Source organism: Globicephala melas, chromosome 3, assembly GCF_963455315.2.
Source record: "Globicephala melas chromosome 3, mGloMel1.2, whole genome shotgun sequence".
Taxonomy (NCBI): domain Eukaryota; kingdom Metazoa; phylum Chordata; class Mammalia; order Artiodactyla; family Delphinidae; genus Globicephala; species Globicephala melas.
The window spans coordinates 6428356-6914842 of record NC_083316.1 but is presented as its reverse complement, the minus strand read 5'-3'; the positions used below and the strand labels follow the sequence as shown (position 1 = coordinate 6914842).

The 486487-nt window shown below is 39.0% G+C and overlaps 1 protein-coding gene across 1 annotated transcript; it reads left to right on the top strand.

Annotated features, from left to right (window-relative positions):
• Positions 1-6498: 6498 nt before the first annotated feature.
• Positions 6499-273754, top strand: LOC132596979 (semaphorin-5A-like). Its single transcript, XM_060295387.1, has 7 exons — positions 6499-6528; positions 15464-15636; positions 46048-46076; positions 105315-105418; positions 111381-111528; positions 265333-265453; positions 273630-273754. The coding sequence occupies exons 4-7, from the start codon at positions 105321-105323 to the stop codon at positions 273701-273703; spliced, it is 441 nt and encodes a 146-aa protein (XP_060151370.1). The 5' UTR covers positions 6499-6528; positions 15464-15636; positions 46048-46076; positions 105315-105320; the 3' UTR covers positions 273704-273754.
• Positions 273755-486487: the final 212733 nt, after the last annotated feature.

Here is a 486487-nt window from a genome sequence, read left to right as displayed (position 1 = left end):
TTCCCTCATTTCCTTCCTTCTTCTTTATCCCACTATTCTTTTTATTAAACTCTCTAAGTTTAAAGATCTGTTTATCTACTTTCAGTGTCTTGAATTCACGCATACAAGTGGATTGTATGTTAATAGCCACGGACTCCCATTCTCCCCCTGGTGGCTTTTTTTACAACCATTCTAGTCAGGCTTTGTGCCCTCCACTCCACTATAATTGCTTGTCGGTCACTGTGACCTGAGTGTTGTTAAATCCTATAGATACTTCTCAGTTTGCCTCTTACACCTATCACAGTGATGCACCCAGATGCCGCTAACGTTCTCCCTGAAACACTTTATGGTTCTCTAGTGCATCATACTCTTGAGTTTCCTAACTGGCCATTCTTCTCAGTCTCATTTGCTACTTCCTCCTCTCCCCAAACTCTGTTTTTTCAGCAAAGTAGGGGGTTTATTTACAGGGTGCCAAGCAAGGAGTAAAGACAGCTCCTGCTCAGAAGACCTGAACTTCCTATAGGCAATGGCTTTTCTTTTTTCTATGTGCTGGGACAATTTTACTTCTCAATAACCTTATGAGACAGGAACTAGGATAATTCGCATTTCACAGATGATAAACCCTGGGTTTGGGAGGTAAATCACTTGCCCAAGGTCTGCCACAATGTGGCAGAATCTGAATTTGCTCTGATGGCACTTTCTTTGTTTGTTGGTTGGTTATCTATTTTAAATATAGCAGTGTGTACATGTCAATCCCAAACTCCCAATCTATCCCTCCCCACCACCCTTCCCCTGGTAAGCATAAGTTTGTTCTCTAAGTCTGTGAGCCTGTTTCTGTTGGGTAAATAAGTTCATTTGTATCATTTTTTTTTAGATTCCACATATAAGCGATATCATATCAAACTCTTAACCAAAAATCTAACGTATCTGGTCCCCAGAGCATGTGATTTAACACTCTCTTCAGGATAAACAAAAGTATAATCAATGCAATACTTGGTAATAGTAATAATCATGCAGTAACTTGATTCATTCATTAGTGTTTAGAATAACAAAAAGGAAAAGTAAGTCTCAGTTTAAACTTCTTATACAAATTTAGAAAAATATTTCATTTTCGAACTAAAATTTGTACTCTCTAAACCAAAATTTACAACTTGCAGTTAATATTTTTTTTAACTTAGAAAACAAACAACAACAACAAAAAACCCCTTTAAGTTGTCACATAGAAAGGCAGAATCGACCTGTTTGCTATCTGGTTTCTTTGTGTTGCAGTCACTGTACTATCAGCACATCCATCAGAGTCAAGGAGGTTCACGCCTTTCAGAATCAGTGAGCCTTAGACCGGTTTGGGGAGGGTCACAGGCACAGGAAGGGAGGAGACGGCAGATGCAATATCAAATCAGGAGGGTTTCTTTTTTGTTGTTAAGTGTTTACCCACCCCCTTCCACAAAAATGGAAATGTTAAAAAATGAAGTTGTAGCTTCAGAAAAAAAATGGTCTTTCAGAGTTTTCAGCCAAAAAAGACCTTCTCTTCTTTTCATTTTTGATTTTATTGACCCGAAGTCCTGAAGATACTGTTTCCCTTTGCTTTAAGTAGTCAACAATTTTCAATGCTCACAGGTTTTTAGCTCCAGCTATTCACCACTTAAATCCTTGGCTATTTATCACGTCTAGAAAAAAGAAGGAAAGAAAGAAAGAAAAGAAAAAGGGAGGGAGGGAGGAGAAGGAAGGAAGGAAGAAAGGAAGAAAAGGGAGAAAGAAAAAATAAAGACTAATAATTTAGGGTGCAGAATTTTTTTTTTTTTTTTTGCGGTACGCAGGCCTCTCACTGTTGTGGCCTCTCCTGCTGCGGAGCACAGGCTCCGGACGCGCAGGCTCAGCGGCCAAGGCTCACAGGGCCCAGCCGCTCCGCGGCATGTGGGATCTTCCCGGACCGGGGCACGAACCCGCGTCCCCTGCATCGGCAGGCGGACTCTCAACCACTGCGCCACCAGGGAAACCCAGGGTGCAGAATTTTTTACAACAAATTTCTTACCAAATCCCCCTAGTTCACTAAACTCTCTCCCCTGTGCTAAGTCACCAGATCACCCCTTCGGTTCTTTCTTTGGAAAACTGAACATTTCCTAACCAGTTCCTCCCCCGGACTCATCTCCGGGCACTTAACCTCAGGCCTGCAGTCAGGGTGACGGTTTTAAATGCAAATTTGGTCAAGTCCTTCCACAGTTAAAGTCTTTCAAATGCTTCCTCCCTATTGCCCCAGAGTAAAACTAAACTCTTTAACAGGCGTCGAAGGACTTTCAGGACCTGGGTCTTGCTAACCTGTGCTCATTTCCTGTCTCATTTCTCTGGGCACACTTCAGGACTTACTCATCCTGAAAGTACCAAGCTCTTCTTCACACCTCTAAGCCTTTGTCACTTTTGCCCCTCGGCTTGGACTGTCTCCACCCGCAGCCATTTCATTGGGCTTTAGATCTCAGCTTGGATGCATCTCCAGGAAATGCCATTAGCTATTACATTTACACATACACCCTCACAAAGAGGCAGCATAGCTTAGTGGGTTAAGTTACCCTGACTGAAATCAGACTGCACAGAGACAAATACTGGCTTTGACACTAAAGGGCTGTGAGACGTTTGGCACTTTTCTCTCTATGCCTCAGTTTCTTTGTCTGTAAATGGGAATAATATTGATTACGAATGGTGTAAAGATTAAGTGAGTTACAACTCATTTATGCTAACATATAATATGTTCTATGTATATGTTGCTATTGTTATTAATGACACATTGAGGACTTACTATGTGCCTGGTCCTTTTCTAAGTGGCTTACATGTCTGAACTCACTTAACTCACAAGACAGGGTGAAGTCCCCCGCCCCCGGGGTGCTCTGATAGCCCCTTACAAAACACTTACTGTCCTAAGTATTCTTGTGACTTTCCCAACAGTTAGTAAGTCCCTGAGGGTAGGGCATGTATCATGTTCGTCCTGTGTCACCCAACATCCTAACAGTGCCTGGCATTTAGTATGCAGTGAATTAATGGATTTGATTCAAACCTGGCATGTCATAGCAAAATATATATTTTTTAAGTTCTTTGTATTATTCACCTTGTCCTCAACCCCTTTGTGGTTCTATTCCTGCCCCACTGAAACTGGCCTCCCCAAGGTCACCAGTTGCTAAATCCAATTTCTTTGCAGCATTCAACACAGTTGACTACTCTCCTCCTTTGAGACACTCTTTTCTTGACTTCCGTGTTGTAGGAGTATTGGTGGGATAAGTTTTGAAGTACCACGGCTGCTAATTATAGTGGCTCACAAGTCATTTTGTGGTATAAAAGCCTCTGCTAGTTACTGTAGCCTGAACTGTCTGAAACAGTATAATGTGAAAGTCTAAAGACAAAGAGCTCGATTTAGAACATGAAACTGCTCTATAGGTCTTTGGTAGCCCTGGGCAGTAACTTCTGCAGAAGCTTGACTGGCCAAGCGTGTAGGGTGGGGTCATTAGATCACCACAGGCATGTGTACATCTACTTATAAGCCTGGATTTACTACCATCCTCTCTCTCTCCTTCAGGGATTTTTTCCAATAACCTTTGGCAACAAACTTGTAAGTTCATAAACAATCTTAAATCCCAGTCCAATGCTTACTAATGCTAAAGCTTAGTAGTAATGCTACTTCACGTGATTTGCAAAATTTAGCATGGATTCAGAGTCATGTGATTAGCAAAAAAAAAAGCATGCAGCAAATTTACACAAATGGTCCTCAATCCGTATCAAAATAACCCACTGACGGCGCTTGGGTTCCCTCAGTAAAGTTACTGAATTGGACTCTAGGAAGAAAGTAGGACTTAGACATGTCGTGTGTAAAGGGTCCCATGGAGATTCTGATGGGTTGCTCTAGTTAAGAATCAGGCACCAGATGAAGGTGTTTATATGAACACCTACCAAGATTCTACACCGCTAGGTGAGGGTGTTCCAAAGACTCAAGAAACAATTCCTCTCTAAAAGAGGACATAAACACAAGGTCACAAATGGCCATTCCTCTAAGAAAGATTTAAAAATTGTCATCATAGGGGCTTCCCTGGTGGCACAGTGGTTGGGAGTCCGCCTGCCGATGCAGGGGACGCAGGTTCGTGCCCCGGTCCGGGAGGATCCCACGTGCCGTGGAGCGGCTGGGTCGGTGAGCCATGGCCGCTGAGCCTGCGCGTCCGGAGCCTGTGCTCCGCAGCGGGACAGGCCACAACAGTGAGAGGCCTGCGTACCGGAAAAAAAAAAAAAGAAAAATTGTCATCATATAGCATGTCTGTAAAGCAATGAGGAGACTTTGATTGCTATAGGCTACATAACATAAAAATAAAAATGAAATTTACTGTTAAACAGTTAACAGACTTGCAAGATATCAAGTTTCTCAACTCTGGAAGACTGCAACAATATCCACATAAAAATGCAAATAAAATTTTGTTTTAGTAAAAATATACTAGATTTATCTACCTTTCCTCTGAGATGCTTTTGGTCCTTCAGAGCGTATATGATGAAGGAAGGGCCAAAAGGGCCATATTTAACAACAGGAAAATGTCCTTCTTTTGTAAATGAAGAAATGTCCCGTCATTCACAAAAGAAGACAAGCAAGACATACTGTGGCACAAAAATTCAAGAGTAAGATAAATCTGTACCTACTCTGCTGAAGATGTGCTAAATTAGACTTGTGACTAGAGTTAATGAGATTAACTCTAAATTATTTTAAAAAGAGAGAAACTTCACCATTAAACTAGGAGTAATAGAGAAATTAATCCCTAATTCAGAAGCGCCGATTTCAAAGTCAGAATCCAGACTCCATGGGTTTGAACCCTGGAATGTGCCATGCATGAGATGTGTAACTTTGAGCAAGCTACTAAACTGACCCGGTCTTAGAGGACTCATCTTTAAAGTGGGGAAAATAACAATATTTATCTGCTAAATGCAATTAGTGATTGCAACATGGTGTAGCTTACAAAACAGGTTTTCTTGTTGTTCTTGCTCTTTCCAGAAAGAAAAAAAAAAAAATTCAAGTACAATTGAAGGTTTCTTGATGGACCTTTCATTCTAGTGCCGAGCAAACTAACTGTCATACACAATAAGTATACTCAAAAAGAGCATATTATTGAAAAACATTCCAGTACACTCAAACATTTATGCTTTTCCACAGGAGATTACCAAGAGTAAAATAAAATTCATTCCTAGAACTCTGACACTCATTACACGGTATCTACATCTAGGGGAACTGTCAGGAAAGGATCATAAAGAAAGATTTAAACTAAAACTCAAACCGTTAATTTAGGCTTTTGGACTGCTGAGAATTAAAATCAAATTTATGCTCCACTGGACAATTACATCTGACTAAAAGCAAACTAAACCTTAAAGAAAGTAATTAGTAAAATAATCATGTTAGACAACATATTAAAAAGTAAATTCGCTAAATATATCTACCTCAACTCTGTTCCCAGGCATCAGACCAGCACTGGCCAAACAGCAGGTACAAATTTGTTAAATGAATGAATGACATTAAATGTCAATACTTATTTGTTAAATGCATGAATGACACTCTAACTCCCCCCAGATAATACAGAAAAGGCAAAACACAGTTAGGGATCACCGTGTATTGGGAAAATGTGATGATAAACACACTGTTCCTTAGGACAGCTGACAACTTGGAGCACTTCCCAGGAGCCACGCACGGTCCTAGGAGCTTCAGAGCATGAGCCCCTCAGCCCCATAACGACCTCGTAGAGCCGCTACTGCACCCCGCATTTCTCGGGGGCGGCTCGCCGGCAACCGCAGGGCAAGGCCCGGCGGAGAAACAGCGGAGCATGAGCCAGCGTCCGGCCGGGTCCGCACTCCCAACATTCCTGACGCTCCGGCGCCCCATCCGGACACGCTCTCCTGACCCTGCGCCCCGATGTGCCCTTTGACCCCGTCTAGAAAAGTGTTCCGAACCAAGACGCCGACAGAGGAAGGGCCCACAGGGACCTGCGGGACCGGCTCCGCTGTGCAAACGCCACGGCGCCACCGGGGACCCGCTCCCAGAGGCAGTGGGAGGCCTCAAGGCCGAGTCCCCGGCGCAGCCCGCCCTCCGCGCGCGCCGCCCGCAGCCACGAGGGGCCGGGGTCCTGACCGACCCGCGCGCGGCCAGCCCGGGCGGGGAAGGGACGCGGGGGCGGGGAAGCCGGTGCCCTCGCCAACCCCGAGCCGCTCAACCTCGGGCCCATGCTGGGGGGGTCGCACGCATCGGGGAGAAAAGGAAAACAGGTCCGCACGTGAGCACGCCCAGCCTGGACGCCCCGGGAAAGCGGCGACTGCGCCGGCTGCGCCTCCTCCAGCTGCGCCCGCGCTCACGACCAATAGGAAGCTGTGCCTGTGGCAGCGCTGGGGCCAATCACAGTGCGCCCGGCATGTGGGCGGTGCCTGGGCGGCCGCCCCGCCCCCAGGCATTGGTAGGAGCGGGTCTGTCAGCTTGAAGACTTGGATGATGGCTGAGGCTTCTCCTCGGGTCCAGGTGTCCGGCCGCCCGGGGTGCGAGCGCAGGTGACCTGGGACGTCCGGCCCGTGGGATGCAAGGTCCTTTCTTCAATGGGAGCGACGCGGCCGCTGGGGTCCCCTCTCCTTTGAGTTCCTGACACACCCCCATGTAGTCCAGTGGGGTGTTTAGGTCAGGCCAGGCCTCTCCGCCTCTTACCCACTCATTGTCCTTTATTTTACTACTTCTTTCTTTTTTTCCTCCTATTTGCTGAGGCAGAGCTTTTTCTTCCTCAGACAGACATGACCCTGGTTTCCGAGGAGACTTATCTCAGGAGGCCGCCCCTGCCTGCCTTGACCTATCCGAAATTCGACCATTTTATCCAAAGAATTCGTAAAACATCTTCCCCTTGGGTTTTCTCCCTCCCTTCCTCCCTCCCTCCCTCCCTTCCTTACTTCCTCCCTTCCTTGCTTCCTTCCTCCCTCCCTCCCTTCCTCCCTCCCTTCCTCCCTCCCTTCCTTCCTTCCTTCCTTCCTTCCTTCCTTCCTTCCTTCCTCCCCCTCCCTCCCTTCCTTCCTCCCTCCCTCCCTTCCTTCCTTCCTTCCCCTCTCCCCTCCCTCCCTCCCTCCCTCCCTCCCTCCCTTCCTTCCTCCATCCCTCCCTCCCTCCCTCCCTCCCTCCCTTCCTTCCTTCCTTCCTTTCCTCCCTCCCTCCCTGTTCCTTCTCGTCCTTTTTTAAAAAAAATTTGATCTTAACTAACAGCATTCATTTGTTCAACAAATATGAAACGTTCAGTCTCTAAAGACACACGGCCTGAGTTTGAACCCATCTGCTACTGCCTTGTTTGAGTGGGTGAACTCTCCTCTTGCTTCAGTTCTCATCTCGAAACCGAGGGTGGTGGTTCCCTGGCGGTGGATAAGGATTGTTAATACTTGGAACGAGTAGACCTGTGCCTGATACCTTGTAAATGTTCCAAAGTTACTATTACTGTTAGGTACCAGTCACTTTTCTAGGCTTTAGGACATAGGGATCAAGTCCCTTGTGTCGTGTCCTGGTGCTTATAAGTTAGTTCAGACACTTTGATACATTTTTAAGATCTTTTATTTTCATAAACACTGATAATTTTTGTTGAGTGAGGCATGTTCTCAAATGAGTGTCTTTTCCAGTATTTAAAATATTTGTATTTGTATTGTATTTGTATTCTTTTAAAAATGTAGGGACGTGGGAATGACATGATTTTGATAACTCCTGTAGAGGAATCTTCTTTATTCATCTGATCTTTCCACATGTGGACCTCTGGCTGCTCTGAAAATTAACCTATGAATCATGGTTGCAAGGTACACTGTGTCCATGGTTCTTTACACCCAACATCTTTCAGGCTCAGATTTTGCACAGCTGCTAAAAAAGTTCCAGTGCAGAAAATGGAAATGAGCTTGTCTAGTTGGTGTGCTACTGTTTTCGCAAGTATACAGTTGGGATAGAGTGAACAAAAAAGAGTGAAAGTGTGGATGAATAGATGTCTTACAGTAGACTAAAAAAAAAAAAAAAATTCCTCAGAGGAACTGCTTGATACCTACAGCAGGGATTTTGCAACAAATTTTCGAAATGGAAGAAAAAGGAATACTGGAGAATAACATCTTTGATGCTTTATAATTTAATTTTTAATCCTAAAAACTGTCAAGGGCTTCCCTGGTGGCGCAGTGGTTGAGAGTCCGCCTGTCGATGCAGGGGACATGGGTTCGTGCCCCGGTCCGGGAAGATCCCACGTGCTGCGGAGCGGCTGGGCCCATGAGCCATGACCGCTGAGCCTGCGCGTCCGGAGCCTGTGCTCCGCAACGGGAGAGGCCACAACAGTGAGAGGCCCGCAAAAACAACAACAACAACAACAAAAAACTGTCAAATACTGGTTTGGTGACTGCTTTGTAAGCTCTGCTGTGTTACATGTGCATCCCTAAAGAAACTTGTTTGTAAGTTTAAATGCAGAATGCTGAAATTGGCTTAAAAGGATTCATGGATAGTCACAGTCTCTGTGTGGGAAACAGTATAATTAAACACCCACGTTCCAGCTCGTGCAGCACTGGGAATACAGAGTGGAAACTTAGAAGAATTTACTGCAAAGGATATGGTGTCATTTTATAGAATACTCTGTGATGAAAAAGTGGATCAACAATCAACTTTTAAAAGTAAGATAAATAACATCTCTCAGTTGATAGTTTCTAGCCTGAGTCCTGAATTAATAAGCCAAGTGTGCAGTGCCCTAGTGATTCTTGATCAGACATTACCTCTGATTATATGTTTTTTTTAATGAAGAACCAAATAATATCTCAGAGGCTTTCAAGTCTACATAAATATGTCAGATGGCTGAATCTCAGTTAAGGGGAGTGTATACTGAGAAAACAATAAAAATAGACTACAATAATTTAGAGATTTATATTAATAAATATAGATTTATACATCTATATTTATTGTAAATATTAATTTATTGATATATGAAATATGCAGAAATTACTTTAGTAAGATAAAAGAATTTTATATTAATGTGAAATTTTATATTAATGTGAAATTTCAGTGAAATAAAAATACAAGGAAGTGAAAAGGAACTTAATTCAGGTAAAATTTCAGTGAAATGAAAATACAAGGACGTGAAAAGGAACTTAATTCAAGTAAACTTCTTGTAGGATTGGACTCAAGGGAGACTTAGGTCAAAAAAAGGAATTCAATTGCATTTAGTCAACTATAGATCCTCTGTTTTCTAATTATGGTCAGGTTTGGGGACAGGAGAGGAGAAGGCATGGAAGGGAAGAGTATGAGTTGTGGGTAGAAAAGGCTCTGGAGCTAGAAAAATTTAGTTCTAGTCCTCTGTCATTAAATAGTTCTCTTGAGAAAGAAAAGGAAAAGAAATTGCTATTAATTATTCACTTAATTCCTATCTGTGTCAGACCCTGTATCAAGAACTTTCGTCACATACCAGCTGTGTGACTTGTGACAACTCAACTGACTTCTCAAGCCTCAGTTTCCTTGGAGATGACAGTTTTAGGGTTGTGTGAGAATTAGCTGATTCAATGCACGTAAAACGCTTAGAACAGTGTCTGGCACAGAGAAAGTAAGTACACTGTACATATTATAATTTTTATTTTTATGATTTTCTATCGTATCATCTTGTAATTCACCTCATCTTTTGTGTCTGTTTCTTTATCAATAAAATCCAGAGCAAGAGAAGTTAGGTTAGTTGATCTCTAAGATCATTTACAAAATTTTGTGGTTCTTTAGTTAAAGAGAGTGAACCAGGCAAACAATAAAATAGACTGAGTGGGAAGATAGATTGGATAAATTCTGATTTGTTAAAGTATCCAGTTAACCATGATGCTTACTTGGGGATTAGGCTTCAACGAATTTTCCTTTCCCGTTGAAATCTTGTAATTAGTTGATTTCCAATTGTTCACAGGTCTGTACTATTTAAAAGAGGTTTTCTTGACCTCAGGTCAAAGAGGTTTGTAGATATGGTTTGTGTTAGAAGATTCATGAACCTCCAGAAAGTGTACAGTTAAGTGTGTTTTCTGGAGAGAAGCTCTATACATCACATTTTTAAAAGAATCTGTGACCTCCCCAACCCCTACCCCAAAGCTTAAGAATTACTGATTTAAACCCTTCTACATACTCCATCCTACCTTCTGCATTTCTTTCATAGTGTTTACAATGGGACAAAAATATCTTCATGCTGTGACCACTCAGAAAGGTCTAGCCAAGGACCTCTTTGTCACTCATTTCCCAATTCTGTTGCTTTGAATTCCTGACCACCCAGCCAGCCAATTAGCAACTGCTCATGAGTCAGTGTGGATATGTACATCTGAAAATCTCCCCCTCCAGGACAAATGAACAACCGGGGCATCACTTGAAATTCTGCCCACTGAAGGGGTTTCCATTCATCACAATCCTTCATAGTCCCTGAAGAGAAGGGCTACTGAGGGTACCCCAGGGTGGGGATCAGTGCTGTAGCGATCTGCTTTCAGGTGGTACCAGCATATTACACAGACTCACTGTAAATTTTTCTTCCTCCATCAACAAATCGCAAAGAAGTTACCACATGACCCTATCTGGGTTCAGAGAGAAAAGACAGTGCAGCAGAAGGAACCATGCAAGTCTGAATCTCTCATTTTGTTTTACTTTTATCTTCAGGCCCTGCTGGAGCCGAATCTCATATATAAAGCATCGGCTTGATGACAGAGTGCTACTATGCACACTCAGCTTTCTTACCTGGTGGCTTAGACATCTCCCAGTTCTTGAAGGGCAGATCAAGTTCAACGGGTACTTGGTGGCTTTTAGATGTTCTGTCTACTAGGTGTAGTGGTGAGCCAGAAGCTATCAAAAGAGAACGCATCTGTGGAAGATGGCAGAGCTTTGGTCAAAATCCTAAAAGTTTGCAATGTGATTCTGTAGAGACCTTCCAAAGGCTCTGTATAGCATCCCTGTCTGCCATAAATACTTCAAGCGCTTTTAGATCTACCGGATCATGAGGCCCCAGTGGCAGATTAATTCGTATGGCAGCCTGGACATATTGCAGAGCATTATTTTGCTCTGGTCCTCATTCAAAACTGATAGCCTTTTAGATTTCTTGTTAAATAGGTCAAAGAAACACACTACAAATTCAAAGAGGCCTTCACTTTGGAAGAGATATCTTAAAATACCCCCAGAACATTGGACCTGTAGACATTTTACCGAAGTAGCAAGGCCTTGTGTCTTTAATTGATTGTTTCCCATCTCTAGCATGTATTTATCTAGTCAATGTATCGAGAATATTTGCTCGATTTTGCTCGCCATATCTAATTAACATGATATTATTGATGTAGAAGGCCAGCATAATGTACTGTGGATTATGGAGGTTGTCAAGTTCCTTGTGAATTAGATTATTATACAGAGCTGCAGAGTTGATACGTTTTGCTGACCCTGCCAGCTGAAAGTAAACTGGTTTTAGTACCATTTATTAAAAGGTATGGCCATAAAAGCATTCACCACATTATTAGTCACATACCTGGTAACAGGGCATGTGTTCATTGCTTCAGTAAAGGAATCACAATTGAACAGCATCTGCAATTGGAGTTACCATATGATTAAGTTTATGATGCTCCATTGTCATTTTCCAAGATCCAAATCTCCTGTACAAGAGCTACATCCTTTAGGTCCTTGATGGAGGCCGTAATCTCCACATATCCTCCAAGAGTTTTATATTCCTTTTATTGCTTTGTAAGTAGAAGCCTTCCAACTTTACCTTTTCTAGTATAATAGTTCTCACTCCTCTCTCACAGGTGAGGCAACCAATATAGAAATACTGCCAGAGCCAAGAATTTTTATTCTAACTTTGAATTTTGGAATTAGAAAAATAACCACAGAATAAATTTGGAGACTCACTGGGTCCACTGTGAGATGTAACTGAGCCAAAACTACATTAATCACTGCCATAAACTCTTACTTTGACTAGTGGACCATAATGACATTTTGGGTCCACAAGAATGAGCATCACTTTAGAGCCAATGTCTAATAATTCCTACAAAGTTTATTTCCCTTCCCTAAATACAGTCATCCTGCTGGATAGTCTTAGGTCCCTTTGGAGATGAGTAAGAGGAACAACTACAGTATTAATTTCTGGCAGTGTGGCATCGTCCTTCCTCAAGGATATCAGGCCTTCATTTCATTCAAAAGACTCTGGGTCTGGAAACTGACTCAACTCTAGAATTAGTGGAGAGGCTTTAAACTCTCTGCTGTGGTGATTCAAGTGAGACATCTGTTCACCAGACATGAAACATAAATTAGGAACATAGTAGGCTCCCATTTTCCAAATCTTTCTCAAGTTCTTCCTTTGAACTCTAGCCCGGAGCTACTCAAGAAATGAGATTCTGGGAAATGTAGTTCACAGCCTTAGCCAAGTTGAAACAGCACTATATAGCAAAAGATAGATAAGTATATAACTGATTACAGTTTAATATGATGCTCACATTCACACTATGGTAGTACAAAAGAAGAATTTAGGATTCCAGACAAACCAAGGAAGGATAGTGAGTGATTTATGAGCTGAATTTTAGGAGGCGATGTGATAGGGGTGAGAGGAGGACATTTCAGGCAATATTCCAGGTATGACTCAACTTGGCAAATTGCGAGTAGTTTACCATAGCTGGAACACATCATGCAGTGTATGCAGGGTAGTACAGAAGATGAGGCTAGATGTTACTTTTTCTGGCACAGTATTAAAAACAATCTTCAGCTCAGCAATTGTGCATGTGTTTTATAAAGATAAGTTAGGCTTGTAAATAAATTAGGCTGGTAAGAATTAACCTATATCCATCAAAATAGGAGAAGTGTTGAGAATTTAATTGAACTTAAATATTGCCTCCATATTTTTCATTGATCAAATTTAATGAATACACTTTACTGAGACACTGTGATAGTTCAATTAAAAGTTATCTTTTCCCCATATCATAAGGTTATTTAATGGTTAAATACTATTATACTAATTATTTGGATAAATTTATTAACTATCTTTTTTTCTGTTGATTAGACACTGTTACATATGAGGGGGAGGCTATCAAAACTAGATATGGACGTTTTTGGTGGATAGTAATCAGTTATTAACCTGTGAAAGCACTGCTTTCACTCTTGTCTGTATGAATCACACAGTATGGCTTCATCTTGAGTCTTAACAGAATTTAATAAGACAAGATTGTGATGGTTAATTTTACATGTCAGTGTGGACATGGTACCCAGTTTTTGGTCAAACACCAGTCTAAATGTCCCTATGAAGGTATTTTTTAGTTGAAGTGAACACTTAAATCAGAGACTTTAATTAAAACAGATTATCATCCATAAAGTGGTGGATCTCATCTAATCTGCTGAAGTTCTTAAGAGAAAAAGACCCAAGGTAGAGGGAATTCTGCCTTCAGACTTAAGACTGCAGTGTCAACGCTTCCCTGGGTCTTCAGAATGTTATTCTGCTCTGCAGATTTCATAGTTGACAGCCCCCCAAATTGTGTGAGCCAAGTCGTTAGAAATAAATATATATGTACACATCCTGTTGGTTCTGTTTTTCTGAGAATACTGACCAATACAAGGATAAACTGAATGTTGTTTTAAAAGATCAAGTTTAAAAGAATTTTTATTCACAAAAGAGTTACTGCTTAATTTAAAAGAACTAGTCAACTTGAATAAATACTTGATAATTTATAATCAAGACTGGATCATTAATAATGTTGGGAACAATATTGGCATAAATAATTGAATTTAAACATGATTTTCAAATTCAGTTTTTACTAGTACCTTTCAAACAATTTACCAAGGAATCAAACGACTCTAAAATGGATTGATTTTCTTCTATTTTACTTTATTGTTGAGGTTTTAGTAAGTATTAAAATAGCAAATAATCATAATGCAAAATAAGAAAATATCTTCAAGTGAGATAAGCAGTCTATGAATAACAAATTAAGTTGGAATATTCATATTGGAAAAATAAGGTAGTATAATTATCATAGCAAAAAATAGAATTGTACAAATGCATAGTTGTCACCAGTTAAATTGTGTCCCCTAAAAATTCACATGTTGAAGTCCTAACCCAGACTAATTCAGAATGTAAGCTTATTTGGAGATTATTTCCTTATAAAAGGGGGAACTTGGAGACAGACACACATACAGGGAGAACCTCATGCTAAGATGAAGGTGGAGATCAGGATGATGCTTCTACAAGCCAAGGAATGCCGAAGATTGTCAACAAACCACCAAAAGCCCGGAGAGAAGCATGGAGCATAGTCTTCCTCACAGCCCTTAGAAGGAACCAACCCTGCCAACACCTTGATCCTGGGATCCTAGCTTCCAGAACTATGAGACCATACATTTCTGTTGTTGAAGCCACCTAGTTTGTGGTACTTTGTCATAGCAGCCCTACTAAAGCAACTCAATAGTACTAATTGATTTTTTAAAATAAACATAATAAAGAAATATCATTGTAAAATTCCTAATTATTCAACTAATCTCAGAACCGTATTTATGAACTACTGTTTTCTGTTCATTATTTTCAAATTAATATTTAGTTGTTGGGAGTAAATAATAATGATAATAATAATAGCTAACTCTTATGGGACATTTATTATTTGCCAGGCATTCTTTTAAATGCTTTAGGTATACTAACTCACAGATAATACTATTAGCCCCATTTTACAAAAAGATACTCAGAAACACTGGAAAGTAAGTTGCTTAATTTACGTATATAGTAAGTGGTAGATCCAAGGCATAGACTCAGTTTGGTTGTGAAGTGTTTGGTTCTAACCAAAATGACATACTACCTATTGGTGACATAATTAATAAAGATTTTCCAGCCCTCCAAAAGAGCTTCCAAAAGCATTTGGGATGCTGGATTCACAACATATAGCTACATGACACCAGGGTGTCTGCTTGAAAATATTTCGGTCACATAGTGCTAAATATACACATATTCTTCCTCATGATACACATTATTTTGGGCTGTTTACTATATTTGAGATTTATTAACAGAAAATAGTATATACCAATCCTCTGTTTTGGTCTTATTTCCATTAATATTTAAGTTGATTTCTTTATTAAAGAAGAAAAGCCTATAATGATCATTTATGCATTTGCAATAAAAGTCATATACAATTTCAATGACTTTAATTGCATCAATGAATGGCATTAACTTCATATTTTGTGACTGTTATGCAGTTTAATGGCATGGAGTTCACTAACTGCAAACAGACATTTTCAATACACACACACACACACACACACACACACACACACATGCACACACACAGGGAAGCTCATGGTCTATCCATGACTATAAGCAGATATTTCTGTCAGAGTATAAAATGTCTGTTATTTATTTCATGATCTCTGGAGAGCTTATTATAAATGCTTCAATTAAGGTGCTGGTAGATGTAAACTGTTAACATCATTAAAGGGGTTTCCATTGAGGAATAAATATTTGGTTTCTCATCTGTTCTGCAGTTGAGCAACTCGACTGAGATGCCCTCTTCAGTTCCATGGCTCTCCTCATGTTCAGCTGGGCACTCTGTGCTTCAAAGGCCATGGATTTCCTGGGGCATGATCCTACCATTTCCTGAAGTCTGGACACCTCACCTTCCTTCTGCACTGTGGGTACAATTCCCAACGGCTCTGTGGTAAGGCATTTTTAGTTAACCATCTTATTTTTCTGTGATTCACCAGTTCCTTAGTGCTTAGAAGCTGATTTTTCAAATTTCTAAAGGAATTAAAAAAAAAACTAAAGAAATCAAGATGTAACATATTTAATACTGAGAAATTATATATAGAAGAGCACCACATGGCTCTTTTGTATAAGGAATACAAACTATCTACTGGTCCCTCTCTAACCCATTCTCCACAAGGCAGCCAGGATGAGCTTTTAAAAAGTTAAACCATTTTGGAAATAGTGGAGGTGATTGCAGAACACTGTGAATGTAATTAACGTTGTTGAATTTTACAATTAAAAATGGCTAATGCAAAATTTTATGTTATATGTATTTTACCACAATAAAAAAAAGCACTTTATAAAAAGTATCAAAAGCTGTTTACCTATATTAAAGGCAAATCATGTTAATGTAATAGTAAGGTTGCCCAACCTTAATTATAAAAAACAAAACCACAAGAAACTAAATCAGATAAAAGAAAGTAAACCAGATTATTTCAGTGCCAGTACCACTGTCAGGCTTAAATACACTTTGAATTTTCTGGGAGGAGAAGAATTTTCATTCCCTTCCATGGCCCTTGGAGGCCCTGCATGACTAGCTCCGGGACCTCTGGGATCATATCTTTCTCCACTCTCTCCACCTGTTCCTCACTCAGCCAAGCTGCTTCGCATCATGCTCCCATCACCTACATCCTCTCCGACTCTGCACCCTTGCCCAGGCTGTCCTTTCCACCTGAGACATTCTTCCCCAGATCCCTCAGTCCTCAAAGCCCAGCCCCAGTTTCTTCTTCCCTGGTCATCCCATTTAAGGAGCCTTGTGGGTTACTCCACCCCATTACCCTTCTGTTTCCTTCCTAGCAGGAATCACTGTTTGTGATCATGACAACAGTTACGTGTTTGGTTATTGTCTGTCTCTCTTGCTAGAAATTAAATTCCATGAAGAGTCTTTACTGTCTTGCTCAACATTGTATCCAAAATGCCTGAGATATCCAATAAATGTCTAAAGAATGAGAGAATAAATAAAATAAATGAATACATGAATAAGGATGAATGAATGAATGAATGGAATCTCTTATCTATTGCAGGTATCTTCTTTCTATATACAACCACCTTTTATTTAAAGTGCAAATTTGGTCATAATTCTCTTCTTAAAATTTTCCCAAAGCCCTTCATTGTCCCCACGAGAATGACAAACTCAAATATATCCAGGAGCCAGTTAAAAGTTGAATTAGTGGAGCAGGCCAAGGGGCAGTAAGACTGTGGCAAACCCGACCGTCAGGAAAGCTCAGTCAGTTGTTGCTTGTGTAGAACAGAGGACCATCGTTGCCCAGTTGTCTGGATTTCTCTAAAAGGGTTGAAAACTGGAATTTTTATGTGAAGGCTTCTCTTTCTGAAATATTGGGAAGTAATTTTTCTCACATTTTTGGGGTTAATGCAGTAGAGATAAAGTATGTCTGTGGGCTGAATTCAGTTGCAGGCTGCCAGTCTGCAGCCACTGATTGCGGCACCTCTTTTGCCATGTCTTTATTTTATAGCCTCTTCTACCATGTACCCAGCCTGTAATTGCCTTCTTCTTCCCTTCTTTTATCCAGCGTCTGCAAAATGCAGCTGTCACTGTGAGAAAGCTCCCCAAACCTCTTTGAATCTTTTCCTCTCAGAACATCTTAGCTCCTTATCTATCTCTCTCTTTAGCTTTTATCCTGCACCATGTGGATGTCATGTACCACTGTATTACCAGGAATTGAGTTCTCTTTGAGGACAGTGCAGCTTAGAGGAAAGAAAAGAGTCTTTGGAGTTGAATCACTGCAGCCACTTGAACAAGTTGATTTCTTTCTGAATCTCAGTTTCCTCATCTTCACTTTGGTGATAAATACTGCGACTGTATATGCAGTGCCTGGCACACATTAGGTACAGTAAATAAAGGTGATTATTCATTGCCCAGTGTCTGATGCAATTTCTGACAGGTAGTAGGCAGTTAATGAGCATTTGTTGAACGGGTGAGTGAACGCCCAACCTGAACTCTGGCTCTTGAATTACTGACACTTAAAGCCTCCTCTTTCCATATTGTCATGCTATTCCTACTGTGTGACTTGCTCCCTCTCTGGCTAACCAGCTGTGGGTGCTGACCTCTCCTGGATTTCCTGCCTTTTGTTACCTACACCCAGGCCCCCTACAAAGCACATTCAGCACAGTGCCCAACACTGCTCACCCTTGTCTAGACTTAGCAGGACTCAGAGCCTCTGGGAGTTTATCACTCATTATCATAACAACTGCTTGTAAATTGTACGGAACAGAATTCCTTGCGTTGGGCATTATACAAGGTTATGAGCTGAAATGTGTTCCCCCCAAATTCATATGTTGACATGCTAATCCCCAGTGTCTCAGAATGTGACTGTATTTGGAGATAGGGCCTTTAAAGAGGTAATTAAGTTAAAAATGAGATCATTAGGGTAGGCCCTTATCCAATATGGTGGTCTTATAAGAAAAGGAAGTCTAGACACAGATACAGAGGGAAGACTGTGTGAAGAAACAGGGAAAGGACAGCCATCTACAAGCCGAGGAGCGAGACTTTAGAAAAAAACAGCCCTACTGATACCTTGATCTCAGACTTCTAGCCTCCAAAATTGTAAGCAAACAAATTTCTGTTATTTAAGCCACCCACTCTGTGGTACTGTTCTGGCAGCAAACAAATACATCTTGCTTGTCCCACCCTTTCAAGTTGTGGAAAGAAACTTGGCTTAGCACCAGAAGATCTAGATTGAGCCTATTAACTATGGCAAAAAACAGAAACAAAAACAAAACAGTCTTTGCATCTGTATTCATTGCTTGTGATTCAATTATCTGTAGAACAATTTTCCGAACACTGAGGTAGTTCATTCCTTAGTTCTTTGAATGAACATATGTAAAGCAGGGTTCTTTGTTGTAATGATTATAGCAATTACTAACATTTAATGAGTTTGCCCTGTACCAGCAATATGCTTGGCATTTTTCCTACCTAGTAATTCAGTCTTCCTAACATCACCCATCCATTGTCCATCTGTCCATCCATCCACACACTCACCAAAGTCCACTTCAGCAAGCCACTCCTTTCACAATTCCTGGGAGAGTGCCATAACTATGAAATCTTAAACTTGGATGCCTTACATTCTGACCAAGACCTTAATTCTTCTTGAGCTGCATGTGTCAAATTTTTAGGCTTTCTGTCTTAGCCTTATTGTTTTTATTTTAGTCACATGATATTACTTCATCTTTTCAAAGATAAATAGAGGTTCTCAGGTAAATTTGAGATTACCATATGCCCTGCTTTGCCTGCTTTGTCTTGTTTATGGCTAATTATTAACACTACCCCTTTCATTGTAAAATATGTCCTGATTTGGACAAGGCATTATGTCTACCCTAAATAGAGACAAATTCAAATCACTGTTCTCAACGAAAATATCAATTCCCTGCTACCATACAATGCTGCATCTCAAACAACCACGAACCTCAATGGCATTCATCGACAAACATTTATTTTGATCGTGGGTTTGTGGTGTTCATCTAATCTGTAGTGGGTCCGCTGACCCACACTGAGTTTACTTGTGCAGCTGTGGTCATCACCAGGCAGGCTCAGTGAGGATGGATTTGACTGAGATGACTAGGGTGACTCTGCTCTGTTCTGTGCAGGTAGTTTCGACATGTCCTTTCATGAAGATAGAGACACAAGAGAGGAGATAGAAATAAGCACTTTTTAAAGGCTTTGCTTGTGTTGTCTGCTGACATTCTATTGACCGGAGCAAATACCATGGTCAGACCCAGAGTGGGAGGGCTGTGTAGAAGGACATAGCAAAGGGCGAGGATTTGGGACAAAGGAAGACTCGGGGCATTGGTGCAGTCAGTCTACCACACAATCCACTGAAAATGTTGCCTACACCCGCCTGCACCTCTCCTTTTGCCCCAGAGCCTTAGAGGCAGGGTGTCCCTCATTCTACTTGAGGGCTATTCTTGAATCTCTTTTGCTCCTCAAGTCCCTTGTTCTCAAGATCATACTTGGTTGGTAGGGAAAGTATTCTGAATTATTCCCTGAAAATATTGAATTGAAAGAATGACAAAAAGGGCACTCTGATGCCACAGTCTTAGACTGTCATAGGCACAAAGACTGTGTCTTCAGGAGATGTTATCTGATCATTTTAGTCTGGGAAACATTCAGCAATTTCAGGCCCTCTAGGCCCCCTTGTTTCTAATGGCAAATGCACTAGGTTCTTCCTTGCCAGAGTAAGGCTTTGCCAAATGCAGAAAATGCTCAGTAAGAGCTTACTAAGATTCTTACAGTTCCAATCACACCATCTCGAAACTCCAGCATAAGTATCTTCCATGGTCACAGAAATATCCCTTTTGGAAGCCAGGTCATTTGGATCTAACAGCTGAGTTTCATGTACTATGTTTTACTACAGTGCAAGTGCCATCTTGCTACCTTGGCCATGGTCATATGTTAATATACTGTGCATTACACATGCATTGTTACAACTGTCCATGTTTTGAAGACCTGTCTGCTGTCCTCAAGGACTAGGAGGATATGAGCATGTCAGACCCAGCTGCTGCCCACCCTAGCTCCTTCAGTTTTATTTCCTTCTTCCTCTTCCTGGCCTTTTCTAATCTAGGATCAGTCTACTTTTCAGCTTTGGCTCTTGCACCCCCATATGTACCCCCTGTTTTTTTTTTTAAGGAGCACTGAGCGGTCTCCTGAAGGCATCATGCTCATCCTTATCTCTGTTTCCTTACGAATGGTGTCAGTTTTGACATTAGTTCCTTTCTTTTTTCCTCTTGGGTAATTCTTGCTCCTCCTTTAATCCTCCATTGAATTTTCAATTTTTCCAGGATTCCATTAGTTCCCTCCTTTACCAGCATCCTAAGTTATGATTTGTATTTTCACAGTATTGGAGCTCTTGGTCAATCCTCTGCTCTAAACTTCCAGCAGTCCGCATTTTACATTTACTAAAATTTAAAACCCTCCTCTCTGCCCTCACATTCCTCCCTGTCATTTTCCCCTTTTACCCTCTATTTTGTTCACACAGCTTTAGCCCCATTGGCTTCCTTACTTTTTCTCTAAAATGTCAACCTTTTGCCCTTGCTTTTCCATCAACCTATTAAGCTCTTCCATCAGTATCCAGTTGGGTAATGATTCTTTCAGTTCCTCTAAGTCTTTGCTCAAATATCACTTTCTAAGTGAGGCTTACCATGACCTCCTTACTGACATCTAGCATTCCTGACCCCTCTTATCTTGCTCTATTTTTTTCCCATAGCACTTAGCACTTTCTAACATACCATAAAATATACTAATTTTTATGATTATTGTTACTGTTTGTCTCCCACTACTAAAATGCAAATTCCACAAAAGCAGGTATATGTTTATGTTTTGTTCATTGATGTATTCTAAGTGTTCAGAACAGTGCTTAATCATAATATTTTTTAACGCATTGATAACTGTTTTATGAACTTTTTGAGGTTTAGGGTGACATCTTATTCATTTGCATGCCCAGCATCTCACAAATAGGTAAAAGATAGTCCAGGCTCTATCAGTAACTCTTGTACGAGTAAGAGAAAAACAAATTATCTTGAGAATCAGCAGAAATATTTAAAATATTGATAAATGAGAAGTGGGAAAAAAAGCTTCATTAGTTATCACCAAGAAGAAAACAACAGATTGATCTATTTTAAACAAATTAGGGCCAAAAATGGACAAGTCTTACTTTTATCATCTTTTGTACCCCTGGTTTCGATTGCTTTGTCAGTTATTTATTGAAGGAAGTATATTAACCATATAAGTCACTAAAGAAAACAGGAACAATAAGTTATGTGTTTGGTAATGAATCTGAGTCTCAAAATCAGGTCCCTTGCTTTGTCACTCTTATAATCAAGTGTATGTGTTCAGAGACATTCAACACTGCTTTAATGCCTTAAAATATTTATCAGTTAATAACCCTTTTTAAAATCATTCTGTAAGGCAGGGTTACTAAAAAGAAGTGCATGTTTAATGAATAATAGCTAAAATAGAGACGCTGTAAGACCTGCCTTCGAGTAAATGGAAATTGAGGAAACAGGAATGACGTTTCCAAATTAGAATGTAAAGTTGAGCTCCTGAGTTCAGAGTGAATTATATGCTTGTAAATAATGTGAGAAATCAGTGAGAACTTAGAAAAACTAATTCCTAAGTCTTTAATAGATGAACATGGACATCAGTTTTTTCTACACTAAATGATCCTAATTTGTCTTCCGTTTGTAGAAAAAACATTATTAGTCTGTCCACAATAGTCACAGTGAATTCCACTGTTTTCTTCCTTCTTAGGGTCCTGACTTCATATTGAAGTGATCTTTTCTGAAATCCACTTACTTACTACCTAATTACAAGCATTCTTATTTTAACAAAATCATTTTATGATCTATTATTTTTAATAAAGAAGACTCTTAAACATACTTAATTCTCCTGGTTTGAAATGTTTTGAAGATGTGAGTTAAGCATGATATAGACTCTCTCTGGTTTAAAAATTACAATCATTAACTTCCTAGTGATTAGAAGTAATTTACTGGAGGAAAAAGTCTTATCTGTGTTTAACTCAAGGAGAAATTGTCTCTGCTTATTATGAAGACAGGTGCTTTGTGGAGCTTGACCCTGCTCCCTGGGAGCAGACGCTGCCTCTCAGTGGTCCAGGCAAGGCCAGGCTGTGGTGACTTTTGGGGTTATGTCCTAGGGACAGTGAGAACCCCTTTGGCAGAGTCCATACAACTCAGTGTCCCAAAGGTGTGAATCGTCTGTACTAAGTTCTCCCTGGACTGATGACATTTACTAAAGTTGGAAATTCATAAATGGAAGGGGAGGATGGAGAACAAGCAAAACAAACATAAGTGGGGATTAGGAATAAGGTATGTTTACGAAGGAAAATCCTCAGAATTTAACACAGAGATGAAGAAGGACTGTAAAATCAAAACAGACCACGAGCCAGTTGGGAGTGCATTTTATCATCAGGGAAGATGCTTCAAATGGGGTGTCTTTGTGAACAGTGGGCACTCTTCAGTCAGCAAGCACATGGCTAAGGCCTGATTTCTAACTCCCGGAGTTTCAACCTGCTAGAGTGATGCTGTGTGGGCTTAGAGCATGTTGAACAGATGTCATGAAGTGTGATGCTACACAATGAATCTCCCCTTCCTAACTTTCAGGCCTGTTTTGGCCTCACCAGAGGGCACTAGGTAGATTTGCTATGTTGGGTACCACAGATGCATTTCAGAGATTTTGTTGCAAGTCAAATTTGGTGTCATGTTGTCAGAGGTTATTTTAAAGAAGTAGCCTCCCTGCTCTATTTATAATGTGCCAGGTATGGGGACTCCATTTACATGTGATCTATAGTCCTTCACACAATTCTCCATGCTGGATAGGGATGTCCTCCTCTTACAGATGAGCAGACTGAGGCTCAGACAAATTAAACACCTTGCCCTGGGCCCACGGGGGTTAGGATTTGAAAGCAGATCTAGCTTCCTGCATTCCTCCCCCTTCACTTCTCCCGGCCTCCTCTTGTTTGGTCAGAACATTTTAAGGGCTACAAATCTCACAACCTTCTTTTGTTTCTTTGCTGAGGTCCAAGTTAAAATAAAATGCATTGAGTTAGTGTTACAAAGCTGATCCCCTGATAGATTTTGCCATTGACAAGGGATATGAGGAAATTGAAAAAATTCAGAGTCTTTCTTTGATTGTTAAAGGCTTGCACAGAAGATAAATGAATCAGGATTATTAAACCCAAATCAGAAGCCTCTGGAGTAATTTAATAAACTTATTCATGTATACATACTTGTGATAAAAGACACCAAGGGATCAATTTCTTTGGTGCTCTAGAAATAATGTAGTATTCTGTCTCTTTCATTCATAGGTTAAGCCCTAAGTGCCCGAAAGTCGAGGAACTATGAAATCTGTATCTTTAGATAAGAGCTCTATACTTGTTAGTAAGTAATTTGAAACGTTTGAATTTAAACTTCCGTATTCAAATTAGAATGGATTAATCAACACTTCCTATTTATCATCCATCTCCCTATCCTAGCGAAATATCATGAAGGCAAAGGGACAAACGTACACACTCACAGGAAAATCTGTAGCATAAAACATGAAATCCACACAAATGAGATATGCCTTATTATACAAGGCTTCAATGAATTGCATGGGAATGTGCTATCATTGATATATCAACTCAGAGAAATGGTTAAAGGTTGATTGTCTGAAGATTAATTCTAAGGAGAGTTAAATTCTAGTTTATTCTTTTGATTGTCCTGGCGTAATTATAGCATCCTGTTTCTAAGAGTGTTCCAGTTTTGGGTCATAAATTATATTGTCACCCTATTTATAAAATGTTCAGATCTGGGTGTTTTAGTAAATTTGCTCCAAATTGTTGAGTAAATTTGTTCTAATATGTTTATGTTTTGGTAAACATCATGAAACAATCATTCAACTCTGTATTGGGGGAAAATATCTCTGGGTACTTCTATTTTCTTCGTATATTAGTCTAGATCAAGGCCTTAGTTTCTCAAAACTAGTTTCTTCTTCAAAGAGCTAGGAATCAAGGGCTAAGCAATGAAATGGATGATTCTCTCCTTGAACGCTGAAGAGGGCATTTGACGAAAATCAAGTAGTGTTGTCATACAATGTATTCTTTCAATTAAACTTTATTTTTTAAAAATTAGACCTTTTAACTCTATTGCTATGTATAAAATACTTCCAGATCTTTGAATTCAAGTTAATATTTTTCAAAATTATTTTTCTTAATATTTTACTTTTAAATGTTTTCCACACTTCTAAGTGCTGTTTATGAGCCTGCAGGTTATTAAAAACAGCAATAATAACATTCAATTATAATTTAAAAAATAAAATCAGGAAACTTAGGTCATCCTAAATAAAATTATTTTATGAACTATACATAAATGCATGTTGTAAAGAAACTTGGATATATAGCCAGGCTGCAACTAATACTGGATTCTCTTCCATTCTTTTTGAGTTTGTTCATCTTCTCCATGCCAAATGTTTCTATAAATTTCATTTCTTTTCTGAGTAATCTCAGGGACCTTATTTTACATGACCATTTTGGAAACAAAGTTGTAAAACAAAATTCTTAGATTATATATAATTCCTTTCCTGCACATGAATTTTTATAGGAAACCATGTAATTCATAAGTAAATATGTTATCCAAGTGCATGGGATAAAAGCCACATCTCTATACGCAAACCGGGCTCACACAAGCATATGAAATCATTATGCAGGCTGACATATTCTCATACCTATTTTCAGCCTTGATTAGTTAGCACATCTATTCATACGTACCCATATGAATAATGTACAAAGTCCCCTCAGATATCTCTTTCACTCACATTCATTGTAAATTAGGTGATGCCGGCTTTATAATTTCTTTGATTAACGCAAAAGTGCCACAAATTAGGTTTGTGGAAAATTGCATTTTAGTAAGAAGCAGACTTTAAATATTTAAATAAAGGAGGGAAAAGAATTTGCATCCTCTCATCCTTCCTGGTGAGATTTACGCCCTCTCACCCTCTACCCCCTACCAGATTGTATCTGTAAATGGGGGCCTCTGGATCTATTTACTATCTGAAGGCTCTATGGGGCAGTGGTAACTTAAATATTATTCCTTCCTTGACATCTTTGAAAAAGGATAAGATACTGCTGGCTTCATTTCAGGGAGCTCTGCTTTCTAAGGAATGGACCTTCACAATTCAACAGCAGGTCAAACAATCAGAAGCTAGGCATTGTCCTACAAGGCCATGCTGCGGGACGGCACAGTTTCCTCAAGTATGGTTCGGCTCCTTGAACAAAGTGGTCTGTATGTACTCAAGCACACTTTTCTTGTTTACTTAGTGGGTTAAAATGTATTGATTTGACCATTTCTATTAAAAACATACTTAGTTACAACATCGTAAAAATAATTTCTGGAGACAAGCAAGATCAGGGAGGTTTAGATCCGTCAGAAGAGGTTCTTCTGTGGAAGGAAGATGGTGAGGGCAAAGCTACCTGAGAAATCAGAGTTAAAGACATTTCAGTGTAGTAGAAGACAGACATGCAGCAGACACAGGAAAGAACTCATCACACGGAGGCCATGGTGGGTGCCATTTAAAATGCCTTGTCTGGAGCCAGGTCACATGTTCTCCAATGATATTCATTAAGTTTTAGAGTTATTGCCCCTTCCTCCCTCCTTCCTTGCTTTTCCTATGGCATTCCCGAGAGCCTGTAGAGAATGAGATCCAGTTCCATCGGGCATTTTTCTCCACCTGCAGTCAGTTCTACAACTCTTTTCAGCTGATTACTGTAAAAACCTGCTCTCCACACCACATGCAGTTTCGCGACTTCCCATCTCAGAGCTTGCCAACTTGGCCACTTAAGCCACTAGAGAGAAATCCAAATCTGGCCTTGAGTATTGTTAGCACAATTGATGTCCTCTTTGCTTATCATGATTTTTTGAGTATTTTAGATGCAGGGGCTCTGGGTCAGATGGTCTGGGTTCAGACAATGATGGGAGTCCAGTTCTATATTTCAGTCTTTAGGCAAGTGTCTGTGAGTGTCTTATGCTAATATTACAGGCTCTTTTGTAGTCCAGTGTGTTTTCATTGTTTTATTAATTATATGTCAGTTGGAATACAATTCAGTTCAACCTACCAGAGCATATGGCCAATAGACTTGTCTCAACAGATACCTAATTATCCCTGAAAATGTGTTCTAACAGATATAGTTGTTGTCTGCACCATTCTGAATATCAAAAGTTGTTGCTAGAATTACCCTAATTGCACTGTAAAATTCAATTACTCGCTATTAAATGGAATGTTCTTAGAAATAGAGAAAACAAGAATCGAATCTAGTTGTTAGAATTTAAAAAGCATATATCTAAGAGGCAACTCTGTTTGTAAAGGCATAGATAGGTTCAATACTTATACCATCCAAAAGAATGTTATGCAAATAACATTTGAGAAAGGAAAAAAAAAAAAAAAAAAGGAGCAGCTCCTGACATTGGGAAGCTGACCTGGCTCTCACAGCTAGGCCACATTATCCTCCTGTTGTACATAAGTAATCTCAGAGAAAACTTACTTACTCTGATGCTATGATAAAGTGAGACCAAAAAAAGGCTAATTTATAATTTTGTCTAAACATAGACAAAAACAAGGTCACTGCTATGAACTGAATGTTTGTGTCTTCCTCAAATTCATATGTTGAAACCTAACCCCTAGTTTGACAGTATTAGGAGGTGGAGGTTTTTAGATCTTGAGGGTAGAGCCCTCATGAATGGGATCAGTGTCCTTATAAAGAGACCCCAGAGAACACTCTCTCAACCTCTTTCCACTATGTGAGAACACAATGAGAAGTCAGTAGTCTGTAGCCCAGACAGAGTAGTGGTCTCACCAGATCCTGACCAGCCTGGCACCTAGATCTTAGACTCCCCAGCCTCCAGAGCTGTAAGAAATAAATTTCTGTTGTTTATAAGCCACCCAGTCTGTGGTATTCTGTTAAAGCATTCCAAAGTGACTGAGACAGTCACTGTGCCACCCACAGAATACCAAACACACCCCTTTTTAATAAATGAGTGACTGGTACTTCTTTATCTAACAACAGTATCACCCCAGCTTTCTGACGGCATCAGATATACAGGAAGCCCCTTGACCATTTACCTAACCAATATCTAAATACTGTAGTATTAGTATATCTTCATTTTAATGCTTTCTTACTGAGACACCCACTATTCTCCATGGCATATGCTCACCTTTGCTGCAACAAGTACTGAACCCAAATTATTCAACTACAGGTATGTTCCTGGTGATCTTTGGCTTTGTTTAAATGTTAAAAATAAAATTTAATTGGAAGTCTATATAATTCTCAAATTTCTCTTGAGTCTGCTCAATGAAGGTAAAACTTTGCACAATTTTGTCAGCTCTTTCTTTCCACTATTAGGAAAAAAGTCTCTATCTGCTCTTAAGATTTTTTTCTTTGTCTTTAGCTTTCAGAAGTTTAATTATGGTGTGTCTTGGTGTAGATTTCTTTGTTTTTTCCTACTTGGATTTTCTCAACTTCTAGAATCTGTGATTGTGTATATTTTCCATATTTTGGAAAATTTCAGTCATCATTTCTTCAAATACTCTTTTAGTCTAACCCTGTTTCTCCTCTGTTTGTGGGATTCTGAAAATAAATATGTTGGGTCTTTTGTTATTTTCCCACAGGTTCCTGAGGCTCTGCTACATTTTTTTAAAGTCTATTTTCTCTGTGTTGTTCAGATTAGGTGAATTCTATTGATCTGTCCTCAGATTCATCCTCTGTCACCTCCAGTCTGCTATTGACCTTATCCAGTTTTTTAAATTTCCATTATTGCATTTTTCACTTCTATAATTTCCATTTGATTCTTTTTTATGACTTCTATTTTATTGATGCGATTTTCTATCTTTTCATTTGTTTTCAGAAGATGTGTGATAGATTGTGGAAGTATTGTTATGATAACTGCTTTAAAATCCTTGTCAGATAAATCCAACTTGTGATTTATCTTAGTGTTGCTGTCAACTGGTTGATTTTTTTTCCATTCAAGTTGTGATTTTCTTGGTTCTGGTATGACAGGTGAATTTTGATTATATCCTAGACATTTTGATTACTATGTTAGGAGACTCCAGTATTATTTAGATTTTTTATTTAGTAGATGTCCACTCTGTTCAGGTTTAGCATGCAGGTCCTAGACTGCTTTTCAGGGCTGTGCTTCCAATGATAGTTTACTTTTTATTGTATGAGGGGTGTTACTTTATTGTATCTGTTTGGGTTATGTGATATGACTTGAGCCCTGCTACCCTGCTGGTGCTGCCTGATGGAGCAAAAAGGGTTTCCTACTGTTTCTCTACTGGGGAAAGGAGTCTCAGACCCACAGGGACCAAGAGGTTTCCCTGGGTGGGCACTTGCTGTGGAAAGATGCCCCCTATCCCTTGGGGATGGAGAGAATTTCCCAAGTTGTATAGTTTTTGTGGTCAGACTCCCTTACTGGTGCCCTCTGGCTGCCCTGGTGTCTCTGGTAAGGGAATGGAGTCTCAATTAAGTAGAATCAAAAGTCTTCCTGGGCCAGGCTGCTTTTTGTAGCCAGGTCCCCCGCTCTGCTGTTGCCTGCCCACTTAAGTATTTCTCAGCAGAGGAGAGCTTCCCCTGGCTGATTTCTGTTGGTGAGGGTCCTTATTGTCCCATTGTCAATGACGTTTAGCTCACGGATTTTGTCAGGGAGACTCCTGTTCATTTGGAGGGAGGAATGGACCTTCTGTTGCTACATTAGAGGTCAGGAAATGACAGGCCCGAGTTGCCTTCTCCTGTTGGATATAGGGTTGTAAGACATCCTGCCACTGTGCTCTTCACCAGTCCTGATGCCCTAAGTCAGTTCATCCTCCTGCCACCTTTCAGAGCTCTCCTCTGGATGTCTCTTGCATTATTCCCAGGGTTTATAGTTGTGCTTAGTGAGGAGGAACACAGAGAAATGGGTCTATACCATCTTGCTCAGATGAAAAGTCCCTATTAGCCCAAATGAATTTTGACAAAGGTATAAGAGCAATTCAATAGATGAAGGATAACTTTTTCAACAAATGGTGCTGGAGCAATTGGACATCTATAGGCAAAAAAACCCAAAGTCCAAAAAACAACAACAAAAAACTTCAACTTAAACGTCACACCGTGCACAAAAATTAACTCTAAATAGATCACATACTTAAATGTAAAATTATAAAACATTTAGTATAGAAATAGAAAAAAACTTTCATGACATCAGGCTAGGCAAAACGTTCTTAGACTTTACATTAAAGGCATAATCAATAACAAAAAATCAATAAATTGCACATTATCAAAATTAAAACCATTTATTCTTAAAGACCTTGAGAACAACAAAAGACAGTTATATACTGGGAGAAATATTTATGAACCATGCATCCAACAAAGGACTAGTACCTAGAATACACAGGGAAATTTCAATACATAACTGTTTAAAACACACACACACACACACAAAAGCAAAAAATAATTCAATTTGCAAGTAGGCAAAATACATGAAGAGAAATTTCACCAAAAAGGATATACAAATGGCAAATAAGCACATGAAAAGATGTCCAACATCTTTAACCATTAGCAAAATGCAAATTAAAACCACAATAAGATAGTACTACAACGTATTAGAATGGTTAAAATGAAAAGTAATGACAACACCACATGTTTACAAGGATGCAAAGAAACTAGATATGTATACATTGCTGATGGGAATCTAAAATCGTGTAGCCACTCTGGAAAACAGTTTGGCAGACTCATATAAAACTGAACATGTGGGGTGGACTAAAGATGGCATACTAGGAAGATGTGGAATTTGCATCTCCTTACAACTAGGGCACCTACCAGGCACCAGTGGGGGACCCTGGACACCTAAGGGGATGGGAGGAACCCCCAGAGACCGGGTAGGATGTGGGGCGTGGGGGGAGTGAAGGGGGAGGAGAAATGGAGGCTGGACAGGACTGGTGCCCCTGAGGTGTGGCTGGGGAAGGGGAAGGGATCCCATGCCCGAAGGGGAAAACGGGAACCATTGGGAGGGCAGAGGATCAGAAGGGAGCTTGGCCAGGTTTCCCCTGCCCACTTGGGCCCCCAGGAACCTGCTGAGATCCCAGGCCTGATCCTCTGCCTACTGGTGGTGCAGTGGTTGAGAGTCTGCCTGCCGATGCAGGGGACATGGGTTCGTGCCCCGGTCCGGGAAGATCCCACATGCCGCGGAGCGGCTGGGCCCGTGAGCCATGGCCGCTGAGCCTGCGCGTCTGGAGCCTGTGCTTTGCAGCGGGGGAGGCCACAACAGTGGGAGGCCCGCGTACTGCAAAAAAAAAGAAAAGAAAAGAAAAAAAAAAGCGCCTAATACCCTCAGCCATGCGGGTCCTGAGGGAGAGGGAGGGAGGGAAGAGGGAGCAAAAGTAAAGTCCGGACCAGCACCCCTGTGGGGTGGTTAGGGGAGGGGAGGGGTTCCTACACCCAGAGGGACCCACCCACGGTTAGGGTCCAGTGGCGATGGGGGAGACCCTGGGGGAGACGGTGGGGGAGGGGCGTGAAGGAATGGAAAGGAAAGGGGCCAGCGCCTTCCCTGTCCAAGTAGGCACTGGAGCCTGTTGGGCTCCCGGGCCTAATCCTCTGCCCTTGGAGCCTCCCTCCTGCCGTGCAGAGCCCAATCCCCGCCCCTACCTCCCCACCCAGGGCCCCACCTCTACACTCGGAGACCCCCTCTGAGACCGCCTCCAATGAGCTGGGCCTAAACCCCACCCACACACCCTCACTCAGGGCCTTTCCTCCAAACTCCAGAACTCCACACTCCAGAGGCCCCCCTTCCTACATGCTGCCTCTCCCCTTCTGTGCAGGTCCTAAGCAGAGGCCCCACCCCATGCTCAAAAGTTACCCCTGAACCTGCCTAGGTCCCAGCTCACCCAAAACCCCACCCGGACCTAAGTTCCACCCCTGCCTAGACTCTGCCCCCATAGTCAAGGTTTTTGCTTTTTTTTCCTCTTTTAGATTGGGGTTCTGTTTAACCTTGTTGATTCATTGTTGTTGATTCTTTTATATTTTTATTTTTCCTAACCTTGTATTTTTCTAATTATATTTTATTCTTTATACTTTGGTATTGTTCTCTCCTTTTGGCTTGTACCCGCCCTGCCCTGTTTTTCTTTTCCTTTTTTCTGTTGGGGTTTTATTTTACCCTGTTGCAATTGTTTCAATTATAGTTTATTTTTCCTAATATATATTTTACCTTTCTAATTTTATTTTGTTTTTTATTCTTTGATATTGTACTGCTCCTTTTCTTTCTTCCTTTTTTTTTTTGAATGAAATAATTATTTTCAATACACAAAAGGAAAAATTAGCTGCCATGAATTTCTCTGGATCAAAGCATACTCGATCCTTGCAAATAAGTGTTCATTTTTGACATTCAATCAAGATACACTCAAATTCAAATATATCTTTTGTTAAATAGAGTATTTCCTTTGGCATTCAAAATGATTCCAAACTTTGCTCAGAAAAGAGAAAGAGAAAGAGAGAGAGAGAGCAGATGTATTAAGGAAATTTAATTAATTTTGCTTGGCACATTCCTGCCAATCTACTCATTGATTTACTTACACCAAAGAGTACATATAAAAGTTAAGACAGAATCCATGATTCTTTCACGGAAAGAGATTTTTGTCAACACTAGAAAAAGTCAGATTTTGGTGAAATTCTGACTGCAAGGCTGTTTCCTTAAATATCCAGACTCTGACAATCCATTTTATTTTATTTTTACAACTGAAATCATTTTTTGAGAAAAGGTAGCCATTCCAACAATTATTCTTGAATAGAGATCAGTTTCTTTTATCAAAATTGATCAGAGTAACTTCATGACTTTTTTATGCCTTGTTTTTAATTTATCCCAACCCTTATGTGGAGAAGGCGAAAACGGGCGCTGGGTGCTGTAAGTTTGTAGTGAGCATTCTCTGCATTTCTATGTGATCACTTAGAATTTTCCTTTTTTTTTTTTTTTACAACTTTATTGGAGTATAATTAGTTTACAATGGTGCATTAGTTTCTGCTTTATAACAAAGTGAATCAGTTATACATATACATATGTTCCCATATCTCTTCCCTCTTGTGTCTCCCTCCCTCCCACCCTCCATATCCCACCCCTCTAGGTGGTCACAAAGCACCGAGCTGATCTCCCTGTGCTATGTGGCTGCTTCCCACTAGCTATCTATTTTACCTTTGGTACTGTATATATGTCCATGCCACTCTCTCACTTTGTCACAGCTTACCCTTCCCCCTCCCCATATCCTCAAGTCCATTCTCTAGTAGGTCTGTGTCTTTATTCCTGCCTTACCCCTAGGTTCTTCATGACATTTTTTTTTCTTAGATTCCATATATATGTGTTAGCAAATGGTATTTGTCTTTCTCTTTCTGATTACTTCACTCTCTGTGACAAACTCTAGGTCCATCCACCTCATTACAAATAGCTCAATTTTGTTTCTTTTTATGGCTGAGTAATATTCCATTGTGTATATGTGCCACATCTCCTTTATCCATTCATCCGATGATGGACACTTAGGTTGTTTCCATCTCTGGGCTATTGTAAATAGAGCTGCAATAAACATTTTGGTACATGACTCTTTTGGAATTATGGTTTTCTCAGGGTATATGCCCAGTAGTGGGATTGCTGGGTCGTATGGTAGTTCTATTTTTAGTTTTGTAAGGATCCTCCATACTGTTCTCCATAGTGGCTGTACCAATTCACATTCCCACCAGCAGCGCAAAAGTGTTCCCTTTCCTCCACACCCTCTCCAGCATTTATTGTTTCTAGATTTTTTGATGATGGCCATTCTGACTGGTGTGAGATGATATCTCATTGTAGTTTTGATTTGCATTTCTCTAATGATTAATGATGTTGAGCATTCTTTCATGTGTTTGTTGGCAGTCTGTATATCTTCTTTGGAGAAATGTCTATTTAGGTCTTCTGCCCATTTTAGGATTGGGTTGTTTGTTTTTTTGTTATTGAGCTGCATGAGCTTGTTATAAATTTTGGAGATTAATCCTTTGTCAGTTGCGTCATTTGCAAATATTTTCTCCCATTCTGAGGGTTGTCTTTTGGTCTTGTTTGTGGTTTCCTTTGCTGTGCAAAAACTTTGAAGTTTCATTAGGTCCCATTTGTTTATTTTTGTTTTTATTCCCATTTCTCTTGGAGGTGGGTCAAAAAGGATCTTGCTGTGATTTATGTCATAGAGTGTTCTGCCTATGTTTTCCTCTAAGAGTTTGATAGTTTCTTGCCTTACATTTAGGTCTTTAATCCATTTTGAGCTTATTTTTGTGTATGGGGTTGGGGAGTGATCTAATCTCATACTTTTACATGTACCTGTCCAGTTTTCCCAGCACCACTTATTGAAGAGGCTCCACTGTACATTTCTCCACTGTACATTTCTCCACTGTACATTTCTCCACTGTACATTCCTGCCTCCTTTATCAAAGATAAGGTGACCATATGTGTGTGGGTTTATCTCTGGGCTTCCTATCCTGTTCCATTGATCTATCTTTCTGTTTTCGTGCCAGTACCATACTGTCTTGATTACTGTAGCTTTGTAGTATAGTCTGAAGTCAGGGAGCCTGATTCCTGCAGCTCCGTTTTTCGTTCTCAAGATTGCTTTGGCTATTCGGGGTCTTTTGTGTTTCCATACAAATTGTGAAATATTTTGTTCTAGTTCTGTGAAAAATGCCAGTGGTAGTTTGATAGGGATTGCATTGGATCTGTAGATTGCTTTGGGTAATAGAGTCATTTTCACAATGTTAATTCTTCCAGTCCAAGAACATGGTATATCTCTCCATCTATTTGTATCATCTTTAATTTATTTCATCAGTGTCTTATAATTTTCTGCATACAGGTCTTTTGTCTCCTTAGGTAGGTTTATTCCTAGATATTTCATTCTCTTTGTTGCAATGGTAAATGGGAGTGTTTTCTTGATTTCACTTTCAGATTTTTCATCATTAGTGTATAGGAATGTCAGAGATTTCTGTGCATTAATTTTGTATCCTGCTACTTTACCAAATTCATTGATAAGCTCTAGTAGTTTTCTGGTAGCATCTTTAGGATTCTCTATGTACAGTATCATGTCATCTGCAAACAGTGACATCTTTACTTCTTCTTTTCCGATTTGGATTCCTTTTATTTCCTTTTCTTCTCTGATTGCTGTGGCTAAAACTTACAAAACTATGTTGAATAAGAGTGGTGAGAGTGGGCAACCTTGTCTTGTTCCTGATCTTAGTGGAAATGCTTTCAGTTTTTCACCATTGAGGACGATGTTGGCTGTGGGTTTGTCATATATGGCCTTTACTATGTTGAGTAAAGTTTCCTCTATACCGACTTTCTGGAGGGTTTTTATTATAAATGCATGTTGAATTTTGTCAAAAGCTTTCTCTGCATCTTTTGAGATGATCATATAGTTTTTCTCCTTCAGTTTGTTAATATGGTGTATCACATTGATTGATTTGCATATATTGAAGAATCCTTGCATTTCTGGAATAAACCCCACGTGATCATGGTATATGATCCTTTTAATGTGCTGTTGGATTTTGTTTGCTAGTATATTGTTGAGGATTTTTGCATCTATGTTCATCAGTGATATTGGCCTGTAGTTATCTTTCTTTGTGACATCCTTGTCTGGTTTTGGTATCAGGGTGATGGTGGCCTCATAGAATGAGTTTGGGAGTGTTCCTCCCTCTGCTATATTTTGGAAGAGTTTGAGAAGGATATGTGTTAGCTCTTTTCTAAATGTTTGATAGAATTCGCCCGTGAAGCCATCTGGTCCTGGGCTTTTGTTTGTTGGAAGATTTTTAATCACAGTTTCAATTTCAGTGCTTGTGATTGGTCTGTTCATATTTTCTATTTCTTCCTGATTCAGTCTTGGCAGGTTGTGCATTTCTAAGAATTTGTCCATTTCTTCCAGGTTTTCCATTTTATTGGCATAGTGTTGCTTGTAGTAATCTCTCATGATCTTTTGTATTTCTGCAGTGTCAGTTGTTACTTCTCCATTTTCATTTCTAATTCTATTGATTTGAGTCTTCTCCCTTTTTTTCTTGATAAGTGTGGCTAATGGTTTATCAATTTTGTTTATCTTCTCAAAGAACCAGCTTTTACTTTTATTGATGTTGGCTATCATTTCCTTCGTTTCTTTTTCATTTATTTCTGATATAATCTTTATGATTTCTTTCCTTCTGCTAATTTTGGGGTATTTTTGTTCTTCTTTCTCTAATTGCTTTTGGTGCAAGATTAGGTTGATTATTCGAGATGTTTCCTGTTTCTTAAGTTAGGATTGTATTGCTATAAAATTCCCTCTTAGAACTGCTTTTGCTGCATCCCATAGGTTTTGGATTGTCCTGTCTCCATTGTCATTTGTTTCTAGGTATTTCTTGATTTCCTCTTTGATTTCTTCAGTGATCACTTCGTTATTAAGTAGTGTATTGTTTAGCCTCCATGTGTTTGTATATTTTACAGACCTTTTCCTGTAATTAATATCTAGTCTCCTAGCATTGTGGTCAGAAAAGATACTTCATACAATTTCAATTTTCTTAAATGTACCAGGGCTTGATTTGTGACACAGGAAATGATCTATCCTGGAGAATGTTCCATGAGAACTTGAGAAAAATGTGTATTCTGTTGTTTTTGGATGGAATGTCCTATAAATATCAATTAAGTCCATCTTGTTTAATGTATCATTTAAAGCTTGTGTTTCCTTATTTATTTTCATTTTGGATGATCTGTCCATGGGTGAAAGTGGGGTGTTAAAGTCCCCTATTATGAATGTGTTACTGTCGATTTCCCCTTTTATGGCTGTTAGTATTTGCCTTATGTATTGAGGTGCTCCTATGCTGTGTGCATGAATATTTACAATTGTTATATCTTCTTAGATCGATCCCTTGATCATTATGTAGTGTCCTTCTTTGTCTCTTCTAATAGTCTTTATTTTAAAATCTATTTTGTCTGATATGAGAATTGCTACTTCAGCTTTCTTTTGGTTTCTATTTGCATGGAATATCTTTTTCCATCCCCTTACTTTCAATCTGTGTGTGTCTCTAGGTCTGAAGTGGGTCTCTTGTAGACAGCATATATAAGGGTCTTGTTTTTGTATCCATTCAGCCAATCTGTGTCTTTTGCTGGGAGCATTTAGTCTATTTACATTTAAGGTCATTATCGATATGTATGTTCCTATTCCCATTTTCTTAATTGGTTTGGGTTCGTTATTGTAGGTCTTTTCCTCCTCTTGTGTTTCTTGCCTAGAGAAGTTCCTTTAGCATTTGTTGTAAAGCAGGTTTGGTGGTGCTGAACTCTCTCCACTTTTGCTTGTCTGTAAAGGTTTTAATTTCTCCATCAAATCTGAATGAGATCCTTGCTGGGTAGAGTAATCTTGGTTGTAGGTTTTTCTCCTTCATCACTTTAAATATGTCCTGCCAGTCCCTTCTGGCTTGCAGAGTTTCTGCTGAAAGATCAGCTGTTAACCTTATGGGGATTCCCTTGTGTGTTATTTGTTGTTTTTCCCTTGCTGCTTTTAATATGTGTTCTTTGTATTTAATTTTTGACACTTTGATTAATATGTGGCTTGGCGTGTTTCTCCTTGGGTATATCCTGTGTGGTACTCTCTGTGTTTCCTGGACTTGATTGACTATTTCCTTTCCCATATTAGGGAAGTTTTCAACTATAATCTCTTGAAATATTTTCTCAGTCCCTTTCTTTTTCTCTTCTTCATCTGAAATCCCTATAATTCGAATGTTGGTGTGTTTAATGTTGTCCCAGAGGTCTCTGAGACTGTCCTCAGTTCTTTTAATTGTTTTTTCTTTATTCTCCCTTGCAGTAGTTATTTCCACTATTTTATCTTCCAGGTCACTCATCCTTTCTTCTGCCTCAGTTCTTCTGCTATTGATCCCATCTAGAGTATTTTTAATTTCATTTATTGTGTTGTTCATCATTGCTTGTTTCATCTTTAGTTCTTCTAGGTCCTTGTTAAATGTTTCTTGCATTTTGTCTATTCTATTTCCAAGATTTTGGATCATCTTTACTATCATTATTCTGAATTCTTTTTCAGGTAGACTGCCTATTTCCTCTTCATTTGTTAGGTCTGGTGGGTTTTTATCTTGCTCCTTCATCTGCTGTGTGTTTTTCTGTCTTCTCATTTTGCTTATCTTACTGTATTTGGGGTCTCCTTTTTGCAGGCTGCAGGTTCGTAGTTCCCGTTGTTTTTGGTGTCTGTCCCCAGTGGCTAAAGTTGGTTCCATGGGTTGTGTAGTTTTCCTGGTGGAGGGGACTAGTGCCTGTGTTCTGGTGGATGAGGCTGGATCTTGTCTTTCTAGTGGGCAAGTCCACGTCTGGTGGTGTGCTTTGGGGTGTCTGTGGACTTATTATGATTTTAGGCAGCCTCTCTGCTAATGGGTGGGTTTGTGTTCCTGTCTTGCTAGTTGTTTGGTATAGGGTGCCCAGCACTGTAGCTTGCTGGTCGTTGAGTGAAGCTGGGTGTTGGGTGTCTCCATCTCTCCAGAGATGGAGATCTCTGGGAGATTTTTGCCATTTGAGATTATGTGGAGCTGGGAGGTCTCTTGTGGACCAGTGTCCTGAAGTTGTCTCTCCCACCTCAGAGGCACAGCACTGACTGCTGGCTGCAGCACCAAGAGCCTTTCATACACACGGCTCAGAATAAAAGGGAGAAAAAGTAGAAAGAAAGAAAGGAAGGAAGGAAGGAAGGAAGGAAGGAAGGGTGAGGGAGGAAGGAAGGAAGGAAGGAAGGAGGGCAGGAAGGAGGGCAGGAAGGAAAGAAAAAAAAGAAGATAAAATAAAATAAAGTTATTAAAATAAAAAATAATTATTAAGGAAAAAAATTTTTTAAGAAAAAAGCAAAAACAACAAAAATGGACGGATATAACTCTAGGACAAATGGTGCAAGCAAATCAATACAGACAAGATCTCACACAGAAGCATACACATACACACCCACAAAAAGAGGAAAAGGGGAAAAGAATAAATCTTGCTGTCAAAGTCCACCTCCTCAATTTGGGATGATTCATTGTCTATTCATGTATTCCACAGATGCAGGGCACATCAAGTTGTTTGTGGAGCTTTAATCCACTGCTTCTCAGGCTGCTGGGAGAGATTTCCCTTTCTCTTCTTTGTTCTCACAGCTCCTGGGGCTCAGCTTTTGATTTGGCCCTGCCTCTACATGTAGGTCACTGGAGGGCATCTGTTCTTCGCTCAGACAGGACGGGGTTAAAGGAGCAGCTGCTTCAGGGACTCTGGCTCACTCAGGCCGAGGGGAGGGAGGGGTACAGGGTTTGGGGCAAGCCTGCGGCAGCAGAGGCCAGCATGATGTTGCACCATCCTGAGGCGTGCCGTGCGTTCTCCCGGGGAAGTTGTCCCTGGATTCCAGGAACCTGGTAATGGTGGGCTGCACAGCCTCCCCGGAAGGTGGGTATAGTTAGTGACTTGTGCTTGCACACAGGCTGCTTGGTGACGGCAGCAGCAGCCTAAGCATCTCATGCCCGTCTCTGGGGTCCACACTTTTAGCCACGGCTCACGCCCGTCTCTGGAGCTCCTTTAAGCTGCGCTCTTAATCCCCTCTCCTTGCGCACCAGGAAACAAATAGGGAAGAAAAAGTCTCAGCCTCTTCGGCAGGTCCAGACTTTTCCCGGACTTCCTCCTGGCTAGCCGTGGTGCACTAGCCCCTTCAGGTTGTGTTCACGCCACTAACCCCAGTCCTCTCCCTGCGCTCCTACCGAAGTCCGAGCCTCAGCTCCCAGCCCCTGCCCACCCCAGTGAGTGAGCAGACAAGCCTCTTGGGCTGGTAAGTGCCAGTCGGCACCGGTCCTCTGTGCGGGAATCTCTCCACTTTGCCCTCCACACCCCTGTTGCTGTGCTGTCCTCCGTGGCTCCGAAGATTCCCCCCTCCACCACCCGCAGTCTCCACCTGCGAGGGGGCTTCCTAGTGTGTGGAAACCTTTCCTCGTTCACGACTCCCTCCCACTGGTGCAGGTCCCGTCCCTATCCTTTTGTCTCTGTTTATTCTTTTTTCTTTTGCCCTACCCAGGTACGTGGTAACTTTCTTGCTTTTTGGGAGGTCTGAGGTCTTCTGCTAGCATTCAGTAGGTGTTCTGTAGGAGTTGTTCCACGTGTAGATGTATTTCTGGTGTATCTGTGGGGAGGAAGGTGATCTCCACGTCTTACTCTTCCGCCATCGTCCCCTCGTCCTCCCTTTTTTATGTTGTTTACTGTGCCACAAATCTTGCAGGATCTCGGTTTCCAGGCCAGAGATCGGGCCTGTGCTCCTGTGGTGGGAGCTCCGAGTCCAAACCACTGGACTAACAGAGAACCTCAGACCCCAGGGAATGTCAATCGAAGTGAGGCCTTCCTGAGGAAGGAGGTCCTCCTGAGGTCCTCATTTCAGCACCAAGAACCAGCTCTATGCAACTGCCTGAAAACTCCAGTGCTGGACGTCTCAGGACAAACAACCAGTAAGACAGGAATAGAGTACCACCCTTAAAAAAAAAAAAAAAAAAAAGATGAAACCACAAAAAAATTTGTTACAGATGAAGGAGCAAGGTAAAAACCTACAAGACCAAATAAATGAAGATGAAATAGGCAACCTACCTGAAAAAGAATTCAGACTATTGATAGTAAGGGTGATCCAAAATCTCAGAAACAGAATGGAATAAATACAAGAACATTTAACAAGGATCTAGAAGAACTAAAGAGCAAAGAAATAGTGAGGAGCAACACAATTACTGAAATTAAATATACTCTAGAAGGAATCAATAACAGAGTAACTGAGGCAGAACAACAGATAACTGAGCTAGAAGATAAAATGGTGGAAATAACTGCCAGGGCACAGAATAAAGAAAAAAAGAATGAAAAGAATTGAGGACAGTCTCAGAGACCTCTGGGAAAATATTAAGTGCAACACATTTGAATTATAGGGGTCCCAGAAGAAGAAGAGAAAAAGAAAGGGTCTGAGAAAATATTTGAAGAGATTATAGTCCAAAACGTCCCTAACATGGGAAAGGAAATAGTCAATCAAGTCCAGGAAACACAGAGAGTACCACACAGGATAAACCCAAAGAGAAACACACCAAGAAACGTATGAATCAAACTATCAAAAATTAAATACGAAGAAAAATATTAAAAGCAGCAAGGGAAAAGCAAATAACAACAAATAACATACAAGGGAATCCCTATAAGGTTAACAGCTGATTTTTTAGCAGAAACTCTGCAAGCCAGAGGGAGTGGCAGAACATACTTAAAGTGATAAAAGGGAAAAAGCTACTGCCACGATTACTCTACCCAGCAAGGATCTCATTCAGATTCAACAGAGAAATTAAAACCTTTACAGATAAGCAAAAGTTAAGAGAATTCATCACCACCAAACCTGCTTTACAACAAATGCTAAAGGAACTTCTCTAGGCAGGAAACACAAAAGAAGGGAAAGACCTACATTTACAAACCCAAAACAATTAAGAAAATGGTAATAGGAACATACATATTGATAATTACCTTAAATGTAAATGGATTAAATGCTCCAACCAAAAGACATGGACTGGCTGAATGGATACAAAAACAAGACCCATACATGTGCTGTGTACAAGAGACCCACTTCAGGCCTAGGGACACATACAGACTGAAAGTGAGGGAATGGATAAAGATATTCCATGCAGATGGAAATCAAAGAAAGCTGGAGTAGCAATTCTCATATCATACAAAATAGGCTTTAAAATAACGACTATTATAAGAGACAAAGGAGGACACTACATAATGATCAAGGGATCCATCCAAGAAGAAGATATAACAATTGTAAATATTTATGCACCCAACATAGGAGCATCTCAATACCTAAGACAAATGCTAATGGCCATAAAAGAGGAAATCGACAGTAACAAAATCATAGTAGGGGACTTTAACACCCGACTTTCACCAATGGACAGATCGTCCAAAATGAAAATAAATAAGGAGACACAAGCTTTAACTGATACATTAAACAAGATGGACTTAATTCATCTTTATAGAACATTCCATATATGGACATGTCTATATATGGACACTCCATATTCTGTTGTTCCAAACAATAACAGAATACACTTTCTTCTCAAGTGCTCATGGAATATTCTCCAGGATAGATCACATCTTGGGTCACAAATCAACCCTTCGTAAATTTAAGAAAATTGAAATCATATGAAGTATTTTTTCCAACCACAGCACTATGAGACTACATATCAATTACAGGAAAAAAAATCTGTAAAAAATACAAACACATGGAGGCTAAACAATACTAAATAAACAAGAGATCACTGAAGAAATCAAAAAATACCTGAAAACAAATGACAATGAAAACACAATGACCCAAAACCTATGGGATGCAGCAAAAGCAGTTCTAAGAGGGAAATTTATAGCAATACAATCCTACCTCAAGAAACAAGAAACATCTCAAATAAACAACCTAACCTTACACCTAAAGCAGTTAGAGAAAGAAGAACAAAAAACCCCCAAAGTCAGAAGAAGGAAAGAAATCATAAAGATCAGATCAGAAATAAATGAAAAAGAAATGAGGAAACAATAGCAAAAATCAATAAAAACTAAAAGCTGGTTCTTTGAGAAGATAAACAAACCTGATAAACCATTAGTCAGACTCATCAAAAAAAAAAAAAAAAAGAAGACCCAAATCAACAGAAATAGAAATGAAAAAGAAGTAACAACTGACACTGCAGAAATAAAAAGGATCATGAGGGATTACTACAAACAACTATATGCCAATAAAATGGACAACCTGGAAGAAATGGAAAAATTCTTAGAAAAGCACAGCCTTCTGAGACTGAACCAGGAAGAAATAGAAAATATAAACAGACCAATCAAAAGCACTGAAATTGAGATGGTTTTAAAAATTCTTCCAACAAACAAAAGCCCAGGATCAGATGGCTTTCCAGGTGAATTCTATCAAACATTTAGAGAAGAGCTAATCACCTATCCTTCTCAAACTCTTCCAAAATATAGCAGAGGGAGGAACACTCCCAAACTCATTCTACAAGGCCACCATCACCCTGATACCAAAACCAGACAAAGATGTCATGAAAAAAGAAAACTACAGGCCAATATCACTGATGAACATAGATGCAAAACTCCTCAACACAATACTAGCAAACAGAATCCAGCAGCACATTAAAAGGATCATATACCATGATCAAGTGAGGTTTATCCCAGGAATGCAAGGATTCTTCAGTATACACAAATCAATCAATGTGATACACCATATTAACAAATTGAAGGATAAAACCATATGATCATCTCAATAGATGCAGAAAAAGCTTTTGACAAAATTCAACATCAATTTTGACAAAATTCAACATCCATTTATGATAAAAACTCTCCAGAAAGTAGGCATAGAGGGAACATACCTTAACATAATAAAGGCCATATATGATAAATCCAGCCAACATCATTCTCAATGGTGAAAAACTGAAATGATTTCCTCTAAGATCAGGAACAAGACAAGGTTGCCCATTCTCACCAGTATTATTCAACATATTTTTGGAAATTTTAGCCACAGCAATCAGAGAAGAAAAAGAAATAAAATGAGTCCAAATCAGAAAAGAAGTAAATCTGTCACTGTTTGCAGATGACATGATACTTTACATAGAGGATCCTAAAGATGCTACGAGAAAACTACTAGAGCTAATCAGTGAATTTGGTAGAGTAGCAGGATACAAACTTAATGCACAGAATCTCTTGCATTCCTATACACTAATGATGAAAAATCGGAAAGTGAAATCAAGAAAACACTCCCATTTACCATTGCAACAAAAATAATAAAATACATAGGAAAAACCTACCTAAGGAGACATAAGACCTATATGCAGAAAGCTATAAGATACCAAATAAATAAATTAAAGATGATACAAACAGATGGAGAGATATACTGTTTTCGTAGATTAGAAGAATCAACATTGTGAAAATGACTATACTACCCAAAGCAATCTACAGAATCAGTGCATCCCTATCAAACTACCACTGGCATTTTTCACAGAACTAGAATAAAAAATTGCAGAATTTGTATGGAAACACAAGGCCCCAAATAGACAAAGCAATCTTGAGAAGGAAAAACAGAGCTGGAGGCATCAGGCTCCTGGACTTCAGACTATACTACAAAACTACAGTAATCAAGACAGTATGGTACTGGCACAAACACAGAAATATAGATCAATGCAACAGGATAGAAAGCCCAGAGATAAACCCATGCACATATGGTCACGTTATCTTTGATAAAGGAAGCAAAAGTATACAATGGAGAAGAAACAGTATCTTCCATAAGTGGTGCTGGTAAAACTGGACAGCTACATGTAAAACAATGAAATTAGAACACTTCCTAACACCATAAAGAAAAATAAACTCAAAATGGATTGAAGACTGAAATGTAAAGCAAGACACTCTAAAACTCTTAGAGGAAAAGATAGGCAGAACACTTTATGACATAAATCACAGGAAGATCCTTTTTGACCCACCTCCTAGAGAAATGGAAATAAAAACAAAAATAAACAAATGGGACCTAATGAAACTTAAAAGCTTTTGCACAGCAAAGGAAACCATAATAAAGACTGAAAGACAACCCTCAGAATGGGAGAAAATATTTGCAAATGATGCAACTGACAAAGGATTAATCTCCAAAATATACAAGCAAATCATGGAGCTCAATATCAAAAAACAAACAACCCTATCCAAAAATGTGCAGCAGACCTAAATAGACATCTCTCCAAAGAAGATATACAGATGGCCAACAAACACGTGAAACGTCTACGTCACTAATCATTAGAGAAATGCAAATCAAAACTACAATGAGGTATCACCTCACACCAGTCAGAATGGCCATCATCAAAAAATCTACAAACAATAAATGCTGGAGAGGGTGTGGAGAAAAGGGAACTTTCTTGCACTGTTGGTGGGAATGTAAATTGGTACAGCCACTATGGAGAACTGTATGGAGGTTCCTTAAAAAACTAAAAATAGAACTACCATATGACTCAGCAATCCCACTACTGGGCCTATACCCTGAGAAAACCATAATCCAAAAAGAGTCATGTATTACAGTGTTCATTGCATCACTATTTACAATAGCCAGGACATGGAAGCAACTTAAGCATCCATTGACAGATGAATGGATAAAGAAGTTGTGGCACATGTATACAATGGAATATTACTCAGCCATAAAAAGAAACAAAATTGAGTTATTTGTAGTGAGGTGGATGGAAATGGAGGCTGTCATACAGAGTGAAGTAAGTCAGAAAGAGAAAAAGAAATACCATATGCTAACACATATATGTGGAATCTGAAAAAAAATGTTTCTGATGAACCTAGGGGCATGACAGGAATAAAGACACAGACGTAGAGAATGGTCTTGAGGACACAGGGATGAGGAAGCATAAGCTAGGACAAAGTGAGAAAGTGGCATGAATATATATACACTACCAAATGTAAAATAGATAGCTAGTGGGAAGCAGCTGCATAGCACAGCGAGATCGATCAGCTCAGTGCTTTGTGACCACCTAGAGGGGTGGGATATGGAGGGTGGGAGGGAGATTCAAGAGAGAGAGGGTATGGGGATATACATATGCATATAGCTGTTTCACTTTGTTATACAGCAGAAACTAACACAACACTGTAAAGCCATTATACTCCATTAAAGATGTTAAAAAAAAAAAAAAACCTAAACACGTAACTGTCTTACAATGTCCAATAATTGCATGCTGGGGCATTTATCCCATGAATGCTACTCTGCAATAAAAAGCACAAACTGCTAATACATTCCACAACATGGATCTGCAGGGAATTTTTCTGAGTGAGAAAATCCAATCCCGAAAGGTTTCATGCTGCATAATTCCTTTTATATAACATTATTGAAATGACAAAATTATGGAAATGGAGAACAGATTAGTGTTGCCAGGGATTGGGGTGGGGAGAGGGAGGGAGACAGGCATGACTACAGAGGTTCAGGGTGAGGGATCCTTTTGGTGACAGAATTGTTCTGTGTCTGGGCTGTATCAATGTCAGTATTCTGTATTTTACTATAGTTTTGAAAGATATTAACATGGAATCCCTCTGTATTATTTCTTAGAACTGCATGTCTACGTTGACCTCAAAGTAAAAATTTAATTAAAAAATCAAGGTCATGGGCTTCCCTGGTGGTGCAGTGGTTAATAATCCACCTGCCAATGCAGGGCACATGGGTTCAAGCCCTGGTCCAGGAAGATCACACATGCCGCAGAGCATCTAAGCCCCTGCGCCACAGCTACTGAGCTTGCACTCTAGAGCCTGTGAGCCACAACTACTAAGCCCACGTGCCACAGCTATTGAAGCATGCATGCCTAGAGCCCGTGCTCCACAATAAAAGAAGCCACCTCAATGAGGAGCTCGTGCACCACAAAGAAGAGTAGCCCCTGCTCACTGCAACTAGAGAAAGCCAGCATGCAGCAACAAAGACCCAACAGAGCCAAAAAATAAAAATTAATTAATTAATTAATTAAAAAACATTAAGGTCACATTATCACCTCAATTAATAAGAGACAGATTGGTGGGGAAATCCATGTAAATAAAACACGTCTAGTCTTTTCTGTTGGTTTACCACTATGAGCTAGTTATGCTAGCATATGTTTGCTCACTTATATTCATGATAACACACTGACTGCTATATAGTGGTGAAAAGTTTTAATCTAGGGATGCTTCCATCTGAAATGTATAAAGTGCTTTTTTTGTCAATAATCAGCATTAATAAATGATTAAATTTTTCTTTTTCTTATTCTTACTTTTTCAGATGATCTCTGTTTATCAGCATCTGGAAAGGTATGTGTCATTTATATATTACAGTTTCCAAATTCATTAGAGAAATAGAAAAGGGATTCAGGTACAGAATAAAAAGAGTGATTAGGAGAGATTCTTTACCACTTTTAAGTAGAAATATCGCAATTAAACAACCATGAACTATTCCCCACATGTGTCAGTTACAAGTTAGGAATTACTGTGGTTAGCACCTTAAAACTATACCCAATTTAAGGCAGCAGTAATACAATAGTAATGCAAACTCAAAGCTTCATTATAAAAATTATGAGAAACAAAACTTTTAAAAATATTCAGAGCCAACCATAGTATGTCTGCATGTGGAGTAGTCTGTGCAGTGTTGTTTTTCACGAATCCTAACTTATACTACTGAACCAAACATAAATCTGCTTGCCTGCCTCATAGCAAAGCCAATTTACTGACACTGGTTGTAGAGAAGGAAAGTACAGCATTTATTGCAGGATCAAGCAAGGAGAATGGGTGGCTTATGCTCAAAAGATCCAAACTCTCTGATGGCTTCTGGGGAAGGGTTTTTTTTGTTTTTGTTTTTGTTTTGCGGTACGCGGGCCTCCCACTGTTGTGGCCTCTCCTGTTGCGGAGCACAGGCTCCGGATGCACAGGCTCTGGATGCACAGGCTCAGCGGCCATGGCTCACGGGCCCAGCCTCTCCGCGGCATGTGAGATCTTCCCGGACCAGGGCACGAACCCGTGTCCCCTGCATCAGCAGGTGGACTCCCAACCACTGTGCCACCAGGGAAGCCCTGGGGAAGGGTTTTTTAAAGCAAGGTGAGGGAGAGGGTTGTGGGGTGCCTGATCAGCTCGTGGACGTTCTTCTGACTGGTTGGTGGTGAGGTAGTCAGGAGTCAACATCATCAACCTTCTGGTTCCAACCAGTCTTGGGTCTACATACTGGTGGTCAGCAGTTAACTTCTAACACCTGGTGGGGAGTTTTAATACCCTCAAAACAACTCAAGGTTATGGCTCAGGATATTATATAAAACCTTTACAGAGGAACTAAAGGCCCTTGACTTTGTTTTATGACTAAACTACTATTATTTTGTCTTGCTTGACTGTTTTCCTTTGTTCTGCATTTCTCTGATTAAATTTGCTCTTTGCAATTTGGGGGAGCCCAAGGAGGCTAAATCTTTTCTACAAACTAGCAGGGGACACGGAGGTGGGGAGTCTGTCACCAGGAAGGCTCCTCAGGGTTGGCTGGTTTTCACTGATGGAGTTAAAAGGGTGCAATAAGACAGCTGAAATGACCAAGCAGATGAGTGGGATGTTGGAGGACTAACTGAAGGGTTTTGACCTTTTTCAACCGGACTCAATGTATGTTTGAAGCAAGATGGGTAGAAGAAGCAAGCAAGGGAGTAAAGGGTGTGATAAAAATCTATTAGTCCTGAAGCATGTAGTTTGATGATTATGGGCTTGTTCAGTTCAACCTATATTTCACCAAATTTAGCAGTGCTAGATCCTGAAGGCATCTTATGCATGTAGAAACAATTAAGTGTGTTAAATAGAAGTCTTATCTTATCATTAAAATCTAGATATCAGCAACTTTATTGCTTATTTTACCACATCAATCCTTATGAATTTTAAGCAACATGGCAACAGTGCCCTAGTATAAGACCTGCAGCTTGACCATCAGCCAGAACTAGGTAGAGGGCAGTGCCCTTCACCTGACCTTATGACGTCTCCTCATCTGACTGGTGTTGGACTATATAATTGCCATAGGAAGGTTTTGACAATAAGTCAGGTATTGGACCTGGCAGGTAAAATTCAGTTAGCCCCAACATTCTAGAATTCTTCTGTTTTTTCCTCTCATTTTGTAGCATGCAGTACATTGTATCAAATGCTGCACATATACTTTTACTTTTATAAAGCATTATACTTTCATACCTCTAACCTATTATTAAAAGCAAGTACTAGAATGGCATGTTATAAATGGTAGTTTCATATTCTTATAGGCAAATTATTTATATCATACCAACTTATATGAAATTCTGATGAGTATCAGTTATTATTTGTACTGGGATTTAGAGTTTATGAAAATAAATTTTAAAAAGCTTGTGGTTTCCTGATTCAGTCCTTTGTTCCAGGAGAGTTTAACATTCCTTTCTCTACTTTTTAGTTCCTCCTTCCCAGAGCTCATCACACATGATACACTCCCCACCTCTGGGACATAGAGAGAATTAAATTCTCAGCAAATTCAGGTCTTTGTCTTATATATACCATGTCCCTATTCATGTTTTTTCTCTACCTGAAAATCTATCTCTTTTCTTTTATTCTCTTTTGCCTCTTTCGTTCCCTTTTGTCTCCCTTACCTCTCCCCTTCCCTCTGCCTTCTCACTATGCAAAATGTAGCATATTTCTCAGATTTCTAGTAAGTTTATTATTCTCTAAATAAGTTTATTATTTCTTATAACTTGGAATAACAATAAGGCAAAAAGACAAGTAGAGATTTTTACAGCCCTTGTGAATGATGTTATAACAAAATTATAAGCTCTCCCAATAAAACTAGCATAATTTTCTCTTCATGGCCTCGTAGGCCCATTGCTCTAACAGGGAAAGTAATAAATCTATATGATGTTGTTGATTGCTGGATTTTCAATTTGGGTACCTGGTTTACCAGACAGATATAATAATATGCATTTAGGCAGTTCCCAAGTGACTTAAAATAGGCTGAGGAGTTTTATGCATATGCTATCCAAATTAAAGTCAGCCATAACTTCTGCTCTGTATTTTTCACTTCTGATCATTTCCTTTTATGATGAAGTGGAGAGACTCCCCAAATATGATGAGTTCAAATCTAAAATGAGAGAGACGCCACAGATGAGGACTTTTGGGGAAATGGAGAAGCAAGCATGTTTGCACACTTCAGTTATGCATTGCAGCTTATTTTGCTTCCAAGTCAGACTCCATGTGGGGTGGTCAGGGTTGGCAGGGCGTGTCAAGGCGACTGGTTCCAGTAATGACCTATCTCCTTGAGCAGCACAGCACCATGGACCAGGGCCTAAACAAGAGCCAGTTGGAAGGAAGCCTGCAGGAAGCTCAGAAGTTCATTCAGATATATGAGGTGGTACAGCCAGTGACCACAGTGCATCCCACATGGAGGTTAACAGCCATTTTCCCCATATGACCATGGGTTTGGTAGAGCAAGAACCTGCTCACCACATCATATATTTGGCCACAGGTAGGAGCTCTCCCTTCCCTGATTTTGTGTTTAAAATTCTAAACATATGGGAATTCCCTGGCGGTCCAGTTAGGACTCGATGCTTCCACTGCAGGGGAAATGGATTTGATCCCTGGTTGGGAACTAAGATCTCACAAGCCTTGTGGCATGGCCCAAAAAAAAAATTCTAAACATTCAATTTCAATGTCAAGCTTTCGATCTCTCTTTTTTCCTCACAGGCAGCAAATTCACAATGCTCCTTTATCTTTGTCTTCTGTGGTACTTGCAGGAAATCTTAACTTTTCTTTTTCCATGCTTTGTTTACTTTGATTGGAAAGATAATACTTATACCTTTGCTACTGCTTCTTTACTTTTGATAACATAAGGCTTTTTTGATAAGATCTTTTAAATGTAATTTTGTGTAATTTAAGACAATAGCACTTTTTGTTAGATGACATTTTAAGTGAAATATAATCTTGTGTTTGTCATGATAATTTCTTGTCTTTTCAAAGATAATATAGCAAAATATTTTTGTTGTGGAATAGTACATCGAAGCATTCCTGGAACGATTTCCTTTGTATTTATTCCCTTAGGGACAAATAACAGAGCATTTTATTAAAAATCTAGGGGAAAATACTCATTAGGTATTACAACTAAGCCTGACCAATTTCCAAAGTAACTTATTGTAGTAGTACATTAAGTAATGCAGGAATGTTCCATCTCTTTGTTAATTACACGTACAACTCAAGGTAATTCAGACCAGCTTCTGGGGGCTTCTTGCAGTTCTGCATGCTTGTCCTTTATATTGGATGCCCTTAGCCTGGAATGTACTCACTTCCTCTCCATTCCCACCAATTCTTTGTCTAGCAAACAATGTATTCACCCTTCAGGTCCAGTATAATTAGTACTTTCTCGGGAAACAAAATATCCACTATTTTATCTTAATAATAGTTCACATTTCTTAGTAAAAATTCTCATTTTATAATTATACATTTATCAGTTTGTTTATTTGATTCACTGAGTCAGTAAAATTTATGGAATTTTTACTAGTTTGTGGTTTATCTGAGCACTGATAAGTAAGACGGTGAACAGACTGGCAGCGTCCTGCTCTCTTGGAACTTACATTCCAGTGGGGACAGCAGAAAATGAACCAGCCAATAACTCTTTCTGTGACAGTGGCCATGTGAATGTGATGTGTATTTCCGTTAGTTTATAATTACAAGGTTTTGGAAGCTTCCGATGACTTTTAATGAAATTGGGTTTGTAGTTTAATTCTGGAAGAGTCAACTTGTTTAATCACTATTCAAAACCTGCATATAAAGGTATAAAGGTGTTTTTATATATATATATATATATATATATATTTATTTATTTATTTATTCCATATACTGTATTTGAATGGAACCTCAATCTGGTTCTATTACCTAAATTACAGACTCCTAAACGAAATGATCATCAGCATCAGTTGCTTTTTAAACATGCAACCACCTGGAAACTTGAACGCTGAGTCTGTCTTGAACAATCTCACAACGAGACCAGTGCTCTTCCTGGACACTGCCGGGAGGGGATTAGCTCAGACCTCAGCAGCAGCAAGGATTCCAGGGTGTCTGATCATGTCAGGGCCTGCAATGGACTCCTCCACAGGCTTGTTTTCTGTTTGTTTATTTGTTTTCAATTCTCAGCTATTTACAAATTGAAATTATATGGCATACATAATCAAGATGTTGCTAAGTCAAATCAGAGTTAGAAATTTTGGTAAAATACCCATACATACCAAGAACTCTTCTGGTTACCATTACTAGTTACCACTTTTCACTAGTAAGGTGGTTTGTTAAACTCAGCGGGTAGAGGTGTTTACAATGGGTGAAGGTACCTTCCAGCAGAACAAAGCTGTGGATGCACGGCATCCTAAATTACAGCCCTGCTCCAAACCATATGCAGTGACTCAGGGCAGGCACATAAAAAGTTCTGGAAGCTGGATTCCCAGACAGCTTTTAAGACTGTTCAGACTAGCTTGACAATTCTATCTTCATCACCTCTACAAATTACAAGTTTTATGTCTTAACTAACTTCTGGAGCTTTTAAAATATATTTTGAAGGAGGTGTGCTGAAAGAATCAGTTTAATATCTTGGGTTAGGACTTTAGAAAAGGAATCTAAGTTTGGAGATAAGTTTATTTTCTCACACTTCAGTTTACTTGAACAAACACAAATTGGAGAAAACTTGCCAATGGCCATTTAAAAAGCTGGTTTATTTTATTTGTCAGTATTACCCAACTATTAAAGTGATTGTGATGCAGTTCACGGTGCATCTCACAGTTCATGTGGCATTTCCTTGCTGCCTACCATAAAGCTAAATCAAACAGCCTTTCCCAGACACATTCCAGGCCCATTTTCTTGTGGCACCCTTGTCTCTCTGCTGTTAGAAATTATCTGGGCACATTATCTGGGCACTGTCTGGGTAGACATTTTTGCAACTTCTTTGAAGGTCTTCTCAGATCAGGAGGCAAAGTAGTAAATGGTGACTCCTGTAGAATGCTGATGACTGGAGTTCTATAAATAACTGAGTCTTATATCCAATAGCTGCTCAGTTCCTCTCAGCAAACACGAAAATAGTGTTCACCATTTGTATAATCAGGGAATTGTTTCCTTCCTTGACATCCAGAATACTGTCTCTTCTGACTCTTCCCCTCCCTCTATGACTGTTCTTTTTTTTGGTTCCACTTCATCTGCCTGCCTGTCCCTCCATATGTCTGTTTCTTGAGCTCTGCTCATGGCCATGGTTAGACAGGCTTTCATGAGTTGTGGGCGTCATGTTGGGTCCATGAAGAAGGATAAAGTCTGGAATCCAGGACAGTCACCTCGCCTTTGTTGGTCAACCAGACAGCAGTGAGTGATAGGGATTCCAAGTTGCCTTTTGTCCCCACTCATTATTTGTTGCTATCTTGTCTATGTTAATACCTATTAAGATAAAAGTATAATTACATGACTGTGTTGGAATAGATAGTTTCAAGAACAGAGGAAGTCTTTTTCTTTTTCTTTTTTTGAACTCCATTCCACCCAATCAAAAAGGATATGAATTATGGTAGACTTTGCCTTGTGTGAAGAGTTGTAATAAATAATAATCCAGTAGTATTTTACTTTAACATATAAACTTCTACATCTCAAAATATAATAGAATAAAGCTCCTCAATTCTATCATTCCATACTTTGGCTACTGAGTCTAATAGTAGCCACTTCACTCTAACAGTATTTACTTTGCAGTAGAGTTTAGCCTAAGACGTAATTGCCTTGAATTCCAGACAAAGACTTTAATTAATAAAATTAAAAAGGTCACAGTTATGCAGTGACTCTGAATACATACCTCTGGGTTGTTACACCATATGTTATACACTCAATAAATATTTAAAATAAAATTGTTTTGTGCTTGGAAGCTCTGGCCATCCTTTAAGCTTAGAGGTTTTGTTGGCTATCAGGAGATGGGCTCCACTGTGTTCATTCAAAATAATATGATGCAGAGGACTAATTTCAACATGTGGAAAACAAAACAAAACAAATAAAACAAGATCATGAAGTGGGGAGTCAGGGTGGTGTTAATTCATGGCTTCAATAAAATGCCTTGGTGAGCTTATATATTGATCAGTAGCCATAAAGCCTTGACTCTTAAAAGTTCCTGGAAATAAGTCTTTCCTTATCATTTCATCACTCTCTTTTCTATTTAGAACTCTGTGGTGCTAAGATTAAATAGGCTTTAGGACTTCTCAGATGCTGCAGAATTGGGGAAATCCATGGAAAGAACATGGGAAAAATGTGTATACTGACTAAATGAAGATCAAATTAGTTCTTTTATACTGTAGAGTGTTCCATTATTTGCTACACCTACCAATCTTCCCACTATGATTTTGGCTGGTTTATTACTAAATTTGGCATGTTGAAAGTATTGAACAAAGTTGGATATATTGGTAAAAATATTGATATTAGCATTAATTATATCATTATATATTATATATAATTATATATATATTATATATTATATATATAATTATATAATTAATATATATAATTAATAAATATTAATTATATAAGTTATCTTACTATTTTATTAAGCTCTTTGCTTCTCATACCTGTCTTCTTCATGAATATTAAAACCAATCTAAGTACAATTTAAAATAGTAATAATAATAAAAATAAATCAATAAATAAAATGGAGCTCTATTTCCTAAAATTAGAGATGCGATCTAAAGTAATAAAAGTTCTAATGCCATAGGGCATTTTTACTTTATGCTTTAACTTACACTGAGTAATGTTTTAGAAATATCACTTGGAATCTAGAAAAGAGTACTTCTTTTTTTTCAAGATCTACTTTCTTAGTAATTTTCAAATATGTAATACAGTATTATTAACTATTGTTTAAGGATTACTTTTTTAAATAAGTCAATAACAGGAAGAAACAAATTTAGAGTGAAACTCTGTGATGAAGATGGTTATGAGCATAGTAAATAGCCCTCAAGAATGATATAAAGTATTTGGTGATCTATTCTCCATTACATAAAACTTTTTAGTTTTCCAGCACTGTAACTTAAAATGATAGTGCATTGAATAGGGAATAAGAAAGGAAAAGTCTGTCAAAAAAGTACAATTGCTGCCCAGATGGAAATAAGAATTAGTTTCCTCTTAACTGTTTGGATATATTTTCCTGAATCAATCTCCCCTTTGTCTTCTAATCTAAGCCATTTAAAAAACTGAAAGTAAGTTTATATTTAAATAATATCCAATACCAGTTTTATTCAGTATGCTTAAGAAAAGCTATATACAGATTTTTAAAAAGTAAATATAACTAAAAAGCCTAAATAATTGTGTCTACAAGCACTAAAAGTCATTGTGCAGAGAGTTAACATAGCAGGCCTGAGACTGCCATCCTTAGGAAGACCTGTTTGCAAAGTTCATGCTTTGCAGCTTCTGGGAACTTGGCTGGTAACTATTACCTGCACTGATATAGAACTCTCCCTAAATGATAAGAGTGGCTCACTGTGCCTAGACTGTACAAACAATGTAGTTTATGTGGAACACCTGCTTTCTTCCTGGGAGACTAAAAGTTCTGTCTCATGGTAGTAGAGGGTGCCTATGAGTTCGCCAATAATCCATGGTCACTGAGTCTCTAATGAGCTTCCCTGGTAGAGGACACTTTACGCATATTGTCACAGCTTACTGCTGGGGGAATTAACCTTGTCCTGTGTGACTCACTGGGAGAGGACTTGGAATTTCGTGCCTGGTTTCCTCCAGATCTCATTCCCATGTGTCCTTTCCCTTTGTCCTTTGCAGCTGTCAGTGTAATAAATCTTAGTTATGAGTACAACTATATGCTGAGTAATGTGAGTTCTTTTAACAAATCACTGAACCTAGGGATGATCTTGGAGACCCCAGATACAGACACAGGAATGTAAAGTAGTTGTGTTTTTTCTTCAAGTAAAAATACTAACACATATCTGATCAATATCTTTGCAAATTCCCACATGTTATTATTTTTTTTAAATATTGCTCACATGTATTATTTATCACATCAAGGAAAGTATTAACATATCATTGGGCACTGAAGAAAACAGGCTAACTGTTGAGATCATCAGTTACTGAGGAAGAAATTCATTGGTCAAGGTAGGCAGTATAGGTTTTATTTTGTATGATAGTTTTTAAATTGTGGTTGCAGCTGGTATTTAAAAACTACTCAAGGATGCAGAGTTAGTTGATAAGCATGACAAAAAGGACAGTTAAATGACGGTTGACATTTTGAGTGATCTGTAATGTTAACTGTACTGAGAGCTGTACATGCACTGCCTCATGTAATCTTTTCAGAAACTTCCAAGTTATGCAGTATTATAATCTCCAAGGTACAAGTGACAATATTGAGATGAAAAGGAGTTAAATGACCTGCAAATATTGGTCAGCTGGTCAGTGGCAGAGCCATGTCTCCACATCAGGCTGTCAGACTGCACAGCTCCAGTGCCTAACCACTGTGATTAATTTCCCCGAATTATAAACTGGTCATGGCAGCCACTGGAGATGCTGTTAACACAGACAGGCTTGGGTTACAGATGTCTATCTTCATTATATAGAAGAGTGCACCTCTCACTGTTCAAGGTACAAGGGCTACAACTCCTACTTTGAGTCTCTGCTCTTTGGGAAAGTAAATGGGGTGAGGTTATCTGAACTGTAGTTTGGAAGAGTAGGGGAAGGTGGAATTGTGTGGAGACTCTTGCCACCTTAAATTTCACTACCTCCAACTCAGGAATGTGTAAAATACCAAGTTTTCATGACCTCTTCTTTTCAGTTCTTGTTCTCATCTCTCCCAACCTCAAAAGTGGCTGATGAGGGGTAATTTGGCAGGGAGGAGAATTGCTTCTTAGTTTTATCTCCACATCAACTCCTGAATTATTTAAGATCACTTGCTATTATTGTCCTTACAAAGCATCTGTGACTTCTAAGAAATAAAAGTGACTTCTCTTTTATTAAATTGCTCTTAAATTTTACATTAAATCCCCTACATACAAACAAGTTCTGTTCCGAGAGTGCGTTCGTAAGTCCGATTTGTTCCTAAGTCCAACAAAGTTACCCTAGGTACCCAACTAACACAATTGGCTATATACCGCTGCTTTTATGCTTGCTTCCACACATCCTTGGCTTGAAATAGAGATACTGTACTACTCTACTCTATACAGTACTGCACAGTAAAGTACACAAAAGCACAACCACTTGTAGAGGATGCACGCACGTGGGAATGTACGCCAGACACATGAACTAACTTATGTGATTGGACGTGAGAATGCACGTTTGCATCTTTGAAAGTTTACAACCTGAAGGTTCGTATGTAGGGGACTTACTGTATTTTCTCCAAGTGTTTTTTATTTGATATGGGAAAAAGTCATCTCCAGCATCGTTTAGATGATTTAGAGGACACCATCAAGGTGCTTCTGACAATGCAAAAATTACTCATGAAAGGCATTAAAAAAATCTTAAAAATGAGATGTGTAATTTTGCCTGACCATTGTATGTGTTCTCTTTAGGTAATATTTCTCTTCACATATGATTTCCTTTCAGATGTTTGAGTAGTTTTCCCCCCAACTTTATTGATAAATAATTAACAAATATGATTGTTTACATTTAAATTGTACTATGTGATGATTTGATATATTTTTGAAGGGGAGCAGAATTTACCACCTCAAAATATGCCTCTTTGGCATAATGATTATTTTAAAGAAGGTCTGAAAAATGAGTATGTTACCCTTTTGTAAGACATATTTCTTTTTCTGAGTAGAAGTTACCCCCCAATCCTATCCAACATCTCCTTTTGTCTTTAGCTGGAAATGTTACTTAAGATAGTGACTTGGACCATTTCAGTTTTCCTGGGTATTTTCCATGTATACAGGAGGTATACATGTTATTAAACCTCTGATTGTTTTTGTACTGTTAATCTATTCTTTATTATAGTGGGTGTCTCAGCCAAGATCCTTGTAGGATAGAGGGAAAATTATTCTTTCCCCTCACACTTCTAATGACTAGAGTTTGGGGGCTCTAACAAGCATTCTCTACGAAGGGAAATAAGATTAAAGCAGGTTGAGAAATAAAACACTTGGAACTTTGAGTCTCAGTGTTATGCTACGTTACTATGTCTGCTTCCCATCAATGTTTTCTTCCCTAGAAATCATTCAGCTTCTCCCAGAGCATTTCTATAGCCAACATCATGGGGTCCACAAGATTATTCTTTCCCTTTTGAATTTTCTTGGTGTTTTATCAAAAATCAATTGACTATAAATGTGAGAGTTTATTTCTAGACTCTCAATTATTTCCATTGATCTATATGTCTATTCTTATGCTAATACCACATTGTATTGTGTACTGTAGCTTTATAGTAAGTTTTTAAATTAAAAGTGTGAGTCCTCCAACTCTGTTCTTGTTCTTTTATTTTTTAACATATTTATTGGAGTATAATTGCTTTACAATGGTGTGTTAGTTTCTGTTGTACAGCAAAGTGAATAAGCTATACATATACATATAACCCCATATTTCCTCCATCTTGCATCTCCCTCCCACCCTCCCTATCCCACCCCTCTAGGTGATCAGAAACCACCGAGTTGATCTCCCTGTGCTATGTGGCTGCTTCCAACTAGCTATCTATTTTGCATTTGGTAGTGTATATATGTCCATGTCACGCTCTCACTTCATCCCAGCTTATCCTTCCCCCTCCCTGTATCCTCAAGTCCATTCTCTACATCTGTGTCTGTATTCCTGTCCTGCCCCTAACTTCTACAGAACCATATATATTTTTTTTACATTCCATATATATGTGTCAGCATACTGTATTTGGTTTTCTCTTTCTGACTTACTTCACTCTGTATGACAGTCTCTAGGTCCATCCACCTCACTACAAATAACTCAAATTTTTTTCTGTTTATGGCTGAGTAATATTCCATTGTATATATGTGCCACATCTTCTTTATCCATTCATCTGTCAATGGACACTTAGGTTACTTCCATGTCCTGGCTATTGTAAATAGAGCTGCAATGAACATTGTGGTACATGACTCTTTTTGAATTATGGTTTTCTCAGGGTATATGCCCAGTAGTGGGATTTCTGTGTCGTATGGTAGTTCTATTTTTAGTTTTTTAAGGAACCTCAATACTGTTCTCCATAGTGGCTGTATCAATTTACATTCCCACCAACAGTGCAAGAAGCTTCCCTTTTCTCCACACCCTCTCCAGCACTTATTGTTTGTAGATTTTTTGATGATGGCCATTCTGACTGGTGTGAGGTGATACCTCATTGTAGTTTTGATTTGCACTTCTGATTAGTGACATTGAGAATCCTTTCATGTGTTTGTTGGAAATCTGTATCTCTTCTTTGGAGAAATGTCTATTTAGGTCTTCTGCCTATTTCTGGATTGGGTTGTTTGTTTTTTGATATTGAGCTGCATGAGCTGTTTGTATATTTTGGAGATTAATCCTTTGTCAGTTGCTTCATTTGCAAATATTTTCTCCCATTCTGAGGGTTGTCTTTTCATCTTGATTATGGTTTCCTTTGCTGTACAAAAGCTTTTAAGTTTCATTAGGTCCCATTTGTTTATTTTGGTTTTTATTTCCATTTCTCTAGGAGGTGGGTCAAAAAGGATCTTCCTGTGATTTATGTCATACAATGTTCTGCCTATGTTTTCCTCTAAGAGTTTTATAGTGGCTGGCCTAACATTTAGGTCTTTCATCCATTTTGAGTTTATTTTTGTGTATGGTGTTAAGGAGTGTTCTAATTTCATTCTTTTACATGTAACTGTTCAGTTTTCCCAGCACCACTTATTGAAGAGGCTGTCTTTTCTCCATTGTATATTCTTACCTCCTTTATCAAAAATAAGGTGACCATATGTGTGTGGGTTTATCTCTGGACTTTCTATCCTGTTCCATTGATCTATATTTCTGTGTTTGTGCCGGTACCATACTGTCTTGATTACTGTAGCTTTGTAGTATAGTCTGAAGTCTTGGAGCCTGATTCCTCCAGCTCTGTTTTTCTTTCTCAAGATTGCTTTGGCTATTCGGGGTCTTTTGTTTTTCCATACAAATTGTGATTTTTTTTATTCTAGTTCTGTGAAAAATGCCTTTGGTAGTTTAATAGGGATTCCATGGAATCTGTAGATTGCTTTGGGTAGTAGAGTCATTTTCACATGGTTGATTCTTTCAATCCAAGAACATAGTATATCTCTTCATCTGTTGGTATCATCTTTAATTTCTTTCATCAGTGTCTTATAGTTTTCTGCATACAGGTCTTTTGTAGGTTAATTCCTAGGTATTTTATTCTTTTTGTTGCAATGGTAAATGGGAGTGTTTCCTTAATTTCTCTTAAAGATGTTTCATCATTAGTGTATAGGAATGCAAGAGATTTCTGTGCATTAATTTTGTATGCTGCTACTTTACTAAATTCCTTGATTAGCTCCAGTAGTTTTCTGGTAGCATCTTTAGGATTCTCTATGTGTAGTATCATGTCATCTGCCAACAGTGACAGCTTTACTTCTTTTCTGATTTTGATTCCTTTTATTTATTTTTCTTCTCTGATTGCTGTGGCTAAAAGTTCCAAAACTGTGTTGAATAATAATGGTTAGAGTGAGCAATCTTATCTTGTTCCTTATCTTAGAGGAAATGGTTTCAATTTTTCAGCATTGAGAATGATGTTGGCTGTGGGTTTGTCATATATGGCCTTTATTATGTTGAGGTATGTTCCCTCTATGCCTACTTTCTGGAGAGTTTTTATCATAAATGGATGTTGAAATTTATCAAAAGCGTTTTCTGCATCTATTGAGATGATCATATGGTTTTTATCTTTCAATCTGTTAATATGGTATATCACATTGATTGATTTGCATATACTGAAGAATCCTTGAATTCCTGGGATAAACCCCACTGATCATGGTGTATGATCCTTTTAATGTGCTGCTGGATTCTGTTTGCTAGTATTATGTTGAGGATTTTTGCATCTATGTTCATCAGTGATATTGGCCTGTAGTTATCTTTCTTTGTGACATCTTTGTCTGGTTTTGGTATCAGGGTGATGGTGGCCTCATAGAATGAGTTTGGGAGTGTTCATCCCTCTGCTATATTTTGGAAGAGTTTGAGAAGGATAAGTGTTAACTCTTCTCTAAATGTTTCATAGAATTCGCCTGTGAAGCCATCTGGTCCTAGGCTTTTGTTTGGTGAAGATTTATAATCACAGTTTCAATTTCAATTCTTGTGACTGGTCTGTTTATATTTTCTATTTCTTCCTGGTTCAGTCTCAGAATGTTGTGCTTTTCTAAGAATTTGTCCATTTCTTCCAGGTTGTCCATTTTATTGGCATAGAGTTGCTTGTAGTAATCCCTCATGATCCTTTTTATTTCTGCAGTGTCAGTTGTTACTTCTCCTTTTTCATTTCTAATTCTGTTGATTTGAGTCTTCTCCCTTTTTTTTTTTTTTATGATGAGTCTGGCTAATGGTTTATCAATTGTGTTTATCTTCTCAAAGAACCAACTTTTTGTTTTATTGATCTTTGCTATTGTTTCCTTCATTTCTGATCTGATCGTTGTGATTCCTTTCCTTTTGCTAACACTGGGTTTTGTTTTGTTTTTTTTTTTGGTTCTTCTTTCTCTAATTGCTGTAGGTGTAAGGTTAGGTTGTTTATTTGAGATGTTTCTTGTTTCTTCAGGTAGTATTGTATTGCTATAAACTTCCCTCTTAGAACTGCTTTTGCTGCAACCCATAGGTTTTGGGTCATTGTGTTTTCATTGTCATTTGTTTCCAGGTATTTTTTGATTTCCTCTTTGATTTCTTCAGTGATCTCTTGTTTATTTAGTAGTGTACTGTTTAGCCTTCAAGTGTTTGTATTTTTTACAGCTTTTTCCTGTAATTGATATGTAGTCTCATAGTGTTGTGGTTGGAAAAGATACTTCATAGAATTTCAATTTTTTTTTAATTTACCAAGGCTTCATTTGTGACCTAAGATATGATCTATCCTGGAGAATGTTCCATGAGCACTTGAGAAGAAAGTGTATTCTGTTGTTTTTGGATGGAATGTCCTATAAATATCGATTGAGTCCATCTTGCTTAATGTATCAGTTAAAGCTTGTGTCTCATTATTTATTTTCATTTTGGAAGATCTGTCCATTGGTGCAAGTCAGGTGTTAAAGTCCCCTACTATGATTGTGTTACTGTCAATTTCCCCTTTTATGTCCATTAACATTTGCCTTATGTATTGAGGTGCTCCTATGTTGAGTGCATAAATATTTACAATTGTTATATCTTCTTCTTAGATTGATCCCTTGATCATTATGTAGTATCCCTCTTTGTCTCTTATAATAGTCTTTATTTTAAAGTCCATTTTGTCTGATATGAGAATTGCCACTCCAGCTTTCTTTGATCTCCATTTGCATGGAATATTTTTTCCATCCCCTCACTTTCAGTCTGTATGTTTCCCTAGGTCTAAAGTGGGTCTCTTATAGACAACATATATATGGGTCTTGTTTTTGTATCCATTCAGCCAGACTATGTCTTTTGATTGGAGCATATAATCCATTTACCTTTAAGGTAATTATCGATATGTATGTTCCTATTGCCATTTTCTTAATTGTTTTGGGTTTGTTGTTGTAGGTCGTTTCCTTCTTTTGTGTGTCCTGCCTAGAGAAGTTCCTTTAGCATTTGTAGTAAAGCTGGTTTGGTGGTGGTGCTGTATTCTGTAGCTTTTGCTTGTCTGTAAAGGTTTTAATTTCTTCATCGAATCTGAATGAGATCATTGCTGGGTAGAGAATCTTGGTTGTAGGTTTTTCTCTTTCCTCACTTTAAATATGTCCTGCTACTCTCTTCTGGCTTGCAGGGTTTCTGCTGTAAGATCAGCTGTTAACTTTATGGGGATTCCCTTGTATGTTATTTGTTGTTTTTCCCTTTCTGCTTTTAATATTTTTTCTTTGTATTTAATTTTTGATAGTTTGATTAATATGTGTCTTGGGGTGTTTCTCCTTGGATTTATCCTGTGTGGGACTCTCTGCACTTCCTGGACTTGATTGACTATTTCCTTTCCCATGTTAGGGAAGTTTTCAACTATAATCTCTTGAAATATTTTCTTTTTGTGTTCTTCTTTTGGGATCCCTATAATTCAAATGTTGGTACATTTAACGTTGTCTCAGAGGTCTCTGAGACTGTCCTCAATTCTTTTCATTATTTTTTCTTTGTTGTGGTCTGTGGTAGTCATTTCTACAATTTTATCTTCCAGGTCACTTATCCATTCTTCTGCCTCAGTTATTCTGCTATTGATTCCTTCTAGAGAATTTTTAATTTCATTTATTGTGTTGTTCATCATTGTTTGTTTGCTCTTCAGTTCTTCTAGTTCCTTGTTAAATGTTTCTTGTATTTTCTCCATTCTATTTCCAAGATTTTGGATCATCTTTACTCTCATTACTCTGAGTTCTTTTTCAGGAAAACTGCCTATTTCCTCATTTGTTTGGTCTGGTGGGATTTTGCCTTGCTCCTCTTCTGCTGTGTGTTTCTCTGTCTTTTCATTTTGCTTAACTTACTGTGTTTGGGGTCTCCTTTTTTGCAGGCTGCACGTTCATAGTTCCTGTTGTTTTTGGTGTCTGCCCCAGTGAGTAAGGTTGGTTCAGTGGTTTGTGTAGGCTTCCTGGTGGAGGGGACTGTTGCCTGTGTTCTGGTGGATGAGGCTGGATCTTGTCTTTCTTGTGGGCAGGACCACTTCTTGTGGTGTGTTTTGGGGTGTCTGTGATCTTATGATTTTAGGCAGCCTCTCTGCTAATGGGTGGGGTTGTGTTCCTGTGTTGCTAGTTGTTTGGCATAGGGTGTCCAGCATTGTTGTTTGCTGTTCGTTGAGTGGAGCTGGGTCTTAGCGTTGAGATCGAGCTCTCTGGGAGAGCTTTTGTCATTTGATATTACGTGGAGCTGGGAGGTCTCTTGTGGACCAGTGTCCTGAACTTGGCTCTCCCACATCAGAGGCACAGGCCTGATGCTTGGCTGGAGCACCAAGATCCTGTCAGCCACACGGCCAAATTCACAAAGCCAGACAGGAGAAGTGCTGGAAGTAACTTCTGTGCCTGTGGCTCTGCTTAACCAGGTTAATACATCCTGATTGGATGCTGTTCTCCAAAAGCGGTGGAGAACCGAGGAAAACCTTTTTCTTTTTCCAGATTGTTTGGCTCTTCAGGCTCTTTTCATTTCCAAATGAATTGTATGATATGCTTGTCAATTTCTGCAAAAATGCCACCTGGAATTGGGTAGGGATTGCATTGAATCTGTACATCAATCTGGGAAGTATTAAGTCTTCTGATCCATGAGCATGGGATATCTTATGTTTTGTTTAAGTCTTCTTTGTTTCAACAGTATTTTCTGGTTTTCAGAGTATAAGTTTTGTATTCCTTTTATTAGGTATTTTTCTAAGAATTTTATTTTTATGCTATTATAAATGGAATTTTTCTCAATTTCATTTTCATATTGTTCATTGCAACTAGCAAAACACTGGTGTATAATGCTTTTTATATTTCACTGTATTTGGTTTGCTAGTGTTTTGCTGAGGATTTTTGTGTCTCTGTTCATATGAGGTATTTGTCTTTAGTTTTCTTTTCTTCAGATATCTTTGTCTGGTTTTGATGTCAGCTATTATTTCTTTTGAAATAAACCTACATGGAGGTGATGGGAGTTGAGGATTCCCTTAAATGATAAAACAAAGAGATTTGATAGACCTGGGAATGAGAGAGTGATGTGTAACTGTTAATGTTATTGTTCTCACATGAAATTCATTAGAGTAAACAGGCCTTCTTTGAATTGTCATGGGTTAATTTGTATATTTCCAGTCTCCTTTCCACCAGAATACCTGCAGTAAGCCATGACTTGGAATAACAGCTTTATAGCAGTGCAGTGATTATCAGTGGCCAAATCTAAAAATAAACCTTTCCTGGGCATATGGAAAACAATATTTTCTTCTTAGATATATATCATTATAAGAACTCATATGTTTTCTTTTCTTTGTTCCTTCTTTCTCTTCCTCTTACCTCTCTCCCTACTGTTATCCTTTCATTTCTCTTTTCTTTTCTTCTTTCTTTCTTTCTTTCTTCTTGGTTACTTCAAAAAAATAGCAGCAGAATACTCCATAGTGATTTAATAAACTGATCATTTTTAATGTTGGTTTATAATACTGTCATCCTTTTCTTGAAACATGTAATTATTAGCTGAAATATATTTTGCACATTATTTTTATGTGAATTTTTCTTTACATAAGGGCTTTTCTGAGGATTCTATTAGATAATCCCATAATTGTCACAAACATTAATAATAGATTAGCATAATTCTTAGGATCAGTAGAGCTAATGTCTTTGAGAGCAGCTATGTAATGAAAAGCACTGTTCTTATATGATTTTCTCAGATTTACCCTTTAGATTAAATAAGTACCTCCTCAGAGAAGCTGAGGGCATGTACTTTGCTAATGAGTCATTTATGAGAAATCAGGGCAGCCTTTACTTAACCAACTACCTGAAAACAAGAATACCTGAAATTATAATTATGGAGAAACTGATCCTTGGAAACCAAATAAAAATCAATATGAAGAAGAAGTATTTTTCACTTTCCATGTTGGATGACCCTAGTAAGTGCTAAATAATTGTTGGATAGTTGGGATGGATAGAAAGCAGCTAGTTGTTCATCTATCTACCATCTGTCATTAACATCCTCACTGGCATTATTTTAGCTAAATCAAACTATTAAAAAAAAAAACTTGATATTTAAATGCATTCAACACACACTTGATTTCAGAGGCCTGCAAAACCTAAAATATGTTTAACATTTGGCAACAAGTTTGAGATTAAAACAATATAATATGATATTACAGTCCTAATTACCTGCTTTGAGTCCAAATCCTGAGCCCCAGAAAAATATAATAAAACCAATTAAATATGCAACCCTTTCAGAGTTAAAATTGAGTTGAGAGAGAGGAAAAAAAGAGGGAATATTTCTTTCTTGAACTAGAAAATATGTGTAAACATGGCTACATTTTGAGGATAAAATACTGATCATTGACTATAATTAATAAGAAGCACTTAAAGTAATACTGGTTTGGGCCCAGTAGAAGTTGGTTTAAATTATCACAAATAAGTTCAAAGGCTTTTATGTACAGCATTTTTCATGTAATTTTGTCAATGTTAAAACATCCAATAGTAGAAAAGGGAACCCTCTTGCACTGTTGGTGTGAATGTAAACTGATACAGCCACTATGGAGAACAATATGGAGGTTCCTTAAAAAACTAAAAATAGAATTACCATATGACCCAGCAGTCCCACTACTGGGCATATACCCAGAGAAAACCATAATTAAAAAAGACACATGCACCCCACTGTTCATTGCAGCACTATTTACAATAGCCAGGACATGGAAGCAACCTAAGTGTCCATAGACAGATAAATGTTTAAAGAAGATGTGGTACGTATATACAATAGAATATTACTCAGCCATAAGGCATGAAATTGGGTCATTTGTAGAGACGTGGATGGACCTAGAGACTGTCATACAGAGTGAAGTAAGTCAGAAAGAGAAAACAAATATCATATATTAACGCATACATGTGGAATCTACAAAAATGGTACAGATAAATCTTGTTTGCAAGGCAGAATTAGAGACACAGATATAGAAAACTAACATATGGTCACCAAGGAGGGAAAGCGGGAGGGGGAGGGATGAATTGGGAGATTGGGATTGACACATATATACACTAATATGTATAAAATAGATAACTAATAAGAACCTGCTGTATTAAAAAAAATTCAATTCAATTCAAAGAAAAAAACCTCCAATAGTTAATTATGTGAATGCTTAAATATCTTTCTAGAACTTTGGAAAAATCTATGACCCTGAGTACTAGGAGTGTTCTCTAAGCTTAATTAGTGGGATTTAGAGCTTCATTTTGAGACTTATTGATATGAACAATTAATTAATTTTTAAAGTCTGACCTTGACCATAATAGCAAAAGAACACTGGCTAAAAGTGAAAAAAAAAAAAAAAAAAAAAGAAGTGTCAACTGCAAAGGCCTTAAATTGTCCTCAGTAAACTAAGTCTTTAAAGGCAATCTTCATAATGAGCTGCTGCTCTTTATAAACTATCTTTTTTTCTTTCCGTTAAAATTTGTATTGATTACACAATGTTGTTTTTTAAAAAATATTTGTGGTTAGCATTAATTTCTCTCTGCATGGAATGGATAAGAGCCAGTGGTCCTGGTCTTTATTGAATTGCTGACCTGTGATGATTCACCTGCAGCTTGTTTTCAGGACCCTCTAACTTTCAAAGCTGGGGTTCCTTAACCTGCGTCTCTCGGTTCCTCAGATCCTGGGGCCTTCCTGTCTTGAGCACCAGGTGTGCCAGGAACATGAGGGCCCCGTTCCAGTGCCAGCTCATCTTGCCCTGGCTGGGCTCTGACCCCTCACCCAGTTTTAGTGACTGGGCCTTTGACATCTTCCCTTGTGACCTGTGATCCAATCTTCTCTTCAATGTCTGAGTTGCATCCCATCTTCTCTGATATGTTCTTATCCCAGAAATCAGAGGGCCATTCCTGTGCCCTGTGGCTGGTGCCCACTCCCTCCTGCTCCATATCCAGACACTGACCAGCATCCCCCCACCCCCCAACCGGTCCTCCCTCTCTTGGAGTCTGATTGGGACCCTCACCACGGCCTTCATGGTTGGGGGATGTACAACTGGTGTTGGGACCAGCCTGGCCCTCAGCCACTTGAATCCTAGTTAGGGGAAAACAGTGAATTTTGTTATGACTCATAATTTTTCTTCTGCCTGAGTACGAACTGGGCGGGGATGCCATGTAGATCACAAACAAATTGGCACCATGGAAGATTCGGGAGCCACACCAGAAAGTCAGCACTGAAGCCAGCAAGCTGAGGGCCCTGGAACCTCCTGTAGGGCACATGCCTCCCCAGTGGATGCCGGCTGGGGCTTTCCTGCCCCTTGAATATTTGGTTCCTTATTTCAGACTCCTAAGTCCATGGCCTTGGAAGTCCTCAGCTCTCCCCACAATTTCTGTTATTTAATGTCTCAGCTTATGCTCACGAAGTCCTATCTATACTCAGGTAGAACGTGTTGTCTCACTGTCAAACAAACACAAATTCAGTCCCTTTACTCATTTCTGTATTTAAAAACTAAACTACAGCAAGTATCACATAAGTTTGGAAGCTATTGTTGAAGGTTCGGTGGTCACAGGGTCGCAGGGAAGGAGTTTATTGAGAAGTAGATGGCTTTCTGTCATCTCCCCAGCTTCCCCTCTCTCCCAACCACTCTTTTTTCCCCTCTTCTTTTTCCTTCTGCCAGGAAGGCACTGAAACTACCCTCCCTCCCAAAGAGTCTCTTCTTCTCTTGTCTGACTCCTTGATCCAACCAACACTCAAATCCTGGTTGGAGGGGTCTCATGTCATTACAGTTCAAGGTGTCATTCAAGAAAGCCAGTGCACCTCCAAAAAGCCCTGGTGTGAATCATAGCTTGTCCCCCCATCATATATCTCTTCCCTTCTTTTTGTTAGTGCCACACACTCCTATGTGATATATTTACCTCTAAAGGAATCCATCTTGTGACTATGTATGTGTGTATGTGGGTGTGTGCATACGCGTAGAGCATGGTCCAAATGATATGGGTCCCAGCTACATCAAAATGTAAATTGGCAAAGGACAAGACTTTCATCTTATTTGTATCTTTCCATTTTAAGAAGGTTATTTGTATTAAATATTGAATACATAATACTATTATAATAAATATATGTATTTGCAAGTAGTAACAATAAAATGAAAACAATATATTACCCACCATCCAGCTTAAACACTAGGACCTTGTTGGAACTTTGATGTCTGCTTTGAACACTCTTCCAACCCACTGTTTTCTGCCTCAGCTACTCTTTGTAATTTTTATTATTCCCTCACTTTCTTATCACTTTACCACATAAACATATGGTTACAGTATCTATTAGTTCTGTGTGGTTTGGCCTAGAGATAAATGGAAAGATATTTTCTGTGACTTGCTTTTGTTCATTTCCATTATTTCTAAGAGATTTACCCACGTTCATGTATGTAACTAAGGTTTCTTCATCTTCAATGCTATATAGTGATCCTTTGTATTCCTGAATTTCATGTTATATCATTGACTGACATTTGGGTTGTTTCCATTGTTTTGCTGTTAAAGACAGTGCTTCTATGACCATCTCTGTTCACATCTCCTGGAGCAAAAGTTTCTCCATATCAGGGCTTCCCAGTCATGGCAACTGCAGAAAATGGCACCATTTGTATGGCATTGGGAAATAAATAAAGCCATTTGTGATGACCCCAAGGGTGGAAGGGGTCAACATCTTTGTGGACTTGAAGCCTATTCATGGCCCAAGGGTGAGAAGCTGTGATCTTGTGGTGGGGCTGCTGGTTCATTGGCTACATGAAACTTAGACTCTGCTACAGTATTCTAAATTATTGTTGGGAGTCTTTTAGCAAATCTCAGTACTTTAATTACACTTTACCCAGTTAGTTATATTATAAAAACACATACAAGGTGGGATGTTTCTGTTTATTCAAAATAAAAATTTTGCAGTTGCCCATCACAGTATGATATGGTTTGTATCAAATCTGAAGGTTAGAAGCATATATGAAATTTGAAGAGGCAGAAGGGGACAGATCTGATGATTCCCTGGCTCCAACCCAGTGTACCACCCTCCTAAGTAACACGGAACCCTACATGTCCACAAGACAAAGCTCTAATCTTCTATACTTTGGTTGGGCCTCCCTCCCTCTCTCACATCCCTCCTTTCCTCTGACTGGAAAATGACTCTTCGTCGTTCAAGGTCAAGTTGAAAAGTATAGATTTTCCCTTCCCCATCTTCTCCCCAAAGACAATTATACATTTCTAAACTTGGAAGCACTGTTCCACTCCACGTTGCTAATCATGCACAGTGTCTGGTGTGACCCTCCCCTCCTTCCTACTAGGCTAGGGGTTCAGTGTGGGTGGGAGGAGAAGGGCAAGACATTAAAGCAGTTAGAACCCCTCAAAATGGCCAGACCCTGTCCTTACTTAGGCTAGAAGAACATAGCCACTGTAACTCCAGACTTGTAGATGAATACGCTTCCTTCACCACAGCTCACACATGCAGGTGAGAAGAAATTCTTCCAGGTAACTCATTCCTTCAAACCAGAGGAAATGGTGGACACTAAGGCCAATTTCATATATCTGAAAAGCTTCTAAGTTTGATATTTTAGTAGCAAGAGAAGCTAAACCAGAACATGACCCAAAGTACACTCTCAACAAATACTCACTAAATGAATAAGTAAGCTAATTAGTATTTGTGTCTGAAGGCAAATGGTTGGCAGTTCAGGAGGTAAAGGAAGGACAGCATCGCCAGAGTGTTCCACCTGCAGATCTGGGCAGCATGTGGCCCCTCATGGTCATAACATAGCCATGTCCTTTGTGCATAAGGAAACTAGAAGGACTTCAGTCCTGATCAGAGGTCATGCAAAAGCTGCTCAGCTGTGTTGTGGGGACTCTTGCTGCCAGATGGAGGGGGGCAGTGGGAGAGCATCTGACACATGAGGGTTTCATTTGTGCAGGAACAGATGGGAAATGGTAGAAGTATGATAACAAGTGAGCAAGCCCAATCAGTCCTGTGCTAAGTTGCCATCACATGCAATTTACACAGCCTTGCTTCTGGAGAGGAAATCCAGTTAATACATTCTAAGCTACAGGATGCCAACCAGTGCATTCAACATGTTTACTTGTCTTGGATATCATCTAATTCTCTAAACATGACCAACCTATTACACATGTGTTACTCATGTGGTTAATAAACAAGCATGGGTAGAGGACACATTATTTACTAGGTTAAGTGCAAGGTAGACAAGAAACATAAGAGGTGATTCATAACTTTAAGTTGTTTGCAATTACGGTATTGAGGGGTGATTATATCTGGCCATAGAAATTCATTAGGGAATGGTGCAAATTTGTGTTAAAAGTCGCTGTTTAGATGATGGTTAATACACCAGGAACTCAGACAAGGATGACATTGCTATGAGTTGGAGGAACTGGAAGCAGTGTGATGTGCTGGGAAAAGTATAAGCTTTAGTTCCAGACAAAACTAAGATCATATCCTTCTTTCACCTATTATAAGCTATGTGACACTAGTAATTTTCTAGACCTTTGTAAGTCTCAGTTTCAGTTTCTGTCAAATAAGAATCACAATATCTATTCTGCAATATTTTAAATGAGAATAAAAAGAGGAGATATATATCCAGTGTCTGTCACCCACATGTTTAAGTCCAGACACCTTCCATCTCTTACCCATTGGCTTTTACTGGATTTGTAAGTGTGTGTTGAGTTCTACCGGCAGCACTGTCTCTGCTCACCTGTGTCCTACTGCAGGTTAGTTTCTCCAGGATGTAAACACAGAGATGGAGCTAGGAGCACAAGAGGTTTGGGGGGGACTAACACCTGTGGAAGGAAAGAAGAAGGAAGCAGGACTGGGCAAGGGGAGCCATTAGACCCATCAAAAGGATCTACCAGCACAATGTGGATCTTCAAGCAGAGTTCTTCTATTGAACTCCAGAAATGGAGAGGACCTTGACGACTGCCTTGCCCAGCCATTGAATGTGGGCACCCCTGAGAAGAACATGCCCTTGGCTACCACCATGTTCCCCAGGCTGAGGGTCTCCCCAAGAATATTTTGACCTTCCTTAAAAAACTGAGGCAGACCCTAAAGGATTTAATAGCTGGAGGCTCTCAGCTAACCACAGTCTTTGCAGCTGAACAAAGAATTGGGGTCCTGACTGATACATCTCCATGCCTGCCTCTACAATTGTGCAGTTTGTAGAATCTCCCAAACGTACTGCATAGGACTTTCGGTCTTCTAACATATCAGGCTTACTACCTGAGACTGAATTAGAAAATGGAGAATTAGACTAATTATCTAATCATTAATTGTACATAACTTGTAGATCTCTTAATGTTCTCTCATGCTTTAGACATCAGATTTTCTCAACTATGGCTCCACATTACACTCACCTTGACAGCTTTTGGAAAATACCAATGCTCACATTCTACCCTGACCAATTAAATCAGGTCTCTGCAAATGAAAGCAGGACCCAGGCATTTGTAACGTTTTACAGCCCCGAAATTAGTCTAATGTGCAGCGTGGTAGTAGGTTCACAGTATCTATTTAAGGTTATGACCTATTGGGAGCTACTTTTCAATGTATAGAAAAAAGGACTTCTAGAGTAGAAGGAGGGTTTCTGGCCATGGCATCCTTCTTCTCCTCTTCCTAGCATCATGGCAATGGCTCAAGCACAGTAAGTGCTTCCTGTCGTCCAGGCACTGTGATAAGCGATAAACACTTTCCATAAAGTAGCTCATGGGGCTTAAGAAAGTAACAGATAGTCAACATGTCTCAAAGCTTCTCCATCACTGACCTTATTGTTAGCACCTTTGATAATATGGACTAAAATCAGTAGCCTCTAGTTGTTTGTCAAAGTACTATCCTAGACCATTTGTGTTAGATTCACCTAGAATTCTTAATAATGATGTTGGTTCCCAAGGCCCAGAGCAAACTTCCTGAATCCCAATCTCAGGTGTTGGACCTGGAATTTATATTTCAGCAATCTCCCCAAGTAACCTTTATAGGCATTAAAGTTTGAGAAAGAGTATGTTGTACTTATATATCTCTTGTTATGTCCACATTTTCAAATTTCTGCCACTACCTCACCTCACTTCAAGTTCTCACCACTCAGGTAGTTTTCAGTGGAATTGGCACTAAGAGGGGTGCATGGAAGTTTATGGGCAACTTGTGTACTCTGGATGCCTCAAGTTGTCAAAATAAGTGATAGAATTTTTAATGTAATCATTCTTCTCCTATTCTTTAGTAATAACCAGGAAGATTGAAAGATAAAAGATCCACCTTGAGCTTAATGTGTGATTTCTGAGGCATACTTCTAGAATTTTAAAATCTTCATGTATTATTTCACTAAACTTTCATTGACGGTCTACAGTGTGCTGAAAAAATAAAAGTATCATGGATGAGAATAAGACTCAGTGCCTGACCTCCAGGAAAGCTCACATCATACAACAAAAGACAGACACTTTTCCTACAGTTTGACTTGATGCATTATTTTAGTTGAAGTAAGGATAACCTCCAAAGAGCACAGAGATTTGGGAACACTGAAATGGCCGGCAAGGGTCAGAAACGCCCCACAGTGGAGAGGCATGAGAGCTGGCTCTTGGAAGACTAGGAGATGGTTGCCTGGTGGAGAATTTTTGGAAGGACCTTCCTGGGAGAAGGTACAGACTATGCAAAACATCTAGCTCTAGAAAGGCATGAGATGTTCTGGAAAGGTTGAGAAATTTAAGTTAGCTAGCATTGTGGGTAGAGAGATAGGAGCTGAAAAGAGATGAAGCTGAAAGGTAGGATGGGTCAGAATGAAAAATTTTATCCTAACAAATGGATTCAGAATTTCTGTTGCATGGATAGATTTAGGCCTCGGAGAGATACTGAGGTCAGTTTTGGATATGGTGAGATCCAGCAGCATGAGGTAGATCCGGTTGGAAATCCTTCTTTGAAGCTAAAGAGAAAGGTTTGAGACAGTAATGGAGACCTCAGATCAGCTTTGATGCCATTGGAATGGATAAGATCAAGCCTAAAGAAAATGTGGTAAGTCAAGCTACCAAACAGCTTGGAATCTCAGCCACTAGTTCATAATTAGTATGATGTGGCGATTCAGAAAAATGACAAATTAATTGTTTTATTCCACTGAGTAGACAGCTCCCTTTTATTCCTTTTAAATTAATGTAGTGGAGAAGTGCTTTGCATAGATTTTTCTCAACCACTCCAACTCACACTAATGGGACCAGACACAGTATAAATTTCACCACTGGGGTGAGAAGGTAATTTAGACTCTGTGTTCCTGCCTGGTGACTGTCAGAGAAGGGCTGCCAGCTTTGACAATTGGTGGCTGTTTTGTAATTTAGATACAATAAATCTAAGGCAAGTAATTTCCCTTCAGAACCTTGAATTGCCTCCTTAGCAGAATGATTTTCAGTCTGGTTGGAGTAACATTTAAGCCACAGGGCTGACTGAGAGCTTAGAAAGGATGCCCAGAGGACTCCATTGATTGCACGCTTGTTTTAAATACAATTTGGTTTCCGTTCACAGGAAACTTACTGGCAAACTACTTTTAAGCTATCAGTTTACAATTTAAAGTACTTAAAGGAGTGTTTCATTTTGTTTTTCAGTAAGACAGTAGAGCTATCATCCACCCCTCTGCTTTATGTGCGGCCAGTACTGACAGAGGCAGGGAGCTTGCTCATTTTAGACAAAACTTGAGTAGGGCTTATAATCTCTAAGCTAAACATAGCAATAAAATAATAACAGTGATTCTTACATAATGCACCCTGCCTGCCAGAAACCGTCCAAGCCTTCTGCGTAGATAAGCTTACTGCATGGCCCCTGGCCTGTGAGCTGGGCCCCAGGGTGAAGGAGACATTGATGTGGGTGACCTGGAGACAGGAGTCTAACCTGGATCATCAGGCTCCAGGGTCCTCACATGGAACCATGTGCTCTGCTTGAGCACCTACTGTGTATCAGGCACAGACACCAGTGAGATCACAGTGAATAAGACAGGCTAGGTCCCCCAGCACCTGACTACCTGGAATTTATATGCCGAGGGTTAGGATGCAGGAATATGGTTTAAAATACTTTGGGATAAAAGAATGTTGCATAAAATTTATGACTAGGATGTTTAAGCTGGCTAACATCCTTTTTGAGAAAAGAATAAATCACTAGTTGAATCTGATAAACTGAGTTAATTAAAATCTCCCTTTTGTGCATACGCTTGCCAAGAACACCTATTTTCTTCTTTTAATTCTGCTTTACTATATAAATGCGATACTGAGCTCCCAGCGCCAAGACAAATTTAATTCATTTGTTCAATTACAACTTAAGAGAAAAAACTTTCGAAACATATTAGCTGTCTGCTACTTTGGAGTAAGGACTGGTTGAATTGATGAACTTTGTAGAATGATCTGTTGCTATGGTAACGTGCTGCCTAGGGACTGGAAGAGGATATTTCACAATTATCTCACTGATAATGCTTGGAAAGATAACAGATACAAATACAAAAGGTTTCCTTTTACTTTGCAGTAACTCTGGGTCCACGAGACAAATGCTAAAAATGTCTCTCTCAGATACAGCAGCAGGGATCTGGCCCTACACAATTTGAAATAAAGTAATTTAGCTTTCTGAGTTAGTAGTCTCAGTGTCCACAACAAATCTCTATGCCTTGTTAAAGATATCCATTGTTAGTAGGGCTGTTTATCCATAATCAGCTATAATTTCTGCATAATATTTAGTGCACAGAAAGCGTAAATGTTCCCTTAAACTACAACAAAAGTAAAAGGAGAAATTAAAAGAGAAAAAAGTCAAAAAAATTTTGATCTCTCATACATCGGTGGTGGGAATATAAAATGGTATAACAACTCTGGATAATAATTTGGCAGTTTCTAACTAAACTGAACATAGATTTACCATACGACCCAGCTGTTTCACTCTTGGGCCTGTATCCCAGAGAAATGAAGACATATCCACATGAAACACGCACATGATTGTTCGTAGCAGTTTAATTTGTATTAGCCAAAATCTGAAAACAACAATAAATGCCCCTCCATAGGTGAATGGCTGAGCAAACCATGGTAACTCTATACCAGGGAATACTACTCAGCAATATACAGGAATGAACTATTGATACAAGCAACAACTTGGATGGATGACCGGGGCATTACGCTGCGTGGAAAAGCCAAGCTCAAAAGGGTCCATACTGTATGAGTCCATTTAAAAAGCATTCTCAGAATGACAAAATTATATAAAGATGGAAAATAGATTAGTGGTTACCATCAATTAGGGATGGTGGAAGAGAGGAAGGTGACACAAAGGAGATATTTGTGGTGACAGAATGATTCTGTATCTTCACTGTGGTATCAATTACACAAAAATACACAAATGACAATAATTATATAGAGCTATACACACACATTGTACCAATGTCAATATCTTGGTTTTTATTTTGTACTATAATTATGTAACAAGTAACCATTGGAGGGGAACTACGTGAAGGGTACTCTAGACCTCTCTATACTATCTTTGCAGCTTTTTGTAAATGTATATTGTTTTGAAATATGAAAGTTCTAAAAATAAGCAAAAAAAGCAAGCAGGTTTGGAAGGTTGGTCAGATCTTTTTTTTTTTTTTTGTATTTCAAAGATGTGAGACAACAGAAGCTATACTTCAAAAGAAATAGGGACTACCTTGACCTCTAGTTAAGAACCACTCTACAACGAACCAAAGGCAGAAAGAAAGAACCTTCCCTAATGGTTATGATTGCTTTGTAGCAAACCGTAAGCCTATGCAATAATTGCATTCACTCTCACAGGACATCTGTCACTTGTCTGTGAGCAAATTGCCATCAGGTGATGCCAAATGGCCAGGTGAGGAGTTAGGGACCAGGTTCCAGTTCCAGGGCTGCACTCACTGGCTGGATAAACATGATCCATTAGTTAACCTTTGAGGACTGCATCACCTTACCTGCAGTAAGAGCTCTGATGCAGGGATTATCAAACATTTATGGAGATGGAACACTTTGTTCAAAGAAAATCTTATGACAAGTTGCAATACGTGAAATGCAATTAAATGAAGTTTGTCTTGTTGTAGACTGTGTGTATCTCAACTGTTTGGTTGGGAGGTGAGTGCTTGGTTCTCAGGGCAGCATTGGGACACCTCTGTACATCCTCAAGGTCTAGGTCTCCAATGACCAAAACCATAGCCACTGGCCACAAGGCTATCGAGCACTGGAAATGTGGCTAGTTTTAATTGGGGTACTCTGTAAGCACAAAGTGCATCAGATTTCAAAGACAGTAGGAAAGCAATGAATGTAAACCATCTCATTACTCATTTTTTACAACTGTTATGTGTTCAAATGCTAATGTTTTATTATACGTTGGTTTAAATAAAATGTATAATCAAAATTAATTTTACCTGTTTCTTTTTTACTTTTCGAAATGTGGCTTCTGGAAAATTAAAAACTACTTATGTGGACTGTGTAATATATTTCCATTGGACAGTGCTGGTCTAGAGAAACTGTCAGCTCCCACCTCCAGACATCAGTGCTTGAAGGTTTTGTGGGGATTTTGATCTTTGTTGCTGCTTCCTCAGGTCCCATGTGCATGTCACGCTGTTCTCGTGAAATGCGTTAGGAATTTTCCTGGCAGCTTTATTTACTACCCCACTCTGCTCTAAGAATATCATTTCATTTAAACTCAAATACTTTTTTAAAATTTCCTGCTGAAAAACACAGTTTTTTTTCCAGTTACTCTTCCCATAGGGTGCTTAGTAACTCATTTGCTGAAGGTCATGCATGTATTTTCCTGTGGGGTGAAGGTTTTAGAGCAAGCTTCAGTGTTTCATGTGTCATTGCTTGTGGCTGGAATTCTTTGTGGGAATTTCTTCATGTCCTTTTCAGGTTATACTCCATTTTTTGATAAGTCTTGTGCAAAATTTCTTCCCCAGCAGTCATTTTTAAAATTGAATTTACTACTATTTCATGAGATAATGTGCAAACTTTACCCCTGGAAGCTATTTTTATTGATGACCTTTGTTTTTTTCCTTTGATCATGTTCCTAATGTCTGAGATTATTGAGTTGAAATGGCCGTCTCTGTTATTACGGTAATCCAGTTCCACCTCTGCATTTTCTACACACCATCAGACTTGCTCCTCATCTTCCATAACGTCATTATTCACCAGCAAAAATCAATACTATGAATGTTTAGACCCATAATCTGAAGATTTGTGCCCAGGAGAGTTCTCTTATCACAGGCAAACCCACAGTGAAACCCTTTAATGGTTTCGGCATTAGTCTGGTGGCAGTGACCTTTTTTTTTTTTTGCGGTACACGAGCCTCTCACTGTTGTGGCCTCTCCCGTTGCGGAGCACAGGCTCCGGACGCGCAGGCTCAGCGGCCATGGCTCACGGGCCCAGCCACTCCGCTGCATGTGGGATCTTCCTGGACCAGGGCACGAACCCATGTCCCCTGCATCAGCAGGCGGACTCTCAACCACTGCGCCACCAGGGAAGCCCAGTGACCTTGTTTTTTAAAATAGTGTCTCTTTCTCTTACTTCTGGAACTATTACTTTATTTGTGATTTTTCTGTGTTTACCTCTGAGCATGTTTCCTTATTACTTCATTTGAAACAATAGGTATTATACTTTGTCAAAACATTTTAGATTTTTTAAATTCTCTGAATGATGATAAACATAAAAGTACAGATAATTGGGCTGGATATGACTTTTTTTAAAATCAATCTTTCAACATGATTTAGTGGTTTCTTAGAAAGCTAAACATTCTCTTACCATATGATCCAGCAGTTGTGTTCCTTGGTATTTACCCTGGGTTGAAAACTTATGTCCACATAAAAACCTAAACAGTGATGTTTATAAAAGCTTTATTCATAATTGTGAAACCCGGAAGCAACTGAGACAGCCTTCAGTCAGTGAATGGATAAATCAACTGTGTGGATATCCAGGCAATGGAATATCATTCAGTGCCAAAAGGAAATGATCTATTAAGCCATGAAAAGGCATGGAGGAATCTTAAAGGCATAGTGCTAAATGAAGGAAGCCAATCTGAAAAGGCTAAGTACGGTATGATTCCAAGCACATGACATCCTGGAAAAGGCAAAGTTATGGAGAAAGTAAAAATATCAGGGGTTGGGAGTGGGAAGGGATAAATAGGTGGAGCACAGAGGATTTTTAGGGTATTTTTAGGGTATTTTAGGGTATCTTGGTGTACAACACCAAGAGTGAATCTTAAGGTGTACCATAGACTTTGGGTGATTATGATGTATCAATGTAGGTTCATGAACTGTAACAAATGAACCACTCTGATAGGGGGGATGTTGGTGATGGGAAGGTTATTCCTGTGTGGAGGTAGTGGGTATATAGGAAATCTTTGTACCCTCCTTTCAATCTTGCTGTAAACCTAACACTGCTCCAAAAAAAGTAAATTAAAAATCCTTAAAATGAAAAAGAATATTTGATACATAAAAAGTAGACTAGTATTCCTAAATACATAAATGGGGGAGCTCTATCAATCTTATTAAGAGACATAGGTCCATGACATATTGCATTTTATGTGTAATAATCATAAAAGTTGTAAAAAATTTTTTTAAATCAAGGTTTTGCCATACCTGTTCTTGTGTGGAAACGGAATTGCAAGATTGGGAGTAACATGTTTATTTTTTTTCTTTTTTTAAATTTTAAACTTTCTCTTGTAAAATGTAACAGAGATACAGAAAAGTACATTAAAAAGACATGTAACAATGAATTATTATGAATCAAACATCCTCACTTCTTCCTCTGTTTGTTATATAACTGTATATCCCTAACTCGATAGTCTTTTTTATATGTATATTTTTTAGAAATAGTTTTATTAAGGTATAACAGCCATACTAAGTACTGCATATATTTAAAATGGACAATTTGATATGTTTTTACACAGGTATTCACTGTGAAACCATCAACACTGTCATGACAATGACTATTTCTTTGTTAGAAATCCTCAACTGCAACCCTTTCCTCCTTCCCCTTCTACATCCATCACCCATCCATCCCTCTTAGTGCCTAAACAGCTACTGATCAGCTTTCTGACACTTTAGGTGAGTTTGTATTTCATATAAATGGAATCATACAGTACTTACTCTCTTTTTCTGTCCTCTTTCACTCAAAAATTATTTTAACATTCATCTATGTTTTTGCATTATTAATAGTTCATTATTTTTACTGCTGAATAATATTTGATTGCATGAATATACTGCAGTTTATTTATCCATTCACCTGCTGATAGACATTTGGCTTGTTTTCATTTTTTCCCTGTAACAAATAAAACTGCTGTGAACATTTATGTAATACAAGTTTTTCTATGAACATGTGTTTTCATTTATCTTGGGAAATACATAGCTGTGTTGTGTCTGCATCATACAGCACAAATATCTTTAGATGTTTAGAAACTGCCACACTGTTTTCCACAGTGATTGTACCGTTTTTTTCAGTTCCCACCAGAAATGTATGAGAGGTCCAATTGCTTCTCATCCTTGCCAACGTTTGGTATGATAAGTGGATTATTGAGAAGTGTTAGTTTCCATATATTAGGAGATTCCCCACGTTTTTGATATTGATTACTTATTTAATTCACTTGTGTCCAGAGAACATACTTTGTGTGTTTTGAAATGTTTAAACTTTATTAGGGGGTTTTTGGACACAGAATATGGTCTATCTTGGTAAAGATTTCGTATGCACTTGAAAAGAATGTGTATTCTGCAGTTGTAGGACTGAGGATTTTATAAATCCCAACTAGATAAATTTGGTTGATACTACTTTTCAAGTCTATCAATATCCTTATTGATATTTTGTAAAATATATTTCTATAACATTGTTCTATTAATTATTGAGAGAGCAGTGTGAAAATGTTCAACTACGATTGTGAATTTGTCTCTTTGCAGCTCTATAAGCTTGGGCTCATAAATTTTGAAGTTCTGTTATTAGTTGTGCACATGTTTAGGAATACAATGTCTGATTAATGAAATGATTCTCTCAATCCCTGGTAATATTCTTTGCCTTGAAATGCACTCTGGTATTAATTAAGCCACGCCAATGATCTTTCCATTAGTGTTAGCTTCTATACCTTTTAACCATAACTTTATTTTATTCCATTGGTGCCTTTATATTTAAAGTGGGTTGTGGGTTTTTTTTTTTTTTTTGTAAACAGCTTATATTTGGGTATTGTTTATTAATTCAACCCTAGCAATTTATTCCTTTACCATTTATTTTAATGTGATTATTGACCTGATTGTGTTTAATCTACCATATTACATTTTGTTTTCTATTTGTTATATCTGCTCTTTGCTCCTTGTTTTTTCATTGTCTACCTTGTTTTGGATTGAGTATATTTTTAAATGATTTTCATAAGTATGGGCTACATGGTCAGGTGAGCCTGTATAATTTCTAACTCTATTCTTTACTGGCTGTATGAGTTTGGATAAGCTACTGCACTCCTCAAGCCTCTATTTAAATTATTTCCTACCTCCCACTCTAAATATTGAATAAAATGGTGTATGGGGCTGTGCAAGCTCTGTGACAATGACAACTTCTTGATGCTTCAGTTTTGTCATACATAAACTTAGGATGAATACTTACCTCACAAAGCTGTGTAAAGATTAAATAATTTATGTAAGCATAACTGTTGAATCATCACCTGGCTCACTGGAATTGGTCCATGACTCTTGACTATCATTAATAAATGGCAGTTCCTTCTTTGCTGAGAAAATGAGCATCTACCTTAGTTCCTGCCATACACACAGGAATAACAACTGCAGTCACTATGATGTGCACACCACCTTTTTAATCGCTACACATTGTTTGGGGAACCTCAAATGCAGTTATTCTTCACAACACCCACAGAGAGTATGTTCATTGAGCCTGGTCCTCTGATGGGCATTGGTAATATGACAGTGGATAAAAAATGCAAATGTTTTTTACCCTTAGGGAGCTTTGGCTCTAGCTTGAGAGAAGATATGGTCTAGTTCAGGAGAGGTTAATCCAATAATCACACAAATAAATGTAAAATTATACCTGTGTTTCAGAAGAGATGTTTGGGGAAATTACTCATTTTATAAGGGTGGCAATTATCCCCAGTAATTAAGACAGAGAGGAGTTTGCTGAGTAAGAGGTGGTAGGTAGTGAAGGTTGGGGATTGTTGCAGACAGAGGAAACAGCACTTGGGAAGAAGGAAGAAACTTGCATCTTCTGAGGACCTGAGGACCTTGAAGATGATGGATGTGGGTGAAGATTAGGGAATGATGGGGAAAAAGGAAGATGAGAGGAAAGAGAGTGAAACAGAGGCCTGAAGTCTGGTCCCTAGAGGATGTTAAAGGAGATTTGATCTTACCCTGAGAACAATGGGAAGCTTTTCAAGTATTCTATCACAGGGGGTGTGGTGGCTTGCTTTCAGCAGAGAAGAGCTATATGTTCACACTTTCCAGGTGTGGTTGATTCCTGAGAAAGAATTACTTGTTTCCAGAGAAAACAGAACTCAGGTCTACTGGCAATTAGTCAATTTTCCCTCCCATTAGTTTCTTTATTTTGCTTTGCCATAAGGAGTAGATCATTTTCATTTTGTTCTGTGTCTCCATCAGAGCAGAAGGAGATTTTGTACCCACTTGATCATTCTAGACAGGTCTGCATTTTCCAAATATTTTAGACGTGATCCTGCAGCCCCATGATGGGCTGACCAAACCTGTACACAATTCCGTCCACCAAGATTAAGGTGTGTGGTGGGACCCTATCTTCCTTGATGATTACATTTCAAAGGGATGGCTCCCAAGTCCTTGAGAAAGAAATTTCTCAATTTCTTTCTTTCTGGCAAAAGCTCTAAGGAGATTTACATCTAAAAGCGGCAGAGAAATAATTTGTAATTTAAAGTTTTCTAAGGTAAATTTTCTGAGAAAAGGGACCTCAGGGGCCTAGAGTCAGGAAGAAGACAGTTCAGTCAAGGTGAGGGGAATTTTAAGCCTTCTTGGTTGGTTGCAAACAGTAACTAGAATTCTGAGTATTTTCTGTCAGTTTAGGCTTCATTTGGCTCATGTCTTGTTTATCCCCAGGTTCTCTGCAGCCTCCAGATGGTGTTTCATCCAAGACAGGCTCAGTAAATCCTTGTCCAATAAACAAATGAGCCCTTGGCCCCTCTCCTCACTGCTATTTTACTTCATAACTTGGAAAAAACATCTAAATCCTTATGAGATGGAGAAACTCTCCCTTTACAGAAAAGGGTAGTGATATACAACAGTAGCAAATGAATTTGAAAACCCTTGTTTTTGTTTTATTGACTAGTTAGGGAGAGAAGAAAAGCAGGGAATGGGAAGAACCTTGCCTACCTGGTTTTTCCTTTATGAATTGAAATCTTCCTTTATAAATCCGGTAGGAAAAAAAGGTACCATTAAAAAATTTAATTTTTCCTGCATTTGTGTGAGTGTGTATCTGGACACCATTAATTCATTTAGTCTCTAATAGTCTAATTTAGACCACAAAAGTAACACCTCGTTAAGAAAATTAGTATGAAAATTAGGTAACTACAGAGCAATTATTGTCTTAAAGGGCAAAGTTTTAAAAGGTGGAGTTAATAGGTCGGCACTTTTATAAATTAAATATTCTCTGAAGACAGCATCTGCCTGATGGGAGAAACATACATGTACAGAGAGAAACTGCAGGATCTCCACAAGGTCTTTCATTGCCCAAGCAACACATCGTTAGTCATTCAGCATGAATTGCATGAACATTCAGAAGGGTGTTTTGACATGCACTCACTTTACAAAATATACCTTCTCCCTTCAAAATGAATTGAATGATTTTCAAATCTCAATATCTTGAGGTTTTGTTTGCATTGGCTTTGGTTTAGTCTCTATGGATCATGACCTTCTTTTAGTTAATTCATCCATCACATATTTATTGAACTTAATATGTGCCCAGCACCAAGCCAGGCCCTGGGTGTTTGGGGATGGTAGAGACAGCTCTGACCCTGCTCCAGTGGATCTGAAAGTTTAATGTGAAATTATGACATATATAAAAGTTTCTTAATACCTAAAGGGCCTTGACATTAACTTAGAGTTGACTTCACCTTAAAATACATTTATTGTTAAAGTCAGATTCTGGAGTAGGCTTAAATTAACCTACTGTCCTTGTATATCTGTCGAAATTTTAATAAAGCTATAACTGAGTAATAACTAGTGTTATCAACTTGAGTTTTCGATAGTAAGAGGATTATTAGTCAAATAACACGTTATTAGTCAAATAGCACATTCACACAATGTATTATTTTGATGCCATTATGATGATTATGAAGAAATACTCATGATATAACGTTGATTGAAGAAAACAAGACAGAATTATAGGTATGCCATCATTACAACTACTAAAAATTGAAAGCAAAAAATTGAAACTAAATACATCAAAATACTAATTATGATGCTATTAGCACATTATTATAGGGATACTGAGTGAGAAGGGCTTGTACTGCCAGGATCACAAGGTAGCTACCGAAGTCTTACGGGCTGGGGTGAGTGGCTAAGGAACTATTTGAAATGCAATAGAAGGTTGAACATTGAAATGTTTTAACTCACTTGATAAATTTTGAAACATGTTATATTAGTATTTGTCCCATAATAATTTGGGACTGATCTAGGTTTTATGAAGATCGAAGTTTATAATTCATGAGTTTATGAAACTTGCTTTTTTTTTTAAAGTAGATTTTATTTTTTAGAGAAGTTCTAGATTCACAGCAAAGTTAAATACAGACAGTCCCATATGACCCCTCCCTACACAAATGCACAGCTCCCCCCCCATCAACATCCCCCGCAGAGTGCTACATTTGTTACAGTCCATGAACTTACATTGACACATCACCCTGAATCCATAGTTTAAATTAAGGTTCACTCTTAGTGTTGTATATTCTGTGAGTTTGGACAAATGGATAATGACATACATTCTTTACAGTATCATACACAGTATTTTCACTGCCCTAAAAATCCTCTGTGCTCTGCCTATTTATCTTTCCCTTCCACATCTCCCACAACCACTAATCTTTGTAGTGTTTTTGAGACTGTCATAGAATTAGAATCACAGAGGTTGTAGCCTTTTCAGATGGGCTTCTTTCACTTAATGATATTCATTTAAGGTTCCTCCTTGTCTTTTAATAGCTTGATAGCACTTTTCTTTTTAGCATTGAATAATATTCTATGGTCTGTATAGACCACAGTGTATTTATCCATTCACTGACTGAAGCACATCTTGGTTGCTTTCGAGTTCTGGAAATTATGAATAAAGTTGCTATAAGCATATGTGTGCAGGTTTTTATGTGTACAAGAGTTTTCAACTCATTTGGGTAAATAGCAGGGAATGCAACTGCTGGATCATATGGTAAAAGGATATTTAGTGACAAAACTGTCTACTGAAGTGCATTTCTACCAGCAACATATGAGACTTCCTATTGCTTCACATTCTCAGCATTTGGTGGTGTTGGTGCTTTGGATTTTGCACACTGTAATAGATGTGTAGTGGTAACTCATTGTTTAAATTTGCAGTTCCCTCATGACATATCTATATACATCTGTGTATCATTTTGCCATCTGGGTATCTTCTTTGGTGAGGTGTCTGTTCAGGTCTTTTTTCTCGCATTTTTAAATCAGATTGTTTACTTATTGTTGACTTTTAAGAATCCTTTGTGTATTTTGGATAACAGTCATATATCAAATGTGTCTTTTGCTAATATTTTCTCCCAATCTGTGGCTCGTCTTCTCATTCTCTTGATGCTACCTTTGTAGAGCAAAAGTTTTTTTTTTAATTTTCATGAAATCCAGCTTATCAGCAATTTCTTTCACAGACTGTGACTTCAATTGTACAATTTACTTTTTCAAATATTTTTATTCATACCAAATTATGAGTAAAAATTGCTAGATTTGTGAGGGGATGAAAAAAGATATTCCATGTAAGTGGAAATCAAAAGAAAGCTGGAGTAGCGATACTCATATCAGATAAAATAGACTTTAAAAAAGAGAATGTTACAAGAGACAAAGAAGGACACTACATAATGATCAATGGATCAATCCAAGAAGAAGATATAACAATTATAAATATATATGCACCCAACATAGGAGGACCTCAATACATAAGGCAATGGCTAACAGCGATAAAAGAGGAAATCAACAGTAACACAATAATAGTGGGGGACTTCAACACCTCACTTACACCAATGGACAGATCATCCAAACAGAAAATTAATAAGGAAACACAAACTCTAAATGACACAATAGACCAGACAGATTTAATTGATATTGATATGACATTCCATCCCCAAACAGCAGATTATACTTTCTTCTCAAATGCACACAGAACATTCTCCAGGATAGATCACATCTTGGGTACAAATCAAGCCTCAGTAAACTTAAGAAAATTGAAATCATGTCAAGTATCTTTTCTGACCACAATGCTATGAGATTAGAACTTAATTACAGGGAAAAAAACATAAAATACACAAATACATGGAGGCTAAACAATTTGTTACTAAATAACCAAGAGATCACTGAAGAAATCAAAGAGGAAATCAAAAAATACCTAGAGACAAATGATAATGAAGACACGACCATCCAAAACCTATGGGATGCAGCAAAAGCAGTTTTAAGAGGGAAGTTTATAGCTATACAAGCCTACCTCAAGAAACAAGAAAAATCTCAAATAAAGAATCTAACCTTACATCTAAAGGAACTAGAGAAAAAAGAACAAACATAACATAAAGTTAGCAGACGGAAAGAAATCATAAAGATCAGAGCAGAAATAAATGAAATAGAAACAAAGAAAACAATAGTAAAGATCAATAAAACTAAAAGCTGGTTCTTTGAGAAAATAAACAAAATTGATAAACTTTTAGCCAGCCTCATCAAGAAAAGGAGGGAAAGGACTCAAATCAATAAAATTAGAAATGAAGAAGGAGAAGTTACAACAGACACCACAGAAATACAAAGCATGCTAAGAGACTGCTACAGGCAACTCTATGCCAATAAAATGGACAACCTGGAAGAAATGGACAAATTCTTAGAAAGGTATAAGCTTCCAAGACTGAACCAGGAAGAAATGGAAAATATGAACAGACCAATCACAAGTAATGAAATTGAAACTGTGATTAAAAATCTTCCAACAAACAAAAGTCCAGGACCAGATGGCTTCACAGGTGAATTCTATCAAACATTTAGAGAAGAGCTAACACCCATCCTTCTCAAACTCTTCCAAAAAATTGCAGAGGAAGGAACACTCCCAAACTCATTCTATGAGGCCACCATCACCCTGAAACCAAAACCAGACAAAGATACTACAAAAAAAGAAAATTACAGACCAGTATCACTGATGAATATAGATGCAAAAATCCTCAACAAACTACTAGCAAACAGAATCCAACAACACATTAAAAGGATCTTACACCATGATCAAGTGGGATTTATCCCAGGGATGCAGGGATTCTTCAATATACACAAATCAATCAATGTGGTACACCATATCAACAAATTGAAGAATACAAATCATATGATAATCTCAATAGATGCAGAAAAAGCATTTGACAAAATTCAACACCTATTATGATAAAAACTCTCCAGAAAGTGGGCATAGAGGGAACCTACCTCAACTTAATAAAGGCCATATACGACAAACCCGCAGCAAGCATCATTCTCAATGGTGAAAAACTGAAAGCATTTCCTCTAAGATCAGGAATGAGACAAGGATGTCCACTCTCACCACTATTATTCAACATAGTTTTGGAAGTCCTAGCCATGACAATCAGAGAAGAAAAAGAAATAAAAGGAATACAAATTGGAAAAGAAGAAGTAAAAGTGTCACTGTTTGCAGATGTTTGCAGATGACATGATACTATACATAGAGAATCCTAAAGGTGCCACCAGAAAACTACTAGAGCTAATCAATGCATTTGGTAAAGTTGCAGGATACAAAATTAATCCACAGAAATCTCTTGCATTCCTATACACTAATGATGAAAAATCTGAAAGAGAAATTAAGGAAACATTCCCATTTACCATTGCAATGAAAAGAATAAAATACCCAGGAATAAACCTACCTAGGAAGACAAAAGACCTGTATGCAGAAAACGATAAGACACTGTTGAAAGAAATTAAAGATGATACCAACAGATAGAGAGATATAACATGTTCTTGTATTGTAAGAATCAATATTGTGAAAATGATTCTACTACCCTAAGCAATCTACAGATTCAATGCAATCCCTATCAAATTACCAATGGCATATTTTACGGAACTAAAACAAAAAATCTTAAAATTTGTATGGAGACACAAAAGACCCCGAATAGCCAAAGCAATCTTGAGGGAAAAAAAAATGGAGCTGGAGGGATCAGACTCCCTGTCTTCAGACTGTACTACAAAGGTACAGTAATGAAGACAATATGGTACTATAACAAAAACTGAAATATAGATCAATGGAACAGGATAGAAAGCCCAGAGCTAAACCCACACATCTATGGTCAACTAATCTATGACAAAGGAGGCAAGGATATGCAATGGAGAAAAGACAGTCTCTTCAATAATTGGTGCTGGGAAAACTGGACAGCTACATGTAAAAGAATAAAATTAGAACACTCCCTAATACCATACACAAAAATAAACTCAAAATGGATTAGAGACCTAAATGTAAGGCCAGACACTGTAAAACTCTTAGAGGAAATCATAGGAAGAACAGTTTTTGACATAAATCACAGCAAGACCTTTTTGGGTCCACCTAGAGAAATGGAAATAAAAACAAAAATAAAGAAATGGGATGTAATGAAACTTAAAACCTTTTGCAAAGCAAAGGAAACTACAAATAAGACGAAAAGCCAACCCTCAGAATGGGAAAAAATAGCTGCAAATGAATCAACGGACAAAGGATTAATCTTCAAAATATATAAACAGCTCATGCAGCTCAATATTAAAAAATAAACAACCCAATCCAAAAATGGGCAGAAGACCTATAAAGACATTTCTTCAAAGAACACATAAAGATGTCCAAGAAACGCATGAAAAGCTGCTCAACATCACTGATTATTAGAGAAATGCACATGAAAACTACAATGAGGTATCACCTCACACCAGTTAGAATGGGCATCATCAGAAAATCTACAAACAACAAATGCTGGGGAGGGTGTGGAGAAACGGGAACCCTCTTGCACTGTTGGTGGGAATATAAATTGATACAGCCACTATGGAGAACAGTATGGAGGTTCCTTAAAGAACTAAAAATAGAATTACCATATGACCCAGCAATCCCACTACTGGGCATATAACCAGAGAAAACCGTAAATCAAAAAAGCACATGCACCCCATTGTTCATTGTATCACTATTTACAATAGCCAGGTCATGGAATCAACCTAAATGCCCATTGACAGACAAATGGATAAAGAAGATGAGGTACATATATACAATGGAATATTACTCAGCCATAAAAAGGAATGAAATTGGGTCATTTGTAGAGATGTGGATGGACCTAGAGACTGTCATACAGAGTGAAGTAAGTCAGAAAGAGAAAAACAAATATCTCATATTAACGCATATTTGTGGAACATAGAAAAATGGTACAGATGAACCAGTTTGCAGGGCAGAAATTGAGACACAGATGTTGAGAACAAACGTATGGACGCCAAGGGAGGAAAACAGTGGGGGGGGTGGGGGGGTGTGATGAATTGGGTGACTGGGATTGACATGTATACACTGATGTGTATAAAATGGATGACTAATAAGAACCTGCTGTATAAAAAAATAAATAAAAGAAAATTCAAAAAAAAAAAAAAAAGCATTGCTAGATCTGCTCCCATGTCCTTACAGGGCTCATGAAGTCAGGGGCCCTGATGTCACAGCTTCCTTTGCTCCATAGGAAATAGGCCTCCAGCAAGTGTTGTTATCATGATAGACAGTAAAAACAAACAAAAAAAGTTATGTGCAACAGCTTCTTGGAAGACAAATGTACTTCTTGCCCTACCTTTGGCCAAACACTCCACTCCACTCCACACACACACACACACACACACACACACACACACACACACACATACATGCTCTTTTATTTGTCCCTAATGAGCTATTGCATAATTGAAGCAACTAGTAGTAACAAATTAAATAAAGTGAAAGCAGACTCTCTAGCTAGTCTTGAATTCTTGCCATACTGGTTATACTCCATGGGAGTTTGTGTGCTTTCTTTCTGAGTGCTGTGGACACAGGGTCAGATTACTGGTGAACCAATAGGGCAGATTATTCATAAATTCTTATCTCTACATAACAGAATCCAAGTAAATGACTTATATACTTAAGAGATACTTTAACTCAGTAATTTTCAAACGGGAAGTTGAGGTTCATGATCAATAATTAATGAGTTGGAAAATGTTTTAAAATATGATATGAATACTACAATGAAGAGAAGAGAATAGAATATACTATGATAAATTTTACATATAAACATATATATATGGTAACAGTTGTCCTTGAAACTTCAGTTTCTCTTTGTGAATGTGTGTGTACTGGTTGTCATGTGAAGTGCAATTTTTATTGAGTATAGTGATCAAAAAACAGACTGAGAGCTGTTCTGAGTAATAAACATTCACTCCAGAATAAATATAAAAGATTTATTTTTGAGTATTTGAATACATACAGAGATGTACCAGTTTGGGGGGTATTTGTGTATTTGTCGCCTTCTTTTAACCTTCAAAATTCAATAGAATCCTATTGATATATTTATGTTTTGGAGGCACATAAAATTCTGTGTAAAAATTAAGATCTATTACTTGACACCTTGTGCATTCTTCAGACATAATTGTTGACTCCCCTGTGTCTTCTGATCCTGCCTGTTAAATGCTTGTTCATAGAAGGATTTCTCATGACAAAACATGAAATGGAAAACGAATAATTACATCTTAATTTTTATCTTTGATCAACCGGGGAGGAGAAGAGACTGTGAGATAGTGGACTTGGAGGAACCTATAATTATCTTTATTTTACATAATAGAGAACATAGAATACCAAACTCATAGGTGTTTCCCTGAACGAAGAGACTAGTGATTCTCTTCTTTCCCTCCTGGGTACATGGACACAGAGCTTTCTGACCAGCACTCCCAGCAATTAGTTCAACATCCCTGAGCTGTGAAGGGCTCGGGTTGGGCCACTTCTATTCCTGTGCCCTCTTTGTCCTGGTTTTTGTCCCTGAGTACAAAAATGGTCATAGCTGAGACTGCCTTCCTTGGAAAGCTTCATCCTGGGGGCAGCTTGGACTTTCTAGAAAGATTTTATGCTTGTTTTAAGATTGTGATTATGACTGAGATGATTAAAGCCCTTGGGGAAGGCAAGGTAAATAGCTGAGGATTCTGTGCATGATGAGAGAATGAACTGGGTTGTTTGTATCGTATCAAAAACTAATATCAATTAATTCCAATTACTAGATTACAGAAAGTACATTTGGATTGGAGTACAAATGCCCTCTATTCCTTTTGCTGCCTTTATCTTACTACTCATTTTTCCCAAAAGACATCATTGTAAACTTTACATCAGGTTCAATCAGTTTTAAGACACATTTTGCAGGAATATCAGTGTTATAACCACCTATTAATATTTCAACTTAAAAATCATTTGGTTGGGCTTCCCTGGTGGTGCAGTGGTTGAGAGTCCACCTGCCGATGCAGGGGACACGGGTTCGTGCCCTGGTCCGGGAGGATCCCACATGCCGCGGAGCGGCTGGGCCCATAAGCCATGGCCGCTGAGCCAGCATGTCCGGAGCCTGTGCTCCGCAACGAGAGAGGCCACGACGGTGAGAGGCCCACATAACGCAAAAAAAAAAAAAAAATCATTTGGTTGATAATACTGACAGTACGTAACAGTTAATGAGGTGTATTTTAAAAGCAAATTAAAATGTGAAAAAATATCTTTTGCATTTTAAACTTAGAGTGTGATAGATCAATAATGAATATTTTTAATGTATTAGAAGCAAGTCATTCATTAAAATACTATTTATTAACATCAACTCATAGCATATGATATGAATTAGAGCGTCTTTAGCAAGATACACATAATGAGTATAAATAGGTATTTTGGAGTTAATATATATTTGTTTATTGGCTATGTGCCTTTATTTAAAATAACATAATTACAGTTATATTTAAACCATTTATATTTATGGGAGTTGTGCATTAATCTTCTAATAGACTTCACTTTCTTTAACTGTGGCATGTCCAACACATCCTAAACACCATAGCCAAGTTTTTTCTTCTTATGATGTTGCCCCCTCGACAACTTTTTCACATCGTGGAGGAATGCACAAGTTACCTAGGCTGCTCTGCTCGTCTTCCCCTAACCGTGCTGTGCACGTATGACCTGTGTTCCCAATGCTGGAGATGTTCTCCACACTCAGCTAAACTTTAACCTTCATTCAAAAGCCAGCTGAAACCTCCCATTTACCTGGAACTCCTTTCTATGCTCTCTCTCCGCTGAACTCCCCAGAACTCCTGTTGCAACTACTGCTTGGTCTTCTCATTTAATATTTATCTCCTGCTATCCTGCATTGTTTGGCAACCTTCGTGAATGTGTGCTTCCTCCATTGCTAGACAGCAAGTTCATCTCTATTCTTCTTTGTTTCACAGTGGAACAGGTACCACTATGTTTTTGTTGGGTTTTTTTGCGGTACGCGGGCCTCTCACTGTTGTGGCCTCTCCCATTGCGGAGCACAGGCTCTGGACGCGCAGGCTCAGCGGCCATGGCTCACGGGCCCAGCCGCTCCGCGGCATGTGGGATCTTCCCGGACCGGGGCACGAACCCATGTCCCCTGCATCGGCAGGCGGACTCCCAACCACTGTGCCACCAGGGAAGCCCACCACTATGTTTTAAACATACAAGTAGTCATTGATTGATTCAGACATGTAGCTGAATTGCTTTGCATTACTTAATGGAAAACATTGTGACATCTCACAGTGCTTTATTAAATAATGAGCCCTGGCTATTTACATATTTAGCGTTTTCCGAGTAAAATGTTTACAAACACCCCTGAAGGTACATAATATGCAGTAATTTGTAATTATGTTGAGACATAAATTAGAATAATTATATGCATTCAATCTCAAAGAAATGTATTGTTCTCATTTAATTCATACTATTATTTATTTCTCAAAATAGCCCTGTGAGTTGGGTATCACCATTCCAGTTTTACAGAAGAGGAAACTGAAGACTAACTTTGGATATGTTTCTCAGCCATATTGTTAATTTACTGTCTTGGGATTTTGTAATTTATTTCTAGTAAAATGATGTCAATAATATAGCACTTAATGAAAGGAATGGATTCCAAAGTGCATGCTTACATGGGGTTGGGGAATAAGCCACCTCAGATCTTATTTGGAATTAGAAGTACAATTCATACATATATAAATTAATAGATACCACTACTATTATAATTAAAGTATCAATGTAAAAACAATACTGACATTTTACATGTGGCCTTTCCACATTATTTGGGAAGTGCTGTGAAGTTTGCAAGCATCACTTTAGCCATGTCTGCAACTTCCAGGTGTCTTGCTGCATTTCTTGTTCCCATTGCAACTACCATAGAGGTAACAGCAAAATTCCATGGTAATGATAATTATATTTAGTCAATAGGTTTACAATGATAAAATGTGTAATCACAATAAAATGAAATGAAAGATTTTTTTAAAGGTTTAAACTTGTAAGTCTTTGGCCACCTAAGCTTTCTTTAAAATAATTTTTTATTGTGTTTAGACTGGTTGAGTCAATTGTTGCCTAAGTTTCTTTCTATAAGAACTGGCTACTTTACTTTTTCCCCTGGGTCCAGAAGTTGGTCTTTCATTTAGACAAGGTATGGGAGATGGCACAGGCCCATGAAGGAGGGTGTGGACACAGAACTTTTATAAAAATATATGGCCATAGATAGTCATAGCCATAAGGAAGTTCATGCTTTTAACATATAAGCTTACTTTTGGAATCTTTCCTAAGAAAATGACTCAATTGAATTAAGTGACCATTTGTATGAAGGTACATATTTCTTTATTTAAGATAGGAAATAAATAAAGGTAATTACACTATCCAAAAGGATGGAAATGTTTAGTAAACTATGTTATCACATTTAGTAGATTGGAAACTTGAAAACAAGTATGGAGACTACGTATAAACATTTAAAAAGTTTTTTAATTGCTATTTTTCTTCTGTCTGCCGGTATGTAAATATGTCTTTGTGTTTGTGTGTATGCATGCACATACACACATACACACACACAAAATCATGTACAGGTGTTTCTGCTATAACACCGTACATGATTCTTGAAAAATTTTTACATTCTGTAAAACCTCACACTAAAATCAGCATGACTCATAGGACCAATAAGCCGCTCAAAACCTTTGCCACCCTGAAACTATGTTACCCAGAAAAACAATTACTAGTACCTGGAGAGAGGATGTGGCAGTTCAGTGCAGCTATAAGTTTACTTTGGACACATTAAAAGCACATAGAAACAGTACAGCAGGAATGCTGACCTGTAGGCACTGAGACAGCACAGTTGGAAGCAGAGATCTGAGCAAACAGGGCTGCCATTAGGGTGGGCACTGATGGAAGTGCAGCCTACTGTGATCTGAAAATCATTCCAGCCTGGAGGCAGCCTCTCCGGGGAGGGAGAAAATCTAGGTGACCTTGGGTTTGATGATGAATTTTTAGATACAAAAAGAAAGGCATGATCCATGAAAGAAAGAATTGATAAGCTGGACTTCATTAAAATTAAAAGTTTCTGCTCAGTGAGAGACACTGTCAAAAGAATGAAGAGACGAGCCATAGAGAAAGTATATTTGCAAAAGCCTTGTCTAATAAAAGACTGATGTCCAAAATATACAAAGAACTCTTAAAACTCAACAATAAGAAAACACACAACTTGATTAAAAAGTGGGCTTATTTTTAATACCACAACTACATTAGTTCCTATAATGATCCATAGTCTACCTTTAAAATGGCTGTATCTTTGTAATATTACCTGAGGTGTTTTCTGGGTATGCAATATTCATATCTATGCTGAATCATGCTTTTTTAACTTGACTTACTGTTTTCCTTATACAGATTTAGCTAATGCGTTTTTTTGTTTGTTTGTTTCTTTCTTTCTTTCTGTATCACATTTCTTCTTAGAATGCCCAATGGGGATTTGATACATATTAATTTTGTCCACAGCCAAAAAGCCATATTTCCAAGAATGTCTGTGGATTTGTAAATGAAAGGTACAGGGAGCATCTTCAGCATTATTGTATAAAATCCCTGTTTTATCAACCAGAGCACTATTGACATTTGAGTCAGACAATTCTTTGTTCTGGGACTTGTCTTGTGCATTGTAAGATGTTTACCAGCAGCCCTGGCCCTCTACCCACCAATTACCAGCAATGTAAAACAAGCCCAATAAAGTCAATTGATACTTAGGTAATGTAATATTTAAGGAGATCATACAATTCCCAAGAATACAGTGAAAAGTTGTTACTTTTTTTAAAACTGATCTTACCATCTTATTAATACATTCAAGTTGGTAAAACGTAACTAGATATTTTAAATGTAAAGCCAAAATAAAAATGAGTATCCTTGTTATGTTAAAAAAACAGAAAAATAGAAATATTTCCTTCTTCTAGTACAAAGGTCTGCCTCTAAATATATATTTAATTCAAAAACATAATCTCAGTAATTGTTTTAAGTTTTAAATCTTAATATTCCAACCAACAGCAGTCTCTGAATTCTGATACTTTTAAAAGCCAAGAGAATATAAAAATGAGAATAGTCTGAGTTCTCCAACTTGAAATGTTAAGAACAAGAACTTCATAAAATATTTTCATCACAGAGGGGAATACAAAGTGGAATAAAGAAGGCTATGTATGACCCTTGATTTCATGATACCTGTTGTAACAAGATGTCTGTGAATTTTCATATGTTTACTCTTAAGAAATCTATCTTTCAAAAATAATAATTTTTTGGAGCATGGAAATAATTAACCATTTTTTATTAATTTATAATTTAGAATAAATGTTAAAGTGATCAAAAGTTTTCCCATAGCATAAAATATTCTGCTCAAGAAAAAAAAATATATTGTATTCTTTAATAGGGTAGGCTTTTGTATTTGGGTAGAAAAAATGCACTGATTTTAAGCTCTGAGAGGAATTTTAAGAACATGAACAACTAGTGACATATTCAGAAAAAGAAAATACTATTGCAGACAGCTTTTCATTTGAAACAACTTAAATTGTTGCTATTGAACACTGCTGATTTATCAGTTATATAAACAGCTTTGCAGGAGGATGCCTGGCCAAAACTACAGGGAATTCTGTTTTATGTATCCATCAGAGAAGGAAAAGTTAAAAAAATATGACAACATTCAGCATTAGAGAGGGTGTCGATAGACACTGCCCTGTTGTAGATTGGTACAAAATTAATACCTTATATTAGTCAGGGTTCTCAAGAGAAAGAGAACAGGAGATTATATATATATATGGAGAAATTTATTATAAAGAATTGGCTCATGTGATTATGGAAGCCAAGAAGTCCCATGACCTGCCATGTGCAAGTTGGAGACTCAGGAAAACCAGTGATGTAGTTCAGTCTGAGTCCAAAGGCCTGAGAACTCTGGGCATCAATGATATACATTCCAATCCAGATCTGAAGGCTGGAGAATCAAGAGATCTGAGGGCAGAAGAAGATCAATGTCCCAGCTCACAGAGACAGGCAGCAAGTGCCAAATCCTTCCTTCCTTCATCTTCTTGTTTATTTAGGTCCTCAGTAGATTGAATGGTACTCACCCACATAGGGGGTGAGTGGGGTGCAAACAGATTTACTGCTTCTACCAATTCAAACGCTAATTTAATCTGGAAACACCCTCACAGACACACCCAAATATAATGTTTAGCCAAATATCTGGGTACCCTGAGATCCTGTCAAGTTGACACATAAAATTAGCTATCACATAACCCTAACTTTTAACTCAGAATTTTACTTGTCCTACAGTAACTTATACAAAGACGTTCATTGCAACCCATAGTAATGATAATTTGAAAATAACCTAAATTTCCTTTAATAGGAGATTGTCTAAATAAACTTAGGCTCATTCTTGTAATGACATATTCTGCAGCTTTTAAAAAGAGCGAGGTAGATTCTATACTAACTGACATGAAAATGTCTCATGATGAAATATTATGTAAAAGCAGAAATGAAGCAGTGTGTACAACTCCATGTACTGCAGCAATGTTAATTTCTTAGTTGTGAAGAATGTACTATGTTGGATGTTAATATTAGGAGAAGCTGTGTGAAGCATGTACAGGAATCCTGTACTCTCTTTAGGAATCTTCAGTAAATCCAAAATTATTTCAGAATAAAAAGTCAAATATGCATACTGCAGTATATTTACACTTTGAATACTGTACTGCACAACTAATTATTAACATGGAACAGGACTGTCCAAATCCTGTTTCATCCCATGTTAGATCCCAGGAAGGCTGGTATAAATATGGTAAATACAGATATCTGTTATCTCCTGACCCCTTATCTTACACAAGAGCCCTTTGGAGAAGAGGCAAGAGGGAGGCTGTTAAACAGGTGGAGATTGAAGTTGCAAACCCCAGTGGCAGGGACTTTAATGCTTTAAGAAATTTAGATAAATAATTAGTTGTTTGAATCATTCTACCATTCTGGACTTGGTTCTTTAACAAAAAAACTGAGGACTCCAGGGAACTTTTTGGAGAGAGTAGGAGCTGGACTTTCTTCCCACTGGACAGGGAGGTTACAGAGGTTATGAAAACTCATTTTTCTCAGGAGAAGGCTGATTTTGTAAGTTCGTCCACATTCCAGCATGTCACTTTGAGTCACCTCAGCAGATGAGGCAGTTCCACTCTCTCTCTTATGTCACAGCTTCTTATAGAAAGAGCCAGCCATGGTAGAGAATTTACAATTTAATCAGCCTTTGTGGATATAAAATATTAGAGTATTGATAAGAAAGGAGGAAGGAGAAAATCATAAATGTAGCAGTTGAACCAAGGATATGACCAACCAGACATATCAGAAAAAAAGTACACGTTTAACATTTGACTGTTTCCTGTTCTTTTTGGAGAAATGGAGCAAAATCTAAGTTTGCCTGTATTTTCATGAACAAAATAGGGTGTCGGCATTATTATTAAATGATGGAGTACAGGACTCATTTGTAGCCCAGAAGGGGCAAACTTGTCTCACCATGGAGTTGTCTCTCCTTGAATGATGAAGCTCTTCAAATGTAATGAAGAGTTCAGGGCAGGAATCTAAGGTCCAGAAGATGGGGTGGAGCAGGTATCAGAGAGTAGAGTGAAAGAAGGCAACTTACTTTAAATCACATCTTACTTTGTCAAGAAAGTAAGTGAAGGGGCAAAAGGCATATTCACTCTATGTTTTCCATAGGCCACTTGGATACCACTCCAATGCTGAAATGATATTCACAGAGCAAATCAGGGCTAAGGGATGAGATTATTTTGTGTTATCACCTAATACACAGTTGAAAATACCAAGAGTCTAAGCTGTCTTGTATTATTTTTATAAGTCAGAAGTTTTCTACTGATACCTCCTAGAGACTTTATATGCTGCTGAACATTATTAATTCAGGATCACAGGAGTAAATAGTACATTCTTGTATATCATTTGATGGAGGAAAGAACCACCAAGTATAGCCTGGGGAACGTGTTTATTAATATGTTTTTGTCTCTGTTTTAGTTGGCATTTCTATCTCTAAAAAGGGGTGTGATACAAGTTGGTATTATAAGATGAAAAATCAACTTGGCAAACTAGTTGTAGTAATACTCAAGATACATCAGTGAATTATTCTGGACTGTATTTATTATAAAAATTATCCATCTGCTGATGTATGTTTAAATATGTTACTTCTTTGTTGTCTTCAACTAGTTCTGCCTCTAAAGCAGCATTTAACAGTATGTAAACTTAGGGACATATAACAAACACTGCCATTTAAAATTGTGTGCATATAAACTTGCTTGCTTATTGTATTCCTACTTGTTTTGCATATTTATGACATATATAATGTACATCACATATACATATACATTTTGTAAATCTACCTCTCTATATACATGTCCCATATATAATAAACAGAATATTTCATATAATTACATGTTGTTAAAGATGTTAAGTAACTTAAATACTCCAAGCTCATTTGGAATAACTTGGAAGGAGTTTCAGTATCCTTTAAGATCTTGGTCATATTTAAAGACTTAAAAAAAATAAAAGCACTACTTCATTTTTATTGGAAATGGTTCTTTTTTGTCCCACATCTTTTAATGGATGACTTGGATAACTTTAAAATAATAATAGCTAGCAGAGAAGAATAAGGTAGTTAATTAACCTTGTGGGAAATTTGGAACTATCCAGATACATTTTGTGATTACTTAGTTTAAATTATGACAGGTTCATTTTATCATATTATCATATACAAAGTAATTACAAAATTGTGTTATTGCTAAATTTCAGAAAAGGAAGTGAATAAATGTGATGTACTGTATATACTTAGAAATACCTCAGAAGAATTTTTTATTTGAAATTCTTTTAGTAATTGTAACTTTAAATTATTGTTTATACTGGGAGCTTTAACTGTACAGGTATAGACTTGCATGTTTCTGAAGGAATATATAAAGTAAAAATGGAATTTAATGTCAGTTGATTTATTATATTAATACAGCGCTAAATCCTACAAATAAAGGCAACAGGTAATAATAGAAATGCATGTGTGATTCACAGGTAGAAAAATAATTTCTACATGCATGAAATAGGCTGAATGAAGGTTTAAACTCTATATTTAATACACATCTCAATATTTAAAATTCTTAAAATCACCCATATGTTTTTTAATATAACGATAAAACAGAGATTGGTCTAAGATGGTGGAGGAGAAGGACACTTGCTAACTCCCTCTTGCGAGAGCACCGGAATCACAACTAACTGCTGCACAATCATTGACAGGAAGACACTGGACCTCACCAAAAATAATACCCCACATCCAAAGACAAAGGAGAAGCCACAATGAGGGGCACAATCACAATAAAATCATATACCATAACCACTGGGTGGGTGACTTACAAACTGGAGGACAATTATACCACAGGAGTCCACCCACTGGAGTGAAGGTTCTGAGCCCCACATCAGGCTTCCCAAACTGGGGGTCCAGCAATGGGAGGAGGAATTCCCAGAGAATCAGACTTTGAAGACTAGCAGGATTTGATTACAGGACTTTGACAGGACTGGGGGAAACAGAGACTCCACTCTTGGAGGGCACACAGAAAGTATTGTATGCATCAGGATCCAGGAGAAGGAGGAGTGACCCCATAGGAGACTGAACCAGACCTACCAGCTAGTGTTGGAGGGTCTCCTGCAGAGGCAGGGGCTGACTGTGGCTCACCACAGGGACAAGGACCCTGGTAGCAGAAGTTCTGGGAAGTACTCCTTGGCATGAGCCCTCTGGGAGTCCACCATTAGTTCCACCAAAGATCCTATATCCTCTGTTGCTGGGTCACCTCTGACCAACCAACCAACAGGGAGGGAACTGAGCCCTATCCATCAGCAGACAACTGGATTAAAGTTTTACTGAGTTCTGCCCACCAGAGCAATGCCCAGCTCTACCCACCACCAGTCCCTCCCATTAGGAAGCTTGCACAAGCCTCTTATATAGCCAAAGCCACTGGAGGGAAGACAGCAGAAGCAAGAATAACTACAATCCTGCAGCCTGTGAAAAGAAAACCACGTTCACAGAAATATAGACAAAATGAAAACACAGAGGGCTATGTACCAGATGAAGAAACAAGAAAAAAAACCAGAAAAACAATTATATGAATTGGAGATAGGCAACCTTCCAGAAAAATAATTCAGAATAATGATAGTGAAGATGATCCCAGACCTTGGAAAAAGAATGGAGGCAAAGAACAAGAAGAGGCAAGAAAGGTTTAACAAACACCTAGAAGAATTAAAGAAGAAACAAACAGAGATGAACAGTATAATAACTGAAATGAAAAATACACTAGAAGGAATCAATATCAGAATAACTGAGGCAGAATAACAGATAAGTGATGTGGAAGACAGAATAGTGGAATTCACTGCTATGGAACAGAATAAAAAAAAGAATGAAAATAAATGAAAACAGTCTAAGAGACCTCTGGGATATTAAATGCACCAACATTCACATTATAGGGGTCCCAGAAGGAGAAGAGAGAAAGAAAGGACCCAAGATAATATTTGAAAAGCTTATAGTCAAAAACATCCCTAACATGGAAACGGAAATAGCCACCCAAGTCCAGGAAGCACAGAGAGTCCCAGGCAGGATAAACCCAAGGAGAAACATGCTGAGACATATAGTAAGCAAATTGACAAAAATTAAAGACAAAGCAAAATTTTTAAAAACAACAAAGCAAAAATGACAAATAACATACAAGGGAACTCCCATAAAGTTAACAGCTGATTTCTCAGCAGAAACTCTACAAGCCAGAAGGGAGTGGCATGATATATTTAAAGTGATGAAAGGGAAGAACTTACAACCAAAATTACTCTACCTGGCAAGGATCCCATTCAGATTCGATGGAGAAATCAAAAGCTTTACAGACAAGCAAAAGCTAAGAGAATTCAGCACCACCAAACCAGCTTTACAACAAATGGTAAAGGAACTTCTTTAGGCAGAAAACACAAGAGAAGGAAAAGACCTATAAAAACAAACCCAAAACAATTAAGAAAATGGTAATAGGAACATACATATCAATAATAACCTTAAATATGAATGGATTAAATGCTCCAACCAAAAGACATAGGCTATCTGAATGGATATAAAAGGAGACTCAAATATATGCTGTCTACAAGAGACCCACTTCAGAGGTAGGGACACATAGAGACTGAAGGTGAGGGGATGGAAAAAGATACTCCATGCAAATGGAAATCAAAAGAAAACTGGAGTAGCAATACTCATATCAGATAAAATAGACTTTAAAATAAAGAATGTTACAAAAGACAAGGAAGGACAGTACATAATGATCAAGGGATCAATCCAAGAAGATATAACAATTATAACAATTATAAATATATATAACAATATATGTAAGAAAATATAACAATTATAAATATATACGCACCAAACATAGGAGCACCTCAATACATAAGGCAACTGCTAATAGCTATAAAAGAGGAAATCGATAGTAACACAATAATAGTGGGGGACTTTAACACTTCACTTACACCAATGGACCGATCATCCAGACAGAAAATTAATAAGGAAACACAGGCTTTAAACGACACAATAGGCCAGATAGATTTACCTGATATTTACAGGACATTCCATCCAAAAACAGCAGACTACACTTTCTTCTCAAGTGCACATGGAATATTGTGCAGGATAGATCACATCTTGGGTCACAAATCAAGCATCAGTAACTTTAAGGAAATTGAAATCTTATCAAGCATATTTTCTGACCACATCACTATGAGATTAGAAATCAATTACAGGGAAACAAATGTAAAAAACACAAACACATGGGGGCTAAACAATATGCTACTAAATAACCAAGAGATCACTGAAGAAATCAAAGAGGAAATCAAAAAATACCTAGGGACAAATGACAACAAAAACACAACAATCCAAAATCTATGGATTGCAGCAGAAGCAGTTCTCAGGGAAGTTTAAAAAATACAATCCTACCTCAAGAAAAATCTCAAATAGACAACCTAACTTTATCCCTAAAGGAACTAAGGAAAGAAGAACAAACAAAACCCAAAGTTAGTAGAAGGAAAGAAATCATAAAGATCAGAGCAGAAATAAATGAAATAGAAACAAAGAAAACAATAGCAAAGGTCAATAAAACTAAAAGCTGGTTCTTTCAGAAGATAAACAAAATTGATAAACCCGTAGCCAGACTCATCAACAAAGAGAGGGAGAGGACTCAAATCAATAAAATTAGAAATTGAAAAGGAGAAGTTACAACAGACACCGCAGAAATAAAAAGCATCATAAGAGACTACTACAAGCAACTCTATGCCAATAAAATGGACAACCTGGGAGAAATGGACAAATTCTTAGAAAGGTATAAGCTTCCAAGACTGAACCAGGAAGAAATGGAAAATATGAACAGACCAATCACAAGTAATGAAATTGAAACTGTGATTAAAAATCTTCCAACAAACAAAAGTCCAGGACCAGATGGCTTCACAGGTGAATTCTATCAAACATTTAGAGAAGAGCTAACACCCATCCTTCTCAAACTCTTCCAAAAAATTGCAGAGGAAGGAACACTCCCAAACTCATTCTATGAGGCCACCATCACCCTGATACCAAAACCAGACAAAGATATTACAAAAAAAGAAAATTACAGACCAGTATCACTGATGAATATAGATGCAAAAATCCTCAACAAACTACTAGCAAACAGAATCCAACAACACATTAAAAGGATCATAGGGCTTCCCTGGTGGCGCAGTGGTTGAGAGTCCGCCTGCTGATGCAGGGGACACAAGTTCGTGCCCCAGTCCGGGAAGATCCCACATGCTGCGGAGTGGCTGGGCCCGTGAGCCATGGCCACTGAGCCTGCGCGTCTGGAGCCTGTGCTCTGCAACAGGAGAGGCCACAAGAGTGAGAGGCCTGCGTACCGCAAAAACAAAACAAAAACAAAAGGATCATGCACCATGATCAAGTGGGATTTATCCCAGAGATGCAGGGATTCTTTAATATACACAAAACAATCAATGTGATACACCATATCAACAAATTGAAGGATAAAAAACATGTGATCATCTCAATAGAGGCAGAAAAAGCTTTTGACAAAATTCAACACCTATTTATGATAAAAATTTCCCAGAAAGTACACATACAGGGAACCTACCTCAACATAATAAAGGGCATATATGACAAACCCACAGCAAACATCATTCTCAATGGTGAAAAACTGAAACCATTTCCTCTAAGATCAGGAAAAAGACAAGGATGTCCACACTTGCCACTATTATTCAACATAGTTTTGGAAGTCTTAGCCACGACAATCAGAGAAGAAAAAGAAATAAAAGGAATACAAACTGGAAAAGAAGAAGTAAAACTGTCACTGTTTGCAGAGAACATGTTACTATACATAGATAATCCTAAAGATGCCACCAGAAAACTACTAGAGCTAATCAATGAATTTGTTAAAGTTGAAGGATACAAAATTAATGCACAGAAATCTCTTGCCTTCCTATACACTAACAATGACAGATCAGAAAGAGAAATTAAGGAAACAATCCCATTTACCATCGCAACAACAAGAATAAAATACCTAGGAATAAACCTACATAATGAGGTAAAAGACCTGTACTCAGAAAACTATAAGACACTGATGAAGGTAATCAAAGATGACACATACAAATGGAGAGATATACCATGTTCTTGGATTGGAAGTATCAATATTGTGAAAATGACTATTCTACCCAAAGCAATCTACAGATTCAATGCAACCCCTATCAAAATACCAATGGCACTTTTTAAAGAACTAGAAGAAAAAATCTTAAAATTTGTATGGAGACAGCGAAGACCCCGAATAGCAAAAGTAATCTTGAGGGAAAAAACAGAGCTGGAGGCATCAGACTCCCTGACTTCAGACTATACTACAAAGCTACAGTAATCAAGACAATATGGTACTGGCACAAAAACTGAAGTATAGGTAAATGGAACAGGATAGAAAGCCCGGAGATAAACCCACACACCTATGGTCAACTAATCTATGACAAAGGAGGCAAGGATATACAATGCAGAAAAGACAGTCTCTTCAATAAGTGGTGCTGGGAAAGCTGGACAGCTACATGTAAAAGAATGAAATTAGAACACCCCCTAACACCATACACAAAAATAAACTCAAAATGGATTAGAGACCTAAATGTAAGGCCAGACACTGTAAAACTCTTAGAAGAAAACATAGGAAGAACACTCTTTGATGTAAATCACAGCAAGATCTTTTTTGACCCACCTCCTAGAATAATGGAAGTAAAACAAAAATAAACAAATGGGACCTAATGAAACTTAAAAGCTCTTGCACAACAAAGGAAACTATAAAGACAAAAAGACAACCCTTAGAATGGGAGAAAATATTTGCAAACGAATCAATGGACAAAGGATTATTCTCCAAAATATATAAACAGCTCATGCAGCTCAATATTGAAAAAACAAACCACCCAGTCAAAACCTGGGCAGAAGACCTAAATAGGCATTTCTCCAAGGAAAACATACAGATAGCCAAGAGGCACATGTAAAAGCTGCTCAACCTCACTAATTGTTAGAGAAATGCAAATCAAAACTACAATGAGGTATCACCTCACACTAGTTAGAATGGGCATCATCAGAAAACCTACAAACAACAAATGCTGGAGAGGGTGTGGAGAAAAGGGAACACTCTTGCACTGTTGGTGGGAATGTAAATGGATACAGCCACTATGGAGGTTCATTGAAAAACTAAAAATAGAGCTACCATATGACCCAGCACTCCCACTACTGGGCATATACCCTGAGAAAACCATAATTCAAAAAGAGACATGTACCACAATGTTCATTGCAGCACTATTTACAATAGCCAGGACATGGAAGCAACTTAAGTGTCCATTGACAGATGAATGGGTAAAGAAGATGTGGCACATATATACAATAGACTATTACTCAGCCATAAAAAGGAACGAAACTGGGCCATTTGTAGAGATGTGGATGGACCTAGACAATGTCATACAGAGTGAAGTAAGTCAGAAAGAATAAAACAAATATCGTATAGTAACGCATACATATGGAATCTAGAAAAGTGATACAGATGAAGCAGTTTTCAAGGCAGAAATAGAGACACAGATGTAGAAAACAAACATACGGACACCAAGGGAGGAAACAGGAGGGGCTTGGTGGTGGTGGGATGAATTGGGAGATTGGGATTGACATTTATATACTAATATGTATAAAATAGATACCTAATAGGGACCTGCTGTATAAAAAAAAAAATAAAATTCAAAACAAGAAAGGATAAAACAGATTTCAATAAAGTCTTTCAACTGAGAGGATATTTTTAAGTTCTAAAATATTCTAAATGTAAATATTAAAGGAAGAAATGCAATATTAGCCAAATTTCTATATCTATCACTAATGGTTTATTTTATGATATCAATATATCTTATAAGATCATTTGTATTATATCAATATACTATATATGTAATTTGAACTCCTTAATTCTGTTCTTTGAATCATTGTCAGTTTGAAAAGCAATAATTAGAAGTCTCAATTTAAATAGTCCCTTCATTTTACATAAAGTTTTGTCTGGTCTTGACTATGACAACACCTATTTATTTCTGTGACTGCTGTCAAAAGAATTGCTGATTTGCACTAATGTTAAAAGATTTTAGGACAATGATTGTACATATGTTTGGGTGATTTTTTGTTCAAATGTGATTTTGTCTTACATTATATAAAAAGTGTAGTAATTGTGGCAGAATTAATAAAATATCTGGTGTTTAGGGGGATTATCTCTAAATATATTTCAATGTGGTTTGCCTTCTTTTTTTTCATGATTAAACTTTTTAATTGTATCTAGTGTAACTCTTTTGAATTATTTACAATGCATTTTAAAATATATTTTTCAATTTCCCTTTTGAGTTTAAAACCAGCTACTTCAAATAACCGTGCAGCAACTGAGATGACATGGTCTATTCAGTCCCATGACTCTTCTTCCTTTGTTTCTCACACAGCCTCACTCTCAGACATACAGGAACATGTGAATTTGGGAGCAAGTAGAGAGACAGGTTGGATTCTGAGCCAGTTTTGATAGAGTGATCTCATTGCTTCCCCCTCCCCCAGGAATTGATGCTGCACCCCTGGATTTCATGGTTTTCTTGTGGTGCCACCTGTGGGTTCAGCTGCCAGATGTGCCAGGTGTATACGGGACAGAACCATGAGGAAAGGTAGGCACTCGCTCTGCTCCTAGCATCACCATCCTCACATTCCCAGCATGGAACGATTTACCTGTAGTTTGAGGTGTGGATCTAGCTTTGCTTACCTACGGCATCCTTTTCTGTTGAGCTGAATCCTCCTCTTCTCTTTCTGTCATCCTTTTATTCAAACCTAAGCAGACAGCATTCCTGGACCTGAGTGGTGCCTTCGGTGTTTGCTGACCTGAGCTCTTCCTCATCAGGCACCACTGTTCCAAGTCTCTTCTCTCTGTGTTCCCTGTACATTCAAAAACTGAGTCTGCTAGAAAATGAATTATGCTCTTTAGAATTCAACTAGACAGATCTCCAAAACCTATGATTCTGAATAGGACCTAATAAAGTTCCAGGTTTAAGATACAGTCAGATGAAGTAAAGCAGCTAACATGAAATAAGCAGCTACAGCACATCCCAGAACATTTTCAGGATTTTGGTTATATTTTATAACTACCTACCATTCTCACTGAAAATGCCCTAAATTAAGCTGCAGTATAAACAAAATTGGGAGGTTGTTTTCCCTGTTTCCCAGTTCATCATGATGACATTGAAGCTCAGGCTTGGATTTAACTGTTGGTCCCTTTGTATAAAATTAGAACATTTGTTTTCAACCTCACAAAATTGTGGTTTTGAATTTCAGTTCTTTCCTGTATGTTTACAGTGTATTATGTTTTATGGTTATTGTTAAGAATTAGTGTAGATAAATTTCACATCGTTTTTAAGATTCTTATTCTGCTATGCTGATATATGCTTCTCTTTGTTTTGATTAATGAAAGAGCAAATGGCTTACAATGATCTTTTAATTAAGTTGTATTAATGCTGTATCAGGTGATACCACTTCAAAGGGCACTTTACTGAGGAAGCCTCTTACGTAAATACTGCAACCAGATATTTGATGTTTGGTTAATATTCCAAAGTACAAGAACTACAGATTTACTAATACCTTTACTAGGTATATATTACAACTAATAAATAAACCAGTGACTCTGCCCTTTCTTTCTTCACCATGTTCCCCAGGTACCAATGAAGATGTCTTTCCTTTTTTAGTAAAAAGTAAAACAGAAGGATGATGTTGACAAAGCAGGGTTTGTTATTTGTGAAGCAATCCCATGACACAGTCCTATGCCAGGTCCATCACTGTTTAATCCCAGTTGATGAGTAGAGTTGTTGGGTTGAGTCGTCTCCTTGCTATTTAAGAACCTTGTACATTTTAAGATTGGTTAAAATTTTGAGATCTTCTAAAATATTAGAAGGTCAGGCAAGTGCTCTCCCACTTTGCTGGGCTGCCTCAGGAATCAGGACACTCTCCCTGCTATCAACCTGCCATGAACTTCCTCAGGCTGAGCAATGGTCCATGAAGTGAGGATCAAGCTCCCTTACTCCGGGTACATGTGTACGCTGGCTATCCATGTGCAACTCTCTATAAAGCTGTCTTCAGGGAAAATTGGGATGGCGAGCTTGGTTGAAGAGCTTATATGTTTAAAATGTTACTTGTTTACAGCAGTAGCATTTATAATTTATTTCATTAATGGAAGAAAAATGGAAATCTAATTAACAAATGAGATGAATAAGAACCAAACACAATTTATAGCATAAAGAAATATGAAATAAAATGTGTATAATGTTGATAAATTTAGTTCCTATGGGATTATAAAAATAATGTCTTTAGCAGAGACTAAGATTATAGAAGATGGATAATTTATGGAGAAACAATAATTGCTTTTAAATAAATGAAAATAAGCCATCATGTAGCAAAACTAAGAATTTAATTTTTAATGCATCTTGAAATGCATCTGTGACTTTAGATGCTTTAAAATGCTAGATGCCCAAGAGATCCAGTAAAATTCAAAAAATTGGTAAAAGTCAATAGTGTGCAGAAGACTGCAGGACTAAAATCCCAAGAACTTATCCAACGTGTAGATATTTGTCTATTAAACAAATTTTAAAAACCCCAAACAAGCAATTTCAAAGTCTCTAAAGTAAATAACTTCCCATTCCCACTATTGTTTATGATCAAGAGTAACTTGAGACCACTCTCTCAGGAACACAAGTCATTTGGGGTGGGGGGAGAGGAGGTCTGAGGGAAACTGCTTTCTCACAGTTGTGGAGAATCCAGGGTTGAGGGCTTGTAAGGGTTTTGCCTCTGAGCAGTCCCTCCTAGGTCGGGTTCTTGAGTGAAAATCCTGATACAAAGGGACAGAGCTAATCTAGCAATTTCTATTTCCCTTCTGACCTCCTTGCTAGACATCCTGCAATTTCAAATGGTGGCATTTTAACAGATCCTTCTATGGCTTATTTCAGAGGACTCCTGCAGAATCGTGGCTTGAAGGAAAAAAGGAACTTAAAGGAGGAAGAGGAAAAAAAAGAAAGGAGATTTTTAATAAGCTTGAAATGCAGCCTAATAGATAATAAAACTTCCTGAAAACTCCGTGCTACATGCCCCTTTCAGAGTTATATTGCAGTTTGTGTTTTGTTTCATTTTGGCATTCTTTTTTAACTATAAGAAGATGTCTAGTGTTTTCAGAGATGTCCTGCTGTGGGCAGTAAGAAGGTACTTGTGCACTGTAGTTTATTTTTCTATGGGGAAAATGGTAGCTCAGCTGCCCTGTGTTTATTAAAAGTCAAGAATTTTATGAGCATTTTAAAGAAAGATGATTCTTTGCCCTCCTTACCCCTTATTTTATTGAAGCTGAAATTAATGTCATAGAATCTAGGCAACTTATACCTTTTAAATGACGGTGAGTCGGCTCTTTTCTATTTCCTATTCTAATTACAGTGAGAGAAATTACATAGGGATATTTGGAAATAAACACTGAGAGTTTGGTCAGCATTTCTGACTTGAAAAAATATTCTCAAAATAAATCCCAATTTCCTCCTGGAATACTCCATGCACCAACACATATATTAATATTTACTGAGTAGTTGCTAAGTTTTACTTATTCTAACTCTGCATGCACATTTGCATATACCTCCTAAGGTCAAATTCTTTCAATCAATTGTATCTTTAATTTTATTTTGCCTTTTTTTATAACCTGGCTTCACAACTTCTATCCAGACACTACTCTCTCTTAACTAGAAAAAAAACTTCCCTCTTCCTTTTTACACGAGGATACAGAGGAAAATAAGAATGTCTAAAGGTCTTAGGCATGGGGACTTGGGGCAAGGGAAGAATAAGTTATCTTGAGAAGGAAGTCTAACTTTTCTCTTTTATCTTAGAAATATAAGATGAGAGAAAAGAAAGATAGCTAGGCAATATACATAGGTTATTTCTATATTTAAGTGTTTACAGAAATGCACTCGTATTATACGGTATCTCTTCGCCAGATCGATTTTCTGGCGTTCTAGAAGATCCTCAACCATGACATATTAAAGAATCTTTCTCTGAAACTAAGAATGCCTCCCTCCCTCCTCCAAGATGAGACCTTGATTTTTGACATTACTGCTTTTTTTTGATTTGTTTTACTCAATATATTAACACAGGTGAGAAATCTTATTTCTGTTTTTACCAAACCCCGTATAAAATATATGCCCTAAGTCTCTCTCTCTCATATGACAACCATCACATTTGTCTAGGTATTTGTTATCTCTCACTTTGATTGTGGTAATGTCTCCTCTACTTGTACATATAAGCCTCAGTGGACATACTCCACTGTCAGAGCCATTCATACTTAACGTGAGCAGGAATACCAACATTCTTGAACATCGTTTCCTTGGTCTTCATTCATTGGTTCACCCTGATTCCAGCTTCAACACAGTCCCGATTTTGGTTATGTCAACACACAGTTAAATTGCACTCTTGCTATTTGGTGTTTGGCATTTGTTTCTAGTCTCCTGATTCAGTCTGAAAGTTCCACATCAAAGACTGGCTTATGTTTGTGCCATGAGCTCTTCCAGCTGGTGGCCTCATCTATCTGAGGGCTCAGACCCTACACTGAAATGGTCAGCTCCTGAAATCTCAGGGCTCTTGGGCACCAGGACATGATGTACCAACTCCTGGGGATGAGCCTTCACTGTTTACGCTGACAGAGCTATTTTGTCTCTGGAGCTTTGTGGAACCTTCTCAATTCTTTAAAAATAAAGTTCAAGCTCATCCTCACTATACCATAAAAACCAGTTATCCTAGTTTATTTATCATTTCCTTTCTTTCTCTCTTCTCTTAAATAACATTTTTCACTTCACTCGTACTACTGCTACCTTTCATTTTTCTTTAAAACATCACCTGATGCTCAAGATGCCCCACCTTGTTGATAACTTTCAATTTGACATTACATTCTACATTTTATCAGGAAGTTTTTCTGATTTGAAGGAAAAGAAGTTGTCACTTCCCTGGATTGACTGTCAGGAAACTATACACCCTAAATTACTTTTTGTAGTTACTAGCTATCATTTTCCCTTATTCTACTCTGAAGATGCATTTCCTTTGTATGTACACAATGAAATGGTATTACTGTGCTAACATAATGTTTTCTGTCCTGCACATCCTGAGATTTTGTCCTTTTCCTTGTGTTCATCTTGAGTTATGTACATCTGTGGTCAGGAAGAGATCTTTGCAATTTCCTTTGCATAGTGTCCTGCAGTGTTAAGCCATAATTGGCAATGATGACATTAAAGGTGACTGACCTAGCTTAGAAGACAGGAACCTTTGCCACCTATTTCTAAAGGAGGATAATCTGGGAAGGAAAAGGGAGAAAAGGGTGTCCTACTGTTCCCTAGAAGTCTATTCCTAGTAGACTTAGTACACAAACTATTAAATTTAAATAGACCTTTAGATCACTGAACGTGTTTCACTGAATTTTACTATATTCAGACAAACCTATTCACCCCTAGAGGCAGTGAACTGGAGAACAATGTTTTTTCTTTTTTCTTTCACAATGCTTCACATAGAAATTTTAGTTTGAAATGCATTTTAGATTTGTTATACCAAAGAGTGTAGAGAATGCCTAATTATAAGGATAAACAAGACTTTAGATATGTAACTAAAAACTGGAAATATAGGAGTATACATAGAAGAATGTTCAAAAATTTAAAAGTAGGATCATTATTCAAAGGTAGGAATTCAGTTCTTTTTTTTTTTGTTTTTTGTTTTTTTGTTTTTGTTTTTTATTTTTATTTTTTTAACATCTTTATTGGAGTATAATTGCTTTACAATGGTATGTTAGTTTCAGCTTCACAACAAAATGAATCAGTTATATATATACATTTATTCCCATATCTCTTCCCGCTTGCGTCTCCCTCCCTCCCACCCTCCCTATCCCACCCCTCCAGGCGGTCACAAAGCACCGAGCTGATCTCCCTGTTCTTTTGGATATCTATCTGTTGGACTTTTTTCAAAAGTTGTCGGACAGTATTTTGAGACGTTTATTTAACATTTTTTAAAATATAAAACATAAGAACCCAAATAATATATAGGAGGGACTTACTTCAAAAAAATCACTGTTTACATTTTTTAAAATTATAGAAATATATATATGTATAGTAAAATATTTTATAAAATATATGTGTGTGTGCATGCCTATACATATACAGAGGGAGCACTTTTGCCCTTGGTTTAATATTTTAATCCTATCTTAGTTTTTAATTTGCATGTTTAGAATATCCATGTTCTATATGAAATGTTTTTCTATATGTTCCCCCATTTGGGTGTCTGCTTGAAGGGGTTTTTGTTTGTTTCTCCTTTAATTGGTTGCACGGGAAGATCCATCCTGCATGGTGAGTCCAGCATTTTCCTCGTTGTCTCCTGCGCATCCCATTGTCTGTGCACACACAGCATGACCAGCGCCACATCTGCCTCCTTCCCTGGGTGACCACCCAGAACACGAAACGCCCCTCACGCGGAGCATGCCCATGGGTTCAACATCCTGTGCAGGGCCAGAGAGTGGAAAGCCTGTGGCCTCACGTTCCACTAAACCCTTGCTTTTTCCTCTTGGTTTCCTCATTACAGATACTGCAATGAGCATCTGCTGTGCCCCCCACACATGTTCTGGACAGGCTGGGGTCCCTGGGAACGGTGCACAGCACAGTGTGGAGGCGGCATTCAAGCTCGCCGCAGAACCTGCGAGAATGGTCCTGACTGTGCGGGCTGTAGTGTGGTGAGTAGCCCTCCTCATCCCCAGCCCGCAGTCTAGAGCTGGGAGTCCAGAGTCAGCACACACTAGATGCTCTGCAAACACAAGGTGTTCTACAAACTCTGAATGCTCTGCAAACACAAGATGTTCTGCAAACACTAGATGCTGTGAATCACACAAATTTCTCTGGTTAATAAGAATGTCCAGGGGAAATATTGAAAGGTCAGAGTAGCCTATAGGCTTCCTGAGCTAAGTAGACCTAGCCTAGAAATTTCTCAGTTCTGATTTCTGTGCTATGACAAAAAAGTTAGAGTGCTTAATTCTGGACACAATATTTGGTCTGGGAAAATGAAAGGAGCTTTCCATTCTAAGCCCATGCTAAGGTATAGAATGCAGGATTAACCTGACACACTATGAGGGTAAGAAAACTCTGAAGTCAGAGCAAATTGGTACTAATTCAGAGGAAATAAATCACAATCTATGGTTTCATTTTTCTTTGCCTTCGCAGATCATATTTCCTTTAACACTGAACTGCTCAAATAAAGTTTCATTTGGGCAAGCACCTTCCCAAAGGCCTGTTGTTGCTCTTCCTGTGCCAGCTGCCAGAATGACTAAACATGGGCTTTCACCTGTCCCTGGTGCTGGCACTGCAGAGTAGATACAGAGACAGTAGGGTGGTTTTGGTGAAGAGGTTCAGCCTGAGCAGCTCTGGTTTGGCATGCTTCCTCCCTGATCTTTCCAGTATGTCTTTGCAGTACTTTGGACCCTTGGTTCATGAAGTTGAACAGTGTTTTTGCGCTGCTGTAAAGCTTTTTTGTGAGATGCAAAAATCAAACAGCCCAGATAGCCTTGGGAAATTCAGAGAGAGGAGGAGGTTAGAGGTGCTTCATCAGATACTATGCCTGATCCAAGGAGATTTTGGTTACCGGGATTTGTAGTTACGTTTCTTTCCTTTCAAACTGGCAAAGAGATTGTAGTAGCCGTAATAGAATCTATTACTGATTATAGAGGCACTTGTTTCTAGGTCAGCCTGAACTAACTTTGGATTAAGAAAAATCTTAGTCTATATATAGGATGAAGTATTTATTGACTTTTCAGATGCTCAAATTTAAAACTTTTTATAAATGTGAAGGTAATTCATGGTAATTATAATGAACACCCACATGCTCTAGAAAAATAAACCCAGTGTGGTAGCTCTACTCTTTGCTGAAGCATGTAGCTTCCTGAACAAGTGTCTGGAGACTAGGGTCTACAATCCCACATGGACATTTGCCTCATCTGCTGGGGAACAACAGGGATGGAACCCAACAGAGTTGATCTTCTTAATCTTCTTGCCTTTAGTTTCTAAGAAAGTTGAGGTACTAAGAAATCTGAATGCATTTTACATCATTCATTTATAATTGCTTATTGCCTTCAACAGTATCACCCATATGATATTTTACTATAACAAAAAAGTATATTAAGGAAAAACTAACATATCTCATATACATACATATATTTTCTTGTGATTATAAATGTGAATGATTAAGTACTTCCTCAAGATGGTGCTGAATTTGTTGTTTATATTTAAATAATATGTTGTTTGCATTTATATTTAATAACAGATAGCTTATGAAATAAATGCAATACCAGTTTCTAAATCCAGGAGAACTTTGCATAGGTCTCTAATAACTCTAGTTGGGGTTTTAGGTTGTGTTCTTTTTCTCCCTACTGGAGTTTACTTCCTAGCAGATGTAATTGGCATAATCAATCAATCTATTTCCTTATGTAGAAGTACAAAAATTGTTTTCCTTATTTGTTCCAGCTTCTGTCTTGCCTAAGGCAGGAATGCTGGCTCAGGTAAATTAATAAATGTAGAACAGTTGAAGCACGAGTTAAGTTTCTTCAGATTGCTTGGAAAATGTATTATCTCCATTAAATGTCCAAGAAATTTATTTAAAAAGAAAAGTCACAAGGAGGAGAGCAAGATGGCAGAGTAGGAGGATGTTGAGCTCACCTCCTCACATGAACACATCAAAAATCCATCTACATGTGGAGCAACTCTCACTGAAAACAAAGTGGAGACTAACAGAAAGGCTCCTCTACAACCAAGGCTGTAAAGAAAGACCCACACAGAGTTAGGTAGGAAGGGGGAAGAAGTGATCAGGTTGGGACTCATGCCACTAGCAGGGGACACAGAAGAAGAGAGGGATATCACAGGCTTGGAGAGTTAGTTCTTTACTGAATATTTGTTGGACTTTTTAAAAAAGTTGTCTGATAGCATTCTGAGACATTTATTTAATCTTTTTAATATATAAGAACCCAAATTATATATAGGATGGACTTATAACTCCCTAGGGGGTTAGGAGTTCAAGCCACATATTGGGCATCCCAGCCCTAGGGTCTAACACTGGAAGGCAAGTCCCTTTGACTAGGTTGAAAACCAGTGGGGCTTACAGGAGAGCTGTAAGAAACCTAGACTGTTCAGGAAGAACACAAACACACTTGCTTACTCCCAGGAGCAAGGCGGAGGAAGCAGACTGAAACTACCCAGGGCTCTAGTCTACCCTGTAGCCACCCCAGCATGTGTCCCAGCCCATGCTGAACACCCTACCTGACCCCTCTAGCTCCCACGCAGTTCTCCACTAAGGCAAAGACTGCAGTTGCTGAGAAGAGTGCACACTTGTGTGGACAGAACAGACTTGGAGCTGAAACTGCATTTGAACAAAGTGAGGGCAGCCATTGTTGAAGCTTGTGGAGGTGGTGGATTGGAAGCTGTCTTGAGCTCTGACTGGTGTGCTGGGATCATCCAGCATGCACCACAGTCTGCACTGAGTACCCACTGCAGCCTCTGTTGCTTTAATGCTGCTCCCTCTGGGGTGAAGGTGCTGTTGTTGGGAAAGAAGAGAGTGTAGACTTAGAGGGAATGGAACCAGCTTGGGCCCAACCCTCAAAGATTCTGCTCCAGCACCTTGGGTCCCAACCCTGCCCCTGATTGGGTGATGAAGGCCACCAAGAAGCCCTGGCCCACACCTGACTCTGGCTGTAGCTCCTCTGTCTCCAGCCCCACCTCCCACCAAAGTGATAGGTACTAGCACACCCTGAGGAAAGACATGGCTTGTGTTCACATCAAATCCAGCTCTCCCACCAAAGACACTGGGCACCTGCAGATTGCATGGGACAATAGAAAATAAGGACACCCTTTCAAAAGTGGGATAAGTAAATGTTTTAGCTAATTTCATAGGATACAGGAAAAGTTAAACAAAATTAGAAGACAGAGGAGTTTGTCTCAAATGTAAGAACAAGGAAAAAATCCTGAAAAAGCAACTAATGAAACAGAGATAAATAATTTAGCAGATAAAGAGTTCAAAGCATTAGTAATAAGAATGCTAACTGAAAAAGAATAGATGAACACAGTGAGAATTTTAACAAGGAACTGGAAATTTTGATAAAATAACCAGTCAGAGCTGAAGAATATGATAACTGAAATGATAAATACAATAGAAGGAATTAACGGCAGACTAGATGATACAGAAAAACACATAAGTGATCTGGAAGATAGGATAATGAAGATCACCCAAAAAGAACAACAACAAAAAAAAAACAAATTAAAAAATGAGGATAGTTTAAGGAACCTCTGAGACAACATCAAGCATTATAACATTCTCATTGTAGGGGTCCCAGAAGAGAGGAGAGAAAAAGGGGTCAAAAATGTATTAGATGAAATCATAGCTGAAAACTTCCCAAACCTGAAGAAGGAAACATATATCCAGGTGAAGGAAGCACAGGGTCCCAAACAAGATGAACCTAAAGAGACACACACAAAGACATATGATAATTAAAATGGCAAAAGTTAAAGAAGGAATTCTCAAAGCAACAAGAGAAAAACAAAGAGTCACATACAAGGGAAGTCCCATAAGGCTATCAGTAGATTTATCTGCAGAAACTTTGCAGGACAGAAAGGAGTGGCATGATATATTTAAGTGCAGAAAGAGAAAAAACTTACAACCTAGGGTATTCTACCCATCAAGATCATCATTCAGAATTGAATGAGAGTTAAAGAACTTCTCAGAAAAGCAAAAACTAAGAGAATTCATTAATACTAAACTTACCCTAAAAGAAGTGTTAAAAGGTCTTCTCTAAGTGTAAAACAAAAGGGTACAACAAGAAGTAAGAATTTATAGGAAAAGAAAAATCCCACTGGTAAAGGCAAATATATAGTAAAGACTGGGTATCAAAAATTTAAATAAGCTAGTAGGAAGATTAAAAGACAAAAATTGTAAAATCAGCCAAAACTAAAATAAATAGTTAAAGGATAAACATGAAGATGTAAAATATGACATCAAAAACACAAAACATGGGGGAGAGGAGTAAAAAATGTAGTTCTTTTAGAATGTGAACTTAAATTACTATCAGTTTAAAACAAGTAGATATACTTATAGAGCAACATATATGAATCCCATGGTAATGACATATCAAAAACCACAATGAGGTACACAAAAACTAGAAAGAAAGGAACACAATCATACCACTAAAGAAAATCATCAAACCAGAGGAAAGAAATGAAAGAATAGAAGAGAGAAGAACTACAAAAACAATCAGAAAACAAATAACAAAATGGCAATAAGTACATACCTATCAAAAATCACTTTAAATGTCAATTGACTAAATGCTCCAATCAAAAGACATAGGTGGCTGATAGGATAAAAAACAAGACCCATCTATATGTTACCTACAAGATAATCCAGAGCTAAAGACAGACATGGGCTGAAAGTGAGGGGATAGAAAAATATTTCATGTAAATGAAAATGAAAAGAAAGCAGGGGTAGCACTACCCATATGAGAAAAATGAGACTAAAATAAAGTCCATAACAAAAGACAAAGAAGGGCATTGTAAAATGACAAAGGAATCAATACAAGAAGATGATTGGTATAGCATTTGTTAACATACATGCACCTAATATAGGAGCACCTAAACATATAAAGCAAATATTAACAGAGATAAAGCGAGAAATTGACAATAATACAATAAAAGTAGGGAAATTTAAAACCTCACTTACATCAATGGACAGATCCTCTAGAATCAATAAGGAAGCACTAGTCTTAAATGACACATTACACTAGTTTGAATTAATAGATATCTACAGGACGTTCCATCCCAAAACAGTAGAATACACATTCTTTTCAAGTGCACATGGAATGGTCTCCAAGATAGATCACATGTTAGGCCATAAGATAAGCAGCAACAAATTTAAGAGGATAGAAATTATATCAAGCATTTTTTCTGACTTCAGTGGTATGAAACTAGAAATCAATTACAGGAGGAAAAATGGGAGTAGAAAAAACATGTGGAGATTAAGCAACATACTACTAAAAAACCAATGGGTCAGTGAAGAAATCAAAGTGTAACAGAAAATACTTTGAGATGAATAAAAATAAAACACAACTTTTCACAATCTATGGGATGCAGCAAAAGCAGTTCTAAGAGGGAAATTTATAGTGATACAGACCTACCTCAGAAAACAAGAAAAATTTCAAATAAACAACTTAACCTACCATTTAAAAGAATTAGAAAAACAGAAGAAACAAAACCCAAAGCCAGCAGAAGGAAGGAAGTAATAAAGATCAGAAGGGGAAATAAATAAAAAACAGTAGAAAAGATCAATGAAATCAACAGTTATTTTTTTTTAAAGATAAACAAAATTGATTAGCCTGTAGCTGGGATCATTAAGGAAAACAAGAGAGATCAGAAATAAACAAAACAAGAAGTAAAAGAAGAGAAATTATAATTTATATCATAGAGAAACAAAAATATAAGAAAATTATATGAACAGTTATATGCCAACAAATTGAGTACCCTATAAGAAATGGATAAATTTCTGGAAACATACAATCTTCAGAGACTGAATCAGGAAAAAATAGACAATCTGAATAAGACTGATCACTAGTAGTGAAATTGAATTAGTGATCAAAAAAGTCTCAGCAAACAGAAGTCCAGGACCAGACAGCTTCTCAAAGGAATTCTCCCAAACATTAAAGAGGAGCTAAAACCTATCCTTCTCAAATTATTCCAAAAAAATTGAAGAGGAGGGAACACCCCTAAATTTATTCTATGAGGCCACCGTTTTTCTGACACCAAAACCAAAAAAAAAAAGCACTACAAAAAAGGAAAATTACAGTCCAATATCTCTGATGAAAATAGATGCAAAAACCCTCAACAAAATATTATCAAACTGAATTCAACAATATATATAAGAGATCATAAACCATTATCAAGTGGGACTTACTCCACGGCTGGAAGGATGGTTCAATATCTGCAAATTAATCAATGTGATATACCACATGAAAAAAAGGAAGGATAAAAATCATATGATCATCTCAATAGATGCAGATAAAGTGACAAAATTCAACATCCATTTATGGTAAAAACTCTCATCAAAGCTCATATAGAGGGAACATAACTCAAGACAAGAAAGACCATTTATGACAGACCCACAGCTAACATCATACTCAATGGTGAAAACTGAAAATGTTTCCTCCAAAATCAGGAACAAGACAAGGATGCCCATTCTCACCACTTCTATTCAATATAGGATTGGAAGTCCTAAGCACAGAAATTAGACCAAAAAAAAAAAAAAAAAGAAAAAAGAAAAACAGAAAGATAAGACATCCAAATTAGAAGGGAAGAAGTAAAACTGTCACTATTTGCAGATGACATGATATTATGTACAGAAAACCCTAAAATCTCCACCAAAAAACTATTAGAACTAATAAATGAATTCAATAAAGTTGCAGGATACAAGATTAAATACAAAAACCTGTTACTTTTCTATACACTAATAATGAACTATCAGAAAGGGAAAACAATATCATTTCAAATTGCATCAAAAATAAAATACCTAGGAATAAACTTATGTAAGGAGAAGAAAGATCTACACTATGAAAACTATAAAACATTGATGAAGGAAATTCAAAATGACTCAAAGAGATGGAAAAATATTCTATGTTCATAGATTGAAATAATATTGTTAAAAGGTCCATACTACCTAAAGCAATCAACAGAGTTAATGCAATTTCTATCAAAATGCCCATGACATTTTCACAGAATTAGAACAAATAATCCTAAAATTTATATGGAAAACACAAAAGACCACAAATAGCTAAAGCGATCTTGAGAGAAAAGAATAAAGCTGGAGGTATCATGCCCCCTTACTTCAGAATATACTACAAAGCTACTGTAATCAAAACAATATCATACTGGCACAAAAACAGACATATAGATCAATGGAACAGAATGGAGAGCCCAGAAATAAACCCATACACTATTGTCAATGCATCTATGACAAAGGAAGCAAGATTATATGATGGGGAAATAGCAGTCTCTTCAATATGTGGTGCTGGGCAAATGGAGAAGCTGCATGCAAACAAATGAAATTAGAACATTTTCTCACATCATATACAAAAATAAACTCAAAATGGAATAAAAACCTAAGTGTAAAACCAGAAACCATAAAACTCCTAAAAAAAAACATAGGCAGAACACTCTTTGACATAAGTCTTAGCAATATTTTTTTGGATCTGTCTCCTATGGCAAAGGAAACAAAAGCAAAAATAAACAAATGGGACCTAATTAAATTTTAAAAGCTTTTGCACAGCAAAGGAAACCATCGACAAAAGCAAAAAACAACCTACTGAGTGGGAGAAAATATTTGCAAATGATATGACCAAAAAGGGGTTAATATCCAAAATACATAAACAGCTCATAAAAGTCAATATCAAAAAAAAAAACCAACCATATTAAAGAATGGGCTGAAGCCTTGAATAGACATTTTTCCAAAGAAGACATACAGATGACCAAAAGGCACATTAAAAGATGCTCGACATCACTAATCATCAGAGAAATGCAAATCAAAACCACAATGAGATATCACCTCACACCTGTCAGAATGTCTACCATCAAAAAGAGCACAAATAACAAATACTGGAAAGGATACGAAGAATAGGAAACACTTGTACACTTTTGGTAGGAATGCAAATTCATGTAGCCACTGTGGAAAATCATATGGAGGTTCCTCATAAAAAACTAAAAACAGAACTACCATATGATCCAGCAATTCCACTCCCATGTATATATGTAAAGGAAATAAAAACACTAATTTGAAAAGATACATGCCTTCAGTGTTCATAGTAGCTCTATTTACAATAGCCAACATATGAAAGCATCCTCAGTGTCCATCAATGAATGAATGGATAAAGAAGATGTGGCATATGCATTCAATGGAATATTACTCAGCCATAAAAATGTATGAAGTTTTGCCATTTGCAACCACATGAATGGACCCAGAGGGTGTCATGCTTAGTGAAATATGTCAGACAGAGAATAACAAATATTGTATGTTATCACTTACATGGAATCTGAAAAATGAAACAAGTAATTGAATATAACAAAACAGAAACAGCCTTACAAACATAAAGAACAAACTACTGTTTACCAGTGGGAGAAGGAAGTGGGTAGGGGTGAAACACCAGTAGGGGATTAAGAGGTACAAATGTTTAAAATAAATAAGCTGCAGTGACATATTGTACAGCACAGGCAATATAGCCAATATTTTACAATAACTATAAATAGTGTATAACCTATAAAAATATTGAATCACTATGTTGTACACCTAAAACTAATATTGTAAATCAGCTATACTTACATACATGCATACAAAAAGTCACATAGATTTTGTAGCATGATTGATTTGTACATTCTAGCTGCAGCTGGCAAATCTTCAGACATAAAGTGTGTTTGATTTGAAGTGGTCTTTTATAGAAACTAGCTCTAAGTATAGGCATTGTAATTTCTTAATTTCAAGTTGTAAATTTGATCCTTTATCAATATCAAGCTGGATAACAAGTCAGGTGATATTTCTGAGATTCAGCCTCCTTCTCTGAGGAGGAGACAACAACAGTCCATCCCTCCCAGGGCTACTTTGTCAAAGATGGTGTCATCTGTGAGGTTCTGGTAGAAGGTCTCACATTCAGAGCAATTTAGTGTGAGTTTTTCTTCCTACTCTCATTACTTGTTGTTACTTTTTAAAAACTCATTCACTTTAAATCCTCAGATCTTCATAATATTATGATAAGGTCTATTCAACTGACAGTGATAGGAACATTAGGTAATTATCAATAGCAAGGAAATTTAATTGAAGAGAAACTCATAAAGAACATGCATTTTTATATTATTGTAACTAATTATTAAATAATATTTAATAATTAATAAACATTGTAAGTTAATTATTATAAAATCCATGAAGTTTTATCTTTGAAAATTACAACACATGATATGAAGGAGAATCCTGAATATTTATGCTAGGTAAATAGAATAGTTTCTCAATATGGTATAAGTCAAAGTCTCCCTCAAAGGTTTAAAGAATTAGAAATAAGTGCTGGGCTAAATACATCAATTGCATTACAAACACCGAAATAGTGTTGGTATTTCAAAATTATACCCTTATTGAAATTTCACACAAAAAGTAAAATGGTTGGCCAAAGGCTATGATCAAAGATATCAGCATGGGACATAGAATTAACATGAATCTTCCTGATCTAGGAAAATGACCACAGAAGACCCTTTAAAAAAAATCCTTTTTAGATGTATTTATTTATTTTTATTTTTTAAAATTTTTTTTCCATCTTTATTGGAGTATAATTGCTTTACAATGGTGTGTTAGTTTCTGCTTTATAAAAAAGTGAATCAGTTATACATATACATATGTTCCCATATCTCTTCCCTCTTGCGTCTCCCTCCCTCCCACCCTCCCTATCCTACCCATCTAGGTGGTCACAAAGCACCGAGCCAATATCCCTGTGCCATGCGGCTGCTTCCCACTAGCTATCTATTTTATGTTTGGTAGTGTATATATGTCCATGCCACTCTCTCACTTTGTCACAGCTTACCCTTCCCCCTCCCCATATCCTCAAGTCCATTCTTTAGTAGGTCTGTGTCTTTATTCCTGTCTCACCCCTAGGTTCTTCATGACATTTTTTATTCTTAGATTCCATATATATGTGTTAGCATACGGTATTTGTTTTTCTCTTTCTGACTTACTTCACTCTGTATGACAGACTCTAGGTCCATCCACCTCACTACAAATAACTCAGTTTCATTTCTTTATATGGCTGAATAATATTCCATTGTATATATGTACCACATCTTCTTTATCCATTCATCCGATGATGGACACTTAGGTTGTTTCCATCTCTAGGCTATTGTAAATAGAGCTGCAATGAACATTTTGGTACATGACTCTTTTTGAATTATGGTTTTCTCTGGGTATATGCCCAGTAGTGGGATTGCTGGGTCATATGGTAGTTCTATTTTTAGTTTTTTAAGGAACCTGCATACTGTTCTCCATAGTGGCTGTACCAATTCACATTCCCACCAGCAGTGCAAGAGGGTTCCCTTTTCTCCACACCCTCTCCAGCATTTATTGTTTCTAGATTTTTTGATGATGGCCATTCTGACTGGTGTGAGATGATATCTCATTGTAGTTTTGATTTGCATTTCTCTAATGATTAATGATGTTGAGCATTCTTTCATGTGTTTGTTGGCAGTCTGTATATCTTCTTTGGAGAAATGTCTATTTAGGTCTTCTGCCCATTTTTGGATGGGGTGTTTGTTTTTTTGTTATTGAGCTGCATGAGCTGCTTGTAAATTTTGGAGAAAGTCATAAAGAAAGACCTTAAAACCAAAACATGCTGGCACAGGGATTCTTGGAAGGCTAATCAAAATCGATAAGCTGCACTATAAGTTGTGTTAAATAATACCACCAAGGATAAATGTAAACCTAAATGTAAAGGTAATTGTAAGCTTAAATAAATTTGTGATATGAGTAATAATGGCAATATTACAAAGTACCTTATTCTTGTTTAGCACATTAGGGTCTTACCAAATGCTTTTGAAAAGGTTCTCTCATCTTATATGGTCCTAATTTTCCAGATGAGGAAGTTGAGACCCAGAGAAACCTCATCACTTATCTGAAACCCCACAGCTTGCAAAGCAAAGCCTACATTCCAGCTCTCATGCCAAGGGCTCTTCTCCCCTGGATGCTGTGGCTGATTTGGGAAAATACAGGAACAAGCACTGAGAAATTAGTTTGTCAGAGCAAATATCACACCAAAACAGGACTGTTAAAAAGCCCCAAAAGATAATTTTTGATTTGCTTTACCTTCAATCTTTTTTTCTGAAAAGCTTTAGGTGAATTTGCCTCAGGCCAACAAGACATGACCTGGCTAAATTTTAAAAAGCATAGTTAGTAGAAAAAAAACTTTCTGAGATCCATGAGTCTTTTTTAAGTCATTATCTGCAAAAAGCCTTACCATGTTCTTTTTGGAGATTTGGATTCTCAGATTAACCTCTGGCCTTCCCAACAATCATTTATTATTTTTAAAATATGCCTGAACAAATAAAAAGCAAAGATATCTTCCATAAGTTGAAGATATTTTAAATATTATGTAGAAGTTTTATTTCAAACATTGGAATCCAACTTCTGACACTGATAATTTTTCAATAGTTATGATTAATTGATGCCATGGGAAGAAATAAACATATCAACATTTTAAGATTTTTTCAAGGTTATTTTAGCAGAATTATTTTTAAAAGGCCTTTCTCCAAAACGTTCTTGCATATACAGTATTTTACTGGAAATGCATTGAATGTCTGCTGAGTTGCAGTAATACTGTCCAGAGCTGACACATGGCAACTGGAGAACATTCATCATGGCCCACATAGCCTTTGATGGCATCCCAAGGGGAAAGGGGGAAGCCTTGAGAAGGAAGGTGGGAAGAGACTGGAGCCTTTCAAACTCATATTAAAATGCCTTCGAGGGTTAATGGACTTTTTCCAAGTTGTTTTATAATCAGTTTTAATTGATTATTTCAATTGTGCAAGACAGCAACTCAACATCATATATTTGTAGATCTCAAATATACTCCAGCATTACATAAGCAATAATAAATGGAATACTATATTGTATATTCCATGAGAAACATGTTACAAGTAATATCATACATTAGAAACACCATATACCTAGCTAATAGTTACATAACTTTACATTTATTACTTTCATTTTGAAAATTTAGCAATCCATTATTTGGATCTCACATTTTATGCCATTATATTAATATATACTTATTAACTCAAAATTCCCATGATGTTTTAATGTTTCTTCTCTGAAGGTACTGACCAAACTTAGGCTTAGAGGGTTGCCCCACTGTGTGACTTTGGGCATATTCCTTGACTTCTCTGTGATTTTAATTTTTCATCTGGAAACTGAACTTACCTTGTTGAGTTTTTGTTAATATTGTATAAATTTATCCATGTAAAGAACTTAGCACCATGGTTTACAAAGCATAATAAATGCTCAGAGTTAACTATTTTATTACTGTTATTCATTAAACCACATCTCATTTTCTGTGCTATATTTACTTGCAAGTGGGAAGACAGAAGTTTGACATACATTGGGATGACTGGGTTGCTGAATGATCTCTCTTATTCTCTCTGTCATTCAAGGAGCTGATAGGCGAGGTGGTAGGTGTTGCTTCAGACGTTTTCCACACCAGCACCCCCAGTGCCCCACATGCGTCCACCCCACTCTTGGGTCTCATATAGAACAGCAGCTCACTAAGTGCTGTAACTAATTTAATGAATTTTATTCAGTTATTCAACTGTAGACTCAGTAGGCCACAGGTGTCTCCACAGCACTCTGACCCCATCTAATATTAGAAAAATAATTAAAAGTACAATTTTTCTCATCCTGGCTATTGTAAATAGTGCTACAATGAACACTGAGGTGCATGCATCTTTTTGAATTATGGTTTTCTCCAGAAATATGCCCGGGAGTGTGATTGCTGGATCATATGCTAGCTCTATTTCTAATTTTTAAAGAAACCTCCGTACTGTTCTCCATAGTGGCAACCTAAATGTCCGTCAACAGAGGAATGGATAAAGAAGGTGTGGTACATATGTACAATGGAACATTAGCCATAAAAAAGAATGAAATAATGCCGTTTGCAGCAACTTGGATGGACGTAGAGATTCTCATACTGAGTGAAGTAAGTCAGACAGAGATAAATATCATATGATACCATTTATATGTGGAATCTAAAAAAATGGTACAAATGAACTTATATACAAAACAGAAATAGAGTTACAGGCGTAGAAAACAAACTTATGGTTATGAGTGGGTAAGGGGAGAGTAATAAATTGGGAGAATGGGATTGACATATGCACACTACTATATATAAAATAGATAACTAGTAAGAACCTACTGTATAGCACAGGGAACTCTACTCAATACTCTGCAATGGCCTATATGGGAAAATAATCTAAAAAAGAATGGAGGGACTTCCCTGGTGGTCCAGTGGTAAAGAATCCACCTTACAATGCAGGGGACGCGGGTTTGATCCCTGGTCAGGGAACTAAGATTCCACATGCCGTGGGACAACTAAGCCTGCACGCCACAACTACTGAGCTTGAGCGCCTCAACTAGAGCCCGCATGCCACAAACTTCAGAGCCCACGAGCTTTGGAACCCGCGTATCACAACTAGAGAGCCCACATGCCCTGGAGCCTGCACACTGCAAATAGAGAAGAGAAAACCCACACACCACAACTAGAGAGAAGCCTGCACACCACAACAAGAAGCCAGCACGCCACAGTGAAAGATCCTGCATGCCTCAACGAAGATCCCGCATGCTGCAACTAAGACCCAATGCAGCCCAAAAATAAATAAATAAATAATAAAGCTTTTAAAAAATATAGGCAAAAAAGTACAATTTTTCTAATGTAAACAGAAACATCAACTTGTTTTACTCCAGTTAACTATGATCCACAGCAAATGTGATAAAATGAATCATCCAAACCAAAAGCTGAAAAAAAGCCTTTTAAAGCCTTACTGAGAATGACAGACAACTGTTGGTGGCTTCATGTAACTGAGAATCCAGGAGAAAGGATTCTTGGAGATGCCCCTGGTACCCAGAAGCACCTGAGAAGGGATGCCTACTCCATTCCCTCTCTGGGCCCTCTCTGCATCCAATGTGCAGGTTGTGCACTGCATAATTTTAAGGGGCTGTCCATAATCGTGTAGATGTTAGTAGCACCCCTTTGGTGGCCGCACAAGAAAACTCAGTGAGTTCTTCAAAGCCTCAGAAGCACGCAGAGTGCCAGCCTTCATTGTGAACTGCATTCTGCATCATGAGTGCTCTGCCCTTGTTGAGAAGGGCAAGCTGGCATTTTAGCTTGAGCTTCCCTTAGAGAGCCTGAGACAAGGACTTAGATTACATAGTTTATTTAGGAGATGATTGCACAGCATCAGATGGGAAAGATGAGGGGATGAAGCAGGGAAGAAGGAGATATCCTATCAGGAGATGTCTGCTGTGGCTGTGAAATTCCATCCTCCAGGACTGCTGACAGGGATGCAGAAGCTTCCTAGAAGTGTCTCTTCATGGGATCCCCGCTGGTTGACACGTGTCCTGGGATGAACTCCTGACGCTGCAGAGAGGTTCTGGGGAGGAAAGCAACCGGAGGTAAGGCATGTGCTTGAGATGGACAATGCAGCCCACATCTAACTCTGCAGCGATTGTCCTCCTTGGCTGCAGCTGAAATCCCAGGTGATGGAGGGGATGTGGTATCTTGCATTAGGCATTTTTATTTGTACAGCCATTATCCAACCTACAGGTCATCCTGGTCAGTGAGACCTGAGGCACTCCTAGCATGTGCCCTTGCTGCTAGAAGATGCAAGGAGGGCTCCTTTCTTCTTCTGGATGCTGGCGTGTAGAGGATGTGATGCTACAACCACTACAGCCCATGTACTGCTCTCAGGGTAGGGACACAGGCTCTGGGAGGAAGGGGTGAAGGAGCAAAACAGAAAGCAAAGCTGAGCCCTTCTGCCCGGGAGCCACCCAGGCATGTGACATGTGACATGAAAAGTCCACTGGGGTTTAAGCCATTTTGAGCCCAAATCATCCTATCTTCTATGCACCTTCCCTCCCCTCATCACCTTGCTCCTCAGAAGCCCCTGAAACCCCAGATCCCCAAGGCCAGAGGAAGCAGGTGGGAAACCCTCCTCAGCTTTGTTCTTCCCTTTCCTTCCCTTCTATTATGAGATACATAGTTTGGGGAAATTCACTCACATGCTGATTAGCAGAAATATTCTTCCTTATTGATTGCTTTACACTCTTATATGGTATCTGGTGGAGATGATCTAAGGGTTTTTATGAGGCCAGTTACTACCAAAGCAACAAATGATACTGGCCTTCATCAAAAAGGTCACAAAACAAACCCTGTAATTTCACAGTCGTTTCTAAATGTGTTCACTTAAGTTTCCACATATTTCTGTGCAAGGCAAAGGATCTATGATTATCCTAGATTAAACATGATAATCCATCTTCATAAGAATGGAAATGCGAAATCTGCTTTCAGGTTTTTGAAACATCATGGTGAAGAGCTTGTAAATATGAAAGATTGTCATAGTGAAAATGTCAAATTTTGTTAAAGGGAGTTTGAGTGTCTTGAGAAAGAGATAATATCAGTACACATGATCATGTGGTATAGCAGATGGCCACAAAACTATACATTTTATAAAATTTAGCATCAGCAGTTCTGCAATCAAGTATAAAAATGATGCATGACACAGAAGGGAAAAAAGAAAATGATACATTATAGGAATTAATCCTTGAAAATTATGCTTCTAGGGCTTATGAATAATCATCTACAATCTCTAGAAATTATAATCCAAAACTAAGAAATGGAGAATTTTACAAAAATCTTTGTTTATAGTATTGTGAAACTGTAGTATGTTTCACTGGCTTAAAAAGAAGGATATATTTTATTTTTATGTCTTCCTAGAATAGTCTTTGCAAAGTTAACTGCAGAGACTTTCAAATATAACAGAGGTTTTCTGTTGTAAAAATGAAGTGGGTGTATATGTCTATGCAATAAATAACCATGATAAAGTATTCCCTGATGACAACAACCAAAATCCCCCAAATTTACTTAAGGAAACAACACAAGCAGTGTTCTCAGTCATAAGAGTTTCAGCTAAATGATCGTGAGTTTGACATTTTGTTTTATAGGATGAAGTGAGATTAAGCAACATGCATAACAAACAGTCCCTGTTTTTAAAGATGCCAGATTTTTAACCATTATAAAATGAGTAATTAAATTCACTCTCCTAAAATTAAAACACTGATTGAAATTAAATGAATCAGAGAATGCTCTTTCCCAAACACACTTACCTGTCAATGTCAGAACTTTATTGTAACACTTGAACTAATAATGGATTACCCAGGGAACATTTGATGAGCTCTTTTGTTGATTTCATGTCCCCTCCAAATTAGGCACTACTTTTTGGACAATTTCTGACGTTCACCTTGTTCACTTCTGAATGAGCCAGGTACTTGCCACTATGATTAGAAAAGCAAGTTCTCCTGGAGCAGTGTTTCTAATTCATATATTCTTTTAAAGTATTAATTGATTTATTCTTTTGTTATTATTGCCTTTCTCTGCTTAGTTTCCTTTTAATTTAATCTTTCTTTCTAACTTTTTTAAGGAGAAAAATAAATCATCCACTTGAGACTTTTCTTCTTTTCTAATATCAGAATTTTTGACAATAAATTTCACTCTAAACACTTCTTTAGCTACATTACACAAATTTTAATATGTTGTGACTTTTTCTTTATCCCAAGCATTATTGATAAGCATGCTGATTAATGTACAAATATGTTTTCCAGATCTCTTTCAGTTATTGAACTCTTTTAAAAATTAATAATCCAATAAATTAAAATTACCAATTTTTATTTAATCAGTTATACAACTTTGTATTATTTTTACTCTCGTAAAATTATTTAGACCTGCTTTGTAGTCCAGAATATGGTCCATAAGGTCCATGGCATTTGAAAAGAATGTGTATTCTGCTGTTCTTGGTAGGAATTTTCTACAAATGTCATTGAGATCAAGTTGGTTGATAGCATTGTTCATGTCCTTACATCTTTACTGATTTTCTACTTGTTCTATCAATTACTGAGAAAGGAATGTTGAACACTTCTGTGATTGTGAGTTTGTCCATTTCTCTTTTCAGTTCAATCTGTGCTTGCTTCTCATAACTCAAAACTCTGCTATGAGGCATATACACATTTATCATTGTTATATCTTCTTATTGAAGTGACCCCCTCTAGCCTAGATAATGTCTCTTACAATTCTCAGAATTCTTGTTCTAAAAGCTACACTGATATTAATGTAGCCATCTGTCTTTTGATTAGTGTTTGCTTAGTATATGTTTCTCATTCATGTACTTGTAACCTATTTTCATCATATTTACAGTGTATCTCCTATAGAAAGCACATAGTTGTGTCTTGAGTTTCATCTAATAGGAAAATATCTGTCTTAACGTGTTAGATCACTAACATTTACTGTAACTTTGATATAGTTGGGTTTAAATCTACCTTATCGATATTTGTTTTCTATTTTATTTGTATGTCCTTTGTTCCCCCTATTTTTCTCTTTTCCTGACTCTGGATTCTTTTATAATGCTTGCATTATCATTTATAATTCCATTTTATCATCATTACACGTATTTTAGCTAACCCTTAATTTTATTTTTTAATGATTTCTTCAGATTTTACAGTGTACATTTTTAACTGATTACAATCTACTTTCAAATAATACTACACTATTTCACCAGTGGTTTTAAAACCTTACAACAGAATGTTTCCATTTTTCCCCTTCCATTCTTTGTGTAATTATGTCCATGTAGTTTACTTATGCATGTGTTATAAATCCCAATTTAAAATATTACTATTTTTGCTTCGAATAATGATCTTTTAGAAATATTTAAAGATGAGGAAAAAATGTTGTCTACTTTTATCCCTAAATTCACCATTTTCAGTGTTCTGTATCCCTTTGTATAGATCCAAATTTCTATCTTGTACCATTTTTTTCTTCCTGAAAAGTTTCCTTTAATATTTCTTACAGTGCAATTCTTCTGATGATAAATCCTCTCAGCTTTTTATTTGCTTAAAATGTTATTTTCTGTTTGTTCACTTTTTAAAAAAATTTCATTGCAGTATAGATGTGTTAGCTGTGTTAGTTTTGTTAGTTTTAGGTGTACAGCAAAGTGAATCAGTTGTACATGTATATATATATCCACTCTTTTTAAGATTCTTTTCCCATATAGGCCATTACAGAGTACTAAGTAGAGTTCCCTGTGCTCTACAGTAGGTCCTTATTAGTTATCTATTCTATATATACAGTAGTGTGTATATGTCAATCCCAGTCTCCCAATTTATCCCTCCCCTCCCCAGCCCACTTTTCCCCCAGTAATCCTAAGTTTGTTTTCTACATCTGTGACTCTATTTCCGTTTTGTAAATAAGTAATTTGTACCATGTTTTTGATTCCACATATAAACAATATCATATGGTATTTATCTTTCTCTGTCTGACTTACTTCACTCAGTATGAAAATCTCTAGGTCCATCCATGTTGCTGCAAATGGCATTATTTCATTCTTATTTTATGGCGGAGTAATATTCCATTGTATATATGTACTACATCTTCTTTATCCATTCCTCTGTTGATGGACACTTAGGTTGCTTCCATGTCCTGGCTATTGTAAATAGTGCTGCAGTGAACATTGGGGTGCATGTATCTTTTCAAATGATGGTCTTCTCCAGATATATGCCCAGGAGTGGGATTGCAGGATCATATGGTAGCTCTATTTTTTAGTTTTTTAAGGAACCTCATACTGTTCTCCATAGTGGGTGTATCAATTTGCATTCCCACCAACAGTGCAAGAGGGTTCCCTTTTCTCCATACCCTCTCCAGCATTTACTGTTTGTAGATTTTTTTGATGATGGCCATTCTGACTAGTGTGAGTTGATACCTCATAATTTTGATATGCATTTCTCTAATAATTAGTGATGTTGAGCATCTTTTCATGTGCTTTTTGGACATCTTTTTTGAGTCTTTTTGCCTTCAATTTTGAAAGGTATTTTTGTCAGTAAATAATTCTAGGTGGACAGTACTTCTTTCAATTCTTTACAAATGACTGTTTACATATCTTATGACAAAAAAATTCTTCTGTAGTTCTTACCTTTTTTATGATTTTTTTTCCCTTTGGTTGCATTTAAGATTGTCTTTTTATATTTAGTTTTTAGCAATTTGGTAATGATTTGCTTGATGTGGTTTGTCTTCTTGATAATTCTTGAGCTTCTTGGATACTTGGATTTATAATTTTCATTTTCTGAAAAATTTTAGCTATTATTCCTTGAAATGTTTTCCTTTCTTGTCCTCCCCTCTCCTCTATTTCTGCTATTGCAGTTCCATGAACCTGTAGATTGTCCCACGTTGTCTCATAACTCACTGATGCTCCATTCATTTTCTTCAATTATTTTCTCTCTGTGCTTCCTTTTGATTGATTTCTATAGTAATGTGTTTAAATTCATTAATCTTTTTCCTATACTATCTAATTTGTTGTTAATTCTATCCAGTTTGTTTTTAATTTTAGATATTGTATTTTTCAAGTTAAAAGTTTCTTTTGAATATTTTGTATAGTTTTAAATTCTGTCCTTTTTGTCCTCATTTATTCCTCTTAAATATATGAAGTACATTTATAATAGCTCTTGTAATAGCCCCCATCTTCTCCATCACTTCTGTGTTTTTCTTCCCTCTTGCTTTTTCCTGATTATTGATCATATTTCCTCCTTCTTTACTTACAAGTACACTTTTATTGGATGCCTGCCACTGTGAATTTTACCTTTTATGTGTACTAGACGGTTTTTTGTTATATTAGACAGTATTGAGTTTTATTCTGAAGATGATGTGAAGCCAGTCTACAGTTCCCTAGAGAACAGTTGTTTATTAGCTTAAGTAAGAGATGCCTTTTACAGTTGATAATACAGTGCAGATATAATACTAGTAAATAGTAGTAATATAATACATTTTATTTCCACCATGTGCTAGGTACTATATTTGGATTTTGTTTGTTTGTTTTTGATAGTTAATCCTTATTATGGACTGAACGTTTATGTCCCCTGAAAATTCATTTGTTGAAATCCTAAGCTCCAAGATGATAGTATTTGGAGGTGGGGCATTTGAGAGGTGATAGGTGATAAGCTCTGCCCTCATGAATGTGATTATTGTTCTTATAAAAGAGACCTGAGAGCTCTCTGCTCTCTACCATTTGAGGGCACAAGAGAAGACAGATACCTACAAGCCAGAAAGCAGGTTCTTACCAGACCCTGAATCTGCTGGTGACTTGCTCTTGGACTTTACAGCCTCCAGAGCTGTATGAAGTAATGTTTGTTGTTTAAGCCACCCAGCCTATGGTATTTTTGCGATCATAGCCAGAGCGGACTAAGACAGTCCTCATAGAAACATGTGACCCCATTTTGGCAGGCTAGGAAACAGAGGTTCAGCAAGCAAGGAACTTCTCATCACACAGTGTCTTAGTCACGTTGGGCCACTATAACAGAACGTCACAGACTGGGTGGCTTATAAACAACAGAAGTGTCTCACAGTTCTGGAGGCTGAAAGTCTGAGAGCCCTCTTCCAGGTTGCAAACTGCAGACTTCTTGCTGTGTGCTCACGTGGTGGAGAGCAAAAAGAGGACACAAGCTCTCTTGTGACTCTTATGAGGGCATTAACCCCATCATGGGGTTCCAACTTCATGGCCTCAGACAATCATAATAACCTCCCAAAGGCCCCACCTTCTAATATTACTACATTGGGGAATAGAATTTCAACATATGAATTTGGGGCATGGGGGACGCAAACATTCAGCCCGTAGCACACAGTTGGTGGGGAGAAGTGGGGGGATTGTCTTCCATGGCCTTCTCACTTGCTCACCTCTCCAGCTCAGGCTACATGAAGTATGTGCACTTGAGGCTTTCAAAAACTAGGAACAGGAAGTACACAGAAGTAAGGCCTGCCAGGTTCCTGCCCTCTGATGCTTAGTAAGCTTGACAGTTGAACACTACTTCCTTTTGTCATTCCTGGAAGATGGTGTGGCAACACTGGTCTTTAGTGCGGAGTCAACACACACAAGGTCTTGGATACAGACAAGAACGTCACAAATACTGAAGAGACAGGAGGATGAGTTGTTTGTCTGGTGTAAACCAGAGGTGAGAAACGTGCTCTTCATATTCCAAAAGAGATTTGTTTCCCCTTTTCAAAAGCAGTAATTCAAGTCTGAGCCCTAAGTGGGCTCTCATTTCCTCTGAGAATCTCCCTCCTTTTGAAGACACCGCTTTATCACAATTACGGCTCCTGGATAATAATAATGCATCAGACAAATCAGGTTTATGTGAAATGAGACAGAGTAGCTCTCACAAGCCCGACGTGTGTTCTTCTGCAACAACTGAGCTCTTTCTATCACTACTTGGTGACGGGCATGACTGAAGCGGGAGTGCTAGACCAGCCACGGATGCTCAGCCATGGCCACACAGTGGAGGTGTCAAAGCGCTTCTCACATGCAGCCAAGGTGTGCTTCTTCAGACGCCCCCAGTCATTCTAACCTGTAGTCCAGGTTGGCCATTGTACGATTCAAGCAGCATCAACACTCAGGAAATGTTTATGACTAACTTATCTAGCTTTGAAAACAGAGAAATCTTAAATAGGCCTGCAGTTTACAGAATTCTAGGTCTCCCACATTTCTTGTCTACTGTGGTAGTTGGTCACTTACAAACAGCTATGTCTTTTCTTTTTTCCTGAGCTGCTGCCGTGTTCATCCTTCGCTAGCATCAACCTTCTTCCGTTACCTCTGATGGGAGACAGAGATGCATACTGTTGGTCTCAAAGTCTGGTGTGTAAAGAGAGAGCTGAAGTAAATGTGTTCTGTCAGGTTTTTTTTTTTTTTTTTTTTTTTGGAGCATAAATTTCTGAGAACAGACGTGTAATAGCAAATTCAAGAGACCGTTTAACAAATGTAACGTCAAGCCCATTATTGATTACTTCTGGCTGGTAGAATTAACTTCATTTCCAAAAAACTGACAGATGGATTTTTTTGATTTACGATCTGCATATGCCAAGACCCAAGAGAAACTTTTAAATCCCCAGGAGCTAAAATCTTACATATTGATGTGTAAGACAATGGATCAATGGAGCTGCACGCCTACATCTCACTGAGCAAGGTTCACCATCCCAATGCCCTGTTCAACATCTTTTAGTGATTAAATCTCTGGCATAAACTGCCTGCTAAAGACGTGGTCTGAAACAACTCATAAGTGTATAGCAACATAGAGATTTGAGGAAATTAAAAACCTGCTCCTTTCAAAATGTACTTGTGATCAGTATATCTAACTGTTTAAAATCAGAACATCTTTGTCATGCCAGCTCCAAGTAACCTCATTTCAGGAATAAAGACCAAAAAATGAGAGGAATATAGTGATTCCTGAAATAGATTAGTTGTCATACATTAGGAAATGAAAAACTTATCAACTTATAAGTAACCCACCGTTGAAACTTACATCATCAAAAAGTTCACATTTGTTTTGTTAAAATAGAGATGTTGTGTACTGTTTGGAAATTAGATAGAATGAATGATTTTGATTCATCTATTGAAAGTAATTATTGATTATCATAATTATTTATCAATTCTATAAATATGTTTTTCCAGGAGGTAATGTTGCAGAAAGACTCAGTCAATAATACTCCTTTACTGCCTGAGTACAGTATACTCATCAGAGGGGAGATAAGACGAGTTCAGACTCAAGTACTTGGGATACAAGCAGTGCATGTTATACGTCCTTCAGTTGGGACTGTATTAGTTCAGGGTACATTCATCTGCAGGTAACAGGAGGCCCAACTGGCAGTGGCTTAAACCATAAGAACATACACTGTTTATTTCATGAGAAGCCTAGGGGTTCCAAGTTGGCTCAGCAGCCCCAAGATGGCAGGACCTGAGTCAGAATCCCTGTAATTCACCTGCTTCTCTCTCATGGTTGTGAAGTGGCTTTTACAATTCCAGGTGTCATGTCCTTACATAACAACATGCCAGGCAAGAAAGCAGTTGTGCCAGGGCAATGAGAAACTCCTCTATTTTATAGAGAAAGAAACGTCTTTCCCACACGCCCCTAGTGGACTGGCCCTCACATTCCGTGTGGCTGGGCCTCAGGGTCTCCTGGCAGCAGGGCGATGAGGGCGAGGATGCCTGGCTCTCGGCTGCTGTGGCTGGAGAGCGGACAGAAGGAAGGGACAGGGAATGGCTGGTGGGGAGCCGTTCCCACAGTGATACAGTCATGCCAGGGAGACTCTTAAAAGGAAATAATTTCTTGAGAATAGCAAGGCACACCACTCTGCTTGGATGAACATGGTAACTGGAATTCCTGAACTGTTAGATTAAACATGCGTAACTGATTTCCTCTTTCTGCAGCTGCTCTGCCTCCAATAATTCATCTCTCCTCTTATCTGTAACTCAGGATCCATCAACCTCAGAGTATAAAGTCCTTCTTATTATTTTATTTGTCCCTTGTTTGCTGGTCTCGCCTTGCCTGTCTCCGATATTTTTTGTTTCCATTCCTTGCTTTGCTGGGACTTTTTGATTTATCCTATCACTGGAGGTCTCTATGAGAAAGCAGTGGATATTTATTCACATGCATATTTCAGACCCTGTGGGCAAGGCTGCCCTGTCCCACGGCTTTAGGAGAGCCATTCATTTCCTGGGCTATGCACAGTCTGTGGTTGGACACGGTGGCCCTGAATTTGGGCAACAGAGGAGTGGCTTCATTTGAGAAGATACAATTTTAAATTCCTCTCTTTAAAAGACAGTTATTTTCAGCAGCATCCCCTATTGCCACGATAAGGACTTGCCTTAAGTCCTTATTCCATCTCCCTCGAGCAGTGCAGTGGTCTGCTAACAGATCTCCCGGTCACAAATCCTGCCCTCTTTGGTCCACCCTTCAAAGACCTTTAAAAATAACCTTGAACCACTGCTCATCATATCCCTTTAGTGGCTTCCCATTGTATACAAAATGGCATCTAAATTTATTTGTGTGACCCTCAGGTTGTTTTTCTGATTCTGGCCCAATCGGTGCTTCAGCCCCATAGCCATCTGGTTCTGGCCAAGCTGGTCTTCTTACCATTCCCTTCCTGTCACCTGCAATTTCTCATCTCTCTTTCTTTACTTATCTCACTCCTGTTACTGGAATAATGTCCTGCTCACTGGTCAGCAGAAATCTTTCCCATCTCTGGTGAATAGCAGTCATGTCCTCTTGGCTGGCATGTACCCTCGATTCTTTAGGGAGCAGCACCCCAATTTTTCTTTGGAAATTCGACAGCTACAGTTGTGTGCAGTTTGCCTATCAGTCAAGGTGAGATGCCCCTTGCCAAAGGTGGGACCCAAGGCGAGTCCACCACTCAATGTCCTTGAGGCACAGACCCTAGTCACCCATAGAGCTATTGTGCCTGGTGGTGGTGCCCTGAGGAAATACTGCTCTGTTCTCCATGCCTGGCTGAGCACTCAGCCTGCCCAGGGGCTCCCAGGTCTTTCAGGAACAGGGCTGCTCCACTTGCACCTTCTCTATTGCTCAAATCCTTCCTGGACACTACTTCTTGTTTTGTTTAGTTTCTTGGCCAGAGTGGGATTGTGTCGCTTGCAATCTGAATCCTCAGTGATACCCCATCTGAAGCCTCTGCTGGGTGTCATCTCAGAGACGGTACCTCCCTGCCAGGCTTCCCCCTCAGTGTGTGGCCTGTTGTTTTTACTGTACTCATTGGCCACTCATTGGCCTCTCCTATCTTGGCTGCAACCCTGCTCTCTTCTGGGACCCAGCGCCTGTCACAGTAGACCCACCAGGTAGCAATGGCCATTTCCTACCCCGGTTCTTCCCCTGCTTTTACAAGTCCTTCCCTCTTCCTGCAAGTAGCTCTGACCCAGGGCTCCACGCTGTGTTAGGAAGTTCCTCCTGCATCTCCCTGGGCTGTCCCACTCCCCTAGACACACACACACACACACACACACACACACACACACACACACACACACACTGGACATACACTGTCCAGTGTGCAGGTCAGGCATAATTAGTCTTGTCTATACTTCTCCATGATGGTGCTCTTGTTCTTTTGGCGAGTCTCTAGGCAAACCAGGTTGTTTACAGTCCCTCAGGAAATAAAGGAAATAATTTCCACAGGATACAAGTGCTTGAACAGGGGATGTATACATATATATCCCTTCACTCAGTAAGCTTTCAGGTTAGTGGCACCCAAGTGAAATATAGCTCGAAGGACAAATGCTATTACAGACACATGAGCCCAGTGCTGAAGGACCACAGAGAACGGTGTGACTGAAAGAGAAGTGGTGAGGTGTGGTGGGCAAGGCACTGGCTTTGTGACAATGCACGACATTTGCAACCTCTTCATGACCCCATTGCATCTGCTGGCAATGGGGTTGATGACAGACATATCTTACGAGGAAGCCGTGAGAAGAGAATTAACGTATACATCGTTCTTAGAACTGCATCTGGCATGTAGTAAATGCTAACTAAAGAAAGGAAATAAGAGCTGAGTCGTGAAGAATGAATTAGCCTTTTTTTTTTTTTTTTTTTTTTTTTTAGGCAGAGCAGGGAGACTAGAAAATTCCAGAAAGAAATAATGGTCTGGCAAAAATGGGATGCACAAAGGCTGTGGTATTTGGGGGCAAATAGTGACAAGTTCACTGTGGTTGAAGGTTTGTGGGTGTGGCTGAAATTGCTTGCTGTCCCACTTATTCCATAGTAACAGAAGCCCCAGAATAACAACCAGCCTCCCTTTCTGATGAGGCTTTTTCTGAGCTCTGAATATTGGGGTGTTATATACCGGTTTTTTTGAAGTTTCCTTAAAAGACAGCTGAACTGAGTCTGTTACCCTTTCTTTGTCCCTTCCTCCATCCTTCTGCCTGGAATGCAGATGTAAAGGCTGGAGCTTTAGCCATCATCTTGGACCATGAGGTATAGCAGAGCAGTGAGTGAGAAGGAGCATGGCTCTCCAAGCATTTCATGAAACAGCGTCACACTTCCATCCCTGCATTGCCTGCCTGTGGATTTTCTTAAAAGCAAGAATCAGCTTCCTCATTTTAGTCACTATTCTTGTGAGAAATCTAATCATGGAGATGATGGGATAGGATGGTAGGGCATGATGCAGATTGGAAGCAAACTGTGAGGGTTAAGGTATTTGTGGGCCAACAGTGGAGTTTAGATCTCAATGGATCAGCAACTGAAGTTTTCCAGCAAAGGTGGAGCACAGTTTGATTTTGACTGAAGGTGGCTTTGCCACATGTAGGAAGAGGGCCCAGACAGGGAGGCACTGGTGACAATAGACTAAGGTGGTAGCACAGTGAGAGGAGTGAGGCCTGCAGCCAGGCCACATTCCAGAGTGGTCCCTGAGTGGACTCGGGGGCGGTTGGTTCCTTAGAAGTAAAGAGAAAAGGGCTGGAATACAAAGGCAGCATCCCTGTTGAGGCCCCTGGTGATGCAGTTACTGACTGTGGGAGAGTCCAGGAAAAGGGCACACAGGGAGGACAGGTGTGGGGCACAGGGCTTCCTGTGATGCTTCTCTCTAGCACCCTCCGTCTGCCTAGGCAAACGTGCAGCCCATCAAAAGAAAAAAAAAAAAAGCCCTGACTGCCCTCTCTGGGTGATTGCCCAGCTGCCCTGACTCTGCTTTCAGAGACCAAATCCTGTGCCCTGACCAGTGTGGGCTTCATGCTAAGGGTGCCCAGCCCCCAGCAGCATGAGCCGGTAGGGAGGGGGGATCTGGAAGGAGGCAGTGCTGGACCAAGAGGTGCCAGAGTGAAGAAAGGCAGGAATGAAAGTAGCTGGCTGCAGGGCACCCAAAAGGCACTCAGAGGAGGTGCAGCAGCTGACTGCTCCAGGAAGGGCCCAGGGGTAGGCGGTCCAAGCTTCTTGTGGATTGGAGTTTAACCGCAGCACAGGTTTGGAATCCAAGTATATCTGGGGGTCATCGGGGAGGTCTCACTTGCATTTTCAAACAAGTCCTCTGCAGTAACCATTGGGGGTCTGAGGTTTACAAAAAGATTTTAATAAATCATACTTTAAAAAAATTAGCATACGTAATTGTGAACTTGTTAAGAAGGAAGCATTGCGTAGGAACAGAAACGCCAACTCAGTGGGGAAGAAATGTAATTGTCTATGTTTTCCTACCTCTTCACAGCATCTATAAGGTGAGACCGGACTCCTGGACTTTTTCTCATCAATTTTTCATTTGTGTCCCATATATCATCCTTTGTTCTTTTCATGAGTTCATAAGAAAGCATATAAAACCATGCTTCCTTAGGCACAATTTCTTCCAACAAGGTGGTTGGGGACAGTTTTAATAAAACATTCATTCAGGTCAGTGAGCTGCTCTTGGCACAGTCAGCAGGTCTGGGAACGGATGTTAAAGACCTTAAGGAAGGACTTACATTTGTGTTGAAATTCTGGAAAAGTCTTTAAAGACTTATCAGGCTCAGTTCTAAAATCGTGCAGGAAAATAAATGCCTATGTCTTTCTTGCCAATATTGCCCAACAGAAAATAAGCTTTCTGTCCTGATACTCAGGAAGTTCTTCCTGAAATAACACTTTGATTAAAGCTCAGGTCCTCTTACCTGGACCAGACTTCAATGTCGGTTAATTGTTAAATCACTTGAACAGATAGTCCCTAGATCTGATCCCATTTTCAACATTCCCCTGCCCTTTGTCTGTGTCACTAAAGGCGACAGCTCATAAGACACTAGAGGGATGGGGAAAAATTGTTCTAAGGTAACAATAGAGCTGTAATTTATTGAGTCACCAACAAATCTCAGGTGCCCAATAGGGGACTTCCCATTAATTTTCTTTTATTTTCACAACAATTCTGCAAAGTAGATATTGTTAAAGCCATTTTTAAGAATAGGAATTGGGTATGGAGAACGTAGACTTGCCAAAGATATGCAGCCAGGGCCGGCTGAGCCAGGCTGCACACCAGCTTCTCTCGGCATCTCCTCTTGGGTCCCCACTATATGATCCTACCTCGAACCCCTGTGTGCTCTGGGGGTAAACTGTGAGGAGCTGGTGGGGGGCAGGGAGGTGGGGCATGTTTCATGAGATTCTGCTGTGTCCTTGTGATTTTTTAATCATTTATAACTAAATATTTTATTAACTATTCCCTCTCCGTTTGATGGTTGGTTCCATGAAGGCAGAAGATTGTGTGTGCCTTTCTACCATTGTATTCCCAACACATAGCAGAATACCTGGCCCTTAATAGGTGCTCAGTAAATGTGGATATCTCTTTCAGGAAGAGTACTTTTGAGTGGAACCTCTATCATAAAAGACACCAAGTTGGCTGGCTTTTCTGTCTTGCATTGGCTTACATTCACTTCCCATAATTCACCAGCAAAGGGTCCTGCTGTCTTCTCCACCCCAGAGCCCTTCCCTCCCATCTCTGCTTCAGTCCTGTGCATCTCACTGTGAGGCATTTTCTTGTCCCCTGGAGGACCTCCTCCATCCATGGTTTGTCTCACAGCTGCTCCCAAACTATTCACATTGCTGCTGCTCTTTGGTTGTCTGTTCTGTATTCCATGTCCAGCCATATTAACCTGAAGAGCACCAGCTTCTTTACAATGAATGAGAAGCTAAGGACATGCGACCAGTGGTGTGCTTGTAAACTGTACTCTCTGGAAAAAAAAATAGAAAAAGAAAGAGAGAGAAAGAGTTGATTTTTACTGTTTCCCTGTTTCTGTTGTGTAAATACTCCCATTATACTCAGCCTCAGGCCACCAACATGACATCACTGATCCCATTTTGCACACAAAGAAATGCATGCAGTTGGCTCTTGGGTTGCCATGTGGGACATCCTCATCACACTACTGCATGCGACCCTGTGATCACGGTCTCCCTCATTATGATCCTGAAATTTCCAAAGAAGCATCCTTTGAGGAGGTCGCCAGCAATGCAGCCACACCATACAGGGAGTGTCGATTTCATCTCACTGGGAAGGGAGAGTTAAATTGCCACAGATGAAAAAAATTTAAAGTCTATTTGCTAAAAATGACTTTCCCCCTAACCTTTCACAGGGGTCTCCTCATTTGTGCTGTGTGACTCCTAACAGTGAAGCCCGACTCCTTTCTCTTCAGGGTTGTCCTCCCTGAGTGGTTTTTATTTAGGCCTCCTCACAGGAAACTTAAACAACTTCCAGGAAACGGCACCCACCACATGATCCTCTCCCCTGTAACTCTCTACTCACTCCCGCCCCCAGCCCCTCATCAGAGTGATTCTGTCATCTAGAATAACAGCCCACAGGTACAGCCGGGCCATTCAAGCCACACTCCCAGGAGTGTGCACACCAGGTCCTGATGAGCTCTCCCACCCACAGAGTGGCAGATATGCCTTCTTGTTTTGCTCCGTGTCCAGAGGGTAACTGTTGGACAGGACATATATGTTATCTGTGGATGGACTCTGATGCCTAGTGAAGAAAAGAAGCATCTCCCCTAGAGGTCTCCAGATGGGCTGGGTGGCCCTGTCTCTCAGGGCTAAGATTCATCAGAGGAGCAGATGGTCTTATTATTCCCCCTCCTCTTTCACCTCCTACTACATGGACCTCCTGGGAAAACACCATCACCACCACCCTCTGAAAACCATTCTCTTCATCTGTCTGTTACAACTTTAGACTGTAAAATTGAGGAATGTTAATTCAGGTTTCAGATTTAAGCTTGCTTACTACCATTGTATTAGTTTTTCAAAAAATACGTTATTTTAAAAAATTTTGTCAATATTACTGAGAAATATGGCGCTATTCTCTAAGGAAAAGGAGAGTAAATCATGCAAAAAGCCGATGAAAACTTTTGTTCAATTTCCCAAAGCAACTTGTAACAATAACTCAGTTGCTAACCATGGATTCATTTGCCTGAAGATTATTGCCATTTGTAGATACATGAGTTATATCCCTTTTAAAGGATTTGTCTGCAGAAGACATTTCAAACAGGATGTTTTGGAGAGTTGGTTATGCAGTTACACTGGGAGAAGTCCTAAATGGTTAAATTACATAAGTATAACAATTTCAGTGGTCATTTGACTCTGTTTTCATAGGAAATGATACAGTTCAATTTTACATCTTTTCCTTAAATGTGTTTATTAGGCTATTAAATTTGTTCTTTAGAATTTGGGTTTCCTTAGAATTTCTCACCTTCCATAAGATGTACCCTATAAATGAGATCATGCATCCCTTGTGTCTTCTTTAGGTTACAGGTACTAGTAATTATTGTCATTTAATTTCTTAATTATGTGCCTCTTTTTTTTAACATCTTTATTGGAGTATAATTGCTTTACAATGGTGTTTTAGTTTCTGCTGCATAACAAAGTGAATCAGTTATACATATACATATGTTCCCATATCTCTTCCCTCTTGCATCTCCCTCCCTCCTACCCTCCCTATCCCACCCCTCTAAGTGGTCACAAACCACCGAGCTGATCTCCCTGTGCTATGAAGCTGCTTCCCACTAGCTATCTACCTTACGTTTGGTAGTGTATATATGTCCATGCCACTCTCTCACTTTGTCAAAGCTTACCCTTCCCCCTCCCTATATCCTCAAGTCCATTATCTAGTAGGTCTATGTCTTTATTCCTGTCTTACCCCTAGGTTCTTCATGACATTTCTTTTTCTTAGATTCCATATATATGTGTTAGCATACGGTATTTGTTTTTCTCTTTCTGACTTACTTCACTCTGTATGACAGACTCTAGGTCCATCCACCTAACTACAAAGAACTCAACTTTGTTTCTTTTTATGGCTGAGTAATATTCCATTGTATATATGTGCCACATCTTTTTTATCCATTCGTCTGTCGGTGGACATTTGGGTTGCTTCCATGACCTGGCTATTGTAAATAGAGCTGCAATGAACATTTTGGTACATGACTCTTTTTGAATTATGGTTTTCTCAGGGTATATGCCCAGTAGTGGGATTGCTGGGTCGTATGGTAATTCTATTTTTAGTTTTTTAAGGAACCTCCATACTGTACTCCATAGTGGCTGTATCAATTTACATTCCCACCAACAGTGCAAGAGTGTTCCCTTTTCTCCACACCCTCTCCAGCATTTATTGTTTCTAGATTTGTATGGAAACACAAAAGACCCCGAATAGCCAAAGCAATCTTGAGAACGAAAAATGGAGCTGGAGGAATCAGGTTCCCTGGCTTCAGACTATACTACAGTGCTACAGTAATCAAGACAGTATGGTACTGGCACAAAAACAGAAATATAGATCAATGCAACAGGATAGAAACCCCAGAGATAAACCCACGGACATATGGTCACCTTATCTTTGATAAAGGAGGCAAGAATATACAGTGGAGGAAAGACAGCCTCTTCAATAAGCGGTGCTAGGAAAACTGGACAGCTACATGTAAAAGTCCGAAATTAGAACACTCCCTAACACCACACACAAAAATAAACTCAAAATGGATTAAAGACCTAAATGTAAGGCCAGACACTATCAAACTCTTAGAGGAAAACATAGGCACAACACTCTATGACATAAATCACAGCAAGATCCTTTTTGACCCACCTCCTAGAAAAATGGAAATAAAAACAAAAATAAACAAAGGGGACCTAATGAAACTTAAAAGCTTTTGCACAGCCTCTTTTCTTAAATGCTCTGTGGTTTACTCTCCTTAAGCAGCCAGGTTAATGAGGCACTTTGACAGTTATTGTAAGGAGTAATTCTCTCACCTTGATATGTGTCAAATTTCACATTTGGGTAGGAAATGGAGTCCCCTTGGTGGGAGGCCTGTAAAGTCCTCGGCTAGATTTATTTAGGGCGTTAAAGCAACGTGTGTGAGCCTAGTTTGTTTTCCCTCAGAGCTGGTCTCTTACTGTATATTCTGAGTAAGCCTGCCAGTTCTTCTTAAAGTCAGGAGTAAGGGAGTATTACGAATAGGCTTAGAGTTGGTCCTGGTCGCTCCTTCACCTCTGATTTCTGCAGCTCTCCCTGAGGTCCCAGAAGAACCCCTCACTAAAAGTGGTGTCTTATTCCTTCAGCCCCACTGAGCCAAGAGGGCTTAAAATAAATAAAATCGTCTCAGAGAATGAATCCATTGTCTAATGTGTTATTCCTTCCTACTGTACAAATCAGGCTGTAAGTAGTGATAAACTCTGGGATTTCAGGTGTCAGGTGAATTGAGAGATTTTTTTTTCAAAGAAAAAAAAAATAGCAACCATAATGGTGGCTGCCAACACCAAGTGTAAATTCAACTCAACTCATTAAGGCTCTCTCTAATCTGTCTCTCATTCATTCTTGAAATCTCTTTCTCCCCACACCCCTTAACTCCCAGTTCTTACTCCCAACCCAGCACATATTTACTGAGTCCCTGGGTCATAGGAGGAAAAATAAAATAACAGAACTTTGTGTTCAGCCCAGTCAACAGTGTGGACAGTAAGCTGAAAGCAGCTCTGACTTGAAAGCTGGCTCATCAAGTTTCTTTCCCACTCAGGAGCAATCCTATTCTATTCCCTACCTCTCCCTGGTTTCCTTCTTTCCTTCCCCACTTCTCTGACCTTCTTTCTCGAGGTTCCTCCTATATGGAACCCCTTGGGCAAGAAGTTATCTTTTTCATATTAGTGGGAGGAGAAAGAAGCCTCATCTCCATCTTCATCTGTTTGCAAAATCTCAGAACCCCTTGCCTTGGAGCATCCGTGTTCTGCCTTCGGGATGTTGTGTTACATGTGCCTCTTATAAAATATGTATGTGACTGTGGCATCTTGGGCAAGAAATGATTCCATTTTTGCACAAGCCTTGACATATTCCTTACACTCTAGCCGGGATTGTGGTGTTTACCACATGTTTACAATAACAGTGAAGGAAGCAACCATTCATCCAGACTATGCTGATGGTTCATTAAGAGATCTTTTAATTAATCAAATAATCTACATTGTTTGTTTCCAACGAAAATACTCACGGTTGAAGTGTGATTCCCCTATATCCTCACAAAGTAAAGCAGAAAAAAGTTGTATCTCCAAAAGAAACTTTGGGATATTTTCTTGAAATTTAAAAACTATGTAAAGCCATCCAAAGATTTCTTCTTTCTAATAAGAGGGTTAACCTCAGCTTTAGGATGAGTCCTTTAGTTTTTCTGTATTATTTTTCTGTTGTTGCTTAACTAATTAACATAAACGTAGTGACTTAATATAACACCCATGTACTAGCTCACTGTTCTGTAGATTGGAGGTCCCATGTTGAGGGTAATGAAAATGAATAACAGAAACTATAGTTTTATTGAGGAATTTTATTCTCTCATTTCAAAGTGATCCTAAACTTCAGACGTTTTAGGAACAAAAGAATCACTGTAATCAGAGGTCCCCATTGCCATTGTTGTTGTTATTATTTTTAATACCAAACTGGCTTCATACCGTTGGACTCTGAATCATTTACTTATCAAGCAAATGAGACTCATACCAGTTACCTAAGGTATTTAGAATCCAGTGAGGTAGATAAAAATTGATTTGAAATGCATCAAATAGGAAACATTCTTGATGTCAGGCAGTGACTTTAGTTTACCTCTCTTTCATCCTGATGTACATCCGGTGCTAGCCTGGTGCTCTGTTCCAAGCTCCCTCCCTCTCTGCCTCTAAGCCTAAAACAGTGGTAATTAGGGTGTGGTCTTGGGACCAGCCACCCAGTCTCCTGGAGAACTTGTTAGCAATGCCCCATCTGCTGATACAGGAATCATGGGGAGGAAGCCAACAAACCATGGTTTGACCAGCCCTCCAGGTAATTCACTTGCTCATTCAGGTTTGAGAGCAGCTAGTCTAGAACCGCAAGTCATTGGGTGCAGGTACTCTTGCTCCTTCTTTTAGAACCAACACCTTCTATGAGGTTTAGCCTTATTTAATATGTGTGAAGTTAATAATTAATCTTTGTCAGGCACACCAAATATGACACTTCCCTAAAGTCAGTGTGCACACACTGAATACAGTGTTCATGGTGTGTGCAGACTTTTGCCAAGTAGGGGGATCCCATGCTGGCCAACAATCCTGATACTACAATAGATGGAACACATGCGGCCTGAATTCTGACAAACTGTGCCTGAAATCTGGTAGCAATAGGTTACTTGCTTTAGTGTTGTTTGTTGTTTTGTTTATGATTATGTACATTGCTCTTCTAAGCTTTGACCCTCTTAACTAAAACTGTATCTGCCTTGCTCTGTAGATAGGAAACCTCTAATTTATAAGCCAAAGATGCCTTCGATGCAGCCACCTTCTAGCAGTGTGTGATTCCCATGGACTCAAACTACTCAAATTCCCCTGACCCTCCCAGCTCAGACACCAGTCAGCCTCATTTCCACTTTAAGAGACTTTAATAAGCCTTTTATCTGCCCTATTGCCCTAGGCCATTCCTGTTGTGTTAAGCTGTTCAAGGACTCCCTTTAAGGTCAGAGCTCTAAAAATCTCTCCTTTCCCTTTCTAAGGCACTCAGACTGAATTTAGGGTATAGGAACCCGCCTGTTGAAAAATAACCTACCCTGAGGTTATCTCATTCAATTACTCAGGGATTAACAGTCACTCAAACCTAAATGGGTCTCTAAATTTTCTTTTCTCAGCAGAGCTTGAACAGACAAGCACTGATAGAGCATCTCACGATTCAGCATCTTTGCCGGAATCATTCTTGGGGGTTGCCATCTTGTCTTCCATTGACAAGACGGCAAACATTTGAGTAGAACAGAATGAAATAATTTTAAAACTATATAACCTCTCCATAGTTACATGGACTTGATTTATTTCATCATCAGAGAAGAATCCCCCTGGGAAACACATTAAAGAGGAAAGGGGCAATGTACAAAGTCCAACTTAAATTAAGAGCGGTGTGCTAGAATGCCTGACCTGTCATAATTATTTAATTTACCCACTTAAATTTTATATTTTTGTTATAAATCATTTTGATGCTTTTTGGAAGATTAGCACAGATAACAACACAATCCATGAAAAAAAAGTTACTTCTTATGAATAATAAAAATCAATATAAAGCAAAAAAACAAACAAATACAGCAAGTCCTGAATAGATGAAACATCTTTGCCAGTGTGATGCTAGATGAAGGCATTTGTGCTGAGCTTCCTTTGAACTGAAAGATCCTTATGACCATTGGAAGTAGTAGCAATGGGAGACTTTCTCCAGTCATTTCCTTCCTATGGTTGTAGGTACTTATGGTTGCAAGGACTCCCTCAGATAATCTTAAATGAAGGAGGATGGGAGTTAGAGAAGGCAAATGGCGAAACTTATCCAAGAAATCACGGCCAGTCAATGGTTTGGATCCATGGAAACCAAGACACAAATAAGTAGCCTTTCTAAAACAGAAGGACAGTCATGGATCCCGGGCTTACTGTGGTGGGAACTATGGTTCAAAAGTCAGAGCCCACCTACCCCTTCCTAAATCTACTAAAGACTCCTGATTCCAGTTAAAATAAAATCCAGTTCCTTACACAGCCTACAAGGATCTACATAATCTGCCACCTCTGGCCAATCTTAGCAATTCAGTCCTCAATTTATTCCATCAGCCCTTTCTCATTCTGCTCCAGTCATGCTACTTTTCTGCCTGTTCGTCAATCACATTTACTGTTCCACCTGCCTGGAACATGCTTATTCCAGATTATCTCTCTCTGACCTCATATCGAGGTGTTATTTATAGAGCATCTGCACAGAGAGGCCTTTGCTGACCACTGTAGTCAGAGTCCCCTGCCCCAAAGTCTCTCACTGTCTTGTTACCCACTGAATGTAGTATTTTGGAAAGCAAATACCCCCGGTGGCCCTGTTTACTTCTGTTTCCAGTGCCTGAGGCATAGTAGGTGTTTCTCTAATGCTTTCTGAGTAAATGAACTGGAAGTTCAGTGGGGACCCAACATGCCGCCATAGAGGGAAAATCTTGTTTGCATTGGTATTATGCTGTTCAAGATATCCTTAATTCCTTTCTGCTTCCTGCCATCAACAAAGCTCATTAGCAGGCCCCATATAGCTTCATTCAAATCACTTCTGAATTAATTCTCATCAGGGTTGTGTGGAGAATACATCACTGCAGGAGGTCCTTGAACATTCCCATCCAAGGCAAAATAATTCATGATGCAACATCTTATTTTTAGAGTTAAAATCAAGTACTAATTTATTTACTTATTTATTTTTGCTCAAATTGTTCCAGCTTTGGCCATGAGGAGTTCTTTCAGTTGGCTCCTGTATTCCTTTGACCTACCTTCATCATTGTGGGTGAGGGTTTATTTATATATATTTGACCACGTTTATACTTTCTGGCCCTACAATCTTGAAGCTCCAGCCTCATTTTGTATATTTCCTGCCCCAGTTCTGGAATCATCCATTTCTCCAAGGACCTCTGCTTCCTTTTACTGGAGAATGGTATTCAAAACAAAGACTTGGGTGTGCTCATGGCTGCTGGCATATTATTGTTTTATGTCCTCTCAGTAGACAGAGAACAGAAACATATGTGTGTGTACTAACTGGTCTATATACACATATCAGTAAAAAGCTAAACATGTGTTCATACTGATGTCTCCACTAGTCCTTACCTTATGGATTATTCTACCTTCTCTCTTTTCTTATCTGTAACCTCTCACTCCTAGCCGTGAAACTCCTGGCTCTCACTATATATCGTCTAGTTACTTAATTGTTTAATTTCAGCTTTATGTATACAGTGGCTTCAGAAGTGTTAACCCATACCCTTGGGAGAGAAAAGACGTTTCACCTAGAGTATGGTGCTTCTGTATAATTCCTTTGCCTTTAATATTGCAGACTCCACTCATTTGCAAAGTTTCTTAAGTCAGCACCCTTTCCCAAAACCTTATCACCAAACCCAGGGACACACAGATTTTCTCTTACGTTTTCTTCTAGAAATTTTATAGTTGATGTTTTACATTTAGATATATGTTCCATTTTGGACTAATTTGTGGAAAATGTAAGGTCTCCATGTAGCTTTTGTTTGTTTTGTTTTTTTTGTTTGTTTGTTTCAATATGGGCATACAGTTGTTCCAACACTATTCGTTAAAAAGACTATTCTTTCTCCATGAATTGGTCTTTGCACCTTTGTCAAAGATCAGTTGACTATATTTATCTGGACTCACTATTTTTTTCCATTGATCTGTTTGTCTATTCTTCAACCAATGACCACAATAACTTGATTACTGTACCTTTTAGTAAAGCTTGAAATCAGGTATTTTGGGTCCACCAACTTTACTGGTTTTCAGTATTCTGTTGGCTATTCCAGGTCTTCCAGGTCTTTTGTTTTCTTCATATAAACTTTAGAAACAGTTTGTCTGATTTTTGAATGTTGAGTCAGTCTTTCATAGTTGGAATAAATCCCACTTGGTCATAGTGTATAATTTAAAATTATTGTCTTCAATTTGCTAACATTGTGTTGAGGATTTTTGTATCTATGTTAACGAAAGACATTGGATTCTAGCTTTCTCTCTGTAATATCTTTATCTCGTTTGGGTATTAGTGTAATCTGTAAGAAATTGTGGAAATTTTGCATTATTTCTTTCTTAAATGTTTGGTAAAGTTCACCAGTTAGGTCATCTGAGCCTGGTGTTTTCTATTTTGGAAAGTTATTAATTATTGATTCAATTTCTTTAATAGATGTAGGCTATCCAAGTTATCTATTCTTGTTTGCATTTTGGTAGTTCATGCCTTTCAAGAAATTGGTTCATTTCATCTAAAATATCAAATTTGTTGGCCAAGTTGATCATAGTATTCTTTTATTATTCTTTTAATCCATGGGATCAGTATTAATTATCTCTTTCATTTCTGGAATTGGTCATTTGTGTCTTTCTTTATTTTACCATTTGACTGGCTAGAGGTTTATTAATTTAATTGACATTTCAAAAAACAACTTTTTGATTTCTTTGATGTTCTTCATTGTTTTCCTGTTTTCAATCCCATGGATTTCTGCTCTATTTTAAATTATTTCCTTTTTGCTTCTTTTGGCCTTAAATTGCCCTTTTATCTCTGGTTTCCTGAAAGGAAAGCTTAGGTTATTTATTTTAGATCTTTTTTCTTTTGTAGTATATACAAGTAATGCTATAGATTTCCCCTTATGTACTGCTTCCACTGTACCCCACAAAATGCACTGTTATATTTTCCTTTTCATTCAATTCAAAATATTTAAAAATTTCTCTTGCAACTTCTCCTTTGATTTGGGTTACTTTGAAATGTGCTGTTTCACTTCCAAATATTTGAGGGATTATCCAGCTATCTTTTTGTTATTGACTTTTTGTTTGTTTAATTCTATTGTGGTCTAGGACATACTATGTGTGTATGCTGTCTTTTCTTTCAATTTTGTATGTTGTGTGGTCCAGAATGTGGTCTATCTTGTTGAATATTCCATGTGAGCATGAATGAATGTGTTTTATGCTGCTGCTAGATGGAATATTCTATAAATATTATGATTCTTGTGCCCTGTTGGTGTGGTGGGGTGTGGGGTGGAGGAGTGCTCTATAACTGTGTGATAAAATGTCACTTGTAGTGAGCTCTGTCTCGGGCTGTGACCTTCACAAGTGTTTCTCTATCAGCTTAGCTTTTTCCTCCCCTTCCTTCTACTCCCTTCCCTGACTGCCATGTTCCCCCCCATCTATTTTCTTGAAGCCCTGATCCTAGTTGACTATTTATTCCCACCCTTTAGGAAAGGCAAGAAGACTGCAGGCAGTTGGAAGGGAACAAATGTCCTTCCCCCAGTTGGAATACAGCTGTGGGAAATTCTTTTCCTCTGGAGAGTAGTGTTTGGATTTGACTTACAGATGTGCTTCACATAGTAATGTAAGAAAAACCTGAAGGGCCGTTGCCCAGAATCTCCATAAATTATTATTATTATTATTTTTTTTTTTTGCGGTTTGCGGGCCTCTCACTGTTGCGGCCTCTCCCGCCGCAGAGCACAGGCTCCGGACACGCAGGCTCAGCGGCCATGGCTCACGGGCCCAGCCGCTCTGCGGCACGCAGGATCTTCTCAGACCGGGGCACGAACCTGTGTCCCCTGCATCGGCAGGCGGACTCTCAACCACTGCGCCACCAGGGAAGCCCCTCCATAAATTATTGATATAAAAGGAATGCATCTTTTGGAGAACACAACAGACTCTTACACAAAAGGGAGAGAGACATTTTTATCTCTCTCTTTGTCGTAGTCCATGATACAGCCCTGATGCTGAGAAGGTTCTAGAACTCAGATACACTCTGAATCCCTGCCTGAAGGGCCAGAGAGACCATGGTGCAGGTAAAATGTTGGTGCCGTCTAGTAGAATGATATTCATTCTTTAGCCCTTTGTCAATTGTCTTTAAATACTGTGAATAAAGTAGTGCAAGAGGCTGGAAGCTTTGACTTAACAGATGGGAGAAGAAGACAAAAACCCACTGTGTAAAATGACTGGTGAGAGCTAGGATAACCGGGGTTGAACATGATTAAAGTGGATGAAAACCCAGCATTACACATGTCCTTGTCTGGCCAGCTGAGGGTGGTAGTGTCTGAATTCTCTCCACTGAATTCAGCTCAGGTTAGAGCTGTCTGAGACCAGCATTTAGGGAAGAATCTCTTCCTCGTGAAGTCCAGACTGAAAAGAGCTTCCTATTTATGACAAATCCCAGAAGCCAGCTTCCTTCTTGGGCTTCATCTCAATCTCCCAGGAATGGCTGTTTAACCATGTTGTGCCCAATAATGTCAGGTGACATAATAATTGATTGGTTAAAATAGATTGACTTATTAAAAATAGAAACAGAAATAAAGGTGACTTCTTCTTTGATTACGCTCCATGGTATGATATAGTGGGACAAGAGAAGTAAAATAACGGGCTTTGATTTAGGTAGAAGTTTGGCACAACATACAAATTTGTCATACCATGAAACAGTTAACATTAATAGTAAAACTTATTACTGTGTGGGTTCCTGGTCGGGTAACACTTTAAATAACATGGTTTGTCTTCCTTCCAAAGGAGAAGAGTCTGATTCAGTCCCAGGAGGTGTAATGTAGGAGTAGGGGTAGCTCTAAACAAAACGTTGTTGGCGGTGCTATCTGTCCTCTCTGCCTCTTGTAAGCTGACCTGGGAAGATAAATCGTGCACGACTCTATGCACCCATAGTTAGAAATTGGCAACGTCTATAAGTCTCTTTCCCCACAACCTTGATGTTGGGTGTAAAAGCTGGTTACAGACTAAGTTGTGCTACATGTAGAAACAGGTACAGTATGAATGCTTATTTTTAGTAAGCAGGTCCAGAATAGCCATAAATTCTGTTCTGTAAGCTCAGGAACCCTCAGTTCTCTGTCCTTCTAGGTGTTCCTCTACATCTTGTATGACGGCTTCTCTTAGTGCCAGATGGACATTATGCTGGAGGCAGATCCATTTGTATATGGTAGTCAGCTTCTAGGGTGACTAGGGAAGCCTGCTTGTCTTTGTGACCACTTTGGGGGTTGAATATCCTTCTTTATTCTGTCCACAAATAATTACTAATTTGGAACTACCTAAGTCTGACCTGCACCCCAGAAAGCTGAGATTTCCCATCTCTTTGTGCTGCCCTAGGCTGCGCTCTTCTGGGGCAGACCAAGTCCTTTGGATCTTCATTTCTATGGACTGTAAAAAATTAATAAACAGCAACATCAATTAAATACATTCAAGAGACAAGAAGGGGGAGCTCTCAAGCTATTATAGTAGATCCCAACAGGAAGAAAGATTCCTATTTTTCCTGGCAAGGACTCAGCCAATGAAAAGCCATGGACTCTTTGTTACTGCAGCCCTCCCAGCTTCCTTTTCCCCTCTATAAAAGTGTTCTCCTTCCCTTGCTGTGCAGGGATTTGCGCATGGCTCGCCATTGTTGCAGACCCTGAATTGCAGTTCTCTGCAGATCCCCCCAAAAAACATTTTGCTTGAGAAATACCCGGCAGTCTATTTGTTTTAGATCAAGAGGATGAAGCTTGGTGTGTTTTAATACTAGAAAATTGCTAGAGCTAAAAGCATCTTAAAGAGAATCTGGGTAGATAATCCAGGCAAATAAAGCTGTGTTGAAGAAGCACTTCTTTCTATGAAAGGTAAAATACTATGCAAGGCAGGATGTGCTGAAGCATGAAGATGATGGAGGTCTCAGAACAGGGAACCCAGAGAGAGGCAGATCTGAATTACAAAAAGGCACCTGTCAACCATAATTAGTATTAGTGGCTGCCATTTGCAGAGAGAGAAACCAGTACTAATGACAGTGACACTTTCCTTCTGGGGAAGAAGCAGATGATCCAAAACACTACAGTGGAAATAATCCTCACAGAAGAGTGTGTGAGCTGTAATTGCGTGGGGTCTACTGGATTCCTTTAGAGGTTTATGGTCAAGGGATGTTGGTAGAACTGGAAATCAGTCTAGGAACCACTGAATAAGGGTTGGGGGCAGAAAATATTTAGACTTGAGTATAGTTTTTGTTTGTAATATTTAATATTTCCATTCACTTTCATTTGTAACAGAAATCTGTATATTTCTACCACAGTAACCAAAAGGTTTTTGAACAATACTGTAACAGCATTATTTTCTGGGAAAAAAATAATAACTTATAACAAGGAAAGATTGTTTTCTGCTCTTATGAAAAAGAAGCAAAAATTAGGTATTAGGGAGTATGTTAGCACATTCTTGGAGGCCTAAGAGAGAGGCAACAAATCATACATTTTAGTAAAAAGCACCCAGAAGTCCTCAGGTATTACACGTTAAAAACTATTTTTAAAATTTTTTTAGTTTAAAGTTCTATTTTTATTTTAGTAGGTGAAGTGTTTAATTTCTATCTCAAAAAATCAAAAGTGATCCATATATTTTTGAAGAGCAACATAATAGGAATACTTCTTTATTTTTCAGGTGAATATTCACGGGATTAAACATACTAAAACAACTTCTCAACTATTTCCCTTTCAGACTGTCTAGAAATGGTGAACTTGAGATGAAGACCCATACTTCTTGTATTCATAGAACACCAACACCATTGCATTTTCCTTTTACTTATCTCGGTGGCTGAGCAGAACATGACCATGTGCTGAGGGCATTTTTGGAATATCACCTGCATCTTGCTCAGTGTTGGTATGACATAAACACAGTAGGCTGACAGCAACCTCTGATGCCACTGTGAGCAGGAGCCCTGTGTGTGCTTCCCCCAGAGACGGAATCAGGGTGGGAACTCTGTTGTCAACCTGGGTTTCCACACAGGACCAGTTAGTTAGGTTAGTTTGATTTTCATTCCTGTCTCACAAGTGACATTTTCCATCTCATACAAACAGGAGTAGATTGACTCCTGAGAACACTCATAAGTCAGTGCCTGTGACAGTGGAGGGGTGAAGCATTCTACTTTGAAAAATTACATTTCAAAGGTAGTGGTGAAAATTTCCTGGGCCACTACTCTTGGATAAAGCAGGCTTTTTTTTGGCCCAAGTTCTTTCCTTCCTGCAGTTTCAAGGTGGGACCGTCTCTTCTGCTTTGCTCTTGTGGGTTTGGAAAACCTCTACCCATTGGCTCTTAGTCTTCCTCTTCTCTCTCTGTCTTTTCTGTCTCTCTCATCACTTCTCTTCCCTTTCATTTTTATTGGACTCAAGGTATTTCAAAGGGACTGATAATTAATTCACACTAATGTATTAACAGTATATACATTTAAAGGAGAGGCCTCCAGGAACAAGCACTGCTTTAATAATCTGACAATTTAATGACGATGCTGCTAGGAGAACAGAATTCAATCATACATCTATCCTCTACCTCACGACCAACCTGTCACAGATTGGTTTGCTTGTAGATAATTCTATTAGGAAAAGGAATCATTTGCTCCATGTCTACCTCCTCCTTCCCAGGAAGACTTGCTGCCAAAACTTCTTCCCTAATCAGAATTTTATTGATCATAGACAGCACAGCCTTTGTGTATGAAGCATGGCAGCAATTTACCCTTTTAGAATGTTCATCGACCTGGCATCTCCCATGTCTTCTCTCTGCCTGGGTCCCACAGAGTGCCTGGTACATAGTGGATGGATGGTGAATATTATCCACTGACTGACTAGACTCAAAACAAAACCACCACCACAACAACCAGCAAACAATGATTGAAAAGATAAACAGCCCACACGTACCACACCTAATAGTTCAAACGTCATAAAATTTTCCAGAAGACTAGTTTGAGCTGACTGTACAAAAATATGTCAATTTTCACAGGAAACTGAGAGATAACAGTTTCACTCCTCTTCCCTCTCCTCACTTTACTGTAAAACAAAACCATCACAGAATTGAACCTAAGAGAAGTATACAAATATTTGTTTATGTAAAATATAGATATTTTAAGGCAATATACAAATATTTGTGTAAAATATAAATACCTACTCTGAAATTGCTACTATGACATTGACCACATATAGCAGCAATAGCAATCCTTTTGTGGGTAAAACGTGTCCACTGAATATATGCTTTCTCATCACCTACTGTGCACCAGGCACTATTCTAGGCATTGGAATATAGCAGTGAAGCAGACAAAATTCTACATCCTTACATGCCTACAAAGAGATGAATATGAAAAAGTTAAAAATGTAGTATGTAAAATATTGGTAAGTCCTAAGTGAAAAATAAAGCAGAGAGTGCAGGTAGAGAGTTCATATTCTGATGGAAGAGGGTGTGTGGCTGACTGGAGGAAGACCAGTTTGGTCACAGAGAGTAGCCAGGCCAGGACCCCAAGTTGGGAGTGAGCCTGGAGAGTGCTGGGAACAGCAAGAGGTGAGCGGAATGATGAGGAGGGAGAGCAGCAGAAGGAGTGACCCCAAGATTAGGGAATCCCCCTAGGCTAGGGCCCTAGAATCCATTGTGAGGAATTTGTTTTTACCCTGAATGAGTTAGAAACCAATGAAGGGGATTGATCAAAGGAGGGGTATTTTCTTAAATTTAATAGATTTCAGTTTTGTTAATAATAGACTGTGGGAAAGCAGACCTAAAGCAGAGACACCGGCAATCCCTAGAAGGCTATTGCAATAATACAGGAAGGCATGCTGATGACTTAGACCAGAGTGGTTGCCGTGGAGATGATGAAGAGAGGTCAGTTCTGGATATATTTGGAAGGCAGTGTAGACAGCATTGGAAACAGGGTCCAAGAATAATGGTGTAAAGAATGACTCCCAAGGTTTTCAGCTTAAGCAACCGGAAGATAGACTTGTCATTTTTACAGATAGGGGGGCACACAGACATTTAACTGAAGGACCCGGAATAGCTGGATATTTACAAAATATTGTCTTCCAATCTTCTCTGAGATTTAGGCCAATGTAGGGCATCACACTTAAGGGCAGGTCCCAACATCCCTATTCCAGAAGCTGGAATGTGACCAACACAGAAGTAAACCTGTCTTGGTGGGGCATGAGAGTTAGCCATTTAATATTAACTTTGAATTCCATCTAAATGAACTGATTGTTGTCTGTTTATTTCTTCTACCACAACCCTTGGGCCTTCTCTGATTGGCTTTCAGTCCCTGACCCTCTGAGGCAAGTGTGCAGTGCACAGAAGGCAGTATCCCCTGGCCCACCATCAAGTTCTAGAGCTGCCAGGAGCCTGCACTTAGCTGACTTCCCCAGGCTGGCTCAACCCCACACCTGTACCTAAACAGGAAGGTTCTCCCTGTCCCTGTACAGAGCGCTGACCTTGGTACTTTCAGGAGATGCAGAGATGTCAAGCACTGATGCTTCTCTAACGAATGTGGCCTGTCCAATGGATATCATCTCATTAAGGAGAATTACCTGCATAAATGAATCATAATGAGAACTGAAATCATAAAACTTAACATTTTGATTTATTCCTGGGAGAACTTTACGAAAATAGGAATGCTTTAGAAATATTAAAAAGGATTGTATCTTCAGAAACTGTACCATATTACAGTCACACAATTTACTTTAGGTGCATCCAGAAATGGAAATATATTTCTTTGACACAGATATACTCTTATGAAATGGAAACTGTATGTCTCTGTATTGTTTGGCAACAATAAATCTCTTTTTAGAGGTGAATTTATGAATCCCAGCTTCCTACTTCCAAATCTCTCCTTCAGATCCCCTTCTATTCCTCAAATGCAACAGGATAGGAGAAGATAGAGATTCAATTATATGAAATGCCTATTGCATCTTGATGAAGGCCAAAAATGAAATTGAAAAACACACATATTGAGCCTAAAGTAACTGTGGAACTAGTTATAATTCTAGAAAGTTGAGATGAACTCCTGTTTGGATTCCCACCCGCTCCTTACAATTCTTCTCAAATGAACTCTGAGGCTTTAAGTCAACTTATTAGAGTATCAAACAATATACAACACAATCAGAGTTAGGATCTGAGGGCAAATCTCTGTCACTTAAGGTGATGGTAGTGTTATAGTAGATAACTCCTAAATTTTAGAAATTTAACATAATAAAAGTATATTTTATATATTTATTTATATGTTTACAAAAGTATATCATTATGTCCAAAAAGAAAATATAACATTTATAAATATTTATGTAACCAATATAGGATCACTTAAAGATTTAAAGTAAATATTAACAGACCTAAAGAGAGAAATAGACAACAATGCAATAATCTTAGAGGACTTTTTTTTTTTTTTTTTGCGGTACGTGGGCCTCTCACTGCTGTGGCCTCTCCTGCTGTGGAGCACAGGCTCCGGACGTGCAGGATCAGCAACCATGGCTCAGTCCCAGCTGCTGCACAGCATGTGGGATCTTCCTGGACTGGGGCACAAACCCACGTCCCCTGCATCGGCAGGCGGACTCTCAACCATTGTGTCACCAGGGAAGCACTATTAGAGGACTTTAATAGCCAAATTACATCAATAGATAAATCTTCAAGACAGAAAATCAATAAAGAAACATTGGGTTTAAACAACACATTAGGACAGGTGGACTTAACAGATACATACAGAACATTTCATCCAAAAGCAACAGAATACGCATTCTAAAAAAATAAAAAAATAAAAAAAGAATACGCATTCTTCTCAAGTGTAAATGGAACACTCTCCAGGACAGATCATATGTTAGGCCACAAAACAAGTCTTAATAAATTTAAGAAGACTGAAATCATATCATGACCACAATGGTTTCTTCTCCTACCACAATAGTATGCAACTAGAAAAATTGCAATAAGGAAACTGGAAAATTTACAAATATGTGGATATTAAACAGTATGCTACTGAACAACAAATGGGACAAAGAATAAATCAAAAGAGAAATAAAAAACTACCTTCAGACAAATGAAGATGGAAATACCACATTCCAAAACCTATGGGATGTAGCAAAAGCAGTTCTAAGAGAGAAGTTTATAGTGATAAATGCATACATTGATTAAAAAAAATAGAAAATTCTCATTTTAAACAACCTAACTTTACATCTCAAGGAACTAGAAGAAGGACAAATGAAGCCCAGAGTTAGTAGAAGGAAGGAAATAGAAAAGATCAGAATAAAAATAAATAAATTAAAGAATAAAAAGATAATTGAAAAGATCAGTGAAACTAAGAGCTGCTTCTTTGAAAAGAAAAACAAAATTGACAAATCTTTAGCTACACTCAGCAAGAAAAAAGAGCGAGGGCACAAATAAATAAAGTCAGAAATGAAAGAGAAAGTTTATAACTGACATCACAGAAATGCAAAGGATCATATGAGACTACTATTAACAATTATATGTCAACAAATTGGACAACCTAGAAGAAATGGATAAATTCCCAGAGACATAAACCTACCAAGACTAAATCATGAAGAAATAGAAACTCTGATCAGACCAATTGCTAGTAAGGGGATTTAATCAGTAATCAAAATCCACCCAACAGGGTCTTCCCTGGTGGTGCAGTGGTTGAGAGTCCGCCTGCTGATGCAGGGGACACGGGTTCATGCCCCAGTCCAGGAAGATCCCACATGCCGTGGAGCAGCTGGGTCCATGCGCCATGGCTGCTGAGCCTGTGCATCCAGAGCCTGTGCTCCTCAATGGGAGAGGCCACAACAGTGAGAGGCCCACGTACCGCAAAAAAAAAAAAAAAAAAAAAAAAAACCTCCCAACAAAGGAAAGTGCAGGACCAGACAGCTTCACTGGTAAATTATACCAAACATTCAAAGAAGAATTAAATATCAATCCTTCTCAAACTCTTACAAAAAAAATAGAAGAGGAAGAAATGGTTCCAAGCTCATTTTATGAGGCCAACATTACTCTAAGACCAAAACCAGGCTAGGACACCACAAGAAAAAAAAAAAAAATCCCTGATGAACAAATATTAATAAACCAAATTCATCAATACATTCAAAAGATCATACACCATGATCAATTAGCATTTATTCCAGGGATGAAAGGATAGTTCAATATACACAAATCAATCAATGTGATGTACAACATTAACAAAATAAAAGATTAAAAATTATAAAATCATCTCAATAGATGCAGAAAGAGCATTTGGCAAAATTCAACATCCATTATAATAAAAATTCTTAACACAGTGGACATAGAAGAAACATACTCCAAAATAATAAAGGCCATATATGACAAGCTCAAAGGTAACATCACACTCAATGGTAAAGATCAGGAACAAACAAGGATGCCCACTCTCACAATGCTTATTCAGTGTAGTTTTGGAAGTATTAGCCAGAGCAATTAGGTAGGGAAAAGAAATAAAAGGTATCCAAATTGGAAAGGAAGATGTAAAACTGCCACTATTTTCAGATGGCATGATACTATATATAGAAAACACTAAAGATGCCAAAAAAAAATTAGACTAATAAATTCAGTAAAGTTGCATGGTACAAAATCATTATACAAAAATCTGTTGCACTTCTAGACACTAATAATGAACTATCAGAAAGAGAAATTAAGAAAACAATCCCATTTACAATGGCATCAAAAAAAGTAAAGATCCTAGGAGTAAATCTAACCAGGGAAGTAAAATATTGGGTTGGCCAAAAAGTTCACTTGGGTTTTTCCATAAGATGTTATGGAAAACCCCGAACGAACTTTTTGGCCAACCCAATATCTGTACACTGAAAACTATAAGACATTAATGAAGGAAACTGAAGAAGACACAAATAAATGAAAAGATATTTAATGCTCGTGGATTGGAAAAATTAATAGTGTTGAAATGTCCATACCACCCAAATCAATCTACAGATTAAGTGAAATCTCTATGAAATTCCCAATGGCACTTTTCACAGAAATAGAAAAAACAATCCTAAAATTTGTATGGAATTACAAAAGACCCCAAATAAACTAAACAACCTTGAGAAAGGAGAACTAAGTTGGAAATATCACACTCCCTGATTTCAAATTATATTACAAAATTATAGTAATCAAAACAGTATTGTGTTGGCATAAAAACAAACACATAGATCAATGGAACAGAATAGAGTTCCTAGGAGTAAACCCACACATATATGGACAATTAATCCATGAAAAAATATAAAGGAGCCAAGAATATACAATGGGGAAAGGATAGTCTCTGCAATAGTGTTGGGAAAACAGGATTTCCACATGCAAAAGAATGAAACTGAACCACTGTCTTATACCAGACACAAAATTTAATTCAAAATGGATGCTGGAGAGGGTGTGGAGAAAAGGGAACCCTCTTGCACTGTTGGTGGGAATGTAAATTGATACAGCCACTATGGAGAACAGTATGGAGGTTCCTTAAAAAACTAAAAATAGAACTATCATATGACCCAGCAATCCCACTACTGGGCATATACCCTGAGAAAACCTTTATTCAAAAAGAGTCATGCACCACAGTGTTCATTGCAACTTTATTTACAATAGCCAGGACATGGGAGCAACCTAAGTGTCCATCGACAGATGAATGGATAAAGAAGATGTGACACATATATACAATGGAATATTACTCAGCCATAAAAAGAAATGAAATTGAGTTATTTGTAGTGAGGTGGATGGACCTGGAGACTGTCATACAGAGTGAAGTAAGTCAGAAAGAGAAAAACAAATACTGTATGCTAACACGTATATGTAGAATCTAAAAAGAAAAAATGGTTCTGAAGAACCTAGGGGCAGGACAGGAATAAATATGCAGTCGTAGAGAATGGACTTGAGGACATGGAGAAGGGGAAGAGTAAGCTGGGACGAAGTGAGAGAGTGGCATAGACATATATACGCTACCAAATTTAAAATAGATAGCTAGTGGGAAGCAGCCACATAGCACAGGGAGGTCAGCTCGGTGCTTTGTGCCCACCTAAAGGGGTGGGATAGAGAAGGTGGGAGGGAGAGGCAAGAGGGAGGAGATATGGAGATATATGTTTATGTACATCTGATTCACTTTGTTATACAGCAGAAACTAATACACCATTGTAAAGCAATTATACTCCAATAAAGGTGTTTAAAAATATACATTAAAGACTTGAATGTAAGACATGAAACCATAAAAAGCATAGAAGAAAACATAGGTGGTAAGCTCCTTGACATCAGTCTTGGCAATGACTTTTTGGATTTGACACCAAAAGCAAAGGCAACAAAAGCAAAAATAAACAAATGGGACTGCATCAGACTAAAAAGAAAAATTATGTGGAGCCAAGGAAACCATAAACAAAATGGAAAGACAACCTATTAAGTGGGAGAAAATATTTGTAAATCATATCTCTGGTAATGGGTTAATATTCAAAGTGTATAAAGAACACATATAACTTAATAGTAAAGAAACTAACAATATGGTTTTAAAAATTGACAAAGGATCTGAAGAGACATTTTTTCCAAATAAGACATACAGTTGGCCAATAGGTACATGAAAGGTTGCTCAACATCACTAATCATCAGCAAAATGCACATCAAAACCACAATAAGATATCCTGTCATCCCTGTTTGAATGACTACTATCAAAAAGACAAGAAATAACATTGTTGGTGAGAATGTGGAGAAAAGGGAGCCATTGGTAGGACAGTAATTTAGTTGTAGATACTATGGAAAATGTTGTGGAAGCTCCTTAAAAAAATTAAAAATAGAACTACCATGTGATCCAGCAATTCTACTTCTAGGTATTTATCCAAAGAAAACTAAAACAGGAACTCAGAAAGATATATGCATGCTCATGTTCAATGTAGCCTTATTTATAATGGCCAAGACATGGAATCAAACTAAATATCCATTGATGGGTGAATGGACAAAGAAGATGTAGTATATATAAAATGGACTATTTGCCATTAAAAAGAATGAAATCTTGCCATTTGTGACAATGTGAATTGACCTTGAGGGCATTATGCTAAGTGAAATAAGAAAGAGACACTGTATTATCTCACTTATATGTGGAATCTAAAAAAAACAAAAACAAGTCTGAGTTCATGGATATAGAAAACAGATTGGTGTTGCCTGAGACAGGGTTGGGGTAAAGTGGGTGAAGGGCATCAAAGGGAACAAGTGTCCAGCTACAAAATGAATAAATCTTGAGGATGTTGTGCACAGTGTGGTGACTATAGTTAATAATGCTCTATTACATATTTGAAAGTAGCCAGGGGAGTGGATCTTGAAAGTTCTCATCACACACACAATATCTTTTTATAATTATGTATGGTGACAGATGTTAACTGAACTTATTGTGGTGATCATTTTGCAATATAAACAAATATCAAACGATCATACATCTGAAACTAATGAAATGTTGTATCAATTATATCTCAATTTAAAAAAAGAAATAGAAAATGTGAAATTGAATGAAAGGAAAAATACATATAAATTAATAAAATACAATACTCTGTAATGACCTGTATGGGAAAATAATTTTAAAAAGAGTGGATATATGTATATGCACAACTGATTCACTTTGCTGCACAGCAGAAACTAACACAACATTGTAAATCAACTAGACTCCAATAAAATTTTTTTAAAAAAAACAAATAACCAACTAGAATCAACAAAGCACACAAATTGATTCTTTGAAAAGACTAATAATACTGATCAATTCCTGGTAAAACCAATCAAGGAAAACAAAGAGGGAGAGAGAAGGCAGAAATGACTCATACCAGGAGAGAAGAAGGCATCACTCTATATCCTACAGATATTAACTATACCAAGATATTTTTTAAAGTGTATTTTAGCCCACAGAGCTTTACTGATGGCTGGTGGGACAAGAAGGGAATGGGTTGAAGAACCCAGGCTCATGAATATCATTAATATATGTTTCCTAAGTGTGGAGTGTGGAGAAAACAGGTCTGTTGGAAGGGATATATCTCCTGGGTGAAAACCACTTACACAGTTATCCTAAAGCAAAGGAAATACAAAGATGGGGCTGGGGGGGCGGAATGCTGGAAAACATGGAGGAGAAGAGCAAGGGACACCGTTCGTATCAGTAAGATAATGCAGATAGGCAGGAGGAGAACCTTGTACTTACAGTTTTGCCTGAGAACTTATTTATTCTCATTTTCTTTACCCTTAATCAATTCTCATTCATTCCTTCACTCTGAATTATTCACAGTTGAGAAGACTGTGTTACCTATATTTTAGGGCTGGGGAGAAAAAAAAGACACCAATGTCACGATATAATGAAATAGTAACTGTAAGGTCTAAGGGTGGCTAGGGGGATAGCTCTAAAGCTTGGTCTGGTTTTCCTTGAAATTTTTGAATCTGTGTTCTAAGTGTAAACATCCATTCAGGAAAGAATGTATTCTTAAGTCTACATCCATTGGTATAAGTACAAAAAAAATTTTTTTATCACTCTTGACACCATTCCTTAAGTAAGTACAGGTTAAGGAAAAGAAAAAAGCAAACATTCATTAAGAACGACATTGAACCTGGAAAAAACTTGTAAAAAGAGTAATCAGAAGGTGAATTTGAGGAGGTTTCTCATTAGGTAAAGCCACTTCAGGGTTTTTAAAATTCATTCTCAGCTAATGGAACTTTCCCTCCTTTTTTACCGACTTTTCCTTCAGTAACTACCTAGCTGGTAGCAATGTGGGCCCACAAGAGCTGGTTAGCAATGTGGGCCCACAAGACCTTCCACTACTGTATTCAAGGATATATGGTATGTTCTTCATAGTTTTCTCTCTCCTGTCTTTATAGCCCTTTTATCACAGCCACAGACTAATCCATCATGAATGATCAGAATGTATCCTCTGTGTACTAGTCCAGCCAGGTACATGTAAGGGCTACAGTTGTCTTTGTAAAGTGCTAGACAGAGAGTGAGGCACCTGTGACCTCTCATTGCTGGGGTTTCAGGCCCTGCATTATACCCCATAGCCCACAAGTCTTAGTGCATCATTTGTTTATATTCTACACCTGGTACAGGCATTGTAAGCCCAAGACATCAAATGCCATCAGGCTACTCACAGCAACATCTTTACTTCTTACCTCTCTCCAGGTTTGTTGAGAGTTTTGGGTAGAGAAAGACAAATAAATTGTAAGAATTTGCATGAGGTAGAGAAATCCCTTCTCACATATTCAAAAAACCCAGGTGGAGTCACTATAAAACTTTTTTTTTTTTTAATGTGTGGAGGATGAATTATTTTGTACACTACATAACCGGTTAAACTTGGAAGTTTACTTTTAACTCCATGTCACCATTTTTCAGCATAAGTCATTTAAAATGAAAATAATTCAAAATACATGATCAATTCACTGCTTTCAAAATCAGTCTGTATAGAATGTTTCCAGGTTAGCCCTGTGACTCATCACACACAAAACCTTCAAGTCTTATTAAAATATGTGTCTTTGTCCCTGTATCAACTGGTCCAAAATGTTATGCTTTTTGAGCTCTTGTTTTAGCTTTTTACAGGTTTCTTACTTTGCTGTTGCTGTTGAGCTGTGAGCAGCAGTTACTTTCCTTAAACAGCCTCTCTCTTATCTTCTCTTTTTTTTCCTTCTAGCCACCGTGACCTTTCACATCACAGAATCTGGAGGATTAGGGTCAGAGCAGAATTGAAGCCCATGGTTAATGAACAACATTCTTGGGCTTTATGGAATATTTTTAATGACTTCTGATTGGCAATTCAGAGGAATTTTTTCCTTTTCTCTCTTTTTCGAGTTCCAGGGATGTAGTTTTACCATAAGGTATGATGTATGACTAATTTATTTAATGGCTAAATTCTTTCTTTTTTCACACACACACACACTGTATTTTATTTTTACAAGAGATAAATAGACTGACACCAAGCATTGTAAATGGATGAGCACAACGAAAGCAAAAATGACTGCAATTACCAAACATGAAACACACACTATGTCATAATATTGACATTCAGTCCAGCAGTCCTCCACTGTAACAGCTCCTTCACTTTGCAGTGAAAATTGATTTGTATATTTTTTACCTCTGAGTCCTTGTGGGTTTTTTCTTTTTATTCAAACAGAAAGTCACAAAAATTATAATCATCCTCATCAGTTCACTCAGTCCCATGTAATTAATTTTTTTTTTTTCATCTTGATCTTCTGTTAACACTTTTATGAGTTCATCAGTTTTCCATTAGAATTCAGAAAATGCTTATTCATTCAGTTCAGCAGTATAGTCAGTTACCAGAAACCTGTACTTGTCAGAGTCTTTTCCATGAATTCCTTGAAGATGAGACCCTTTTATAGGAACATATTTGCAAAAGCATCAGAGTACACCCAAAACTGTCTGTAAATGAGAAAACACTTAAAAATAACCACAGTTAAAGATTTATGAAAGTTCATAATAATGCAATTGACAAGGAAATTTAGTTATTTCAGAGATATACATTTTAAAGTAATAACTAGAGTTATGACTTATAACATTATATCAGAACATATAAATTTTTTAGAAATTCATGTAATGTCTGAAGCATTTATATTAACATATTTCCATACAAATAACCCAATGAGAGTTTAGTATTAGTTGTTTTGTTTGTTTGTTTGTTTATACTGCAGGTTCTTGTTAGTCATCAATTTTATACACATCAGTGTATACATGTCAATCCCAATCACCCAATTCAGCACACCACCATCCCCACCCCACGACGATTTCCCCCACTTGGTGTCCATACGTCTGTTGTCTACATCTGTGTCTCGACTTCTGCCCTGCAAACCATTTGGTATATTCCGAAACATTTTTCTAGGTTCTACATACATGCGTTAATATACAATATTTGTTTTTCTCTTTCAGACTTACTTCACTCTGTATGACAGTCTCTAGATCTGTCCACGTCTCAACAAATGACCCAATTCCGTTCCTTTTTATGGCTGAGTAATATTACATTGTATATATGTACCACATCTTCTTTATCCATTCGTCTGTCAATGGGCATTTAGGTTGTTTCCATGACCTGGCTATTGTAAACAGTGCTGCAATGAACACTGGGATGCATGTGTCTTTTTGAAATATGGTTTTCTCTGGGTATATTCCCAGTAGTGGGATTGCTGGATCATATGGCAAATCTATTTTTAGTTTTTTAAGGAACCTCCATACTGTTCTCCATAGTGGCTGTATCAATTTACATTCCCATCAACAGTGCAAGAGGGTTTCCTTTTCTCTGCACCCTCTCCAGCATTTGTTATTTGTAGATTTTCTGATGGTGCCCATTCTGACTGGTGTGAGGTGATGCCTAATTGTACTTTTGACTTGCATTTCTCTAATGATTAATGATGTTGAGCAGCTTTTCATGTGCCTCTTGGCCAACTGTATGTCTTCTTTGGAGAAATGTCTATTTAGGTCTTCTGCCCAGTTTCGGATTGGGTTGCTTGTTTTTTAATATTGAGCTGCATGAGCTGTTTATATATTTTGGAGATTAACTCTTTGTCTGATGATTCATTTGCAAATAGTTTCTCCCATTCTGAGGGTTGTCTTTTCGCCTTCTTTATGGTTTCTTTGCTGTGCAAAAGCTTTGAAGTTTCATTAGGTTCCATTTGTTTATTTTTATTTTTATTTCCATTACTCTATGAGGTGGATCAAAAAAGATCTTGCTGTGATTTATGTCAGAGTGATCTTCCTATGTTTTCCTCTAAGAGTTTTACAGTGTCTGGTCTTACATTTAGGGCTCAAATCCAGTTTGAGTTTATTTTTGTGGATGGTGTTAGGAAGTGTTCTAAATTCATTCTTTTACATGTAGCTGTCCAGTTTTCCCAGCACCACTTACTGAAGAGACTGTCTTTTCTCCATTGTTTATCTTTGCCTCCTTTGTCATAGATTGGTTGACCATAGGTGCCTGGGTTAACCTTTGGGCTTTCTATCTTGTTCCATTGATCTATGTTTCTGTTTTTGTGCCAGTACCATATTGTCTTGATTACTGTAGCTTTGTAGTATAGTCTGAAGTCAGGGAGTCTGATTCCTCCAGCTCCGTTTTTTTCCCTCAAGACTGCTTTGGCTATTCGGGGTCTTTCGTGTCTCCATACAAATTTTAAGAGGATTTGTTCTACTTCCATAAAAAATGCCATTGGTAATTTGATAGGGATTTCATTGAATCTGTAGATTGCTTTGGGTAGTATAGTTATTTTCACAATATTGATTCTTCCAATCCAAGAACATGGTACTTCTTTCCATCTGTTGGTGTCATCGTTAATTTCTTTCATCAGTGTCTTATAGTTTTCTGCATACAGGTCTTTTGTCTCCTTAGGTAGGTTTATTCATAGGTATTTTATTCTTATTGTTGCAATGGTAAATGGGAGTGTTTCCATAATTTCTCTTTCAGATTTTTCATCATTAGTGTGTAGGAATGCAAGAGATTTCTGTGCATTAATTTTGTATCCTGCAACTTTACCAAATTCATTGATTAGCTCTAGTAGCTTTCTGGTGGCATTTTTAGGATTCTCTATGTATAGTATCATATCATCTGCAAAGAGTGACAGTTTTACTTCTTCTTTTCCAATTTGTATTCCTTTTATTTCTTTTTCTTCTCTGATTGCCATGGCTAGCACGTCCAAAACTATGTTAAATAATAGTGGTGAGAGTGGACATCCTTGTCTCATTCCTGATCTTAGAGGAAATGATTTCAGTTTTTCACCATTGAGAATGATGTTTGCTGTGGGTTTGTCGTATATGGCCTTTATTATGTTGAGGTAGGTTCCCTCTTTGCCCACTTTCTGGAGAGTTTTTATCATAAATGGGTGTTGAATTTTGTCAAATGCTTTTTCTGCATCTATTGAGATGATCATATGGTTTTTCTTCTTCAGTTTGTTAATATGGTGTATAACAATGATTCATTTGCATATATTGAAGAATCCTTGCATCCCTGGGATAAATCCCACTTGATTGTGGTGTATGATCCTTTTAATGTGTTGTTGGATTCTGTTGCTAGTATTCTGGTGAAGACTTTTGCATCTATATTCATCAGTGATATTGGTCTGTAATTTTCTTTTTTTGTAGTATCTTTGTCTGGTTTTGTTATCAGGGTGATGGTGGCCTCATAGAATGAGTTTGGGAGTTTTCCTTCCTCTGCAATTTTTTGGAAGAGTTTGAGAAGGATGGGTGTTAGCTCTTCTCTAAATGTTTGATAGCATTCACCTGTGAAGCCATCTGGTCCTGGACTTTTGTTTGTTGCAAGATTTATAATCGCAGTTTCAATTTCATTACTTGTGATTGGTCTGTTCATATTTTCCGTTTCTTTCTGGTTCAGTCATGGAAGCTTATACCTTTCTAAGAATTTGTCCATTTCTTCCAGGTTGTCCATTTTATTGGCACAGAGTTGCTTGTAGTAGTCTCTTAAGATGCTTTGTATTTCTGCAGTGTCTGTTGTAACTTCTTTTTCATTTCTAATTTTATTGATTTGAGTCCTCTCCCTCTTTTTCTTGATGAGTCTGGCTAATGGTTTATCAATTTTGTTTATCTTCTCAAATAACCAGCATTTAGTTTTATTGATCTTTACTATTGTTTTCTTTGTTTCTATTTCATTTATTTCTGCTCTGATCTTTATGATTTCTTTCCTTCTGCTAACTTTGGGTTTTGTTTGTTCTTCTTTCTCTAGTTCCTTTAGGTGTAACGTTAGATTGTTTACTTGAGATTTTTCTTGTTTCTTGAGGTAGGCTTGTATAGCTATAAACTCCCTTCTTAGAACTGCTTTTGATGCATCCCATAGGTTTTGGATCATCGTGTTTTCATTGTCATTTGTCTCTAGGTATGTTTTGATTTCCTCTTTGATTTCTTCAGTGATCTCTTGGTTATTTAGTAACGTATTGTTTAGCCTCCATGTGTTTGTGTGTTTTACGTTTTTTTTTCCCTGTAATTCATTTCTAATCTCATAGTATTGTAGTCAGAAAAGATGCTTCACATGATTTAAATTTTCTTAAGTTTGCTGAGGCTTGATTTGTGACCCAAGATGTGATCTATCCTGGAGAGTGTTCTGCATGCACTTGAGAAGAAAGTGTAATCTGCTGTTTTTGGATGGAATGTCATATAAATATAAATTAAATCTATCTGGTCTATTGTGTCATTTAAACCTTCTGTTTCCTTATTTATTTCCATTTTGGATGATCTGTCCGTTGGTGTAAGTAAGGTGTTAAAGTCCCCCACTATTATTGTGTTACTGTCGATTTCCTCTTTTATCGCTGTTAGCAGTTGCCTTATGTATTCAGGTGCTCCTATGTTGGGTGCATGTATATTTCTAATTGTTATATATTCTTCTTGGATTGATCCCTTGATCATTATGTAGTGTCCTTCCTTGTGTCTTGTAACATTCTTTATTTTAAAGTCTATTTTATCGGATATGAGCATAGCTAATCCAGCTTTCTTTTGATTTCCATTTGCATGGAATACCTTTTTCCATCCCCTCACTTTCAGTCTGTATGTGTCCCTAGGTCTGACGTGGGTTTCTTTAAGACAGCATATATATGGGTCTTGTTTTTGTATCCATTCAGCAAGCCTGTGTCTTTTGTCCAGAACGCTTAATCCATTCACGTTTAAGGTAATTATCGATATGTATGTTCCTATGACCATTTTCTTAATTGTTTTGCGTTTGTTTTTGTAGGTCCTTTTCTTCTCTTGTGTTTCCCACTTAGAGAAGTTCGTTTAGCATTTGTTGTAGGGCTGGTTTGGTGGTGCTGAATTCTCTTAGCTTTTGCTTGTCTGCAAAGCTTTTGATTTCTCCATCAAATCTGAATGAGATCCTTGCTGGGTACAGTAATCTTGGTTGTAGGTTATGCCTTTCATCAGTTTAAGTATATCATGCCACTCCCTTCTGTCTTGTAGAGTTTCTGCTGAGAAATCAGCTGTTAACCTTATGGGAGTTCCCTTGTATGTTATTTGTTATTTTTCTCTTGTTGCTTTCAATAATTTTTCTTTGTCTTTAATCTTTACCAGTTTGATTACTACGTGTCTCGGCATGTTTCTCCTTGGATTTATCCTGTATGGGACTCGATGTGCTTCCTGGACTTGGGTGGCTATTTCCTTTCCCATGTTAGGGAAGTTTTCGACTATAATCTCTTCAAATATTTTCTCTGGTCTTTTCGCTCTCTCTTCTCCTTCTGGGACCCCTATAATGTGAATGTTGTTGCGTTTAATATTTTCCCAGAGCTCTCTTAGCCTGTCTTCATTTCTTTTCATTCTTTTTTCTTTAGTCTGTTCCGCAGCAGTGAATTCCACCACTCTGCCCTCCAGGTCACTTATCCGTTCTTCTGCCTCAGTTATTCTGCTATTGATTCCTTCTAGTGTAGTTTTCATTTCAGTTATTGTATTGTTCATCTCTGTTTGTTTGTTCTTTAATTCTTCTAGGTCTTTGTTAAACATTTCTTGCATCTTCTTGATCTTTGCCTCCATTCTTTTTCCTAGGTCTTGGATCGTCTTCACTATCATTATTCTGAATTGTTTTTCTGGAAGGTTGCCTATCTACACTTCATTTAGTTGTTTTTCTTGGGTTTTGTCTTGTTCCTTCATCTGGTATATAGCCCTCTGCATTTTCACCTTGTCTATCTTTCTGTGAATGTGGTTTTTGATCTACAGGCTTCAGGATTGTAGTTCTTCTTGCTTCTACCCTTGGTGGATGAGGCTATCTAAGAGGCTTGATGGGAGGGACTGGTGTTGGGTAGAGGTGACTGTTGCTCTGGTGGACAGAGCTCAGTAAAACTTTAATCCACTTGACTGTTGATGGGTGGGGCTGGGTTCCTTCCCTTTTGGTTTTTTGGCCTGAGGCAACCCAACACTGGAGCCTACCTGGGCTCTTTTTTGGGGCTAATGACAGACTCTGGGAGGGCTCATGCCAAGGAGTACTTCCTAGAACTTCTGCTGCTAGTGTCCTTGTCCCCACAGTGAAACAGAGCCACCCCCTGCCTCTGTAGGAGACCCTCCAACACTAGCAGGTAGGTCTGGTTCAGTCTCCCCTGGGGTAACTGCTCCTTCCCCTGGGTCCCGATGCACACACTACTTTATGTGGGCCCTCCAAGTGTGGAGTCTCTGTTTCCCCCAGTCCTGTCGAAGTCCTGCCATTAATTCCCACTAAGCTTCAAAGTCTGATTCTCTATGAATTCCTCCTCCCGTTGCCGAACCCCCAGGTTGGGAAGCCTGATGTGGGGCTCAGAACCTTCACTCCAGTGGGTGGACTTCTGTGGTATAAGTGTTTGCCAGTCTGTGAGTCACCCACCCACCAGTTATGGGGTTTGATTTTACTGTGATTGTGCTCCTCCTGCCGTCTCATTGTGGCTTCTCCTTTTGTCTTTGCATGTGGGGTATCTTTTCTGGTGAGTTCCAGTGTCTTCCTGTTGGTGGTTGTCCAGCAGCTAGATGTGATTCTGGTGTTCTCGCAAGAGGGAGTGAGAGCACATCCTTCCACTCCGCCATTTTGGTTCCTCCTCTAATGGCTAAATTCTTTAACTTTAGTAACTGAGACCCTATTTACAGAAAGCCTAAGTTCTTTGAGGAAAGTGACATGTCTGGACTGAATAATAAACCCAACCACTAATTAATACTGTATAAAGCAAAAATAACATTCTTTTATATGGTAAACAAAGGAACCATCTTGCTATATAATTATTATTTGTTGATTGGAAGAAGACGTTTGTCCATATGGGCTAGAACTTTGTTTCAAAGTTTCAATTTAAAGGAATTCATAATTAGCAGCAAAGTAATGTTACCGAGTCCAAGCTCTCTCTGCTTGCCACACGACAGGCCAATAAATCGGGAGACGAGGAGTTGAGGCAAGGAGTACGCCTTTATTCAGAAAGCCGGCAGACTGAGAAGATGGCAGACTAAAGTCTCTCAAAACCATCTTATTGGGGTTTGGATGCCAGTTTCTTTTATAGAGCAGAGAGGAGGAGGAGATGAGGAAGTAAAGTAAAAAAGTCATAAGATTTGCCAATGTCCCCTGGAATGGCCAGCCTTGGGGAGGGGATGTGTTAATTTCTTCTTTCTTGCAGCGATCCACAGGTGGGCAGGGTCAGGATGCTTCCCTGAACAAAGGCACTTCGGTTTAACATTCAGGCAAAGGGGCAGGGTTCCCCGAGGCAGGCCATTGTGTATAGACAGTATCATTTTAGTGAACAAAAGCAACGGGAGGCAAAGGTTAAAGTAAAAGAAACAGATCCAACATGTAGTCCGATTTGGCTCTTCCCTGTTACAGTAACACCTCCCTTTTCAGGATTTTTATGAGGATTAAATGAGATAATAGATATTTATCAGTTCCTTCTGATATGCCATTACAGTCTTCTTGACCTCTCTTGTCTCATGGGTTTTGACTATTTTTATTGCACTCTAGTGCCCCTCTAGAGACCTCCCATGCATGGGCTCTCATTGCTTTAATAGAAGCGAAGCCTTAGTATACCTTTGTTCATGCTCCTGTGGACCTCTTACCACTTAATTCAGGACCTCCTTGGTGACGCTGAGGTGGAAATGGCTGTTGGACAGGCAACCCACAGGACCTGCCACAATCTGTTGATTTTTAAAAATAAGAATGATATAAAGGTCATAAAATTTGAGAATAACCAGAGCATGTTTGAGAAATCATGCAACTGACAAGGTTTTACATAATTGAAGATTGAATAAATGTTTAGTAAGTGAATTAAAGATGGAGAAGTCTCCAAGTTGAATTCTGTTAAATATATTTACAGGGCATGGAAACTTACACGTGTTGAACATACACGTGAAGTTGCAAATCCTCCTTATCTCACACATTCTTCACAACAGTCTTGTGAGGTAAGATTCACCTTGGTTTTGAAGGTGGTAAAATTGAGAACTAGTGATGTAAGTGGCTTGCCAAGGTATAAGCAGCAAATATGTGATTAAAAGTTAGGTGGGCCTGGTTCCAAGGCTCACTCTGCCAAGGTACATCTCAACAGCATTGTCATTTGTTAGCAATAAAAATTTGAACAATTTTACAAGAGTGAAGAGGAATTTCTGGCTAATTTTAGGTTGCCCTGGATTCTAGAACTATACAACAATACATTACATGTGGAACCGAAATCCATAGCTGCTGTACAGCAACTCTACGTTTTAAAAATACCACTGATGTTTTTAAAGAAAATTCTTACAAAATTAGTTTTGTAAAAATATATAAAAATATATAAAAAAAATATAGATACAAGTTAGACTTCTGGATATAAGGGGAAATGTCTTTAACAGTGTCTGATACAGAAGCAGACATTTCTTCTGGACAGAAGATCTAACAACCTGTTTCATAAATGTAAAAATTCCCAGATGGACCTAGGAACTCATGAAATAGTCTCTGACACAAATCAGTATCTGAAACCAACTGTCTAGGAGGGATACAACCATATGAGGGTCGCTGTAAGCCTATGTCCCCAGCCCATGACTACTAGAAGGTAGTCTCCCAGGTGAAATAAATACATCATGACCTTTGGGCGTTCAGTCCACGGCTTTATTGAAACGTGAAGTCAATAGAAAAAGGCTCTTGCAGGTTTGACAACTTCTATAGTATTTCCTTTAGCACAATATATTTGTTTTTGCCAACAGAAAAAGTAATTTGATTGTGCTAGGAAATTGGCTAAAGAAGTTATTTAACTATTTAAAAGGGAAATGTTGATTCCTGTTTTTAAAGCACATAAACAATTAGCAGAACTAGTAAGATAATATCGCTTAGGTAATGCCAAATTAACAATTAATGGAGATGAATCCTGAAAAAAGTACAGGATAAAATGAGCAGAGAATTGGGGGTAGATTAAAGTGTTTCCCAGCAAATTCGGACATTATAAAGACCAGCCAGGGTCAGGCCTATCAGGATTGCTTTTTTTCAGAGCAGTGATTCTCTTCAAAGAATTCTACCATGATTTTAGGATAATGGATTCATGGAAAATCTTTATTGGGAGGAGAGATGACATTTCTCATGTGAGGGAAGTAACAGTACCCCATAAGTAACTCTACCTTTGTAATAAATTTGGGTAAATTTTATATTATAAAGATTTAAGCCAATACCATTGCAGTATTTTGTGTTACTGGCTGAAGCTATATGAAACACTAGCTGAGGAAGAATTAAATATTTTAATTTTAATATTTTAGTCTAACTATTTTAAATGAGTTGCTTCATTTAAAAAAATGGGGATAACTGATATAATACTGTGAATTCATCTCCAGATTTTATTCAAAATATGACAACTAATGCCCATTTTCTGGGTCCAGGGTCCTGTCTAGGAGCCACATCACATTCTGTGGTCAGGTCGTTTTAGTCTTCTCTTGCAATGTGAGATAGATCCTCAGTCCCTGGACACATTTAAAGAAAAATTTGATTTGTTTCTTTTAGGAGATACAGGGTTAAGTACTCAGGTCTGTCACATCAGGAAATCTGGGGTTCTTGTCTCAGCTCTCTCACTGTGTAGGATATCCTAGAAGGCATTTCATCTATAGGGACCCAAGTTTACATCATTTTTTAAATGATGGAGTTGTCAATATGAAAGGTTTTCAAACTTTCTACCACCAAGGAAAATTTTTATTGTTTTTTTCCTACCATGAAAAGATTTAATCTATTATCCAAACTGAAATACTTCAATCAATTTTTATAATGAAAATGTAATAATGCTTATAAAATAGTGGCCTGTTCTTTATCAGACATGCAAATAATAAATGAGCATTGGATAGAGTGACCACATGTGCTCAGGGAAAGAGAAAGTGATAACCAAATGCAGCCATTTAATAACTTTCTAAAATACCAACTCAAAGTGTGGTAAATAATCCACCTTGATTATCTAGTGCTGGAGAGTTTGGGGGGAACAAAAAGGTGAATTATATCTTTTTCTGAATGTTGTCTACATGTTTATGTAACCAGCCTATGGTGAGCTACATGCAACTAAAAATGCATTGAAATGATAGGTTTTGGAAATATCACTGCTTTCTTCTGCTCTGAGTGGGTTTCTACACTTAATGAGCTCTTAAGAACATGGTTTTGAAAATTAGTAATAAAATTCTACTTTTAAAATGTATTTTTAAGATACATTAAAGTACATTTTATCTTAAAAATTACTTTTTTTCTGTATGAGCTCTAATTCCCAGATAACAACATTTCCATGTTTTTAATAAATTGTATAACCATAATAGAAAAATCGTGATGACTATTACTGATGTATTCAGCCTGAAATATATCCACTCAAATTCAAAATGTTTACTAAACTGTCGTCTTTGTTACAGTGTAGAAAGCTTCCTGTTAGAGTCCATGAATAGCAGGCTTGAAGCACTTAAAATACCTGTGAATTAATTTAAAATCCAGGTTGAAATATCTTTCCTTTGGTAGAGTTTTCAGGGCCTTAGAAGGAAATATATTAAAACTTAAATTAGTAATCTTTAATACACAAGTTCTGGAAATAAGTATAACTTCAATATAATTTATTTTATGTTAAATGGTCCTTGAGGTTATAATATATCATTATGTAACCTAGAGTTAATTGTGAATTACAGTCTTTATTTATATAATTCATTATATTTATTAGTAACCATTTGAAATCTTACCAATGGACTTTTAAAGGGATTTTGAGTTCTTATACAATCATCCCACCACACCCATGTCTTTCATGGGAACATCTGAGGTCTGGAGAGATGCAGTGATGTGCTGAACATCACAGGGCTTTTCACTGTGGCAAAATCGGCTCCACATCTCAATTATTCTAATGTCCCCATCATACTTGCTCTTTGTACCATGCTGCCTTCTTTAAGGGAATGGACTGGTGGGTATTTTTCTTTCTTATTTTCTCAAACACAATAGCCAGAATGTGTGAATAAGTTGATCACTTTTAGAGAAAACTGAAAGTTGCCCTAATGGAAATGATGAAAAGTATTCTATATGACCCAAAGTATTCTCTGAAAAAACAACAACAACAACAAATAAGTTGATTGCAGAAAAAATAAATGAAAGAAAGAAAGATTTTCTTCCTCTTTCTGGGAATATATGGAATAGAGTAATGCAGCCTCCAAGCAGTGACTTAGTGGTATTATGGCAAAGGTAAACTCAGGTAATTCTAACAGAAAAGTGAGGAGATGCCTAAACACTATCACCTCCCCAGCTGGAATCCAGAATAAGGAACAAAAAATTATTAACAAGAGAATGATAACCTCTCATTAGGGCTGGTTTTATAATTTCTGTAAGTTCTTAAATAATCCTGAAACAAATGAAAAAGTTCTGAAGAGAGAAGCATAATACTGTTCCTTATATTATAAATAGAATACTATCTCCTTCTGTGTCCCATGAAAAGAATAGCATGTAGTTTAATGCCTGCTTTTCTCTAAACCAGTCGTTCCAATGTGTGGTCCCTAGACCTGCAGCATTAGCACCACCTTGGAACTTGCTAGAATTCTGACTCCACCCAGGCCTACTGAATCAGACATTCAGAGGACAATTCCTGAAATCATATTTTCAACAAACCCTCCAGGCGCCTTGTGCTCAATAAAGTTTGAGAACTACTGCCCTAAATCATGCAAATATATTCACTTAAGCTTTTCTGAAAGCTGTGCAAGATGAAAATAATATCATGCAGCTGGATTTCATGCCTTTAGAATCCATGATGCTAATGACTTTCTGCTTTTCTAATTTGTGTAGAGCTATTAATCAGAAAGTCCTGCTAATACCTTCCTCACATGGGAACATTGGCATTTCTGCAGTGATGCCCTGAGAGAGCTTCCAGGGCATAAAGAAAATGGGAGCAGAATGCTAGAAGCCTCATGCCATTAGAAACTGTCCCACGGCTAGAATCAAGAGGGTTTTCCAAGGCTTTTCTGTGAGTGTCATACTCCCCACTCACAAGTGGTACATGGGGTGTATCATTTTAATCCAACACAGACTAAAGTGACTTGAATTCAAAAATAATTGTAGCCCTATTGGTAACAGGCCTGAGATTTGTGCAACAAGCAGGGTAGCTCATGCACTAATGTTTGTCTTGCTGATGTACAGTTTTAGTCATCGATTTCCTGTTCAGGATTTGTAGTGATTTTCTCCCTATTCTCCTGTCTGTTCGGAGTTTTGTCCTTGGTAGCTTCTCTCTCCTTCATTCCTGGGAAACATGTTGCTTTTCCTTTGTGTCCCTATGAAGGAGCTGCAGACAATAGAGCAAGTTCAGGTTTATCTTGATGGGACCTCAGGTGGAGACTCACAGGAAGGAGGGAGTTGATCTAGAAAGAAAAATTTCAACAGCCCCAAGGGAAAAATGAGTTATAATTTGCCTCCTGATTTCTAATGAAACATGAAGGTATGAATTCCAGTTCACTTGCATGAAAAAAGTTGAATACTTTGTCTCTTTTGGTATAGATTCTCAAAAATTTAGAAAAAATAGGGAAAAATTATTGATATCATACACTTGACAGAGCTAAGAGAGAATAAGTAAAAAGACACCTAAATTTTCCTTCATCTTTCAGTTGCTAGTTGTCTGAATTCTCCAGGGATAATTAATGGATTATGAGTCAGGCTAACCAAGTTTATAGAAGAAATTAAAACAAATAAACAAACAAAACCCTGAAAGTAAATATATGTCAGCACTCATTACTCATTGTTACTGGCAGTAAGAAGGGCAAGGGTAGAGAGTGGACTGGAGAAGCTACCAGAGCAAATGTTAAAGTAAAAACCACTGGCTATCAGGTGAGAAGGCCACAGAAAAGCAAAGGTACTTTGGGGAGAGGGCTACCTTGAGCCACAAGAGTTGAGTCTGCAGGATGAGGAAGGAAACCAGTTATCTTTCTCTTCTTCCTGCTTCCTACATACCTCACATCCTTCTTGAAAGCAATTCTGTGAATACAGACTTCCATTTCTTTGGATTCAGATCTGTGATCCCCTCAAGGCTCATGTAACCAAATTGCTGGAAGGTATGACTTGCTCACAAGTAACCTGGGACCTAAGGAAAAGCCACTTCTCTGAATCCAAATGAGGTAAATCCCAGGGAAGAATCCTAGAAGCACAGTGTATCAGTTTAAATTCTCCAGAGAAACAGCACCAAGAGGAGATATAGACAGATGGATAGATAGATCGATAGGTAGATAGAGGTTGATTTTAAAGAACTGGCTCATTTGATTATGGAGGATGGCTAGTCCATAGCTGTAGGGCAGGCTGATAAACTGGAAATTCCAGTTGACGTTAGTTGACGTTAGTCTTAAGTCTGAAATCCCTAGGACAGGCCAGAATACTAGAAATTCAGACAAAATGTCTGTATTACAGCCTTGAGTCAGAACAATTGTTTTAGAGGGAACCTCAGGTTTTGCCACAAAGACCTACAACTGATTGGATGAGGCCCATCACATTGTTGAGCGTAATCTCCCCTCACTTAAATCAATTGATTTTAATGTTAATCACATCTACAAAACACCTTCAGAGCAACATCTAGACTGGCATTTGACAAAAAAACTAAGCGCCACAGCCTAGCCAAAGCTGACACATAAAATTAACCATTACACATGGTCAAGTCTTCTGGTACTTTCCCCATTATTCTGAAGGCCATGTTGCTGGATACCATTGCATAAGTCCCTGGATGTGATTTCAGCAGAGAGGATGTGATAAACACAGAGCAAACGGGTTTGTATCTATAGCTGCAGAGAGGCAGTCCTTGCTCTCCTCCAGCTGAAGAACAAGTATGCAATTAATTCAAGACTTTCTTATACTTCAGCAGTTGCTTAGAAATTATGCTATATTTCATACAGTTTTTGCTTTGAGGTTGACACATTTTTGTTTTTAGTGAAGTGACCATTTGCCGACATTATTTTTCTTTTGACAGGAAAAAAAAACGTTATTTTCAGCTAATTCCTTATATTGTTTAACTTATATGTACTTTTTGTTTGGAATCATACTAACTTTTTTAAAGTTTCTATTGTAAATGGACTAGTTTATTCATACTGGAAACACAGGTTTCTTGGAAACCTTTATGTTTTATGTTTTTCATTCAGTTATAATTGCTTGTTTACTCTTGTAATATTTATCTCCTGTCTCCCAACCTTTCAATGGTACTGTCTGTTCTGAGTGCCCCCTTCCCCTCCTTCTTCCCTTCAGTCTCCTGACAAGTAAATTATAGAATCTAGATCGATTGCTTTCTAGGTCAACTGCTCTCCTTTCATATTGCAAGTTTCCCATACTTTTTAATAGTACAAGCTCTGGATTTCTTATTGGTAAAATGAGGATGACGATATCCACTTAACAGTGGTGTTGTAAGAAGGATAATCCATGCATATTGAATAAATGGAATGAGGATAACTTAACCTGAAAATTACACATTTTTAAAAAGTTTATCTTGATTTGGTTCTTCGAAGAACAAACATGGAATTACTAGGATTCACTTTGGGCCAGTTTTGAATGTTCAAATGAATACAAATTTTTTTTTTTTTTATTGATGTATAGTTGATCTTCCCATACTTAGAAAAGCACTAAAATGATTGACTTGAGATATCTGTTTTTTGTGATTAGCAGTAATTTTTTAATGTTCGACTACATTTTTTTTTCCAGGGAAAAACTCCTATATATTTTGGCTCCTCCCTTTCCTCTTTTGGAGCAGTTCCTTAGAGCTATCTGAGAGGCTGCCTCTCAGACTGGAGTCTTCAATAATATACTTGAATGAAACTTAACTTGCAACTTTAAGTTGTATGTTTTTCTTTATTCAACAAATGCATGGTAGTCTCATTGACCTTTCTTGCCCGTCATAGTATTTTTCTAATGGCAAACAAAAAAAATAAACCTTTTTGTCCCTTGGCTTATTTATAAAACTATCCTTATGATAATCTCCCAGTATTTTAAGTATCAAATGTCCTGTGTTTGCTTCAAAACTTTCCTTTGAGTCACCTTATAGGATTCTGTTAAAATTAAAAAGTCAGTGTAGATAGTCATAGATTTTACTCTAGAGGCATCTGTCTTTGACTTACTTTGTTGTTCTTTTTATATAACACCATGTTCTATAATCCTGGCAAAGTCACAAACTGCTTCAGTCAAGGGCAAAGAGTCTGCTTGACCTGAAAAAGAACCAAAACTTTGAGTCTGGCAAATTTATCATTTCAATTCCATCAATAAGTACTCTAGGTAAGAGAAAATCTACTTTTATTTTTTAAAATCTCATTTAAGCAAATCTTTACAGAAAATAATTACAATCTGTGGCTCTATTGCATACACGCAGTGCTGTGCGCATGGCAGAAACTCATTAACTATTTCATAAATGAATATTTAATAAACATTGGAATGGCAGAGAGCTAAAGTTCTCATGTTACTGAACTGAACTCAGGTCTGCTCACCCACCATGCAGCAAGGCCAATCTACTAAGCACTGGGTTGTACAGTGCCAAGCAAGAGTATGGGCAGCTTGTGCTAAAAAAATTCAAACTCCCTGATGGCTTTCAGGGAAGGATTGTTAAAGCAACATTTGGGGTGAGGGCTGCAGGGTACATGACTTTCTTCTGATTGGTTGGTGGTGAGGCAACAGGGTGATGCTTTAGGAATCTTAATCATCAAACTTCTGGTTCCCACCAGTCTAGGGTCTTTGTGCTTGTGCTCAGCATGTAGTCACCATCCTCCATCCGGTTGGGGGGTCTTAGTTCCTGTAGAACAACTCAAAGGTGTGTGTCACTTTGTTATCTATATCCCTTGAGGAGGAATTAGGACTCTGTTTTATCGCTGAACTATCATTATTACTTTCCTTGTTTAACTGCTTTCCTTTGTTTCTGCATTCCCTCACCCCTAATTAGTAATTGCTTGTCTGCTCTTTGGAACTCAGGGAATGCCTAGGAGACAAACAAGAAAAGGGGGTCACAGAGGGGCTTTTGTATCCAGGAGGACCCAATGGGTCCTGCTTAGTTTCAATGCCCCCTTTTCTTTGATATGCCTCAATCCTGAGGGGAACAGGGGAAGGACAAGAAAGGGAATAAAGTTTGGGATAGTGAGGTTAATCATGAACTCAGCATGGGAATTCGGTTTTGTGGGGACTTGGTTTCAATCACAGGAAGGAGGGGTAAATAGAGACTGTTTTATGTCTGGGGCAGTATCAGAGCTGAGCCCTGTCAGGGGATAGTGTTAGTGTTTTCCTATGTAGAGCTGGACACAGGAAATGTTTCAGAAGGAGGAGAGAATGGCATCCATCAAACATTCTTTCATTATTGATTTATTCAATCAAGCACATTAGTTACTTGGCTACTCTGTCCTAAATGCTGTGCTTGAGTTGGGGAAACAGAGTCTTTGTGAAATGACAGCAGCCCTCATGTTGCAAATTCAATGGATCAGGTGACTTACAGTCATTCCACTAATTACCCTGATTGCACCTGGCCCACACCTGTGCTGTGATTTGAATGATGGGCAGCAGGGCACTTCCCCAGAGGCTAGAGGTAAAAGGGAGCTACTTGAAGCAGCAGGAGGCAGGGAGTGGCCTGGCTTCTTTTCTTAGCCCTGGTTCCGCAAAAAGTCTGATCCCATTTCCTTTTAAACGTTACCAAAAAAAAAAAAAGAAAAAAGCTCAAAAATTCTCTATACCTCACAGCCTCACTTCTTATTTTTCCCAGTGTCAATGTGAATTTTACACACACACACACACACACACACACACACCCCTTGTCATCTCAGTGGGATTTTGTCTTGGAAGTGGAAGGTCCATGTTTTCTAATTACGAACCTGAAGAGAAGAAAGCTATTGATTTTGCCATGTGTGTTTTGAAGTCATCTATCTCACTCAATCCACTTGTCTGCAATAGTTTTACACTAAAATATCTTGCTTATTCCAGATTATCAAAATATCATCTGCACACACTAATAACTTCACTATCTTTCTTCCAAAATGATACTTCATAACTTGTTTTACTTCTAATCATATTGGCTAGCATTTCCAGAGTAGCATATCAGTGATGTTGATTTGAGAGAGAAATTTAAAACCATAGTAAGATCTCATTCTACTCCTATTTTACTTAAAAACAAAACCCCAAAATGGTTACCAAATGGTTTCAAGTGTACTTTGTAGGTGATCTCTTAGATTTGCTCCCTTTCCCTGAGAATATGATGTTATACTATCATGTTCCTGGAATAAACACTAGATAGGTGTTATTATTGTTCACTGTATATATAAGTTCACTTGCAAATATTTTATTTAACATTTTTACCTCTATTAATAAATGAGATTGAGGGCTTCCCTGGTGGCACAGTGGTTGAGAGTCTGCCTGATGATGCAGGGGACATGGGTTTGTGCCCCGGTCCGGGAAGATCCCACATGCCACGGAGCAGCTGGGCCCGTGAGCCATGGCCGCTGAGCCTGTGCTTCCGGAGCCTGTGCTCCGCAACGGGAGAGGCCACAACAGTGAGAGGCTCGCGTACCGCAAAAATAAATAATAAATAAATAAATAAATGAGGTTGAAATTGTTTTTCTTATTTTTATGCTATCCTTTCCAACTTTTTATTGAATTTATTGTAGTTAAAAGAGTTAACTAATATTATCTCTTGTGTTATAATGCCAGATATCTCCTTATAGGTGAAAACCTAAGAAGGGTAGATAGAAAATGCACTTTAAGAATCTCTATACATTTCACTCATGTAGGCAATGCCATGAACAAGCTGATAAAACTGCTCAGTACACATCACTGCAATCACACACTACCTTTTATTAAAAAGGAAGGATTATTCAGGAAGCAGAACCAAGAGCACAAAAGGTAGAGATGAGGATCACAGAGTGTTATGCCCAGGACTTGAAACCTAATCAAGAAACTCCTGATATTTGCCTGGCTAGATTTCAGAACTGCTGTAGCTTAGTGGTTCCCTTCCATTTCCCCTTTGTGACAGGTCTTATAGAACTGTTACCCTAAATTCTTCGCACGATCCATTGTCTCCCTAGTCCACAGGTCCACAGAAGGGGCGGAGTTTTTCCACAGGAGCTATATTTAACAGATTATATGTTAATGTATGTTAATCAGTTGAGGACCCAGGATCCTCATCCACACCTTGACTTGATTAAAATGATAAGATTTTGGACTTTAGTTGATGCTTATACCTTCATATGGGAGGGACATGAATCACTGAGGCCAGCGGGCAGATTGCCCTCAAGCTGAGGAAAAGATGGTCCTCGTGATTCCCAGCCCCTGGTGTTCCAACATTATAAGGCCCTCCCCTTGAGTGTGGATGGAACCTGAGTCTGCTTCTAGACAACAGAATATGACAAAAGTGAAGAGAGGGGAGGAATAATTCTAAATGGGAGGAACCCACCTAAGAAGCAACACACCTCTATGTTTATTCCTAAATTTTATTATTATTATTTTTTTGCTGTACGCGGGCCTCTCACTGTTGTGGCCTCTCCCATTGCAGAGCACAGGCTCCGGACGCACAGGCTCAGTGGCCATGGCTCACAGGCCCAGCCACTCCACGGCATGTGGGATCTTCCCGGACCGGGGCACGAACCCGTGTCCCCTGCATCGGCAGGTGGACTCCCAACCACTTGCGCCACCAGGGAAGCCCCTAAATTTTATTTTTTTAACATATTTATCTTATAATTGGAAGTTTGTACGTTTTTACCACTTTCATCCAATTCCCCTTCATCCCACTCTCACCTCTGGTAATGACAAATTTGATCTCTTTATAAGTTTGCGTGTTTTATGAAGTATAGTTGACATACAACACTATGTTAGTTCATAGTTGGTGCACAACATAGTGATTTGGTATTTCTATGCATTGCAAAATAATCTAGTTACCATTTGTCACCATACAAAGATATTACATTATTATTACTATTCCTCACTCTGTATGTTTCATCCCTGTGACTCTTTATTTTGTAACTGGAAGTGTGTACCTCTTAATTTCCCTCATCTATTTCTCTTCTCCACCCAACACTCTCCCCTCTGGCAACCATCTGTTTATTCTCTATCTGTGACTCTGTTTCTGTTTTGTTATGTTTGTCCATTCATCTTGTTTTTTAGATTCAACATGTAAGTGAAATCATACATTATCTTTCTCTGTCTGGCGTCTTTCACCTAGCATAATATCCTCTAAGTCCATCCATGTTGTAGCAAATGGCAAGATTTCATTCTTTTTTATGGCTGAGTAATATTCCCTCATATATATATATATATATATATATATATATATATAAAATCTCACATCTTCTTTATCCATTCATCTATTGATGGGCACTTAGTTTACTTTCATATCTTGGCTATTGTGAATGATGCTGCAGTGAACATAGGTGTGCATCTATCTTTCTAAATTTGTGTTCTTCTTTTATTTGGAAAAATACCCAGAAGTTGAATTGCTAGATCTTATGGTAGCTCTATTTTTAGTTTTTTGATGAAGCTCCATAATATTTTCCATAGTGGCTGCAGCAATTTACTTTCCCACCAACAGTTCATGAGGGTTCCCTTTTGTCCACATCCTTGCCAATACTTGTTATTTGATGTCTTTTTGATGATAGCCATTCAGACACATATGATGTAATAAATTATTGTGGTTTTGATTTGCATTTCCCTCATGATTAGTGTTGTTGACCATCTTTTCATGTGTGTGTTGGCCATTGTATGTCGTCTTTGGAAAAATGTGTATCCACGTCCTCTGCTCACTTTTTAAAAATCAGGTTGTTTGTTTGTTTAAGTTGAGTAGTATGAGATTTTTTTATATTTTCGATATTAATCCCTTATCAGACATAGCATTTGCAAATATCTTCTCCCATTCAGTAGGTGAACTTTTCATTTTGTTGATGCCTTCTTTTGCTGTGCAGATTTTTAGTTTGATGTGGTCCCATTTATTTCTTTCTGCTTTTGCTTCCCTGGCCTGAGGAGACATATTCAAAAAAATATTACTAAGATCAAAGAGCATACTGCTCATGTTTTCTTCTAGGAGTTTTGTGGTTTCAGATCTTACATTTAAGTCTTTAATTCAGTTTGAGTTTCTTTTTGTACATGCTGTGAAAAATTAGCCCAGCTAGATTCTTATGAATGTAGCTGCCAGTTTTCCCAACACCATTTATTGAAGAGGCTGTATTTTCCTCATTATATATTCTTGCCTCCTTTGTAGTAGGTTAATTGCTTGTATGAGTGTGGGTTCATTTCAGGCTCTGTATTCTGTTCTATTGACCTATGTATCTGTTTTTGTGGCAGTACCATACTGTTTTGATTACTGTAGCTTTGTAATGTAGTTTGAAATCCGAGAACATAAAACCTTCCACTTTGCTCTTTTTTCTCAAGACTGTTTTGGCTCTTCAGGGTCTTTTTTTTTCCATACAAATATTAGAATTTTTGGTTCTAGTCCTCTGAAAACTGTCATTGGTGTTTTCATAGGGATGTCATTTAAACTATAGGTTGCCTTGGAGAGTATGTTTTTTGTTAATTTTTATTTATTTATATTTATTTTTGGCTGTGTTGGGTCTTCGTTTCTGTGCAAGATCTTTCTCTAGTTGCGGCGAGCGGTGGCAAACTCTTCATAGTGGTGCGTGGGCCTCTCACTTTCATGGCCTCTCTTGTTGTGGAGCACAAGCTCCAGGTGTGCAGGCTCAGTAGTTGTGGCTGACGGGCCTAGTTGCTCCACAGCATGTGGGATCTTCCCAGACCAGGGCTCAAACCAGTGTCCCCTGCATTGTTAGGCAGATTCTCAACCACTGCACCACCAGGGAAGCCCATGAGAGTATGGTTCTTTTAACAATATTAATTTTTCCAATCCAAAAACACAGTATATCTTTCCATTTGTTTGTGACAGCTTTAGTTGCTTTCATCAGTGTCTTACAGTTTCCTGAGTACTGGCTTTTTACCTCCTTAGTTATCTTTATTCCTAAGTATTTTATTGCAGTTCTAAATGGGACTGTTTTCTTTTCTTTCTTTTTTTTTTTTACAGCTTTATTGGAGTATAATTGCTTTACAATGATGTATTAGTTTCTGCTTTATAACAAACTGAATCAGATATACATACACATATGTTCCCATATCTCTTCCCTCTTGCGTCTGCCTCCCTCACACCCTCCCTATCCCACCCCTCTAGGTGCTCACAAAGCACTGAGCTGATCTCCCTGTGCTATGAGGCTGCTTCCCACTAGCTATCTATTTTATGTTTGGTAGTGTATATATATCCATGCCACTCTCTCAATTTGTCACAGTTTACCATTCCCCCTCCCCATATTCTCAAGTCCATTCTCTAGTAGGTCTGGGTCTTTATTCCTGTCTTACCCCTAGGTTCTCTGTGACATTTTTTTTTTCCTAAAATTCTATTTATATGTGTTAGCATACAGTATTTCTCTTTCACTTCCTGACTTACTTCACTCTGTTTGACAGACTCTAGGTCCATCCACCTCATTACAAATAGCTCAACTTTGTTCCTTTTTATGGCTGAGTAATATTCCATTGTATATATGTGCCACATCTTCTTTATCCATTCATCCGATGATGGACACTTAGGTTGTTTCCCTCTCCTGGCTATTGTAAATAGAGCTGCAGTAAACATTTTGGTACATGACTCTTTTTGAATTATGGTTTTCTCAGGGTATATGCCCAGTAGTGGGATTGCTGGGTCATATGGTAGTTCTATTTTTAGTTTTTTAAAGAACCTCCATACTGTTCTCCATAGTGGCTGTACCACTTCACATTACCACCAGCAGTGCAAAAGTGTTCCCTTTCCTCCACACCCTCTCCAGCATTTATTGTTTCTAGATTTTTTGATGATGGCCATTCTGACTGGTGTGAGATGATATCTCATTGTAGTTTTGATTTGCATTTCTCTAATGATTAATGATGTTGAGCATTCTTTCATGTGTTCATTGGTAGTCTGTATATCTGCTTTGGAGAAATGTCTATTTAGGTCTTCTGCCCATTTTTGGATTGGGTTGTTTGTTTGTTTTTGTTATTGAGCTGCATGAGCTGCTTATAAATTTTGGAGATTAATCCTTTGTCAGTTGCTTCATTTGCAAATATTTTCTCCCATTCTGAGGGTTGTCTTTTGGTCTTGTTTATGGTTTCCTTTGCTGTTCAAAAGCCTTGAAGTTTCATTAGGTCCCATTTGTTTATTTTTGGTTTTATTTCTATTTCTCTAGGAGGTGAGTCAAAAATAAATTTGCTGTGATTTATGTCATAGAGTATTCTGCCTATGTTTTCCTCTAAGAGTTTGATAGTTTCTGGCCTTACATGTAGGTCTTTAATCCATTTTGAGCTTATTTTTGTGTATGGTGTTAGGGAGTGATCTAATCTCATACTTTTACATGTACCTGTCCAGTTTCCCCAGCACCACTTATTGAAGAGGCTGTCCTTTCTCCACTGTACATTCCTACCTCCTATATCAAACATAAGGTGACCATATATGCATGGGTTTATCTCGGGCTTTCTATCCTGTTCCATTGATATATTTCTGTTTTTGTGCCAGTACCGTACCATCTTGATTATTGTAGCTTTGTAGTATAGTCTGAAGTCAGGGAACCTGATTCTGCCAGCTCTGTTTTTCATTATCAAGATTGCTTTGTCTATTCGGGGTCTCTTGTGTTTCCATAGAAATTGTGAAATTTTTTGTTCTAGTTCTGTGAAAAATGCCAGTGGTAGCTTTATAGGGATTGCATGGAATCTGTAGATTGCTTTGGGTAGTAGAGTCATTTTCACAATGTTGATTCTTCCAATCCAAGAACATGGTATAGTTCTCCATCTATTTGTATCATCTTTAATTGCTTTCATCAGTGTCTTATAATTTTCTGCATACAGGTCTTTTGTCTCCTTAGGTAGGTTTATTGCTAGATATTTTATTCTTTTTGTTGCAATGGTAAATGGGAGTGTTTTCTTGATTTCACTTTCAGATTTTTCATCATTAGTATATAGGAATGTCAGCGATTTCTGTGCATTAATTTTGTATCCTGCTACTTTACCAAATTCATTGATTAGCTCTAGTAGTTTTCTGGTAGCATCTTTAGGATTCTCTATGTATAATAACATGTCATCTGCAAACAGTGACATCTTTACTTCTTCTTTTCCAATTTGGATTCGTTTTATTTCCTTTTCTTCTCTGATTACTGTGGCTAAAACTTACAAAACTATGTTGAATAAGAGTGGTAAGGGTGGGCAACCTTGTCTTGTTCCTGAGCTTAATGGAAATGCTTTCAGTTTTTCACCATTGAGGATGATGTTGGCTGTGGGTTTGTCATATATGGCCTTTACTATGTTGAGGAAAGTTTCCTTTATACTGACTTTCTGGACGGTTTTTATTATAAATGTGTGTTGAATTTTGTCGAAAGCTTTCTCTGTATATATTGAGATGACCATAGGGTTTTTCTCCTTCAATTTGTTAATATGGTTATCACATTAATTTATTTGCATATATTGCAGAATCCTTGCATTCCTTGAAAAAAATCCACTTGATCATGGTGTATGATCCTTTTAATGTGCTGCTGGATTCTGTTTGCTAGTATTTTGTTGAGGAGTTTTGCATCTATGTTCATCAGTGATACTGGCCTGTAGTTTTCTTTCTTTGTGACATCCTTGTCTGGTTTTGGTATCAGGGTGATGGTGGTCTCGTAGAATGAGTTTGGGAATGTTCATGCCTCTGCTATATTTTGGAAGAGTTTGAGAAGGATAGGTGTTAGCTCTTCTCTAAATGTTTGATAGAATTCACCTGTGAAGCCATCTGGTCCTGGGCTTTTGTTTGTTGGAAGATTTTTAATCAGAGTTTCAATGTCAGTGCTTGTTATTGGTCAGTTCATATTTTCTATTTCTTCCTGATTCAGTCTTGAGGGGTTGTGCTTTTCTAAGAATTTGTCCATTTCTTCCAGGTTGTCCATTTTATTGGCATAGCGTTGCTTGTAGTAATCTCTCATAATCTTTTGTATTTCTGCAGTGTCAGTTGTTACTTCTCCTTTTTCATTTCTCATTCTATTGATTTGAGTCTTCTCCCTGTTTTTCTTGATGAGTCTGGCTAATGGTTTATCAATTTTTTTTAACTGCTCAAAGAACCAGCTTTTAGTTTTATTGATCTTTGATATCATTTCCTTCATTTCTTTTTCATTTTTTTCTGATCTGATCTTTGTGATTTCTTTCTTTCTGCTAACATTGGGGTTTTTTTGTTATTCTTTCTCTAATTGCTTTACGTGCAAGGTTAGGTTGTTTATTTGAGATGTTTCCTGTTTCTTAAGGTAGGATTGTATTGCTATAAACTTCCCTCTTAGAACTGCTTTTGCTGCATCCTATAGGTTTTGGGTTGTCGTGTCTCCATTGTCATTTGTTTCTAGGTATTTTTTGATTTCCTCTTTGATTTCTTCTGTGATCACTTCGTTATTAGTGTATTGTTTAGCCTCCATGTGTTTGTATTTTTTACAGATCTTTTCCTGTAATTGATATCTAGTCTCATAGCGTTGTGGTCAGAAAAGATACTTGATACAATTTCAATTTTCTTAAATTTACCAAGGCTTGATTTGTGACCCAAGATATGATCTATACTGGAGAATGTTCCATGAGCACTTGAGAAAAATGTGTATTCGTTGTTTTTGGATGGAATGTCCTATACATATCAATTAAATCCCTCTTGTTTAATGTATCATTTAAAGCTTGTTTCCCTATTTATTTTCATTTTGGATGATCTGTCCATTGCAGCACATGTGGGATGAAGGGAGAAATATTAATGATCCTAAGAAAGGGAGGTCAGAGCATAACCTGTTTTAAAAATTTTTTTGGAGTATAGTTGATTTGCAATGTTGTGTAAGTTTCAGGTATACAGCAAAGTGAATCAGTTTTATATATATATATATATATATATATATCCATTCTTTGTCACATTCTTTTCCCATATACACCATTACAGAGTATTGAGTAGAATTCCCTGCGCTATATACTAGGCCCTTAGTAATTATCTATTTTATATTTCATAGTGTGTATGTTAATCCCAGTCTCCTAATTTATCACTTCCCCCCCACATTTCCCATTTGGTAACTGTAAGTTTAATTTCAAGATCTATGAGTCTGTTTCTGTTTTGTAAATAAGTTCATTTGTATCATTTTTTATTAGATTCCACATATAAGGATATCATATGATATTTGTCTTTGACTTACTTCACTTAGTATGAGAATCTCTGGGTCCATTGATGTAGCTGCAAATGACATTCTTTTGTATTTTTTATGGCCAAGTAATATTCCATTGCATATATGTGCCATGTCATTTTTATCCATTCCTCTGCTGATGGACATTTAGGTTGCTTCTATGTCCTGGCTATTGTAAATAGTGTTGCCATGAACATTGGGGTGCATGTATATTTTCGAATTATGGTTTTCTCAGGGTATATACCCAGTAGTGGGATTGCTGGGTCATATGGTAGTTCTATTTGTAGTTTTTTAAGGAACCTCCATACTGTTCTCCATAGTGGCTGTATCAATTTACATTCCCACCAACAGTGCAAGAGTGTTCCCTTTTCTCCACACCCTCTCCAGCATTTATTGTTTGTAGATTGTTTGGATGATGGCCATTCTGACCAGTGTGAGGTGGTACCTCATTGTAGTTTTGATTTACATTTCTCTAATAATTAGTGATGTTGAGCATCTTCTCATGTGCTTTTTGGTCATCTGTATGTCTTCTTTGGAGAAATTTCTATTGAGATCTTCCACCCATATTTTGGATTGTGTTGTTTGTTTTTGGATATTTAGCTGCATGAGCTGTTTGTATATTTTGGAGATTAATCCCTTGTTGGTCACATCATTTGATGAAGAAAAAGTCAGTGTTAGCCATGATGTCATGACGATGATTTATTTGTTGATGCGTTGTTAACACCATTTTAACTCCAAAAATATAGACTAATGAATAACTTCACATAGATGGGGATTTCAAAGGTGCTCCCAGAATTTGGGGGCTTCTAGGTGAGATAAAGTTCACCTTGGAAACTGAAATAAGTAGAAATCTACACTCAATAAGGGCTGCCAACCAATGGTAGAAAGGACTTGCCCTGAGAATTGGTTTTCATTGTGCTCGCAACCAGGCTAGAGTGTTTGTAATGAGAAAGACAAGATGATTTTTTAAAAATCTATAATATTCTTAATGACATGATATATTGCAATAATTATTTTCTTGTCCAAAAGTGAGAATGGGAAAAGTTTGAATAGATTCTAGGGCATAAGAAAGACAGTGTTGAAGAATTTGTCAATTTACCCAGTTCTCTCCAGGGAAAGTGTGCTGTAAATCTAGAGCATTCCTACCCATTTTCTGGACACATAACCCTCTGTAGTGTTTTTATGGATTGAGGGAAATCTCCCTTATAAAACATTCAGATCCCACCATTCTAACTAGTTCTGCTCACTCAGCAACCTTCTAGGTTGCGTTGTGGTCCCTTGTGTGAACTTACATAACTGAAGTGGGTGCTCTAAGAAAATTCATGGTACTGGTAATAGCACCACTGTTAACCCCATTACAAGTGACTCAGTTGTCACTCTAGTTTCTCTCTACACCTTGAAAATGTATTAGGTTGAGATACTTTCTAGCGGAACTGCAGTTTTCTGGAGACCCCACAAGTCCTTGGCATCAGACAGCTTTGCCTGATTTGGCCGGTGGGCTTCCTTCTTTAGCACCTCTCGACCTGCAGACCTTCCTTTGTGCATTAACATAGTCTTTTTGGGTTTTCCTATCAACATCATATGCCTTTTTCATGGTAGCTGTTTTCAACACTCTTTTGGTGATGGAAGCCTGTCCCAGCAGAGCAGTTTGTATAGAAGCAGCCACCTGGGAAGAAGAAAGCCTTGGGCCTGCATTGGGAATTAAGGGAAAACCAGCACTCACAGCCCTATCGATAAGAGTGTTTCTCCTGCCCTGCAGTCCAGGCCCTTTAGGAAGAGTCTGCACCCACACGGGAGACACGTGACGGGTCAGATTTGATGAAGCAGCCAGTTTTCCTCTTCTGCCTTGTTGGCTATGGCACATGGTGGCTGGTCCATGTCTGGGGCTCACCTACAGCCAGCTTCCAGTGCACAGAGTCATGGCCTCTGTGATCCTCTAAGGCTGGTCCCGACTCACTGGCCAGGACTTGATTCCAGCCTTTTTGATCAGAAGTTCTGGGTTCTGCCCCACACTTCTCCACCTCCAGCTCCTTTTTGGTCTTAGATTTCCAAGTCACAAAAGTAAATCATTTTGATGCAAATTTACCGACTGCATTTTAGCTTAGCCTGCTTTCAGGTAGCCACTTCATAGGCTGTGAAACTTCACATTCTTTCCATCCCTGTGAGTCCCTCTCCCAGGCAAGTGCTCAGGGTGGGACAAGCTCTCTGACCCTAGCCATGTGGGTTAGTGGACTGTCTTTCTGCTTTCCCCAGTTCTTCAAGCCACTCCTTGACTCTCTGTCACCTAGTTTTCTCCCTGAGCTCTCTTTAATTTTCATGCTAACTGAACTGTATGCCCCCTTTTTCCCATAAAAAGAAACATGAGTCCAGCCAGAAGGGAAAGTCTTGAAGTATTATTTTTTTCAGAGAATGTTATGATATTAAAGCTGTTTGGACTGTCATGAAGGTGTTCATTGAGTTTTGGACTTTGTGTATGTTCCCTAGATATGAAATTAAAAGTTCAAATATTCTTCCACTTAACATACTTGGGACCTAACGCCTCTCTAAATAGACATGAATGCTTATATTTGTATCTTTTTACAATTAAAAAAATTAATACTTTTTTCTTATTTCAAGGTGAAAGATACTGTCCAAGTAAGAACATAAGGAAATAATTTCTATAATGCGTGGATTTTCTAAGACTATAAAGGCAAAATGAAACCCTAAATAGGACAAAATATCTAACTCTAATAATGTAATACTATAGATTTCGTGAAAATAACTGCTTAAGGGTCAAGAGGGGAAAGCAGGTAGGGCAATATTTTAAAGAGTGACAGACAGAAAAGATTATTTTCTTATTTCATTAAATAATGTGGCAAACACATTACATTATGCCTCAGCAGTAACTTGGAAAGTTCTCCACCTGCATTCACTTGCATTTAAATGAAAACTATATGAAACAAAACTGGAAAAGCCAACTTCAAGAACCAGCTACCCTAGAATACTCACCTCTGGACTGGCCCCCAAAGCTGTTGGCACAAGTGAAGAAAACTTCCTGGAAAATTCTATTCTCTACTCCTACTATGCATGAATTCTCTTCTCAGTTTTTGGATGTCTGATGAAACACTAATCCTGAGTCTGTAGACCCCCATTAGCTTGTGTGAGCATATAGTTTTAATGTAGTCTCGGATTGCTTTACAGGAGAATGGAAATGTGTCTATTGAGGGATTTTTTCATGTCTTTGGGGTCTGATAGTTTATTCTTTGGAGTGGAAGGTTTTGTGATTGCTTTTGGACAGCCCTTGGGCAGGAGAGTCCACAATCAATAATGTGCTAAGGAGGTAGGAGTGTAAACCTGGGACAGACAGCAAAGTTTAGTAGATGGATTAGAGAGTGCAGCTTCTGCCAGAAGCTCCTCTGGTGATTTTTCTTTTCAGCCTTCATTGCTTGACAATTAATTAATCAACTAACACGCACTTATTAAGCTCCTGTTATTAGATATCTATTATATTTCTATCTGTGTGTGAGGTTCCATAGAGAACAGAAGATACATTGATGAAAGATATAATGATGATTACAAAATAATCACTGCCTCTTTTTACTAATTACTTCCCATGTGCTATGAAGGGTTCCAGTGCTTCACACATGTCATCTGTGGTTCTCATGGAGACCCTACACAGTGGTAATGCCAGCCCCATTTTAAACATGAAGAAGTCAAGTCTCAAAGTTGTTAAACTTACCCAAAGCCTTTAAATAAATAGTGAGTGAATGAAACAATATCACTATGATATTAGTTATGATGATGTTGTTATAGTCATCCCTCCACATCCATGGGAGATTGGTTCCAAGACCCCTGTGGATATTAAAATCTGAGGATGCTCAAGTCCCTTATGTAAAAATGGTGTAGTATTTGCATATAACCTACACATATCCTCCTGTATACTTTAAATCATCTCTAGGTTACTCATAATACCTAACACAATATAAATGCTATGTAAATACAGTTGATCCTTGAACAACATAGATTTGAACTGTGTGGGTCTACTTACATGTGAATTTTTTTCACTGAATACATACTACAGTACTATACAATCTGCAGTTAGTTGAATCTGTGGATGTAGAACCCTGGATACAGAGGGCTCACTGTAAAGTTATACTGGGATTTTTGACTGTGCAGAGGTTGGGGTCCCTAAACCCCTTAAATTCCTCATTGTTCAAGGGTCAATGGTAGTTGTAAATACAGTGTAAATGTCATGTAAATAGTTGCCAGTGAGTAGCAAATTCAAGTTTTGCCTTTTGGAAATTTCTGGAATTTAAAAAAAATTGTCGATCTGCAATTGGTTGAATCTGAAGATGCGGAACATGTGGACATGGAAGGCTGACTGTAATTATCATCAGGTAGGTAGTAAGGGCCTTTCATATGCAAGACAGACCTTATCCTATTAAGAGCTTAGAAAAATTAAAGTGTAAGATTCAATCTTTGTCCTCCAGGGAACCAAACTCATCAGCAGTTGGGGTTACAAAATATGCATATTCTCAGGCCCCATCCTCAATTTAATACTGATACTACCAATCTTTGCCCCAACTCGAGGGGCCCATGATAATATAAAGAGACAGGGATGACCCTAAAAGGATAACTACGTGGGGAATCACATGGAATGGTTAAAAGAGCTTTGCCCAAGCACACAGCCTTCTGCTCCAGACTCTGTTCTTGAATATGGGACCGAAGGTGGGTTCTTAGGTAAGGACTTTCATTTCTATGAGCCTCAGTTTCCCTGCCTGTAAATGGGAGAGGTGCAGGCCTACCTGCCTCCAAAATTTGAAAGACTCAATGATATAGGATATGTTCTAAGGCTGTAGATGATAGACCTGCTGTGTACACTGTTGACAGAAGTTCTAGGACCATCTGATGTTCAAATGTGTCATTTAGAGGAAAGCCAACTGGGTTGCCCTTCTGGTTTTTGAGCTCTCTCTCTTGCTGGTGCCCAAGGACATCAGGCTGTGAAGGACTAACTCATGCCCATTAAACAAACATCCTCAGTGGACAGCAGAGTGCCTACTCATGCCTGTCAGTATCACACAAGCCCTGTGCAGATTGGAAATTGTATCGTCATCGTCTTTCAGCATGTTTTCTCTCTTGTCAGCCTGCATGAAAATCAATATCATACTCAAAAGCTATTCACTGATACAGTGTAAGGTCAAAATATTCAAAGTTCATTACACTTTAAGACTTATTTGAGAATAAGTGTGTCAATTGAGTTGAAATTAGAATAAAGAGACTTAATTGTCTTGAGTGGTTCAATTTTCCAGGCCAGAATGGAATGGTTTTACCATTGGAACCTAAATTTAGAAATTTTTATCTACATGAGGAATGGTCTTGGTAGTGACATTAGATCCTCAAAAGTCTGATGGCTGTTTTTCTCCTAAACTGAATAAGAATGTCCAGTTTTTAGCTCTGGAATTCTGCCTTTTTTTCCTGTGTTATTATGACAGCTCTACTTTTCTGAGTTATTGATTTAAAAAAAAAAAACACTTTAGACAGCACTCTGTTTTACGACACTTACCAGAAGTATAAACTCTGGCAAGATATTTATCCTCTTAAACTCAATCTCCCCACTTGTAGAAAGGGGGAAAAATGTCTAATTTATATCAGTTATGAAAATAAATGAGATAATATATGAAAATCATTAAATACCACTTTCGGAACATAGACAATGCAATAATCAGTAGATATTAGCTTTGGATGGGAAAATTAGTTTTCAGTTAATTGCCATCAGATGCACCCTTTACTGTACACAACAGTTTCTGAATTCTTTCTCTTGTAGAGAATTGGCTCTATCTTAATTCTACCAATTTCAACAAGGCCAGCTATATTATGTAGTCACTTTTTTAAAAATCCTAATCTACTTTTAGTGACCCTAAACTATTTAGAAAGTTCCTGAGTTATAAACTATTCCTGGTTTTGAAGGTTTTTTTTAGACTAACTAATGGAATGCTATTCACACTTAGGAGTTCTTGGCAAATAAATATGCCACACACATAGCTAAAACATGAAAAACGACATGAGATTTTTCATGAGGTTTAAGTCTCCAAACAAAATTTAAACCATCTCTAAACTTGACTTTCAAACATGTTCTTTTCATATTGGAAATAGTTGTCAACCCCTTTAGGGAAAAAATTAAATGAAGTCTTTGACTTCCATCATCTCTTTCTATATCTACCTTGAGGATGAAAGTGACAAAAACCCTAATCAATACTTTGTATCTTGGCTATAGCTTGGGGATAGAAATTATGAATACTGACAGTAAGACAGCCTTCAGTCAAAGTTCTCTCTCATATGTTTAGTCAGGCACAAGGTCCCACTTGAATAGAATTAGATTCAGAGAGTAACTGGACTTTCAGTGCTATTTGGGAATAAAATCCAAGTTGATGGTACAATGGTACAAATGTGCATGATTACACAGATGCAAACCATTTTACAAATGACTTTTCAATGACACCTCTTTTGTCTAAAATTTCTATACACTCCAGAGTAATTTGCTTGAGCTATGTGACTCATTTGTTATGTTGAAAAAGCTTTTAAAAGTCTTTGAAATATTCTGTAACTATTCCAGTGAAGCCAGGGAGTTACCCCCTTTCACTCAGTACCCCTGTTCCACCTAGAAATGGAATCCTCTTATTGCTGTTGGTAATGACAGTGCCATTCCATGCCGAATGGGGAATATCAATGGGATGTCTTTTCGCTATTTGTCATGTGAAGTAAATAATGTTAACTAAATAATTAACTTGATAAATAAATAAAAGTTGCTCGCTTCAGTCTTTGCCCTCCAGAGGCTCAAACTACCTCTATCAGCACCATCTGGAGTGATGAGAAAATTTCTTATTCTCCAGTCCCATCCTGGTTCTAATAATGGAACGGTGTACCTGACGGTTTAGGTTGGTTACTTAGAAGAAAGCTACCCAAGCTGACCCTCTCCTTTGTGAGCCCTTGGCTTCTCCCTTTCCAGTGCTCAAGGAGCTCAGACTCTGAGAAACTGACTCAACCTCATTAAATATACACAAGAGCAGGTGGACAGTAATCTGAACATTCTTGCTGCAATGGATTTAGCATTTATTTATTTTTATTCTTTGCTAACACTCTTTTTTTTTATTTTGTAATAAACTCTTCTGATATCAACTCGCTTAAAAATTGAAAGTACATGCTCAATAAGAAATTCAATATTGAATATCAATATCTCAAGAAAACTGATAATAAACATAATTTGCACAAAACATTTTCTCATCCACCATGGGAGCTTGTGATATTCCTGACCATATGAAACCCAGAAGATGCAAATCTGCTGAAGATGCAGCAGCGTCTACTCTAATGTCCATAAGTGTTTTAAGAAAGTTGTGTCCAAAGAAACATGAGTGTGACAGGTACAGCTGGATTGGTTGGGTTTACACATGGGTCTTCAGATTATAACTTTGTTTTAGGTCACATGAGTTATTCTTTAGTTCTTTTGATTTTGATCTCAAATTTCCTTTTACATGAAAAAAAGTAAAACACGGTAGTTGATGTTGGCTCCGATAGTAGAAGAACATTCCAAAGCATTGATGATGTCGGTTTAATATCAGTGTTATCAGAGGTTTCAAATAAAAAATCAGATACTTCTAATAATGAAGAACTTTTTTCATCTAATGCATTAATTCAGAGTAAAATTTGCTAGATTGAGCACAAAGTAACTCCTGACTCTGTGAATCAACCCTTCCCAACTGCACCTCCTCAAGTTAACCAGTTAGTGGTTAGATTTGGTACGGGTTTCTTTAAGAATATTAGTTACAGAAATGTAAACACCCTTTCAAATTCCCTGTATTTTCTTAATGCATCTAGACAATGTAATAAAAACAGATTTTAGTGATTTGGTTACACTCTGATATTCTCTATTTAAAGAATGAAATATTAATGGAATCTCATAAAGATAAATAAAGGAAAACTTCATATAAGGAGTTCTTTTTAGTTACTTACCAAAGTTCTTCCAGATAATCGCTTGGGGAATGTTGATAAAGAACCTTAGGCTACAAGAACAAACGTATGGACACCAAGGGGGGAAATTGGGGAGGGGGGGGATATGAAGTGGGAGATTGGGATTGACATACATACACTAATATGTATAAAATAGAACCTGCTGTATAAACAAATACATAAATAAAATAAAATTTAAAAAAAAAGAACCTTAGATAAGAACAGATAAGAATCAGAGAAAACAGGGATTGATACTCTTGTGCAAAGGGAAGATATAATGCAATCATTTCTGATATAACTGACGTTTATCTATTTTCTTATTTATTTTTAAGTCATGATAACATACTAAGCATATACTAAAATCCAAAATTTCCCCTTTCATTGATGTTCCTAGAATTATTTTCTTCTGAGCAAACCATTATTTTAGGGTTGATGTGTGCTGTCCAGATGCACGTTTATGCAGTTAACATACATATAAAGCAAGCATACACATATATAGATATATAGTTGGCTTGTTCATAACATTAATGGAATCACAGTATACATTTTTTTCTTGTCATGCATTTATTACTGAAAATATCTTGGGATTATTTTTATATCACAACATATATATTTATTCTTTTTTTCTTTCTAACCACTGCAGGTCATGTGTTGATGGGCAGTTAGGTTGTTTCCAATTATTCTGCTGTTTCCAGTGAAGCTTCCACACACATTCTTACCATGTTCTTTTTGCATACAAGTGACCATTTCTGTAGGAGGTATGTGCATTTTAGATTTAACAGATAGAGATAGATAACCTTGTTCAAAAATCTATACCAACTTGGACTTGCACAAGTGAAACACAAACCCACCACGTGCACCACTCCCTCAGTGGCGCTTTGGATTTTAGCAATCTCTGCCAATCTGAAGGGAATTATGTGCTATTTAATTTGCATTTTCTTAATTTTTTAATATTAACCACTGAATGTGTTTTGCATACTTTTCTATTGTTATCCTTTCTTATTTATTTGTAAGAACTTATTGTATATGAGTTCATCACTTGTCTTTTGATTCTTTTGTTGTATATTTTGGCATATACAGGATTTTATGGGAGGTCACACCAGTCAAAAAATTTTGTTTGGCTTCTAAGTTTTGTGTAGCAAGCAGCACCTTCCTAAACTAAATTAGACAGTCCATTATTTCCGGCTATTCATTATATATGTATGTACATATACATGTACATATTATATATTTTACATACATATGTATATTATATATATATGTATTATTTTATTTACATGTCAATACACTTTGAATTTATTTTTACTGTTAGGTTTTGTGTCTTAAAGAAACAATTCTAACCTTGACTAGAAAATGAACTTCTATATTATCTTCCAATACATTTATTATTTTTATTTATATTTTAAATTCATATAAATTCATTTTGGTTCCTGATGTGTACCTTGTTGTTTATCAATTTGGTAGTTATTTTTTTCTTTTACTATCTTTATTGGAGTATAATTGCATTACAGTGATGTGTTAGTTTCTGCTTTATAACAAATTAGTCAGTGATACATATACATATATCCCCATATCTGCTCCCTCTTGCCTCTCCCTCCCACCCTCCCTAACCCATTCCTCTAGGTGGTCACAAAGCACCGAGCTGATCTCCCTGTGCCATGCAACTGCTTCCCACTAGCTATCTATTTTACATTTGGTAGTGTATATATGTCCATGCTACTCTCTCACTTCATACCAGCTTATCCTTCCCCAACCCCGTGTCCTCAACTCCATTCTCTACTTTTGCATCTTTATTCCTGTCCTGCCCCTAGGATCTTCAGAACCATTTCTTTTAGATTCCATATATATGTGTTAACATAAGGTATTTGGGTTTTTTTTCTGACTTACTTCACTCTCTATGATAGACTCTAGGTCCATCCACCTCACTACATATAACTCAATTTCGTTTCTTTTTATGGCTGAGCAATGGCATTGTATATATATGCCACATCTTCTTTATGCATTCATCCGTCAATGGACACTTAGGTTGCTTCCATGTCCTGGCTATTGTAAATAGAGCTGCAATGAACATTGTGGCACGTGACTCTTTTTGAATTATGGTTTTCCCAGACTATATGCCCAGTAGTGGGATTGCTGGGTTGTATGATAGTTCTATTTTTAGTTTTTTAAGAAACCTCCATACTGTTCTCCATAGTGGCTGTATCAATTTACATTCACACCAACAATGCAAGAGGGTTCCCTTTTCTCCACACCCTCTCCAGCATTTACTGTTTGTAGATTTTTTGATGATGGCCATCCTGACCGGTGTGTGGTGAAGCCTCATTGTAGTTTTGATTTGCATTTCTCTAATGATTAGTGATGTTGAGCATCCTTTCATGTGTTTGTTGGCAATCTGTATATCTTCTTTGGAGAAATGTCTATTTAGGTCTTCTGCCCATTTTGGGATTGGGTTTGGTTTTTGGTATTGAGCTGCATGAGCTGCTTGTAAATTTTGGAGATTAATCCTTTGTCAGTTGCTTCATTTGCAAATACTTTCTCCCATTCTGAGGGTTGTGTTTTCATCTTGTTTATGTTTTCCTTTCTGTGCAAAAGCTTTTAAGTTTTGTGAGGTCCCATTTGTTTATTTTTGTTTTTATTTCCATTTCTCTAGGAGGTGGGTCAAAAAGGATCTTGCTGTAATTTATGTCATAGAGTGTTCTGCCTATGTTTTCCTCTAAGAGTTTTACAGTGTCTGGCCTTACATTTAGGTCTTTAATCCACTTTGAGTTTATTTTTGTATAGGGTGTTAGGGAGTATTCTAATTTCATTCTTTTACATGTAGCTGTCCAGTTTTCCTAGCACCACTTATTGAAGACACTGTCTTTTCTCCATTGTATATTCTTGCCTCCTTTATCAAAAATAAGGTGACCATATGTGCATGGGTTTATCTCTGGGGTTTCTATCCTGTTCCATTGATCTATATTTCTGTTTTTGTGCCAGTACCATACCATCTTGATTAATGTAGCTTTGTAGTATAGTCTGAAGTCCAGGACCCTGATTCCTCCAGCTCTGTTTTTCTTTCTCAAGATTGCTTTGGCTATTCGGGATCTTTTGTGTTTCCATACAAATTGTGAAAATTTTTTTCTAGTTCTGTGGAAAATGCCATGGGTAGTTTGATAGGGATTACATTAAATCTGTAGATTGCTTTCGATAGTATAGTCACTTTCACAGTGTTGATTCTTCTAGTCCAAGTACTTCCAATCCAATGGTATAGCTCTCCATCTGTTTGTATCATCTTTAATTTCTTTCATCAGTGTCTTAAAGTTTTCTGCATACAGGTCTTTTGTCTCCTTAAGTAGGTTTATTCCTACGCATTTTATTCTTTTCATTGCAATGGTAAATGGGAGTGTTTCCTTAATTTCTCTTTCAGATTTTTCATCATTAGTGTTAGGAATGCAAGAGATTTTTGTGCATTAATTTTGTATCCTGCTACTTTACCAAATTCCTTGATTGGTTCTCATAGTTTTCTGGTAGCATTTTTAGGATACTCTTTGTATAGTATCATGTCATCTGCAAACAGTGACAGCTTTACCTCTTCTTTTCCGGTTTAATATTCTTTTATTGCTTTATCTTCTCTGATTGCTTTGGCTAAAACTTCCAAAACTATGTTGAATAATAGTGTTGAGAATGGACAACCTTGTCTTGTTCCTGATCTTAGAGGAAATAGTTTCAGTTTTTCACCATTGAGAACAACACTGGCTGTGGTTTTCTCATTTATGGCCTTAATTACGCTGAGGTAATTTCCCCCTATGCCTACTTTCTGGAGGGTTTTTATCATAAATGGGTGTTAAATTTTGTTGAAAGGTTTTTCTGCTTCTATTGAGATGATCATATGGCTTTTCTCCTTCAATTTGTAAATTTGGTGTATCACATTGATTTATTTGCACGTATTGAAGAATTCTTGCATTCCTGGGATAAACCCCACTTGATCATGATGTATGATCCTTTTAATGTGCTGTTGGATTCTGTTTGCTAGCATTTTATTGAGGATTTTTGCATCTATGTTCATCAGTGATATTGGCCTGTAGTTTTCTTTTTTTGTAACATCTGTGTCTGGTTATGGTATCAGGGTGATGGTGGCCTCGTAGAGTGAGTTTGGGAGTGTTCCTCCCTCTGCTATATTTTGGAAGATTTTGAGAAGGATAGGTGTTAGCTCTTCTCTAAATGCTTGATATAATTCTCCTGTGAAGCCATCTGGTCCTGGGCTTTTGTTTATTGGAAGATTTTTAATCACAGTCTCAATTACAGTGCTTGTGATTTGACTGTTTATATTTTCTATTTTTTCCTGGTTCAGTCTCAGAAGGTTGTGTTTTTCTAAGAATTTGTCCATTTCTTCCTGGTTGTCCATTTTACTGGCATATAGTTGCTTGTAGTAATCTCTCAAAATCCTTTGTATTTCTTCAGTGTCAGTTGTTACTTCTCCTTTTTCATTTCTACTTCTATTGATTTGAGTCTTCTCTCTTTTTTTCTTGATGAGTCTGGCTGATGGTTTATCAATTTTGTTTATCTTCTCAAAGAACCACTTTTTAGTTTTACTGATCTTTGCTATCCTTTCCTTCATTTCTTTTTCATTTATTACTGATCTGATCTTTATGATTTCCTCCCTTCTGCTAACTTTTGGGGGTTTTTGTTCTTCTTTCTCTAATTTATTTAGGTGTAAGTTTAGGTTGTTTACTTGAGATATTTCTTGTTTCTTGAGGTAGTATTGTATTGCTATAAACTTACCTCTTAGAACTGCTTTTGTTGCATCCCATAGGTTTTGGTAGTTGTGTTTTCACTGTAATTTTTTTCCAGGTAGTTTTTTATTTCCTCTTTGATTTCTTCAGTGATCTCTTGGTTATTAAGTAGAGTATTGTTTAGCCTCCATGTGTTTGTATTTTTTACAGAATTTTTCCTGTAATTGGTATCTGGTCTCATAGCGTTGTGATCATAAGAGGCACTTGATATGATTTAAATTTTCTTAAATATACCAAGGCTTGATTTGTGACCCAAGATATGATCTATCCTGGAGAATTTTGCTTGAGCACTTGAGAAGAAAACGTATTCTGTTGTTTTGGGATGGAATGTCCTATAAATATCAGTTAAGTTCATCTTGTTTAATGTGTCATTTAAAGCTTGTGTTTCCTTATTTATTTTCATTTTCGGTGATCTGTCCATTGGTGAAACTGGAGTTTTAAAGTCCCATACTCTTATCATGTTACTGTCGATTTCCCCTTTTATGGATGCTAGCATTTGCCTTATATATTGAGATGCTCCTATGTTGGGTGCATAAATATTTACAATTTTTATATCTTCTTCTTGGATTGATCCCTTGATCATTATGTAGTGTCCTTCTTTGTGTCTTGTAATAGTCTTTATTTAAAAGTCTATTTTGTCTGATATATGAATTGCTACTCCAGCTCTCTTTTGGTTTACATTTGCATGGAATATCTTTTTCCATCTCCTCACTTTCAGTTTGTATGTGTCCCTAGGTCTGCAGTTGGTCTCCTGTAGACTGCATATATACGGGTCTTGTTTTGTATCCATTCATCCAGTCTATGTCTTTTGGTTGGAGCATTTAATCCATTTACATTAAAGGTAGTTATCAATATGTATGTTCCAATTACCATTTTCTTAATTGTTTTGGGTTTGTTATTGTAGGTCTTTTCCTTCTCTTGTGTTTCCTGCCTAGAGAGGTTCCTTTGGCATTTGTTGTAAAGCTGGTTTGGTGCTGCTGAATTCTCTTAACTTTTGCTTATCTGTCAAGGTTTTAATTTCTCCATTGAATCTGAATGAGATCCTTGCTGGGTAGAGTACTCTTGGTTTTAGGTTTTTCCCTTTCATCACTTTAAATATGTCCTGCCACTCCCTGCTGGCTTTCAGAGTTTCTGCTGAAAGATCAACTGTTAGCTTTATGTGTATTCCCTTGTATGCTATTTGTTGTTTTTCCCTTGTTGCTTTTAATATTTTTCTGTGTATTTAATTTTTGATAGTTTGATTATCATATGTCTTGGCATGTTTCTCCTTGGATTTATCCTGTATGGGACTCTCCAAGCTTCCTGGACTTGATTAACTATTTCCTTTCCCATATTAGGGAAGTTTTCAACTATAGTCTTTTCAAATATTTTCTCAGTTCCTTTCTTTTTCTCTTCCTTTTCTGGGACCCCTATAATTCAAATGCTGCTGCATTTAATGTTGTCCCAAAGGTCTCTAAGTCTGTCCTCAATTCTTTTCATTCTCTTTTCTTTATTCTGCTCTGCTGTAGTTATTTCCACTATTTTACCTTTGAGGTCCTTATCCGTTCTTCTGCCTCAGTTATTCTGCTATTGATTCCTTCTAGAAAATTTTTAATTTCATTTATTGTGTTGTTCATCATTGTTTGTTTGCTCTTTAGTTCTTCTAGGTCCTTGTTAAACATTTATTGTATTTTCTCCATTCTATTTCCAGGATTTTGGGTCATCTTTACTATAATTACTCTGAATTCTTTTTCAGGTAGACTCCCTATTTCCTCTTCATTTGTTTGGTCTGGTGGGTATTAACCTTGCTCCTTCATCTGCTGTGTGTTTTTCTGTCTTCTTATTTTGCTTAACTTTTGTGTTTGGGGTGTCCTTTTTGCAAGCTGCAGATTCATAGTTCCCGTTGTTTTTGTTGTCTGCCCCCAGTGGGTAAAGTTGGGTCAGTGGGTTGTGTATGCTTCCTGGTGGAGGGCACTAGTGCCTGTGTTCTTGTGGATAAGGCTGGATCTTGTCTTTCTGTTGGGCAGGACCACTTCTGGTGGTGTTTTTTGGGGTGTCTGTGATCTTATTATGATTTTAGGCAGCCTCTCTGCTAATGGTTGGGTTATGTTCCTCTCTTTCTAGTTGTTTGGCATAGTGTGTCTAGCACTGTATATTGCTGGTTTGAGTGGAGCTGGGTCTTAATGTTGAGATGAAGTTCTCTGGGAGAGCTTTTGCCATTTGTTATTATGTGGAGCCGGTAGGTCTCTGATGGACCAGTGTCTTGAACCCAGCTCTCCCACCTCAGAGGCACAGGCCTGACACCCGGCCAGAGCATCAACTTGGAAGGTTTTTCATAACAACATTCATGCTTTCATTACTGATTAGAAATGCTGTCCTAATTTTGAACATTTTTTGTGGCTCTAATGCTGATGTCTCTTCTGTTTCGTTGTTTCACTCCTTTTTTCTGAGTTAATGCAATTACAGTTATTGTCATTTTACAGTGTGTTTTGGTATTCTATAGGATATAGTCTCTCTTTGTTCTCTTTCAAAAAACAAAAACCTTGGCAAGTACCAAGCATTTTTTCCTGCCCACATTTGATCTAAAATGTCTCTGTTTTCTTTAATTATGGAGGTTGGTTAATTCTCATGCCTTTTGTCCCTACACATATAAAGACTGAGAGTTGTTGGGGAAGAAAGGAAATATTTAGTCCATGACCTCAGAATGCTAAATGTTCATAAATAGTACACAATAATTTGGATGATGGTTTTGCAAAATTTTCCCAAGAACAAATCTCTCTCTTATAATAGGTACACTATAACTGAAAACCTAATTCTGCAAAAACATTTGCATTCATGTGAATATAAGCTTTAGATGAAGGAGAGGCAGGCTTCTCCAGAATACGTGTTCCAGGTGAGTGCTGGGGCTCATAACAAAAAACTGGGTAAGGGTTTTGTACTGCTGATGGTAGGGTGGGAGACAGGAGGCTATAGCTTCCATCATACTTTGAAATAAGCAAGGAGGGAACAGAGACTAAGATGGAAACACTTAAACCAAGAGGGAGCCAAGGTCAGATATCTGTATTGTACAGTCCCATGTGACTATGAAGACACCAGTAGCTTTATTCATTTCACTAGTTCCAGAATCGGAATCTGCAATTATCAATAGAGAGGACATCCCCACTGGTACTCCTCTTCCCACGTAGACGCAGTAGCCACATGATTCTGTTCCAAGTCTCACTGTGTAAAAGGCAGTAAGAGAGGGTAATTGTCCTAAAATGTAATGAAATATTTAACCAAAATAAATATAAAATGTAATAACTGGAGCAGATATAGGATAAAGCTAATGTTTATGAGAGGGTACTAAGATACTGTTGATTAACAACTTTCTTCTCTCTGATATCTAAAACAAGTGGAAAATGGAGATAAGATGAGGCTGATTTCAAAAGGGAAAAGTTGGTAACAATTATTTGAATAAATCCTGTTCTGTGTTTGTACCTCAGGGCCAGAACATTCAGACTTGCCCTATACAATTCCTTCATCTCACAAATCCAATACAGCATCTAGTCCTATTGATTTTACTTCCTGCATATTTTGTGGATGTGTTAATTCATTTCAAACCTCCATCAGCTGATTCAAATCACTATCAGCTCTCACCTAGGTTAATGTCATTGTCTCCTAACCATCTCCCCACCTTCCTCCTTGTTCCTCTGCACATATTCTTTGCAAGCAACCAAAATAGCACCATAAAGAAAAAAAAATCTAACCAATCATCTAACCAATTATTATTAGTCTCACATTCTTGGTGACAGACACCATAGAGTCCGATCCACCCTGTTAACCTGGTATCCATACTTCAGCTTCATCTTTCACTGCTCACATCTGGGCTCATGAATCCCCATTTACCTTTTTATTCTATTCTTTAAAATTCCCAGCCCTTCTTCTCATCACCTAGGAGCTCCTTGACAACTGCCTTCTATCTGTACCATTCCTCTGCCATACTTCACCTGGCTAGCACCTACTCATCCTTCCTGTCTCAACCAAATGTCAATCCCTTGATTTACCCACAATTTAATTCTCCCATGATCTCATGAAGTCCCATGACACCTCATATTTTTCCTTTGTAAAATCTGTGTGATTATGTGTTTTTCTATCTTCCCTTCTAGAATGTAAGTTCCAGAGTTATGACAGGAGAACCAGCCAGACATGATCACATTTAGCTTCCTTCTTGTCTGCTGTTTTCGTCATTTCTGATGTCATTTGTTCTCAAATATTTGTATGTATCCCAAACTCCAGGAAAGCTTGTTAAGACACAGGCTTTGGGGACCACGCCTCCAGAGTTTCCTATTCACTAGGTGTAGGGCAGACACCCCTGAATTAGCATTTCTGACTAGTTCTTAGGCAACATTGGTGATGCTACCCCATTTGAGAATAATTACAGTAAGGTAACTTTGCATCCCCACTGACTGATCGAAGCTTATACACTCACTAGTCATGAGTTCCCTGTGGACCAAGCACAGAGCTACATTCCAGGAAACAGAAACTGTATTCACAGTTTTGTCATTGATTTTCTCTGTGTCCTGTGCAAATCACTAAGTATTTATATACACAACTTCATCTTTGAGCAAAATGCTGACCTGTTTTGGGATATAAAATATTACAATCCATTTTGGGCCTTCAAAATTGCATTGAGGTGCTCAGCAATTACTGCCTTATGATGTAATATCGATCACAATCCAACTATCTTATTGACTCAACACATATTAATTATTGATGAGAATTGTCTGCCTGAGATTCTAATTCAGTTAAACACTGTTGTCATCACCTCAGAGTAAAGCTGTATTAATCATCAGGGCTGTTTACTGCTAGACAGTTTGAATGCTCCACCCAGTGTTGCTCTGTGAGTGGGTTGCTTTGTAGCTTAAAAACAAGGCAGAGAATGATGAACGTGATGTTCATTAGGAATTGAATCATGTCTCCATAATGCTTCATTAGTTTTGTGCTGCTGACTCAATGTTCCAGATCCTAGATTGGGACATAGCTAAATGGTTTATGTATTAAAGTGACTTTTCCCAAGAAAAACCCTCAGTGAACATAGGTCTATTTTGTTGAGTTTATAGAGGCAGATATTGCTTCTGCCTGAAAGAGTAGTGTCATTTAACACACTGAACTGCAGTTTCAGACTACATGATCTGCATCACCTGATTCTATTTGTGCCCAACATTGGTAACAGAAACAAGTGTCAGAAAACCATTGTTATAATAAAGTAAGCCCAGTGATTTCTGAGAACACACTTAGATTTCTATGTAAAGAAATATACTTGTGTCGATGAACTTCTCCCATGCTCCATCCCATACAGAATAAAACTGTCTGTGCCTATGTATGTGTAAGGCACATCCACCCAGTGAGACACTACACTCTCTTCATGGAAGTTTTTAAGGTGACTGGCCAGTGGATTTAAGCTAATGAAGAAAGATAAATCATTGGCAGAAGTGATCATTAAGAAAAATTCTCACCCTATTGGACAGATACTGCTTCTCCAAATGGATTCCTGATTTGGGGGTGATGGACCAGGATTCCATGTGGGCAACAAGTGCAGAAATGCCTTATAATGAGTTGTCCCTTCTTATAGACTCCAAACCAGTACTTCATCAGAGGACTCGTGTTTGCTCCACCAGGTCTTGGAGCAAGAGACCTTACCCAACCCTCCTGCAAGCTTCCCACTGCTTAGATCCCTAGGATCAATGGTATGTTCAACTGGTGCTTTGAATCGTAACGAAGGTTTCTCCCAGGAACATGGCTTCCTCTGGTGAACTGGGGATCCAGGGTAAACTTGAAGGAAGGTGCCCAAATGAGATTCTCATCATGTCCTTATGAAATCAAGGGTCACCATAGAAGAGTATGAAGTCTACACAAAGCCACTGAAGAGAATGTTTTGACTGGATTTTATACAAATAACAAAATGCCTATATCCATGAAACACATTAGGATATCCACTTTTTCAGGACCCTATATCCTTTTGGACACCAGAGCAGAGCCATCCATTAGAGGATTCCCACGTCTGTATCCCAGCCTTTCCAGAGTCAAGGTTGGCATCTTGCTTGGCAGATCCCAAGTTATTTAATAGGTGCATGTATGTGTAGGGGTATGTGTGGCTAAAAGTAGGCATTTGTGTGAGTGTGTGTGATATGTGATATGGGGAGGTTGCTTCCTTTCAGGTCATGTCAGGCAAAACAAATATTTAAGGGAAAAGAGAGTTTGAAGGCATATCCTAAATAATTATCTATAAATCCAGAAGAGAGGGACTGCCCTGGTGGTCTAGTGGTTAAGACTCCAGGCTCCCAGTGCAGGGGGCATGAGTTTGGTCCCTGGTTGGGGAACTAAGATCCCATGAGCTGCACAGCATGGCCAAAAAAACCAAAAAAAATTGAAAGCCAGAAGAGGGAAAGTGAAATGTCTGTATGCAGATGTGCAGAAATTTAAATTTTTCTAGATTAAATCCTTGACAGTGTCTTGGCAACAGGAAACTATTTTCCTGTTGGCTTTACTTAATTTTCTCTTTAACGTTTAAATTTACTCAAGTCTCAATTCATATTAGTGTTTCCTTGTCTTAATCAATCTTTCTTCAAACCCTTAAGCCCCGGGATTAACAAAGTTATAACAGATCAACTGTGATAATTAAGTAAACACTAAGCATACATAAACACATCTATCCCCACACACATACAAATACAAAACCACACATATATACTGTACCAGGTATATAGTAGGCACCTATCTATTGTTGAATGAATGACCAAACAATGTAATTAAAATATTATAACCGAAATACTGATTTTTGATTGGGGGCAGCCCATAGTCTTGCTTCATCAATAATCACATATAGACCTTTAAGTGATCCATCCTGTATGTGAGTGTCTTCAGTCCTTGTTCTTTTGTGGACTTTCACCTCCGTCCCACTGCAGCCTGGCTCCTTATTTCAGTGGTCTCCTGAAGCCACCATATTACCCAGGATCCCTTCCTTGGAGAACCAGGTGCAAAGGGGTAGGATGATTGTCAGATATAAGTCAGATGTCAGGGTAGGTCCAGAGCTTACTGATTTTTGGAGCCCTCTTAAAAAAATACTACATAATGAAGAATTCAAAATTAGAAACAAAAATAAATATTTACATGGAATGATAAAATAAATTACAAATATTAAAATACTAATGAATACCAAAGCCACCGTAAGATCTACAACAATATCAATAACCTAATGTTTTATTTATACTCACCTAGCATACCTTCACAATATTTTTCTTGTAACCTTTGGCTGTATGCTCTTTAATCACCTCTTCACATGACAATTTTGTAACATTTTCTCTAGAAAGTTTGGAAAAATAATTCAGTCTTTTCTCTAGTGTGGATATTCAAATTTGGTTTCATGTTATTGATAGCTTAAACATTTATTTTATCTTCGTATCTTATTATTGGTAATGTTAGGTCAATTTTGTGGTTTTGTCAAATATGGAAAAATCTCTACCAAGCTTTTTTTCATATAGTAGCTGTTAAAGACATATTAACTGTTTGCACAAAACCATATACTTTTGTGCTATATACAAACACAGAGATTTTGATAAACTCTATTTTGTGCAATTCCTATTATAAAGGGAATTATTTATAGTGTATTCGCTATTCTATATGTTGTGTCATTGGAATTAATTCCTGAGAAGAAAGAACTTCCCCTTTGAATAGACATGAGTAAGACCCACATCATCTGCTTAAAATATTTTACATCTGGTAGTTGGAAGACTGTCCCTCAGCCTGGCTTCTGGCTCTGGATAACTCAAGCCTTCTTTCCTTCTCAACACTCACATACATTTGGATCTTGGAGCCATTGGGCAGGTTCTTGTCATCATACGGCCTCTGGCCCTGCATTTTCATATCATGACTCCGGATAAACATATTCCTTGGTGCTCTTTCTACACAGCCATGGGTACCAATAAATGTACACAGACATGACCGAGAATCACACAAACGTACCTCCACACAACCGGACTAAATGTAACCCCTATTCAACACTCAACTTCCTTGAAGCTGATTCCATAAATGTCTATGACAAATAGGCAGGTGGAGAAGTGTGATAGGAAGACAGTAAAAAGTGTCTGCTCTTTTAACCAATTGGAGTAGTAATATCTTTAACTATGAATTTTACTTAAACATGTTATTGCATGGACACATTGCTTGGAAGTAGCAGTGCGTGTGAGGGAGCCTTAAGCTAAAGCTTCATGATAAATTGAACTGTGTCAGGCCTCCTGGAGACCGGAGTGGGGTGCGGAAGTCATTCATCTTTTTCTCTCTGGGGCCACCTGGTCTTTTGCCTCTGCTGATCCATAGCTCTTGCTTCCCATCACTTTTCCTTGATCATCCCTTGGTGACTGTAGCCCTAAGACAATACTATATAACCTGCTTCAGCTCCACCTGTCACCGACTAACTATGATCTGTGTCTCTTGGTCAACCTTGGGAGGGGAATATAATTAGGGTCCAGCTAATAGTCAATGGGCTGGCCTGTGCCTGGGGAGGTTATGGTCATGTCACATGCTGCCCATCCTGCAGGGATTGTGGAAAGATCTGAATTCTCACAGCTGCATTTGAAGTTACTAAAATGCATCCAGTGGGCTTTTAAACTCTGTTATTGTTTAGCCACACTTGCCTATATTTCCAGTTCTCCCACTCCCCTTCTCTCACCAGTTTATTTCTAAACTCATTGAAATATCCAAGCCCCTGTCTCTTTACTTTCTCTCTTGTTTCCTCCTGTCTCTACTTGTCCCCCAACACATTTCACCCTACTGACTACTCCTGTCGCTATATCAACTCTCTGACCTCCATGGGTTTTCAACGCCTCCCCAGCAAGAAACCCCAACTCTCAGATCTTCCCCCTGTAGTCTCAGGTCTGTGAGTATCCCTGGAGAGTGTCATATATACCTGGAGATTAGGGTTCCTAAAAATTCATGGTCTCCAACCAGTTTCCTCATTGCACTTAGCAATCCCACTGTGTGTCCTGGTGGCCAGTCGCTATGATTTCCCATTAAGCTGGTTCCACAATTGTATCCCTACCCTGTGATTCCTCACTCTTTTTTTATTGAAGTGTACTTGACTTACAATATTGTATTAGTGTCGGATGTTTAGCATTGTGAATCAGTATTTTTACAGATTGTACTCAATTAAAAGTTATTACAAGATAATAGGTACAATTTCTTGCGTTATATAATATATCCCTTTTGCTTATGTGTTTTATAATGGTATTGATAGTTTGTATCTCTAAATCCCATACCCCTAATTTGCTCCCCTCCTTCCTTCTCCCCTTTGGTAACCACTAGTTTGTTTTCTGTATCTGAGTCTGTTTCTGTTTTGCATATACATTCATTTGTATTATTTTTTAGATTCCACATGTAAGTGATATCATACAGTACTTGGCTTTATCTGACTTAGTTCACTAAGCATAATATTCTGTAGATCCATTCACATTGCTACAAATGGCTGAATTTCATTCTTTTTATGGCTATAATATTGCGTTGTATAAATATACCACACCTTTATCTATTCCTCCCTCTAAACTCTACCGACATCCGGTTCAGAAAGTTTCCTCACCTACAATTTCACAACGAAAATAAAAGAATTAGTAAGAGCTTCCAATTCCTGGCTCTCCCTTCCCCCAGCCCCGCCCCCCCCCCCCCATCAATTCCACACTTACTGGCAACCGCTCTCTTTATTCCTTTCCTCTTGCTCAGGGGAGAAGTCTCTCCTCCAGCGCAGGGATTGACCTCTCTGCATGCATCTCCAGCCTCTGCTCTCTACTTACTGATCTGCTTCAGCCCATCCATAGGTCCTTGTGAGCCCCTATATCTCAGGGACGTTTCCCTTCAATCCTACTTGTCTCTCCCGCCTGTGGCCCAAAGCATTTGCTTCATTTTTCAGATGCTGTGACCTATACGTGTGTCAGCCTCCCCACCCTCATGCTTAGCAGGATCTCCATGAATCTGTTCCCAGATCACCAGTGACCCCTGGGTTGTCAAATGCCCCTGGATTTCATTCTTGTTCCACATGAACCCACAGCAAGATTTGACAATAATGACCTCCCCCTCCTTCTCAAATACTTTTGTCCTTTGCCATCCCCCTTTCTTGGTCTTCCTTTTTTTTTCTGACTTCTCTTCCCAGTCCCCTTTGAGAGCTCCTATTCCTTCACCTTTAATACTGCAGTTCCTGACAGTTTCATCCTAGATTCCTTTCTCTTCTCACTCTCATATTTTTAATAACTCATCTCACAACCCCTCCTTAAAACTACCACCCTCCTGGCTTCAGATTGAAACATCTTCCCCGTCATGTCATAGTTTCTACATGGATATCCTACAGGAGGCCGACACTGGACATGTCTGAAACTATGCTCACATCCCCTTTCGTGCATCCTTCACCCCCAACCCCTGTCCTACACCCATATAATGACCCCTTCCATTCTTCATGACCCACACGTGGTGACCCCTTCTCTGCACTGCCCATCTAAGTATATGGCTCCATCCAGTCACCAGTCTAGGGACCTGCCCATCATGGCAGTCGCCTCCACGTCCTTCACATCCCAAATCAGATCGGTCTCTAATTCCTGATGATTATACTGCCTATATGTTGCCCAAAGCTCCCTCTTCCTCCCTATTTTCACCCTCACAGCCTTGCTTCTGCCCCTTACCATATCTTGTATTTACAATAGTAGCTCTTTTACTGGTCTCACTGTCTTCTTTTGTGGCCTTGTTATCCATCTCTATTGACTCTTTGACAGTGTACATAAAATCCTGCTTTTTAAAAAAATTATGAATATTAACATAGCACAACCCTCTTCTCTCTCCATTCTGCTTCTTTAAACCCTCACTTTCAGTTATAGTAAAGCTGGAAGCTTCCCCAGGAGTCCAGACTTTCTCTTTCTGTGACCTTGGCACACACTGTGGCTCTGCTTTTCACCTTAATCCCTATGTTCTCCTTTTCTAATGCATCTGATATCACTTCCTAAAGGAAACTTCTTCTAACACTGCCAGAGCCTGTCTGTTGCTAGTTTATGTGGTCAGGCAGGGATGCTGTCACCCTGCAGCGTATACCCAGCGATATATACACAGTATATAGCTAAATTCTCAGCACAGACTAGACACTCAATAGATGTTGAATGAATGAATGAATGATTGGAATGTTCACCAATAATATATCATCATATTGACATGGGTCCATTGTGTCAACAATCTCCAAATGTGTTTGCAAACACATTTTTAATTGTGGCCATTTGTGCAAGAAAACAACGGAAACAAAAAAAAAAGGCTATATGTGCAATATCAATAAAAGGGGAGGTTGGCCAGAGAGTCCGTAAATAGACTTTTGCTGCTAACAGGCAAAACTGATTGACTACATGAACTCCAAAAGTTTTAGTGTGTGTGCGTGCGTGCGTGTGTGTGTGTGTGTGTGTGTGTGTGTGTTGGTTAATCTGCAAATGATGTACATAATACTCTCACAGAAATGGCCATTTTTTAATCTGATATTTTATTGATGTCCTGGGCCAGAGATTCATACATAATTTGTTTTAAAAGTGGCTGCAGGATGAGCTTAATCAAGATATTCTTTAACTTGATATATTTGGAGACATACACCTTGTGGGATTTTTGATGTTCTGATCTACTGAACCAAGAATAGAGCATGTGGGGTGGGGTGTGGTGAGGTGGTGTGGTAACAGTGAGAGGTCTGTTTCCCTTCCGTCTATATGTAGCACAAGACTGGAGTCAAAGTCATACTGATGTTTCATAATTTGTTTTCCATTTTAACCCTGGTAAACTCCTCTGTTTCCTTTCACAAAGTATTTCTTATGACATGACTTCTTCTAGTTGACAGGTTGCTTTTTATTATTCCCAAGTATAATTTATCAGCTTACTTTTCTTCATTCTAGCTTATTTTTATAGCTCTGATAGTCAGATTTTAGAACAACTAGTCTTAAATAGTTACTCCTCCTGAGAAAACAAGTATGAAAACAGTGTAAAATATTATAAAGATAAACCTTTATGTCCCACCTACACATCATCAGAATTGGCAAATGGCAGTTTCATTTCTTGGGAGATATCTCCTAAAGATACATAAGGGCTCATATTTTAATAGTCTTCATGTTTTTCCCCTTTGTACTATCTCTTTATAGAATTTGGAGACATTTATTTCTCATCACGTTCTCTCCAGGGTTATTGCAAATTTTGACAGTATCATTAAAGCTACTTTGAACCTTCCATTTTTTTATGTAATTATTTATTTCACGGACTTCAGCATTCTTAGAACTAAATTTTTTCACTATTTTCTCAATCTTTTATTAATCGATATAAAGAATTGAAAGCTACTGACTCATCATACTGCTTTTTCACTCAGAATTGTGTTAAGGTTATCCTAACAAGTAGCTGACAAAGACATTACATTTCTTAACGATCAAGGTAGGGAACAGAGGACAAGAGTCAGTCTTCCCAACAGTAAGAAGAGAAAGTGAAACGTTAAGTATTGGGATGGCACCACAGGAAGCCCAAGTATTTTTATCGTGCTTATTTCAATTAATCCAAGTGGAAATATTGTGCAAAGAAGAATTTTTCACACTACCTCATATATCTTCAAATGAAATACATGCATTTTATTTTAAAATATGAGAACTTTAATGGCCTTTTTCCCCACCAAATTCTATATTTGTCTCTCCTTACTCTTAAAGGGTATTGGCTCATTTATTGGTTTATATTAACTCGGGGTGATGCATTCACATACATACATATGCAGATGTACACATACAGTGAAAACTCCCTTTTTATAGTTCATGGTATTCTATCACATGTTAAGTTTCCTTAACTAATTCTTTGTTGATAAACTCTTAGGGTCTTTCAACTATTTTGCCATTGAAAACCATGCTGCAGGGGTAACACTGCACATATGTCTTTTCTCATGTGTGTAAGAATCTCTGCAAAATGTTCTCAGAACTGAAGTTATGTGATCAAAAGCTATATGCATTTGTAATTTTTACATATACTTCCAAATACCCTCCATAGAAGTAGAATATAGATAGATAGATGATAGAGATACAGATAGAGAGATAGAGAGAGATATATACATCCTGTATCTCCATTTGATCTTCCATGCCAAGAGTTTCCATCATTCCTCCCTTACAGGGGCCACCTCCGGACTCTGGTCTTCAGAGAAAAGTCAGTGAGAGGAGAAGAGAGTAAGGTCCCATGTGCAAAACAGAGTTACAAAGTTTGATATATTTTTCATTGCATAGCAGTGCTCCTGACTACGTTTAACTTGATGTGTTGAGTTTGGTCTGTATAAATTGCATGTACTAAAGTAATACTGAGCATTTTTCCATGGGATTTATATTTCAATTAAGCATTTTATTTTAAAACAGTTTTAGATTTACAGAAAAATTTCAGTGTCACAAAAATTGCACAGATGGTACAGAGAGCTCCCATATGTTCTACATCCAGTTCCCCTATTATTAACATCTTACATTAATATGTACACTTGTTAAAATTTAAATTTGTTAAAATTCTATGAACCAATACTCTTACATTATTGTTAACTCAAGACCATACATTCTAAAGATTTCTTTAATTTTTACCTTTTGTCCTTTTTTCTGTTCCAGGGTCTCCATACATGATACCATATTCCTCTCCTCCTTGGTATTTCTTCTTCTTTTTTTTTTTTTTTTGCGGTACGCGGGCCTCTCACTGTTGTGGCCTCTTCCGTTGCGGAGCAGGCTCAGCGGCCATGGCTCATGGGCCCAGCCACTCTGTGGCTTGTGGGATCTTCCCGGACAGGGGCACGAACCCGTGTCCCCTGCATTGGCAGGCAGACCCCCAACCACTGCACCACCAGGGAAGCCCCGGTATTTCTTCCTAAAGTAATATGTCAACCTCTGGGTTCCTAACCATGAAATCTTATTGTTCACTGAGAACCTACTTCTCAAATGGAAAATCCTATGGTCTGAATGTTTGTGTCAGCCCCAAATTCATATGTTGAAAACTTAATGCTCAAGGTGATAGGATTAGGAGGGTGAGGCTTTCAAGTGGTGATTAGGTCATGAAGGTGGAGCTCTCTTGAATGGGATCCGTGTCCTTATAAAAAGAGGTCCCAGAGAGCTAGCTACCCCCTCTATAATGTGAGGACACAATAAGAAATGGGGACCTCGCCCAACCATGCTGGTACCCTGATCTTAGACCTCCAGCACACAGAACTGTGAGAAATGCATTTATGTTGTTTATAAGTTACCCAGTCTGTGGTATTTTATTATTAACAACCTAAACAGACTAAGACAGAGGATTATTTTTCCCTCACACCCATTATACCTGAGGGTCAGCATTAGGGATTAGGTCCTCCTTGTTTCTCTGTGATGCCTTCAGATCATCACTTCATCTCCAACTCTCAAAACGCTTGCTCGCATGAGACTAGCACTATCAAAATCTATCCTACTTCCTCTTCATTGCTGCCAGGACGTCCTCCTTGTCACTCCTTTCTTTCACTGAAAATTTTAACCTCTGGATCACTGGTTTCTTCCATACTTCTTCATCGACATTCTACCTACATTCCTGCCAATTATTGGATTCCAACACCCACACAGATGTACCATCCATGATCATTGTTGATGTAGCATCCACATCTTGACCTTAAAGCTCTATGCATCCTTCCATTCGATGACCTTCCCTTCTGTGGCCACTTTCTCCCAGAGTCCTACCTCAGAAACGTGCCACCTCTCAGATATCAAATTCTGACATTCCACTCACCAACCACAAGTTTCTATCTACCAAGACATTTGGTCAAGACCCTTGCAAAAATTCTGATTCACAATGTCATTTTTAGCTCATTGATTTTTTTCATTTCCTCACAATCCCTTTGACCTTCCTTTCCTTTGTGGTACAGTTTAGAGTCATCATTAAAATTCTTCACTTTCAATCAATTTCCTTCCCTCTCTTTTCCTGCTTGGTACTTGGATGACAACCCTCCAGGCTGAATGCACTTTTCCGTCTGCTGTCTCTAGCCTTCACTGAAGCAGCTGGACATTGCTCGGAAAAAATCACATGTCCTGTCAGTTAGGCATTCCTTTGATATCTTTATCTCAAATTTCACATGGGCATGATTATCCTATAAATCTTTTTTCATCTATTCTCCTTGGTTTTCTCTTCTCCCCAATGGCAATCTCATAAATTTCCCTTACTCATACCCTTAGTGGATAACCTTGCCTCATAATTCATAGAAAGAATAGAAGGCACCAGATAGGAAACCTTTTATTGCTTCCTCCCAATCCATAAATCTGCTCACATCTGGATTCCTCTTCTCCTTTCCTCCTGTTACAACTGATTCAATGCTTCTTTTTCATCACACCCAGTCCCTCTAAAGGTGCTGTAGGTCCCATCTCTTCTTGACATTACAGGGCTCCCTCTGCTGTCCTCTCATTCCTGTAACATCAATCTCCACATTTTCCTTGATTATGCCTGACAGCCTACAGAGATCAAGATCACCAGTTGTCTTCGTGATGCTGCACAACGATCAATTTTTGGTTTTAATCTCACTGCGATTGACCTTGCAAACAACATCCTTTTCTCTTGGTCTTTGTGACGTCAACGCCCCTTGGTTCTTTCTTGGCTTCTCTACCTTCCAGGCTTCTCTTCATCTACTCTACCTATGATGGTGAATTTGAAGGACCAAGTCCTGGAATGTCTACTATTCTCCCTTGAAATTCTATTCCTAGAAGAGAGCCTCCATTTATGAGTTTTTAAATCATATCTATATGATTCTGACTGAAGTTTTTCCCAATAAGTCTTTTGCATGTCTAATTCCATCTTGAAGACTGCTTCTTGGAGATGTGAGGCTATTTATTTGATATCAACAAAGATAAGCCTACTCAAGTCTCAAGAAAATACCACCGGAATCTTAGCAACAGAATGAATTTTAAGTGGAAGGGTGAGCATTCCACTTGGTGGGAGTTGCAGGGGGCAGGCAGGCTGCTATCGCTTGACTGAAATGACGGGGACAATGTTATTCCCATTACATTCACAAGCTCATGCACGCAGGGACCACAAAAGACTTGATGGACCACACAGACTTTAGTGAGCAGGTATAATCACGGTAAGCGTGCAATTAGAGGGAAGAAATAATGCTTACGTGTTTTAAGGCATTGGTGGGAAGAATATATGTGCCTTTAAAAGTGCAAAGCAGCTCGATTCTGGGTGCAACAGGGAGCACAGGCAGTCAGTGAGGTTCTAGGGTTAAAATGTCGATGCCAAACTTGGATAGCCAGTGGCAGTGGGAAATGGAAACAAATATTCTTAATGGGAAAGGCATACATCAACTAAGACCTAACAATTCAGGCTGCCACCATAGCAAATTCCTAAACAAAGGCAGCAAAATCCCTGGATATCAGACTGAGTAGAATAAGAAATGAGAATTTAATTCCGTTTGACTTGTAACAAGTAAGAGATAAATACTTGACATTTAATCTAAAGAAATTAACTTTCAAGGGGATTTAATTCTTGAACTCTAATGTCTCTGTGAAAATTATCGTAATGGGAGGGCTTAATATTCACAGTTGGAATTGGAATTGATCTTGAAACTGTCTTTATACATTTTATTATTGTAGTTTTTTAATGTTGTACTTGGATCTCTTTGCAGAATCACTAATGGAATGTTTCGAACAACATGACATTTGGAATGGGAAGTCAAATAAGAAGTGATTTTTGTTTTGGATCAGAATAGCCATGGAAGTTATTCTAATTAGTGTACTCTTTTTTTTTTTAATTATCTTTTACCTTTTAAAAGCTGCTGAGCATGCCACTGTTTGACTACATAGCATGGGCTCTAGGTGCGTGGGCTTCAATTGTTGCAGCACATGGGCTCACTAGTTGTGGCTCACGGGCTCTAGAGCACAGGCTCAGTAGTTGTGGCACATGGGCTTAGTTGCTCCTTGGTATGTGGGATCTTCCGGGATCAGGGCTTGAACCTGTGTCCCCTGCATCGGCAGGCAGATTCTTAACCACTGTGCCACCGGGGAAGCCCCTAATTAGTGTACTCTTCACTCGCATTTCAGGGCCTTCTGGGGGACAAATCTGTGCTGTCCCTCAGTGTTTCCAGCAGAATGGCTAAAGGAGTTACTTTAAGAAGCAGAGTTGATATTAAGGAAATGGACTTATGAAGGTAGAAGTAGGATTGCCTTGGTGGACTGTTCATCCTCTCACCCAAGATAGAGAACATTTGGTGAGTCACCCAAGGCTTTTATATTAACCTCAATAAGTTGAGAGAAGAGGAGGCTGGAGAAGGTTAAGGGGGGTTATGCATGGGAGGGGTGAACATTTATTATCCACCCTTTGTGTTTGCTTTCATGTAAGGTTTTGGAGTAAGGCTCTTGGCTTCTCTCCACCACCTTCATCAACTGCTCTCCACAGCGAGTAGAAGTAACCTTTGGGATAAGTGAGTAGAAAACCCAGTCAGACCCGCCTTTCCCCCTTTCTCTGGGAACTGCCCACCTGCAGAGAGCATCTGTTCTCTGCTGCCCCTTACCCAAATCTCCCTCACCCTCACAGCTCTGTCCACCTCAGGGCAGAAGTTCTCCCTAAGCCTGGGGTCCACTCTCAGCCATCCCATTGTGCTACCATATCTGGGGTCATTCTCCAGCCCCACTCCATTCTTCCCTCAGCGAGCTGCCTCAGGGAAGTGTGAGTTCACAATTCTCTTCCTTCACGTGGTAACAGGGCACACTCCCTGCCCTCTCTGGTGGGAAGGACTGCAGAATCGGGGGGTGTAATCATGAAGTCACAGAACTTTGTTTGCTCAGTAGAGGTTCAAACTGTCTAACTCCTAAGCATGTTGCACATATTATGAAGTTAAACTAAAATGAGCCCCACTTTGAGATCTGATAGAATTACTAACAGTACTGAGTGAATTATTCAAAGGAGCTTTATGGCTTCATGTAGGAGGGAATTGAAACTAATGTCATTATGTAGGAAAACAGGAGAGTTCCGACAAATAGGGCCATGCCTCCTTGACACATTTTATCTAAAGAGCAGTGATTTGCAGGACCTCAGAGAGCACCTGACAGAAGAAGCGAAAGGGATTTATGGTGGTGGTTCAAAACAAGGCTTCATGTTTTAGGTTGTTTTATTTCCTTAACGTACAAGAAAGGATCAAGTCATGTTTTGGGAGAATTACTGTGGAATTTGGTAATAAATGGTTTTGTTTCACTGAACTGCTGGAAGCTATTTTGAGATAATTTTTGCTGTAGTAGTATCAGAAGTCACCTGCAATTTGACTAAGAAGATGAAGGTTCTGGAGCTCTGTCTGATGGCAGGTCATGGTACCTACCACCTGAAAGCTAGTCACGTCTCTGCACAATTGCTTTGGCTTAAGGGTCCGTAAGGATATAGATTAGTGTGGCTAAATTTGCCTCAGAATGCAGAGACATGATCACTTCAATAAACTGTCACCAATTGCCCCCTTGCGCAGGTTCTCTTGGCCATATTAGCAATAGTAATATAATATTCTTAACCTCTTGGCTTTAAAAATCAACCAGTATGTAGCGACTACTCCACCTGTTGGTATTCATGGTTATAATTCCAGAGTTGCAAGCATGATGCACCACCCATAATGTCACCAATTTGTTTTCTAATCTCCAGAAGGATTGAAATTTAAATAATTCCAAATAAAGCCAGTGTAAAACCTCCCAGCTTCTCTCCTAAACTGACCCTCCAGAATCCCACTGGTGATGGGAATCCTTTCTTTGGCAAGCGCTACACAGGACCACTCAGGGGTGTTTGGAAAAGCCTTAAACCTCATGTTAATTGAAGCCACCTGGATCTCAGAGGCACCATGTCTCCGGGCACAGAGAGATTGACCTCATGTGGTACCCAAGCTGCATGAAGACATCTGTGCTCCAGGGATGGCTCAGGACCCTTAGGAGTTTAATTCCAGTGACATTTCTAGAACACGAGAGATTTTCTTTAAATGAAGACTGCCTCTCCCATCATTCTTCAGATGACGCATCCTTTAACCAATGGTTTAGCATAAATAAAATAGGTCGTCTCTTTCTTCAAGAGCCACACACTTTGTATGAATGAGGATGGATTTGACATCCTGCAGGTTACAGGTTTATGGCTTCTGCTTATGAAAAACATTTTCAAAGAAGGAAGCTGCTAAGCAGAATTGCAGGTTTCTGATGTGCACTATCATAGGAGAAAAAAAAGAAAAAACTCTGCACAGATTTTATTTCCTTTAATTTAAAAACAACCTATAGTTTGAAATAAGAGAATTTCAAAGGATTTTTATTAGGTTTTGCAAATTAACAAAATGAAATAGACCATTTTTAACGTACATCCCATTTAGTGGTGGCCCCTCATGCCAAGGTCTCCCCCCACCATCAGGTGCCATACGCTGTGCTCAGCTTGTGCTCAGGCTAAGGGTCAATCACGTTGTAGGTTCAGTCTCATTCCTGTTCATATAGAAATATGCCTAAAGAAGCTTGTATACGTCTACTAGTTTCAGATCAACCCTGAATTGTGTAAGGACTGACTAGAAATATTACAAAATGGGTAAAAAGAAAACTGCAAGCACTTTCCTCAGCAGGTTTCGGTCTATTTTTATGCTATCTGAGCATGGCCAGTTAGCTCAGGAAGTCAGAGTCCAGAGCAAGAAGGCTCTGAAGTTTGGATCCCACCTGGGTCACAATTTCTCAGAGATGCAAATGCTGTCACATATGCCAGAAGGACCAGGGAGTCCTTCCCAGAAATGCCTCTGCAGAGCTGCTGAGTTGGAGAAAACTAATCCACCACCATCTCCTCAATAAGAAGCCAAGATACAATCTTGTGACCCAATTTGTTAGTAGCATCATATTTTTTTTCTGTTGAAATTTACTTGGCTCTTTCACGATGGAAACATGTCCGTGAGATGCGCGAGCATAGCAACCAACTTTCTCATTCTCTCTAATTCTGGGTTCCAGTATGATTCTGGGAAAAGGCTGTGTTCCACCTGGGATCTCTCAGGGTTTTCTCCTAAGCTAGATATAGGAATTCTGGCTATGTGGGGAGAAGGCCTTTTTTTTAAGTGGCACAAAAAGCATGGCCTTATTCTTGTGGAATGGAACAAATACGAGTATGTCAAAGATGTCATCTTCTCTGTGATCTGAAGGTGCCCTCCTGAAAATAACAAATGTCACAGGGTGAAAAAGTCCATCTAAGGCCCAGACATCAGTTCCACAACCTTGTCATCTCTGAGTATTGCTGGGACTTCACTTCCCTCCCTCACTCCCGTGACCAGATTCTGTCCTGCAGGATCTAGTGACCAGGGTGAAAGGGATGCTTCCTCTGCTCCTGAGGCATGGACAGAATCTGAGCACAGCCTCTCTCCTGACAGCTCGCTTGGTCCATTATTACCCACACACTCATGTTTCTCCTGCATTAGGATCTTAGGTCCTTTGACCCTTTACCTTAAAATAATAACAATTATTTTATGTTGACTACACTTCAGATTCTGCCCTAATGCTTTTCCTTATTTTATCTAATTTATATCAAAGCTATGTTTTTGTCTTCATTTTACAGAGGAGGAGCTCTAAGTCCAAGATTATGCAGCCAATAAGTGGCAGATTAGAGGCTTGAACCTCCTCAGGTAGGGGGTATATAGACACAGATGGTAAAATGTCTCCATATTTTCCATAACTTGTTATTATCAGTTAATTAAGAATCTATTTGTTTCACAAATAAATACAGCAAACTTAATAGTAGCATTGATTTTTGAAAGTAGTTGTTAGTTTACACCTTTGGTTTGCTGTCAACATTCATAGGACATGCCTTATGGGTTGAATTATAATTCAAAGTTAGATTTTTGTGAATGGTGTAGTCACTCAACAAACGTCTTCTCTTTAGGAAAAGAGAAGCAAATCGGTGTCTAAAAGTAGCAAGCAGATACTGATAATAAAAGACCAGGATGCCCTGTTGTGAACTCTCAGTGCCGCTCCCTGCAGACGGCGTCCCCTTTAGGCAACATTGGGCACCTCACGTTTGCTGAAACCAGCAGAGGCTCCGCTACTGGCGGCGCCCCGGCGGGTGTAGACACAGGCCTCCAGCTCTGAGCATAAGCCTCAGGTTTCCTTATTGGTTTGAAGCACACTGGGCCCTAACTGGGCAGATAAGAGAGCGGATACCTACGAAGCTGTGTTAAGTTTTCCTAAGTAGCATGATGCGCGCGCGTTTGGAGAGTCCAACGTTATGGATCTCAGCTTCTTCGGCTTCTTTACCTGCGCCAGGTGTGCCCTTTGCGGACGGCCGGTCTCTCTCCGACTCGGCTGGGCTGCAGGCCCCCACCTCGCCGACGTGGCCCCCGAGCTGGAGGGTGGAAAGTGAATCTGTGAGGCTCTCAGGTGCAGGAACGACAGTCCTGGGCCAGTTCCTGCATTTCCCGCCGAGAAAGCTGTGCCCGAGGGTCCGAGGCGTCTCTCTCTCTCTCTCTCTCTTTTTTTTTTTTTTTTACAAATTTATTTATTTATTTTGGCTGCGTTGGACGAGGCGTCTCTTGACTCCCGCGGCGCCGAGCCTCCCCGGGGCCCAGACGCCCGCGGCCAGTTCCCTCGACGGAGCCCGGGCCCCTCCGGACACGGTCTGGGAAGGTCAGGAGCTTGGCCAGACCAGCCGATCCTCGGTCCCTCGGGGGCCGTGTCTCTGCTGAGTCGCTTCAGTCAAAAAGCACCCATGTCACCCAATTTATTTTCAGTGTTACAACCTTACCGGCTGCCATTTTGATACAGGATTTTAGCCGAATCACCCTTTACAGGTCATAACTTTGCCAGATAAAGTTGACTTATTCTTTTTCTATAAAGTTCAGTTGTCAAATTCCATTGCAGCTTCGAGTTATCAAAGTACACTTTTTTTTTGGATGGCCTCGAAGTTGTTTTTTCCTCCTATCTTTTGGAAACTTGCCCTGCATGGAACTGAAATGTCCCAGGGGAATGACCCTGATCACAGCCAGATCTGCTGTGTGAGATGCTTGAACAGGGCGGGTTCCAATCCCCGGGCTGCTGGGTTGAATGACACACGAGTGGGATGCGCTACTTGACAGCACAGATCACCAGCACTTGCAAATCGTCTATTAGAAATTACAGGTGATGTGACGGTCCCTAGTGGTGTTTGTTACTGTAACTGTACAAAGTGGGAAACCCAACAGTACCAACCAACATAGGCTTACTCAAACCTAATATATTGAAAGACTTTGAATTTAGAAATGATGGCATTTATGAAATCATTCCCTAAATGTTTATTGAACACTTGTGATGTGCAGTTACACATCTTCCGGGTAGAAACAAGACCTCCTCTTCTTTCTCTTGTTTCTGTATTTTTCCACGTCCACAACTTCACAGGTTCCGGCAGGTTCCTGACCCCAGCAGGGGCCAGCTCAGTCCTGGGGGCCTGACGGGCAGGTACACCCTCTCTCCCTCCTCACATCACGTGACTGAGGCTGAGCCCAGCTCCTCCCACCAGGTCCGTCTGGTCTGTCAATCACATTATCATTTCCTCATGTCAGGAGTTTGCATGTTACCAGGGTTTGCCTTCACCGGGGTCACTTTGGATTCAGCATTTCCTTGCACACCTATCCACACATCCAGAGAATTCTTCACGTTCTCTTTTCCTTCTGTAATTTCTGCTCCTTCCACCACCACCTGACACTCACCTGACACTCCTCCTGTTACCTGGATCACTGCAAGTGTTCCTTGGCTAACCCCGACTTCATTATTGTTCCTCCAGCTTCCCTCCCAGCCTCCTCCTACCTTTCCCTAATACACGTCTATCCAACCTGCTGCCGCCAGTTCAGAACTCCACTGGGATCACCACATGTCCCCCAGGTTCACAAAATGCTAAGGACTCTTTATTTACTCATGAAAAGCCTAACATTCACCATCAGTGAATTAGGACTTTTTATAATATTATTTCCACCTTTCTTTCTAACTCCTGGATTGAAGAGTGGTGTTACGTTTGCCCGTGTTTCTGAACCGATGTGGAGTTTTGATTATACTATGTGAATCTGAATGTCAATCTTTAATGTGTCAGAAATCAGAATTGTCCTTTTTCATATATTTTCTATGTGAAATTATCACTGTCTAGAACACATAAAGATAAATAGGGATATTAGAAAGTAGTGCTATTTAGGCTGAGAACACAATGATTTCTAGTTCCTGTGGAAATATTGAAATTTAATTTAAAAATTTTATATTGAATGCTTAAGAATATAAACAATTTACAACTTAAATACATCAACGAGTAACTGGTCCCATATTCTATGCAAAGGCAAGATAAGCTCATCAGTATAAAGGAAACATCTTTGTCTTTCAGGAGTTTTTCATCACCTTAGGAACAAGAGTTCAATAGCCTTAAACAGTAACGTTACTTTTCTCTTGTTTCTGAGCCTACTTGGAATTTTTAAAATTATAGTACGTTTATTTGAAAATTAATCCCTAAAATTAATTATGAGGGCCATAATAACCCTCATACAATTTTTAATGTTAATGATAACTGTCTAAACCATTTAGAGATGAGAAACCAGAACTTCACAAGGCAGTGATTCTTTGTTCTCTACTGCTGAGTCTATTTGCTCAGCTATAAGCTGCGGGTTGTAATACTTTCCTCCCAAGGTTGTTGTGATTCATTAAAAACATAACATATACAAAAGCACCCAGTGCTGTACTGAGTACTGACCAGCCCTTTGTTTCCTCCTTCTACAATTTTTTCTTTCCTTTTTCTTCTTTTTTCTTTCCTTCCTTCCTCTTCTGTGAAATGGTAGATCCTGAAATAGAGTATAGTGCACACTGCATGATGTTTTCTAAATGAACACAGCACAGAACAGCAGCATCTGCTTTCTGCTCCGTTGTCCTGCCTCTTCTCTTTTTACCATCTCACAGCTACTCTGCCTGTGCTTGTCGGCTTCCATATTCCTCTGGTCAAAGCAGGGGAACGGGTTTTGCAGTGTGTGTGTGATTCCAGTTTAACTCCTACAGCTGCTGTCTCTGAGCACAGCAGGATGAACATCTAGAGGCCACCTGCCCACTCACCCCCGAGCCTCCTACCAGCCAGTCCACTGGGGACTCAGAGGACCAGACCTGCCACCATTTGAGCCAGCAGGAGCATGTTTTGAGTAGAAGAAGCTGAGAAATGCTTGAGAGGGGAGGCTTGTGTGGGAAGTTGCTTCCTGAGCTCTGAGAGCTCTGACAGGATGCTAGTTCTTTCCACAAAAGTCAAGGGTTTTCCAGGTTCATCATGTGTTAAAAGCAAAAGGCAGTTTGCAAAATAAGTGATGAACATAATGGAACATGGACATTTACCAGTCATATTTCAATAGAGGTCTTTGCCTAATTGATGAATAAGATGGAAACATGATTTAGGAAGTACAGCCAGTGTTGCACTTTTTCCATTTGGATGTACACTTCTTTGTTAGGCATTTTTCGAGCTATGGCACCATTAAAACCAAGGATCAAAATAAGCTGAACCAGGGGCTTCCCTGGTGGTGCAGCGGTTGAGAGTCCGCCTGCCGATGCAGGGGACACGGGTTCGTGCCCTGGTCCGGGAAGATCCCACATGCCGCGGAGTGGCTGAGCCCGTGAGCCATGGCCGCTGAGCCTGCGCATCCAGAACCTGCATGTCCGGAGCCTGTGCTCCACAACAGGAGAGGCCACAACAGTGAGAGGCTCGCATACCACAAAAAAAAAAAAAAGCTGAACCAGAACCAAGACTTGAAAAATAAGGAAGCATTTCAATCATACTACTAGTAATAAAAATATCAGTATACTTGTAATCACTTATACAATAACCATATAATAATGTTTTTGATGAAAGCAATAATTAATTCATATAAATCTAAAGTACCTGTTTTAAAAAGGCAGGAAGAAAGAGATTGAGAGAGAAAGATAAAGAGAGCTTTAGAAGCTTTTGCACAGCAAAGGAAACCATAAACAGGACCAAAAGACAACCCTCAGAATGGGAGAAAATATTTGAAAATGAAGCAACTGACAAAGGATTAATCTCCAAAATTTATAAGCAGCTCATGCAGCTTAATAACAAAAAAACAAAAAACCCAATCCAAAAATGGGCAGAAGACCTAAATAGACATTTCTCCAAAGAAGATATACAGACTGCCAACAAACACATGAAAGAATGCTCAACATCACTAATCATTAGAGAAATGCAAATCAAAACTACAATGAGATATCATCTCACACCAGTCAGAATGGCCATCATCAAAAAAATCTAGAAACAATAAATGCTGGAGAGGGTGTGGAGAAAAGGGAACCCTCTTACACTGTTGGTGGGAATGTAAATTGATACAGCCACTGTGGAGAACAGTATGGAGGTTCCTTAAAAAACTACAAATAGAACTACCATATGATCCAGCAATCCCACTACTGGGCATATACCCTGAGAAAACCATAATTCAAGAAGAATCATGTACCAAAATGTTCATTGCAGCACTATTTACAGTAGCCCAGAGATGGAAACAACCTAAGTGCCCATCATTGGATGAATGGATAAAGAAGATGTGGTACATATATACAATGGAATATTACTCAGCCATACAAAGAAACGAAATTGAGCTATTTGTAATGAGGTGGATGGACCTAGAGTCTGTCATACAGAGTGAAGTAAGTCAGAAAGAGAGAGACAAATACCGTATGCTAACACATATATATGGATCTAAGAAAAAAAATGTCATGAAGAACCTAGGGGTAAAAGAGGAATAAAGACACAGACTTACTAGAGAATGGACTTGAGGATATGGAGAGGGGGAAGGGTAAGCTGTGACAAAGCGAGAGAGAGGCATGGACAAATATACAGTAACAAATGTACGGTAGATAGCTAGTGGGAAGCAGCCGCATAGCACAGGGAGATCAGCTCGGTGCTTTGTGACCGCCTGGAGGGGTGGGATAGGGAGGGTGGGAGGGAGGGAGATGCAAGTGGGAAGAGATATGGGAACATATGTATATATATAACTGATTCATTTTGTTGTGAAGCAGAAACTAACACACCATTGTAAAGCAATTATACTCCAATAAAGATGTTAAAAAAGAATAATGACATATAGAAATGGACGCAACTTTAATTAGTTTAGGTGGAAATGAAAAGTCATCGATGCACAATTGCTTTATTTTCAAAGGAATATTAAACTACCTCCCTGACCAGTTGCTATGATTGATGTTAATGTATATGAAATATAGAGGTTGATGAATCGTGTGCCCTGAGTAACTTGTGTTCCTTTCTGCCGATCCCTATGAGGAGATAGGCAGAGAGTACAACTTCCTCGTGTCCCCCCAAGTTGTGCCAGTTAAAACCTGTTGGTGAAAAGAGGACCCATGTAAACAATAAAAGTATACCTTTGGATCCAAAAAAAAGAGAGCTTTAGAAAGAAGAAGGAAGGATTTCCAGTTTCTATGACGTAAGATGATCTCCTTCTTCCCTTGTGTACAAGGGTGGCTGCTCCCTTTACCTGGTGATACCCTTCCCATCACCTGGACAACCTCTCCTCACCCTTAAGATACATCAAGACAGAACTCAGAGAGCTGCCCCTGACCATGGCAGGCTTAGATGGGGCCGCTCGTGTTTCACCACAGCACAATCTGTGTGACTATCATCACGTGGTCCCAGTGACGTGAAAACCTATTTACCAGTCTGTCCCCCACAGTTGTGCCGAGTACTGACCAGCCCTGTTTCCCACCCCGCAGTTGATGGTGGTCACCTCCACCATCTTTATTTACCTTTGAAATTGTGTAGACTCACTCTATCACAGACCCTCATTCAGTGTTTGACCAGTGAATCAGTGAGGATAAAATATAGAAAAAAAGACAGAAATAAGGAAATAAAGAAAAGGTGTGGTAACAAAATGAGCTTCCAGATTAGGAATCACTGAGGGTTGATGCCTGAGAACCCTCCAGTGGGAACCTTCAAGCCCCTTCTTCTCTGGCAGCAATAATAGCCCCTTCAGTTAGGAAAAAATAACATGGAAAACACCAGATGGAGCGGAAGAACCCAAGCCATTTCTTGGACGAGGGAGTGGCCAATTTCACAGGCTACTCGGTTAGAAAAGCCTTGCTGGCTCTTTCTATGACAAGAATGTTGTGGTCTAAGGGAAATCTACCTTTATTTGGTTTTAACCAATTCTCTTACAGGTAGTCGCATGTGTTTGGTTTAAATGAAGACATTTATAAAAGTTCTTATTATCTGTGCCCTAAACTGTAGTTGAAGAGTCCATTTGGCTATAATAGAATTGACTGCAGATAACTGGCCTCAAACTGACCGGCCCCTGTAACCAACTGAGCAAGACATTTCCGCCCATTCAGGGAGCAATTACACCTCATCACACCCTCCTGCTCCATTTCATACTGGTTTCTGGGTGTCTGGTGGCCAGGGAGGAGGTGGGCAGGTAACTTACACTTACAAATCTTCTCTTGGCTTCTGCCTGCTTCCTGCCTATTTTCAACATCTCAGCTCTTATTTTGTCTCTTCAGCTTGCCACTCTGGACTCCTCATCTGTCTCCCATCTCCAAACTTCCTCAGCCCGGCTCTTCCTTTCCCATGTCCACTCTCAGTTAAAATTCATCTGATAATAGCTAATGCTAGGAAAATGGACACACGAGCTCCCTTTTTGGGATGGGAAACCTGAGACATTAAACGTGAGACATTGGAAGTGGCTTTCCTAAGATCACATAACTACTTAGTGACAGACCTGGGAACTTTATTTTTATCTCCTGACTCCTGGGTGCAGTCTGCCTCCAGATCAACCAGGGTCTCTCCACCAAGTCCGTGAATGCAAAGCTTCCCAGAATGGAGCCCCCGTTTGAACGTAGATAGAGAATCACCAACTCTTCAAAGTCAAGGAAGCACAATTCACTGCCCTGTAATATCCAGAACCAGCTCTATACATAAAATAATATTCAACTTCTGGTATAATATGAAGAACAACTAACAAAGGATTACGTGGGAATATTAAACAGCACCAAATGCCTTCACGGCAAGTGTCTAACACAGAAAGGATCCCCCTATCTCTTCTCCAGCTTTTTTTCTGTCTTTAAAGTGTATTGAATTGAATGCTTAGTTTGGTTTGCGTCGTATCCCTTAATATGTTGTTTGGCCAAATTCAGTTACTTCCTTGGCAAGTATTTTATTCATTCAGTAACCAATTTGCTATAAAATTTTGACCAGGGCTAGATTTAAGCAGCCAGGTGGTTTGAGCTCTGTGTGTTTGAGGATATGGACCAAGATTGTATTCACTGCAAAGACCAAAGAATCAGGGAATAAAACTTAAAATTTACCTAATACACAAGGCAAGACTTGTGTGCTCGTACCTTAACATTACATAACATGGCAACATGGCCTTGGCTGCCTTCGTCTGGGACCCTTTTACTCTGCTGTGTCCCTTTGTGTTCTCTTTGAGGAATAATCATAATTATTCTCTCCTTCCCTTCTTGCCCTCTTTACCTCACTTCTTAATATGCTTTACATTAGAAAAGACTCTAACCTAATGGCTGCCCAGGGGAAATATCTCCCCAGATACATGCATTTATTGATAGAGCAGGTCAATTGGAAATTAATATATATTTAAATGGAAATAATAAGAATAGAGATTTTTATTTCTGTACATCACTGGGATTGTATTCCAGCCAAGCTCATTTATTTTGAGACTGCTTCTACAGCACATTAAAAAAAAGTGACTATTAGATAAAATTGAATCAGCATCTGCTCATATGCTGCTTCATTCTAATCTACTACATAGCCGTTGCAATTATATAATGGGATTACATGATGTGATTTGGATTGCCTGGGTCTAGTTTTCTTTGCCCCCAAGAGGCTATCTGACAAATGCTGAGAATAACTTGCCAGAGAGAAAATACACCTCCTTTCTCAGCACAGGACACGTTGTAATTTAAATTCATTATCAAGGAATGTAAGATCACATTAAATATGTGTAAAAATAATCTTCCTGTTTAGGAGCAGCTGAATTTTCACTATTAAATTATGTCAAATCTCTACCATGTAAGTGTTTCTTTACCGTGGGACATAGATGAACATTAGTATTTCTACCAAAGTGCACTGTTGTATTTATTAGATTGTAGCATTAATCCTGTTTTAGTCTAAATAACTTTTAAACCAGTAATTCAGTACCTATGTTTTCCTCTTTCCACTTCATGGGACCAACCAGTCAGCCTCTCCCTCTTCTCACCCTGTTGTATGGACACCAACATACCAGAGAGGACTTTATACTCTGACTTTAAAATAGTTGATTTTCTAGGTGACCAGAGTTCCATTTATGACCTAGGCCTTAGAATCTATAATTCTACAGTGGAAAGAGACCTGTGAAATCCATCTACTCCTATATTTATCAGAAAAGAAAGCTGAAACTAAAGATAGCCAATGAGTTTCTCCCATGCAGAAATACAGTAGCCTTAAATTTTTAGTATGAATTCTTTCCCTGAATTTCTTCTTTATGGCCATTCTCTCTGTTAAGTAGATAACCAGCTCAGACCTCTTTCCCCTGAGGGCAGCCCACCCTTGGGGAGACCTCTGGAACTGTGGAGCTGGAGAGCTGTGGCCAATGGCCCCAGGGTGGTTCTTGGCAGCAGCTGGGCTTGGGGCTGACCTTCTCCATGATGCTGCAGACTCAGCTCATTTCATCGTGTCCCCATTGGGAGCACTCCCCATGCCTCACCCACAGCTGACTCGTCACCAATCCCAGTGACTTTTCCAATAGGAAGCTCAGCGTCTTGCTGAGCCCCATACTGACAAGTGCAGAATCACATCTGTCTTCTGAAAATCAAGTCTCCTTGAAGGAATTCATTCAAAACTCTCCTAAACTGAACACATGAGAGAGAGAGAGGCATAACAGGCTCTCATCACTACCTTTCTTCTTTCTGGAAACGTTTACAGAGCAACACAGCAGTGAGGGGAGGGAGCAAGTCACAAACAAGAAAACAAATAGCAAACAGTGTATTTGCAAATGTGGTAAGTTTTCTGAAGGAAATAGACAAAGAGAAAAGTGACTGAGGAAGTCCTAATTACATGGATCTTGGCTCTCAGGAGGGGGCATTAAAGCTGGTCTGAAAGGTGAAGTCAGCAATGTGAAAAGTTGAGGGAAAAATCTTCTAGTTCAGGAACAGAAAATGCAAATGTTGAATATTGTGTCTCACTGCAGCCAGACCTATCCCAAGGGATTAAAACAATGGCAACACATTTCTAAGAGTCCAACTCACTCCAAAACATGACCTTCAAGGGTTTAGAAAGGGCTTCCAAGGCCCTGGATACATTCAGTGATAATTCCAGGGTGATTATCAACACTTGAAATACTTTGATGCCAACAGCAAAAGAACCATGGTTTACTTGATGTTTTAATCAGATAGAAAGCTTTGAACCTTTGAAAATACCAGTGCAGCAAAGTACTAATCAGGAAGTGTAAAAAGAGCCCTGGACTTGGAGTCATAAAGGGCATTCTCAGCTGGGCTCTGGCACTAGGAAACCTGGTGACACGGAGAACACAGAGGAAGGTCTAGGTCCTTCCTAGATCTTGATGGATAAATGGAGGGATTGCACCTCTGATCACCAAGGTCTACTCCTGAGCTAACACTGTGCTTCTCAAGCATCCAGAGACTCCACTATATGAGCTCAGTGATGAGGGCTAACCACCATATAGGCTGGAAGAGCTGGTCCCATGAAGCCAATCCAGACAGGCGTGATATGTTTCCACCCCAGGGAATTAAACTCTGTTCCTCCTCTTCCCTGTTCCTAGAAACCCACAGCCAGGAAGCCTGGCTGAGCGTGCACACGCGCCATTAGACTACCTGGCTCCCTGGTCACCACGAAGTACTTGCCCTGGTGATACCACTTCCCCACCATGTGGCTCAACTGCAAAACAGTTTGACCTCATGTGGAATCTTATAATACCCTTTGCTCTAAACAAATACATTTTGTGACAACATGAACCACTGTGCATTTGTGGTCTTCATGGCTGTTATCATAAGCCGGACTAGTCTTGATATTCAAGGTGATGGCTTATATCTTTGCAAACTATCCTTGTTATAACTCCTCCTCCACTCCCACAACTACTCAGGGAAACTAGTCTCAGTACCTTATAGCTACTTCTCTACATAAAGACTTTTTTTGATGTCAATAACACCAGCCTTAAAAACCGGTTCATCTCTGAGAAGCCACCATTAGAAATGCTAATATGCCTTTTAGGCCACCATGCTCAGTAAGATTGGGTATACACAACTGACAAAACAGCTCCGTAACAACCAAGTGATGAAAGTGTTTATTCCAATTTATCTTTTATATGTTTGATATATCTGATTTTATATGTTCCAGAACTGCTGACTTCTTAGTACAATATCATGTAAGGAGGCACTTAATATCCATTTGTCCCCAAAGTGGGGAAGGTAAGGTTTTTATTTTTTCCTTTAGACTTTAGTTTTTTAGAGCAGTTTTAGGTTTGCAGCAAAATCGAAGGGAAAGTACAGGGATTTCACATACACTCTCTGTCTCCACACATGCATGACCTCCCTCTTTATCGTCCCCCACCAGAGTGGTACCTTTGTTGTAACTGATGAACCTACAGGGACACATCATGATTACCCGAAGTTCATAGTTTACATTATGGTTCACTCTTGGTGTTGTACCGTCTCTGGGTTTGGACAAACGCATAGTGTCTTGTATCTATAATTATTGTATCACACAGGGTATTTTCACTGCCCTAAGAATCCTTTGTGCTCTGCCTGTTCATCCCTCCCCCTTTTCCAAAACTCTGCCAACCACTGATCCTTTTACTCCTTTTTCCTTTTCCAGAATCCTTTTTCCTTTTCCAGAATGTCATATGGGTGGAATCATAAAGTATTTAGCCTTTTCAGATTGGTTTTTTCACTAAGTAATATGCATTTAAAATTTCCCCATGTCTTTTCATGACTTAACAGCTCATTTCTACTGTCTGGATGTACCAGAGTTTATTTATCCCTTCATCTACTGAAGGACATATTGGTTGCTTCCAAAGGTTAAATTTTAATAACTTTGTTTTGCCAGCCAAAATTCTCCACTGTAGAATCATAATTTTCCCTTTGTAGATAATTCATGGGTAGATGATTTGAGGGTATAAAACTGCCCTGCTTTTTATCAGGCTTTCATCTACTTAACAATTTTAGCATCCATTGTTGAGTTTCTAACTCTATCATTCTATATTTTACTAATTGTCATCATACTGTAAGAGAGAGCTTTCCATCCTCCTATTTATGTGTTTGTTTTTATCATGGTAGACTTATGTATTTTTATTTTATACAATGGGTTACACTGTATTCATTGTACATTGATAATCACTCTGGAGTTATCACTGAATGTGCCCAGGGCCTTGGAGGACCTTTCCAAACTTTCAAAAGTCATGTTTTGGAATGAGTTTGGCTCTTAGGAATGCGTTACCATTGTTTTAATCCCTTGGGATAGGATTGGCTGCAATGCAATATGATATTCAATATGCATTGCCTATTACAGTAGATGTCTCTTTTGATGCTCAAATTTTCACAGATTGGACCCAAGACAGCTCTTCCAGCTGGTTCCTGGCTGCCTTTGATATGTTCCTATGACTCTTTAAAGACTTATTTATTTTCTGGTACAATAAGATGTTCCAGACTCATCTTGTGCTTTTCGTGGCCCAACTCTGGAATCAGCCATCTTTCCAAGGAGTCCTGGCTCCTTTCAACAGAGATTATTTTTTAGTAACCAATATTTTGGTGCTAGGCTGTATGTGTTTTAGATTTTTCACTAAGTTCATAGGAAAGAGCAGGAGCTCACTCTAATCACTCTTTGAAAATATATAGGGTGGTTAAGAAGAGTGAAAATTGAAATTTGGCATATGAGAACAGCTGGATTGTGGTATTGTATCCATATAATACCTCCTTAAGTATTTCTGTGCAAACTGAATGGGCTTGCCTTTTGTCTTTGAAATTGCTTGGTTTTAATGCCAGTGACTTACGCTGCTTCATCATTTGTTCCAAACTTGGAGGGAGTAGGAGGACTGAATAAATTGAGCAAAGTAATATCTGTGAACTATTGAAAAATCATATCACATGATGTCTTCCACAGTCCTTCTTTAAAGTTACACATAATCCATTTCACATAATTACGCTTTATTGTTCTATTCCTATGACTACTTGAAAGAAAATTATTTCTGTAGAAACTGTGCTTTTTCTTCTTTGCATAACTTTTCTATGAGATTAAAAATGCACTAAGATGCTTGCAGAATTCGCTGTCCCAAAAAGTAAAAGCCTAAATAGAGTCACAGGTATTTTCAAGTAAGGCTTTCAGGCTTTACTTTACACTATTTGAAAATGTAGATAACATATTTCATATTTTCTCCTCTTTAGGTACAATATCATTATCAGTTCTGAGATTAGTTATTAGTGGTCACAGCATCAAATGGAATTTCTAATAAAAATCCCTTATTTTATAGTAGACATCTTTTGAATGTTGTCTGGTAGAAATTTCACTCCAACCTCTACTAATAATTTGGTTGTATCTAACACTTAGTGTCTTGTTTGTGCCAAGTTCTTTATATAGTCTATCTCCTTTACTAAATTATGTTTTACTCTCTCCATTTCAGTGTCTGGGAAAGGCAGCTGGAGCTCCAGTATCTCTCAAGGTCTTAGTTTAGAACTGGACCAGACACCCATGCTGGTCCTTCCTGACCATAGTCCACAGAGGCTTCATTTTATAGTATTGTTCAGTATTCATGCTGGGTAAACATCGTCTCCTTGCATTAAACTAGATAATGTGTTTAAAGCACCTACTCTGTGCCTGTTTGTGAATTCCAATTTTGTGTTGCTTCTCTTCCTTAATGTGATAGATGTGTTTCAGAATATGCCATCTACCAGGATAATTTGCATTTGCCAGTGCTTCCAAAACTCTGGGATTCTCCTCTTTGACACTGTATCAGATAATCAATAATTTTTCAGCCAAAACATATATTTTCTGAGGAAGTTCATTTATTTAAAGGTACATTCTGCAAATTCCTTATTTAGTTCACCACTTGGGAGAGGCCTCTATACATTGAGCTTACTAATGTAGATGCATTTCTCTAATAATTGGCATGGGTAGGTGTTGATTATTAGATGAAAAGTGCAAATCCAAGTAAAAATCCCTTTTGAAATAATGTGAGTGTAACTACATAGAAAAAGTATTATCTCTAGGAGATGGAATTGGGGTAATTCTTACTTTTCTATTTATGACACCCTGAAATGAAGAAAGTATGCCAAATCTACCATATGAGGAACTTAACCATCAGAAGTTCTAAATGTAAAGTACACTGAAGTGTAGCCCTGGAAAAGAAGAATCCATGAGCAATTTCCATCATAGAGAACAGAGGTAAACACACAAATCTAAACAAATGCTGTTAGTAAAAAAATAAGGATACAAACCATCTATAAATTGGATATTAAAACAGCCTTGTACAGATCAATTGTTTTTTTAAGGAACCACTTGTGTAAAAACTATTAACTAGATGAATTATATTAATGAGTTTTTCCAATTGTGAAATATCTCTGCCTCATAAACATATTATTCTCATTCATTTTATTATCCTCTCAAATTAGATCTGCCAGGATTTTATTTATGATTTGGGAATCTACATTCACAAGTGATATTGATAACTCCTCTATGAATCAGCCACAAACAGTGAACAAATGATGACATTTTGTCAAAAAGTCTTGGAACCCTCTCCCAGGTTTCTCCCTGCCTCGTCCTCCCCTGAGAGGCAGTAGGTATCATTGACCTGGTGTGTAGTGTCCCTGGGAAAGGAAGAAAGATGCAGCCGGCAGAGCAAGGTGGCAATGATCGGTCCTGAGCGATGTCCACAACCTGGCAGAGGAGTGGGCTCCAAGGTGGCCACTTTGTCCACTGGAATCCCCTCCTTTGTCTGTTGTTCTCTGAGGACAGAAAAAAAAAAGCGTCCCTTGAAAATTAACTTATACTTCTTCTACTCTGAGGAGGTGGTTTGGGAATAGATGAGCTAGAACTTTCTATTTTAGGCTTAAGAGAATTTACTCACTTTTTCTTTAAGTAGGGCCTGGTTTTTGTTTCTTTGTTTGTTTGGCTGGTTGGTTGGTTTGGTTTGTTCTGTTTTTGGTTAGCTTAACACTGATGCTTCAAAATTGCTGAGAAATAGATCTTTATATTTTATGATAACATTATATTCTGAATTCAAAAGCCATACCCATCTCAAATTTTCAGGAGATTTTCCAACTTATTCTTTCATTTTCTGAGTCAACAAAATGAAACAGATATTACAATGATCAGCATTATAAACAGATCTCATGGGCATCCTCTTGTATCTGGAAATGGCACAATGCTGATTTGTTGTATAACTGTCCCACTTTTGTTTTGGGAAATGTTATGATACTTTACATATGTCATTCCTAATAAACTAAGACAGGAGTGGCAAGCTTCTCTCTACCTGAACGCACAAATAGAAAGAGAGTTTGATGAACAGCTGGAATGTGGATGACATATGCTGTTTTCTTTGTGTTTCGATGAACAAAAATCATAATTTAAGAAAAGTGTACAAATCCAGAAATTGGCCATTACATTTCCTGTGAACAACGTAGGTGTTTGGTACATTGCTGGATGCAAAGACAATACAACAAAAGTATGAAACACATGCTTTATCTTCAAGGACCACCATCACACAGAGATTTGTGGATCATACACCCAGCTCCTCCTTCTTCTTCTTCTTCTTCTTCTTCTTCCTCTTCTTCTTCTTCTTCCTCTACTTCTTCTTCCTGTTCCTCTTCCTCTTCCTCTTCTTCTTCCTCTTCCTCTTCCTCCTCTTCCTCTTCCCCCTCCTCTTCTTCTTCTTCTTCTTCTTCTTTTGATGAGAATGCGTAAGATCTAGTCTCAGCAACTTTAAAGTACATACATAATATTGATATTGTGTGCTTAACCAAGGCACAATGCTGTATTTTAGATCCTCAGAACTTATTCTTATAACTGAAAATGTGTAAGCTCTGACCTACATCACTTCGTTTTCCCCTCCTCCCAGCCCCTGGTATCCACCATTCTATTATTCTTTTCTCTGTTTCTGTAATCAGCTTTTTTAAAGATTTCATATATAAATGATACCATATAATATTTTTATTTCTCTGTCTGGCTTATTTCACTTAGCATAATGCCATCCAGGTTCATCCATGTCATCACAAACAGCAGGATTTCCTCCTTTTTCTGGCTTGAATAATATTCCATTGGTGTATTTTCTTTATGCCTTCATCATTGAAGGACATTTAAGTTGTTTCCATGCCTCGGGTACTGTGAATAATGCTGCAGTGAACATGGGAGTATAGATATTTCTTCAAGATACTGATTTTGACTATTTTGGATATGTACCCAGATGTGGAATTGCTGGATCATATGGTAGTTCTATTTTTAATTATTTGAGAAAACTTCATACTGTTCTCCATAGTGGCTATACCAACTTACATTCCCATCAACAGGTTATAAGGATTCCCTTTTCTCCAAATGCTCTCCAGAATATTTTATCTCTTTTTGCTTTGATAATAGATTGATGGTGAGTCTTATACAAGAACTTTGTGGAATTACATCTCTTTCTTTCAAATAAATGAGTATTTGATCTTAGAAAATCTTCAGTTGCCACTGGTAAATCTGAGATGTCTACATTTTCAATTATGTTAAAAGCAAACGTACCACCTACCCTCCAAGGCTTTTATTAATTCCAAGTGTCAGTATGTATAATTGGAAAGAGATTTTAAAGATAAATCAAATAGTGTGAGAATTAAGAGATTCTGACACCTTTGGGGATTGTTTTAAAATTATTGCACGGATTCTTTTATTTATTTATTTTTTTCCGCTGGGGGTTGGGACTGGGTAGACCACCAATGAATCTGTCATTCTCTCATATACTCTCATTATTTATTATTATCATCTGCCCTGGGAGCTTGTAGATTAATAAAAAGTTCCCTTAAGGTATGCTACAAGTAAAGGGAAATTAGCCAGCTTTCCCACCTCATTTTATGCTAATATATTAAATTATGAGCTCTGAAGAAATTAGCAAGGACATGAAATCAACTACCATGTCTTCCTTTGAGCAAATTAAAATGTAATAAGTACAGATATTCTGTAACCATCAGGTATTAAACTCCTTTCCTCTTTTTCTTTTTTTTTCCTTTTAACATAACCAAGGCTGTAAATATACCATATATACATACATATAGGCATACATATATGTGTGTACACATGTATATATATAAAACATATACATATGTGTGTGTGTAAACTGAGAGTTATCATTCCTTCCTAAATAATCCTATATTTATTTGGTGTGACACAAGATAAAAAGTATAATGAAATCTGGAAGGTGATGTACAGTTTCCTAAAGACTAAGAGGAGAAAAGTTATAAGATTTCTATGACCAAAAAATAATATTTTCATGCCTCTAATTAAATGCACAATTTAAAAAGTGAATAGTAATTAATAATAAATAAATAATATCAAATTTGTGGTGCCAGTACTCTTAATAACCAATCAAGATTTACACAAAATCCTAATGAGTTTATAGACAGCTGATCAATCCAAACTTCTGACATGGAAGTTAGGGCAGGTGTCAAGCTGCACTTGCCAATCAGGGTGATAACCCCACCCCCATGGTTCCATTGTAAAGCACCATCTGCCCCAAGCACATGGACTGTCAAATTCTGGCTTGTGCCCTTTGGCATTTGGTGACGGTGACACTCAGGGCCAGTGACATGCGAGGAGGCATTTAAATTCTCACTTCTTTAAACCCTGACTAGGTCACAGTATCAATTTGTCAACAGATGCCTTTGGAATATGCAAAACTCAACATATTTTGTTTGCCTGGTGCCAAATCTGAACATGACTTTAGTTTTTATGCCAGTAACAGTTTAAAATGTCTGTAAAGAGCACCTGTGATTATGTTCTCTCGCAACCCAGTCACAAAAAATATTGTAATTCATGCATTTCCATGTGACACAAAAAGACATAAAGACTTAGTGATATTAGACATTTATTAAAGTTCTCGCTGGGAAAGGAATGGCATTGGTGCCACCTGACGTTCACCTGAAGACACATTATTATAACATAGGGTGTTGCAGGGATTTTTGAAACGTTGTCTTGACCCAGTTTTGAGACACTGGCATAAAGCCTGTCAGCTCTTCTTCTCAAGCAATTGGTAAAGTCCACGCCCTAGCTACTTCCCTTGTGGGACTCTGACACTCCAGGGTACTATGAAGCCACCCGAACTGCCCTGGGACAGGTATCAATCAATTATGGTCAGCTCTGTGTCCTTGTCTGTCATTTGCTGGGAATCTGGGCTGAGCTGGAGTAATGGCCTCTCCAATGCTGGGTGGGCACAAGTGGAGAAAGTTCCCATACCTGGTGCTGTCTGTCACAACAGGTTGTCACAACAAGCCAGGCATAGCCAGCCAAAGGAGCCTCTCCTGTAGCTTCTGAATGCACAGCTTCCTCAAATACTTGAAACCACAGAGCAAAGGAGGAGACATGAGCACTTGCTGAGGGCAGGGGATGTGAACCTCATGGGGAACAGATCTCCACGGGCTCCCAAAGCAAAGTGCTGCCTCTGCTCTAAGTCCATCCATGTGGCTACAAATGGCATAATTTCATTCTTTTTACGGCCGAGTAATATTCCATTGTATAAATATACCACATCCTCTTTATTCATTCTTTGCTATTGTAAATAGTGCTGCAATGAGCATTGGGGTACATGTATCTTTTCAAATTATGGTTTCATCTGAGTATATGCCCAGGATGGTGATTGCAGGATCATATGGTAGCTCTCTTTTTAGTTTTTTAAGGAACCTCCATACTGTTCTTCATAGTGGCTACACCAATTTACATTCTCACCAACAGTGTAAAAGGGTTCTCTTCCCCACACCCTCTCCAGCATTTATTGTTTGTAGAATTTTTGATTTCTATAAGATTACCAAAAGTTTCTGCAAAAACAAAGCACCAGTTTCCCTGCCAATGATTAAGTCCCTTGGGATACAATGTCTCTTGGGTGATGGCTGGTGGGCAGCTACCTTTGTTGTAATACCTCCTTTGTGTCAGCTTAGATGTGTCCCCTAGAGGACAGGGAATAAAAACCATGAGTAAGGTCTGTTTCATCTTGTGAAGATGGACCCAAAGTTCCAGTCTCCTTGTGAGGGAGGTATCTCCCCATGTTCTGATACCTCCATCTCCATCTGTCCATCTGGCCCACTGTCCTTCCGTGAGCTGCTCTGGGGAGTGGTGATGGGAACTCCTGGGATACGTGTGATAGTCCATGCCCTTCAGGATCTTGGCATCCAAAGGCAGAGCAAAAATCTTAACAAGTGCCCTGAGTTAAGGCAGCACTGAGACACTGAGACACAAACCTCTTGATGTGGAGACTTGAAAGAAGGAAAAGAAACCCAACTAGAAACTATAGTCACCATTAGCTCTTTGTACCAATCTAGGTTTTTGTCTTGCTCTGTCTTATTTTAATTGCCAAACCAGGATCCTTGGACACCTGCAACATTTGGCATTTTGACATTGGGCTCTGAAATAGAGTTTAGATTAATTTCTGAAGACATCACTTGAAGGATGATATGGAAAGAGGATAAAAATAAATCACTTGCCTTTGCGCACAGTGGGAGTTCTCAGGATGAAGGGAATCTTTGGTGAGTTTTTGCTCTCAGCTCTGAATTTAAACTTAAACTTGTAATTTTGGGGAACCAATAATTAATTTTCAGTGGTTATTGAAAGGGGCAGGTGTCAGTGGCAATCCAGGTGGAAAGGATATATAGACAGGAGTTATGAGGGGCTCATTTTCCTGGCTCAAATCCACTGCCCAAGTAATCTATCTTGTGTAAAACAACAGAGATTAAATTTTTAAAGCTTTTTAAGCAGCAAGAAGAATGAAAAATAAATCACATTCTGGTGGTTTATGGAGTTCAAAGGGCAAAGACATTTCCATAACCATATAATTATGAATTCATTTTGACATTGTTTTTTAAATTAGTATTGGGCTGTGAAAAATCATCATATTTTGCATTCTTTGTTAGCATTGCATAGCATAAATATTGACATTTGTAACACTTTCACAGAGTATAAAATCCCCACAAAATATTTAATGCTTTAAGGAAAAGGATATTTAATTATATTCTACTGCACAGTTAACTCCTGTCCTTTCCATTTATAAATATTAATTTCCTTTTCATCTCCACATTTGCTATCACAGGGCTAGAGGATGTAAAATTGGTTTTTGGTAATTAGGGTCCAGATAATGCTACTAGTGGGTGGGTGTGGGGAGGATAGGGAATGGAAGGTAGACGATGCTGTTTCTCTTCAAAGGAAATGTCACTGATCTGAAGTGGGGATGCCTGGGGAAGGGGAAAGGATGCTGATGAGAAGGTGAAAGGCTGCACTGGAGCCCCTACACAGTTGTATTACACATACAATAGGTATATTTTTCAAATTATCACTAATATTTGTATAATGCCTTGCATCTTATATTCAGTTGCTAGGGCTGCCATGACAAAATACCACAGCCTGGGGGCTTAAACAACAGAACTTTATTTCTCACAGTTCTAGAGGCTGGAAGTCCAAGATCAGGGTGTTGGCAGGTTGGTTTCTCCTCTGGCCTTTCTCCTTGGTTTGCAGATGCTGCTTCTTTGCTGTGTCTGCACATGGTTTTTCCTCTGTGCATGCATCCCTGGTGCCTCTTTGTTTAGATTTCCTCTTCTTATAAGGAGCTCAGTGAGACTGATTCAGGACCCACTGTAACAGCCTCATTTTAACTTAATCCCTTCTGTGAGCTCCTGTCTACAAATACAGTACTGGGATTTAAGGCATTAATATATGAAATTTGGGGGACACAATTTTTTCCATAACACATCTCAATTTTTTTTCCCATTTACCTTGTTTTATTTGACACCAGGGACACATGCAGAGCAGATCTTATTATTCTCCTAGTTTTCAGATGATGAGACATATCAGAATTTAGGAGTCTGCCTGAGGGAACTCAGGACCTCTGACTTCCACTCACAAGACCCCTCACCAGACTTGGAAAAGTTTTGTTCTCCTGCTGCTGGAACAAACCCACGATGTAGTAAGCCATTGTCTGACTTCCTCAGGAGAACCTGGTGAGGCCAGCAGGGCTGGAACCCAATAGTGTTTCCACAGGCAAGGAGTTCCCACATCAGGCCTCCTGGGACCAGGGAAAAGGGACGGTAATTCTAAAAGATTTTGTTTTAAGTAAAATGCTACATTCACTCACAATGAATTCACACCCTTGTCTTTCATTGAGAAATTTTCCTTTTGCTTCTTTTCCTTAACCTTTATGATTTGGTTTGGAAGAATAAAGTAAAAGGGAGGTAAGAGGAAGATGGTGAATAAAAGACCACTAGCGGCTGCTTATTTCTTTCTCTTCAGTGGAACAAATTGCTCTCAAGGAGACACCAGCTATATTTTATTTTGCCAATAAATATAACAAACGAGCTTTGGTTTTTGCTATTGTTTGGTACTCCTATTTTTCTAGTTAAGGCAACCGAGGTTTTTTTTAATCAAAATAAATCTAATTTTTGAAATTCCTTATCTCCAACATTTTTTCTGCCTTATTGGTGCCTGCCCTGCCATTAGTCATCATCTATACATAGTTTACTTTTCCTACAACATGCTATTTATCATTTGACCTTAGCACATTTTTTTCTGTGCTTGAAGGAAAAAATTGAATGCCAGAGAGAGAGAGAGACCTGAACAAGACCCTGGTAGCATGGGCTCTACTTTTTCGATTCTAAAGATCCTGCTTCCTTCCTTCACTTATTTCCGATTTTCCAGGTTGGGTGCCACTCCAGACAGTTCACCAAAGTTCAGTTAGTTCCCTAATCTATCTCTTTCCTTTTTGTGGTGCTGTGTACATACCTCATATGTATAAATACTTATGATAGTCATTGGCCAGTACAATTTTCATGAGAAAATGAGGAAACTAAAGACCCCTGGAAGACATGAGAGTCAGGATTAATCCATTGTTTCTATTCACAATTAGTTGCCACCACGTTTATCACTGGGGGATGACAAGAGCCTGAGTGTGTGGAAAATGAGGGGTCAGGACAGGAAGGAGGACCCCTGACATGAGTCACACCTGTGCAAAGGCTTTAAAATTAAGCTTTTTCTCTTATCTGAAAATAATATACATATACTTATATATACATATATATACATGGAGAGAGAGATTCTATATGTGTGTCTGACTGTGTAGGTTTGAATGATACTCTTCTTGTAAAGTTATTTGGAAATGTATTCATTTTTAATCACTTGAAAGCCTCAAACATGTAAATTTTACTATATTCTAGTACAAAATATAAATTTACCTAGAAAACTCTATCCAAATCTTCTTTATATGAGTTGATATATTCAAAAATTCAATTACAGGATTAAAATCATACAGGCATACTTCATTTTATCTTGCTTTATTTCATTGTCCTTCACAGATATTGCACTTTTTTAAATGAAGATTTGTGGCAGCTCGGTGTCAAGCAAGTCTATTGATGCTATTTTTCCAACATCTTTTGCTCACTTCTTATCTTTGTGTCACATTTTGGTACTTCTCCTGATATTTCAAATTTTAAATTATTATTATACTTGTTATGGTGATCAGTGATCTTTAATGTTACTATTGTAATTGTCTGGGGGGCACCACAAACCACATCCATATAAGACAGTGAACTTAATAAACATTGTGTGTTCTGACTGCTCCACCAACAGGCCATTTCTCCATCTCTCTCCCTCTCCTTGGTCCTCCCTATGCCCTGAGCTACAGAAACATTGATGTTAGGCACATTAATAACCCTACAATGACCTCTAAGTGTTCAAGTGAAAGAAGAGTCGCATGTCTCTCACTTTTAATCAAAAGCTAGAAATGGTGAAGCTTAGTGAGGAAGACATGTTGAAATCTGAGACAGGCCTAAAGCTAGGCCTCTTACATAAAGAGTTAGCCAAGTTGTGAATGCAAAGGAAAAGTTCTTGAAGAAAATTAGAAGTGCTACTCAGTGAACACATGAAAAATAAGAAAGCAAAACAGCCCTATTGCTGACATGGAAAAAGTTTGAGTGGTCTGGATAGAAGATCAAACCAGCCACGACATTTCCTTAAGCCAAAGCCTAGTCCAGAAAAAGACCAAAATTCTCTTCTATTCTATCAAGGCTGAGAAAAGTGAGGAAGCTGCAGAAGAAAAGTTTGCAGATAACAGAGTTTGGTTCATGAGGTTTAAAGAAACGCACCATCTCCACAACAACATAAAAGTGCAAGATGAAGCAGCACGTGCTAATGTAGAAGTTACCCAGAAAATTAGCAGCAAGTTACCCAGAAAATCTCACAAAGATAATAACAAAGGTGGCTACACTAAACAATCTATTTTCAATGGAGACAAAAAAATATTTTTTTGAAGAAGAAGATGCAATCTAGGATTTTCATAGCTAGAGAGGAGAAGTCAATGCCTGGATTCAAAGCTCCAAAGGACAGACTGACTCTCTTGTTAGGTGACTTAAACTTGAAGCCATTGCTCATTTACCATTCTGAAAATCCTGGGACTTTTAAGAATTATGCTAAATCAGACATTGGTTCAAGATGATGGAGTAGAAGAACGTGTGTTCACTCCCTCTTGTGAGAGCACCAGAATCACAACTAACTGCTGAACAATCATCAACAGGAAGAAACTGGAACTTACCAAAAAAGGTACCCCACATCCAAAGACAAAGGAGAAGCCACAATGAGATGGTAGGAGGGGCACTATCACAATAAAATCAAACCCCATAACCACTGGGTGGGTGACTCACAAACTGAAGAACAATTATACCACAGAAGTCCACGCACTGGAGTGAAGGTTCTGAGCCCCACGTCAGGCTTCCAAACCTGGAGGTCCAGCAATGGGAGGAAGAATTCTTAGAGAATCAGACTTTGAAGGATAGCAGGATTGGATTGCAGGACTTTGACAGGACTGAGGGAAACAGAGACTCTACTCTCAGAGGGCACACACAAAGTAGTGTGTGCATGAAGACCCAGGGGAAGGAGCAGTGACCCCATAGGAGACTGAAGCAGACCTACCTGCTAGTGTTGGAGGGTCTCCTGCAGAGGCAGGGGGCAGCTGTGTCTCACTGTGAGGACAAGGACACTGGCAGCAGAATTTCTGGGAAGTACTCCTTGGTGTGAGCCCTTGCAGAGTCTGCCATTAGCCCCAACAAAGAGCCAGGTAGGCTCCAGTGTTGGGTTGCCTCAGACCGAACAACCAACAAGGAGGGAACCCAACCCCATCCATCAGCAGACAAGCGAATGAAAGTTTTACTGAGCTCTGCCCACCAGAGCAACACACAGCTCTACCAACCACCAGTCCTTCCCAACAGGAAACTTGCAGAAGCCTCTTCGATAGCCTCATCCACCAGAGAGCAGACAGCAGAAGCAAGAAGAACTACAATCCTGCAGCCAATAGAACAAAAACTACATTCACAGAAAGATAGACAAGATGAAGAGGCAGAGGGCTATGTACCAGGTGAAGGAACAAGATAAACCCCCAGAAAAACAACTAAATGAAATGGAGATAGGCAACTTTCCAGAAAAAGAATTCAGAATAAAAATAGTGAAGATGATCCCAGACCTCGGAAAAAGAATGGGGGCAAAGATCGAGAATATGCAAGAAATGTTTAACAAAGACCTCGAAGAATTACAGAACAAACAAACAGAGATGAACAATACAATAGCTGAAATGAAAAATACACTAGAAAGAATCAATAGCAGAATAACTGAGGCAAAAGAACTGATAAGTGACCTGGAAAACAGAATGGTGGAATTCACTACCATGGAACAGAATAAAGAAAAGGGAATGAAAAGAAACGAAGACAGCCTAGGAGACCTCTGGGACAACATTAAACACAACAACATTCACATTATAGAGGTCCCAGAAGGAGAAGAGAGAGTGAAAGGCCCTGAGAAAATATTTGAAGAGATTATAGTTGAAAACTTCCCTAACATGGGAAAGGAAATAGCAACCCAAGTCCAGGAAGTGCAGAGAGTCCCAGGCAGGATAAACCCAAGGAGAAACATGCCAAGACACATAGTAATCAAACTGACAAAAATTAAAGACAAAGAAAACTTATTGAAAGCAGCAAGGGAAAAATGACAAATAACATACAAGGGAAATTCCATAAGGTTAACAGCTGATTTCTCAGCAGAAACTCTACAAGTCAGAAGGGAGTGGCATGATATATTTAAAGTGATGAAAGGGAAGAACCTACAACAAAGATTACTCTACCTGGCAAGGATCTCATTCAGATTCGATGGAGAAATCAAAAGCTTTACAGACAAGCAAAAGCTAAGAGAATTTAGCACCACCAAACCAGCCCTAACAAATGCTAAAGGAACTTCTCTAAGTGGGAAACACAAGAGAAGAAAATGACCTACAAAAAAGAAACCCAGAAAGAACAATTAAGAAAATGGTCATAGGAACATGCACATTGATAATTACCTTAAACATGAATGCATTAAATGCTCCAACCGAAAGACACAAGCTTGCTGTATGGATACAAAAACAAGACCCATCTATATGCTGTCTACAAGAGACCCACTTCAGACCTAGGGACACATACAGACTGAAAGTGAGGGGATGGAAAAAGATATTCCATATAAATGGAAATCAAAAGAAAGCTGTAGTAGCAATACTCATATCAGATAACTTCATCAGACAGACTTTAAAATAAAAAATGTTACAAGACACAAGGAAGGACACTACATAATGATTAACTGATCAGTCCATGAAGAAGATAACAATTATAAATATATATGCACCCAACATAGGAGCACCTCAATACATAAGGCAACTGCTAACAGCTATAAAAGACGAAATCAACAGTAACACAAAAATAGTGGGGGACTTTTAACACCTCACTTACACCAATAGACAGATCATCCAAAATGAAAATTAATAAGGAAACACAAGCTTTAAATGACACAATAGACCACAGAGATTTAACTGATATTTATAGGACATTCTGTCAAAAAACAGTAGATTACACTTTCTTTTCAAGTGCACATGGAACATTCTCCAGGACAGATCACATCTTGGGTCACAAATCAAGCCTCAGTAAATTTAAGAAAATTGAAATCATATCAAGCATCTTTTCTCACTACAACACTGCAAGATTAGAAATCAATTATAGGTAAAAGAACATAAAAAACACAAACACATGGAGGTTAAAAAATAAGTTACTAAAAAACCAAGAGATCAATGAAGAAATCAAAGAGGAAATCAAAAAATACCTAGACACAAATGACAATGAAATCACAATGATCCAAAACCTATGGGATGCAGCAAAAGCAGTTCTAAGAGGGAAGTTTATAGCAATACAATCCTACCTCAAGAAACAAGAAACATCTCAAATAAACAAACTAATCTGACACCTAAAGCAATTAGAGACATAAGAACAAAAAAACCCCTAAAGTTAGCAAAAGGAAAAGAATCATAAAGCTCAGATCAGAAATAAATGAAAAAGAAATGAAGGAAAAAATAGCAAAGATCAATAAAACTAAAAGCTCGTTCTTTGAGAAGATAAACAAAATTGATACTCTATTAGCCAGACTCATCAAGAAAAATAGGAAGAAGGCTCAAATCAATAGAATTAGAAAAAATAAAGAAGAAGTAACAACTGACACTGCAGAGATACAAAGGATCATAAGAGATTACTACAAGCAAGTATATGCCAATAAAATGGACAACCTGGAAGAAATGGACACATTCTTAGAAAGGCACAACCTCTGAGACTGAATCAGGAAGAAATAGAAAATATGAACAGACCAATCATAAGCACTGAAATTGGGACTGAGATTAAAAATCTTACAACAAACAAAGGCCCAGGACCAGATGACTTCACAGGCAAATTCTGTCAAACATTTAGAGAAAAGCTAACACCTATCCTTCTCAAACTCTTCCAAAATATAACAGAGGGAGAAACACTCCCAAACTCATTCTATGAGGTCACCATCACCCTGATAACAAAACCAGACAAAGATGTAACAAGGAAAGAAAGCTAGAGGCCATTATCACTGATGAACATAGATGCAAAAATCCTTAACAAAATACTAGCAAACAGAATCCAACAGCACATTTAAAGGATCATACACCATGATCAAGTTGGTTTTATCCCAGGAATGCAAGGATTCTTCAATATATGCAAATCAATCAATGTGATAACCCATATTAACAAATTGAAGGAGAAAAACCATATGATCATATCAATAGATGCAGAAAAAGCTTTTGACAAAATTCAACACCCATTTATGATAAAAACTCTCCAGAAAGTGGGCATAGAGGGAACTTACCTCAACATAATAAAGACCATATAAAACAAACCGACAGCAAACATCATTCTCAATGGTGAAAAACTGAAATAATTTCCTTTAAGATCAGGAACAGGACAAGGATGTCCATTCTTGCCACTATTATTCAACATAGTTTTGGAAGTCCTACCAAGGCAATCAGAGAAGAAAAAGAAATAAAAGGAATACTAAGTGGAAAAGAAGAAGTAAAACTGTCATGGTTTGCAGATGATATGATACTATACATAGAGAATCCTAAAGATGCCACCAGAAAACTACTAGAGCTAATCAATGAATTTAGTAAAGTTGATGGATACAAAATTAATGCAAAGAAATCTCTTGCATTCTTATACACTAATGATGAAAAACCAGAAAAAGAAATTAAGGAAGCACGCCCATTTACCATTGCAACAAAAAGAATAAAATACCTAGGAATAAACCTATCTAGGGAGACAAAAGGCCTGTATGCAGAAAACTATAAGGCACTGATGAAACAAATTAAAGATGATACCAACAGATAGAGAGATATACCATGTTCTTGGATTGCAAGAATCAATATTGTGAAAATGACTCTACTACTCAAAGTAATCTACAGATTCAATGCAATCTCTATCAAATTACCAATGGCATTTTTTACGGAACTAGAACAAAAAATCTTAAAATTTGTATGGAGACAAAAAAGACCCCAAATAGCCAAAGCAGTCTTGAGGGAAAAAAAACGGAGCTGGAGGAACCAGATTCCCTGACTTCAGACAATACTACAAAGCTACAGTAATCAAGACAATATGGTACTGGCACAAAAACAGAAAGATAGATCAATGGAACAGGATAGAGAGCCCAGAGTTAATCCCACCCACCTATGGTCAACTAATCTATGACAAAGGAGGCAAAGATATAATGGAGAAAAGACAGTCTCTTCAATAAGTGGTGATGGGAAAACTGGACAGCTACACGTAAAATAATATATTTAGTACACTCCCCAATGCCATACACAAAAATAAACTCAAAATGGATTAGAGACCTAAATATAAGACGGGACACTATAAAACTCTTAGAGGAAAACATAGGCAGAACACTCTATGACATAAATCACAGTAAGATCTTTTTTGATTCACCTCCTACAGTAATGGAAATAAAAACAAAAATAAACAAATGTGGCCTAATGAAACTTAAAAGCTTTACAAAGCAAAGGAAACTACAAACAAGATGAAAAGAAAACCCTCAGAATGGTAGAAATATTTGCAAACAAATCAGCTAACAAAGGATTAATTCACCAAAATATATAAACGGCTCATGCAGCTCAATATTAAAAACTAAACAACCCAATCCAAAAATGGGCAGAAGACCTAAATGGACATTTCTCCAAAGAAGACATACAGATGGCCAAGAAGCACATGAAAAGCTGCTCAACATCACTAATTATTAGAGAAATGCAAATCAAAACTACAATGAAGTATCACCTCACACCAGTTAGAATGCACATCATCAGAAAATCTACAAACAACAAATGCTGGAGAGGGTGTGGAGAAAAGGGAACACTCTTGCACCATTGGTGGCAATGTAAATTGATATAGCCACTATGCAGAACAGTATGGAAGTTCCTTAAAAAACTAAAAATAGAATTACCATATGACCCAGCAATCCCACTACTGGGCATATACCCAGAGAAAACCATAATTCAAAAAGACACATGCACCCCAGTGTTCATTGCAGCACTATTTACAATAGCCAGGTCATGGCAGCAACCAAAATGCTCATCGACAGACAAATGCATAAAGAAGATGTAGTACATATATACAATGGAATATTACTCAGCCATAAAAAGGAACGAAATTGGGTCATTTGTAGAGATATGAATGGATGTAGAGACTGTCATATAGAGTGAAGTAAGTCAGAAAGAGAAAAACAAATATCGTATATTAATGCATATATGTGGAACCCAGAAAAATGGTACAGATGAACCGGTTTGCAGGCAGGGCAGAAATAGAGACAGAGATGTAGAGAAAAAAATGTATGGACACCAAGGGGGGAAAGTGGCGGGGGGTGTGTGTGCGGTGGTGGTGGTGTGATGAATTGGGAGATTGAGATTGACTTACATACACTAATATTATAAAATGGATAACTAATAAGAACCTGCTGTATAAAAAAGTAAATAAAATTCTTAAATTCATAAAAAAAGAAAAAAGAATTATGCTAAATCTACTCTGCCTGTGTCCTATGAATGCACCAACAAATCGTAGTTGATAGTACATCTGTTTATAACATGGTTACTGAATATTTAAAGCCCACTGCTGAGACCTACTGCTCAGAAAAATAAAGATTCCTTTCAAAATATTACTGATCATTGACAATGTACCTGGTCACCAAAGAGCTCTAATGGAGATGTACAGTGAGATGAATCTTGCTTTCATGCCTGCCAACACAACGTTCATTGGGTAACCCATGGATCAAAAAGGAATTTTGACATTCAATTATTAATTAAGAAATACATTCCATAAGGCTGTAGCTGGTGGAGATAGTGATTCTTCGGTCTGATCTGGGCAAAGTAAGTTGAAAACCTTCTGCAAAGAACTCAACATTGTAGATGCCATTAAGAACGTTCATGATTCACAGGAAAAGGTTCAAGTATCAACATGAACAGGAGTTTGGAAGAAGTTGCTTCCAATCCTCATGGGTGATCTTGAGGGTTTCAAAACTTCAGTGGGGGAAGTAACTGCAGATGTTGTACAAACATCAAGAGAACTAAGATTAGAAGTGGAGCCTGGAGATGTGACTGAATTGCTGCAATCTCATGATAAAACTTTAACCAATGAGGAGTTGCTTCTTATGGGGAAGAGCAAAGAAAGTTGCTTCTTGAGATCGAATCTACTCCTGGTAAAGATGCTACTGTATTAAGATGGTTGAATGGACAAAAAGGAGTCAGAATATTATGTGAACTTAGTTGATACAGCAGTAGCAGGGTTTGAGAGGATTAACTTCAATTTTGAAAGAATTTTTACTCTGAGTAAAAGGCTATCAAATAAAATTGTGTGCTACAGAGAAATTGTTTATGAAAGGAAGAGCCAATCAATGAGGCAAACTCCGCTGTTGTCTTATTTTAAAATATTCCCACGGCCACCCCACCTTCAGCAACCACCACCCTGATCAGCCAGCAGCCATCAACATCGAGCTAAAACCCTTGGACAATGGTTAGCATATTTTAGCAATAAAGTAATTTTTAATTAAGGTATGTACATTTTTAGATATAATGCTATTGCACACTCAATAGACTACAATATAGTGTAAACATAACTTTTTTGCACGGGAAAAACAAAAATTTGTGTTATTCACTTTATTGCAATATTCACTTTATTGGGGTGATCTGGAACAGAACCCACAATATCTCCAAAGTCTGCCTGTATTTCTCATTTGCTTTTGTACAATAAACTCCATTGTTATTCTGTTTGCAAATTTTGCTTTCAGTAGGTACAATTAATTAAAACCTAAATCTTTTTGGCTCTCCATTTTGTGAATATTGTGTTTAAAGTTTTTCAACTAATTTTGAACAAGAGGCAAAAAAAATTTAGAGCACTTATTTAAAAATCTTACAAACAAGATGTAACCATATTTATTTCATCATGATTAGGAATGTGCATTAATTTACGGCTCCTGAAACTGTAAATAATTTTTTAAATAAATTCTCCAAAATATACTTAACCAGTCTTAAGTTATGCTTGCGCCACGTGTTTTACCAACTCTAAGTGACTGCTTTGGATGAAGGTACATGATAATGGAGAAGAAAGAATCATCAAAAGCAGGAAAACACAAAGCCTGTTTTGGGAGGCAGGAACAGCCCATGTGGTCTCAGGACTAAGCCACAGTAGGTATCCCTAGAGGAGCCCGGTCTTTAAGGTGGGGTGCAGACAGACTGCGGGGGATTTTCCGTGTTAGGTCCATGAGTTTGTGGTCAATTACGGAACCACTGGACGTTTTGATGAATAGAACCTCATTCACTCGCTCATTCATTCACTCAACAATCGTTTGCCGGCCGCCTCTCCATCAACATAATGGTGGAGACAAACGGGAGAAAGTCATGGCTCCCGCCCTCGTGAAACTCTGAGTCCCCAAAAGGAGATCAGACAGGTGGGCAAATAATGAAAGTCCCGTGAGTTCAGGATTAATAAGGAACCGGGAACAGGAGCCCAAGGTGGGTGGGATGAGTTCGCCGGAGCTCATCCTTGACCCCTGGGAATAAGCGCCGGGAGCATTCTGTGGGCCACCCGGTCCCCACAGTTCCAGGCCCGTGGACTCACCCCAGTGACCTCGGCCTCAGATGAGGACGCACAGAGAGGGCGGGAACCTGCCCAGGTGCACACAGCCCATCCGTGGTGTAGGTGGAATACCTACCGCACGTGAATGCACGTGGTAGACCCCAGAGCCCACTGTGTGCATTCTGATTTTCATTCGATATGAAATTTCAGGTAAACTGCAGACATTTAACTCACATTTATATGGAGTGTTTAGATTCTGCAGTGTTAGAGAGGAAATGGTAGAGCTCTTTGACCATTCTTTCAGCTACATATCCTAGAGCAGAGGTCAACAATTCTTTGAGGAAGATATTAAGGAAGGAAAAAGATTATCAGAGAGTAGGTGTAGAATTTCCCCCCCAATCCTCAATAACTCTTTTGTTTCTACTGTACTGTTTTGAAAGAACTGAAATTCAAAGCTATTGGAATGATGAAAGTAGTTTGGTTTTAACCAAATGTCTTATTATTTCTGTCTGTCTGAGCTATCTACCGTTCCTTAGTGGCACATACATTTATGGTAGAGGAAGGAAGCTTGCGGGTCACGAAGAGGTCATAGCGCTTCCAAAAATGCAAGCAGCTCCACGGCTTCCACCTAAAACTGGTCCCAGGGCAGAGGGATGGGGGTGGGTGCTGCATCAGAGAGGCGAACACGGAGCTGAGGGTCCTGGAGGAGACTTTGGGGCTTACAGAACGCTTGCTCCCGAGTTATCCTGTTTGTTCCTCATGAGAGTCCCATGAGGTACAGGACTGCATCATCTCCATGTGCAGATGTGGACGCAGGGATTCTGAAGGACTGGGCTCCTTGCCCAGGGTAGTGTTGCTCTGTCAGGGGCACGGGGATGGGAGACGGGCTGTGGAGAGGAGACCCTGAGAAGGACGCAGCCCAGGGATAGTGCTGGGGAGCAGGTCTGCCTCTGACATGGGTGCACCCACACTGCTACTGCTGCTCAAGGCCTGCTGGTTGGAAAAACACCTGTATTTTTAGATACCAATTAGATTCTCTAATTACAAGAGTTTTTAATTGAGGGGGGTTGTTTGTTTGTTTGTTTGTTTTCAAAATTACATGTAGTTGTCCTGTACTAAATTACAGCTATAAAGAGTTTCCAGTTTCAGCAACAAATTGGACCCAAGTACAACGCTGAAAGGCCAACCTCTGTTTGAATAACTCTGCAAATATAAAGTCTCCATGATAGAGTATCATATAATTGGCGTCAAGGGAAATAGTAGATTGCAATAACTTTGGGATATGTTCTTTTTAAAATTGCTTTCTATTGTGAATATTTCTATTAACTTGGTCAAGTTTTCACTCCATTCAGGGTATTTCTGCCACCTGCACTATTCCTTGTTAAGCAGATGCAGAATCAAAACAGGCTGAAAAATATTGCAGGTATTGATGAGATAGAACACATTTCTGTACACATTTACCCAGCCTTCAGTCATGTCTCTGGCAGGTTTTCTACAGCTGAGCATCTACTGCGTAGATTTTGGCAAACAGTGCCTTCCACTGTGGCAGGAAGACACATTTGTGAGCGTCCCTTCAGCGGAGTTTGGTAAACTTATTTCAAGGAATCCTTGATAGAAGTGGAGCAATTAATCTTTGAGTTGGGGTAATATTTGGAACATCTTTTGAGTATTGATTATGAAGAATCTTTTTCTGTGGAGATGTCTGAATTTAGATAAAGCAGCAGCAAAGCTCCTGTTTAATTAAATGGAAAGCTGTCATAGATGAAATGTTCATTAAACCTGAGCTTGCACTTCTGCTGGAACGATGAAAAACCAAAGGTCACCCCTGCTTTTCTCTACTGTGGGGACACCTTCAGCAGAGACCCAGGAATGTCCTCAGGTTTGTAAACAGCACTGTGGACATCTGTTCACCAGGAGGGGACAGGGGCTCTTCAGTCATCTCCCCTAGAGGAATGACTGGGTCTAGGGGATCAGTGTGGCAGGATGGCATATGTTATGGGTTCAATTGTGTCCCCCCAAATATTCATATGTTGTATCCCTAGTACCTCAGAAAGTGATCTTATTTGGAAATAGGAACATTGCAGATGTGACTAGTTAAGATTAAAGACATTAGGGTGTCTCCTAATTCAACATGACTGGTGCCTTATAATAAAGGGGAAATCTGGACACAGAGACAGACACAGTCACAGGGACACACATGTGAAGAGGAAGGCGGAGATGGGTTGATGCTTCTACATGTCAAGGATCGCCAAGGATTCCCAGTAAAGCCCCAGAAGTCAGAAGAGAGAGTCATGGACCAGATTCTCTCTCATAGCCCTTGGAAGACACACTGCTGACACCTTCATCTTGGGCTTCTGGCTTTGAGAACTGTGAAATTAAATGTTTCTATTATTCAAGGAGCTCCCAGGTGTGTTAGCTCACTGGAAACATAGGGCTGCCTATTATAAAGTGTCCTAGCCGTATACAGAGAAGGAGCCTCCGGCATCTTTCAGGGAACTAAGAACTGAATTGTGTTTGGACTAGTTTGAACCAGGCCTGCATGACCCCTGAGAACAGTGGGATATTTGCTGGGATACGGAGAAGGACCACTTCTGCCTCTGTCTGCTCCTCTGGGATCACAGGATTTGCATAGTTGGCACTGGAGGATTTCAACTGCCACGGCATCCTCTTTCCTTCTAGAAGTTTCATCCCAGGCTTATGGAGCATCTGTCATAAGTACTGGTGATTTTCCTTGTGTTTAAATTGGTCTTCCTGAAAGTTTCCTTTAGAGAGCTGAATTCCTGTTCTTCCAATGAATGGAAAGCCACATGTGTACCAGAACATTTTCTGTCTTGAGAATCAATATTTCCCATTTCATTCTCAGCCATATTTCCCGACTCAGGACCTGTTCACAGAGCTGCCCCTTTGCCTTAGTAAAATCTGTTCTTAGTGAAGATGTAGATTTGTCACCCTTTGGGGGCCTTGGTGGGGCAGGCCACATCAGAGACGGCTGGGACATAGTGCAAAGACCCGGCTGGTCAGGGGCTGGATGGGCAGCCAGGGAGGTCCTAGGAGCAGGCAGCTTGGAAAGACAGCCCAGGAGCCTGAGAGATGCCCCAGACAAAGGGGAGAATGTGTCCGTCTGACAGCAGGGACAAAGAGAGTGTGGCTGGTGTCCAGGGTCCTTTGACAGCAGTCCAGCAGAAAGGTGGAGAAACATCTACCAAAATGAACTAAGTCTCCAGGTCATAACTCCGACCTCTATGAAGAGAACAGCATGGGTCAAGCAGGGCTTCTGCAGAGAGCAACTGAATTTAAGGTTGAAGGCAGAGTGTAAGGGGGTGGTGATGGGGGAGCTTTGGAGGGGACAGGGAGGGCTGTGATATTCTGTGGCATAGCTGGAGAAACACATTAGACAGTGGCCTAGTGACCAGACAAGAGAGACTAGCCCCAGCGGCCAGGGCATATGTGGTAACCAGGACGTACAGCAGGGCTGCCAAGTCTGAGCCAGTGAGCAGAGCCCTGGGCCCTGATGTCTCCTGGCTTAGGGTACCTGGTCCACATGCTGGGTGGCCTCTGTCTCCAGGTGCAAAGAGCTTGGCAGAGCCAAGCAGGTCCCTACGCTTCCCCTTCTCACTCCCAGAGATTCAGCATCCCTGCAGCCCTTCTTTAATTGGTCCAGCACCTCACTGTTGTTTTCTGTGGGAAATTGCTCAATCAGCCCAAATAGTTCCCAATTCAGGCCACTCATTAGAATCCCTTGGAGAACTTTAAAAAAAAGAGAGGAAATGTTGATTCTCAGACCCCACTCCAGGACAAATAAATCAGAATCTCTGTTGAGGTCCACTGAACAAATGCCCTCCTTTGAAATTATTTGCAAATTGTTCTCTATGCACAGAGTCAGGATCGTATTAGAGGAATGGTTACCTCAACAACTGAAAACACACACATTTATGAACGCCGAAGCACCTTACAAATCCCGTAGGGACGCTGCCTCCTGAGACTAGACTCGTATCTTCTCACTTATTTATCCCCACGTGCCCAGAATAGAACAGAGGGGCAACAGCTACTTCTGGATGAGTGAATAAAGAAACGCACCAAAGGCATATTTTATAAAACACAAGTTTTATGTGCTTATGTGAGTGTATACCCCTTCCATCCTGGTGGAAAGTGAGTGAAACCTCCTCCCCCAGACCAGGTGAAGGACAAGTGGGGTGACAGGTGTGGGGACATGCTGACCCATGCCATCTGCAGGTGTATGAGACAGAGGGGGTTCTCAGCCCAGGATGTGCAGCCATTGCAAACAGTTGCTGTTACTCTGAGTGTCGAGATACTGACCAGGGGTCTTGGCCTTCCCCAAGCCACAGAAATTGACTAGCGGCCAGACAAGAAATTCAGGCAAGGCTTTACTGGGGCTCCTACAGCTGCAGGAAAGAGTGAAAACAAGTAACCGTTTCCCTTGCTCACTTCCTGGGGGGCAGCAGTGGGTGCAAACTTGTTCCTTATATGGGGTGAGGGCAGGGGTGTGTCCAGGGGTCGGGCTGGGTGGGTGGCTTAGGTGTTTGCCCACCCCTTTGTTGGTGCTGAGTGCTGGGGGCATACACAGTGCCCTGCCATTGCTCCCACCACTTTGCTTGTGCTCCCTGCTCTTCAGAAGTGGTAGTTGTTTTTATTTTTTATTTTTTGTCTTTTTGTATCTTTTGTCCAGAATTTGCCCCAATTTTGCAGCTCTAGGAGAAGTTTGTCCAGGTGCAAGCTCTGTAGCAGGGCAGTAAAGGGTCCCAGGTCCCAGCTTGTCTCAGAGAGAGCTCCAGTCACCACTCCCATAAATGCAAACCCCTGGTTTAGAGAGGAGCCGATGAGACTGTGGAGAGCTCGGAACTAGGACAGCTGCAGGAGTGGCGGCCATGCCAGGAGAGCAGCAGACAAGGGTGCCAGGGCCAGGGAGGCTCCTTCTTGTAAAAAACAAAAACAAAAGAATAATGCATATTCTCTCAGGACAGTGAGACTAGTGCACTAGTTTCTCAAAAATGCTGTGACAAATTACTATAGACTTAGTGGCTTAAACAACACAGGCATTATCTTACAGTTCAGGAGTTCGGGAACTTCACACAGGTCTCATGGGACAGAAATCAAGGTTCTCGGGGCTGCGTTCCACCCTGCTGAGCCAGGTCTGATCCGTTTCATGGTGCAGTTCAGCTTCTAGAGGCTGCCACTCTCCTTGGCTCCTGGCTCCCTCCTCCACCTTCCTCAAGGCCAGCGATGGCTTGTCAAGTCCTTTTCATACCTTCTCACTGTGACCACCTTTTGTGGTCACGGTCTCCCCCACCCTCCTGTCTCCTACTCCCACTGTTACCGACCCTCATGTTGACACTGAGCCCACCCAGATAATCCAGGATAACCTCTCTGTCTTACTTCAGATAACTAGCAACCATAATCACATCTGTGACCTTAATCCCCTTTCTGCAATGTGACATAGTCGCAGGTTCCAGGGATTAGGATTTGGGCATCTTTGGGGGCCGTTGTTCTCCTAGCATAGTCAGCAGGTATATAGGGCAGGGCCCCATGACTAGGCAGAGACCCAGAAAAAGAACAGGAGCCCCCTTGCAATAGAGAAGGACAACTCTGACTTCATATGAGATCCGTTCCTTTTACTTTTTAACCTTTGTGCTCTGTTGCCTGTGCTTAGTCATGCTGGTTCTGCATCTTTTGTAAAAAATATGTTGCCAGTAGCCTGAAATATACAGAATAGCTTATTCTCAGGGCTCTGACCTCTAAGAGTCCATTCTTATAGAGATAAAAAGTTGCAGAACAGAGAATCACATTTGTCTTGTTGGAGGTTTACAGGAACCTCGTCACCTGACATACCTGGACAGCTGCAGGAACAAAGGATTCCAAGGATTCCAAACTTCTTGACACCAAGAAGTTCCCAGCAACTAACCACGCCCCTCCCTCACCTGGCCTTTAAAAGTGCTTTGCTGAAACCCCTTTGGAGACTTTGGGGCTTTTGGGGCATGAGCCACTGGTCTCCTTGGAGGGCCCTGCAATAATCCTTTCTCTGACATTTCAGTATTGTTTGGCCTCACTGTGTGTCTGGCACGTGAACTTGCATTTGGCAACACCCTTAAATGGGCAGAAGCTTATGTGATGACACTGAGTGCAATTTTCTTTCTCTCCATCAGACCCTATGTTGGGCAGCGTCATCAGATTTTTTCCCACCATCCTGGCAATAGAAGCCTTTGTTCTGGAACAGTCTCTCCTACTTTATCAATTACCAACTTCTCTGAGCTCTCAAAGTGCAGTCAAAGACAGAAGTGTTTGCAAACATAGAGCTGGGTGAGCACTTATGAATCATGTAGAGAAGAAGGTGGTTCCAAGTTGAGAAGATGGTGGCAAAAACAGCTCAGAATGTCACGTGAATTAGAATTTGTTTCTTGCAATGCAAGTAACATAGACAACACCCTGGCATTTTGTTACTCATGAAGTGTCCAAATGTAGTGGTTTGGGGGCATCTTCTATGACAAGTAGGACAGCAAAGAACTACTGATACAACGTGACTTTACGTTCTCAAGATGAGAGATGTTACCAGCATTATTTCGCTGATGGAAAATGCACAGATCCTGCTGTTTGGGGGCAAAATAAAGGCATCGTATGAGGAAAGGGTGACCTGCACCGACCTTCAAAGCCCTCCTGTTGTTCTCTGCACCCTGGGCCCCTGGACCTCCTGTGCTGGGTGGAGAATGGTGTATCCGGAGGCCTCGTAACCAGCGATATTGATGACTTGGTGAAAGTACAGACGGTGCAGCTCAAAGGGCAGCCGGAGGCAGGCGACGCGGGCGCGTGGACGGTTTGGGAAACTTGCTTCCAGGGTCAAAAGCCCCTCCCCTCCTCGCCCACACCTGCCTTCAGCCCCGGACCTCTCCTACTCACCACTTTCCTCTCAAAAGAAGTTTAAACTTTAAATCTTTCCTCTCAAAAGAAGTTTAAACACTCAGAGGCAAACAAACAAAAATAGACAAACACCTCGTTCCCATCCCACCATAAGTGGCTGCAAAATCAGCCCCCTTCCCTGGGCTGGAAGGTCGCCCTCCTGTGCCCAGGACATCTCCACGGGTCCTTCACAGCCCGGGTGCTCAAGAGGAGGAGCTCGCGGGGGCCAGCGTGCGCCCTGGGGTCGCCACGCCCCCCGCACACCCTGCTTCACGCAGCCCCGTCTGGGCGCAGCCGTCTCGCTCCGGGCAGGTCTTTGAATCATTAGCGCTCCTGGCGAAGGCATGCGGGGTCTCCAGGGCTCCCAGGGCTCCCAGTGCTCCCAGGGCTCCCATTGCGCTGCACGGAACGCAGACTCTTCAGCCTGACTTGCAAATTCCCGCAGGAGGACTGTCCCTGTGGGCGCTCATCTACACAAGAGGTCAAAGTGCTTACACACACCCCATACCACACACCAAACACACACCACACACCACACACGTTCTATGGAAGGATGCAGTGAAAGGAGTGAGAAAAGACCAAGTTGACTGTTTACCATTGAACTATTCCACAGCCCTATAGTAATTTATTTTAGAGAGTGTTACTCACCAGTAATTATCACAAATTACACAGAAGAAAAAAAAATAATAATTTTGATCAAAACCAGACATTTCATCCTTTCTAAACAAAGCATCTATTTCGTAATACCAAAAAATAATGAAATCTACTCAGGTATTTTCCCTCCGCTGACTTAAAAAGACAAATGGCTTTTGTGATGGTAAATTTTCCCCTTTGAGATTGTAACGTGTCTCAGGGCATATAAATGCTGCTTCTGCTTTCTCTAAGTTCTATAAAAACATTACAAGGCACTCTCCTTTCCCCTGGAAATCAAACATTTTCATGCTTTCCCCAGGTAGGGATAAAAGAGAGCAGGCTTTGGAGAAGCAATTTCAGAGACATTTATCCTGACAGGGAGAACTGAAGATTATCGAGCTCTATGTTCAAATGTTCAAAGTTTTTCAAAGGTAGCGGCAACTCTGCAAACACAGGCCACAGACCTGTCACCTGCTATCGTTCAGAAGGTGACCAGGTGAACATTTGAAACAATACAGGAAAGGGGAGTTGTCCGTCTTTAAGTTGCAGGTAGGGGGACCCCTTCCAGGGCCCGAGAGCGGGCTCTTGTCTAACACTCGGAAATGAACTGAGGAGACACACGTGCTGACAAGGCAAGACACCCTATTGGGAAGGGGAGCCCCGGCAGAGAGCAGCAGGATAAGGGAAGCCAGGAGAACCGCTCTCCACGTGGCTCGCAGTCTCGGGTTTTATGGTGATGGGGTAAGTTTCCAGGTTGTCTCTGGCCAATCATTCTGACTCAGGGTCCTTCCTGGTGGCATGCGCATCGGTCAGCCAAGATGGATTCCAGAGAGAAGGATCCTGGGAGGTTGCTAGGACATATGGGCTGGCGTTTCCTCTCTCCTTTTGACCTTTCCCGAATTCTTCTGCTTGGTGGTAGGTAGCTGGTTAGTTCCGAGTTCCTTACGAGGACCTCCTGTTGTAAGATAACTCGTGCAAGTAGTTACTATTGTGCCTGGCCAGGGCGGGCGGTTTCAAGTTAGTGGTTCCCCTAACATTTACACTTCACCCGATATGAGCGTCATTGTCATCTTGGGCCAAAGGACCACACAGAAGGTAGCCTTAAAACAATACCATGCATCCCGTGATTCAAAACCAGCTGCTGGGTGGGTGGCGAGGTAGCCATCACAAACAGGACCTGCCTCTTTCAGCTCTGGGGAAAAAAGAAAATTATTCTACAGCTAATTCAAAGCCAGGGACTCTTTCTCCTCCTGGGTGTCTAGAGCAGAAGATATTTTGATCATTAGATGTTCTCATTCACAGAAAGGGCATGAGGTGGGTTTGCACTGTCCCCAGGTCTATGGTTGTGGTACATACAGCAGGTGCGTTGGGAACGGCAGGTGAAGGTGTGCGAGGCTGAAACGATGTTTCCTGCTGCCAACGTTTGTTAAAATCCTTCTGAATCAGTCCATCTATCAATCAGAAGTTGTCACAAACTATATTGACAAAGCTCTCCAATGTACGTAAAAACTTTAGCCTACCCCTGAAAATTCTCACAAATTTGTGTGTGTTTTTGGAGACGGAGACCCTAAATGTTACCAGAAGCCCCAAGCGGACTTGACAGGGGGCATCGTGCCCCCTGTTTGGGGAAGGAGGACTCAGGATTTTTTCTTCTTTGTTATCTTTTTGCACCTAGAAGGCCAGGTTTACCGTTGGGCAGAGGGCCTGCTGAGACCTGGCCAGGCATCAAAAGGAACCAGAGACATGGGCCCCCGTTTCCTGCCACCAGACCACTCAGCTTCTCCCCTCCACTTGTATGTTTCCCCAGCACTACTGCTTCCCACCAAATCTCCAGCTTTTGAAAGGAATCTGAAGCGCAGACACGTTCCAATTGTCTGAGAGCTGCCCCAGTTTCTGGAGGTGGTTTCATGGAGGGGTTGCCTACAGTTGGATCTGCCAGCCCTCCTAACTGGTCACCACCTCATTTTCTGTTTCAGTTCAGTGTGGAGACAAGCAGATACGTCCAATTTACTTGTGCATATGACAAACAGCAAAATAATTATTTTCAGATACACTCAGTTGCCCTTGTAGGTCCCTTGCTGGAGATGGATGTCCTCATCAGAGGCTCTGCTTCATGTCCAAGACGGGAGCAGAAATCCAAGCAAGAGACTCACCAGTCTTCTCTCATGCTCTCAGACTCCCTTCTCCCGGCTGGGACACCTGCTCCTGGTACCAAAGAAATGTCCTTATCTTATTACTCGGAATAATTACTGCTTCCACTGTCTCTGTATTTGGGACTATCTTTCTTTTGTAACTATTAGCATTCCAGACAATGAGAACAGACCAGAACCTCAATCCCTTTATTCGGACTTCCCTTCTCCACTTCTAGAACATTCCATGGGGCTCCATCTTGCCAACACTCCTGGCTCTCTTGCGAATTTTATTTTCATTATTTCTCTACCATGTGTATAGAATTAAAAATAAGCTTAATAAAATGAGAAATCTTGTCTCAAAAGAGATATCGTTTCCCTCAGTGGAAGGGTACAATAGTGGGGAAATTAGGTTGACAAAATTAATTTCTTCATTGGCTATTTCATAAGCTTGTAGAATTCTAGGAAGTAAAGAAAAATGGATGTTTTGAATGGAATTAAAGACTGTAATTTATCAGATGGTAGCTACCTAACCCAAATGCTTATTTTCAAAGTGAATAACTGAACACTACTTAGAAGACACTTAAACCCACACTGGGGGTGCTTTTCAAGGGCAACTTTGGAAGTTGGAGAATAAAGGGAGGGGTTCACAAGGATGGTTGCCCTCCAAGCGGGAAGAGTGGCCTGCTTCCACCCTCACCTCCATCAGCAGAGGGCCCTGGGAGTGAATCCCTGCGCAGCGCTGGAGCGGCATCCCCTACAGGGAAGGGACCGCCAGTGAACGGGTGCACAGTTCCAGCTGCGTGAGTCTCAGGGGGATGGGCCAGCTGGAAGCCCCCCCTCACTCCCCCACCCCCCTGTGCCAGCAGGAGCCTGTGATCTGAGCCTTGGGATCAGCTGCGTTCTCAGGGAGGGCCACGGCAAAGGATGCTTGAGAGTTTCCTGAGGAGCAGCCCAGGGTCAAGGGGGTGGGGGGGACAACCCCAAAGCTGTGGGGTTGTTTTGGCTTCTTGGATGGTTGCTCAGAGGTGTGCAGACCACAGGAAGCAGGCTTGGGCTCCTCTCCTCTGAACTGACCTTCCCTGGGGGTCATGCACCTGGAGGGATGGTCCGCACCCCAGCGCCGCTCCTGCGGAGCCCGTGCCCACAGCCCAGGGACCCAGACACACAAGCCACAGGCCACATCCACCCACGGCCCTCACCTGATGACACCTGATGAGGCAAGGAAACTGGGTAGGTCAGGGACCAGAGTCCCAGGACACCTGTGATTCAACTCTGAGTACCAGGAGAGGAAGGGCTGCATGCAGGGAACTGCTAACATGGACTGTATACGTAACAATATTTTTCTGCAGTTGGGCCCCTCCTTTGAAGACCGACCCAACCCTGCCACTTTCAGCCCCAGCTTTTATCGCATCACTCCCTGAACCAGTGTGGCCTCTGACCCCTCCACCTGTCTCTGTACATCCCTGATCAGGACCCGACTCCTGGGTATAGCCGCTCCAGTAAGAGTTTGTTCCCACAGGTGGTTTGTCTTTTCAGGGGTGGCCGAGGAGCGCTGAGAAGCTGGAGCGGGTGTGTGGGTTGCACCTTCCCGGGTGGAGGCGGAGCCAAGAAGAAGGAGGAGCTTTGGCTGACGGGCCCCAAGTCCTGGGCTCTCAAGGTATGGCTCGACGTCCCTTAGTGGCGATGGCCTTGCGCAACTACAGGGACTGCCTTTTCTAGGTCCAGGGGTCCCTGAGATATCTTGTTCATACAGAGCCTATGAAGCTCTTACAAAGTCAGTAATTCTCAAAGAGCAGAGTTATTCCTCCCTATATGCAGAGACAGAGACAGACACAGAGACAGAGAGACAGCGAAAGATGATAGATAGATAGATAGATAGATAGAGCTAGCTAGATAGATGATAGATAGTGATACTCAGATATATATACATATGGGGCCCTTCCTACCTCTCATTTCACTGATCTAAACTCTGCCCTTTCCTGGCTCTCCAGTATAAAAAGACAAAGTTTTTTATTCCTTAGGGGAAGGTACATTAGGACAAGTAACCATCAAAGAATCTGCATTTTTTGTGAGTTGCTCACTGTAGCTAAGAACATTTTTGATACTTATTTTTCTGATGAATCAAAACGTTTTCTCTAGAACATTAATTAACACAGAGAACTTTCTAGCCTTTATTATCTTCAGTTATTAGATGGAGACAAGACAGAGGTTTAGTAACTAAGATACCTGGTACTCATCTCTCTCCAGGCCTCATTATATGGGCACACAGCTCTCCACAACGGTTTAGAACGTAATTATACCAACTTTATTTAAAGTGTATGCTACTCTTAGACTGTATCTAAATCTTTGTCATAAATAAGCCGTTAGGTGACCCAAATGTTTTCTGGACTCCATCCTGGTAGAATTAGCCATTTGATGTTATGCTATTTTGTCTCTTATATACTTTTTAATATTCACGGAAAGCATGTTTATGTGTGTGCATGTGAAAGAGAGAGGTTGAAAGATGAGGAAATTGAGAGAGAGAGGGAGAGAGAGGGAGAGAGGGAGAGAGAGAGAGGAAGAGAGAGAGAGGAAGAGAGAGAGATCGGGATCTTGTCTGGATGGTCCTGGACGCTCTGGATGAGACTGAGGACCATTTTTCTCACGAATTCATTTCTCTGCTTGGTTTACCTCGTGGTTTACACAGAAGGGGATGTTTTGCTGTTAGTGGAATGAGGAAGGAAGAGGGAAGTGCCTTTTGTATTTATTTTATTTTATTTTGTCTTGATTTTGTTGTGCAGGGATTATAGGAGAGAGAGGAGAAACATAAAGACCATAGAGGCAATGATCTGTTATCCATCAGATGCCTGCATGTCAAAATGAGAGGGAGATGAAAGTGAGTTAGCAGCTAGTGTAAGGAGCTACGCCAGCACATAGAAACAGTGTCTTCTCAGAGATGTTGTGGATTCTGGGCATTAGCCATGGACACACAGCATGTCAGTTTTTCATGGGGATGCCCCTTGACTCTGCTCCCACGCTGGTCCAACTCTGTCTTCAAGCTGACCCAGCCACTCTACTCCCAAGCAAAGGAGGTGCTGCCCAAGACACACACAGAGGGTCCTCCTACTTAGATCCATGAGAAGTGAAGTGGACAAAGTTCCCAGTAGCATCCCTCTGGCAAAGTGTAATCATCAAATTCAAAGTTAAAAAACAAAAAATAGGTCAGGCTGCTTTGTTTGTTTTGAGCCCTTCTAATAGGTGCATTGTGGTATCGCATTGTGGTTTTAATTTGCATTTCCCTTGTGACTAATGATGTTGAGCATCTTTTCTTTGTCATCCTTATATTTCCTTTGGTGAAAGATCTGTTCAAATGCTTTTCCCATTGTCTCATTGGGTTGTTTGCTTTCGTATTGTAGATTTTTGAGAGTTCTTTTATATTCTGGGTATAAGTCCTTTGTCAGACACGAGATCTCCAAATATTATTCCTGGTCCATGGCTTGCCTTTTCATTCTCTTTAACACCTTAAATTACTTTAAACTTTTAAAATTGAAGTGTCACACATATACAGAAACTTACACCACTCATAATTGCGCAGCTCAATGAATTACAGCAAGTCCCCTACATACGAACCTTCAAGTTGTGAACTTTCAAAGATGAGAAAGTGTGTTCACAAGTCCAATCTCGCAAGTTAGTTCACGTGTCTGGTGTACATTTTCACGTGCGTGCATCCTCTACAAGTGGTTGTGCTTTTGTGTACTTTACAGTACCGTATAGAGTAGAGTCGTACAGTATCTTTATTTCAAGCCCAGGATGTCCTGAAGCAAGCGTAAAAGCAACGGTGATGTAGCTGGTACTGCTGAAGAACCGAAGAGATTCACAAAACAGGAAATGGCAAGGGGATTTTCTTTATTTGAGGAAGCACTGTTAGTTTTTGAGGCACAGGACCCAAACAAGAACGGTACCCGAAGGTTGCAGCAGCCGTTCAGGATGCAATCCAGTGCTGCCTTGTCATCTACGATGAGAAAGACGAGCTGCTACCCAGACATCACTGGATCGTATTTTCAAGAGGGTAGATAGAATTGAATCCAGCAAGGCACCAGAACCTGTGCCGTCAACGTCAGGCGTGAGTGAAATTTCAGCTTGCCCTCCGTCTCCTATTGCTGAGGATCCTTCAGCTCTACCCTCTCCCATCTCCTCTCCCTCCTCCAGTCAGTAACTCTTCTTGCCTGTTCACCCGATGCCAGCCCCTGGATGCCAGCTGTTGTACTACAGTACTTTTCAAGGTACTGTACTGTAAGATTAAACATGTTTTCTTTATTTTTTGTTTGTTTTTATGTATTATTTGTGTGAAAAGTATTATAAATCTGTTACAGTACAGTACTATGTAGCAGTCTGTGTTAGTTGGGTACCTAGGCTAACTGTGTTAGACTTACAAACAACTTGGACTTACGAACACACTCTCAGAACAGAGCTCGTTCATATGTGGGGACTTAACCATACGGCAAAGCGATCTCTCCCACATCCGCAGGTTAAGAGCAGAGCTGTGCTGGCACCGTGTCCCCTGCATGCTCTTCCTGGTCAGCGTCTTCTCTCTCCCTCCCTAGGTAACCACCGTCCTGCCTGCTGAGATCACCCTCTAATTTTGCCTCCTTTTGAGCTTTGACACATGTTTTGTGTTAGTCTTTTGTCTGAGACCTGGCCACTGGTTTGTGTACAGAAAGGGTGGAAGCCAGTTCCAGATTTGGCTCAGGACAAGTCCCCTGTGCTCCTCCAGGAATTTTCCTCCCTCTTCTGCACCCAAGTTGCAGAGGACCCAACAGAGGACCTGGAGGCCTTGGGGGAGGCCTGGGGCCCTAAATCCCAGCAGGGAGGATCACCAGCCCCATAACCACATGGGATGGCTTTGGGGTTGAGAAGTGAGTTCTATTGTTAAACCCGAGAGCTGGGAGCTGTTCGCACAGCGCTGAGCCTCTCCTGGTAACACTAACATGATGTCTTGCAATAATATAATATTATCGGGGGACTTATATTTGTAATTTGTATTACTTTCTGATAATTTTCTTAAACTATTATACATTTTCTGTATTCCTCATCTAATTTTCATCAATTTTTATTTTCAAATGAGGAGATTCTGAAAACTGTAAATCAATTAGGGCCTGAAAAAATTTAAAAGAGAAAATGTGACTATTCTTGTAGCTCAAAATGAAGCATTATTTCAAGCTATAGGAGCACCGATGGCTCTCCAGCCACTGGGCAGGTTATCTTTTAGTCCCACCTTCTCTCTCTGGCCATTGCTTCACCTGGTGGTCTGGCAGCTCCTGGTTCAGTTGCCTTGTGTACCCCTTGCCTCCTGCCCTGGGGTCTCCAGCACTAGATGAGCTCGCATGCAAGGTGAGCAGAGATGAGCCACCTAGCTCGGGCCATCAGACCCAGCAGCCGACCACAGATACCTGAGTGTGCCCTGGATAAATCAAATAAATCCTTCAAGGAACCTCAGCTGAATCACTCACCCACAGAACCTATAAGTTAAATAAAGAGTTCTTTTAAGCCACTACATTTTGGGTTTGCTTGTCATGCAGGAAAAAATATCTGATACACAAATGCATCCTTTTCAATTCCCATCAATAAAAGGGATCAAAATTCATTCTCATTTAAATTGGGCAACTCCAGCCAAATATAATCAGTGACTTCTCCCAGGCTAGGTTAATGCTACCATTTTTTCAACTACCTTCTCAGTAAAAGTACAGACAATGACCTTGACTGCTATGACCTTGTATGGAGAGCCAGGCTGAGTCACTAGATTGAGCACATCATGCTGGCCAGACAGGGGGACAGGATGCCCTGTGTGCCCTACTAAGTCACATGCCAAACAGTGGGAGAAAAACACCAGACAATAACGGGGCTGCATGGTGATACATTCAGGGGCCAATTGTGTGTGGCGCCTCGGGAAAACCTCTCTAATCAAAAGAGCTAGTTATTGCAACTTGCAACAAGCTAAGACTCCACACGGCAGCTTTACAGAGGCTTTAGAGGCAGCAGATACCACACATTCATCAATTCTTCTTTTATGAACATTGCAGCCAGTTACGGCTTTAAAGACTCGGTGACAAAGTGACTTAATGTTGGTGCACATAGCTCTGAATGGTGTGAGTGTTAACCTGTAGCAAGTCCCCTCGCCACCAAGCATCACCGTCCCTCAGCTCACCTTTGATTTTGACGAAGGCCAGTGCAGGCGGTGTGATGCAAGTTCAGGCTCAGCTTGTGCTTACAGCCCCTTCCCTCAACTGTGCACACACTCTCCACCTCCACGCCACGTCCTTCTCTGATGGCACTTTGTCGGGTTGGCCCATGTGCAAACGCAGTTCAGAAGTTCTGGGACTGAAATCCCCTGGGAGCAAACTTCAGCTAATGATCCGTGGAGTCAAAAGAAAATCACTTCAGCCCCTGTCCTTCAGACAGGCACTTATGGGGGCATCTCCACTTCTCAAGAGATTCCAATAGAAGTGAATTCCTACGGGAAGCAGCTAGGAAAAAGAAGACTACCGTGTTCTCAAAATGTCCATTTTTCATGCACCTGTTCTTTACAGAAGAAACATAATACACAGGGAAATGGATCACTCCGAATGCTAGACGAATCACACATATTGTGATTTTTCTCGTGTATCAAGTCTTTTTTGAGGACCTACTGTGCTCAAGGCACCCATCTTGGCACAAGAGATACAATAATAAACAAAACAAACAAAAACCCTGCATCCAGCTAACAAAGGACGATATGCGATGTTTAGAAATCGAGCTTTTGGCTCAAGCCCTTCACTCAGAAAATGTCTTTTCATCAATCTGGGGTACATTAGTTACATTAATTAGGGAAAGGGGTGGCCCACCTCACACTTTGCAGCTTTCAAATTCCAATGCAAAATAACAAGTCAGTTCCAAGGGAACATGTTTCTGTGATGTGTACGGCACACAACTTTCAAACGTCTTGAAGCACTGAAAGGGCAATTGAGGGGGGAAATAGCATATTAACTCATTGTTGTGAATTTGTGTTTTGTGTAATTTTGTGCTTTTTCTTTTGGAAAAGGTGGGGGGGTGGATTTTCTGAACACTATAAAATGTAATGCCTTTTTCATTTTTAAAATGGCTTTTATTATGAAAAATATAACCATACTCAAGAGCAGAGAGAATGTATTACTAACCCCCATGTATTTAACAACCAGCCTAGCAGTGACTATTGCTGTGTTTGCTTCATCTACTCCCCCCGCTTCACTTCATTTCTAGAAATGAAATTTTTGGATGATACTCAGCATAGCATTGTCTTTAGGAATTATTTGCCAAGTTGCTCCCAAACTTGTTTCTACCTACTGAACCTTTCACAAATAACATATAAGATTTATTTGTTCTGTATATCTTTGCCAAAATTTGTATCATCAGACTTTTTAACTTTGCTAATATGATGGATCTGAGCTAGCTCATCAGTGTGTTAAACTTTTTTTATTCTGATTTCTAGTGAGGATGAGTATTTTTTCACGTTAATAGAAATGAATGATGGCCTTTTGCAAATTAATTGCTTGTATCGTTGGCTTCTTTTCCATTGTTAAAGTTTTTATAAGTACTTGATACTAATCTTATATACTATTATATATGTTGTAAGTATCTTCTCTCAGTCTGTGATTTTCTCTTTAATTCTGTCTATTGTATTTTTTTCATGGTTACTAGATTTAATTTTAAGAGTCACACTATTAAAATTTACCCTTAGTATGGGTGCCTTTTGTGTCACGATTTAAGATAGAATTCTCTTGTGGTTATAAAGATAATCTTAGTTTTCCAGTAAAATGTTACACTTATTTCATATTTAGGACTTTGATATAGCTGAAGCTAATTTTAAGAATAGTATGAGGTATATAGACCCAATTTAATTTTTCCTGTGTTTGTACTGTGTCCTATGTACATAGTGGATTCAACCAATACCATCTATGAAGTATCAATATTTCTTCATTTACCCACAGATTCAAGATGCAATTTCTCTCATATACCAACTTTTCATCATAGATAGAATATTTCCAAACTTTTCTCCCTCTAATAATATAGCTTTATAATATACTTGATAACTAGAAGCTTTCCTTCATCTCATGAATCTTAGAAAGAACATGTTAAGGTCTGTAGGAAATTCTTTTAAGATTTCATTGGTTTTCATTTAATTTGCATATTCATTATACTTTATATAATGAATTTTATACATAATTTTGTGTATTCAATATGTTTCATTCAATTTTATATGGAGACAATTAATAACGTTAAAATACTGAATCTTTCATCCATGGAAATGGTCTATGGCTCCCTTGATTTTCTTCAAGACTTCTAATACTTTATAAAACTTTACAATTTTTATCCATAAAAATCTTGTACATGCTTGTATTCCCCTTTTCACTAAAGAATTTGGTAACTATTCTAAATGTTTTATTTTTTAATTTATTTTTAGTTTGGTAATTTCTGATGATAGAAATGCTATTTATTTTTCTATATTAATCATGCAGCTAGAAATTACCACTTAAATCTATTTATCTTAATATTCCTTTTTAATTTTCTATGTAGCCAATTATATTTTCTGTAATTAATGAATATATTTATATCAATATATTTTTCTAATCTTATTAAACAGGCTAAGAACTTCAGGTACATTATTGAATAATAGAGATGTTTCTGACTTTAAATTTAATGAGAATAATTTTAATGTTTTAATGCTATGAATATTATTCACTTTAGTTTTTGGTAGTGTTACAACTTAAGAAGTTTTTTTTTACTATTCTTAGTTTGTTAAGAAATGTAGCAATCTTGAATGGTTGCTGAATCTTATTTTTCTACATATTTTCAGATAATCTTGTATGTTTTCTCATTTGTTAATGTGAAAAATAACATTAAACTTTTTAAATGTTAAAACATTTTATAATTTCTAAAGAAAGCCCTAACTAATTACAATGTTTTATTTTACAAGAATTTCTAGATTTGTTTTTCTAATGTTGTTTAGGATTTTTGCTTATGTTTATACATAAAAGTGGCCCATTGTTTTACTTTATTCTTGCTATCAAGATGATAGCGACACCCCATCAGATGAGTTTGGTAACTTTTCCTATTTTTTCACATTGTTTATATAAGAATTATATGTTCCTAAATTGTATAAACATTCCTATGAAATTTTTCTTTTTATCCCCAGTATCAAAGGCATTTATCAAGATGGGTTAAAGAATTGTACAATATGCAAATTCTTTATCTATTGAGATGCTCATATTTTTCCTTTAATTTGTTATTTACTAATTATATTTTTTGATTCTTGATTGTTAAACCAAACTTGAATTTCTACCATAAACTTAATTCAGTTGTTAAGTCTTTATACTTTTTCTTTTAACTTGCTGACTTCACTTTGCTAATATTTTCTTTAGGATTTTGTTACTGACATACATAGCAGATGTTGGCCCATGGTTTTACTTCCAGCACTGTCTTTTTTCATGTAGTATCAATATCTTAAAAATCTTTATTTGGTATCTTCTTCATGATGTAACAGAAGCTTTCAATTGCTTATTTGCAAAATACGACTGATGTTGGCCTTGGAACCCTTATTTTGTGGAACACCTCACAGGTTTAGGGAGCACACACTTTGCTGACAATGGTAAGAAGAGCTGTGGTCCCAGTGCGGTATCCAAACCTCTGCAGTGATACAATTTCTTGGGCATGCAGAGGGATGACTGAGCTTTAAGGGAGTCAGTTTCCAGATCCTCCAACCCCATGAGCTCTTTCCTAAGCTTGATGTGCCTGGTGCCCTGTGATTGGCTGTTTCTTTTCTCTCTCCTCCCCTTTCACAGTGGTGCTTCTCTCACCCTACAGAAGGAAGGCAAACTTCCCACTCATCCCATCTTCCTGTGATGCCTGGCTTTGAGGTGTGCAAACCTGCAGGCACCAAACCCAGGTGTGATTTATAATTTCCACATTTGCGGAAGAGTCCCATGAAAGCGAAAAAGAGAAACTTCAGGAAGAAATACTGAAGTGTCAAACCGTATTTGGCCAGGTACACTAAGGCCCTGTCAGTCTAGCTGTCTATCTGTGATTGGTCGATCTCTGTATCTATGCATCTATGTATTTATCTATCTCTCCACCTATTTATCTATGATCTATCTATCCTCTACATTGAAAATAGAACTCAGAACTGAAAAAGCTGTTGTATAGACATCTATCATCATGTTTATTAGAAATAAAACATAAATTCACACTATTTTTTGGAAGGATATAAGTTTGATTTGGTGAACGTGAGAAAGAAGACTTCATGTCAATCTGTCTGTGCAGTGGACATTTTCCTTTAAAGAATGAGGTAAACTTGCAGCTCCAGTTTCACAGTTTGGTGAAAATAGATTTAATCCTCATATGCAGTGCATAATACAATAAAAAACATATTCTTTACAGATATTTGAAAGTATGTTAACAAATTTTAGATGTTTATATAAAAATGTTTGAGTGGTCAGTAGTTTTTAAAAATTTGTTTAGAGGTTATGCAAACAAAAATGTTGAAGTGCTCTGGACTAAAAGATAATACAATTTCTTTACAAATGACAGAGGCCATACAAAAATTATACATTTAATTCTTTTCTGTGTTTTAATGCCAGACATTTGTGCACTTAAATTTGTTCACCTAGTTTTTGGCTTCGTAGAACCCTAAATGATGAAACTTTAGTGCCAACTATGAATCAGAATTTTGCTCAGTCAGAGAGGCTAACTGTATTAGTCAGTGTTCTCCAGAGAGGAAACAGAACCAATAGGGTGTGCGTGTGTGTGTGTGTGTGTGTGTGTGTGTGTGTGTGTAGAGAGACAGAGATAAACAGAGACAGAGAGAGACAAAGAGAGAGAGATTGAGACTGCTTTACTCAGTCTACCAATTTAAATGTTTATTTCAAGCAAAACACACCAAAAACACCCTCACAGAAACATCTACAATGATGCTTGACCAAATATCTGGGCACCTCATGGCCCAGTCAAGTTAACACGTACAACTAACCATCATACTAACTATATTATACATTGACACATTTTTATCACTGGGCATCAGGAAAAGCCCTGGGTAAACATCAGGATACCTGAGGTCTGGTTCCAGCTTCTTCATTTTTGAACTGGTGACTTTATGTAATTACTGAAGGTTTCTGAGCCTGGGTTTCTTCCTCTCTAAAAGGAATAAAATTGTTGTCTTTTCTACCCCATGGAGGTGTTATATAGAGGTTCGGTGTAAATCCAAAATTGCTTTGTAAATTCTATTATGGAAACAATGATAGGTTGATCATTCAGGATCTGTACTAATGAGTTCACTATCTGTACGTTAATACCCTACAGACAAGATAGTTTTGTCGTGTTTTCAGACCACAAAACATTCCTTGTAACGAGCTAGTCAAACGATTGCCATTTTTTTTACATACGGCCGGTAATTCGTTTGCTTTGAATTTTCTTATTTTCTCTTTCTTTCTCAAGGTGAAGAGTGTTAATTTCCTTGGGAACAAATTTTCCACTCAGTGACTGCAGGATGAGATTCCTAAACATCTCAGTGTGGAGGCAAGAGGTTGTTCTTGGGTGCAGTTCAGGTAACAGATGATTCTGGAGTCTCAAATCTTCACAAAGTTCCGTCAACACAGGTGCCCTCTGAATCCAGAATCTATTTTTCACGTAATTTCTCCAATAAGTTAGTTTTGTTTCCTTGGAAGCAGGACAGTGTACGTGAGGGACAAGAGCTGGGCAGTACTGGTGCTGATTCATGTGAAAAGGCAGCAACGGAGCGATGCCCTGTGACCACCGGGACAAGCATTACCCTCTGTATGTAACACCATTACCCATCGGCGTTAAAAACAGAGTGGGGAACATTTTCTATACAACATTTGTTTTCTTATTTGTGCCTTGTGTTGTTTGTACCTTGAACTCAACAAAATCTTTCTTCGTGAGTTCATTCACTTTGTGTGGCTTTCGTGAGCTCTGTGTTAATGTCACAGTCAAAACATCACTGCTTTGAACAGTGAGGGGTAAAGGTGGAAAATAATTAGTATCTATTTTCGGTCTTGAGGTCTATCAGTGTCAAGAGGAAAGAGAGGGGAGCAGAAATACAGTAATGAGGAAAGGACTTTGCCCAGCAGGATGCAGACTTAATTAATTTACCCCAAGCTAATCTGAAAAGAGTGGAAAAATGGACGCAAGAATAAAAGAACATGTTCACACTCCACAGTTGTGTATATATATTTTAATCACTAAGCTTATTTTATCAGAAGTTTTGTCTTAACCCTTTAGAAAACCAGCCGAGTTAATTTTGATGGAGATACTGTATACTCAAAGCCCCAAAAAAGGTATGCAATTATTTACTCATATTTAATGAATTCATTCATTCACTAATACTAAATGTTGATGCTAAAACATGAAAATACAATTAAATGGAGGAGAACAACTTGTGAATAAACATCCTTGCAGCAATAACATCAGCTTCCTCCTTGCTTTGCCAAGAAGTCCCAGATGTGACTTTCAGACAAGTGTATTTTTTAAGTAGCCATTTGTGTGACTCCTTAAAGTAATAATATAAAGTTAGGACCACAGATCAATAGTCAAGATTCAACGCCTTGAGTGTATTTCAAATATCCTTGAGCAATCAGGAGAAGTATAAGTGATGCTCTATTAACTCCAAAGAGGAGAAACAAAATAATTTAAACAGTATATGAGTATTGCATAGAGATTCATGGTTGTATTTGCAGATTTTTCTGAGTAACAACCCTGTGAATAGGTCTCAACTCAAGTCACTACCAAAGTGAAGAGGTAGTCATTGATTACGATATCTTAGTGGCAGAAGCCCTACAAAATCCAAAAACTCTTCAAGATCTCTTTTCATCACAATTCCTGGCCATGAAAACCTCATCACAGCCCCACTTTGTGTGTAGACATCTTTATTAAGAACATGCTGGGGCTTCCCTGGTGGCACAGTGGTTGAGAGTACGCCTGCTGATGCGGCAGACATGGGTTCGTGCCCCAGTCCGGGAGGATCCCACATGCTGCGGAGCGACTGGGCCCGTGAGCCATGGCCCCTGAGCCTGCAGGTCCGGAGGCTGTGCTCCACAACGGGAGAGGCCACAACAGTGAGAGGCCTGCGTACCACAAAAAATAAATAAATAAATAAATAAATAAATAAATAAATAAATAAATAAATAAGTATTCAATTGTCATTTGAGGGCAGTGGTTAAGAATCCGCCTGCCAATGCAGGGGACATGGGTTCAAACCCTGGCCCGGGAAGATCCCACATGCTACAGAGCAACTAAGCCCATGCACCACAACTACTGAGCCTGTGCTCTAGAGCTCATGAGCCACAACTACTGAGCCTATGCGCCACAACTACTGAAGCTCGTGAGCCTAGAGCCTGTGTTCCGCAACAAGAGGAAACACTGCAATAAGAAGACTGTGCACTGCAATGAAGAGTAACTCCCGCTCGATGCAACTAGAGAAAGCCCGTGCACAAAAACAAAGACCCAACGCAGCCAAAAATAACCAAGAAAACAACAACAACAACAAAAAAACAAAATTGTCATTTGAAATGTGATATTTTAGCATACATTTTCATAACAGAAGGCACCTTCAAATGTTGGTAGAGTCGTATTTGTAGAATTATCCTAATAACTAATGCTAATCAGACTTGTGATTATCACTATGATATTGGAGCTCTTAATAAGCAAGATTTCTCTCTAAAAAAGATCATTTGTCTATAGTGAGAATGTCTCTGGGCAGAAGCTGTCAGGACTGTTAAGGGTCTCTTCCTGAACACAGGATGTTTTCTTCCACATACTGATAATAATCTCAGGTATCCCAGCAGGATGAAGAAAACTGTATCCACTCACCACTGTGCATTCAATGAAAAGTACATCCTGTGAGAATCAGGTATAGAAGTTAGAAAGGAAAATTCCACATCAAAAGATGAGCATCATGGACACAGTAGACACATAAGAAGTCCAGTTCTAGAGACGGTCTTCGTTAACACAGAGCTTTGCAATGTGTACTCTGGACCTATTCTGTTATCATGAAGAATTGTGAAAAACAGGTAAGTTACAGTGTTGTTGTTGATTTCATTACACTGAGTTTCTTTGCTATAATCATAATTTTTTTTTCACTATGGGTCTCTCCAGTTGTATTTATTGTATTTATTCAAGTAAAAATTTGGATTCAATTTAGTAGAGGTATTACTTCAGGGAGATAAGCTCCTTAGGGGAAGTTGTAGCAATTCAAAGGCAGCTACTTCCAGAGCCAGAGCTAAAAAACCTGATACGTGATGCAGAGATTAAAATAGAAAAATAACATACACATCTTAGTTCAGCAAACATATCTGCTAGGGATTCATTCATTAATTACACAGGCTCAAAATCCATTATGGTGTCACAAATACACATGAGTTCTCTGGGTTCCCAATTGTTAAACCCACTAAAGGATGTTGGCATGAGTAGTGAGTTTCAGCAGGGCACAAACCAGATGTCTTTGGTTTTGCTCATAGAATGGAATTCCAATATGTTCATTCTGGCAGGGATATTCATCCATCAGGTGCGAAGAACTTAATCAACTCAAGCGAACAAGGAAACTATGACTCCTCCTGTTACTTAGCCCCCAACTTTCTCTGGGAGTCCAGACTTTCCCAACCTCTGACCTTTGTGAAGGGATTTTTATGTGCAGAATAATTACATATCCAAATATGCCTTAGAGTGAGTTGGAGAAAGTAAAAATAACCTATGATAGCAAATCCCTAGGTGAGATCACCATAATCCTATCAGATAGAATTTATATTACTTTTTTATTTCTATTGAGATAGAAGCCTCACATAAAATTTACAAATATTTTTACTGTTTCCAAGTGTATCAAGTCAAAGTAAAAAGCAAGCACTACTTTCTCTGAAGCTCCCACATTTAGATAATAACAATTGAAAGTGATGTGGGCATTCAATGATGGCAAAGACTATGGCTGCTAGAAAGAGTACCATGACAGAATTGTATGTTATAAAATGCTTAGTATTCTGTTCTGGAATTATGATCTCAATTTTCCAGTATAATTAAAATTAAATAGCTAAATTTTATTCAGTTTAACTGTTTCTATTTGGGGGAGGGGCATATATTTTATGTGTAAGTCTAGAGTCCTAACAGAGCTTTGCACATAGCAACAAAAGAGTTAAAACTGAATAAAATTGAAAGCCCTATATTAAGTGAAATAATGGTTAAGATGAAAACAGAGAACATGATTCTTGCCTTTGTTGGTTTGCAGACTCAGGAGCTTTCCCAGGTAAAATCTGAAACTGCCTCCCCACGAAGGGCAAAGAGAGAGCAAAGAAAGAGACACATTTAATAGGCAAGAGACTACAAAGGAGGCTTGTCTCAGACAACCACAATATGAGTAGATCTCTGCCCCTGCTTCCCACCAGAATCTTAAGAGCTTGTATAGAGGCCTTCAGTGGGTTCAGTCATGTGTATCACCCATATGGTCTCACCAACACACTGCCCCCTCAATGCTACATCCTTGCAAATGGCTCGACTGTAGGAACAGTGGGCAGAAAGCACATCCCAAGGACAGGGGAGAGAGTGAGGGGCTTCTAATTGCCGAGGTCCAGCTTGTGTGTCAACCAGTGGTCACGTCCTCTCAATGACCTTCTCCAACAGTCTTCAAGGAGTTCATAGCCTGAAAGTGGAATGCATCCACCTATGGTCCCTAGAGGGGTCTTACTGATCAGTACATCCTCCTTCAAGTCCTACATCTTCCAGTCACTTAGAGCAGACATTTGTAAGCTTGGACTCATGGGCCAGATCCTGCCCAAGGTCTGTTATTATTCGACTTATAAGCTAAGAATAGCTTTTACATTTTTAAAGGGCTGTTAAAAAACAAAAGGATATGCAACAGAGATCTATGTGAACCACAAAGCTGAAAATATTTACTCTTTTACTCTTTACAGGAAAAGTTTCCTTACTTTTGACTTAGAGGATGCTTAGAGGATAACTAGAAATAGAAATGGTTTATCACACGTTCTGACCCTGCCCCCTTCCCACAGAGCGTGTGCTGTTAACTTTGTCTTTGAGGTAATTAGAAAGCAAAACCAACAATCCTAACTTTGCCAGTTAAAGCAAAGACTGAATGTTGATGGAACTATTCTTTCAAAAAGAATGACATACTCATGTTGTTACTTAGAGGAACACCAGTAACATACTTGGAATAACTCAATTGGAGTAAACCTCCACATTTGGTGGACTGACACAATAGAGTGTATTTTCTCCCTTACATAGCTGTCCCATACATCCTTACATGGTTGTGTTTCTGGCCAACCATTTGGGGCTCAGGGATCTGGCTCACCATCTTTGAAGTAGCCATCCATTGAGTCTCTGCGCCCTCAACTTCCAGCTGAAAAAAAAAGGGGGAGAGGAAGAAAGAGTAGAGAAGGCAAAGTCATTTTTAAACATGCCTGCCCAAAAGTAACACACATCACTTCCTCCCCCATAATATTGGCAAGAATTAGTCATGTGACCGCACTTGCTGTGATAATAAAGGGAGTTCCTGGTTGGACCACTAGGGGAGCTCCTTACTACAGTGGGGTGGGGCATGAACACCTGGTTGGCATGTAGTGGTCTCCACCACCTGCATAGGTGACAAAGGGCCTGATTTTTTAGTGAAGGTATTGGATTGAAAATACTTGTGATGTCACCCTATTCCAGTACTCACTGCAGCTTCCCGTTAAGAGATTAAAAAAAATAATAATGAACAGCACACAAAAACAGTGAAAATGAGAGACAAAGAACAACAAAAATGAGTAGCTTACAGAATAAACTTATTAAATGATAACTGGCTTTAAAACGTGATGAAATCAAGTCTTAACCCTACAGTGGGAATACAGAGGACTTCTGGAACAAAGCAGGAATCGGTTTCCTCTGGAAAGAGGATAAAGGTTGTGCATGGGAGTGCTCCTTAGGCTTGGTCAAGCTGGGACTCCCACATACGGTTCTGAGTGAGTAGGTAATTAAGTGGCCAAAAGAGGTGTTTTCTTGAGATTTAGGGGAGGCAACAGTTCAGCAGCAACCACTGATCTCTGAAGATTGAGATGGTTGAGAGATAGATATCAGGGTTCCCGGAAGGGAAGGTTCTGACTTGTACTTCACACTCTTCTGTTTCCATCTAGACCTTCCTGACTTTTGACCCCACTGAACACAGTGGCCCCAGGCTCATGACCACATGCTTGGCTGTGGGTTGTCAATGTCCTTCAGCCAGAGGCCACCAAGAGCTCATCTGTATTTGAACAGGTTGAGTTTGTTGCTTGTTGCAATGATGGAGCACATCCACCCCAGGGGGAATTGCATGTGTCCCAGCAGGAGGTATTAGAAAGAACCTATTACAGGATTTGGACTTTGGCTGGTGATTTGGGGGAGATCTTAGGGAAGTGGAGCTTTGCTCTCTGTTGGAAGCAGTCATGAAGTGAGAATAATGTTATGATTGGTATCTTAATAAATCCTATCTGTAAGGAGGGCAGACTGAAAGGGAAACTAAAGCAATAATTGATAAAGAACAGTCAGTCACTCACATCAGCTGAGAGAGGGAGATGTTTATAGTCCGTGGCTTGGATGACATTCTGTGTTTAAGCAAGATTACAAAATGGTCTTTTAAAATTTTTCTTGTCTTGACCTATCAGTCACAGAGTGGCCTTGTCTCATACTTATGTTCTGTGAAAGTGTTTACATCCAACAAGAGAACACCAAATCCTAGCTCTGGATGCCAGACCAGCTTGTGATAACATCAAGACCCAGCTGATAATGCCGGGACACCCCCTGGATATCAGGGGCTGCATAGACCTTTCTGAGGGTGCACAGGCCTCTGGCATGGATTTCTTAGCAGCCCAACTTCAGCAGCTGGATGAGCTTGGCTTCTCTAACTGTCGGAAGGATGTCTCCTCTTATGCCCTAGCTCTCTTTTGTAGACCTTCATTTATCTCATAATTGTGTCAAAGCTGATTTCTATAATAAATACCTTATCCCATAACTCATAGTGTTTCTGCTCCTCTAATTAAACACTGACTGTGATACTGGGACTTACGTAAGGAGGATTAATTGAAGGCTGTTTGAGAGCATATAGACCCCTGGATACCCCTTTCCGAATCCATGCATTGAGAGGCTACCCTTCTCAATCATGGCAAAATAATGGGGCTTTGTGCTCTTTAAAAGACAAAACAGAGGAATTGTGGACTGAGGAATTTGGGGTATATTTGAAGGCAGGATATGTCTCTAGAAACAGCGGAATAATTTCAAAACATGTGAGCTGAATTCTGACTTCACCACCCTCCTTTTTCTACTCAGCCCCCAAATTCTGCAGTCACACAAAATGCACCCTATAGAAGGAGACTGGAGGAATGTGCTCTGTGAAATCTGACCAAATGTATACAAGGGGGCAGGGGAGGAGGTGTCACTGTCTGAAGCATAAAATGATCATAAATGCTGAATACCATTATGTCTGCCTGATGCATTGACCCCACTATCTTTGAGAACTGACTTCCTTTACTCCTGGTAGCATTCTTTTCTCTGAAACCTACTTTGTCTAAAATTAATAGAGCCATTCTGGGTATCCTTGGATTCAGGTTAGCATGGCATATATTTTTCCTTTCCCTTTTCATTTATTTGGATCATTTTATTTACATCTGTCACCAGCAGCACATAGTTGGCTCTTACTTTTTTATGTAATCTGGAAATCTTTCACTTTTAATTTGGATGTTTAGATTATTTATACTTAATGAAATTAATGATATAGTTAAGTTTATGTCCATCATCTTGCTATTTGTTTTCTATTTGCCCCATCTATTATTTTTTCCCCTTCCTTACTATCTTCTTTGTTTTGTTATCTTATTGGGTATTTGGTAGATATCACAGGAATCCTTCAGGTTATATTTTATGTGTAAAAAGCTCACAATAGTATATTTCTATTTCTCTCCCCCCAGCTGTTATCCCTTTGTCGTTATATTTTTAAATTTTACCTATATTATAAACTCTATGCTATATTTTGTTACTTGTTGTTTAAACAACTCATTATATTTTAAAGAAATGTAAATAACATTTTAAAACACTTTTATTCATTTACGCCTGTGGGTACCATTTCCAGTGTTCTTCATTCCTTTTGTAGACCCATCTGCCTGATATCATTTTCTTTCTTCCAGAAGCACTTCTTGTGAGATTTCTCACAGTGAACTGAGTCAGGGTCCAGTTGCTCTATCTGTCCCACTTGGAGGAATGAGTTGAGACTCTCTCTACCCACTCATCTCCGCAACTGCTCTGTAAGTTGAATAACTAAGCCAGAGAGTCAGGGACCAGTTGCCACATCAGGATTGTTTGTGCCCGCCTTCTTTATCACACAAGGGAATTGGGGGACTAACTCTCTTTAAAGCTTTGTGTGCTTTACATGTTGATAAATTAGAAGAAAATGTTTTCCTAAAATATTTAAACTTTAAAGCATTAATTTCTATATAAATACATGTGGGACTTTAAAAATATTCCTCATGGTTCTATGTAGTGGTTTAAAACACGAGATCAAAGGAAGGCTGCCAGATGTACATATTTCATAAACTTTAACAGTACAGGAAGTTGGACATTTCCCCCATTTGACTCCATGTTTTGAGAAAATCTACCTTGAAAGCCCTTCACAATTCCACCTGTCTTAGATGACTCGTTCCTTCAGTGTCACTTGCCTTGGGCTGTGGGGTGCTTCCTGAACTCATTCAGCTCCTGCTCTTCACCGCACATCTTCCTGTTCTCTTCCTCCACCGCGCTCACTATCCGATCGCTGCAGGAAATAGTGTATATGTGCTGCGTCTACTCTGCATTATACTCGCTGTAGCTTCTATTTATAAACTGCTTGAGCTACTCAGCCCGTGTACTAAGTGCAGGTCTTGCAGCTCCTGCTCTAAATGGCTGAGTCTCCTGCTCTGTTGAGGAGCCCACTCAGTGGGGAGGGTCTACAAGCGGGGGTCTGGCACCTGATGTTCGTGGGGAAAGTCCAAAGCAGGGGTGCATGGGAAATGGAGCCCCAAGTGGGAAGCCAACCTCAGTAAGACACAGAAAGGAGTATGACCGTTCAAACAGAGGGATAAAAGCTGGATGCAAAACCAGGAACCAAGGGGTTAGTGAGGAAGAGCCATGTGATTAAAGATTTGAAGTCAGATGTCTGAGGTTGAGACTTCTGTGGGCCTCAACTGCTGTATAAATACTTAACAAAAACAAGTGAGAGAGAGAGAGAGTGTGTGTGTGTTAACTGCTGTATTAGGTTCTCGTGGCTGCCACAATAAATGACCGCAAACTTGGTGACTTCAAACAACAGCAATTTATTCTCTCACAGTTCTGGATGCAGAAGTCTGCAGTCAGTGTGTCAGCCAGGTTCATTCCTCCTAGGGGCTCTGAGGGAGAATCTGTCCCATGCCTCCTTGTGAAACCAAGCAGGACCCAGTGGGGCTCCTGGGCATGGAAGCCTTTCAAACAGTTGCTAATCAGGGAAGGGAGGGGATGCAGAGACAAGGGAGGAGCAGGCAAGAAACAACAGTGCAGCCTCGGAGCAGGGTTCTGGTTCTGCCTCAAGGGATACACATAGCAATATCTTTGAGCTCTTTACAGAACTAAAAGCCCCAACAAATGGAAGATGTTAGCATTCTTCATTCCAGAGAAGATCACAGTTTCATGACCTCAGGAAGCTCATCAGGAGACCACCTGAGGCCAGATTAAAGGAGTGCAGGCCCTGCACTCACCCCGATCCTTATCAGCAACTCCGCCCTTGAATCATTGCTGTAAAGCTCTTCACCAAATCCTCCGGGTTGGAACACACAGTTTTTCAGGGCATGAGCCTACCATGTCTGCCTTTGCCTGGCAAAGCAATAAAGCTATTCTTTTCTGCTTCACCCAAATCTCTGTCTCTGAGATTCGAATCAGCCCCGGTGCACAGAGGCCGAGTTTTCAGCATCATTGGCAATCCTTGGCATTCCTTGTCTTATAGCTGCATCACTCCAATCTCTGCCTCCATCCTTACATGTTCTTCTTCTTGGTAAGTCTGTGTTCTAGCTTCTTATAAGGACACCTATCATGGGATTTAAGGACCACCCTAAACCCAGTATGACTTTACCTTGAGATCCCTAACAAAATTACATCTGAAAACAAACAAACAAAGAAAAACACCTTCTTCCAAATAAATTCACCACCATAAATTCTGGGGATGAGGGTTTGAACCTACCTTTTTTCCGTGTGGGGGGGGCGGCAGCATTCAACCCAATAGAACTACTATATTCAAGACACTGTTCTAAACACTTTACATGTATTAACTTATTTACTTCTTATACAGGACTTTGACATATGTGCCAATATTAGAACTGTTTTACAAACAAAGAATCTGAGGTGTGGAAATGTTAAATAATTTTCCAGAAATCCGACATCAGTAAGTGTTAAGCTACACTTAAATCCAGATGGGCAAAAGCCACAGTTTACATATTTAACCACTATGCTTTAGAAAATACTAGCTATTGCTGAGCCTCTGTTTCTTCATCTATAAAATAGAGACATTATTAGTAACAGGATAATACATGTAAAGACAGAGGCATTTGGAAAGCTGCTACAGTTTAACTTCTGACATTAATAACAGAGTGAAGAGCCTTAGATCAAGAGTCAGCTGAGGCAAGTCCTGAAAAATTCCAAAGATATCTGACTTTTACTGGCATCACCCAAGTGTGACATGGAAGAGCTGGCTGTGCTGAAATGGTTGGAAACAGGGACCAATAGTATGGAAGCTTCTGGAACTAAGTGAGGCTATTCTTCACTCTCCTGTCACTAGCACCCAGTAGGATGGCTGCCATGTGGTGTGGTGAGTAAGTGTGTGGACTGAACGAATAACTAAACCACAATATAATTTTTGAAAGCAGGCACTATTAATTGCCTCTTCTGTACATCACTCTCACTAGCCCCTGCATCTTCAAGGTCAGGTGGAATATTAGTCATACAAAGGAATTAATTTACACTAATCCTTGAGTTCTATTTCACAGATACTTTGGGAACCATATATCTTCAACACCCTATATATCACATACTTCTCTATTATACTCTTCTGCTGCCCATCTTTCTCACTAATTCTGCTCCTTCAAGGTCAAGATCAGCAGTGGTCATAAATAAGAATTTATTTATGCAGGTCCTTGCCTTTTCTGGGGCAGGTGTATGGCAGCCCTGCTACCTCCCATCTTTAGATGAAAATTCTCTCATTAGAATGAGAAACATGGGCAGAAACATTGAGAGCAGTCCCTTCTGGTGAGGCCCATGGATGTTGTAGAAAGAATATGGGCGTGGGGTTGTCAAAGTGCGGTTTGGCAACACCATTCGTTGCATTCCCAGTCTGTGCCACGCATTGCTGTGGACTGTGGAAACAAGGCAGATAACACCAGTGCAATAGTGTGTTATCTATAGATAGATAGATAGAGATAGATAGATAGATAGATAGATAGATTTAATTCTCATTCTGCCACTTAATATCTGTGGAATCTTACATAAGTTATAGCAACAATCTAAGCCTCAGTTTAGATAAAATTATAGGGTATCTGTGAGAACTAAATAAGTAATTGTATATATACATATATAATATATGCATATGTATTCTCAAATATATCTATACCTATTTATAGATATAATATGTGAGTGTATGTATACACAGATATATCTCTATCCCTACAGAGAGAGAGAGAGAGAGAGAGAGAGAAAGGAATGAGCTTGGTACATGATGTAATACATTTGTCTTCCCTTTCTTCTCAGCTTCTGTACTATAACACCGAGATACTACTGTCTATGTACTTTGTCATCTGAGTCCCAGCTTTCTTCATGGATCCTCTCAACCTACTGCACCCATTTTGGGCCATGATGTGGCCTGCACCTTCCTAAATGTCCCTAAATGACTTCTGACCTTTGTGATAACCTTCACTGCTCCTGAGCTTCCCCTCTTGCAGGAAAGCACCTGGTAATGCTGGACTGACCCAGGAGCGATTTTTGTCCCAGCTCCTCCAGACCTATATGGACCATGCAGGGAGCTAACTTCAGATGGTAATTTTTCTCAGCTGCAGCTGTGACCCCATTAAAGACATAACTCTAGAGATAAAAAGTCCTGGATCCTGTGATCAGTCCCTACTTCAAACAAAAAGGCTGGGACTTGGCAGCTCTCCATGTGGCTTCTGCAGCTTAATGACACCATCAGTATCTCCTACCTGAATGAAGGCTGCACTAATTACGGCACTAAGATGCATGGCCATATTTCAGTTAACTGAGTTTATCTGCTAGTTTGCGAAGAAACACAATTAATAAAAGAAGTTGGCATGCCATATTTTTTTACAAGTCAACTTTGAAATGATAACTATTTTGACTGATCTGCTCTAACTAAAATGAGGAAAACAGTTCATGTTGAACTATTCACAGGCAGAGGTGATGAACATATGCTTCTAATTTGAGCTAAGAGAAAAGCAAAAATAAACAAATTTAGCAAATCTTAGTTCTTGACAACCACTCACAGGATATTTCAGCTAAGAAATGAGCATATGGTACAAGGAATAAAGAAACGAGCTGGTTTTGGTGTGGAAATGAAGCTTCTAGGCTCACAGTTTCATGACTGTGGTAATCGCATTCCTTTTGAGTCCTCTTAATTTACTCTGTCTTGCCTGCTGTAAGTTTTCACAAGCTCCCCCTTGTGGCCCAGCTGAATTATTGATCACAGTTTGCTGAGAAAAGACCCCACAACTCATATTGGCTAAAATGACCTTTTAACCCATCAGCTTGGCCCTTTAGCCCGTCCCAATTAAAGGCCCCAAACAAGCTTCCTTGAAACTCCTAATGCAGTCCTCAAGGTTAACTCCCAGGGCATCTCAGTAGGAAAGAAAACCTTTACAGGAAATTGGCATGAAAAGGGAATTAGATGCTTAGTTGTACTTTTCATTCTGCCCCCACCTTATCTGTCTCCTGTGACTTATTACATTGCTTTCCCAGTAGCCAGGATAGATTTTGCAACAGTGCAATGAAGTGTGTTCTGAAGCTCCCTGAGCAAGTGGACTTCCTGCCAGAAAGTGCTAAAAAGAAACAAGCCCCAAATGGAGTCACTTCTACAAAACCTCATCAAAACGTAATACCTCACCTAATGGCAGTTTCAGCCTCTCCCAGAAGTGGAATTTTATACCAATCAGTCTGGAATTTCCTGGTCTGCACTAGTGAGGTAATCTTGCCTGAAACAATCCTCTCTTTTCTTTTGCTAATAACCTTTTTGTCCTGCTCCATTTCTGTAAAAGACTTCCACTTCGTACAGCTCCTCAGAGGAGCTGCTTTCTAGTTGCTAGATGTGATGCTATGCAATTCATGAATTGTTGAATAGAGCCAATTAGATCTTCAGATTTATTTGGTTGAATTTTGAGGGTTTTTTTGCAAAAGAAATTTAGTATTCTGAAAATAAGACTTGGTGTATAACTTTTAGCCCTTTGAGTTTTTCTCATTAACCAATGAAACCAATCATTGTGTAACTGAGTCACAAAGATTACCTTTAGACCAACACAGGAGTCTTACCTCATGGCCATGGTAAAGCTATTTAAGCTTCCTTGTGCTAGAAATTAAGTTTTTGTTTGCAAGAACTACTGTGGATTCTAAATGTAAATCTAACTTACATCTTCCATTTTGTATTTCAATGCATTCTTATTTGCTATGTACATTATTTAGCGTGCAAACCGGATCACTAATATTTACTTTTGCATGTCTTTGTTTCAAAGATAGGCAAGATTCTAAAAAATCATCTCTGACTAAAATAAAAATAAATGTGGGAATGTAATGTACAATGTTCATGGTAAAAAAAAAAAATCTATGTGTCAATCCATATGAGAACAAAAGAAATCAAAATGCTTTCTGCTTGGGCATATGTCATATTTTAATTATTTTATAAATTTTTTAATGATATATTAGTATTACATTATGAGGTCCATTTGATTATAGGAGTATTGGTCTTTAAGTTGCATTATTAAACTGCATTTATTTCAGAATGTTTTGCTTGTCATTTCTTAGTGAGGTTCTTAATAGCTCCTGATAATTGAGAAGCAGAAATGGACTTTTATTTAATATATCTGAGTTTGTAGTTATATAATTGATTGTCATAGTTCATCCAAGGCAGACTGCAAGAGCATGAGAAAAAATGATTATATGCCAATAGTAGAGGTTAATCAATTCACATAATCAAAAACATGTGTCTGGCTGCTGTGGGCGTTTTACTCTGTGCAAAGGTAAAAATGTGGAGGGCATAGTTTGCCCCAGGAGAATCTCTTGGTCAGGTAACAAAGAAGGGCTTTAAAAGAAAGTTAATTAGGGATTTATAAGTGTAATAACAGCTCACCATGTATTAAATATGTCTGGATCAGAGCAACTGACTCTACCCCTAGGGACAAGAGAGGCAGGGAAAATGGAGACATTTAGAAAGTGTGACTATATTTCATCGGGGAGAAATAGGCTAAAATTTTAAACTTTATCTGGTAGTCGTTGAGATAGCTCTGATGGGTTTTAATCAAAGAAGCAACCATATAAATACTAATATTTTTACTCTCAGTGATTGCTATGAGAAATTGTTCTGACTTCATATTAAGGACAAATTTCTGAAGTATATTTGCTGTTTTTCTACAGCAGTGTCATACTTCTGCCATTTATGTTCAGATCTTTAATCCATTGTGAGTCATATTTTTACTTAATCTGAGTGGTGATATAATTTTATTTTCTCTATAGAATGAGCCAAATTTTCCATTATCTGTTTGTGATATGGGTCCATTTCTCTATTCCTTTATGGCAGGATGTCTCAACCTCAACATGGGTAACATTTTGGTCTGGGTAATTCTTTGTTGTGGGGACTGCCCTGTGTATTGTAGAATATTTAGCAGCATCCGTATAGAATCTTTACCCTCTATGTGCCAATAGCACAGCCCTTTCCCCAGTTTTAACACTAAAGATGTCTTCAAACTGAAGGACAAAATTGCCTCTGGTTGAGAACCACTGCTCTAACAAAGACTATTGCTCTGGTTCCATTGCTATGACTACAGACTATTCCTTTCTACAAGGCTGGATGAGTCTCTTACTGTCTCTTCCAGAATTGTCTTATAAGTTTGGGGGAATTTTTATTTTCATATATATTTTAGAAATATTTTGTCCAATACCCCCAAATATCACTGGGTTGTATTTTTTAACCAATTTGGGAAATATGGACATATTTACAATGTTATGTTTCTCATTTATTCTCTCTTTGGTCTAATTTAATTGATTTTTTCAGTTTATACATAAGTAATACTTCCAATTAATCCTAGGTAGGTTATAGACTAATGTCAATGCAAATAGTATCACAGTTTCTATTACATTTTTCATTACTTCTTCTGGAGTATTATGAATTTATGTGTTGAACTTTACAGCCACTTTTACTCACTCTTAGACCAAAGGCTGCTGCTTCCCTTTGTATATGTTAACAAATCCACATTCCACAAATTAGTTTAAATTTTTTAGGAGATATTTACACCTTAGACTTGCAAAAATGAACAAAACAAACCCCATTAGTTTGCTCTCAGCTATATAAATGTGTGCTATGATTTTCTTTCTGTAATTCACTGTGGACAATTATGGAACTAGGAACTTTGTGGAATTAGGAATTTTAGAGTTTGTTTCCTACATCCTCCTAATTTAAAAGAAACTTGCCTTAAACTTCCTATCTTAAAACATCATTACAAGTCCAGTGTTGGAGAAATCACATATGAGACTGATTCTAAAGCTACAGAAATTAAGATAGAGTGCTGTGTAAGAAACACAAGACACCTCAGTGAAACACAGTGAAGATGAACTATGGAACCACATACAGTCAACTGATTTTTGGAAAATATGCAAAGGCAAATTAACTGAGAAACAATATTCTTTTAAATAAGTGGTGCTGGGACAATTGGTTGTCTCTATGAAAAAAAAGGAAGGAGAAGGAGAAGAAGGAGAGGGGAAGGAGGAGGAGGACGAGGGGGAGGAGAAGGAGATAAGAAAGAAGAAGAAGAGAGAGAAGAATCTAGACAAGGACCTTACACCTTTCACACAAATTAACTCAAAATGGAACATAGATCTAAATGTAAAATGCAATACTATATGATTTCTACAAGAAAACATAGGAGAAAAATCTACATGACCTTAGATTTTTTTGAGTAGTTCTTAAATACAACACCAAAGCAAAATTCATGAAACAACAACAAAAATAATTTTGGACTTTAATAAAATTTAAAACTTCTGGGCTTCCCTGGTGGCGCAGTGGTTAAGAATCCATCTGCCAATGCAGGGGACACAGGTTCGAGCCCTGGTCCGGGAAGATCCCACATGCCGCAGAGCAACTAAGCCCCATGTGCCACAACTACTGAGCCTGCACTCTAGAGCGAGCCACAATGAGCCACGACTACTGAGCCTGTGTGCCACAACTACTGAAGCCCGTGCGCCTAGAGCCCGTGCTCTGCAGCAAGAGAAACCACCATGATTAGAAGACTGTGCACTGCAACAAAGAGTAGCTCCCACTTGCCGCAACTAGAGAAAGCCCATGTGCAGCAACAAAGACCCAACACAGCCAAAAATAAAATAAATACATTTATGAAAAAAAAATTTTAAGCTTCTGCTCTGCAAATATACTAGTTAAAAAAATGAAAAGACAAGCCACAGACTAGGATAAAATATCTGCAAAACATAGCTGATAATGACTGATATCCAAAATATTCAAAGAACTCTTAAAACTTAAAAATAGGAAAACAAACAGCTCGATCAAAATATAAGCAAAGACCTCAACAGACACCTCATCAATGAAGATATATAGATGGCAAATAAGCCTATGAAAAGACACTCAAAATTATTTCTCAACTTTAAAATAAAATTTAAAACAATGAGGTATCACTACTCACCTATTAGAATGGCTAAAATCCACAAAAATGACAATAACAATTACTAACGCAGATATAGCTCGTAGTAATGCAAAATGATACAGTCAGTTTGGACGAGTTTGGTAGCTTCTGACAAAGTTAAATATGGTCTTGCCATAGTCAACCAATCCAGCAATTGGACTGATTTGAAAACTTATGTCCACACCAAATCTCCAGGTGAATGTTTATAGCAATGTTATCCGTAATCACACAAAACTGGAAGCAACCAAGATCCTTCCATAGGTAAATGGATAAACAAACAGTAATATATCCACACAATGGAATAATATTCAGGAATAAATAGGAAAGAGCTATGACACCATGTAAAAACATGGATTTATCATAAATGCATATTGCTAAGTAAAAGAAGACAGTATGAAAGGTGACCTACTGTATGATTCCATTTATATTACATTCTGGAAAAAGCAAAAATATAAAGATGGCAAGCAGATAAGTGGTTTTCAAGAGCTTGAGATCAAGGAAGATTGAACATGTGAAGCACAGGGCATTTTTTTAGGGCAATAACTATTCTGCATGATATTGTAAATGGTGGACAATCAACACAATGCCTTTGCCAAAACTTACAGAACTTTACCACACAAAGAATGAAACTCAAGGCATGAAAATATTAAGAAAAATATTAAGAAATCATTCAAGAGGTCAGAAAAGCCCAGGATGAAATGCAGAATATGGCAAAAGAATCTAACTACATTACAAATATAGAAGAATCTCCTTGAAGAGAGGGAAAAGGAAGAGGTGTTGACCTATATAACTTTGAAAATGAGTGAATTCTTGAAGACAAAAACACAAGGAAATATACATAAGCACCACACTAAATCTGATAACGTTATTCCTACAGAGGTACAAAATTCTAAAACCACTGTACATGTATATTGGCATTGAAGAATTAAGTAAATGCATGGCAGATGGTGGGAGCCTTGTTTCTCATGGTTGAAGTGGAAGATTACAGATAAAGAATTAGGGAGGCTAGAATAATCCATATGGAAGTTGATTAGATTTGAACATCAATGTGAACTAATGTTTAACTTAATATAAATACAGATAGATACACAAGGAAACATTCATAGATGTGTGTATATTCATGTGTCAGTATACGTATGTACATTTATTTCCTTGCTCTGTAAGTTGAGGGAGTCTAGAAGCAATGACACCTCAAACCAATGAGCACAGCTAGTTCCCAGATTTTAGTTTCTAATACCATTCTCCAATAAAAGGAACTAGGTCTCTTTGGAGAAATGGCTGATTTGGGGGCTGGGGCAGGATATATACAAGATGAGCCTCAAGCATCTTGTAGTTTCAGAAAGTATGAAAGTCCTCAATGACCCCACAGTGATGGGGTATGTCAAAAAGACAGGGGCCAACTGAAAGAGGTCCCAATGGCCAAAGATGAACTGATTTGAGCAAAAAAATAAAGTAGCAGTGGACTTAACCAAAAGTATAAAACTAATATCCATGAGTCTATACTCAGATATTAAAATAATCAGAAATAAATGTCTGATTGAATCGGTGAGTAAATGGGGGAGAATAGATAACCTCCCATAAAGAATAATTCCAAATAATTTCTATGGATACTTCACCCTCAAAGAGGTGAAGCATAACTCTCCACTTCGTAAGTGTTGGCTGCACACAGTGACTTCCAAAATGTACAAAATGGAAAGGGCAGGAAACAAAGTAGCTATACGGTAGAGAAATCTACCAAAACTAGCTCAGCCCAGTCAATGATCAAAGTTAACACCAGCAGTGATAACTCGTGTTGATGGTAGGTGCCCTGATGATATAATGAGAAAAGCACTTTGCTACTGTGGTCTTCCTTCAAAACACCCATAGCCCCAGTCTAATGAGAAAAACATCAGACAAGTCCCTATCAAAGGACTTTCTACCAAGTACTTGCCCAGTCGTCAAAACAGTAAAGGTCATCAAAAACAGGGAAAATCTGAGAAACCGTCACAGCCAAGAGAAATTTAAGGAGACATGACAAGTAAATGTAATGTGGTGCCCTGGTGGAATCCTGGAACAGAAGAGGACATGAAGTAAAAACTAAGGAAATCTGAATAAAATGTAGACTTTAGTTAATATTTTGTCTGTGTTGGTCCATAATTTTTGACAAATAGTCAATATAAGAAGTTAATAATAGGAACTCTGTGAGGGGAGGGGTATGTGGGTAATATCTTTGCAACTTTTGTTTCAATATAAACTATTCTAAAATAAAAGGTTTTGTTTTGTTTTTTTAAACATACTCTTATAATAAAGAGTCTCGTAGTTATAAATGAAGAATAAATTTTGAGCAACCCCATTAGGCAACAATCTCAGGTAGCTTTAATTTTGAGTCCCTGTATCTTCTTTCCAAGTCCCTCCAGTGATTCTGTTTTCATTCTCCATACCTAAGTTGGGATCACATCTCAGATGCTATCTTTGGCAGTGAAAGACAGTGGTCTTTGCTTGACCACTATCATACCCCAAACCAGTTCCCTGAAATTGAACTGCTCATTCTTCTTGCTGGTTGAAAGCAACAGTAAAGATAAGAAGGAGGACTCTCCTCCTTCTAAGAGCCTTTTCTGACTGTTCCAGACCCAACCATGCCCCACTTTTTGAATGTCTAGATCTGTTTTCTCCAACATAGCATCCACTATTCACATGTGGCTATTGAGCATTTCAAGTGTGACTGGTCTAAACTGAGATGAGCTGTAAGTGTAAAATATACACTGGATTGTGAAGATTTTGTTAGGAAAAAATGTAAAATATATAATAATTTAATAATTTTTAAAATTATTACATGTTGAAGTGATAATATTCTGGATATACAAGAATAAATAAGTCATGTTATTAAAACTAATTCCACCTGTTTTGTTTTACTTATTCTAGGAATTTTTAAATTGTATATGTGGGTTGCATCATATCTCTTTTGTACAGTGTTCTAGAGCATACATTCAACCCAATGCAATACAGCTTATGCAATATTTGTCAGGATTCATTGTGCTTTCTATTTGTGCCATCTATGTCTTTCCTGATAGAATTGATAGACCATTTCTGGAAGAGGGAAGCCAGGCTCTGAGATGCCTCTTGGGATTATCTGACCCCTCAGCACACAGCTGGGGATAGTCCTGACTTTCCAAGGACTTGTAGTCTTTACTGGAGAATCCATGACCAGGAGGATTTTAATACAAAATTTTCTATAACCTGAGAATCTGAAAATCTCTCATCAAAATCTAGAAGATAAAACAATGTCAGAAGGCAAAAAGAAAAAAAAAAAAGCATGCAAACATTTTTAGCTATTTTTTTTTTCAGGTAACAATTTATAGGTTCCAATGTTGGGTCAAACAATTACATGTCAAAATAAATATCCAAGAAGTTCTAATAATTCATTCTCATTCGAGAAGTATTGCATTACATTTTAAGGTAGGAATATATTTTTTCTTTTATGGCCTGTATTCAGCAAGGACACACTTTTATATTTGGTCATTTATGGATCCCAGGCATAATTTATGAAGGGAAGTGAGAAAAAGAAATAATAGGAAAATATAAACTATTCCCTTGGGACAGAAAAACAGAGCAGAGCAAAACAGTACAGCCATAAGATAATATGCCATATGTCTTCCCATAATGTTAAGTCTCTGGACTATTTCTGCTAAATTCACAAACTTGGTAAATGATGAGTTTTCTCGCTTATTAGTTTATTTCCCCTCTCCCCACATGGAAATTAAATCTTAAGGATTTCAATGAGGAGCACAATTTAAATTTAAAAAAAGAAACCAGTTTATCTTCCTCAGGAAAGCTGTCACACCATTCACTGCATGAGCAAAAACATTTATTTTTAGTGCAGATTTCAGTTTGGAGGTCATTAAATTTAACTTTTAAGACTCTGAGGCTTTATTTACTCTTCAGAAACTTGTTCTTTTCAGGATCAAGTTGAGAGAAGAAAATTGAAACATCTAACTTGTCTCAGAAATCATAGTATTGTAAAAGATAAAAGTTTTATGTTTTTGTGTTTTTTTATCATATATATTTGACATTCTAAGGGAATAATAGAACTGATCCAATTAGCCATTTTTCAAGTACCTACCAGATGCCAGAGATACACTAGTGAAGAAGCCATCCTGTCTTCCTGGGAGACAGACAATGGAAACTAATCACCATGATGCTCAGTCATGGTATAATGAAGGCAGCCCAGGTCATTGAGTAATGTAGCTGTCCCATTCAGCCTGGTCTGAGGTCCCAGGAGGGATTCCTTATAAAGGGATATTTAAGGTAGAACCTGAACAATGGGTGAAGGATGAGGGTGGGGAACAGAGTAGAGGACACGGCAAAGGCCTGTGGGTGAGAGAGCTCAGCACCTTTGGGACAAACGAAGGAGGTCACCAAGACTGGACCCTGGAGGAAGAGCAGTGAGAATGAGAGAGGAGGGGCTGAACTTGGAGGACTTGAGAGCCCGTGGTTTGTTATCTACAGGGCCAGGGGAGGCCATTAAAAAGTTTAAGTTCCATATTTGTGTTTTTAAATGTCCCTCTGACTGCAGAGACTGGAGGGGTGTCATGGGTACAGGAGAGAAGCCAGAGAGCTAGATTCATAGTCAAGGATAAAGATGATTATAGACCCTACCAGGAGTGGAATGGGAAAAAAGAAATAGAGACAAGAGCTGCTTTAGAAGCAGAGCTAAACACATTTGGTGATTGTTTGAATGTTGATGATGAGGGAGAAGGAAAATATCAGCACACCCCATACAGCTGTGCAAGTTGTGCACTAACCAATCTAAGGGTGCCATTGCCATTACATCTACGTGAGAATCTCTCGAGGAAGTTGTGCAATATGGCAGAACTCAAGAGTCCAATGATGAAAGACTGTGTCCCAGCCTTGACCCTGGGCAAATGGGAAATTGTGAGTGTAAGGTAGGAGGAGAATTAGGACCCATGATGGAGGGGGTGGGAGTTTTTAGCAGTACTGAGGGGAAATGATAAGTCAGTAGAGTGCCAGACAATTTGACTTTGAACGGAGATGTGCAATAGAAAAATGAATGTGTCTGGCCCCCAGGATATTGGTCTGCATAACAATGGATACTTGAGAAACCTTGACAGTCATCTGGTAAAGCTAGAAAGTTGCTTAAGACAAAGAAAGAAAGTAGAGACAGAAGAATAAGGGCCAGTATCAGAACCTTTGGAATGAAAACATCTGATGAGAGGGAGATGCAAAGGAGACTAACGAAGAGACAGGGAAGGTAGGTGTGAGACCAGGAAAGGATGGTGCCACAAGATCCAAGGAAGAGAGTGAGGAAGTGGCCAAGTAGCTGAAGTTGCAAAAGGGAAAATATTTGAAGTTTAATGACATGTCGGTCAGAGGTGGTCTGATTAGGACAGTTCCATTGTGGGGGAGGAGGAGGCAGAAGCCAGACTGCGATGAATTGGTATGGAATAGAAAGTGCAGAAATGGAAGCAGAAAGTGTAAACAGTTCATTCCTGCAGTTTAGCTGTGAATGTTAGGACCAGCTAGCAGAGGAGAAGTAATGGGAAGTAGTGAAGACGTAAAAGAGAATACAGTGTTGTTGTTGTTGTTGTTGTTTAGAGGAATAGCAATGGGCTCTAGAACACACACCAGGCAATGGGCTCTAGAACACACACCAGGCAACTGGCTTCCTGCAGAAGACACACCTCTTCCATTATAACAAGAGGATATGTTCTTCCACAAATTTCCATTATTTTTTCACTTGAGTTAGCTCAGAACTCTAAAAGGGCTTAAAAAAAACAAACAAAAAAAACAATCTGATGTTCAGAGAAGAAGTTTTTTGGGAACCACCTTGAAAATTCATATGTTCCTGAACACAATGACTATTTCATCACTTTTTGGAGAAGTTCTCTTTCCCTTTTCAATTTACCTGTTCAGTGGCTTATAAAATTTTCATGCTAATAGTAGAGGAAATTCAGACATAGCTTTAGAAGAAAAAGATCATCAATTTTCACCCAAATAAGCTATGAAAATCTGAGGAAATTCAGATAGTGACATAGATATAGAAGAAAAAGACCATCAATCCTCACCTTAATAAGTTATGGGAATGTGTGAAGCTGAAGTTGGAAGCAATATCTGGATTCTTGAAAGAAGAACTTTTTGCTAAAGCTCTCCTTCCAGGCTGCCTGCAGTCCAGTTGGGAATGTTTATAGGTACAGTACATAGGGAATCCTGACTCATGCTGGTGCTAGATTTGTTCAAATTTTACCTCTGGCATGACTATGACTCTGCCAGCTGTGTTGAGTTCCACCCTACCTCTCTGGAAGGTTACAGGTGTCTTGAGACACTGCCCAACTCCTGGGGTGAATTTGAGCAAAGTCTCAGATTTTATTCCTCATGGTTCGTGAACTGGCATCACACTGACTTTTGTCAAAGAGGAACTCTTCAGCTACCATGAAAGGATGGGTAGTGTAGCCTCTGTGCTCAAGAGCTGGCACTTACTCCAGTTAATCTGGGGACGGGGAGATCACCTTTATTGAAAGTATTCCCCTCTGTGTTGCCCTTTCCTAACTCAATCTATGGTCCCAGAAACTCAATGGTCATTCTCTTATTATATCTTCCATCTTATTCTTCCCTGTACCCAGCATAGAAGATAGTTTTCCAAACCAGTCTGGTGTCTTCTCCCATTATTTGGGTCTATTTCAGGAGTCTTTTCCATGTTCTTCAGAGGATAAGGTATTGAAAACCAAAATACCAGAAAATATTATTTTTGCCTTCATTTTTTGTTGTCATGCCCTTCCTGGAAAGAGCAAGTTTAGAATGAGAGCAAGGAAGAAATGGAATATTGAGAAAGAATAAAGCATAGTAAAGCAAAATGTTTCATCCCAAAGACAAGATCTTAGAATGCTCAGATAGTAGGGAGGATGTGAGCTTGGAAACCATGCTTCCTCTATAGTAAGAATTCCCCTGAAAGGAAGGGGTGTGACCTGCAAGCTTCACAGGTTGTGTTGAAATGTGCACACACTTGGGCAGGGGAAACTGCCAACAGGACAGAGTCTTTAAAACCTCTGTCTCCACCTTCCTGAGGGGTGTTGATGCCTGTGGCTTACCAGAGAGCAAAGGATGGTCCTTACAAGACCATGGATCTAACTCTGACACTCGTTTTAAAAGGGACTTTTGGGGGACCTACAGGGTCTGTCATTAGCATTTGAGGTGCAGGGAATTACCAGGTAAACACAGAACTTCAAGCCCAAGGTGGGAATTGTTGACATTAAATCATTGCACAAATACATAACCAGTTACCACATGATGGTACAGTGAGATCTGGGTGGTATCAGCTAATCTAGGGGTTGAGAAAGGGTCCTGGAGAAACTGAAATTTCCTGGTGACAGTGGGGAGTTGGAGAGAGTCAGCTAGGCAAAGAGAAAAGCAGGGAAAAAACAATCCAAGGAGGTCTTGGAACAGGAAAAGTTTCAGCCAGTTTGCCAAAGTCAAATAGCATCAGTGTGACAGTTACAAGAGGACATGGGGAAAAGCCAGAAACCTGGACAAAGTTGTTGTGTTAAGGACTTTGGAACTTTATTTTAATGTAAATGGGGAATCAGTTTGGAAGTCTCACTCAGGCTGCTGTTTGGAGGGGCATTTTTGGGGGCCAGCAGTGGCCTAGAAGAGGTCCATTGCAAGTTATCATACTCACTTTGCCAAATACAGGTGTGCACTTTCAGGAGCGATAGATCACTTCCTCCCTGCACAAACAGACAATTTTAAACAAAACCAAGTGCGACTTGTTAAAATTTCAGTGAACTTTTATTATCTGCTGTATTCATTAGGGCATTCTAAACTGTTGTTAAAATAAGAGAACCAAAATGCAAAGGCTAGAACAATGGAGATTTAATTTCTTGCTTGCATAACAGTCTAAGGCTGTTCCAGCTGCTCTGCCACTTTAAACGTGTGGTTTCCAAGGGTGTGTGGGTTCACCATGCCAGTCAGCTGGAAGGAGAAAGAGAATAGAGAACCTGGCATGGGTGATTTCCTTAAAGACGGTGGACCCATATCATTTCTGTCAACATTCCATCGGGAGGACCCAGTCACACGACACGTAACGGCAGGGGGTGTGCGAAATGCAGTCCACCTCTGTGCTCAAGAGGGTAGAGTGGATTTCAGCATATTAGTATATTAGACAGTATTAGGGAGTTTGCCAGTGATGTTTTTGCTTCAGAAATTACTCCTCAAAGATTAGTCTTCCAATTAGAGTAGGTGGACTCCATCATCATTCTCCCTCCCTGTGCCTCAGAACCTCAAGGACCAGTTTCTCTCTGGTCTTCAAGGGAATTTCAGCTTTTGATTCCTGAATGATATTTTGGTTCAACAGAAAACAAAGTAAGTGTGAAGGTCTTCTAGGGTCACCGGTGGACAGCATGAATATACCCTGTCAGGTAGTACTCCTTTATTTTCCACTTAATTCTAGATATCAAAAGTTTTCCTTGTTTAGCGTAAAAAGTACATCACAACGACCACAATTAATTGAAGTTCAGCTCATCTTCTCTCTATTTCCTAGTTTTGCACCGTAATCTCCAGAGGCCATGAGCTTTGAATGAAATAATCTCATAACACTCTATGTAAAAATGATTCATTAAAACATTCCTAAGATTCTCTCCCAGTTCCATGTACCCATCAAACAGTGTAATGTTTAGTTTAAAGATTATTTTGTGGGGAAAAACTCTAAAAAGCATTAAACCACTATTAATAACTACTTCTGACTCTTCCTGCTGAGATTTACTGTATCTCACATTACATCCATCAATACTTTGGGAAATCCTCATAATATTAATATTCTGAGACTGATACAATGTATCCATGACTTCATTCAACATAGAGTTTCATATCCTAACCTAGAAAAATATTGCTCTCATTTTTATTGGAATGGGGTTTCAGCTAAAGTAAGATGTCATCTTAATTTAAGATTAAGTCTGCAGTCTCAGATCTATGTATTTAATCTTGTGGAGCCTGGATTTTTAAACCAAGCTGAGATAATAGAAACCCGGAGACAAAGCAATACATCTTGTAGAGCTCCTCTCTTGCTTAATTACATTTAAAATGGACCAATTAGACTCTAACTCTTTCTTTCTGGAGATGTGAGAAAATACTTACTGGTGAAGTTAAGAGTATATTGAGTGTAGCAGATACACACTACAGCGTATAAAATAGATAAACAGTATATCACAGGGAACTGTATTCAATATCTTGTAATAACCTGTAATGGAAAAGAATCTGAAAAAGAATAGAGAAACATATGTATAACTAAATCACTTTGCTGTATACCTGAAACATTGTAAATCAACTATACTTCAATTTTTTAAATAAGTATATTACATGTGGTTTTGCTAGACAGTTACAGGGAAGCCCTGGTATGCATGGGTGTTTGTTATTGTTGGGCCTGGGCGGATTTTTGTGGAAGGTGATAGACATTTGTAATATTTGAAGTTACTTTACCTTCAAGAAGAAAACTCCAAAGCATGGTAATTCCATTGAGACTTTACAAGTACCTACTGATGTCAGTGTTATCATAACAAAATCTTTTTCCTTATGATATTATGTGAAAGGGTAGCTATGAGTACATAGTACTTAACAGTCAAAAAGTTCTTTTTTTTCATTGAAATGAAAAGTTTAGTGTTTAAATAGAGATTGTAAACGTTGTGTGTTTATCTTCTCAATAAATACTTCAGGGAACAATAGTTTCTGGGGAAAGTTAGTTTAGGAAGCTTTACTGACTGTTTTATGAATACAGTGTTTGAAAACTGTTATTTTAAATAACCAATTATAGTTTGTGTTGAAATATTACAAACAATTTTTGTATTATAGTACAAGACTCATTATCCATCTCATCAACTGCCACAGGTTCTAAAGCAAGAGTCCACATAACTAAATGCTACTATAACACAGGCTTGGCTTTTCAAGCCATTTCCTTCCTTTTTGAAGATTTGGCAGTAGTTCTCTCTCTTAACTGGTGCCTTTGTTATTTACAACAAAGCAGAGGCATTAAATCAAGGCATTTGGGGTCTGCTGTGTGGTTCATTTTCCATCAATGTCTGTGTGTTGGCACGTCTGCCTAACGATCTGTTAGCTGGGAAGCATCCAGCCTGTCTGCATCTTTTGGCTTCTTTGTTAGCTCTCTCACCAGCATATTGGCAATTCTCCCACCCTGAGACCAAGTTGCAAAGCTCTACTTTCCATTAGTGTGGGTTCACTGATTTCTCTTGAGATGCACAATTTATTGGACCCATGTGAGACTCTCACAGGGGTTTCGAGGGGAAAGATAAAGGAAACCCAAAAAAGGACTCCCCACAGCCAGAGAAATAAAGTAAGCCATGGCGGAAATTTTGTTTTTTGTTTTGTTTTTGGCTGACCCATTGTTTTAAGTTGAAATGTCAAAAAATAACTCCTCTAGGTGGGAATGTAAATTGGTGCAGCCACTATGGAAAACAGTACGGAAGTTCCTCATAAAATTAAAAGTAGAACTACAGATACAGAATCCTACTTCTGGGTATATATCTAAAGGAAATGAAAACAGGAGTTCAAAGAGATATCTGCACACCTATGTTCATCTCAGCATTATTCAGAATAACCATACCACACCAAGACATGGAGATAACCTAAGTGTCCATCTGTGGAGGAACAGATAAAGAAGAAAAGAACATATACAATACAATACACACACACACACACACACACACACACACACACAATGGAATATTATTCAGCCATGAGAAAGAAGGAGATTCTGCCATTTGAAACAACATGGATGGACATAAAAGCATTATGCTAAGTGAAACCAATATCATAGAAACAGAATAGAAAAGTGGTCACCAGGGGCTGGGAAGTTGGGGAAGTATGGAGAAGTTGGTAAAAGGGTACACATTTTCAGCTATAAGATGAATAAGAATAAGGTCTGAGGATCTAATGTGTAATATAGTGACTACACTTAATGACATTGTATTATATAATTGAAAGTTGCTAAGAGAGTAGAACTTAAATGTTCTCAACGACAACAAAACGAGAGAAATATGTGAGGTAACAGATGTGTTAATTAACTATATGTGAGGAATCTTTCACAATGTATGCGTATATCAAATCATCATGATGTATGTACACTTCAAATTTCTTATAGTTTTGTCAGTTATACTTCAAGAAAGCTGAAAAAAGATAAATACTCTAAGCTGTGAAAAGAATGTGCAGAAAAAAATGAGGGAACAAAAAAGGCAGGAAAATAAATTACAATCTTGGAAACTAAATGATACAGTAGCTGAATGGTCTGTGGGAATCTTGCTCATATTTTTTCACATCATTTCCTCTTTCAGAGGATGTTCCCAAGCTTCTTCTTTATGTTTTCAATTCTTGGCTTTTCTTTGACTTTTTTCAACATTTCCTGATTATCTCACACTCAGAGATGGTGATAAGACAGACTCTTAATTCTCCCAGGATGACATTTAAAATGACATCATGACAAAACCCCCAGGACTGCTCTCCAAATCCCAACCATGATTAATGGCTCTGAATTTTGGCAATTAGGACGAAAATAATAATGTGAGAAATTTTGTTTGTTCCAGACTGTTGAAATATGAAGAACTTAACTTTGGCCTCCTTTTCACAAGCCTCTTGGGCTTGTTCTTTACCCAAGTTGTGTGTTTATAAGTTTTGAGTAAAACCGTGAGAAAGTTGTATAATCTCTGCTTCTCAATTTCAGGAAGAAGGGAAAGCTCTCTCTCTGTTAAAAATTGCCAGCATCATTTTTCCTAATAAGGTGATATTGCTCTTCCTACCACAGTATTAAATATCATTTTGTATGTCTAAAGAATAGACTTAAAAATAGCCTTGCATTCCAAAAAAATACCTCTAGTGGCAGCTGATTGAATTGTTATCACTTTCTATTACAGGGTCACAACACCATGGCAGTCCTGCAAAATTTAAAGCTATTTTAAAAATAAATCTCAAGCCTGGATGGTAAAATAGATTTAAAATATACATAAAAGAAACAGGAAGCAGAATCATAAAGATTTAGCAGTAGTAATGCACACATGAATTGCAGTCTGATTAGATCATCTTTGTCCAATTGCAGCTGGGTGAACTCAGCCCATTTGTTCTGAACAGATGAAGAAAGAACTATAGGTTTAGTTGGGTCAAAATTAAACAATTATCTGCTACAGGAGGAAAAGTGGAAGTTGGTTTTTTGTTTGTTTCTTTGCTTCTCTGTTTTTCAATACTTACTGATGACAAATTTCTCAGGTGAGCCACTGAACTTGCAATCAATTACCCCATTTATAACTAACTGTTTTTAATAGAGCCAAGGCCAATAAAATAATTTTTTCAAGAAGTAACATGAGGTCATTTTTTCTCTAGGATTTGATGACAAATGGAGACCAAATTAATTTTGACTCTTAAAAAAAGGCTGATTTTCTTTGATATTGATTTATTAGCATGTATAAACAATGCTTATTTGCTGCCAGCTATTAAATTACCAGTGATTGTATTTAAGTCACGTAAATAATGTTTAAGGTGCTTGCTTATTGAGGAGAAATTGTATTGAGTGTTTTTTGTAGGGCTACTTTAAATAAGGTTACTTTCAAAACTAAATAGGGCACCCCCCAAAATAAACCTATATTGTAAAATATAATTAACTGAATTCTTTAACTGAGAACTGTTTATATCTTTAGGAATAATGTAATTAGATTTTGCCTATATGCAGACAGTGGTTTTATGGTGCTAATATTATAATTATGATTTATCATTATAATTATGACTTATGGAATTAAGTTTAGCTAAAACTGTTGACTTTCTTTAAAGTCTTAAAGCAAATCTTATTAACCTGAGTTTTAATTATACTTGTACAGGGTAAGCATATTGAGTAATTGATATATAAATTAACAACCTTATCTTTTTCATATGCTTTTCTACTTTTTAAAAAAAGCCATTACATTTATTATTCTAATAGGGAAACAGATGAAAACAATATCACTGTTAGATTGCTATTTAAATGATTAAATTGTGGAAGAATTTTTCTCACACATTGATTCTAGCTTTCTCTGCTGGCTTTTCTTTACCTCCTTGAGCAATTACCTGTGACTTAATGTATGCTGTTGCACTCATAATGAATTGCAGCGTCTCAATATCCTATTGGATAAAATTAATGTTTTCTCAGATGTAAGCATTTGTCAAAATTCAGCAAGCATACCCTTATGATTTATGCATTTCATTGCATACATAAAAATATAAACAAATATTGAAATTTAGCTAATGATATGCACGCAGAAGTATCTAGGAGAATGTGTGCTGCTATCTGCAGTTTACTTGAAATGTATAAAAATGGTTTGATGGAAGGATAGAGGGTAGATACCTGTACAGGTATGTGATTAATAAGTACAGTAAAATATTAATGGCAGAAACTAGGTGTAGGCTTTAAGGAGGTTCCTTGGAACATTATTTCAACTTTGTTGAATATATGACATTTTTCAAAATAAAATGCAAGGGGAAGAAAACCAACCTATCTCTAATGCCGGTGTTGTGTTAAAAATCTTTGTTTTCCCTGATTCATCCCCACATCCAGTGCTTCATCCGTTCTGTCCACACTTCCTCTATCACACTGACCAAATCTGACCACTTCTGATCTCCCCCTTCCTGATCCTACCTCCAGCTACATCATCTCTCACTGGATGACCCCCAGCCAGTCTCCCTGCTATGCCCTTGACCTCCTAGATCCTCTCCCTACGGAGCAGCTAGAGTGATCTTTAAAGAACATAAATCAGAATTTCATCTGCAAAATTGCAAACAATCTCAACTTTAAGTCAACTGATGACTTACAGCTCTCACATGCAATTTTTAGAAAAAGCATCTGGGTAGTCGTGGTCTTTTTAGTCAATGATGACCCAAGTACACACTTCCTGGTTGTGAGTTTTGATTTGCTTTTATGATCATAATATGCAAACTGAAACAAAAGAGCTTTTTGTTTCAAACATTATAAATGCATTGCAATATGTTTTCTAATTGGTGTGAAGGACATCAATATACATTTGGGGTATTAGTTCTTTGTCAGTATGTAAAGACATATCTTCTCTAGACTGAACTTGCTGTTTTACACTCCTACTAGTGTATTTTAATAACACACCTTCTTAATTTGAATGTTATCTATCTTTATATTTTATGGCTACTCATTCTTGTGACCTGTTTAAAGAACTTTTAGCTGCCCCAAATTATGAGGATATTCTCCTATGTTATTGTAAGAGAGCAAAACTTGCCACCCCAAAATGTCTCTTTGGCATGTGGATTATTTTGAGCTGAAAACAATTAAGCACCAAAAGATTCAGGAGATAGAGAATTTGTTTCTGGGATAGGTGTATTGCAAAAAATATGGGCTAAGTGTGCTGGGTAAAACTCAGCAGGGCTGAGAGATCAGAGTCCACTCAGTGTCCCACTGTCTCTTCCTGGCTCAGCAAACATTTGTTTACCAAACATTTGCTCTTCCAACTCCATGTGAATTGCCTTCCTCCCCTTTGAAGTCGCAAACTGCTACCCCCAACATCCTCTTTTGTCTTTAGCTGAAGCTGCTATTTAAGTTGAGGTTTTCAGCCATCTTGACAAGTTACTCAGTTTTCCTGGGTCTCCCCTATGTATATGTGTTATTAAACTTTTGTTTGATTTTCTCCTGTTAATCTGTCTCATATCAACCTAACTCTTAGACCAGCCAGAAAAACCTAGAAGGGCAGAGGAAAATTTCTTCCTCCCTGACATTATCTTCTAGAAGATTCATTATTTTACTTTTCACTTTTAGACCTACAATTCACTTGGAATTGATTTTCTCTATGTTATAATATAGAGGCCAAGATGGTTTATTTTTAACCTACATGGAGAGAAAATTGAAAGAACTCATGTATTAAAAAGGTCATCCTTCACCAATTGCTCTCAAGTGTCATCTTTGTCATAAATTGTGTGTGTGTGTGTGTATGCGTGTGTGTGTGTGTGTGTGTGTGTGAGAGATGCATGTGTACGTATGTGCAATATCTTGGTTTCTATTTTCTTCTGTTGGTCTACTTGTCCATGCTTGCACTGATGCCATATTGTCTTACTACCTTTTAATGTCTTGATATTTGTTTAAGTATTGTAATTTTAGTTTTATTTGTCCAAATACATCTTAGCTCTCCTAGGCCCATTGTATATCCACATAAAATTAAAATCAATTTCTACCAAAAAATGCATATTTTCTTGTTTTATTTAATGTTATTTCTAGTTTTTATGTTGTTGTATTAGTTTCTTTTCTTCCTTTTTTTGTTATAAGTGTGTTTGTAATCATTAATGTTCCACTGAGTTCTGCTTGACAACATTTTACAGGTTTTGAGAAGTAGTGTTCTAATTTTTGATCACTTATAAGTAATTTTATAACTTCTCATTTGAATGTCTCTGGTAAAAAGGAACTACTTAGAAATGTGTGTTTATAAATTTTAGGATATTATTTCCCTACCCTTTTATTTTATTCAAGCTTTATTGCATATGACACAGTGATGGCAGACTATATAAATTTCTGCTTTTTTGGATTTCAGGAAAGATAAGTGATCATTTTTCAACAATCTGATCTCGGGTGGCCTCTGCCTGTAGTGGCTTGAAGCAGGGTTTCTTTTCCCAGTCCGTGATGGAGGTCAGGTTGCGGTGGTGAGAGCACTGAATCCTAGTCACTTGACCAGTGGTCAGTGACAAGACCTTGGCCCTATGTCTTTGCAGAAAAAGAATTCCCACAAAGACAGAAAGTAGTGAAATAAGTAAAGTATATATTAGGAAAAAGAAGTACAGTACACATGGTTAGACACACGGGTGGACTCAGAGAGAGAGTTACGCCCTTGTGGCAGTTTGAATCACTTTTATGGGGTGTTTCTTCCAGGTTTCCTTTGGCCAATCATTGTGATTTGCCTGGTTCAAAGTCCATATTTGATATATCTCAGGATCTCCCCATGTGTGCACGAGCATCTCTTAGCCAAGATGGATTCTACCAAAGAGGCCTATGGATAGACTTGACATCACTTAGCGTTACTCCCCTTTTGACCTCCAAGGAGACTTTCTGTGCATGTGTAGTCAGGGAAGCCTTCTGACTTCAAGAATGAGGAATATGTGGTCTCTTATCTTTTATCTGGGCAGAGCCCAGCTTCCTCTCTCAATTGTCCTGTTATTCTCATTTTGGAGTATTGGTCCACAGGGAACTAACTCCAACTGCTTGCCCCGGGGGCCCATCTATCTCCTGCCTCAAATCCATGTGTATGTGAGTACACTTTGTTCTGAAGTAAATATAAAATGATATATGTGATACTTGCTTGTCCATGTAAAAGTGTTTTACAAACCCTCAATATGTTTGCTTAATTTATCCCCTGGGTTTCCAAGATAGATATGTTGTGCTTTTGTCAAATTCTCCTTGTATTTCTCTCAATATTTAAAAAAATATTTTAAACTTATGTTATTAACTAAATAAAGGTAATGACTGATATAACTTCTTGGAATGTTATTTTAATTAATATAAAATATTACGCTTTTTCTTTTAGATCTTAAATTAGGGCCTGTTTGATATTAACATTGCTAGATTTGTTTTCTTTTGCCTATTATTTGTTTTTTATTGATCCTTTATTGTCATCCTTTTTTATGTAGCAGAGATAATTTTTTTAATTTTATTTTCTTCATTAATAATAAAGAAGTAAACATAAGTCAGTAATTGCCCACATAAATCGAAAATGTAAAAAGATAAAGCTGTGAGATACAATAGAAGTAGTCAAACAGTACAAGTAGACAAGGTTTTTTAATTTATTTTTTGATATGAAACTATCCTAGCCAATCCTGTGGAGTTGTTACAATAGCTTTTTTTTTTTTCCAGAAAGGAATATAGCCTTTTTATTGACTATTTTAAGTGGAACAAACTAAATACATATATAACAGACAAATTAAAAAAGGAAAATAACTCATAGTTGTCCAGACAAAGTATTTAGGGTAACGTTTCTATACTACTTTTCATTGTTTAAATCAAGAGCCAAGAAATATATGGTAATTTTGATCCATTGTTGGATTCAGTTAGCTCTACAGTATGTTAGCATTGATAGTAATTTTTAAAAAAAGGTGTAAATAGTCTCTGCATTTTTCATTGTGTTTATTGATCCTATTCTTATTTCATAAAGTAAAATATATTTTTTCATTGAAAAATGTCAGAAATTACCATTTTCGAAAAAGTCAGCAGAAAGGATAAAGAGGTCATCTTTAGTCTCCTAGAAATAGAGTACTTAGTGAAGGAAATATAAACATTCTGAATTTGGTTAAGTAAGCACATAACTCAAAGTTTTATGTTCCCTTGGATTTTCAGCAACTTTCTGGGAAGAGAGTATAGGGGGTGAGTAAGTGGTGAAAACTAAATTTAATGCATGTTATCTGGCCACAACTGAATTTTCCCCATTGAGTTAAATGTAGGTAAATATTGAATAACTGTGAAATCAATGAGTTCATAAAGTAAGCGTCTGAAGCAATTCCACAATTTGAAAACAGAGTAAAATCTGATGGCTGTCGATGTTTCAGAGTTGATGTGGTCACCACAAATATACAAAAGCTAGAATACTATTCTTAAGACCTACCTAACTTCTTTATTATTCTGTGCACACAAGTGCACATGCAGACTTTTTTTCAAGATTTTTGCAATTTTTTTTCTTTAGAGTGTTTTCTTTAGGTTTAGGTGTGTGGTTAGTGCTAGCAAGCCTCCTTACTTTCCAGGCCTCTCTCCTTATAGTGAGGCAAGAGACAGATGGGTCCCAGGCTGAACAGCTGGAGTTGTTCCCTATGGACAGTTACTCCAAGATGAAGATAGGAGAGGCTGAACCCTGCCCAGATAAAAGATAGAGACCACATATTCATCATTCTCAAAGTCCAGGAGACCTTCCTGACTATGCTTGTGCAGAAAAGGCTCCTTGAATGTCAAAAGGGAGGGTGCACCACCCCATAGTAGGTGATGTCAACCTACCTATAGGCCTATTCACTGGAGTCCACCTTGGCTAAGAGATGCACATGAACACATGCGAAGCCCTAAGGTACACCAAATGCAGACCCGGAACCAGGCAAAGCAAGATGATTGGCCCAAGGAAACCTGGAAGAAATGCCCCATATAAATGATTCAAACTATTGCAAGGGCACGACTCTCTCTGAGCCCACCCGTGTATTTATCCACAGGTAATCTTTTTCCTTCTAATAAACACTTTACTTGTTTTGCTACTTTCCATCTTTGTGGGAATTCTTTTCTGCAAATCTGATGAGCCAGGACCTTGTCACTGGCCACTGGTCTAGTGACCTGACTTCAATATCAGGCCGGGAACCGAAGTCCTGCTTCAAGCCGCTGCAGGCTGAGGCCACCCAAGATCAATAGCACTGGACTAAGGCTAACCAATACATTTCTCATGGAGCATTCTTAATTTGACCATTTGTTACTTTTTCTGTGTTCAGTAGGATTCTGATGTTCAATTGGGAGATACTTCTGTTATCAATTGGTGTAAGGTCCGTTGGCCCGGGTGAAAGGAGGCCCAGGTGAAAGGAGGCCCAGGGGGTAAGAGAAAACATCGACCAGTATGAGGAAGGAGAGGCATTGGGACATAACGACCTCACCTGTTCTGGGAATCAACAAGAGACTCTAACTTCCTGCGCAGAAAACAATGGGGCTGATGGGAAGGGAAAATGGGCTTACGCCCCAGACCAACCAACACCTGGCCCTGCTATATCCTCACCAAATAAGGAATTACCCTGTATAGTAACACCCCCCCCCCCGCCACTGCAAACCACCCTTGCCTTACACCTCAATAAAATCTCCCACGCCTAGGACTGGGCACAACTTCTCTGGCCCCTTTCTCTCAGACCAGTGAACCTCGCCCGGGAGTGCTCCCTAATAAAGCTCACTCGAAGCTTTCCTCTGTTTCGTGGTGCCGTTTGTTAAGATCCGACCTTACAATTGGCAGTTAGGGTAAGGGAAGGGCTGGCAGCTTAAGAGCCTTGTATTTGTCATCTTGTCTAGGTTATACACTCTTTAAGGTCAGAGAGCCCATTCTGCTTTGTATCTCTAACACTTTGAACAACAAATGTTTGTGAAATGGTAAAAAAAGTCAAAATTAATTTTTAATAAGAAGAAATTTCTGGTAATATGGAAGACAAAATCTGCATTATTCTGCTTAGCCTGCCATAACAGGATACCACAGGCTGGGTAGCTTAACTAGCATGCATTTATTGTCTCACATTTCTGGAGGCTGGAAATCCAAACTAAGGGTGTCAACAGGATGGGTTTAAGAAGCCAGTAGGCTTGGTTTGCAGACAACTGACTTCCCGTTGTGTTCTCACGAGCTTTCTCACAGTGCATGCGTGAAGAGAGAGATCACTGGTGGCTACTCTTTTAAGAGCACCAGTCCTATCAAATCAGGGCCCCATCCTTATGACCTCATTTTACCTTACTTACCTTTTAAAATAACCACTAAAGAAGTTTGACATTCCAGGACAATGAATCTTGGTCAGATCATAATTCCCCTGTAAAGTTTTCATCAGGGCAACTTGAAAAATTTGATCTCAGTATCTTAGAATTCCATATATCTCAGAGAGTGCACTTCACTCTATCACAGAACCAGAAAGTTGGGTGTAAACCATGTTTAATTTTATTATTCAGTTGAGAAATATTTTAACTTACTAGAGTTAATCACTATTTAAAGGAAATTTGAAGTAAAACCATTAGATAAGGGGAAATGTTATTGTGCAATAGGCATAATGAAGACCTAATTATGAAAAATATATATAATTTGTAAAATTCCATCATCTTTTTTTTCCAGTAAGGATATATATGAATATATGATTTGAAAGAACAATTCTGTGTCTCAAGGAAAACACTATGACACAGGCATTTTTATGGTGTATGAAGCTTTAATCATTTGACATTTTCCAAATAATTCAGTGCTGAAATATTTACACATGAATATCCAGTCATCTGTTCATTCAACAAGATTTATGGAGCACTTAATGTGTTCTCAAGGGAGCTATGCCAAGACCTAGTGGACAGAGGTATATGAGAAGTGGGCCAGTGGGAAACTAGACATGGAATGTCTTCACTTGTGTTTGTCTCCTTCACGTCCTTCAAGAGATTTTACACTACCAAATGTAAAACTGATAGCTAGTGGGAAGCAGCCTCATAGCACAGGGAGATCAGCTCGGTGGTTTGTGACCACCTAGAGGGGTGGGATAGGGAGGGTGGGAGGGAGGGAGACACAAGAGGGAAGAGATATGGGAACATATGTATATGTATAGCTGATTCACTTTTTTATAAAGCAGAAACTAACACACCATTATAAAGCAATTATACTCCAATAAAGATGTTAAAAAAATTTAATTTTATGCCTAGCTATTTTACCTTCTTATGATTATATTAATTTGTGATATTATAAATGGGTCTGTTCTATTTTCTATTTGCTTCATAGGTAGTTACTGGTTACTGATTATATAGCCTGCTATTTTACTAAATTCTCTTATTATGTGTAGTAACTTCCATTGATTCTTGTGAATTTTTAAAATGTAAAATCAGATTACCTACAGATATATATGGTTTTACCTGTTTTGTTCTAAATCCTAAGCCTTTAAGTACTCTCTTCTGTGTAAGTTTATCACCATTTTATTGAATGTTTCAACGTAAATATGTATTCAACGTCGTAAATCAACTATACTTCAATAAAATATAAAAATATATAAATAAATGTGTACTAAAATTCAAAAATCATCAAACATACATTTTCTGAAACTATGGAGATGATCATAGGATTTCTTTCCTTTAGCTCTATGAATATGATGGACTATATCAATAGATTGCATCATGTTGACCTACTCTCACATTCCTGAAACGTATCCCACTTAATCATGATATATTATTTTCTTCAATGCACCATTCAATACAACTTTGCAATGTAATTAATGAGGGGGAAGTGTATTCCCGTTTTCTCATGTTTCTACACAGGAGACTGCCTTCCACTCAACTCCCCAGGAATGGCAACATTGGAATGGATGCAGCTAGTCTTCCTTTACATACTGTATTATTTGTGTCCTGGAATAAAAAGGGACTGTTAACAAGACTGTGTTTGTTTACCAGTGGTGAGGATATTGTGTCTCAAAGCAAAAAAGAAGAAAATGTCTCTTGCTGCCTGTTCTAAGGATAAGAAAGCCTGAGGGGATAGAAATGTCATCTATTTCCCTTCCTAGCTGCATTTCCTGGGAGTCAGGACATGTCCATATGAGAACTCAGTAAGGAGACTCCAATGGGGAGGAAATTTTTGTTACATTGAGGTTCTCCTTCTCTGTTTTTACTCTTCCCTTTCCACTGAGCCTTAAAAGTAGACTAACCCCAGCTTTGACCCCAGTTTTCTCAAAGAAGGTCAAAGACATCAGGTAGAAAACAGGTATAAATATTGTTGTTAAAGGCATAATTCTTGGACAAAATTAAGGATGAACATGTCCTGATTTTTTCCTTTTTCTTTGCTATGACACTTGATTAGGGCCTTTGTAATAGATGTTTAAAAACCTGGAGAAAGGGTTATTCTACAATTTTATGACATTGCAACTCTTCTTTGACACTGTAATAAGAAAAATAGAGGAGGTGAACTCCAGGGCCTTTTGAGTAACAGTGACTTTTAAAACCTCATTGGAGCTGCTTGTATATTTTGGAGATTAATCTTTTGTCCCATTTTCTCCCATTCTGAGGGTTGTCTTTTCATCTTGTTTATGGTTTCCTTTGCTGTGCAAAAGCTTTTAAGTTTCATTATGGAGTTCAATAACAAAAAAACAAACAAACAACCCAATTAAAAAATGAGCAGAAGACATAAATAGACATTTCACTAAAGAAGACATACAGATGGCCAAGAGGCACATGAAAAGATGCTCAACGTCACTAATTATTAAAGAAATTCAAATCAAAACTACAGTGAGGTATCACTTCACACTGGTAAAAATGGCCACCATCAAAAAATCTACAAACAATAAAGGCTGGAGAGGGTGTGGAGGAAAGGGAACCCTCTTGTACTGTTGGTGGGAATGTGAATTGATAGAGCCACTATGAAGAACACTATGGAGGTTACTTAAAAAACTAAAAATAGAACTACCATATGACCCAGCAATCTCACTACTGGGCATATACCCTGAGAAAACCATAATTCAAAAGGACACATGTACCCCAGTGTTCATTGCAGCACTATTTACAATAGCCAAGGCATGGAAACAACCTAAATGTCCAACGATAGATAAATGGATAAAGAAGACGTGGTACAAATATACATTGCAATATTACTCAGCCTTAAAAAGGAATGAATTTGGGTCATTTGTAGAGATGTAGATGGACCTAGAGTCTGTCATACAGAGTGAAGTAAGCCAGAAAGAGGAAAACAAATATCGTGTATTAAAGCATATATGTGGAATCTAGAAAAATGGTACAGATGAACTTATTTGTAGGGAAGGAATAGAAACGTAGACATAGAGAACAGACATGTGGACACTGGGGGAAAGGAGGGTGGGATGAATTAGGAGATTAGGTTTGACATAAATACAGTACCACGTGTAAAATAGATAGCTAGTGGGAACATGATGTATAGCACAGAGAGCTCAGCTCAGTGCTCTGTGACAACCTAGATGGGTGGGATGGGTGGGGGGGGCGTGGGAAGGGAGGTCCAAGAGGGAGGGGATATAGGTATACATATAGCTGATTCATTTCATTGTACAACAGAAACTCACACAACATTGTAAAGCAATTTACTCCAATAAAAAAATAAATATTAAAAATAAAACACAACTAATTGGAAAATCCTCTGACTAGTTCTGGAGGAGTATTCCTATGAAGCATTTTATAGATGGACTTTGAGTGTTAGGTGTAGGTAACTGATGTCTCCATGCAAAGAGGTCATGTGGAGGCTTCCAATAACTGAGCTGTTGTCAGTGCTAAAACCATGCAACTGAGCCCAACTTAGTATTCTCAGGTGCAGATGAAGAAAGCTCTTAATTGTATGAGCTGAGAAGTATGAGGTTGCTGATAAGTAAATATTTAAGGCCATTGTGTTAATTTTGTTATAGCATTTCACATTTTAGGTGGAACCATTCTCGGATGTGGAGAAATTAGGAAGCAAGGCAGATTTCTTAAGTCTTGTTCTGATGTTCAGTGAAAAAAAACAGTGTAGCGGGCTTTGTGTATGCATAGGCTTTTTCTCCTATTGTCAAAAACATTCTCTGTTGTTTCTAGAATTCATGCACTTTATTTTCTGATACCATTGGTGTTCACTTGGTTCTTTCAACAGACAAATTAAATATTATAGCTATGTTAACTTTTCTTTTTTATGCCATCTTTTGTAATATATGTCTGTCATACCTTAGAAGAGAAAAATGTAGATTCGACTGATCTCTATAGTGAGCATAATTTTTAGTATCCTCTGGTAGTTAAAGTAGAATCCTAAATTTATTCATACCTTGAGACTCAATAGTGAAGGACCTCTTGGAGTTTGCCTGTGAAGAATTTTATGCAAATTACAATATTTCAAATTGAATCATCTTTTAATGCAGTAGGGAAGTTCACTGCATGAAAAAAACAAAAGTCAAAATACTTTAAGAAAGTGAAGAATTGGCTGTCTTTTAACTACCACTGGTATTTGTTGTCCTATAAAGACCAAGTTCAGCCTAATTAAATTTTCCTAGAGTTTAATACATCTGACTTACTTCGGGGATGTGAAAACAAAAACTTAAGTTCAGCTTCAGATGTTAGATGAAGCTAATTAATGTGTCCTTGTGCAAATAAAGTAGGCCCATTTGTAAGCTCATCTTCTGGTCTCTTTGTTACACTTTGTAAAAGAGGAAAATAGAAGAAGGATCTGATCTCTTGATCAAGGCATCTTGACCACCTGCCATTAAAAAGCTATTAATTCTCAACTCCATTACATTCATCTCATTCCACGCCTCAGCTGTCAAAATTATCATTAGAAGCAGAAACTAACACACCATTGTAAAGCAATTATACTTCAATAAAGATGTAAAAAAAAAAAAAAAAGAAAACTCAAAAAACAAGCAAACAAAAAAAATTTATCATTAGAATAGTTGCTCACTCCACCTTGAGAAGGTTTCTTGCATCTACCCCTTCCTCTCCATTGTCCCTCCCACTAGACTATCTGCACCTTCAAACCATAATCTCCACCAGTAAACAGTATTGGCAACCCCTCACAAGGCATCTACATTGATTTACCAAAAAATTATACACAACTGCTGTTATGTTGTGTACATTATGAAACAAGTACAAAGGATGACATTAAAATGGATGATTTGAAAATAAATGTGCACATACATTGGAAAAATGTACCCCGTCTGGATGGATTGGTGCATGCACCCCAATTTGGAGACCATTGCTTAGACTAACTACTGCAATACCTCCCCATGCCTTCCCTCTGCTGCACTTTCTCTCCTGCTTTAACATACACCAGACTCCACCTAGCTTTTCTGGGGCATTCCTTTGATGATATCACTTTCCCACTCCAAATATTTAATTATTTTCCCACAGATCATCAGGTTAATTTCAAATTCCTAAACTCAGAATTCAATGACTTCCAAAATGGAACTCACCTTCAACTTCATCCCCTCTTTATCCCCCCCTCACTGGGCAATAGTCAACACAGACCACCCTGTGCACACCTCCACATGCCCGCATGTCCCAGGCTGGGCAGGGGCATCCCTTCTCCATTCCTGGCTTCTACACGTCTCTACTGAAATCAGCGTGTCATTCTCTAGCCTGGGCCCACAGAAAAAAAAAACTTTTCATAATATATGAAACATATGTTTTTTATACCCATTTGCAACTCCCTATTCCTTAAGAGAATTTTGCTTTGTGCTAGCTTTACAGTTTCTTAGACATTGGTATGAACAAGCAGGTTAAAGAAAAACCAACAAGTAAATCAAGTGTAGATATATGCTTTTCTTTCTGTTAATTCATATTCAAACTTGTACTTCCCCTCAGATTTCTAGGATGAAAAAGTACAGAATCCAAAGAAGTTTTCTAAATTGGGAAATTGGGTCAACAGTAATATGTTGCTCACATACAGGAATCACACAGAATCTTCCACTTTATTACATTTGCTAGAAGAGAAAATGTATCTAGAGGACCATGTAAAAGCCAAAAAATATATACAGCATATAGTATTTAAGGTAGATTATACATATTTTAGTAAACATTTTATATGAATTTTATATTCCCCAAAAGGTCTATGTTTAGAAAAATACTGTTTTATTGAGACAACTATATATGTGAGCTTTTTTTTCTTTCTCTCTATGTCTTTCTTTAAACTTCTCTGGAGTGATATAAAAAGCAGTAAAGCCACAGTTGGACAGTCTGTTTTAGTGACAGATTTTTCAAATGCATGACATTTTGTTTGTTGTATAAAAAGGCTTAAGTGAACATGGAAGGCATGACAAGGGCCTGAATAGAAGACCTCTTGACTTTGTATCGACATAAGAGTTTGTAGGTTCAACAGTGAAGTCAGCCTTAGAGAATGCAATCATAGCAAATAACACTTAGGGTTGAATGAATTTTTCCAAAAAGTCTATTTTTTCCACTTTTTCCCAAATAGAACTGACTGTATCTCATGTTTTAAATGTATACAGGTTAGGATAACGTTTCAACATGCATGCTTCCTCATGAATACCATAATAGACTTATCCATTCTTGCATTTATTTAACAATTGTCATAGGAGAGGAAGGATAAAAAGCAGCCCCACCAGTTGGTGGTCAGAATGAGAGCAGACAGCACAGAAATGTCAGGTGGGGCCGCTGTGGAGCTTGTTGTAACTTCTCTCCTCCAGACTCCCCAAAGAGCCATTTCGTGCTCCACCTGGCTGAGGAGGCTCTTGGTGGTCCATCTGGAGAAGCATAGAGGCTCATGTCTGAGTCACTGTGGAGCAGCCTAGAGATCAAAAAGGTGCAAGAACCCCAAACCATGAGGCCATGACTCCCAGGAGATGCTTGGGAGTCAGGAAATTGTGAAGGCTTTAGGCTTCTCCAAGCTGTGGAATTTGAGGTTGGAGGTGTTCCTTTATCTCTTGGAAGGATGACAAAATGTCAGCATCAAAATTTGGGCACCACTTCAGTATATCCTCTTTAAAAAATGAGTACCACTGACATTACCTTTATAGAAATAAGGGAATGCAAAGAAATCCCAAAATAAAGACCATGGCAATTCCATTGTCCCCTACTGCAGAGATGCTATTGCTACTGGTAAGCTTTTAAGAGCCATCAGATACAAGTTATGTTTGTTGAAATCAGATATTCTAGTATTGTCTTTGTACTCAGGCATGGAAAGGCTTGAATGGAAGTGGATTGAGCTGAGGAGACTCTGGGGTATCTCAAAAATGGCAAATTTATGTGTTATTACATCATGTCCTGTGCTGAGATTTTGACATCTGTCACACACCTAGAAAAATTTATTTGCAATCAGCCAAATTTCCTAGAACATACAGAACACAAGGACCCTAAAATGTTGAAGGACAACTAATCAACTCGAAAACAAACAATAAGAGGGGGTATTGGGTGTGAATTAAACTATGCTGTCTGCTTTTAAATTTGATTTCTGAGGAGTTGCTGAGACCACCGCACTAGGAAATGTCAGTGGTGTGGCCCCAGGGTCATCTGTGACACTCAGCATAGTAAGGGAGTGTGGGGTGGTAGAAATGGGAATGAGAATTTTGCAAAGAATGGGATGCTCCCATATGAAAAGCACATAACATCTGGATAAAAGATTAAAAACAAAACAAGAAGAGCAAGATGTGTGTTTACATGCATGCCTTCTTACTGTGTTATACGTGTCCCAGACATGACTTAAGAGACTCAAGTCATATATGTTAAGCATGAAGTTCAGTCTATTGTTATAACAGCACATACTGTCCTCTGACAAGGTCCTAGTTCCACCCCACAGTGGGAAAACAAAATTTTATTGAATAATAAACTAAGACTGATCCACTAACTTTTCCAGGCACTCTGACTTAAACATTCTTGTGTGGGGATAAATATTCAGTTACATCTAAAATGTGTTTAACTCAGATCTGGATTGACATTTGCACTCTGAAGTCCCCCAGCCCCTCAGACGGCTGGTCCATCTGCAGGGAGCAACTGTCTTTGGCCTTGGCCTGGCTGAGTCCCACCCAAGGCTGTGCCAGGGCTGAGTTCCATGGCAGCTCTCCCCCCGTGCCAGCCCAGATGACCCCTCAGATGTTCCATCCTGTGCACTCCAGGTGTTCCTAGGGTTACAGCCTGGCCTGGGCACTATATACTAATGCATTTGCTCTATTACACCTAGGTAATTATAAGACAAGAATGCATTACAATTAAGTAGCATAAATTCACAGTAACAATATTTTTATTAGTACTATGTTGTTAACAAATATTCCCTACTTCAGTAATTAAAATGAGTTTAAATTTAAATTCTCATTAATGAACTTGGCAGTATAAACACTCATCCACAGAAAAGATGGAAAAGGGCATCATAAAGAATATATATGCATACATGTATATATATATATATATATAAAATATATATAAAGATTTTATATTGTTATAGTTCCTCAAATATAAGCATTTCTATCTTATAATTTCTTCCCATTTCTAAAGGACACATAAAAGACATGAAAAGAAATATCTTGGGTTTATTTTTGAGATGTATACCCTCTCAGTTCTTATTTATTTGATATTTTTGTGAAATTAAATGCAGTAGAAAACAGCAAAAAAGGTTTAAAATAATAAATATCAATTTAAAAGAAAGAATAAGAAAGAACAATATAAGACACCTAATACATTGAATTATGTAGTTGAACACTGAATTTGGGGTTTAGTGTCCTGGGAAATATATTAGATCATGTTATTCTCACAGCTGGCAAACGTCTAGCCTTGCACAGTACAGACACAGCCCCTGGACCACTGGGGAAGAGAAACAAGCCCCAGCGTCCACTCAGCCCAATTAACTTCACATTCCTGGACAAGTCAGCCCCATGGGGAGAAACACAGACCCAGGGAAGGCGAACAGAATCATAAGACTGGATTTTAATTGAAACATTTATCAGCTAAAAGTTATTTGCCCAACTCCATAATGGATACAGTTATTCCTTGTATAGTTTTTGTAGAATTAAATGACATACGGTAATCAAATATCTCTGTAAGGTAGCAGTATAAATAAAATCTAAAGCCCATGAGTTGACATGGAAAGATGATCTTTTCCTGGAATGGAAATCCTAGAAGAGCCGCCATATGGATCGCATAATCAATTAACTTTAACAGCCATGTGCTCCCAAGAAGACCACGACCTTCCTCAGGACCTAGCGGATCCAAGGTGATTTGTGTTGGCGTATCCCAGTGCTTCTCACATGCTGACTTACACCCCGGATAGATAGGCAGCCATTGTGCACTGACTTACTGATCTAAGAAGCAAGCGATGGAAGGAGGACTTCTATGTACAGAGGACTGCTGTGAGCAAGACAGCCTCCTGGGCACCCAGTAGACGTTACCTTATGGAATTTAATCAGGATTACAAACTCGTGAGCAAGATTTTATCCCACTTTACAGCTGAAAGAAAAAAAAGAAAAAAGAAAGCAAGAAATTAAATTGCTGTTCATGAGCTAATCGTCAGCATAAATTCATATTCTTATTATCATCCAAACGAAATACAGATGACCCTTGAATAACATGGGTTTGAACAACACGTTCCACTTATACTCCAGTATGTACATGGACATATGTGCCTCTCTGGTTGTGTGTGTGTATATGCATTAGTATATATTCTCCCTTGACTCCACAGCTTGCATTAGCCACTCTCCCATTTATCTATCTACCAAAATACCTCAAAAGGGTTGTCTATGCTAGGTGTCTCTAATTTTTCTTCTCACAATATCACCCCTCCAAATCATGTCAAATTACTGTTTTAAAGACATTTAGAAGAGTTTCTCCTGCGTGATTATGCCACAAACTCAATACACAGGCCCCTCATTTCACTTTCATTTTGCTTTCAATTGTGGATTCCCTTCTTTAAATTGTGTTTCATAATTGTTTAAATATTCACTTGTTCTCAAAATTCATTCTACAAAAGAAGGTTCAGTTTTATCCCTGTCTCTTCTATCCTATATCCTTCCTACTGGTAATCATTCTCTTAAATTTTACAATTTATACTTTCTTTATTTTTTCTAACATAAAGAAATATGTGTATCTCTATATGTATATATATAAAATATACATAGATATTTGTGCATGTGGGTGTGTATGTGCTGTGTGTGTACTGTATTTATATATATATGTATATGTGTGCACTAGTGTATGTCTGTATATACATGTATGTGTCCCTTTTCTTAAGCAAACAGTAGCAGACGATACATACTTTTATCATTCAACCTGGAAATCATTCCACAGTATTACATAAATGTTATTCCTTATATATATTTTATGATAGCGTGGTACTTTATTTTGTGGCTGAACCATATTTTTATTTAACCAGTTTTTCTATTAGTGGACGTTTGAGTGGGGTTAAAGATTTTGTTATTAGTTTTGTATGTTTTTAATAGAAATCACTACAGTTAAATTTGGAGTGGATTTACTTTGGGAAAAAAAAAAAACGTGTGTTCTCTTAATCTGATCTAGTGATAAAGGGAAGAGTGAAAACGAGAAATTTTTTTCCATTGACAATAATGAGAAAAATAATTTTGAATCAGTCCAGTGCCTAATCTGCGGGTCCACTAACTTTGACTTTCACATTAGTCATTTGTGAAAACATTCAGCCCAGCTGACCTGTTTGAATGTAAACGGCAAATGCAATTAAATCCCAGGGTGGAAACCAAGGGCTGTAAAGTCAGGGAATCCTACAGTTGGCAACTGACTTGGCAATTATCCAGCAAGCGATGCATGCCCTCTGGGCTTCAGTGTGGAAATCAACTTCACTTATGAAAAGTTAGTAAGGATTCAATGAGATAATGTTTATAAGTCATGAGTCATAGTGCTTGGAGTAGAATAGGTGCCCAGTAAATGCCAAACTATTATTATGATCATCGTCAACATTGAGAAAATACTGTTCTCAGGTCACTCCCATGAATCCTTTTTGTAATCTTATATTTTAACCATTGTTTTCAAAGCCTGAATGCATGCTTTAAATTTGCCCTGATTTGCCCCTTTGCCCTGATTTCTTTAGCTGACTTCAATTCCTTGGGCAAACTGTAGCCATTAGTGTTTTGCACACTTTCATTCATATAACCTTTCAGAAACATCTGAAGAACTTAAAGAATCTTGTGAGGATAATTATCAAAGCAGTGTCAAAAGAGCCAGATTGAAGTCTTCACATATGATGATCCTGTCTGTATCTAAGCCTCGGAATTACCCAATGAACCAACAGCACTCACTTTACTTAATGTGTATATTGGGTTTTGAAGAATTTCTTCAAATTAGATATTACAGGAAATCTACATTATTTTGAAAAACACTTATTTATGTAGAACAAGTTCCACAAAATTGATTAGAAAGATTTACTTTCATCATTACCTGTAAACACATGAGAACTTACTTGAAAAGCTTAGAAAACTATCACACTCTAGTCTTTTGGAAGTTGTGGTTTAAAAAATAACTGGTGAGAATAAATCTTTTGGAGAAGGTAGGGTAAGAGTTCACACAGTTTTCCCATTATATTTGGGTCAGAATTTTGTAATTTTAAATTAGAATTCTATATGAATCCCTCTCAGTTATTATAATTTAAATTGAATATTACTACACTGTTATACTAAGGAATATCTCCTTTTCTGAGATTTTCCTTGGCTCAATCCAATATATTTTAGTTATTTTCACTAAAATCATGATCTATGCAATTAAAATAAATCTACTACTGATCACCATATTTCAATATTAATTTTAGGAAGCAGAGCAGAGTGAAAGAGTGGCACATAGATCCTGAAATGATTTCCAGCCCAGAGCAGACTTTCATGGATTTAGCTACTTCTTATTTCTCAAGCCAGGTTCCTAAAACTTAATAGTTACTGAAAATTGACAGACTTTTCAAATTATGCTTATAATTAAAACTGTGTTAAAATGTTTTTCTTAAGTGAAGATTTATAATTAGCAAAACATCTGTGTCATGGTAAACTCATGAATTCAGTAATCTTTATCTTAACACTTCTCTGATGTTCCTAAAATCTGAGAATGATGAATATTTATTATATCCCCTGACAATACCATTGGAAAATGATAGATAAAATAGGAAAAAAAGGACAAAGGATTCATTAGATAAATGGAATTTGTGGTTCATTAAGTTAATAAAATAAACATGACTGAATCCAAACTTGTCTGTAAATAAACAAGAAAAAACTTGTTAGTTGCCAGATGGTCTACAAATACAATGAACGAATGCCAGTAAAGTGCAAGAGTGAAAAATGAAAACTCTCAAAATATGTTGAGAAAATCGATTTGCTGCCCACATCCTTTGACTTATGGGTCTTACTTCCCATCCTGATAGATGTCATTAACGTTTATTAAATTAGTCAATATTTCTTTAAAATCACAATTAGTATTTAAATACTTACTAGAGAGATTTCAGTACTATTCAACTTATATAAATAGCATTCAGCTCTAACATTAAGATGTTTGGGGCTTCCCTGGTGGCGCAGTGGTTGAGAATCTGCCTGCTAATGCAGAGGACACGGGTTCGAGCCCTGGTCTGGGAGGATTCCACATGCCACGGAGAGACTGGGCCTGTGAGCCACAACTACTGAGCCTGTGCCTATGGAGCCTGTGCTCTGCAACAAGAGAGGCCGCGATGGTGAGAGGCCCGCGCACCACGATGAAGAGTGGCCCCCGCTTGCCACAACTGGAGAAAGCCCTTGCACAGAAACGAAGACCCAACACAGCAAAAATAAATAAATAAAATTAATAAACTCCTACCCCCAACATTTTCTTTAAAAAAAAAAAAGTTGTTTGATTGGGAAGAGTGATTTCTAACAATTTTTTATTTTTCTTGGTAAAACTCTTAAAAGTTTTATCTTTTCTAGCTTCGGCATAATATTCCATTTTGTCTCCTGAGTGATAACATGATCACAAACACTCTTTTTGTTTTTAATTCCCTTGATTTCTTTTGTTTTCATTTTGGTTATTTTTGAGTATTTCATATAATATTGTGTTTAATAGAGCAGCTCTACATTGATATAGTATCTCTAATGAGGGTATGAAATTCTTAAATTAACATTTGTTTGACTTTAAATATAAGCTTTTCCCCGTATGTAATTTTATATAAAAGATTATCTTTTCAAGGAAGTTGAAAGAAATTTAAAATTTTATTCAAATTTCCCACTAATGTTTCTTTCACTGTGTTCAACTTTATATAATAATTTTCTTCATATCCCTTTTTACCCTTTTTAGTGTGTTTCATAAAATTTAAATGTGCTGCCATTAAAACCAGCTACATTAGGGCAATTACTGCACAGGCAAACTGAAGAATAATAAATAATTGACAGATTGAAATAGGTACTCACCCCGCTGGCAGAGGACATTATGCACCCAACGGGGGTTGCCGGGTCAGAAAGGGCAAAATGCAGCAGGCGATTTCAAGGTTTAATTGCTGCACTTAAAGCCATTTATCACAGAACAGCTCAGCAACCTGTTCACAACTGAAAGAAAAAATATCACCTTCTCCAGCTATCACAAAAATGAAATCCCCATGCAAAGTAAAAAAAATATATATTCATTAGTGTCAGTGTCAGAGCCTCAGGAAAATACAGGGTTTCAGAAATGTAGGAAGAAGGAAATATTTCAGAAACATATAGGAAGAAAAGAAGGAAGGAAGGGAGAGAGGGAGGGAGGGAAGGAATATTGGATTTTTATTTATGATTAAGATGGCCTTGTTGGAGCAACAAAACACACAAAAAGTCATTTTATATTATATTTTGGGTATAGTTTTTAACATATTGTTAAAATATTAATTTTTAGAAAAGAAAACCATTGAAGAATCTCATGACAAATTTTAAAAGTAACTAGTAATAAACTGACAAATGGCACTTTTGATCCACACTTGAGAATTTAATGTGTGCCTAAACTCCATTTCCACAGGTTTGTCTGACTCATACAAGGGGTTTAGGGCAGGAGTGAAGTTCAAAGAACTCTGGTAACTCACAGAAGTCACAGCATAAGTAAATACCACTTGAAAAAAATTCCAAGATACACCATACTATCACTTTTTACATTTATTTTTGTTTTGACATATCTTCAAATTGTTGGGAAGGTCCTAACTGTTCTGAATACTGTGAAATGAATTTTCTAGTAACACGGTCATGTAGTAAATAGACAACGTCTTCTTGTACAATCTTCACTGCAGTTCACGGAGTCACACAGCTCAGAGAATAAGGCAGATTTCATAAATAATGATCACAATGATTGAGTTGAAATATTGTGATATTAATATATTACTAAAATGTGATAAAGTCCTAGAGCACTTTATTTTAAATTAATTCCTATATATTCACTCTGGAAATTAGCCATGCAAAGTCCTACAATTTTTCTTTAATCTGAGTTTTGTATTATTGAATTTTCACTGCCACATTGTCTTTATTTTTTTTTATGTTTTTAAAAAATTAATTAATTTATTTTTGGCTGCGTTGGGTCTTCGTTGTTGCGTGCGGCTTTCTCTAGTTGCGGCGAGCGGGAGCTACTCTTTGTTGTGGTGCGCGGGCTTCTCATTTCAGTGGCTTCTCTTGTTGCAGAGCACGGGCTCTAGGTGCACAGGCTTCAGTAGTTGTGGCACGTGGGCTCAGTAGCTGTGGCTCACGAGCGTAGTTGCTCCACGGCATGTGAAATCTTCCTGGACCAGGGTTCAAACCCATGTCCCCTGCATTGGCAGGCGGATTCTTAACCACTGTGCCACCAGGGAAGCCCTGCCACATTGTCTTTAGAAAACAGAGATTAGTTGAAAATGTGAAATTAAACTATATCTCAACTTTATAGTCCATTTCCCAGGTGCAGAACAATTTGCCATGGTGTGAAGACGTATTTCAAAACCCTTATAGTGTATGTCTCTACGTTATCAAGATCTTGGGGGACAAAAGTTCTTTAATGAACAAATGAATTAATATATGTAATAAACATTTATATAACATCATCACAGGATACAAGAGAATGAGGGTATTCTTAAAACCAGTTTATTGAGGTATGATTGACATGTAAAAAGCTGTACGCATTCACTGTATACAATTCAATGAATTTGGGGACAAGTATAAACTTGTGAAACTATCACCACCATCAAGGCCATAGACATACCTAATTGAAAGAGCACTTTAAATATTTTAACATATTTAAGGCATTTTTTGAATTATAGGTCTATGTTATAATCTGTTATTTATCTTTTCTTAATTTCATAGGTAGAAATTTTAAAGCAATCTAATACAGTGGGAGTATAAAGCAGAAAGAGGGTTTCCTACAACATACTGCCTGCCTTTAGGAAACAAATCACGACAGTTTAGATTTTATTCTTACACATCAGAATTTTTTCTATATGTACAAAAGTTATGCATGCTAGATTATGCTTATGTCTATTTTATGCACCCACATAGATAATATTATTTGATGACATATAGTCATATACTTGCACTCTTACCTTAATATATTATCTATAATTCAAATTATCTAAATTTGATTCCAAAATTTATTGAGGCACAATTTCTAATGGGAGTATCACTGAGCATTAAAGGTATACATCCAGGTCGCTTACTCTCTCTGCAGGGTAAGTGAACCCAGAGACCCCTGTGAATCTCAATTAGCCCCCTCTCCCAATTCTACCTGATGGCCAACCAGAAAGTGGTACTTTCCCAAAAGTTAGATGTGGGGGAGGGGATGAAAACACCCTCATTCATTAAGGAGCTTAAGCCACAGTTCTACATTTGTTTATTAATTAAATAACACTGTCATTCTCCATTGTCCCATGATGCAGACTTCACCACATTGCAGGTGGAGAGAGGAGAGAGGGAAAACCTGAAGGGTGGGATCAGGCACCATAACAGCATCAAATTCTGGCAACACCTGAGCCTCCTGCATCTTCATCATCACTGAGAGCAGCCCAGAAGGACACCTACCGAGAAGTCTTCAAGTGGCCATGCAACCTCTCATAGAAAACCCCTATTCTAAAAGACACACTTCATATTTAAATACCTTGATTCCTTCAGTCAGTTGCAGCAAAGTCTGGGTTACTATTTTAACTCTGTAGGATGATTTTACAAATCCTTGCTTTTATCCATTTGAAATCTGTTTGTTTGGTTTCTTTTAATTAACCTAATCTAACCTGCAGACAATTCTATTTTTCATCTTGCCAGTTTCGGAAAACAACTCTCTGTAGTCCTCAAAGGCAGACAGCGATATTCACAAAGTTTCATTAAACCTTCCTGACAGTTGTGCACAAATATAAAATAGGATGTTTAGTAAAATTACACAATGATAAAAGTAAAACAGTAAAACAGTTTTAAAAAAAAAGTGTGTGTGGACATCTGCCTGCATCAAATAGATTGAATTCTTTTTATTTTAATGGGAAAGAAAAAAGTTAAGTCTATCATCATGGACAATTGCTAATTAGAATTCTTGCCTATTTCAAAAGAGAAGAAAAGACATAATGGTTTATACTCACGATCCTTTCAGGTAGAGCAAAAACTGATGACAAGAAATAGAAATGAGACTGGAGAAAGGAACATTGAGAGGAAGTTTAAGCACATGGTATTATCTTTTGATAGCCTAGTGCATTCAGGTTTTTATTTGTAATCATGTTGGATAGTAGGTTTATGGCAAAACTGAGCACCTGATTTACAGGCAACCATGCATGCTTATTCTACAACAACCACCAGAGATCTAGGACAATGTTCACATGAGATATGTCATAATGGACACATTTGTCTAAAACCTGAATTTCTTCTCTGTATTTTCACATATCAATGAATAGTATCTTTGTCAGAAACGTATAGCCATAGGGATGGCAGTTAGAGTGAAACAAATTTCAGGGTCGTTTATTAGAATGATGCCTCAGACGGAATCACTCAAAGTTGGAATTGTAGGATAAGCCCATGTTCCTCTCATGGGATTTTGCTCAAACCAACTGGAAATTTGGATTTGTATTACATCGTGTAGAACTTTTTGAAAGTGGAGATTTGTCATTCTATTTACTGACCAGAATATATGGTTAAAGGGCCAGGAAATAATGTAACAGATAAAAATTGTAGAGCATCTAGTGACAATTGTTCCCATGTAGCAAGTTGGGATTCATACTCCCCAATCTTCCCATGAAAGCTCTAACCATTAGTATCCAGGAGAGAATGCAGGGCAGACAGTGGTAGCTACACAGATAAATATGTTACCTCATCCAGGGAGGCCCCCAGCCCACCCACCATGGACTCCAGGTGGAAATGAGGTGCTGTGCAGCCCCTGCCTTCCCGTGACACCCCAAGCTCCTCTCTGCCTCAACCCACCACACTAGCTTTTACCAGATGCTTCCTTGGCTATGTCCCCACAAGACTGTTAAATCCCCAGGGCAGGTGTTTGTGGAAGTGAGATCTGTGTCTAATTGTGTCTCTCTCCTCTGGGCTCAGTGCCATGGGTGACTAAACAAAAGGAACTTATTTAATATAAGAAATAAATAAATGAATCAATGAAAGATCTGAGTGAGTTAGTGACTAAATTGCAAAACCTGATTCAAAACCACTCTTTTCGAACGACAAACTTTTAAAATTCAAAGAAATACCTGTCTCCTGGTGGAAGAGGGGGAGCTACATGTATATAGCGCCCTACAACCCTCCCCACATCCCAAGTAAATCACTAAAAGTTCTGGTTATCCTTGAACTTTCCTGTTGTGAGGAAAACTGTCACTTCTCATTCTTAAGGTCAGATGACACACCTAGTGTTTGCTTTCATGGTTACTGTTATGAACCTTCATTGACACTTGTAATTATCACTATTATTATATGTATCTTAACTACTAAAACATATTCATCTCTTAAAGTAACAAAATTTGTTTTGGCTCTGCCATTTTGTTGAATTTTATAATCATACGGGATTGGTGCTTTATATTTTTATGGATTTTTAAAGATAATTTTAAAATATTCTTTTTACTCCTTCCCAAAGAGCATACATGCAGGGAACTAGTCCTTGACCTATACACTGTAAAATTTGGGATGCAAGAGAAAAAAAAAATTACGAGTTAGATAGCAAAGCAGCAGTTCAATTAAAATCTAAGGCCAGTACAAAAGTGGATAATTTGTTTTAATAATTCACAAATTCCAGAGTCAACATGAGCTAAAAGTCACCAGACAATAAGATTACTGAGAGGGGGGATGAGCAGAAAAATCAAGCCAGAGCTGGCCTGGGGGGATTACCTGGAATTACACATAAAGATAGATATTGGAAAAGAAAAATAGCTAGATATTGGAGAACGGGTAGTCATTCCAGTCAGGAAACAAATTGTGAACAAAATGCTGTTGGCATGAAAAAAGAGAGAAATCACGGTCAGAGTGTCTCCAGTGTTGTAAATTCTCACAAATCTGAATAAATTGATCTAATTAATGCAAGCATTATTGTTCATTTAGTCCATCCAAGTTCTAAGAAACTTCCCTCAGAATTTATGGCCACATCTGAGTGTGATGGTTAGTTTCATGTGTCAAGTTGACTGGGCTAAGGAGCACCCAGAAAGCTGATAAAACATTATTTCTAGGTGTGACTGTGAGGGTGTTTCCTGAAGAAATTAGCATCTGAGTTGGTAGACTTAGTAAAAAAGACCACCCTCTCCAATGGGGGTAGACATCTTCCAATCCCTTGAGGGACTGACTAGAACAAAAAGGTGGAGCAAGGGTGAATTTGCTCTGCTTGAGCTGAGACATTCATCTACTCTTGCCTCCCGGACGTCAGGGCTTCTGGTTCTAGGACCTTCAGACTTGGACTAGAACTTACACCATTGAATCCCCTGGATCTCAAGGCTTCAGGTTGGACTGGAACTAAACCACCAGCTTTCCTTGGCCTCCAGTATACAAATGGCAGACCATGGGAACTCTCACACTCCATAAGCACATGAGACAATCTTTCATAAAAACTATTTTTCTAGATAGATAGATAAGATAGATATCCTATTGGTTCTATATCTCTACAGAGCCCTGACTCGTACACTGAATCTTCAAATATTTGAGGAATTCTCTTTAATATTAAAGAGCTGACTCTGTACATTGCAACACTATTTAAAATAGCCAAGACCTGGAAGCAACCTAAATGTCCATCCACAGATAAATGGATAAAGAAGATGTGGTACATATATACTATGGAATAGTACTCAGCCATTAAAAAGAATGAAATAATGCCATTTGCAGCAACATGAATGGACCCTAGAGATTCTCATACTAAGTGAAGTAAGTCAGAGAAAGACATATACTATATGATACCACTTACATGTGGAATCTAAAAAATTGATACAAATGAATTTATTTACACAATAGAAAAAGACTCACAGACATAGAAAACAAACTTATGGTTACCAAAGGGGAAAGGGGGGAGGGATAAATTGGGAATTTGGGATTAACAGATATGTACTACTATATATAAAATAGATAAAAAAGGTCCAAGTTTTATATATATAAAATATATATTACATTTTAAATATATATATTTTATAAATATATACATAATACATATATTCAGTTACATATATATAATTGAATCACTTTGCTGTAACCAGCAACTAATACGACATTGTAAATTAACTATACTTCAATAAAAAAAGAGCTGACTCTACGTCATGCTCATGTATAAGGTACACTTCGATACCATAATTAGATATTAATAAATGAAATTAATTATCAATTTCTAGGCCTTAAGCAATGTCAGATGTGAATATTCAGGTTAGAAGAATTTGACAAACTCTTATTTTTCCTTTTAAATGTATCTTAACAATACTAAGAGATATTACCTTATGAGTTACCGTCATGTAACTGCACACCTTTATCTTTTCCCTGTACCATTTTGTACAAATGAAAGGATTTACTAGAAGCTGTATGAATCTCATCAGTCATTTTAAGAAAATGCACGCTAACTACAGGCTTAATTTTCTTTTACCATCAAAACTGCTTCAATGACCAGTTTCATTTTCCAAACTTCCAAATAGTATGCTCTTCATACTCCCTCTCAGTTCTACTTGTGGACCAGCCAGTCCTTTCATGAGTTCATCTCTTTCTTATAGTACTTCAATAATGAGCTGAAAACAAGCAACTCATACAAGTGACATCAGTTTTGGAAGCAAATCATCCAGACCCTAGGATTGCCAGAGAAGACGGAGGATGTCTAGTTAAATTTCACATAAACAACAATTTTTTTTAGTATTAGTGTGTCCCAAATACTGTATGGAACATATGTATACTAAAAAGTTATTCATTGTTTATCTGAAATTCAGATTTAATTGAGTGTTCTGTATTTTTATTTGCTAAATCTGGCAACCTTACAAGAGCCTCTGGTTCAATAGGTAGATGCATACCTTCTCCATCATCACAGGTGATGTCACCAAAACTCATATAAAATTTATAGCTCTGTTTGGTACATGCTGATTTCTGGCAGCACAGGACAAGGACAAAAGTCCAGGCCAAACAAAACAGCACATTTAGACCTTATGCTAGGACATAAAATGAGTCACAATCACCCATATTCACACCTCTAAATATAAAATATATATTCCATTAATTTTGTTGTTTATCATAAATGCCATCGAACTGCATTCATTACTTTATTGTGCAACTGTTTTACATTATATATTTTTAAAGATCTTTCTATGATGGTATGAAAACATGGATTATCATAATTTATTTAATGTATATTTTTATTTTACCCATTCATAATATATAGTTTACCTATTTGACATTTATTTAGATTTTTTAATATATCTTACAATTGTTAAGTTTTCATTTTATTTTGTTTTTTCATTGGGTTCTGTTGATTTGTCTTCTTTTTCATATTTCTTTTAATTTTTATTGGCATATAGTTGATTTACAATGTTCTGTTAGTTTCTGCTGTACAGCAAAGTGAATCAGTTGTACATATACATATATCCACTCTTTTTTTTTTCAGATTCTTTTCCCATATAGGCCATTACAGAGTATTGAGTAGAGTTTCCTGTGCTATACAGTAGGTCCTTATTAGTTATCTATTTTATATATAGTAGTGTGTATATGTCAGTCCCAATCTCTCAGTTTATCCCTCCCCACCCTTACCCCCTGGTAACCATAAGTTTGTTTTCTACATCTGTGACTATTTGTGTTTTGTAAATAAGTTCATTTGTACCGTTTTTTTAGATTCCACATAAAAGCAGTATCATATTATTTGTCTTTCTGTGTCTGACTTACTTCACTCAGTATGATGATCTCTAGGTCTGTCCATGTTGCTGCAAATGGCATTATTTTGCTCTTTTTTATGGCTGAGTTATATTCCATTGTATATATGTACCATATGTACCACATCTCCTTTATCCATTCCTCTGTTGATGGACATTTAGGTGGATTCATGTCCTGGCTATTGTAAATAGTGCCGCAATGAACATTGGCTGCATGTATCTTTTTGAATTATGGTTTTCTCTGGATATATGCCCAGGAATGGTAACAACTGTTAAGTTTTATAAAAGCAGATTTTACCTAAATCTCTTATAATTACCTAATGATATAAAATTATTTGTGTATTTAAATTATTTTTTAGCCAAAATTATCTTTAAAAGCATCAAATTACTAGTGATTTACATTTACTAGGAATTTGGTTAGTGAGATCATATATAAACATATATTAAATATAGTTATATATATACTATATAATATCCTTACATGTACAATTTTCTTAAAATTACAAGCATATATTATAATAAGTATATGTATAAACATTATGTTACATGTATATATTCTACTTATAATTATGAGTAAAATTTAAATTAGTCAGCAGTATAGCCATTACAAAGGTTTTTCCTTATTTAGAGAAAATTTACCCAGTGAGGCATTTCCTGTGCACATGGTACTGTTTTGAATAAAGCCATATCAATTCAGTGAATATCAGTTCAGTTCCAGTGATTGAGCTAAAAATGGTCAAAGTAAGTCAGCCTTTCAAAAATAATAATGTGGACCTAATTTCACTCTATTTCTCTTTTTGAGATATTTCTAATATCTGTAATATATCAAGAGCAGGAAATTATTTTCACATTTAGGTCATTCACAAAATTAATTAAATCTGAATTCAGATGCATTTTAGAGAAGTACCCTAGAGATATTAAAAGTGCTAAGATCCAACATCATTTTTCATAGCTTGCTAGATTAGAGCTGGTGTAACAAATAGAAAGAAAAGTAATACAAGCAGAGCAATATCTGAACTAGTGAATTATAGCTGATGAATGAATACTGGTCGCTCTAGGCAAGGTTTGAAGCAAGTCAGTTTCACTGAGCCCTGTCTTAGGACTGCCTAGCTTTCCTGGTGTCACCTATTAAATTTAAACTTTCCGTTTCTGGATTTATTCTATAATATATTAAGATCACTGCTGAAAAGATCAGAAAAAAATCTGATTACCACAGAGAGGGCTGAGAGAGCAACGTATTTCTGATATAATGCCAGATTTTACTTTTATTTCTTTTCTATGAAAAATAATGAATCCAAAATCCATTCAAACAAAATTAATAGAATACAGTATTCCAGCCTAAAGTCTCTGCAAGAGTCTAAGGAACATTGTTTACCTTTTTATCTGTTCATTTTTCCCTTTTGAATCCTACCTGATGAAGCTTGAGATAGTACAGAAAACATTAAAAAAATAAAATGAAAATAGAACATAAACTTGATCTCTTAGGCCTCTTGAAAATTAATGGACAAGAATATTTCCTTTGTTCAAAGTGGATGATGGCTTAAATGAAGACATAATTGCTAAGAATATTTTTAGGGTTTTGTTTTAATTTGGTGATTATACTGTAGGATTTTTAGGCTCCTTGACCCTAGCGTGGGTATCCAGGTGGGGGACACCTGAGGTCATCTTTGTCCAGGTGTGTCTCCTGTAGTGGGTGAACGCTCTGTGGGTGGAAAAAAGAAGGCGATGATGTTGATGGTCTGGGAGATTTTCAGTTCCTGAATCCTATCATCTTCTCTTCAAGGTAACTGGGAGAAGAACCAGAGAGTTGTGGACCTCTCTCCTCTGGACAGAGGACAGATCTGGTAAAGGGACATGTGTTATAATATAAAACCAGCCACCAAGCCCCAATAGCATCCCCTGGAAACTGGACTGGACCACGTTCCCAGGTGGAAGCAGGTCCAGGGCAGGTTGAGCTGCTTTCTCTGTCTTTCCCCTTTAGACTGGTCTCCATCCATCATCTGCTACTGTAATTCCCGTCCCATGAGACTGAATCTCAAGACAGAATCAGACCATGCCCATAGACCCATGACCCAGTACAAAGTTCTGGTCCTAAGCCCTGCCCCAGCCTTGAAGGAGGGAGAGAAGGGAAGAGGGAAAGTGGGGAAGAGCCTGCATGCCCTTCACCAGCAGGTCCTTTATCCACCAGCCTCTTGTGCATTCAGTTACCATCACCCTAGGATCTGGCCACCACACAGGGAACTGAGGCCCAGGATTTCTGAGCTTTGATTCCCCTGAAATTAGCTTCTCTGATTGTATTCACTCAAGACTTTGTGAATGGTAACATTGCAGTTTATCTCTCTATAGGCTCAGGAAGGCCACATTCCTATTGGGAGCAATCTTAACAAGCCAATAAACAAATAAGGAATGCAATAAAAAGCAAGGAAAATGGAACTTTAAATGTCATTTTTTACATTGTAAAACCAAATTCCAATCCATGTAACAGCAGACAGGTTCATCTCCACTCAGTGGAATTAAATTATTTGATTTACCTTTAGCGTGATCATCTTGACCTAGGGCACGTTTATATATAAGCAACTGAGAGCACCATTCCCTTAATCACAGAATGAGGCCAAATGTGTAAAACCTCCTTTGCACTTTTGACTTTGCCAGAAGAATGATGCTTAAAATGTGCAATTAATTTGGAGTTTTACCCCAAGATAGAGTCATCCATGGTAAATAAACAAGGTATGTAAGCAGAATAAAGTCAGAAATGCTTCTCTCTGGTGATGGTCTTTCACTGCTGGGAATAGAGTTTTCTAATCCTAAATTGAGTTGATTGTAGAATGTTTAGCTGGGATACTCAGCTCATCTTGATAATATTAATTCTCTTGAATGCTCTTTGAGGAGAGCAGAGTATGGCATGCGGGCTCAGTAGTTGTGGCTCGGGGGCTCTAGAGCACAGACTCAGTAGTTGTGGCGCACAGGCTTAGTTGCTCCATGGCATGTGGGATCTTCCCGGACCACGGCTTGAACCTGTGTCCCCTGCATTGGCAGGCAGATTCTTAACCGCTGCACCACCAGGGAAGTCCAGATATCTGGTTTTCTTTAATTAACAGTCATCTTTTGAAGTGCTGACTACGTGGTCTTTGTTGCAAAAACTCAGGTATATCCCAGCTCCTCTTTGGAGGAGTCCCTCAGATCTATCTGAGAAGCTGCATCCAGGGCTTAAGTCCTCAGTTTTGTCCACAAAATAAAATGTAATTCTCAACTTTTAGGATGTGCATTTTTTTCAGTGGACATACTCCTTTCCCCTACAGTGGCTCTGAGTTTTGTAATGGAGGGCAAGCAGAGCATAGGGAAGATCTGCATGATACAAAAAGAATCGCTATTCAGATACCATCCCTGACTCATTAGGAAGCTATGTCTTTCTACAGTTCTGGTCAGGTGGACGGCTCTGTTCCACAGTGCTTGTCTCACATTAATATTCATTCATTATTAATCCAGAATGTTGGCATTCAGTATAGTGAGAGCACTTTATTTATTATAGTCTAATGAAGGAATGGTAGGTATACAGCTACTTTAATAGTTATTATACATTATAGAGGTAAATCCTGGTGGGGTAGTATTTTTAATAACTAGTAATGATAATTCCAAAATTATGCCATTATCCCTTGGAATCGAGCGCCAGAAATTGCTAGGCTTCCTGCAGCACTGAAAGCCTGGCATTCCATTGGCTTGCTCACATGGACTGATTGGACTAGACATTCCTGCAGCTGAACTTAGAGATGTACCTTTATATGGGGACAAATATTTGGCTTGAGGTGTTTCACTTAGCTTCTTTCTCTGATGATGAACAATTGGTTTTTCATGCACAATCATGTTTTAGAAATACATAGTTTAATTGCATGCATGAATGCAGCTTAATCCAACTTTATCAGACTTTATGGAGTAACCTAATACAGTGCTTTTGCTGGTCTTATCACAGACTGGTGATATTGCTTCAAAGTGATTGCCAGACTGAAAGAAACCTTTCACTCTACTTGTTACAGACAAGAATAATAGATACTAAGACCTCAGAATGGAAGTTTACAGCAAAGCAAAAAGAAGAAAGCTGGAAATTCTGTAGCCCTGGAATGAAGTGTCACACGAGCACCCATGCCCAGGACATGCTAGCCAGCAAACAGAGACCTCCAGTGGTCCTTCCCACAGTTTGCAACTGTGTCCTCTGAAATGAACAAGTTCCAATGCTCCCTGGTTCTCTCCTGTGTGGAAAATTCTTCACTTACAAAGATTCTTTAACATTGTTGTTGGAAATCCTCAACTTTGTTCCGTTGCAACCCCATTTCCTGGGTACTTGCCACCTCCCTTTGGTCTTATCTGTATCAGCCAAGTCCTCTTCTCGCAGTTGTAGTCCTGTTGGATCCTGATGCTGCAAAACTGAGGTCTGAAAATGCACATTCTTTTCCCTGGATCCTTTGTTCTTGTAACACTTTTATTCATTTTTATTTATTTATTCCAATGAATAAATGGAGGCAGCATTTTCCTCTCTTTGTTCGGCATTCATGTTATACATACTTCTCTTCTTCATAGTTGCTTTTTTCAAAACTTTTTTTCTGTTTCTACATTTTTGTTTGTTCTGTAGGTTTTGCTTTGTTTTGCTTTTTTTTTATAATGTGGGCTGTTGAGGAGGAAAATTTTTTCCTCTACTTTTCTAGGTTCTTTTGGCTGTCTAGTAATTAAATTGTCATAAGATAAATTAACAGGAGAAAAACAAATTTAATTATTTATATACTGGAGTCCCATAAGACTATGAGACCCAGAGGCAATCAGGCAACTGAGGTTGATACATCACCTGAGCTAAAGAGAAGGGAGTAGGCATATAATATTGTGTAAGTTTAAGATGTGCAGTTGTTGATTTAGTACACATATATTTCAATATGATTACCACTGTAGCATTAATTAACACCTCTGTCATGTCACATAATTATCCTTTTTTGTGTGTGGTAAGAACATTTAATATCTAGTTTCTTAGCAACTTTGAAGTACTTAATATAGCACTGTTGACTATAATAGCTATTATGTTTTTAGTATCTGGTAGAATTCGTTCAACTTTTTTTTTTTGGCCATGCCATGGGGCTTGTGGGACCTTAGTTCTCCGACCAGGGATTGAACCAGGGCCCACAGCAGTGAAAGCGCCAAGTTCTAACCACTGGACTGCCAGGGAATTCCCTAGTTCAACTTTACTTCTCTTCTTTTTTGGAATTGTCCTATATATTCTTCCACTCTTGTTGTCCCAAAGAACTTTAGAATTAGCTTGCGTATGTGAAAAAACCCTATTGCTTATACATTGACTGGTGTCCACTGAATACTATGAATAGGCTATTTACAAAAATTTGCTTCTTGACAGTAGAATAGACATTTCCATTTATATTCTGTTGTATCTCTCAGTAGCACTTTAAAGATTTATTCTTCTATTTTATGTGCATGCTTTGTAAAATTTATATTGAGTTATTTAATTTATTTGTATCATTCTAATAAATGGGATATTTCATTCAATACATTTATTAACTGTTGCTTACATTTAGTTAGGCTATTGTTTTTTTAATAAATTTATTTATTTTTAATTTTTGGCTGTGTTGGGTCTTCGTTGCTGTGGGCAGGCTTTCTCTAGTTGTGGCGAGTGGGGTTACTCTTCACTGTGGTGTGTGGGCTACTCATTGCAGTGGCTTCTCTTGTTGTGGAGCACGGGCTCTAGGCACGTGGGCTTCAGTAGTTACAGCACGCAGGCTCAGTAGTTGCGGCACGTGGGCTCTAGAACGCAGGCTCAGTAGTTGTAGCGCACGGGCTTAGCTTCTCCACAGCATGTGGGATCTTCCCGGACCAGAGAACGAACCCGCATCCTCTGCATTGGCAGGCGGATTCTTTACTGCACCACCAGGGAAGCACCAGGCTATTGATTTTTATATTAATTTTGTATTCAGCGACTTACTGAATTCTGTAATTGATTTTAAAATTATCTTTATTTGATTCTCTTCTGTTGACTCTCCACACAGCCCTGCCTCCCCCACATACTCAAACCTGAAACTCATCATCTGTTGTGTGTTTCCCAATATGCATGCAACATAAATTTTTTGTTTTCTGTAAACCAACATTTTATAGATATATTGGTTTGTGGTGCTATCACTTATTTTCTGGTATGAAAATTAGAAAATTGAAATTTGAGAGAAACTCATGGACAAACTCATCATCTTCTCTTGCTCTTTCCCACTTCAAAGGCGATTGTAAGAATTAAACACATAATTCCCTCAAATTAGTTTTGACTCTAACAGAGAGGGATTCCACATTAGTACTAAGGATTAGGATAACAGTTTATCTCATTAATATTCAGAAATGAAAAGAGCTTGTAAACTAAGAATGGTAAGTGGGCCTGTGTGTTTCAAGAACTGACACCTTATCTAAGGAATGGAGATGTAGTGTAGTGTAAGCCCTGAAGGTTGGCTTTTCTTTTTGTAATGTAAGTGCCTGAGTTAAGCTTTGATTGCAGATGCATCTACTTTAAATAGGCATACTATATATAAAGAGGTGGGGGAGGGATAAATTGAGAGATTGGGATTGGCATATACACACTACTGTATATAAAAAGGGTAACTAATAAGGGCCTACTGTGTAGCACGGGGAACTCTACTCAATACTCTGTAATAATGTATATGGGAAAAGAATCTTAAAAAGTGTGGATATACGTATATGTATAACTGATTCACTTTACTGTACAGCAGAAACTAACACAACATTGTAAATCACCTATACTCCAAAAAAACTAATTAAAAAGAAAAAAAAAGAGCCATCTCCTGCAAGGAAGGTTATCTTGAATAAACACATTATCACCCACTGGGCTAGATATAGAGCTAGGCCACCTCCTCACACTGAGGCTCCTTTGTTTTAGAGATCCTGGTTGATTTAGATAACTGGCCATTTGAGATGCTTGGCTTTTCTTTCTTTTTCTCTTCCCAAGCTTTAAATGCCTGCTCCATGTTTTACATTCACTAATAAAGAATGAGCCCATGAAACCCTAGGCGTCCCAGCCTTAACCCCAATAAAAAAAACAGGACCCCGGGCTTCCCTGGTGGCGCAGTGGTTGAGAGTCCGCCTGCCGATGCAAGGGACACAGATTCGTGCCCCGGTCCGGGAAGATCCCACATGCCGCGGAGCGGCTGGGCCCGTGAGCCATGGCCGCTGAGCCTGCGCGTCCGGAGCCTGTGCTCCGCAACGGGAGAGGCCACAACAGTGAGAGGCCCGCGTACCACAAAAAACAAACAAACAAAAAAAACAGGACCCCAAGCTCACAAGTTCTTCCTCTCTCTCTACCTGCAACCTCTCTGTGTGACCCAGGTGTGCTTTTTAATTCCCAGGTCTTAGAAGTAATAAATCTCTTCTTCCTCTGTTTCTTTCTGCTGAAGGCCATCTTGCAATGATAATAAGAACCACAAGGGCTGATCCAACTACAACATTGGTTACTGATAGGCTGAGACCAGCACAAAATATGTTTTCCATAAATGATCTAGATTGGTAGAACAAATGTATGGATATGGCCTAGAGAAAAATTAAAATCATTCATATAAATGAAGACTGTATTTTGAAAAAGAGCATGACCAAAAGATATGTTGAGCATTGTGAGAATGAGCATTTACCAAGAAATCTAAAATTTCAACAGCTTGTTACATAGAAATTTATTCGTGGTTTCCAGCATTCAGTAAAGCTTGCAGAACGCACTCTAAGCATTTCAGGTATAAAGTATTAGATTAAGGATTAAATCCTATGTAATGGTTGAAGTTCTAAAATTCTCCACAAAGTCAAGGAAGCTGCCCCTGGCATCTCAGCTGGAGGCTCTTGTCAACTGAAAAAAAAAAAGCACAACCTAAATTAGGTTTTATTCCGCAGACTTTCTGAGAACTTAAGCCCAGAGTGGGTTCTCAGATAGCTCTGGGACACTGCCCTCTAGAGGTAAGGGAGGAGCCAGGTGTTTTCACAAAACAAAAAACAAACAAAAAGAGAAAAACAGATAGTTGGAACATTGAAAAATCACTGTTAATTAAAGAAAAACAGACATCAAGTTAAGCAATTTAGTGCTTTTCTGTATATGGGAAGATGCAAGAGTCTTGGCTCACTGAAATCATTCCTCTGATATGCACCGTCGCTCTGTAGGGCCAGCATCCTGCTTTACTCCTTCTGAATCCCCTCAGGGTGCACAGTCAGGGCAGCTGCAGTGGCTGCGGGCTGGATGGCTCAACACCCTTAGTTTCCTAATATGGTAGGTGACATTCCTAGTGCACACTCTGAAGTGGGTGGTTGTCAAAATCTTCCTGGGAAGCTGCATCAATACTGAGGATCATTTAGGGATCGCCCTCCACCAGTGCAGTCAGTGGCAGTGGAGTGGATGGTTCCCAATCGCCCACCAGGACGCCTCAGGAAACCTGTGTCAGCCCCGGAGTCCAATGGCAACTGAATTTATCTTTCTAGCAAATTCGAACCTGGAGCCATACAGGAAAGGTATTCTGGGAACTGTATTTCCTGGCCTTGCTGGTGTGGACAAGGAATGTCACCTGCCATTTTAGTAAACAAAGGATGTTGCTACCAGAAGCCGTCAGCCACTGCAGCTCTCCTGATGGTACACCCTGAGGGGAATTCAGGGTGGAGAAAAACAGAATACTGGCCCTAGACAGTTAAGATGCATATAAAAGGAATGGTTTCAATAAGCCCAGACTCTTGCATCATCCCATACATAGAAAAGCACTAAATTCACTAACTTGAGATGTCTGTTTTCTTGATTAGCAATAATCTTTTGATGTTGGCTACATATTGTTGGGGTTTTTGTTTTTTTGTTTTTTCCAACAAAAATTCCTGTATACCCCGGCTCCTCCCTTACCTCTTGGGAACAATCCCTCAGAGCTATCTGAGAGGCTTCCTTCCCAGGCTATAGTCATCAGGAAGGCCACTAATAAAACATAGTTCTCAGGCTCAGCTGGCCACAACTACTGAGCATGCGCTGTAGAGTCCACGAGCCACAACTACTGAGCCCACGAGCCACAACTACTGAGCCCACGAGCCACAACTACTGAGCCCACATGCCACAAATACTGAGCCCACATGCCACAAATACTGAAGCCCGCGCACCTAGAGCCTGTGCTCCACAACAGGAGAAGCTGCCGCAATGAGAAGCCCGCGCACTGCAAAGAAGAGTAACCCCTGCTCTCCACAACTAGAGAAAGCCCGCGTGCATCAGCGAAGACCCAATGCAGCCAAAAATAAATAAATAAATAAATTTATTTAAAAAACACATAATTCTCAACTTTTAGGTTGTGCACTCTTTTTTCAGTCGACACAGGCATCACAGAGGAGTTCTTAGAAAGGTCAGTGGTGATGCCGAGGTGACAATAAACAAGGATGCAAGTGCACAGAACAGTGCGACTGAGGGCTCCTGGTTGGTGTGCCACTCACTACACATGGAGGCTGGGGACCCATGGTTCTTCTACCTTGTGCCTCTGCTGTTTCTTTGGACCCTGAGTCTTCTGCGTCCTCTCAGCAGATGGTTGAAAGAGAAGAGTGCTGCCTTGGCCTGGGGGTGATCTGCATCATTTCCATGCACCCCCAACAGGCAGGAACAGGTCCACAACCACACCAGTCACAATCCACACCCTCACCAACCACAAGGTGGGCTTGGAGGTATAGTCCCCAGTGGGAAGCTACTTCCCAGGTATTATTCCTTATAATAGAAAAGGGGTTAGTGGTATTGGCATATAATGTTTAGAAAATGAATAATTGAAAAATAAAACTTCAAATCCACTTTGATATTTAATAAAAAACAATCAATCCTTGGATCAATATGCAACATGAACTAATAGTTTCTCAACACATTCATATGCTTGCCATTTTAGATTTTTCTTTCATCTTTAAAACATTGTATTCTCTGACTTTGAATACAAGAGTTTTGCACAGGACAAAAAATGTTACCTAAAAAAACTCTAATTTTCATTTACTTTTTATATTGAACTAGTATATCATCATTTGTCTTGTATTAGCCTGCAAGAAATGGCTTTATTTTTCTGGACTTTGGGGAGAGTCTGTCCTCACAAAAATTGATAAAGAAAGTTTTGAAGTCCTTGATGAGACATTTGTATTTTATGAAGATAGAGTAGACAATTTTACATTTCATCACATCACACAGTGATATGTATTTAAAAATTCAATTTAATAAATTACTAACAAATTAATATTTATTTACATTTTTACAAATATGTGTACCTTCCGTCCCTGTTTTGGCTAAAAAGAGTCTTGGCTTGCACTATTTGAAACTGTTTGTCTTCAAGGAGAAAATGAAAACAAGTTTTCTGAACCAACTTCAGTTTCACTCAGCTAGCCAGGAGATTTAGAGGAGTTAAGCTAAGAAAATGATATAACTTTTATCACCAAAAGCAATTGGAGTATTAAATGAATTAATTTTTATGTCCCTGCCTTTGGGCTAGATTTTCCAAAGCCAGGTAATTGTACCCCTTGCACTTAACAGTGTGTGCTACATTTATTTCAATGAATGAATTTTAAAAAAGCAGAGTGTGTGTATAGTAAGAATTGTTGGCCTACACACCTGATAAAGGAATCCTAAACATACATTCACGTCATAATAATTCAGGTAATTCTTTTCCCTTTATACTCCCCAAAATTCACACCGCTAACTATCCGGACACCTACAAAATGAGTTCTAATGTAAGAAGTTTGAAAAGCACACAGGGGAATTCCCTGGTGGTCCAGTGGTTAGGACTCCAAGCTTTCCCTGCTGAGGACCCAGGTTCGATCCGTGGTTGGGGAACTAAGATCCCGCAAGCTGTGAGCCATGGCAGAAAGAAAGAAAGAAAAGAAAGAAAGAAAGAAAGAAGGAAAGAAAGAAAGAAAGAAAGAAAGAAAGAAAGAAAGAAAGAAAGAAAGAAAGAAAGAAAGAAAGAAAGAAAGAAAGAAAGAAAGAAAGAAAGAAAGAAGGAAAGAAAGAAAGAAAGAAAGAAGGAAAGAAAGAAAGAAAGAAAGAAAGAAGAAAGAAAGAAGGAAAGAAAGAAAGAAAGAAAAGAAAGAAAGAAAGAAAGAAAGAAAGAAAGAAAGAAAGAAAGAAAGAAAGAAAGAAAGAAAGAAAAGAAAGAAAGGAAGAAAGAAAAGCACATGGGTTTTTATAGCAGAAACAAATTGTTGCAGAGATTCATACACTGCATTTCCCCTAAGTGTCCTTACTAGTTAAAGGTTAATTAGTTTTCTTAGGTATCTCTGTTCTCACTGAGCTACTACCCAAAGAAACTTAACCCTGGGTACTTCCTGAATTATCTGTACTCTAGTTACTATCTCCAATGTGTGTGAGGTCTGAAATCTTTAACCAAAATTGCAGCACTGGTGTGAGGCAGTAGTTATATCCATGACAAAGATATTTTATAGATCATATATTTTCACACAATTTTTCTGTTCTAAAATTAGCGTGGTACAAAAGGGCTCACGATGGAGATAGCATTACCATAAAATTTTAGACACAGTGCATTTAAAAGTTCATAAAACTGGATGTTGATAAAAGCAGCACATTTTTCATATAATTAGAGATTTACAGCGGCATTATAATTTAATTTCCACAAAGCAAACCTTCATACGTGGGTGTTTCAAGCATGTAATTGTGAAATGCAATTGGAAACGCCAAATGGAACCCTGCATGTAGAATTCCTGAAGAGTCACATCAGGCACAATATGAGCTTACAGGAAATTGGGAAAATTAGGAAGAACTATGGCACTTGGCATTTTGTGTTTCTATAAAGGAAGCCTGGAGTGACAAAAGAAGTAATATTTGGGTTGGCCAAAAGGTTAGTTCAGTTTTTTCCATAATATGGCTCTAGTAGCACTTAGTTGTCTTTACCTTCATTCAAAACAATTTTGTTAGACTGTATTGTGACAGCTATCATATCAGCATGCATTTAAAAAAAAAACTTATCAAATTGGTGAATTTTTGTGTAACCAATTTAATATTGAAGATGGAAAAAAAAGCAACATTTTCGGCATATTATGCTTTATTATTTCAAGAAAGGTAAAAACACAACTGAAACACACAGAAAAATATTTGTGCAGTGTATGGAGAAGGTGCTGTGACTGATTAAATGTGTCAAATGTGGTTCATGAAGTTTCATGCTGGAGATTTCTCGCTGGACGACACTCCACTTTCAGGTAGACCATTTGAAGTTGATAGCAATCAAATCGAGACATTCACTGAGAACAAAAAAGGTTATACCACGTGGGAGATAGCTGACATACTCAAAATATCCAAATCAAGTGTTGAAAATCATTTGCACCAGCTTGGTTATGTTCATCGCTTTGATGTTTGGGTTCCACATAAGTTAAGTGAAAAATACCTTCTTGACCATGTTTCCACATGCGATTCTCTACTGAAACGTAGTGAAAATGTTCCGTTTCTAAAACAACTTGTGATGGGCGATGAAAAGTGGATACTGTACAACAATATGGGATGAAAGAGATCGTGGGGCAAGCAAAATGAACCACCACCAACCACAGCAAAGGCCGGTCTTCATCCAAAGAAGGTGATGTTGTGTATATGGTGGGATTGGAAGGAGCTCTACTATGAGCTGCTTCCAGAAAACCAAACAATTAATCCAACAAGTTAGACCAACTGAAAGCAGCACTTGTTGAAAGACATCCGGAATTGATCAACAGAAAATGCATAATCTTCCAACAGGATAATGCAAGACCACATGTTTCTTTCATAACCAGGCAAAAACTGTTACATCTTGGCTGGGAAGTTCTGATTCATCTGCCATATTCACCAGACACTGCATCTTCGGATTTCCATTTATTTTGGTCTTTACAAAATTCTCTTAATGGAAAAAAATAAATTCCCTGAAAGACTCTAAAAGGCATCTGGAACAGTTCTTTACTCAAAAAGATACAAAGTTTTGGGAAGATGGAATTACGAAGTTGCCTGAAAAATGGCAGAAGGTAGTGGAACAAACCAGTGGATATGTTGTTCAATAAAGTTCTTGGTGAAACTGAAAAATGTGTCTTTTATTTTTACTTAAAAACCAAAGGAAATTTTTGGCCAACCCAAATAGAATATAACTGAATTGCTTAAAGTGGGAACAGGAAGTGATGCTGAGATTTTTTTCTGTGCACGTACAGACCATGGTAGTAGGATTGTCCTGTGGTGTGTGCTGCCCTGGCACTGTGAACTAAGAATGTCTCCTGCCATATTGGTAAACAAAGGATGTTGCAGCCATCGAGCCACCACATTACAGCTACCAGGATGGTGAGCCCTGAGTGAACTCAGGATGGAAACAAAGAATGCCCCCCATCTAAAGTCAACTGCTGCAACCACCCTGAGGAGCACAGGATGAGAACACACAGGACACTGGCCCCAGAGAGCTGAGGTACATATCAAAGGAACAATTTCTTCCAGACTTTGCATCTTCCCATACATAGAAAAGTATTAATTTCATTACCTTGAGATGCCTTTTTTTCTTTTATTAACTGTAATTTTTTAATGTTCCGACTACCTGGTCTTTTGTTGCAAAAACTCCTATGTATACTGGTTCCCCACCTTGTGTCTTCAGAGCAGTCTCTTAGAATTACCTGAGATGCTGTGTCCCAGGCTTAAGTCCTCAGATTTGTCCACTGAATAAAGCATAACTCTCAACTTTTAGGCTGTGCATTATTTTTCAGTCTACAGCACACAGGGGTGTCCTGCCAGGTAGAGCAGATTTTCCAGTTATTATCAATTGCTACTGACAGTCAGAGGCAAGGTCTCAGGCTATGTCGTATTGTTAATAGCTATAATGGGTTGAATTATGTGCCCCCAATCCTTGTTGGAGCCCTTCTCCCTAGTACCTCAGTATATTACCTTATCAGGAAATAGGGTCTTTGCAGATGTAATTAGTTAACGTATGATAAGGTCATACTGGTGGGCCCTAATCCAATATGGCTGGCGTCCTTTTAAAATGGGGAAATTTGGAGACAGACACATACAGGAAGAATACCATGTGAACATGAAGGCAGAGATGGGATGATGCTTCTACAAACCGGGGGACACTAAGGATTGCCAGCAAACCCCCAGAAGCCAGGAGAAAGGCCTGGAAGAGTTTTCTCTCACAGACCTCAAAAGGAGCCAGTCCTGTCAACATCCTGATCTCATACTTCTGGTCTCCAGAATGCTGAGACAATAATTTCTATTGTTTAAGCTATTCAGTCTGGAATACTTTGTTACAGCAGCCATAGAAAGCTAATACACGAGCATTACTGCAACTGGAGACATTCACATTTAAGTAAATGACTGCACTTTAAAATGAGCGTGACTTACTAAGTGAACAAAAATGTACTTGAGTAGAATTGTTGTATTGTACTTGTTGTATGTTTGTAATCTAAAATCAACCTGATAAGGCACTCTGTCAGTGGTCCATGTATTTTAATTAGGCTCTAGGCCTTCATGAATATAGAGTAGGTGAAATTCCATAAATATCTGAGGTATCTCTGCTTTTTCTTGGTTATCTATGGACAAATAACTATGAGGATGCACTATAATAGTTAAATCCTGCCCTTTTAATTCCTGGATAACAAAGCTCTTGAAAGATTAAATTATGTAACATGAAAGGAAACATAAATATCATTGTAAGGAGTATTATATAAGATCTTTGTACCCATTAATTAACACTAAAAAATGTCACTCACACATGCATTATTCTACTGGAAAATCTGGAGAAACCATGAAGAAACACTGTATCTAAAATATGTTTAAAAAATAAAAATAAATAAAATGTGTGTTTTTCTTGAAGCCTTCTGAAAGTTTTCTTTAATCTTTTTGTGGCTTTTTGGCCAAAATTTAGAAGTCTTTGCCTGCATAATTAAAGACAGTAAATTGTCATTGTGATTAAAATCTTCTTGATTATGATTGACACTTCAAGTGAAAATGTAAAAGAAAATATATAGAATCACGTAGAAGACAATGATATTGTCCTAAAGATTAAGTGGAGGTTGACATTTATACCCCAAAGTATTGGCCTATCTTTTACCTATATTTGAAGATATTTAAAATAGCTGGGAAACGTCTTCATTTGGTTATGATGTTTTGAGGCAGTGTGTGAAGATTTTATTCCTTAGGATTAAGGACATTATAGTTTAACATGTACAATTTTGTATTTCATATAGTAATTTCACAATATAGTAATGTTTCTAACTTCAAAGCAATAAATTTAAATGGATGAAAGACCACAGTCAGAAATAACAAGATGGTACAACTTAGTGTTTAAATAATATATCAGAGTCACTACCAATAAAATGTCTCTTCTGCATTACATCATTAAAAAATAAAAATTTGTATAGAGAAAGAAAATAGTTTAGCGGCTGCCTAAGGCTGAGGATGGGAATAGGGAATGATTATAATTGGGTAAAAGGTCTCTTTGTAGGGTGATGTGGTAGGCTGAAAATGTCACCCCTCCAAAGATCTATCCATTTCTTAATCCCCAAAGTGTGACTATTACCTTATATGGCAAAAGATGTGATTAAGAATCTTGAAATGAAAATCAACATACAATGAGATATCGTTTCACTTTTGTTAAGATGTCTATTATCAAAAAAGAAAAAAAAAGGTAACAACTGTTGGTGAGGATATGGAGAAAAGGGAACATTTGGGCACTGTTAGTGGGAATGTATTAATGATTTGGTACAGCCATTGTGGAAAACAGTATGGAGGTTCCTCAAAAAGTTAAAACTAGAACTACCACATGATCCAGCAACCCCACTTCTGGGTATACATAGAAAGGAAAGGAAGTCAGCACCTTGAAGAGATCTGTGCAGCAGATTCACTGCAGCTTTATTTTCAATAGATAAAATATGGAAACAGGGGCTTCCTTGGTGGCGCAATGGTTGAGAGTCCGCCTGCCGATGCAGGGGACACGGGTTCGTGCCCCGGTCCGGGAAGATCCCACATGCCGCGGAGTGGCTGGGCCCGTGAGCCATGGCCGCTGAGCCGGTGCGTTTGGAGCCTGTGCTCCGCAACGGGAGAGGCCACAGCAGTGAGAGGCCTGCGTACCGAAAAAACATAAAAGCAGAAAGAGGAACAGTGGTAACCAGGGTCAGGGAGGTGGGGGAAATGGGGACATTTGGGTAAGATACATAAGTCTTGAGATCTAATGTGCAGCATGGTGACTATAGTTAATAATACTCTACTGTTATGTTCAATACCTTGTAATAACCTATAACGGAAAAGAATCTGAAAAATAATATATATATGTACATATATATGTATAACTGAATCACTTTGCTGCACACCTGAAGCTAACAGAACATTGTAAATCAACTATACTTCAGTATAAATAATTCTCTGTTACTTACAGAAAATTTGCTAAGAGAATAGATATCAGGTAAATCTCTCATCACACACAAAAAAAAGGTAAATGGATGAGCAAGTGGGTATGTTAATTAGCTTGATGACAGTAATCATTTCATTACATATATGTGTATCAAAACACCATGTTCTTCTCTCTTTCTCTCTCCATATATATATATATACCTATATATATGTATATATATAGGTGTATATATATATAGGTATATATATATATATATATACACCTATATATATACATATATATAGGTATATATATATATATACAATTGTTATCTAAAACATAGAAAAGAGTGTTCCAACTAATAAATAAAAAAGAAATGACAGAATTGGAGTGTCACCATTTTACAAGCCCAGTGCATTAATAGATATAGGCATCTATCAGCAATGGCACTAGCATCACAAGAAGAGAGACAACTGCTTCCTGATGAAAGAACACAATTGCACCAACAGTCTTGCCAAAGGAATGGATCCAGAAATGACTCCATCTCTGCATCCAGCTGCCAAAGTATCTGAAATAAAATAGACAGAAGAGCATGTTGAACGGCACCAGAGCAAGCAGGCAGCACCCCTCAGCCCAGGGAAAATGCTGCAGGTCAAAGGAATGGGATCTGCAGCAGGTACCTTGCAAAGAAAAGAGAGAAGAAAGGCACAGGACTCGGCTGCAGAGTCTCCGGTGATAAATGATGAAAAGTAACTCGTAAGGAAATCGTTACTACAATAGTCGTGATGATGACTGGGGCATCTGTATTGAGATTGATTTGAGTGGGAAGGAAAGTTGAATAAACTTTCAGATTTCAAGGTAGGTAGACGTAAATTAAAAGTAATATTCTAACTCATATCCATACAATAAAAATTTAAAATAAATTTTATTATTTTCATATCACCTGCTAGCTCTTCATAACACGTATATTGTATAAAGTCCAAAGAAGTGTTTTAAGATCCATATTTTCATTTTCAACATTAAGATCCCCTAAGTTTTTCCTTTGACTTGGTCACGTCCTCCAAAATGCTTGTTTGTCTGATCGCTTCACAGCGTGAACAAGTTTCAAACACTTGAGAAAAACTACTTATGTTCCTCCAAGTTGCAGAATAATGAAAGAAATATTTTTTAAAAGAGGGGTAGCAATTTGAATTAAGATTTCCAAATTATGATTTTAAACTTCTTTAAAGGCAATGCTAATTGGATACCTGCTAGATGTGGGGTATGTGATATCATACTTGACCTTCACTATAAATGTGAGGCTTAAACAGGCTGATTTCACAAGCAGGAAAAGAAAGAAATGGGGATCACTTTACATAACTACTGATAACTACATTTGATACAACAGTTTAGAGAGGAAAGAGTCTAATTTGAAGATAGTTAGAAGAGAACCTTCTGGATGTCAAAGAGCCCCACTTTGTTCTAAAAGCTGCCCCAGTGAAATTTCCACCACTTCTGCTAGTCATGACATCTGGGACTGCCCCATTCTCCCTCCTGTTTCCTTTACCTGCCTGGTGTCATTCTGTCAAGTGACAGGGCAGCTCTTCTGTAACTGAGGCCAATTAACCATCTTTTCCTTCCAGCTAAGCACGCTGAGTTCATGGAGGATTTCTTCATGTGAGAAGTTGTATATTGAAAGTACTAATCACTAAAATTTCCTCCAATTTTAATATTTTTGTGTTTAAAGGAAAATTTTTACATCCTGTGAATTATTTCTTTCTTTCTTTTTTTTTTTTTTTTTTTTTTTTTTGCGGTACACGGGCCTCTCACTGTTGTGGCCTCTCCCGTTGCGGAGCACAGGCTCCGGATGCACAGACTCAGTGGCCATGGCCCACGGGCCCAGCCGCTCCGTGGCATGTGGGATCTTCCCGGACCGGGTCATGAACCAGTGTCCCCTGCATCGGCAGGCAGACTCTCAACCACTGCGCCACCAAGGAAGCTCCCTGTGAATTATTTCTAACTTTGTTACAGAGGAAGACCATGGGGGCTTGCTATGGAAGGATTCCAAGCTCTCCAGAAATATATCATATTCACCTTGGGTTGGAAATAGTTTCAAATTCTCATTAGCTAGAATTTAGTTTTTGAAGGAATTGAATCTCTTACTGTAGTTAAAATATCTCACCTGTAATGATTCCAGGAAGTCTGTAGAACTGTAACAGTGTTTATCTAATTCTATAATAATGCCTATTGTTGTCCTTTCCTCCCAGAACTGTTATTGTGAAAGGGATTAGAAAGTCAATAGCATTTATTGCGTTTCCTATTTACCAGGCATTGTATGGAAGGCTTCACGTGTGTTATCACATTCAGTTCTCAGACAACCATGAACCTTGGTCTACTTCCAGTTTTTGACAGAAGAATAAGCTGTGGTAGTTCATGCAACATCATTTAACTAACTAGGCAGGGCTGGGATTTGAGCACAGGTTTGAGCATCTCACAACCCACCTACTTAAGAATATGCAGTTTGTAACATGAGTCTCAGTCTTTATTTTTTTTTTTAATGTCTTTATTGGAGTATAATTGCTTTACAATGGTGTGTTAGTTTCTGCTTTATAACAAAGTGAATCAGTTATACATATACATATGTTCCCATATCTCTTCCCTCTTGTGTCTCCCTCCCTCCCACTCTCCCTATCCCACCCCTCTAGGTGGTCACAAAGCACTGAGCTGATCTCCTGTGCTATGCGGCTGCTTCCCACTAGCTATCTATTTTATGTTTGGTAGTGTATATATGTCTATGCCACTCTCTCACTTTGTCACAGCTTATCCTTCCCCCTCCCCATATCCTCAAGTCCATTCTCTAGTAAGTCTGTGTCTTTATTTTTGTCTTACCCCTAGGTTCTTCATGACATTTTCTTTTCCTTAAATTCCATATATATGTGTTAGCATACGGTATTTGTCTTTCTCTTTCTGACTTACTTCACTCTGTATGACAGACTCTAGGTCCATCCACCTCATTACAAATAGCTCAATTTCGTTTCTTTTTATGGCTGAGTAATATTCCATTGCATATATGTGCCACATCTTCTTTATCCATTCATCCGATAATGGACACTTAGGTTGTTTCCACCTCCTGGCTATTGTAAATAGAGCTGCAATGAACATTTTGGTACATGACTCTTTGAATTATGGTTTTCTCAGGGTATATGCCCAGTAGTGGGATTGCTGGGTCATATGGTAGTTCTATTTGTAATTTTTTAAGAAACCTGCATACTGTTCTCCATAGTGGCTGTACCAATTCACATTACCACCAGCAGTGCAAGAGGGTTCCCTTTTCTCCACGCCCTCTCCAGCATTTATTGTTTCTAGATTTTTTGATGATGGCCATTCTGACTGGTGTGAAATGATATCTCATTGTAGTTTTGATTTGCATTTCCCTAATGATTAATGATGTTGAGCATTCTTTCATGTGTTTGTTGGCAGTCTGTATATCTTCTTTGGAGAAATCTTTCTAAGCTCTATTTAAATTGATTCTGAAGCTGCCTCCGCGTTGGGTAATCCTTAGAACTTTCATGGAAGTCATTAAGCTATCCCCACCGTTTCTCGCAGGATCCCACAAATCGGGTATGAAAATACCACATTCTAGGACTTAAATTTTAAATTCACCATTGTAGCTGCCCGTTTGAAGCGAGAAAGCAAAGCAGTATTGGAGATCGTGAATGTTTTCACCCCGTGTTTACTGTATGAGGTCCAGTCTCTCTGTGATTCTCCTCAAAGGAGACGTGTCATGAGCAGGTCCTGGGGCTAAAACAGTTCTAGAAGGAAGAAGGCAACAAACAGCTTCGTTCTCACCCCTGCCAAGTTCACACATCCCCGATGTCATCATCCAGACAGTGGCTGCCCCCTGTGTTTCCTGGAGTGGCAATATGTGGATTGGGGGACAGCAGGAGGTGACACAGTAAGATGTTCAGCCCGAGTTTTGCTTCTGCACATTAAATTGAACCATAAATCACTCTCCTCTATATCATCATATTAAGCTGTCTTGGACAGGTTTGAGTAAATCATTACTGGAAGAGGCGGTTGTAAAGGGATTGGGAGTTTTATGTTTTTCTGGTCTGTAGGCAAAAGAAGTTTTGTTAGTAATTCCATGGGGGACTCTTCATTTTTCTGTGAATCCTCCAGATGGCAGTTCCATGCAATGATGGAAAATGAAATTACTGACCTTGGGAATTTAGTCTGTGCTGCTATTAAATCACTTTCATTCTATTGTTTTAGGGAGGTTCCAAAGTCTTTTTCCTGGTTTTTTTTTTTTTTTTTGATAGATCCCTTTCTCACAATCATGTTGTATTTTTCTTTAAAATTACCGTGTTGCTAGAGCTTGGGAAATACTAAATACAAGTAAAAGCTTCCCTATTTCCCAATGCTAACTTTTCTTTCTGTTGCAATAGCCTGGTTGGGTAAGCAACACAGAGGACCTATGTTCACTTGAGAACGAAGAGTAATAGCCACCCCAATCCACACAGTTTGTTAGTGTCAAGGTTTAGGTGGAAGGGAGAAGTCTATGAAAATGGCCTTAAGATATTTCTCTTCTTCCACAAAGATATGCTTGACATCTGTGGACCTTGCTCAGAAACTGTCTGGAGAACAGGTATCACTCCAGAAACATGTTGCATTGTGTGTGTGAGGGAGGTTTTCCTTTTGCTTAATTTGGAAATGCTGCATGCTGCAGTGGTTTCGTACAGGACATTAAAATCACAGGGCTGTGAAGCGTGAGTTCCTCTTGCTAATTTATCATTGATTTGCACTTCAATCATTCTCTGACACTGAACATCTGGTCAGGAGCTTATTGGGCCCAACATGCCCCCCCAGAGCCTACCCAGCAGGAGAGCAGCAGGCCGGCCTCAAGACCAGCTAAAATGAAGCTCTGTGCTTTTCCTTTTATTAGGAGGTGCTGCCTGAGATACCATTAGCCTGACAACTTAGAGAAGGGGAGAAGAAATACAAAGCGATAATGCCACAAAACCTAACTGCTTGCTGAGTCTCCTAAGACTGATAATTTCACAACTTCTGTTGAGAACATGAATGGGGAGTTAATTAGTCATTGTTGTGACTGATACTAAAATCCATGGCTTTTAGGCTAATTTACAGAGGGTTTAACAACCAGAGGTTTCACACTGGTGTAAAAAATAATTCACACATGACAAAAAACATTAAAAACATCCAAATAATGTCTCTAAACTGCCACACTCCTGATCATTAAGATCAGGAAACATAGCAACAAAAAGAAAAATTTCAGGAGTGCAACTCAAGTCTCACTTTCTACCATTAAAAAGGACAACTTTCACATCCTGATTGGAATCAGGAACTTTAGAAACTCAACTTCGGTACAGATGGCATGAAGGTCAAATTGAGCTTAATCTTATCAGGCTGACAGGGAAGGGGTGCCATGAGACCAGCTCTACCACCGAGGGAGCGAGGGTGGAGATGCTGCCAGCTCCAGTGAAACAACTGTTGGTGAGGGAAACACCACCAACTGTTCCCAAAGAAACCAGCCAGGAACACACCCATCCTTTCAGAGGGGCCATCATAGGAAGTTAATGCCCTCATGTCTGCCAACTGCAGAAAATAACACAGATTGCAAGGGCACGAATAACCTAGCATAGAGTTCCTGACACACAATGTAGCAGAAGTATTACTACAGTCTTTGCAATTGTATCTGTGCAATGACTAGTAAAGAGGCCATTGCATAATAACCAGACATGGACTCCAGTCTCACCTGATATAAGATGAGCCTGTACCACTGGGATTCACCCAAGGCTCACAGAAGGGACCGGATGCAATGTCAGAACTGACTGGGCCACGGTGTTGGCACCCACCTCCGAGCTCCTGATGAGTGTCTTGGGCCTGCTTTCCAAAAAGGGAACCCCCAACCCTTTGTGCTGTGATTGTAAGGACTGTAGAAAGGATGTGAGGAGATGATGTCAGCTTACTTAGAGTGAAGCCATAATACATCAAGACAGCCAAATGAATCAAAAAATTGGCAAAAGAATATTGGCAAAAAAAAAAATAGACTGATGGTACAGAATAAAGAGAACTGGACCCAAATAAATATAGCCAACTAATCTTTGATAAAAAGAGCAAAGGTAATTAAATGGAGAAAGGGTAGTATTTTCCACAAATGGTGCTGGAACCACTGGACATTCACATGCAAAAAAGTGAATCTAGATACAGAACTTACACCTTTCACAATAGTTAGCTCAAAATAGATCATAGACCTAAATATAAAAACTATAAGCAAAAAACTATAAAACTTTTAGAAGATAACATAGGAGAAAATCTAAGTGACATTGGGTGATGAATTTTAGATACAGCACCAAAAGCATGATCCATGAAAGAAATAATTGAGACTTCATTAAAATTAAAACCTTTGCTCTGTGAAAGACACTGTTAAGATATGCGAAAGACAAACCACGGCCTGAGAGAAAATATTTGCGAAGGATGTGTGTGGTAAAGGCTGTTATCCAAAATATCCAAAGAACTCTTGGAGCTCAATAAGAAAATGAACAATCAGTTAAAAACATGGTGGGCTTCCCTGGTGGCGCAGTGGTTGAGAGTCCGCCTGCCAATGCAGGGGACGCGGGTTCGTGCCCCTGGCCGGGAAGATCCCACGTGCTGCGGAGCGGCTGGGCCCGTGAGCCATGGCCGCTGAGCCTGCGCGTCCGGAGCCTGTGCTCCGCAACGGGAGAGGCCACAACAGTGAGAGGTCCACGTACGGAAAAAAAAAACATCGGCAAAATCTAGACAGACACCTCACCAAAGAAGATACACAGATGATAAATAAGCACATGAAAAGACGCTCAACATCCTGTGCCATTAGGGAACTGCAAATTAAAACGATTAAAATGGCCAAAGCAGAATGGCCAAAACTCACAACACTGACTCTACCAAAGGCTGATGAAGACGTAGACTAGCAGGAACTCTCACTAACTGTTGGTTGGAATATATAATGATACAGGCACTCTAGAAGACAGTTTGGCAGTATTCTACAAAGTTAACATACTCTGACCATAGGATCTAGCAATTGCGCTTCTTGGTATTTACCCAGACTGGAAACTCATGTCCACCAAAAACTGCACACGGGTGTTTACAGCAGCTTTATTCATACCCGTTAAAACATGGAAGCAACCAAGATGTCCTTCAATGGTTTGAATAGATAAATAAACTGTGGTATATCCATACAATGATATATAATTCAGCGATAAAAAGAAATGAATTAAAAATAAATGGAGGAAACAGATTCATATTACTAAGTGAAAGAAGCTAGTCTGAAGAAGCTATGGATTGTATGATTCTGACTATATGGCGTTCTGGAAAAGTCAAAACCATGGAGACAGTAAAAAGATCAGTGGTTTCCGGCGGTTGGAGGGAGAGAAGGAGGGACGAATAGGCAGAACACAGGGGACTGTTAAGTGGTGGAAATATTCTGTACGATACTGTAATGGTGTATACATAACGTTTGTCAAAACCCACAGAACTGCATAAGACTAAAAGTGGATCCTAATATAATAATGGACTTAGATGTTACGGTTAATAATTACAGTTAATAATAATGTATCAACAATCATTAATCAATTGCAACAAAAGTACCACACTCATGCAATATATTAATAACAGGGAAACATATGAGAGGAGGAGGGAAAGTGTGAAGAAGTATGAGTCCTCTGTACATTCTGCTAAACCTAAGCTTTCTGTAAACCTAGAACTTCTCTAAAAAATACAGTCTATTAATTTCTTTAAATGTCACAAAGTTGAGTAAGGATGAAATATGAAAAAAAGGTAGTGAAATAAATCCTACTATAACAGTAGTTGTAGGAAACAATTTAATTATAATTTATAATCTCCCACATTGGATTTTTTTTTATCCAGGAATATATTTATATCAAGAGGAAGACTTGCCTTGGGCCCTGCATTCAGAGCAAAGGATAGCAAACTGTGGTCCATGGACCCAATATAGCCTACCATCTGTTTTTATGTAAACTGCAAGCTAAGAATTTTTTTTTCATGTTTTAACTGGTTTTTAAAAATCTGAAGAAAAATATTTTATTACACATGAAAATCTTATGCATCCCAAAGCTCATAAATATAGTTTTACTGGAACACAATTAAGTACCTGCATAACATCCTCAATTTTGCCTCTTGGCCCACAAAATCTAAAATATTTGCTAGCTGGCCCTTTACAGAAAAAGTTTGCTGTCCTATTTTAAAGATTCTACTACATTATAAAAACAAAAGTGTATAAAGAACATATAGACACCTCTTTCACTCAAAGTTTCCTAGTTTATGCAAGAACAAAACTCTAAACATCTGTTTTTATAACTAACACCCATCAGGCCCCAGGGAAACTCTTCTCCACTTACCTTGTTTATTTCCATGAGACAGCGGGACCTTTGTCTGAATTCCATGGAGTTGTGCGGTTTCTGCACCTGGCAGGGTGCAGAAATTGACTCATCTTTGGAGTATGGTGTAAACTTGAACAGTAGTAGCACGTAGGTAAAGGAATAGACGAATGAATGTGCTAAATCCTTGCCCTCATATAGCACAAACACAAGATATACAATAGAGTAACATCCCAAGAAATATGGATTATATACTTACTTTCTTGTCTTTAAGTCCAAATGTGTGGTTCTGGAAGTACTCATCAATTAACAAGGAATTACAATTTGCATACGGCACGTGAAGAGTATTCAGCAATAATAAAAAATCAAATACTCTTAAATTTGTATAGTCTAAAATATTCTCAAATCTGTATGTTCTATAGACTCTTACATATATGTAGTCTAAATAATACACTTGAACTATGATCTGATTCTTTTCATGGGTAACCACAAGTAGAAAAACTTTCATCAGGACAACAGGAGGAGATAAATAGTAATCCAACCTAAAAATGCACTTACCTTAATAGAAATGTGCCCGGAGATGTATACACAATTATTTCATTGTATCACATCACAGCAAAAATTGGAAACACCTTAAATAGCCTTACATAGAGATGGATTAAGAAAAGTTTTATGCAGGTATACAATAAAACCAAGTACACAGCAGCTGGTAGATCCATCTACCTGTGATAGCGTTTAGTGAAGAAGCATGTTATTCAGAATATGGGAGAGGCTAAGTATCTGGGATACTGCTTACCGACTGCAACATTTTCTGGGTTATTTAGAATTTTTCACCAGGAATGCATAATTTTTTAAAGTATATTTCAATTGGGGGGAAAAGAGGTTTCTGTGAGCTTATATATATATATTAGTAAATAAATCTGAAATATTGGGTTAAAGTGAGAAAACCATATTGTACTAAAAATGGCCCATTTTTTCCCCTGGGCTGTTCTCTAGTCTAATTTTCTATCTGCAGTTTATTTCAGAATTGCATGGAAGATTTGTGGAATACCATTAGCTATGGTTGAGGAATTATTTTCATGCTAAAGTCTTGTTCTTAGCCACTTCTAACTTCTTGGAAAAAAAAAAAACTAGCCTAAAATTTTTCTGGATGTTTTCAAGCCAAAGATAAATTTTATTTGAAAAGCTTAGAGGAAAAAAATCCCCTTAGCTCTGTTAGTTATTTAGGCATACATCAAGGGTTTCTTAAATGCATTGAAAGAAAAAGAATATCATTTACATTTTTTTAATGGATAACCTGAAAGCATTTGCACTAAAAACCCTTCAATCTGTCATGGTTGCAGGTAGGCAAAATAGATTAGTGGTAACTGAAACATCACTGTCTTTGTGGTTCTCTGTAGGTATGTAACCATGGTCTTCTCTTAGGCAAATGCCATTCTCTAGTGTTTGTTTGTTTTTAATTATAGCAGCTGGACAATATGGCCTTGTATCTATTTTTATATTATGTTCTCTCTCTCACGTTTTCCATTTTATTTATTTATTTAATTTTTTGCTAGGTAATGCATATGTGTGCATCTCAATGAAATAAAATTTCAGTGGCACAGTATTTCAATGCAATAAAAGGGCAAATAGTGAAAATTAAGTCTCCACCACCCATTCCCTGGGATAACTTCCCAAGGCTCACATGACTGGGACAAGCTTCTGTGTGTCCTTCCAGCCGTGTTCTAGGCACTTACAAGCACGTACGCACACACGGGAGGCTTCCTCTTACTCAGGTGAATTTGTGTATATTCTGCATTGTAGTCTTGAGGGCTCAGAGGCTTTTGCCAAGATGTCAGTTAAAAGACAGCAATTCTGCCTGTGTAGCCATTCTTGCCAGAGACTGTTTTTTATTCTCTCATCAGTCAGACTCAGCCAGACATCGTCGTCACATGTCTCCTCAATGAAAGGGATGCCTCCACTGGAGTTCATCACACCTACCTGTTTACTCTGGAGAGAAAGGGAACTGTGGGTATTGAGACCTGCATGGACCTTGCCCTAACATTTTTACACTTTGTTAAATCTGGATGAGCTGTCCTCTCTTCTTGTGCCCAGCAGGCATCCTGAGATCTACACATACCCTCATTCTGGGCAGCTACCTTCCGGACTCCCAAAGGAGAGCCAGTATGTGAAGCCCCAGCATGCAGAGGACCTGGAAAGCCAGTAGGGGTCATTTAGGGAGAGGCAGAGGCCAAGACCAGCAGAGGCCGAGACCAGCAGAGGCAGGACTGTACCATTCCAATAAAATAAGGATGCACTGGACATCTCCTATGCATTGCTCCCCTTAACAGAGCACTCAGGCTCTGCAGAGATTCAGGAAAGAAGATGTCCCAGAACTGGGCCAGGTCCCCCTCCTCCACTCACCAGTGCTGGAGTGGAAGGGAGGAGGGAATGAGCAGACTAGACCCCTCCCCACTTCAGGCCCCTGGAACCACAAGCCTGGCCATTCATAGTGGAGAGAGAAACTTTGGGCTGGACTAAGATTGGGGTTTTAAACTGGATGGATTTTAAAAGCTAGCAGATATGGTCAAGAGGACATTAAAGAAACTGCTTTACAAAATAGTAAAGGAAGGTTTGATAAAGCAAAATCAATGGCAGCAACTAAGGAAAACAAAGGCACGCTATGGTTGTCCCCTACCAAGTTCAGACTGTTCACGAAATGTTTCCATAAGCTGTGACTTACGAGTTAGGGACAAGCAGATAGGTAGATAGTTGATTAAATGTTCTTACCAATTGATTTTCTTGATTTCTCAATTTAAGATGCTTTGATCAGACAGGGTAGACCCAGATGTAATTTAAGATATAATATTTTAGCCTTTGAAAATCTATTGCTCAGAAAGACAGGTCTTCTCCACACCTTTTCCTGTTCTATGCCTGCCGTAGAAATGGCACACACATGTACAAGAAATGCAGGTGCACACTTCAATAGGAAACACTCACAAGCGTGGACCGGATGAGGGCAGGAGAGAGCCATACTGAGGTGTCCTTATCAGACAGGTTGCTAGTAGCAATATGGGGCTAGATGAGACCACTTAGGAGGAGATGCAGTATGCAAGGAAAGAGCTGAGCAGGGCAGACAGGGGTGGAGAAGAGGGAGCTCCTGGAAAAGTGATCAGGAAGTGGCAGAGCACCACTTAAGACTAAATAGATGGGGCGATCAAGTCTCCCACGTGACTGCTGAGCTCCTTTCCTGACCTCACTGCCCTTTGACCCCTGCCTTCCTCACCCCCAAGTCAACCTTATCCACCCTTTAAGTGGCTTCAACTCATCTCAGCTTAAGCTAGCATCCCCACTTTGTGTTCTGATGGTCACGGTCCTGGAAGTCAGCTTTTCGTGTCCCTGCAGAGTGATGGTTCTTTCAGGAGACACCCAGCACCCTGGTCCTCTGACCCTGGCGCACCCTCTGGCCCCGTCTGCCACCCCCAGAAGCCTCCCACTCCTCTTCGGATCCTGCACTCTCTCCTCCACAGCGCCGACCCCTCCCGCGGGTCCCTGCCTGGTCCCGGCCCGGCAGTGAGGCTCCTTCCTGTGCTCCTGAATAGCGTGGCTGCATGATAATGAGCCACGGAGGGAAATACGTTGGGAGAAAAACATAGAGATGCCTCTGGAGGACTAATTATGAAAAATACAGTGAGTCTCTGACAGCACTGGGAAAAGGTAGAAGAAAAGCCCAGGAGCACAGGCACCTAGACTGATGTAAGTCGGATGCAGGACGGCACCACCGTCAAGCCAGAGGAGACAGATCACGTGACGGTGTCACAGCAGAGCCCCGGCTCCTGGGGGCGGACAGAGCTGGGTGGGGCCCACTGGCCCGCGGAGCCCACAGACTGGAGACGAAAGCAGAGGTGGAGACATGCGTTAGGTTCGGGAGCTGTGGAGGCAATGCCGGAGGGTAGCAACCTTCACCCCCGATTTATTTTCTGGGGGGTCTCGCAGGCAGGGTCCGTGGAACCTCACCGGGTGCATTTGCAGTGTCTGCGCTCAGCTCTCCGCAGGGTCGCTGGGCTTTTTTCCTTCCCACCGGCCTCAGTGTGATGTGTAAGGTCCCGTCCGGAGGGCGAGACCACCCGGATGGAGGTACTGACCCACCCACTTGTTTGTCTCCAGGCCTGTCACAGTGCTGGGGCGGCGTGGTCCTCAGCAGGGGGTGTGAATAAGCAAATACATGAGTGAAGGGTGAGTAACATGATGCTCATCACGCCATCAGCGTGGTCAGAGCCTGCGGTGCTGTTCACAGGTGCGTGGATGAGGATGTTGCGGGGGGCCTGTGTTTGAAGCTAAGGATGCTGAAACCACGCCAGGTGCCTGGCTGGTGACCTCAGGAAGGGTAAGAGGTTATTAGAGGACCACGATCTCTGCTTTGGGGTGTGGGAAGCACCATTCTGGGCTACGTCTTATAACACAGGGAAGGATGTTGCCAATCATTCTTTATACCCCACTTGTATAAATACGTAAAACAGATCCAGGACGAATCTCCTCTTGAAGCTCTGCTTTATTTTCCGAGGTTAATTCAGCTCTCGGTATATCGACAACAAAACAGGGTTAATTTTATCTTCACCTTTCCCCTGTTGGAATCTTTATCTTGTTACCATGACAACTCACTCCACAAATTTGTTGCCAGACACATGGTAAAAAATAGGAGAGTGCCTTATCTAGAAAAATTGAAAATAAATCCTCAAAAGTACAAAGTAAATACTAATCCAGAAGCCAAGAGAATTAAAATGTCATTGGAAAAGTTATTCAGTGGTCAAGTAGATTTTAAAATTTCTAAAATTGTTAAAGCCTTCACAAATTAATATTGAGAATATATTTTCTTGAAAACTGCAAAATCAAATATTAACGTAAAACAATTTTAACCTGCTCAAGAAATACTTTATGGTCTTTGGAGTATATTCGTGTTTATTTTACTTGCAAAAAGTTATATATGACATCATGCTTTTCATAAAACAAGAGAACCATCCAGAAATAAAGTAAAAACAGAATCTTTCTCCTTCACTCTCCCTGCTTCACTCAGTCGGGAATTGCAACCTCTTCCCCAAAAGGAATCACTCTTAATGGTGTCTGTCTTTCCATACTAACCTATAGGATGTACACATAGGGAGATAAATTTCTCCTATATCCTTTCTTACAAATTTCTTTTTTTACACCTAAATTAACAAAACGACTTTGCCATCTTTTCATAGTAGTGCATTCAACTATACCTATACCTCATTCCCTTTAAATCTGTAGGGTGTAACATAATACATATAAATGGACTAGAAATTGTAGGCATCCCCTTACTGGCAAACATTCAGGTTGTTTCCAATTTATCATTGGCACAAACCAGGCTGCAGAGGACTTTTTGTCCACGTGCGTTAGGGCGCATTGTTCGTTCCTTCATTGTAAGGGATGCTAAAAGTAGAGCTGCTGGTCACAGGACATGAGCCCTTAATAGCTGGCAGGCACTACCAAGTTGTCCTTTAAGTGATCTGTGAAAGGCTATCTATTAAAAAATTAAAGTGCTCCTTTCTGTATGGATTTATTTTCCTATTATCAGTCTGTTTATTTTTACCAATGTGATTGGCAAATATAACTTTGTATATAAATCATATGTACGTGTATAATTGATTTTATAATTTGCTTCCAATTACTATGAGATAATGTGTTATCAGATAGGTGTATTTCAACTTCTTTTGTGAATGTGCTTATTTATATTTTGAACACTTTCTATGTGATCATTTGTATATTTTTCTTGTGACAAGAGGTTCATGATACATTTTGATGTTAATCCATGGATGTGATAAATGTTATGTGTGTGTCCATTAAACCAAAGCTGTTCACTGTATTGCGACTTTGGATTTTTTTTTCAAGTTATTTCTTTGAATTCTGAACATTGAGTGTTATAATATTCAATTTGGGTTATAGATTTCTCCTTGTAAGTCACATAATGTTTGTTTTATACACTTATAGCAGGGGTAGAGTATGTTTCCTGTGTTCATTATGGACTATAATTTTTGTCTCCATTTGTTCCATTTAATCCTTTTCAGATGAAATTCTGATTTGACACCTGCCAGACTTTCTTTCTATTAACCAATTCCTGATAGATCTTTTACCACACACTTACTTTTTATTTTTTCTATTATAACTGTTCAAAGTACAGTCTCTGGAGTCAAGTGGTCGGATCAATAATTGTGCTCAGCTCATAATGTCATTTTGAGGCTTAGATGAGATGATCCATGTGAAAGTTGGTCTAGTGCTTCTAACAGACTCAGCATACAGTGTGTCATGGCTTTATTTTGGGTATGTGTCCTTGTAAATGGCTTTTAGGTGAATTTTTATTTTGTCCCAAACTGGGAAGAAATATATCCCATTCAAATTTATTGTGAAAACTGATATATACTCTTTTATAGTCTTCTATTTTACTCAATTGAATATTTAACAAAACGTTTAAACATACTTCTTTATTTAACCCTGTGTGAGATCTCTCTGACTTGAAAAGGATAACTCAGTCACATACTCATATCCATCAATTTTTTCTCACTTCTTAGGTGTTAAAATCATCTGGAATTTTATTTTTAAGTTATTAATTTCTTACATGTGCTTTGACATTCTTAGGAATTGTTTCTTGTCAATTGGAGTTTACATCATAGCTACATTTTCCTCAATTGTGGAGGCATAAATCAATTTATTTTTTTTAATTCACCATCAGTTTTGAATACTGTATTTGATCCTAAATTCTGATCTTTCCAGCTTTGTAGTATTTTTATTATTAATTTGCTCTTGTTTTTCTAGGTTTTTAAGGTGGAAACTTAAATCATTGTTCCAAAAATCTTTCTTTTATAATGTAAGCACTCTAACTCTCCCTCTAAACGTTGAATATTTTAGGTTTAACAGGCCAAGAGGCAAAACTAAGGATAGTCTGTAAGTGCTTATATAACAAAAACATTTTTTTCACATATTCTATCAATGAAATAAAAAACAGTATAATAATAATTGAGTAAAATTTTTTGTCTTACAGGTCTGCTAATGAAAAGAATGGAACTCTGATTTGGGGGATAACATATCACTTGGGTTTCCATATGACATGTCATTAAAATGAGAATAAGAACATGATATTCATTTGATTTTTTTGAGGGAAAGTGAGAGAGGTTATTCGAAATTTGGGGGTTGTGGCTAGGAGTTAGGATTGCACAGAAAGAGAAGGAAGGGAAATGCACAAGTGCCTTAGAGGCAGGATGCTTCTCAAGTACAGTCATTCATTTATTCAACAAATGTCTATTGAGGGCCTATCATGTCCCCAGCACTATTCTAGGTACTTGGGATATATCAGCAAGCAATCAGCAGAGACAGCTGCCCTCATGGAACTCACATTCTACAGGACAAGATAATTCAGGAGTCAAGACCTAATGTTTACTCAGTATATCCCATGCTGAATTAGACTAACTCACTTGTAATGCTCTAAAGATTTAAAACTTTTAAAAGTAATTTTGTAAATAAATGAAAACTGAAAATATTCATATAATTGATAGTGTCAATCACACTAGAAAATATCTAAAATTATCAAAATTCATGTGTAAGCATATCTTATATCTAATTGAAAAGAAGTTTCAGGAAAGTTTATCAGGTGATCATCGAGATATTTTTATAAATTTACAATTAATTTCTTACATGCTATCTTAACTATTTTTGTCAGAATATGACAGGCTACAGAAGGTAACTAAAATATATTGCTTTCAACTCAAAGTCCTTAATTTGGTCCTCCATTTAGGGAATAAATGAAATGTAAACTTTCAAATTGTTTTTGCTTGCATGACCTAACAGTCAAAATAACTTATTTTATATAAAAATAATAAGAAATATGAAATTAAATCCATTTGAAAGTTTGCCTGAAATTGGGAATGAGATTAAAGGGTTATCATTTATTCACCCTTTGGAAAAGGTGACTATGGAAAGGTCAGTGTGAAAATCCCTATCTTTCTTAAATTAATATCACAAATATTCTGCCATAACAGAGATGTAAGGTGAGATTATCATTCTATTGTACAGTGTTCTTTGGGGAATATACCATAAAAATCAATTCATAATACCGAACTGAACAAGCATATTATTAGCTCACTAAAAGTTATCGGCATTTTTATTTTAGAGCTTTTTCTACATATAGCCATATTTTTCTTTTGTTGAGGCCAATGTTTTCAGTAACAGTATTACTTTTTTTTTAACATCTTTATTGGAGTATAATTGCTTTACAATTGTGTGTTAGTTTCTAACAGTATTACTTTAATGAAGCATATCATAAAGTAGAAAAACTTATGACAACGGCATATGCTCATTAAGAAACTTTTTGCCTAAAATTATATATTACTACACAAAATGATCTGTTTAGGCTCGTGACATGAATATCTTCACAAATCATAACTTGAAACATGGAAAGCAATCTAGAACATTCTGTACCAGGCCATGACATACACCATCCCCCAAAATAAGTCACACGGGGTTTACTCAAAAGATAACTTATAGTTGTAAACAACATCTTGACCTGATCTATTTGGCAACGTTTTTACCATTAAACCCAAGGTAATTACAGTTAAAATTTGTTTTTAAGAAAGTCAACATTGTTTCTGAAATTATACATGCTTTGTAACTGTGTAGTTTTATACTTCCTCTGAAATATGAGATGAAATGAAAATTTTCAAAGTTAAAAACATGTCGTGGGCTTCCCTGGTGGCGCAGTGGTTGAGAGTCCACCTGCCAATGCAGGGGACTCGGGTTTGTGCCCAGGTCCGAGAAGATCCCACATGCCGTGGAGCGGCTGGGCCTGTGAGCCATGGCCGCTGAGACTGCGCGTCCAGAGCCTGTGCTCCACAACGGGAGAGGCCACAACAGTGAGAGGCCCGCGTACCGAAAAAAAAAAAAAAAAAACCGTGTCGTTATCACATCAATTCGTACCCTTCACTTTCCCAGGATTGAAAAGGATGATTGAAGCCTAGGGTCCTTTCTTAGATTTCTGAAACTTCCCCAGATAACGTTCCTTCTTGTGTTTGTTTATTTTGTCTACGATAACAGTTTTCTTTATTGGGTTCCTATGATGAGGCTGGGCTAGATCCTGAGGAATCACGACAACAAGACCTACAGGGTTTATAGATATTCATGAAACTCAAGGTCCATTAAGGGAGAATTATTTATGTATCCCCTTTATGCTACGAGTTATGTAGGCAGCACGTTACACTGAGGTGGAGAAGAGGAAGAGAGGGTGTTGAAATGACCACATACCTCCCGGACAGGGTCTGCTCTGGGATGGACCCCAGCAGAGAAGGAAGGCAGAGGGAGAAGGTTTGCAATCAAGGGTTTAAAATTAAAAGAAATTTTAGCCTTTGTGATCTTTGGTAAATAGCCTCTTTAAGTATGGTAAATACGGTAAATTTGTTAAATGTGTCTCTTTAAACTGTTTTCTCAACATTTTGTATGCATAGCAGCCTGGAAAGTCCTAAGGTAGCTTAAAAAATATTATTTGCCTGTTTCATTCTCACTTTCTTTTCCCTTCCTCCTTTTGAAATCACTTCCTGTCACCTCCGCTCACACTATATCAGGGGTCTGCAACCCCAGGGCCGCGGACCTGTAGCGGTCTGCTGCCTGGTAGGAACCGGGCCGCACAGCAGGAGGTGAGCAGCGGGCAAGCCAGTGAAGCTTCATCTGCCGCTCCCCATGGCTCCCCATCGCTCGCACTACCGCCTGAACCATCCCCGCCCCCATCTGTGGAAAACTTGTCTTCCACGAAACCGGTCCCTGGTGCCAAAATGGTTGGGGACCACTGCACTATATCATCTCCAGTTTTCAACAAATTCATGGTGTGTGACCAGCAAGCCTTCCAAGTTCTTCCAAGAACTTTCTAAGTTCTTCTGTGGAGAGCTAGGTCATAGCCCAGACCTCCAGGGAGTCCACACCAAGAGATGGCCTAAACTGGTACCTGTGCCCTGTGGAAACCAAACTTTGAACCCACTCTTGCCCTGCAGTCTAATCTTGCTCTGAACCCTAAATGGTCCAGAAACACCATGTGGTCTTCATGACCCAGGAGTAGAGCATAGGAATCACAAGAAGAGGCAGCCACAGAGAATACTTCCAATGCACACAGAATAAACTAGCTGAGGGCCCGTGGTCATTCAGGGACTATGGCTGTCCTGATGAAGGGACTTTGCTGTTAACTGAAAATCAGCCTCCCAGGGGAATCCAGGTCCATGAAGATTGCAACTACTAACCCTCAAATTGTAAGTTTCACATGTACAAACTGCTCCTCTCCACCAGCTAGAGCTGCTCAGTTTTTGCAAAGGGACACTGATTAGGGGGGCATCAGAAGCTACGATTTCAATTTCAACAGGGAGGAAAATACTTGAATAAGAAGGAGAAGGTGATATTCAAGGAATTATATTCTCATAAGTTCTCTCTTCATGAAAGACTTAGAAGATGGACAAAGAAAACTCTCCCCATGCCTTCAAATCCTTGCGATCCACATGGCCCCTGGGGACCCCGGCATGTGTAGAGCACATCAGTTTACCTGACTGCAAAGCCTCCAGAAAGAAGTGACATAACTAATGGCATTGCTACCCCGGGATATGTCCATCCATTTTCTGCTCCATGGTCCCCTTCTTCTGAACAGAATACAGAAGCTGGAACTGTGGAGGGTCCTTACACAGGTTCTGGAGCTGACACTGTTGAAGAAATCTCTGCTTGTCACCTCTGGGTGTGACCTCAGGCCAATTACTGAGCCTCCTCGTGCCTCAGCTTTGTCATCTCTAAGATGGGCATAATAAATACTATCCACCTTCTCATATAACCAGGAGAATTACGTGAGTTAATATGTTTAAATGCTAAGGACAATACTTGCCATCAAGTTAGGGGTAGCAAACTCTTGTAATTGTTTTTTTCACAGGTATTACAACTCCTGGTACTTTATTTGAAAAAGACTAACAAAATAAACCAAAAGCTGTGTCTCCAAAAACATTGACTTAGATACTCAGAATGTCAGACCAGAAAGGATCCTGATCATGATCTACATCCCTACTATCCAATATGGTGGCCACTAGCCACATGTGGTCACTGAGCACTAGAAATGGGGCTGGTCTGGACTGAGATGTAATCTAAGTGTAAATAACCACCAGATTTTGAAGACTTCGTACAAACAAAAGAACAGAAAATATCCATTTAATAGGTATCTTTATATTGATTACATGTAGAAATGATAACATCTTGGATATATATATATTTTTTAATAAATTTATTTATTTAGTTTTGGCTGCGTTGGGTCTTTGTTGCTGCACGAGGGCTTTCTCTAGTTGCGGCGAGCGGGGGCTACTCTTTGTTGTGTTGCATGGGCTCCTCACTGCGGTGGCTTCTCTTGTTGCGGAGCACAGGCTCTAGCCATGCAGGCTTCAGTAATTGTGGCATGTGTGCTTAGTAGTTGTGGCATGTGGGCTCTAGAGCGCAAGCTCAGTAGTTGTGGCGCATGGGCTTAGTTGCTCTGCGGGCATGTGGGATCTTCCCGGACCAGGGCTTGAACTCATGTCCCCTGCATTGGCAGACAGGTTCTTTACCACTGCACCACCAGGGAAGTCCCAACATCTTGGATATATTGAACTGAAAAAATGTAGTATTAAAGTTAATTTTACCTGCTTGTTTTTACTTCTTTAATGTGGCAACTAGAATATTTTAAGTGTGGCTCACATTATACTTCTATGGGACCACACTAACCTAGACCAACATCCTCATTTCACAGAATAGAAAACAAAGAGAGAAACATTATGTTTTGTGACAAAAGTACCACAGTGAGTTCATAGCAGGATCCGGCTGGAATCAGTAATGTCTGGGTGTTGAGTCAACATACTTCCGATACACTGTGACCTCACTCTACAGAGACCTTCTTCGAGAATCGAAATGGAGAAATTTTTTTTAAAAACTGAGAAGAAAAAAATCAGCAGAATAAACCAGATTCACTGTTTTATTTATTTATTTATTTGACTGGATATTCTTGGCTGCTTTTGTTTCCTATAACTCATTTTTTAATTTATAATTTTCTACATACACTGGGAGGCAGGAAGAAATAATCTTTCTCAATTATGCCACATTTTGAAAAGACACTGAACTTTCTATAAGTGTCTTCTGAACTTTAGCTTCAATAAAAAGAACCTCTCTAACCTTTTTATTATCAAAGTTGTAACCCTCTGCAGCACCAAGTTGTGATGGGTCTATAAATAAATAGTACAAAAAGGAGGCCCCTGTTATTGTCTGTTGGGTTCGACAGGCCCTGAACCCTTCAGATAATAAAGAGACGTAAACATCTCTCAAACCCCTGGGCTCACACAAGGACAGTCACTCCAAGGAAATATTTCAGGTCTGAATGGCCTTGTTCACAGTCTGGCCATACAGTAATGGTGAACTAAATAGAACATGCAAGTATTACCCCACGGGATGTGAGAAGTGCCCCGAATTACCCCAGTGATTCAGAAAGACCTGGGCTCTTTAAGTCAGAGTCTTCCTCTGCTTCCAAGGAGTCAACTTTGTCAATATTTGGTGGGTCCCTCTAGGCAGAGGATACCTGGAAGGAGGGAAATTGTCTATGGCTGGCTGTCTTGGGTCAGGAATCCTGCGCTAAGTCCACCTGGACAGCCCATTGACCAGATCACAATGGGGAGCTTCAGGTCAGTGTCCAAGAGTCTGAAACAAAGGTCCTTCCAGCCACAAGGATAGAAGCCATGGATGAGGGATAAAGTGGAGAAGGTCTCCATCAGGAGAAAGTCCTTCATTCTGGGTGATAATCTGAAAGGGTTAGGGCAGTCCTGAGCTAGAGATTCCATGATATGTGGAAAGGACCCTCACCATCTGCAGGTGGATCTCAGATTCGCAGAATTCTGGCTGCAGCCCTCCTTCCAGTGGGCTCCTGCTGAGCTGGGGAGGTGGTCCCTACAAGACTAGGGACTTGACAGGTGGGCTGCAGGTGCTGTGATGGGCAGTGTGTCCAGTGTCCAATGTAAGTCAACACTCAAGAAAGAAGCCATAGAGACACAGAACTCACCACACGTTTTGCCTACAGAAGACCCTGGTGTCACCTGGATTTCCAAGAATACCCATGTGACCGAAGGAAGAGAGGACAAAGACCTCGAAATATCAATCTTGATGGACTCTTTCACAAACACTAAGTGTTCAGGCCCATTCCTAGCCTGGACTCCTTTTCCAATGTCATCAATAAAGTGGTCATTCCATGGCAGTTTTATAAAGCTCCCAATCACATAAGATAGTCCATTATTTTTATAAAAGCTTTAAATGTTAGAAAGGCCTACAAATTTCTGGCTCCATTCCAGGAGTATAATCCTATGAATCAATAATTTTCTCAAAATCATGTTTAGCTACGCTTTTTTTCCACGATACTGTGCAGTGTTAAAAATTGTCCACTTGATATTAGATTCTTTGTCTATCAACCAATCAGCAAGCATTTATTTATCACCTACTGTTGGGATTTGAGAGTAAATATATAAGGAGCCTATACATTGTGATTAAATAGGAATTCTGTGTACAGATGAAAATACCATACTAAAAAAATGAGTTTATACTATTTATTCTCTCTTTGTATCTCATATGTGGGAGTACCTCTATCTCTGTCTTACCTAGTATATCTAGACTTTGTCTCTTTCCCTTTATATATTTACACACACACACACACACACACACACACACACACACTTGAATGAATAGCATTATATATTTTAGGTTATATATTCTAATGAATGATGCTGCAGTGGATACTCAAACCCTCCCCTCAAACATCTCCATTTCCTCTGAAGTAACAGTCCCTAGACAAGCTCTCCCTACCCACCTCTATATCACAGCGTTGTACCCCGGGCCAGGATGGTAGTGACTACTTGTTCTTTACTGCTCATTACTGCTTCCAGACCATGTCCCTCCCTCTTCTTAACTCCCCCAACTTTAAATCTTATATATAGAATACACTATCTGAGACCCGCCCCGTTACTATCTTCTACCAACCCCTGGACTAACCCTAATTCCATGAAGATCTTATCTCCTGGCTCATCATCACTCACCATTGCTCTTCCCAACACGGCCATCACTCTTCAATACCTATGAAGATGATTTTCCACATAAACTGGTTTTTCAGTTCCTTGATCTCTTCTCCTCCAATAATTTCTGTTCCACGCTCAGTGCTTCATTTGAAGGGTCAAACCCTTGATCTTGTTATTCCCAGCTATGGCAATACCTTTAAAGTCTCAATTCAAAGAATCCTGATCTCCAGCAACCACCCTCCTAGATTCTAGGTCACTGTCTCTATAACCCCACTCTAAAAATCCTTTGACTTAACAGGACCTAAAATTTATTTGCTCTGTATTTTCACTGTCTGAAAGCAGTCTTATGCTTCCACAGCCTTTGTTATTCATCCTGAATTCTGCAGCCTGCATACCTTGCCCACCTTTCTCTAATCTTGTTTCCTCAAAAAGAGAACAACCACAGCACAAACTGAAAAGCACAAGTCCCTGCCTGATCCAACTCTGTACCAGCAGAGCTGAATGTGGCTGGAGAAAAACACTTTAAATTCATGACGGCTAGTATCAGATGGCTGGTCATGTTGCCTGGAAGTCCTAATTTTTCTTCCATTCACTTACTTACTCTCTTCTCTCTTTCTCAGACTTCCTCCCCCATCCTATCTCTCAGCTGAAGAACTGTGTTCCATTTCACTGAGAAACCATATGCAACTCTGCCTGTATGTTCTGACCCCCTCCTGGTACCACAGGTGAATTGTCCTAAAGCAGGTCCTTCCACATGTGAGCTGGAAACCATCTTCTCTTTCCTAACCTAGGACGTTACTGCAGCAATTCCTCTCCTCTCTCACACTTCACCAATTTTCCTCTACTGGGTCATCTTTTAAATATATGTAACTGTCTCTTCACTCTACATGCCTCTCCTGGTACCATATCATGACTCCAGGCCTCAAACCAAGCCCCTCTACTCTGCCTCCAAAGCCTCTTTCCCTTAAGTCAAGTTTTTGGTGCCACTGTTGCTCCATCATACATGTTCTTTCCAAGGTCTCCAGTGAATTTCCTTTTGCTAAGCCCAGTAGTCTAACACCAAGCCTCTCTTTAATTATATTTGATCCAGTTTATGACTCTTTCTTTCTCAAAAACACATCCTCATGTGTCTTCCAGAATACTCACTCACCTGCATCCTTTCTGTTCTATCTTAATTGGAGAACTCTTCTTGGCTGGTTTCTTCTCATCTCAACCTCTTAACTCTTGGAATTCCCAAAGGCTCAGTCCTCCAGATTCGTATTTTCTTCTGTCTACACTGTCTCACTTGAGGATCTCATTCACACCCATGCGTTTTATCCACTAATGTAAACTAATAAGTTTATATCAAGCCTGGATCTCTCCATGGAGCACTCACTCTCTTTTGAGCAACTGCACCTAGAGGTCTGATGAGCACCTCAAACATTACATGTTCTAAACAGAGCCCGCACCTTCCCACACATAAAAAATGGTTTCTCCAGAATTCTTCCCTATATTAGTAAAAGACAGCTCCATTCTCCCAGTTGTGTAAATCAAAATAATTGTTGATTCTTCTCTTTTGCACCCATGTGCAACCCATCAGCAAATCCTTCTGGCTTTAAACTATGAATTCAACCAAGATCCCCACCTTCTCCAAGACCCCACCGTCTCTCCTCTGGATCATGGCAGTAGCCTCAAAACTGGTCTTCTACTACATTTGCCCCTTAGGGGCTATTCTCAGCCAGCAGCTGGAGTGATCCTATTAAGAGGCAAATCGGATCATGACACCCTTTTTGCTAAAGGCTCCTAAGACTCCACATCTCACTCAAACTGAAAACCAAAGTCATCAGAATGACTTTCATGGTTCTGCACAATCTGGCTCCCTGGGACCTCCCTGATCTTATCTACTGTTCTCCTCTCCTAAGTTTGTCCTGCCCCGTGCACTCTGGGTCCCTTGCTCTTGCTGAAACTGACAAGCATGTTCCAGACTCGGGGTTTTGCATCCTCTATGTCCACTACCAGGAAATAGTTAGATGCTCCTGCTTTTCTGCTGCTCCCTGTCACCCTTATAGTGTTTGTTTCTTTCCATTTCACTTATCACTAATATGAATATTGGTGATGTTATATATCGCTATAACTAATACTGTATAATATTAAATTTAATAAAATATAATATTGCTTTTTAAAATATATTAGTCACTACCAACTAGAATCTTTCTCCACTAGAATTTAGTCTCCACTATGGATTTTAGTCTGTTTTCTTTACTGCTAAATCCCCGTTGCCAAATACAATGTCTGGCACACAGAAAGCACTTAGTAAATACTGTACTTATTTAATTAGTTAATTCATGTCACATTGTCATCCAGTTTATACTGAATCCCTCTGTGAATAGATGGTCACTACCTCCTTAGGCAATCCGTTCCACCCTTACAAAATTACTTTGTAAAATCATTGCATAAAACCCATCATGTATACTTCTGACAATTGTGTATATGTCCATCTAATACAGTCATGCGGAATAAGTCTAATCTCTCTTCCTTCTCATCTTTGGTAACAGCTCTGGATACTTTCTGCATTAAGGTTGCATAAGGAATTCTGAAGAGAAAACACAAAGAAGCAGTTTGAGCAACATAACACATGGGAGGTGGCATGGTTTCTCTTACTCGGCATCTCATCTTCTTGATCCATAGCCATTGTCCGTTGATGATCAGGAGGGCACATTAATGTTCTCAAAATATATAATGAGTTAGTTCATAGTCATTCTCTTGGTTCATTGCAGGTTTCAGCTGGATATTGTCTGAAACAATCTTCTTAGTCAATTAAAATGCAATGGAGGTAACTCTGAAGCCAGCCCCTAAAAATGAAGCTTCTATAAAATATGCCAGTAGCAGTGAAATAAGGGGGGAAAATAGTAGCAAATAATGATACAGGATTTTCAAGGTTCAGGTCGCCAGAAGAATTTACAAAGCCATCTAAAGTCTTAAGAGGCAGCCTGGGGTAGTAATTAAAAGCATAGATTCTAGAACTAGTTCTCAATATTTAAATTCTGGCTGTGTCCCGCAATGATCCTCTTAGATTTCAGAATTATTGTGGACTAACGAGTTGTGCGTTCTCCCATTTTACCTCGTTTTGGAGAGTCTATAGCAGCTATCCTATACTTGTTCTACCTTTGTATGTTGGTTGGGTGGTAGGAGGAGAGAGGGAGAAAGTAACTCTCCAGTTAATTTACAGGTCTGTAGATAAAAGGTACTGACTCTCATACAGTACTCCAAGAACCATCCCTGAAGAACCTCATCCATACTGAAATGGATTCATTGGATCAGATCCTGTGTACCGTTACAAGCTCAGGGCAAAGAAGTGACAAAAATCTAATTTATATATTATATGTCTTCTCAGGTACTTATCTGACAGACATTAAACAGCCCTAAATATGGGTTAAAATTTTTAGTCCATTAAATTTTTCTATTTTTTTTACCGAGATTTATTTTATTTTTTAATTGAAGTATAGGTGATTTACAATATTATATTAGTTTCAGGTGTACAACATAGTGATTCAATATTTTCATAGATTATACTACATTTAAAGTTATTACAAAACAATGGCTATATTTCCCTGTGCTGTATAATATATCCTTGTTGCTTATCTATTTTATACATAATAGTTTGTATTTCTTAATCCCATACCCCTATCTTGCCCCTCCCTCCTTCTCTCTCCCCACTGGGAAGCACTAGTTTGTTCTCTATACCTGTGAGTCTATTTTCTGTTCTCTTATATATATTCATTTGTTTTATTTTTCAGATTCCATATATAAGTGATAAAGAGTATTTGTTTTTCTCTGTATGACTTATTTTACTAAGCATAATTCTCTCTTAGTAGAGAGAATTATGAGTCCATCAAATGGCAGAATTTCATTCTATTTAATGGCTGAGTAGGATTCCATTGTATATATAAACCACATCTTCTTTATCCATTCATCTGCTGATGGACACTTGGGCTGCTTCCATATCTTGGCTATTGTGAACAATGCTGCCATGAACATTGGGTTGCATGCATCTTTTAGAATGAGTGTTTTCATTTTATTCAGATATATACCCAGGAGTGGAATTTCAGGATCATATGGTAGATCTATTTTTAGTTTTCTGCAGAACTACCATACTGTTTTCCATAGTGGCTGCACCAATTTACATTCCCACCAACAGTGCACAAGGGTTTTCTTTTCTCCACATTCTCTTGTTATTTGTTGTCTTTTTAATGATAGGCCAGTATGAAGTGATATTTCATTGTTGTTTTGATTTGCATTTTTCTAATAGTTAATGATGTTGAGCATCTTTTAATGTGCCTGTTGGCCATCTTATATGTTCTTTGGAAAAATGTCTATTTAGATCTCTTGCCCATTTTTAATTGGGCTGTTGGTTTTTTTTTTTAATATATATTGAGTTGTATGAGGTGTTTACATATTTTGGATATTAACCTCTTATCATATCATTTGCAAATATTTTCTCCGATTCAGTAGGTTGTCTTTTCATTTTCTTGGTGGTTTCCTTTGTTTTGTTCAGCATCAGCTTGCCTCCTGCAACACCCTGTTTCTATCCAGGACTGTCTTTTCTGGCATAGACTCACATAGCAGGAAGAACTATATCTTCTTGGATTACCTTGAATGAGAGCCAGTGAAATGTAAAACAAAGCACAAATATTTATTTCTTTTGGTTCGAAGGAGATGCCAAAATTTAAGAGTTCGTAACAGAAACCAGAGTGCTGATTCCTCAACTACCACTAGTAAGAAAGTGTCCAAAACAAACAATGGCCTAATATGTGACACTAAATGTCAAGGCCTTCCTTAGCATTCTAGAGGCAAGCTATCCAAACATAACTTGGGAGCACACAGAGATAAGTCCCTCCCACGAGGCCTGTTGGGAGTTGTTGCTTCTACAAACTAACAAAGGAAAGAAAAATATGTGTTTGACTTTGAGTCAGGAAACCTGATATTAAGCTTTAATTATATGAGTGGGTTTCTGCAGAATCAAAGATATCCACTTAAGCTGAAAAATCTAAAATTGCGCATAAGAAATTGTATTTGTTTATTTGTAGTGGCCACAAACTCAGGCATGCAAAAAAAAATGTACATCATTACATTTCTTTAATCAAATTGTCTCAGGTCCAACTCCCTCCTCATGTCAGAAAAGTTAATATAGTCAGCTCCAGATAAAACAAGATTATTCCCTTTCAACTGTCTCTGGGGGTCTCCTTCTCCTCAGGGCAGCACTTATACCCTGGGGTTCCCAAGGAGCCCGGCACAGGACTGGGATGGGAGTTAGGTTTCCATCAGCTCCACTAGTAGCTGCATCACTTCCACTGCATTCTGCTGGTTACACCAGTAGCCCCCCTGAATGTGGGAGGGGGCTACCCCAGGTCGTGACTATCAGGCAACATGGTTCATTGGGGCTACCCGGGAGAGTAGCCATAAGGAGGTTAGTATTCATGTTGTAAAAGGACGTCATAATTAATGTTGTACAGAAGCGTGGGGTCTGAGGTCCTTTGAAAAGGAGGGATGCTTGTTACTCATGACGAGATAAGCTGGCTGACCCTAATTGTGTGGATGCCACATAGGAAGCCAGTTTAATTTAAAGAGGGAATTCGTCTATTTTGTAATGTTTGTTCATATTGGATGAGAAAAGAAGAGAGGAAGGTCAGCAGGGAGCATTTCTATGTCTCTTAAGGAAAACTTTGTTATAAACTCCTCCCCAGTAAAGGACAAAATATTTCTCTGGCTCTGTGTACTGAAGTTCATACTAGGTAGAAATATCAGGGACAGCTGTGTTATCAACAGGAAATGATGGGCCAGATCCGTGCTCAGAGTCAATGAGACCCTTGAATAGTCCCAACAATCAAGGACGCTAACGGCTGATTTATCTGGAAACCAGAAATGTCATTTGCCTCTATCACCGATCAGGAAGGTGTCCTCTTGAGAGGTTCTAAGATGTGCTCCATGGTACAGGTTACCCACAATGAATGGATCTCTTTCTCCTCGTTTTCCTCATCCTTTGGTGGTTATTGGACACAAGAACCACTCCAGAAACCTCAAAAGTTCCATGGCTTGTGTCAAACCCCATAGGTATCTGAATTTGCACAATTACAAGTGAACGCCAAGGGAAAAAGAATAATTCTTTAAAAATGGTCTAAAAGTACCTCCTTGTTTAACTTGGCTGCCAGACAAATCGGCTAGTCTCCAGCAGGACAGAATCCGCCTTTGCAGGAATTGTGGAAGCCCGTGACTAATACAAAGCAACTCCACATGAGAATTTAAGTCAGGAAAGAAAAATGCATATGCGATTGGAATCCCAAGAAGGAGAATCTCTGTGGGCACGAGGAATGATTCCAAACTCTGGAGAAGAGCCTGTGAGGCCCGAGGCCCCAGGAAGACCTGGGCTTAGATGCTCAGGGGGAACCTCAGCCATGGGAAGACCCGCCCACCACCAGGCCCCGCCAGTGGGGTTCTGGGGCTGTGGAGGGGAGCTCCTTTGCCACCTGCTGGGCCACTGAAGACCCAGGAAGGTGCAGCGATAAGCAGTAGGACAAGAGGGATGCGGCACACATGCACAGAAGGTAAAAGCATCTGAGGACGAGCTAGTTTATGGACGTGTTCTCAGGGGATGAGACTCAATGTGGATTTGCAAATACGTGAAAGAAAGTCATCAGGTTGCTCACGTGCCACATATTTAAGCTTTTCCTTTTTTGCTAGTTCTAGAAGTCTGAAGTGAGTCAGTGTATAAATTGACTCTGTCTTGGAGCAGTTTAACAAACAGGAATAGATACGCAAGGCAAGCAGCACATCTCCACCTGGAGGACCAGGAGAGCAGCCGAAGGCGGGGCAGGCAACCAGGCTCATTTCCCTTCTCACCAAAGTCCTCTTTGTGTTGGGCGAAGGGGATGCTTTGTGTCACCTCCCAGGGAAGGACGTGCTGGGGTGCTGGCGCCTTCAGGGCCCGGTCACCCTCACTCCTCAACCAGGGACACCACGCATGCTAGTGAAATGGCACATTCAGGCCCAACCTGACCTCAGGAAACAAAAGTATGTTTGGCTCTGAATTGACTCTGTCAACACAAGGACTGTTCCCAGCAGCCGTGCAAGGCTATTAGTGAACACAGTCAGCACTATTCTTGGTTGATTTATTTCTCCTTATTTCACTTTGCTAAGTCTCCCCAAATTCCCGGGATTAACAGAAGAATGCAGTGTGGGGAGGGGTAGACACAGAACCCTGCGCTGGGCCTTAGGACTTGTTTCTAGAACTTTGTAGTTTTACAGCCTTGCTTGTCAACTCCATCCATTTGGATTTCATCCTCCTTAAACAAAAACACAGGGTTTGGACCAGCAGATCTCTGACCTTCTGTGGCATTTAGAGGAAGCCATGAATGATCATGAAGCATAATCAGGATATTGTTGATTTCATTCATTCATCATTCACTTATTCCATGTATGGCTTTAAAGCCTGACATATGCCAGAAAGTTATGATAACAGAGATGATACAATGTGGCCCTGGTTCTCAAGCAGCCACCACCATAATGAAGAAACAGAGGCACAATGTCTTTGATTATGTTAACTGATATATTAAAAGTAATTAAAGTTTAATGTTTACTAGAAAAAAGAATGACCTCTGACCTGACTCTTCACAATTTGACACCATTTGATTCCACGGCTGTCAAAGACCCACACCCATGAAGCTCCTGTGATAACGGGAGGAGTGAAACCAGGCATCTCTTAATACAGCTTGTAGAGGTTCAATGAAACAATAGCTCATCAGGTGAGCAGGACAGATTAAAGTCCTACTACCTTCTCTGTCACACTTTTGACAGGTCACTAAACCCTGAGACAGTTATAGGATCCAACTCAGAAATTAAGACGTCTAAAGGATACCCCCAAAGTGAGACTTCAATAAAAGTATGACAAACACTCTACATGACACGCGACATTCCCCAGCCACTGTCACGTGCGATATTGCATTTGATTATCTCAGAATCGTGTGAGGTACACAAATGAGAACAAGCTCGGTTCTGGGAGTTTAGTCTTCCCAAATTTTCCCAGCTGGTAAATGGTCTCCGTGAGTTTCTTTCAGGTGGAAATGCCGTCCTGTTTGTTGAAACAAAGGATGCCAACCCCAACCTGGCCTTCGTTCACTTAATGCTTTTACACAGGGTTCACTACTTGGGGTGTGTTATCAGAAGTCCCGCTCACAGGCACAAGAGAACAGCTTCTCGTGATGAACTCTAGCCTGCTCCCCCGAGGCAGCCACTTTAGCATTTATAGACACTTCTTAATCCTCATGGCTTTTGCCCTGTGCTGCTTTTGCTTGACCTCTAGAGTTCAAGCTCTTCTATGCTGGGTTTTGCTTTTTTGTTTTTGTTTTTGTTTTCTTTTCCACTAGGCATGCTCTGTGAGGCATCAGCTGTCTGCACAGAGTGAGCTCAGGGTGACTGTCATTCGAATCTATGGGCAAAGGTCTAGAGAGAGACCACGTTTCACGGAGAAGCTCAACACACTAAGCTGTTCGCAGGTCATCAGGGAGAGGACTCAGATGTCAAGGGCGATCAGAAGTGCTCCTATAAGGTCAGAGCTGAGAACCACAGACTCCAGTAAACTGGGAGGAGAGGGGGTTGGCTGGGCTTGGCTCTGTCACCGTCCCACTCCCACGTTAGCACGGGATGGGAAAGGCAAGGCTGTGGGAAAGTCTGGGGACAGGCCCTGGACCGCACAGAGCGTGTGGGCAGTGCTGGGTCCTGCAGGCGTGCCTCCTAATTCCCAGCCCAGAGCCCTTTGACCTCCCTGGGACCCTGTGCCTGGCTTTTCCCTTTGTCAGTTACAATGACCATATTTATCCAAGAATGGTGCCCATGGGGCTTTTCAGAGGACCTTGGGGAAAGGGTATTTCTTGCGAGGTCAGGATCCTTGACACTTAGAGTTGAAGACTGACGTGAGACTAAATCACACAAGCCACTTGTTCCCAACAGATACGCACTCAGTGCTTGTTGTGGGAGCCTTGCAGGTGGAGCTGGTGCACGTTCTCTGCAGCCCTTACTTCTCCTGAGCTGCAGGAGGTTGAATGCAGTCATTCCGGGGAAGAGAAGTGAACCGGGGAGTCTCAGCTTTCCTCCACGTCCAACAGCCTCTGACAGGGCGGGTCCCACACAGGCTGGGGCTGAGACCCGGGGCTGATGAATCAGCAGAGCAGGGCAAGTGCGTGAGTGCACGTGTGTGTGTGTGTGCATGTGTGTGTGTGTGTGTGTGTGTGTGTGTGTGTGAAGGGGAGGGGGGACAGAGAGGTGGGGTGGAAAATGCCTCTGAGAGTATGTGTGTTTTTAGCATAGGTTTGAAAATGTGTTTGCTGAGTGGATGATGAGTGTAAGAGAGTGTGAGTGGGTGCGTATGAGAGTGTGCAAGTGTGTCTGTGAGCACCTTGTGAGTTTGTGTGGACACGAGTAAACCGTATATGAAAATGCAAGGTTGTAGTTGTGACTAGACGGATGGGTGTAAGTGTGTAGGAGAGCGTGAGAGTGTATTTGTGTGTCTGTGAGTGAGTATGAGTATGTGGATGTGAGAGAGTGTGTGTGTGAAAGGGGGTGTGTGTTTGCGTGTTCTATAGGATTGGGTAAATGTGGTGAGAAGAGACATAGAGTCAGGCATTTTTCTAGGAAAACACAGACCCTGGCATTTCCCCTGACTCATGCTCGTATGTCTTGCTGAACCACAGGCCCCGAAAGACTGTAAAAATGATGTGGCAACCCTACAAAATGAAAAACAGGATCCCTTGTAAATACAGCGTCCCAGTGTGCATTCTTGTCCTGGCCCTGCAGCACCTTTACCTTGCGGGCAGCTCTCAATCCAGGTGTGGGTTTGCAGTGTGGCTGGAAAGAAAGTCCGCTAGAACAACTTGTGCAGATCTGGTGTCCTGTTCTCTTGCTTTTTCAGCCTGTCCTTTAGTCCCTTTGTACTTTCAGAACATATGATGCTGATCACTTCTGGGCAATATCTTTCAAAAAGAAATGATTTGGAAAAGGCCTGTTTGTTCATTTTAGATTCTGCTTCCATACACCTGTTAAAGCAACTTACGTAACAAAATCAGCAGAGACTAGAAGAATTTATGAATTTGCTGTTTCTGTTTTGCCCTGAAGGAATCCCCATAATTGTGCACTAGGAGCTCATTTGAAGGGGTTAACCAGGGAGCATGGCTGCACTATTTTTCCTTGTAGACAGAACACCCCTTCCCTGCTGGGGAAGGTCTTTCTCTCATGGGCATTGAAGGGCTGCCATGGAGCAAAGGAAAACCCTCATCACGGCCACCTCTTCTGCCTAATCTCTCTGAGAAAATGAGTGTTGTCAGCTCACATCCCCCCAGACAGCTTCTTTCAATCCAGGACTTCTCTAGAAGAAGGAAATGCATTCACCTAGGGAGAAGGCAAAGATGCAGGAACAAGGAAAGAAGACAGACTCTTGGAACATCCCATGGGTGAGAACCTGTGATCGGGAGTTAAGACCCGCGGCTTTGTCTCCAGGTTTGCATCTTGAGATGTGATTCCAGTTTTGAAACCATGCCCCATAGGATTAACAGAAGCTGGTGAGTAACGGAAATTCTTGAGCTTGTATTACTAGTTGCTAAAACCCCCACCGCTTATAGCCTGCCTTCGCTGGGCAAGCTTGCTTTAATTCTTCTGTTCCAAATTGCATACCCTCCAAGCTTCACATAACCTAAACAATAAGATGTTTGCCTGAGTTGTTTTCCAGGAACTCGGAGTCAGATGTGTCTAGTTCGAGCTCAAGTCAGCTAAGACTGCTTGGGACCACAGACCCTAAAACTGGACCTTTGTGGATGTCCAGTGAATGGCCTTTTGACACCAGAGGGCCAAACATGTCACCCTCAGATCATGCTAAACAACTCCATTTTTTAGCATGCATCCCATGAAGAAGCATGCAACTCAGATGCACAGAACACCAATTGCCTCACCTTTTCCCAACCTCCAATCACCATTCCCCATGTCTGAGACCATCCTGCTTCTTTAACCCATAAAAATCCCAAGCCCCTTGCCTTTGGGGAGGTGGATCAGAGACTTCTTCTCCCATCTCCTTGCTTGGTTGCCTTGTAACTAAACTCTTTGTTACAAACCTCTGAATCTCAGCGTTTTGGCTTGCTGCATGTTGGGCAAATGAAAGTTGTTCAGTTACAGTTCTAGAATATTGACATCTGCATATGAAAATATTTATTATAATAATTTTTGAGAAAACTTGGCTTAACCCCTGAACACTGAGTGTATAAGCTCACAATAGAAAGTTTGTTTACCATGGATTTTTCAGACCTAAACTACGAGCTGTCAGTGGTGGAACCTCAACATGGGTGAGTTCCTGTAAAAATGATGATGAGCTACTTACTGCCCCAGGCAAACAAGGATGGAGACCATTTTATCCTTTGCCCCTGGCCTTTGTCTTCTGTCCATTCTGCAGCTCCATACAGCGACCACTAGTGCTCTTCTTTTGGGAAATGACCTCCTTGCAGAAGGGGCAGTCAGAGCAAAGTCATGGGATCTTGAACTGTGACCTCAGTAATAACTTCTTTTTATCTTATGACAAATACAAATAATACTTGTCCTTCACTTATCAGTACTGATATACATGGGATAAGACATCAAAATGATTGACCAAATTGAAATATTTCCCATGATTTGTTTCTTTAAGGATTTTCATTTTTGTGATTTTCCAGTTTAAAGATTAAACCCCGAGCCAAAGAGAAAATTCCTGGTATTACTGAGAAAGGCATATTACTGTCATTTCTAACACTTTAAGAAGCCAAGATATTTTCATTTCCCAGAAGAACAGCACCTACGGCAGGGACTATGCTCTGAGCTTTCATTACTGACTTAAAATAGAGATGCTTTATATCCACTGAGAAATCTCCTTCAGTAAAGCTGAGAATAAGTGTCTCAACTTAAGCTGGTTTTGATTCATTATTCATTGAAAAGAAGGCAGGTTGATCTTTAATAAAGTTAAGACCAATCAATAAATGCTATCTGTAAGAAAAAAGATAAGTGAAACTGCCAAAATGGTTCATTCTGGACTCACAGAATATAGATGAAGTGAAGTGCTTTTAGTGAAACATTTGACAAGGTCACAAAGATTTTGTTTTTGGAACGTATGAAGATTTTTACTACAAGGGAAAGAAAAGAAAAGAAAGAAAAATCAAATTCAGTTATATCAACTTGAACATTAAGCAAGGAGACATAAAGATGGAAAGCAAGCAACCTGATTAGCCATCAGTAAATAATAAATTAGAACTCCATTAAACACAGATGCATTTATTTAACTAGAAATAAAAAGAAAAGCATTTCTAAATGTACTACAACCATTTTAGTTTCTTTTCATATTCACTGCCTCCATATTATGTTGGCTTTCTATATTCTGAAACAAGAAGGAGCATTTGAATCTTGTGGAAGGACCTCCCATTCTTGCCTATACTGAGAAAAACCATTGACCCTTAGGAAAATTTGCTACTCCTAAAAAAAATGGCTTCTTGCTGCTGCAATTTTTAGCCAAGAAGTTTAGATTGCTTAGTGGCAGGTGAACTGAATCTCATGACATAGATCTTCCAACTGGTCTAGAAGTAATATAGAATAAAATAACTGTAGTTAACAAAGTTACAATAATCAAAACAGTATGGTATTGGCACAAAAACTGGAATACATATCAATGGAACAGGATAGAAAGCCCAGAGATAAACGCACATATTGTCACATTTTTGATACAGGAAGCAAGAATATACAATGGAGAAAAGGCAGGCTCTTCAATAAGTGGTGCTGGGAAAACTGGACAGCTACATGTAAAAGAATGAAATTAGAACACTCCCTAACACCATACACAAAAATCAACTCAAAATGGATTAAAGACCTAAATGTAAGGCCAGACACTAACAAACTCTTAGAGGAAAACATAGGCAGAACACTCTATGACATAAATCACAGCAAGATCTTTTTTGACCCACCTCCTAGAGAAATGGAAATAAAAACAAAAATAAACAAATGGGACCTAATGAAACTTCAAAGCTTTTGCACAGCAAAGGAAACCATAGACAAGACCAAAAGACAACCCTCAGAATGGGAGAAAATATTTGCAAATGAAGAAACTGACAGAGGATTAATCTCCAAAATTTACAAGCAGCTCACACTGCTCAATATCAAAGAAACAAACAACCCAATCTAAAAATGGGCAGAAGACCTAAATAGACATTTCTCCAAAGAAAATATACAGAGTGCCAACAAGCACATGAAAGAATGGTCAACATCACTAATCATTAGAGAAATGAAAATCAAAACTACAATGAGGTATCACCTCACACCAGTCAGGATGGCCATCATCAAAAGATCTACAAACAATAGATGCTGGAGAGGGTGTGGAGAAAAGGGAACCCTCTCACGCTGTTGGTGGGAATGTAAATGGATACAGCCACTATGGAGAACAGTATGGAGGTTCCTTGTAAAACTAAAAATAGAACTACCATATAACCCAGCAATCCCACAACTGGGCATATACCCTGAGAAAACCATAATTCAAAAAGAGACATGTACCACAATGTTCATTGCAGCTCTATTTACCATAGCCAGGTCATGGAAGCAACCCAGATGTCCACCGACAGACGAATGGATAAAAAAGATGTGGCACATATATACAATGGAATGTTACTCAGCCATGAAAAGAAACAAAATTGAGTTATTTGTAGTGAGATGGATGGACCTAGAGTCTTTCATACAGAGTGAAGTAAGCCAGAAAGAGAAAAAACAAATATCGTATGCTAACAAGTATATATGGAATCTAAAAAAAAAATGGTCCTGAAGAACATAGGGGCAGGACAGGAATAAAGACACAGACGTAGAGAATGGACTTAAGGACATGGGGAGGGGGAAGGGTAAACTGGGAAAAAGTGAGAGAGTGGCATGGACATATATACACTACCAAATGTAAAATAGACAGCTAGTGGGAAGCCGCCGCATAGCACAGGGAGATCAGCTTGGTGCATTGTGACCACCTAGAGGGGTGGGTTAGGGACGGTGGGAGGGAGACGCAAGAGGGAGGAGATATGGGGACATATGTATATGTATAGCTGATTCACTTTGTTATAAAGTAGAAACTAACACACCATTGTAAAGCAATTATACTCCAATAAAGATGTTTTTAAAAAATAACTGTAGTTAGTAATCTCAAATAACAGAGGATTTAACCATTTTTTCCCAGTGAAAGTGTCTTCCAGTTTGGAATAAATTCAGACTTTGAGTTTAGATTGTTGGGAGTGAGGTAATTCTGATTTTTTTTTTTTAAATACATTGAGCAGGATACATGTCCCACTTTGAATCCATTTACTTAGATTTGCTCTGTTCCTTAACCCATGCATATGCATGTTGTTATATGTGTACTTTTATATACAATATTAAATGAACATTTTATGTATATTTATAGATAGTATATGTACATGTGGTGTATGTGTGCATATGTGTAAATGTTTGGAAAGATGGCGTTTCTGTGTATTGAACATTGAAATTTCTGGTGATTTGTTTCTTTCTCCTTTATTCTGATTTCAGATATTTATGTCTTTGTACAATGAACAGGCATTATCTTGTCACCAGAAAAACTTTTAGACATTTTCATTGGGAAAAATATGTAACTGCTCAATATGTATGAAATAGATCTGGTTGTTCTCTGCTGCATACCCTCTCCTATAATATGAGGGACTACACCAGAGCTTTTAAAACATGGGTGCTTTGTCTCTCATCTCCAGACACCACCTCCATTTTAATTAATAAGGGAAACCTGAAAGGATTATAATCTGCATTTTATGTATCCTTATAGCGAGTTGCTTTATTTTCCAAGAACACAAACCATTTGTATTCATATTTGGCTAGAATCAAATATCTATCACGCACTATGGATCATTCTTGTAAACCAGGTTGATTTCTAAGAAACGTTCTGATATGGTCCCATACGAGATCCATGGTTCAATAACAGGGCTGGATGCTAATCCTTGTTGCTTCAGAAATCTTCATTCCAAATCAATGAGAAGAAAATGAGAAAACAGCCAAAACACCTGCATAGGAAGGTGTCAGACCACAGAGAAATAAAAATCAAAACACCTAAAAGTCTAAACAACTTTAGTTTGTTAGATTATCTGTTGTAGCTAACACCAGAGGGGAGAAAGCTCTCTTTATGCTCCTAGTTTCTAGACAAAACCGTGAAATTCAGGTCACAACATTCTCTGGTTATAATACTGGTTATGTTGTGTTCATCTTTTCTTTTATTTCCTTAGCAAATTATTTTTTCACAACTGTAATCTTTGTTCAGAATAAAATGCTAATTTGTACTGATTTGCTACAGAAAATTTCAAATGTAAAATAAGTTCAGAGTAAAATAAATCGAATTCTATTTCTTCTAACAGATTGTTTAGTGAAGGCAAAAAGTTCTGCAAAAAGATAATTACAGAACTAAAGTTGACATGAAAAGGAACCCTGAAAAGAAAATGACAGAGAGGAAATATATAAGAAAATTTGCCCTGAGCAAATACTGTGCATTGATGTCTTCATTTCATAGCATTTCCAACATCGTTTGTAAAAATGTTCTACAAATTGCCTTTAATATTTTGAAAGGAACTCGATAGATTCAGGCAAAGTTGAGGAACAATATCCACCAGTGGAAGCTAGGGCACCTGGCTTTGGCACCAGAGTTGGCCTCATGGCCTCGGACCCCGAGTCTCTGCCAGCCTGTGAGTCCTCCTCTGACGTCACCCAAGAGCTTGACGTCAATGAGTTGCAGCAATGAGTGACGTCACCCCAGGCAGGGTGAAGGCAGGTCAGTCTCTCCAGCCTCACTCACAGGAATGAGAACACACGAACAAGGATGTGGTCACGGCACAAACAGTTCAGTCTCCCCGCGACAGGCAGGGGGTGACGGGGAGACCAAGGAGTATGGTGCAACCCCCCCGCCCCATTTCCCCACCTGCCCTCTGCATCAGTCGGGGACTCAATGAGCAGATGACTCATCGGAGCATCACCCCCGTACCTGGCAAAGGCTGTTTGAAGGACACAGTCTCCTGCAGAGGAAAGGATACTCCTTGAACCCGGGAACAAGCCACTCTCCCTCCTCCGCCCAGGCCAAGGGCAGGGTCTGCAGGGCAGACTCACTGGGTCAGGCAGGTGCCCCCAGAGAGGCCAGGACAGGATGGCGCTGGGCAGCTCAGCTCGCTCTTCCCAGGGTCCCAGCTGGACACGGCTCTTCCCTGGGCGCAGGGGTGAGAGCGGGGAGAAGCCGGGAATCACACTAAAGTGCTCCCTTCCCGGGATGAAGAATCAGGGATGGGACTTGCCCCCAACACACGGGCTTTGGGGTGAGACACCCCTGACCTTAACTGTGGACCCAGGACTTACCAGCCACCCAGGGTGGGCGAGCTTCCTGATTCTCATGAGGTTTCCTTTCCTCATATGTAAATGCAGACACAGTTATTATGCAGATTAAGGAATGGGAGATCAACTACGTGAAACACTTAGCAGCTGCTTCATAAATGTAAGTTAATATAAAAATTGTCACTTTGAGCCAAATTTATATTCAGTCAAACATGGTTTTCTTGATATTTATTCATACATTAACATCTGACTGGTTAGTTACACCACAGTGCCACTCCATCTGTACTTATGCTGATAGAAATCAAAACATCCTGGATAATGACTTATCTTCAATCAAATGTGTGCAAGTGAAACTAGTTTATGGCCAGATTGATCTGAAAGTCCCTCTGCCAATTCTGCCTTCTTAGGATGGCTGAAATTTGTTTCCCTTCTTCCACTTTCCCAAATACAGCCTTGGTGAAGGCACCTCTCACCTGTCCTCCTAAATCTTCTCCTGGTCACAGGTCTGCTTCCTTCAATCTCTACCTCAGCTAATCCAGAGAGAATCTTCTAAAAATGTAGATCAATTCAAGGACTTCCTTTGGCTCAAGATCAGATCTAGACTCTGCGTCATTCGGCACCTTCATCAGACAGTCATTTCCTAGAATGCTGGGTTCAAATCATCCTTGTCTTCAGGCTGGGTCAGTTTCTCAAGAGCATCCTTCCCTGGGCCTCAGCATTCTCTGATGTATATCTTCTTCTCCTCTCCTGTGCTGGAGACCATTACTAGTTTTTTCACCTAAATTGGTATCTTCATAACAGATTAGACATAACCTTTTTAGGAAAGCTTTCCTTGACCTCCTAAGCCTGGGCTAAGCACTTATATTCAAGCCATAATCTCACATTTCACACTATGGATAACTGAATTATTAGCGGCCCCTTTGACCAGACTGAATGCTTCTCAAGAACACAGAGCAAATCATTTCATGAATGTTCTCACTGCTGGGCACAAGAAGGCACATACTGTGTGTTAAATAACCATTTCTCCAATTCCCTCAGTAATGAATAAAAGAATGAATGAATGAATGGTTGGATGAGATGCAAATATATGACATCACTCCAGTGACTCTCCTCCATTCCCATTCAATATTCCTATTGTCCCAATCACTGCCTTTTCACCCCATGGATTATCCATCAGTCCTTTACACTCCATGACCCCTGGTGTAATCAGTGCCACACTCACTTTTCTATCTGCAATAACCAGGTTAAGGCTCAAAGTCAAGGTCACTGTTGTGACATGATGGTGCAGTCAGAAGATTCTCAGTGTAAAGATTAAAACTTGTAGAGTCCATTTAGGGAGTACCTTTGAGAATCTTTTCTTCTAGAATTCATTCCTCTCCAATTTCTTCTTTTTAAGATCCTGTTTTTGTATTTCTTTCTCCTTCACATCATACCCATCCCTCTCTTTTTTGTTTAATGAACATCTCCTGAAATCTTCAGATTAAAGTTATCAGTGACATACTAATTACTACCCCATTTGGATTTGTTTTCATCCAGGAGACAATTACTAATTTAGTTATTAGATAAATGATGGGGTTGGGGACCTCTTTGACATTGACAATGATCCCTTATGATCCTCTTCCAAATCTTTGATTCAGCTGACATAACTCTTCTCCTGTTTCACCAATCTGTCTCTTATACTTACCTTTTCTCTTCTGTGCTCTTACATAGGTTGAAGTTATTGATGGATCCAGCATCCATGTCGTTCCCAGGCAAAATCATTCATTCTCATGTCTTCCGGTACCAATGACCAATAATCAAAGAGGTCAATACATGACCTCTTTCCTGAGGCTTTGGTATAGAACTGCTTTATCAGAATACCCTAAAAGAAAGTCAACTTTTAAATTTTCAATTAAAAAATTCTAAAACTTCATCTCATTATCAGGACCTTAACCTTCTTTCCTTCTCCTATATTCTTTCTATTACAAATAATAGTTTGATTAAATAATTAGTTGTCAGCTTTTCTACAGAAAGCATCCTGGAATACAGAGGTCTTCATTAATCTGATAAGAACATTGCTTTGTGAAGGTGGGGCTGGAGATGAGTCTGGCAACAGAAGCTGGGATGACTTAATCATTTCACATAATCAAATGAAAATTTTGAATGCTTGGGTTCTATGCAAGAGAAAGAGGGAGGAGGAGACACAGGAGGAGAGAAGAAGAGAGGATGTCAGGCAAGAGAGTGAGAAACTGAGGTACAAACAGAGATGGAGGAATTAGAAACTATCAGGGTCAGCGTGGCTGGAGGAAAAAAGATGTCAGTGTCAGTTCCATCTCATGCATGGGCAAGGTGAGCTCCCCCAGGGACCTCCAGCTCTCAGGTAGAAAATTTCCTACTCTAATTTAGCAATTACCTTAGGTGGAGGAAATGAAGAAGAAACTGTTTCTCAGGTCTGGTTTGACACCAGGGAAGCAACGTAAGGATCACATTCCTAAGGGCAGCACACTGACGACAGAGGAAACAGGGAAATGTAGATCATGCTGAAAGATTATAGAAGCCTGGGGGATGTTTCAAACCTTCACCATTATTAGAATGAAAGTTTAAGTCAATCTTTTCCACAGTTTAGCCCATTAGAAAATCTCAGCTAACAAGTATTTCCCCACTCAGGTAACACCATTGTCATAATCCACTCACTGAGTCAAGTTAGAGTCCTAACATAGTATTGAAAGTCCTAGCCATGGCAATCAGAGAAGAAAAAGAAATAAAAGGAATACAAATTGGAAAAGGAGAAGTACAACTCTCACTGCTTGCAGATGACATGATACTATACATAGAGAATCCGAAAGATGCCACCAGAAAACTACTAGAGCTAATCAATGAATCTGGTAAAGTTGTAGGATACAAAATTAATGCACAGAAATCTCTTGCATTCCTATACACTAATGATGAAAAATCTGAAAGTGAAATTAAGGAAACACTTCCATTTACCATTCCAACAGAAAGAATAAAATACCCAGGAATAAACCTACCTAGGGAGAAAAGACCTGTATGCAGAAAACTATAAGACACTGTTGAAAGAAATTAAAGATGATACCAACAGATAGAGAGATATACCATGTTCTTGTATTAGAAGAATCAATATTGTGAAAATGACTATACTACCCAAAGCAATCTACAGATTCAATGTAATCCCTATCAAATTACCAAAGGCATTTTTTACAGAACTAGAACAAAAAATCTTAAAATTTGTATGGAGACACAAAGACCCCGAATAGCCAAAGCAGTCTTAAGGGAAAAAAACGGAGCTGGAGGAATCAGACTCCCTGACTCCAGACTATACTACAAAGCTACAGTAATCAAGGCAAAATGGCAGTGGCATAAAACCAGAAATATAGATCAACGGAACAGGATAGAAAGCCCAGAGATAAACCCATGCACCTATGGTCAACTAATCTATGACAAAAGAGGCAAGGATATAAAATGGAGAAAAGACAGTCTCTTCAATAAGTGGTGCTGGGGAAACTGGACAGCTACACGTAAAAGAATGAAATTAGAACACTCCCTAACACCATACACAAAAATCAACTCAAAATGGATTAAACACCTAAATGTAAGGCGAGACACTATCAAACTCTTAGTGGAAAACATAGGAAGAACACTCTTTGACATAAATGACATAAAGCAAGATATTTTTCATCCACCTCCTACAGTAATGGAAATAAAAACAAAAATAAATAAATGGGGCCTAATGAAACTTCAAAGCTTTTGCACAGCAAAGGAAACCATAAATGAGACGAAAAGACAACCCTCAGAATGGGAGAACATATTTACGAATGAATCATCAGACAAAAGATTAATCTCCAAAATATATAAACATCTCATGCAGCTCAATATTAAAAAAACAAACAACCTAATCCAAAAATGGGCAGAAGACCTAAATAGACATTTCTCCAAAGAAGACATACAGATGGCCAAGAAGCACATGAAAAGCTGCTCAACATCACTAATCATTAGAGAAATGCAAATCAAAACTACAATGAGGTATCACCTGACACTAGTTAGAATGGGCGTCATCAGAAAATCTACAAACGACAAATGCTGGAGAGGGTGTGGAGAAAAGGGAACCCTTTCACACTGTTGGTGGGAATGTAAATGGATACAGCCACTACGGAGAACAGTATGGAGGTTCCTTAAAAAACTAAAAATAGAGCAACCATATAACCCAGCAATCTCATTACTGGGCATATACCCAGAGAAAACCATAATTCAAAAAGACACATGCACTCCAATGTTCATTGCAGCACTATTTACAATAGCCAAGTCATGGAAGCAACCTAAATGCCCATCAACAGATGAATGGGTAAAGAAGATGTGGTACATATATACAATGGAATATTACTCAGTCATAAAAAGAAATGAAAATTGAGTTATTTGTAATGAGGTGGATAGACCTAGAGTCTGTCATACAGAGTGAAGTAAGTCAGAAGGAGAAAAACAAATACCGTATGCTAACACATATATATGGAACCTGAGAAAGAAAAAAATGTCATGAAGAACCTAGGGGTAAGACGGGAATAAAGACACAGACCTACTAGAGAATGGACTTGAGGATATGGGGAGGGGGAAGGGTAAGCTGTGACAAAGTGAGAGAGTGGCATGGACATATATACACTACCAAACATAAAATAGATAGCTAGTGAGAAGCAGCCGCATAGCACAGGGAGATCAGCTCAGTGCTTTGTGACCACCTAGAGGGGTGGGATAGGGAGGGTGGGAGGGAGGGAGACGCAAGAGGGAAGACATATGGGAACATATGTATATGTATAACTGATTCACTTTGTTATAAAGCAGAAACTAACACACCATTGTAAAGCAATTATACTCCAATAAAGATGTTAAAAAAAAAAAGAAAAGACACATGCACCACAGTGTTCATTGCAGCACTATTTACAATAGCCAGGTCATGGAAGCAACCTAAATGCCCATCAACAGATGAATGGATAAAGAAGATGTGGTACATATATATAATGGAATATTACTCAGGCATAAAAAGGAGTGAAACTGGGTCATTTGTAGAGATGTGGATACATCTAGAGACTGTCATACAGAGTGAAGTAAGTCAGAAAGAGAAAAACAAATATCGTATATTAATGCATATATGTGGAACCTAGAAAATGGTACAGATGAACATGTTTTGCAGAGCAGAAATTGAGATACAATTGTAGAGAACAAGCGTATGGACACAAAAGGGGGGAAAGCAGCAGGGGGGTGGGGGTGGGGGTGTGATGAACTGGGAGATTGTGATTGACATTTATACACTGATGTGTATAAAATGGATGACTAATATGAAAAATAAATAAATAAAAAATAAACATAAAAAAAAAGAGGTTGACAAGTGAATGAAGAATGTCCATAAGTTTATGCCCTATTTTCAATAAAACAAATCAAACAACCACCTAAAAAAAAAAAAAAGAAAATCTCTGCTAACAAATGTTTCCCCACTCAGGTAATATCGTTGTCATAATCCACTCACTGAGTCAAGTTAGAGTCACAGATACTCACCCTTACCTTCTCCTGTCCCCTCACCTTGGGCTGCTCCTGGTCTTTATCCCATTCTCACCCTTCTCCTCCCTGTTCTCTACCACCCAGTCCAGCTCTGAAAGCTGCATCTCCCATTCTCCCATGACAGCTTTGTTCTGGTGGGATCCTGCCAACGGGAGGCCCCAGCAGGAAATGGGAAGATGATGGGAAGGCAGAAGCTAAGGCCTTTCTTCCCTCCCTCTATCGTTGGTTGGGTCTTTGCCAGTAGCTGAGTCTCCTCTGCAGATCCAGCCAGAATTCTCTGCTTGCCCTGCCACTCTTGCCCCCCTCAACAGTGGGGGCTGGGCAGTACCTCCTTTCTTTAACCCTCCAGCCTGGGTGGGGAGTAGCTACCTGCTGTGGCCCATCTCTGATTTATCTCTATGGACTCATATTGAAATTCTCAACTTTCCAACATTTTTGTAAACATCTCCTTGTATTTGATTTCCTTTGTTTGAAATTCTTAGAGGGGTTTCTGTTTCCTCTGGGTTCTAAACAAAGCCCCAGTGAGCATCTTCTCTCATCTTCCATGTGCCTCTGTCATCTTCTTCTCCTTCTACTACTTTCCTTTCTCCTTCCCCCCCACCTCCTCTCTTCTTCCTTCTCCTTCCTCTTATTCTTTGTTTCTCTCCCTTTCCTTCTCCCCTGAATATTACCCAGACATTGTTTTTAAATCAAAAACATTCCTAGAATTTAATGTTATTAATAAACACATTTGAAGATCAAGACACAAAAATAATCTAAAGATGGCAGGAATAGAAAAAGCCATGGAATGTAAAAAGTATTCATGAGAACATTAATAAAACCATCAATTCACCTATTCACTCTTTCACTCACCCATTCATTTAACAATCACTTATTAGAACCTACCCTGGGTCAATAACTCTCCTTCGTTTCTCCAGAGGATGGTTGAGGAGATATTGTGGATGGAAAAACCATAGTACTGAAATGACCTGGTTTATGCTTCTGAGAAGCAAACAGTCCATTGCAGAGCCAAAGGGTAAACAAATAATTGCTGTAACTCCTACGCAGGTTTCGTACCCGAGCAATGCCAGCCAGAGAGGGGCAGGCAGCTGGTGACACCAGCTTAATACCCTCACAAACTCCCTTAACTAAGGCATAGTGATTTCAAAAAATATTGATTATCTTCCTCTGTGTATTTTGACTGCAATTCATTTTTATGCATTCTGTGTTTAGCTTTCCAAAACCAGTTTGATAATCAGGCAGCTAATCACCAAGCCCCATGTTCCCACAGCTGTCACGGACTGTGAATCCATGTGTTTATATTAGCTTGCAATTATCATACAGGAGAGAAATGTGTACAGTGCCACAAGTATCAGAATATCCCTATAGCAAGACCTATTTTAGAATTCATTGCACCATGCTTTTTGTTTTTCCCAGCTCACTGAATATATCCCAGGGCAGAAATAAATTTAAATGCAGTATTTTTTAGAATTATCTGTACACTACCAAAACACCCTATTTCATTTAACATAAAATTGACTGCAATTTAAGCCATAATGCACATCTTTTATGAAATGCTATGGCACAAGGCAAACCTTAAAGAATCACAGACTGTAAGTGATGTCGCATAGATCACCTCAGCATCTAGGCTGACAATGGAGAGCCAGACAAATCCTCATAATCTCCATCTGCAGCTCTGAACATAGAAACCAATATTAGTTTAAAAAAACACAAGACATACATTTTACATATCAATTTTTATTTCTCTGCTTTCTCTTCTCACATGCATGTAATCTGTTATATAAAGCATTCACAGGACACAACTTAATTATAGGAATAAAAATATTGAGGAGGAAGACACACTCAGTTTTATAAAATCAGACTAATGATTAGAGTTTCAATAAGCTGCTCCCAAGAGAGCTTGTGAAACTGCTTGTCAAGGCACCTTAACATTAAACTCCGTGCTCCTAATAAGATCTAAATGAAGTGTGCAATGAAAACCCTCCTGAGGTCTGTGCCAGTGAGACAAAAACTAAATGACAGAAATTAGAGAGTGCCCAGAGAACAGCTCTGCCATACAGCTGAGAGCCAAGGATAGGATAACACAAGAGAAAGAGGGCAGCGGGAAGAGCAGGACAGGACTGGGACCCCTCACAGAAGATCACTTTACAACTGGACACAGTCCTCCATGGAAGACACTAGAAGCACACCTCCCCTACATCACAGAGTCAAAGACTCCACTGAAAGATAGGGTGATTTATTTTGGCTTGCTCCAAACTACAAGACACATCTCACTTGGATAAAGTAAGAATTAATTTAAATAAATGCACATTTTAAAAAATATTTCAAAGTCATGTGTTTGCATGGGCATTAGAATATATTATTTCTAGGTCCCCTAGGTCTCTAAGATGTTATGATTTGAATAACTATCATTTTGGAGGGAGATAATAAAACAACCAGATATGTGGGGGGACAAAAGAATATAAAACTGATATTCTATAACAAGGGGTTGGCAAACCTTTTTAATAAAGGGCCAGTTAGTAAGTAGTTTAGGATTTGCAGGCCATACAGGCTCTGTTGCAACTTTTCAACCCTATTGTTGTAGCGAGAAAGCAGCCATAGACAATACATAAATAAATAAATGTGGATGAATTCCAATAAATCTTTATTTACTAAAACAGATGGTGGGCCAGATTTTGACTTTGGGTTATAGTTTGCCTATATTGTTTTACAGTATAAAACTATGTTCTAAACCTTGTGTGTCTCACCCATCAAAATGGCCATCATTAAAAAGTCTACAAATAAAAAATGCTGGAGAGGGTGGGGAGAAAAGTGAACCCTCCTACACTGTTAGTGGGAATGTAAGTTGGTGCAGCCATGGTGAAAAACAGTATGGAAGTTCCTCAGAAAACTAAAACTAGAGCTACCATATGACCCAGCAATCCCATTCCTGGGCATATATCCAGACAAAACTATAACTCAAAAAGATACATGTAACCCTATGTTCATACCAAGACTATTCACAATAGCCAAGATGTGGAAACAACCTAAATGTCCATCTACAGATGAATGGATAAAGAAGATGTGGTTCACCTCCTAGAGAAATGGAAATAAAAACAAAAATAAACAAATGGGATCTAATGAAACTTCAAACCTTTTGCACAGCAAAGGAAACCATAAACAAGACCAAAAGACAAGCCTCAGAATGGGAGAAAATATTTGCAAATGAAGCAACTGACAAAGGAATAATCTCCAAAATTTACAAGCAGCTCATGCAGCTCAATATCAAAGAAACAAACAACCCAATCCAAAAATGGGCAGAAGACTTAAATAGATATTTCTCCAAAGAAGATATACAGATTGCTAACAAACACATGAAAGGATGCTCCACATCACTAATCATTAGAGAAATGCAAATCAAAACTACAATGAGGTACCACCTCACAACAGTCAGAATGGCCATCAGCAAAAAAATCTACAAACAATAAATGCTGGAGAGGGTGTGGAGAAAAGGGAACCCTCTCGCACTGTGGGTGGGAATGTAAACTGATACAGCCACTATGGAGAACAGTATGGAGGTTCCTTAAAAAACTAAAAATACAACTACCATACAACCCAGCAATCCCACTACTGGGCATATACCCTGAGAAAACCATAATTCAAACGAAGGCATGTAGGGCTTCCCTGGTGGCGCAGTGGTTGAGAGTCCGCCTGCCGATGCAGGGGATATGGGTTCATGCCCCGGTCCGGGAGGATCTCACATGCCGTGGAGTGGCTGGGCCCCTGAGCCATGGCCACTGAGCCTGCGCGGCCGGAGCCTGTGCTCCACAACGGGAGAGGCCGCAGCAGTGAGATGCCCGCATACCACACACACACACAAAAAAGGCATGTTCCACAATGTTCATTGCAGCACTATTTATAATAGCCAGGACATGGAAGCAACCTAAGTGTCCATCGACAGATGAATGGATAAAGACGTGGCACATATATACAATGGAATATTACTCAGCCATAAAAAGAAACAAAATTGAGTTATTTGTAGTGAGGTGGATGGACCTAGAGTCTGTCATACAGAGTGAAGTAAGTCAGAAAGAGAAAAGCGTAAATAGTGCATTCTAGCACATACATATGGAATCTAAAAAAAAAAAATGGTTCTGATGAACTTAGGGGCAGGACAGAAATAAAGATGCAGATGCAGAGAATGGACTTGAGGACATGGGGAGGGGGAAGGGTAAGCTAGGACAAAGTGAGAGAGTAGCATTGTTATATATACACTACCAAATGTAAAATAGATAGCTAGTGGGAAGCAGCCGCATAGCACAAGTAGATCAACTCGGTGCTTTGTGACCACCTGGAGGGGTGGGATAGGGAGCGTGGGATAAGGAGGGTGGTAGGGAGACGCAAGAGGGAGGGGATATGGGGATATATATATACATATAGCTGATTCACTTTGTTATACAGCAGAAACTAACACAACATTGTAAAGCAATTATACTCCAATAAAGATGTTAAAAAAAAAAAAGATGTGGTTCATAAATACAATGGAATACTACTCAGCCATTAAAAAAAAGTATGAAATCATGTCATTTGCAGCAACATGGATGGATCTGGAGATGATCAAACTAAGTGAAGTAACTCAGAAAGAGAAAAACAAATACCATATGATATCACTTATATGTGGAATCTAAAATATGACACAAATGAAACTGTCTATGAAACAAAAACAGAATTATGGGCATAGAGAACATACTGGTGGTTGCCAAGGGGGTGGGTGGCATTTGGGAGAGGGATGGATTGGGAGTTTGGGATTAGCAGATGCAAATTATCATATAGAGGATGGATAAACAACAGGTCCGAATGTATAGCACAGAGAGCTATATTCAATATCCTATGATAAATCATAATAGAAAAAAATACAAAAAATGTATATATGTAGAATGGAATCACTTTGCTGTACAGCAGAAACTAACACAACATTGTAAATCAACTATACTTCAATAAAAAAATAAAAATATACTGTGTGTGCCTATGAGCAGAATCTAAAGCCTGCAGCTGTCTGAGGACACAGACCCACCTCCCCACGTGGAGGTGTCCTCAGTGCCAGCTGAAGGTCCACCTCTGATGGGTGACAGTCACCTTCCACTCTGCTTAGCGCCATGGAGAATGTGGTCAGAACCACATATCCGGTTCCTGGACCCTCCCTGCAGAGGGACAAGGCCTCCCTGGGCAGTGTTCACAGCAGACTGACCTGCATGGCCAGTGGAGAGCATTGCCATGTGAGGAATGGTCAAAAGGGGTCAGCATGCTTAGCCAGAGGAGCAGGCCATGGAGACCTTTCACTGAATCCAAGTTTCTGGCAAATTATGGCATAAAATGAGAGCCTCTTTATTGTATATATGAAGTGACAAGGCACAAAACACCACAGCTACGTGAAATTTCAGGGTGGCAAGTTTTCTCTCAATATAAGAAAGAACAACATAAAAATTAGAGCTTCCTATTAATGCATTGGCTGCCTTTGGTAATTTCCCTTAAACTCTTAGGTGTTGAGTAAAGACCAAATTAGCCTTTGTAAATTAAACTAACTGGACAGATTTGTGCTTTGTTTTCTCCTACTGAGGTTTTGTCTAGACTTTTAAATCAAGACACCATATTTAGACATTTTGGATTTTCCTTCTAAATAAGGTGGATAATTTAAGCTCTGTGGCACTGTGCTAAGTGAGCTGTTGTAATCAAAAACCTTTAAATTAAAGGCATGTTCTTTAATAATTAAGCACTAACAATGCTCAATTATTTTGTGCCACATCTGCAGACTCCATCAGAATAAGCACCGTGCTCTTCTCCACAGGACACTATGTTGAACAATTAGTCACTCATCACTAGGGAAGCCTGATTAAAGGGTAAACATGAGAGAGAATGAGGAGAGAGGAAAGCTAACAAAAGTAAATGCTGTAAACAACTCAAGTGTTCTTTGATTCTCCAAACAATAGTCTCATTAGGCATTCGTCATTTGAGATATTTTGGTGCCAAAAAGTTAATTCATAAAAGATATTTCTGAATACAGACAACCTACCTTTCTGTTTGAGGATATCTATACATCCTAGAGCTTAGCCTACTTTTTAAGAAGTTAAAACTACAGGCAAAGTAGATATAGCCTTGGAAAACAAAGAAAGGACAGTTTCTATACTAAAAAAAAAAAGAAAAAATAATATTATCTGGGAAACTAATGCTAAAATCCCATCTGCTGGAGATGAGCTGGTTTCTTTTAGGCCTAAGTTCTCCAAGTTGTGGATAAACTGTCCCCCTTCTGCATCAGTCTCCTAGGTCTGCTGTAACAAAGTACCCCAGACCTGGGGCTTAAACAACAGACATTTACTGTCTCACAGCTCTGGAGGCTGGAAGTCTGAGATCAAGGTGTCGCCAGAGTTGGTGCCTTCTGAGGGCTGTGAGGAAGGATCTGTTCCAGGACTCTCTCCTTAGTTTATAAAAGACTCTCTTCTTCCTGTGTCTCTTCTCGTAGCCTTCCCTCAGTGCCTTTCTGTCTCTGTGCCCAAACTTCCCCTTTTTATGAGAACATCAGTCATATTGGATTGGGGCCCACGCTAATGACCTCATTTCAACTTGGTTTCCTCTGTAAAGTCCCCATCTCCAAATAAGGTCCCATTCTGAGGTGCTGGGGGTCAGGATTCCAACATATATCTTTTTGGTGGGAACACAATTCAACCCGTAACATCACCCCTGGAGCATGAAAGTCTTAATTCATCTCTAAGGATTGTTATTAGCAAGATAGAGCTTTTACTTTTGCACAGGGCAGCTCATTCCCATGCTTCCCTGGCACGAAATTAGGCTGGACAATGCAAGGCTGCTTCCTGAGGCCCCAAGAACATTTCCATCATATGTGTTCCTTGGCATTTGTGATTAGGCCTTCAGAAAAAGAACAGATACATGTTCAGATAGTTTCAGAGACCTCTTTGACCCTCTGGAAAAGACAGGTGTTCTCAGTGCACTAAAGTCCCAGCGTTAGGCCTCATAGTCCTCCAAATCCAGGGCATTCCTGTCATACCCGCTGGCTGCTTTCGTTGCTATAAGATCCTAACTAAATGCAGACTGTACCGCACCGTGGACTGGGAGCTCAAGGTTTCTCAGCTCTAATGGGTGGAGAGCTGCCAACAACCGGTTCTGAACAGAATGTGCTACTGAGAATCAATATGGGTCTCCTTAAGCGATCGGACTCGTTAGGAACTGTCTGTGCTCATTACGGTTTATGTCAAACTGAGCAGGAAAACAGCCTCACAAATCACTCATGGGCCACAGGGAGCCCTGCTAAGGTGCGGATCTGCAGACCAGCAGGAGGCTGTAATTCTGTTGTTGGCCTTGTTCCTATTCATCAAACACAAGCCTCTACACGGGCACTTCCCTTTGTCAGACACTGAAACAGGAAAATCATCCTTTCAGAGTATTGGTGAGAGGAATGATGTCATGTGGTTTTTTTTGTTGTTGTTTGTTTCTTTGTTTTTCTGTTTTGATGTCATATTTTCATTATGATATCAGCTCTTCAGAAAAACATTTAAGGAAAATACAGATACCTTAAAAATCACACCTGAGCTTATTTTCTTTTCTGGTACTAAGGGCTTGAGAATGAGGCACTGTTGTGGGTTGAATTGTGTCCCCCCTACCCCCCCCAAAAAAAGTTATATTGACATCTTAGCCCCTGGTACCTGTAATGTGGCTTTATTTGGCAATAGGGTCTTTGCAGATGTAATCAAGTTAAGATGAGGTGATACTGGATTAAGGTGGGTCCTAACCCAGTGACTGGAGTCTTTCTAAGATAAGGAAATTTGGACACAGACATGTACAGAGAGGAGAATGCCACGTGAAGACACAGACACAGAGAGGATATCATCACATGACAACAGAGACAGAGACTGTAGTGATGAGACTAAAAGGCAAAGAATCCCAAGGGTTTCCAGCAACCAGCAGAAGCTAGGAAGATACAAGAAAAGATCCTCCCTAGAATCTTCAAAGAGTTGTTGCTTTGCCAACAGCTTGATTTTGACCTTCTAACTTCCAGAACTCTGAGAGAATAAATTCCATCATTTTAAGCCACTCCTTTCTGTAGTTTGCTATGGCAGCCCTAGGAAACTAGTATAGGTGCTAAGATTCATTCCAGAATTTTCATGTGCTCCTCCTCTATGCTGAGTTTGTGGGAGACACCATAGTGCATCATGTATGACCCTTTTCTTGAAAAGTTTATAATTTGATTGGGGCAATAATGCATAAATAGCCATCATGCAGGTAGAAAGTCACACTGTCTGTTAAAATATGTATATCATTGGAGTTTCAACTCTTACCTAAGAGTCTTCAATATTAAGAGTCAAAAATGAACGAGGGCTTCCCTGGTGGCGCAGTGGTGGGCGTCCGCCTGCCAATGTGGGGGGCGCGGGTTCGTGCCCCGGTCGGGGAAGATTCCACATGCCGCGGAGCGTCTGGGCCCGTGAGCCATAGCCGCTGAGCCTGCGCGTCTGGAGCCTGTGCTCTGCAACGGGAGAGGCCACAAGAGTGAGAGGCCCACGTACCGGAAAAAAAAAAAAAAAAAAAAAATGAACGAGGCCCAAGCCTTCTCCGTGACTCCCTCTCGCCATGTGTCTGAGATTGAGGATTTGGGGAGTATGTTGGGGAGTACGTGTGGGTGAGAAGAGGAGCTAGTGAACTAGAAAAGTGGACCAGTTGTTGTCCCTAACTTTCCCTGCTTCTAGGATTTACAGGGAAAGCCCAAGTATTTCACAGTGGAAATTTGCTTCTCCACAGAATTACACCGCCACAAGATATACCAAAGAATGGATTTTCATAGAATAGGAGTTATGCTTATCTCAGCTTGCATGCTCTCCCACTGCATCCACTTTCTCTTATCTAGTTAGGGAAATTTCCCAACTGCATGTGGACCAATTGTCAGGGCTATCAATCACTGTGTGCTGTCCCAAACACAAGACGAGAAAAATACCACAGTGATACATGCAGAGTTGAGAAATTATTCAAATAGATATATCCGGGTCTTGCCTAGATATACAATATGGAATTTGGGGGCAGACATGTTATCTTTCCCCTGAAAAGATGAGAGATCTGTGTTACTAGGTGCTTTCTTGCCATCTATATGGAGAAAGTCCATCTGCAGAAAGAAGCCATAGAAACAACCAGAACCATGAGAAAAAGGAAGATACAGAATCCTGCTAATCTTGAGTACCTGGATCCACCCCTGGACTTCTCAGTCACAGGGGACAATATATTCTCTCTTTCAGTGTTTCTCTCACATCAGAATGATCTCTGCCCTCCACAAACACAACCCTCTGTTACAAGAATAATCCCCATTGGTCATTACATATCACACCACCATGCTTATTCCTTTTACAAAATCCTCTTCTTACAGAAGTGTAACACTCCAAACTTAGGAAAAAATCTTGTGTACATATTAATTCATTTTAACCATCAATAGATAGATGGATAGATAGATAGATAGATAGATAGATAGACAGATCGATATCCTAGTAATGCAACATTGGTTTAACACTGAAATATCAAACAGTATAGTTTGCTAAATAGACTAGATAATTTCAGTAATAGACTCAAAGAGATAAACAGCATTATCATCTCAATAGTTTAAGAATAAATATTTGACAGCATTCAACATCTATTCATGGTAAAAAGAAACCTCAGTAAAATAAGAATATAAGTGAACTTCCTCACCCTGATGAAGTGTTTTTACAACAAACCTATAGTTAAATTAATGCTTTATGGTGAAACACTGCTTTCCTTCTAAAGACACGATCAAAAACAAGGATATTTGCTTTCACCACATTTATTAAATATTATATTGGAAGTCTTAGTCATTTCAATGTCAAGAAAATCAAATAAATGCAGTGCATATTGGAAAGTATTGGAAGAAGCCTCTAAGATGACCCTTTGATTCCTAGTATTCATGCCATCGTATATTCCCCACCCCTTGATTGTGGACTGGACTTACTGGTCTGCTTCTAATAGAATCCTTCTAAACATAGGATGATATTCTAAACATAAAGTTCTAAAATGACTGCGGCCTCTGCTGGGCAACCCTGGCTCTCTTTCTGTTGGATCACCAGCTTCCACATCATGAGGTCACCCTGGAAGTCTAGGGAGAAGTCCACATGGCAAAGAACCAAGGTCTGCCAGCAGCCTTGTAAGACTGGAACCAGATCCTCCCCACCTCAGTGGAGCCTTCATGTTAGACCAGAGCCCAAGCCAACAGCTGAACTGCTGCTCATGAGAGACTTTAAACCAGAGGGACCCAGCTAAGCCACATCCAGACCCCTGACCCACAGAAACCGTGAGATAGTAAATGTTTGCCTTGTTATGCCAATAACTTTTGAGGCATCTGTTAGGCAACAATAGATAAATCAAACACATAGGAAGAAATAAAATTATCTTTATTCGCAGAAGACATAATCTCTGTTAGAAGAAACTAAGGAATCTATGAAATGTCTCCTAGTTCTGAAAGGTCACAGGATGCAGCATCAAATCTATTTTATATACCGACAACAACAAAAAAAACTGCAGTTAAAAAAGAATAAACATTTTAAATAGCACCAAAAAACACAAAATACCTAAGAATAAATTCACCAATGCACAGAATCTGTAAGCTGAGAACTACAAAACATTACAAGAAAAGTTAAAGAATATTTAAATAAACTGGGAAATATACCATATTCATGGATCAAAAGAATCAATAGTATTATAATATCAATTCTCTCCAAATTATCTGTAAATTCAATAAATTTTCTGTCAAAATCTGAGCAGGATTTTTTGTAAAAATTGACAAGCTGATTTTTAAATTTACATGAACATTCAATGACCTAAAATTGGCAGAGTAGTTTTTAAAAAAAGAAGAAGTATATGGAATCTTTATATTTCGATGATAAAATTCCTTTTCATTCAAAATACTATATATATGCATCTTTTAATCTACTTCACATTATTTCATAGTGAAAATTTTTGGCAAAGAATATGGCAGGAACAATGTATGCTTTGACAATCTACTGCAATTTTATAGTTGTAATTATTCCATGTAAATAAACTATTAAAATGTGTATATTGGATCATTGGTTACTTTATGATTGCTATAATTCAAGCTATGATTAACACATTTTTGTAACAGAATTTTAAAAAGTAATAAAATTTCAAAATCAGGAATGTTCCAAATAAGGAACTGTTCTTGCTGCCAGATCTAGCCATGGGCATATTTTAGTGGGCCCCCCTTCTACAACCACTTGTGGCCTAAAGATGCTCTTTCCTGGCCCCTCCATATTCCCAGGTGTCTCCTTCCATGGGTTCCACCCCCAGTGTTCCACAGATGGTTGTCTGTTCATGATGGTTTTGCTCTTCTCTGTGGCTTTCATCACTTTTATCTAAGCAAGAGAGTATGTTTCCTGTTTTTGCTTATGTGGTGTGAAAACACTATTTGAATAATAACAATGTATTTTAAAACACTTTAAGTATTATGTTATTCTCTTGTAAAAGACAATGTTCATAGTCATTAATCTTCCTTCACATTTTCGGCCATAGGAAATGGAATTCTGCTTCCTGTATTGACCCACTTACCCTCAAAACATATTATAACCTGCCTACCCAGGTTCATTAACTCTGACTTAGCCCATTGTGTGATACCCTTCACTAGCCACTGTCTGGAAGATGAAATTTCCTGTGCCTCAGTGATAGCAGGACTGTATTTTTAAGCTGCTCACTGAACAATCATGCAGCAGCTTACTAGGTCCATTCTGAGTTGTGTTGCTTTTTTCTTTCCCTTTTCCTTCACTTCTATCTTTTGTGCACGGTCCCCTCTCTCATACCAAGGGAGCCTGTACCTATTTAGGTCACAAATCAGCAGCCCCAGGTTCCCACCTCCTCAGGGCATCCGTCTTCTAGGAGCAGATACCTTGGGAGGTGGACGACCTTCCTGGGTTTTCTGATTCCCGCTCACCTCCCTGCAGGTCACAGGCCCCAAACACTTCGTCTCTACTGACCCTGCTTTCCTCATCTTTCCCCAACTGTAGCTAAGTAGAAAGGCTGCTATGGAGACAAAAATAGTGACTAAAATCAGCAATGGAACTTGGCCAAATAAAGTTCTTGATTTCAGTTCACTGAGCCCCATTCTTCCAGGTTTCCCAGCTCTGAGGCCTTGGGGAAGGGGTGAGGGGTGTAAAACACCGCCGGACTTCCTCCCCGCCCCCCACACAGCTGATGCCCGAGCGTCTGGGGGCTGTCACCCCTCACCCTTCTCTGTGAATCCCCAACAGGAAGTGGCCGTGGAGGCTAATGGGCTATGAGACTGTTGCTGCTTTCTTAGCAAACTGCAGTACTCAAGGGTCACTCTGTGTTCCTCTTTTTTGGTGAGTGATGGAAAACCACGCCGAGTGCTGCTGCTGCGTTCTGAGCAGAGAGAGATTCATGCTTTCATTTCTTTCCTCTAGGCAACGGACTTTGTCCTGCCTACCAGTCGGTATAGGAGGAGAAGGAGGTCATGAGAACCACCTAAGGCCTTTACTGATGCCTGTGTTGTTCACCTTCCCGTTTGTTGCAGACACTCACTGGAATTAAACCACCGATTGTTCCCTGTTTTGTGCTTCCTCAGTTTTCAGCTATTTTATGTTGTCTGTTCTCCATTTGGATGAAAGGACAGCGGGTGTTCACCCTGTAGTACGTCCAACTTTCTAAGCCGTCTTCATTAACCAAAGATTCTCCCTCCAACACCTGTTTCCCTGCATCAGAATTATCGTTAGAGTGTGTTAGTCGTATGATGTCTTAGACCTTGGAACCTAGTGCTTCTGGAGAGCAGCCCTGCTTGTCTTTGATGGTTCGGAGGAAAGGAAACCTCTTCCATGCCGGCGCTTTTATGGCACAGTCACTCCAGGGCTGGGTGACTCTCACATGTTTCCGTGTTCCTCAAGTGTGCAGTTGACAATGTGGAGTGACCACACAGAACCACACAGAACCCACCAGTTAAAAAGCAACACTTTTAGTTAGTCTCAGCAAAAGAGGAATTTCTCTGTCTTGCGGAAGTGCTTCCCAAACTCGTCCCCTGTGTCTATCCTTAAGCACAGAGGAGAGAGGAATGGGGCCACTGAGATATGGGGGCAGTACTGTAGCCTCAGAGAAACTGAACTTCATATGTGAACCCTCATATTTCACCTATAAATGACATATCAATTTTTATGTTACCAAGCGCCAAAATATTTTTTATTAAAATAAGGTTTTTTGGTAACCAGGGATCTTTCCTTGAATTATCTTCAAGAAAAATTGATGGAGTATTATTATCTTTTTCCTGTACTTTCTGACAAGGGTGTCTACCTTTTAAAAATTAGGAGATTAATTGACAGGTCAGAGATCCTTCTATCATTCTATTACAGTTTAGTATGAATAAGACATTAGAACTTTTTCTAAGTGAAGGTGATGGTAGAAGGTGATAGTATGGTTATGCAGTGACCCACAAGGGGAGAAGGGAATCCCACTGAGAGAGAACAATGATACACAGCTGGACAGGAGGACCCGTCCGTATCAAACAGCCTCTCACATTTCCACTTCTGCCAAGAGTTGGCCCTGCATTAGAGCAGTCTTTATATTCATTTCAAAAGGTTTCCACTAAAAAGCGCTATTAAAGTTCCATTGACCTGCTGCCCCTTCCCATGGCCTTCATGTTGGACTGCTCTGTGCCCATTGCAAAGCAGACAGACAATCCCACATCCCATAGACGTGTATCCACCCAGTCCCCCTTCTGGAATTTCATGTCCTTCCAGCAGGCGCAGGCTCTGTGTCTTCATACCTTCCACCAACTTTATATCTCATTCTTCAACCTAAAATTGCTTTCAGCGAGAATTTCATTTGGAGCCAGAGGGCTTTATTTTAGAGGTAAAAAAATGTGAACAAATTGGCTTAAATGCAGAGGCAGGAGGAAAATATATACAGTGATACTGTCAGAAGCACTTAAACAGAAAGATGCAGTCTTCCCAACCATAAAGTATTACTGATTATAATAATAGATAGACCTGACACAGAAGAATTGTTGGATTTATTCAGCGTCTTACTCACTGCACTGGGGGGCATTCAAGGCCACTATAAAATCTTTCTTCCAGGATATGAGTCCCAGAATCCCCTACTCATCAGAGGGCAGAGAGGACCGTTCTGAATCCATGGGAAGGGCGTTTGGCTCCTGGACCTGCACATCTTAGCTGCATTAGGGCCTCTCTATCCCCTCAACCCTGTGTCTACCTGTCTAGAAGCCAAGTAATTGCTGACACCTCAGATCACAGGATGATGATGAGGCTCCAAACCAAACTGAGATATTTTATGTTGAAGTGTTTTTTAAACATGTCCATCAGGGTGCTGTGCAGACACTAGTTAATCCTGCCTTGTCTCTCCACCATTGCATTTCCACTACGAATCTGTTTCCCACTCCTGTTCCGTCTCTGAGAATATCTAAATTCTCTAAGGAATTTATCCTGAGTGAGGTGGCATGTAAGATAACTATATATATATATATATATATATATAGTGAAGATATATATGCATATTATATATATGCATATATATATGATATAAAATATGCATATATATTTTCATTTTCATATTAGTAACTGTATTTCCACACTAAATAGACTCATAAGAGAACAGAGCTGAACCAATCAGGTGATTATTACCATTGTCACCTGTCACTCTATTGGATTGGGAAAAATCCCTGGAGAAAAGAAACAGGGGTGGCAAGAAGTTTTGCTTCATAGCCCGGGAACTGCAGCCACAGGAAGTCTTTCATTTATTTAGTATTTATTAAACTTGTACTGAAGCTTGCTCTTAACGTAAAGTTTTAAATACAAAACTAGATAACACATAAGGCAAGAAAAATGGACAAAATTTAGGTAAGAACAAACCCTAATCTGTTCAGATATAAGGAGATGTGCTCATGAAAATCTATAAAGTTGAAATGTGTATTTGATGGACAGTGGGTGGCAATGAAATGGGCTTGCTGTTTTGTCTTTTTCCTCCGCTTTCCCACAATTTCAGTGTTTGAGGCAGAGGTGTTATGTGACTTTGGTTCCTCATGTACCATCTGCCAACCAAGGGTAATAATGTTTCTCAAAAGTCTCTCGCAGAAGTTGTGAGGATTAATGAAAGCATGTTATCCGGCTTTGTGCGCCTTGGAAAAAGATGGTATCTAAATACAAGGCTAACCGCCTTGTATCCTGAGAGGTGGTATATGCTGAAATAAAGTGTTTTTCCCTTGAATGAACAGGAAGTTTTGCAGCTCATTTGGGCAGAAGGTCCTAACTTTTAACATCCTGTGACTCTGAGTAACCTTCATGTTGGAGAAGAAGCATTTCTTCAGATTTTCACACCCAAGTTTCTAACTGTTCTCCTCTGGTACCTTGGAAGTAAGCATTATTTAAGCTCATCACCAATGCTAGAAAATCTAGAAATCCTGCTGAGCATTAAATAAACATATTTTCATATCTGAAAATTGATAGTTCTCACGTGATTCTATATTAAGGTTGAAAACTCAATGTCACAGTCAACCTGAGGTCATGCATTCAAGCCCTCTGTACTATAATGTGATGTCCATTATATAATTTCCCTTACATAATATTCCCTGAATCTTTTTGTACAAATGATTTTTTCTCTTTCATATCTGGATTTTTCCAGTTACGTAATTGGCCATTTTTTATACGTTTTCAACCCAATTATAATACATCTCAGCTGAGAAAGCATTTTACATAATTTGTTTATTTCACAGCTTTTCACTAATACAAAAGAACTTGGCATAAATTGGGGTTACAGAATCTTACCAACAGAATCAGACATTAAGACATTGAAACCAAACTAAAGTAAATTTTCATAGTTAAAATGTGTTTTTGTTGTTGGTTCATTTACTTAATGCAACTCCATTAAATGGATAATTTTAGATTAGTCCTGCTGCCTTTATTCAAATCAACACCCCCTTCTCCATCTACTCTGAATTCTTATTAGCAAAGTGGTCTGGCCATTACCAAGTACACAGTTAACAATAATCTATCCATTGAAATAGCTCCTATTTTCCCCAAAAGGCATAGGCTCTGATAATAAGTTTAGGAATCACTTGAAACAGTAAAAATAGGGCTCAACATATCATTCATGATTAAAACCTTGAAGAGCAACTACCTTAGTGGAATGGTTTGTAAATTGAGATGTACGATATTTCAGAATTGTGTTGAGGAAAATATAAGGTGCTCTTTTACAGCAACATCAAGAAACGGCTGGTATAACCAGAGTGAAATGTAGAAGTTTGTTTACTTATAGCTGTGTTACCAAGCAAAGGGCTCACTGCCCCATGCACATAGAAGCCAGTACTATGGCACGGGCTTTGAGAAAAGAAAACGCTTTATTGCAAGGTCAACCAGCAAGGAGACAGGAGTCAGGGCTCAGATCTGTCTGCCCAATCTGGAGTTGGGTCAAAATTTTAGGAGTTCGGGGAGGACAGGCTGGTGAGCAGAAGCTTTGCCAGGCAGGTTTCCCTCAGAGGGCTTTAAACCTGGACATTTTGGGTAAGGTATAGTAAAGGGGCTTCAGCGCCAGATCTTCCTGCACAGAGGGCCCCTCACTCCCGAAAGGATTCCAGCATTCAAGTTCTGGTCAAGGCCAAGTCCTTTGATTCTGTTTAGGAGAAACTTTGGTTCCAAGTGTTATTTGAAGTCAAAATTTTCTCCTCTGAGCGAGCTTCAGCTGCATGATTTACAGTTTTGCTCTGTTGTCTCTGAAAAACAACTCTAACAATCTGGTTAGAAACAGGTTAAGACCAGTTTGGGCTGCTTCTGTGGTTACAGATGCAGCATATTCCAAATGGCCACTTTCATTACAAGAGTTCAGATGAATAATTATTTGAAGGCACCCATGTTTCCCAGTGATTTCAAGAGTGGGTCAGAGATGTGGCACATATATACAATGGAATATTACTCAGCCATAAAAAGAAACAAAATTGAGCTATTTGTAATGAGGTGGATAGACCTAGAGTCTGTCATACAGAGTGAAGTAAGTCAGAAAGAGAGAGACAAATACCGTATGCTAACACATATATATGGAATTTAAGAAAAAAAAATGTCATGAAGAACCTAGGGGTAAGACAGGAATAAAGACACAGACCTACTAGAGAACAGACTTGAGGATATGGGGAGGGGGAAGGGTGAGCTGTGACAAAGCAAGAGAGAGGCATGGACATATATACACTACCAAACGTAAGGTAGATAGCTAGTGGGAAGCAGCCGCATAGCACAGGGAGATCAGCTCGGTGCTTTGTGACCGCCTGGAGGGGTTGGATAGGGAGGGTGGGAGGGAGGGAGATGCAAGAGGGAAGAGATATGGGAACATATGTATAACTGATTCACTTTGTTATAAAGCAGAAACTAACACACCATTGTAAAGCAATTATACCCCAATAAAGATGTTTTAAAAAAAAAAGAGTGGGTCAGGAGGAGGAGAAACAATGTAGTGGAGTCCAAATTCAGGGGTTCCTAATATTGGCCGCCTGTTAGAACCACCTGGAGAAGTTTTAAAGAAGACAGACGAGCCTGTGCCGCAGACGTTGATGCAGTAGCTCTGGGGATGGCCAGGGATGGGCAGAATCTTAATAATCTCCCCAGGTGATTTTAACGTGGGGTTTATATTTGGTTCAAGTCTGACACTAACATTGAGAAGTCGACTTCCCTGGTCTACATATTTTCTTGTTCTAACGCCAAGGGTCAAATGGAACTGATATTTGAGATTTGCATTGTGGCAGGGGTCTTCTGTGACCCTCTTCCACTCTTCTCACCTGGCTGAGAGAAGTTCCCTAGACCAGCGTTTCTTACGCTTCTGTAAGTATAAGAATCACCAGGGGATGTTGTTAAAATGCAGATTCTGTAACAGGCGTAGGTCTGGGGCGGGATCCACCGTTCGGCAAGCCTCCAGGGCACGCTGAGGCTGTCAATGCTGATGTTCCAGGGACCATATTTTGACCACCTAGAATCTGTAGTTTATTTGCTTAATAAACATCATGTTTTCCAAACACCATCAAAGTTTCTCCTAAATACATTTGTGTTTGTGGGGAGAGGAGAAGGATTCCAAAAGCTATCGATCCACAGCCATCCACGCTAATTATCATAATGTGAATGTCTTGATTTCTTACTGTTTGTATGCAATGTAAACAGGACAACAATGTTAATGAAATTCCGTCAGAGAATAAAATTAACAGGGCCTCTTTCTTGCCTGGGAATTTTGACATTACCCACTCCTTAGATCCAGGTGATGCTCCTGCACTGTGATACCTTTTATGAATCTCAATCCACAGATTCACATGTGCAAGAACGATCCCTTTATTTTCTGTAATTCTACTTAGTGTAGACTCTGAATTACCAATCAGCCAGGCAGGTGGAAAACTTAGTGCTAGCTTTTTGGGGCACTTAGTACGGCTCCCAAAGCTCTGGTCCCACAGTTCTGGGCCTTTTTCATGCCAAGGCACTGGGTGGGGAGGAGCCAACCAGATGCTCCCTCATTAGTCCACAGAACAGCACCCCCATAGCACCAGGAGCTACAGGTGTGGGGCAGACGACTAACTGCATCCCCAATGTGCTTGGATGGCTGGCTGGATGGATGGATGGATGGATGGATGGGTGGGTGGATGGATGGATGGATGGGTGGGTAGACTTACCACACATCAAGGGGGCAAACATCCACTTCAGTAATTCACTCGACCAATATTTTATTGTGGACAGGTAGGATAATTCCCTACAAAATAAACAGCTCCATGGTGGCCACCTTTTCTTATACACCTCAGAGCACTTGGCCAGTTTTTCTAGGTGAGAAGATGGGCACATGCAAAGGGTTTTGATGAAAGAGGTAGAAATTCCCATAAAGTCCCATCACTTAAAACTCCCCTCGCAAAATGAAGGTGCCTATTCCACCACCTCTTGCCAATGCTGTTCCCATTTTTTATAAATTTCTCTAATCTGATAAATGTAAAATGTTATCATTTATAATTTGCTCTTTTAAGTATTTCCTATTTGTATGGTTTGCCCTTGTATTCTAACAATGTTTTCATATTTTCATTTAATTTGGAAGAGTTCTTTCTGCCATGTTGCAGACAGTTGTCTTGATTTGGGTGGATTTGCCTCATAATCTATCCCCACTCCCGGAAGGGCATATTCAAGTCCGACTCTGGGATGACCTTTTGCATCCCAGGTGCCAAGAATGTTCCAGGAAGGAATTTCTTGCTCCAATTGCAGGGACAGAGCCCAGGGCAGCCAAGGACAACGCTGTCCATCCCCTTAAGGGACACACACACCTGTCCAAACAATCTTCAAAGGCAGTAGAGTCTAAAAAGAAATCATTTTCTACTGGGAAACTACATGTAAAAGAATGAAATTAGATCATTCTCTAACACCATTCCCAAAAGTAAACTCAAAATGGATTAAAGACCTAAATGTAAGACTGGAAACCATAAAACCCCTAGAAGAAAACATAGGCAGAACAGTCTTTGACATAAATCACTGCAATATTTTTTGAATCTGTCTCCTAAAGCAAAGGAAACAAAAGCAAAAATAAGCAACCGGGACCTAATTAAATGCAAAAGCTTTTGCACAGCAAAGGAAACCATCAACAAAATAAAAAGAAAACCTACTGAATGGGAAAAAATATTTGCAAATGATATGACCGATAAGGAGTTAATATCCAAAATATATAAACAGCTCATACAACTCATCATTAAGAAAAAAAAAAAGCCACTATGGAGAACAGTATGGAGGTTCCTTAAAAAACTAAAAATAGAACTACCATATGACCCAGCAATCCCACTACTGGACATATACCCTGAGGAAACCATAACTCAAAAAGAGTCATGCACCACAATGTTCATTGCAGCTCTCTTTACAATAACCAGGACACGGAAGCAACCTAAGTGTCCATCGACAGATGAATGGATAAAGAAGATGTGGCACATGTATACGATAGACTATTACTCAGCCATAAAAGGAAACGAACTTGAGTTATTTGTAATGAGGTGGATGGACCTAGAGTCTGTCATACAGAGTGAAGTAAATTAGAAAGAGAAAAAATATATCGTATGCTAACACATATATATGGAATCTAAAAAAAAAAAATCGTTCTGAAGAACCTAGGGCCAGGATAGGAATAAATAGGCAGATGTAGAGAATGGACTTGAGGACATGGGGAGGGGGAAGGGTAAGCTGTGACAAAGTGAGAGAGTGGCATAGACATATATACACTACCAAACATAAAATAGATAGCTAGTGGGAAGCAGCCACATAGCACAGGGAGATTAGCTCGGTGCTTTGTGACCACCTAGAGGGGTGGGATAGGGAGGGTGGGAGGGAGACACAAGAGGGAGGAGATATGGGCATATATGTATATATATAGCTGATTCTCTTTGTTATAAAGCAGAAACTAACACATCATTGTAAAGCAATTATACTTCAATAAAGATGTTTAAAAAAAAAAAACAACTAAAAAGTGGGCAGAAGACCTGCACAGACATTTCTCCAAAGAGGAAATGCAGATGGACAACAGGCACATGAAAAGATGCTCTATGCCACTAATCATCAGAGAAATGCAAATCCACAGTGAGATATAACTTCACGTCTGTCAGAATGGCTATCATCAAAAAGAATACAAATAACAACGTTGGCCACGTTGTGAAGAAAAGGGAACACTCTTACACTCTTTGTGGGAACGTAAACTGTTGCAGTCACTGTGGAAAACAGTATGGAGATTTCTCAAAAATCTAAAAATAGAACCACCATATGATCCAGAAATTTCACTCCTGAGTATATATCTGAAAAAATAAAAACACTCATTCAAAAAGATAAATGCATCCCAATGATCATAACAACATTATTCACAATTAGTGAGATATGGAAGCAATCTAAGTGTCCATCAATAGATGAGTGGATAAAGAAGATGTGGCATTCTATATATATATATATAATGAAATACTGCTCAACCATAAAAAATAACAAAATTTTGCCATTTGCAACAACATGGATGGACTTGGAGGGCATTATGCTAAGTGAAATAAGTCAGACAGAGAAAGACAAATACTATATGATATCACTTATATGTGGAATCTAAAAATACAACAAACTAGTGAATATAACAAAAAAGAAGCAGACTCATAGGTACAGAGAAAAAACTAGTGGTCACCAGTGGGGAGAGGGAAGTGGGGGCAGCATAGGGGTAGGGGATTAAGAAGTACAAACTATTGGGTATAAAATAAGCTACAAGAATATATTGTACAACATGGGGAATATAGCCAATATTTTATAATAACTATAAATGGAGTATAGCCTTTAAAAATTGTGAATCACTTGTACCTTATATAATATTGTACATCGACTACACTTCAATTTAAACAAATCATTTTCTGACTTCTCCTAATGTATTCATGGCTATGTTTATAAATAGTGGATCATCTTTTCAAATTATTGAGTAAATTATGTTTTTTCTTTCTCCCATGCCATCACACTGTCCCCTTCAGTCTGGGCAGGAATAAGGAGCAGGGTCACAGCAGAGCCATTTAGGATCCATGTCCCCCACCCACTACCTGCAGGAAGCCTGCATGAAGTTTCCCACGTGCAGGGCTAATTGACATCTTCCTAAGGAGCCAGCCTATCCTCAGGCTCGGTCCGGGAGAAGGAAGCTGTGCTTTTTCTTGTAACAGGTCTTGCAGGTTTCTCATCAGAGAAGCAGCATTACTGATTGGTATCAAATAGAACAGTCCCACAGCAATGTGCATTACAGGTTGTAGGGAGGGAGGTTGAATTAATTTATTTATTTATTTATTTATTTATTTATGGCTGCATTGGGTCTTCATTGCGGCGCGCAGGCTTTCTCTAGTTGCGGCAAGCGGGGGCTACTCTTCACTGTGGTGGCTTCTCCTGTTGCGGAGCACGGGTTCTAGGCGTGTGGACTCAGTAGTTGTGGCTTGCGGGCTCAGGAGTGTGGCGCACGGGCTTAGTTGTTCCGTGGCATCTTCCTGGACCAGGGCTCGAACCCTTGTGCCCTGCATTGGCAGGCGGATTCTTAACCACTGTGCCACCAGGGAAGCCCAAAGAGAGAGGTTTAGAAGGAAGAGATTTAGGAGACGTAACAGTGGAGCAGAATGAGGAAGAGGACTCAGGGAAAGGCTTACCAGAGTGACAGGTGTCAGGCTGGGGTGAAGGGCTACGAGGTCTCCCCAGCTCCCTCTCAGGCACAGGAACCACTCACCCGCATATGGAGATTCACCTCTGCATAGACATGGGCTGCGGACCCCAGCTCACCTGCAGCTTCACCGGCAGACTTGGATCCCACTCCTGTTTTCTGCTCCTGCCACGGACCCCTATTCCAGTGACTTCATCAATTCCTGGAATTTCTAGTGACAGCTGCTCCTCTAATTGAGCTCCCTCTCGATCTATGTGAAAACAGATGCCAACATGCCTGCTCTGGTTGGACCTGGGCACCCACTCACCTGTTAAGGTAATGATGCGGCCGGGTGGTAATTGAGGTCAGCAAGCCTGGCTTCTTCTGTCTTGCCTAGACAGCGGCTCTGCCCTGCATTTTTACGAATGTTTGCTTAGAAGAAGGGGACACAACTGTAGCATTTGATCAGTTTGAAAAATCTTGAAATTCTCCAATTTCATTTTTGAACATCTGTTTCAAATGTGGGAGCCAAAAACACACACAGGGCCTTCTGTGAGAGGAGCCTCCTCTGTGTGAGTGATTGTAGTTTTTTGTGTTTTGTTTTTTTTTGCAAAAGTCTAAATAACATTCTAGGAAAAAGTCTTTACAGAAGCACAGCTTTCTTGTTCATCAATTGAGGAAGATAGCATTTTATTTGGGGCAGAAATGCATATGAGCAAGAGGAACTAATTTGAACTGCGCTTGAAGTCACAGAGCTTGTGGCTTGGGTACCACAGGGATCGCCCTCCCTCTTGCCTGGTGCACCTGTGACAATGAAAATGAACTGTTGCATGTTTCCTTTGATCCCTATGCAGATACCACAGAGAACCTGTGTTCATGAACTTAAACAGAAAATCCATAGTGGCATAAAGTATGCCAATGCCTGGGTTTCACCCCTGGAGATTTCAATTTCCTTGTTTGGTCCTGGACACTGGAATATTTTTTAAAGCTTCTCAGGTTACCACAAAGCCCAGCCAAGATTATGAATCCCTAATTTAATGTGAGATAATTACTGAATGGCAAGCAATTGTTCCAAAAGTTTTTCTTTTCCTTTTAAATTAGTCCCAAAACTGATTATAAAAATAAGGCAGGGTTATTTCACTTCTGAGAGGATGGAGTAAACGTACAAGTACGCATAATGTCTTCTTCTTCCCAACACATGAATAGGCTGGACTTCTCTTTTAAAAGTAAAGGTAGTGACTTGCTTTGGCCATTGATAAATGAATGGAAGTGAAATAGGTTACTGCAGGTTAGAAGCTTTGAGGACCAATGCGTGATTTGCCACGTTTCCTTCTATCTATGTGGTAACTGCAAAACATGCACTGAGGTGAAGCTTTTGTCCGTTTGAACCTTGAATAACTATGAAGGGCAGGGCATCCCTGTCAATCCACATTGGGCAAGTGGTGCAAAATAAAACTTAGCCATCTTTAGCTGCTGAGATTTGGGGATTACCTGTTACTGCAGCAAAACATAGTATATTCTGACTTATACTCTATAACCCAACATCTGAAAACTTAAAATATGTTGTGCCCCATTGAGAGTGATTTAGGACAATATGTGATGACAATAATTCTGATAGAATCAATGTGTTTTACTTATGAAAAAGATATATATATTTTTTAATGTGTGACAACTATAAAACACCTTTATTACTTCGCTTGGCAATTTCTGGGACGTGGACAATGTGACTTGTACACTTCAATTTGTTCCCAAGTCTTCTGATTCTGAGGCCGAGAGCTGAAAATACTGGGTTCTTTGGGGGGAAAATGGCTTTAAAGTGATAGCAGACAAAGGTGCAGTGAGAGGTAATTTTACAATTCAGTGATCAGTGAGTTAGACTTCAAGGAGAGAATTTATAGAAATATAATAGAGTCAAATTTCCCCTTTGGGATTAAATTTTATTAGATTTAACATTATAGACTTGAGAAGTGTTATTATTTAATGCTTATGGCAATGAACTAGGTGAATGGCATTCAATTGAGCTCATATGCATAACCTTACATGAAAAATTAAAATAGCAAGTTTAAGGGTAAGCTGTGACAAAGTGAGAGAGTGGCATGGACATATATACACTACCAAACATAAAATAGATAGCTAGTGGGAAGCAGCCGCATAGCACAGGGAGATCAGCTCGGTGCTTTGTGACCACCTAGAGGGGTGGGATAGGGAGGGTGGGAGGGAGGGAGACGCAAGAGGGAGGAGATATGGGGATATACGTATATGTATAGCTGATTCACTTTGTTATACAGCAGAAACTAACATACCACTGTAAAGCAATTATACTCAAAGAAAGATGTTAAACAAACAAAAGATAAATAAAATAGCAAGGCTGTTTAGCACCTTGCTAATGAAGATACATTTCTAATAAAGATGGTTATCTTACCAGGGAGAGCCACTTAAGGTTCTAAAGTCCAGAGGTGTAATGTAGCCACCAAAGAAATAGGCAAACAGAGACAGAAAGACTGAGGAATTATTCCCAATCAGTTCCTGAAATGGTACAAATCTAAGTTGTTGACATCAGGGACTGGGAAGAAACTTCCACCCTCTGGGAATGGGAAAAGAAAGTTCTCCTGTAAGTGTCTTCTGGCTGCCGTTATCCTGTGCTGATTTGAATTGGCCATCGTCGTGCCCTCTATCTAGACAAACCTTTCAAACAAAGCTCTGACTGGTACCCCTTCCTTTCCTGATACAATTTGTCATATATTTGCCACCTAGTTCATATATTACAAAATAAGGCTTTGAAATACCAGTCATTCCGCAGCTGAACTTTAGAGTAACAGCAGTGGCAACAGCAAACACATCCTGTTTGTGTTCCTTTTCTTGCTCTGAAGATACTAACATATTCTTTCCTGCCAGAGTCAAATCAGGGCCTCTACCTTGTCTGATGGCTGGAATGATAATCTCTTGATAGATTAGCAGAGGGGTGGCTCAGAAGAAAAGGCTGACGCCAGCCACTGCCCACCTTTCCCAATAACAGCACTTGTCAAACCAGGGAGTATCCATTGGCGGTAGTCATACAGGTGTCCCCTGCTCCCTGACCCCATAAATATGTACAGCACCAGAGGAACAGGGATGCTGAATACTGGCAGTTTGGCTGTGGAGTGTGGAGACTGAGGTGTGGAATAGTGAGAGTTCAGGGTTTGCTATAGACTGTTTGTGTCTCCAAAATTCATATGTAGAAATGCTACCCCCTAATTTGATAGTGTTTGGAGTTGGAGCCTCTGGGAGGTGGTTAGGTCCTGAGGGTAGAGCCCTCACGAATGAGATTAGTGCCTGATAAAAGAGACCCCAGAGAGGTCCCTTGCCCCTTCTTGCCATGTGTGGAAACAGGAAGAAATCTGACGTCTGTGAACCAGGAAGTGGGCTCTCACCAGACATTGAATCTGCCAGGACCTTGATCTTGGACTTCCTAGGCTCCGGAATGGTGAGAAATGAACGTCTGTTGTTTATAAGCCACCCAGTCTATGGTATTTTTGCTCTAGCGGCCCAACAGACTAAGAAAGGTATTTGTGTATTCTGCTTTTATTTTTTTTTTGCGGTATGCGGGCCTCTCACTGTTGTGGCCTCTCCCGTTGCGGACCTCTGGACATGCAGGCTCAGCGGCCATGGCTCACGGGCCCGGCCATTCCGCGGCATGTGGGATCTTCCCGGACCGGGGCACGAACCGGTGTCCCCTGCATCGGCAGGCGGACTCTCAACCACTGCGCCACCAAGGAAGCCCTATTCTGCTATTTTTTGGCTCCTAAGTGCCCCTTCTCCTCTTCCTCCCTGTGCCATGTGCTGGTGGTGTCTGAAAGTAGCCCCTTTGCACAGCTCAGGAGGAGCACAGACAAGTCAACAGCACCCCAGGTTAAACTGATGTAAAGTTCTGTAATAGCCTGAATGGGAAAAGAAGTTGAAAAAGAATAGATACTTATATATGTATAACTGAATCACCTTGCTGTACACCTGAAACTAACACAACATCATTAATCAACTATATTCCAATATAAAATAATTTTTTTTTAAAAAAGTGACCTTGTGTTGCCCCCTGGAGAAAAGAGCACTAATTCCATCTGAGTGTATGGGATGGTTTCATGGAGGATGAGGGCATTAAGTTGGGCCCTGAAAACAGAGTAGGATTTGAGTAAAGGCAGAGAGCAGGCCTTGGGGCTCAGGCAGGGGGCTGGGAAGGAGCAGGGGCTTTTTCCTGTCATTTTCCTTCAGGCTGAAGAGATTTATTTAACTTTTTTCATTCAGTTTGCTGCAATGGATTGACTTTGCTTGTGTTTGACTAAGAATGTCTTTATTTCATTTTCATGTTATAAAAAAAGCTGTGTATAGAATTCTAAGTTGACAATTGTTCTTTTACAGAAATTGGTGGTGAACATGGTAATGCCTCCCCATTCTTTATTCAGGGTGGTGAGAAGCCCTGCAGGTCTCCTGTTTATAAACTCTCAGCAGGTCACATCTGCCCAGACAGCAATGGGCACAGAGAGTAAAACCTGCATCAGGTTATGCTGTACCCCTTCTAAGAAAACTATGTCAGGAGAACAGTTATCAGCTCATGGAACATAGGGCTGAAAGGGAATGGAAATCCATGGAAACATTTTTTTCTCTTCACAGTATTTTTCCATCTCTCCTTCAAGGCACTGCTTCTTCTGAAGGAGAGAGTTTTGAGCAGAGCACACATTCTGGGAAACGTACCTTTATTTTTATTTATTTATTTATTTATTAACATCTTTTTGGGGTATAATTGCTTTACAATGGTGTGTTAGTTTCTGCTGTATAACAAAGTGAATCAGCTGTACATATACATATATCCCCATATCTCCTCTCTCTTGTGTGTCCCTCCCACCCTCCCTATCCCACCCCTCTAGGTCATACCTTTATTTTTAAGTGAAACATTTTCTAAACATATGTCACAATTTTGTTTGATGTTTGATGGCATTGGAGGGGTCTCATGTGTTCTCTTCAAATAATTGGATTTGTGTTTTTCCTTCAGCTAGTTTGGGGCTTTGCATCTGTTACTGAGATAGGTCTAAGGTTGTCAGTTTCAAAGGTGAAAAGACTCCCCTTTAAAATTTCCATAAAACTCCTGTGTTGGAACACCAGGTAAAATATATCATCACTCTATGACATTCTATAAAGAATTGTAATTTTCTAGTAAGGCTTATTGATGTCACTGTCAGCAGCATAAAAACCAGGGGAAAAATTGTAAAAGGTCACCCAATTGCTTCTTTATATCTTGTCTCCAAAATGTACAATACCATTAACATAAGTTAGGATTTAAAATTTAACTGAAAATTCCATTAGTCAGGTGTTGACAGCTTAGGTTTCCTTAGAACAAAGGCTTTAAAGGTTTGAGGTCAGGGCAAAAATATAAACTTTATAGGAGAACTCAACTTGAAATATTCAGTTTTTGCAGATGGAGCATGAATTGGTAAAAAGGGCAGATTTATCATATTAAATTAAAGATGGATATAATGCTCTTTCTCATTCCTCATGCCAACTGTTTTATTTTCTTAATTTGCTGCTGACTTTGACCTTCTCAATATCTATTCCCAGAAAGTTGGGGTAACTAGTCTTTCTGAATGAAGAATGGGGAGGCATTACCATGTTCACCACCAATTTCTGTAAAAGAACAATTGTCAACTTAGAATTCTGTACACAGCTTTTTTTTTTTAACATGAAAATGAAATAAAGACATTCTTAGGCAAACACAAGCAAAGTCAATCCATTGCAGCAAACTGAATGAAAAAAGTTAAATAAATCTCTGCAGGCTGAAGGAAAATGACAGTTCATAGAAACTTGTATCTTATGAAGGAAGGCAAAGCAGCAGAAATAATAGTCATGTAATTAAACATGACAGACATTTAAAAACTTATTTTAAGGTTTAAAGAATCAATTCTCTAAATTTCTGGTCTGAAGACCCCTTTACATTTAAAAAAAATTAAGAATAGCAAAGAGATTTTATTTTTGTAAATTATAGCCATTAATATATTTAACATATTAGAAACAAAAACTGAGAAATTATACATTATATTATATTACATATATAATATACTTGAAAATAACAAGAATCCCATACATGTTAACAAAACAAGATCCTTTTAAAGGTATATAACTATATTTTAAAACAAAAACATTAAAAAGAAGAATGGAACTGTTTTATGTTTTTGCAAATTTCTTTAATGTCTGATTAAGAGAAGACAGCTAGATTCTCATATCTGTTTTGTATTCAGTCTGTTACAGTAACATATGCTATGTAGCCTCTGAAAATGCAAATATACTCTCATGAGAGAATGAGAGTAAAATGGTAAATAAGGTTTTAAAATTATTCTGAAAGTAGTTTCGATCTCAAGAACAACCCAAAAGAATTTTAGGGACTTAAAGAGTTCCTGGATCAAAATTTGAGAAAATTTGATTTTGGAAAAAAATAATAACAATGTACTATAGAGTTGATAATATATGTAAAAGGATAAAATAGCACATAGGATGGAAAAGAGGAGATAGAAGCACACTTTTGCAAGGTATTCACACTCTACCAAAGCATTGTAATGCAATTTAAAGATAAACAATGAAAAGTCAAAATTATATATTAAAACCCAAGAACAGCCACTGGGGGAAAAAAGGAGAGAGAGCAAAAATAAGAGAATTAAAATAAAGCTAATAAGGCAAAAGTGGAGATAAAATAGAACATCAAAATTTACTCACTTCATGTGGCACATATATACAATGGAATATTACTCAGCCATAAAAACAAATGAAATTGAGTTATTTGTAGTGAAGTGGATGGACCTAGAGTCTGTCACACAGAGTGAAGTAAGTCAGAAAGAGAAAAACAAATATCATATGCTAACACGAATATATGGAATCTAAAAAAAAAATAGTTCTGATGAACATAGGGGCAGGACAGGAATAAAGACGCAGACATAGAGAATGGACTTGAGAACACAGGGAAGGGGAAGTGTAAGATGGGATGAAGTGGGAGAGTGGCATGGACATATATACACTACCAAATGTAAAAGAGATAGCTAGTGGAAAGCAGCCGCCTAACACAGGGAGATCAGCTCAGTGCTTTGTGTCCACCTAGAGGGGTGGGATAGGGAGGGTGGGAGGGAGACGCAAGAGGGAGGGGATATGGGGATATATGTATACGTATAGCTGATTCTCTTTGTTATAAAGCAGAAACTAACACAACATTGTAAAGCAATTTTACTCCAATAAAGATGTTAAAAAAAATTAATCACTTTATCCCCAAAAAGACAAAAAAAGAAGGAAAAAGGCACAATAAACAAGTGGGGTAAATAGTAAATAAATAGCAAGGGGGATGATTAAACCCCAAAATAGCAGAAATTACATTAAATTAAAATTAAACATTCTATGTTAAAAAAATTTTTTAAGTTTTTAAATAGTCTAATTCAAAACAGATAAGTCAGGATTTTTTTAAAAGCAGGACAATAAAACTATATACAGTAAATATAAAAACAGTGAAAGTATGGATAAAAGATATACCATTTTGAATTATAATCATAGCTATGGTTTTAGCTAATTATAACCAGCTTCAAAAGACACATTAAGATTAGATAAGGTAGTTTTCAAGACAATGGAAAAACAGGAGCATTAAAGAATGGTGAGTGAATAAATCAAGAAGACTTAAAATTTCTATATGTGAATATATCGATTATAGAGCTTTCACATCCATGAATGAAAAACTACATAAATACAGGTATTAAAAAAACAAATCTACAGTCATAGTGGGAGATTTTACCAGTCATATCTCAACTGCCATGGTGCATTAGACCATTAAAAATAAAAAGAAAAGAAAAAAAAATCACTAAGGAGAGAAAACATTTGAATAATAGAATACCACTGTCAAACAACTTGGCCTAATTTACATTTATAAAACACTTCACCCCAAAAGAGCAGAGTATACATTCTTTTCAAGTGAACAATTAACATTCATCAAGATAAAAATACATATATGTGGCCATAATACACCTTTCAAGAAATTTAAAGGATAGAAATTACGTAGTGTATGATCTCTGACCACAACAGAATTAAATTAGAAATCAATAAAACTATTTTAAAATACCCCCCAAATGTTTGGAAATTAAACAAGAGGATTCCAAATAATGCATTAATCAATGAAGAAACCACAAGAAACATTAAATGATAAATTTTAAAGTACATATTAAATGTATGAGATGCAGCTAAAGCAGCATTTATAAGAAAAGTATAGCTTTACATGCTTATATTATGAAAGGTTCAAGTCAATGACCAAAGCTTCTACCTTAAGAATCTAGAAAAATATGCAAAGTATATAGAAGGATGGAAACAATAAATATGAAAGCAGAAACAACCAAAAGAGAAAGCAAATAGTAAAGAGAAGTCCAGTCTACCATACCAGAAGCTTGGAAGTCAGCACTCTACACTAACAAGTAAAAAGCTCAACAAACTGAAAAATCATTAACTCTCCTTAGATCCATCAGAGAAGTGAGGTCACAGGACAAACCACTGCCCCCAAAACTGGAGATCCACAGGGAGAGTCACAGATATCCACAAGCAGAAACCTGGGACACACATTCAAGAGTTTTACCTGTGGGAGCTCAAGCAGATTTTCACAGTGAAGATGAGAGAAAACTCTCCTGTGCTTCTGGTGGGGGGAAGGGAAAGGAACCATTTTTAAATTAGACCAGAGGATTCTGTACTACTGGACAAGGCCTGTGCACAAGAGAAACTACTTTTGCAAAGTCTAAGCTCTTGGAATTTTAACAGAACCTAATCAACCTGGGTTAAGGGAAATGCACAACTCCTACCCGATCTAGCCGTTGTGTAACACCTACAGGCATGAAAAAACGGAAAAACAAAACTGAGAGGCACTTGTAAAGTTCAGAGTGCTAGGCACAGCCTCACTAAAAAACTGAGGACTAATAATAGGACTGTAGAATGTTTCTCCTTCCCCATAACTTAACACTACGCTACTAAAGCCCTGTTTATGCCTAGCACACGCTGCCTGCCTTGACTCGAAAAATTGCAAAGCATACTAAAAGGTATAAAATACAGTCTGAAGAGAGAGAGCAAGTATCCAAACCAGACCAGGACAAGTCAAGGATGTTGGGATTATCAACAAGGAATTTTAAACTGTGATTAAAACACTGAGGGTTTTTATTATATTTCTATATGTAAGCACCTAACAAGTGGAAAATGAAATTAAAGCAGGACCATTTACAATGGCAGAAAAAAAGTCATGGCATACTTAAGAATAAAATTAACAAAAATCATCAAGGCCTGTACATAAAAGCTAAAAAATACTGAGAGGCTTACAAAGACCAATGAAAATGCACAGGTATATTATGTTAATGGGTTGGAAGACTGCATATCGTAAGGTTGTCATTTCTCCTTGAATCAGTCTATACATTCAATGCAATTCCAATGACAGCAGGTAGACAATCTTGATCTGAAATTTACATGGAAACACAACTTACAAGGAAACAAACCACCCAAGACACAATTTACATGGAAAAGACTTAGATTTGCCAAAGCAACTTAGAAAAAGAGTAACAAATTGGAAGATTTAAATTACCTGTTTTCAAAACTTATGGTAAAGCTAAATAGTCATGACTGTGTAATACTGGCATAAAGATAGCTATGGATTAATAGAGCAAGTTACAGAGTCCAGAAATACTATAACATACATACCTTCAAGAGGTTTCAACATTGGCAGCAAGGTACTTTATTGGGGAAAGGACAGTCTTATCAACAAATGGCCCTGGAACCATAAGTTATCCATATGGAGAAAATAAACTTTGACTCTTATCTCACAACATTACCAGAAATCAACTCAAAGTGAAACTGTTACATAAATGTAAAATAATCTTCTAATGTGGTTAAGCAATTATGGATTTGGGAAACTCTGCTGGAGCTCTCTAGAAAGCCAGAGATAAATGGCTCCAGAGACCATACCTTTAACTCAGACTACACTGTCTTCTAATATAGTGTGTTTTATTGGTTTTTCTTTCCTCTAAATTTTTATTGGAGTATAATTGATTTACAATGCTCTGTTAGTTTCTGCTGTACAGCAAAGAAAATCAGTTACACATATACATATATCCACTTTTTTTTAGATTCTTTTCTCATATAGGTCATTACAGAGTATTGAGTAGAGTTCCCTGCGCTCTACAGTAGGTCCTTATTAGTTATCTTTTTTATATGTAGTAGTGTGTATGTGTCCATCTGAATCTCCCAGTTTATCACCCCCTTTCCCTCCAGTCACCATAGGTTTGTTTTCTACATCTGTGACTCTATTTCTGTTTTATAAATAAGTTCATTTGCACCCTTTTTTAGATTTCACATATAAGTGATATATGATATTTGGCTTTCTCTGTCTGACTAACTTCACTCAGTATGACAATCTCTAGGTCCATCCATGTTGCCGCAAATGACATTATTTCGTTCTTTTTTATGGCTGAGTAGTATTCCATTATATATATATATAGGTACCACATCTCCTTTATCCACTCCTCTGTTGATGGACATTTAGGTTGCTTCCATGTCCTGGCTATTACAAACAGTGCTGCAGTGAACACTGGGGTTCATATGTCTTTTCGAATTATGGGTTTGTCCAGATATATGCCTAGGGAGTGGGATTGCTGGATCATATGGCAGCTTTATTTTTAGTTTTTTAAGGAACCTCCATACTGTTCTCCATAGTGATTGTACTAATTTACATTCCTACCAACAGTATAGAAGGGCTCTCTTTTCTCCACACCCTCTCCAGCATTTATTATTTGTAGATTTTTTGATGATGGCCATTCTGACTGGTGTGAGGTGATACCTCACTGTAGTTTTGATTTGCCTTTCTCTAATAATTAGTGATGTTGAGCATCTTTTCATGTGCTTTTTGGCCATCTGTATGTCATAGTGTGTTAATTCTAACAGATCAGAGAAAGTTAAATACATAACGAAGTGACTTGCATATTAGTAATTGATTAAATTATACATATCTGTCTGGCTTGAACAAAGCAATGTAGTCACAAACAGTCTGCACATCAAACAAGGCAAGAGACTTCATTATGATAAAATGTTATGAAATAGAGAGCAGGGATGGTTAGATAGAGCTTTATTCCAGCCACAGGACTGTGCAAATCAACCTTTTCACTCATGAGTCCAGAATGCAGGATTTGATTCAAAAATAGATTGATAATTCTAAAGCATTGCTACTATTTCTCCAGAGCTAGCTTATGCCTAGAATGTGATAAAATATTTATGCATATTTAAATGAATAGATGGTGAGAGTTCTAAGCCAAAAGGGTTATCCAAAATCAATATTCGAGGCTCTTCACTAGTTGACAGACAGGTTATAAAAATAAATTATCCCTTCTCTATGTTTGAGAAAACTGTGAGTCAGGGGGTTATCAGGAAATTATGGAAAACTTTAACACAAAATAGAACATAAGTGTCCAAGAGGGTTAAAACTCCAAATGCTCCAGACTGCTCAGAGAGACTGAAGTATCAGATGAGGCTTCTTGGAGCAGTAGGTATTTGAGATATATTTAAACATAGATGTGAGGCAGAGTCAAGATGGCAGTGCAGAAAGATGCGAAGTTAGTGTCTCCCCACAACTAGGGCGAGTGCGGCTGCTGGTGGGGGACTCTGACGCTCAAGGAGATGGGAGGAACCCCAAAGTGAACTGGTAAGATGTATGGGGACTGAGGGGGGAGAAGAAGTGGAGGCCAGACAGGATCGGCGCCCCTGAGGCAGGGGAGATCAAGAGAGGCAGATGGAAGGGGCTCTCTAGGGAGAGCAGGAGAGGAGCAGAGGGAATTGCCTGGCCCACTAGGGTCAGGGAGTCTGCTGAGCTCTCAGGCCAGAATCCCACGCACAAAACCCCATCCAGGTGGAGTGGGTCCTGGGGGCATAGGAGGGAGGCTGGGGAGATCAGGAGAGGCAGGCAGGAGGAGCCATCCAAGATGAGCGGGAGAGGAGTGGAGGGTGATTGCCCTGCCCACTAGGGTCCAGGGAGCCTGCTGAGCACCCAGGCCGGTCCCCTGCTCTCCAAAACACCCTCCAGGCCATGTGTGTCCTTGGGGGCATAAGAAAGAGGCTGAGAAGAGAACAGGAGAGGCAGGCGGCGGGGGGGCCCTCTCGGACCAGAGAGCAGGAGAGGAGAGGAGGGAGTTTGCCCCGCCCACTCAAGCCCAGGAAGCCAGCTGGGCTCCCAGGTGAGGTCCCCTGCCCTCCGAGACCAGGCATGAGGGTCACTCCAGGGCCCCTTCTGTTCCTTGAATCTAAGCCCCTCCCCCCACAGCCTTAAGGGCCTTTTCCAGCCCTGTGGGTCCTGAGCATTGGCCCTGCCCATTGGCCAAACCTCACTCTTGCTTAGGCCATGCCCTCTACAGCCAAGGCCTTCCCCACTCCCGTTTTTTATTTTTATTTTGCCTCAGATGGCTTGCAGGATCTTTGTTCATGAGACCAGGGTCTGGCTGAAGCTCCTGCAGTGGGAGCTCCAAGTCCGAACCACTGGACTAACAGAGAACCTCAGACCACAGGGAATATTCATCAGAGTGAGGTCTCACGAAGCTCTTCATCTCAGCACCAAGACCCAACTCTACACAATAGCCTACAAGTACCAGTGTAGGAAGCCTCAGACCAAACAACCAGTAAGACAGGAAAACAATCCCACTCATAAAAAAAAAAAAAAAGAGACAGCAAAAAAATGTATCCCAGATGAAAGAACAAGGTAAAAACCTGTAAGACCAAATAAATGAAGAGGAAATAGGAAATCTACCTGAAAAGCAAGTCAGAGTAATGATAGTAAAGATGATCCAAAATCTCAGAAATAGAATGGAGGCACAGATTGAGTAAATACAAGAAATGTTTAAGCAAGATCTAGAAGAACTAAAGAACAAACAAACAGAGATAAACAACATAATAACTGAAATGAAAAATACACTAGAAGGAATCAATAACAGAATAACTGGGGCAGAAGAATGAATAAGTGAGCTGGAAGACAAAATGGTGGAAATAACTTCTGAGAATCAGAATAAAGAAAAAAAAATGAAAAGAATTGAAGACAATCTCTGAGACATTTGGGACAACACTAAGCACACCAACATTCAAATTATAGGGGTCCCAGAAGAAGAAGAGAAAAAGAAAGTCTGAGAAAATATTTGAAGTATTATAGATGAAAACTTCCCTAACATGGGAAAGGAAGTAGTCACCCAAGTCCAGGAAACACAGAGAGTCCCATACAAGATAAACCCTAGGAAAAACACACCAAGACACATATTAATTAAACTAACAAAAATTAAATTAAAAGAAAACATATTAAAAGCAGCAAGGGAAAAACAAAAATAATATACAAAGGAATCCCCATAAGGTTATCAGCTGATTTTTCAGTGGAGACTCCGCAGGCCAGAAGGGAGTGGCAGAATATACTTAAAGTGATGAAAGAGGAAAACTTATAACCAAGATTACTCTACCCAGCAAGGATCTCATACAGATTCGACAGAGAAATCAAAAGCTTTACACACAAACAAAAGTAAAGAGAATTCAGTACCACCAAACCAGCCTTACAACAAACGCTAAAGAAACTTCTCTATGCAAGAAACACAAGAGAAGGAAAAGACTCACAAAAACAAACTCAAAACAATTAAGAAAATGGTCATAGGAACATACATATCGATAAAAACCTTGAATGAAAATGGATTAAATGTCCCAATCAAAAGACCTAGACTGGCTGAAGGGATGTGAAAACAACACCCAGATATATGCTGTCTACCAGAGACCCATTTCAGACCTAGGGACACATACAGACTGAAAGTGAAGGGATGGAAAATGATATTCCATGCAAATGGATATCAAAAGAAAGCTGGAGTAGCAATACTCATATCAGATAAAATAGACTTTAAAATAAAGACTGTTATAAGAGATAAGGTGGGACACTACATAATGACCAAAGGATTAAACCAAGAAGAAGATATAACAATTATAAATGTTTATGCACCCAACATAGGATCACATCAACACATAAGGCAAATGCTAACAGCCATAAAAGGGAAAATTGATAGTAACACAATAATAGTAGGGGACTTTAACACCCCACTTACACCAATGGACAGATCATCCAAAATGAAAATAAATAAGGAAACACACGTTTTAAATGATACATTAAACAAGATGGACTTAATTGATATTTATAGGACATACCATCCAGAAACAACAGAATACACTTTCTTCTCAAGTGCTCAAGGAACATTCTCCACAGTAAATCATATCTTGGGTCACAAATAAAGCCTCAGTAAATTTAAGAAACTGAAATTGTATCAAGTATCTTTTCCAACCACAATGCTATGAGACTAGATACCAATTACAGGAAAAAATCTGTAAAAAATACAAACATATGGAGGCCAAACATTATGCTACTAAATATCCAAGAGATTACTGAGGAAATCAAAAAATACCTAGAAACAAATGACAATGAAAATATGATGACCCAATACCTATGGGATGCAGTAGAAGCAGTTCTAAGAGGGAAGTTCAAAGCAATACAATCCTACCTCAAGAAACAAGAAACATCTCAAAAAAACAACCTAACCTTACACCTAAAGCAATTAAAGAAAGAAGAACAAAAAACCCAAAAGTTAGCAGAAGGAAAGAAATCATAAATATCAGATCAGAAATAAATGAAAAAGAAATGAAGGAAACAATAGCAAAGATCAATAAAACTAAAAGCTGGTTCCTTGAGAAGATAAACAAAATTGATAAACCATTAACCAGACTCATCACGAAAAAAAGGGAGAAAACTCAAATCAATAGAATTAGAAATAAAAAAGGAGAAGTAACAGATGACACTGCAGAAATACAAAGGATCATGAGAGATTACTGCAAGCCACTATTTGCCAATTAAATGGGCAATCTGGAAGAAATGGACACATTCTTAGAAATGCACAACCTGCCAAGACTGAACCAGGAAGAAATAGAAAATGTAAGCAGACCAATCAAAATCATTGAAATTGAGACTGTGATTAAAAATCTTCCAAAAAACAAAAGCTGAGGACCAGATGGCTTCACAGGCAAATTCTATCAAACATTTAGAGAAGAGCTAACACCTATCCTTCTCAAACTCTTCCAAAATATAGTAGAGGGAGGAACACTCCCCAAGTAATTCTACGAGGCCATCACCACCCTGATACAAAAACCAGACAAAGATGTCACAAAGAAAGAAAACTACAGACCAATATCACTGATGAACATTGATGTAAAAATCCTCAACAAAATGCTAGCAAACAGAATCCAACAGCACCTTAAAAGGATCATACACCATGATCAAATGGGGTTTAACCCAGGAATGCGAGGATTCTTCAATATACACAAATCAATCAATGTGATACACCATATTAACAAATTGAAGGAGAAAAACCATATGATCATCTCAATAGACGCAGAAAAAGCTTTTGACAAAATTCAACATCCATTTATGATAAAAACCGTCCAGAAAGTAGGCATAGAGGGAAGTTACCTGAACATAATAAAGGCCATATATGACAAGCCCACATCCAATATCATTCTCAATGGTGAAAAACTGAAAGCATTTCCACTAAGATCAGGAACAAGACAAGGTTGCCCACACTCACCACTATAACTCAGCATAGTTTTGGAAGTTTTAGCCACAGCAATCAGAGAAGGAAAAGAAATATAAGGAATCCAAATTGGAAAAGAAGAAGTAAAGCTGTCACTGTTTGCAGATGACATGATACTATACATAGAGAATCCTAAAGATGCTACCAGAAAACTATTAGAGCTAATCAATGACTTTGGTAAAGTAGCAGGCTACAAAATTCATGCAGAGAAATCTCTTGCATTCCTATACACTAATGATGAAAAATCTGAAAGAGAAATTAAGGAAACACTCCCATATACCATTGCAACAAAAAGAATAAAATACTTAGGAATAAACCTACCTAAGGGGACAAAAGACCTGTATGCAGAAAACTATAAGACACTGTTGAAAGAAATTAAAGATGATCCAAACAGATAGAGAGATATACCATGTTCTTGGATTGGAAGAATCAACATTGTGAAAATGACTATATTACTTAAAGCAATCTACAGATTCAATGCAATCCCTATCAAACTACCAATGACATTCTTCACAGAATTAGAACAAAAAATTTTACAATTCGGGGCTTCCCTGGTGGCGCAGTGGTTGAGCGTCTGCCTGCCGATTCAGGGGACACAGGTTCGTGCCCCAGTCCGGGAAGATCCCACATGCCGCGGAGTGGCTGGGCCTGTGAGCCATGGCCGCTGAGCCTGTATTTCCAGAGCCTGTGCTCCACAACAGGAGAAGCCACAATGGTGAGAGGCCCACATACAAAAAAATAATAATAATTTTACAATTCGTATGGAAACACAAAAGACCCCAAACAGCCAAAGCAATCTTGAGAAAGAAAAACAGAGTTGGAGGAATCAGGCTCCTGGACTCCAGACTATACTACAAAGCTACAGTAATCAAGACAGTATGGTACTGGCACAAAAACAGAAATATAGATCAATGGAACAGGATAGAAAGCCCAGGGATAAACCCATGCACATATGGTCACCTAATTTACAACAAAGGAGGCAAGAACATACAATGGAGAAAGGATAGCCTCTTCAATAAGTGGTGCAGGGAAAACTGGACAGATACATGTAAAAGAATGAAATTAGAACAGTCCCTAACACCACACACAAAAATAAATTCAAAATGGATTAAACACCTAAATGTAAGGCGAGACACTATCAAAATCTTAGTGGAAAACATAGGCAGAACACTCTATGACATAAATCATAGCAAGATCCTTTTTGATCCATCTCCTAGAGAAATGGAAATAAAAACAAAAATAAACAAATGGGACCGAATGAAACTTCAAAGCTTTTGCACAGCAAAGGAAACCATAAACAAGACCAAAAGGCAACCCTCAGAATGGGAGAAAATATCTGCAAATGAAACAACAAAGGATTAATCGCCAAAATATACAAGCAGCTCATGCAGCTCGATATCTAAAAAAACCAAACAATTCTGTTAAAAAATGGACAGAAGACCTAAATAGACATTTCACCAAGGAAGACATACAGATGATCAAGAGGCACATGAAAAGATGCTCAACATCACTAATTATTAGAGAAATGCAAATCAAAACTACAATGAGGTATCACCTCACGTCAGTCAGAATGGCCACTATCAAAAAATCTAGAAACAATAAATGCTGGAAAGAGTGTGGTGAAAAGGGAATCCTCCTGCACTGTTGGTGGGAATGTAAATTGATACAACCACTATGGAAAACAGTATGGAGTTTCCTTAAGAAGCTAAAACTAGAACTACCATATGACCCAGCAATCCCATTACTGGGCATATACCCTGAGAAAACCATAATTCAAAAAGAGTCATGCACCACAATGTTCATTGCAGCACTATTTACAATAGCCAGGACGTGGAACCAACCTAAATGTCCATTGACAGATGAATGGATAAAGAAGATGTGCCACATATATACAATGGAATGTTATCCATAAAAAGAAACGAAATTGAATTATTTGTAGTGAGGTGGATGAGCCTAGAGTCTGTCGTATAGAGTGAAGTAAGTCAGAAAGAGAAAATCAAATACCATATGCTAACACATATATATGGAATCTAAAAATAAAATGGTACCTAGTTGCAGGGCAGGAATAAAGAGATAGACATAGAAAATGGACTTGAGGATATGGGGTGGGAGGGTGAAGCTGGGGCGAAGTGAGAGTAGCATCAACAAACATACACTACCGAATGTAAAATAGTTGGCTGGTGAGAAGAAGTAGCATAACACAGAGAGGTAGGCTTGGTGCTTTGCGATGACCTAGAGGGGTGGGATAAGGAGGATGGGAGGGAGGCACAAGAAGGAGGGTGTATGGGGACGTGTGTATGCCTATGGCTGATTCGCTTTGTTGTGCAAAAGAAACTAACCCAGTATTGTGAAGTAATTATACTCCTATAAAGATCTATTTTTAAAAAAATGCTAAATATAAAATTACCATATGATCCAGCAATTCCACTGCTAGGTATATATCTAAAGGAATTGAAAGCAAGCATTCAAACAGATACTTGCTTGCTGACGTGGATAGCAGCATTATTTGTAATAGCCAAAAAGTGGAAACAACCCAAATATTCGTCCATGGACAAATAAAATGTGGTACATACATTGGAATATTATCCAACCACAAAAAGGAATGAAGTACTGATACATGTTACAACATGGATGAACATGATGCTAAGTGAAATAAAATGGATATAAACAGACAAATTTTGTATGATTCCATTTCATGAGTTACCTAGAGCAGGCACATTCATAGAGGCAGAAAGTAGATTAGAGCTTACGAGGGACTGAGGAGAGAGGTATGGGGAGTTATTGGCTATGTTGTGACCTTCTATTGAGGATGATGAAAAATTTTTGGAAATAGATAGTGGTAATGGTTACACAATATTGTGAGTGTGACTAATGCCACTGAATTAAACACTTAAAAATGTTTAAAATGGCAAGCGTATGTTATATATATTGTACTACAATTTTTAAAAGATTAATAATGTAGTATACCAAAAGCCATTGAATTTTACACTTTAAATGGGTAAATTGTATAATATGTGAATTATATCACAATAATAACAGGACTCCACATGCAAAGGAATGAAGGCGGACCCCAATTTCACACCATATACAAAAGTTAACACAAAATGGTTCAAAAGGGCTTCCCTGATGGTGCAGTGGTTGAGAGTCCGCCTGCCTATGCAGGGGACACGGGTTCGGGCCCCGGTCTGGGAAGATCCCACATGCCGCGGAGTGGCTGGGCCCGTGAGCCATGGCCGCTGAGCCTGCGTGCCCGAAGCCTGTGCTCTGCAACGGGAGAGGCCGCAACAGTGAGAGGCCCGCGTACCGCAAAAAAAAAAAAAAAAAAAAAATGGTTCAAAGACCTAAATTTCAGAACTAAAATTATAAAACTCTTAGAAGAAAACATAGGCATAAATCTTCATGATCTTGGATTAGGTAATAATTTCTTAAATATGACACCAAGAGCACAAACAATGAAAGAAAAAATAAACTGGACATCATTGACATTTTAAACTTTTGTGTTTCAAAGGACACTGTAAAAAAAAGCAAAAAGACAACCCATAGGTTAAAAAATATTGGCAAATTATATATCTGATAAGGTATATATCTTATCTGGTGACAAGGGATATAATATATCTAGAATATATAAAGATCATTTACAACTTAATAATAAAAAGACAAGCCCAATGTTTTAAGTGGGCAAAGGATTTGAATTGACATTTACCCAAATAAGATATAGAAGTGGCTGATAAGCATGTGTAAAGTCGTTCAATATTACTACCCTTCAGGGAAATGCAAATCAAAACCACAATGAGATACTTCATACCCACTAGGATAGTTATAATTAAAAAGACAGACAATAAGTGGGAGATACAAACTGTTGGGTATAAGACAGGCTACAAGGATGTATTGTACAACATGGGGAACATAGCCAATAGTTTGTAATAACTGTAAATGGAGTATAATGGTTAAAATTGTATAAAAATAAAAGATATTTTTTTAAAAAAATTCAAAAGGATTCCTAGCTCTTTGTTAAAAAAAAAAAAAAGACAAACAATAACAAGCATCATATAATGCCAGTGGGAATATAAAATAATTCAGCCACTTTGGAAAATGTTCTAAAATTGATTGTGGTTGATGATGGTTGCATAATTCTATGTATATTTTAAAAGCATTAAATTGTACACTTTGAGTGACTTTTATGATATATAAGTTTTATCTCAATAAAGCTGTTTAAACAAACAAACAAACAAAAAAAACCCATAGATGTGAAAACTTACTGAATGTCATTCTTCCTGGGAGGAACACGCCCTTTATTTGCATTACCGTTATTTTTCAGGGCCTGCCTTTTCCATGGAGTTTGTGCATTTAAAGCTCTAACTGTTGTGAACTCTTAGTTAATGGATTCTGAATGAGGCTTTAGTACTTAAAGCACTTTCCACACGACAAGATGAGGGACAGGCTAATAGCACATGTATTTGAAGTGAGGACTCCAGACAAGTGAAGGACTTTAAATAGTTAGTAACTTAACCTACAGAAAAACAATGACACTGGTCATTGCGATCTTAAATAGGGCTGTGCGTACGTTATAGCTATAGACACGAGCTTGACCCAAGATTGGGAAAATATGTGATAAATACAATGGTAGTAAAGATTAAACATAAGGGGGGGAAAAGAACAAAAAAACTGATGGCCAGTCAAATCAAATTCATAAGAAAACCAGCTGGATATTCTTACAGAGACTGAAAGAGAAATCCTGAGATCATGAAATGAATTTCAGTAAAAATCAGAAGCTTAATGCATGCTAGACCACCCAAGAAAACCCCATAAAAGCAGAAACCCTGAATCTCAGGAGCATTTAGAACCAGCCTTCCTACTATCCCCTGTGACAGACATGAAGAGAAAAACCTCTCTGGATACCCAGTGAAACCAGAAGCCCTAACTAATCCTTGTAAAGGGTTCCTTACAGTACTTTAACTTTCCTTATCTGTTTCTTTAACATTTAACTCTGTTTTGTATCCACATAAAACTGGAATTCTGCATGGGATAGCCGCACACTTCACAAATCAGAGATGTCAAATATATCCCATCTTTAGGTAGTCTGTGTTAGAAAAGACAGTTGTTGATTTCATCATCTTATATCTCCAGTAAAATTATAAGCCCAAGAGAAAAAGAAAAATTTTCCTTGATAGCATATCTCTATTTCTTCTTTCTTTCCTCTATAGCAATTATTCCCATTTAAACTGGAATACCATTTGCTTCCTAATCCTGAGCTGAGATTTCCATTCTCCAGTTTGATTTTTTTCCTGTTCAGTTACTACCTTAGGGGAGCATCCAGGATGGCTGGGAGGAGAAGACGGTTTCTTCTCCTTTTGGTACCCCAGAGTTGAAGGGTCATATTACCCTGGAAATCAAGAAAAAGATTAGTGTGATATCTTCAATTGCTCTACAAACAGCCCTTTGATCCCTCCACCATGTCTAGAACAGAATTATCTCCACCCAGGTGTACCCAGGCTCCTTACCTATGAAGCTTTCACAACCAGTGGGCTCAATACCAGCAGAACACCAGAGAAGGAAAAATCTGTTTTATACATTAAAGAAGGTGTATTTTTTTTTCTTCCCTTGGAGTTCTTTCTCAATTTCATTATTTGGTTAACCACAGTTTTCTATGGTTACATAAGAATTTACCACGAAAATCATGACTTAAACCACACCGATATATTATCTCATTTCCACAGGTCAGAAGTCCAGTTGGCTCAACATGGTCACCAGAGTCACCAGGCAAAAATCCAGGTGCAAGCCAGCTGGGTTCTTACCTGGTGCTCTGGGAGAGAATCTATTTCTATGCTCGTAAGGTTGTTTGCCACATTCAGTTTTGTGTGGTTGTAGGACTGAGATCCCCAGTTCCTCGCTGCTGTTTTCTGGGGGGTTGTTAGTTTTGCTTCTAGGGATCACCCACTCTCCCCAGACCCATCCATGTTCCAAGCCTGTGACAGCTGTCAAATTCTCCCAGTGCTTGGAATATCTGACTTCCCCTTCTGCCTTTCTCTTTTAAGACATGTGTCATGACCTTCTAACTCACCCAGCTAGTTCAGGGTAATTTCTCTATATTAAGGTCAACTGATTAGAAATGTCAATTATGCCTTCAAAATCCCTTTGCCTGGTAACATATTTATGAGCACCATATCTCCGGTGATTAGCACCTGGAATCTTGTAAGAGGGGAAAGTTGGATATTCTGCTTGTAAGATGAGGCTATTAGTCAGATATATATTGTTTCATTTTTAATTCATTTTGCCATAAGATTTTAAATTTTAAATACTGGGCTTATTTTTTTTTTTTTTTTTTTTTTTTGCGGTACGCGGGCCTCTCACTGTTGTGGCCTCTCCCGTTGCGGAGCACAGGCTCCGGACACGCAGGCTCAGCAGCCATGGCTCACGGGCCCAGCCGCTCTGCGGCATGTGGGATCTTCGCGCACCGGGGCACGAACCCGTGTCCCCTGCATCGGCAGGCAGACTCTCAACCACTGCGCCACCAGGGCAGCCCTAAATACTGGGCTTATTTTACATATTAATTTTCAAAGAGAAGAACTTGTTTAGTGTGGATGCCTTTAACTCTTATTGTTTAAGGAATCTAGAAATTTTGTTTTGTTTTCTTTCTCTTTTTAAATCTAACGATTATTGTATATCATTTTTATTAATAACTTATGATGATTGTTGTTACAAATTTTCAGAACAATCTTGTTCTCAAATTTTAACACTAACTGCAAATGTCCTTTTTATTCCTATCTTAATTTTTTAATTCAATTTAAAAATTTTATAGGTTTGATCATGTTATTCTCCATTTAAAATCTTTCAAAATCTCCTCCTGACATGAGATAAATCCCAAATGCCATCCAATAAGACACACGATCATTTATTACACAGCCTCATTCTACAGATATCATTTCATTTTTGGTCTGTTGTTGACCTATCCTTGCTATGCAGGTCACAGAATTCTATAAACAAGCTGCAATAATTTTAAAAGTAATGAATTGTAGAGAATGTTATATAACAAAAACAAAACTAAATAGAAATAAGAAAATGTCTGAAAAAATCCCAAATATTTGGAAATTCAACAACACACTTTGAAATAATCCACGGATCAAAGAGAAATCACAAAATAAATTAGAATCTTTTGAACTGAATGCAAATGAAAATATAGCATACCAATAGTTGTGGGATATAGCTAAAGCAATGGCTGCAGGAATTTTTATAGCATTAAAAGCTTAAATTAGAAATGGAAAAAGAAGTAAAATTAATTATCTATCATAAGAATCTAGGGAAATAAAGAGCAAATTAACTGCAAAGAATTTAGAAGCTAGGAAAAAATAAAAAGAAGCTTTTAAACAAATGAAATATAAAATGGACAAATAAGAGAAAATTAAGGAAGCCAGAGCTGGTTATTTAAAAAGGCCAATAAAATTGATATATCTCTATAATGATCAACAAAATAAAAGGAAAAGGCACAAATTTTCAGTATCAAAGATAAGAGATTGACCATCACTACATATTCTACAAATATTAAATGAATAATAAGGAAATAATGTGAAAAGTTTTATGTCAATAAATTTGGCAATCTAGGCAAAATGAACAAATTCCCTGATACAAAGCTGACACAAGAGAAAATAGAAAATCTGAGTAACACTCATCTACTAAAGGATGCGTGTTCCAGCCTTCCCAGATCCATCGCCACCCTCCACCCCACTCTCTGCACTCTAGTTCTGCTGCCTCAACTCACTAATGTCCGTTTGGAACAATACATAATCGTGTTCTTAGTGAGCCTGAAGCAAAAAACTACCACCTCTTCCTCACCCTCCTGAAAGGCAGTACAAATATTTCAGACTTTTAGAAATAGAAGAAGGCGTTTAGTTCTCATATAGGAGTTGGGGGTGGTGATGCTCTATTCTTTCCTTGTAAATCTCCCACACCGCCAAAAAATAACTAAATAAAGAGTACTTGATATTATTTTTTTTAATTAACACACCCTATCATACATGGAGAGAGATAGAAATAAATATTTAGGTAGATATATACATTCACCTATTTTCATTTTTATCTGTGTCTCTTTATTTTTCCTCCTTGACACATCCTAATTGTATGGGGCATATCCTCCTTAGGAAGCTTAGATGATTTATAAGAAGCTGACTTCCTTCTTTCCTTCCTTCCTTCCTTCCTTCCTCCCCTCTTTCCCTCTTTTCTTCCTACCCCCCTTCCTTCCTTTCTCTACTAATTTAGTATATTCCAGATAGCAGTATGTTTAAAAACATTATTTTAAATATTAACTCAATAACATCCCTAATTGCAAGTGTTACTCCTAGCTGCCTAAGCAAATCAGATTCAAACCATTTCTTTTCTCTTCTTCTATTGAAGTTATTTCTGTTTCCTGTGATTGGCTCCAGAACAGAGATGGCACAGCTCTGGCCAGTGGGGTATAAGGAGAGGTTTGCCACTGGCTCCAGAGGAAACTCCCAGGACAGTGTACAGAGCTGTCCTCCCCACTCCCAAGTGTGAATGAAGAATCCTGGAGTCCCAGGTCCTAGAAGCATCCTTGCTCAGGGAACCAGACCTGGGAAGATTTGGGTTGTAAGTCAGAAAGCATGGAAGAGGGACAGAAAACCTGGGTCCCACACGACTCGACTGAGCATGAGGTCCCATCAACACTGAAACGATGGTACCTTGAATCTCCAGCACATGAGCCCTGGACTCTTTCTTACTGTTCAAGGCAGATATGGGTAGTTTCATGTGATTGAAAATACCCCAAATGATTCACAGAAGAAAGAATCTGGTTGTTTCTAATTAACTGGACAATGTACATTGACAAAGAAAACACCCAGTCGACAAAATCTGGGAAGTTTATCTAAATAGAAGACCTGGTCCCAGAGACCAGCTTGCCTTTAATGATAGAAAAATTTGTTATTTCCCTATTCTGGGCTGTGTTTTCTGTGCTTCCTCTTTCTTAACACTCATGCGGATCAGAAAAATTATTCCATGGGATTCAGTAAATGTGTAAATGAATGGCAACACCCACACAAAGTTAATTATAATTAAATTTATTTTGTTTCCAACTTGGTCTGATTTATTATAAGGAAGTAAGATTTTAGTTAATCCAAGCACCATACAATACTTCGGCATATTATTTTAAATGTTAACTCAGACTCACTCTTAATTGCACGTGTGCCCCTTGAATAATTTAAGTCAATCAAATTCAGCCAATCTCCATTGCCTCTGTTTGGATGTGGAGTGGAGATACGGCACCATCTGAACCAATGAAATATAAGAAGTTTGTGGCTAGCTTTAGAGGGATTTCTTGTTGCTCTCCTGGGGAATGCCCGGGAGCAGCCCTGTCCATCTCAAGTATGAATTAGGAACACTGGACCCTTAAGTCCCGGCCACTCCACCTTCAGGGATCCAGCCCTGGCAGGAGCTGGACTGTGGACCAGGGACTGTAGAGACAGAAAACCTGGGTCCCCTGTAATTTTTCTGAGCAATGGAACACATCAGTACCAAGGCCAGTGTCTCCTTGGCCCTCCAGGGAGTGCATCAGTGCTTCCCCGATTCCTTACTAAGCAGTGAGAGGAGGGTTTGTCCTTCCAACTGCTGGAAACACCCTCACAGGTTCACAGACCCTCAAAGCTAAGAGAATGAGGTTGTTTCTAATTAGTTGGACATTGATAAAGAGAAGGGCCCAGTGGACTATGCCTGGGAAATTTACTCTGAATAGGAGATCTGGTCCAGAGACAAGGTTGCCTTAATTACAGGCAAATTTGTTATTTCCCCTGTCTGTGTTTTGGCCCTTCCTCAGTTTGAATGCTCAAGCAGGTACGAAAAATTACTCCATAAGACTCAGTGAATGTGTAAATGAATGGCAACACCTACACAAATTCAACTATAATTAAATTTAGCATGCTTCCATCCTGATCTGATTCGTTATGAGGAAGTAAGTTTCTGGACAGCTTTGAATTGATATTAGAATAGTGTATCATTCTCCAGTAACTTCCTGAAGTCACTGTTAACAGTCAGCCAGTGGCTGTGATTTAAAACGTATTCCATTTGGAAGCCAGCCATAGGACCTCCACTACAGAAGTGAGAGGAAATGACGTATGTGCATGGCCCTCTTTCAAACTACACAGCAGCAAAACTTCTGGATGAATATACTTATCATCAGACTTCACGATATGATGATTCTGGTCTGATCATGGCCCCAAGGAACTTAACCTATTAGTACACATCTTCCCAAAGTCACTGGTGAAATCTCTGCATCTATGGAAGGAGCTCCACGTTATAGAAGTGTTTTTATGCACCTGTTGGAAGAAATTGACTCAGGTACAGCCATTTAAATGTCCTCTCCCTGGGCTTTATATCCTGAGCAAGTGACTTCAAGCGGTGGGCCAGTTGACAATCATATTGCCCCAAGAGGCAGGGTTGATGCTGTGCAGACCAAACTCTTCCCATGGCATGACCTCTGGTACCCAATTCATCTTGATGCCTGTCTAGTTCTCAAGCCCTGTTAAGCTTTTTCTCTGAGCTCCTCAGAGGGTTCCCGTAAATGCCATCTTTGATTAACATGGCCAGAATGGTTCTCCCCTGCTAGTAACCAGAACTGTGATTTTAACAGACACTCAGGACTCCCACCTTTCTCCTACTCTGACAGACTCATTATCATATTAATAGGATTCCAGTACATTTCCCCATACTGTAAAGGGTGTGAAGAGAGAGAAAACGAAGTTTTATTACTGTGTCCAAGGAGAATCACGGCACGGCGAGGCTGATTTCGGTACATCCAAATGAGTAAGGTGATTGCTTTGATCACCACCACTTCCACTGTGTATCTGCTCTTGTGACATCTCACCTGGATATGTCAGTAGTGCCCTAGAATGCAGTGAAGAGAATTGAATGCAATGGCTTTGGAGCCACTCAGATCCAAGTCAAATGTTCAGCTTTGCCTTGATTATTTTATCTTTCATGGCAAGTTTCTTAACCTCTTTGACTCTTATTTCTTTAAAATGAATATAATGTTACTACTGAAAGGATAAGAGATGCTAGAGGTAGTAGCTGGCACACCTGTGTGTACCATAGATGGTAGTTATTATTGTTACTATTATTATTATTACTAATATCATCATTGTTCCAATCTCTCCCACTTAAACCTGCCTGCACTTTAATGCCAGAGGGACTGAAATCAGACCACTTTTTCAGAAGCTCACACTTTGGAGTTGGATAGGTTTGCTTGAAATTTGGACCTGCCAACTTCCAGTAGTGTGAGAATTCAAGCGTAAATGGAATTCGAAAAGTTGGCTACTACCGATTAGCAAGCACTTAATCATATTTGAGTATCTGAGCCTCAGTTTCTTTCTCTGTGAAAGGGAGATAAAGTTACCCCTCCTAAGACTTGTGGGAGTTAAGTTAGATGGTATTTTTAACACCCAGAACTGTAGTGGCTGATAGTAAGTATACAATTTCCTTTAGTTCCCTACTGTTGTATCCAGCTTTTCTTCTTCCTTTTTGTCTCCTCACAGCACTTAGAAAATGACTGTCTGCTCAGTCTAATGCTCAAGCTCCTGCTCACCTTGGCTTCTGTTCAGTCTTTAGGTCTCATCTTCAAATTCTCTCCTAATCTGTCCTCCACCCTCTCCAGACACCCCTTGGTAGCACCTTGGTTGCACACTACTGTCCCCATCTGTGCCTCTGTCCTCACTACTCTTCCTCCCTCACAGGTTTTGCCTGCATCTTGGCTTCCCCACTGCTGCAGCCACTTTGGGTTTCCTCACAGCTGAGCATCTGTGTGTGTCCCGCTCTCCCTCCTTGCTGTCCTGGTCCACACCTGCACCCATGGTGTCACTTAAACACAGGTGTCTGTCTTCTCACTAACTAGACACTAGGTTTCCGGAGGACAGGGAGGCATAATTCAACACTCTCTCTCTCAGTGGCCACAGAAACATAGGGCCTCTCTCTCGACTCCTTAATATTTTCACCCCTCATCTATCCCCCAGTAAAGGATTGGACTAATTAATTCATTTTCTCTCTTTACTTTGACAGTTGAACAGGACAATATTTATTAAACATTACAGAACTGAAGAAGACATACCTTTTTGAATTTAGAAGTGTATATTTATGAACCACAAAATAAAATTCCCCAATCAAAATTATTAATCCTCATCCCTTTTGTTATTTTTGTTAAAACATACATTATTTTGTAAATGAACCAGAGGAGCTGGGTTTCGGGCTTCTTCTTGTGTTTTTATGCATCATTCATCACTTCATTGTGATGAGAGAGACTGTTGGCATCGTGGCTGAGAGCGTGGCCAATCCCAGCCCTGCCACTTGCCAGCCATGTGGTCTTGGCAAAGGAGGACCACCCTCCTGCTGCTGGGCAGGCACCTGGTTAGCCCTGTGTGGGATATAAGATGAATGTGCCTCTGAGGGTACTTACCCTCCCAATCACAAAGAAGGCCAAGACACTTCTTCCTTTATTAAGTGAGGGAGACTGGGTAAGGGGGTTTCTCTGAAGTCCTGTTAGGGACTCTATAGTTCTTGTCTTAAGTCACTTCCAGCCACTAGATGCATCTGAACCAGCTGGGTGATGTCCAGCACCTGCAGCCCATGCCAACTTGACAAGTGGCCCATTGGAGGGGAAGGTTTTGATGAAATGGCCTCTCAGGACAAGTCCTCTTGCAAGGTAGGACAAGGTAGGATATTACCCTACCTTGACAGTTTGGCAGGGTGGAGGAGAACTGCCCCCAAAATGAACACACACTAATAAGTTAGCCCACCATGTTCTGTGGATGCTGACGGAAGACAAAAGATCCCAAGGTCAGAGACAAAGAACTTTACTACTCACAGTAGAAGCAGCAGCAGGGTTATGCCCATAACCCTGTTGCTTCCTTGAGGCCCAAATCTCACTGAGTGATGCCAAAGTCCAGGGAAAGACTGTGTGTACAATGGCGCATAACCATGAAGAAGAACCTTGAGCCTAGGGAATCTGTCACTTCTAGTGTAAGTAGGAAGCAAGCTAGTCCTCTGGCACCACCAAATCAGAGAGAGATCGGGTGCAGCAAGGACCACCAGGTGGTATATCCTTTGCTGTGTTATCTCATTTTTCAGAATTGCAGGCTGAATAAACACAGTAATCCTGAGAAGTGGCCAGGTGAAGGAACAGTCAGGGCATCAAGAGGTTGACCCACTCAGCAAGACGAGTAGGAGTGAAAGAGGCCCATGGTGGGCTCCCTCTGACTCCATCCCCCTGGTAAAATGCTGCCATAACATATCCTTTGCCAAAATTCATTGGCTAGCACAAGTGTGTGTCTTTATTGCAGATATTCATTTTTATTGTTGGAAAGGAACAAAAGAAACAGTCATTTCATGAATTTAAAACCTTAGGAAATGGGAAGCAAAACGGCCCAATTTGAAGACATTTACTTCAACATTTATCACAGAGCAACTAAATGTATTCCGAATGATGCAAGAGAAGATAATTATGGGAAAATTCATTGTTTCGTTAAAATTATCATTCATATAGCATGCATTTGTTGGTAAGAAGTATGTAAAGCCAAGAATACAATGATTTGTAAGAACCAAATTGGGAAGTTCTGGTTTAGCAAAATGCAGTCAAAGTCTGGATTGTGGTTAGCTACTATGCCTTAAAAAGGTTTACAAAGCAAAATTGACAAGTAACTGTTTCATCTATATATTGTTATTATCAAACATTTATAATTGCATTTTTTATTTAAATGCATTTCAATTCAGACATCAAAGAATATTTCTCATCCCTGAAGAAAAGTAAAAACTACACAATTAGATATAATGGCATAAAAGTTTTAATAGGTTTTTGGAATACTGTGGTTTTGTAGAGGTTGTATTTATAGCTTAATATAAATTCTGAATGCAGTACAGTCAGACGTGTGACATTGAGATTACATACTTAAATGTTAACCTAAGTTGTGTGATACCAGGTTACAGGAAGAGCAGATAGAAGTATGTCACGGAGGATGTGAAATCCCTTCCCTGGCAGGCTTGCAGAAATCTTGCTGACTCTGTTGGAGAGAAGAGAATAGGAACCTTTGCATTTTAAGAAAAAGTATGAAGTTAACAGGGTATGACACGTGGGTATTTAGCACATGGCAGGATTTTCTAAGGATTTTATATGTATGGTAGGTAGAATGATGTCCCCTACAAGATGTCTACATCCTATTTCCTAAAACCTGTCAACAGGTAAACTTACTTGGCAAAAAGGACTTTGCAGATATGATTAAGATAAGGATCTTGATGTGGAGAGATTATCCTGGATTATATGCATGGTCCCAATGTAATCAGAAGGGAGGCAGGAGAGTCGGAATCAGAGAAGGAGATCTGATCACAAAAGCAGAGATTGGAGTGATGCACTTTGAAGATGGAGCAAGGGGCCACAAGCCAAGGAATGCAGGCAGCCCCAGTGAAACTGATTTTGAACTTTTGGCCTCCAGAACTGTAAGATAAACTGTGTTGTTTGAAGCCACTAAGCTTGTAATTTGTTACGGCAGCAATAGGAAACTAATACAGTTTGTGTTATCTCGTTATCTTCAGGACACCCACATGAGGCTCACACCAATCCCTCTACTGTCTTTTCCATCTCATTTGAACCTCATTCTTTACTCCTTTTTCTCACACCTCCCAGATCCAGTTCACCAGCGTCCACTGCATCCACTGCAGGCTTGTGGTCCAAGCTCTACTGTGCTATTGTGTCTAGGATGGCATCAAAGAGTGATCACCTCCTGGCTGGTCTCCCTGCTGTCTCTCAGACCCCCTGCAGTCTTTTATCTACAGAATGCAGGGGCTACTTTGAAACCCAAGTCAGACCCTGTCACTCCTCCAGCCACTGTCCTCCCGCCCGAAGAGAAACCAGAGTCTTCCATCCCACCCCATTCCCAACTGATTTGACCTGCCTTTGCCCATCCACCCCTGTCTCCTCTAAGCTCTCCATCCTTTCCTCTGTCCCAGGGCACTGGTCCCATTTGGTTCTAGAACCCACCAGGCAGTTTCCAGCCTTAGTGCCTATTTTGGGCTGAATTCTGTGACCCCCCTAACACCTCAGAATTCATATTCTGAAGTCTCAACCCCCAGTTTCTCAGAATGTGACTGTGTTTGGAGAGAGGTCTTTAAAAAGATAAAAAGTAAAAATGAAGTCCACGGGGTGGGCTCCAATGCAAACTGCTGTACCGACAAGAAGAAGAGATTAGGACACAGACATGCACAGAGGGAAGGCCCTGTGCAGACACAGGGAGAAGATGGTCATCCACAGGCTGAGGAGAGAGGCCTCAGAAGAAATCAGCCCTGCCGACACCTTGATCTTGGACTTCCAGCCTCCAGAGCAGCTCACCCACAGTGGTGCAGTTAGTAAGACACAGAGCCAGGTCTCACACCTACACTTTGCAGACTTCAGCTGTCCAGCTCTGACCGCACAACAGCAACATTACACAGCCCTCTATCTCAGAGCCACAGCAGGCATGGCTGTGCAGAACACACAAATACACCCCAGTCAGGCCATTTCCGGCCGCTGTGAGCGTCAATTGTGTGGCAATTCACCAAAATGTTCATGATATCTCAGAAACAGGATAATTCAGAGCAAATGAAGTGATTTTGAGAGGGCTGAAATAACCTAACTGCTGCATTTTTGTCATTTACTTTAATCGATAAAATTGTTCAAATGAGGGGCCTTTGTATTGAACCCCCGGTGATCTCTGTGTTATTCCATGCACTAGTATCTCAAACCAACAAGACCTGCAAACACAAGACTAAACTGGGATGGAACCATAATCGCTTCTGAACTTCTAAAACGTATCTATATACACACTCACACACACACACACACACACACACACATAAATACATATACATACACACACGCATAGTACTTAGTAAAAATCGCAGTTCCAGGCACATGCTTTTGTTCATGTGCAGTGTCTCTGCCCGCAGTGATTCAGGACCCAGGATCTTTCCAGCTTGTAGCACTTCATTCCTAAATGCATCGTCAGCATCTGCACCCAGCCAGCAGAAGGGGAAAGAGTGGAGAGGAAGCACGCACAATCCTCAAAAGCCTTGGTGTTGTTGCCTCTTGCACCCAATGTTGAAATGCCCTCACCAGAGCCACAAACATCCAACAGCAAAGGAGGCTGGGAAATGTAGTTCAGCCTGGCGCCTGGCTACTGTCCCATTTTCACAGAAGGAGAGGATGAATTTCGGTGGACATCTGGCAGGTTTTACTACAGATTAAGGTAGAAGAAAAGTATTAAAGTAAAGGCCAAATGGGACTGCCAATTAATCCACGCAATCATGGGTTATGATAAACTGGGCAGGTCTCTGCACTCTGAGCCACCTGCCCAAGTAAGATACCATATGAAGGAGCAGAGGAGAACTGCACTGCCTACAGGTAAGCTCACTCCCAAGAGAAGAACAGGGGGGAGTTTAGCCAGCAGGACATTCGTTCCCAATTACCATTTCAGTAATGTGGTAAATCCTAGGGCAGAGAGAGGAAAGGGAAACAGAGGTCAGGGTGCTACAGGAACTGGGCTCTGTCCACGTAGAAGGAAACATCAGGAGTGGGAAAGAACTGTCCCACTCTAACAGGGTCCTTCAAGGACAAACCCACTGCTCCTCCTTCCAAAAGGAAATTGACACTCCAGGCAGTCAGCCTTTCTTCCCTCTGACTTTCCTGTAGTAAAGACTCTCTGATGGAACGTGCCCCTTTTCCTCATACCATAGACATCTGTGTATATATCCAATATCCTTGAATAGACTGTAGGCTCCGGAGGAAAGAGTCCTTATCTCCTATCATTTTGTACTGCTCTCACTACCTAACATTTGCCCTCAAATACAGCAAAATTTTAATGATGAATAAATGATTGAAATTTGTAATACGTATTAAGCAAAACAGATTGACGAGTATTTATGACAAAAGGGTGGGTTTCCTTTTCTTTGTGAACACAGGCACTTTATTCTCAGCATATTGAGGCCTGCTAGAGCAGACATGCTGGTTTAAATCCTACTCACGGAATGATATGAAACCAGTTCAGAATCTGACAAGGCATGCTAATTGCTGGGAGGGAATACACAGTGTTAGCATTTCAGTTTAGCTCCCAGATTTCTAAAACAGTGAACTAATTACTCAATAGTTAGCAAACCAAATATCATACCATGAATTGGTCACAATTTTTTTAAGTAAATTTGAATATTTTCTGTGTTTGAATATCTCATTTTATCCAGTGTTTAAAACAATGAATTATTAATATGACTGAAAATTTTCCATTGAAAGACCAAGCTTACTAAAGGCTTTTAGGAACAGGACATGTGTTGTTACTAAAAGGATGAGTCTCATGGTTATATGTGACCATGCCTTTTCCTTCAGGCTCAATTGTAGGCTACTTAAGTGACATTCTAGAACTATTTCTTGAACTGAGACAATTTCCTCAATGAGGTGGTATATAGACTGATAATATAGAAACAAGAATGATCTTCCTAACCTCAGTGTCCTCTGTATTTAAAAGCACCACGTCAAAAATAATTCGGTTATCACCACAAACTATGTCTTTTTTAATTGCTATGGGGAAAAATATTTGAATAATCAGCTTGCTCTTTGAGTGCAAGTTCAAAATAATGCCAGAAGGCATCAGTGACAAATTAGTTTGAAGTAATAAATTGTTATTAAAAGGTCAATGCCCAAATTTCAGGAATCTAAACATTTTAAATAAATTTAATTTTAATTATTGGTTACTGATGTTGAATATTGAAACTTTTCTCGAAAATCCTAGAATGTTTCCAAAATGAAATCAACCTTTGAAGATGCCATTTAATCAAATTTACAAATGAGAATGTGATGAAACAAATATTGAATACCCCAATGCTGACCTCTCCCCAAAATAATGACATAGAAAGAATTTTCAGGGTTTAAATATGAGCACGATAGGCATGGTCCACGTAAACGCCACAAAGCTAGGCTACTTTTATGTAACATTTCAGGAAGCATCTCTTTAACCTCTGTTATCATGAAAACAGGTCCTAGTAATGCTGGCAATCAGCCATAGAAAGTCCCAAACAAGAAAAATATAAGCAAATTGGGCATATGTTATGAACTGACTTGTGTTCCTACAAAATGTACATGTTGAATTCTAACCCCCAATGTTAGATAGGGCCTTTAAGGAGGCAATTAAGTTAAATGAGGTCACAAGGGTGGGGCCCTAATCCAATGTTGTAGGTGTCCTTATAAGAAAAGGAAGAGACACCAGAGATATCTCTCTTTCCCTCTATCTCTCTCCCACTACACACATACACACACACACACACACAGAGAGAGAGAGAGAGAGAGAGAGAGAGAAAAGACTATGTGAGAACACAGAGACAAGGCGCCATCTGCAAGCCAGAGAGGCTTCACCAGAAACCAACCCTACAGGTACCTTGACCTTGGACTTCTGGCCTCCAGAATGGCTAGAAAATTAATTGCTGTTGTTTAAACCACCTAATCTGTGGTGTTTTGATATGGCAACCTGAACAGACTAATATAACCTGTTTGCCTTAATTCAAGTTTATTTCACATGTCATCAAAATTAATGACCATCTTTCTGGGGAAAATATGAATTATCAGCACCTAAATGCATAAAAATTAGTAAGTATTGCTGAGGAATCTAGGGGGCAATGTGCATATAAATATCTATGTGATATAAAAATTCTTTGTTATCGATGTAGTTTGTTTCCTTGGAGAGATGTGGGGACACAAAGTGTTACTCTCTGAAGTTTAATATTATGCTGTTCAGTGGGGAAAGCATGGCTTTGGAGTAAGTTACAGATACATGAATTCAAATCCTAGCACTTACATTTATTAGTTGTGTGACCAGAGGCAACTTCTGTAATTTCTCTAGCATCAGTTTTTCCCATTTCTGCAAGGAGAGAATTCTACCTCTCTTTTCATTGCTGAAAGAAACGTGATATTGTATTCAAAGTGTCTGGCAGAGAATCAGTACTATCCTTTGGTTTCCTTTAACATTTTGTAGGATTCCAGGGCACCAGAATTTGTAGAAGCTGCTTAGGAAGTAAACATTACTGTTTACTGGGACTCTGACTTATCCATGTATCAAGGTGCTCACAGTGTTGCTTTGACGGTAGGGCCAGAAGAGGAGTTAAACTGTGATCAGTATTTACTGAACAACAGGTCATTTCTGTGAAGAATATTACTGGACTTGAACACAACAGAACTGGGCTCAAGTCCAGAGTCTGCCACTTTCTAGGTAACTTAAGTTTTATTCTCTCTGACCTCAAGTTCCTCATCTGTAAAATGGCAATAACTATCCTTTTAACCTCACAGACGTTTGTGGGAGTCTAAAGCAACAAGCAAAAGCATTTTACAACATGTCTGAAGAGAAATTAGATTCTAACATAAAAGAATCATTGGATTCTCATGGGCAATTCGGGCTATATTGACTGAGGATTCTGGGTCACGTATTCATTCAACCAATATTTAGAGAAATGGTGCTGGGCCCTATGCTAGGCACAAAGTACACTTTTATGGACCAAAGGGATTTGGTTCCTGCCTTCAAAGAGTTCGCCAACAAGCAGGGAGACAGGTATTAAATACAAAGAAAACTAATAAATGTATTATTTTAAACTGTGGTAAATCCTATAAATAAAAAGAATAGGCAGCTGTGAAAAAGAATATCTCAGGGGTTGGGGGGGACTGATTTAGACTGAGGGTCAAGGGCAGGTGATGAGATGAGCAGGGTGGGTGGAAGGGAGGCAGGTGAGGCTGGGGTGGTCTGGGGAAAGGGAGGGGTAAGTTCTCCCAACATCCTCAGCTAAGACAATGGGCCACCGTGGCTGGACGTTAGAGAGCAAGAGGGGGAGTCGGGAGTTGGGGTGGAGAGAGGACATATGAGAGATTGTTTAATTTAACCCACGTACAGTGGGGATCCATGGAGGGCTGTCACAGGGGAATGGCAGGATCCAGTCAAGGACTGCAAAGGTCACTCGAGCTGCTCTGCACAGAGTACACAGGAGGGGAGCAGGTGGGTGAAGGTGGATCAGCAAGGACAGCATCCTTGCCACCAGGTGTGTGGGGGGAGGAGGGTCTCTCGCTCCTGGGAGGGGTGGGGGGAGGAGGGCCTCTCACTACTGGGATGGGGTGGGAGGAGGGCCTCTCACTATTGGGAGGGGAGGTGGGGGAGGAAAATGTCCTGGGCATTGGGAGGGGAGGAGGGAAGACTGGACCCAGAGGGAGGGAAGGAGGCAGTTGGAGTTGGGATATATTTTGCAGGTAGAATGGCCAGGTAGTTTTGCTTACCTATTTTATTATAACAGCCAGGCTGCATTGTCACCTACCTGTGTGAAGAAGGAAATAGTATGATGAGAAGTATGAAATAACGTGAATCCCTTTAAATAAAAACTTTTGCTAAGCTGATATGTTTTTTAACATCTTTATTGGAGTATAATTGCTTTACAATGGTGTGTTAGTTTCTGCTTTATAACAAAGTGAATCAGCTATATGCATACGTATATCCCCATATCCCCTCCCTCTTGTGTCTCCCTCCCACCCTCCCTATCCCACCCCTCTAGGTGGTCACAAAGCACTGAGCTGATCTCCCTGTGCTCTGCAGCTGCTTCCCACTAGCTATTTTACATTTGTTAGTGTATATATGTCCATGCCACTCTCTCACTTCATCCCAGCTTACCCTTCCCCCACCCCTGTCCTCAAGTCCATTCTCTATGACTATGCGTTTATTCCCGTCCTGCCCCTAGGTTCGTCAGAACCATATATTTTTTTAGGTTCCATGTATACGCGTTATAAGCTGATAATTTTTGAAAATCATTAGCAAGTCGATTTGAAGTGTTTTGATAATTCTTTCTTTTTCTCACAGGAAGAGTAATGTAATTCTACCAATTTCACAGCAAGAAATGAAGGCAACCCATTGCTTAGGGATAGAAGAGAAAAATCGTTACTATTGTACTCAATAGTAAACAATTTCCCTAACCACTGTATTTCTCACACATTAATTGAATCTAATAACATTTTGTGATTACATTTCAACCTCAATATCATAAGTTGTTATTTGTCTCTGGAACTTTTCTAAAGTTTCCCTACTTTCTATGTGCCTTTCATAGAAATATTTATATTTTCTTCCTTTAAGTTACCTTAATTATTTTAATTATATCTCTACCTCGATTTTATATTCTATTTTCTTTTTTCTTTTTTTTTATTTGCCTTAATGAGAAGTGTGTTATTAGTTTATAAGAAATGGCAGGTTTTCACAACTTTAACTTCAACACAATAAAAATAGCACTTTGACCATTTTTCCAAGGACAGGAGTTATGAAAGAAACTTTACACTGTAGAAGTATCAGTAAATCCAGATAGCGTTTTCCAATAAAATGCCAACCAACAGAATTTGGAATTACAATACTATCAGGTTTCAATCACCACCACATTTCAACTTGTCATCTCTTCTTTATTATTAATATCCCTTAAAGTATCTCTCTTTCAGTTTTTATCTGCTCTCATAATACTCTGTTCTCAAGAGTTGACAGGAAGGGAGGATGCCTGATCTCTCACAAGGACCATATAAGCCTTCTGTAATTCCTCACCTTCTTAAGTGATTTTTTCACAGCAAATGTTTCCATAAATTCCTTTCTTTTCAACTTGTGAAGTGATGGATTCATTTTGTAATACATCTTTCGTTCACCCATGTGCCTATAAAAATAAATTATAGTTTATACCATTACATCCAACCAGTAGTACCGCTATATTTTGCTAATGTTAAAGATCCTATTTATACCAAATCTATTTGAAATAGACCGATAGTGACAACACTGATAATGTTATGGATTTGCATTATGTCTCTCCTCTGGAACTTGAAATGTGGCTAACCTGATAAATAACTAAGAATCAACTCGTTCCAAGGACATGAGTGATTTTCTACCATCCAGTAATCTACTGAATCCTCCCAAGGTACAGTTGGAGGTGGTTCAGACTTCCCAAGAGCTTCAGCACCGACTTTGTTGGGACACCACGCCCTCCCGAAGTGCCCTTTCTCAGGAAAGGGAAGACAGACCTGGAATATAGATAATCTTAGTGTCTCTCACATTTTCTGACTGGTCAGAGCCAACTGTAACTTAAACCACCCAGTTTAGGGTCAATGATGTCAAAATAGTTTATCTTCTCTCTGGATCCCTACAATTCATGTACATTTGAGGAATGGGGGGAAAATGGGCATTTTAAGTAGCTTTAGTTCTATAAATAATATAAAATTACTCAAATAATAAATTTAGTTTTGTTTACTCATATAGATATATCTGTTTTCTATGCTGAATAACAAAATTATAAGGAGAAAAATCATAGTTATAAATTCCCTGTTTCTTCAAAGTTTATATAAAGCTCATATCAGTCCCTCATTTTGATTTTGATGAGCACATCAATACCATGGAAAAGGAAGAGTAGTTATTGGCTCTATTTCATGGGTGAGGGGAAAAAGATGATGATTCCACCATGGTTCCAAAGCTCACAGTTGGCAACTTCTAGCCAGACTTTCTGATTCTCAGTCCTGGTCTCTTCTGCTGTAGCATGAGCCTCCTGACTGCTCCTTACTCACTGTGGACCTGCCGTCCTTCCACTCCAGGAGCTAGTGTAAGTTCTGTGGATGAAGGGATAAAGGATGCATTAAAGTAGTGTGTGTATTAAATGATCTTGGTACCTCTTTATTATTTGACTTCATACTGACCTGGCTGTATTTTTTAAAAAGCTATCAGTGTGTTTTCTTATTTTTGGTAATTGTGCATTTGCTTGCTGCAGACAATTCCCTCATTAAGAACAATTAGAAAGGCTGAGGAAAAACAAAAATAACTATCTGTATATGTGTGCATGCATGTGTGTGTGTGTTCAAATCAAAGACTTGTTTTGTGATTTTTCTGTTTAGTTCTTGTCAATTTTACCATGCTAACCCTTGGTTGTTTCTCTTCATTCAAAGTTCGTGTAGGAGTTATTGTATATTTTAATCTATAGCTTGATATCGCTCATCAGTTTTTTAAAGTTTTAGGTCTTAATTACTGAAATATTGCTTATCCTCATCTTTCCTCTTCTCCTGTGTTGGAGCTCCAATTCAATATATGTTAAGTCTTTTCACCACACCCCATATATCCCTTACACTCATTCCTGTATTTTCTAAGAGAAGATGACTTCTCAACAGAGACAGGTTAGGCCAGGAGATCTGAGAATGCAATATTCCAAGTGTTGAAAGAAAATAAATGTCACTTTAGATATATACCCATTAAAAATATCATTTGTAAATAAAGGCAAAATAAAGACAATTTCAGACAAATAAAATCTGGTAGAGTTTGTATTAAGATACTCCCTTTAAAATATGATCCCAGAAAGAAGAATAAAGACAACAGAAGTAATGAAAAACAAGAAAAATGATAAATATGTGGGTAAATCTAAAAGAATATGGACTTTGTACAATAATAATAATATTCTATTGGCTTTGAAACAGCTAGGGAATGAAAATACAGGGCAACAAAAATGCAAAATATGAAAGAAGATTTACCCACAGTGGGGGAAAGAACAGACTTTTGAATAATTCATGATGGGTGAAATGGACATTCTCATGGAAAAAAATATGTTGGCTTCAACTTTACACCATAGACAAAAGTCAGTTCCAAGTAGATTCTAGTTATAAGTGATAAAAGAACAATAAAGCTTCTACAGAGTAATATATGAGGATAATTTTTGACCTTGGGAATAGGCTAAATGTCCCTAAATAGAACACAATAAATGTTAACTATGAAGGAAGATATTGCTACATTAGATTATGTTAAAATTATGAACTTCTATTGAATACTAGAAAGTGAAAAGCCACGGTGGAAAACATGCTCTGAATATATATACCCGATGAAAATTTTGTGTCCAGAATTCCTTTAAAGTCTGACAGTGTAGTAAGTGAAGAACAGATGCCCCACAGCCAAAGACTTGATTACATGAGTTTATGTAAGTCTCCTTGGTACATGAACCAAATGATCATAAATCAACAATTATAAAAAGTAGGGGCCACATGGAAGTTAGAATACTACTGACTGGAATGTAAGCAGTCATATTTTTATAAAGTTGTTCAGCAACGCAGCTTATTCTTACTATTTTGAACTGTCTTGCCACTCTTTGCTTTTTTTTATTATACATTGAATTATGCAGATCCAACATGACTTTTCCTGTCATTTTTATTCCCAGGCAAAAGTAGGGGGATTGAAATGTATTATTATTAGTTTTTCCATGTGTTCAGGTTTTGTGTCTGTTATGTATGTGTTTATAAAACCTTTGGGCTATCCATCTAACTTTACCAGGTTCTTAAAGAAACAGTAAATGGGAAAAGCAATAATCAGTAGAGAGATAAGCCACATCATATTCAGAGGGGAGTTTCCTAATGTTTTCATTCACAATCATTACAAAACTTTATGAATAAACAAGATGGTATGTTTTTATGGTGAACATAGAAATCTGCAGGAGAAAATTCTCTCTAGAGTAAAACAAACCAGAATGGAAAGGAGACTTCATTACCTTATAATTCATTGATGTCTCTAAGCTCTAACCAACTCATTTTCCCATTCTCTGTGATAATTCTTCCAACTATTTCCCCTTCTCCTAAAAGTTCCATGTACTTCTCAGTAGAAGTTCTTGTTTCTAAACTCTCTGTGATATTAGTCATTGATCTATCTCAGATTTTTAGCATCAGTTCTACAAACTCACCTACATTTCCATTCATAGTTTTTTTGTTTTTTTTTTTCTTGCCCCTTGTTAACCAGGAACAAATAACCCTGTCTTGTTACCTTCAACTTCTCCCCCAGTGCTCAGGGGCTCACCCACACCACCTCTCACTTCCTAGGCATACTGATCTATCAATTGTCTTCTTTCTGTTGTATATTCAACCTCACCTTCTCTGTCTATTCATCAGCATTAAAAATTACTCAAGAATCTTCTCTCCAAAAAATAAAGCCCTTGACACTCTATATTCCTCTCATTACCCCATCCTTCTTATTACTCATATGGATCTTTTTCCCCACCATAAACTTCCTTAAAATTCTACTGAAACCAAACAGACTGTGGAAACTTCTCAGGGGCAAACCCCACCCCCGTGTCCCCCTCCACTTGTTTGTAGAAAAGCTTTAGCCTCCTAGGCCTTCCCCGAGTTCCAAAGAGCACATTTAATCAGAGAAGTGAGAAAATGCAGAAACAAAGGAAAACAGTCAAGTGAAACAAAATAATAATAGTTTAGTCATAAAACAAAGTCAAGGACCCTTAGTTCCTCTTCAAGGGCTATAGATGATATTCTGCATATCTTTGTGCTGTTTTGCAGATACTGAAGTCCCCATCAGGTGGAAGAAGTTAACTGTATACTTACCATTTACATGTAGATTTTTTTCAGTACAGTACTACAAATCTGTCATTGGTTGAATGAATGAATGTGGAACCTCAGATAGGGAGGGCCAATTGTGGAACTTGAGCATGTTCAGAGTTTGTTATCTGAGGTGGGTCCTGGAACCAATCCCTTTAGTTGTTCAAGGATCGAACTGTACAATTCTTTAGCCTTCTTGGTTAAGTTTATCCCTAACTATTGTATTCTTTTTGATGCTGTGATATTGTGATTTATAAAAAGAAATATGTATTTGGTCTTCTTTTTTCTGCACAGAGCTTCTAAAACTCTTGAAATTTCCTAAGTGAGGAGAGCAATAAAAGGTGTCTGTTGTTATGCTAATGAGGTGACTTTTGGACCTCACCTAAGGATGGGGGCTAGCTGCCAGGGGAAGCAACCATGTGATTAGAGGGTTGGAACTCTCAGCCCCACTCCTTGACCTCCAGGGAAGGGAGAGGGGCTGGAAGTTGAATCAGTTGATGATGACCAATGATCTAATCAATCATAACTAAGTAATGATGGCTCCATAAAAAACCAAAAGGACAGGGTTTGGAGAGCTTCTGGGTTGGTGAACACATGGAGACTGAGGGAAAGTAGCTCCCATGGTGGAGACAAGGAATCTCTGTGCCCTTTCCCAATACTTTGCCCTATCCATCTCTTCCATCTGGCTGCTTGTGAATTATACCCTTTTACGATAAACCAGTGACCTAGTAAATAAAATGTTTCTCTGAGTTCTGTGAGCCACTCTAGCAAATTAATCAAACCCAAGGAGATGGTCGTGGGAGCCTCCAATCTATAGCCAGTTGGTCAAGAGCACAGGTAACAACCTGGACTAAGCGGCTGGTGCCTGAAGTGGGGGAAGGGCAGTCTTGTAGAACTGAGTCCTTAACCTGTGGGGTCTGATGCTATGTCCAAGTAAATAGTGTCAGAACTGAGTTGAATTGCAGGACTCCCAGCTAGTGTCAAAGAATTAAACACACATTGGAATTGTTGGGTACAGGAAATTTTAGATGTTATTATGAATGAAATTGTTTTCTTAATTTCTTTTACGGATTGTTTATGTTAGTGTATAGAAATATAACTGATTTTCATGTGTTGATTTTGTATCCTGCAACTTTGCTGAATTTATTACTTTGTCACAAAGCAGAAACTAGCACACCATTGTAAAGCAATTATACTCCAATAAAGATGTTTAATTTTTTTTTTTTAAATTAGAAAAACAAAGGAAGGACTTGCTACCCAGAGGTGGGTAGTGTGTTGGCACACAGACAACTGTTACAGATCTCAGTCCAGAGGGTCTGCTTCTGCGGCAGGGAGCTGTCTCGTCCACAGCCATGCCCTTCTCTGGGCTCCCACATCTAGAGACTAAGCAGGAGGCAGATAAACTCCTGACCCATTCAGCCAGCAATTCCTCTCCTGAGCTTCTACCAGGGTGGGAGGCTTGTTCAGGTGGCATCACCCTACAACCTCCTCTCTCCCCAATACTGCCTCTCCCCTTTTCTTTCACAGGTGGTAACACAAATTAACATCTTGCATCCTAAAATCTTAGTGTCTGCTTCTGGGAAACTCAACCTGAGACATTATTATCGAAGATAATCATTATTTTAAAAGATGATTCATGTTGTACTATTTGTAACTTAAAATTTTGCAGATAGTTTGATAAAAGTCCATCTAAACAATGGCAATAATTCAGAAGCCTAGAATCCATTTTTTAGAAACCTTGTGCCAGAAACAATTCCAAAGCAGTAACTGTATTTCTGTTTTAATTCCTTTATCCTTGTTTTCAGATGAATGAATAAAGGTGAACTTAGGGTCCCATTTACTTTTCCTTCTGAGTTGACATCAGGCAGATGCAATTGTTTAAATATCAGCTCCTTGTAGCTTTACTGAAAGGCTTAAGCTCTCTGAAGGGTTATTTTGTATCTTGAACTGATATTTTAAATAAATCTATGATTAAGAGTCAAATCAAAAGTCATCCTTATTGAAAGTTTCCTCTTACGTCTTTTCTGTGGTTTAAAATTTTTTTTGTTTGTTTATTAACACTCTGCCTAGCTGCAGTCCTTCAGCTTTTTATTTTGCAGATCTGTCTTTTCCATGAATAGTGATTGGGCCTGTGACACTAAGGAAAAAGGAGAGACACAGAATCCCTCATGTAGATGTTGTGTGTTCTGCCTCAGCAACTCTCATAAAACATGCCTAGAGAAGAGGCGGTAAGCGTGAATGAAAAGAAGAAGCAAAATCTCATTCATTGTCGGTTCCACGTTGTTTCCAGTCTGATCAAAATTCATCTATTCTGGTAGTGAAACAAATCCATGAGTCTTATGTGATTGTGTCACAATCAGCCATGATCAGTATATTTTTCTGATGACTTAACAAGATGAAACATATATAAAGCACTATATTCGTGTAGAGCAACTCAGTTATTTCTCATGAAATCTGATAGTCTGGTTCCAACTTTAGAGGAAGCCTGGCAGTTAGGCAATTATTGCCTCCAATGGCAATTGCCCAAATTTATAAAATTTGCCTCCATTTCATGCTTCAATTATCAATGTTCACTGATCTTTGCAATTTTACAATAACAGAGCAAAATAGAAAGTCACCTGGTCCAGCCATAAGAAATAAAGAAAACCACCAGGGTTCTTTCTAATTTGGGCATTTATACAAAATTTCTAGGGAACCTTTAACACCATCTTTCCTCTGTTTTTACTGAAAAATGGAATAAAGAGAAAAATGTACTATTTTAACATTTTTGAAGTATTTTCAAATGTGAAGTCTTAGTGTCCAGTGTTTGAATATCAAAAGAAAACAAGAAAAACACGTGCTTCTGTGTGTGTGTCTGTGTGTGTGTGTGTGTGTGTGTGTGTGTGTGTGTGTGTGTGTGTGTGTGTGTATGGGTTACTTTCTCTGTTTTGTCTCTCAAAAGTGCCTCTCAAAAGTGCCTACCAACTTTGTTGGTATCTTTCATGGTGTTTACTAATGTTCCTGGCATTCAATTTTTCCCTTGGAATATTTTGAAAATTCAGTATCGGTTAGGATTTCCTTTAGCTGCAAATAACAAACTTAAAGAAGTTAATTATCTGAATTTCTTTCCTCTCAGATATGTGAAGACTAGAGGCATGCAGTCCTGAATGGGAAGAGTATCTACAAACTGTCCCCAGAGAGCCAGGCTTCTACTTTCCTGCTCTGCCATCCTTAGCATGTGACTTTCATCCTCATGCTCACAAGATAGCTGCTGTACCTCTAGGCACCACATCTTACATTCCAGGCAGCAAAAATGAGAGTGAAAGGGCCAAACAGTATGTCAGCTAAGTCTTTCCCTTTTTCTCAGAGAAAAGTCTCACCCAAGAAGATTCTGATTATATCTTACTAGACAGAACTGTCACATGGTCACTGCTAGCTGGAAGGAAGCCTAAGAAATTGAGATTTTTAGCTGAATTCCAAACAAAATCAGGGTTTCCTTAGAAATGGCAGAGTGGAAATATTGGGTAGACCAATTTCAGAGTCTTCTACAATTCTTTCAATTAGTGGTTAGGACATAGTTACATATTCATTTTTTGGCTTTTTTAAATTGAAGTATAGTTGATTTACAGTGTTTCAGGTGTACAACAAAGTGATTCAGTTAGATAGGCAGATAGATATTCTTTTCCATTATAGGCTATTACAAGATATTGAATATTGTAGGCCCTTGTTGTTTATCTATTTTAAGAGATTCATTTTTTATTTAATAATTGACACTGGATATGGGTTTAAGGTATGTAAAATTGTAATGTTTGTGCTGCCAAGAGGGGGGAGCAATCTGGAGAGAAGTCCTCAAACACTGTCTGACTAGTGTGTGGCAGTGCTCACAGGATTGTCAGATGAGCCCCTGGAGAACAGCTCTAGTACAGCTGCCGGTGCTGTTAGTGTGTGTTCCCTGGGTGTCCTGGTAGGAGAGTGGGTGGGAGAATGGCAGGGGGTGAACCAGGAGAGAAGGGGCTCCAGAGGTGCAATGTGGACGGGGAATGACTTACAGAAACCCTGAGAAGGTTCACTCTTGTGCAGGGCTTCAGATACTGCATCACTATTTCCCTCGATGCTGTGTTCGTCACAGGAAATCAGAACAGTGTCTAATTTCTCCACAGGATACTGATGACCCCAGGGAGGCCAGTGATGATTATTATAAACACAAAAATACCTCCACCATGTGCTGGTACTAAGATTCTTTATTGATCCTGCATCAGGGATCAATACATTTTATTAAAAACCTTTTAAACTGACTCTGTAGTTAACATTTTATCAATTTTTATGAGCTCAAAATGTGAGTCAGTAACAGAAACCTAAGAAATGGTGGCTTAATGTCCTGCGGGGTTTTAGTTCTCGTATAATTAGTTCAGGGCTTGTGCAGCAGCTTAGCGACGCCTTCAAGAGCCAGGGCGCCTTTAGCCTCCTGCCCCTGGAGGTTTTCTCTCCTGTAGACGAAAGACAGCTGCTCCAACTCCAAGTATTATATTGGCATTTTAGAAAGGAAGAGAATGAGGGATGGGAATGAAAAGAAATCGAGGAGAAAAGGGGGCCCTTCACCAAAGCAGGACTTTCTCAAAAATCTGCAACAGCCTTCTGCTTCATCTAATTGACTAGCATCAGGGAAGTTTGGGAAATGCAGCTCTGTACAGCGGCACGCTGTGATCCAAACACACTGTTAGTGAGGAAGAAGGTGGGAAAGGAGAATGTGACGACCGAGGGCCAAGCTTGCCAAGCTGTGCTTCCCCCTGGAGGGGGATGATGGTCAGCCTTCCGATTGGATTTCTTAGGATAAGGAGGCCATGTTACTGAAAATGGGGTCTCACAGCTTTAAAACCAATACTCAAGAGGCAAGGTTGGTGGAAAGGAAAGTTTGCTTTATTTCAGAGGCTGGCAACCGGGGCAGAGGGGAGAGGGGGAAGGGCAGACTTTTGTCCAGAGGTCGACTCCCCGCACTGCCAATCAGTGGGCAAGAGCTTTGAAAGGGGAGTTTCAAGGGTTTATGGGTGGAGGGAGGGGGCTACAGGAAGAAACAGCACAGTCAGCTCTCATGGTCATCTTGAAATTGGTCCTGTGGTGATCTGATCAGTGTCATCTTGACTGTTTTAAGTACAGCACATCTTCAGTTCCAGGGTCAGTTTATTCCCATTTCTTTGAGGCCAGTTCTTGGAATTGCGGCAGCTTATGTCATGGCTATAGCCTGATTGTCATGTAGTTAACTTCTTCCACCTGGTTAGGGTCTCAGTATTTATAAGACAGCTCACAGGATAGGGCTCAGAATGTTATCTATAGCCCTTGAGGAGGAACTAAAGGTCCCTGGCTTTGCTTAATGACTAAATTATTATTATTTGGTCTTGTTTGACTGTTTCCCTTTGTTTCTGCATTTTCTCACTTCTCTGATGAAACTTGTTCTTTGGCTAAAGTTTTTATACAGACAAAAAGCAGGCTGAGGACATGTGGGGAAGGACCGTAGGGTCCTGTTCTGTTCCGGCTATCCATATGGGTTCAAAGTGCTGCCTGACAGCTGGTTTCCTTCCTGACGTTAGAGCAGGCATATTTTCCCATTTAAGTGCCCATAGATATTCTTCGAATCACTTTCAGTGATTAATTTCCATTACACGAATACCCAATCCCCGTTTTGGAAATTTGGGTGGTTTCCAACAGTCACTTTTTTTTTTTAGGTTGCCATATTGGGGTTCTTTTGGGTTTTTTTAACATCTTTATTGGAGTATAATTGCTTTACAATGCTGTGTTAGTTTCTGCTGTATAACAAAGTGAATCAGCTATACATATGCATATATCCCCATATCCCCTCCCTCTTGCGTCTCCTTCCCTCCCACCCTCCCTATCCCACCCCTCTAGGGGGTCACAAATCACCAAGCTGATCTTCCTGTGCTATGCGGCTGCTTCCCACTAGCTATCTATTTCACATTTGGTAGTGTATATATGTCCATGCCTCTCTCTCACTTCGTCCCAGCTTACCCTTTCCCTTCCCCGTGTCCTCAAGTCCATTCTCTACGTCTGTGCCTTTATACCTGTCCTGCCCCTAGGTTCTTCAACAGTCACTTTTGAAAACAAAAGTTCAGTGAATGTCTTTGTAGACATATTTTTGTGTACATCCATGACTTGGTTCTTAGGATTCTGTCCTGTAAATGAAGTTATGGGGTCAAATTTATGCATCTATTTCATGCTTTTGGTGTCATTGCTAAATTGTTCTTTGACAAAGTTCTCTCCAGCTGCAGTGTGTCAAATTGCTTACTTCCAAGCGTACTATCAGCTTTATGGGGATTATGGGGTTTTTTTTATTTTTTTTTGTGTGGTACGCGGGCCTCTCACTGCTGTGGCCTTTCCCACTGCGGAGCACAGGCTCCGGACGCGCAGGCTCAGCGGCCGTGGCTCACGGGCCCAGCCGCTCCGCGGCATGTGAGATCTTCCCAGACCGGGGCACGAACCCGTGTCCCCTGAATCGGCAGGCGGACCCTCAACCACTGCGCCACCAGGGAAGCCCCAAGGGGATTATGTTTTTAATGTTTGCCAGCTTCACTGGTGAAAACCACCTAGAATTCTGAATGACTCTAAGAAGATGAGTGTATACAGTTTGCACAAGGTGAGGCCCATGTAGATGGGCCGTGTAAACCTCTCAACTGAGGGATCATAGGAGCCGCTGGGGGCAGTGGCATGATTGTGCAAGAGCAAGTAGTGGGTCCTTCCCCGGTGCAAGTCCCCACTGTGTTAGTGAGGGAGCATCAGTCCTTTTCCCCCAGGGACACCCCAGTGGCTTCTGGAAGTCCTCAGAGCGCTCCGTGTGTCCCCACAAATAAGCCTGCCTCCTGGTGGGCCAATCACCACTGGCCCACGAGCTCTGCCTGCAAAGCCCCTGGAGGACCCTCCTGCTTCCCCAGACTCACAAGGACACTGTAGACCCCCGGGAGGTCTCAGAGCTGCCGGACCTCCAGGCTGCAGGCTGGCGCTGGGCAGAGGCCAAGAGAGAAGGCGCCTTTCCTCTCACTCAGAGGTGGCCTTAAAGCATAGAATTTTCAAGGAAAATTCTCCACATGAGCCTGTGCAGCTGAAGGTGGAGAGGCAGGGGTGTTGGGACTGGAAGCTTTATTCTCGCACATGCGTGACTGACACATGGAACCTGGGTTGTCACCTTAAACATCTACATGTGACCTTTTCATGTGACCTGAGCTTCTTCACAACGTAGTGGCTGGGTTCTAAGGGTGAGCATCCTGACGGAGAGAGAGCCAGGCCCAGAAGTACCACTTCCACCACACCCTGTTCATAGAGATGGTTCCTACAACAGCCCAAGTTCAAGGGAAGGAGAACTATGCTCCAGCTGTGTGTGGGGTGCAGCAAAGTCCTGGAAAAATACATGTGAGACCAGAAACATGACTGCAGCCTCATCTGGAAAATAGCATCTACAACACTGATGAGTCATCAGTATTACCTGCGGGTTGCTACCAAGCTGCCCCATTTCAGGGGACTCTTCCTGCTCTTCTGATCAGCAATTTTCCTCTAAATATAGGTTCTAGAATTTGAGTCACTTATGGGGTAATTGAGGGCAAATAATGACAGCACAATGAGTTCCAGCGAAGCATGAATAAAGCTTTAACATGAACACAGTTTCAGAATCTCTGACACAGCTTCTGCGGGAACGTGCAAATCGTACAAATGTAAACTCACAAGCTTCTTGTTTCAAAGTCCAACGTGATCCCTGGGAAATTCTTTCTGAAGTTGCCATGTAAGTCTACTCCGGCTGCCATAGTAAGAAACCACAGACCTGGCAGCTGACAGAACAGAAATTTATTTTCTCACTCTTCTGGAAGCTGGACATCTGAGATCAAGGTGTCACAGGGTTGGTTTCTTCTGAGGGCCTCTTTCCTTGGCACAGAGATGACCGCCTTCTGGTGTCTTCACGTGCTCTTCCCTCTGTATGTGTCTGTGTCCTAACTTCCTCTTCTTATAAGGACACCAGTCGTATTGAATCAGGGCTCACTTTGGTGACTTCATTTTACCTTAATTACCTCTTTAATGACTCTACCTCCAAATACAGTCACATTCTGATGTCCTGGGGCGAGGATTTCAGTGTATGAATTTTTTTTTTAAAGCTGTTTATTTTTATTTTATTTTTGAAATATTTTCTTGGCCATGAGGCATGTGGGATCGAACCCACACCCCTTGCATTGGAAGCGCAGTGTCTTAACCACTGGACCACCAGGCACGTCCCTCAGTGTATGAATTTTGATGGGACACAATTCAGCTCATAAGAGTCTCCATTGTAGAAAGTCTTATGACAGTGACCTCGTAGGATACTCTGGAGTCACATTGCCATCTACCTTCTGGACATTTCGAGTTTGATAATCTTCCTTTACTGACTCTCTCCTTATCCTGATTTTTCTGTTTCTATTTAGACTACTTTGGTCTCTCCAGGCACCAGGACAAAAATGAGTAAATGAAAAGCAAACAATAACAACAAAATCCCAGACCCTCCGTGTTAAGCGTGCTTTCTTTTTCTACCCCGTTTCTCACTAAGTCCTAATATTATTCCTCTGAAGTGATTCTCACTTTGCCCCTTCCCTTCCTCACCCCACTTCAGGCCTTTCTCTGTCTCACCCTCTGGCAGGATTATTTCTTTTCTCCTAACTGTAAATCAGTGATGTTTCCGGTGCAGTGCTTGACTTAATCCTGCCCTATTCTTTCCTTTCCGAAGTGTGCTCTGAGCATCCTGTGATTCTGGGGCACCGTGTGGGGTCACTGTTGCTTTTCACAGACCATTTCCTGGCTCCTTCTGGAAACATGGTAAGATGGCAATTTCTGCCTCTTTGAACGTGAGTGTCATAATTGGCTTTGACCAATGGAATGTGAGAGGAAGTAACCAAAGTTACTTCCCGGTGGAAGTCTTAAGACCCAGTGTGTCACTTGCCATGCTTCTCTCTTCCTCTGCCTCAGTGTCTGGTAACAATCCCAAGGATGTCTGTTGCATAGGCCTGGGTCCAGGGCGGAGCCCCTCCATGAACACGGCAGGTGTAGCCTGGGCAATGAATAAACCTTTACTGTTTTAAGTCACCATCATTAGGGAATGGCTTGTTAGGTCTGCATATCCCAGCCCCACCCACTTACAACAGGCTGTCCATCATGGGTCCTCACCTCTCCACCACAGGGGTGCGTCTATGGCCCAGGCTGACTAAACAATTACCCTTCTCCTCCAGGGCTCAGTAAGACCTGCACCCTAAAGGAACCAATCTGAGATGGATGGGAAGTGATACTGGAGAGAGACTATATCTTCCCTTCTGAGCTCCTAGGTGGTAAATATCACGTAAGCATAGAGTGACGGCACCTCCTTGCCTGCCACGTGCCTGAGAGAAAAACCAACACAAAGGAAAGCAGAATCAAGAGATGTGGGGCAAAATCTCTCACAGATTTCTGGTGACGTGGCTTTAGTATTTGGACTCAGAAATGAGCACAACCTCCGGACTTTGTGTGGTAGGGATAGACCTTGCTTTGTGTTTAGAAGTGAGAGCTGAGTTTCTTATTCTCAGACTCCCATTAATTCTCATTTCCCTCCATCCCCCACCAATAAGATAAGTCTGTAAGATTACATGTAAGTCTATAGATCAGGTGTATGACTCTTCTAGATTACTCTTTCCAAACTATCCGTTTCATCTGTGACTGTCTTTTACTTAAGTATTTCCAATGTTTCCAGCTTTTTGCAGAATGAACTGCTCAGTCCAAGCTCCACCTTGGACATTGCGGACCCTGACCTGCTGCCGTCCTCTCCGTGCTCATAGCCCCTGTTGCTCTGCAGGAGCCTCATCCTTTGGTCAGAGCACTTTGCTCGTAGGTCACTTGAGTATCCCTTACACTGCATTGTGTCTATCCTTCTGCCCATCCTTTTCCTTCTCTGAAACATCCTCAACTCCACTCAGAGAGCTTACACCTCTTCTTCCTGACTCAGATCAAAAGCCTAACTTTCAATAAGGCTTCTTTTGTTTCTAATCTTGACCTTGGGAAATAACGTGTATCTCCCATCGGTTGTAAGAACAGCTTGATGTATTAGGAGGAAGCAAAAACCTGCATTTCTCAATTGCTGACCGTGGTCTTGGTGACTTGAGCTTGTGCCTTTGTTGGTTAATTTGGAGCAATATTACCCATCTTCTTCTATACTGCAGACTTGCTGAGAAAACCAGCAAGAGTTTATGTTTAAGAACAGACTGTGTAGACTGAGAATTTTCAGCAGTGCTTCTCTGTCACTGCGTGGTTTAGTGGTTATTTGTGTGTGTATCGTCTCTCACCGACTGTAACTTTTCCAAGGAAAGATCAAGGTGGCCGCGTCCTTAAAGTACCCCTTAGATCAGTGTCTTGAACACAGAAGGGCTTTAATATACTCTACTCCTTCAAAAAACAAATCATAGAAGAATATGGTTGAAAGACAGCTGTATCTAACTGAACTTATACACTCTAGATTTTAGAAATTTGTACCATTAAAGAAAACTTAATTCCAATGGAAAGCTTACAAAAGTTTTATAATCTTTAGAAAAATATCTTTGGCAAAATCAATGTAAAATATCGCTGTGCTTTACAGTGACTGCTTTGAAATATGTTTTGGTACTGCTACCTTGATTTCTGTCATCTTATGATTTCCTCCTGGATTCGAGATAATACAATTGATATGAACTAAAAAATATGTATCTTCCTAAAATAAAAAACAGACAAAAATTGCATTCACAACTTAATTCCAATAGCTAGTTGGAATCTCAGATTGTACTGCACTGGGGAACACCCCTCCCCTTTGTCACTGTCAGGAATAAAATCTATGGGTCTTGGCTTCTGTGCTCTGGAGAAGAATAGAAATCTTGGGATGGCCTGTGCTTTGTGCTTCCTCAGTCATACAGTCATTTATGATCATCTATGAGCTCCTCAATCATAACAAACTTCTGACTGCAGCTGCAAACATCTCATTTTAATTGTCTTTCCAGACCGAGGCACAACCTTTACAATATTATGAAACTCTTGGAAGCTGTGTTTACAGTGTTATGAATCTCACTTTGACCTGTGTTGGTCCCTAATGTTTTTAAAGAACAAAGTACCACAGCTTGCATTGCTTTTGGAGCTAATCTGGTTACAGCCCCATCATTCCACCCCTGAGGAAACTGAGGCAGGAGTGGCAAAGTGACCTTCCAGGTCCCAGGTCTCACTCGGGCAGAGTTAGGGCTGGGACCCACTCTTCTTAAATTCAGTGTCCTGGGATGGGGTCTCCTGGGTGTGCATCTCGCCTAACACACATTGTATCAGCCTGTGTGGGAGGGTCTATGCCGGCTGTCTCCCTCCTATCAGTGTCACTCAGGTCCCTAAGGTCCCCCCTCTCGATTCAGCCAGGCAAAGGGCATGAAGTGCTATGGGTTGCGTGAAGCCACAGACACTCATGCGTCATGCTTGGGGCTGTCATCATCCTTATCCTAGTTGCCTACAGAAAAGACTGATCTTCCATCTGGATTAAAGAGATGTATCAATACACTTGTCCTTTGGGTTGTGCACAAGTCTGTGAAGCTCTGTTGCACTTAATGTGGGTTTGGAGGATTTTAGGGAACCAGGAGTGTTGAAGTAAAGAGGTGCCTGTAGACTGAGCCAAGTGTATTTTATCAAAACAGCAGAGAGAAGATCTGTGGAGCACAATTGTGCATTGTGACAAGTAAAACGATCAGCTTTTTTTTTAAGTTCTGGAAGAATTTTCTCTTAAGAAGGATCTGTTCACTGACAGCTGTTGCCCTGTTGAGGATGGGATGGGATTAAAGCATCCATGAGGATCCTGGAACTAGTCCTTTCACATTCAAGAAGCCACGGTGGAGAGTCAACCTCAGAGAGTCAACCCCTGTCAGGGGGGCTGTTTGGGATCCGAGATGATCACAGACTCTGTCCTGCGGAAGCCCAAACTTTATTATGTGTTTATGTAAGAACACCAGGGAGACATTGATAAGTTCCAGAAGAGTGGTAAAAAGTGATGGCTTCATTCAGAGGAGGGCCAGCCAGCTTCCCACTGGGTCCTGAAGAAGGAAAGAAGGAAGATCAATTCTTCACGTCTTTTGACTTCAGGAAACTGGCGCAAGTAGCTTATTAAAAGGGGCTAACTTCACACCATGTGCTTTCCTGAGACTCAAGTGGGGAAGAAAGTTTTACCTGCGTTCTAATTTCAAACATGGATGCTCATTCCAGTTCTAGAAAGTCATTGCTTCGCTTAAATATAGACTCTTCTTATATGGAAGGTCATGTGTGAGCCTGTTCATTAAAATATTTTGTGGTAAATAAACATTAATTCTTAAAATTAGGGAGTTCATCGTACCTTAATTGATTTAAGAGACTTTTAAACTTTATGAAAGTTGATAACAGTGATGTTATCTGAAGTTGGATTTTAAGAAAACACCTTAGATCTTTGCCTCCTTACCCTCAACCATAAGTTAACATTTCCTAAGCTCTTATGATCATTTCTATCTCATTTCCATTGGGAATGTCCACTGTGTTAGATCCAAGGACCAACATGACTGCAGAACTGAGAATAATGAGAAAGCCAACTGAAGAAAGGAAGTGACACAAGGCAGCTTTAGCCTGTAGACTATTTTTCTCTCTATTGAATATCTATTTTCCCTCTTTTAGACTCTGTTCTTCATGAAAGAAAAGATTTTATCTCACTCATTCTTACATTCATTATATCTAACATGGTCTGTGGCATGCACAGCAGGTCTTTCCTGACAACTAGATTCAAAATGAGTAGGGGAATTTCCTGGCGGTCCAGTGTTTAGGACTCAAAACAAGTAAATGAATGAACAGGGACTTCCCTGGCCATCCAGTGGTTAAGACTTCACCTTCCAATGCAGGGGGTGTGGGTTCGATCCCTGGTTGAGGAGCTAACATCTCACATGCCTTGCAGCCAAAAAAACCAAAAAATAAAACAGAAGTAATATTGTAACAAATTCAATAAAGACTTTAAAAATGATCCACAAGATATAATGAAAACCAAAATATATATTAAAAAAAGTGAATGAATGAATGAACAAACAGGAGAATATTCACCCTTTCTACTTTTAATAATGAACCATTCCATGTATTGAAATCATATCCTAGGAATGCCTATCCCCACATCACTTGAATGTGCACAAAATGTAGGCTGATGTTTTGTGACGACCACTCTAACTCAGCACACTGCAGACACACAGGGTGGAATTCACCGTCATGGCACAGGTAGTGGGCAGTGTCCAGCCTTTTGTAGATAAGGTAGGGTATCATTATGATACTCTAAATCTAGTGATTTTTGTTTAACTGAAGGAAAAGAGAATGAATAGCAGAAAGCAGACGTGAAAACTGAGGGGCTGGAAAACCTGTGAACTCAGGTGTCATGGAGGTAAGAACTAGATAACAATGAAGTAGATAACACGGATGGGATTGCTCAGGAAGTAAGCATGTTCCTCTCACACGAAAGTAACAAAATTATTCACAATAGGAAGGACACCGTTATGTGTTAGAGAAAACTCATCATCGCACATTCTGGGAAATTAAATGTCCAGGCTTGGCTAACACCAAGGGCATCTTGACTCTCACTCCATCTTCATCACCCTGATTTGACACCCCAGGTGCTCAACCGGATCTTATTTTGTATCACTGTTTCTAGTAAATTAAGATACAGTGAAATTAAATTGTCTTCAGCAGAACCTATAAGAACTATAATTTCAGCACAACACTGAATTCTGAAAAAGACTGTACCTCATGTTTTTGTCTATGAAAATGGATATGATGATAGTGCAAGTGAGGACATCAAATCTACATGCTATGTGAAGCTAGGGGACTAGAGAGAAATCTAAGTCTAATGAAAACAATAAAAATAAGTAGTCATTAAAGCAGTTTACAAATAACAATGGTCATAGCAACTTGTGACAACTGCATCAAATAGAAACATTTATTTGGTAACCTTGGTTGCAGCAAAAGAGCATAAAGACAAAATTGTGCAGTGACTCCAATAACATTAATTTGTGCACAGAAATAAGATGAACCAAAGGACAGCCACTAAGTTTGTGTTGGGCAAAACAATGTCCCCCTCTCCCAAAGGGTCCACATCGTAGTCCCTGGAACCCAGGAATACGTATGTTACATGACAAAGAGGAATTAAAGTTGTAGGTAGAATTAAAGTGGTTAAGTAGATGCCCTTAAAATAAGGAGATTATCCTGGATTATTTGGGTGGGTCCAATCACAAGGTCCTTAAATGTGGAAGAGGAGACTGAAGACGTCAGGGTCGGAGAGATTTGAAGATGCTACTCTTCTGGTTTTAAAGATGAAAGAAGGGGCCATGAATCAAGGGACAGGTAGCCTCTGGAAGCTGGAAAAGGCATGTAACAGTTTCTTTCCTAGAAGGAAGACAGTTCTGTTGACACCTCGATTTTAGTACAGTGAGACCCATTTGGGACTTCTGATCTCCAGAATTTTAAGATAATAAGTGGGCACTGTTTTAAGCCACTGAGGCTGTAGAATTCGTTATGACAGCAATAGGACCCTAATATAAAGATGTTTTCATACGATTCATACAATGGTAGAATGTATATAGAACAAATAAATTACTTTCAAATAAATTAAATAAGAAGGAGCAGACTAGAGTTAACTTTTAAACATAACTTCTAATATCTGGTCAACCCTGAAACGACTGAGACTTGTGTCTGGAGGGCACATATTTACTCACTTCTGAAGGAAAGACTGTGTGGATGTGGAGGCTGCTGCAGTGAATGTACCACAGCTGGGCTTTGACAGAAAACATACAAAAGTGAAGGCTAATTAAGCCTTAGGCTTGGGGGAATGTATGAATGTGTATATGAGAAAACACTTTTCCCACTTCTGCAACTCTAAAAAATAAAGCAAAAGTTGATGGAAAATTATGTTGAAAACTCCAAGTGTGGGAACTAATTACACTTTATTGATATAGTATTGAATAGCAAAAACACATTCACAGAAGTTCTAAAGGAAAAAACTCAGAAAATGAGGCATAATGTAAGTTTACTTGCATAATTCTCTAGTGGAAATGAAAGACAGGGCAAGGGTGGGTCATGTGTTAAGATTCTTGTTCTGCCTCCCAGAGACAGGCTCTCTCAGCTCTAACTTTGAGCCAACACTTGGGGGTACCCAGTTCCTGTCATGCACGGGTCTTTGCCTCTCCCAGGATAGATGAGCAGCTTGTTTCTAGCGGAAACCCCAAGTATGGAGGAGACCATTTTCAGCTTCTACTCAAAAATAGAACACAGAGTGAAGTCCACACTCTATATAGGGAAGCGGGCTCTGTTATCCTGCCACGACTGGATTGTGTTCAATTCCTGTTTCTACTGGGTATTTTAAATCTTGACACTCTCTATATGTAGATATGTATCCATATCTCCATCTTTCTATGTATATGGAGCGAAGGGCAGGGCCTTTGACCAGAAGTTTGACCTTATCAGAAATGATGAGTAGCCTGTGGGATGTCTGGCTTTTTGGAGAGAACATGGAGAATGTTTTTCTATGGTTCATTAAGTTGGGAAAGAGATGTCTTGATCTTTTTATTTTGTAAATACATGCAGAAATGAAAAGACTTGAAGAGTCAGCAACGGAGTTTCAGCAAGACTCTTCTTCAGCTAAATTGGATAGTGAAGAAAGTAGAGCCTTGAGTGGTGGCCATCCAGTTTCACATTTTGGAAAGAAGGAGACAATGTCATCTCCTCTATGAAAATGGAGGCACAAGAACGCAAATCAGTGTACAGCTTTGTTGTAACATATTGTACCATGAATTAATACGAATACATTAATAAAGATTCTTTTGGTTCGTTTTGGAGATTTTTTTTTCTTAAAAAAAAAGATCAGTTTTCAAGTTTGAGAAGCATGGCATAACCTAAAAGAGTACAGCTTTCAACCAGGAAGCCTAGGTGGTCTTTTTTTTTTTTTTCTATTTTTACCTAGCTGTGTGATCTGAAATGACACAACTAATCCTTTGTTATTTAAATGGAGTCACAGGGAACTAGTCAGTCTGTATGCATATGTTTGTGCAAATTATACATCCTGATATTATGCGGTGGGAGTCATCAAACCTCAATTTCTTCATTCATAGACACTGCTTTTCCAAATATTGGGTTGGCCAAAAAGTTCGTTCGGGTTTTTCTGTAGGATGTAATGGAAAACTTCAACGAAGTTTTGTCCAACCCAATACTTTCTTCTCCATCTATCCTATTGTATTCAACATTGAAAAAACAATTTAATTTTTACTTATCAAAATGTCCTTTTCAACTTGAAAACCCAAATTAACATGCCTCTGATTTTATGCTATTTTTCCCGTTTAGTCAGTGACAGTTCCTTGAGTTTATGATCTAAGCCTACAATTTTGTACTGTGGGAGTATTTACAATAATACTAAGCACATAGTAGATGACCAATGAATTGTCTTATCTAGTTAGCAGTAGCTTCAGCAGCAGTAGTAATTGTAGTCACCGCATAGATATTTTCAGCAATTTCACTGTTTTAAAGTTTGCTGCTTAACTCTTCCTAAGTTTTATTTTAACTAGAGAATTAGTGAGGGGATTTATAAAATATTCAACATTTGTGTTGTGTTTTGCCAAGAGAGAAGTGATCATTTTTATACAGTAGAATTACAAAGAAGACTTTCTCCCTTTATACTAAGTTGCAAAGGTAAGAAAATAACCTATATCAAATTTATTCACTCAGTTAAATTCAAGTTTACACACTTATAGGTGATATTAACATTGGCTTTAAGTAATAATATTTAAGTGAAGAAACAGGAGTTTACGGATGACTAAGAATTTTTCAGTTTTAAGAAATAGAAATAAACTCTGGTTAAATCAAGGACACAGGAAGTTTTTATAAGGCTATGATTTAAACAATAAGATGAAAGAGGAAACTGAATCAGCAGGTTTAGCATCTCCAGAGACCTCTGTAGGATGCTCTGATCCTGAGTGTCCCTCTGCTCCAGGGTATCATTACAGGGTAAGTGGGATGATGGATCTGGTTTGGTCCACATGCATCCAATAAAGGGAGAGTTCCTGAAAAAGCTGTTACTAAAAGAAGTGGTGATGGATGGTGGATTGCAAAAATGACATATGTCCTTTATGGTAAATGGTCAGTTTCCAACAGAGTAGAGAAATTATCATGAAAGCATTTACAATCATATGTTTTTAATTTTGGAAAGCAAATTTCCATTAAACCACAATGGATTTTAATGTTAAAAGGAATTTTGAAAAGAAATTACATTCTGTACAACTTAGTTTCTTATGCTGCCCCCAAGATAGTAGGTAAGAAATGTTGCATATTTTTGTGACTTTGACATAAAGAACTTTTAAACTGCTGTATCTGATAATATTTATTCAAATTGCCTTCAGTGAAACAGACAGTACATAGACCAGCAATTGTTGAAGCATCATAAAAGAAAGGGAATGATACCTGGCCACTAAGTCATAGGAAAGGACCAAATGGCAGCTCTTTTGCCTAATGAAATGTCTAGCTTTATTTAGATTCTTATGGATTAATCTGGGGGAGGTAATACCATGTAAGTGAAATGAACAAATAGAAACCTTTCATGAGAAGTGAAAATTGTACTGAAAGACTCTTAAGAGATAAGGGTCTAACAGTCTAAACCAGGAAAAGGCAGCTTTGGAGGCAGAATGTCAAGAGTAGATTTTATGCAGGGACCTCATCTTCCTTGTTCATTTTAATATCCAGATCCCAGAATAGTTGTTACATTGAAGGCATGCAATAAAAAGTGCAATGAAATGAATGAAATAATAAATGGAAGGTTGCTGAAGCACAAAGTGGTAGGGATCCAAGTGTGATCTTCTAGCTCTGTCACTGAAACTAACTAGCTGTATGGCCATGTTCAACCTTGACCTTTTCTAAGACTAATTTTTAGATGATGAGGTTGAATTAGATCACCTCCAAAGTCTTCCTCAGAGAAGTTAATGAGCAGCACAATCATCATAACTCAGGAGTTCTCCTCCAGCAGCTCTTTTAAATGCCACATGTCACCAGGCACAGGCAAGTTCAAAGCAAGCTTACATAACCAAGGAAACATAAAATCTTCTCTCCCTTTTTCCATCCAGTGTGGTCCCACTTTCCTTGCCCTCTGTTGCTGATAGTAAAGAGTAATGTAGTAATCAATGAGGGCTTGAATTGAGTACCCTTCAATAGTGGACTTTTAAAAATTAGAAGTGTGATGTGGATATCTGAGTAGAGGGTTCTGTCCAGCTCTCTGTGTCAGAGAATCCCATGGTTCTAGCTAAGTGTGTTTGCTTTTTCCACTTCTTCTCCCTAACTCTGCAGGGCATGAAGTCTCCATTGGTCACATTTTCCCTTGAATAGGGGGTCACAGGGTCACATTTTCCTCTTTCTTTGTAAGTCTGGTAATTTTGGATTGTGTCTTGGTCATTGTGAATAATATGGCATAGAAACTCTTCTGTTATGTTCCTCTGGCAGGTCTTGATTTTTTTGTTTTCACAGGCAGTTAACTTGATTGGACTCAAGCTCCAAGCACTGTCTTCCTCCTGGTGGGTAGCGCCCAAAATATCTGTTCAGTTCTTACAACATTAGCTATGCTGCTTGTGATCTGTGTGCACAGGAGGGGTTCAGGACCAGTAAGAGCTTAGTGTGGAGTTGATATCCCAAATCTCCAGCTCCCCATCTAAGTCTCTCCTTTCAGGGATTTCCCCCCATCACTTTCTAGCTGCTGTAGTTTCCCCGAAATCTGTCCTCTGATTCCTCAAGCCTGTAATACAGCAGGTTTCTATGTGAGTTTTAGACACCTTATAGGCAGGTGACTAAAGCCTGCTTTCTGGTAAAAAAAACTTTAAAACAAGAAGAGGAAAGAAAAAAGAAACTTGAACTTCACACTATACTATTTGCTTCCTTTTGGTCACCCTCTAGTTCCTCTAAGGTGTTGTTTTGTGTACGTTGTTCAGATTTTATGTAGAAATATTCAAGAGGGTTGGTCAGTGTGAGGTATTTGGCCATAACCAGAAGGGGAACTGCTGAGGCATAACAAGGTTAATTATTTCAGAGTCTAAATAAAGTAATGGATTTGAAAGGAGTAGAGAGGAAAGTTTTTCTCCCTCTCCGGAGATGTGCCTACATTTTGTATATTAGTACTGTTTCAGATTGAGCCTCCAGTTTGGGGGCTTTTGTTTTGTTATAAACAGAAAGTAAGACAAAGAAGAAGAAACCGCTGGGAGGACCAGGTTTCCCAGGTCTCTGGAGCAGAAATTCACAGGGAGTTCCATCCAGATCTGTCATGTTTATGAATCAGATAATGGAAGTGGTGTAAATATACCCAAACAAAAGAGGTAGATGAATTGTCTCTTGAGTGCACCTGGTGTTCCCTTTATATCTGTCAGGCGCACTCATGAACAAGGGTCATTTGAAAAGTCAGACCTTCACAGGCTGTGCTGAGAATGGAAGAAATCAGGTATCTGGACTTGGGACACTGGGGACCACAGATGAATTCAGGCTGGTCAGACACGAAGGGTAGAGTGAGATCCTAGTCATTAGCCATACGACCTTTAGGCTAAACTAGGACACTTTTGGCACTAATAATTACTCCAGGTTGATTGGTTATAAACTGGGAATGTCTTGGACAGTGTGACATGTGATCATCCACTCCTAGGTTCATTTCTATTTCTCATCTCCAACCCTCCACCGAAGCAGCAGGGGCCCTCAACTCAGAATGTGTAGTTCTTCTCTGGAGCAGCCCTGGTTGGTTGACCCTACCTCTGTGCAGATGCTGACGGCTTCATTTCGTACCTTTGCCATGTCATAGCCTTCTGTGGACCTGGGATCCGTACAGACCTCTTGTCTCTCTTCCTATGATTTTCTCTCTACAGGCTGACAAGAATTTTCCCCAGCAATGACGCTCTTACTCATTTCCTGGACCAAGGAAGCTGAACGCTTGAGTTAAATGCAATCCTACCTTTTCAAAATTTCTCTGCTAACCATTTACTGGGGACAGTTGGTGCACATTCATGTCTTTACCATAATGTGAAAAAACATGAATCTAAGGCACAGATAACAGAAGTGAAATTGACTCTCTTATCCCTGATGATTCCCAAGGGTGGTTGCTGTGTGAGCAGCTTAGGGACCACTACTGCATTTCCAAATTGTGGCTCTCCATTTACATTACACCCTAATATTCTCCAATACTGGTAAATATAATCCTTAGTCATCTTTGACTCAGCCTAGAATATTTTACAATTTAAACAAAGAAAATTATTTGAACATTTTTTTCCATTAACAGGTTGTAACATGCAATGCAGTGTTTAAGTAGTTTGCGTATGTTCATAATTCCTTGGCGTCCCTAACTTTCATTCTGTGGTGGCTGCAGACCTACCACAGCAGAAGAGAACAAAGCGCTTTAACCTTTGAAAACGTAGAGTCTTATGATAGCAACAAAATTCAAAGAGGCCTCTAATTAGAATATTCGTACCAGCCAATTTTTATGCCACTTCTGCTCTGTATAATTTCCCAGTTATGCTATTTCATTCAAATTATTTTATTTTTGAATTTTTAAAGGATATCAGTTTAAAATCTATTTATTCAGAAGGGGCATTAAAAGGTCTTCAAATTCTTCTTAAGCAACGATACTTTTGACCAAACTTTTAGTTGAGCTCTTTTCCCACTTGATTTTACTGCAGATTTTAGTACTAGAGTTGTGAGCTCCTGCCTGGAAAGTATTGTTCGTTCAGTGCACTGTTGTTAAAATGAATGAGGAAGCCTCAGGGGGCCATGAGGAGCTCTTTTTCTGGGCAGGTATGGGCGCTTCCCTACCATGGCCTTATATTCAGGAGACCCATGCATTCAGGTTATTTGCTTGGCTGTAGACCTTTTGGTTAACCCTCCGCTGTAGAAGTTGATTTAATATTCTGAAAAGAAAGACACAATGAGAGAGAGGACTGGAGTGAAATCTCCAGTAGAACGGGAAACAAAAACCAGACAGACAAGCTGGTCTCAGTTACTTCTCAATTTCCAAATCGTACAATTACCACCCATCTCCAGAGCTCAGGCTTTGGGGTCAGATGACCTGAATCTTATCACTGACTCCATCACTTACCCTGTGGGTCAGACACATTATCTGAATTGGTGAAGCCTTGGTTTCTTACTCTGTAAAATAGAAATTTTCACAGCAACATATTGGGATTAAATTAGATTAAATAACATAATGAATGTTACATGCCTGTGCCTGCCATGGAGTAATGAGAGACAATATATATTAATAACTGGGCAAGGGCCAGACCACATGTAAAGATAGAACTCTGACCCACCATCTGTCACAACCAGCCCAGGAGGCCTTCTTGTAGGAAGTCAGACCACTATCTCTAGTGACTGATCCCGGAAACCAAACTCCTGGAACCATCTGCCCTAAATAAGCAGCTGCCCTAATTTTTGTCCTGCTTCCAATTTAGGACGAGTGAGATAAAGCAAAACGTGCACCCCTAACCAATCATACGGGATGCCCTGCTTCTACTTAGCCCACCTCCTGCCCCCCAGGCCAACAGCCTCCAATCAGGGCACACCTGCCCTGTCCCTTTTTTTTTTTTTCCTGTAAACCTTTCCCACTCCTCTGCCTGCCTTTGAGTCTCTGCCAAAACACAAGTGATGGTGAATGACTCCTTTGCTATGGCAAGCTCTGTATAAATAGCTTGTGTCTTTCTCATGTGGATCCTCTTTGTGTATTTCCATAGTATTATTCAATAAATATTATGAATAACAATAAAATAATTGTTGAATTAAATAGGAAATCAATGAATACATCTCCAGACGACTCAGACTTATATGAATTTAGCTCATTTTATGTTCCTATTTTTCTTGATTTTACTAGAATTATTATCTGAAATTCATTTCACTTTGCTTAATCTTGATTTTCTAGGTAAATTATTGATGGGAATTTTGTCCGGTTTACATGCCCTGTTATTGGCTTGCTCCACTGGATAACTTTACAGTGAATCTGTCTTTCTCTTCTAAGGTCCCAGCCCCCTGACTCACTGTCTGAGATTGGACCACGTGCAGGAGGGGACAGTGGCTTTCACAGCAGACCAGGTCCTATCCGTTGCTTCTCCTGATCTTTCAGGCTTGTCACAATGCTCAGGTGGAAATTGGTTTGGGCTCTTGAATATATTCTTCAAAAAGCCCTGTGGATTTCTTGGCTTAGTCCCTTGTAGTTGTAGAGTTGTGTACAAATTGATTCTTTCACAATTCATTCCAGTATTTCTAATGGGTATTGAATTTGAGCTAGTCATGTCTAGATTTCTGAAGCTTTTCCTTTTAGAGATTTTCTCCTCTTATGTGAAGAAAATGCATCACTTTTCTACCCTTTATCAATCTCTTGGATCCTATCTGCTTTTTTGATAACTGCTGAAAACCCAGTAATTAATCTCCATGATCACAATTCTTAGTGGCCCCATGGTTATCTTACCTATCAATGTTCTCGGTGACACTATGGAGATGAATCACAGATATACACGTTGCAGAAGACACCCCATGTCTGACCCTTTCTATTCTGTGACCTCCCAGCTTAGAAACGTCCAGAATCTGTAGGCCTAGACCTCTGACCAACTGTAATGCACAACCTCCTATGAACAAGATCAAAAAACAATTTAGTTATCATGTAATCTGTTACACAAACTTCTTCAGTCCCTAAACACACAGGAAAGAAAGACAAAACAAAACAAATCACTGAATGTGGTTTCAATAGTGTCAATTAAATGGGGATAAAATGAGGATAATTTACAGCAGTAATTTAGTTAAATTGTTGTGCTTAACAATGGGTGGTCTGGCACAGAGCTAGTTAGAAGTGGAAACAATACAGCCTGTAATTTTACTGTTAATTTCAGCCTTGACAGATGCTAAGTTTAAGCAGAGGAAGTCCTGGTCAGGGGGGAGAGAAATGACCTATTTCTAGCTACCATGAAAAGCAGTCATGAGAGGATATAGTTACATATTCATTTTTTGAATAGTTACATACTCATTCAAATGAAACATAAAGAACCCAGTTCTGGATGGGATTTTAGTTCTGGTCACTTTGTAACTGAGGGTCTGGGGTAGGAAGAAATCAGTGTGATTTTTTTTTTTCTTTGTAAAATAGGGAAGAGGAAAATATTACCTACTATCATATCTGATCAGGAGGTTATTTTGAAACTAACAGGAAATGGTGGAGAAGGAATATTACAAAATGTAAAGCATTAAGTGCATGTGAGATATGGCTATTATCATCCCCATTGCACGTTGTTGTCAAATGTTTGTACTTTATGTCTGACATACAAATGCAGATTCACGGGTATGTTTGGGGATAAGAAAACACAGAGAGAATTTTTAAATTAAAGGTACTGGTGTTACACTTTCATGAATTAGAAAGTATTTAAGAAAGTCAAACCTTCCATTGCCTTTACCTGGGCATTTGCCTTTGCCGACTAGCCAATCAGGCTTTCACCATTTCTTTTTGTTGGCGGTGTCAAGATATCCATGGGCTGGTCCAGGGGCAGAAAACTTAAGAGTCAATGGGGTTCAACTCCAGGACTCCGTGGTGAAATAGGCAAGGCTTCCTCCAGTGGATGAGGAAGAGGACGGTGTGGTCCTGCAGAAGGTATAGCTGCCAGAGACGCTACAAGAAAGATGACAAGAGAATCATGCAGGCATGTGTGTGTCGGGGCAGCAACACCAGGCTCTGGAAACTTGGAACTGACAAATTTCTGCTCTCACAAGTCTGAGATGGGGGCCCTTGAACTTGCAAGAAAAGATCCCTATCTAACATGCATTTTAAGACGCCACCAATTTTTTAAATAAATGTATTCTTTTTAGAGGTTGTTATTAGTAAAATGATAGGTTATAATACTTAAGCCACCAAAATGTAATAGGTTACTTCCTAAATTCATTCTAAAAATATATATGAAAAATCTCCCAAATGCCAAATAGAATGCTGCATTCAAGACCATTTAAAAATGTGGTTGGAAAAATGAGGACCATCTAAATGGCCCTAGAGAGGAAATTTGTAGTGAAATCGCTTTGCCTTGGCTTCCCAGCTACCACTGTCAAGTGTGTGTCAACCAATAAATGGAGAATGTGCCCAGAGAGGTCCTCCCAGATTCCAAGGGCAGCAATGTGGCTCCATTTGTATTCCCTGATGACTTTTCAGTCCCAGCCACAAATCCAAGATATGGAAGAAAGGGCACCAAACCTGTTCCTACTTTGTGGGCAAAAGAGACACAAACAAAAGAAATTCCATAGAATTTTTTCCAGGTCTTACATATGGATGTCTACGTACTTAGGACACAGTTTGCCCAGGAATCCCACCTTTTCACTTGGCAGTCTGTCTACTGCTCCAGTTGGCTACTGGTCCTGGGCCATTAAGAAGGATGCTGTAATGACAGAAGGTAAATTTGATACTAGTTATTTTGGATTTGGTACTTGACCATGACTGATGAGATTTGTGTGCATATCGTAGACCAATACGCATTGTGAACCAATGGTTCATAAACATCTAAGCCATGCATTTCACCAGATTCTGCAGTCAAACCTCTAAGTCATTTCAAATATCTTATGAAATTTCACTTGAATGGCTGTGGTTTGCTCAGTAAGACTAAAAAAATCAAAGTATTATAAATCCCTAAAGCAGTCTATTAAACCTTCCCACAGAGAGTTATTATGTTTTCATATCCTACACAGCTCATTAAAAGTTCTTATTTTCCTCTTTTTAATGTTTGTTTAGTACCTTTCTGCAGCTCATGCATTTATTTTCTGGAATTAGGTTGATTTTTTCTCATTTGTTGCTTTTCTTTCAAAATGGAAATGGCATTATTTTTCTTATTATAAAATGAATGGGCAGTCACAGAAATAAGTCACATAGGAAAACATTAAATATTTAACCTACCTTTCCAAAGCTTTTTCAAGCACACATACACTCATATACATGTAATTATACAACAGATTATAATACGATATTATCAAATTACCTTACTAGTTTTAGATGCTTGAACTAGTTGACAACATCTGTTTGCCAAAGCCTCCCGCTTTCCTTAGCCTGTGCTAGATACTCTAGTAAGATACCCTCAGCTACCTCTTCCTCAGACCTGTTCTACCCGTGGTCAAAACAATGGTGTAGCTGCCTCAGGTAAGCAAGGAATTTCAGGGTGGCTGTTTTGCATCACTTTTCTGGCTCTCAGTGGCCCTCACCCAACAATCCTTGAAGACCTGATTTCTGAGCCCCTTGAGATTTTTCACTCTGCCTTCTTGGAGGCCTGTTGCTCTGTCTCTTAGGACTTGGATTTCCTGTTCTCTTGGATCCTTGATGGAACCCAGCTTACACACATGGCTCAGATTCACAGCCTAAAGTAAGATGTGCACAGCCTAAACACAGTCTGATTTGGTCACTTGATCCTGGATCCCTGACTTTGCCTTAATTAGGAGCTTCCAGAACCTATTCCAGGAACAGGAACTCTCACCTTTGCATATTGTCTCAAATCTTACAGTGTTTACAGTTCTGACAACAAAACCAAGTATTTTAATTGAATAATTAGAAATGAGTTGGAAACAACAACATCTGAAGGAATGTGTTTCATTTCCTAAGGCTTTGGTAATAGATTACCACAAACTTAATCATTTAAAGCAACAGACATTTATTCTCACCCCAGTTCTGGAGGCCAAAAATCTGAAACCACGGTGTCAGCAAGGCCATGCTCCCTCTGAAAGTTCTAGGAGAGAATCCTTCCTGGCCTCTTCCAGGTTTTGGTGGCCCCACCTGTTCTTTGACAGCATCACTCCAGTCTCCCCCTTCATCTTCACAAGGTCTCCTTCCCTCTGTTTCTCTGTGTCTTCTCTTTTTATACAGACACCAGTGATTAGGTTTAAAGTGCACCCTAATCCAGGATGAATTGACCACTAGGTCCTGAGCTAATTACATCTGAAAGACTTTATTTCTGAACAAGATCAATTCTAAGATTCTGGATAGACATGAATTTGTGGGTGACTCCATTCAGCCCACTACAGACAGCAATATATGGTTCCATCTCACAACTGGAACAGAACTCGCAGGACATAAGGGGAAATTAAGGACATGTCTTCAAAGAGATTCAAGTGTCATAAATGTTTTTCAAATAAATTCACCATCCAATTCCAACAAACAGGGATACGGAATATTATTCTCTACAATTGTTATATGGATCTTTGAGTTATCATATTGAGTTTCAAGATGCCAGTTAGATATTGAGACTGATCACATGCATTTGTCTCCACTGCCTTCCAAATGCCCTTAAGATGACAGTTAAGCTCTAAAAACAAAAGCCAGAGAGGATATACCTGGAAGGCATCAACAAAATTTGGAAGGTGGAAGGCAGATGGATTAAATCATAACTGACCTAAAAGACTCAAGATGCTGATAGCCAGGTACCTGCAGTGAAGGATGCAAAGAACAAATGAATTCACACCACAGAGCCCCAGGAAGGTCCAGGAATCAAGAATAGGTGTGAGTGGGGTTGAAACAGAGGGACTGGTTAGAAGTCTGTACAAGAAATAGTTAAAGCCCCAGATCGCCTTTCTCACAGTACACAGTCAAACAAACACCAAGATCCCGAACCAGCAGAATATTGACATTTCAATTCCCTAAGTAGTTGAATAGGAGAGATGCTGAATTCATGACAAGAGGTGGCTGCAGGAATGAGTGTCATTATGAAAACAGGAGAACTAAATGAAAGTCTACTATAAAATGGTGAGTCATCCCTGTGCCTTTCTAGCTTAACTCTAAAAGCACAGGGGAAAGACCTTATGGCCTAAGCAGGAGCTGGGAGAGTTCTTCTCTTGGAGAACACATGCCCAACTGAAAATCCTCCATGTAAATACTGGGTCTGCTGCTGTGTGCTCAGCAAAAGAGTTGGGCTCTTGCATGATTATCCTGTGGTGAAGCCCACCACTCAGTAAGCCCTGTCTCTACCCACAGAACTTCCCAGTAGCTATTTATGACTCGCTAGTGGCTATGAGTAGACAATCAATCAAGACCCAAGATTTGAAGAAAACCTCTACCATGAAAGGCGGTATGGAAAGCAACAAATAGAAAATAAGAACTACAGAGACAATTCAGGGAGCAAAATGGAATTATGTAAAAACTAAATAACTGCTTCAGAGAAATACAGAAAGCGCACCATAAAACAAAAAGAGAAGGAATATTTTGAAAGAAAAATACAAAGAACTTGCAAAAATTAAAAACTGACACTAAGGTATTTGTCCAGGATTTCACAATGGTTGGTCTAGGGATAGAGCTGGATCTGCTAAATTCTGGTCCAGAGATCTTTATTCAAAATTACTTTCCCAAATTTACCTACCATTATTTCCACTTTTTAAAACTTGATGTTTTAATATAACTTTACTAAATGAATGCCAGAATGGTTCTAACATTTGGTATGATTTTAATAAATTTCCACATGTGGGTACAAGTGCTTCCCCCCTGAAGTTGTGACTTAACTTCAGTTCTGTTTTATCTAAGTTGGATGCTGTGAAGATGCTGTGAAGCCACCAGAGCCACTGGTGAGTGCAAACCTGGTGCGATATATTTGCCGCTGAATGGTTTACTAATTGGTATTTCTAAATCTTCAAATCATGGCTTAAATATTCAAAAGATTTTTTCCTTAGTGGTATTTCAGAAATGTCATTCTCAGAGAATTCTGCGGACTTACATATTTCATTTCTCATCAATGTATAATTTCTATGAACCCATCAATTCATAATTCCTATGAAGCCAAGAGTGAGTTTCACAAGGGCTTGACATTAAAAGTACTGTAATCCTTGATAGACTCTGTGACCTTGAAGAGTTTGAAACAATGACATAGAATGTCTCTCTATTAAAAAGAAATATGCATTTTTTGTAAAGAACTTTGATTCTTATTGGCAAGCATTTAGAAATATATATGTTCTGTAAGGCCAAACTCCTCTTATAAAAGTCAGCTAATTTTAACATTATGTGTCACTATAGATATAAAAATGGCACTTACTGAATAAACAATAGTATTGAAAAACACTAGTTTTCTTTTAAAAGAAATCAGTATCCAAATTCTTAGTATGCATGTTGTGTAGAACTACAGAAAAGTTTTAAATGATGTTTCAGTGAGAGTTAAGGTAAACTAACTGCTTTAAGAAATGGTTCCAGCATATGGTTTTCAAATATTTTCTCCCGTTCTGTAGGTTGCCTTTTCATGTTGTTGATCATTTCCTTTGCTTGTGCAGAAGATTTTTAGTTTGATGTAGTCCCACTTGTCTATTTTTGCTTCTGTTGCCTGTGCTTTTGGTGTCATATCCATGAAATCATTATTTAGATGAATGTCAAGAACTATTTCCCCTATGTTTGCTTCTAGGTGTTTTACAGTTTCAGGTTTTATGTTAAGTTTCTAATCCATTTTGTATGGTGTAAGGTAGGAGTCCAGATTCATTTTTTTGCATGTGGATATCCAGCTTCACCAACACCATTTGTTGAAAAGAGTATCCCTTCCCCATTGCGTATTCTTAGCACCCTTGTCAAAGATCAGTTGACCATATATGCATAGGTTTATGACAAGGGACAAACTACTATGACTTAACAGCAAAAAATCATAGTAGTAATAACCCAATTAAAAATAGACAAAGGACTCAGACTTTTCTCCAGAGAAAGCACACAAATGGCCAATAGGTATACAAAAAGATGCTCAACCTCATTGCCAGGAAAATGTAAATTAAAACTACAATGAGATACCACTTCATTCCTGTTAGGATGGTTACAAGGTTAAAAAAAAAATGGGAGAAAAGGGTAACGAGAGTTGTCAAGGATGTGGAGAAATAGAAATTGGAATCGTTGTGGGTTCCAATACCCCAACTGTTTGTGAGTATTTAAAATGGTGTAGCAGCTATAGAAAATAGTATGGAGGTTCTTCAAACAATTAAAAATAGAACTACTATATGCTCCAGCAACCCCACTTCTAGGTGTATATATCCAAGGAAATTGAAATAGTGATCTCAAAGAGGTATCTGCACTTCTGTGTTCATCACAGTACTATTCACATTAGCCCAGATACAGAGACAACTAAAGCGTCCATAGACGGATGAATGGATAAGGAAACTGTGGTATATTCATACAATGGAATATTATTCAGCCTCAAAAAAGAAGCCTCCAGATATAGAAATCCTGCCATTTGCAACAGCATGGGTAAACCTGGAGGACATTACACTAAGTGAAATAAGGCAATCATGGAGGAAAAAGTACTGCATGGTTCCACTTCTATGAGGTATCAATAATAGTCAATCTTACAGAGCAGATAATACAATAGTCATTGCCAGGGGCTGGGTCTGGGGGGAATGGGAAGATGTTTAATTGTTTTAAAGTTTCTGTTTAGCTAAATGAATAAGTTTTAGAGATCTGCTGTACACCACAGTGCCTACAGATAACAGTACAGTACTGTGCACTGCAAAATTTAAGAGGCTAAATCGCAGGTTACAAATTATTACATAAATAAATATATATATATATTTTAAATGAGACACAAGGAAACTCTGGAAGTTGTTGGTTATGTCTATTACCATGGTTATGATGATGGTGTCTCAGGTATTTGTATATGTCAAAACTCATCAAATAGTACACATTAAATACGTACAGGTATTTTTATATCAATTACATGTCCATAAAGCTGCTTATATCTGTCTATCTGTATAAATCCATGGTTCAAGCACCACTGAAGTTATATTTTCTTATTTATGTTTGTTTCTGTTTTTTTTGTATTTTTGCTCAGACAAATCCTTCCAGGTCAGGAGAGGAGTACAGGGAGTTCTCTGCTCTGCAGTCATTTGAAAACCTAGATTGGAGGGTTTCTGCCCTTGTCCACACTCCAGCTCTGCCCATTTTCAGTTAGAGACACTTTTGCTCCCTGCAGTGGAGGCTTCACTGTGAGATATTTGCCTCTGCCTTGACACCTAATATTAATTCTAGACTAGATATTTTAATCAATTTTTTGAGCTATAAATTACATAAAATAAAATTCAACAGCTTTAAGTGTACAATTCAATAAGTTTATTTGGGGGCTTCCCTGGTGGCGCAGTGGTTGAGAGTCCACCTGCCGATGCAGGGGACACAGGTTCGTGCCCCGGTCCGGGAAGATCCCACATGGCGCGGAGCGGTTGGGCCCGTGCGCCATGGCCGCTGAGCCTGCACGTCCGGAGCCTGTGCTCTGCAACGGGAGAGGCCACAACAGTGAGAGGCCCGCGTACCGCAAAAAA

Excerpts from the sequence above, each read along its gene's own strand:
- LOC132596979 (XM_060295387.1), top strand. The coding sequence starts at position 105,321 with ATGCTGCACCCCTGGATTTCATGGTTTTCTTGTGGTGCCACCTGTGGG. Across the intron at positions 105,419-111,380 it reads GGACAGAACCATGAGGAAAG|ATACTGCAATGAGCATCTGC; the intron begins GTAGGCACTCGC and ends TCCTCATTACAG. Across the intron at positions 111,529-265,332 it reads ACTGTGCGGGCTGTAGTGTG|GGGTGGCCGAGGAGCGCTGA; the intron begins GTGAGTAGCCCT and ends TTGTCTTTTCAG.